The sequence below is a fragment of the Hemicordylus capensis genome, chromosome 4 (assembly GCF_027244095.1).
Source record: "Hemicordylus capensis ecotype Gifberg chromosome 4, rHemCap1.1.pri, whole genome shotgun sequence".
NCBI classification, from domain to species: domain Eukaryota; kingdom Metazoa; phylum Chordata; class Lepidosauria; order Squamata; family Cordylidae; genus Hemicordylus; species Hemicordylus capensis.
Genome location: NC_069660.1, coordinates 119,545,169 through 120,091,254, shown reverse-complemented (window position 1 = coordinate 120,091,254; position 546,086 = coordinate 119,545,169). Strand labels below are relative to the sequence as shown.

Sequence of the window (546,086 nt, the reverse complement as noted above, 5' to 3'; positions counted from 1 at the left end):
CAGCTGTGACTCCTGTGTTGGTAAGAGTCATCCAGCAGTAATTCGGGGTCAATCGTCAGTGCAAATGCACCCATTGTTTACGTGATCATGTATACAGGATGAAAGAGAGGTGCATCATGAGCCTATGTTGTTGCTTGGGCTTGTGGATTCTCTCAGCTTGCTTTTGAGAGATTATCTCTCTTCAGTCTCTGATTTGCTACTTGAATGTCTACACAGAGGCTGAAGTGAATGTAGAGATTGTTAGCCCAGGATGAGACATCAGGAGGAGAGCTGGTCTTGTGGTACTAAGCATGAATTGTCCTCTTTGCTAAGCAGGATCTGCCCTGGTTTGCATTTGAATGAGAGGCTACATGTGTGAGCACTGTAAGATATTTCCCTTAGGGCATGGGGCTGCTGTGGGAAGAGCACTTGCATGCAGAAAGTGCCAAGTTCTCTCCCTGGCTTCTCCAAGATAAGGCTGAGAGAGACTCCTGCCTGCAACTTGGAGAAGCCACTGCCAGTCTGGGTAGACAATCCTGAGCGAGATGGACCCATGGTCTGACTCGGTATAAGGCAGGTTCTTATGTTCCTATGACATCCAATAAGACTGAAGTGTCCGTCATACAGATTTATTTCTTCCTTCCTTCCTCACTTTGGAAAGCTTCCCGAACATTGCCAGAAAAGCTCAGAATTGTTAAACAAGAGTATATATTGTATATTCTGAGAAAAATTAACTAATCCTTTAGTATGAAATGCTTGGGAAGGTTCCTGTATAATCATCCTCTTTTTACAACTAGTGGTTCTAGCTGTGTTTCTGTGTTTAAGCACACAATAAGCAAGCCCCACTAAATTCTATGGCATTTACTTCTTAGTAAATATGCATTAGATATAATGTTCTGAAACCTAGGGAATGTGTATGCTATCTGGTCATTGCATATGAGGATTAAGCATGAAGGCCAAATAGTGCCCACTGAAATATATATTTTGGGGACTGAAAGAAACCTACAAAAGCATTATTTATAGAGAAACTGAGACCTGACATTAATGCTCGGGAGCCATGAAGTTTGTTAACCTCTGAGAAAAATCAGGTGTTCCCCTTCTCTCCCCACCCATTATCTCTCCACCAGTCAGGAAACTGTGTTATCATGTCTAAGGAATTCAACATGCTCGTTTGTTTTAACTTAACTGAGGCTGGTGTGTCACACCAAAATGTCTTATGGTTTTATGTTTACCAAGTTTTTGTTTTTCTTTGCACAGTAAAAGGTCTTTTTGTTGAGAGTTTGAAGTTAATATGCACATTGCATTGCCGAGATATCGACTGATTAATAAAAATTAAATTGGAAAACAAAATCTTCATCCCTTCCCTGTTCACCACTTTACCCTGATTAAGTGTTACATCCTCATAGACCAATTCAGACAATCTTCCTAACCATGGTTTGGAGGTTAGTGCTAAATTATACTAGTCTGATTCAAACATCATAGCAACCTATGGTTAGAGGCAATGAGGAAATGGAATAGAGGAAGGAAACCTGTAGCATGTTTTGAACCGCTAAATGTTAGTTTGGAGTACTGTTTTATTGAGGCAAGGCGGATGTAATTTTAACCATGGATAGCACTAAAAAGGAAAGGAAGGAAGAGTGTGAGTGTGAGTAGGAGAGATGAAAGGGAAGGGTTATGTAAAGCTGAAGGCATTCCTATTATCTTAGCTATGGCTAAAGTGAGTGTGATTTAATGCAGAATTGCAAATGAGCAGTGTGTGATTTTAGAAGATTGTAAAAATAATTATTTAATTATTTTTAAAAGTCTAAAGTCCCTTAGACTTTTAAGATCTTTACTGACTATTATGAAGAAACGTTATGGTTCTTGTAAGAGATCCAAGAGCCACACATGGTTTTCTGCACATGCAAGGGTTGCCTCCAGAGTCAGGAAATATTCTAGAATGGCATTCTGTTAGGCACTACTAGATTCTGCAACCAACCAATCGGAAAGTCTTTCATGCATGTGTCTTGCTAAATCCTGGCCATGGTCAAAACCTATTCTGTCTTTCACTATGTATTGTAGAGATCACCAGTTGTTCAAGGGCCACACTAGCAGCTCCCAATTCCTACTCACTGCTTGCCTCCTAGTAGAAATGGTCTCAGGTAGCATCTCAGTTCCAGACAGTCCTGGATGAATTTGATTACTTAGATCCTTTCCAGTCTGTCTTCTGATCTGGACACACAATGGAAACTGCCTTGGTCGCCCTGGTGGATGATCTACAACGCAAGATAAACAGAGGGAGTGTGACTCTATTGATTCTCCTGGATCTCTCAGCAGCTGTCGATACCATCGACCATGGTTGGGAGCACGGTTATATGGTGGCTCTGCTCCTACCTGGAGGGTTGTATTCAAAAGTGGTGCTGGGAAATGCCTGTTCCACCCCTTGGCCTTTAGCATGTGGGGTGCCACAGGGATCTATTCTGTGGTGTTTACCTATCCCTATGATGTTTAACATCTACAGAATCCTGGGAGAGGTCATCCGTGGGTGTGGGCTGAAGTGCCATCAATACACTGATGACACCCAGCTCTACCTATCTTTTAAATCAGCAGACACCAGGGAGGCAGTGGATGCTCTGAACCAGGGCTTGGAGGCTATTCTGCTCTGGATGGGGGCAAACAAGCTGAAACTTAATTCAGGTAAGACGGAAGTGCTCTGGGTTTGTAAAACTGACCATCCGAGTAGTGAAGTAAATCTGGTATTGGATGGGGTAACACTTCCTCTGAAAGACAAAGTCCTCAGCTTGGGGGTGTTTCTGGACCCAACGAAACTGGTACGCCAGCTGCAACCCTACTTGGAGAAGTTGGACCTGACCTCAGTCACTCATGCTTTAGTAACGTCCAGATTGCGCTCTATGTGGGGCTGCCATTGGAGACAGTTCAGAAGCTTCAGCTGGTCCAGAATGCTTCTGTGGCTGCTGTAAAATTATGTAAACTCAGTGGAGTGTTGTGGTTGCTGCCTGTGCTCTCACTCAGTGGGAGACAGGTGGGCTACTGCTGCCTCAATACGTTTTGAAGGCATTATTGTGATGTAGTAATATCTTTGGGTTTGAGTCAGTCCAGGATCAAACCCTTGCTCAGCTGTGAATCAATGCCCTCAGTGCCCTCTCAGTGCCCCCAGTCCGGCCCTGATGGCATGACCTTCTCCTCCCCCTCCAAATATTCAAATCTCTAGCTTATGTGTTTGGGGTTTGTGTTTTTCAGTAAGCAATCAATACCTTTGGCAAATCCATGAAGCTTGGTAAAGCAGTAGAAATTAATCCAAGTGTTTTTACAGAACAGTTCACAAGCTGTGATAGGATATCACAAGCTGCTTCACCTGATTCCTTGCTGCTATCCACCTTAAAAGCTTCCCTGTCCAACTCCCTGGGTGCTGGGCTACCACGCAATGCATCGAGTGTTCTGGCCCCCTGAGAGGCTGGAGCTCTTGCTCCACCTTCATAAATAAGTGTGCACATCAACAAAACCTCAATATAAACATCTTTGAGATATTTATGGAAGTGTGAGAATAAGATTAAACAATAGCTTTTGCTCAAAATTAGAAGGAAAGAACATCTTGAAAATTTCTTTTCATTCTTTATTACAACCCATCAGAACCAAACATTGTCCTTAATGCATAGACCAAATTACTAATCTAAAGTAAAGATAAAGTGTGCCGTCAAGTCGGTGTCAACTCCTGGCGACAGTTGCTATTTGCAACTAGAAAAAGGTATCTGTTGCTTAAGAGCAGTCAGACAGTATTTTGAACTCTAGTGTCACATTGTAGCCATCTGTACATTCTCATCCTCACTCCTATCCCAACACTCCCAATGCAGACACTAACTACACAAACGAGCGTAGCCAGAGAGAGGGGTGAACACAGGCCACCTAGGAGTTAGGGAGATAATGAAGAAGATAAGGAGGTGGAGGTGGGAGGCCCTCAGGAGCGTGAGGGTCTGGGTTCTTTGAACCCACCCACTCAATAATAGCTACACAAATGCATCTTTCTGAAGGTGTCTAGATCTTTTAAGATGCCCTGTTGGGTCTCCTCAAGGAATCTTCTCATTCAGAAGGAATGCAGTAGAGCAAGAAAAACAGTATTTCAACAGAACACATTCCCAAGCAGGAAAGCACTACTATTTGAGAACAAAAAGAAACAATAACACAATCCTGTAACCTACCACTTTTGTCAGTTTAATTGACAAAACATGAACAGGTGTTAAATCTTGTTAATAATTAACAGACTGCAATTATTTTGAAAGCAAATTTGTCATGAGATTCTGGCAGTGTGAAATGTACAAAAAGTTGGTCATGAACTAATTGTTCCCAGAACATATTAACTCTTGTCTGGGAATATGATATATTATTCCATTCACACACCTGACAAACTCTTATTTATCTTGAGCTATTCTCTCTCAAGTTTTGAAGATTTTTAGTCCTATCTTCTTGCCATGGTTGGGGAGAGAAAGGAAAACTATCTAACATTAATATTTCATGTTTTTCTACAAAGACATCTGCATTAGTGCTTTCCCAAAGGTTTAGAGATGGCACTATTCCTGCAATATCCCTAGTACTGTTAGGATTGCTCTTCTATGGCATCACATCCAATATAGTCACTCTGAAAGATTCAGCACTAAAGCACTCCAAGGAGTCAGTTGAGTAGAGCAATTATGGTTCTGGATTCAGAGAATCCAAAAATTATTCTGAAGATGAAGAACTTGCTTCACATCTTTATCAAAACTTAATTCCCTCCACCCTGCCCCTTTATTCACTGCAGTGGAATATGGTCAAGCCATTCCTAGCTTGAAAAGCAGACACTGAATAGGGATGTGCACTGAACCAGCTGGCCTGGTTCGGTTCAAGTCCAGACCGGACTCAAACCCGACCATACCATTTCAGTCCAGCACCCCGTTGAAACCCCCCTTGTTCGGTTGGGGGGGGGGCGCTGTGAATGTTATACTGTCTTTTTAAAATATTCTTTACCTTTACTCCCCTCTGGGAAATTTCTGGAAGTGGGAGGGGGGGAGTCTGTGGAGGTCCCCCCCCCACCGGCCTTCAACATGTCGCACTGCCATTTTGGAGGCCGCGCGCCTGTGCACTGAGCCTCTGTGTGTCCCGGGCCACACATGCCCTTGTGACATTGCCCTTGACAGTCGGGTCACAGAGACAAGCCAGGACATGCTCCTCCCGGTCACCCAACTCATTGACCAGTCTGTTGACAACCCCAGTCCTCAACCTTCCAGCCAGAGCACACCCTCTGGCGTGGCCAGCAAGGTCTGGAGTTCACCCATCAGCGTCTCTAGGAGAAGAGCCGTGGACAGGGTCTGACTCAGAAGAGTGCTGTTGCCACACAAGCTCTTCATGGCAAACAGGAAGGGCTCGAGTGCCAACACCATCTCGGACATGAGCTTCCATTTCACATTGGATAGGTCACACACGCCCAAGGACTCGTTCCTTGCCAGGTTATCGAGGGCTGCCTCCTCCTGCAGCAGGCACTGGAACAAGAGAAAGGTGCAGTTCCACTGGGTATCCACATCTGTGGGCATGGGATGTTTTGGAAGCCCATGGATGCGCTGTCACTTGCAGAGCAGGAGGCGCCTGGATTTCTCACTCTGGTGGAAATGGGCTGCAATCTTGTGGGACTTCTCCATAAGTGCAGCCATGGGGGCAGCAACAGCACCTACCATGGGGAGGCCCTGTCCCCTGGATGCCTTCACCTGGGTGACCCTGAAAGCCAGGAGGAGTGTTTGTGCCATGCAGGGGAAGTTCACACACTCCAACACCGACTCTACTGCTGCCATTACATTGGAGCCATTGTCTGTCACAATGAAGCCCCTTCTGAGGTGTGGGAACCTGATTATCCACTCCTCAGTTTGGTGGCCGAGTACAGCTGCCACACCCACCTTGTTGTGCTTGATATCCAAGTTCTCCATGTGCAAGACAGCCCACCTGTGCAGAAATGTGGTGTGGGATGCACTGGAGCCAGAGGCAGCACTGTAGGTCCCCCCTCCCTCCGGAACCCACCAGTGAGCAGTCAGGGCCAGGAAAGCAGCATTCATTCCACTCACACTGTTCCACAGATCAGTGGTGAAATGTACTCTGGTGCCAGCCGGTGCTGCATGCAGCATGGCTGACACGAGCTCCCTGCATCTCGTGTACAGGGGGGAGGGACCATGTTCTGGCTGAATGTTGTCCTTGAGGGGATGGTGTAGTTGCGTGCTAGAGCCTGGAGTAACCAGTGAAAGTCGGCGTTCTCAACCAGCTGAAATGGTTCGTCATCAGTCACCATGATATCCCCTATGAGGAGGATAAGGAGACATGGGTCCACGTGATAGAGGCGCTTCTTGCCTGATGACTGCATCCACCACTTGGCTGGCAGTGTGCCCTGCTTTATGGAAGCCTTTGCACAGCCCGTGTCAGTGCTAGTCACAGGCACACTAGGTGCACTAATGCTGCCAGTGGAGTCAAGGAGATCTGGGTGACGCCGTCACATGTGTCGCCACATGGAGGTCATCCCCAGATGCTTCGCATCCTTGCCCTGACTGACCTGTGCCCTGCAGTGGACACAGCAAACAGCGGTTGGGGCATCTTGAGGGATCTCAAAATGCCTCCAAACATCATTGCTCTGGGTGGCCTCTGACATCCTGGGTGCTGTCTTGGGCCTTTTGGTGACAGTGGACCTGGAGTGTGCACCACCATCACCGACTCCCCTTCCACTCTTCATAGATGATCCCTGGCTTGGCAGCAGCGGGCTCCTCCAGATAGGAGAACCTTGGTGCCACTGCTTCACCTGGGCCAAAGAATTCATTGATGGGGATCTGCGGGACGCCATAGGAAAATAGGAATCTGCCATATACTGAGTCAGACCATTAGTCTATCTAACTTATTATTGTCTGCACAGACTGGCAGCAGCTTCTCCAAAGTTGCAGGCAGGAATCTCTCTCAGCCCTGTCTTGGAGATGTCAGGGAGGAAACTTGAAAGCTTCTGCTTTTCCTAGAGCAGCTCCATCCTCTGAAGGGAATATCTTACAGAGCTGCTCATACTTGTAGTCTCCCTTCCATATGCAACCAGGGAAGACCCTGCTTAGGTAAGGGGACAAGTCAAGCTTGCTACCACAAGACCAGCTCTCCTAGGTAAGCACACAGACCTCAGGGTAGTCCTGGGACTTAGGCTGTCCCAGGGGAAAGGGTCATGCTTGCGTATTCACTTTCCCCCACCCCGGCATCTCACACCAGCTTGGGGACCCCCTCCCACCTCTGCCTGTCACACTGCTGGGAGCTTTGCTTGCCACAAGGTGTTCAGATATTCCCAAAGACCCCAGGGGCCTTTTAAAAAATATATATAAATGTTTTAAAAAATGAGGTTTAAAAATCAAACAAAAACAAAACCCTATTTGGGATGAGGGAAAACCCTATTTAAAACAAACCTACCCACCTACTCCATGCAAAGCGGCAGGGCAAAGCGGCCCAAAGGCAAAGCTAGGCGGCAGACGCTGCAAGGAATAGGCTAAAAGGCAAGGCCAGGCGGCAGGGCCAGGCGACAGGGCATCAGAGGCTGCAGGGCAAGGCGTCAGAGGCTGCGAGGCAAGGCAAGGCAAGGCGTCAGAGGCTGCGAGGCAAGGCAAGGCGTCAGAGGCTGCGAGGCAAGGCAAGGCGTCAGAGGCTTCAGGGCAAGGCAAAGTGGCGTAGGCTAGCAGTAAGGCAAAGCGGCGTAGGCTAGTGGCAAGGCAAAGCGGCGTAGGCTAACGGCAAGGCAAAGCGGCGTAGGCTAGCGGCAAGGCAAAGCGGCGTAGGCTAAAACTCTGTTGCCAGAAACTAAGGGGTATACTCCTGGGTCAAACGGGTTGGAACCTAAAGTTTGGCTTAGAATGAGCCTAACCTACCAACCCTGGAAATCAGCATAGGCTAAAAGGCAGAGGCTGCAAGGCAGGGCACGGCAAGGCGTCAGAGGCTGCAAGGCACGGCATGGCACGGCAAGGCGGCGTGGCGTCAGAGGCGGCGAGGCGAGGCGAGGCGTGTTGTCAGAAACGGTGAGGCATCAGAGGCACGAGGCGTGTTGTCAGAGGCGGCGAGGCGAGGCGGCGAGGCGAGGCGGCGAGGCGGCCAGGCCAGGCGAGGCGTCAGAGGCTGCAAGGCCAGGCCAGGCCAGGCCAGGTGTCAGAGGCTGCAAGGCCAGGCCAGGCGTCAGAGGCTGCAAGGCCAGGCCAGGCCAGGCGTCAGGGGCTGCAGGGCCGGGCCGGGCCAGGCCAGGCCAGGCCAGGCGTCAGGGGCTGCAGGGCCGGGCCAGGCCAGGCGTCAGGGGCTGCAGGGCCGGGCCAGGCCAGGCCAGGTGTCAGGGGCTGCAGGGCCAGGCCAGGCCAGGCGTCAGGGGCTGCAGGGCAAGGCCAGGCGTCAGAGGCTTCAGGGCAAGATAGGACATGGGACCTGCAAGGCACGGCATGGCACGGCAAGGCGGCGTGGCGTCAGAGGCGGCGAGGCGAGGCGTGTTGTCAGAAGCGGTGAGGCATCAGAGGCGCGAGGCGTGTTGTCAGAGGCGGCGAGGCGAGGCGTCAGAGGCGGCGAGGCGGCCAGGCCAGGCCAGGCGTCAGAGGCTGCAAGGCCAGGCCAGGCCAGGCGTCAGAGGCTGCAAGGCCAGGCCAGGCCAGGCCAGGCGTCAGAGGCTGCCAGGCCAGGCCAGGCCAGGCGTCAGGGGCTGCAGGGCCGGGCCAGGCCAGGCCAGGCCAGGCCAGGCGTCAGGGGCTGCAGGGCCGGGCCAGGCCAGGCCAGGCCAGGTATCAGGGGCTGCAGGGCCGGGCCAGGCCAGGCGTCAGGGGCTGCAGGGCCGGGCCAGGCCAGGCGTCAGGGGCTGCAGGGCCGGGCCAGGCCAGGCCAGGCCAAGCGTCAGGGGCTGCAGGGCCAGGCCAGGCCAGGTGTCAGGGGCTGCAGGGCCGGGCCAGGCCAGGCCAGGCCAGGCCAGGCGTCAGTGGCTGCAGGGCCAGGCCAGGCCAGGCCAGGCCAGGCCAGGCCAGGCGTCAGGGGCTGCAGGGCCAGGCCAGGCCAGGCATCAGGGGCTGCAGGGCAAGGCCAGGCGTCAGAGGCTTCAGGGCAAGATAGGACATGGGACCTGCGCCAGTCCTGAACAGTGAGTTCCTCGGTCTGTCACAAGCTCATGTGCAGCTTCAGGGCAAAAGGTGTATCTGAGGGAGTGTGGGCCCCAGTAGTTAGGCTGCATCCAGGTATCTCAGATAAATGTGACTGGAATTGGGAGGTCCCGGGTCCAGTATATGAAATCATTCTCCCTTCTCCTCACAATGAAGGTCATTTTGTAGTGGGAGAAGCGGATGAGCCAAATGGCATTTGGATGGGGGTTGGGAGCCTGTGGAAAACTTGGCCCAGAGCACCACCCACACTAACTTGTAAACATGCCATCAGAGAAAATCAGTGGGTAAATATTGGGGAGAGAATTTGTTGGATTGGAATGGCAATCTTCACAGGTAGAGGGGGTGCGACCTCTTTCGCTAACTCTTCTGCCTGTGTTAGACGGATTGGGGGAAGGGGCAGCCAGCACTGGAGGATGAGCCTGGGGAATCATACAATCTCCCTGGAGTGGCCTCCAAGGCTTGCCTATGAGTATGAGATGAGCCTTGCCCATCCAACCCAATGGATTTTTAACTGGTCTGCCCCTATCAAGGGATTACAAAAATTGGAAGCAGAGCTTGCCCAATTGGAGGAAATAGGGCAAGGCCTCCAAAAGGTGATCATAGAATTTAATGAACTAGAACATACCTATGAGGTTACCCTAAAAGCCGCCAAGGCATGTACAGTGACTGATTTCCTTAGTTTTATTTACAATATCAAGAAAAACAATCATTGCTATGTGTTAGGCCTGAGTATTGCCTGTCTTAGTTTATTGTTTTTAATAGTAGGTCTATGTTGCATGTGCAGGAGAAGGAGGAAGGCCACAGCAGTCCTAGTTATGCCACCCGACCTTCCTCCTCCTTCCCCACCCTCAAATCCAGTCCACTCAAGGTATGCATATCCAAATTTGCCTAGGGCAAAATATGAATATGAGAGGGGGAATATGTTGGGGACCCCAACATTCAACCCAGAGCTACCAACCCAGAACTATATGGATTCAGGCCTGTGTCTAGTTTCATTTTATTAAGACAGGAATTAATGCCTGGACTCAGGGTGAATTGACACCCAGATCTGCTGTCCAGTAATCCCCTTACCTCACTGACAGGATGCTTCTGCCTTAGTCAAATGTGTTGATTAACTCGCCTCACACATGTACCCCTTTTGAAGTTACTTTAAATATTCTTTTGTTATAATTAATTTAATTGCTGTCTCACACAAATAGAACTAACTCTTTCACTGACTTTTAACACCTTTTGGGACCAGGCTAGCAAATCTGGGACAAGAGAAGGGGCCTATTTGCAATTCAGAGATGCAGATTTGCTTTGGGCAATGTCCCCTCCTCAAGATAGCACCTAACAGAAGATGAGATTAAGATCTCTCTGGACTGGCTGAATAATTAAAAGACATTATCCAGAAGGTAACAGCATTGTCACCCTTTTGGGGACACAGGAAAAGATGAGGAGATTTGAATAGACTCTATGAGAGATCAAAGGAAAATACAACTATAAAGAACAGGCTTACTGTACAGAGAACTAACAATCTTGTGCCTACAAGCACGATCTGCTCACAAGCAATCCCAGAGTTTACTGCTAAGCCATGGGGCAACAAGCAGGAACTCTGTCCATGGACAGGAGCTGTCTGTGACTTCCACTGTGCAGTGAGAAGTCTAGACTTCCCCAGCCATGGGACCTTCACTCTCTGCCTCGCTCTGAGCAAACTGTCTGCTTGACCACCAGAAGCCAGACCACCGCTCCCAGGTTGCTGTTCCTAGCTAAAGGGCCAATGCTAGCTGGTGGGCTCCGCTTTTAGCTTCCATATTCACTCATATAGACCGAACAACAAATATGCCCAATGGCTGGGGACAGGCAATTGTTGTTCCAATTCACAAAAAAGGCCCGTCTGATGACCCGTCGAATTATAGACCCATAAGTCTATTAAGCGTAATTGGTAAGCTATACGCTAAACATCTAAACTCCAAATTGTTGGACTGGATGGAGAAAGAAAACATTCTAGAACAAGGACAAGCGGGGTTCAGAAGAGGTAGATCTGTGATGGATCACTGTTTGGTCCTCCAGAGTTTAATAGAGAAATACGTTGAGGGCAGAAAGGCGCCGTTATATGTCGCCTTTATAGACTTTAAGAGTGCCTTTGACTCAATATCCAGGGATGCTCTGTGGGAGAAATTTGCAAACTCTTCTATTGACAAGAGATTGCTATCTCTAATATATAAACTCTACGAGAACACGAGTCTGAGAGTAAAATGCGACCACAATGGCCAATTATCCAGAGAGATCCCTGAGGAAAGGGGGGTCCGGCAGGGATGCATACTAGCCCCAGCTCTTTTCAATTTCTATGTAAACGGTCTAATCACCCGTCTATGGCAAGTTGAAACTCACGCGCCAAAGAAAGGGGACAGGTGTTTACCTATCCTGATGTATGCAGATGACACAGCCTTATTGTCACAGACCAGAGTTGGTCTAAAAAGAGCGTTAGAATGCTTGAGTCTGTTCTGCAATGAGGAATTTTTGGAAATCAACTACATCAAAACTAAAATCGTGAGATTTGCAAAGAAGCAACGGGTTTTTAGATGGTCCATAGGTGGTGCCAGAGTAGAGCAGGTGAAGTCTTACAGATACCTGGGGGTGATGTTTCAGTTTAATGGCGGTACCTCTATGCACACCAGTGCCGCTAAATTGAATGCCACTCGATCTTCCATGGCAATCAGGAAATTTTTCTGGGCACAAGGTGGTGGCTATATTCTGGCAGCTAATAAAGCCTTTCAGGCTAAAATGATACCTCAGCTGCTATATGGGATTCAGGTTAGACCGCCAAAAAACTTACAAGCTTTAGAAAAAATAGTCGGGCTTTCTGAGATCACTATTGGGGGTACCAAAATGCGTCCCGAACTCCTTAATATGGCTGGAGACCGGGCTATGGAAATTGGAGACCAGGGCCTGGCTGCTCATTATCCTGTATTGGATTAAGACTTATCTTTACCCGGCAGGACTTATACCTCATCTCCTTGCCGCTACCCCACAATCCCATTGGTGTATGACGGTTGAGGAAAGACTCCGGAAGATGGGCTTCTGCCCAGCACAATTGTTAGAACAGGGCGAGTCAACGGCAAGATCCCTAGTTAAACAAAGGCTTAGGGACATAAATTTCCAGGAGGAAAGGGCCTCTGTAAATAGGCCGCTACAATTCCTAAGCACCAAGAAAGACTGGGTCACAGCCTCTTTTTTCTATACAATCTATTCACCAAAGCTGTGCTGGGCGTTTACAAGAGCTCGCTTGAATGCTTTACCCTCAGCGATGCTAGTAGGGAAATTTGAGAGAAAACCCTATGAGGAGAGACTATGCCTTTGTGGAGCTGCTCCCGAAACATTGACGCATTCACTGTTACATTGTCCACTTTATACTGATGAAAGAGATTTATTTTTATCTCAGTATCTGAAAGATCTCCAAAGCCACTCAGTGGAGACAATTCTTATATGCTTATTAGAAGACAGGGACCCAACAATATCCCTGGCGGTTGCTAAATTTTGTTATAGATTGACCAAACTAAGAGAAGCTAGAGCACAGCAATCGGTTACTGTCAAAGATTCCTGATTTTATATATTTTGATGACATTTTAGACTTTGTTTCCATTATTGTTTTCTCTTTTTACTGTGTATATTCTGTGTATATTGATGTTTGATCTAAGATCGTAAATAAACAATAACAATAACAGAAGATGAGATTAAGATCTCTCTGGACTGGCTGAATAATTAAAAGACATTATCCAGAAGGTAACAGCGTTGTCACCCTTTTGGGGACACAGGAAAAGATGAGGAGATTTGAATAGACTCTATGAGAGATCAAAGGAAAATACAACTATAAAGAACAGGTTTACTGAACAGTGAACTAACAATCTTGTGCCTACAAGCACGATCTGCTCACAAGCAATCCCAGAGTTTACTGCTAAGCCGTGGGGCAACAAGCAGGAACTCTGTCCATGGACAGGAGCTGTCTGTGACTTCCACTGTGCATTGAGAAGTCTAGACTCCCCCAGCCATGGGACCTTCACTCTCTGCCTCGCTCTGAGCAAACTGTCTGCTTGACCACCAGAAGCCAGACCACTGCTCCCAGGTTGCTGTTCCCAGCTAAAGCCTCGCTCCTTCAGCTGAAAGATCCACCGTTCTCAAGCCTCTGATCCTGGTAATATGCTGCCTCTACAAGCCTTGGATCCCTCCATCCTTTCCCCTTCTTCTCCTTTCCCCTCGTCCCTCTACTAATTCCTGATCTCCCCAAACCATGCCAGCCCTCAGCCTTCCTTACCTATCCGCCCCCCCCCTTTTCCGTCTATATCTGAATTGTATTAGGCTCTAGGAAGATTTAATACACACACATAAGTCAGTTAGGAACACTGGGTGAATATTGGTGCTGGCTAGGGTTGAAATAGTGTTAGTAGTACTGATAGAATGTTCTGGTTTCAGATCAGTTAGACTGATGTTGTTATTCTTTTATACTCAATAAAGCCCATTGAATCATTTAGGATTGGTTTGATCTCCTTTCTTCCTTGCACCCAGATCCTACATGGTCACTATATTAAAGAACTTGGTCACTTGGTGACACTATGAGACAGGCCTAATTTTGTATGCTGGCTAATGAGCATTTTTAGTATATAAATCAGGACTGGACCACAACAGCCAGGCGGCAGGGGCTGCGGGGCATGGCAAGGCGGCAGGGGCTGCGGGGCATGGCAAGGCGGCATAGGCTAAAACTCTATTGCCAGAAACTAAGGGGTATACTTGTGGGTCAAATGTGCCGCAACCTAAAGTTTGGCTAACAAGGAGCCTAACCTGCCAACCCTGGAAAGCGGCATAGGCTGCAAGGCAAGGCCCAGGCTCAAAGGCTCAAAGGCTCTGCGCCACAGGCTCAAAGGCTCGGCGCTGTTGGAAATTTTCTGTGGTGAGAGAATCCCTTTCTCATTATAGCAGAGTGCACAGAGGCACAACACAGAGGATTTAGTTATGCATGCGTGTATGCTGAGAGTAAAGTAACTTGGAGCCAATTCATAGGTTCAAGTTAATATATAAGGCATTTATTAAGGAACTCCATTCTAGATAGGAAAGTGAGGATTTAGGATCTCTAATCTATCTATCTAGCTGGATGCAGATGGATTCTGCATCTTCTCTGCACACATGGTGCAGGGAGAGGAGCTTGCCATGTTGCAAGGTAGAAGGGCGGGTAGGGAAAAGAGAGAGGAAGGAAGTTAATCCCTAAGAGTACCAATCTACGCATGCTTATCTATGGTTCGAAAAAACTAAAGTACATAAAGATTTTCTGAATCACTATGTAAGAAGGAGTTTAATGAGGGTATGGTTAAAATATAAAAATTGGTTGGAACCAAAAACACCGTTATGGATATCCCCGATCGAAGCTTTATCACGTAAAGAAGTAAATATGCAAATGTCTGGGGGTACGTATAGAGATCTGTTGCATTTTCATGGAAAGGATTGTAAGTTAAAATCTTCAACTGAATTACAAAATGTGGTCAGAGATTGGTTTCAGTACTATCAGTTAAATGAGATATATAAGAAAGACCTTAAAGTTGGATTTGAAGATCAGATTTTGAATTTTGAGAAGGAATTATGTCAAGACGATGAAAAATTAATTTCCAAAATGTATAAATTATTACTTTTGGAGGAGACAAGAGAGGAATTGGTTAAAACAACTATGATAAAATGGGCTCAAGATGTTGGACATAATATAGAAATGGCAGCGTGGGAGAAGTTATGGAAAAGTGATTTAAAATTTACTGCTTGTTATGCTTTGAAGGAAAATTATTACAAAATGATGTATAGATGGTATTTAACGCCCAAAAAACTGGCATTAATGTATAAAAATGTTTCAAACAAATGTTGGAAGTGTGGGCATATTGAAGGTACTTTTTTTCATATGTGGTGGACCTGTGGGTGGGCTAAGGCTTATTGGGACATGATATATAATGAATTGAAGAAGATACTTAAAGTGACATTTCCTAAGAAGCCAGAATCCTTCCTGCTAGGAATAACACAAGGAGCAATTTCTACAAATAATTTAACTTTTTTTAATGTATGCTTCTACGGCGGCTAGAATATTATATGCACAGAAATGGAAGACTAATGAACTGCCTTCAAAAGAAGATTGGCTGATAAAAACTTTAGAATATGCAGAAATGGCAAAACTTACAACACTGATCAGAGACCAAAGTTTAGAACGCTTTAAGGAAGACTGGAAACCTTTTTTAGTTTATTTAAAGAATTATTTTCCTACTATGGATCTTACAGCAGGATTTGAAATTTGAAATGCAGGTTAGGCAGATTAATGGTGGTGCAAGGGTTAAATTTGTGTTTTTCTTTTTAAATTAATATTACAATAAGGGTAAAACTTACAGTTGGTATCACAAAAAGAGGTGCGTGGGAAGTCAACTTGTAACTGTGTTTATTATTATTGTTATGGTTATTATTATTGTCAAAAGTTAGTAAAAATTTGAAACACAAAAAAAGAGTACCAATCTACATTTCAAAGGGATAGTGTCAGAGCAGTGGAGAAGGGGTGACCAATGTCTTGACCCTCTAGCCCTCTGACTTACTAGTCTGTCCTCCTCTATCTGAGACAAGAGACAGCGCAAAGTCCTTTAACTTCCAACACCCCCTCTCGATGTCTCGTGACTCAGTTTGATGTATAGTAAATCAGAAATGCATAGATGTTCACAGCTTGACATAAGCAATACCATTATGTTTAACTAAACTCAAGGATCTGCTCTGCTAGAAGGATGCTTACTACTGTGTATTCCCTCTGGTAGTTTTCCATCCCCCACAGGTTAGAGTGACCATGGATTTAGAATGTAGAACAATTTTAAGATAAGGCTGTCTGTCTGTCTGTGTGCATGTTTGTGGTTTATTCCCTAATCTTAGCAAGTCATGATGACGTATTTGCTATGTGGCTGAACAACATGTTGTTCTGGAGAACAATTTTAAGAATATAAAATGTATGCTCTCTGTATGGTCCTTTGTCTTGTTTTGAGCATGAGCCAAATAATACCATTACTACTTGAGAGTAAATAAACCTTTGATCTTGTTATCTCGTCTGGGCTGATGATTATTGGGCTCCATCTGCCCAGGAATGAACCTCCTTATTGGGGGGAGGCTGAACCAGTGATCCTTGCACGGACAGTCATTCCAGCGGTCGTTCCCACTCCACCCGCCGCCACCACAGGGGCCTGCCCCAATCCTGCCCCTGGCCGCACACATGGTGGCTAGAATACTTCTAACGATCAGTAATTTGGCCTCGCGGAGGCGGCAAACAACCCCGCAGCAGCCGTTCAATGCCTCCCCCACACCTTGGGGGCCATGAGCAAGGGCCCTATGGTCCAGGGTTAAGAGCACCTCCGGGTGGGCGGGTGATGCCGAAAATCTGCCCACTCACCCTGTCCACTGTCCACTGTCATATGCTACAGGCCCCGCATTTTTGATGACCCCGCACTCTCCCCGTATGGAGCGCATCCTTGCATCCCCTTGCAGGGGTGCGAAGGGCTCCCTCTTGTGAAACTGTGAGGTGGGGGGGGGCGGGAGTGTGCCCAGAAAGGAGAGCCCCATTCTCCAGCGGCCAGAAGTGCCACTAAATGTCCCTGGTCAGCAGCGCCCGGTTCTGTTGCCACCACCGCGGTCTACCGGCCCAGCCTGGAAGCGAGCACGACAGCAGGCCGGACCGCTGGGAGCCTCTGGAGGTGGGATGCACGGCGGGGCCCATTGCGCTTCGGGAAAGGGCTCCCCTGCCTGCAGGAAGGTCGGCCGGCCATCCCACTAGCTCCTTGACTGTTGGAGACCTTGCCGGACCCACCAGGAGAAGCCACCGTCTTCTAGGGAAGGAGGAGAGCGCTGGCAAAACTCGTGCTGCTCCCTGCCCTGCCTTTCCCTGGATTCTGAGCATTGCAGGGGCTTGATTCTTGGGCTGCTCCTTCCGCGCCTTTGCTGAGTGCCTCTCTAGCCTGGTTCCTTTTGAACTGGCTCCCAGCAGCAGCTACAGTAACAGCACTCCCTCCGCCCCCACCACTGGCACCAGGAAGGGGAGAGGAGCAGCCCCATCACCGGTGCAGTTTCCACCTGGAAGGGGAAAGGTGCCACTGCCCTTGGCTTGGCGGTCTGCGAGGGTTGTGGTGGGTGGGTCGGGAAGCATCTCCTCTGAGGCAGCAGATGGAAGGAGGAAGCGGCAGAGCCCAGAGCGGTGTACTACATACTCAACTTCCACCTCACAACAACCCTGTGAAGTAGGTTAGGCTGAGAGAGAAGTGACTGTTCCAGAGTCACCCAGCAAGTCTCATGGCTGAATGGGGATTTGAACCCAGGTCTCCCCAGTTCTGGTCTAGCACACTAACCACTACACCACGCTGCAGGCAAAGGCAGCTGCAGGCAAGGGCAGGGACACTCCTGCTCTTGTCCAGTGACTTGCAGGGGACAGGAAGGAGCACAAAAAATCCCCATTCAACCATGATACTTGCTGGGTGACTCTGGGCCAGTCACTTCACTCTCAGCTTGACCTACTTCACAGGGTTGTTGTGAGGAGGAACTTGAGTATGTAGTATGAGCTCTGGGCTCCTTGGAGGAAGAGCGGGATATTCTATATTATTAATTCTTCAAGACAGGCCATGCATGGGGTCGTGGGAGAAAGGAGGCAATTGGCTGACAGAGGGGAGATAGTTCCGGAGCAGCAGGAAGTTTTGCGGGGTGTCTGGAAAGCAGTTTGACAGTTGGCTCGGGGGCACCGTGAAGCAGCAGGGAGCTTGGAGGCTGGGGGCAGCTTCGGGAGCTGGACCGTTGGCTCTGGGAGGTGCGGTTAGCAGGCGGTTGGCTGAGCTGTGTCGTGAAGTGGCAGGGAGCAGGGAGCTCAGAGGCTGTCAGGTGTCAAGAGAGTTGCAGGCGTCGGTGAGAGCGGGTGAGAGAGTTGCGGGGGCGGCGAGAGCGAGCGAGAGCGTTGCGGGGGTGCGATGCCACAGGTGAGCTCCCTGCCTGGCATCTCCAGGTCGGGCTGAGTGGGAATCCTGCCTGACCACTGCCAGTCTGTGTAGACAGTACTAAGCTGGATGGACCAATGGACTGACTCAGTGGAAGACAGCTTCCTATGTTCATATTTTCCCTTGGGCTCATTTTCAAGGTGCCTGTCACTTTAAGAAAGTTAGAGTGAGTGCTGCTGAGAGCTGTGGCTGGCCAGGCTTTCCTGCAAACATTCTGCTTGCCTTGCAGGGCACTCTGGTATCCAGGCTCTATCGTATCCCGCTGAAGAGGAGGGGAGGGAGCCTCAAGCCACATCCCACATCATTCCGTGGCTCCACACGAGCACTGGGAGGGGGTAAGCAACCTCCCGCTTGCTGAACCTGGTTTTAGAGGAGGGGCTGGGAACTGGGTGACCCTCTTTTGACAGAGCCCTGTTTGACAGTTTGCCGAGGTTTTACACGGGAGTGCTAACCTCGCCTTCAGACCTCAAGCCCTGTTTTTACTTGTCATGAGAAGAGCCTCACAGATTCACTTTTGCCTGCTTTTAATAGATTTTAATATCACCGGTTACATGCTTCTTTTACCTAGTGGTGGTCTGACATTGTAATGAAGATTGCTTGCTTGATTGATTGATTGATTGATTGATTGACTTTTTTAATCTTACCAGAGTGGCATGGTACAGAGCCACATGTGAGCAGCAACCAGTAATGTAAAAATGGGGCCTGTGTCTCTCTTTACATAAGACCAGAAGATGGGGATAAATATGCATAGTGTGGAGAGAGTAGCTAAAGATAAATTCTTCTTCCTCTCTCACAACACTAGAACCAGGGGTCATCCTATGAAACTGATTGTAAGGAAATTTAGGACTGACAAAAGAAAGTACTTTTTCACACAGCACGTAATTAATCTGTGGAATTCTCTGCCATGGAATGTGGTGATGACTACCAGCTTGGATGGCTTTAAAAGTGGTTTAGACAAATTCATGGAGGACAGGTTTGTAAATGGCTACTAGTCTTGATGGCTATAGGCCACCTCCAGGCTCAGAGACAAGATGCTTCTGAATACAAATTGCAGGGGAGCAACAGCAGGAAAGGGGGCATGCCTTCATCCTTTGTCTGTTGGCTTCCTGGAGGCATCTGGTGGGCCACTGTGGGAAACAGGATAGTGGACTAGATAGGCCTTGGCCCTAATCCTGCAGGGCTATTCTTATGTTCTTATGCTCCTGCTATTTAGGAAGATGTCTAGAAATTTAGGACTGGTTTGTTATATTGCAAAAATTCACCCTAGGTGCCACAATACTGTTTTTGTATTGTGATAGACAGCCAGCATATCCTTATTTTCATCAATGAAATGGTGGAAGGTATGGTACATACCGTAGGAAGTCACCTTCTACTGAATCAAAGCATTGGTCTATAATCCAGCTCAGCATTGTCTGCACTGACTGGTAACCATTCTCCAGTGATTCAGGCAGTTATCTTTCACAGTCAGGGACTGAAACTGGGACTGTGTGTATAGTTTTTAATTAATGGGGGTAGGGACCCTAGGTTGATTTAGTTTCTTAAAACTAGACATATTTGTGCTTTTAAACGGGGGGGGGATCCCTAAACATAACTTGTACACATCTGCTAGCAGTAACAGGAGGCTCTTGACTTGCAGAAGCCCAGCAACACAGCAGTGTTGTGGCCAGTAAAACATTTCTGCAATTTCAGACTGGGATAGGGTTCCATGTGTGCCTTGAGGTTTGGGGGAGAGGAATAATAAGACAAAATCAGAAGTTTCCACCTCTGCACATTAAAAAAAAATGGCAAGACCTTTCTTATGTGCAGTGAGAAGGGCTTGAGGTAGGGTTGTGCATTTTGGTTTTTTTCTGTTTTGTTTTTGGCCTGAATCCGAAACACCCCCATTTTGTTCTTTGTTCAAAATCAGCCAATCTGAAACACCCCAATTTTGTTCTTTGTTCGAAATGGCAAAATCCGAATCCGCAACATTTTGGATTTTAAAAAATGCCCTCGGGGCAAAACTAGTGGGTGGGGTTGGTAGTGCCCAATGGGTAGAAGCTACCTCCCACATTTGAGGAATTGGGCAAAGGGCTGATTTTTGGTGAATTTTTGAAGTTTAAGATTTTCCCATAGGGAATAATGGAGGTTTCAGCAAAAGTATAGTTTCACATCAGGGGGAAAGGGGGTGGCCCAGAGCAGAGTAGGGTGGCTGATAGTGCCCAGTGGGGGCAAGGAAGCTGCCAGAATTATTTCAAAGGAATTGGGCAGAGGGCTGATTTTTAGAGATTTAATGGAGTTTACGTTTCTTTAAGGTTCTTCCCCATAGAGAATGATGGAGGTTTCAGCAGCCCCATAACTGCACTTGTGGGGCACCAGGGAGGCCCAGAGCGAGTGGTGGTGTAGAGCACATAGGGTGCCAACCACCCCCATGGGTGGCTAACCCATGGGGTGCTGGGTTCTGTTGTTTCTGAGGTGTTTTGAGTGTAGATTCTCTGGTAGCATATGAGGTGGGTTCATGCTTTGTCATTGAAAATCTCATATGCTGCGTTTCACTGCATTTAAGAAAGTGTAAAACCATGGATCATGGTTACAAGAAAGAGAGAAGCAACTAAGATTCCTGGGGATGTCAATAGATTGACAGGGGTATCCCCCACCTCCTATTGTCTCCTGTAGTCCCATGTGGATGACCTGTCCCTGCAATGGCAAAAGTTGTGAACCACATCATGTCCCACTAAATTACATTTTGGCCTAAATTACATTAGACTGCTCAACTTGGGCAACAAAACTTAGACACCACTATAACTCATAAAAATCAGAAGAAGAAGAAAAAAGCTCTTCAAAAGACTCCTGAACAAGTCAAGAGATTCTTTCTAAACCTTGGAAAGAAAAACCTGTGTAATTTCAGAACTTTCCTAACCAGCTTTTGGAAAAGCTTCTCCACGGAACTTATACCATGGCTTTTAGCAAGAGCTTTGGAATTGCATTGAGCTCCCAAAGATATTTGGGTATTTCTGTCTTAAAATGCTTTCTTCCAAATCCCTTTGCAAGGTCAGTTTGCATTTCAATCACACTGAATACAACACATACTTAACTGAACCATTCATGCCCAACAGGGAAGCTCTGCCAGCTTTTTGCATCTTATCTTCTGCTAATCACTCAGTGCCTCAACTGGAGTCACTGAGTCAGAGAAGTCAATTTCAATTTCAATGCTTTCCTGAAGAACAAAGCATTTGGGTTCGAAACAGAGTCATTTTGATTTGGAAACAAAAATCTGTTTTTAAATTCTTGATTTCATTTTTTGCAATTTTCGGGTACAAAATGTTTTGTACCTGAATCGAAATGCACAAGCCTAGCTTGAGGGCGGGCTGCGGGGAAGGCAGGTTCAACCTCCCTTCCCCGCAGACAATCAATCCAGCATTGCTGGGCACGCTCTCCATGCACCCAGACGATTCCCCGATGGTCCAGGCAGCTGGGAGAGTTGGGGGCTGGAATGAGCCATCCCAGCCCCCGGAATGCTCATAATGCACTCCACAAGTGCTCAGTGCATCATGGGGATCCCCCTCCCCTCCCTGAGCTCTCCACAGTCTGCCCGCAATGGCTGCAAGCAGCAGCGGCTGACACACAAGCACAAAAATGAGGTTAAGGGAGTGCTTGCTCCCTTAACCTCACTTTCAAGGGGGGCTTCACAAGCCCCCATGGTGGGAGTTTGCCACCATGGTGCTGCTGGGATCAGATACAATCCGGGAGGTTCACATCCCCATGCAAAACCAGGCTGGGCTTCCTTAGCCCAGTTTTGCCCGCATGTATGAATAGCTGTGGCATGTCAGGAGGAATACTGAGCTGAATTTCTTTCCTTGACATGCTACTTTTCTATGTGCAGGAATATTTTTAGATGGGGAGGAAATCCTTAAGTGGTGAACTCCTAGATAGCCTGTATAATCTGGCCCCTAGAGTTGATGGAATTGGGAGGGGCGGCCCAATTGCCCTTTGCTTCAAGTAGCAGAATGGCTTCCCTCCTCACCTCCGCTTTAGTGTCTAAGCCTGCAATTCTATGCACTTTGAGTAATCCCATTTTGCTTATTAGGATTTTCTTCCATTTAGATGTGCATATGATTAAGTTATACCACTTACAACATTTGACTGCCTTGTAAAAGTCATATTTCATAAGTTTGCCTTATTGAAAACCATTTAATAAGAGTTTTGGGTTGTGATAGCAGCAGCTTGGACATTAACAGCAGCTTGGACGAGGGGGGGGGGTAGGGGAGCCAGTGGCACAGACTGCCCAGGCAGTGGGCCAGGGTCCTGACACTGGTAGTCAGTCAGAGAATTCCAAACTGGTCATGCCAGTGCCTGTAAGCCCTGAACCAGATGCTACCAAGTAGCACCGACCTCACACTTCACAGAACCTATGCACCAATGCAGAGAAGCTGCCCAGCAAGAGAGGCCAAGGAATACCTGCCTCTTTTTAGGCTCTTCAGTCCTAAGTAAGAGAAAGGAGGCCTTCAGATCCTTCAGGAGGCCTTCAGATCCTTCAGGAGGCCTTCAGATTGTAGCCTGGCTTTTAGTGTTATTTAAAAGCTCACACAGAGCCTAAACCGGGCTAAGGACGCCCAGCCCGGGATAGGCTGTGCATGAGAACCACCAGGATCAGGTTCGATCCTGGCAGGCCAGCACCAGCTAACCCCATTGTGAAACCTGCCTCTTAAATGAGGTTAAGGAATCAAAGCATTCCTTTTGATTATAATTTTAATCTGCTTTTAATTCATTTTTTATTTTAATTATTGTGTATTTTGGAGTTTAGTGTAAACCACCCTGAGCCACTTTACGAATGGCGGTATATAAATTGAATAAAGAATAATAAATGTGTCTTGACTGCCCTTTCAAAAGTTGTAAGAGATGGGGAGGCTCTTATTTCAGCAGGAGGTGTGTTCCAAAGCCTCGGGGCAGCAATGGAGAAGGCCCGTCCCTGAGTAGCCACTAAACGAGCCAGTGGCAACTGCAGACGAACCTCTCCCGATGATCTCAATGGGTGATGTGGTTCATAGTGAAGAAATCGTTCTCTTAAATACCTAGGGCCCAAACTGTTTAGGGCTTTATAGGTTATAACCAAAACTTTGTACTCTACCCGGAAACTTACCAGCAGCCAGTGTAGATGTTTTAAGATAGGAGTGACATGTTCTCTCTGAGATGACCCAGAGACCAATCTGGCCATTGCATTCTGGACTAACTGCAGTTTCCAGACTATGTACAAAGGTAGCCTCATATAGAGCACATTGCAGTAGTCATGTCTGGAGGTGACCAGCAGATGTACTACTGTTCTGAGATCATTGATCTCAAGAAATGGAGGCAGCTGGCGTATCAGCCAAAGCTGATAAAAGGCACCTCTGGCCACTGCCTCAACCTGGGACACCAGGGAGAGTTTTGTGTCCAGAAGCAGCTCCAGACTGCGTACCTGTTCCTTTTGGGGAAGTGTGACCCCATCCAGAACAGGCAGATCAAAATAATCTCCTGAGTTCCGACCCCGCACAATAAGTACCTCCGTCTTATCTGGATTCAGTCTCAGCTTGTTACCTCTCATCCAGCCCGTCACTGCCTGCAGGGAGGCTATGCCTTCTCCTGATGACATTGACATGGAGAAATAGATTTGGGTGTCATCAGCATACTGATAACACCCTGCACCAAATCTCCTGATGATCTCTCCCAGCGGTTTCATGTAGATGTTAAACAACATCGGAGACAATATGGATCCCTGAGGGACACCATGCCGAAGTTCAGTTTTTGAAGAACAACAGTCCCTGAGAGACACCATCTGGAATCTGCCCAAGAGGCAGGAGTGGAACTACCACAAAGCAGTGCCTCCCACCCCCAACCCCCTCACATGCTCCAGAAGGATACTATGGTCAATAGAATCGAAAGCCGCCGAGAGGTCCAAAAGGACCAACAGAATCACACTTCCTCTGTCAATTCCCAATTGGAGATCATCCATCAGGTCGACCAAGGCAGTCTCCACCCCATACCCCACCTGAAAGCCAGTCTGAAATTGGTCTAGATAATAAGTTTCCTCCAAGAGCACCTGGAGTTGGGAGGCCACCACGCTCTCAATTACCTTGCCCAGCCACAGAAGGTTGGAGACAGGCCTATAGTTGCTCAACTCTGAGGAATCCAGGGCAGGCTTCTTCCGAAGTGGTCTAATAATTGCCTCCTTAAGGCAAGGAGGCATCCTGCCCTCCCTCAGAGAAGCATTTATGATCTCTACCAGTCCTTCTACAACAACCTCTCTGCCAGATAGTATTAGCCATGTTGGGCAAGGATCAAGAGAACAGGTGGTAGGCCGCATCACTCCAATCAGCTTGTCCACATCCTCACGAGTCACAAACTGAAACTGATCCAGCCTACCCACATAAGACGAGTCGCTGGACATCTCTGATTCAGACACTGCAGTAATTGTAGAGTTTGAATCCAAGTGGGCCCCAATATGAGAGATTTTATCCACAAATAAATCATTAAACATATCACAGGAGGTAATAGATGGTTCCAAATTCTGATTCAAGGGAGGAGGGGCACTCACAAGCCCTCTCACAACCTTGGACAACTCTGCCAGACATGAACTTGTGGATACAATACAGGCCGAAAAGAATAGCTTCTTTGCCACCCGTACTGCCAGAGCATAGATCTTCAAATGTGCTCTATGTTGTAATCTGTCAGATTCCAGTTGAGTCTTCCTCCACTTGCACTCCAGTTGTCTACCTCGCTGCTTCCGTAGTTCTTCTGTATACCAAGGGGCCAATTTTGAAGCAGGTCCGAGAGGACGCTTAGGTGTGATCATGTCTACTGCCCTGGTGAGCTTGATGTTCCAGTTCTCCACCAGGGCATCAGCAGGATCACTGGCAGAGCCAACACTAAATCCCTCCAAGGGATTCTGGTCCTTCTCGGGCAGACCATTCTAATGGGCCCCTCACCCCTGCAAAGGTGGGGTGTGACTGTGAGTCCAACCTTAACCAGATGGTGGTCTGTCCATGACAATGGGGAAATCACAGGAGTCTCCACCCACGGAACACCACCCTGATCAGAGTGAAAGACCAAATCAAGAGTGTTACCTGCAATGTGTGTCGGTCCCGAGACCCTTTAGGATAGGCCCATTGTTGTCATGGCTGCTATGAACTCCTGAGCCACACCAGACAAATGGGTCCCATAGTGGACACTGAAGTCCCCCAGCACCACAAGCCTGGAAGACTCCAATGCCACACCCAAGACCAAATCCGTCAGCTCAGTTAGGGACTCCACTGGGCAGCGGGGCGATCGGTACACCAAGAGAAGTCCCAGTCTATTCCAGTCTATATTCTTTGAGTAAATATGCAACCTCTGCCTTTTGGGTTCCTGCTCCAGATCTGCTTCGATCAAACCCCGCTGTGAGCTCTGCCTTGCAAGGGTCTAGTAAAAAAACCCAAAGAAAGTGATGCATCAAGGATGTTTAACTTGGTAAATTGGGTGCCTAATTACCATTCCTGCTGGTCTGATTTACTCATATTCTACAGACAGATATCTTTTGTCCTGTCACCCTCCTCATCAACTTAATATTGCAGATTCTCTGTCAAATGCAATGATGTACACTATGTGGACCACACATTTGCCCCCACTTGTCAGATCAGTAGTTCCTGACCTAACACTGTTTGACTCTTAATAAGCACAGGCCACATTCTGGCCACTCTTTTGTTTTCAGCCTGTCTGGACTTCGGAGTCCACTTTGAATGCCTTGTATTATAATTTGATGATACTCAGTGGTGAATCAAGAACATGATTGTAGTTTGTGCCCACAGTTAAAGATTATTAGCCCTCCAAAAGTATTGTATATGCATGCATCCCCATTAATCAGTTCAGTAGTTCTGAATGACTTCCAGTTGTTTTATTGCCACCTCCTACTTTGAAGAAAAAGGCTGTTCAGGCAAAATGTACAGTTTCAGCATTTAATTAGAACTTGCACATGTCTACCAGGAATGTGGTTTGCATGCAGAAATTTGTTGAAAATGAATGAACTTCTTTAGAATCAGTCACTATAGGCCATTGATCTAAGCTAGGGAGGGTGGCCTGCTGGTTATATGCAGTTTATAAAACAATATTTTGTCTCACTGTGACCCAATCCAATTATAAACAAAATACAGAAAAAGCTGAGCTGACCGCAGCTTGACTTGTCAGGAAAATGCCCCATCCCTTAGCCTAGTGCAGGGGGGTGGATCTTTTGTCCCACCCTGCTTGCCCGGCAGCCCCAAGAGCTTGGGTGTTTGGCCGAGGGTGGTGGTTGGGGGCAGGGTTAGCTTGCCGTGCAGCAGCTCCCCACCTCAGCGTCTCTCCTGAGCTGCACCAGACAAGCCAGCCCCAAAGTGGATATTGAAGTCCCCCAGCACCAAAAGTCTAGGAGACTCCAACACCAACTCTGCATTGGAGTTGGACACCAACTCCGTGACTTTTTGCCCTAGGACCCATTTTTTGATCTGAATCAATTCGGATTCAGATTCGGATTAATTCGGATCCAAATCAAATATTGGGTGATTCGGATGGGTCAGATTCAGACCCAAAAACAAATTGGAGGTGTTTCGATTCGGATCCAAATCAAAACACCAACAATCCGAATTGCACACCCCTAGTTGTTATGCCTTCTCCTGATGATGTTGACATGGAGAAAAAGATTTGGGTGTCATCAGCATTCTGATAACACACTGCACCAAGTCTCCTGATGATCTCTCCCAGTGGTTTCCCGTAGATGTTAAACAACATTGGAGACAATACAGAGCCCTGAGGGACACTCTTTGTGCAAAGCCACTGCCCAAACTGCCGCTATGGATGCAAAGGACGCAATAGGCGTCCTTTGCGCCCAAAGCACCAGTTCGGGAAGAGGCTTTGCAGAGAGAGGAGCTCTGTTCGCGAGCTCATCTCTTCTTCGCAAAATATGCTTATAGTTCGCCCGACTGTAAGAACGAAATAAGGGGAAAGGAAGAGCAAAACAACAACAACAACAACAACAAAAGAACAAGGGAGAGAGGAAAGAAAAAAGAAAAAAAAGGGAAAAAAAGACAAAGAGAAAAAGAGAAAGAAACAGAGAGAAACAGACAGACAGGTAAACACACACACACACACACACACAAAGATGAATAACACTTAAAGGGGAACAAAGAAAAGGCTAGCACCCGTTATTATAACGGGCTTAAAAATACTAGTAACCTATAAAGCCCTAAACAGCTTGGGCCCTGGGTATTTAAGAGGATGTTGTCTTCGCTATGAACCACACCGCCCATTGAGATAATCAGGAGAGGTTTGTCTTCAGCTGCCATCGGCGCGTCTGGTGGCTACTCGGGGATGGGCCTTCTACATTGATGCCCCAAGGCTTTGGAATGCGCTCCCTGCTGAAATAAGAGCCTCCCCATCTTTTACAACTTACATCTCTTACAACTTACAAGGCAGTCAGGACACATTTGTTTTGATTTGGCTTTTAATGAGATACTGTTTTAATAGTTTGATGATTTTCAATAGTTCTAACATTGTTTTAAGTTTTAAATTGTTATAATATTTTAACTTTTTAACTTGTTTTTATTGTCTTGTTGTAAACTGCCCAGAGACTTGTGTTTTGGGTGGTATACAAATATATTTGACCGACTGACTGAAAAGGTCCTGTCTCTAGTACCCATCAACAAAATCTCAGTCAGTGGCAGAACCACAAGCAGGGCCTGAGATGCTGAATGAAGAATCCTGGCAGATTCGTATGGGTGAATGCAGTCTGACAGTTACCCCGGCTTAAAGCTGTATGGAGTTTTAAAGGTCAAAACCAGCAGCTTGAATCTAGCCTGGAAGCATATTGGTAACCAGTGGAGCTGCTGCTGGATGAATATACTATTCATGAAGTGTCTAGCACCCATGAGCATCCTTGAGGCAGCATTTTGGACCATCTGGAAATTTCAAACAGTCTTCAAGGGCACGTTTTAGTAGGGCACATTGCAGTAGTCCAGTCTGGATGTGACCAGTGCATGAACTGGGTGGGATATGACCTCAGACCTTTTCAAGTTGGCTCACAGCTGGAAAATGAATGTTCAAGTTATTACAAAGATTCAGCATGGGAAAGGGTGTGTGATGGTGGGGGCAGTCACTATTCGCTTTTGGCAGGGGGTGGGTTCCCCCCTGATACCAGCACCTATGGGGGATATTGCTTTATGTGGATTCTGTTCAAACTAAAGGACTTTTCACACATCTTATGGTAATTACCTGGGCTTATGACTGAGTGAATGCTTGATAAGGAGGAACTCTCTGGTAAATATATATGTCCAACTTTGTTTCATTCACACACAAAGTTTGTTCGGTGTACAGTTAAAATGTAATGTGTAAATTGCCCTGAAAAACTGAAGTACAGGTGGCCCTCATTATTTGCGGGGGTTCCGTTCCAGCCTACAACCATGGATAATGAAATTGCAAATCGTGAAACCTTGTGTCTATAGGAATTGGGGTGTTAGGTTCCTTGAGCCTAAAAATAGGTCCCAAAAAGCAAAAGTAAGGGGAATAAAGTGGAGTACCTTGCTCTCCTGCTCTCCAGAAAGGCCCCCTAAAGCCTGCAAATCCTCCAAATTTAAGATTTTTTTCAAAAATTCTTGGGAATTATTTTAAGAGGTACAAAATGGCTCCGTGCTGCAAAATGGTGGCCGGAAATATTATCGGAAGTCATTTCCGGCCACCCAGGAATGGTGTAAAGGCAAATTCTGCCTATTTTTTTACACTACTATATTGCCTGACTTTAGATATTTGAGACTGCAGGTGCTGGGACCTCAGATAACGAGGGCCACTTGTATTGCTGTCCCAGGAAGAGAAGAGGGTTTAGAATTGATCATCAAATGCAGTGGTCTGAACTGCACTTTTATGGATAATCTTTCTCTAGACTTTCTAGCTGGCCCACATTTTGGAGGGGGATATGGGACCACAGATTATGTGTAAGAGTGTAGCATTGTTAGTTAAGCAGCCTTATTCATTTCCATTTAATTGATTCTGTACTGCCTGCATGTTTTACTTTTATATAACGAAAAGCTTAGAAGTCTTTAAAACGTCGGGTAAAAATCCTGGGAAGAGCCATTAAATAGTACTAAAGGTGTCAGGCCCCCACAAGCCCCCTCCCATGTAGCTTTTGCTTTGCTCTCCTGGGGAAATTCTTATTAAAAAGTGCAATCCCATATTGCTGCTTCTTGATCAAGTTAAGTTTGACACTAATCCAGATTAACTCTTACTATATGTCTAAGCAGTAATATAATTAAACTTCTTAACAACTGCAGTTTTATTTTATAGTACTGAATATGTTTAAAAATCACGAATCACTTCAGGCTCACCGTTTCAGCCCTTCTCTGAGGCATGGCAATGAATCAGTAAGATCCACATAAGAACAGCCCTGCTGGATCAGGCTCCAGGCCTATCTAGTCCAGCATCCTGTTTGCCACAGTGGCTCACCAGATGCCTCTGAGAAGCCCACAGGCAAGAAGTAAGGGCACACCCTCTCTCCTGCTGTTGCTCTCGTGCAACTGGTATTTAGAGGCGTCTTGCCTCTGAGGCTGGAGGTGGCCTATAGCCCTCAGACTAGTTGCTCCGATGGAGCAAGCAGCAAAATTTGCTGGATTCAGCTGATTCACAAGTTTCTCCTATTTGTCCATTGCTCATGAGGACTAGCCATAACATGTAATAATGACTTTAAGTCATTTAACTTTAACTTGTTTAATTTGGTTAATTTTATTAGTTTGGTTTTATATTGTAACTGTTTTATAAATGTTGTGAGCCACACCAAGCAGTAATGTACTGGAGTGGCGGGGTATCAGTGTTTTAAATAAATAAATAAGTCTTCTGCTGCCTTTTCACCACATTCACAAGAGCTGGTCTTGTGGTAGCAAACATGACTTGTTCCCTTAGCTAAGTAGGGTTTGCCCTGGTTGCATATGAATGGGAGACTAGAAGCGTGAGCACTGTAAGATATACCCCTCAGGGGATGGAGCCGCTCTGGGAAGAGCAGAAGGTTTCAAGTTCCCTCCCTGGCACCTCCAAGATAGGGCTGAGAGAGATTCCTGTCTGCAACATTAGGGAAGCCGCTGCCAGTCTGTGAAGACAATACTGAGCTAGATGGACCAATGGTCTGACACGGTATATGGCAGCTTCCTCTGTTCCTAAGTAAAGCCATACTATTGAACATAATCAATAAGTAAAGCCATACTGTTGAACATAAACATAACCCCTGCTAACTTGGCAAAGAGGCACCTTTTAACGTGGTGATTCTCTTTATTTAGAATGGGGAGAGTAACTGGCCCTCTTCATCCCCAGCAGAGTACCTGCAGTGACTGTGGATGGTGTCTATCTTATGTTAGATTTAGATTGTAAGATCGTTGGGGGCAGGGGTCCATCTTATTTGTTTATTATTTCTCTGTGTAAACCGCCCTGAGCTATTTTTGGAAGGGTGGTATAGAAATTGAATTAATAATAATTATTATCTTATTTATTTTTTAATTTATTTATTTATTTTTAACACAGTCAGACAGGTGTTATTGACTGGTTTGTTTTATCCAGACATCGAGTCCTTCCCAAGGACCTGGGATGGCTGAATTTTATTATCAATATCATTGTTATTATTATAGATATCGTCGTAGAATATAGGCTGTTCCCAGTAAAGTTGCTTTTTGTAATTGGCCAGTGGTGATTTATGTGGCCCCTGTGGTGTTGAGGTGTTCTTCAAGGTGTTTTGGAATTGCACCTAGGGCACCAATTACTACTGGGATTATTTTGGTCTTCTTCTGCCACAGCTTTTCAATTTCAATGTGTCAGACTTGGTATCTTTTTTTTCTATTTCTTTTTCTTCTATTCTGCTATCCCCTGGTATTGCTATGTCAATTATTTTAACTTGTTTTTCTTTGTTCTCGACTACAGTTATATCTGGTGTATTGTGTGGCAGATGTTTGTCTGTTTGTAGCTTGTATTTTTTGCAGATGTTCCAGTGTATCATCCCTGCTACCTTGTCATGCCTTTGTTTGTTGTCAGTCTTTGCGATCTTTTTACAACAGCTGATTAGGTGGTCCACTGTTCCATCTGCTTCTTTACAAAGGCGGTACTTGCTGTTTGTTGTGGATTTTTCTACTTTTGCTCTTATTGCATTTGTTCTTGGTGCCTGTTCTTGTGACGCCAATATTAAACCCTCTGTTTCTTTCTTCAAGTTGCCATTCTTAAGCCATTGCCAGGTCTTGGTGATGTTTGATTTTCCAGTTATATTGTGCTATTATTATTATTATTTTACACAGTCAGACAGGTGTTATTGACTGGTTTGTTTTATCCAGACATCGAGTCCTTCCCAAGGACCTGGAATGCCAGAATTTTATTGTCAATGTTGTTGCTGTTGTTATAGATATTGTCGCAGAATATAGGCTGTTCCCAGTAAAGCTGCTTTTTGTAATTGGCTGATGGTGATTTCTGTGGCCCCTATGGTGTTGAGGTGCTCCTCAAGGTCTTTTGGAACTGCACCCAGGTATTTTTATTATATTATTATTATTATTATTATCATTATCAATCCGACAAGCATTTGGTGCACTTAAGTCCCATTGAAATTTCAAAATCAATGGGATTTCAGTGTGCTTAACTTTTGTTGGATTGTACACTCAATCTGAAACAGCAAGAGAGATCTATATGCAGGGGCTGACGTTCACATACAACTACTCTTGCTGAGCCAGGAACAGTATACATAGATTGTACATAGATGTGTATCTGACGTGACACATTCAGTGCAATCCTCATCCATGCAGAAGCATGTTGATGAATGTTCCTGTCAATTTTGCAGTGCAAGTGCACATCCTTATCTACTGACCTGAGTCATTAACCAAAATCCAGTCACAAATGCTTTCAGATTGATCCTTTTGATTCCAGTAACAAAGCTGAGCATGAATCTTGTTTTATCTCATTAAAATAAATGGCTTAACTTCAAAAGTGCTCAACTTTGACCAGATAGAACCCACTATGTTCTCTAAAGCAACTGGCACACTTCATTCCCTGCTCCACACAAACTGAACATGCAGCAAAAGCTTTGGTTCTATCATTGTGTAAGAAGTAGGGTGAAAAATATGACATGCGAAGGGAACATTGACTGTGAAATGGTTAACATTTTAGAGCAGGGTTTCTTAACCTTGGGTCCCCAGATGTTGTTGGACTACAACTCCTATCATCCCTAGCCATGGCCTTTGTGACTGGGGATGATTGGAGCTGTAGTCCAACAGCATCTGGGGACATAAGGTTAAGCTCTGTCTCTTCAGTGGAAAATGTGAAAAGAATTCTAAACACGTACAACTGATTGCATGAAAGGCAAAGGCTTTGTCTTGCAATCAGGAACTTTGTGCAATGAGCATTCCTGATCACAGAAGAGCATACATGCATACTATGCACATAAAAAGCCCCTTCCACACCTTACAATGAGCACACAGGGTGGGATAGTGGAAGTGAGCCTTCTCTATACATTCAATATACACATATGAAAAGGGCAATATAGACTTTAGCTCACTTAATTCCATAATTATCTTCAGTAGCCCCTGAACATACTATAGGTATGTTGATCTTTATCACTCAAGACGCTGTTTTACTGATGTACAGCATAACCTCCAGAATTACTTTCAAATATTCAAGTAAGTGCTGTATAACCTCTGCTAATTTGGCAAAGAGGCGCCTTTTAATGTGGCGATTCTCTTTATTTAGCAGGGGGAGAGTAACTGGCCCTATCCACCCCCAGCACAATACCTTCAGTGACTGTTGCTGGTGTCTATCTTATGTTTCTTTTTAGATTGTTAGCCCTTTGGGGACAGGGATACATCTTAGCTTATTTATTTATTATTCCTCTGTGTAAACTACCCTGAGACATTTTTGGAAGGGCAATATAGAAATTGAATGAAATAATAATAATAATAATAATAATAATAATAATAAGAAGAAGAAGAAGAAGAAGAAGAAGAAGAAGAAGACCAAAATAATCCCAGTGGTAATTGGCGCCCTGGGTGCAGTTCCAAAAGACCGTGAAGAGCACCTCAACACCATAGGGGCCACAGAAATCACCATCAGCCAATTACAAAAAGCAGCTTTACTGGGAACAGCCTACATTCTGCGACGATATCTATAACAATTGACAATAAAATTCAGCCATCCCAGGTCCTTGGGAAGGACTCGATGTCTGGATAAAACAAACCAGTCAATAACACCTGTCTGACTGTGTAAACAAGAAACAATAATAATAATAATTGCAATGACATGGGACTACTACAGGAGGGATGAGAAGACGGCCTTTTCTGAGATATTGAAGTTTCATCCATGTCAGTATTATGACAACTAAGCAATGGTTTGAGGAAGTTCTTTCAGGATACTGAATCGTAGTATTAGTAGATTTTTCACCTACTGAATAGGTGAAAAATCAGTTTGTATGTTCCCAGCGGGAACTACTATATCAGATGAAAGCTTTTTGTAAACCGCCTTAGGATGACTTATGAAAGGCGGGATAAAAATTGAACGAATAAATAAAATAAATATAATAAATGCAGAGTACTTGATAGAGACATAGTGGTTTAATCTAGCCTTTGGTGCCAATTTCTGCCTTCTGTGAGCTTTCAACCTCTTCCAGTCAATAAAACATAATGAAGTGGTTGTGATCTCATTCTAGTGGGAAGAGCTCCAGATCAAAGAAAGCCTTTCCAAGTTCCCTTCATTTTGTTATCCAAATATTTAATTCAATGTTCTGGGAGCCATAGAATAAAAAGCTTAATTAACAGTTAGTGAGTTGTGTTGACAGTTGTGGAGCTCACTTCAAAGCTTCTAACTGCCCAATAAATTGTGTTTAAAAATAAGCATAGCATCCTCACCTACCTTTTAAGTGAGGTGCATTAAAATATATATATTATGCATAACCTACAGTAGGAATTTAAAGAGATTATTCTAAAATTACACTCTGTTACAGAGGTGATCATAGGTTAGAGCTGGGAAAACAAAATCTCACATCCTGTTCAAAGCTACAGCCACCTGCCTAGTAGTCATGCTAATTGATGTTTACTGCATGAAAACTGATTGACTTTTCATTAACCTTGCTATAAATAAACATTTGTGAAAAATATACATATTCTCTCTTCCAGGGCCTTTAGTGGTCACAGAGCAGGGCAGACAGCACAGCCTGTTTGGATCTTCCCAAATGTGGGTGTAAGAGAGTCCAGCTGCTTCTGTTACAACCCACTGCCCTATAGGTTGACCACCACCACCTCCTCTCCTCTCCTCCTCTCCTCTCCATTGGTAACTTTGTTTCAACTCTCTTCTTATTCTACAGTCTAGGATTTTGCCTTTCTGGCAATGTATTATATTTCCTTCAAGAGCATAGATTTCTGATGTTGTAGTGTAGTTCACCTCTGCACTGCTGAAATCTCTGTTTATAGTCCTTCTGAGGAAAAGTCTCAACTTAAAAATATTTCCCAGCAGAAATATTGAACTTCACATTTTCACAGGCCTTAATGTTCATTATTCAGAATAAAACTTGAATGGAAAGAAAGTGACTAAAAGACTTCTGTAAATTTCCCCCCTTCCATACTTAAGTAGGAAGTATGGAAGTAGCAACTAGGGACTCTAGAGGACATGCATTTATTTTGGGAACCAAATGACTTTTTTCTTTTCCCCCCTTTCTTTTCTTTTTTCTTTTTATATTAGGAGGAATAGAGACTGTTTTGGAGACCAAACAACTTTTGTATTTGTTGTGGTGTCCAAAGTTTTGGGGAGCAGCTGGAAAATTTTGTTCACCCAGAACACTTTGCACTTATGAGCAGCTTCTTTTCCTTTGTTCCCTCCCCGTGCCAGCATCCTGCTACTGACCATCCATGGGGGAAGTAAAAAGGGAGGTTCTACTTCATTGGCAGGTTGCAGAGCCACATTATGCAGGAGCACGGATAGGTGGGCCCCGCAGGTGCCGCTTCTTTCCTTCATGTGGTGGAGGGAGTGATAGCAGTGAGAAGTTAGCAGTTAGCTAACCGACTAAAAAGGCACCTTTTAACTTGGTGAATCTTTTCTATTTATCATGAGGAGAGCAACTGGCCCTATCCATCCCCAGCACAGCATTCCTTCAGTGGCAGATGTTGGTGTTCCCTGCCCTTTTGGGACAGGGGAGCATTCATTATTTATTTTTCTTTGAAAACCACTGTGAAATCTTATGTTGAAAAGCCATATATAAATGTTTGAAGTTGTAAAGAACAGCAAGTGAGTGGGAGACTGTGCATGTGCTGTGCATGCAACACTGGGCCAGCTTGTGAATGGGCTGGCTCGGTAGCTAGCTGGCTATCCTGCCTCGAGCCAAGAGGTGAAGTTGCTGGCCTAGCTGAGGAGAGCAGGCTGTGTGACCTTGGGAAAAGAGGACAAAGGACCGTGTGTGTGGTAAACCTAACCCAGACATGAATTTTTGGTTAAGAAGCAGGGACCTTGAGAACTCTGGTCATCAGCTTCACAGTGGTGAGGTGTATTCATTCTCAAATTATCCAATTTTTATCAAAATATACATATATAATACCAATAAATATATGCACATTTTATGCAAAGTGGAGACTTTTTTTGGTGAAAAGTATCCACCATCTGGACCTGGCAACCCTATATTCAAGCTGGAAGCCATATAGGTAGAATGTTCTCTAAAACACAGTGGCAGCAGAAGAAAGAGTATATGGAAGATATAAACATCAATATAACTCCTGCAGCTGGAGGTAATTTTGTCATCTTTACAAAATACTCATTTTCAAAGCAAAGCTCTTCAATCCTGATCCTTCTTTATTACTGAATGGAAAGATGAGGGCTGGGAGGGCAAAGCATAACGAACATCAGGTGACTTGACTTCCCTTATTACAAAACACAGACCATACTTGGTCATCTGAATGAACCATATTTGGTCCAACTAGCAAGCCACATAAAATATCAGAAAAGTGCCTTCTTATTATAGAACACTGTGGGGTAGGCAGGCTTCTGGGTTTGCGAACCTCATGTGGAGCTCCCATATAGTTCCAAAAAATGAATAGAGATAATGATGGAAGAGAGCATGTGCATGAAGGCTGCTATAAGAATCTGCCCTGGCACCCTTCCTGCTGCTGCTCCTGCTTCTTCCTGCTGCTGCTGCTGCTTCCAATAATTAGCTGAGAACAAACAAGTCTAGGAGGTGAAGCAGGCAAAAACCAACAAAAGTTTTTCCCCAAAGCCATACACAAGAGCATCCCTCGTGATCAAGAATTTCCAGCCTAGAGAAAGAGAAGAAGGGCAAAAACAACAACAAATACATAAAATTTGAATTAAATTAAATCAAACCAACAAGAAAACAACTTTTTCTTGTTGAAAAACAAGGAAGGACAAGGGGAGGACAAGGAAGGGGAAGAACAAACTAAGTTTGTTAAGGCTAGTCTTTTCTAGGGATTGACTTCTGGTGTGCTCAGTGGTGTATCGGGGGGGAAAGGCGCCCAGGGCAAGCGCCCTGAAATGGCACCCCCCCCGGCCCCCACATACCTGCGCCGGCGCCCCCCAGGCAGCAGATCACCGGCGGTGGCAGCAATTCAGTGGCGGCGTACGGCGGCGATGTGGCGGGCCGCGCCGGCGGCGGTGATGGCAAAGTGGCGGGCCGCGATGGCAGCGATGTGGCGGGCCACGAAGGCGATGTGGCGGGCTGTGGCGGTGGCGATGTGGTGGGCCGTGGCGGGTCGCCCGCCGAGTGGCGGCGGCGGGTCCGGGTCGCCTGCCGTGCCGAGTGCGGCGGTGGCTGGTGTGGTGGCTGGCCTGGCGGCGATGGGATGGCCTCAGTGTAGCTGTAGCGGCCGAGTGGCTGAAGAAGGAAGATGGGAGGAGAGATGAAACATATTTCAGAGGCATTGAACAGATAACAAATCATTTTAAGGTTGCCCATGATCTTAGATTTCTAAAAACCATCTTAACAGTAATCTGTAGGTAACCCTAAATTACACAGAAATTACACATTTTGTTCAGAACTACTAAAGAAAATGTCCAGCTTAATGTTAGAATAAACCTAGATGCACGAGTGGCACCTTTGAAATACCAATATAATTGAACTATCAGCCATAGCTATGGTACAACATACACAGTGAAAACAGAATCCAAATATGTCAGAAGGCAGGCTCGGCGTCGCTGCCTGCACTCCGCGCTGCCGCTCAGCCGCTACAGCTACACTGAGGCCCATCCCATCGCCACCAGGCCAGCCACCACACCAGCCACCGCCGCACTCGGCGCAGCGGGCGACCCACCGCCGTCTCCACTCGGCGGGTGACCCGCCGCCAAATTGCCGCCCGCATGCCCGCCGCCACACTCGGCGGGCGATCCAGGGGGGGCGGTGGGGGAAGCCACTTTTTGGCGCCCCCCACGTGACCCACCGGGGTGGCGCCTGGGGCACGTGCTCCCCTGTCCCCTCTATAGTTATGCCCCTGGGTGTGCTAGAGATTTGTGTATTTGACATGGAGGTCAAATACTGTTTGGGTGGGGGAATAGTTCCAGGTGAGTCACACAGCTTGTGGGCGGAGCCACATCTTGAAGTCTAGGCTCAAAACAGAAGAGCTTTTTACCCAATGCCAGAAGCCTTTGAGCCAAGATGGGCACACTGGAGTTGTTGGCTAATGAAAACATAGATGTAGTGGGCATAGTGGTAACCTGGTAGAACAGTGAGAACCAGTGGGACAATTATTCCTGGATACAAACTCTACAGAAAGCACAAGGAGGGGAGGATTGCAGGTGGAATAGCACTGTATATTAAAGAAGGGAGAATCCTGTAAGGTAGAGAACTCAACTTAGGAGCACTGGAGTCCTCCACAGAATCATTATGGGTGAAATTACAAGTGAAAGGAAATGTTACCAGGGGTGTGCTGTTGCCCTCTGTATCAAATAAACTGGAGAGAAGGCGACCTTGGACTTAATCTTGAGTGGTGCCCAGGACATGGTGATAGAGTTATAGAACTATTGGGGAATAGTGACCATAGTATGATTGAATTCAGCTTACATGTGAGTGTAGCATTGCCAAGGAAGAAGAGGAAACTTCTCAAAAAGGAGGCTTAAAAGGAAGCTGAAAGGGATAATCAAGAGGGTCAAATCACTCCAGAAAGCATGGAACTTATTCAAAACCACAATAATAGAAACTCAGTTGGAATGTATACCAAGAAGGAGGAAAGGTACCACCAAGTTCAGGAGGATGCCAGCATGCCTAACAAGTAGTGTCAGGGAAGCTATAAAAGGGAAGAAGACTTCCTTCAGTAAATGGAAATTCTGCCCAAATGAAGAGAACAGAAAGGAACATAAACTCTAGCAAAGGAAATGCAAGGAGACAATAAGAAATGTAAAAACAGAGTTTTAGGAACATATAGCTGGAAGCGTCAAAGAGAATAACAAAAACTTCTTTAAAAATATCAGAAGCAGAAAACCTACCAGGGAGGTGGTTGGTCTCTTAGATGATTTGGGCATGAAAGGGAATATTAAGGAAGATAAGGAGATTGCAGAGAAGCTGAATGAGTTAGCTGTCTTCACTGTGGAAAATACTGGCCATATATCTGCTCCATAACTGAGTTTCTCAAGCTTGGAGGCTGAAGAACTGGGCCAGTTTGAGATGACAAGAGAGAATGTTCTGAAGCTCCGGTCATGCTCTTCACTTGAAAAGGGGGCATCTCGGGATAGCCCGAACAAGCTCTCCCCCATCCATTTCAGGCAGTGCTTGCTGCCTGACAGCATTTATTTCTCTTTCTCTCCCTCACTGGAGGGTTAGAAAGGGAAATAAAAGCTGTCAGGCAGCAAACGCTGCCTGAAATGGTCAGGGGAAGAGCTCGCTCGGGCTCTCTGGAGCTCGGGTGTGGGCAAGCTTGCTTGAGGTTCTCTGGAGCCTGAGCCATGCCCCTGTGCACATGGCCCCTCTAGTGATGCCCTGTGCATGTGACATCATGCTCATAGAGGCATGGCTTGGGCTCCAGAGAGCCCTGAGCAAGCTCTTCCCCGCCTACGCCTGGACTCTGGAAAGTCCGAGTGCGCTCTTACCCCAGCCATTTCAGGCAGCGTTTGCTCTGGAGCTCGAGTCACGCCTCTCTGGGGCCTGAGCATAGGCAAGCTCACTCGGAGCTCACTCAGAGCTCTCTGGAGCCAGAGCCACACCCCCATGCATATGATGTCACGTGCATGGGAGCTTTCGGCGGCCTTTTTCATTGGTGGCCCAGGTTCTTTGAACCCATTGGCACAATGAGTGCTCTGCCCCTGGCTTGGATGGCTTTAAAAGGGGCTTAGACAAATTCATGGAGGACATGTTTCTCAATGGCTACTAGACTGGTGGCTGTAGGCCAGCTCCAGCCTCAGAGGCAAGATGCCTCTAAATACCAGTTGCAGGGGAGCAATAGCTAGAGAGAGGGCATGCTCTCACCTCTTGCCTGTGGGCTTTTCAGACGATTCTAGTGGACCACTGTGTGAAACAGGATGCTGAACCAGATAGGCCTTGGGCCTGATCCAGCAGGGCTGTTCTTATGTTCTTAGCTGTTTTCCTTATATGGTCATATCTCTTTAAATAATGTGTGCCCTCATGAGTCTGTAACTTTCCTCACACCTAATAAAACAAAATGTGTTTATAGCCTGAACACTCTCTATAAAATTGACATTTGAAGGGTTCCATATTTATTGTGACTCAGTGAATAAATTAGAGTTTCACTTTGGAGGCTGCAGTCTCATTTCCTGCCACTCAAGGATTTTGGGAAAGATATTTTGTTTTTAGAAATAGCTAGAATGCCAAAGCTATAGGTTTATTGTAATTGTGTGCATTGCAGCCCAAGGATTATATTGAGTTAGCCCTTTAAAACTGAATTACATATTGCATCATCATCTCCAGTCCCTGCTTAGACTAGATGGATAATTCCAAGATATGTGTTCTACAGTTAATAAGAAAATCCCAAATATAATAAAAGGGCATGTGGCTTTCAAGAAGAGGGTAGACCTACTGCATTAATAGAATGTTCCTGTGCAAAAGGTCTAATCACATGGTCTGAAAATGGAACATCAGAGAACATATGGCATAAATTATACTGCAAGCTCTAAACAGCCCTTAAACTGTAAAAATCCACTGGGGTCAGACTTTCTCTTTAGAGATGCTCAGATGTCTTTGGCTTAGTCTGATGTCTCCTCTAACATGTTTTTAAAACCAAAAGAAGCTATACCTTCTAAAAGGTTTATATAAGAAATAACATTTGTACTAGCTTTATGAAGACGAGAGCTGGTCTTGTGGTAGCAAGCATGACTTGTCCCCATAGCTAAGCAGGGTCTGCCCTGGTTGCATATGAATGGGAGACTTGATGTGTGAGCACTGCATGATATTATCCTCAGGGGATGAAGCCGCTCTGGGAAAAGCAGAAAGTTTCAAGTTCCCTCCCTGGCTTCTCCAAGCTAGGGCTGAGAGAGATTCCTGCCTGCAACCTTGGAGAAGCCGCTGCCAGTCTGTGAAGACAATACTGAGCTAGATAGACCAATGGTCTGACTCAGTATATAGCAGTTTCCTAAGACATACTGTGTGCCTAAGTCATGGTACCTGTGATGTGTACTTCAAATATTACACATTTATACATGCAACACACTTCCATGTAAGCAAAAGTAGAAATATATTGTCATATGTGGCAATTTCATATGCATTGATGTTTCTGTTGACACATCACTGGGAAACTATGACAGAGTGAAGCTGCCCACCACCTATATGTTCAGTGAAATCGAAACTAAAACAACAAAGAGTCCGGTGGCCTTTTAAAAACTAGGCATGTGCATGAACTGGTTCGTGCACTCCCGAGAGTCGGGGTGGAGGTCCTTTAAGGGTCAGGGAGGGTGCCCTTAGCTACCCCGCCGCTTTCCCCCCACTGGTGCTCTCTCCAAAAGTGTTGGTGTGGTGCTGCAAGGGAACCTCCCTGCAGCCCCAGTCAGCGTCATACCGGATATGGCCAATGCATGTGCGCACGAGAATACCTGGTAGGGATGTGTGAAACATTTCCGGTGTTTCAGCACTGAAACAAAACACCTGATCACCATCCCAAAATGTTTTGGTGCTGAAACGAATTGCCCCCGTTTCGGCTCTGAAAATTTTGTAGTTTCGGTCCTCCATTTTGTGACTGATAAAGTGCTTCTTCTTCTTCCTCCATTTTGAGTTCTGACGTATGCTTGAATTTCCCGCCTTTCAGCCTCCCATTGACTTCAATGCAAAGTTCCGACCTGCAAAGGAATGCCCATATTTGGTTCTGCAGGAGCCAAATTAACCCACCATTGGCCAAGGGGAGGTGGAGGAGGGGGCAGGTGTGTGTGTGTGGGGGGGATTTTCAGAGGTGTTTGCAGGAGGGTATTTAAAGGGCCAGCAGCCACTTCTTCCTTTCTGCTGCCTTGTGTGGGGAGAGAGCTCTCTTGCCCGATTGCTCAGCCTTGCCATCATGCATCCACCATTGCATCCAACCATTGTTCAGCATTGCTGCCTTTTTTTCTCCAGCAATTTTTTTAAAATTGAGAAAAAGAAGAGGATTCCATCTTTTTTTCCTTCTGCCTTGCTGACACTGACAGCCTGCTACCTGAGCCATCCTTGGACCTTGGCTGGATTCTCTCCTGCATTTTACAGGGTACAGGGTTTTGTTGTTTCTGAGGTGTTCTGAGTGTAGATTCTCTGGTAGCATATGAGATTTTCAATGACAAACCATGAATCCTCTCTCATTTGCTACCAGAGAATCTACACTCAGAACACCTCAGAAACAACAAAACCCTGTATCCCATGGGATAGCAACCCATGGGGGTGGTTCGCTCTGGGCCACCCCAGTGCTCCCCAAGTGCAGTTATGGGACTGCGGAAACCTCCATTATTCCCTATGGAGAAAAACTTTAAGGACGCGTAAACTTCAAAAATCAACAAACATTTTATCTCTTTGGATACAACACAGAAAAGGCAAAGCTGCCTATGTGAAGCATGTGGGGCAAAGACAAAAAAAGAGATGCAATCAGCTTTTGATTCAGAGGTTTTATGTCTGTCTTTTGAAGAGTGAAGATAAGCAGAGCTGAGCTCAGCCCACAGCAGAAAAACTTGAATCCACTCTTCTATATCTATATGTAGGCTAACCAGACTTAGCCAAATCCAACCTCTTGGTTCATAGAACCTTATTCAGTTATACTCCACGATATCTCAACGGCTATCAGCAATGGAGCCACATGTAGTCCTTGAATTCTGCTCTCTTTTCCTACAAAAGCATTTTGCATTAGACCAGGAGTTCTCAAACTTGGGCCCCCAGATGTTGGATGGCAACATTTTGGCTAGGGATGAAGGGAGTTGTAGCCCAACAACATCTGGGCATTCAGGTTTGACAACCCCTGCATCAATATTCGCATCAAGCTTGTATTGACTTTATGTCTTAGGTACTACTTGAGAAAGCAAGAGAGAAAATTGCCTGTTGAATGCTTCCCTATATTAAAACTCCCAGCATACAAGGCTAAGCTATCCTCTGTTGTTTTTTATTGTGGTCACCCAGAAGCAAACTGTGCACCAGTAATGATCCACAGATCACAATAGCCAGTCTAAATCAATATATAGAAGCCTCAATGTTTTTCCCTGGTTTACATTTGTTCTACAGTCACATTCCAAATATCTGCTTCTAGAGAAAAAATTGTATGAAATGTCATTAAAAAGAAAATCAGTCAGGACTGTATGTAAATACAACAGCTTATTGGTTCAATAAAATTAATGTGCTTTTCTGGATGAGGGCCCTATCAAGTAATCCAAAAATATGTCCTTATACTCTTCCACCACAGTAGCAACAAAGGATTTCAGTAATTGCATCAGTATTTCCGGGAGCAAAGATAGGAACAAATGCAAAAAAAGCATCTGGAAACTCCAGGTCAGAGTGAAATGTCATTCCCCTCTATTCTGCTCAACAGCTTAAGTAAGTCCACTTGTCCCTCACATCTGGTGTACAGGAATTAACCTTGTGGACCATCACATGTTACTTTGAAGATGTGAAAAGTGGGTGTCAGAATATTTTCAGGTCTGCAACTGGAACTTAATATATACCAGGTGGAAACCCCACTCTAGTCTCTGATAACCTGATATAGGAGGACTGAGTAGTCTGTGAGTTGGTTGTGTCAGGTAACAGCAAGGGAAATATGTTCTTTCCTCAGCATTAAGAGTCCATGGTGATGGATAAAAATGGATTGTAGGTATACAAGTTTTGGTTTTAAGTTTTTACTGTATTTTTAAATTGTTTTTATTGTGTTAATGTTTTAATGTTTTTTAGATTGTGAACCGCCCAGGGACTTTTTTGTATAGGGTGGCATTAAAATGTACTAAGTAAATAAATAAATGCAGAAAACTCTAAAGACAATCAAAAATACATCCAGTTCCTATGGTGAAATAGCCTTCTGCATGTGAAGGAAAAGGAAGGGGAAATAGTACAAAGCAGCTGCTTAAAGTGTGATGTTTAGTTCTAAATTTCAAACAATTTCTGCCACTTTTAGATGGGTAACTAACACATTAAACAACACACAACAGTATTTTTTAAAGGAAGCAAAAGAACATCAGTCAAAACTCCTCCTCCAGCCCTTTATACACCTGCAAAGATGCTGTAGCAGCCAGCAGATTAGTGTCCTAGGACAAGACTGGTACATTTCTCCCTTTGAAAATCTGTTAATGTTAATGAAACTGTCCTGGTGTGATTGGTGAACACTCAGGGGTGTTCACCAATTACCCCTTTAGGCCTGGGGCTCTGGAGAGGAGAGGGTGGCTCTCCAGTGATGGATGGCTGAATGAATTTATGAGAGGTGCATGTGGATCTCCCAGTGAAAATAATCTTTAGCAAGATGTGATGTGCATGTAGGCAAGGGCTAGCAGCAGAGATGGCACTAGGGGGGAAATGAGGGGGCACAAAAGGGGGCAAAGTGCATTTCTGGGTGGGCAAGCTGTGTCCCACATGTTAGATTTAGGGAGACAAACTGCTTGTCTGAGGGGGTGCTTACCTCCCCCACAAAGCCAAGAGAGGTGAGACCCCCAGTGATCCTCTCCTATGTGCACAGCTGTACCATCCCTTGCACTGTGTGTATGTGTGTGGGGGGGGACCTTCACCATGTGTGTCAAAAGTGCAAAAAAGTGGGATTTGTTTTCTGAAAAGTTGCCCAATTTATGTTTTTCTTTCCAGCTCTAGTTCAGTTTGCTGCTGTAAAAAAAATGTTTAGCATAGAATTGTCGAATCACAGAGTTGGAGAGTTCTTGTAGGCCATCTAGTCCAACCCAGTCCTGCTTGATGCAGGAAATCCCGAGCTAGAGTGTCCCCAACAGATGGCTGTGTCCAGTCTCTGCATGAAAATCGCCTTTGAAGGGGAGCCCACTCACGCAGTAATTGGTTCCATTGTTGAACTCTCTCACTATTAAGAAGCTTCTCCTAACGCTCAATTGAAATCTACCTTTCGGAAGCATAAGCCTGATAAATCTAGTTTTGCCCTCAAGGACAACAGAGAAAAGACTTTGCTCTCTTCGGTGTGAAAGCCCTTCAGGTACTTTAGGAATGCTATCATGTTTCCCTTCAATCTTGTTTTCTTCAGGTGAAACCATACCTGTTTCCATCAAAGTTAAAGAGACTTTTGAGGCCCATTTTATAGGAAGGCAGAAAGTTATGTGTAAAAGGGCCAAATTTCACAGAACTTTTATTACTACTGTTCACAAGCTGGCAAAGTCCTTTATTTTTTTTTTAAATGGAGCTTTAAAAGAAGATCATCAAAAATATAGGATTGTGTTAAGCACCAATTTGTCAGCAGATCTCATATGAGCAAAGCTATTAAGAAAATGAGAGTTCAGAAAATCACAAAGGAACAGTAAAGTGACTTGCAGGCTAGCAACATGAGAGATACTGCATCAGCCAACACTGAGATAGTAAAGGGAATAAAGTAAAGAGAAAGAGGCCACAAGAACTGTAATAATTTAGAGGACAAGCAAGACTTTAACCCTAACTGGAAAGGATATTATGAAAGCTGTGAAGGTGCATCAAGAAATCAAGCCACAGCTTCCAACAAAAGATGTAGAGTGTAGGAAGTGCTGTAAAAGAAAAGACATAATATTTAAGTCACCAAAAATGCTGGAATCAGACATACCCTCTTGAGAACTGTGTTTTCAATAAATCCAACACCACTTTGGTTCACAAATGCAAGCTTAAATTGAGAAGCCTTAAATTTCAAAGTGACACTGGAGCACAGCCACTGCAATTTAGAAAAAAGAACCTGTCCAGCTCAGGACAGAGAGCTAGGAAAAATGATATTACATGGACCAGACAACAATATATTGAATGTCTGTAGCCAGTTTCTTGATACATTATGGAAAAACCAAGCAGGGGTTGAAGAACAAACAGTATGCGTATTAAGGGGACTAACCACACACCCCACTGAGGTTGCCAGTCATACAAGACTTATGCCTAGTAGATAAACTGGAATATGAGATACAGTATCAAGGCCATGTATTTCCAGGTCTTTACTGGCTTGGGACAGCTAACAAAGAAGTACAAAATACTGCCAGTACTAGCTGCAGTACCCTTTGCTCTCACCACTTTGTGTTGAATTCCTATTCCTTTGTTAGGAAAGGTCAAGGAGGAATTAAAAATAACAGAAGACAACGGGGTAGGTGGGTGATATTGCCAACAAGAAAAAAAACCCAAAGATAGGTATACAGAAATTGTTATTGTACTAAAGTCTAACAAGAAGATTTGGATTTGTGTGGATCTTACACAACTAAATAAAAGTGTGCAAAGAAGAAGAAATTCTTCTTTGAATTCAAGACATTGACATAGCTATCAGCAGCCAAAACATTTTCAAAGCTACAGCAGGTTTCTGGTAAATACCTCTTGCCATAGAATCAAGATTACTCACTTTATTATCACTCCGCTTGGAAATTACTGTTGCTTCAGTCGTCTTCCATTTGGCATTTCACTGGCACTTGAACACTTCCCAAAGAGAATCTCTTAGATTGCATCTGGGCTGTCAGGCATCTTGTGCCATGTAGAATATGTGCTAGTAAAGACAGAGCTGAACAGGATGAATCCTTGCATGCAGTTTTGAAGCACTTCCAGCAAGGAGGGCCTTGCCTGGAATGAAAAGCTTGAATTTTGGAAGGAACAGATGTGTAGGACTCATTATCAGAAAACAAGGCATTCAGACAAGCTGACAGCATTCCTCACTGTATCGAGATATTGCATCAGGAAGACGGTTCTTGGGATTAGTTGCTTACTTGAGAAATTCAAACAAATCTAGCTTACCTGATAAATTGAATTATATCTGAACAGAGCAGTGTTATTTGAGACACTTGCTCATCTCTTCGGAACCAAACATTCTCCAGAAGTTCCCAACACACCAAATGGAAAGTCAGTGTTGGTCAAGCCTACCTATGACAGAGGTGCTGCTCCACAAGAAATCTCTCAGGAGGAGGCAAGAGAAGTGAGAATGAGCTTAAGAAAATTGGTGAGACCTCCCTGAAGTCTTGATCACAAGTCAACTTTGCCATAGAACCATAGAATTTTTCAAAATACTTTAATGTAAACTAGCTGGACCAGGCACAGAGCATCTGTGCCTCTAGTTTCCCCCACCCACTGCCACCACTTGCTGTTTTCTTCCCCGCCTGCCCACCGCTGCTGCCACTGTTTTCTTCCCCTGCCCGCCGCCGCTGTTTTATCCCCCTTCCTACCCCTGATGCTGCCAGTTTCTTCACCACCACCGTTTTCTCCCCCCACTCACCCCCACTGCCGCCCTATTATTTAATATTAATAATATTAATAATATTAATAAGGCAGGAGCCAATAAGCATGCTCACTTTTGTTTTTGCAAAGTGGGCAGTCCTAGGACCATCCTATAAACCAATCAGAGAGGGACTAGGCTGATTTACTCCTCAGGCAGCCAATCAGAGTGCCCAGAGGGTGGGGAAGTATTTTTCTTTTAACTACTCAGAAGAATCCAATCACCATTTTGGTTAGAGAGCAGGTAGGCTGGCTGGCAAGTAAGTTTTATCTTTTGCTGGCTTCTTGGCTTGTTTCTGTTTGGAGAGGAGGAATATAACCTCTGCTTTCTCTCCCTTGCTCTGTGATCTGATCTGATGTTTATACAAGACATTATGACCCATGCCACATTGGAAGGAACAGAAAACTGTAGGACAGGGTTAATTAGATTATAAACTGGCATGAGAAGCCAGAAAGTTATTCGACGTGGTCTCTATCTTTTAAACCAATGGGCTATGCACTTGTGTAGAGACCTTGTCAGAATCTAACAAGCTCAATTCTCCTGACTTAGGCAGGAACCCCGCCCCCAGCCACTATATGCAGCTGCGCCATTCTACATCCCCTCAGTCTTCGTCATCTGAGCTTCAGTAGACGTCGTAGAATCTTCAGCTCAGCAATGAGTAGGAATAATTATTGAATCCTCTTTTTTCTCCTGTTTCCCTGTTTCCGCACCTATTATTGTTTTCTTTATTTCACACAGTAGCATTTTTTTCTTCTTGGCATTTTTCTTTTTACGGTCCCCCATCTTCATCTCCGTAACTCCGATCACAGCTAGAACGGGGCTTTGTGGCTGGCTGGCCAGAAGTTTCTATGCCGGGCATGAAGAACTTTAAAAAATGTGTTAGCTGTGGATCTAAGATCCCTTCCCCAAATATTCATACCGAGTGTCTTCTCTGCCTGGGAGAATCCCACATTGTCGAGACCTATATTCATTGCCAGAGGTTTATGGAGCAGGCTAGAAAGAATAGGGCTGTTTGCTTGCACGCTGCCCTATAGGACTTGGCCCTCGTCTTCTAAGGCCTTGTCGTTGAAGCAATTGTTGTTGAAGCAGTGGCTTCTTCAGTGCAATCAGAGTGCTAGGACTCCACTCCTCCAGTGCCAGAACTCCCAGCCTCAGCACCAGTGTCATCGACACCTGTCTCTGACTTATCGATGGTTTCAGTCCCTTCAGTACTGCTGGACGACTTGCCGAAGCAAACTGAACCTACAGTACTGGACCTCCCCTCGGTCCTTTCGGTACTGCTATCGACGAAAAAGAAGAAATGCTGAAGCTGGTTCCGCTTCTGCCAGCAGGGCAACACCTTCTGCCTATCTCCAAGAAGAAGAAGCCCCCACCAATTTCTTCTTTGGAGGCCCCTCTGGTTAAGAAGCTGAAATTGGCATCGACGATCGTGGACCATGCGTCAGAAGGTTGCCCGACCATGGTACTGGCTCCTCTGATACTGAACTCTACTGACCCTCACCTTCCTCCTTGTTCTCTGGTTGCCTTGATGTCTCCCAGTCAGATGCCTGACCATACCTTCGCGGGGCAGGAACTATCGGTAACGGCCAATGAACGGGACTACACTACATCGGTCTATGAACCCTGTTTGCTGGACAAGCCCACTGCAAATGTGTTGTGGCTAATTTGACATCGTTCATCTCCCATGTGCCGTGTGGAGCAGCCCCCCCGCCCCGGGTATCAGAGAGCACGTTGGGACTCGGAGGAGGGCTCCTCCAAATACAGATACAGAAGAGACTGGGCACTTAATTTTACCTCTGGTCTGTAAACAGACAGATCGATCTGCTGAACAACTTGTTAAATACTTACTTTCTGATGAAAATGTTTTAAATTTTAACTCCATAGCCAAATTTTGTTATATTGCTTTTAAGATGTATAATGAGAACCTATAGAGTTTTCTATAAATTGTTCTGCTGTTTGCATGCATGGATTGTTTGGTCTAGGACCGTAAATAAAACTTGACTTGACTGGGATCGATGTGGGCCATAGTATGTGGATTGATACCGTGTCTCTGCACGAGGTTCCCCGTATGTAGAGGACGAACCCTCCTCCTATGGAGATTGGCACCAGGACACCGTCATTTACTGACACTATCCTTCTGATTATCGTTCAGACTGTTCGGATTATGGGAAGCCCCGGTACGGATCTTGGTACTGAGAGGACTCCGATTATGGAGAAACCAGGACTATTTGTGATTGACATAAGGCCCCATCACATTCGGAATGGAGGCCTCTCTCTCGCTCTCCTCAAAGAGACCTTTGGGACCGCGCTAAATGACGTGGATCACCTTCGGATGTCATGGGCGTGCTGGAAGACTCCGAGGAGGAGCTGGAGGAGGGGACGGAGGTTACAGCAGAGGAGGGAGGACAAGGACCAGAAGTTGCAAAAGAGAGTGGGTCTGATACATGGGGAGTTGAAAATGAGTTAGAGCCGGGTGAGGCAGCTCTTGTGGAGGGGCGTGACTAGTCTCAGCTGTGGAGAGGCGTCGGTCCAAGAGACAGCAAGAGTTAAGGAACCACATGTGTAGAACAGGCAAAGCTGCTGACTCAGGAACTCTTGATTGACAGCACCAGGGGTCAGCCTATTTAAGATGACTGCACCACAGCTATCCTGCTGACAGCAATGTCAATTTCCTGTGAGATAATTGGCTGTGTTCGTGTATTGCCTTGACCGTGTTTGGACCCTGGACTGTGTTGACCTTGCCCGTGGACTTCAATTTGGACTCTGTTGGATTGATTGGATTTGACTCAGACTGAACTTGGTTTGGAGAATTTCTTCCTGTAAGACTTTGCTATTATCCTTCTGCCTCTGCCTGTTTTACACTCCGTCTGGCTAGCCTGACAGATTTACGACATTCCAGTTCGTTCTTCGGTACCAAAACCTACCTCAGTACCGTCTCCGGTGGCAGATGGGTTGGTACCAGAACCATTGGAAAGCCAGACGGAGCCCCCCGCTGCCCCCTGGCCTCAGCTCAGGACTTCGTGGCCCCTCCTTAGTCAGAAAGTGAAAATGAACCTGGCTCTCTGGACTCGGATGTAGTTTCCCTGGGGTCATCCCCCCTGGACAATCAATCAGACTCTAAGCCCATATCAGAGGATCTCAAGCAATACTCGACCTATGTGGCCCACATGGCCTCGGCCATCAGTGTGAGCCAATGCGCAACAGAAAGGGGAATTAGACCCTTTGTTCAGCCTCATTGATGTGGAGGCCAAGGTACCGGTCTCTCTGCCACTTAACACTGCCTTATTGGGAGTTGTGTGTGGGCACTGGAAAAAGCCAGCAACTCTTTTGTAAACCAACAGACGTTTGGAGAACTTCTATAGGGTGCAGATGTAGGAGGATATGACCTTCTTGAAGAATCATCCTACCCCTAATTCCATTGTGGTGGAGGCATCCCTGCAGAAGTCTGAGGGTTGCAGTTACTCTGTGCTGTGTGATAAGTAGGGCAGGAAACTGAACTCCTTTGGGAGGAGACTGTACTCGGCATCTGCTCTGCATTTTCAGGTTGTAAACTACCAGGCCTATAACACCAGGTATAACCATTTTTTGTGGGAAAAGGTGGCCCCCTTTTTCTACCTTTTGCCCCATGATAAGCGTGATCTTGCAAAGGCCTTCCTGCGTGAGGCTGTACAGGTAGCGAAGCAGGAGCTTGACTCGGCCAGACACTCTGTGGAGTGCGCAGCAAAGGTGATGGCCACATCTGTGGCTCTCAAGAGGCATGCCTGGCTGCATTCCTCCAGGCTAACCTATGAGGCCCGTGCTAGGATTGAGGATCTCCCCTTTGAAGGTTCTAGCCTCTTTGCTGAACAGACTGATGACACCTTACAGAAGGTGCAGAAGTTGAGGAGTATGGCAAAATCTATGTCCTACTCTTCTTCTGCTCCTAAGTCTCAGAGGCAACCCAGGTGGTCCCTTTATCAACAGCCTAAAGCCCCTTCACATCAACAGTCTTTATCAGAGTGTTCCTTTTAGATGAACAAATTCCAGCCCCAATACAAGTCTAGGTTCCAGCCCACTAAGCCTGCCTTACAGAAGCAACATCCAAATACCTTTCAGAAAAAGCAATGACTCTTGGACATTTCGGACCTGCCTGGTTTCCTTTGCGGTGAATTGGGACAAGGTGACTGTAGATCAGTGGGTCCTTGTGGTCATACACAGAGGTTATGCCCTCGGGTTTCACCAGACACCACCGTTGTCCGGGGTCGTGACTACTCCGTCGACCCCAGCTTTGGATCAGGAGGTCTCTGCTCTCCTCTTGAAAGATGCGATTGAGAGGGTCGGCAATGTGACTAGCCCTGGTTTTTATTCCAGTTATTTTGTTGTTCCAAAACTGGATGGCGGTCAGCGCCCTATATTGGACCTCAGGGGCATAAACAAACACCTTGTTTACAAGCGTTTCTGGATGTTATTGGTACCGACTATTTTGGCCCTGTTGGGAAAGGACATGTGGATGGTCTCCTTGGACTTGAGAGATGCATACTACCATATCTCAATACGCCCTCAACATTGCCGTTTCCTGCATTTCCAGATAGTGGGGATCGCCTATCAGTTCAAGGCCTTACTGTTTGGCCTGACGACGGCCCCGAGGGTCTTTACAAAATGCCTTGCCCCTGTGGTGTCATTTCTACAAGAACGAGGGATACAAATTCTGCCATAACTGGATGATTGGCTCATCCTGGCGGGTTCAAAGCAGGCAGCTGTGAGCTCTCTTGACACAGTCATAGATACTCTTCAGAACCTGGGCTTCTAGATCAACGTTGAGAAGTCCCAGCTGAAGCCTGTCTGCAGGATACAATTTATAGGGCTGATCTTCGACACTGGTGTGGAAAAGGTCTTCCTCATAGAGACCCGCATAGAGACATTTGTATGGCTGGCCTCCACTTTCCTGGCCAGAGGGCTGCAGACCATGCATTCAGTGCAGCGCCTGTTGGGCTATATGGCTGCCACCACCTATGTGCTTCCACACGCACGCCTTCAGATGTGTGCCATGCAGAGGTGGTTCCTGGATGTGTTCGACCGCCTTCGGGACCTCACTCAATTGGAGCAAACGCCCACCCGATTGATGTACGAAGCCGCAGCTTAGTGGGTTGAGCTTCATCATTTGGACCTCGGCTCTTCTTTCCAGGTCTCTCCTCCAAGCTGGGTGATTATGACCGACACGTCAGAGCTTGGTTGGGGCACTCACCTGGGCAATTATTGTTTGAGCGGCCACTGAATGTCAACAGAGAGAGGTCGGCACATCAACTACTTGGAGCTGCTGGCCATGCCTTGAAGGGCTTCTTGCCCATAATTGCAAGTTCTTCGGTAACCATTCAGACCAACAATACAATGGCAAAAGCCTACATAAATCAACAGCGAGGCACAACCTCATGGAGCCTCCTGTTTCTTTAGATCAACATGTGGCACTGGTGTGTAGTGCATGCAGTGACTCCTCATGCGGTCTACATTTAGGGCTACCTGAATGTCCAGGCAGACATGCTGAGCAGACTAAAAATGATTTTCCACAAGTGGACCTTAGAGCAGAGTGTCTTCTGGGACCTGTTCACAATGTGGGGTGCTCCAGATTTGGATGTATATGCATCTTGGGACAATGCACAGTGTGCCCTCTATTGTTCCAGGAAAGGGATGGGGAGGGCTCTCCTGGAACGGCCCTTTCCTTTACCTGTTTCCACTGTTTCCACTCATACCAAAGATTCTTCGCAAGATGAGGGAGGACTGCTCCAGGGCCATTCGGATAGCCCCTTGGTGGTCCAGGAGGACTTGGTTTGCGGCCCTGAGGCAGCTGGCAGTGACTTTGGTGTGCCTTCCCACTCTACCTTGCTTGCTGTCTCAGGAGAAAGGTCAGGTGCTCCATCCAGACTGCCATCCTCCCTACACCTGACTGCCTGGAAGATCCTACCAACTTCCTGGTGAGACTCAAGGATGTTTTGCTGGCAGCTAGAAAACCCTCAAAGAGGAAGTTGTATGGACATAAATGGACTCATTTCTGTACATTTCCTGCCCCAAATGGGTTTGATATTCTTAATCCAACTGTTCAAAATGTTTGTACCTATCTATTGCCTTTGAAGTAATGTGGTTTGAAACTCTCTTCTTTCAGAATACATTTGGCGGCCATTGTGGCACATTCGCCCGACTCTTGGATTTCCTGGTTCAGGCACCCACTGATAAAATGTTTTCTAAAAGGTTTATCGCATGTCTTACCAGATGACCTGGTCATGTCACTGGCTTGGGATTTGTCTGTGGTTCTGGCTGGTTTACTATGACCGCCCTTTGAGCCTTTGACTTCAATTGGTCCTCATCTCCTGATGTGGAAAGTAGCCTTCTTGGTGGCAGTCACCTCTGCCAGAAGGGTGAGTGAACTGCGGACCTAGAGGGCTGATCTACTGTACCTTCAGTATCACAAAGATAAGGTTGTGCTCCGGCCAGATGTTCAGTTCCTGCCAAAGATAGTTTATACTTTTCATTGTTCCCTACCACTCACCATGCCTGTTTTTTTCCAAAACCCCTTCATCTGATACAGAACGTAGGTTGCATCATTTAGATGTTCATAGGGCATTGTCCTTCTATGTCCAGATGTCTGCAGATTGGAGGAAAACTCCTTCTCTGTTCGTTCTGTATTATGGGCCTCACAAAGGCTTGCAAGTTTTCCGTTCAGTCCCTGTCCAGGTGGATGGTTTCTACCATTGAACTTTGTTACAATTTGGCATATAAACAGTTGCCTGCGGCCATTAAGGCGCACTCAGTTCTGTCCATGGCAGCCTCTGTTGCCTTTGATCGGGCAGTCCCTTTGGATACTATCTGCCAAGCAGCTACTTGGGCCTCTCCTCATTCCTTTATTTATCATTATGCCATTGATGCCAGGACAAGGAATGATGCTAAGTTTGGCAGGACTATCCTGCAGTCTATTTTCAATTGATGTACCTCATTTCTTTCCAATAAATTCTTTGTGCAGAGTGCATCCTTGTTTCCATTTGTTCCCTCCTCCTTGGGTGCTAGCTTGTTATGCGCCCATTGGTGTAAAAGACAGAGACCTTGTCGAAGAACTACAGGTTGCTTACTTGTAACTTTAGTTCTTCTAGTGGTCATCTGTCCTTTTACATGCCCTCCCATCCTCATCTACTGGAGCGGGCTCCATAACTGAAGGCATGCAGAGTGGCACAGCTGCATATAGTGCCTGGGGGCGGGGTTCCCACCTAAATCAGGAGAATTGAGCTTGTTAGGTTCTGATGAGGTCTCTGCACCGGCGCATAGCCCATTGTGTAAAAGGACAGATGACCACTAGAAGAACTAAAGTTACATGTAAGCAACCTGTAGTTCTGCTAGGGCACATGCATAGATTTCTGAGTCCAGACTCCTTTTCAAATATTTTCAGAAGTGGCTTTCCATGTGGCTGTGGTGTATGTAGAGAAAGAATAGATTCTGTTGGAAGGAAAATAATTTTAAAAATCAATTTGCTGTGCAGAGAGCTAATCATGATTTTTCTCTGGATTGTGGCCAGTATCTGTAATATTAATATGTCCACTGGCAGTTTTGGTTCATTGGGCAAGGATTAAGGAAGTGATAACTATTTTTAAAAAACTACATTTGTTGCTTGCTAGGATGGACACCCAGGCTAAGTGATGGACACCCAAGGCAGGCAGAGAGTGGCACCCAGCTGTTCAGAAGGCATGGAGTAGGGATAGGGTGCCCCCATGCATCTTTGCTTCCCACAGTGTCCTCTTAGTTACAGGAGATGGTTCATGCCTGCAGCAAGCATCACTGAAAAATCTGTGATTTTTCTATTATTTGTGTATGCATTTTTGAAATAGGCAGGCAGAGCTGCCCTTATAACTTCGAAATGCATTCATTTTCCACTTTTGTGGCTGGTCTCTGCTTTACCTCTGGGTTTTATATAGATGTATTTGCTTTTACATGTATAGCCTGTGCTTCCTCCAAGAAGCCCCAAGTGGTGCACATGGTTACATTTATCTTTCCAACAGCCCTAGGAGGAAGGTTATGCTGAGAGATAAGTGACTGTCCCAGTTAATTTCATGGCTGAATGGAGATTTGAACTTGGATTTCTCTGGTCTAGTCCAACACACTAACCACTGTACTACTCTGGCTCAGATTTCTTTCTTGTTGGTGTTATTGTATATTATTAGCTGTATTAATTTTTGAAATAATCAGGCAGACAGAGCTGTCCTGGTGACTTCAGAATGCATTTACTCTCCACAGAAGCAGCCTTTTGTAGCTGGTCTGTGCTTTACATGTGGCTTGTACAGTTCATTGTGTGTGTGTACTTGTGTTTTGATCCTGCCATGTTAGATACAAATTTACACACTGCTGTAGTCCTGTTAAACACTATAAAGCAATGGATGTTTTCCATATTTCTCTGTATCCCTGCTGATGAGCAATTGAGATTTATGTGTGTGTTTGTATTTTTGATCCCACTCGTCAGCTACAAATCCACACTTTGCCAGTTATTGCTAAGGCACCTGCCTAGTCCTGGCTCCACCGCCACAGCTGCCCACAGTTGGCTCCACCATCACCTGCCCTGCCTGGTGCTCCTCAAGTCCCAGGAACCACCAACCACCACTGTGGGAAATGTGCAGGAAGGATAATATATTTCTCAGAGTTTCCCAAAGCCTTCAAAGTGCTTCCAGTGCACTAGGGCTGCCAGTTCAGAGATCTTGTGGATAGTAGGCTTTAGGAAATACTTTTTCTGTTTTAGAACAAAAATTATATTTGAAACATAGGTTTTGCAGGAAAACAACTGCATAGAGCAGGCCTGCTCAACTTAGCCCCCCCCCCCACTGTTTTTGGACTACAACTCCCATAATCCCCAGCCACAGTGACCAGTAGCCAGGGATTATGGGAGTTGTAGGCCAACATCTGCAGGAGGGCTGAGGTTGAACAGCCCTGGCATAGAGATACTGTAAGAGGAGGTTATATTTACAGAAAACCAAATCATAGGATTTGGCAGCAATGGCACATATTTTTAAAGGTTGACTCCACAATGAGTTCTTCCTTTTTATGCATTTTAGATTTATTTATTTGCTTTGTCTTTAGAAAAAAGAAAGACCCTAGAGTCTCGACATTAATTACTCTGCTGTACCTATTTCAAGGTAGGAAGTTAGTTAGTTAGTTAGTTAGTTAGTTAGTTAGTTAGTTTGCAATAGGTCCTGTGCACCCACTCAAATGCCTGGTTTGGCCTTGCTCTGCATAGGATGGCTCCCTTAAACCCTTTATGGAATGGTGTGCATACAGCAAGCCTGAGTGCATCAGATTCATCATTTGGAGAAATAAGTTACTTCATGTTCAGATATAGCACACCTCTGTGTACCAGATGCTGTGGGCAGACCACAGGGGAGGGCTATTGTCTTCATGTCCTCTTTGTGAATTATGCAGAGAAACCTGTTTGGGCATTGTTGAAGACACTGCTAGACATGATCCTTACGTTCTTGAGGTGAGACTGTGAAGGAACAAGCTATCTCCTGAAGATCCCATCTATTCCCCTAACTTAGGGCAAATCCGGAAGCCTCTTTACAAGAGCTCAGCAAGCTATTCCTCCCCCCCACATTTCTCTTAGTTTTAGGAGGCACTCATTTCTAGCCAGACTAGGATGTCTATTGATGAGTTATGCAGCAATGGACAACACCTAGCTTCAGTACACTCAGTTGTTTATGTGCTGCATATTTCTCTGCTTATTTATTAGCACCTATGCTACTCTCAGTGCATTTGGACTCTGACATAGATCTCCAGAAATAGGTTGCAGTGTGGCCATTATCTAAACATACCTGGAGACATGGTGAGTAATCTAAAGTAAGATAACTGGGAGTATAGTTTGCATAGATATAATATTAAGCTATAGGTGGAAGAGAGAAAGAGATATAATGAACAGATAACCCAGTCAACAGTCGTTTTTATGAAATCCTGGATGAACATCCCATTCTAATTTACTTTTATGAGGTACAGATGCCAGTAAGTAAAACTGTAGGACATTCACATCAAATATACTCATCCTAAGTAAAGTCCAGTGAATCAGGATACTCAGTCCAATACTAAAATCTCATGAGAGGTTTATGTTTGGACTCTCCATTTCAGCTCTGAAAAGACTCCTTTTATTGAGAAGGCTATCAGATTTAGCCATTGGATATCTAGCCAGATATGTAGACCTTGTCTATCAAATGCATAAAAATATTCACTTATGGGAATTCTAGTCAACTAATATTTATTTTCTTCACTATTGACTACTGCCATTCATAATTGTCACTAGCTGGCCTTGCTCAATCACTAATAAATACATTTCCTGCTTGAAGCAGCAAATATACAAGAACTGGCCAGGAGATGGGGAGGAGGGAGAGAAGAGATCCCAAGGAGTCCAGGGAGAGATGGAAGGAGAGACTGGTCAAGAGAACTAGCAGAAGACTGAGCGAGAGAGAGAGAGAGAGAGACAGACACCTGGACAAATTCAGGTAATGAGACAAGGAGGAGCCAATCTGAAGAACCAGCAGGAGTAGACCAGAAGTGGGAAAGTGGGGAAACCTGACAGAGTTAGGGCAGAGGAAGAGAAGAGACTGGTATGGACAACCAGGAAAGACAAGGAAAAAGGCCCGACTGAGTTCCGGCAAGAAAAGGAGGCACAAGCCAGTCTGGAGAGCTGGCAAGGCATGGGATAAGGAAAGAGAAAGAAAGAGAGAGGGTTAAAAGTCCAAATGGAGGAAATTGACTAGAGGGGAAACGGATTCTTTGACTAAACAGACAGAGCGAGCTAATAGCTTGGATCTTAGGGTTGGGTTATGTAAAGTATGTGGGAATGCTGGGAACCAGGAAATTAAATCCAAGGAGGAGGCAGTTCCCGGACATACTGTGGACCAGCAACAGGAGAATGGAAAACTATTCTAAAGTTCTAGGAGTTCAGATTGATGAAAATAACAAGGGGGGAAAGAACATCTAGCTATGGTCACCTATAGTGCAAGGGATACCCTGCAGATACATTTGGCTGGGAAAAATTGGCTAAAATTCACTCCTACTCAAGCAGACAGCCTAAATCTTATGACTCTCTTAAGAAGGTGATCTACTCAGAGGTGGTTGAGTGTCATCTAGAGAGAAAATTCTAGGCCAGGGATACTACATACTATCCTGGGTTTTTCACTTGGTGATGGGTCTTTTTTCTCATGAGCCTTGTGGTATTTGGACAGGTCCCATGAGACTGGTAACCCAGGGGTTATCTTTTCACCTGTGGGGGGGGGAGTTGACCACCCTCCCAGCTTTTACTGGTGAAAAACAGTTCCAAATGGAAAACCTTCTAGCCTAACACAATGAAAACTGCAAGCATTCTCTCACATGTACCGAAAAGAAGAAACAACTCCCAGGAGCAAGGATGAAGGGTGTCTCCCTATACCTGTCTGATTTGAAGGGAAGAGAAGCCAGGTAATCAGCAGGGGAAATGAGTTATGATGGTGGAAAAATCAAGGGTCACAATCTCCAGAATGGATTCCAGAGATGTAAATTTTGGGCGGTATAAAATATGTTGGATTAAATACATTCCAAAGACTGTGCAGTTTGGGGGACTTTTAGCTGGCCAGTTTTATAGGGTAAAAATGCAATAAATTAGTGCTTTAACAGGTTAAAAAATAAATGAGAATGGTCTTCATCTTCAACAGAGAATAATAGAACAATGGGGTTTTAGAAGAGCTAGTCAAGAAGATGCATTTATCTTGGAAACAAAAGGTTGGCTTCAGGAATTTTGGTCCAGGGAGGGTGACTAAGTGACTGGAATGCAAAGGTCAGGAGTGCAGGACGTGCAAGCAGAGGTGCACCTAAGTAATTTTGGAGCCTGGACCTAAAGGCCTTTTGGTACCGCCCCCCCCCACCACCACTGCCATTGCCACTGCCACCAGATAAGCTGCAACGCACTATTTTTTACACCAGAACATGCTCAGGGGAAGCTGGAAACTCTCTCTATTTTTAGAAGAGATTCTGAATAAAATACTCCCCACTGACTTGCGGAGATACACCACATTTTGCATGCTCAGCATTTGGAGGCCCCCCAGACCTGCAGGGGACTGGACTTTTGCCCAGATGTCCAGTCCAAAGAACACCACTGTGTGCAAAGATGGGAGTGAAGCCATTCCTGCCTTAAGTTGAAAGTCTCAGGATTGCCTTAGAGTCTTCATAAAGGAAATCTTCCTTGAGGTATCAGGGTGCCTTGGATGGAATCCCACAGGGTAGTATGCTGCGATTGTGCTTCCTCCCTAACTGGCTCCCTAGACTACTCTTAGATTCAGTGATGAACGCTGTTTCTTTCCTGGACACTCATAAGCACAGGTCAAGCCAGGCTGAGTACCTCTGGGGTACCAAGGGAGTGTACAAGGAGTCCAGGTTCTGGAACCTCTAACAGGGCAGCAGACAGGGACAATAACTCAGTCACACAGAAGGAGGCACAATTAGAGGGAACAGCTTCCAGGAAGTGCTTGTGACTATAGTAGAGAGTTAGGAACAGGAGGGACTTAGAAGGGTGTCAAAGCTGAGTTGTCTAATAAGGGCTATTTATATAGTTCCTGCCTGATACTTGAGTGAGAGCAAACACCACTACAGGGGTTGTTGAGTACATTCTAAGCACATCTCAGTCCAAGCAAGGAAATTATGGTGCCCAACAAGCATTGCCACAGTAAATGAGTGTGCATTCTGCAGCACAACCCAGAATCCTCTGCAATATGTAAAAATTTTGTGCTTAACATGCAGGACTACCTTGGGAGACAAAAGTCAATGAGGAAGGGGGTTCCCTGAAGGTACAAAATTTGAAAACATCTGTTAAAAGACCATTTAGAAGCATATTAGGACAAAGGCATAACTTAAATATTGTTTCTACTTTGAATCTCAAGTAGTAACTCATTTCAGTTATTAAAAATAAAGAAAGGGTTTGTTTACACATTATAGTCAACCAACCCCATGTTCAGGGACATACTCAGCCTGTCCACATGGACATCAGCATCAAGGCAGGAGGCCTTGTACCCTGGTTTTCATGTTTGTGTGAATGCACAATAATCCTTCCAACCCAGGGTAGCCCAACTTTTGTACCCTAACTCAAGTAGGAGGAAAAGAGAGCTCTTCTACCTTCTTTTTCATTGTGTGAGTCCATTTACCTCTCCTAGCAGCTACCAAGAACTAGCGGGACCGGAAACAATAGAGATCTGTGGCTACAGGAGCTGCCATCCATGAATGTGCCACTCTGCAAAGCACACTCTGCAGTCTTATGCTTGCAGCTGCTTCAGCAGGGCTGGGCATGGTCAACTAGAGGACAGCTGTGATGTAATGAGACTTGCCACTCTACTGGCAGTGCAAAGCATGCTGGGAAGGTCTTCTCAGCCTTTGGGGGATTTTTGATGCCTCCAGCTCCCAATTCCAGCACTGGAGGTCTTGCTTGACTTACTTGTGGCTTACTGGGTTTGGTGACCCAAACAGAGTTTCTGGTCATCTGCTGCTACTAGTGTGGGAGCTCTTTACACTACCACCCCTAGCCCACCCCCATATGGTCATGTGAAAGGCCCTATTGAACTGAAGCGGCGAGGTAGACGACTAGAGTGCAAGTGGAGGAAGACTCACATGAGTCTGATCGGGCACAACATAGAGCACATCTATGTTCTGGCAGTGATGGCCGGAAAAGAAGCGGTTCTTTTCTGCCTGCATTGCTTCAGCAAATTCACGCCCAGCTGAGTTGTCTAGGGTTGTGAGGGGGCTAATATGTACCCCCTCCCCCTTGAATTTAAACTTGGAACCATCAGTTACTTGCTGTGACATTTTTAATTACTTTTTTGCAGATAAAATCTCTCATATTCGGGCCGATCTGGATTCCACAGTTACTGCAGAGTCCACTGTGAAAGTGTCCAGCAACTCATCTTATGGGATTAGATTGGATCATTTTAATTTGTGACTCCTGTGGAAGTGGACAAACTGCTTCGGACTGTGCGTCCTACAACCTGTTCTCTCCCAACTTGGTTTATCTCATCTGATAATCATATTATCAGAGAGGGTCTGGAAAATATTATAAATGTTTCTCTGAGGGAGGACAGGATGCCTCCTTGTCTTAAGGAGGCTATTATTAGACCACTTTTGAAGAAATCCATATTGGATCCCTCAGAGTTAGCTAATTACAGGCCTGTTTCCAATCTTCCATGGTTGGGCAAGGTGATTGAGCCTCTCAGCTCCAGGCAGTTTTGGAGGATGCAGATTATCTAGACCAGTGATTCTCAAACTTGGGTCCTCAGGTGTTATTGGACTTCAACTCCCATAATCCCCAACCAAAGGCCACTGAGGCTGGGGATTATGGGAGTTGAAGTCCAATAACACCTGAGGACCCAAGTTTGAGAATCACTGATCTAGACCATTTCAAACTGGCTTTCATGTGGGCTACGGGGCTGAGACTGTCATAATCAGCCTGATGGATGATCTTCAACTGGCTATCGACATGGGGAGTGTGTCTCTGCTGATCCTTTTGGATCTCCCTGTGGCTTTTGATACCATCAACCATGGTATCTTTCTGGACCGCCTGAGGGAGGTGAGATTGGGTGGCACTGTTATACAGTGGTTCCATTCCCACCACTCTGGTAGATTCCAGGTGGTTTTGCTTGGAGACTGTTGTTCTGCTAAGCGAGAACTGAAGTGTGTTCACTGTAAGATGCAAGTTCACCATAAGATGCAAGAAATTTTAAACATAAATTTCCCTAGTGTTTTGTTGTTGTTAAACATGACTAAATCCTATATTCCTACTAAGTATTCGGAGCTGTCTTTGTATATGATTACTGCAGCCAGGATCTTACATGCTGCTAAATGGAGACAACAAATAATCCTGATGCTAGATGAGTGGTTATTAAAATTATGGGAATATGCCTGTATGACTAAGGTTACTGCTTATTTACGGAACTAGTATTTTTTAGCCCGTTACAATAACGGGCGCTAGCCTTCCCTTCCCTCCCCCCCTCCCCCCCCCTTGCCTCTTTCCTCTCCCTTGCCCCTTCTAATTTTTTCCCCCCCATCCAGTTTCCCTCTGGGCTCCGAGCCCGCCGCCACCATTCTCCCTCCCGCCCCCGCCTGCCTCCATGCCCGCCTGCCTCCATGCCGCGGCAAGGACCCCGGGGCCGGGCGCCGCCGTCTTTGGAGTTTTTGGCCAGCGCGGGCCCTTCGCTTTCGGCCTCCGTGCCACCGCCGGTCTCCCCGCCCGGGCCAGGGCTGCCCGCTACCGCCGGCCTCCACTCCGGCCCCCCACCGGCCCAGTCTCTGTCTCTTTTGGCCGTGGCGGCGGCTCTGCCGCTGCCTCGGCCAATTTTCTCCGCCGCACCTTCCTGGCTTCTTCTGGGCGGCCGCTTGGCCGCCCAACATGGCCGCCAGGTGCCGGCGGTTGTGTCTCTCTGCCCTCCCTGCTTCGCGCATGCCCAGAGCGACCATCGGAGGCACGAACACACGCCTTGGTGTCCGTCCACGGACGGACACCAAGGCTTTTATTAGAGAGGATACTTCAGATGAAACATTTATTTCTATATGTTTTCATAATTTACAATTTAGCACAGGGTCAACACCCTCATCCAAGATTTGGTTTTTCTTTCTAGAATACATGGTTAATTAAAGTGGTATTTCTGTGTTTTGTTTTGTTTTGTTTTGTTTGTTTGTTTGTTTGTTTGTTTACAATTCTTGGCAAGGGCGGTTTTGTGTGGTGGGTGTTCCTTGGAAGGTGGAGAACAGAAGGCTGCTGAACCTCCTGACTGATGTATATAGTTATGAGATGTCTAAGAACTGCTAATTGTAAAGTTATTTACCTTTTTTCTTTCTTTCTATATCTCTTTTCTATTTCTGTTACCTTGTTGAAAAACAATAAAAAGATATTTAAAAAAATAAAAAGAGAGAACTAAAGTGTGGAGTTCCACAAGGCTCCATAGTGTTTCCAGTGCTTTTTAACACCTACATGAAACCTCTGGGAGAGATTATTAGGAGGTTTGGTACTGGGAGTTACAATATGCTGATGACACCCAGGTCTATTTCTCCATGTCAACCTCATCAGGAAATGGCATATCTTCTCTAAATGCCTGCTTAGAGGCGGTAATGGGCTGGATGAGGGATAACAAACTGAAGTTGAATCCAAATAAGACGGGGTGCTGACTGTGCGGGGGTTGGGAGCTGGGAGATTGTTTAGATCTCTCTGTTCTGGACAGGGTTACACTCCCCCTGAAAGATCAGGTACATAGCTTGGGAGTGCTCCTGGAACCAAAGTGCTCCCTGATTTCTTAGGTTGAGGCAGTGGCCAGGATCGCTTTTTATCTAGGCTTGTGCATTTCGATTCGGGTACAAAACGTTTTGTGCCTGAAAATGGCAATTTTGGAGGTTTTGTAACCAAAACAAAATCAAGAATTAAAAAACAGATATTTTTGTTTCCGAATCGAAATGACTGTGTTTCGGACAGAATGCTTTGTTCTTTGGGAAAGCATTGCAATTGAAATTGACTTCTCTGACTCTCTCCATTCCAGCTGAGGCACTGAGTGATTAGCAGAAGATAAGATATGCAAAAAGCTTTTGAGCTTGAATAGTTTACTTAAGTATGTGTTGTATTCAGTGTGATTGAAATGCAAACTGACCTTGCAAAGGGATTTGGAAGACAGCATTTTGAGACAGAAATACCCAAATATCTTTGGGAGCTCAATGCAATTCCAAAGCTCTTGCTAAAAGCCATGGTATAAATTGTGTGGAGAAGCTTTTCGAGAAGCTGGTTAGGAAAGTTCTGAAATTACACAGGTTTTTCTTTCCAAAGGTTTAGAAAGAATCTCTTGACTTGTTTAGGGGTCTTTTGAAGAGCTATTTTGTTTTTCTTCTGATTTTTATGATAGTGGTGTCTAAGTTTTGTTGCCCAAGTTGAGCAGTCTAATGTAATTTAGGGGGACATGATGTCTAAGCCAGTGGTTCACAACTTTTTGCCATTGCAGGGACAGGTCATCCACATGGGACTACAGGAGACAAAAGGAGGGGTGTGTGGAATATCCCTGTCAATTTATTGACATCCCCAGGAATCTTAGTTGCTTCTCTCTTTCTTGTAACCATGATCCATGGTTTTGCACTTTCTTAAATGCAGTGATGATAAATCTCAACAATTCTGAACAGTAGGCTGATTTGTTTGGGCTATGGCTCACTCCATTTCAGTTAAATGAACATTTGAAGCTGTTCCATAGTACCAAGGCAGTTTTATTTTATTTTTATTTATTATTTTTACATTTTATATCCCGCTCTCCTCCGAGGAGCCCAGAGCGGTGTGCTACATACTTAGGTTTCTCCTCACAACAACCCTGTGAAGTAGGTTAGGCTGAGAGAAGTGACTGGCCCAGAGTCACCCAGCTAGTATCATGGCTGAATGGGGAGTTGAACTCTGGTCTCCCCGGTCCTAGTCCAGCACTCTAACCACTATACCACGCTGGCTCATTGGTCTATCTTGCTATCTCAAATGACCTCTGGTCACTGAAAGATTGCTGGAATCCACAAATGGGTTGTGCTGCTGTGCTAGTGCCACAGGGACAGGCTCACACTCGCTGCAAAATTCTCAAATAACTGTGCCAAAAAATTAAGTGTCGTTGTTCATCATTCTCTTCACTCTTTCAACTTGTTTATGTGGGGCTTCAGGGGCAAAACAGTGGGTTGGGTGGCAGTGCCCCAAGAGTGGAGCACCAAATTCCAAATAGGGCAAAGGGCTGATTTCTTAGGAATTGTTGAGGTTTACATGTCTTTAAGATTTTTCCCCATAGGGAATAATGGAGGTTTCAGCAGCCCCATAACTCCACCTGGGGGGCACTTGGATGGCCTGAAGCAAGTGGTGGTGTAGTGCACAGAGGGTGCCAACCATCCCCCTGGATTGCTAACCCATTGGGGTACTGGGCTTTGTTGGTTGTGAGGTGTTGAGTTTAGATTCTCTGGTAGCAAATGAGATTTTTAATGAAAAACCATGAATCCATTCTCATATGCTACTAGAGAATCTACTCTTAGAACACCTCTAGAACAACAAAACCCTGTACTTCATGGGTTGGCAACCCATGTGGGTGGTTAGCACCCTATGTGCACTACACCGCCACTTGCTCTGGGCCACCCCAGTGCCCCTCAAGTGGAGTTATGGGACTGCAGAAACCTCCATTATACCCTACGAGGAAAATTTATTTATTTATTTATTTTATTGTTGAATTTCTATACCGCTTTTCATTAAAAACAATCTCAAGGCGGTTTACAAAAGTTAAAAACATACAATAAAAATGACGATTAAATATTAAGCTAAAATCTAAAACAAATCTAATTTAAAAACTATGAAATACAAGCATAAAAACACATAGACAAAAGAATAAAAACACATACAAGCAGCATAGAAACGGTCATGTAAAAGCCTGGGTAAAAAGCCAAGATTTAAGAAGCTTTCTAAAAACTGTGATGGATTCTGAGGAGCGAATGGCCACTGGGAGAGCATTCCAAAGTCTGGGGGCTACAACAGAGAAGGCCCTGTCTCACGTGCATGACAGACAAGCCTCCTTCATTGTAGGCACCCAGAGAAGAGCCCCCTCAGATGACCTTGTCAAGCGGGCAGCAACCCTTGGGAGCAGGCGGTCCCTCAGATACCCTGGGCCCAAACCGTTAAGGGCTTTAAAGGTCAAAACCAGCACCTTGAATTGGACCCGGAAACGAACTGGTAGCCAGTGCAGCTCTTTCAGGATGGGTGTGATGTGCTCCCAACAGGCAGCTCCGGACAAAACCCTAGCTGCCGCGTTTTGCACTCGCTGCAGTTTCCAGATATTCTTCAAGGGCAGCCCCATGTAAAGCGTGTTACAGTAATCCAGCTGTGACGTGACTAAGGCATGGATAACTGTGGCCAGATCTACCTTCTCGAGAAAGGGACGCAGCTGGCGCACTAGCCGAAGCTGCGCAAAGGCACCCCTGGCCACCACCTCCACCTGAGCTTCCAAAAGCAGAGCCGGGTCCAGTAGTACCCCCAAGCTGCGTACTTGCTCCTTCAAGGGGAGTGCAACCCCATCCAGAACCGGTAAAATCTCCTCATCCCGATTGGCTCTCCTACTGACCAACATTACCTCCGTCTTGTCTGGATTCAATTTCAGTTTATTAGCCCACATCCAACCCATAACGGCCTCCAGCCCCCGATTCAGGACATCCACCGCCTCCCTAGGATCAGGTGACAAGGAGAGATAGAGCTGAGTGTCATCTGCATATTGCTGACAACTCAGTCCAAGTCCCTGGATGACCTCTCCCAACGGTTTCATGTAGATGTTAAACAGCATGGGGGACAAGACTGAACCCTGCGGGACCCCACAAATTTTTGTGGCCACGGAGCCGAGCAGTAGTCCCCCAGCAACACCTTCTGGACCCCCCCCCCAAACGGACCGGAACCACTGCAACGCAGTACCTCCGATTCCCATACTTTAGAGGCAGCCCAGAAGGATACCGTGGTCGATGGTATCGAAAGCCGCCGAGAGGTCCAGCAGAACCAACAGGGACGCATTCCCCCTGTCCAGTTCCCGGCGTAGGTCATTCACTAGAGCGACCAAGGCAGTCTCAGTCCCATACCCGGGGCAGAAGCCAGATTGAAAAGGGTCCAGATAATCTGTATCATCCAAGACCCTCTGCAGCTGGGATGCCACCACACGCTCTATCACCTTGCCCAAGAAGGGCAGGTTAGAGACCGGTCTATAGTTGTCCTGGTTGGAGGGATCAAGGGAGGGCTTTTTTGGTAGTGGTCTTACCAACACCTCCTAGAGTCACGGTGGCATCCTGTCCTCCCTTAATGAGGCATTAATAGTCACCTGAAAATCTGGAAAGACAAGTAACTTCATTAATTCTTTAAAAATCAGCCCTTTGCCAAATTCCTCTGAAAATATTGTGGAAGCTTCCTTGTATCAACTGGGCACTACCACCAACCACACTCCACTCTGGGCCACCCCTCCCCCCCGCCCACCGTGAAGCTATACCTTTCCTGAAACCTCCATCATACCCTATGGGGAAAATCTGAAAGACACGCAAAATTCAAAAATTCACCCAAAATCAGCAGTTTGCCCAATTCCTTTGAAATTTTTGTGGTAGCTTCCACTCATTGGGCACTATAACCCCCACCCACTCTTTTGACCATGTGACCCATTTTTAAATCTGAATTAATTTGGATTCAGATTTGGATTAATTCGGATACAAAACAAAACTGGGGTGATTCGGAAGGCTTAATTTTGGACAAAATACAAAATGAGGTTGATTCGGATTTGGTACAAATTGAAACAGAAAAAAATACAAAATGTGCAACCCTATTTTTATCAGCTTCAGCTGATATGACAGATATGTCCATTTCTGGAGGCAAATGACCTTAAAACAATGGTTCATATCCTGGTAACCTCAAGACTTGACTACTGTAATGCACTCTATGTGGGGCTGCCTCTGTATGTAGTCTGGAAACTACAATTGGTACAGAATGTGGCAGCCATATTGGTCTCTGGGACAACTCGAAGGGATCACATAACACCCGTTTTAAGGGAACTGCACTGCCTGCCAATAAGTTTCCAGGTGAATACTAAGTGCTGGTTACTACATAAAAAGCCCTCAATGGCTTGGGTCCAGGGTATTTAAGAGAACACCACGTTTGTCATGAACCCTGCCGACTGTTATGATCTTCTGGAGAGGTCCAGTTACGGTTGCCACCTGCTCATTTGGTGGCTACTCAGGACTGCTCCTTGCTGAAATAAGAGCATCTCCTTCTCTGTTTATTTTCAGGAACACAACTCACCTGTTCTCACAGGCTTTTAATTAAAATTAATTCTAATAATTTGTTTTAATAATTGTTTTATGTTACTGTTATTATTATTATTATTTCTGTTTTTATGCTACTGTTTTAATTGTTTTGTATTTTAAAATGTGCTGATTTTAAAATATTATTTTAAGTTTTGTATACTGCCTAGAGATGCACATATCAGGCAGTATAAAAATATAATAGATAAATAAATAAATAAATAAATTTGTATTACAAAGAGTTGTTTATACATTGTAATTAGGGATGTGCACGAACCGAAGTTCATGCTCTGGTTCGGTGATGAAGTGGTTCAGCAGGGAAGGGAGCAATGAGGGGGATCTTTAAAAAAGAGGAGAGCAGGTCCTTACCTGCTCTGCAACATGCTAGCCCCAGGCATGCACATGGCAACTGTGCATGCCTGGGTGCCATTTGTGTGGTCAGCATGGTGTTGCTGGCCATGTGTGTGCTTGGGGCCAGCGCCATCACAGCAGGCAGGTGCATGCAGTGGCAGAGAGCAGGTAACGACCAGCTCTCCCCTTTTTAAAAGATCCTGCTCGCTGCTCCCCTCCCCTCCCCGCGGTGCCAAATCAGTGCATGAACCTCAGTTTGTGCACATCCCGAATTGTAATGAACCAGAATAATACTCAGTGAGATATAGTATTATGGGAACTACTCTCCACAGTTTTGGCATCAAATATGGCACAGCTGCCAGGACAAGATAGGAAAGGGTCGTCCCCCCACCCATAGCTAATGAAACCTATATTGAATATATCTAAGACACAAATACTTAAATGATATTCTGCTTTATACAAACTATATAACTTTGATATGAGCTATAGAGATTTTCAACTTAAACTTTTCAAAACATTTGCATTTTCAAGCTGTGATCCTAGCCACTATTTCTTGGAAACACACTTATACGGAAATAAATGAGATCTACTTCCATGTTAATGTATCTAAGATGTGGCTGTTAAGTATGCTACTTAATTTTTATCAATAAGAAAGATATGGCAAAACCATAGCCAAAGTTAACCACTTTTCAATGTCATCAATTTCAAGGGGAGAGTAAATTTCAAGACATACTTAATGTTCCATTTACATAAGTAGGTCTTTAAAATGCTTACATTTAAGTACAGTACATCATCATGTCTCTGTCCTCTCCTTTCCCCTACAACTACCATCTTTTTTTTTTTAAGACAAATCTTGATATAAGAACTTTAACTTCTCATAGTGGTGGATTTAAATCATTTGACCCCTGCAATTGAGCTATCTGGAGTAGTGTAATCATATCAAATCCAGCCTATGTGTGGGCAATAGGGATGTTTTAGCTGCTAGAAGCTAGTCTGTCTTGGCTCATTTTCTTTCCATTTTATCTTGGCTACTATTCCTTCAGTTAAAAGAAAGCCCACACGCATAACTTCCTTGGCTGTGTCTTGTGGAGGTCGGACAACTGGATTCATGCTGTAGCATGTGAACATCTCACATTGTTTGCTAGCAAATACTATAGTTACTTACACTCCTGGCTTCAAGACTGTTTGAGATAAAGTCACAAACAAAACTCACTGGCTGACATCCTCACAAAATTTACTAGAGCAAGTCCAATTGAAACCATGCAGTCCTTTGGAGTAACTCCTGAGCAGGCCTATCGAGTAAATTAGTCGGGATATCAGCCATAGATGTCTCCTCTTAGTTCTATTAGTTTGGCCTGGGCGCTTTCCAGATTGCACCCTGCAACGGGATCACAACAAATCTCTGAAGTGTGCTTCCACACTTCCTGTGTTGTGACACCGCAGTCCCTACGCTGACAGCAGGGTGCCATTCATATTTCCAAAGCCTTCTTTTTGAATTTAATCACTGCGATATAGTGCTATGACATCATATATCTGACATTAAAAAGTTACTGGTTTGGGAGGTTGTAATATTTCGTGAGACTGCTCTCCCTGCTGCTGTTTACATTTTGAAAGCAATTTGTCTGAATGGAAGCATTTTGCTGCTGCTGAGTGGCTAATCTGGAAAGTTATCAGTATAGTGGGAACTTATAAGTATAGTGAGCTAAAGGCTTGTGTCCATAGGCATCTAGAAAGTGGGGAAAGGGAGTGCCCCCCCCAAATTGAGCCAATATTAACATTGGATACAACCTGTTGTGGTTTGATTTCTTTTTACATACTTCAAGTGTTTATATCTCCCTGCAGATACCCATGCTTTTGTCACAACCCTTCTGGGCCTGTTTCAATTCAGAAGAAAGGTGAGAGATCACATGTCTGATCATATTACAGAACCTTTCCAGCACACAGAAAACGGCATGTCCAGGGAATTTTTCACACCCAGCTTTTAGTTTGCATCTCCTCCGGAATGGAAGTATGTGTCCACACATTGGCCAAATTTACCCCAAGCTCCCTGCAAGCAATCAGGGAGCACTTCACATACAATTCGAGTTTTTCATCACAAGTTAGAATGTAGCCTGAGATTTATATCCAGGATAAAAAAATCCACTTTTTGCATCAGAGGTTTTTTGGTTTTGGTTTTTCGTTTTTGTTGTTGTTGTTGTTGTTTGTGGGGGGGGGGCAACTTTGAACTCACAGTAAAACCTCACAGAAAATCCACGGTAAAGCCTGCTGCCTGGGAAAGCTCCAGGAGGCTACACTGGAACCCTTCTCCTTGACATGTTAGCCTTCCACAGCTAGTATAGAATGTGGGGAAATCAAGGCTGACTCCATGTTTCAGGGGACCATTCGCATACTGCCCTCTATGGACCTTTCTTACCTGGATGGGAGAGCCATTCTGCTGCTGCCACCACTACATCACACAAAAGCTATGGGCATAATTAGAGATGATCTCCAGGATCAGAGTGAGACCTCCTGGGGGCCCTTGGCAGAAGCCCAGCTGTGCTGACTTTTGTCACCAGCCCTAGGGGGATAATCAACCTATGTGATCCTTCACTTATGCCCAGGGACTTTTACACACAGCAGGTTTTGCTGCGAGTTTACTGGGAAATTTTACTGTGAACTCAAAGTTGTAGAAAAAACCGGACACAAATAGTGAATTGTTTTACCCTGGATATAAACTGGGTACACTCTAATGTAGTCACCTTAAGTGGCACAACGGGGAAGTAACTTGCCGAGGGAGCAAGAGGTTGCTGGTTCAAGTCCCCGCTGGTATTTTTCCAGACTATGGGAAACACCTATATCAGGCAGCAGCAATATAGAAAGATGCTGAAAGGCATCATCTCATACTGCGTAGGAGATGGCAATGGTTAACCCCTCCTCTATTCTACCAAAGAAAACCACAAGGCTCTGTGGGCACCAGGAGTCGAAATCGACTTAACATCACACTTTACACTCTAACGTGCAGTGAAAAACCCGAATTGTGTGTGAACTGCTCCCCGATAACTTGCAGGGACTTCGGATTAAATCTGGCCAATATGTGAATGCACCCCCTCCATTCCAGAGTAGATGCAAGTTAAAGGGCTTTAAAAGTCGTGTGTGAAAAACTTCCTGCTAACTGAACAAAAGAGGCACCTTTTAAAAGTGGTGATTCTCTTTATTTAGCAGGGGGAGAGCAACTGGCCCTATCCATCCCCAGCACAGCATCCTTCCAGTGGCTGTTGCTGGTGTCCATCTTATGTTTTTATTGTTTGTTTTTTAATATTGTGAGCCCTTTGGGGACAGTGAGCCATTTTATTTATTTATTCATTTATTTATTTATTTATTTATTTATTTATCTATATACGTGTAAACCACTTTGGGAACTTTTGTTGAAAAGTGGTATTTAAATATTCGTCATACAGGAAAACCTCTGTATTCATGGGGATTCTGTTCCCGGCTAGTGCCACAGATACAAAAAACGTGAATACCGGGTCATTGGGATTATGGAACCACAGGGGTTAGGTTCCTAAGGGGAGGGGAATGAGCCCCCCAATTTTTGATGTTCTTTTTAAATAACATGGCCACAAAATGGCTAAAAATCTAAAAATTGCCACTGATGGCAGTGGGATTGTGGTGGAGGCGGCACATTTTACCTTTGAAAATTGCCACAGAGGCAGCGGCAACAGTGGGGATCTGTAGAGCCAGCAGGCACATTTTGTCTTTTTAAATCGCCACAGAGGTGGCTGAGCAGCAGGGATCCCAGCAGAGGCAGCAACAGGGACGCTTTCTTCTTCCATACCTCTTTTCTAACTCACTGAGGGTGCAGGTCTGGAGCCCACTTCAAGCCTCTCTGAGCATGCACACGGTCTGTTAGAAGAGCTGAAGAAGACCCACGGTCAGTTAGAAGAGAGGCTTGGGGGGAGAAGGAGTCTCTGTTGCTGCCTCTGCTGGATTGCTGCCACAATCCCACCACCTCTGCTTCCATCCACGGCTATTTTTTAATGTGAAATGCTGCCTCGTTTCCCCTTGCCCCCTCCAACCCAAACCCTTTACTTGCAAGGAATCCTTGCCGGATTCCCATTAACTAGTGGTGCCCAACCTCCGACCTGCAGATTCATGAGTCTGTCGCCCCACCCACTGCATATGCCGAGGTTGGGTGTCTATTACCTGACCACAGATGCGTGAAACCGCGGATGGCAATTCCACGATTAACGAGGTTCTCCTGTATTTATATTCAATTGCCTCCTGTGGTTCAGTCCTGGAAGAGTTGTACTATGTGCTTTTTCTCCATGTGCCAAATGAAGAAAACATGTACAAGGGAGTTGTGCCATGTCAGGAACTGGATATTTTGAATTGCATGAGTCAAAAGGTTGTTTATGCATTTCATCATTTTTGACACTGTAGGGCTTGTTGCTAATTATTCCTTTTTTCAGAAAGTTTCTCCAGTAATCAAATTACATAAATTACTGCTTGCTTGCATTTTTTCCTCACTGGTACAGATCCACCCACCAAGACCTGGTTGGCAGGAGGCTAGATTTCCTTGGATAGTAAATAAAAAGAGAGAAGCAGAAGAAAAGTGTATATGACCTTCTTGTTGCTTTTATTTCAGTGGATGAACCACAGTCTTTTTCCATTTCCTCTTTTAAGAGAAAGCTGGAAAATACATCAGGAGGATAATTCATTCATTTAAAAGTGTTGCTCAAGCAGTTAAAAAAGATGGGAAAGCCAGTTGCCAACTATAAAAAAAATCCTTTTGTGGGAAGTTGTACTATCTTACATTCCAATGGACTATTGTTTTGTAAGTTTTATTAGAATCACAGTTCTGTTTCACTTATGGAAGTGCAAAAACATCAATATTAACCATGTGAGAGTTGGAAATGTTTTGTGCTGGATTACTTGGCAGTCTGCTCTTAAAAATGCAGTAGGTCAGTTGGATGGAGATTCCAGGTAAATACAAATTCCACATGTATAGAACTGTGGGACTTGACAGGAACCTGGAAGGTCAACTAGTACAGTTTCCAGTGTTGAGGTAGGACATACTTAATGCATTAAACACCATTGTCATAATAATACATAAAGTACACTATGCCAAAGGTACTTTTAGGCCAAAGAACATGGATGCAAAGCAAAATGGAATGGCTCAAAGGAGTGAGTAATGTTACACTCTACAAGGCAATAGCAATCCTCTTCCCCACATTACCTAATTTGAAATGGGGGGGGACTCTTCTTGGCACTGAACCTGGGTTTTGGCATAATATTTTGTGAATACATGCTTTGTCCATCAAGGTCCAAGGAGAGGATTTTCGCATTTAAGTACCAACCTGTCACGATTTCTTCCTTATGGCTATTACTAATGTGTAGGAAGGTCAGTGAAGTAGCATTTTGCAGAACCCAGTGCCTCTTGATGGGCCACATTATAACCTATCACAACATACCAATTTTGAAATGTGAATGGGAGTCTTTCTCTTCATGATTTCTAGGGAGAGTGGCCAGGTTTTTCACTCAAATGACAATTACATACTACTCACGTTGAAACTGGACCCCTTGTTGTTTGGTTATAGTCTTATTCAGGCATTGAGGTTGTCCTCATGACCAGTTCTACCTGGGCTAGCACAAGACCTACCAAGGTGGAGCTGGTCGTAAGAACCATCAGGTAGGGTTGCCAACAATCCATTGCCTGACTAAGGGACACATGTTTTAGGCTGGGAACAGGGGGATTAAGATGCCAGGATCACAGTTCTGCTTGTGCAGTTGTTACCGTTCTAATGCTTCATTATAACTCTAACTCTCATAATAAACCCTAACCCCTGCTAACTTGGCAAAGAGGCACCATTTGATGTGGTGATTCTCTTTTATTTAGCAGGGGGAGAGTAACTGGCCGTATCCACCCCCAGAACAGGACCTCCAGTGACTGTTGCTGGTCACTTATGTTTCCTTTTAGATTGTAAGCCCTTTGGGGACAGAGAGCCGTCTTATTTATTTGTTATATCTCTGTGTAAACCACCCTGAGCCATTTTTGGAAGGGCGGCATAGAAATCGAACACATACATAAATAAAATAAAATAGTCTCCAGCGACTACTGCCTTCTGCCTGTTGTAAGGTTATTTCCATCCACAGCTTTCCCATGATAAGAAACTGTGGACCAGAGTCAGGCATAATGAGCAATTTTGGGGTGTTGACTTCCCTTTTGTTTGGCAGAAGCACATGCTCAGCAACAACAAACCTACAATGTCATTCTGTTGTGTGCCCATCACAGCTAGTTGTGTGCCTAGCTGTACTCATCTCTCATCTGTGTGCTCAGTTGTGTTCCCAAGCCTTTCATTCCCTCACTCCACCCCACAATCCCTGGTCCTATCCCATTGGCAGCCAGCAGGGTTATTATTTAGAACACATTTCTAGTATACCACTTTTCAACCAAAAAAATTCTCAAAATAGTTTACATAGCAAACTGAATGATAAGATGGCGCCCAAAGGCTCACAGTTTAAAAAGAAAGAGGAGGGAACACTGATGAAAAGAAACGGGAAGGGATGCTATTCTGCGCTAAACAGATACAGTTACTTGCGATCTCCCTTCCGAATATAGAGAGCTGGCTGAGGTGCGGAATAATGAATAATAATGAAATAATAAATAAATAAACAAGCAGAGTTGGGCAGCTTTGAGGTGGTTTTAAAAGTTAAACTTCCTCGTCTGCTTCCCCCCCCCCACTCCTGTCCTTGCTTCCCCCATTTTTTGTGAATTGCAATGGTGGAAGTAGGTGGGCAGCTGGGTGGAGATTCAAGCACTGGTGAGAGTCTGGAGATAGATAATCAAGACCCCCGCTGCTTGTTGCCTCCCAGTCGAGGGTCTCATCATATGTTGCCGCGGTGCAGAGCCACGCCGCAGCGGCACATGTTCAGTCAAGCGGACTTTGCGGAGCATTTGCTTCACTAACCTTGTTTGGGGGTGGGGGACTTAAGCGGGCTAACCACTGAGAGCCACATGGCTGGGCTCTGCTTTTCTGTGGTCGTGAGAAAAGCCTCAGAATTTCGCAGCCCCATAGATTTGTATAAGGGCATTATAATATTAACATTTTTATTTTCAATCCCCTTCCTATTGATCTCTAGCATGGATTTGGCCTTTTTCACAGCTGCCGCACATCGAGTCAACACTTTGAACAAGCTGTCCACCAAGATACCAAGATCTCTTTCCTGGTCAGTCACTGACAGCTTAGACTCCATCAGCATATACGTTTTCGATTTAACAGTTAATTGATTTTAATGTTGTTTTAATGAGCCATTTTTGGAAGGGCGGTATAGAAATCAGATAGATAGATAGATAGATAGATAGATAATATGTGAAGTTGGGGGTTTTTTTGCCCCAGTATGCATCAATTTACACTTGCCTTCATTGAACCGCATTTGCCATTTTGTGACCTACTTACTCAGTTTGGAGAGATTCTTTTGGAGCTCCTCACAATCTGCATTGGATTTCATTACCCTAAATAGTTTAATGTCATCTGCAAATTTGGCCACTTTGCTACTTACCCCAATTTCTAGATTATTTATGTATAAGTTAGAGCACTGGTCCCAATAAATGGTCTCTTTAAATGATCTCTTTAAATGGGTATGGGTTTGAAATTGAAATTGACTTGGACTTTTAACCTGCAATCTCTGGCTGGAGGACTACTTTGTCTATAACTTTATTTTAAAAGGGGGCTATGTCTCTGAGGCCAGCCAACCAGCAACGCAGTCTGAAGCCCCTGCCAGTACACTCATAGAAACATAGGCTTCTGCCTTATACCAAGTCAGACCACTGATCCATCTAGCTCTGTATTGTCTACACAGACTGGCAGCAGCTTCTCCAAGGTTGCAGGCAGGAGTCTGTCTTAGAGATGCCAGGGAGGGAAGCATGCAAATGCCCTTCCCAGAGTGGCCATATAACCTACAGGGAATATCTTACAGTGTTCACTTGTAGTCTCCCATTCAAATGCAAACCAGGGCAGACCCTGCTTAGCCAATGGAACGATTCATGCTTGCTACTACAAGACCAGCTCTCATCCCACTTGTGTTGCTTCAGCTGCCTCCTGCCTCCCCACAACATCCCAACCCCCCAATTCTCTTGAGCATCAGATGACAGAAGAATCCACTTGTGTTGCTTTGGCTGCCTCCCCACATCCAACAACCCACCCACCTGCAATCCTCTGCCTGAACAGCTGATAGAGAACAGAAGAAGAAGAGTCCAGTTGTGTTGATCTGGCTCTCCTCCTCCCAACATCTAATGAACCCACAATACTTTTTCCTGAGAGCAGCAGAAGATAATAGAAAAGAGTCCACTATCCAGGCTGAGTTTCAGCAGGAGATTATGAAGGATGAACACACATGTGCTCCTGAGCCAGCTGAGCCACACGCCTCACTAGCTGATCTGAGACAAAATGGGATGAAAGGGCAGGATGTGGGAGGAGATAACTTGATGGGTGGCTGGCATTGGCTGCCCTTGTTGTGGGCAGATCTCAGAAGGCAGAAAAAGGAGCGAGGAGGAGGCGGATATGAAGGGCAAAGGGAAAAGGAGGTGGGAGATGAGAGGGAGCTCCCGAAATAGGGGGGAAACACTGTACTGTATGGGAGAAGCCATTTTTGGCTCCAAAATGGGACATCCTACCCAATACAGGACTGTTGGGAACCTTACCTCCCGGATCGGTCCCAGTCCCAGCTGTCCTCAGCCAGGTAGTCCAGGTTTTAAACCTGGGCTAAAAGTGAGGAAGAAGGATGCATGCGTACCCTCCTCTCTCACCGTCCAGTCATGTGGACACATGGGCTGCCAGCAGCCCAGCATCCATAGAACCCGGCAGAAGGAGCACCTGGCAGCAGAGAAATCCCCCAGTACACCATGCTTCTTATTGATGTTGTGAGCCGCCCCAAGCACTAGTGTACTGGAGGCATACATATTTTAAATAAATAAAAATTAAATGCATTGTGGGATGGAGGAAGACGTTGCTTTTCTCCCTCACCCTCAGTGCTCCGGGATTGCTTGTGTGCTGGTCATGTGGACATGCAGCATGAACAATCCCCAGAGCAGTGAAGACTGTGTAAGGGAGGGTAGATTGTATCCTTCCTTCCACCCCACCCCAGCCCTCTCCTTTTTTTAGTCGTAATTTTAGTTGTGAGTGAGAATAACCTCACAATGTTGTACATGCATTCAGGTGCCTGTACGCATATTCATGTTTTTGTGTGAATGATTATACATACGTTCATTTTAAAGGTGACCCTGGGTACAGGGCTCCTAAAATGCAGGATACAGATTGGAAGTGTACTGCTTTGTGTGTGTCCAACATACTGTATGAAAAACTGCATATGTATACAGATCTGAACGTGCATTCACTGTACACAGATTGTATGTGTGTTGACCATAGCATGTGAACAGGGCTCGTGATTCACTTATATATGTTAATTCCGGGCCTTAGAGTGTTGTATTTGCAACTGAAGACTTGCTACATTTGGATTTGATTCTTGTTCTGGTCATATTTAGATTACTCAATCAGTATATATCTAATCACAGAGACTTTCAAAATGAATAATGAACAGTGCATAAAAGTTAAGTTCTAGCTTGAGCTGGATTTGCTTGGGTTTAGCCCAACCAGTTTTAAATCCTGGAAATCACAGGGGGTGAGGAAGTAGCTCAGTGACAGAGCACCTGCTTTGCATACAGAAGGTAGCTGATTCAATCCCTGGAATCTCTAAGTAAGGGTCATCTCGGAGAGACCATATAACCCCTGTATTGAAGAAGCTACGCTGGCTGCCGATATGTTTCCAGGCAAAATACAAGGTGCTGGTTATCTATATACTTATTTCTTGTAGACGGGCCATGCGCGGCGACGTGGTAGGAAGGAGGCGATTGGCTGAGTTTGCAAGCAGAAGCACCTGATTGGGCAGTGGGGATTCCATATGCAGAGTTTGCAAGGAGAAGTACCTGATTGGGCAGTGGGGATTCCATATGCAGACAGGGAGAAGGAGCCTGTGAGAGCAGAAGCACCATGGTGATTGGGCAGTGGAGATTCCCTATGCAGATAAGGAGGAGGGGCCTGTGATGGTTAAGGTTAGTTGGAATGCAGCTGTTACTGGTCGGAAGATGTTCTGGATATAAAAGGATAGCAGGCAGGGGTCTGCAAAAAGACAGGTCATGAGGGAGGAAAGAGCCCCTTCAGGAGAAGGAGGATGCCATTGTGTAAATGAACAAAATCTGTTAACTCAGTGAGGGAGGAAGAAAAAACACAAAGGGAGGGAGAAGAAAGAGTGGAGAAGAGCGAGTGGAAGAGAGAGAAAGAGAAAAAGAAGGGAGGGGGAAGAGAGACGGAAGGGCAAGGGACGGGCCTGAGCCTGTCAGCAGCCTGAGGGGAATGAGTGGCCATGGCAGCACTGGCAGCAAGGAAGGGCCCAGTAAACCACTGCTGCTGTTTGGGGCTACCAAGGTCATTGTCAGAGGGAGGCAGGCAAGGGACAGGCCCGGGCCTGTCAGCAGCCTGAGGGAAACGAGCGGCCATGGTGGTGGTAGCAGCGAGGAATGGCCCGGTCAACCACTGCTGCTGCTCCTGGAGGGAGGAGCAGGAGCAGGGTTCAGGTGAGGGTGGGGAGGTCTCTGGGGATAGTGAGCTGCATCTTGGCCAATAGGCGGCAGCAATGCTGCAGCCACGACCAAGAAGGGTGAGGGGGATGGAAGCAACAGGATGGAGGAGGAGGAGCAGGAGTGCAGCTCAGGTGAGGAGATCTCTGAGGTGAGGGGAGCAATCAAGTACTAACGTGCAGATGCTCTAGAGCGTGCAAGAGTTCCAGCACTGAAGGGGAGAGAAATAATGGCAGCGGTCAGGATGCAGAGGTGGAGGGCTGGCATCCGGCCAGAAGAGGTGGGTGGACGGACGGCGAGCGAGCTGGGGGGGGAGAGCGAGCGAGCTGCAGGGGGGAGCGAGCTGCGGGGGATGTCACAGGCTCAGTACACAACTGCACAGATCCTCTGTGCAGGGTCAGCTAGTATCCTATAAAGCCCTAAACAGTTTGTGTCCTGGATATTTAAGAGAATGTCTTCTTCATCCTTCAGGATGGAAAGCATCCTCAAGGATAAAATTGTAAAGCACCTAGAAGAAGAGGCCCTGCTGGGAGTGAGTCAGCATGGCTTCCGCAAAGGTAAATCTTGCCTCACCAACCTTTTGGACTTCTTTGAGAGTGTCAACAAGTGTGTGGATCTAGGTGATCCAGTTGACATATTATACCTGGACTTCCAAAAAGCTTTTTGACAAAGTTCCTCATCAAAGACTCCTGAGGAAACTTAGCAGTCATGGGATAAGGAGACAAGTACATGTGTGGATTGCTAACTGGTTGAAAGACAGGAAACAGAGGGTACGCATAAATGGAGAGCTTTCACAATGGAGGGAAGTAAGAAGTGGGATCCCCCAAGGATCTGTACTGGGACTGGTGCTTTTTAATTTATTCATAAATGATCTAGAAGCAGGGGTAAGCAGCGAGGTGGCCAGATTTGCAGATGATACCAAACTCTTCCAGGTAGTAAAATCCAAAACAGATTGTGAGGAGCTCCAAAAGGATCTCTCCAGACTGGGGGAGTGGGCGACAAAGTGGCAAATGCGGTTCAATGTTAGCAAGTGTAAGGTGATGCACATTGGGACGAAAACCCCTAACTTCAAGTATATGCTGATGGGATCTGAGGTGTCGGTGACTGACCAGGAGAGAGATCTTGGGGTCGTGGTGGACAGCTCGTTGAAAGTGTTGACTCAATGTGCAGCAGCTGTGAAAAAGGCCAATTCCATGCTAGGGATCATTACGAAGGGGATTGAAAATAAAATGGCTAATATTATAATGCCCTTATACAAAACTATGGTGTGACCACATTTGGAGTACTGTGTACAATTCTGGTCACCACATCTTAAAAAGGATATTGTCAACCTGGAAAAGGTATAGAAGAGGGCAGCCAAGATTATCAGGGGCCTAGAGCACCTTTCTTATGAGGCAAGACTACAACATCTGGGGCTTTTTAGTTTAGAAAAAAGACAACTGCTGGGAGACATGATAGAAGTCTATAAAATCATGCATGGTGTGGAGAAAGTGGAGAGAAATTCTTTTCCCTTTCACACAACACTAGAACCAGGGGTCACTCCATGAAATTGATTGCCAGGAGGTCTAGGACCAACAAATGGAAGTACTTTTTCACACAACGTGTGATCCACTTGTGGAACTCTCTGCCACAGGATGTGGTGACAGCCAACAGCCTGGATGGCTTTAAGAGGGGTTTGGATGACTTCATGGAGGAGAGGTCTATCAATGGCTACCAGTTGGAGGGCTGTGGGCCACCTCCAGCCTCAAAGGCAGGATGCCTCTGAGTACCAGTTGCAGGGGAGTAATGGGAGGAGAGAGGGCACGCCCTCAACTCCTGTCTGTGGCTTCCAGTGGCATCTGGTGGGCCACTGTGCGAAACAGGAAGCTGGACTAGATGGGCCTTGGGCCTGATCCAGCAGGGCTGTTCTTATGTCATGAACTCCACCGCCCATTGAGATCTGCTGGAGAGGTCCGTATGCAGCCTCCAGTGGCTCATCTGGTGGCCACTCAGGGACAGGCCTTCTCCGCTGCTGCCCTGAGGCTTTGGAATGCGCTCCCTAGTGAAATAAGAGCCTCCCCATCTCTGACAGCTTTTTAAAAGTCTTTAATGATGCATCTCTTCACCCAGGCTTTTAATTAATATTGTTTTAATAGTTTTAATGCTGTTTTAAAATATTCTTTAAAAAAAATTAAATTGTAATGTGCTAATTTTTTTCATTTTTGTCTTAACTAATGTTTAACTTTGTTTTTAGTCTGTTGTAAACCACCCAGAGACGTAAGTTTTGGGTGGTATAAAAATGTTTTAAAGATAGATAGATAGATAGATAGATAGATAGATGATAAGTAGGGCAGGGGAACACACTTGTCTAAAACCCTGGAGAGCTGCTGCCAGACAGTATAGACGATACAGAGCTGGAGAGACCAATGGTCTGACTTGGCAGAGGAAGCTTAATGTGAACTGAAGTCCTGAAAGCCTGGAACATGTGATAATAATTACAAAGAAGAGTATCTAAACATCTGCACACTGTTTTTTCCTTATCCCTGGGTGACCACAGGCTGCCCATGCACACAGCTGGGCTTCCAGGCTGCACCTTCTGGGCAGATTTTTTTTTAAACACATTTTTTATATCCTGCTCTTCCTCCAAGGAGCCCAGAGCAGTGTACCACACACTTAAGTTTCTCCTCACAACAACCCTGTGAAGTAGGTTAGGCTGAGAGAGACGTGACTGGCCCAGAGTCACCCAGCAAGTATCATGGCTGAATGGGGATTTGAACTCAGGTCTCCCCGGTCCTAGTCCAGCACTCTAACCACTACACCAGGCTGGCTCTCCAAATCTGACAGAGATTTGAACCTCTGTCCCTCTCTTTTTAGAAACAAATCAGTAGCAAAACCTAGGACAAACATTTCACGTTGCTCAGAATTCTAATGACTCTTTCCTAAGGGCTCTATTCAACAATGAGTTAACAATATATTGAAATACAGCTGAAGCTAATAAAATGAGAAATGTACAAGATGTGCGCAATCCATGCTTTCCCCATTTACTCAACCTTCTCTGTTTCCAGTACAACTAACACAACACCCAAGAGACATGTAAAGCAAAATTAGGCTTATAAAACAATTATCTGAATTTTATATGTGTTCCCTTCTTTTCAAGGGGGGGCCTGGTTCTGTATTTGGCATACTAGTATATCAACATAGATCAAAAGTGACACAGAGAAGGTCATGCAGTCAAGCTACTTAGTGCTTGTTTTGAAGGAGAAAAGTACACCGACTTCATAGAGCAATTGCTGATGATACTGTTCAATCTTCCTTTCTGCATTTGCAAATGTTAATGGTACTGTTCATGGGGAATTGGCAAACACCCCTGACTACTTTTTGGTTTGTGTGAGGACCTAGCAGGCGTGAATGGAGCAGCCCACCTCAGAATAAATTTTTGCAAAACTTCAGTCTCAGAAAGAACTTATAGAAAATGTGTAGTTCAAAAATAGAAACAGGGTTATTTTAGGGTTTTGGGTTACAGGAAATGAAATATGATTAACAGGCAACACAATACTTAACTAACAAAACTAACAAATAGGACTAAGTTGAGGCTCATGAAGAGGCGTTTTAGCTTGAGATCAGAATCAAGTCCACTCAAGGCTGACCAGAGGAATGGCCTTAGAAAACAGCTTTGGATTTTAGAGGTTTGGGGAGAGAGAGGGAGAGGGAGAGGGAGGGAGAGGTTTTGGAGCAGAGATTAGTAATTAAGTCCATGTGGTGGAGTTGGTGAACCCTTGTAGCTCAACCAATGTTGAGGGACCTCTCTCCTCCAGGGCAGGCAGACAAGCAAAAGGCAAGAGTAGGGATCCAAGCACCAAATGGGGATCTGGGAGCCAGAAATAATCCAAAGGGAGTCTGATCTCAGGAGACCAGTATCTTGCTGCAGCCAAGTATGCTGAAGAGATTGGGCCTGGCATAGGGCCGATTTGGTGGTGACGAGCGGAACCCGAACAAGAGTAAAAAGAGTAAAAATGCAAAGCAAGATGGTGTAGCTAATGTCCAAAAGTACAAACATGCAAGTGGTGAATCCAAGGGAGAGACACACTGATTGATTGTCTCTTGACTAGAAATAGACAGCATCTTGCCCTGAGGTGGCATGCTGACCACACCTTTCTGTTGACAAAGGCGACAATAGGGATAGACAAAGGAGTACATCCTTGTCCTGTTCAGCTTTATTGGCTGTGCTTCTATCAGCGCAATGAGGTGAATAGGTTAAGGAACCTGTGTAGGGTGGAATGGAATGGGTGCATCAGAGCATATCTTGCATTTTCAGGAGACCTTGGGAGTGTCTAGGAATGTTTTAAAAAGCTTGTTTCCCGTGACCCAAGCCAGCCATTAGCACTTTTGTTAGAGAAGGAGATGAGCTTGTTACTTCTTATCTATTCCTTCCTGCGAAGGTGATAGGATTGAACTGATCCGATGTGCCAACATACGGGCTATGGAGTGGAGACTGCCTTGGTTGGCCTGATGGATGATCTCCAATTGGGAATTGACAGAGGGAATGTGACTCTGTTGGTCCTTTTGGATCTCTTGGTGGCTTTTGATACTATTGATCATAGTATCCTTCTGGAACATCTGAGGGAATTGGGGTGGGAGGCACTGCTTTGCAGTGGTTCTGCTCCTACCTCACGAGCAGGTTCCAGATGGTGTCCCTTGGAGACTGTTGTTCTTCCAAATCTGAACTTTCCTTGCTGTACCTCAGGGCTCCATATTGTCTCTGAACTAGTTTAACATCTACATGAAACCACTAGGAGAGATCATCAGGAGATTTGGTGTAGGGTGTTATCAATATACCGACACCCAAATCTATTTCTCCATGTCAGCCTCATTGGGAGAAGGCATAACCTCCCTAAATGCCTGACTGGAGGCAGTAATGGGCTGGATGAGGGATAACAAACTGAGGCTAAATCCAGATAAGATGGAGGTACTTATTGTGCGGGGTCAGAACTTGGGAGACAATATTGATATGCCAGTTCTGGATGGGGTCACAGTCCCCCAGAGGGAACAGGTATGCAGCCTGGGGGTGCTTCTGGATCCGAACCTCTCTCTGGTGTCCCAGGTTGATGCAGTGGGCAGAGGTGCTTTTTATCAGCTTCGGCTGATACGGCAGCTGTGTCCGTTTCTTGAGATGAATGGCCTCAAAAAGGTGGTACATATGCTGGTAACCTCTAGGCTGGATTACTGCAATGCACTCTATGTGGGGCTGGCTTTGCACATAGTCCGGAAACTGCAGTTGGTTCAGAATGCAGCAGCCAGGTTGTTCTCTGGGTCATATTACTCCTATGTTGAAGGAACTACACTGGCTGCCAAAACGTTTCCGGGCAAAATATAAGGTGCTGGTTATTAGCTATAAAGCCCTAAACAGCTTAAGCCCTGGGTGTTTAAGAGAACGTCTTCTTCACCATGAGCCCCACCACCTGTTAAGATCATCTGGAGAGATTCATCTGTGGTTGCTACCAACACGTTTGGTGGCTACTTGGGAATGGGCCTTCTCCATTGCTACCCCTGGACTTTGGAATGTACTCCTTATTGAAATTAGAGCCTCCCCATTTTTGGCAACTTTTACAAAGGCACTGAATACACATGTATTCACCCAGGCTTTTAATTAGATGTATAGTTTTAATAGTTTTAATATTGGGTTTTAAATGTTTTAAATGTTTTAATTGTTAATTGATTTGATGTTTTAAATCATTTTTTAATTGTAAACCGTCAAGAGCTGCAAGTTTGGGGTGGTATAGAAATATTTTAAACAAACAAACATAGGGGGGAAGTATCTGGCTAGTTCTGAAGAAGAATAGTGCTTAATTAACACGTGTCTACTCCGGCTTCCACACCTGAAAGGCAATCAGGGAGGGAAGCACAGAGATAGTCCTCCTGGGACTTTTACACACACCAGGCTTTACCATGATTTTACGGGGAGGCTTTACTGCAAACTCAAAGTTGTCCCCAAAAACCTGACGCGAATAGTGGATTTTTTTTACCCTGGATATAAATCGGGCTATGCTCTCACGCACTGAAAAACCCGAATTGTGTGTGAACTGCTCCCCGATAACTCACAGGGACTTTGGGGTAGATCAGGCCAATATATAAATGTACCCCCTCTATTCTGGAGGAGATGCAAGTTAAAGGGCTTCAAAAGCCCTGTGTGAAAAACTTCCTGCAGTCTCAGGTTAAACCTGGATCTAGAGCCACTTTTTCCTAGGCTAAGTGCCAGGTGGCATACCCATCAGTTAGCTCATGTGAACCAAATGGCGATCCCACGATCCCATGAGTTCTGAAAAGGCAAAAGTGGAAACTACAAGCCTGTAGCTCCAAAAGAGGTGTAGAGGTGTTCCTGGGAGCCCCAAACAAGCTGTCTTGAAGACAACATTCTGAAATTTTAGCAGTTTTTCAGGCATTTGAGAAAGGAAGTGGCCACACTTCTTCTTCACCATGGCTTGTTTGTGTAGTATGGGCACCTTTTTGATGGTTTCCCTGACTTACTCAATGCTGTTGTTGCCAGGTGACCCTGATGAGGCTGAGACAGGGAGAAGAGGCAGAACAAAAAGAGACCACTGCCATTTGTAGCATGGACTGGCAAGCTGCATTGCCAGGGAAACATGTTTGGAAATGCTGCTCAAAGAGGTCTTGTGAGATCTCACCCTGGAAGTTATGGTGTTGCTTGCACAACACGTCTGAGTGTTGACACAGCCCAGTGTCCACTTAAGTAGATTGTGAGTCAAAAAGAATGAGCTGAAAAGGAGGGAATAGAAGGAAGCTATTTTTCAGAGGGAGAGTCAGAGGACAACAAAAGTGGCAGCAGGTGTGGCCTAAGGTATAGTGGTTCCTAAGGTAAGGTTGCAAACACTGTCTTGCTCCCTTTCAAAAGTGACACTTGCAAAGTTTGAAAGTGGTATGGGAGGAGGGAAGGTTGCCAACAGCTTCCGCTTTTCATTGTTTTTGAAAGCTCTGTGAGGAGAGGCATCAGACTGGTTCCAAAGAACACAGTGGAAGGCATCTTGCCACCCTACAGGCACCCCAATAATGTGCAACTTGAGACCACCTAATCTTGCCTCATGAATGTTGGAGATGAACTTCCAGTGCAGCAACCTTTTGCACCAACTGTCCTAATGACCACTAGGGGCATTGGGAGTAGAGAAAGTGAGTCAGGGTCTCCCTATCTGTCCCTACTCTATGACCCCTGAACTGACTGCAGCACTTCCTGTGCTGAGTCACAATCCTTCCTTTCCTCCTAGAGAGCAGATGGAAACATCTCTCTCTCTCCTTACCTATCCACTATGTAGTCCTTTAGATTAGAGATAGGTCTTTCCTATCTAAGTGTATTTAACCAATAAATATTTAGTGTTTAGTCATACAAGGATCTCCATGTCTTTTCTTTAAATAGCTGCAATATCCAAACCATCCTCTGCTACCTACTCTGTAACTGGAGTGTGTGCTCATTCCTTAGTGCTCTGCTGTTTTACCTATTGTGGGTAAAAATCAACAACCTCTAACAATGAAAGGACCGTCCCTGAGTGGTGGTGTAACCCCCTTCCTTTCTCATTCTGAAGCTTAAGGGGTAAATGTTGTTAGGCTGGGAAGTGTAGGCCGTTGACTTCTGGCAACAAGGCAATACATCAATGCAGGAACCCTCCCACCCTCCCCCGACAATGGGTAGGTTTCTGTGCTTTGAGCAGTTTTTAAGCAGAAATGCAAGAACCACACCTATTCCCAGCATGGAGATGCAGCGATGAGGTAAACTGACTGTCATGCAGCTCTTAAAGACATGAATATCACTACTCTAATGATGGTCTGCAGTAGGACAGTTTCAACTGGATCCCACTAAAAGTAACTATACAGGGTATTTTGAGCCATCTTTCTTTTCGGGCTTATTCAGTTGTGAATCAGGACTACGAGACTAGGCAATGAAGTGAAACTCTATGGGACTACTCATTGGTTCTTTCTCTTGAAGAAGGAATCAATAACTTACATCACTTCAAAATCATGAGCCGCAGATTTTGGCCAATGTGAGAAGAGTTTTCAAAAATGTTTCCCCATAGAAATCAAGATTTGAACAAATCATGACTTTCCATAGTCTGCAACCTAATGATAATTGGTTATACTGTGACCCATTCACTTCCCAGAGGAGGGGACCGTCAGTTTAAGTTATCTTACTGCAATGGAATGGTCCAGATGCAAACAGACATGACACGTCTGTGCAGGAAATCTTTAAACTTCAAGCTCTTTTAACATTATATGTGCAACAAAGTGCTGTAGGGTTTTAAAAAAGTTTTTCTATGCATCAAAGTACTGGGCAGGTTATTGCAAGTAGAAATACCTATGAAAAGAGGATGTGCTTATTCAATTCACTTAGATTTAGCTTCAAGTAAAATGGGAGAGAGAGATGGAGGGACAGTGAACTCCAGAAGCACTTTATAGTATTTATTATCAAAATAAGGGAAACATATTTCAAATCCAGTAATTTGGCACATTGCAATAATTCTGTCTTGGCACCTGAGCATGCTGCAATATATTCCTTCTCAATGTTCCTTCAGTATGCATGATATGCAATTTTCTTACCAACTGTTTTGCATGTTTACTTGAGTTCTGAAAAACTAAAAAGATAATAAGTTTTATTTTGTAAATATAATCGTTAGATTAAAATGATAGTTATATGTAGAATATAGATTATGTAGTTATTTAAAATATTTAGAAATATTAAAAAATTAAAATTAAAATTAAAAATATTTCCAATATACTATACTGTTGGAAAGAAGCAGTGGTTAGTCGTTGAGATTGTAGCTACCGATTATAATTTATAGGGCTGGGCTTTTGGACATTTTGGAAGACTCAAGGGGCTTCCCTCTACCTCTTATGCGCTTATACAGCACACAATTAATCTATGGAATTCTTTTCCATGGGATGCCGTGATGGCCACTAACTTGGATGGCTTTAAAAGGGGCTTAGACAAATGCATGGAGGTCAGGTCTATCAGTGGCTACTACTCTGGTGGCTGTGGGCCACCTCCAGCGTCAGAGGCATGATGCCTCTCAATACCAGTTGCAGGGAAGCAACAGCCGGAGAGAGGGCATGCACATGCCTGTGGGCTCCCCAGAGGCATCTGGTGGGCCACTGTGTGTGAAGCAGGATGCTGGACTAGAGGGGCCTTGGGCCTGATCCAGCAGGGATGTTCTTATGTTTTCACCATGCGGAGGCAGCCGATTCTAGGGCAATTGGCCCGACAGTATGGTGGTTGGAGGAAGGTGTTTCTTTAATTCCCAACCCAGTGCTGGTGCACAGGAGGCTGGGCAGGTGGAGGGAATGGTGTGGAGAGGATGGGGAAATATTCAGGGGAGGTTGGGAAAGAGAACAGGGAGGCTGGGGAAAGCATGTGGGCTGTAGTTCCTCCCAAAGTTTCTCCCATGCGAAAAGCCACTGTACTACCTGAGGCAGATACTACCCAGGCTGCTCCAACTATCCAGGCTGCTCCAGGTCTGAAAACTCAGCCCTAGTAGTTTAATCCTAGTTAACCACAGCAGTAGGACGACGATCACCAGTACAGCGTGGTTTCTCATGCCACAATCTGTGGGATCATGCCCGGACTGGCAATCGTAGTTAACCCTTTAAGTACGATCAGGTTGGTCATAAGAACAGGCCCTATCTGTTGGTGTTGCCTAGCAACAGAGTGCCTGTGTCACCAACATTGGGCCTTAATCTCTCTGAATAGCAAAAACAAACACAAAATGAAGTATCCTTACTAAGTTTAGTCCAAGGCATGACATTTTACCACAGAGAATTAAAGAGAGGCTGGCTTCCCACAAAGGCTTATGAGACCATTCATTCTTTGGCAAAAAAATTATGATTAATAAACATGGATTACTGGAAAACCAGAGTTATTCCTTTGAAGTTCAACATAACCCCCTTCCCCACAACCAGTTTATCAAGATATAAATCAATTTCTCAACCTGTAAGATGTACAGTTTGAGGCATCATTTTTAAAGTTTATTTTAGGTTGAAATCTCTCACAGGAATTGTATCCAGACTGAAATTGAAGTAATTTTGTGGGCACCACAAGATTGAAAGCAGAAAATGTCAACTCAGTTGCAGACAGTTCATTTATCAATTTTACTTTTTAAAAAGCATTGGGGCGGGGGGGGGGATGCCGATTCTGTACACAGGTAGTACAAACTAATTTTTAGCCTCAAATTGTATAATGCAGAATGTCACCATAGGCCTCACAGGACATAAATGAGTCCTTCCGTTTGAAATTCTATCAGCTTTGACCTATGCATATATGTTAAGGAGTAAATTTTAGTCAGTTAAATGGGTTTTACTTCCAAGGGAGCCTGCTATATAAGTATGATGAAGTGAACAGTCTGCAATACTTTTCTCTTTGATGGGTTGACCAGCCATATCAGGAGAACAGTGTGGGGTTGCCAACTGACCCCAAAAGATGGCCTGGTCTGTTCTTTAACAGCATTTTGCCCTGGAAACATAAGTAGGTGAAGATGCCTAGGGCATAGAAATCATGGCAGTAACTATTATTATCTGCTTATGGCTACAGATCAAGCCGCTTTAAAAGTTTAAAAGTTGGCAACCCCCAACCCAGCATGATGCTTTGTGATGTAGCTTCAGTGGGAGAGGCATGGAAGCAGTGTAGAATAGTAGAGGTGTTAGAATTCTTATAGAAGAATTGCCCTCAGCAACTCCTACTAAGCTAATCTGTTAGACATAGGAAGACATAGGAAGCTGCCATATACTGAGTCAGACCATAGGTCCATCTCGCTCAGTATTGTCTACACAGTCTGGCAGCGGCTTCTCCAAGGTTGCAGGCAGGAATCTCTCTCTGCCCTATCTTAGAGAAGCCAGGGAGGGAACTTTAAACCTTTTGCTTAAAAATAACACACCAACCCCGCACACCAACCCCATTGCTACAAGCAGTAGCAATGTCCTAATATCCTTGCAAGAGCTTCCAGATGAGTTCATAAATAACAGATATACCACCCACAATTCACAAGTGGCTTATTGTTGCAGTTTCTTTTGATTTATCAGTCCAAGCTCTTCAATATTCCCAGCACTCGCTCTGTACAAATGACCAAGCTGAAAACACAGCACTGAGAGCCAAAAAAGAACTTAACAAAACAGTAAGCCAGCAATTATTTCAGGAGGACTGGACTGGACTTATGAAAATAGCATGGCATGCTTATTCAGGATCAGTGCTGTTACCTGTTCTGAAGCATACATGAAAGCCCTTACATGATGCTGTTAAACCCCAAAGGCCATTCCGTAACATCTTTTTAAAAACAAGATACGGAAAAGGAGACATTTGCAACCGAATCATCCCAACATATTTATCTGTGTTGCAAGTGTAGAGACAAACCCATGTACAACAGGAAGGTAGAGATAAACCCATGTATAACTGGAATGTAGCCTTCCCAGCATAAGCATATAATAATGATTTATGAAAGAAAGATGGATTAGAGACAAGTTTCTGTATAGTAGTCTATGATTCCACTCAAGGGGAAAATACCCTGCAGAATATGATTGTGGGGGCAAGACTGAGCTTCATGAAAATCTTGGCTTCCATTTTTGAAATAGACCAACCAACCATCCTATGAGGAGGAGGAGGAAAAGCACAAGAAGCCCAGAAGACAAGGTGTCACCATCACCATTCCCACCTGCTGCTGCTTCTCTGGCTGGGAGTCTGGGACTAGGCCCTTCCTCCCCTCCCTTCACAAGTAGTATCATCATCTGCCTTGTGAGGAGGAGGAGGAGGAGGAGGAGGAGAAGCAGGAGAAGCCATCAAGATGAAGTGTCACAAGTGTCATTTTCATATGCTGGTGCTTTTCCAGCTGGTTCCAGTCTCCTCCTTGCCTCACAGAAGCTGGTAGAACCACCTATAAGCAAGAAGAAGCCAGCAATATGGGGAGAAAACAAGAACAACCCTTCTGTTGTTTTAATGATTTTATTTTCATTGATTTTATGGAAGCTACTTGAAGAGCCAAGTTAGCTGAAGAATGGGGTAAACATTCTTTAAATAATAAATAAAAAAAACCAGTACATGTTCCTGACCCCTGCAGATGTAAAGGCAGGATTCAAAATGTGTGTGCAATGCCTGAGAAAATCTTCAAAACTTGTGACCATGGGACAAATCCTTAGGATCCAGTGGACATCTTTACCCAAACCCCATGACTATCAGAAGCCAAATAAACCATGCAAAATAAGGAGAAATAGGCAAAACTGATTTGTATTATTTATGCAGGTCACAGGATTCAGCATTTCATGAATTACAGTTTGTGCTACTTTGGCACAGAACTATATGTTTTTTACATATAGTGCATGTAGCACCCCTGATTATGGGGGGGGGGGGAGCAGAAAATACTTAATTACTGAGACACTGAGCCAGGTCTCCCGATCGGTGAGACCCAGTTTGGTGAGCTGAGCGGGGAGAGCGGGCTAAGCCTATTGCCCCCGCAGACGATCCGGGCAGGAGCCCTGGGCGGCCTGATTGGCCACCCACATGATTTTCGGCTCCGTGATGGAGCCGGCGGGGGCTGGGGGGAATGGGGTCCTATCGCCCCCGGAAGCTCCAGCATGCCCTGTGCGAAAACGCAGGGCATGCTGACGAGACCCCCAGAGCCGGGAGGCAGCTTTTCGCCTCCCCTCCGGGGGTCTCCTCATGAGTAGCCACGGTACTCACGATTTTTAAAACCAGATTTGCGGAGCGCTCACTCCACAAACCTGGTTTTAGGGCAGGGGTACTTAGGCGGGTTACCTGCCTAGGAACCACCAGGCTTGCAGCCGAGCCCGGTGGTTCACACAATGGGGAGAAATCGGGCTAGCCTCCACTAGCCCGATTTCGCCCCATCGTGTGAATAGCCTCACTAGCTTTTGACACTTTATGATACATGCATCACCCTTCAGGACTGGATCTGTGTCCACTAGAGTGCTGAGGAAGAAAAAGATACCACATCAAGCACATGGTGTATATGGTGTGCATGTGTGGTGCTCCTGCTGGTCAGGATTATAAAGAGTATTACTGTGCAGCATCTCAAATCAGTCCTTGTAATTTGTACCCTACACATTCCCCTAAACATCAACCATTTCTCATCTTTCAGTCAGTAGTGCTTGTTTCTATGAGAGATGATTACTGAAACCATATTTTCCATTCCATTTTAAGCCATGGCTGTATTCTGCTAGGGTGAATGACAGCTCTTTTACTTAAATTATGGCATTTTATTTGCAAAGTAAATGTTGGGCAATATAAAAGCTTTGCTATTTTTGAGTTCTTTCTTGATAACAGGTTCTACATCTCACATGTTGATGGTGGGGAGAATGGGCCGATGTGACCATCAAAGAAGCTAACAGCCTGAATGGATCTATGTTTAATCAACAATAAACCTCACTGAGTTCAACAATACTTTCTTCTGAGTATGCATGCATTAGACCAGAATCTAAATGTTTTGGAAAAATAATCACTGCAGATCATTGGTGCGTTTTTGTAGTATTCTGTTCATTTACACAAATATACTGGTTGAGCATTGGATGGAAATAGAAGATAACAGATCATTCTTAGAAGTCAGCAACAGATTATGTCAGGTCTTGCATTCTGAGATGAACGTGGGTTCATATTAAAAGTCAATCCGGCTACAGCCCCTCTCAAATGCAGGGTACAGATAGAAAGTATATGTCTGTTCGTGTGTTGAATGTAATGCATAAATAACTCTGTATGATTTGTACTTGCAAACACTGGACACAGATTGTAAGTGTGTCGAACATAATGTCTGGCTTCACATGTACACATTAACAGCAGTTAACACTAACTGGAGTTAAAATTACAAACTCCTTTTGCACAGGAGACATACAACTAACCATCATTAATCTAACTGGAGAAGAGGGAGAAGGGAGCCCCTCCCTGCCACTTGGCCTCCCAGCCTGTTCCCAGCCCGCGCCATGGCCAGACTGTGGGAAAAGCATCACCACATCAACCACTCGGTAGTGATTGGCTACAATTTCCAGTGGGGCATACTAAGTGAGATTGTGCATTTTTGGAGCGCTCCACCTGCCCTCCGCAGGGGAAGCACATTGAAAGCCCTTTAAATGCCCCACAATGCCAGCACCACTTCTGCCGCCATGGCGCCACTGCCACCCCCCCCCCAAGTACAGCACAGAGGGGATGGAATCCTGCTTTCTTTGTGGGATGGGAGGGGAGAACCCACATTTGCCAGAATGGGGTATACAGATGGAGCAAGGCAAAGGATGCTGGAGGTCTGTCCCACCATGACCAGGGAAGACATCGCAAGGGGAGACCCTGACAGAGCACTCCAGCCAGATTCATTACTAAGCGGCTGCAAGCAGCTTGCTGCCCAGTGGGCTAATAATTTCATGAGCGGACCAGTCTATTGGGGGTATGCCTGAGCCTATTAAGGAATTATCCCCACCCACGGACTCTGAGCTTATGAGCTGAGCCAGCCAGGGAATCCTAGGGGGCCCTGCTCTAGTGGGGGCCCCCACTATCCTTGTTGAAAAATAGAAGAAGAAAAATAAAATTTCCCTCTCCCCTGATCCCTCTTCACCCCCACACCCCGTGTTCCATAGCCTGGCCGCATGCATGACCATGGGGTGGGCCAACAGGACAGCACATTCACTTAAGTTTTAAAGATCCTGGGTGCAGTCCGTCTGTGCACTGCATGCAGATGACTGGGCAGGGGAATAATGGGAGAGGCCACTTTCCTCTGCTCCCCCAAACCTGGAGCAGCAGGGTGGACTGCTGGGGCTCTGGTGACAGCGCACCTCTGCACAGGTGCAGACGGCTGGACTGAGGGCTGGTTTCCCTGGCACCTCAGCCACCATCCCCATGAGCAGGAAAGAAGTATCTGGGACAGCCCTGCCCATCAGATCCCAACACAGCTCGACTTAGAGTATCCATGGACTTGCACTCTCATGAGCGGGCATAGTCCACATGGTCATTTTGTCACCACACCCATCATCATATTTTGATGAGGAGGGGCATGGTATTGCAACAGCTTGCCTGTGGTCCCCAAGACTAGGAATGTGTTCCCTGGGATAGCAGTCCCTTGAAGCCACAAGCCAGAAACCATCCTTGCTCTATCCAGAGCACCCATGGCCTGACACTCTTATGAGGGGGGTGTTAGGTGGAGAAGGAGATGGAGTGCATTCTTGAATCAGCTATGCTTTTTCTGGACACATTACTTATTTCCTCTCCACTCTGATGTTCCCTCTCATGAGCTGTCTGGGGGTGTCCCCATGGCCTGTCACTCTCATGCACAGCCACTGCAACTTGGGTTGGCCCATGATTTCCTTGAAAAAGGATCTCAGCTGGCCCAAGCTGTCCTCAGTGACCTGTCCTGCTCATGAGCTAGCTGCTGTAGGCATCTGCCCCCCAAAGGGGGAGGGGTCAGGGGAGCCTTCCCCACCCTTTCTGTGTGAAAAACAGAACTTGGCTGCTCTGGAATCCCTTCTGGGGGGGTGGCTGTCTTTAAGACCCTGCCAATAGCACCCCACACAAACAATTTGCATGGATGGTGTGGGCTGTGGGCTGGACCCTTCCAGCCATTCAGAATTCCTGGACCAGGGCTATTGTTGCGGCATATGAGCCACTGCAGGGGAGCCACTGCAGAGGAGATGACATTTCCAGAGAGGGGAGACGGCATTCCCAGCAATCCCTACTAAGCCGCATGGGTGTGGTGAGCAGAGAAATCCATGCATATATGCTGTGGAGCAACCTGACTGCCCGGTGAGTGCTTGTAATCCTGCAGTACACCATCCACTGATGCCGGGAAAGGTGTTGCTGGGGTAATCTTCCCCAGGGCTTGCAGGGACATAGTATCCCGTCTGGGCATTTGCAGCCCTCCAGCCTGCCTCTTTGGATAGTTCTTCTCATGAGTAAGACCTAAGGAGCAAAAATCTCCCACCCTAGAGAAGGAGCTGCGCCGTTGTGAACTATCCCACCCTTTGTGAGCAACAGAACTTGGCTGCTCCAGCTTTCCTGCTTGGGTCTGCCTCTTGGCTTCCCCCTCTTGTTCCCCTTTACTGTGCTACCATTTGTTGTGTTTGTGCTTGTGAACACCCATGACTGCTCACCCCGAGCGGCTGAGTAGCTTGACAAGATGGCCAGTCTGGGATGGGCAACGTTGGCGACGGCTTCCTTGTAGCCTGGCAACTCCATAGCTGTGCAGCTGACAGGAAGATGGTTTTCCGAGTGGCTGCCAGCGAGAAGTGCCAAAAGCATGGAGCAGCTTCATCTTCGGGTGAATCTGTGGCAGCATCTCTATGATTGGAGTTTAGAAATGAGCGCTTAACTGCGGTTAGGGACGAGTCTGCCTTCAGGCGTAATGCTTCAGTGGCAAAATTCCAGTTATCAGCGGCGATCCTTGGAGAAAACTTCAGGTCCCAATTGGAGTTTGTTGGGGCAAACTGGAGTTAACTTTTGAGGCTTAACTGCAGTTTTGTGCATTCGGGCATACTACAGTTACAATCTCTGGTAGCTTTAACTGCAGTTAAACTGTACATGTGAACTGGGCCAATGTATGAATAGGGCGAAAGTCAAGTGATTTTCAAATGCTATATAGGGTTGTGGAGCTTTAAATTCCAGTGTTTGCTGTTGGCTTTACTCCAGATGCCAGCTTGCCATTGCTTTAAATGAGCAATTGCAGCAATCAGAGCAACTGCAATTATGAGAACAATTTAAAACTGTGATGCCAAGCAGCAGCCTTCTATGCAGCTGTTTCCTTCTTTTGCATTTCTCAAAGCCTCAGAAATATAACCAGGCTTTTAAAATAGTACAGCTTTATAATTGAATCACAAAAGTATTTCAGCCAGTAACATTACAGATGTAAAAATAGCTGCTACATTTATTGAATCTGTCTGGAGCGTGCAGGCAATGGGGGATCTATGTTTTTCATCAAACATTGGAGTCATCATGTGAAAAGCCCCTGTGCCAAGTTCACAGTGTAGGCGTGGCAGTGTTAAATGGGCTAACAGGTGTGCTCAGAATCAAGTTGAGGCAAAGATGAAGCAGGATGGCAAGTTCTGTCATCAACCCCCTTGATTTGCTTCTGTCACTTTAGTTTTTGTGTAGGATTGCCAGTTTTTGAACTAGCTCTTGAGCTGTGCCCTTCATAGTGATCTACTCTCCAGCAATTAGAAGGTGAGGTTTAAGCTCTGAAAAGTTTCACCTTGTTTCTGCAGATCAAGCTGCTGTTCAGTTACAAGATTTGTTGTTGTTTTGTCAGCTGACAATCCTACAGCTATGTCTCCTCCTGTCTTGCTGTATATGTCACAAGCCAGGGAAGTGTAGTTAGTTCAAACAGCACTTAGATAACAAACCAGGATCTGAACTATGGTTTGGTCCTGATGGTTTGATCCTCATTTGTTTTGCCTAAGTGTGGTTTGAACTAAACCACAGTTTCTTGACTTTGTACATAACTTGGAACTGTGGTTTAGTTCGAACTGAAAGCAAAAACATTTGCTCTCCTCTCTTCATGTGTAAAAGAGGAGGAGAAGAGAGGGAGGAGAACATGAGCCAGTAGCATGGGCAGATTAATCTTTTTGTCACCTGTAGGCAAAAATGATTTGCCAAGCTTGAGGGCTTGGGGGGTCAGGGGAGGGCTTAGGGGTTTTGAGGGAAAGTTGAATCTTTTTTAACCTTTTTTCAACCACCGCTGTGGAGCGGGGATTATACCAGAGATGAGCGGCAGCCAGTAGGGTGCAGGCACTGAAGGTGAGGGGAGACCGAGGTGGGGGGAGGCGGAGGCAAGAGCTCCTTCCCTGAGCCAGCCTGCCACCCAAAAGGTTGGGCTGTTTTTGTCCTATTTCGGACCTCTGTGTATACACGCAGAGGCTCAAAATGGGCTGAAAACGGCCCAACCTCTCATTTAGGTGGCAGGCTGGCTCAGAGAAGGAGCTCCTGCCATTGCCTCTGCCTCTCCCCACCTCAGTCTCCCCTCACCTTAAGTGCCCACCCACTGCTGGCCGGCCCTCATCTCTGGTACCATCCCTGCTGCACAGCAGTGGTTGAAAAAAAAATGATTTAACTTGCCCCCAACCCCCAAATTTACTGCCTCCCATGATTTGCCACCATAGGCAAGTGACTATCTTGCCTATGCATTAATCCTCCCCTGGCCAGTAGTTTCCCTATGGTTGTTCTTAGAGCAGGAAGCCATGATTTTCTATTACCTCTGAACCTGGCCAACGTTTTCACTTTTTTTTTTTTAAGGTAAGACCAGACACTTCTCTTACAATGTAGAGTTATATTATTCAAAAGATTGAGAATAAACATTTATAAATTTGATTACTTATGAATATTTGAGCCATTTTTTAGTTCTGAGAAGGAAAAAAGCCTTACAGATGATTTTAAACATTTTCCTTTGGTACATCATAGGATATATTTTTACCTGAAGAGCTCTGTCTGAGGCAAAAGCTGCACTTTCCATCTGAGGCAAAAGCTGCACTGCAGGAGTAAGAAGGTATCTCCTTATCTACTTGGCATCTAAAAGTTTATTAGGAATGTTCTCAATATAAGGTTTAAAACATTTTCCCTTCACTTGCTGGCAGCAACAAACTTTGTAAGATACGGAAAACTCATTAAGTGTTCCAATATGTGGATAGTACTTCCTCTGCTCTGAGGCTATGCCGAGGTCAATGAATAGCCAAATGCTTTAGACTCATTTATGAATGTACCTCAAGAAATTTGCTTTCAAGATCTCTCCCTCCAATCTTAAAACCACAGGGCTGTCTTTTTCCTAGAATGTAAGATTCTCTTTAATACCACAATCCTAAACGTGAAGTCAATCACTTTGTACTGAATGAAACATACAACATGTAGTTGTATGTTTAGAATTGTAGAACGGAGTTTAAATGCAGCTATAAAACTATTAGGACAGCCCATTCCAAACCATGTTTACTTGAAGTGTGTGCCATTGATTTCCAAGGCTTTAGACCTACTCCTAATAAGTGTGCTTAGAATTGTTGTGTCTGATCTTTATATTTTTCAGCTCTTTTTAATATATATATTTTCAAATGTGAGCAGTAGACTTTTCTAAAATGGGACACTTATTGATATTTAGTTCTTAACTGATAAATGGGTTATAAAAAAACAAGCCATGTCCTAAGATTCTTATACTTTTTTGTCCAAATGTTTTTTTTAAAAAAATAAGCTATAATGAGCTACCAAGAGACTATTTTTCATATTAATCATGTGTTTTTCATAAGGGCTCTTTCCTTTTCCTCTGTTTGCCTAATCAGGAGAGAAATTAATCGAAGAGATTGCTAGATTAATCCAGCACACCATGCACAATGCTGCTGACACAACTCCATACAATAAGCCATGGTCTCATTGGACAGTTTTGCAAATCATTGTTTCGTAGCCCCAATTTTCCATCTGCCAAATGAAAATGTAAATGATGACCTCCCAGAGTTGTGAGAACAAGCACAGTAAATTGTAAGCACTTTGCAACTGCATAGATCCATATTCATCCCACATTGTATTTTGCCCCTTTCTTCCCTCCTTTTGTTTACTAGCAAAATTCAGATTGTAAACTTTGCAGGACACAGACATGTTTTTTATTTATGTGACTTCTTAAAGGGCCATGCACCATTATGGCACTATATAAAGTAAAACATGAAAAGGGCCATAAAATTGTTGCATTCGAGGATGGCCACACACTTTTGAGGAGCAATGGTTTTATGGTAAAAGCTTATTTTGATTTCCTTCTTTCTGATCAGGCAATTCCTCAGCTCCTATCCCAAAGACCTTTCCTCTGCTTGAAATATACTGAAGACATCTTCACTGTCCGGACACATGAACAGGGGGCTTCCAGTTTTCTGGTCCAAGGCATTGGCAATGTGAACAGCACCCTGCTGTCCGCGTAGGGACTGCAGTGTCATAATGCAGGAAGTGTGAAAGCACACTTCCGAGATCCCACGTGACCCCGTTGCAGGGTCTAATCTAGAAAGTGCCCAAGTGTTGTGCACTCTCCCATTTCTCAATTGTGTGCTTGTAAAAAGCAAGGTAGGCGTGGAGTGTGTGTGCAAGGCATGCACTGGGTAGGAAAGCTCTGTCCTACACAGCAGGTGTACCCAGCTGTTTAATGAGGTATGAGACAAAGCCCCCCCTACCTACCATGAGCCTCGTTCTCGATCACTTCTCCCACCTTCTATGTTGCTTTTTACTGGCACACAATCACAAAACGGGGGTGAACACAGCTAGCAAATGTGGGTAGCATGCCTTTCCTACCCAATCAATGACCCTGTGAACTATTTATTTATTTATTTGCTACATTTTTATACTGCCTTTCTGCCTTGACAAAGGCACCCAAAGCAGTTTACCATATTAAAAGAAACAAATTACAGAAGATTTTAAAAAGTTGTCTCAGGCTGTTGGCCTTTTCAGGAGCTGAGGACAAGAGCTCCCTGGCCTGGCCGCCTCCTTTCTTGCCTTCCTCTCAGGGCACACTCGTCTTTCAGAGCTCCTGGAAAGGTGGGGGAGGGTCTGCCACAACAGTCCTCACAGGCCGGAGCTGGTCTCTATGGGAGCTGATGTTATGCTCTCCCCTAGCATGGGTGTATCTTTTCTTGCCTTCCTCTCTCACTAGCAGATAACTAGCCTTATCTGTACCCTGCATTAGAGGGTACATGCTTTATAGGAGTATCCAGGCTCACTTCTAAAATGGACACAGTCATTCACACAAAAACATATATGAATGTACAGACATCTGTACACTCATACAACATACTAAGGTCATTCCCACAACTGAAAATGATGGGGGTGGGGAGGGCAGGAGGGGAGGCAGGCTTCTATCTGCCTCCCTGCATACAACCAAAGTTCCAGAGAAGGCTCTGCTGCTTGCATAGCGGATGAGCTGCACCATGGCAAGAAGCAGAGCTGGGAGCCGGAGTAGGACGTCCTTCGACATCCCACAATTCACTGCACCAGGAGCACAGTGCATTGGGGGATTCCACTGCTGCTGGGCACTCCTGCCGCCCGGCTTTGTGCATGCTTGGGCTGCAGGCAGCCCGAGTGTGCACATAGCCGAGGACTGGGGTAGAAGAGTGTGCTCACACCATTCTACCTTAGTAATAATGGGGGGGGGGGATTTGGGCTACCCAGCAGGGCAGAAATGGGATTGGGCCCAATCTTGGCACTCCACACAAGCAGCCCTACCCAGGTAAGACTGCTCATATGACCACCCCCACTGTCTGAATAGGGCTTATGTCTCTCACTTTCTGTTGCTATTTGGTCTTACAACTGACAGTGGTTTTCAAAGTACCCAATCTCAGGGGAATCTTTTCCACATAAGTTTGTCATTTTAGAAACCATTATAGGCTGTCAATAAACCCTTCCAGCTAATATCCAGACTAATGCTAACCCTGCTAATTCCCCTGCTAACTTGGCAGAGGCATCTTTTAACTTGGTGATTCTCTTTATTTAGCAGGGGGAGAGTAACTGGCCCTATTCACCCCCAGCACAGGACCTCCAGTGACTGTTGCTGGTGTCTATCTGATGTTGCTTTTTAGATTGTGAGCCCTTTAGGGACAGGGATCCATCTTATTTATCTTATTTATTTATTATTTCCCTGTGTAAACCACCCTGAGCCATTTTTGGAAGGGTAGTAAAGAAATCAAATAGATGATGATGATGCTATGCCAATGCACCAGTGATTTCTGTCATGCAAGGAGAGGAAGGGAAGATTCTGAAATACCATATGACTGTACATTGCAGAAGAAGAGTAATGGTCAACATTACTGTCTTTAGGGAAACTTATCTTAGAGGAGGTTCTGAGGAGGTTCTTAGGAACACTCAAAAATCTCTGTTACTAAAATTTACAACATGTGGTTGAGAGAGCAAAACAAGTTGAAATGTCAGTGCTATATGAAGACTAGGTTTCCTGTAAATTGCCAAGGACCACCAGGAGGGGATAACACCGATGTTCTCTGCAAGTCCACTGCAAGGCTGTCTGCAAACTCTGTTTTTACAGGAAGGGCTTATTGGAAAATCCATTATGGCATATTACTCCTTGGCAGGCTCTCTCTCTCTCTCTCTCTCTCTCTCACACACACACACACACACACACACCTCTTTCCTGTAAGTGCCATAATTTGTCGCCATGTGCCCTAGTTAGGTTCAAGGATTATGTCTCTGATTTTTTACAGTTTAAAAGTTTGTAGCAAATGGCTTTTACACAGTACTCTGCCCCCAACAACATTATGTATAGACCAGAAGGCTTATACACCATGCAGCGGTGGATATTTGCACAAGTCCTCTGGATTTCAAATTTTACTAGAAGGAATGTGATGAAAAATGCATAAATATGAAACTAGTCAGCTCTTTTTAGTTGTTTAGCTCTTTCTTTTGTCAGCTGCACAGTGAGGCTATCATTTGCTTCTCCTTCCATTACATGTTAATGGGATATTGTATTTGTGTCTTTGAAAGGGGACTAATGCAAAGACTAAAAGGTGGTTGGGGCATGCATTCACTGATGGACTGGATAAGCTCTCACTCCCACACCCCTGACACACATCATTTTATCCTCTGGCTAATACCCCTGACTGACTGTTTTTGCTTCTCCTTTATAATCTGTTGGGTGTTTGCCTAAGTTCTTCATGATTCCTGGTAAGGCACACACTATGTCATCTCTTAAATAACATCTGACAGTTTCCTGCTCAGGCACAGAACTGCTTCCATTGAATGTTTTGCATTAAGAGTGCCCCAGTCTTCTTCCAGCAAAGATTTCACTTATAGCTTTATGGTGGCCTTCTCCTTCAGAAGTGGCTTTCTGAGTGCATTTCAGGAACAGTGCATGTTGGCTTCCTGAAAAACAGCCCCTTTTCTCAGTCTGAGAGGCTGAAGCCTTGTGGTCAAAAAACTTTCATTCCACCTCACAGTTCACTTACCCATTTTCCTCTATACTTTTCCATTTCTTCCTCTGTCTACATTCCTTCATGTTCTGTAGCTGCTCATCTTACAATATTTCAAGACTGCATAGTTATTTGTGGCTTGGCTTTTTCCTTCTGTTCTATATGCCACCTCAAGTTCAGTCCTGTAGACTAAATAACAGTGCACTTCTATCTTAGGGTTTCCAAGACGCTTGTCAGGGTGGACTGGCCACATGAGGTATGGGGCAGCTGGGTGACAGGCTGAGTCTCTGAGGGCCCCAATACCAGGCTATACTGAGGTTGTGGGCTTTTGCCACATTGCAACCACATATATCTGTGCACCCAAGGGCTGCCTAATCCCTAAATTGAAGCCAAGCCCCATTTGATCCTTAAATTGGATCCATACACACACATAACTAGTTGATCTGTAAATTATAACCATTCTACAGCATACCTCAGACAAGGACTGGGTGGGCACTGCAGGCAGGACAGAGGGAGAAGTTACAGCAGTCAGTGTCAGGTGACATCACACAGAGCTTCTTCTCCTTTCTGCCCATGCTCCCAATGGGTCCTACACTGCCCTGGAGCTACAAAGCAAAAAATTATAATTGTTTCCAGTGAACCAACAGGGATGCAAAATTGTATGGCAGAAGCAAACAAGACTGACAAAAATATTGGTTTTATGTAGGACTTTTCTTAATGCTCCAAAAAGCACCAAAGCATTTTTTGATTCAGGAAACAGCTGTTAGAAAGTAGTCTATTTCCCATTAATTAATTTTAGAGTGCACTAATATCTACCATTTTGAGACTAGGAAAATGCCTTAGAACTAGTCTACACATGCAAATGGATTTTGAGGAACTGCCCTTTTGGGACTGTACTACATTTAAATGCTATTTTGCAAACAGTCTGCACCTGAAAAACTAGAGAATCAGACCAGAATAAAGTCCAGCCTAGCACTCTCCTTGATGTACTAGTTTCCTGTATGTGGGCTGAATGCCACTGTGGCAGAAAGAAAGGAAGTCTCATGGGGCTTTGGGATGGGGGAGATGGCAATTTGAATAAGCTGAATGAGCTCTAAAGGAATCCCTGATGGCCTTTTCAGAGCTAGAGAAAAGGAAACAGGGGCAGGAGATGTTAAAGAGCTTGGAGGGGAGATTTTTTTTCATTAATTAATCTGCCCCGGCTGCAGCAGAAGTGCACAGGTAAGGAGAGCACTGCTAATTAATATTGTCTGGAGACATGTTCTAAATAAAGTAGTTTATTTAGGGAATCCATCAGGAAATTAGATAAGCCTACATGCCTGACTGCTTGCTACATACAGGAAGAGTATGTAGCAAGCCCTGCTAATTGACCAAAAGAGGCACCTTTTTAAAGTGGTGATTTTCTTTACGAGCAGAGGGAGAGCAACTGGCCCTATCAATCCCCAGCACAGCATCTCTCCAGTGAGTGTTGCTGGTGTCTCTCTTACGTTTCTTTTTGGGATTGCGAGCCCTTTGGGGACAGGGAGCCATTTTATTTACTTCTTTATATAATTGTAAACTACTTTGGAAACTTGTGTTGAAAAGCGATATATAAATATTCATTGTATTCGTATTCGAAGAAGGGAGGAAGAAGGAGGAAGTCTCTCTCTTCAGGCAAGAGAAAGAAACCTCAGACTATCAGTCTAACCAAGGGGAAGTAGAGTAGAGAAAGTGTATTCAGAGAAGGGATTCCCTCGCTCACCATCTCTACCCCTAGTGCCCCTAGTGATCAATAGGGTTGCTGATGCTAACAGTAAGAGTCCATGCCATCAGGAGGCGGAGCTGCATCTCCAACACCACTTCTCATCATCTCGTGCACCAATCTATGATTCCCATCTTCAAAGAATCTGGAACCGTTCTCTTGGCAGTGGTCAGCCCATCTGCTATCATGTCTTGAACTGGGCAGCACTTCAGCTTAGTCCATTCTCTTGTGCCTTTGGAACATAGTGGTGCTTTGTGTCTATGTGTTTTGTTCAAGATTATATGGTCCTTTCCATCAGAGAGAGTTGGATGCAACCTTGGTTGTCCTCAAAACATCTCAGTTGGCTTTGGTTCATCAACTCCAAAGTCTAACAGTAACTTGTGTAGCCATGTGGCTTCTTGACATGCGTGGCCAGCTGATATATACTCCGCTTCTGTGGATGAAAGTGCAACATTGCTTCCGGGTAGTCCAACTATGGATCTGCCTCCATAGAAAAACAGGTGTCCACTTGTGATCAGTTCTGTCTTTGGCCCAATCTATGTTCATATATCCCACTAGTCTGTGGTAGGGATGTGCACAAACCAATTTGGTGCTCCTTTTCTGAAGTACCGAACCAGTTCGAAAGTCCAACATTTAAGCCAGTTTGGAGGTGGGAGTTCTTTAAGGGGCAGGGAGGGTGCCCTTACCTGGCCCATCGCTTTCCCTCCTCCGGCACTCTCCCCAAAAGCATTGGTGCTGGGCTCCAGCATACCTCCTTGCAGCCCCAGTGAACATCCAAATGGCTGACATGCACATGCGTCGGCACACATGTTGGCTATTTGCATGATGATGTTCACCAGGGCTTCAAGGAGGTATACTGCAGCCCTGCACCAACCCTTTGTGGGAGAGTGCCAGAGAGGTAAAAGCGGTGGGGCAGGTAAGGGCACCCTCCCTGCCCCTTAAAGGACACCCCCCTGCCTTCTGGGAGTACACAGACCAGTTCATGCACATCCCTAATCTGGGGTTGCTGCTTGCTGGTATCAAATGTTTGAAGTGCGCTGTACCCTTCAGGTATCTTCCTAGCTTTTTGACTGCAGTCCAGTCATTCTTGGTTGTTGCACTTACTCTTCTGCTCAGAATTCCCACTGCTGCAGCTACGCCTGGCCTCATGACTGTTGCTATGTACAGAAGTTCCCCAACTGCTCATTTGTATAGACTGTTGTTTGGCAATGGCTCACTGTCCTGATCTTGCATCAAGAAGTTTTTCTTCATTGGTGTACTGACCTCATTGACTTCTGTCAGTCTCAGGCATTCTAGGAGATCATTTATCTTCTGTGTCTGGTTGAGAAGTTAACCTCCACCCTCTTCTCTTTCTATTTGAATGTCAAGATAATAGGAAATGCATCCTTGTTCTTTCACTTCGGCTTCTTTGTTCAGGTGCTCCGCAATCTCATGACTGTCTTGTTTCGTTTCATAGCAAATGATCAAGTCATCAACAGAAGTCAAAATGTAAGCCCATCTATCATTTTTGAACCTAGAGTGTTGGCAGGGGTCAGCTTTTCCTTGAATGAACCTCTGCTTGAGGAACGTCTGGTTCAGCTTCTCATTCCATGCTCTAGCAGCTTGCTTCAGGCCATAGATACTTTTCTGGAGTCTGCATACAAGCCTCTCTTTTCCAGGTGGCTACATGGCTGCTCCATGTAGATGTCGTGCATCTTTCTTGCTGCTGCTATGCTGAGAAATATTTGTATCTAAGTATACTTCGCGACAAGTGCAAAGGTCTCATTGTAGTCTTCACCATACTTTTGAGAGTATCCCTTGGCTATTAATCTAGCTTTGTAGTGCTCGATGTCTCCTTCTGCATTGTATTTGGTTTTGAAGACTCATTTACATCCTACTGACTTTCTTCCAATGGGTAGTTCCACAAGTGTCCACGTTTTATTTTTGTGTAGAGATTCTGGCCACCATAGGGGAATGAGCCTTTAGTGCTGGGCCCTGGTGCCGGGCCTTTGGTGTGGGACTGAGGGCTGGGGCAGAGATTATTTTTTTATGGTTGTTTTAGAAGCTGAGGCTGTTGTTTAGATAGCTTCTGTTGTCTGACTCTTGGGTGAGATTAGTCTACAACATGTCTAGGCTTGTCTGGAGATGGGGAGACAAGGGGCATGTCCATTAATTAATTATGGGCTGGCTGTTCTGGTGGTGTTGGGGAATAGAAGAAGTAAAGTTGGCAGATCAGCAGGCCATTACAGGGGAAGGCTTCTTCATCCAGGATACTCTGTTAAGGAGCAGGTGAGGGGACATGGACAGGGAGATAGAGTGGCTGTGATCTAGGGATGTGTGAATCGATTCAGGTACGAAATGATTTGTACCCAAATCTACCTGTTCTGTGCTATTTGTGGACAAGACAAATGGCCCCTGTGCTAGCTGGCCAGATTCGGTTACAAAAAATATCACCCAGATTTTGGACCTGAAAAATTTGTAGATTCAGACCTCCATTTTGTGGCGATTTCTCTTGCTGTCTCCATTTTTTGTCAGGGAAAAAAAATTTAAAACCCCACCTTCCCAAGCTTCAGATTGGTGACTTACAGTGTGCAACAATTGGCTGGTGATCCCCCTGCTAAGAGGAGAGCTGGTCTTGTGGTAGCAAACGTGATTTGTTCCCTTAGCTAAGCAGGGTCCACTCTGGTTGCATACGAATGGGAGACTCGTTGTGTGAGCACTGTAAGATATTCCCCTTAGGGGATGGAGCCACTGGGAAGAGCAGAAGGTTCCAAATTCCCTCCCTGGCATCTCCAAGATAGGGCTGAGAGAGACTCCTGCCTGCAGCTTTGGAGAAGCCTCTGCCAGTCTGTGAAGACAATACTGAGCTAGACAGACTGATGACAGTTGCACCCACAACCTCACGTCCAGCAGAGTGGTTTAGGGTAGTGAGAGGGCTAGTGCATGCCCCTCCTCCCTTGATTCAGAATTTTGAATAATCAGTTACCCATTGAGATTTTTAAAATGAGTTCTTTGTGGATAAAATCTCTCGTATTCAGGCCAACAGACTCAGACCCCACAATTATTGCACAGTCTAATGCAGAGGTGTCCAGCAACTCCTCTTATGTGGTTAGTCTGGATCAGTTTCAGTGACTCCTGATGATGTAGATAAGCTGCTTTGAATGATGCAGTCTACCACCTGTTCTCTTAACCCTTGTCCAACATGGCTATACTATCTGGCAGGGGGGTTGTTGTAGAAGGCCTGGTAGATATTATAAATGCTTCTCTGAGGGAGGGCAAGATGCTTTCCTGTCTTAAGGGGACAATTATTAGGCCTCCTGAATAAGCCTGCATTGGATCCCTCAGAGTTAAGCAACTATAGCTCTGTCTCCAACCTTCCATGGTTGGGCAAGGTAATTGAGAGGGTAGTGGTCTCCTAGCTCTAGGCAGTCTTGGAGGAAATTATTTTTCTAGAACCATTTCAAAATGGCTTTTGGGCAGGCTATGAGGTAGAGACTGCCTTGGTCAGGCTGATGGATGATCTCCAATTAGAAATTGACAGAGAGAGTGTGACACTGTTGGTCCTTTTGGTCCAACATTCGGTGGCTTTTGATATTATCAACCATAGGATCCTTCTGAACCATCTGAGAGGAATGAGAGTTGGAGGCACTGCTTTGGAGCGATTCTGCTGCTACCTCTCAGGCAGATTCCAGATGGTGACTCTTGGAGACTGTTGTTCTTCAATACATGAAGTTTTATATGGCCTCACCCAAGGCGCCATACTGTCTCCAGTGCTTTTTAAAAAAATATTGACATGAAACCACTGTGAGAGATCATTAAGAGATTTGGTGCAGGGTGTTATCAGTATGCCGATGACACCCAGATCTATTTCTCCATGTCAATGTCATCAGAAGAAGGCATAACCTTCCTAAATGTCTGCCTGGAGGCAGTGATGGGCTGGATGAGGGATAACTAACTGAGACTGAATCCAGAAACAATGGAGGTACTTATTGTGCAGGATCGGAACATGGGAGACAGTTCTGATCTGCTGTTCTGGATGGGGTCGCACTTCCCCAAAAGGAACAGATACACAGTCTGAGAGTGCTTTTGGATCCAAACGTCTCCCTGGTATCTCAGGCTGAGGCAGTGGCCAGAGGTGCTTTCTACCAGCTTTGGCTGGGCTTCCTAAAATGCCTTGCTCTTCTGTTTGGTTTGAACCATTGTAACCTGACTCTTTTGTTCAGAGACTTCATTACAGGCTGCATCTGATCTCATATCAAAATCCTGAAGTCTAGAAATCACAAATTCCAAATCAACCACCTTTTGTGATTCCAAAACAAAATGTATATCTTCAAATTCTCAGGCAGACTATTCAAAATAAATCCAACAGTGGTTTTATCTGGGAATCTTACATTTTCTTGTGCACATCTCCTTGCTATGTCTGGGATTGGATTAACATGTTGAGTTAAATTCTGTCCTTCTCCGAGTTTCATATCACACAGTCTGACAATAAGATAGCTAGTATTAGTTGTCTTTCTAGCATACAAGTGTTTTAAAGTCTCTTAAGCTTCCTTAGCTATCCTGGTCTTTTTCAAATGCATAATGATTCGGTCACTCACATGCAAGCAGATGAGTCCGTATACTTTTCTATTTTCAGCATCCCATGCAGCTTGTTCTCCAGCTGCTTCAAGTCTGTCCTCTTCCAAGATGCTTTCCAGTCCCTGAGCCATGTGAAAGCACTCTATCCTGGATGACCACATTTCATAATTAAATCCATCCAGTCTTGAGATCACTGGCTGCCCCTGTGCTGCAGTCTCTGTAGTGAAAAAGCTCCATTCCTTTTTCTCTCTGCAACTCTTTTCTGATCAAACTGGCTTTCCACTTACTTACTGTGCTTGTTTGTCTTCTTAGTGCCTTCTCTAGGTTTTGTTTTCCTTTGTGTGCTTCTCTGGGTTCACTGGGCCCATAACCCTGTTAGAAAACTTGGATGGGAAATTTATTTATTTATCCAAGCTGAAGCAGAAGTGCACAGATAAGAAGAGCACTGCTAATTAATATTGTCTGGAGACATGGAGATAAAGTTCTAAATAAAGTAGTTTATTTCAGAAATCCATCAGGGAGATAGATAAAGCCTACATGCCTGACTGCTTGCTACATACAGGGAGGGAGAAGAAGGAAATTCTCTCTCTCCAGGTGAGAGAATGCAACCTTGGAATTTCAGTCTAACAAAGGGGAAGTAGAGTAGAGAAAGCAAAGTCAGAGAGGGGATTCCCTTGCTCACTATCTTTCTCCCTAGTGGTCAATAGGGTTGCTGGTTCTAAGAGTCGATGTCATCAGGAGCTGGATCTCCAACTGGAGATTCCCCCTTCTCCCCAACTAAGGCCTTCATTGACACAAGGTCATTATGGATAGCTCTATCCTAACATACCGGAAGTTTTTGTATGGATAGGAACATTCAAACATGCAATACTCCAACATGCTGTCTAAAGTGGTATATTCCCAAACAAACTGGGACTGTATCATTTATATGATTATTCTGAATGTGCAGGTCCAGTCTTTATTGAAATCATCTTTATTTCTATGGAGTGCTAAGTTGAAGAAAGGTTTTGGGATCCCTTCTGATTTTCATTTGAGCCAGCTGTTGTGAAAGACATAGTGTAAAGCTTTCCATTTCTTGGATTTCCTCAATCCATATTTGATAGATTGGTAATATTTTCTTTAACCAGAGTAATTAAATATAATTTTTTGGCTGTCCCTTACAGAGCTTAAAATAAATATTGTGCTGCATAACATTCCAGAAACCTTGGTACACGGCCTAGCACTGTATATTGTGGTATATAGAGGAAATAGATTTCTGAAGTAGTTTCAGTTTCTTCATGGATCTGCTGCCAGGCGTGGGAAACATGTAGATCTTTACACAGTTACTACAGAAGTCAATAGTGAATTCTACTATCCAGGGGTGTAGCAAGGTTGGGAAGGGGCTTGAGGGAAGGGGCTTGAGGAAGAGAGCAACGAGCAAACTATCATCCAGCCAATGGACAACCCCCACCCCAATAGGTTTAGGTCTTTGTCACCACAGAATTTGCTCAGGAGACAAGAGGGGGAGCTTGTGGAGAAATAACTGGTTTATTTATTCAAAATTGTTTAAAGTGTAAAGACACTTGTTCAGGATTGGTTTTGCCAGAAGATGACTCTAGGTGGCTGCCTTGAGGAGCATGCCTGTAGTCACAAGCAATGGAAGGTACTGTCTCAGAGCATTCTATTGCAGCATACACACTTCTACTGCCTGGAAATATTAGAGGGCCACAGAGAGATGACAGGCCTGATGCTATGTAGTCTAGGCAACAATAAATGATTCTAATAAAATAAAGAGCTGAGGTGTCCACTGGCCTTGGGATTTAAGGGATGCCCTTATGCTGCTTAGCAGAAGGCCTGAAAGTATGTGAAGGGAAGGGATGTCTAGGCCACAAGAAGTATTCCTAGTAAAACAGTTGAGATGTCCACTGGTCTTGGAATGTAAGGGTGGTGGGTGGATCTCCTCCACTACTCAGGATGGAGAGAAGGCAGCCAACTGGGAGCCTGAACAGTATGCAGCTGGCTAGGTATTTTTCACATAGCAGGCTTTACAGCAGTTTACTGTAAGTTCGAAGTTGCCCCCCAAAAAACAAAGCAAAAAAATAATATAAATTGTGCTACACTCTTAATGCACAATGAAAAAAACGAATTGTTTGTGAAGAGCTCCCCGATAGTTTGCAGGGACTTTAGGGTAAATTTGGCTGATATGTGAATGCACACTCTCCATTTGAGAGGAGATATGCTCTAAAAGCCCTGTGTGAAAAGCCCTGGAGGAGCTGCAGATATAAGGTATACTGTAGCAAAGGCTAAAATACGTTCCAGTGCAATGGACCTTCTAGACCAGGAATTCTCAATGTTGGGTCCCCAGATGTTATTAGACTTCAACTCCCATAATCCCCAGCCCCAGTGGCCTTTGGTTGGGGATTATGGGAGTTGAAGTCCAATAATATCTGGGGACCCAACACTGAGAATCCCTGTTGTAGACAATCATTGATGTTTTTATTTTATAAAAAAATCCCTTCTAACTAGGCAAAGAGGTGCCTTTATATGGTGGTTCTCTTACATTTAGCAAGGGGATAGCAATTGTCCCTATTCATCTCAGCATAGCATTTTTGCTCCAGTGGCTGTTTGCTGGTATCTCCCTTGTGTCTTCTGCTTCTGCTTCTGCTTCTGCTTCGTTGTGAGCCCCTTGGGTACAGGGAACCATCTTTTCATTTATTTTGCTATGCAAACCACTTTGAAAACATTATTGTTGAAAAGTGATTTATAAATATTCTGAACTATAACTGTGGGGGAATCCTGGGAAAGCTTTACAGAACAGCAATAAGGCAATTATTGATTTCACAGCTGCGAGTCTGAAGAGGAAGGGAAACACATAAGGAGCTAGTTGAATTTGCAATGGATTGCATATATCCATCTGTTCAGCTTAGGCATCTCCCTAATTACATCTACATCTAAAAGTTTTTAATAAGTAGAAGAAAAGGTTGTTTTTCTGCTCTTGCACTAACCTGGCTACATTGCAATTCCAAGGAGAATTCCAAATCCTGACTACATTGCAATTCCCACATTTTCCATATCTCATCAATATTATTTGTTTATGTATGGATAAATAGATGTTATTAAACTATTTCACAATTCTTATTTTTTTTGTAAAACGGAGAGGCTTCAGTCCTGGGGGCGGGGGGATGTTTATACAAAAACTACACAAAGATTAACACCAAGATAGTGAGAGTATGTCAAAAAGGATATTAGTTCCTTATTGAGTTTCTGACTTTGTTGTTCCCTAAGGGGACAATCTGTCACCTTAAGTGGCACAGCGGGGAAATGCTTGACTAACAAGCAGAAGGTTGCTAGTCTGAAACCTCACTGGTACTATATTGGGCAGCAGCGATATAGGAAGATGCTGAAAGTTATCATCGTATACTGTGCAGGAGGAGACAATGGTAAACCCCTCCTGTATTATACCAAAGAGAACCACAGGGCTTTGTGGGCACCAGGAGTCAAAATCGACTTGAGGGCACACTTTACTTTAAGGAGACACTCTACTGGAAAGTCCTCCAGTGGTTTCAATGGTGTCTGATAAAGAACCATGGTGCATAAGAAGAGTCCACCTTTGCTGAGTGGCAACTGATAGAGCAGAGCTCCTACACCCTTGCTGGTGGCCAACACAACACAAGGGGTGGCTACATGTGTTTTATCATGTGTAGGTGTGCAGCTGCTGGTTGCCCATGCCGGCAGTGATGACCTGTCAGGAGCCATGTATCTGACTCCACCAGCCACCTCAGCATCTGCTGCTCTTGCAATGACCGCTAGTAAGGACAGAGGATCCCCCTTGGTTGCTGGTCAGCAGTGGCAGCTGCTTCCTATGTGCTGCTGTAGTGAGTTAAAGCCTTTGTCACAGAACTATCTCACATGGGAGAAAGAAAATGCTGAGTCATCCCTGTCTGGGTGGGCTTCTCTTAAAACCTTACTATATTTCCAGTAGATTTTAAATGCTGCCACCAAGCACCCTAAAGCTTACAGAGAACTGGACCAGTGGATTGGGTGCTTTAATTCAAGGTCCCTCTGTAACTGGGTACTGGGCAAATCATAATTTAAAAAACAACCTTCCACATGTATGCCTACACGGGAAAGAAAAACTGATAGCTGCTGAGCGCTCGAGGACACTTTTGTACCAGAGAAATCCCCTTTATTGCCCCCACTTTCCTCAGTTAAAAACCAACTCTAAGAGTCTTGTAAAAAGAAAAGAACAAAAAAAAAACACCCCAGTTTTATTCAATTACTACAGACTGCTTCCGTCTGAGGCTTTTAGTTTTTGATACATTCAAAAATACTTAATATGTTATAAAAATAGATTGTCTAAGGCTTCAGTTTTAGTTTGCATTTAGGCACACTTAGACATTTACAGAGTCTTTTGCAACACCCTAGGTGGGTTGGGCATAGGCTAGTGCTTCTTATTTTAATTACGTTGCAGGTAAATAATATTAGAACAGTATAAGGCATATACAAAGTGTCAAGGTCTGGCCAGCTGCTAGGGAAGTTCACGAAGCAAGCGGAGCTGCTGAAATCGGATATGGCTTGGCTGAACGATGTCGGCAAGGAATGTTGACGAACGTTTATTCTCAGCAATGAGTAGGAGGCTGGAGATGTGATTTATAGAGCAAGCCGAGAGCTCCCAGCTGGTAGGAATTCACGGCTTGTCAGCCCTCAGCAAGAGGCGTTTGCTCCTCCTAACAGCCTCTAATTGTGTTTTACGTCTCGTGATCCTGCGCTGTTGTGGAGTCATTGGTGTTTCATTACATAGCTCTTCTTCACATTGGTCCCCTCAGGTTGCCGTGCCTGCTCTAAATCATTAGTTGGATCTACCACAGCCATTTCATGAACACTGACAGCTGGGCTCTGCCCCTCAGACACTCCTGAATCGGCTGGAAAGTTGACAGCTTCCCCTTCCTCCTCGCTGTCGGAGCTCGAGGGCGTGAAACAAAGCACACACACAAAGAAATATATGTTTCTAACACAACGTCTGACTAAACAAACTTTCCCCTAAATTAATCTTCCCGAAGCCAAAGCCCAGGCTTCCTTTCCTTGAACTCACCAAACTCCTGTTGAGAACCAAGTCCCTGTAGTTCTATTTTCCAAGAGCTACAGTCATCCTGTTGCAACAAAGTCCATTGCCACATGTCACCCCTGCTCCTCCAATACAGAACATCCTTTCTTGTTCCCAGAATTTCCAGCAACAACTGTCTAGGTGAAGTATACAGCTGCATACTTCACTAGTAACACTGTGTGATGCTGCATAATACCCATTCATTCCACTGAGGCTTGTGATGGAGATTGTCTCAGAAAACATTGCCCTAGGCCAGGGCTGAGCAGAGGCTCCTGGAAGCTGGAGGACCTTCTTTTGCCAGAGCCTTAGAAGCTACCAACACAAAATAGCAACCTGGAGAGGCAGAGCCAGGTGCTAAATGGCATCTTGGACAGAAATGTGCTTCTACAGAATAAGGGATTTCAGCATCAAATCCCCTGAATTCCAGGGCAACTTTGCTGCTGAACAAAAAGGAAAAAGATAGTTTGCTTTAAGTGGGAAGAAGATGGAGGAAAATGAATGGAAAAATTAAAAAAAAATCCCTGAGCACCCAAAGAAAGAGAGAGAATTAAAATGACACATCCGTGCCCCCATTCAGCCAGCCAATCAGCCAATTTGCAGTATTGGCTGGGAGGGAAGAGAAGAAGCAAGTCTAAAAGACTAGAGTGCTACTTCAGATAAGTCCAGTGGTGACTAGCTTCTCCCAAGCTATTTAATGTCTGCCCCTGCCCTAGGCCATGTTCTTTACTAATAAACCTAAACCTTTACAGAATTAGGGCATAGTACATAGTACATGATGTTCCAGCCACCTAATGGCGCAGTGGGAAATGACTTGCCTAGCAAGCATGAGGTTGCCGGTTTGAATCCCTGCTGGTATGTTTCCCAGACTATGGGAAACACCTATATCAGGCAACAGCGATATAGGAAGATGCTGAAAGGCACCATCTCATACTGCACGGGAGTTGGCAATGGTAAACGCCTCCTGTATTCTGCCATAGAAAAACCACAGGGCTCTGTGGTCACCAGGAGTCGACACTGACTTGATGGCACATTTTGCCTTTGAGTACATTGTTGCATGTACTCATAACGTTCTCCCACTGAAATCAATAGGAATTAAACCTTGGTTGGACCATACTCTGTGATTCTGCACTGTGTATCTACTGTTTCAAATGCCTTGAGAAATAACTCTCATAATCATCTGAGAGACTTGTTCATATGCAAGGATAAAGCATTGGATATTTATTTATGTACTACAATTATTTTTCTGACAAGAGACAGTGGGGAATGTGTATGCACTGAATGTTCTTAACATTTGCCATACAAACTAAAATCCTTCATGCGAGAAAATCTGCTGAAGTCAGTGGGAGTGCTGTATGAATAAGGGCTTGTTATGAATAAGGTCTATGGATTTGGCAACCTGTCTTTTCACTACTCCTTTCTGTAATGTACACACAGGGCCCTGGCTTGCATTGTTTAACTTTGTACTGTGCATGTTTCAGGAGACAGTTTGGATGAAGCCTCTGAGACAGAATTATATAGTGTTTCGGAATAAAGATACAAGCATTGGAAAATCAATTGAAGTTAAAACAGCAAAAGGGAAGAAGGCAGAGAAGAGTATCATATTTCTTTTGGCATGATATTATTTTGAAATTACATCTGTTCCTCAAACATTTTCCAGGACTGCTAGATCCTTCTCTAATTCTGTTCAATACAAATCCTCCATTCCATCATCTTTTAAACTCTTCCCTATATTTTAGTGCCAGGGCTTTGCTGGTGTACCCCAGCAGGAATCTATGTTGATGCTGCCAATCCATACTAAACAAAGAAGCCCATATTTTTATGCTTCTTGTCTCTGTTTCTTGGCTGAGTGCAGCATCACTGATCAAGTTGGGCAGCATACAAATAGACTCTTGTATTTATGGAGTCTGGAAAATGTTGGTGAAGCTAGTTTTTTTTTTTTTTTTTTTAAAGGGAATAAAAGTAAAATGAAAATTAGTCTAAAGCAAATGTGGATATTAAAAGTGGAAAGCTCAAACCTGGGAATAATTATGGGGAATGTTTTAAGGGGATGGGGTCCAAGAAGGGGGCACATGCAATTAGTGAGTGACTGCAACAGTTTCAAATGGCTGCACAGTTACATGATCTGGTACACTGGAGGGAGAGGACACTTCTCTAAAGATCTGCAAACCTTCCTAGCAATCCTACTACCTCCCAACCAAATTCTCTGAGGGTTCAAGGCAATGTTCAAATGGATGCCGACAGGCAACAAGCATTCTGTCCTTTTTATGAATGTATATCAGAGTTTAGACAGTGTGGTGTACAGATTTGCATATCAGACTAGAAATGAGGACACCTGAGTTCAATTCTACACACAGCCATACAACTCACTAGGAGCTTTCCCAGACAGCAGGCTTCACTGCGGGTTTTCTGTGAGGCTTTACTGCGTGTTGCCCCAAAAGTCAGATGCAAAAAATTTTTTTACTCCAGATATAGATCGGGCTATACTCTTTGCGGAATGAAAAACCTGAATTGTGTGTGAAATTATCCCTGATAGGGACTCAGGCCCAACCTTAGGGCGGGGTGACCGGGCTGGTAGCCCTGGGCCCCATGTTTGGAGGGGTCCCGCTGTGCCAGTGAGTGGCGGGCAGCCTCACAGACTGCCCACGTCCTCAGCTGCTGGTGACGGCGCGCATAGCAGCTGCCCACTGCCACCATGTGTGCTTGCCTGGGGGAGGGGAGGAAGCAAGCCCCATTTCAGAACGAGGCCACACACCCTGCTGTGTCTGACGTCAGGTGCTGCTGATGTCAGATGCAAGGGTTGGGCCCCTTTGCCCCGCACACCCCAAAGGACGGCACTATAGGGTCTTTGGGGTAAACAAACACCTCCATTCCGGAGGAGATGTGAACTAAAAGCTGGATGTGAAAAACCTCCAGATGACTTGGGCCATTCATTATTTCTTAGTGTAATCTGTCTCACAGATTTGTTTTGAAGGCAGGGGGAATGAGGAGGGGAAAACCATGGAAACCACCTGGGTTCCTTGGAGGAGGACTAGACTAAAGTAATGATTGTGTCTGGTTCACAATCATTTGTGCTACATGGCTGAGTGCCCAATAGTGGGCCTCATGCAGTAGGGATGAGGCCATAACTTAGTGGCTCTGTTTTGCAAGCCAAAGATCCCAAATTCAGTCCTTGCCATCCCAAGGTAGGACTGGGAAAGACCATTTCCCCAGCCCTAACAGAAGCCCTGGAGGGCTGCTGGCAGTCAGTGTAGATAATGCTGAGCTGGATGGACCAGTGGTCTGGCTCAGCATAAGGCAGCTTTGTATGCTCAGTGCTTCTCCCTAAGACAGGTGTTTTGAAAGCCCCTCTCAGTTCTTGACTGGAAGCATCATAACAATGATGCTGATAACTGTCAGCATCATCTCTCACACTTTGCACCCTCATTTTAGGTCTCAGATAACATATTTGCACAGGCCCCGTTTAATAAACGGAAGCTAGAGTTACAGGGAAGCTTTTGGATTTTTATGAGCTCTGAGGACAAGTTTTGATCCTATGGTTATTTGTCAGCACACCTACAGAGTTATGTACATTCATCTAAGTTCCGGAAAGGGGCGTAACAAGGCTGGAGTGGGCCCAGAGACAAAATTTTAAGATGGGCCCCTCGCTGATACACACACACTTCACAATATAGTCATGTGACTTGCCTCTGGGGGGGCCCTCGAGGCGTGGGGGCCCCCAGGCAGCCACCTCCCCTTGCCTAATAGTAGTTACGCCCCTGGTTCTGGATGAAAGTTGTGTTACCCCAGGGTCATTACACTAAGTTCATACACATTCTCCAAATCTGGTACTAGGAGGATATAGTATAATGATGTCTTAATGCAGGTAGAACCTCCTGCTAGAAGTGGCTGGGTTCTGTCATTGCATTAGGTCTTAAGCAGGGCAGACCTGAAATGGTTCTCTTTCCTGTGTTTTGGCACTGGTGACATTAGGCTCCAATCAAACATATGGTAAACACATGTGAACATGATAACAGGCTGGTAGATGTTTGGAAGGCGATCGGGAGTTCTCTGTGGATTGCTGTGGGAGAAAATTCCTATTGCACTCATCACTTGCTCATTATCCTGATTCATGTTCGACATGTGTATGATGTAATATGGAAAGGCTGGAGGGACTCTGACATTTAGTTCTGAGAAAAAGATTAGGGATGAAGATGATGATTGACTTCAAAATCTGAAACCCTATCACAGAGAAGAGGGAGGGCATCTGTTTACAAAGGGTACTAAGGATAGGCCAAGAATCAAGACCTCTTCGCACAACCATTTGGGTTGGAGGGTTGGAAAGCTCCTACCCCATTAACAGTACACAAACAGAACCTGTGTTTGGGTCAGCAAATCCAGGAAACATACACACGATTAACCCAGGCCCGGCATCCATTGTTGAAATCAGGAGCTGATAGTCTTCCAAGATCTCCATTACTCATTACATCAGCAGCTGCTCTCTGATTGGCCATGAAGGAGCAGGAGCTGGACCCAGGCTTGTTGATGCAACTCAGCTACAGGATCATAGAGTGTAGTTTGCAGAGTGTGACATCCATGGATGGCAGCCCTGGTAGCCACAACTCCCTATTGTTTCCAGGACTGTTTGGTTCTGGTGGCTGGGTACAAGAGGCAAGTAGATCCATATAGACAGAAAAGCAAGGTAGGAGAGCTCTCCTCCTACTTTGGTTAAGAGCAGGATACAAAAGCTGAGCCTTGTGCATCCTGAGTTGAAGGGATTTTCATGAGTTCACAAAATCATGCAAAATCATGCAAACCAGGGTAGAATGTCTCCTACCCTAATTTTGATGATTGTGTGAACAGGCCTACCAAGGACTGCAACAAAAAGGTATAGGTAGGATGGATATATCAAGTAGCACTTCCTAAGACTAAGGGAAAGGGAAAGACTAAGGCAAGTAGCACTTCCTAAGACTTCCTAAGGAAAGGCTGGGCAACAAAATTAGCCTATTCATACAATTATTTTAGTATCGGAATAAGTGGTTTGGAGAGACTTTGGTTGCCATTTTGCTTGAAGTGAAGTGATTGTTGAGTGCTTGATTATGACAGCTTGCTGGTCTGCATACCATGGCACACCTTCTGGAAGGACAGAGAATGATGGAGTGTTGACATGGGATCCATTTTTATGGTGAAGTGCTCAGATCAAAATTACTACTGTGATAATTTCAGCCTACTTCTTGGCAAACCAGAAAGCTGGCCTTTGTGGCCAGTTTTGGTTATGTTCAAATATTGCCAATGAAAATAAAACAGTTCATTGGAAAACATTATTCTCACGTCCATGAATCAAATTGCTGATTGCTTCCTATCACTTAGTAAAAATTGTAGATTTAAATTGTTGCACAGGATATCAGATAATATAGTCAAGATAACATATTCTAAAGAAGTATCTGTGTTAGTTTGATGTGACTAAAACAATAGGGTATTTTGAAGACAAATACATTTATTGCAGCACACCCTTTGATAGATTTCTAATGTACACAAAGTCAGTACAAATACGTTTGACAGGGAAAAGTTACATAAATGAATAAATCCATAAGTAAAGCCAGTGTGGTGTAGTGGTTAGAGTGCTGGACTAGGACTGGGGACCAAGTTCAAATCCACATTCAGCCATGATACTTGCTGGGTGACTATGGGCCAGTCACGTCTCTCTCAGCCGAACCTACTTCACAGGGTTGTTGTGAGGAGAAACTTAACTATGTACACCGTTCTGGGTTCCTTGGAGGAAGAGCAGAATATAAATGTAAAAATACAAAATAAAGTAAAAATAAAATAAATAAATGTGGGGAAAAACCCATTGTTTGCATTTGGTAACTCTGCTTGTGGGTTCAGTCAGAATGAAGCTATTGACTTCTTGATAACTTTTTACTGTACTAAATAATTTGCCCCTCTGAGGACTAATCTGAATTTGTGAGAGTACGTGATCTTGTACTGCATAGAGCAAAAAAAAAAAAAAGTACTCTTGCTAGTCTTAGCAAGGCCTAGTCATTGAGTGGATCAGTGTTCCCTCTAACAGGGATTCCCAGATATTGTTCACTATAATTCCCAGAATCCCCAGCTACAATGGCCTTTGGCTGGGGATTATGGGAGTTATAGTCAACAACATCTGGGAATCTCTGTTAGAGGGAACACTGGAGTTGATACAATAGATACTAATGGGCAGAGGTGGTCCTCAGACCTGCTGGAACTTCCTCTGAAGAGGAAAAGGAGCAGAATGCTGTAAGGCTCCAGCAGAGATGGCAGTGCTGAGGACACAACCCCTCTGAGGGACAGCCAGAGGCTGTCCTCCCAGAAGACCCTGGCCAAGGGGACTCCAGTACTGGGAAACCTAATGCCCCTTGTTGAGACCCCTTTCCCCAGCAACAGATGCTCCCTCATCACTCCCAGGTCCGCAGGAGCAGTGGCAACAGCAGGCAACAGCCAAAGCTCAGGTCTAATGACACAGTGACCATTTGGCAGCTTGAGGTTTCCCATCCATCTGGCCTGATCCATCTGGAGAAGGTATGCTCACTGTATGTTTCAGTTCTGGGCCCTGCACAGGTATAGGAAGAGGAGGGGCCATCAGGCTCACTATAAGAACCATCCAATCCTATCTGTTCAAAGCTGATACAACAGCTCTATGAGGAAGCTCTTAGTGGGTGGCTCCAGCTCTTCAGCTAGTCCTGGCCTTGAGAGCAAGCTTTGTACTCCTGCTGGTCTTGTGGTAGCAAGTGTGACTTGTCTCCTTGGCTAAGCAGGGTCCACCCTGGTTGCATATGAATGGGAGACTTGATATGTGAGCACTGTAAGATATTCCCCTTAGGGGATGGAGCTGCTCTGGGAAGAGCAGAAAGTTTCAGGTTCCCTCCCTGGAATCTCCAAGATAGGGCTGAGAGAGATTCCTGCCTGCAACCTAGGAGAAGCCACTGCCAGTCTGTATAGACAATATTGAGCTAGATGGACCTATGGTCTGACTCAGTATATGGCAGCTTCCTATGTTGTGATCTCCTCCTATCTTTTTCAGTGGTGGAGGAAATGGACATTAGGCTATCCTTTACTTAAACCTAAATTGTAATGCTTCTTTTCACCCCCTAAGGGGAATGAGGGGACTGAAGTGGGTCTACCCAGTATGTATGGACAATGTGTGTGCAAGAACACTTGAAAAAGAGTAGTTTTTCGATCTGGGTGACAGGGACTTTAGGGAGCAGGATGATGATGTGTTGGGACTAGCCCTGCTGCTGGTAAGCTTGCTTCTCTAACTCAGCTTTTACATGTATAAATAATCAGTGTGTTATAGAACTACCATAAATGCATTTATTCCTTCCCAAAAAGTTTTGATTTTGTAAAGGCCTGGATTTCCCATAATGCTGGCCAGATTACAAAACACACCCTTCTCCCCACTGGTCTGGTTTATTGCATGTAGGAGAGCAAGAGGGTGCATCTGCCTTTTTACCTATCCAGCATGGTGTACAGAGAGACAGAAATCTGAATGGTGCATGTACATAGGCTAAAATAATAATTTATTTGCTTATAACCAAATGCCATTACAATCAAAGGCACAATTATAATAAAATACATACACATCTTAACAGAGATTTTTTAAAGGCAGTACAAAACGTAACACACAATCTTTCATACATGCCAATTGAAACCACTGAATACCACTTTATTTCATAACATATTAAACATGTAATAGGAAAAAGAATACTAACAAGGCATCAAAGGTGCACATAATCTTTCCAGTCCACTGCAATCTTAATCAGGTAACCCGTATAAAATTTCTGAGCAGTGAAAATGAACTTTGCAACATGTTAGAAGGGTTTCAAAATCAGGTAATCAACTACATGATTTTAGCCTACACTTGCTGGATTCTTATTATTATATTCTGCTTTTCTGCAGTTTGTGTTCAAAGTGGCTTACAAAGGAAAGCAATAAAATATAAACAATGTAAATGTACAAAATACATTGAAAAGTATATGTGTGTGTGTGTCATGAAAACATTCCGTAGGAATATAGGAAGCTGCCATATACTGAGTCAGACCATTGGTCTATCTAGCTCAGTATTGTCTTCACAAACTGGCAGCGGCTTCTCCAAGGTTGCAGGCAAGAATCTCTCTCAGCCCTATCTTGGAGATGCCAGGGAAAGAACTTGAAACCTTCTGCTCTTCCCAGAGCGGCTCCATCCCCTGAGGGGAATATCTTACAATGTGCACACTCCCATTCATATGCAACCAGGGCAGATCCTGCTCAGCTAAGGGGACAATTCATGCTTGCTACCACAAGACCAGCTCTCCTCTCCTCTCCATATCTGTGTGTATGTGCAAATCAATAACACAGAAACAAGCACGTCTTCCACATGGTGTAGTGGCTAGAGTGCTGGACTAGTACTGGGGAGACCCAAGTACAAGTCCCCATTCAGCCATGAGACTTGCTGGGTGGCTCTGGGCCAGTCACTTCTCTCTCAGCCTAACCTACTTCACAGGGTTGTTGTGAGGAGAAACTTGAGTATGTAGTACACCGCTCTGGGCTCCTTAATATAAAAATGTAAATAAAATTTAAAAATTAATAACATGAATTAGAATCAAAACTCCGTGCACTAATTCTGCACAGAACTTCTCTGTTTAGCCTTCTTTAATAGGAATGCATATTGAATACTAGTTATTTTCAGCGACTGGAGCAAAAAAGAATCAGAACATATCTGAAATATAGCTGGGCAAGTATCAAATATTTCTGAATCTCCAAAACTTTTAAGGTTTCCTTCCCTCTCCTGTGAGCAGCTACAACAAAGCACATTCCCGCCGTGGTGTCTTCATTTTCATTAATTACCTCATGTTATTTCCACCACAGAACTGCCTGTAAAGAGTACCTTCCTGTCATTAAAATGAGAAGCACAAACCCTAGTATGGAGGGAAAGTGAGAGAAGCCAGCAAAGCCAGAATGCAGGCGGGGGGGGGGGGGGGGGAAGACAGGCACGGCTGAGTCTCTCAATGCAAGTCCTGGGTCTGCGCCGCTGCACCGGGCGGGAACGGCGCTTCCGACCTGTCCAAAAAGGTGCCGCGCTTTCCAGGCGCTGTCCCAGGGCGCAAAGGCCACAGCGGCTCCCTGGCTCCTCTTAGCGGCCGCGCAGAGCCAGTCAAGCGGCCAGCTCCACGTGCCGGCCAGCTTGAGGCAGGGTCTCGCGCTTTGCCGCCTCTGCTGATGCTGGGCGGGCGGGCGGGCGAGGGGCGATGTCTGAGATGCGTTTGATGATGTAATCGCAAGTCACTGAGCGGTGAAATTTAACACCGAGCCGTGGTGGGGAGGATTTGCTTTGCCTTGGGTTGGCTGCTTGCTCTGCTGCGCAGCCAGAGGCAGCCGCCTTTCTTTCAGCGCTGAATGTCTGTGCCATTGCCACTCGACGCTGCGGAGAGAGCAATCCCTTGTATGCCTTGATCCCGTTCTCTTTTTTCTGCCAAGGCTTTGGTATTCTGGGCATTGCTGCTGCTGCTGCTGCTTCCCACGTCCAAGGAATTCTCCTTGCTGGGAATCCCGCAGGCCCATTGATTGCACACAACCGCGCCGCACTTTGCAAAAGGAGCCAAACAGGACAAGATAACCCAAGCGGCAGCCGCCGCCACAACAAAAAGGCGCCCGTCTGTGTGTGAACCCCTCGAGGTCCTCCTGGCAGGGCTGGCGTTCCTAAGCATGTGGAAGCCGCACTAGCGAGGGGACGGAGCGGACGGAGCGGGGGTAACACGCGAGCGAAGAACCCGTCCTCTGGGCTCGAGTTCATGGACAGCACCTGAACTTCGAGCGGTTGGGGGAGTTGGCTTCTGTTTTCGGTTAGAACTTCGCTGCCCGGACAAATGCAGACAAATGCATTTAGGAGCTCAAAGGACAAGGAGTGGAAGCATCTCTCCCACATCAAAAACGTGAGTAAGGACGGACACCGGAGGGGGGCGGGGAGCCCAGGCAAGGCAAGGGGGCGGGGTGCAGGAGCAGCCCTCGCTCGCCGCACACACAACGCACGTCTTGTCCGGGCTTTAAGCGATGCCCCAACGATCTCTGCGTTGCTCGTCTCAATCAGATATATCTACCTTAGAAGAAGACATTAAAAAACAAACAAACAAACAAAAAAAACACCCCACACAGAGAGAGAATAATTACTAATAATCGTATTCTCCCGCCCCCCCGCAAGATATTAGCCTTTCCCTCAGTTGATATTAAAGCAATCAAGTGGCGGAGGTGAGGGGAGCGTTTGTAGCGGGTTTCCCATTTCTGGGGAAACACGCTGTACACATGCAGGGACTCCCAGGTTTCCCCAGCCGTCCTTGTGAGTTACCAGGAGAGAGAGAGAGAGAGAGAGAGATTCCTGGACTGGCTTTAGGCGAGAAGGAAACATTGCTCCTTTTCCATTTTTCTCCAGCCTGAGACAGGAGTTTTTCTGTGCGGGTTTTTGTTGGCCTGGTTCTGAATTAGGGAGCAGGGGCGTTTGTTTTGGTCTCCAAATAAAAGTACTGTGAATGTTTTAGGGTGTAATATACTCATGGAAAACGGATGCTTGTGTGGCAGGAAGCATCTTCTTGAAGCCATAGGATGCTGCCTTATGCCGAGTCAGACTATTGGTCCATTTAACTCAGTAGTACTGTCTACCCAGGCTGGCAGTGGCTTCTCCAATATGCCACATAGGGGAAGCCAGTGTCTCCTTAACCAGACTGACTCTTGTTGCCTTGACTGCATTCTCTTCTTGCACAGAGTTCTCTCACCAGCTTTTCAGGATTGTCTTCAAGAACATGCCAACTTGACAGAACAGTAGTAACTAAACTGAGATTCTGATTCTCACTTAGATGGCCCTGTGTTTTTTCTCAGGCCCAGCAGTTGAATCCTCACCCAAGACAGAGCAGTTTTTGCCGCTCTCCCACATCTGTCACTGGCAGCAAGTCACACTCAACAATCCTGTGTGACCCACTTGATTGCTAAATCCACCCAATCATAGGAAGCTGCCATCTACTGAGTCAGACCATTGATCCATCTAGTTCAGTATTGTCTACTCTGACTGGCAGCAGCTCTCCATGGCTTCAGGGCAGGAATTTTTTTCAGCCTTACCTGGAGATGCTTGAGACAGAAACTGGGACCTGCATGTTAATCAGATGCTCTCTGCCACTGAGCTTCAGCCCCGTCCCCAAGTTATGAGCCCCATCAGACATAAGTAGTTCTCTTAATTTCTCGTTTTTGCCATTCTAGTATGAAGACAAGGTTGAGGAAGGCAAGAACCTGCCTGATGAGGAAGGGCTCATGGGGTCATGGGGTATAATACACATATGCAGCCAGACTTATGGCAGGGGGGGGGCACATGTCTTTATGAAACCATTGCAGATACATGTGGCCCTGTGCTTCTTGTGTTGTCATTCAGTAGAGAGGGAAGCGTTGCCTTGTTTCTTTCCTCCCTGGAAGGGTACATTTCTTGTGTGTTATTTTTAGAGAAGGAACCCTTGATTTCCAAGTAGTTTTGGCTGTGTGCTAGAAGGGAGCTTCTGCAAGGACTTAGCTGCTTGTAGTGCCCCCTCCCCACCCCCTTTCTTTCTTGTTTAAAAACACATTTTTAACTGGTGCTCTGTGACTATTTAAAGTTTCTGCAGGCACAAAACATGCCAGAATAGCGTTTGCTTTGCCATCGGTGCAGTTCTGTTTGTGGACGCAAATGAGGGGCACCCAAGATGACAGTTACTGGAAAGGAAAGATTTTGAAGATGACTTGCATATTTGTATGCATGCATGTTTATATGTGTGTGAGAAAGGGAGTGGGTTGAATGGGGGGAAGACAGCAGATGAGTGGAAAAATTCTCTACTCACCCACCCTCTCTCTTTGAGAGGTCAGGTTGCCAAAATGTAACTTCAATCTGTTTCCCTCTTGTTCATCTTCAGTAATAATCTTTTTCTTTCCCTGAAGGCAACAGAAGCAAAGAGGCATTTGTTGTTACTTGTGGTGGTTAGATTACTTGGATAGGTTGACTTTCAAGCATGGAAAATCAAGGTGATCTTTCTGGATGTGGTTTAATTTGCCTTGGGCTTTGCTCCATTTCTGCTTAGAAAATGAACAGGCTTCACCAAGCCAGTTTTTTAATTTAATCCAGCAAAGTCTCTCGGGGCAGCGTTCTGTAAACAAATCCCTTGGCGTGTGTGGTAGTCTTTCCACGAAAGAACTGGAGAGCAATTTGACTGCTTTGTTGAGATTTGCAAGGCTGATTCCTTTGTTTTATGCCTCGCTGGTTTGAATTTATTATCTATACGTCAGATGTATCTGCTATTTATGGCCTCGTTCTCATTGATGTAGTAAACTAGTGTCTGGGTTGTACCGCTTCAGAATTACAGATGGGAGCTCACATGACTGAATACTTCTTTAGGCAAAAAATAAAAGTCCCTGCACATAAAAAGCTAGATGCCAGGAAGAAGACAGAAGCCTTCTGATGTTTTGTTTTACACTTTTGATTGATGAATACTTTATTAGTTTTGGAAGAAGCAACATTAAATTTGAGTGCTTTGGAAACTGTAAGGTGTAATAAAGGACAAAATCACATGAGCGTATCTAGAGGCTTAAATAATCACTCTTCCCCCTCTTTAGTTAATGCACTATCACCATTCATAAGTTATGCTTTCCCCACATTAAATGTTCTCACATCAACCCCCCTCCCCCCGGCCTATCTGAATGTTGGCTCTGTGATCAGACTTGGACACTATTCCATAATGACATGGTTATTAACAATATAACGCCTCCCACTCCCATTTTTGTATTGTCTGCCAACCCTGTCAACATTTCCTTCACTGTCATTCCTCCAGTCTAGATTTTGGTAACATTGACAGGGAGCATCTTTGCCAATTTTACCAGTGCCCAGCTCTGTCTTCTGTGCACTCACATGATTGGGAGGAAGGCTCTGCATACATAGTAACATTTGGATTTATTCTTCTTTTCTTTTTTAAAAAAATCTACCTGATGAGGTATGGTGACCCACTGTAAAGAATTTCCCCCTATCAGTTGCACCAGGGAAGACGGACAATGAAGGAAACAGTTGTGAAGCAAATGCTCATGACTATAAGAGAGCCATTCCATACTGGTTAATATTACTAAAGAGACATCATTTACAAGAAATATCTGAAAGAAGTCCTTCCCAAATGTCTACAACTCTTTGGAAAAACATGGTGGGTAGAAAACTAAAAATGCATTCTAGGTAGAACATATGTGCTCACATGTGACACATAAAATGTAGAAAGGCTGAAATGCAATTATAAATCCAGTTTCTTGCATGGACACCAGTTGATTGCAAACACCTAAGCAGCTTTGCAAACTGCATGTCATTCAAATATGCATACCAACAATTGGGAGAGAGGCTCAAAAAAACTTTGTGTGGCACTTATGAAATCATTGTAGACAGCATGGATTCCTCAGAGTGTGATGGAGAATTTGAAGATGGTTACATGTGCTTCTCTTTAAAACAACTGCTTATAACTATACGTATGGACCAAGCTTGACTTTAAAAAGCTGTGTCTAGATGAGCAAGTGAGAAAGGAAGTGTCACCTAAAGGCATTCTGGGACAGCAATGCCTTGTGAAGTTCGGAGCAATTAATGTTCATTCATAACCACCGCCAGCTTTGAATGATCACAAACCATCTGTTTCAGGGACATCACATTGTAGGCCGGGGAAAGCTGCATTTGCCAAAGAATGTAAATTCAACAGGGATTTGCAGCCCATTAAGGTTCACTATCAGTTATGATATGAGACACCAGTTTACTACATAACTGATAACAAGGCCTTATTCCATTAATCGGCTGTCCAACCACTCTTTGGCTGGTTTTCGGCCGTTCCCCCTTGGCATGGCGCAACAGGCCACACAGAGGCCTATTGCGCGGGCGTGGCAGCCTCCAAAATGGCCGTCACACCGAGGAGGAAAACAGTAATTCTGGGATTAAAGGATCAAGAAAGGAAGGAGGAACACTTAAAATGTACGTGCATCGGAAAATAATGTGTGAATTGGCCCTCGGGCAAACTAGACATCATATGGAATTTCATTCATTCATTCATTCATTGCGTTTTGATCCCGCCTTTCTTCCATGATACTCAGGTTGGCATATATGGTGCCTCCCATTTTGTCCCTCCAACAACTTGTAAGGTAGGTTAGTTAGAGAGAGTGGATGGCCCAAGGTCACTCACTGAGCCCTTTCTCACGATCGGTGAGAAGGGCTACAGAGCTTGCTGTGGGGAAGGTGGGTTAGACTTACCTTCCCCGCAAATAACGGCTCCTCTTGTGCTGGGTGTGTGCCCAGGCAGTGAGGAGGGCCGGAATGTGTCCCCGGAAATACCACAATGTACCACGTGAGTGCCTGGTGCATCATGATGATTCCTCCTGCCCTCCCTAGGCTCCCCACAGTCTGGCAGCTGTGAGCAGAAAAACGAGGTTAGGAGAGTGCTTGCTCTCCTAATCACATTTTGAAGGGAGGTGAGTTTATCACTGTGGTGCCGCCGGGATCAGCCCAATCCTGGAGGTTCACTCGCACATGCAAAAGTGGGCTGGACTCCTTTAGCCCGGGTTTGCACATGCATGTGAATAGCCTCACTAAGTTTCATGGGGTTTGAACCTGGTCTTCCAAGTACTAGTCTGACGTGCTAACTGCTTTGGAGGGCTGCAGGAAAGATCTTTTCTTCTTGTACTGCAGCCCTGATTTAGATGCCTTTCTTGTCTAAAGCCACTGTTTGCCAAGGAGGATAACTACGTTTTTGCCTTCATGGCTGACTGGAACTTTGGTGAGGTGATTTAAGTCAGATGCAAGGCAGGCACGTAACAATGATAGGGCAAGGGGAGACAGTTGTCTGGGGGCCCCACTGCCTGGAGGGGCACCCCAGAGGCACCTCATGTGACTCCCCATTGCCCCCTGCCCAGCCCCAAGGCTCCTCAGCCACTTGCCCTCTTCGCCGTCTCTCCTGCTTGTTCTGCTGGCCCGCAATCGAAGCAGCAGGCAAGCTGCAAAGAGCTCCTTTTCTCCCGCCTCTCAGCTGATCGGCGGGTGGGCGGGGCTTCCACGGAGGCCTCCGTGTAGGCCGCAGTGAAGCCTGAACTCGAGTAGGGCCCAAGCAAGCCAGGAAGGAGGAGGCAGCCAGAGTGTTCTCTGCAGCAGAAGACCCCTTGCTGCCCTGCTTAACCCAGACCAGCATTTGCCAGGTAGAGTGTGAACTTTTTGTGGTTACCTTTCCCGCCCCGCCCCCCCCCCATATATAGGGATCTGCTTGCCATAGGGCTTGGATATGGGGGGGGGAGGGACCGAGAAGTCTCTGAATATTTATTTTGAAACAGCTTGGAAAATTTGCTGACTTAAAAAAAACTATCTAAAAAGTCCTATAAGTGGCTTGTTTCATGGCAGAAAATTGCAAAAACTTCTGGAACAGTATTTTATTAATTTTATCTATTCATTCATTTATAAATGCACTTATGTTCAAGTTGTTTTGCAACCCAGAAGGTCTGAGTGAGAACTGTGAAGCATGTGTGGTGCTTTTATTTTATTTTTCGTGTGTCTGAACTGCTCCCCAATAACTTGCAGGGACTTCAGGGTAAATCTGGCCAACATGTGAATGCAGCACCTCCATTCCAGAGGAGATGTGTCTTAAAGGGCTTTAAAAGCCTCCTGTGAAAAACCTCCTGCAATCAAACTTGACTGAATTTGTTCAGAATTCTGAGAAAACAAACATAGGTTCACCCTGCATGGTTGAAAGTCTCCTTTGCTAATCTGCAGCGAGGGGCCCATTTTAATAATTCATCTTTCTAGTGTGTTCTAGGCATTAAAAATAATACAAATGTATAGTACTCAATGTATATCACTATATATTGTGACGTGTGTGTGTGTATTCAGTGAAATGTATTTGCAGGCAGCATACTTATTTTGGAATATCAGACTTAAATCCTTGGGGGCCTGGGGTGTGCGGAGGCCCTGGACTTTGGGGGGGGGGCATTTTAAAATCTTGTCTCTGGGCCCACTCCAACCTTGTTACGCCCCTGATGCAAGGGAACAGGATTAACCCCCTTTCCCCCATGCTGTGGCCCTGCTTAAAATTGAGGCTCTTTGCAGCTGCTTTTTGAAGAAGCAGCAGCTGTGAGTTTCAGTTATGGAACTCCCACATCAGGTCTAGTTTATCACTTAGTGATGACAGATGTGTGAAATGCATGTTAAAAACATCGAGTTGCCATTTTAATAGTTTTGGTTTGAAAAAGAATTCACTTATGCTATTCCCACAAGTAGTGAAGCCTAGCCCGGTTTTTGCTGCGTGTGAGAACCACCAGGAGCTGCACAGTTCCCAGTAGTGGTGTGGTGGCAAGCCCTCTAAAGTAGGCCGCAGTTTAACCTGACTGCACCTCAAAACTGGGCTAACTGATCATGTATCAGCCGCAGCTGCCTGCAGCTGCACAGTTGGGGGGGTGGGGGGTAGGGGGCTCCCAAAAGTGCACTGTGCACTTGTGCGGTGCATTATTGGGGCTCAGGGGGGCGGGGTGCCATGCTGTGGCGCTTCCCTGCTCCCAACCCCCAGAGCTGCTTGGCAAGTCACAGGTGATCCCTCTACCCAGGGAAGGTGACCCACCTGCCCAGGGAAAGATAAGGGATCATCTGTGAGGAGGGGCTCGAAAACCTCATTTTGGCAGACCTCGTTTTGGTGCTTCACACTGCTTGTGCGAAGCGCCTCACTGTCTCCTTAGCTTTGGACACATTGAAGAACTCAAAAGGCCAGAAAAACTTCAATCATAGACAGATAACTGGAAGAACTTGGCACTGAAACAGCTGTTCAGTCTGAGATAGGTGAAGTTGACAGAAGCCCTCTTGATAGCATCATAAATGCAGTGTTATACCACTAGTTCAACGGAGATCACTGTGGAGATATTTTTCCCTTTTGAGTATGTAACCCTTTGGAGCTAGGTTAGTTTTCCATTTCTACTGGTGTTTAATGAGTCTTTCAATGAGTCTAAATCAATTTAAATCTAAGCACTTCATCTTAGCTTGTTTATGTTATGGACTAATCATGGTAACAATTTTTTGACAATTCTTGCTGACATCCAAACTAACGTTGTGCTCCTGAAAGAGTGTTCTCCATTGCACAAGGGTGGAGGAATGATTTTTTCTGATTCTCCTTCCTTCTACACTGTTTGTGTCTCCTGAAAATGTGTCCCTGAGGGTTCCAGCCCTTAGAGACATATTTTCAGGAGGCACAAAGGGCTTCAGAGGGAAGATGGGATTCTTCAAAATCTCCCTTCTTCCTTTGTGTGATGGGAAACAGCATTTCACTTGTGTGATGTTGGTCAGGATAATGGTCACTGTTCTTTGCTTCCAGTAGTATATGGCAATGTAGATGGAAACAATTACATGACGAGCCTGTTTTAACTATCATAAACAGAGAAAGCAAAGGAATTATAGTCTGTAAGGCTCCCAACCAGGGAGACCCGAGTTCAAATCCCCATTTAGCCATGATACATGCTGGGTGACTCTGGGCCAGTCACCTCTCTTTCAGCCTAACCTACTTCACAGGGTTGTTGCGAGGAGAAACTTAACTATGTACACCACTCTGAGCTCCTTGGAGGAAGAGTGGAATATAAATATAAATAAATAAATATAAATAATAAAATAAACAAACTGCTGGGTACAGCTGTTGGGTAGGATGGAGGCCTCCTACCCAGTGTGAGTTTCACACGATCAATTCCCCTAACTCCTGCCTTGCTTTTTACAAACACGTGAACACAAAATGGGAGCATGCTCAGCTCCTGAACTTGGGTCAGACACTTGTCCTACCCTACTGCTGATCGTGAGAACCAGCCTGATATTTACGTCTTAGCTGTGTTTTGATTTGAATGAACTGGGTATAAACAAATTGATGAGCCATTAAAAGTATGTGGCATAAGGACTGTTTTTGAGGTGGTATTTGCGTATACCAAGACAATCTGTTTCCCACACCCTCTATAGAGTCTATAGCATGTATTAAAGTTGTGCCGTTGAGTCGGTGTCTACTCCTGGTGACCACAGAGCCCTGTGGTTGTCTTTGGTAGAATACAGGAGGGGTTTACCATTGCCTCCTCCCACGCAGTTTGAGATGATGCCTTTCAGCATCTTCCTATATCGTTGCTGCCTGATATAGGTGTTTCCCATAATCTGGAAACATACCAGCGGGCTCCTTTTGCCTGTATTCTTGTTTCCTAGCTTTTAGTACTTATGGCAAGCCATTTTCCATGCAACATAAAGGTAACCCAAACAAATATGATAACAAATGCAGCCTGGGACTCTTAGGATTCTAACAGGAACATGTGAATAGCACAGAAGTGCTTCAGAGACCACATATCATCTGTGTTATATGATGCATATGAAAGCTGACAGCCATGTGAAAAGAGAGGTTTTCTTTCATGTATTTGATATTTGGAGATTTTTCCATACAATTCTTCTAGCCAATTCCTAGGGAAAATATAAGAGACCATCATTTTTCTTTAAGCAAAAATGTAGAGAGATCTACTTGTAAGTGCAAATGAAATACAAGATGAAGTGAGTATCCTTTTTGTGTGCTATTACTTGAAAGTCCATTTCCTGTGCTTTAGACTAGAGCATAACCGGGAACTGTTCTACAGGCAGTGGTTTGACCAGCTCCTTACTTTTTGAGTAGCTGTGATCGGATTTGCTCACCATTTATCTTTTCACATATTTCTTTCTCTGTAAGACCCTTTGATAGTTTCCTAGCTGTTTGGGAACCTTGCAAATTGGGTCCAGGTGGGGAAAACTATTTTGAAATGGGTGTGAAAAAGTCACACACACACACACACACACACACACACACACACACACACACACGTTTGTTTCTTAGAATTATGAACACAGTTGCCAGGGAGAGCAACTACATTAAAGGGAGAGAAGCTGTCTTTAATTGCCTGAGTAACTTGTACATAGTCGTATCAGTGCCATCAGCACTATGTGCATTGCCAAAAAAAGCATGAAGAATGTTCGTTGACACCAAACCTGGTAAAGGTTAATCCAGACCTCTCTGAAAATATTAGTGTTACTCATTTTTTCACTGGCTCCCAGTTGGTTTCTTGAATGAATTCAAAATACTGGTTTTTAAAATCTTACGCATCCTGGGATTGTGGTATTATAAAGATCACCATGTCTCAAATGAACCTGCACATCAACTGAGATTATCTTCAGAGGCCCTTCTTGGCAGTGTTGGTGGGAACCTTCAACGAACTGTCCTCCAAGGGCCTGTTTCTCAGGACTGAATAGGTCCTGAGAGAGTCTTTTTCACCACATCCACAGAAAGACTACAGAGATGTTCAACACTAGGCCCTTCTGAGGGCCTTAGTAGCTGCCCAAGGATGCTGACCTTGCCTTTACCACACACAAGATTTTTTTCTATCATGGCATCTAACTTATGGAACTCACTGGGGCTATTCTCATGATCTGTAAAAATCAGGCTAGGAGAGCCTAGCCCAATTTTTGCAGGTCATAAGAACCACCAGCCTCGGCTGCGAGCCCGGTGGTTCTAGAGCGGGTAACCCTCTCAGGAACCCATGCCCTAAATCCAGGTTTGTGGAGCGAGTGCTCCACAAACCTGTTTTTCTAGATCGTGAGTAGCTGTGGTGCAGCTTCGCACTGCACCTACTCATGAGGAGACCCCGGAGGGGAGACAAAAAGCCACCCCCCCCGGCTCCAGGGATCTCACCAGCATGCCCTGCGCACTCGCGCAGGGCTGGTCCCCCACTCCCCCCAGCCCCCACTGGCTCCGTCACGGAGCCAGAAATCATGTGGGCGGCTGATTTGGCTGCCCAGGGCTCCTAGCAGGATCGTCTGCTGGGAGAGCGGGCTTAGCCCGCTCTCCCTGCTCTGCTTCTAAAACCGGGTCTCACCAATCGTGAGACCCGGCTCACTGTCTAGACATATTCACCTGGCACCATTAATGTGATCTTTTAAGCCCTATTCACATGTTATGTTCAAAGCAAGCACATACAATCTGTGTACAGTGTACACATGTACAGATTTGTACTCATGTACTGTTTTTCACATGCACTTCCTGTCTGTATCCTGCATTTCAAAGGGCTTGTGCCCAAGTTCACTTTTGAAATTCATTCATATATGGTTTTTCACATAACATGTACAGTACAGTATGTGTGTTTAGACTCTTGAACACATCACGTCTGAATTGGTCTATAGGCACTAGGCAAAGTGTGTCCAGTTTTCTTGTGCTGTTAATGATTTTTAAATTCCTCTTTATCTGGTTTTTGTCTGCCGTTTTAATTGATCTTTATTATTATTAATAAAAATAATAATAATAATAATAATATGTTTTTACAATCAAAGTTCTCAAAGCAGCTTACAAACTCAAAGGGCAGGATAGAAATTTCTTAAATAAATATATAAAACCTATGTTAGTATAGCCATTTTCTTTAAAAAGAGTTTGTACATGAGTCAGGCGCCAGATTTGTCTGTGTCCAAAGAAGCAAATAAATCAATTGTCAGTCTCTGAAAGAAATGTTAAGTGCATTTAAAGGCTAGTTCCTACTCCTAATGGCACAGTGGGGAAATGACTTGTCTAGCGAGCAAGAGGTTGTTGGTTCAAATCCCCGCTGGTATGTAAACACCTATATTGGGCAGCAGTGATATAGGAAGGTGCTGAAAGGCATCATCTCACACTGCACAGGAGGAGTCAGTGGTAAATCCCTCCTGTATTCTACCAAAGAAAATCACATGGTTCTGTGGTCTCAGGAGTCGCCACAGACTCGAGGGCACAACTTTAATTTCCTGATTATTCTAATCACATTTGTGATTGTGGTGATTCAAAATCACTCTTATTTGCTTTCATGTCATCAATAGAGTCATTGGCCTCAGTGGATTATTCCTATAGTATTCAACGTAAGTGTAATTTGCCTCAGGTTGGCTGAGCTGGTGAGATGAGAATGTAAGTGACCTGTGTCTAGGAATCTCTCTTGGCTTTTAATTAAGCTAACAATGACTCATTGACCAAAAAAAAGGTTCATTGATCCAGAAGTAATGTAAATGAGAAATGCATTTTCTTTTGATCACTACAAAATCCAGAAAATAGGAACATAGGAAGCTGACTTATACTGAGTCAGACCATTGGTCCATCTAGCTCAGTATTGTCTACACAAACTGGCAGCGGCTTATCCAAGGTTGTAGGCAGGAAACTCTCTCAGCCAGGAAGGAGATGCCAGGAAGGGATCTTGGAACCTTCTGCCCTTCAGTTCATGCTTGCTCCCACAAGACCAGCTCTCCTTGCTATATCAAGGTGCAAAATTTTAAGGTATTCTAAAGGTATTGTAGTATGAATAAAGTATGAATTCTGACCAGAAGCAGTCTGTGGTGGGTTCTAATGTTCTTTTCAACATAAAATTGTTGTCATTTGGATAGTGACAGCTGAATAACTGGATAACTGGGTGTTGCTGGCATGAAGTGACAGTTCTTGCCAGCACTGTGGAAGAGCATTCTGCAATGCCTGTGGCACAACGGTTGCCTGAAAGAACAGACTCCTGCACAGTGGATTTGTCAGAAACATCAAATGCCTGGTACTTCCCATCCTCAGGAGCCAGTAGGTGGGACCTCTGCCATGTAGGATGCCAGATGGGGCACCGCTGTTCCCCACATCTTCCAGGTGCCGGCAGTACTGCTGGTAATGACTTTTAAAGCTACCTCTCGCCACCCCCAGCCCCCGCACCGCCCTCACCAGCCACCACTGTCAGGAGCATAGAGGAAATCCTCTGAATAATACAAATACTCAGCCTGTGTAAGCATAGGGTAAGGAATGGAAGTGTGGAGAGCAGTGCTCCCTCTAATTACTTTCACCTGTGTGTGGAATAAGTTTTGTCCTGGGCAGTGGTATAAAGGCAGTATGTGCACACGTGCATTCAGAGTGGGGCCTTCTTGAGTGGGATCTAAAATTAATTGAGTGAACATCCAAAAACCCGTGTCTGTTCACACATGTGCTCGCCTTAGAGGGAGCTCTGCTCACTTTCTCTGTTGTATCAGCTACATTTGATAGTCTACTTAACAGCTTGGTCTGATAAAGCCCGATTTCCTAATCGTGGTGAGGAGATTAGCAATGTGCTGTAGGTTTGCATGCTTCTTTGTTTGCTGTTCCCCTCTCTTCCTTTTTAAAAGCATGATGCACTGGATCTGCATCAGTACTAAGCATGTTTATCTGTATGCACTGTTTTTCTTAAGTTTTAAAAGATTAACTTTCTTCAGTGACACAGCAGTGCATACAATGTGATGGGCAGAGAAAGAAAGGTCAAAAAGAGGATGTGGAGATGGCTCATAGTTTGGAAAAGGAGAAGTCCAACAATATATGTATGTGATCTACATACCGTAGTATTAACCATGGTTAATGAGAATCAGATTCTTTTGTCATTGAACTTTGGCAAACCCATTTAAAGCCTGATTTCAGACTCTAGTTACAAGGGCAATCCTAGTTAGTATTAATTGAGGCTCATGCCATGATTATGCCATTTATTTATTTGTTGTTTAAAATATTCGTTTACAATGCTGCACCGGTCTTTTTTGTTTTAACTTTGTTGGAGGAGACCTGATCTTGTGGTAAAAATAAAAGTTGTGCTGTTGAGTTAGTGTCGACTCCTGGTGACCACAGAGCCATGTGGTTTTCTTTGGTAGAGTACAGGAGGGGTTTACCATTGCCATCTCCCACACAGTATGAGATGATGCCTTTCAGCATCTTCCTATATTGCTGCTGCCCGATATAGGTGTTTCCCATAGTCTGAGAAAAATACAGGGGGATTCGTACCAGAAACCTCTTGCTCCCTAGGCAAGTTACTTACCCCTTTGCTAAGCAGGGTCTACCCTGATTTGCATTTGAATGGGAGACTACATGTGAGTACTGTATGATATTCCCCTTAGGGGATAGGGCTGCTCTGGGAAGAGCATCTGCACCCTTGCATGGAGAGCATTCCAAGTTCTCACCCTGGCATCTCTAGACAGGGCTGAGAGAGACTTCTGCCTGCAACCTTGGAGAAGCTGCTGCCAGTCTGTGTAGACAATACTGAGCTGACTCTGTCTTGAGTCAAATGGTCTGACTCGGTATATGGCAGCTCCTATGGGGCTGACAGTGCAGTTCTGGGCATGTTTAGTCAGAAGTAACTCCCACTGTGCTCAGTGGAGTTTATTACCATGTAACATTGCTCAGGCCTGCCACTTGTGCTCTCCTCATGTAGCTTTAAAAAAGAAGAAAGAAAAAAAGAAACTGTGTCAAAAAACAAAGGCTCTCTGCTCCTCCCAAAGATTTATTGGGCCCCTTCTTCTTCAGCTTCTAAAATAGTTCCTTGAAATTTATACATTTTTCTTCTACTTTTTATTGGCAGGGAGCAGGGGGACAAACCCCTTCTAGATTTTATTTTCCAGGGTTTTGTTTTGTTTTGCATGCTTTTCAGCCTGTTAAATATTTCTCAGTCCTTATTTCTAGATTAAAAAGGAATTTATAGTATGTATTATATTGAAAGTGTAGTGGATATATAGGCCCAGTTCCCATGTCATGGCTGAACCATGGTTTGAGCTCCCTGAACAGACTTTGGGTTTGTGTACGCCCACCTCCCCTCACGCATTCTTTTTCCTTCCCTCACTTGCTGGTTCACAGTAGTCATTATAGCTTGCTCTGATATTGGGCAATCTATACAAACATACAGATTGCAGTTTGCCTCCAGACTAGAAACTACTGTTTGAACTGTATACATCGTATGGAATAAGGATGGGAGGAAGTGAAGCAGAACATTCTACAGAGCAGTACTTAAGCAGAAAATCACTGAAGCAATGTATTATAGCTAGGAATAGTAGTAAAAAGATCAGGCCCAGGAGTATATATGAGTAATGGCCTGTCTTACTATGCTTTTTCATACCAGATCCCTTGATGTGTTGTGTTTTTAGCAATCGTTGGCCCACATTTCTGCGCATTGGAACATTGGTGTCGGGGATCCACCAGGGCTGCTGCGCAACATAAAAGGCAGCCCTGATGATATTACCAGACTGGCATCTGTGGAACAACTTGACACAGCTTCTGGGCAATCGAGCAGCAGTGCTACTTCCATTGTTTCCAGCTGAAGTAATACTGCACACCTTCCCAGAAGCTGTTTTAAATCATTCCACTCTGCCCTGTTGGGCAACACTCTCAGGGCTGCCTTTCACGTTGTGCAGCATCCCCCAATGGGACCCTAATGCCAGTGTTCTGATGACCAGAATGTTGGCCATTTTCTTTATATGTGACCAAGCTGCATAGGTATAAGGCCATCAAAGATACAGAATGATTTTGCAATCATTAGGGACACTATGTGTAACAATAATTGTTTGGTTTTGTTCAAACTTCCAATGTAAAAGTGACCTAAAAGGATTTTCCCTTCTCTTTCTTTTTAATGTTTAGCTGTGGAAAAATAAAAATAAAAATCATATATGATCAAGGAAAGAGTTCAGTTTTCTAAACTGATTCACCGTCTGTGGAGTAAGGAAAGGAGGGGAATGGGGATTTATCCGTCTTTGGAAAACTTTTTGTTCATGACTGCTTCATGCTCTTCCTTGTTCAGTTGCTCATCTGTTCTTGATAATAGCCAGGAACAGCTGTGAATGATGACCATGCATTTATCTAGCTCCATTTCTAAAACTAACTTTGAATAATTCTCAGTCAAGTGAACCTTTTGAAGGGATGTAAAAAAGGTACACCTCTGATAAAACTAAGTTTTTTCAGGCTAACAGGAAGAGACATGTCAGTATAACCACTGAAACAGGACACTGACATTTTCTGTGAGGATTGATACTAGATTTCTTTGAAACGTGTTCAATTATTGAAAAAACAATTGTGAGCCCACTTTTTGAAGGCAACAAAGCTTTGAGTGGTATTACCAATTGTTGTAATTGGTAATACCATACCATTGTTGACCCTGGCATGGACTTTTGAATTATTTGAGCATTATGTACTTATGTCAGATAACTAGGCACAGTACGGCTCATTAACCCGTAATAAAACATTGTTATAGATTATGCAAGGTGTTATAAGAAAGAGGCTTATTTCATCACATATCCTCACCACTTTGGAAGTATGAAAAGCTCAGAATGTCCTGATTCTGTGCTTTTAATAATTAGATCTTGCTGTCAATCTTGTTTATTATACAAAGGACAAATAATAACTTCTTTCCCACCTTTCCCCCTCAGAATATATTTATTAATTACTTCCTCATTCGCTCAATCTGTCCTTCTTACCTGAGTCAAATATTCTCTGGACAGATCTATGGTAGGGATGTGCACAAACCACATTTAGAGCACATTTTGGCAGTGAGGCCTGGGAGCTTTAACAAAGAGGAAAACAGGTCCGTACATGCTCTCTGACACCCTGTGCAGCTTCCTGCTGGGGTGGTGTGCTTAATGTGTATTAATTGGTATTTTCACAGCAATCCTGGTTAAAGAGTTAACCAGGATCACTATAAGCCCCTCATGCTCTCACATTTGGAGCATGATGTTAGAAGACAAATTTCCTGGCCAATCCTGTTCAAACTGCTGCAACCAGGATAGATAACTAACATAAGAACAGCCCTGCTGGATGAGGCCCAAGGCCCATCTAGTCCAGCATCCTGTTTTGCACAGTGGCACACCAGGTGCCGCTGGAAGCCCTGAGGGCATGCCCTCTCTCCTTTTGTTACTTGCCTGCAACTGATATTCAGAGGTATCCTGCCTCTGAGGTTGGAGGTGGCCTATAGCCCTCAGACTAGTAGCCATTGATAGACTTCTCCTCCATGAAGTTATCCAAACCCATTTTAAAGCCATCCAGGTTCTTGGCTGTCACCACATCTTGTGGCAGCGAATTCCACAAGTTGATTATGCATTGTGGGTGGGTAAAAAGTATTTCCGTTCGTTGGCCCATAATTTCCTGGCAATCATTTTCATCGGATGACCCTTGGTTCTAGTGTTATGTGAGAGGGAGAAAAAATTATCTCTGTTCACTTCCTCCACACCATGCATGATTTTATAGACCTCTATCATGTCTCCCCACAGTTGTCTTTTTTTCTAAACTAAAAAGACCCAGGTGTTGTAGCCTTGCCTCATAAGGAAGGTGCTCTAGGCCCTTGATCATCTTGGTTGCCCTCTTCTACACCTTTTCCAGTTCTACAATGTCCTTCTTTAGGTGTGGTGACCAGAATTGTACACAGTACTTCAAGTGGCTGCACCATAGTTTTGTATAAGGGCATTATGATATTAGCCGTTTTATTTTCAGTCTCCTTCCTAATGATCCTTAGCATTGAATTGGCCTTTTTCACAGCTGCCGCACATTGATTCGACACTTTCAACAAGCTGTCCACCACAACCCCAAGATCCCTCTCCTGGTCAGTCACTGACAACAGCTCAGATCCCATTAGCGTATATGTGAGGCTGGGGTTTTTCATCCCAATATGCATCACTTTACACTTGCCAACATTGAATCGCATATGCCATTTTGTCGCTCACTCACACAGTTTGGAGAGATCCTTTTGGAGCGCTTCACTACTAGTTTTGGATTTCACTACTCTAAATAGTTTGGTATCATCTGCAAATTGCAAGAGGCCACCTTGCTGCTTACCCCAACTTCTAGATCATATATGAATAAATTAAAAAGCACCAGTCCCAGGATAGATCCCTGAGGAATCCCACTTCTTACTTTGCTCCATGGTGAAATTCTTGTCCCCTTATCCTATGACTGATAAGTTTTTTCAAGAATCTTTGATGAGGAACTTTGTCAAAAGCTTTATGGAAGTCCAGGTATACTATGTCAACCTGTTCACTGTTATCCACACACCTGTTGACACTCTCATAGAACTCCAAAAGGTTCATGAGGCAAGATTTACCTTTGCAGAAGCCATGCTGGTTCTCCCCCAGCAGGGCCTGTTCTTCTGTGTGCATTACAATTTTATCCTTGAGAATGCTTTCCATCAGTTTGCCTGGAACAGATGTTAAGCTAATCGGCCTGTAATTTCCCAGATTGCCCCAGATCCCTTTTTGAAAATCGGTGTTACATTTGCTACTTTCCAGTCCTCCGGTACAGAGCCTGATTGCAGGGATAAATTTTTGCAAGGAGGTCAACAATTTCATATTTAATGACACAGATGCAAAGAACTCATTTAGTTTCTCTGCAACCTCCATATCCTCTTTAATAATCCCTTTCACTCCCTCACTGTCTTAATGGTCCAACCACCTCTCTGGCAGGTTTCTTGGTTCTAATGCATTTAAATAAGTTTTTGTTATTCCCCTTGATGTTTTTAGCTAAATGTTCCTCAAGTTCTCTTTTTGTCTCCCTTATTGTCATCTTGCATGGGCCACAAACCCATCTCTCTATACTATAAGGAGGTCCCCACCTGCCGGAGGAGTATCCCCTGTGCGAGAGGATATGGGCTCATCATTCATGGAAGGGGTCTCTTCTGAAGGAGCATTTCCCTCTTCCTCAGACTGTTGTCCTCCTTCCCCGAGACCTTCATTCTCCCTGACAGCAGAAGAGCTATTAGCCCTGGAGTGGGATGCCTCTCTCACTTCCCTGAAGGTCCCTGAAGGTCCCCATTTTGTTTTAAATACAAAACAGTGTTAAGGGGATATTTAATATTTGATAAAGTAAGCTGGGACTAAGCATCGTATCCAGAATCAGGGTTTAAGGATCCCATCCAAGATAAATTCAGATAGATATAGCAAGTTAACTACAAAACACGAGGATTGGTGTGGTATTGTGGCTCTTTGGATATGTCCTTGGGAAGTCCCAGTTCAACTCCTTGCTCACCGCTGACGCTCATTGGGCAGCCTTGGGCAGATTAATCCAGTTTACAGTAATACATTTATAGCTCCTTTTCTCTAATTGTCTGAGCCAGTAATCCAGCAGACTGAACTATATGAACAGATAGTTTATGCTCAGCCAGTTCCCAGTTCAGGAAACTGACAGGAGAGGAGATAACCCACCAAAAAGGATGGTTTTTGGGAGCTGTTCTGAACCCCTTGAAGGAAAGGAGTGTGTCTGTTTTAAAGGTTTCTCAATCACCTTTCCATAAAAAGGTGCTCAAGCAGTTTGCAAACTATAAATAATGCAAGTGGTATGTGTGGTACCCAGGTATATATACACTTTTTAACCTTAAAAGACACAGCAGTGTTTTTGTATAATTTAATGTTATCTGAAAACTGCCCATCTCTTCTCTTGTCAGCTGACTAAACTGGGAATTGACTGTCCATTTAGTTCAGTCTGCTGAGGCTCCTTCTTTTCCACTCGCACAGTTGCAAAAGAAGGAACTACAACTATTCTGTTGCTATCTTTTGTAAAAATAGTATTTTACTGTAAACTGGAGACAAAACAATTTTAAGAAAACATCTTTCTTACAGCCTTTGTAGTCTGTAAAATTTCCCTCAGATGTATAACATCTGCAACAGGTGTGTTTTCTCATTGTATTAGATGTCAAAGCAAATTCAGATAGGATAAATTCAGCTGGTACAGTTTCTCAGGAAGAACCTGTATCACAAAACTCAACTTTAAAAATAAATAAATAAATTGTATTTGTATTGTAGGTTGCCACTTTTTCCCCCTGGAAGGGTTCCTGTCATCCTACATCTTTGGCAGCTGTGCAGGAAGCAGAAATTAAGCAAGTGAATTTTCTCAGCCACAGAGATAGAGTGATGAGGGGAAAATATATTGTGATTTTATGCTTCCATGCAGCTGTAAAAAGCACAGGAGTCCCTGCATGGGGGAAGAAAAATTGGTAACTCTGCTTGTAGTTGGGCAGAGATAGAAGTGCAATATTATTAGTTTGTATTATTATTAAATTATTTAAAATAATTTTATATTGCTTTTCCACAAAAAGTTCTCAAAGTAGTTTATGTAACAAAAAATCCTTAAAAAAAAATTGGACCCAGGAAAATGGGTCCCTGTCCCCAAAAGACTTGCAATCTAAGAAGAAACAGAAGGGAGACATCAGCTACAGCCATTGGGAGGGACTTTGATTGATTGATTGATTGATTAAGTGCCATCAAGTCGGTGTCGACTACTTTAGCCAGTAGTTATGTATAGTAATCCACATTCTAATACCAATCTTACTCATACCTGCTTCCAATCAGAGCACAGTATTTGGAACAAACCTAGCCATCTGAAATACCACCCTTAAAAACTTTGTCTCCATATGGCCCCAGCTGTGCCCCATACAAAAGCTGGGGCAGCACCTTTTTCTCAAATAGTTTTAGTGCAGCAGGAATAAAGTGGGCCCCACTGCTGCAAAAGAATCTTAAAGTTGCAGCATTACTCCTTTGCAGTGTTTGTATCACTTAATCTCTATGCGGCCGTTTTTTCCCTGATGCATGTAAATACCACCTCCAGATACTTAAAACTTTTCAGTTGCTCTGTCTTATGCCCACTAATACTCCAGTTATATTTCCTGTTAAAGAACAATTTGACATACAGAAATTTAGAAGGTAAATCTTATTTGGCATGGAGAAACAAAGGCTGACCTGCTAAATTTCAATGAAGCTATTCTTAGGAGCAGCAGAGACTGGGCTAAGGGAGCCCAGCCCAGTTTCTGCGGCTCCTGTGCTGCAATGGGAGCCATGTGGCTCCCTGCAGCCAGCCCTCTTAAATGCCCCTCCCTGTTAAACAAGGATAGCTGAGCACGTGCTCCGCTAACCCCCTTTTATTTTGTCTTGCGTCGTTGCAGTGCGGTTCTGCACCTTGGCAACTCATGAGTAGACACCCGATGGGGATGCAGTAGAAAGCCTCCCAGTGTCAGGGGGCTCCTCAGAATGCCCCATGCACTCACGTGGGGCATTCTGGGACTTCCTGGGGCCTGGAGGCCCCCAATCCCCGCCGACCCAACTGGCTCCGTGATAGAGCTGGTAATCATGTGGGCGGCCAATCCAGCCGCCCCAGGCAAGCTGCCTGCTTGTGTGCAGGGAGAGCGGGTCAAGCCTACTCTCTCCACAAACCCACTACAGGCTCTCCACGGTGCTTGTGTGGAAACCCTCTATGTCTACAGCGCTGTAGTTCAAGGCAAAGGAGCAAAGTCAATAAAAAGTTAACAATCCCAGTGGTATTTCTTATTGGGCCACTTTTCTAGTATGCAAGCTGCTGCTACTACTACTACTACACCAAATATTTAGATACCATTCTTCAACCAGAATTCTCAAAGTTCTCAAGGTTTGCACAGAAAAATAAATACATCAATTAGATGGTCCCCTGCCCCCAAAGGGCTCACAATCTAAAAAGAAACCTTTCAATAAAAGTGTTCCATTCATTTTGTCTCTATTTAACTCTAATTTGGATCTGCCCTGCATCTCTCTCTGCCTATGCTCAGATGCAATCACGGAAGGACATTTCCTTTAATCCATTGCAGTCATTCACAAATGACCTGAGAGGCACCATAGGGAAATGCCTTGTCAGAATGATCGTTAGTCTGGAATGCATCCACTGGGGCTATTCTTACGATCACAAAAATCGGGCTAGGAAAATCCTAGCCTGATTTTTGTGATCGTCAGAACCACTGGGCTCGCAGCCGAGCCCGGTGGTTCTGAAGCAGCTAACCCGCTCCTGTAGCCCGCCCCTTAGCCCACGTTTGTGGAGTGAGCGCTAAGCAAACCCAGGCTATCTGCTCATGAGTAGCCGTGGCGTGGCTCCGCGCCGCGGCTAGTTGTGAGTAGACGCCCAGCCGGGAGGCTTAAAAGCAGCCTCCTGGCTCGGGGGTCTCCCCAGTATGCTTGCGCAGGGCATACTGGGGCTTCCGGGGGCCATGCGGCCCCCAAGCTCCCCAGCCCCCGCCGGCTCTGTCTTGGAGCCGACTATCGTGTGGGCGGCCGAACCGGCCGCCCAGGGCTCCCTGCCCGCTCGTGAGCGGGGAGAGCGGGCTTAGCCAGCTCTTCCCGCTCACCAGGAAAAACCGGGTCTCACTGATCGTGAGACCCGGTCCACTGTTTCTTTTCCAAGCAGTCTAAGGAGAGAAAATAGCTAAGTTTTAGAGGTACACAGAAGCACCCCAAAATGGTATAATGTGTGTCTAGTAACAGAAGAGTAAGACCTTTTGGAGAATTGTATCAAGCATTTGTTTGTTAAATTTTCTGTTACACTAGTTGTGAGTAAAGTGTGCCATCAAGTTTGTGTCAACTCCTGACGACCATAGAGCCCTGTGGTTGTCTTTAGTAGAATACAGGAGGGGTTTACCATTGCCATCTCCCACACAGTATGAGATAGGGATGTGCATGGACCTGTTCGGAGACCCTTTTATGGGCCTCCGAACAGGTTCGAACTCTGCGGGGTTCGAAGTTCAAAGGGTGGGAGAGGGGGCACTTACCCCTCCCTATTTCCCCCCCGCTGGCGCTCGGTATTTTTAATGTCCTATGGGGCAATGTACTTCCCTGCCACCCCGTTTGCTCCTTGGTTGGAAGTGGCCGGAAGGAGAGGTGCATCTAGGTAATTTTGGAGCCTGGACCTAAAGGCCTTTGGAGGCCCCCTCCCCTGCAAATTAAGCATCATCACGCTCGGCTGGGTGACCACACCACCCAGGACAGACTAAAGAGGATTTGGGGGCCTCCAGGGGCTGTGGAGACCCTGAACTTTGGCCCAGAAGTCCAGGGGTAAGAGCACCTCTGGCCAGAAGTAGCTGACGCAAGTGCGCCTGCATGTCGGCAGGCGCACGCACACCAGCTACTTCTGGTCACTTCCAGCCAAGGAACAAATGCGGCCTCAGGGAAGTATGCTGCCACCCCGTAGGACATTAAAAATACTGAGCGATGCCCGGGGGGGGGAGTGGAGGGAGGGGTAAGTGCACCCTCCCCTGCCCTTAAGGTGAGATCCACCCCTCGCCATCGAGCTACCTCCGCCTGGTTCCATGCACATCCTTAGTATGAGAAGATGCCTTTCAGCATCTTCCTATATTGCTGCTGCGCAATATAGGTGTTTCCCATAGTCTGGGAAACATACCAGCGAGGGGAGTGAATCAGATCATGTAAGGGTCCAGCACATGGTGCTTTTTGTGCCAAATGTGGAGTCATGGGGACTTTAGCCTGGAGTACAGCTTGCTAGCCCAGTGGCAAAAGAGAGGGAATGAGGCTTCTTTCCCATTTTGTTCCTTCTTCACTCACACAGCTCTGTCTCCCTTTCTTCTGAATGGGACTAGAGAGACAGATACAGCTAGGAGATGTGTAGATGTCACCCACCTACTGAGGAAAAGAAATAAAAAGGCTGCCTCTTACTTTTCACACTCATGAATTAATGCCTCTCTTGTTCCCTTCTTCCTTTTAATCTCCAGTGTCAGTGCAGGGAGAGAAGGAGATGGCAATGAAAGATGGGAAATGAACAAAATGTGGAGGAGGCTATTTGCCTTGTTTGTTCTCTTTCTCTCATTGTCTCCACCTGTGTTGTTGCCAGGGTGGGTGAGTGGAAAATTCTAGACATTTCTTGCCAGCAGTTTCACACATTTACAGTGGATCTTTCTTCCCACAAGAAGAAGAAGAAGGTGTATATATTTGGGGAGAAATAGCAGCTGACACAACTAGCTTTACTGACTTTGCATGGGGAGAGATGGTGGTCGAAACTTGGGCTATCTCATGTCTTCTAGTTGTAGTTAACTGACCAGGGAAAACCTGGGAAAGTTAAACTATAGTGTCTTCTAACAGATGTTCAACAGAACTTTTTATACCTCCTGGTTTTATATTATTAATAATTAAAGACTTCTTTGCATCTATAATTTTTTCCCCTTCTGTTTTAGGAAAACCCTCCTCCTTTTTTTTGCAACATGCGTTGCCGTGGGTGCTACACAAATACGAGAAGAAGGTGAGAAGAGCTGCTTATTTTATTATAAAATGTTTGAATGATTCTCCTTTAAAAGAGAGGGAGCAGAGGGAGGGAGAAAAAATAATTTTGGTTGTGAATGATCCTCTTAAAGAGAGAGAGAAGTAATTTCAGTTTTGGTAGTAATGACCTGAAATCAAAAGGTCACTAACCCAAATGTCAGACAGAGTTGCAGTGAGTGAAAAGTTTAAAGAAACCAGTTTAGGAAAGATGACCTTTTCAAAGTTATACAATTTTCTCTCTGTGAAATTTCTTACATATTTAGGCAACCTCTTTATAAAAGGGTAGTTTTGTGCATTGTCAAGGCTTTGATTGTGACTTCATTGCATGTGGGTGTTTTTGGGGGTGGCAAATTGAGGCTGAATTACCTTTGTACTTCTTGGGACTCTCCAAAGGAAATCACCATGCATAATAAGTGCTTACTGTTCTTACATTTGTAAGGAAAAAAGTAAGGCTGCTTTGGAGCTTGTTGTTGTTGGCCTGGCCAACAATTTAGATGCAAATGATGGCTAGAAAACTCTCTGTGTTTGTAATGTTTATGTCAGAGAGCTGATGAATGGGAGAGATGACTTATTCTAGGGTGGACATTTCGGAAGTGATTGTACCTTGCTTGGTCTCTATTATAAAGGTAAAGTGTGCCGTCAAGTCGGTTTTGACTCCTGGTGACTACAGAGCCCTGTGGTTTTCTTTGGTAGAATACGGGGGGGGGGGGGGTTACCATTGCCTTCTCCCGTCAGTATGAGATGATGCCTTTCAGCATCTTCCTATATAGCTGCTACCCAATATAGGTGTTTCCCATAGACTGGGAAACATACCAGCATGGATTCAAACCAGCAACCTCTGGCTTGATAATCAAATCATTCCCCGCTGTGCCATTAGGTGGCTGGTCTCTATTATAAAGCCATCAAAAACCTATGTGAAGGTTGTCTGAGACAAAGTGAAGCTCCTGCTGCATTGATGTAGTTATCCAGGTTGTGGTCTCATGAGCATCGGTGAAGAATATTAGACCTGCTCTAGTCAAACAACTCATCATAAACTGATTGTGGATCATGTTTGTTGCAGGTCATTAGAGACACCCAGTGTCTCTAATCACAGAGAGTATTTCTCTCTGAGAACAGCTTTTTGGACAAATACTGTACTTGTGGTCCATGGAGGGACAGGGTTATGTAGTGCATCAACACAAGGAGCGATCAATCACTGAGAGATAAATAGTTTTGTGTGCCCAGTCCTTTGTGATGAATTCATGTATTTACTTATAAAACAGTCACATTCCACTTTTCTGTCTTTACAAAAGACCCTCCATGGCTTTGAAAAACACCTGATGGTGCTCATTACTGCCTGTTGGGGTACATCTTTCTCTGATAGGTTGTTCCCTGGAATGTTTAGAATGCTAGATGAGAATGCCTTTACAAACTATATTGCCTTCTCTGGTCCCTCTTAGGGCCAAACTGCACTAACTTACGTACTACACATCCAAGAAGGATACAGGCTCACTGCTTTGGGGGCAGTTACCAGCCTGTCACCACTCCAAGCACAGCAGGGGAGGCTTTGATTGAATAGCGTTAGAGCAGCTGTGCCGGGCTCCCAACATTCCCAATGGGATTTGAGCATAGTTGCTCTGACACACAGCACAGTTTGTTCAGAGCCTCCTCCACTTGTACTAGGAGTAGCAACGGGCTGGTAAATGCCTCCAAAGCCTCAAGCCCACATCCCTCTTGAGTATACAACTTGCTTTTCATTATGTAAGCCACTGTACATTAAATGTGAAGATTGGCCCTTGAATGCTCGGTTGGTTTCATGTATTAGAGGAGCCACAGGGGATGGGGCCAATCTGAATTGGGACAAGATATTGGGGATAATAAGACCTAAGGGGCAAATGGTTAGAAGCCCCGCTCAGACTTCCCATGGAGTGGGTCTGATTGGATTGACTGTCCAAAACTTCTGTTTAAAACAAAACACCCTACCCAAGCATGTAAATACTACATGTTTAATGCAATATGTAATTTGTCCCTTGGTTACCACCAGAACAGGTCTATCCTCACTTGTATGGAGATTGCTGTGATGAAATTTCTGAATATTTTTCTTTAGAGAATCATGTTTTGAAACTAAAACTTCAATTTAAGTATGTGAAATCTTTTATGTAATGAAAGTATACATGGAAATATTACCACCTTAAATCAGAACTGATTACTGTTTTTGTTTTTGCTTTTACTCACCAGAGTGGTAAAAACCAGGATTCTTTTAAGCTGGTGAAAATTTCACTAGAAAATTTGTTGAGAAGTCCTAGAATTAAATTGTTCTTGTTCTCCGGAGAAACTCCGTGGTTAGCTGATGCAGCCTATGCATCTGTAAAATCTATATGGAAACTGGATGCCATTTTAAAAAAACAAAGCTAAGAAGTGCTAATGCTTTGTGGATTTCAGCCTTTGTCACTTGGCCAAACTTAGAACAATGACTTCTCACTGGCAGAGGTATGGAGCTTTGCAACTGTACCATGACCAAGTCTGTACAATTACTACGGATTATACCTTGGCTTAGATGAATGAATTGTTTATGTGGCTAAGCATCCTGAGGAATTGGCAGAAATGTAGCATTTTCCCCCATGGAGGCATCTTCTTATGCCTCTGACCGTGTTGGCTGCTTGCCATTTGTAAACTTGGCATCATTGTATACTCTCTACCATGGCTAGAACCACTGGAAGGTGTGTAACTAAATTTCAGGAGGCATAGCACAGTCAAACATATATATTTCAGTGCCAATTTTTAAAACCTTTTCAGGGAAGTCTTTGGTTTTTGTGTGTGCTTGTGTGTAGTCTTACTAGACATTGAGCCAAGATGTATCTGTTATTAATATTTGCTTAGTTTGGTCAACAGAGAGAAAGCAGCTTGGGAGAGTTAACTTAAATCTGTGAAAATTTTTCGGTTTCAAGGACTCTCCATTTAGTTTGGCTTTTACCTTAACTTGCTTTAATGCTGACAAACATTCAACCATTCACAACTTGAGAAAATCCAAGGACTACTCCTAGCTGCACTTAATCCAGTTATTATTTTTGAATCTGACCTGTTCTATCTCGAACAAAATTGCACCTACTGACAATTTCATATTTCAGCCAGAAAGTGAGATCTATCAACAAAAAAATTGCATAGCTAAATGAAGAATTGCAGGGTTGAAAAAGAAATAAGAGCAACACTCTGTTTAAAAAGATATATCTGTAAGTAAGGGCTTGACAAAGTAGGTTGGCTAACAATGAAGAGCTGGTGGATTGTGCCATCATCACATCTTAAGTGGATTTATGTGTTCGCTATGTGTGCATGTGTTGTAGATTGTCTATGAGCTGTGATGTAGTAGCAGCTGTTTTGCATGCGTACACAGGGTGGAATAGGTTTGTTTACCTTGCTAACTGAGCAAAGATGCACTACAACCCTTGCTAACTTGGGAAAGAGGCACCTTTTTAACGTGGTGATTCTTTTTATTTAGCAGGGTGAGAGTAACTGGCCCTATCCACCACCAGCACAGTACCTCCAGTGACTGTTGCTGCTGTCTAGCTTATGTTTCTTTTAGATTGTGAGCCCTTTGGGGACAGGGATACATCTTATTTATTTATTATTTCTCTGTGTAAACCACCCTGGACCATTTTTGGAAGGGCAGTATAGAAATTGAATAAATAATAACAATAACAATAATAATGGGCCACAGAAATCACCATCAGCCAATTACAAAAAGCAACTTTACTGGGATCAGCCTATATTCTGCGACGATATCTATAATAATAACAACAGCAACAACCAGGGGCGTAGCTATAATTGAACGAAAGTGTTCAAAGAACACGGGCCCCCAGCTCCTGAGGGCCCTCCAGCTCCATCCCTCCCTATTTTCTTCATTATCTCCCTCACTCTGGGGGGCCGCCAGAGAGAAAGATGAACACGGGCCTCCTCTCCCCTAGCTACGTCCCTGGCAACAACATTGATAATAAAATTCAGCCACCCCAGGTTCTTGGGAAGGACTTGATGTCTGGATAAAACAAACCAGTCAATAACACCTGTCTGACTGTGTAAATAAAAATAATAATTTAAAGTAGTGATTCTCTTGTATTTAGCAAGGCAAAAGCAACTACCTTTCAGTTGGCCGTGTGTGTGTGTGTGTGTGTGTTTAAAGATTGTGAGCCCTTTGGGGACAGGGAACCATTGTATTCTTTTTCTCTGTGTAAATCGCGTTGAGAACCGTTTTGTTGAAAAGCAGTACTAGAGAAAGTTGTTTCCGCAGGGGTTCTGTTCCACACGGGGTGTGTGTGTGTGTGTGTGTGTGTAGTGAAACCATGGATAATGGGGTATTAGGGCAATGGGAATCGGGGGATTAGGCCCCCTAGCCAGCAAAAACATGCAAAAAAGGGACAGAAAGTGGGGGAGATGGCAGGGAGTGCCATGCCATGCCATGCCATGCCATGCCATGCATGGGCTTTGTCTGTCCCCAGCTGTCCAGCAGTGCCCCCTCATGCTGCAATATTTGTTTCAATGAAAAATGGCGTTTCTTGTTTTTTTTTTACAAAAACGAGCCAGAAAATAGCTCCCTTACTCAAAATGGTGGACAGAAATGATCTCGGAGGTCATTTCTAGCCATCCCTGACTCGTGGATACACGAGTCTTCATCTTTTTTTCTTTTTTGCCATTTCCCCCCCTGTGTATACTGATTGGGTGCCACTTGTATGCAATACCGTGGATGTCTGTTTTATGGATAACAGCGTTCTCCTGTATATAAATATTAATAATACTAATAATAATTTTGAGGGTGTTTTATTGATGTTATTGTTTTTAACTTGTTCACTGCCCTGAGGTTGTAGGATGAAGGTTGGTATAAAAATATAAATAAAGTCTTGTATAGTCCCCCCAGAGATATCATTGCATGTTGGGGATTTGATGAGTCCTCAAGCACTATTGTTTTTAAGTCAACCATAGATAACACTTCTTTCTGTGTTGTTGCTGTCTAAACATGGAGAATGGGAGGTACTGCTGAGAAGATTTTGACTGGGAATAGTAGAGAAGATCATCCCTGGGCAGTATTGAGCCCATACCCAATATGTGTAATAGCATCTGGACCTGTGGCTCTTGTGCCTTAAAGTATGCTATTTTCAGATGAATAAGTGCACTTTCCCTACTTTTCTTTAGAAGTAGGTGGATATTTATGATGTAGTTCATGTGAGTGAAATTAAGCAAGGTTGTATTCTCATCCTCCTTCTTTCTATCTTTTTTCCAGGCATAGATGTTCTTCATCATTTAGGCCTAAGTGGACAAGCTGTACCACAGCCATCAACAGAAATGACATTGCCCTTGTCATGTATTTCATTACCTCAGGGAGTTCACCTGAGTACCTCAGGAGTTGTTTTGTCTGCAGATGCAGCCATTGAGGTTCCTATCCCTCAGGTGATAGCATCAAGCTTAGGCCCCCCGTTCACCATACTGATTAGCTTACGCTCTCACAGAGTAAACAATGCCTTTCTTTTCAGTATTAGAAATAAAAGCAGACTACAGTTTGGTGTACAGTTGCTACCAAGGAAGATAATGGTGCATACTGGAGGGAAGCAGTCTGTATATTTCGATTACAGTGTTCATGATGAACAATGGCACACTTTCGCTCTTGACATTGCAGAAAAAACAGTGTCCCTGTCTGCACAGTGTGGAAGGAAGCACTTCGTCAGGGAGACTCTTTCTAAAGTACAGCAGTTTGACTCACACAGTTCATTTACTTTAGGAAGGATGAACTCCCATTCAGTCAACTTTGAAGGAGTAATATGTCAGCTGGATATTATCCCCTCTGCACAAGCCTCGGCAAATTATTGTAAATATGTGAAACAACAGTGTCGCCAAGCTGACACATACCGATCTCAGCCAACATCTCCAGACACATCTCTTGGGGTGCTCCCAAGCAAACAGCTGGACGAAGAAACCCAAACAGTTTACATGCCATTAAATACGAGAAAGGAAGCATCAAACCTTCACATCAACAACTCTGCACCAGTCAATGTGCTGCCAGAATCCCCAGAGACAAGTTCTCCCTCCACACCTCTTTGCTTAGAAAATATTACTGCATTCAAAATCATGCCTGGACAAAATGCCCAGAGAACTGAAAATGTTTCAAAGATTCGTGAACAAGATATCAGCAAAAAGAAAGATGGCCTCCAAATTCTCACAGAATTGCCTCTAAATCTTACAGATAATGCCACAGAAGAGATAAGCAGGAAAAAATATTCTGATCTGCTTTTTTCCATTAAGCAAACTAAAACCAAAAATATAGCAAAGAATATGTCAAAGCAGTACTCGTATGAACCTGCAGAGATGGAGCAAATTTTAAACACAACTTTATACAGGACTTCTGATTCCTTGCGTTTGAATAATCAGCTTGGTTCATGGGAAGAAGGTCAATTTCAGGTTGACGAGACTTACAATACAGAAAGCAATTATGAACTTGATATTGATGGTTATGATTATGACTATGAAGAACTGGAAAGAATATTTGAGTTGGAGAATCTGAGGGGGCCTAAAGGGAACCCTGGACATCCGGTAAGTTGTCTTGTTTATCTTCCTCAAAAGAATACAAGAGTGGTTTACAAGGTACATTATAGTGACTCTCCAAAGACTTGTCGATGCAGGAATTTCCTGTGGTTTCAGTTCAGTGCTTTAGTAATGAACTTGGAAGTATGGAGAATGACCTTGCTCCATGGTAAAAGTAGGCATGTTGTTATGTGTGAATTACCTGATTTTGAAAGCTGCCAGCAGTTCCTCCCCCCAAGCGCACTTTAGTTTCCTTTTTTCTAGAGATAAGTATATAGAAGTAGAGGAACAGAAACGGGGATCATAGAGAAGACCTGTTAGGAGACCACACTGCCTGAATACAGAAGCCTTTCCAAACTACACTCTGATTTCTAAGGCCTACTTCTCACTGAGCTGGTAAACCTGACTATACTGCTTCAGACTGCAGGTATATGGATTCATGTGACTGCATGCTTCCGCATGAAGGAACCCCCCCCCACACACACACCTAGAAAATGAACATGCCAAAAAGAAGACTACACTATAAGTTTACTTCATGACATTAGTGTGTGTGTACACACACACACACACATCCATATATAAACATACACCTCTCTCTCTCTTTCTATGTGTGTGTGTGTGTGTTCAGATATAGTCCAGATACAGATTTACCTTCTCAGTGGGAATTATAACCTGGTCTACTACACATATAACTAAATGAGGAGGTAGAATGCAGTGAACCACTTCAGGCTGCAGGGGTTGATCACATTTTTGGATTCTCCTCTGTGTTAAAAGCTCACTAGACATAGAAAACCAGCAGAGCAGGCAAGGAGCTGGACTAGAACCTTTCTCCCTAATGTGCCAGTTTATTTCCAGGGAGGTGTTTTTTTTTACATGAGGCAAGTCAACATCAGCATGCCTACCTTTGCCTAAAGTGGTATAGTCCATCTGACCATCTCTGCCTTCTGTCAGTGCACTTCCTCCTTATTCTACTGCAAATGTAGATCCAGTCTAGGCCCAAGTGTGCATTGTAGTAGCTAGAAAGCATGTTTGTTTTGCAAACCTGAAGGCTTAGATTGTTGGCATTTGAAGGTGTTCACCTGATTTTGCATTGGCAACAATATCTCATTGCATAGTCATGATCATTCAGTTTTTTTAGATTACTGTTTATGAAGTACCAACAAATCTGAACAGGTGAGACAGCAATGCATGCTATCTACAATTCAAAATAGCTATTTGCACATTTGTCCTAAGAAAGGGAAAAACAGCAACAACAATGAAATCAACTTGGCTAACTCTATGAAGCTATTTGTATTGTTTCTCTAAGCACTTCCTTGCCTCCAAGCAGCCATGATGTGACACCTCTTTATGGCTTGCCATTCACAGACTGTGTTACGGTGGTTATATTCTTGACGATGTTGTTTAAAATGTAACCTGGCTAATGTGTGGAGGATACAATTCTAAGGGCTGCTCACATGTTAAGTGCTTAATGCAGGATGACTTTAATGAAATCTGTCCTTGCTCCTGCCCCTGTGCTCGTTGTGGCCTTTGTTTTTGACAGCCCCTAAGGCTGCTACTGCTGGAAACCCCCTTTCTACCTCTTACTTTATTCTATTCTGCTGGCAGGAAAGGGTCTGCTGCTCCCCCTAGTAGCAGTGGCTTGCTTTTCCTTGCCAGAGAGATTAACTTTTACTGTTTGGTTGTAGCTGCAGTTTGGAAGTAAAGTGTGCTGTCGAGTTGGTGTCAACTCCTGGTGACCATAGAACCCTGTATCACTGCTGCCTGATATAGGCGTTTCCCATAGTCTGGGAAACAGCAGTAGAAAAACAGCTGTCTCCAAGACAGTGCTTTCCAACCACTGTTGCTTAATTTGCCTGTGGTTGGTGTTAGGACTGGAAGCTGCACAAGGAGGATTCAGTAGTGAGTGGAAATTCCCCTTACCCTGTCTTGTCTTGCCATGTTCTGCAGCTTTTCCTCTGCTACCACAGTCTTTCAATGGCTACTAGTCCTGATGACTATAGGCTACCTCCATGTTCAGAGGCAGGATGCCTCCAAATGCCAATTGTAGGGGAGGAGCAATGACAGGAGAGGGGCATGCCCTCATCTCCTGGTTGTGTGGCTTCTCAAGGCATCTGGTAGGCCACTGTGGAAAACAGGGTCCTGGACTAGGTAGGCCTTGGGCCTGATCCAGCAAAGCTCTTTTTAAGTACCAAAAGTGAACCGGGCAGTGTAAAATGGCTTTAAGCAGCCAAGCTTACAAAAGTAACGTTGAAGGAGGTGGGTTTCACTCCCATCCCTGAATGCTTGTCTTCATATAAAGGTAGACTCCCTTATGCTCAATTTATTTATTTAAGAACACTTGTATACTGCTTTTAAACAAAAAAGTTCTCAAAGCAGTTGACATAGAAAAAAACGGAAATCGTTCTTGTATAGAATATTGGGTGGGTTCTCACAATCCAGGCAATGTAGGTGAAATGGGTAAGAAGATATTCCCGAGGGAAACATGCTCCCAATTTCCAGTTGTAGGAACCCAGAGATTTTTGGTGATCTCAGGTTGGCACCAAGCCAACCTGACGTTTAACAGAGATTAGCAATCTAAGGATTTGATCTAAGGTTGCTGATCTCTATTAAATGTCGGACTGATATAATGCCAGCCTGAGATTGCCAAAACTTTCTGGGTTCTTATGACCAGAAATCAGTAGTACACATACCTCAGGAATCTCCCCTTTCCCATTCACCAACATTGTGTGGGTTGTCAGAACCCATCTGTTGTAGTAAATGATCTCTAATTAAGTCGGTAACTTATGAACCAGTCTTTACATAGAAATAGATGTATAACCTTGCAAGTCTATGATCCTGCATGTAATGTATGGATTATGTACAGAATTGACTTCATGTTGATTTGGGGCCTATGTGTCTTGTTCACACTTTAATTCAGGTTATTTTTCAAACCTGTTTAGTTCTGTGGGCTAGTATGATGGTACTTATTTTCACTTTTCTAGGCCTTTTCTCTAAAATTTTCTTTTTGTTCATTAATCCAGCTCTCTCACTGCTGAAACTGTGGTCTATCTCTGTCATAACCGTTCTGTCAGTGAGTGCTATTTCACAAGTTCCTTTTCCTACTCGAGTATTAGTGCCTTGTGTGTTGTAACGTGTTTGTATCTTTTGAGAGCAGGCGAGCAAGTTTCTGAAAGTGGATGTTTCTGTCGGTGTATGGAGACCAAATAATTAAAGTGATAGCAACTGCTTTCCATGTAGTCTCTATAACTGCAGGACTAGCTAAATTTGCATCAATGTTGAAACAGCATGTAGACCAGAAGGTTACAGCTGGAAAAATTCCAGAGAACCAGTCATCCAGATGCCTGGAAATGTGATACTTGATACTGATATCTGGAAACATGAAATATATTCAGTCCTGTATAAAGCAGGACTAAACATTTAATGTTCATACCTAAAAGTATATGGTAGCTCCTAGGAGTTTGTGATACACTTCAAATCCCAAAAGAAGGTGAATGGTAACAGTCCTGGAATTACTTCTTCTGGAGCTGCAAAACCTGTGACAGTTTCACCAGAATATGACGTGACGACAGACATTCTGACTAAATTACTCAATGGAAATCCCATTGAAATTAATAGGATTGATTTAATTGTCCTGTTAATTTCCATTGGGCAATTTAGTCAGGATGTTAACTGATGTAATTTTGGCCGTGGATGGCTTCTCACAATGAACTGCACAGTCAGTTTATGTACCATGTGTACATTTAATCTAAGCAATTGATCCAAGCAACATGGTGGATGATGATGATTTTTATTTTTAGAGCTCAACTTTTGATTGTATAAATGGATTTTGATTGTTTGCTTAATTATTGGGTAATTTGGCAGCTTTGCAAATGAGGCCACAAAGGTTCCTTGGCTACAATTTTTACTAGTTAGCCTGCCTGCATATACTTAGTTGAGCCAATTTTGGCCTCATGTCCAAAAAACATTTTTGTAAAACTTCTCTGCCTTATTCCTTGGAGTTGATTCTGAGGGCCAAACTAGACATTATAAGCATGTATGATACTTGTCCTGTTTACCTGTACAATGTAGGGAAGGGAGTCCTACTCTTTCTACCTAAAGATGTCTGTGTAGAAGGGAAGTGAAAGCTGCCTTCTCCCCCACCTTATCTTGCCACACATTACTGACTTTCAGCAGTTTCCCCCCCTCTCCTGGCTTAATCCGGACAGGGGGAAACTGCTTAAAGCAGCTGAGGTAAGGTGGGGGAGGGGACGGGGTTTGCTTCCCTCCCCAGTACCACCTTTTGTTTTAAAAAGTAGACTCCTTCAACCGCCTCACTTTATAGGCAAATGGGATAAGCATATGCTTAACAAACACTCAGTTTGTTAAGCATGCCAGATATCTGGTTTGGCCCTTGCTTGCCATGACTACTTACAAGTGTTTCATATTGATTAAGTTGTACAAGTAAAAGCTTTATATATATATATATATTCTTGCAAAATGTTCCTTTCATACATGCTTCTGCTATGCCATAATTGAATGATTTACTGTTTTACTAAAATACAAATTTATGGTTTGTATTTATTCATATAAAATTAATAATGCAAATAAGCTTTCCACTGTGGCATAGCAAGCAGTATATTTCATAAGATGAGAGGGTGAAGGTATTAAGAATTATTTTTCAGTGTTCAGACCTCTGATAATGCAGAAATAAATTAAAAAGAAAAGAAGTGTTAGGGTGGTTTATGACTACATTGTTTTGTTAATATTTGCAAGAGATCTGGACTGAGGAATTCTGTATGGTGGTATAACCTTTTGCATCCACATGGAGAAAACATTATTAGAGATGTTCAGAAAATGTAAAACAAACAAACAAATTGAAAAACCAGATGTTTCCCTTAGATGTATAGTTCACATGCCAGTGGTATGTGATTGCTGATAGCCCAAAATGGTGTCAGCTTCCATACTGTTTTAATTAAGAGTTGAAATAGGAGCATAGTTAATTATGTTTATCCTCCTGTTCATCTGTTAATGTATTCACCAAATGTCTGCTTTGCTAATGTCTGTAATGATTGTCTTTACCTGGAATATACTGCTCAAATATCCTCTGAAGCACATTCAAGGTGACTCAGCAGCAAAATTACTGTATACCACACATGGGTATAAAGAGATGAGAGAGGCTGGGTATGATAGAGTATTATTCACAAGATCACTTAGCATGACTGGCTGTTCCATTACACTTCCAGCCCTTTTTGCTTACCCAAAGGATGGAACTTGAGTGGCCATATGAGAAGCTGAAAGATGACTCTAATCCTATAGCTACTTCTCAGCCCCCGAGGCTATTCAGTGGGCATGATTTCCCAAGGCAAGCTGGCAACATCCCCTAGCTCCCAAAATGGTCTGCCGTTGCATATATATTCTCACTACAGCACACCTAGACTACCCCTGGTACGTGAGGCTAGTGCACAGACACACACATAGTCACATCAAAGAGGACAGCGGTTGGGTTGGTGGGGGAGTGGGTGACCAGAGGCTGTTATTCCCTGCTCCAAATAAAGCAGCACAGGTGCTGGGATTGGTCGGGGTGGGGGACTGGTGAGAAACAGCCCCTACCGTGTTCCTATAAGGGATGTATCCCTGCAAGAGCAAGCAGGAGCGCAGGCAGGAAGGGAACATGGATGCATGCCACTTGCTCCCCTCTCCCAACTGAAGCCTCTAGTCCCTACCTCATCTTGCAGGGAGCTGCTGCTACAAGGAAACAACCGCTGGTTATGCGGAAGGGTATATGTCTGTTTCTGGACAGCCAGCAGTCAAAGGTCTTTGGGAGAGTCAGGGTGGGAAAGTAATATGGTTTTAATTCTGTAGTTGCATGTAGACGTTAGGCATCAATGTATCCTGCTCCTGTAGCACATTTGAAAGAAATAGGTGATCACAACAAAAAAGCAATCACACCATCAGGTAGTAATGATTTTACATTATAAACTAGAGCAGTGTTCCTTTCTCAGAAGTCCTTTCTTTTAAAGAACATGAGACCCAGTGTGCCATAGTGGTTAGTTCAGAACTGGGGAAACCTTGGTTCAGATCCTGCCTCGACTATGAAGCTCACTGAATGATCTTGGGCCAGTAACTCTTTCTCAGCCTAAGCTTTCTCACAGAGTAGTTGTGAGACTAAAACGGGTTTGGGGAGAGAACCATATACAGGAGTACTTTGTTATTCGCGGATTTGGCATTCATGGTTTCATGTATCTGCAGTCAGGTAGTTAGCATCTGACCTTGGTATATGTGTGAAAAGTTCAGCCAAAAAAGAGTTAAATCCGTGGATTGGGGGTGGCTGGAAATGACCTCCGAGGTCATATCCGGCCTGAAATTAAAAAAAACACACCTGATTTTTCTAAAAACAATAATGGTGGATTTAAGTCATTTGGTGGGCATTGCTGGACTGTTGGGGACCTGCGGAGCATAGTAGGGCACTTTGTCCCATCCCCCCACTTTTTTTGCCTGTTTTTTTGCAGTTTTCCATGCCCTTCAGAACCTAACCACAATCCTATTCATTTAATGCCTCAGTATTCATGGGTTCAGTATCCGTGGCAGTAACTCAGAATGGAACCCCCGCCAATACCAAGGTGCTCCTGTACTGCGCATTGCTATGAGCTTTGTGGAGGAAGGACAGGATCAATATGCAATGTATGCATTAGAGCAGGGCTACACCACTTTAGCCCTCCTGTGAGGGCTGAAGTAGTGCAGCCCTGTGTTAGAATGTGGTACAAATACTATTCATGTCAATTGGGTCTGCTCTGTAAGAGAACTAGGCTATGCTGAATTGTATTTATTTCCAGAATTAAAGAGTTTAACATTATGAATAAACCATTTGACTGATATTAGCCTTAACCATTTTGTTGGTGTGTTTTTCCCCCCTTTAGGGACTCCCAGGTCCTCCAGGATTACCTGGTCCAGCAGGGAAGAGAGGCCCAAGAGTGAGTAAATGCTGATATGTTTCTTGTTCCTAAAATATGGTCTTAATAAATCAGAACAAACATGATGTCTTTCACCTTAGTCTATATTCATAACAGAATGCAGGAAACCTTATTGTTCATAATAGTTGCTTTGGATGGACTCCCCCAAATAAACTTAAAAAACCCAGACAAAACAATGAGGCTATTCATATGCGTGGAGGAAAATGGGCCAAGAGAGCCCAGCCTGGTTTCCTCTGTGCATGTGAACTGCCGGGAGCCATGCATCTCCCAGCGGCTAGCCCACCTAACTGCCCTCGTTAAACGAGGTTAGCAAGCACTCCACTAAACCTGTTTTGGTGATTGTGTGCCACCGTGGCTCCACGCTGTGGTGACACATGAGTAGATCCCCAACCGAGAGGCTACAACACTCGTGTGGGGCATGCTGGGACTTCTGGGGGCTGGGCGTTCCCTGATCCCCGCTGCCCCTACTGGCTCTGTGACGGAGCCAGTAATTGTGAGGGTGGCCAATTTGGCTGCCCAGGGCTAGGTGCAGGATCGTCTGTGGGGAGTGCAGGTCAAACCCACTCTTCTCGCAGAACCCTCCTTGGCTCTCCACACTGCTCGTGTGGAGAGCCTCCATGTATTTTACTTTTAACTTTCACTGAGTTTCATTGTATATACAAATGTGTCCACAGACCACTGTTGAATTTGCAGCATGTTGGTCTACTGCTATGCTAATCCTTAGATTTTTTCAGTCCTCTCATCATCCGTGACTCTGAAGCCTAGAGGTCATGTTCATTTGATTGTTGGAATGAAGAGGAGTGGGCTTCTTAGACCACTGCATTCCAGAGTTAGAAAGTTTAAAAAAAAAAAAAAAAAGGAGGAGGAATTATCCACAGCTGGAAAGAGGAAAAATAGGCCTAGAATTTGATAGCACCTTCTTAGAAGTTCGATACAGGCATGATCTGTACAACTGTAAGCAACTTTTATCCCACCTTAAAGCACTCAGGATGAGAATGTGTTACATTTTAAAACACTCAGTATTTCAACCCCGCCACAAAACATTTAATGCTGTTCCAAGGCAGCAGAAGAGTTTCATTTTATATTAAGAAAATTATGGTAACCAACTTCCCAATAAATTTATTTATGATAGAGTCTTTGGAAGAAAATGTTGGATATTTGGGCAGAGGCGCTCTTACCCCCGGACCTCAGGGCTTAAGTCCAGGGCCTCCACACACCCTGGGGCCCCCCAGATCCTCTTTAGTCTGTTCTGGTTTGTGCCCTCAAGAACCTACATGATGCTTAACTTGCAGCAGGCAGTGGGGGTGGAGCTCCAAAGGCTTTTAGGTCCAGGCTCCAAAATCACCTAGGTGCACCTCTGTATTTGTGAAAGCACTGGTTAGTAGAATATTGTCTCGGTTGCAAATGACATTAGAAGTAGGTGGGTAGCAATCAAACATATTGAAGAGATTCTCATGATCCACTAAAAGCAGGCTAAGATTGTGTGCTGCCATGGGAGCCATGTGGCTCCTGGCAGCAAACTCACTAATCCCCCCTCCCCTTAGCTGAGGCTAGCGGAGCACTCCGCGACGCAGCAACTCACGAGTATACCCCCAGCTGGGAGGCTAAAAAGCAGCCTCCTGGCTCAGGGGTCTCTCCAGCTGGAACTACCATAGACCACACGGCCCCCAAACTCCCAAGGCCCCGCTGGCTCCATGACAGAGACAGCAGTCGTGTGGGTGCCCAGGCAGGACTTGTTTCTCGTCTGCGAGGAGAGCGGGCTTAGCCCGCTCTCCCTGCAAAACCTCTGGAGGCAGGTCTCATTGATCGTGACACCCGCCTTGTTGTGATGGGGCCTCATGGGTTTCAGAGCCATCCATAGAGACTGTGTAATTTCAAGTCTTTATGTATATCAGTCGGAGTTAGGAATGTGCCTTATTTATAAATAAAATCTTAGATTCCTAAACTGAAAAGCCAGATTGTTGTGTTTAGTTCCATATTCTGTGCTGATCAGCCACACAGTACCCTACAGTTACAGAGGCTATGTGTGTGTGATAGATATAGATATACAGTCATCCCTCGCTAACTGCTAGAGTTACATTCCCACATAACCCGTGGCTGGCAAATTTGTGGTCAGTGAGACATAGGAATGAATGGGAGATAGGGGGTTAGGGGAATTGCAATCACAAAAACACCTCAAAATAAAGCAAGAAATGCTCAAAAATAGCTAAAAATCACCAAAAATATCCCTTAATGTCACCAAGAGGAATGAGCCGATTGAACCTCTGGAAATTTTTTTGAAAATTCCCAAAATCACTCAAATGCACTTTAAATCACTATGAGGTCATTCACACGATCGAAAGCTGTTCTACCCAGGTGTGGGAGCTGTGTGTACTCCCAATTTTTGATTGTGTGGAAGCAAGGTCAGAGGAAAACCTGGGTAGAAGTGACTGACTGGGGCTATTCTAACGATCAGCAAAAATCGGGCTAGCCTCCGCTAGCCCGATTTTTGCTGATCGTCAGAACCACCAGGCTCGCAGCCGAGCCCAGTGGTTCTGGAGCGGTTAACCCACTCTGGAACTTCTGGTAAAAAGCAGGTTTGCGGAGTGAGTGCTCCGCAAACCTGCTTTTTACAATCGTGAGTAGCCACGCCACACCTTCGTGCCACGCCTACTCATGAGTAAACCCCCAGCCAGTTGGTTTAAAAGCAGCCTCCTGGCTCGGGGGTCTCCCCAGTATGCCCTGCACACTTGTGCAGGGCATACTGGGGCTTTTGGGGGCCGTGCAGCCCCCGAGCTCCCCAGCCCCCACTGGCTCCGTCTCGGAGCCGGCAATCGTGTGGGCGGCCGATCCAGCTGCCCAGGGCTCCCTTCCCGCTCACTTCCCCAAAGTCCAAAGTCCACTTCCCCAAAGTCCACTTCCCCAAAGCTTAGCCCGCTCTTCTCCACTCACTTCACTTATTCACAATCCGTGAGACTCAGTCCACTGTGTGGAAGCAAGGTAGGAGAAAAAGCTACCCAGGTTTTCCTCTAACCTTGCTTCCACACAATCAAAAATTGGGAGTACACACAGCTCCCAAACCTGGGTAGAACACAGTTTACGATTGTGTGAATGACCTCAAAGAGTCACCAGGAGTCAGCAAGGGTCACCAAAAGGATTGAGCAGAGTGAACCTCAGAATTCCCAAAATCACTAAAATGCCTTCCAGATCACTAAAATGCCTTGCCAACCATGAATACTTGGGTCATGGTTGGCAAGACCAGTCACAATTTCCCATTATTGCATACTTAAAACCATGGTTGGTGAGGGATGACTCTGTGAGCCGGGTCTCACGATCCGTGAGACCCGGTTTCTTCAGGTGAGTGGGGAGAGCAGGCTAATCCCGCTCTCCGTGCTCACGAGCGGAAAGGGAGCCCTGGGTTGCTAGATCGGCCACCCACATGATTGCCGGCTCTGTGATGGAGCCAGCGGGGGCTGGGGAGCTCGGGGGCCGCGTGGCCCCCGGAAGCCCCAGTATGCCCTGCATGAGCGCGCATGAGCGCGCAGGGCATACTGGGGAGACCCCAAGCTGGGAGGCTGCTTTTAAACCTCCCGGCCGGGGGTCTACTCATGAGTAGGCGTGACATGAAGCCGCGCCGCAGCTACTCACGATTCTAAAAACCAGGTTTGCGGAGCACTCACTCCGCAAACCTGGTTTTTTACCAGGGGTTCCTGAGCGGGTTACCCGCTCTGGAACCACCGGGCTTGTAGCCGAGCCCGGTGATTCTCACGTATAGCAGAACTCGGGCTAGGCTCTCCTAGCCTGATTTTTGCTAATCGTGTGAATGGCCCCTGTGTTTGTGTGTGTGTATATATAAAATATTAATTAAACAATTTAATGAATTCGTCTACGTGAGAAGAATAAATACTGAGGGAGCAGAGAGGAAAGGGTTATGAGCCTGGAGCAAGTCTGGGCAGTGTAGTCAAAATACTGTAAATGTGCAGGAAATGTGCACTAGAATCTTTTTCTGCCTGGAGGAGTCTGTAAAGGTTAAATTGTGACCAGAGAGTGATGATTTGAGAGGGCTTGTAAATATGGAATGCAAGAGTGTCATGTGAAGGGTGTGCTGCTGGGGGTATAGGTTTTGTTATATAGCTGTTTTTCTAAGTAGAGATGTGCCCGAACCATGGCTCGAAGGGTAGTTAGCACTTAGGAAAATCAAAAAGGGAACTTTCCTTTTAAGGAAAAGGAGAGCAGGTGCTTATCTGCTCTCTGCCGCTCCTTCCGGCTTCCTGCTGGGCAGTGTGTGTCTCAAAAAGCCCCACACGCCATCAACATGCACATGGCATCCGTGCATGCATGGGTGCCATTTGCAGGGTAACAACACCATGCTAACTTTGCAAATGGCATCTGCACATGCGCAGATGCGCACTGCCCCAGCAAGAAGCTAGAAGGGGCAGTGGAGTGCAGGTAAGCACCTCCTCTTCTTTCCTTAAAGTTCCATTTCTGATTTTCCTAAAAGTCCTTGAACCATGCTTTAAACCATGGTTCAATCATATCCCTGTTTCTAAGCATATTGGCCTTTTAGAGACATAGGCTCAATTCAGACACAATCCTAGTTTACTCTTTTTGAGAATGAACGGGCACAAGCCTTGAGCTCACATGCTCCATACTTGTTAGAGGTTGTTGATTTTTACCCACACTAGGTAAAACAGCAGAGCACTAAGGAATGAGCACACACTCCAGTTACAGAGTAGGTAGCAGAGGATGGTTCGGATATTGCAGCTATTTAGAGAAAACACATGGAGATCCTTGTGTCACTAAACACTAAACATTTATTGGTTAAATACACTTAGACAGGAAAGACCTATATCTAATCTAAAGGACTACATAGTGGATAGGTAAGGAGAGAGAGAGAGAGATGTTTCCATCTGCTCTCTAGGAGGAAAGGAAGGATTGTGACTCAGCACAGGAAGTGCTGCAGAGTCAGTTCAGGGGTCATAGAGTAGGAACAGATAGGGAGACCCTGACTCACTGTCTCTACTCCCAATGCCCCTAGTGGTCATTAGGACAGTTGGTGCAAAAGGTCGATGCACTGGAAGTTCATCTCCAACAATACTCTCCTTTTCCTCTTCTTCACGTGTGAGGAGGAGAGATGAGAAGCTTCTGACTGTGGCTTGCAACAAAGAACAGTTTTGTATTTCCTCTGAATATAGGACAATATAATTTGTGCAAACCAAACTGTATTCCCAAACCGCAGTGGTTTGCACAAATCACAGTTTCCCATGTTTGGATGAAATGGTAGCTATAGTTTATTGCACACCATGATCAGAAGCTTCTCATTTTGTGTGTGTGTGTGTGTGTGTGTGTATGAAGGAGGGGAGGAAGGAACATGAGCCCAAGGCTCATGCCTGACCTTTCTGGTGGCTTGTAAGGCAGCATGAGCGCTAGCTCCCGCCCAGGGGTGGAAACAGTAAGAGGGACAGGGTGCTCATTGCCATTTGTCTCAAGTGGTGAGTGGCAACGAGCTGGTGCTGCAAAGTAGTATATCAAAAGAAGAGTTTGTAAGTGCTGTGCACCCCGTGCTCTTGTTTGAGGTCTCCGATGTTTCAGCTACAGCTGCTGCTGCTGAAGGGAGAGCAGACAGTTGTCTCTTCAGCAATGGGAATTATTATAGCTAAGCAACAAATGAAACTACATATACATCATCATTTGTTTGGATCCCATACATCTTCTGACTAATTTAAATAAAATAGCTGTAACTGAAGGAGCATGGTTAATTTGCTGCAGCAATATCTTTGATGTTAGGCTAGGTAGGAGCATCACTGTGGAATGACTGTTTGAGGGAATATCCCTGCTTTATAGTCTTTGCCTAACTGGGACAATGTACCACTTTAGGAGTTACTGCAGGAAACTAACCATTTAGTTGAGGTTATAGATATCTGTGGGGATACAAAAATAGTTCTTCTCTATATATCCAAGAAAAGCTCCTTTGTTTGTAGAATTTCTGATGTGCACAGGTGTGACAACCCAAAGGATGCTTGACTATTATCACACAAGAAAGAAAAGTGAAGCCTGAGTCAAAGGAGCCAAAAGCATCCAATATTTGTTTGCTAGATTTTGTTCTTTGCCCATTCTGGGGTAGCTGTCTCAGAATATCTAGCTAGCTAGCTAGCTAGCTATCATATTTTTATACCGCCTGATATGCATATCTCTAGGCGGTGTACAAAAGTTATAATATTTAAAAGTCACAAATTAAAATACATGACAATAAAAACAATATAATAAAACTATTAAAACAAGTTTTTAAAATTAAATCTAATTAAAAGCCTGAGAGAAGAGGAGGGTCTTGAGGTTCTTCCTGAAAACAAAAAGAGAAGGAAATGTTCTTATTTCAGCAGGAAGTTTATTCCTAAGCCCTGGGGCAGCCACAGAGAAAGTCCAGTTCTGGGTTGCCACCAAATGAGCCGGTGGCAACTAAGGATGTGCACGGAACCACGGAGGCATGTTCCGCCAGTGGGGGGTATGTAGCTTTAAGGGCGGAGGGGTAGTACTCACCCCTCCTGCCACTTTTCCCCCTCTGGTGCACGACTTTATAGCAAAGATTTTGGGGTGGCAGCGTTCCTCCCTGCCGCCCCTGCCCCCTCGTTGCCCATCAAGAGCGGAAGCTGAGAGCACGCATGTTCCCGTTGTGGCGCGCGTGTGCCCGTCGCTGCCGCACACATGCCATACACATCACACATTGCGTGCGCACGCAACGTGTGACGTGTGCGGCACGCCCACGGCCGTGCTGACTGGTGCGTGCGCTGCAGCCGCAGCATGCGTGTTCTCAACTTCTGCTTTTGATGGGCAACGAAGGAGCAGGGGTGGCAGGGAGGAGCGCTGCTGCTCCAAAATCTTTGCTATAAAGTCATGCGCCGGAGAAGGAAAAGCGACGGGAGGGGTGAGTACTACCCCTGCCCTTAAAGCTACATGCCCCCCCTCCGGACCGGCCCCAATCCGGAACATTTCGGAGGCCTCTGCAATGGCCCCAGACCGGTCCAGTGCACATTCCTAGTGGCAACCATAACTGGACCTCTCCAGAAGATTGTAACAGACAGCAGGGATTATGACAAGGAGGCGCTCTCTCAAATAGCCCGGACCCAAGCCATTAAGGGTAATAATCAGCACCTTGTATTTCACCTGGAAACATATTGGCAGCCTGTGCCTTCTTTTAGAACTGGTGTTATGTGATCCTTTCATGTTGTCCCAGAGACCAATCTGGCTGCTGCATTCTGTACCAATTGTAGTTTACGGACTACGTACAAAGGCAGTCCCATATAGAACGCATTAAAGTAGTCAAGCCTGGAGGTTACCAGCATATGTACCACTGTTTTAAGGTCATTCACCTCTAGAAATTGATGTAGCTGATGTATCAGCCAAAGCTGATAAAAAGTGCTCCTGGCCACTGCCTCAACCTGAAACCTGGGAGAACTTTGGGTCCAGGAACACTCCCCTGAACTTTGGGTCCAGGAGCACTCCCCTGAACTTTCAAGGGAGTATAACCCCATCCAGAACTAAACCATCTCTTGGGTCCCAGCCCCCCACAGTCAGTACTTCCATCTTATTTGGATTCAACTTCAGTTTATCCCTCTTCGATCCCATTACTGCCTCCGGGCAGGCATTTAGGGAAGATATGCCATTTCCTGATGAGGTCGACAGGGAGAAATAAATCTGGGTGTCATCAGCATATTGATAACACCCAGCACCAAACCTCCTTATGATCTCTCCCAGCGGTTTCATTTAGATGTTGAAAAGCAATGGAGATAGTATGGAGCCTTGTTGGACTCCACACTTCAGTTCTCACTTAGTGGAACAACAGTCTCCAAGTGACACCATCTAGAATCTGCCAGAGAGGTAGGAGCAGAACCACTGTAAAACAGTGCCACCCAATCCCACCTCCCTCAGGCGGTCCAGAAGAATACCATGGTCAATGGTATCGAAAGCTGCAGAGAGATCCAAAAGGCTCAACAGAGTCACACTCCCTCTGTCGATAGCCAGTTGGAGATCATCCATCAGGCTGACCAAGGCAGTCTCGACTCCATAGCGCACACTAAAGCCAGTTTGAAATAGGTCTAGATAATCTGCATCATCCAAAGATGCCTGGAGCTGAGAGGCCACCACCCGTTCAACCACCTTGCCCAATCATGGAAGACTAGAAACAGGTCTGTACTTACCGTGTTTCCCCGAAAATAAGACACTGTCTTATATTTATTTTTCCTCAAGGAGACACACTATGGCTTATTTTCAGGGGATGTCTTATTTTTATTAAGTGTGGTACAACAATCTACATTTATTCAATTATAGTTAAGTCATCTTCTTCTGGAACATCGTCATAACTCTCATATGATCCATATAAGACCCACAGACTGTTGCTGGTCAGTGTTGGGGAGCAGCAGCTTTACTGGTGTGTGGGGGGGGTGAGAGAGACCCACAGACTGTTGCTGGTCAGTGTTGGGAAGCAGCAGCTTTACTGGTGTGTGTGTGGGGTGAGAGAGACCCACAGACAGGGGCGTAACGATACCGGTAGGGGTGGCAGGCTGCAAGCTGAAGATACGGTAGAGGGAAGTACGGTAAAAATCTCCTCAGAAAATCTCCTCCTCAAAAATCTCCCCTCCTCCTGGCGGCGGCGGGCGGCGGCGAGAGTAAGCGCGGCGGTGGCGGGAGGTGGTGAGAGTACGCTGGGAAGCTACGCTGGGCCAGACGGCAGGCCTCGGTGTCGCTCTGCGCACTCCCGCCCGCCACCGCTGTGCTTACCATACCGGTACTCTCGCAGCGGCGGCGAGAGTACCGGTACGGTAAGCACGGCGGTGGCGGGTGGGAGTGCGCAGAGCAACGCCGAGGCCTGCCGTCTGGCCCGGCGTCGCTTCCCGGCGTACTCTCGCCGCCGCCCGCCGCCGCCAGGAGGAGAGGAGATTTTTGAGGAGGAGATTTTCTGAGGAGATTTTTACCATACTTCCCTCTACTGTATGCCTCAGCTTGCAGCCTGCCACCCCTACCGGTATCGTTACGCCCCTGTCTGTGGGTCTCTCTCACCCCACACAAACACCAGGGGGATAGGGGAAAAGCTTCAGCAAGCAGCCTGCTACTGAGCCAGGAGAGATCACCACTATGTCTTATTTTCGGGGTATGGCTTATATTGCACAACTGCTTAGAAATCCTGCTACGGCTTATTTTATGGGTATGTCTTATTTTCGGGGAAACACGGTAGCTAATTCTGAGGGATCCAGTGTACCTTTCTTCAAAAGTGGTCTAATAATAGCCTCCTCAAGACAGTGAGGCATCCTGTCCTCCCTCATTTGTAATATTTATAATATGATTATCGGATGCCATAAGCTGAGTTGGGTAAGGGTCAAGAGAACAGGTTGTAGGACGCACAGTCCAAAGCAGTTTGTCCATTTCCTCAGGAATCACAAACTGAAAATGATCCAATCTAATCCCATAAGAGGAGTTGCTGGACACCTCCACAGTGGACCCTGCAGTAACTATGGAATCCAGCTTGGCCTGAATCTGAGAGATTTTATCCGCAAAAAAGTTGTTAAAGACGTCACAGTGAGTGACCGATGGTTCCAAGTTTAAATTCAAGGGGGAGGGGGTACATACAAGCCCCCTCACAACCCTAGACAACTCAGCTGGATGTGAATTTGCGGAAGCAACGCCTGCAGAAAAGAACTGCTTCTTTGCCACCTGTACTGCCAGAGAATAGGTCTTCAAATGTGCTCTGTGTTGTGCCCAATTAGACTTGCACCGAGTCTTCCTCCACTTGCGTTATAATCATCTACTTCACTGCTGCAGCTCCCGTAACTCATCCAAATACCACGGGGCTGTCTTTAAGCCAAGTCGGAGAGGACGCTTAAGAGCTACTGTCTCTACTGATCTAGTAAGTTAATTATTCAATCTTTGTACCAGAGCATCGACAGAATTGTTAGAAGAGCCAACCCCAAACCCCTCCAAGGCTTCTTGGAATACTATTGGATCCAATAACCTCCTTGGGCAGACCAGTCTAATAGGTTCTTCACCCCTGCGGAAGTGGGTCATGGCTGTAAGTTCCAACTTAACCGTCCATGACAAAGGGGAGATGACAGGAGTCCCCACCCATGGAACACCTTCCTGATCGGAGCAAAAGTCCAAATTGAGTGTGTGACCAGCATCATGTGTTGGACCAGAGACCAACTGGGATAGGCCCACAGTCATCATGGTCACTATGAACTCTTGAGCTGCCCCCGACAACCCAGTCCCAAAATGAACATTAAAGTATCCCACCAACAACAACCTGGGCAGCTCCAATGCCAACTCAGCAACTAGATCCATCAGCTCAATTAGGGGCTCCACTGGGCAGCTGGGTGATCGGTACACCAGCAGAAGTCCCAGTCTATCCCTGGTCCCTAGGCCTAGGTACACACATTCAGTATAGGCCAGATCCCTGACAGGCATCCTGGAAATGGCGATGGTATTCTTATAGACCACAGCCACCCCACCTCCCCGACCACATCCTCTCACCTGCTTTGTCATGGAGTAACCCTCTGGGAGAAGCTGGGACCAAATTGGACCCACTAGCCTCTCCCGGCCAGGTCTCCATAATACATACCAGGTCAGCTCCTTCATCCATAATCAAGTAATGGACTACCTCAGATTTATTTTGAACCGACCTGGCATTACAGAGTAATAAGGTGAGGTTCTGTGGGTGGGTGGCATTGCTCTCTAGAATCAAAGAGGTGGTAGGTCTGCTGGAAGGGAAAACAGCAGTTAAATTTCTGAATTCCCTTCCCCTATAATGGCCCGCTGGCCTACCAATGCCATATCTTTGTCGAATCCCCACCACCACTGGTATAGCTGCCCCAGGGTCATTCCCCACTTCCCCATCTCTGTTCAACCCCAAACACATACCTGTACCAGGCCTAACTAAATTCTAGGTAACAATGAAGTGAGCAGGAGCCTTCCTTCCAGCCGTTCAAGTTCATACATCGGCCCCAGCCCTCTGTCACACCCCCGAAGGCCGCCACCAAAGGCCGCTCCCCTTTGGCGGCTGGCTTCAGCGGCCGCCTGCAGGAGGCCTGCACCAGTGGCTGCGCCTCTGCTGCCACCCACTCTAATAAAGGCCAACAGATCAAAAGCCCATTGGGTTTTTTCTCACCCCCCACAAATCGAGCGGTTTGGCCAGGTGTAGATGATCAAACACACAATTAGAGTGAGCTCAAGATAACAACCAGGCTGCAAAGAGGAGAGAAAAAGCACAGAAAAGCCATGGCTAGACCCTTTTCCCACTCAGAAGGAAGGTGGAGTGAAGCAGCCAGATAGAAAACTCCTTACCCCACAGTTTGGAAGTTCCAGTTACCTTCTGGAAGGTAACTGGATATTTTTTCTGAGTGTGATGTAAACTGAAGTAATTTTCTTTTAGATTCTTTCTCAAACAACTAATCCTAGGGCTTTCTGAGCTACTTCAACAATTCAATTGAACTGACAGTTTTCTTTGAAAGTGCTCTTTCAGTTATAAAACCATGGGAAGCTCTGAAGTTGTTAATATTCATATGAAATTTTCAGGAAATATGTGTGAACAGCAGTTATGCTTTGTTGTGGCAGTACTGTTCCACATTAGTTGATATATTAAGCAGAGTTATCATTCAGAACTTTATGATTAATAAATACTGACTCATCAAGTAAACATGTCAGTCTGTCTTCTATTAAATATAACGGCACTGATGCAAAGACTCCCATGTGTGTTGGCAAGCTGCGTGTGAGGATCTCCCCTGCCAGATGGTTGATACTGTCAGTGTTGACAGCATTGATTATCAGCTGGAAAGAGGGAGAAAGGGCAGAGTGATTCTAGCAATCAGTGGCCTTACCATCTGTATCACTGCATAGTGATCATCAGTGTCCTACCTGTCTGCATTGACCAATTATTTGGTGTTACACATGCAGTGTAAGAGTTCTTAGGGTGCAGTTCTGTAGACTACCCATTTGCATGTGGGACCCATTCCTGAAACGTGATATGTGGATAGAAGCCTGTTTCTGCACATATGTTTATCTAGCTGGATTAGAATAATGACTTGGAATTTAGCTCACTGAAATGGTTGGGACTCGGGGCCAGACGCTTTCACACTGGGTGTGTGTTTAATATGCAGTAAATAGCAGTTGTGGGGGCCTTGATTGGGGAGGCAGGATTTAGTCCTTTGTCTCCACAGCAGTCCCAGTCCACATCAGGGCCTCCACAGGTGCTATTTGCCTGGGAAGGAACCTACAAATGGCATCTTCCCTCCCAAGACTAAAGGCAGCCATGGGCTCTGTGGCAGCAAAGGGCTAAAGGCCCCCACACTATGGTCCCAATCCAGATTGGGATCTCCTGGAGCTGCGCTTTAAAAAACAAAACAAAACACAAACACACAGGGCAAAATATCACATCTAGTTGGGCCCTTAATATCATGGCACATTAATCAATGATATTTATGCTAAGAATTCAGTGTTAAGTTAGTTGAATTAGCATTTTATTAAATAAGAAAAATGCTTTAGGGGTCCCTCCCCACTGGCATATCTGTTCATCTGGCCGTTATGCTTTTAGGACTGCAAACAGAACTATGGAATTTTATTCCCCTTTTCATCTTTGCACCTCCATTTTGGTAGTGACAGTACTATTCTTGTTTCCCCTTTCTTCCACTGGGGAAATATATGGTGAATCTCCCACACCTTTCCTGTGCCAAACAAAAAAACTATTCAAGGTTGTCATGGACAGGCATTTCAACATTCAGAATAGCCACACACATTGCCCAAACCCACTGGCCTCACAAATTTATGCAGCAAAATAATTCACTCCTGCGACATTATTTGGCAGGCTGGGATGTTGGGTTTTTTAGGCTTCTTTGGGGTCCATCCCAAAGATGAACCTTAGCTGGTAACCATTGAGGTAATCTGTGTGTGTGTGTGTGTGTGTGTGTGTGTGTGTGTGTGTGTGTGTGGTGTGAATGACTTATACATTTGTTCATTTTAAGAGTGGGTACAGCCTTTCAAATGCAGGGTACAGACAGACTTACTGCTGTATGTGCATCGAACATAACGCATGAGTAACTGTACATGTGTACAGTTAGATCTGTACTATTACTGCTGTTGCTGTGAATATTTATATACCACTTTTCAACTAAAGTTCTCTAAGCAGTTCACAGAGGAACATAAATAATAAATAGATGAAATGTCCCAAAAGGGCTCACATTCTAAGGCCGAATTCAGACATAAGACAGAACTGAGGGTCCAATGTACTGCTCCCCGCCCCCACGTTCTTACCTTGCAGAATCCAGATATAAGCGCAGACTGCAGAGAGGAGGGGGAACTGGCTGCAGGGCTTCCTCCTTTGATTGATGGACTGCCATGGCAGCCAATCAGGAAGGAGAGAGGAAGGAGCTTCCTTCTCTCAACTCTAGTCCCAGGGAAGACTGCCTCCATTACTGAATTCGGATGTAATGGAAGCAGTCGCAAACTGGAGGCCTGAGTAGCAAACCTCACTTCAAACCGAGGGTTCAAATTAGAGTTTGGTGAGTGAACCCTTGGGTTGAGTTTGGGCCCAAACTGTGGTTTCCTGCATTTGGAAACTCATGTTTGGGCACCTCTGGCTGCTCTGTATCTGGTTCCCTGTTATGTACGAATCTGGCCTAAAATTGAACATGGTTTGAACACAACATGAGAATAGAGCTTCTGTGTATCGTGTACGTACATATAGATCTATACACATGTACAATTATTCATGTTATGTTTAATGGAGGTACAGAAGTACACTTACTCTCTTTATTATGCATGAAGCCTATATTTAGGATGTCTTTTAAAATGAATGCCGTGTACAGTCATTCACACAAACACATCTGTATGCATTTATAGCATAATATCTGCATAGGGCTTATGTCACACTAATACTTTGGTCCTGATTCTGTGTGTTTCAAATAGTTGCATGCAGCTTGTGGCCCTGTCTAGGAATGTGCATCCCCATTAAGTTCAGTGGAGAGGGGTGAGCACTGAGATGCACAGCTGAGCTGAGTATGCACATTTTTCTTGTTCAACCTGGTTCTTATTTAGCTGGTGCGGAGAGCAATTTCCTCTCTTAATCTAGGCACTTTCCAGTGGTTTTTTGCTGTTATCTCCCTTGTGTCTTTTTTATTTTTGGACTGAGCCCCTTTTGGCATAGGGAATCATTATTTCACTTATTATGTTGTGTAAACTGCTTTTTTTTGTTGAACCCCATTATTCGCGGGGGTTCCGTTCCATGGGGGGGGGCAGATAGTGAATCCTCAGATAATGGAACATTAGGGCTATGGGGGGGCATAGATTGGGCCAGACTGCCCCAAATCACCCCCAAAACCAGTAAACATGCCAAATAAAGTGCCTACCATGCTCCAGAGTTGCCCACGAGTGGAAATCTGTTTTTTAAGTAAATGAGCCATAAAATGGCTCCTGAACACAAAATGGTGGCCAGAAATTAGCTCCAATATCATTTCCAGCCACCTCAACACACGGATACTCCAGTTTAACCATCCACCACCCCATTTTTTTCTGCGTATATCGATGTTGGGTGTCCATTTCCCAACCGCGGATATACAATACCGTGGGTTCTGGACCCATGATTAATGAGGTTCTCCTTACATAAATGAACTTAATAATATATTATTACACAATATTTTGCTGGTTGCCTTACCAGGAAATAACTCACACATTGGAACATGATTTCTGTTCCGTATTCTATCAGCAACTCTGTGCCATAATGGGGCTATTCTGACAATCAGCAAATATCGGGCTAGCCTCCGCTAGCCCGATTTTTGCTGATCGTCAGAACCACTGGGTTTGCAGCCGAGCCCGGTGGTTCTGGAGTGACTAACCCGCTCTGAAACCCCTGGTAAAAAGCAGGTTTGCGGAGCGAGTGCTCCTCAAAGCTGCTTCTTACAATCGTGAGTAGCCGCGGTGCGCCTTCGTGCTGCGCCTTCGTGCTTGCGCAGGGCATACTGGGGTTGGCGGGGGCTGTGTGGCCCCCGCTCCCCCCACCCCCCGCCAGCTCTGTCACGGAGCTGGCAACCGTGTGGGTGGCCGATCCAGCCGCCCAGGGCTCCCTGCCCGCTCGTCTGTGGGGAGAGTGGGCTTAGCCCGCTCTCCCCGCAGTTTCTAAGAAACCGGGTCTCACGGATTGTTAGACCTGGCTCAGTGTCTTCTTATTGTTGTTTCTCCTAGTCTGGGGAATGAATTATTGCAGTAATGATAGATACTGAACATGCTTTGAAGGCATGTTATAAATAATTTGTAGTGTGGCTGTAAAAAGCCTCCGATATACATGCATAGTAAATTGATTTCCCCAAGAAGAAAGTATCTATAGAATTACATAAAGTCTTGTTTTCCAGTCAGGGACCAGAATTTCTGAAGGATCACCTATTCACATATGAACCTGCCAGTCTGCTCTGATCATCAGTGAAGGCCCTGCTCTGGATGCCCCTGCCATCAGAATTTAGGTGGAGAGTGACCACAGACAGGGCCTTTTCAGTGGTGGCTGCCAGGCTTTGGAACTCCTTGCCTAGAGAATCTTACTTGGTGTCCTTTCTCCTGTCCTTTTAAACACCAAGTTTCAGTTTTACATCAGTGAACATTAAGGGAGGGAAGAGGAGGAAGCATTTGATTACTGTTTTGCCACTGTAGACTAATACACTGCTCCATTTGTTTTTGGACTACAGCTCCCATAATTCCCAGCCACAGTGGTCAATAGTTTGAGATTATGGGAGTTGTAGGCCAACATTTGCTGGTGAACCAGAGTTGAGCAACCTTGGCCTAATATATTTTATTCTTGCGTTTCAGTCGTGATGATTGTGTTTTTGTTATTGTTTTGATATGTTTTGTTAGCAATCCTATATACTTCAGGTAGAGTTGGACAGAAATTTCTTATAGCCTGTATTACAGAGTTTTTAATAGTCTGTATTACAGAGAAAATGATACAAATAAAAGTAATAATAATAGCTAAATGATATAAGGAATAACCTTTAAAGCCCTAAGTGGCTTAGGACTGGGTACCTGGAAGAGTGCTTTTTTCATTATTACACCACAAGGTCATCAGAAGAGGAGTGTCTCTGGCTGCCGCCAGCTCGCCTGGCAGCAACTTGGGATCAAGTGTTCTCGGTAGCTGCTCCTCGGCCCTGGAATAAGCTCCCTATGGATATTAGCGGCTTAAGAGTTTTAGCAGCCTTTTAAGAGCCCTAAAACATATCTTTTTAGCCTGGCCTTTAGTGAGCATTGAAAAGATTTTAAAATTAAAATTAAAATGATTTAAAATTAAAATTAATTTTCTTTTAATGAGTTACTTGGTTGTTGTTTTTTAACCTTTAAAAAAAATTTGTGGACTGCCTAGAGCCATCTGAGTGAGGTGGTATAGAAATCAAACAAACAAACACAAATAAATAAATATGAGGGAAATGATTCAGAATTGGTTATGCCGTTGGCTTCTGCGAAATGACATTCTACAGGCTAGTGATCTACAAGGACAGCTTTTCAATTATTGTCTTCATAAAACACTGTTCTCCCCATCACTACTATTCCATGTAATGTTTTTCTTTTCATTTCTCATAGGGTATTCCAGGTCCACATGGGAATCCAGGACTGCCAGGGCTTCCTGGTCCAAAGGTATGCTAAGGCATAGATAACAAACTGTTGTGTGAATCCTATGACCTCCCTTTGTAAGACAGTTTGGAATTACAAAAACCTGATTAAAGGAGTAATGTATGTGGTTTATAAAGGTGGCCCCCAACTATAAACAGTTCTTAATAATTGTAACAAACAAACCAAAAACCAACAACCCTGAAGTCAAGGGTGAGTGGGAAAAGACCATAGAACAAAAAAGATACCTGTCGAATTTAATCCTGATCTTCTATGGTTTTTACTCCTTCAAGTAATTGTAGTATTTCACAAATGACTCAAAAATATTTCAGATGTTAAGCGTTGCCAAAATGGCCATTTAACCTTGCAACCTACAGTCTTGTTTAAAAAAAATATTACTCAGATAAAATTTATACATTGCATCAAAGTTTCTGTTTTCAACATTTTGGTGTTTCTGTTTCAGTGACTTTCAGTGGCTGTTCAAAACAAAACAAAAACAACCCCCCCAAAAAAAGTTCCCACAAAGCCTTGAAAGATAAAGTAGTTTAAGGCCTAGGAGGTGACTCCTAACTCTAACCTGAACAGTACAAGCTACTTAAATAGCTTTGGACAGAGTTATGCAGTGATGGAATGCCTTCAACTCATATTTAGTTATAACAATTTGATAGATATGTTGGGGGGCGGGGAACAACCACAGCCATGATTTGTTTTAGTGTGATTCCTTCTGGCAGGAACCTGACCTGTAGTGACAGGTGTTAAAAACTGCTCCAGGCCATGAAAATATATCAGACATTGCTTGCACAGTTTGACATTGTAAAACAAAGTAGCCCATGATTGTTGTGTGCCCTCTTATTAGTATCTGACATTATTAGAGCTGCTAAGCAGAGCATGGATCATTCACTGCAGCAATATACATATTGACTGTGTGATATATCAGTCAATCAATTGATTCTCATTACAAGTTAATAATTGAATATACTCCACAACTTATTCCCTTTTCTTTTTTTTTCTTTTTCTTTTTCTGCAGCATAGCAGGAATTTTCAAGATGGAATGTTGACTATAATAGCCAATGTTTTAAGCCTTTGTTGATTTCAACTGGGAAATCATTAAGATTCTGAACAAACTGGTTTTCAATTGCTTTTTTAAAAAAAAATCCAGAAAGCAGTAATTCTTTGTAGCTCTGAAACACAACTTGTTTTTTTTTTTTTCCTTTTCTGTTCTGTTCTGTTCTGTTCTTTTGTATGGGTGCAAAGTGTTAAGGACTTCCAACTCCTGCTTCACTGTTAGTATATTTACACATAGCCCAAATTGCCCCTGGGTGTCTTAACACAAAACAACTCACTGGATAATAATTTGTTTTATATATTCAGAGGACCAACCTAGACATGACGTTAAACACATTGGGCAGCATCCAGACTAGTTAGTTATGACTAAGCATCATGGAAATCAATGAGACAAGCTAGTCATAACTTAACTCCCATTCATTCACTGAGACATAGCCTACATGTTGCCCCCATCCTCGATGACTATTTAACCCTGAATGTCCTGTTTCCTACAATGGTACTTCATGTTAAATAGTCACAGAGAGACTTCTTTAGGGGGAAACAGTGTGGAGAGTCAAACATCTCCCTACCTCCATTACACAGTCCTAATCCAAATTATAGCCCTGTGCGGCTGCTACATGGGAGTAAATGTAAGCCACTAAATAGATGAAGACACATTTAGCATCTTGTCTAGTCTGGCGCTAGTATATAGCAAATGTTGCAACATGGCCACTGAGTGGTAGTCTGTGCAGGTGGTCGCTTTGCAAAATGTTGGAGAGAGAATCTGCTTATCTTAAGTTAGTACAACCACTGATATCCTATTGGTATGATATTCTATTGGTATGAATGGACCTTTTTAAAAATTATGCCAGCCTGTGTCAGGGGCATTTATGAATGACAAAATCTATCAAGTCTGGGTTTTCTCAACCAGGATTTGAATGTTTATGAATGGAGGCAAGAGAGGCAAAGCAGACTGTTTTTAGCCTGTGGCATCCTGGTTTGTGTCTTCCAAATGCACAGGTACTACTCTGTGTGGAGACCCCTCCTTCTTTAGCCATTTTAGAGCTATGAAGACCTGCCCACTTTTATCAAGAAATCCCACCCAACTCATGGCAGAAACTGCGAAACTCTGGCCTGAGTAGATAGATGCAAATTATAGCAACTCAGTAGCTGGATAGTACTTTCAGTACTATCCAGCTTGGCTTCATTTTCTGTGTGTTTGGAAATTGGCCTAAGAGCAGAAGGTTTTCTGTGAGTTTGTAGCCTTCCTCATGTTCTCAGACATTACAGATTGCTAACTTGGTATATATATCGCACCTATATGTATATAGCAGTTGTGTCGAGTTTACAAATGTTTCCTTTAATATAAAATTCTTGAACTGAAGGTGTAGTGTAAATACCTGCCACCCAGACTCAGCCTTTGAATATATAAATGATAGAGCTTCTCTGGGGATTGAAAGACATTTTTCTCACTCCTGAAAAATACAGTACATCCCTTGCAAATCTAGAATGGGGCTTCCAGGTGAGAGGGAGCATTGTTTTAGGTAGATTTGAGCTATGCATGTTTCTCTTCAGAAAATTGACAAAAAAAGAAGTAAAGCTTCAAAAACAGTTCATAAGCAGCGAGGTTTATTGAGAAACACCAAAATGTTGAATGTATTTTGGTATATGTCTTCTTTAGGGGCACGCGCACACACAAATCTTTAAATGCTATTAAGGAATATCCCTTGTGTCAGATACCTTGTTCTTGAGAGCTACAACTCTCAGTTTATTGTTCTTAGGGAGTTACCACTATTTGTTTCTGAAGCTTTGTTACTGTTTCTTTTGGTACTTTTTGGTGCTGCTCTCTCTTTCTTACTCTTGCTTTTTAGAAATTAACCATTGGGTTAATATATAACCTAGAAGTACATAGGTTTACATGAGATGTTGGCGTTGTTCCTGGCCACCATCATGTAAGATAATTATTTACACTAGTTTAAGACTGAGCATTAACACCTGTTTAAGAATTCTCCTTACTTGTACAATTGCAAAATAACAGCTATTATTGCAATTATACAATTAAAAGTAACACTTAAACCTTTTATCTTCTCATTATGCCTTTAGTCAGTAGTCATTTGAACCGCCTCCATTATTGGAACCTGCAAATTATAAAGATATTTCTAGGCTGAAATATCAAGGGTGTAAGAACTGTAGAGAGAGCTTCCCTGAGTTAGGTCTGCCTGTCTCAGCAGTAAGCAGGCTAATCTAGAGCAAACAGCAGCTACACGGAGCTATGTCCCACCTCCTGCCATTTACTTGCTGCTTCCAGTGTAATCTCAGTTGGCTGAAGGGAAAACACAAATTGGCATTCTGCCTTTCTTAGAAAGCAGCAGGAGACTGCAGCAAGCAGATTCTTGTATTCTTTCTGAATCTTCCCTCTCCTTTAATTTTGGCACTATTACTAGCTATTTTGGGAGTTTTTTAAAAAAAACCTTTATGAATGACAAAAATCTATCAAGTCTGGTTTTTCTCAACCAGGATTTGAATGTTTATGAATGGAGGCAAGATTGGCAAAGCAGACTGTATTTAGCCTATGGCATCCCAGTTTGTGTCTTCCAAATGCACAGGTACTACTGTGTGTGGAGACCCCTCATTCCTTAGCCATTTTAGAGCTATGACAGAACCTAGGCCACCTCCAGCCTCTGAATACCAGTTGCAGAGGAACAACAGCAGGAGAGAGGGCGTGCCCTTACTTCTTGCCTGTGGGCTTCTCAGAGGCATCTGGTGAGCCACTGTGGCAAACACAATGCTGGATTAGATAGGCCTTGGGCCTGATCCAGCAGGGCTGTTCTTATGTGTGTATGTTTGCTAAAGCAACAACCGTGTTGAAACATGTTTCAGGTGATTCCTGGTAACATGATTTAATTTTATACAGCACTGAAAGATAGCCCTGTGTTATATTGAAGCAAGTTACTTGAAAACTCCAGGAGCAAATTCTTTGAGGTGCTGTTATATGTCTAGAACCAAGCATCATGCACACAACACTGAATTAACAACTGGAGGTTCTGTCATGACAGATGCATGTGCAAAGTGAATGACACTGATATATTGTGGCATGACCTTTGGTAGGCAATGGTTTACTTGACTGTTGGCTTCCTTTATACTTTACTGAAGAAATACAGGTGAAACTCGGAAAATTAGAATATCGTGCAAAAGTCCATTAATTTAAGTAATGCAAATTAAAAGGTGAAACTGATATATGAGACAGACGCATTACATGCAAAGCGAGATAAGTCAAGCCTTAATTTGTTATAATTGTGATGATCATGGCGTACAGCTCATGAAAACCTCAAATCCACAATCCCAGAAAATTAGAATATTACATGGAACCAAGAAGACAAGGATTATAGAATAGAACAATATTGGACCTCTGAAAAGTATAAGCATGCATATGTATTCAGTACTTGGTTTGGGCCCCTTTTGCAGCAATTACTGCCTCAATGCGGCGTGGCATGGATGCTATCAGCCTGTGGCACTGATGAGGTGTTATGGAAGACCAGGATGCTTCATTAGCGGCCTTCAGCTCTTCTGCATTGTTTGGTCTCATGTCTCTCATCCTTCTCTTGGCAATGCCCCATAGATTCTCTATGGGGTCAGGTCAGGTGGGTTTGCTGGCCAATCAAGCACAGTACACTGTATACTTTTCAGAGGTCCGATATTGTTCTATTCTACAATCCTTGTCTTCTTGGTTCCATGTAATATTCTAATTTTCTGGGATTGTGGATTTGGGGTTTTCATGAGCTGTACGCCATGATCATCACAATTATAACAAATTAAGGCTTGACTTATCTTCGCTTTGCATGTAATGCGTCTGTCTCATATATCAGTTTCACCTTTTAATTTGCATTACTGAAATTAAAGGACTTTTGCACGATATTCTAATTTTCCGAGTTTCACCTGTATATCCCAGTCTTTCCCTACCCTATTCCTCCCTCTGCATACCCTCTGAATACCCTATTCTTCTCTCTGCATTAATTATGGCAATCAAATGTCTGTCTTGTTTACACTTATTTAATTTCTCTACCACAGGGCCCTAAAGGTGATCCAGGATTCTCCCCTGGACAAGCAAAAAGTGGAGAAAAGGTAGCTGGTTTAGTGATTTGAGAACCATCTGTTGCACTAATGTTGAGAAGTCTTGCCAATTTTTAAATTTTTTTTGTTGATGATTGATTATGTTTTGGTCTCTCTTGAGTGTTTTAAGTTTAAAACCATTGGAGATTGCATATACAAGGGAAATGGTGACTTGTAGATTTATGAATATTTTATTATTAAATAGCATACCTACACATCAAAATTAGGACCAAATTCCAAATTGTGTTAATAATATCAAAAGCAGACATGCACATATTTTTTACCTGAAGCCCCAACTGAATTATCTCATTAATCCTTAAATTGTGAATTGCTGTGTTCAGAAGAGGGTGCTGGATTTACTTAATCATGTTAAAATCCATATAAGGTTCCTGTGAGTACCAGAGATCCAGGAATGGGGGGATATGGTTGTGGCAGACTTTGTAGGTTGTAGAACTTATTTCATTTTGGATCTTTTAAAATGGTTCATTTTCCATTTGGATTTCTTTGTGCAGTACAGTGAATACCCTAGATTAGTACAGTCATCCCTCGTTTGGCAAATTCGTGGTTGATGAGGCACTGAAACCAATGGAAAACAGGGGATTAGGAGAACCATGACCACAAAATTACCTAAAAAACAAAGGGGAAAATGCCAAAAATCACCAAAACTCCCTAAATATCACCAGGAATCACCAAGAATCAGCAAAAGTTACCAAGAAAAAGTTATCAAAAAAGAAATGAGTAGATTGAGCCCCTGGAAACTTTCTGAACCCCTCCCCCTCACTCAAATGCACTTAAAATCACCAAAGGTCAGCAAGGGTCAACAAGAGGTATGAACAGGTTGAATGTCTTGAAAATTTTTGAAACCACCCTCAAATCACTCAAATACACTTTAAAATCATAAAAAACCCTACAAAACGCAAGAAACCTTAATGAGAAGCTTTTCCTAACTGACAGCCATAAAAGATAGTCATGTTGCTGAGGGGTAGGAGGGATGTGGTGGGGTAGGATGCAATTAGAGAAGAAAGCTGTAGGTGGGGTTGCTCAGGGATTTTTATGGAGAAGTGAGGGCACCCTCCCCCACTCCTGTGATGATGAAGATGTATCTTCTGCTCTGTTGCAGGCAATTCACAGCTGCTCCCCTAAGTGCCAGGCTGCTCTGGAGTGCCAGGCTGCGCTCTCTTGAAAAAGTTCAGGAGGGTTGGCTGTGCCATCTTCTTCCTGGGGTCTTTTTGGACCGCTGCATAGGGCCAAACCATTCAGTTTTGCCTGAATGTCAGCCACGCTGCATAAAGGAGTCCATGTCCACTGCCTCATCTGCTGGCTCTGAGGCATGTTTGAGGAACCTGTTGATCTTTTCCAGGGTTACCTTTGCTGTGCCCCTGCAGTCTTCCTCTTCTTCACCAGCTTCTTCCTGTTCACTGGAGGATTTGATCAGGGTCTTCAGGTCTTTCTCGGTGAGCAACTCAAGCGTGTGACTCCAGGGGCTCAGCAAATTCAGCCAGCTGGATGTCCTCCAAGCCCTCGCTGCCAAGCCACTATCCTCCCAACCTCTTCCTCCATAACTGACACAGAAGTGTTGTCTTTCACGGCCTCCTTCCATTGCCTCCAAGAGCCAGCGTGGTGTAGTGGTTAGAGTGCTGGACTAGGACCGGGGAGACCCGAGTTCAGATCCGTATTCAGCCATGATACTTGCTGGGTGATTCTGGGCCAGTCACCTCTCTCTCAGCCTAAACTACTTCACAGGGTTGTTGTAAGGAGAAAATTTAAGTATGTAGTACACTGCTCTGGGCTCCTTGGAGGAAGAGCGGGATAGAAATGTTAATAATAATAATAATAAATAATAATAATTCAGGACGCTGCTCCAGATCTCGTCCATTGCCTTCTTGATAATGGTCAAGGCATGGGTGTAGTTGTAGCCCTTCCAGTCTTCCTTCAGGGTCGGGTGAGGGTTGCTATCCAACAATGTGCTTGAAGTTGCTTCTGGTGTAGTAGCTTTTGAAGGCCTGGATGATGCCTTGGTCCAGAAGCTGGATGAGCAACTTGGTGTTTGGAGTCATGAACACCGCAAGCAGCAGGTCCAGAGGATGCCCTGGGGCATTGTCCAACAGCAGCAGCGCCTTGAAAGCCAATTTCTTCTCTCTTATGCACAAAGTAGTCATTGAACCAGGACATGAAGATGGTGCTTGTTACCGGGGCTTCGTGTTCATTCTCCAGAACACAGGCAACACTGCCTCTGATGGAAGCCTAATTCTTCTTGATGCTGCGGATGGTTGATTTGTTGACCCCAAACAACCTTTCAACCACGCTGTTGCTTTGGCCCTCCTCTAGGGAGTCCAGGACTTTGATTTTGTCCTCCCAGGAACATGACATTCCTTGACCGCTTGGCCACAAAACCTTCCTTTCCCTTGCCTGCACACTTTGGACCCATTTTCTGAGCTCTTTCTTTCTCACCACTGCTCCCCCCTCTCCCTAAAAAGAAAATATCCTTGAGTCTGCTGCATGGAACACACTACCTTTCTCTCCCTTTTCATCTCACAGCAAAGCAACACAGAAGTGAAAACACGGCCCCCATTTCAGCCCCAGCATATGCAGGCTCCTCCCAGCAGCACACAGTATAAACACAGCAGTAAAAGTACAGCAGCCATTAAAGCTCCCAACATATAAAGTACTGTATCTCCCCACCCACCCACTGTTCTTCTCTCTCTCTCTTTCCTCTGCTCTTCTTCCTCCCTTTCTCTCCTCTGTGTATCTCTCTTATTCCTTCACCTTTTGACAACATTCCTCAATGTCTTCACAACTCCTCTGCTCTTTCCTGCCTCTCTCACCCACAAAATATTGCGCCTCTCGCAAACAAAATCCCACTAGAATTGTGTATACGTAAGTCGCAGTTGATGAGACCAATAGCAATTTCCCAGTCATAGATACTCCAAAGCATGGTTGGGAAAACTGGGATTGGCAAGGGATGACTGTGCCCAGTGAGAAAACTGATCACCCTAGAGATGCTATAAACCTAGATTCCAAGAATTTACTTGTAGCAGAGTTGTACTAATAGAGAAAGCCATCACATACATATACTCAAATTCTTAACAGTGTTATGGCTGCTACTACTTCCACATACATATGGGAAATCTGCTATTTTTGCAAAAGTTATTTGGCCTTCATTGGCAGTTTCAGGAGATCTGGAGTTATTGTCCATGAGCCAGATTGCATGCAGGACAGTGTGGTCTAGGTTGAGCTGGCTAAGGTGAGGCGATTGTAACTAAATGGTCATGTCATTCGACAGAGAGGGAGACAAGATGACTTTGTCATACTTTCCAACAATATGCATTCTATTATTTTTCCTCCCCAATATTGTTACTGATTACAATGATTATTGTCTACTGAATTTACAGGGTGATACAGGACTAATAGGTTTGCCAGGCCTAGTGGGCATCAAAGGTGAAAAGGTAAGGATCTGTTAAATTTCATATATTAACTTTTAAGGCCATTGCTGAAGTTTGCAAAGATAGAAAGCTTGATTCTTACATGCACAAAGTGTTTCGGGGTGTCCAATGGCTTCTTCAGAGCCAGCGTTGTATAGTGGTTAAGAGTGTTGGACTAGAACCAGGACTTCAAATTGCTTTTCAGACATGAAATTCACTGGGCAACACTGAACAGTCACAATGTCTTGGTCTAGCCTACCTCACAGGGTTGTGAGGGTAAATATTGTGAGGATAAACAAAACCATGTACACTGCTCTGGGTTCCTTGGAGGAAGAACGGATTCAAATATAAAAGTAAATAAATAGAATAAAGGGCTCCAATGAGGATGCAGGGACAGAGCTACCCCCAACACTGAATATTGCTTGTTGGCAAACAGAGCTTTGGATCAGAGCCTAAGCATTCAGTGTCTGCTGTAGCTCTCAAGTTTTAAAGCACCCTTTAAAAATAATTGGTTATCAAACCTCAAATTGCAAGAGTATCCATACCAAACGACACATGGGGGCTATTCTCATGACCAGCAAAAATCTGGTCTAGCCCGATTTTTTCTGCTCGTGTAAACCACCAGGCTCGCAAGCAAGCCCATTGGTTTACAAGCAGGTAACCTGCTTAATTGCCCCTTCCCTTAGCCGGGGTTAGCGGAGCCCCTTCCTGACTTTGTGCTCATGTGTTGCCACGGCGTGGCTCAGCATTATGGCAACTCTCGAGTAGACCCCCGACCGGGAGGCTAAAAAGCAGGGCATGCACTCATGCAGGGCATGCTGGAGCTTCCAGGGGTCATGCAGGCCCCGATCCTCCCAGCCCCCGCCGGCTCCGTAATGGAGCCGGCAGTCATGTGGGTGGCCACTTCGGCCGCTGGGAGCAGACTGCCTGCTCATGCGCGGGGAGAGCGGGCTAAGCCTGCTCTCCCCGCTAACCCACTCCAGGCTCTTCTCACTGATTGTGAGAAGAGCCTCGTGGTGTTTGAAGCATCATTAGCTCTGTTGGGCTTAGTTGTTCTTTAGCTAATAGCAGCTGAAACACTATCTTTGGTCTGCCTAAAACAGACCAAGAAAAATAAGTATTTTCCTTTTCCCTATATTCTGGATGGGACACATATGATTGATTTAGATACTTTCTGTTTTTACACTAGAAAGTTGTATGGTAGTCTGCAATGTACATTTGGAAGTGGTATTTTTAGAAGTTCTGTGTTATATTCTGAATGTCCCAGAGTGTTATGCTTATTTATCCTTTCCCTATGCATGACAGGATCACAGGACATGTTCAGTCTCGGCTTGGATGGAGCATCTCTTTTCCTTCCATAGTTCTTTCTTCTTCAGTAGCCTTTCTCTCTTACATACTGACTCTTACACAGCCCACGTCCTTCTGTGTATCAATTCAATTAATGAAAATAAATTTGTGTAGCCTCCAGTCAGCTAGAAGCAGCAGTGCAAACAGAAGGAAAGCTTGAGGAACAACTCCTCACTTACTTTTTTGGGGTGAAAGAATGATACTTTGGGAGGATGGGGAAACTGAAGATATGGGTGATTAGGTTTGGTGGCTAGGGAGTTCAGTAAAATGCGGGGGAGAGCTCCTCAAATGCTTAGGAGGGGATATATACCCATGGCTGGAAGTACTCAACGCTCTCATACCCATCATCCAAACTGTGGATTGTTTATCTAGAAGAGACCCTGCTCCAAGTTCTTGGTAGTGGTCCTATTGTCCTCTACACTAAGGATGTCTGTACCTGTGTACACAAATCCTGAGGAACCTTCTAGAGCTGTTAGAGTTTTGAGCAGTAGCCCCACCCCTGTAGTGACACAACCCTCTTCAGATGTTACCTCCCTCTGTCTTCTTCCAACTGCCAGGATAGCAACAATAGAGGACCTTCTGCCTTGGATTCATCCTGCCAGCACCATACTAGCTGTGGGATGTCTTCCTCCGGAGAACTCCCTGTCCCTCCCTCCCCCCCCCCCCGCCCAATGTAGGACTCCCTGCCGCTGACAATGCCCAGGGAGGGCTCAGCAACCTCAATGCAGAGAGCAGAAACCCGGAACCCGAGGCCATCCATGTCAGGTTTGAAGGTGCACAAAAGGCCAGCTGCCTCTGAGGAGGCAGGCGCGAAGAAGCATCACGAAAAGAAATAAATGGAGTCGCCAAAACCAACCACCATCTCCCCGCTGCCAGAAGAGCAGGAATCAGAGGAAGAGCTTCAAGACCAGAGATCTGGCTTTGAGGGAGGTAACCCTTATTTGAATCCCAACGAGGATAGCTCCAGTACAGAATCTGAATATGCTGCGTGGTACCGTGAATGGGAACAGCTGGCTAGCAGGAAGTGGTCATACAAGCGCTGGTCTAGAGAGAGGCTGTTTCATTCCCCTAGATGGCACCAGCCTTACTTTTTTGATTACCCAGAGTGTGATTATAGCAGACCTCCCTTTAAATATTTATTTATTTATTTATTTATTTATTTATTTATTTATTTTATCAATCATATTTTTACACCACCCAAAACTTATGTCTCTGGGTGGTTTACAACAAGATTAAAAAGTAAAACATTAATTTAAAACAAAAGCAAAACAAAACAAAGATTTAAAAGCAAGAAATGTAAAACACAATTTAAAAATTTTAAAACAATATTCTAAAAACAACATTAAAAACAATCAAAACAATATCAGCTAAAAGCCTGGGTGAAGAAATGCATCTTTAATGACTTTTTAAAGGATGTCGGAGATGGGGAGGCTCTTATTACACTAGGGAGCGCATTCCAAAGCCTTGGGGCAGCAACGGAGAAGGCCCGTCCCTGAGTAGCCACCAGACGAGCCGGTGGCAAATGCAGACGGACCTTTCCTGATGATCTCAGTGGGTGGCAGGATTCATTACGAAGAAGCCGCTCTCTTAAAAACCCAGGGCCCAAGCTGTTTAGGGCTTTATAGGTTATGACCAACACCTTGTATTTTGCCCAGAAACGTATCGGCAGCCAGTGTAACTCCTTCAATACGGGAGTTATATGGTCTCTCCTAGATGACCCAGAGACCAGCCTGGCTGCCTCATTCTGGACCAACTGTAGTTTCCGGACTACGTACAAGGGCAGCCCCACATAGAGCACATTGCAGTAATCCAGTCTGGAGGTTACCAGCAGATGTACCACTGTTTTGAGGTCATCTAACTCAAAAAACGGACACAGCTGGCGTATCAGCCAAAGCTGATAGAAGGCACCTCTGGCTACTGTCTCAACCTGGGACACCAAGGAGAGACTTGGATCCAGAAATATGTGTTAATGGAGCCCAGAACTCCCTCAGGGAAGGTGCTACTGGAGCCTAAGACAGGGGAAGTGGGAGCATATGACATCTCAAGGAAACATGAGTCACATTTCTGTTCTAGGTCATGCCTAAAAGCTCAGATCCTAAGAAAAAAGCACTAAGACCCAAGTTCCAGCAGCAACCCAGCAACAAGCTAAGCCATACCTGGCAAACCTACTCCCCTTACACACAAGACAGGCTCAGATTCTGACTCAGATGAGTACGCTACCTCGTCTAGTAATAAGGACACTGATGCTGCACCAGAATCACCTGCGCCGGAGTATCCTATTGATGGAGATAAGGAGCAATCCTCTGAGGACTATAGACCTTACTCAGCACATTCAGCGTATGGCATCTGCTCTGGCTTTAGAAACCCAACAATTGAAGCATGAAACCAGTGACCCAGTTTTTGGTTTAATAAAGCCTTCTGCACTTGTCCCAGTGTCCCTACCACTCCTGCCTACAGTCATGGAGGTAATTAAGGCTACATGGTCCAAAGCAGCATCCATTCAGCCTCCATCTTAAAAAATTAGAGAATTTATACAGAGTCCATCAGACAGATGTACTCTACTTATTCTTACACCTTAAGCCAAATTCCATTGTAGTAGTCATCACAGCATGGTGCAAAACAAAAGCTGTTTTCAGCCCCCTCTGACTCCGATGGAAAGAAATTAGACACCTTCGGGAAATGCATATATGCCACTGGAAGCCTCCAACTCTGCGTAGCAAATTACCAAGGTTGTATGGAACGCTATACATGCATGGTGTGGAGAAAGTAGATAGAGAGAAATTCTTCTCCCTCTCACATAACACTAGAACCAGGGGTCATCCCATGAAATGGATTTCCAGGAACTCTAGGACTATCAAACGGAAGTACTTTTTCACACAATGCATAATCAATGTGTGGAATTCTCTGCCACAAGATGTGGTGACAGCCAACAACCTGGATGGCTAGATGGGCCTTGGGCCTGATCCAGCAGGGCTGTCCTTATGTTCTTATGCACACTTCATATTTGAGAAACCTGAGCCTTTCTTGCAACAGCTCGCTCCTGATCAAAAGGAAGCAGCCATTACTGTTTTGTCTGAGGACCTAAAAGCTGAAAAAAAAACCCACAAAAAACCCAGCTACATTTGGCAAGAGGTGAGGCTGACTGTGGATCTCAAACCATGGCTTCAGCTGGTAGCTCTTTGTCATCATCCACCTTACTCGGCCTGGAGCTCCGGATTGACGACCTTCCCTTTGATGGAGAGAATCTGTTTGGGAAGAAAACAGATGACACCCTAGAAAGAATTCATGTGCTCAAAATAACTGCAAAATGGGAATCCAATCCTTCCAGTAGAAACCATATAAATCCTGGCCATGGGCACAGCAGACAAGCCAAAGGGCTAATTTCCAGGCTTTCCATTGCAACAAACAGCAGAAGAACAAGTACCAGGCTTATGGTTCCTTTCGTAAGCCATCAGCTCCTACCAGCAAAACTGCTCCAAGGACCAAACCATCCTACAACAAAAGAGCCTGACACTCCGTCCGCCTCCAGACTACTTGTTTAATGAAACTGCCTCAAGGTTGATTGGCCTGCACCCAGAGGCGTAACTAGGGAAAATAGCGCCTAGGGCAAGCACTGAAATTGCGCCCCTGTCCAAACAGGAATGATGGGACTTGTAGTCAACAATATCTGGAAATCCCTGTTAAAAGGAACACTGTACCATCTAGACATGGTTGTTGATCAAAACCTGAAAACATGAGCCATCTCTGTAAAAGACTTAGAACAACAGTCAGGAGTTATGTGAGAATTCCAAGTGTCATTTTCTCTGTCTCATCTCATTCTTTAAAAAACATGACTTTGTCCTAGAGGATCACCTGCTCAAATAGCCACTAGCAAAACAGGGGAAGGTGGTGGTGGTGGTGGTGGTGGTGTGTGTGTCTATAAACCAGTGAATGATTCCTGCCAGCCTTTGTCTTATGATGACTGTTGGCTCATGATGGGGTATATGTGCATTCACCACACTAGTGCTTACTTTGACACCAAGAGGGAGGAGGATACATTAGTTTGCCACATTAGACAGAGGAATTTGCAACAGGAGCAGACAGCCAAGTTCTGCCAGAGCCAAAACTAGCCCCTGCCAGACTAAGAAATCATTGTAATTTGCCCCTTCCTGTCACAAGCAGTGTGCTGTTCTTTTATTATTGACTCTAACTCTCAAATATCTCAGTCATGGATGGAAAATTCAGGGTCAATTTACAAGAGACACATTTTCTACATGGAAGTTTCTTCTGTGCAGGTGTTGTGCAGAAACCCATGTGTAGTGACCGCCAGGGACATAGCAAGGTTGGAATGGGCCAAGATGAGATTTTAAAATGGGCCTCCAGCCCCTCAAAGTCCAGAGCCTCCACACATCCCAGGCCCCCAAGGATTTAAGTCTGATATTTCAAAATAAGTATGCTGCCTGGAAATACATTTCACTGAATACACACATGCACACTTCACAGTATATAGTGATATACATTGAGTACTATATATTTGTGCTACTTTTAATGCCTAGAACACACTAGCAATGCTAATTATTAAAATGGACCCCTCGCTGCAGATCAGCAAAGGAGACTTTCAACCATGCAGGGTGAGCCTATGTTTGTTTTCTCAGAATTCTGAACAAATTCAGTAAAGTTTGATTCCAGGAGGTTTTTCACAGGAGGCTTTTAAAGCCCTTTAACACACATCTCCTCTGGAATGGAGGTGCTGCATTCACATGTTGGCCAGATTTACCCTGAAGTCCCTGCAAGTTATTGGAGAGCAGTTCACACACAAGAAAAATAAAATAAAATAAAAGCACAACACATGCTTCACAGTTCTCACTCAGACCTTCTGGGTTGCGAAACAACTTGAACATAAGTGCATTTATAAATGAATGAAAGAATAAATAAATAAATAAATATTTGTTCCAGAAGTTTTTGTAATTTTCTGACATGAAACAAGCCACTTATAGGCCTTAGATAGTTTTTGTTTTTAAAGCCAGCACATTTTTCAGTCTGTTTTAAATTAAATATTCAGAGACTTCTCAGTCTTGCCTCACCACCCATATCAAAGCCCTATGGCAAGCAGATCCCATGCAGATCCACAAGAAGGAATTCACAGCCTACCTTGCAAAAGCTGTGCTGGATGGTCTGGTCTGCTTCAGGGAGGGTTGCTGGGGCCTGCCGAGTTCAGGCTTCAGGGAGGCCTACTCGGAGGCCTCTCTGGAAGCCCCGCCCACCCGCCGATCATCTGAGAGGCAGGGAGAGAAGAGCTCTGCAGTTTGCAGGCTGCTCCGATCCTAGGCCTCGCCTATCCTAGGCCGGAGCTGGAGGCAAGTGGCTGAGGGACCCTGGGGCTGGGCAGGTGGGCAATGGGGTGGGGGTGGCAGGAACTGGCATAGCGCCCCCACCTCAGTGGCGCCTAGGGCGCATGCCCTGCCTACCCCCCCAGTTCCGCCTATGCCTGCACCCCTTAGTTTGGGCGAATGTAGGGAATTTAGCTCAAATGGGGAGACAATGGGGAGTCTGCTTAGCTGGGCACCCCTCATAGAGAGTGTGAAGTTAATTCCCTTTCCAATTTGTGGGGCTTGTAGTCAAATCTAGGGGTGACCAGTCCACTGCAAACTAAGTGACTTGTCCCTATGTATAACATAGACTGGGAACTCACATTGCGGTGTAGATCCTGAGCATAGCAAATTGCAATCTCCGAGCCTGGAGATGCAGTTACAACCAGGGAGGCTTCTGGGAGCGGGCAGAATAAGCTCAGCTTGTAACATACTGTCATTTGCAAATGCTTGGCAGGATATCACCATGGATCAGTGGGTATTGACCATCATATGTTTAGGATATGCTATAGAATTCCACCCCATGCCATCTTTTTCGGGAATGCATTGTACTCAGTTCACCCCAACCCTACGACAGGAGGTGAGCTCCTTGCTTCAGAAGGACGCAATCCAACGAGTCCGTACCAATACAGCAACAGGGTTTTACACATGAAGTACTCTTCATGCTCCTGAAGAGAGATGGTGGCCTGAGACCCATTGTAGATCTCTACTGCCTCAACCAACTTATCCACTCACAGCATTTCCGTATGACTACCCTCGTTCAAATTCTGCAACTCCTATTACACAACAACTGGTTCACAGCTATAGACTTATGGGATGCTTATTTCCACATTTTGATCTGACCACAGCACAGGAAATGCTTCCGCTTTTGCATTGGGAACTAAGTCAACCAATACAAGGTGCTACACTTTGGTCTTTCCATGGCACCAAGAGTTTTCACCAAGTGCATGTCAGTGGTAGCACACCTCTCTCAATAGCCATTCGCCTATTTCTGTACTTGGGCGGCTGGTTGGTGGTGGCACAGACCAAAGAGAAATTAAATAATCATACTCAAGCTACCTTAATCCTTCTAGACCATTTAGGACTATGTGTAAACTGGGGGAAATCAAAGCTGTCGCCCACAAGATCCATAGAGATCATAGGTACTATTCTCGATTCCCAGGAGATGCTTGCCTCCCTGCCCTCATGGAGAATAGCAGACATCAGAGGCATGGCACCCAAGATCCTGGCTTCCAACTGACACCCAGCAAAATCCATACAGAAAATGTTGGGATCCATGGCTTCGACCACTGGAATTCTGCTTCTGGTGCACCTCCAAATCTGCCCCTTGCTGCACTGGTTCCTGTCAGTTTTCTGCCCTCCCAAAGACTGCTGGGACACCACTCTGACTCTGCCAGACACCATCCACAACTCTTTTTGCTAGTGTGCAAACAAACCTACTCGAGGGCAGACCCTTTATGCAGCCACCAGCCACAACATCAATGAAAACAGATACTTCCAGTTCCGGTTGGGGCACCCATTGTGCCAGCCACAGCATAGCAGGAACTTGGAACGCGCATGAGAAGGGCTTGCACATCAACCGCTTTGTCATGACCCAGACCTCTGAGTCAGAAGAGTCAGAGGAGGAGCGGGAGGATTTGGTTGGGAGAGCAGGCTCAGAAGCACAGCAGGAGGATTTGGCTGTGAGAACAGACTCTGAAGCTGAGGCGGAATGGCAGCAAACAGGGGAATCTGAACAGCTAGCAGAGATGAGGGCTGAGGAGACTGATCAGGAGGAAGCTGAAATTTCACCTGTGTCAAGAAGACGTCTCAAGAGAAAGGCTCAGTGGGAGACAAGCAGGCGTAAGATCTCGTGGGAGAGGGAATAGGAATGCTGAGTGAAGACAGCCTGATTGGCTGCCAGTTATCTCGAACCCTATATCAAGCAAATGCTGTTCCTGAGATGGTACTGTCAGCAACATTGCCTACCGCAGACAGTGTTCCTCGTGCTTATAATTGTTCAATCTTTCTTGTTTCAACCTGTCCTTGTTCTGTTCCTTCCTTGCTCCTTTATTTCAGTTATTGCTCAGATATCGTTCATAATTCCCTTCCTCCACCCCGCTGTAGTGGTCTCTTACCTGGTTGTAGGTTGATTGCGGCAGTCAGGGACTGAGGGAGTTAACATCTGAGGAGGGTTGTGTCACTACAGGGGGTGGAGCTACTGCTCAAGGCTCTAACAGCTCTAGAAAGTTCTCTGGGGTTTGTCTATTCAGGCACAGACGTCCTTAGTGTGAAGGACAATGGACCATTACAAGAACTACTGTTACAGGTAAACAACCTGACTTTTCCTGCCTTGGTTAAATAGATGATAAGCATGATGACAACTGAATGAGAACGTGATAGGAGATGTGCATGTTACAAATAATGGTTCCAGGGCACCCTTACATATTTTTGTTGTTTCTGGAAATACAGTACATAGGCCACATAAATCAAAATTTTGACATATGCTTCTATTAACTTAAATGAAGTAGGGTTTTTTTATACAATCAAATTTAATATAATTCTTAAATGATGCAATTTCATGTAAAGAGTCACATTTTGATAAATACTTCTCTGTAAAAGCTGCAGGGATTAATTTGTGAAGGATGATGAGAAGATGGATAAAATATGGTTGGTTCAGTGGTGATGTAGGAAATATGTTCTTATTCTTGAGTTATTTGAAGTGCAGCTTAAAAGTGCTGATGACAATAGAAACTGCTGAAATCACTGTGTAGCAGTCTCATGAAACACTACTCTTGCCTTTTATTTTAAAATACCTTTTCAAAGGTACTTGAGGAGTTGTCTTCTTTGGCACAAATGCCCAGGAAGATTGTCCTGGATTTTGATGTCAGAGTCATTCCAAGGGGGTAGCTCCACATCCAAGGGACTGGGATGATTTTCTTGGAACATGCAGCAGCAAGAGAACTTGGGACATGTCAAATGCTTTTAAACACAACTTTCCTTTATTGCATCTAACAGGGTCCAAGGTTACCTCACACGTTTCAGATTAGGGCGTCATCTTCTTTGGGGGTTAGCTTTCCACACAAAGACCCATACAGAATATTCCTTCACACCTGAGTAGGTTCCTCCTTTCCTTTCATCTGGGTCACATCTTCCTGTTGTCTTCAAAAGGACTGCCTCCTTCCAGTCAGCCACCATCTTTTCATGTTCATGAAAGCTAATCCCGATCTCCCTCAGAAGTTTGAAGAACCACTCTTCCTCCTTAGTCGCCATTGAACAATTCCTCTGCCCACCTGTTTTCTTGTAGGTGGAGCAACCTCCTGGTTGGCTGAGCATTCTGGCAGCTTGTAATGGGCAATTGCCCTGGGTGTGCTTCAGGTGGACATGGATGCTCTACAGCCACTACTCTGGGAATCTGCCCCTTAGGTGTCGCCTGTGAACCCCACACTCCCAGGGTTCTCACCTTCTCCCCTCCTGAACCAGTTGCCCTTGAGCATCCCTTGAGACACATTGCCACATGGATATAAGACCCCCTGGATGATCTTCATCATATCATGCATTGATTGTGCATTTTATGTGCCAATATGTTGCTGAGCCACCACTCTGGACTTCAGAGTAACACATTCACAAATGTGCCTGCGATGTAACTAGGTACCACATCATCCTGCCCCTTCCTCTTCCTGCTTTAACATGTGCAAAGTTCCTTGAGACCACTTCCTGGGATGGAAATCTGATGGAAGTTGCTAATCTGATCTAAAAATATATTCCATGCGCAGGGAAACTTTTAGTGAACTACTGATGTGTTTGTAAATAAATATTGGAATTCATTTTCCATTTTAAATTCAAGTGATGCAAGAAAATTATGAAAATTATTTGATGCATGACAACAAATTATTCTTTAAAACCCTGCTTTTTACATTGGCTGACATCCAAACTAATTTGATACTAGTGCAACAAGCAGAGTTGAACAAATGCAAGATAGTTGCATAGTTGCATGGATGCTCAAAGTTGCACAGTATCTTATTGCACTTGTTTATGCAAGTGCAATGAGGATAGCACAACAGGAGCTGGCATCCAGACTAGTGTTGTGTGCTAGCAAAATGAGAGAAGTTGTGCATACTTAAGAAGTTTGCACAGAACTGTGCAAAGTTGTGCTTTGCAATTTTCTACAACCCCAGTGGAAGACCTTCTCTGGAACTTATATAAGAAGTTCTGATAAGAACTAGACTTGTAAAAGAATATTTCCCCGCATTATTTAGCAGAGGAGAGAATATTTTGGAGAATCATGCTACCCATTCTACTAAATGTATTAGAGAATATTCTTTTACAAGTCTAAAAAGAACTAATCTACCTACTTTCAGATTACTCACTACTTACTATAACCTTAATTGATAATTACCAACTTCTACCTTAAACATGAACACATCCATTATCTTGAATTGGGGTGGATTATATCATTACAAACTATACCATTGAGATTTCCCTATGTGACCCTACAGGTATACCAAATTTGGATCAAATCGGTTAGGTGGTTCACAAGTTAACCCACTTGCACCTCAGACATTCCCATGTCTGCCATTTTGAATTGGTGTGGATGACATCATCACAGACTACACCATTGAGATGCCCCTATGTGTTACTCACCGCAACTGTACCAAATTTGGTTCAAATCAGTTAAGCAGTCCACAAGTTAGCCCACTAGTGCCCCAAATACTCATGCGTCAGCCATCTTGAATTGGGGTGGATGACATCACAAACTACGCCATTGTGGTGTCACTATGCATCCCTACAACAGTACCAAATTCGGTTCAAATCTGTCCAGGCATTGTGAAGTTGATAGAGAAGCTATAAATAGTTAAAGTAAAGGATCACCTTTGAGAATCTGGACAGAGCAAGAATAATATATTAGAACAAACATCTGGCCAGTTAAACAGGACTCTGTAGAAGAGATCAAGGAGGAACTTGAAAAGAGAGATACTTAAAATGCCAGGTGTTGCATAGTTTGGTTTAGTTTGCTTATGATGTATTTTTTATACTTTACATTTTTGCTTAGTTTGCATATGAATTTTTTTTAATAATTTTAATTTTATGAGTTTACATTTTAAGAAATTACAGCAAATAAGAAAACCACTCCTCATACAAGGTGACGTAAATGATAGCTAGAACTTTCTGACTTAAATTTTGTTACACTGCAGTTTAATTCTATTCTATTATTCTATTATTCCATCAGAAAATAAATTGTTCCAAGAGCAATGGACCTTCAATGTTTGGGCTTTCACCAACAATTTTTAAAGAACCTAATAAAAATCCTAAGACTTTTATTTTAAGATTTTCTTTCTCCAGAAGAAAGGTTTTGGAACCTTTCCAGATTGCAGAAGAATCTTAGGTTTGTATCCTAAGATTTTCTTCCTCCAGAGGAAAGAGTTCTAACTTCAGAGAAAAGAAATGTAAGGATACAAGCTTATCCAAATTGTTTTAATTGTCAGTTGTTTTATGGTGTTTTATAGTCTCTGTTTTTAACTGTTTTGTTTTGTTTTAATGTAAACCGCCCATAGCCATTTTTGGAATGGCGGTATAGACATCGAATAAATAAGTAAATAAATAATAAATTCAGTGACCAAAAAATCTGAATGTCACAGTGTGAAAAGATTAGGAGAATTTAGAAAAAAACGCATTCACCACCTTGTTTGATATTAACTTTTTGCAGACCTTTATGGTGTTGCTAGCCCTAGGGGTGGTCAGGAAGCTGAAGGTCCAGCTCCAACAGTCTATTCAGCCACCTCTCCTACTTCTGATATTTCAGTAGCCATTGTCCACATACTTTCAAGTGCATAATTTAAACAGTAATGTCTAGAAATGGCAGTTATTGTGAATGCCTTTTCCTCAATATCCACATTCAAAATGATATTCCGCCTTGAGCCATTTTGGAAGGGCGGTATATAAATCAAATAAATAAATAAATAAATAAATAAATAAATAAATAAAATTCCTTTACCTTGTGCCTAATCATATGTCCTGTTCATTTTCTGTGTGTTTATGTTTGTATATTCAATACATCTGTTGACATCTAGGTATGAATAAGCATGAACATGTCTTTCTGCTGACAACTTGGAAAGTCCTTCTATACAAATGGAATGCCAAGGATTTTGTGCTTATTTGTGCACCTGACAGTTTTTTGGGCTCTCTCTCATAGGGATCAGTATTCCCTATAAGAGAAAATCCCAGATGTTGTTGACTGCTGCTCTCAGAATCCTAAGCTGCAGTGGGCTTTGGCTGAAGATGCTGGGAGTTGTAGTCAACAACATCTGGGATTTTCTGTTAGAGGAAACACTGATAGGGATGTGCATGAAAAGGATTTTGCATTCTGTTTTGAGCTTGAAACGAAATGCAAATGGCCAAAACATTTTGTCGAAACAGTTGGTCTGACCGGTTGTTTTGACAGAACAAACCCAAAATGTTTTGAGTGTTTTGGCTATAGGCAACAATGAGGAAACTCAAAACACCCCACTGTTCCCCATGGGTAGCTCCTAGGGACTCCAAAGTGAGTTGGGTAGTAGGGCATGATGGGAGCTACCTATCACCCAACCCACAAAATAAATGGGTGTTGGCAATTTAAAAAAAATAACCTTTCCCCCAAACCCCCATAGGATCCTATGGGGAAAAGGTTAAAAAAATTGTTAATTAAAAATTTGTTAAATTTTGTAAATTTGTTAAATTTTTTGCCAATTTCTTTTGTGGGTTGTGTGGTAGGTAGCACCGATCATGCCCTACCACACAATCCGCTTCAGTGTCCCTATGAGCTATCCATGGGAACAATAAGTGTTTTGAATTTCCCCATTGTTCTCTATGGCTGGAACAAGCAAAGTGCACACATTTTGCAACCCTGCCTTGAAAAACACTGCAGAACAGAAGCACACAGTAAAACGGAACCTGTCCCTCCCAACACAGAACACACGTTTCTTTTTTAAAGAAATAAAAATAATTTTTATTCAGTTTTTCCACAACACAAAAAGGAAAGCACAAATAGAACATACAAACAAACAGACAAGAAAAGGGAAAAGAGCACATAAGGACTTCCATCTCATCATTGGAACAAGTGTCAGTAACAATACCCAGATCTTTCCTGTAATTCCATCATTCTCCCCCCTGATAAATCATACAGAAATCAACTCTGGGACATTTTTTAAGCATTTGTTGTTACCCCTCGAAGGCCTGATAAAAATTCCATTTTATAATGTGTTTTTAGATAAACAAGAAGAGGGTCCCAATCCCTTTTAAATACTTCAAGTTTATTTTTAATAATGCTGTTAATTTTGCCAGTTCTGCCAATTCTTATACTTTAAGTATTCAATCCCCTTTACTCGGGCAATGACTGTCTTTCCATTTGTGTGCAAATGTCAGTCTTGCTGCTGCTGTCAAATACATAAAGAGGATCTAGTATTTCCTCGGCAAAGCATTGTTGTTAATACCTAATAGTATTGTTTCTGGGCTCTTGGGAAAGGTCATTTTAAACACTGGTTAAAGCTCATTATAAATTAAATCCCAATAGCCTTTAGACTTTTTACAAGTCCACCATAAATGTATATAGGAACCCTCTTCTTTTTTACATTTCCAACAGTTATTTGACATGTTCTTGTAGATTAAGGCCAACTTCTTTGGAGTTAAATGCCATCTGTACATCATCTTAAGATTATTTTCCTTTAAACTAGAACAGGCAGTATATTTCATATCTTTATAACACAATCCAAGCATGGCCTAAAAGGAATCACCCAGAATCTACTGCCAGCCACAGTTCCTGCACTGCAGTAACATCACTGGGACAAGTTTTTTCTCACACACAATTATGACTAGCATTGCAGCAGCTGCCGCAGCAGCACTCTTACTTAGCAGCAAGCATAACTATAAGCTTAACTACAGCAACTTCAGCCACATTTTGACTGAGTATAACACTTCAGATTGCAGAGCAGACCAGGAGTGAAGCACAAGTTAGTTAGTCTCAAGGCCAGACAATGAGCTCATCACAGCAATCACCCTCTCTCTCTCTCTCTCTCTCTCTCTCTCTCTCTCTCTCTCTCTCTCTCTCTCTCTCTCACACACACACACACACACACACACACACACACACACACACAGTTGACACTGTCCATTTCTCACCACAACACTAGTGAACAAACAAAACAAACTGCAACTCAAGGAAGGAAGGCACTCAAGTTCTGCCTTTGTCAATCTGAGATCCAGCAAAACCAGATAGTTATAGCAGCAGTAGCACAGCATATTATATTCAGGGCAAAGAAAAGAAAGCCACAAAACCAAACCTTCCTTCCTCCTCTCCTGATGTATAAAGGCTCTCTTGGCCTCCCAGTCCCTTTGAATACTATTTGAAATTTCCTCCTTTTTTGTTGTCTCCTCCCCTCTCCCTCTCCCCAGCCAAAGGGGGCTCAGTTGCCCATGACAACACTTAATTTCCATATGATAACAAGCCAACCAAGCAGCAAGGAGATTGGAAGCCAATGAGTCACTGTGAGATTCAGTAGCCAGAACCGATTTTGTATAAGTTGGTTTTTTGAATATTGCATTGTAATAAGAAAAATGTTCCTTGGTGTTTTCTTTTACATGTGTAAAATTATTTTAATAAATCTCTTTTCCTAGAGAGCTTCTTGAAGTTGTCTGTGAAAACCTTCTTTATACCTACAGCATTCAAACTGGCTGACTCAGAATGTTATGAAAAGGATTTGGAATAGGGAATTGCTTGGAATGAATCCAGCTTTGAATAATTGCAAGCAGATTGTTGCTGACAGCCTTTTTCATCTCTGTGTTACTTAACACAAACCTATGCTTCATTTCAGCATGGTGGCATATCAAGCAATTAAGTGTATGGAGATAAGAGTATATCCCACTTTCCTGCCAGTAGTCTTTTCGTTTCATACTCCAGCTACTGAATCTAAGCTATGTTGTTGTCAGTAGATTTGGCAAAATTCTCCTTGCTGAAGGGGAAAAGGCTATCGTGCTTGTGTGGGGTGTGGGGTGGGGTTCCTTTTTTTCTTTTCAGTATGCATTGCAACATTCATAATTCTTTCACACCTGCAGGGTCCCATGGGATATCCAGGACCACCAGGGCCACAGGGGGAGCAAGTAAGTGACACAAGCACAGTCTGAAACATCTCTTCAAAAGTATGATTACTCAATACTTGCATGGATGTGGGGGTGGGGTTGAGTGCTATGTTAGATAATTTCTGGAAAAACCATAGGTCACTGGTAGAGCATCCTTTGCATACTGTATATAGAGCTTCAGTTTCAATCACTGGCATTGCCAGATAAAAGGATCTCAAATGACAGGTATGGGGGAATATCTGCCTGAAATTTTGGAGAAACACAATCAGAGTAGAGCGTACTGAGCTAGATGTACCAGTAATCAATTAGTGTGGAGACATTTTGAAAATGAAATAATTGGAAATGACTCCCCAAAAGCTTTTGACAAAAGTTCCCCATCAAAGGCTCTTGAGTAAACTTTGCAGTCATGGGATAAGGGCAAAGGTTCAGTTGTTGATTGGTAAATGGTTGAAGGGCAAGAAACAGAGGGTAGGAATAGACAGTTTTCACAATGAAAGGAAGTAAGAAGTGTGGTCCCCCAGGGATCTGTATTGGGACCAGTGCTCTTTAACTTGTTCATAAATGCTCTAGAAGTTGGGGTAATCAACGAAGTGGCCAAATTTGCAGATGACACTAAACTATTTAGGGCAATGAAATCCAAAAGAGATTGTGAGTAGTTCCAAAGGATCTCTTCAAACTGGGTGAGTGGGCAAAAAAATGTCAAATGTGGTTCAGTATAAGCAAGTGTAAAGTGATGCAGATTGAAGCAAAAACAACCAACAACAACTTCGCACTGATGGGGTCTGAGCTGTCGGTGATGGACCAGGAGAGAGATTTTGGTGGACAGCTTGTTGTGGTGGACAGCTTGTTGAAAGTGTTGACTCCGTGTTTGGCAGCTGTGAAAGAGGCAAATTCCATGCTAGGGATCATTAGGAAGGGATTGAAAATAAAAATGCTAATATTATTATGCCCTTATACAAATCTGTGGTGCAGCTGCATACAGTTTTGATCACCATATCTTAAGGAAGTCATTGTAGAACTGGAAAGGGTACAAAAGAGGGCAACCAAGATGACTGGAGGCCTGGAGTTCCTTCCTTATGAGGCAAGGCTACAGCATCACGGGATGTGATGATGGCCACTAGCTTGGATGGCTTAAAAGAGGGCTTAGACAAATACATGGACAGGTCTATCAATGGCTATAGGTCAACTCTAGCCTCAGAGGAAAGATGCCTCTAGATACCAGTTGCAGGGGAGCAACAGCAGGAGAGAGGGTACACCCTCACCTCTTGCATATGGGCTTCTCAGAAGCATCTGGTGGGCCACTATGGGAAATAGGAGCTGGACTAGATAGGCCTTGGGCCTGATCCAGCAGGGCTGTTCTTACATGATGTAATGATGCAGAAGAGGCTCAAAATCTCAAAGTATTTTAAGCAGTTTTTTAAGGGCTGTCCACTGATTCAAGAACTGTAGTTGATCCAGCTGCCCTCTTTTCTGTTACATTTTAAAATATACTTGTATATTAACAAAATCACCATGCAGTATAACCCTTTTAGGTACTGAAGAATGTTAAAATAGTATGTACCTAAATAAACAAAGCTTACCATGAATTGTTAAAGGAAAAAGCCATCTTTAACACTTCAGAACCAACATTGACTTAAAAAGCAACTGTATCCTTATTTGAGTTTTACAAATTAATATTTTCCTTTATTAATTAAACAAGCCCTCCAGCCCTTCTGTGAAACAGGGTAAGGCAGTTGCCTTGGGTACAGGCACAAAGACGGGCGCGGGGAGCAAATGCTGTCACAAATACACATCCTGCTGTCATGGGCCTCCATACTGCCACCAACCTTCCTCACTCCATTGGGGCATGTTGTTCATTTTCTACTCCTCGATCCTCTAGGGTGTGGCTCTTTCCCCCTTTCTCCCAAGACCTGAGCTAGGAATGGCCCTGTCACCATTGCCTTGCTTGGTAGCACAATCTGAGAGGGCTCACATGCTGCTGCCACTGCCTTGGAAGCATGGTGTGAAAATGCTGAGCACCCATCTGCAGATGGTGGGAAGCATCATATTGTCTTGGCAGCAAAATGCTTTGGACTGAGACCCCTGGAACTAAAGCTTCAGTTGATTAAAACCAATCACTAGTCATGGTACTAAAGTTCAGAACTGGGAATATTCAGAAATGAACTCCCCTGGTTTGGAAAACACCAAGCCCAATGTGAGCATAGTAAAAACCTGTCTGAAATTTGGGCCTGATTTGTAATCAGTTTGCTCAATGCCAGCCCTCTCCACTGCTGGTGCCTTCATCCCCAAAATTTACCTTTCTGATCTGAAGGAATGAACCATACGAAGGCTTCAAGACATTAAAAAGTACATGTCCCATGCTCCCTGACTTGAATAGATGCAAGTGTCCAGGCCTTACAGATGTGAACTTCACTGCTGTTCCCAGCCTTCCCTGCTATTCCTGGGAAAGAAGGGGCATCTGGGAAGTCTGGTGACACTTCTCCCCAGTTCCTAATGCACTGTGGTGAACTTTGGTCTGAAACTTCTCTGGATAGGGGGGACTGTTTGGAGCATGGAATGCAGAAGTAAAAGGGAGGGTGGAGAATGCTTGGAGGGTGGAATGTTTGGGGAATGAGCATTGTGATTTGAGGCTGTTATTTTTGTGATTGAGGCCTGGGACTTGGGATTGAGGTGAAGTGGATTGGATCAGGAAAACAAACAAATGGATCATAGAACAAATCAATCCAGAATTTTCACTCGAGGCACAAATGACCAGGCTCAAACTATCATACTTCGGACACATTATGCGAAAACCCAGCTCCTGTCACGAGCTCACTCGACGGAAGATGCTGGCCAGAAATATATGACACAATAGCCAGTAGCTCAAGTTTCAATTTTACTGCTAAACAGTTGGGTTTAACAGTCTCACCAGGAATACAGAAGTGAAGAGTGAGAAGACTAAATTCCAAAGTCATAATCTCTCCGACAAAAGCTCAAAGCAGATTTGACATGTTGTTTCCAGCAGTTTGTTCAAGGCACAGGCTGCCTGATTTATACTCAGCAGCCACGTGCACTTAATCAACACTCCACCCCTGCCAGCTGCCCTAGATTCAATCCGGCTCCTGCTGTCTTCTCTCCAGTCGACTACTCCTCTATAATTCCCTTACCTGCTGCTGGCATTTTCCCCATCTACATCCTCAAGAAGATAGTGGCCATTCAGACTCTGGCTCAGATCCTGTCTCTTCTCTCCAAAGATCACCTGGCCCCTCCTGCACCAAACACTCACCCTGGCCTGTCTCAATTACCTCCCCATTCACATCACTGGCCTGCTCCTCTTCAGGTACCTCCACACTTCCTAGTAAGTTGCCTGTCCCTCACTCCTCTCCAGTGAGCTCGAGTAGGGACATGACAGCTCCCTCGAGAAGTCGATAATGCTGGGAAAAGGCCAAGTTGAAGAGAAGAAGAGGATGACCAGCAGCAAGGTGGATGGACTTGATTACGACAGCAATGAATGCACCACTGAGAGACCGTAAAGGCCAAGTTGAAGATGGATCGTCCTGGAAAGTATCTATGTGGTCACTAAGAGCTGATACCTATTTGACGGCACTTAATTAATCCATTTATTAGAAGCTACAGTACGCTCGTAAAATGAAAGATAAGTGTGTGTGTATACACACACACACACACACACACACACGTATGTTCAGGGACATTTTGTATATTTTCCTTGTTTGGTTCTCCTTCACCTACCCTGAAATCTGGAGCAGGCACAGCTGGGCTGTGACAGCACCAATATTAGGACCCAGAGGAGAACTCTCTGAAAATCCCCAAGCTTTCTTTAAGAGTACTCAGATAAAGCTCAGGAAGATCAAGCCAATTACATAATGAATTTATTTGCTATCAGTCACTCAGGGCAATACTGGATGATATTCTGTTTGCATGATTGGACTTTGCATTTTTTTAAAAAATGCAGATAGCTGCTGCATGGAGCCCCAGAATACACAGGTTCTGATCACACAATCAATTTATTGTCCTGTTTGGCCATTGGTATCTGTCAGATTCTGGCCTGAATGAAGCCAATCATGTAAATGCAATAATTAAGTCCTCTGGCAGAATATAAAATTTAATCTAAATCCTTTTGGGAATAGAGCAGGAGCTCCGCAATCTTAGTCAAAGTAGAGGATACATTAGACATGTAATTATCTTTCCTATGGTACTTTGCTTATGACTTGAGAAATAGCCATTGTGGGGGCCCATGATCTAGACTGGAACCATGGCACGTAGGCAGGGGAGTCTGGCCATTTTTACCCCTGTGCTGTTTTTCTCCCGAAAAGCCTCTTTGAAGCTGCTTTGTCTAGAAAAGTGCCATTTGCTGTAATGTCGGCTCCAGAGCCAAACTGTTTGGAGGAAATTTTTCAGCGGGGAAAATGCTGTGGGAGTGAAGGCCAGACCATTCACACTACATGCCACAGTCCCTATCCAGCTCAGACCCTCCACAGCAGCTATTTCTAAAATAAAAACAAGCCCAGGAGAGACTGTTACATGTTTAATGCATCATCAAGTTTGATCCTTAGCTACCACATTTTCCTTAGCTTCTCATCCAAGTAGCTTCAACAATCTCCTATCTTTTTTCCACCTTCTTTTGTGTTGTTTGGCCACAGCTCATGCATGCCTCTGTGTAATACATGGATTCCAGATCTGCCTCTGTGTAATACAAATTATGTTTTTCCTGCCTTACTTTCTGCTCTAATCCAGACATCTCTTGGCTTTTTTGTCCTATCTGCTTCTGTGCCTGCCCAAAACATTTGTTTTGATTAAGTTCCTGGATTGATCTACTGTACATTAGGCTTTTGGAGTGTGAGTGTGCCTAGCCCTTCTGTAGTCAACTTCATTTGATTGATTAGACTCTTGGCTTGTTATATCTGTTCTGTCAGAACCAGCTTTCTAAACTTACTGCGGCCACTTGTACTATTTGTACTAACTAATGTTCTTTGGACTAATGTTCTTGCTACCTTGCAGCATTTTATGACGTTCTACAACATTCTAGTTTATTCATAACATCACAGTCTGTAGCCTGTGAGTTCTAGATTGGCATAGGAAATGTAGGTTCTCTTTATGTACCAAACCAGAGCAAACTTTTCTTTTGCAAACATTTGTTGCAGATTCATTCCATGCTTTTCTGGCATCCTTGTCTTCCTAACTGCTCTCATTTACCCCCTACCTCTGTACATTTGCACTAGGATGCTTAATGAGAGATAGCATTAAGGAAATTAAGGAACTTCAAACATTGTTTCAGTGTAAATAAAAAATAATGAGGTTGTTCATCACACGCAGCCTAACCCAGGCTAGGGAAGCCCAGCCTGGGTTAGGCTGTGTGTGAGAACTCCTGGGATCAGGCCTGATCTTGGTGGGACAGCACTGCCTAGCCTGCCCAGCTCCTAGTTGGAGTTGAGGGAGCGAGCACTCCCTTAACCCAGCCTTCCTGTTTGTGTATCTCCTTGGGCTGCATTCAGCTCAAGGAGACACAGAGACAAATGCCGAGAGTGCCTGTCCCCTTGGGGAATCCCCCAATGTGCCCTGCTTGGCATGCAGTGCATTGTGGGATACCTGGAGTCCAGGATGTGTTGTCTCGGCTCTCCAGAGATATATCGTGTGGGAGCGTGGGCGGTGCTCCCAGCAATATTTTGCCAGTCATCAGGGGGAAGGTGAGTGAAGCGAAGCCCCCACCCCTGCCCACCCAGTCATGTGAACAACTTCAATATTTCAAGGCTCAACATCATGATGTATAATCTGCATTAAAAATTCCTGGAGGAATCTTGTACCTTTCCCAAACCTTGTCTAAAGATTTCCTTCATGAATCATTTTGTATCATATTTCATCACATTCTGGAATAGCCCACTCCCCTTCCACTCAGCACTTTTGAGAGATGTATTCCACCCCTTTACTGAGTTATCATATTGATGTACAAGACTTACATTTTATGTAAGCTACATGAAGAGCAGTCTAGCTGAGAATTTAGTGTTTAAATTTTGCTTAAAACTGTACTAAACTTTTCTCTTTCAATTTAGGGAATTCTAGGAATGGCTGGCAACCCTGGGGCTCCTGGTTACCCTGGCAGGCAGGTGCAGTAACTAGACTTCAAACCTAAATTATCAGATTTTCGTTTTTCTTTTTTAAGCAAATGCAAAAAAATAGCTCTGCGGTATTTAATTTTTTTGTTCTACTCTATTTAACCTTGTTAGTTTCTCTGCACAGTATGTTCACAGGATAGATTGGAAGAATTACTAGTCTTTTCTAATTTGTTCCTTAAGGGTAGATTTGATGGTGTCATTTCTAAAAGTCAGACTTCAAAAAGAATTTCTGTCTAAATATATTTATTTGGGGAAAATACATTATATGAGTCATCTTTCAGTAACAGGACTCTTATGAGCTGTGTACAATTAAAATTGTATGTCATTAGCTTACATTGTATTGCTCGTCCTTGAAATGATGCTACTAGGAAAAGTGTATTTTGCAATATGAACTTTGTGTAAAGTGTGAAGAGAATGTCTGATTTAGTAATTTTTTATTCTGTGAAAATGGAGAAAAATTACTGGCTAACATCCAGGCGAATGTTGCTAATGCTGTGCTGGTGCTATGGGGAAAATTGATTTCTCCCCATAGCAGAATTGACTTCTCCCCTTCCCTCTGAAATCCATTGTGCCTCCCAAAAATATGTCCCTGAGATCTTTGAGACATATTTTCAGGAGGCACAGAGGGCTTCAGAGGGAAGGCAAGATAAATGAAAATCACCCTTCTCCCCCAACTAGCACTAGTGCTGCGTTTAGTTTGGGAGTCAACTACTGATATGAAATGCTAGGCCAGACCAACACGTATTTTCCTCTTAATTTACCATTCAGTCCTTTTTTTGTTGTTCCGTGTGTTAAATGCTAATCTTAAATGTCTATACATGTATTAGCATAGTCAGTGTGGGGAGGAGAGAGAGTGGAATTCCAATCTTTTATATATATATATATATATATATATATATATATATATATATATAAAAATTAGCATAGATAGATAGAAGTAGCCATTTGTAGTTTTATCTCATGGGGGCAATGGGTAAGCTAACATTATTTTTGTGTGTTCTGGTTCTTATATTCCCTTTCAGTTTTTGTTTCTGTATTCTGAGACACATTTGCCTTCCTTCAGAAATCCAGTAATCAAATGCCCAACTCAGCAGTAATCTAAAAGATATCAAACCTGCTTCCTCCCTTTCCCCATCAAGGCTCTTTCCTTTGAAAGGGAAAATGTTGGGATGAGCAGTTGTGGAGTAATGGACATTTTTACTCTTTTTACTGATAAGTGTTATGTGGGAATAAACCATCAGCTCAAGAGCCTATTCAAGCCTTGCTCACAGTGTTTGTTAGTAATTGTCACCAGTTCGTACTGCCAGCCATAGACAGAATCCTGTGTATAATAAGAAGCATCAGGCACTGAAGCTGGGTAACACATCTCCACCAGGTAACATGTTCATTACATACTGAACAGGAAGGAACAGAGTTTCAGGATGCTCTCTTTCTTGAGAGGAATATTTGGCCCTTTTCAGTAGTACAGTGAATTAACTGTTAACATTATTAACTGTCACATGCGTATCATTTATAAGTTACTGACTTGTAGGCTAGAAAGATGTTTCCTAGAAAGAGTTCTGTATTTTAAAAAATGTCAGTCATTCAGAACAAGCAGATCAAATATTAATCATCAGAAGCAAACAAACTAAGGTCTATTCATGGTGGCCCTCAGAGTTCATAAGCCGAAAACGACCTGCCAATTGAATTTTAAGGGTTACTTGGTTTGTGTTGGTTCCTACACTCCCTGTTACCCAGTTTAGTTTGGCAAGAGTGGCCTGGCTGGAACGTAGCAGCCATATTTGGCAGATGAGGAAGGGGGCAGGCAAAGAAGTGGATGATGTCCAAGGTGCTTTAGTGTTTAAGGTCAGCCCTGGAAATGGGGAAAACACTCCTTCAAATGTAACTTACTTTCCCTAAGTGTTTGCTTTAGTTTCTCATTGTTTTTAACACTGAAACAAGAGAGGCTATTTTAAAATCATGTATGAGTCGATCCACATGTTAAGTAGCTCTTTCTATTTATTTATTTATTTTTATTATATCTTTATACAGGTGGACCTCATTATCCGCAAGGATTCGTTCTGCCCTATAACAGCGGGTAACGAAATTCGCGGATAACGAGACATTGAGTTAATAGGAATCATGGGGTTAGGTTTCTTGAGGTCAAAAAAGGCAGACAATGGCAGAGAAAGAGGCACAGAAATTGGAGCAAAAAAGCACTGTACTGTGTTCTCCAGGTCTGCAGCAATGCCCCCCACCCCAAACCTTGAATTCAGACAATTTTCAGTGAAAAATCACAGATTTTTTTCCTTCAAAAGAGCTATGAAATGGCTCCTTTTAGCAAAATTGTGACCTAGGAAGCATGGCCTAGGAACCACAGAAACACAGATTTTAACCCTTTTAAAAACTGCATATGCTGAGGTCGTGTCTCCAATGCCTGATTGCAGATATGTATTGCAGATATGTGAAACTGGGTTGTCAGATTGCATGTGACAAGGTCCACCTGTACCACCCCATCTGCCAGCTCTGAGCAGTTCAGAACAAGTAAACACCATCATAATCCATTAATACTGTATATAGAGAAAGAACCAATGAAAATATCAAACAGTATAAATACAGGATTTTCTTAATATGCTCACTATATCAGAAATTACATCTCACTTCAATATACACAGTGGTTCCATATATACCTGGGTCAAATTTGCCCTCAATTTTTACCTTTCATTTATATTGTGCCTTCTTTTAGATAATGCATGTTCATGAATGTGGTCTATTAAAATATTTCAGGTATTATTAAATAGTTTATGTGGTAACTGGATGCAAACCCTTCATAGATATCAGATACTCGCAATGTTTTGGAATCAGTACATTGTTCTGATGCTGACTAGGAAACGTCTGGAATTACAGTCAGCTTAATGGTTGATTAAAAATGCATGTGAAGGTCACATCAAGCCAAGTTCACAATTGAAGGGGGAAGGGTATAATTTTCCTCCAAAAGTAACTGTAATAGCAAGGAAGTTGCACCCATACTAGGAGAATCATATAGTTTAAAGGCCTTTTGTGAACTTGTGTAACTAGAGTTCTGATAGTTGTGAAAAGTATATTAAAGTTTTGTAAATTAATCACTGTGGCATGCATTAAAAATGAAGTAAAGGCATTTCTTTTTGTGCTAGGGTTTAGCAGGACCAGAAGGTAACCCAGGCCCTAAAGGTGTAAGAGTAAGTAAGCTTTTTTAAAAAAGGATTATGATATGCATGACTTTATTTTCTTGTTCATCCACAGTTTAGCATGGGGAACAGATATTTCATCCAGATTAGCATTTTCTCTACTCACTGAGTAGAGTAGTGAGACTCAGTGAGTAGAGAACTATTTTCTTTCATACAGAACTATTCAGAAACTGTATTAATGTGCATGGAAGGGTTTGTGTTATTTTCATGCTGACAGCCCACAATCTATTCTTACTGATGTTCCACCTTTGTCCAATAGAGACCAAAAAAAGACAGATGGGTGAGTGTGTATGTGTGAGCATGAGTTCAGGGCATTTCATACCTAAAATGTGCATTTTGTGTCTGAAGATGTCAAAAGGGAAGAATTGGCTAGAAGTTTTAACAGTTATCAGATTAGTAAAACTAAGGGCCTGTTCGGACAATACTGACCTCATTTCCCCTCTATATACAGTAGGATTGTGGGTGGGTTTGAAGCTTGTAAGCTTCTGTCAAGTCCTTCTCCTCCCACTACATGTAGAAGATAACAACTGAAATAGATCTAATTTTTTGTCTGAATGCAAAATATCTTCTAACCCTGAATACTGAACCTGCCAAGCAGCAATAGATTTAAGCAGTTTTGCATGTGTCCATTTGAAAGGGAAGGAGTCTAATAGATATTTATTATTTTACTTATTTATTTTATTTATTTAACATATTTTATACTGCCCAAAACTTATGTTTCTGTGCAGTTTACAACAAAACAAAATAAATGACAACAGACAAAATTAAAACATTAGTTGAAATAAAATAAATAAATAAAATGACAGCAAAAAAGTTAAAACATTACAACAATTTAAAATTTTAGAACAATGTTTTAAAACAATGTTAAACTATTAAAACAGTATTTAATTAAAACCCAGAACAGATGTTCCTTTAAATTTTTTTAAAACATTGTCAAAGATGGGGAGGCTCTTATTTCAGTAGGGAGTACATTCCAAAGCTTCGGGGCAGCAGCAGAGAAGGCCCGTCCTTGAGTAGCCACAAGATGAACTGGTGGCAAATGCAGACGGACCTCTTCAGATGATCTCAATGGGTGAAGGGGTTCATGACGAAGAAGATGTTCTCTTGTATACCCAGGGCCCTAGCCATTGAGGGCTTTATAGGTTATAACCAGCACGTTGTATTTTGCCAGGAAATTTATCGGCAGCCACTGCAGCTCTTTCAATACAGGAGTAATATGGTCTCTGTCAGTATCTGGCCACCCAGCAGGGAAGTTCACAGTACCAAACGGAGCTGCAGGAACAAGATACGGCTCGGAACAGTTCTTCTTTATCAGGCTTGGCTGCAAGCTGTCGACACGAAAGTTGACAAACGTTGCTTTCCAGCAGTGAATAGAAAGCTGGTGATGTAATTTATAGCACAAGCCGAGAGCTCCCAGCTGGCAGGAATTCAAGGCTTATCAGCCCTCTGCAAGAGGCGTTTACTCCTCCTGATAGTTTCTAGCTGAGTTCCTTGTCTTGTAATACGGTTCTGTTGTGGAGTCAATGGAGGTTGCTTTGCATAGCTCCTCTTCTGATTGGTCCGTCACGGTTTCTGCTGTCTCAAGTTGTTGTGCCTGCTCTGAATCATCAGCTGGATCTGCCTCAGCCGTTTCTTGGAAACTGACAGCCGGGCTCTGCCCCTCTGACACCCCTGCATCGGCTGAAAAGTTGACAGCTTCCCCTTCCTCCTCGCTGTCTGAGATGGAGGGTGTGACACTCTCTCCTAGATGACCCAGAGAGCAACCTGGCCGCTGCATTCTGAACCAGCTGTAGTGTCTGGACTTCATACAAATAGAGGTGTGCACGGAACCGCACAGCTGCGGTCCGGCACTGTGGGGTGGGTTCCTTTAAGGGCGGGGAGGGTTTACTTACCCCTCCCGCCACTTGTCCCCCTCCAGCGCTCATATTTATTGTAAGAATTGGGGCGGCAGGATACCTCCCTTGCCCCTCCGCAATGCAAAAGGCTCCAGCAAGCCTTTTGCACACGTGCATGTTGCGCACGAGCTTCACGTCTCCCGGACGCCAGAGGCCCAGTTTACCTGGCCTCGGCCCCTGCCGGCGGGTAGACCGGGCCTCCGGAGGCCCGGTCTACCCGCCGGGACGAGGCAGGGGCCGAGGCCGGGTAGACCAAGCCTCTGGCGTCGGAGAGACGTGAAGCTCGCGTGCGACGTGCCCGTGGGCAAAAGGCTTGCCAGAGCCTTTTGCATTGCGGAGGGGCAAGGGGCGGCAGGGAGGTATCCTGCCGCCCCAATTCTTACAATAAATACGAGCGCTGGAGGGGGACAAGTGGCAGGAGGGGTAAGTAAACCCCCCCTGCCCTTAAAGGAACCCCCTCCACCCGTACCGAACCGGCCAGGTCCGAACCAGTCCGGACGGTCCAGAGGCCTTTACAATGGCCTCCGGACAGGTCCGGACCCATCCCTACATACAAAGGCAGCCTCTCATAGAATGCATTGCAGTAATCCAGGGTTACCAGCATATGTACCACTGTTCTAAGGCTGTTTATCTCAAGAAATGGGTGCAGCTGGTGTATCAGCCGAAGTTGATAGAAGGCACCACTGCTTCAACCGGGGATACCAGGGAGAGGCTTGGATCCAGAAGCACCCCCAGACTGTGTACCTGTTCCTTCCAGGGAAGTGTGACCCCATCCACAACAGGCAGATCAAACTCATATTCCGAGTTTCGACCTCTCGCAATGAGTACTTCCATCTTATCTGGATTCTGTTTCTGTTTGTTATCCCTCATCCCGCCCATCACTGCCTCCAGGCAGGCATTTAGGGAGGGTATGCCTTCTCCTGATGAAGTTGTCATGGACAAATAGATTTAGGAGTCATCAGCATACTGATAGCACCCTGCACCAAATCTCCTGATGATCTCTCCCAGCGGTATCATGTAGATGTTGAACAACATCAGAGACAATACGGAGCCCTGAGGGAGACCATACAAAAGTTCAGATTTTGAAGAACAAAAGTCTCCAAGGGACACCATCTGGAACCTGCCTAAAAGGTAGGAGTGGAACCACTACAAAGCAGTGCCCCCCACTCCCAACCCCCTCAGATGCTCCAGAAGGATACTATGGTTGATAGTATCGAAAGCCGCTGAGAGGTCCAAAAGGACCAACAGAGTCACACCTCTGTCAATTCCCAATTGGAGATAATCCATCAGGCCGACCAAGGCATTCTATACCCCATAGCCCACTTGAAAGCCAGTCTGATATGGGTCTAGATAATCAGTTTCCTCCAAGACTGTCTGGAGTTGAGAGGCCACCTTTTTCCTTGCCAAACCATGGAAGGTTGGAGAGAGGCCTGTAGTTAACTCTGAGGCATCCAAGGCAGTCTTCTTCAGAAATGTTCTAATAATTGCCTCCTTAACCTGCCCTCCTTCAGAGGAGGCAACCTGCCCTCCCTCAGAGAAGCATTTATGATCTCTACCAGGCCTTCTACAACAACCCCACTGCCAGATAGTATAAGCCATGTCGGGCAAGGGTCAAGAGAACAGGTGGTAGACTGCACCTTTCCAAGCAGCTGGTCCATGTCCTCAGGAGTCACAAACTGGAACTGATCCAACTGAACCACACAAGAGGAGTCGCTGGACACCTACCCATCAGACACTGAAATAATTGTGGAGACGGAGTCTAAGTTGGCCCGAATACGAGTGATTTCCTCCCCCCACCCAAGAAGTTATTAAACACAATACAGCGGGTAATCAATGGTTCCAGATTCTGATTCAAGGGAATAGGGGCACATACTAGCCCTCTCACAACCCTGAACAACTCCACTGGACATGAACTTGCAAATGCAATACTTGCAGAAAAGAATAACTTCTTTGCCACATGTACTGCCTGAGCATAGATCTTCAAATGTGCTCTATGTTGCAATCTGTCAGATTTGAGTTGAGTCTTTCTCCACTTGCTTTCCAGTCATCTATCTTGACGCTTCAGCCCCCGTAGTTGTTCTATATACCAAGGGGCAAATTTTGAAGCAAGTCAGAGAGGACACTTAGGAGCAATCCTATCTACTGCCCCAGTGAGTTTACTGTTCCAGTTCTCCACCAGAGCATCAACAAGATCACCAGCAGAGCCAACACTAAATCCCCCCAAGGCTTCTTGGAATGCTATTGGATCCAATGACCTTCTCGGGTGGACCTTCCTAATTGGCCCCTCAGCCCTGTGAAGGTGGGAAGTGATTGTGAGTCCAACCTTAACCAGATGGTGTTCCGTCCATGACAATGGGTAAATCACAGGAGTCCCCACCCATGGAACACCACCCTGATCATAGTGAAAGACCAGATCAAGCATGTGACCAGCAATGTGCGTCAGTCCCGAGACCACTTGGGTTAGTGGTCATGGCCGCTATGAACTCCTGAGCCACCTCGGACAAATTGGTCCCAAAATGAACATTAAAGTCCTCTACTACCACAAGCCTGGGAGGACTCCAGCACCAAGCCCGAGACCAAGTCTGTCAGCTCAGTTAGGGACTCGGTTAAGCAGCGGGGCGATAGGTACAGTACATCAACAGATATCCCGATCTATCCCTGGTCCCCAAATTTTACACACATTTGATATGGTCTTACACTTCAACAGGGATCCTGGTAAGGGAGATGTTATTCTTATAGGCCACAGCCACTCCACCTCCCCGCTCATGGTCCCTCACCTGCTCCTCAACAGAGTACCCTGGAGGGAGAAACTGGGACCAGACTGGGCCGCCAGCTTCCCCCAGCCAGGTCTCTGTAATACATACTAGGTTGGCCCCTTCATCCAGAATCAGATCATGGATGATTTCTGGTTTGTTCTGGACTGATCTGGCATTTAACCTAGTATTTATAATAGCAGTATTCATAGAAAAATGTAACACCTCAGAAATACGATCTATATTTGCTTTGCAAATATAGAAACTAGGATTTCTTCCCCTATAGAATTTGCTACCACAGATAATTTTAAAAAATCCTTTGGTCCTGTTCTGCAAATATAGAAACTAGGATTCTTTTCCCAATAGAAACAAGCTACCACAAATTATAACAATACTTTGGTCCTGTTCAAACCTTTTCCTCTTTGTCTTGCATTCACTGAATTTGATGGGAAGGTGAGTTACTGCCATGTGTTTGAGTGAAGTGGAGCCCTTGCGCACATTTGTGGATATTCGATGCAATCAAGAACCCCCAGTTCTGCAGGCAATTGTGTAAGTGGCTGCAGCATCATAACCATCTGGCGGCCATGTGTGGCCATGCCTGCGTGAGCAGGCAGGTAGGAAGGCAGCAGAAGTAGCCGGGGCAGCAGCAAGGATGCTGAAGGAATAGGAGAAAAGGTTGATCTAGAGACATCAGAATCGCATTTATTCTCACAGGAGCTCAAATGCTCATGAGAATTCAATCCCCCACGAGCCTTGCCACAGAGGTGGCAGGAGGAAGTGGAGAACTAATATGCGCTGTGCCCAGAACAGAAGTGGACCAACCCAGAGAGAAGGAAAGGTGGGGGAAGCAGTGCTGAAAAGCTCCCTGCTCGCTAGTACTTTCTAGCCCAAAACTGAGGCCAAGCAGGAACAGAAGCACTGGTCAACTCCTCTCCCACCCAGTGCTTTACAGAGCCTGCATACAACTGTATGCAGGTAGACCCCCAACACAGTCCTTCACCTGAGCACATGGAAGTAAGGGGTAGGGCCAGTAGGCTGCCTATGAGGGCAGGGGTGGTGGGTGCAATTCGTTCCCTTTCTGTGCCGTCACTGAACATGTGGAGGGTGAGGGTGTGAATAGTTGCTCAGCTTTCAGAGACATATTTTCGGGAGGCATAGTGGACTTCAGAGGGAAGGGGAGATTGATGAAAATCGCTCCTCACAGCATTGGCAGCACCAGTATCACATAGGTCTGGATATCAGCCAAAGGCCCATCTTGTTCAGTATGGTCAATGCTGTGTGGTGGCAGTTCCATGTGGATTTGGATGCAGGCTTTACCAGTCTTGCTTTCTGTGCTTCTTTGACTGGAGATGCTAAGAATAGAACCTGGAACCTTCTACCACCAATCAATCATTCAAAAAATAATATGTACACTCATTTTGCATTTGGATTTGTGGAATATTTTGTGGCAAAATCAAAGAAATATTATTCTTTTTCTCAAACATTTGCTTGTCACCCTGGTTACTATGGTATAGATTTTTGTTTCCTTTGCATCTTTTTTCAGTAGAATATGTCATGTGTACAATTGAGACCACTTGTCTTTTCATTTAATTTTCCATATTTTGATGCCACAAATAGAGACTACTTGGTATACAGATCCATCGGTGCCATGTTTGGAAACTACACCATGATGACACATTTTGCAATTACATTGGAGACGAAAACTGACATATTTTTGGAAGAAGAACTTGTGGCAGCCTTTCCAGAGGCCAATGAAACATCCTGATCAGTTTTAAAAGACAATTGGCCATTTGTGAGGGGATAGTTTCCTAAAACAATTCATTTTTTGTGAAAAATATCATTTATATGAAAGTAAATAAGTGTGAAGGCAATAAAATGGATTTTCTTCAATATTTGTAGAAATTATTTTCAGTGGCTAGTTCTGACTTCAAATAAGTGCACAAACGTTACTAGCCAACCGACATTTTTACTAGCTATTTTGCAAGCACATATCTGCATTAATCATTCATTTGTGGCTTAAAATGGAAAAAGAAACAGCTTTTCAAGCTTCCTTGATAAGTTTCTTACAAGCAATTCACACTTGGGCACGACCAGACAAGTGGCTATTTATCCCTTTCTGTTGATTTTTTTCCATTCAACAATAAAGCTCTCTGAAATATGTTTCCTTCCTCAGTTAAATTGCATGTAGCATTTGATATTTAGCTTGAAAGTGTGGGCATAGCAAATTGTATGTGTGGGGAAAACATCTCTCAACTGTGTGCTTCTTTCCTTTCCTTTTTTCACTTTTAAGGGTTTTATTGGACCCCCAGGAGTGGCAGGGCTGCCTGGACTTGAAGGAGAAAGAGTAGGTTTTATGGACTGTTTAAGCATGTATAGTGCTTTCTTATCATAGATGCGAAGTATGATGTACATTTCATAGAATTCTGTTTCACAAACATCAGAATCATTAGGGTTAGATAGAGGTGCTCTTTAGATATACCTGCCAATGTTTGGGAGCTGCTTTTTGGTGAGAATTAAGGATGTGCACAAACTGGTTTGGCACCTCTTTTGGGAAGCGCTTAACTAGCTCAGGCACCCACAGCCAAACCAGTTCAGTGGGGCAGGGAGCAGTTCCATTAAGAATATGGCATGTGCAGTGGCCGTATGCATGCCCACACTGCGTGTGCAGGATGCAGAGAACAGAGAACAAAAAAGAGGCAGGGTGGCAGCATAGCAGGTGAGGAAAGGCTTCTTAAGGGAATTGCTCCCTGCCCTGCCCACGCCTGCATGAGTCGTTCGTGCACATCCCGAGTGAGGATACCCCTGCAACTACTTCTTAATGACACAACCATGTGGGTGCCACAACTTGTCTTGATGTTTCTCATGAAATAGGCAGGCACCCTATCTATTTAGTATGCTGATTCCTGGGAAAGAACCTTGCAACTGGCCCTTCATGGAGCCATTTTATTCTCATAGTCCCCAGCCTAATTTGCCTACAGTGCTGTTTACTCAGACTAGCTGCGGATAAGTCTCATAATTTGTTTAAAAGAGCTATATGATCTGTCACTACAGCCAATATGAAAATATCAGTGTGAGCAAATTAAGCAGAGGACGGTGAGGTCAAAGAGAAAGGAAACATGTTGAGAACAGCATTAGAAACTGTATGAATATGTTCACAACTGCCAAAAATTGCCAAAGCATGTAAGGAACCTTTCAATATTTATGGATTTTTTTAAAAAAAAGTAAGTTCAGCTATAGATGTTCCACCATTTTACTTTCACTATTGATATATTGTTTTAACAAACCTTTAAGGATGCTTTTAGGTCAAATTTACATGTATTGTGTAGTCCTAGCCATCTCAAAAGCTGGTGGGAAGGTGAGTGAAACAAAAGTAAGTAGGTAGCAACAAAAATAATAGAAACAAACTGTATATAACAACAAACATGTTAATATATGTACTTTTGTGTAACTTATATTATATTATATATTTAATATATTTTTATTTAATAAGAAAATTAAATTCTGTAACATTTTGCTGTTACAGGGTATTCCAGGTTTACCTGGAAAAAGAGGTCCTAAAGGCAGACAGGTACAGTGATATTCTTAATTTGATTGCATGTCCCTCTGTATATTCCATTTGAAAAGGTTGAAATAACACTTTTCTCAGCCAATTTTTTACAGTTTTGTTCAGAATGAATACAGAATAGGCTCCTGATGTAAGCCTGAGCAAGAAAATGAATGAATGAATGAATGAATGGGCAGTGCCAGATAGCTAGTAAAACAAAACAAAAACAGAGAGGCGGAGACTTCAACAGGTGTAAGGAAATAATTAGTTTAAATCAGCCTCTTGCTTTTGCCCTTGTGAAACCCTTCTTCAGAAGCAACTTTCCTGTGCAGAATAGTGCTTCATGTTGCCTTCAGCACTGACTGCCTTGTAGTCTCAGAGATAGGGTGAGAGAGTGGTGGCATGTGCTGTTGTGGTTGCAGGGGTGCAGGGCACGGCAAAAGGGCACAGAACGGGCTGCAGCTGCCTCTCTCTCTTTTGCTCTTTCCATCCCCACCCTGGCTGCCACTCTCACCCCAGCTTTAACTTGGGCCACATGGGCTCATTATTCACTGGGGATCCCAACCTGGCAAATGATGAGCTGTGATCCCCTGTGATTGACCAGCCTACACAGCTCAAGTTGAAGATAGAGTTGGGTAAGGAGAGAGAGGCAGCCAGGGTGCATTGGGAAGAGTGAAAGAGAGATGCAGCTATGTCCTATTTTGTGCCCGCCTGTCCTGCCTTCTGCCGCCACCACCCCGTCACAGTGGTACCAGCTGCCACTGTCAGAAGAGATACCACTTTGGGAATGAATTGGACCCCAGATCTGGGACCCCTTCAAATGGGAGATGAAGTGATGAGACAGGATGGGAAGACCCTACAACCCAGACCCTGGGTTACCCTGTGCCACCAGAATCTCCACATTAAAACTGGGAGACCCAGACTCAGAACCCCATTATGACCCAAGGGCATGGCCTGGCCTTCATCCTTTGACTCACAGGAGTCTTTGAGGACTAGTCAGTCCAAATAGGGGTCCCTTCGTGCCATTGGAGCCAGCACTTGCAAAATTGGGCAGGGTCCTTTTAAACTACAGAGTCTTCCCCATGGAAGGGCTGTGACCATTCTACCCTATCTGAGCAGCAGCTATATAAAGCAGCAATCAGTTCTAAGCATCTGCTGCAGCAAACTCCTTTTGACCTTGTTCTGCCCACACTCTTGATCACCTTTTTGGAACTCTCCACGGTCCTGATTCTCTTTACTGACATGCTTCCCTGGGAGCTGTCTGAGATTGGTGTCCCTTCTCTGGAATCCTTACCAATGTCTGGCTCAGTGGAGGCCCTAACCTAGCCCTTGAAACTTGCCTGAAACAAGTCAATAAGGGCAGTTGTCTCTGAATTTTAACATTTGAAGGATTTTAGGATTTGAAATGCACTGGGCTTATTTCCTAGTGACTGCTGAGGCCTTCTCATTGTGTATTCCCCTTCCCCCGCACCATTATGTAGGCAAACTTCTTTGAAAATTTTCTTGGCTCCATATTACTTACTTATTTGCTTAAACTGCATATGCTGCAGCAAAAACAGCTACTGGTAAGCAGTTTAGAGTAGTTATGATTAATACTTCAAATTTTTTTGGCATAGATGAAGTGGAACAAAATATTAAACTGGTTAACATTACTGTTAAGAAAATTATAGGTCTGGACTACAAGCATTTTAAATATACTGGATGTATAGCATGCTTAAACAAAAATATTCTCTTATCCAAAACATATGTATCAAGTTTCCTTTCCATATTATATGAAGCCTGGCAAGTTTTACCATATTTTAAAATTATTGCATGGTATTATATATGATACACAAAATTTTATAAACTTTATTTTTGGCCAAAGGATATAAATTCTATGGAGTCTTTCTTCAAGATGGGATTAGAATTCAGTGTGATGTAGGATACTTCATAAATTTTATTAACCATCTAACCCAATGAAATGGCAAGAACAATCAATCATAGTTCCTAGTAAAATATTAATAGACTTCCTCTCTGGGATGTTCTACAGTAGCAAGACAACCAGTGTCGTTTGTGCCAAGAAATACTTGGATCACCACTTTGAGTTTCCTAAAACATGGAAGAAAAGTGGGATAAATGTTTCTTTAAAATAAACAAATAAATGAAATATCAAAGAATTGTCTTCATGACTCAAGCCATAGGTCCATATAATATAGAACTCTGCCTGTGGTGGTGCCACCAGTGTCCCTTAGGAAACAAGGCATGCTAGAAGTTCTGTTCTTAATTGTAATGGCTAGCAGCTGTCGCATTCTCTTTGAGTGAGGGTGATGTTTCATTTTCATTTGGATGATGATGATACTTCATTTTCTGTGTTTTTCTTTTAAATTAAATACTTTGAAGAAGTTTGTCTGAGTTATTAATAGAATTAAGGCTGTGTGCTTTTTTGTTTTTAAAATGCAGATTCTTCTTCTTCTTCTTCTTCTGATCAGAGTTGAGCAGAACTCAGCTCCTTAAGCTTTAATTTGAGGTTGCACATTGACCTCAGAGTAAGCCTAATTGAACAAACTGGGATTTACTGCTGTGCATAGAAGCAGACTGTTAGTCATTCTAAATTTTCGTGTCTGTAAAATATAAAACCCTTTGGGAACAGGCCAAAGGTCCATCAATTCCAGTATCCAGCTTCATGAAGTGGCCAACCAGGTGCATTTGGGAAGCCCACAGATGGGGAAAAGATCTCTCCCTCCTGTTGGTGTTCCCTAGCACCTGGTGTTCAGGGGCATGCCCCTGCCCTGACCCTGATGGTAATATACTGTCATCAAGGCTAGCAGCCATTGATAACTTGTAATTTATTTGGGCTCCTTGAACTTTTCTAAGTATTTTAATTATAGGTAGATTGTTAGCTTTTTGGGGAAAGAGATGTGTGGGTCTGGAAAAAAATGTAGCCCATTTCTGAGTGTACAGGATAGAGCGGGCTAGAAACCTTAAAGAAATAAATACAAATATGAATTATGCAATTATATTAGAATGTTTTGCTTTTACTTTTAGTTGTGAGGTCGGTACAGAGTTTTAGGTGAATATTTTTATTTTGTATCTGAATTGCTGAACAGCAGCCAAGAGCGAGAGAGGCTCATACACTTATCAGTGGATGTCACTTGCTGATGGCGTACGCAGGGGTATCTCAGGAAGCACTCTTTAGGTACACAGCTGTAAATGGTCATCAGCACTTGTTATAGCCAATGACATCTTCATCATGTGCTTATTGGCCATTGACCAACCATATGTCTACTACACAATGCCTCCCTCTGCCTTTGCAAACATCACCCTTCCCAAGTTACCACTCACTGTTCTTTACCTTTCCTCACCAGACCCCAGACCTCATCCTAGATTTTCACCCTCTCATGTGGAATATACTTATCAGTATTTTAATTTTTCTCTCTGGATACATTCATTTCAAATTTAGCAAAGGTAAAATGTATTATGTTGTACTACCGGATATATTCTGAAGTCATCCAATAATTGCTACAGCAATTGCATCCTGTGCCATCCCAGGCCAATCAGCTGTCTGGCATTTTAAGCAGGGGAGGTTCAAACTTCCAAATCCTCCCCCTGCAATATAAACCAGTACAGCCTAACAACAGAATCACATGTGGGGATTGTGTGGTTCACATGCACATGGTGATCACTTGGTTTTTCCACATATTGATTTGCTTGACAACTGTACACTTAATGACTGGCAGCTGAATGTGTGAAATGACTCCAGTTAAAAGCACTGTATATGAGTCAAAGACTTGTCTATCATCTTATATTTATGATGACTCTTTCAAACATGCAAGTCATCACTACATGCTGGAGACATTAAGTGGTGGTTTTGCATGTGTTAACAAGGCCTAAGGCTGTTGGAGCTGGAAGGCCAATAAAGAACAACGAATCTGGAGGCCAATAAATAGCCTGCAAAGTTCACTGTGTTTAGAAGATTCCGAAGAACAAATATTTATTGTTAGCAAGTTTAATATTCCCATATATATTATGTGATTTTGAAATTCTTCTTGTTGTTTAACCAGGGTTTACCAGGTGATCTTGGAAGTAGAGGCCCACCTGGTCCTGATGGAAGTCCTGTAAGTAGGACATAATGTGCTCAGTATTGTTGCCATGGCAGCTATCCATCTAGTAGAGTTAGCCCAGAAAGACACCAAACCAGCAAGTGTGAATGTGTTTCTATGTGTATATGTACTCTCTCTCTCTCTCTCTCACTCTCTCTCTCTCTCTCTCTCTCTCTCTCTCACACACACACACACACACACACACACACACGATAGATAGAGATCTATGTATCTATTTTAAATTTTGTTAATTGTAATACTGCAGAGGCCCAAGGGGAAATGTAAGAACATTCATCAGATTTCTGAAATATACCATACTGTACATCCTTTGATTTTAAGTGGCTGGATTTGGATGTAATGTGAAATGATGGTTTGTTTTAATGACTGAACCTTAGCTTATCCACATGCCATGGTTTGTTTGGGGCCAATAAACCATGAAATCATAGTTTGAAGCTGGTTTGCAAATTACATTATAGTTTGCTGTTATGTCTATATCCTCAGACTGTTGATAAACCAGTTAGAGCCTCTGCTCTGCCTCAGGAGGGCTGCTGTATCATGGAGATGGATGTGAGCTTAGGCATGTATGAAGCTGAATCCTGAGCAGATGCAAAAAGAAGGCAGCTAAGCAGTTCTAAATGATGATTTGCTTGTTGTACACCTGGAAGCTCAGACAATCAATCAATCTATCTATCTATCTATCTTATTATTACAGCCTTAAGCCAACCAGGAGGCTCAGACTACAATGTGGTTCTTAACTATACTTGGTACATACTATAGTTTTGTATTATGTCTGGAACCCAACTAAAGTATTTGCGGTCTGCACTGAGACTGAGATAGTGGTAGGATGTGTGGTGTAATGCTTCCTTGAGATACAAGCCCAGAGAACCTCAGAATGAGAAGACTGTGTGAAAGAACTGGGAACAATTTCAATTTTACAGCAGAAGTCTGTATGAGTGGTTGGGTCAGTTCTAGGCTCAGGTGAACTAGAAATTAGAGCCAATCCTGAAATAGGTTCTGCCCCACCCCCACCACCAGTAAAGTTTTATGCAGTTTTTCCAGTGTATTAGCAATAAAAGGGCGCGTTTTTAGAAGAGATCTGCTGTATGCTGCTGTTCTCATATTGTCAAAAGGATAAAGGCTAAATTAATCACAAATAGTTATATTTTATATTTATTAAGAAGTATTGCTACCACAGTGAATCCTGTGGATATGGTCATCTATAAATAAAAATACTTGATAGTCTTGATTCAGCAGTTATGGTGTGTACTGGATGGATGAAGTGCCTTGTGAATGGCCTTGTCCTTATCCAAACCTATTGTTAAGAAATATAACCATCTTAAATAAATGTTTTCATGTTCTTAATGTTTCAAAGGGAATTGTTGGTGGAGTTGGCCCTCCTGGATTTTCTGGACTTAGAGTGAGTATAATTCTTTGTCTCATGCTTTTTTCAAAATTCCATTGAATTATTTATTTCATATGACATTGCTGTCTACTAGCATATCTGTGACAAATTCTGCTCAGAACTGAAGGATTTTGAGGGTAATTTTTAACATATCTCCTTAAGAGGGGATTCGCTAATCCCTTCTTAAGGAGATAAGGTAATACAGTTCCTGTATTACTTCAGTAATACAGGAACTGGTAACATGCCCTGTGGGATTCTTTTTGTTTACTTCTAGCACTCCAAAGATGATAATGTGGCTGCTGTAATCTGCCACTGAGCCCTTTATTGTAATTTTAGCATTGTTGAAAGGGAAGGGGCTTGTAGAAAGCTGTGCTGTCATTAGGCCTGTTCAGTAATATAGGTCTGACAGAAATGTTGGAGCAACATTACCTCTCTCAGGCCTTGTCAGAGAGAGTTCCAGAACAACAGCAGAAAACCTCCAACAGTCGTAACTCCCTGCTAATGTGTCAGAACTCTGTCAGAGATCCAACATCTCTGTCGAATCCCTGCCCATCCCGGTGCCCTGCCCTCTCCCTCCCCCCCCCCCCACTTTACCTGCACTACAGCAGCCACCTCACCTTCCACGACTGCTCTGCAATTTACAAGTCATGATTGAAGCCTCAGAAAAATGTACAAGTCTCAGAAACCCACTCAGGGAGCTAGAAAAGAATTTAGGGTAAAAAAGAGTGCCCTTTTAAACTGCAGCACAGTCGGTGGAAGGTAAAGTGGGTGTTGTAGTCCTCTTCTCTGAAGTGAAGAGGACCCCATGAAGCTTGTCCCCAGCTCTGTCCCATCGGTCCTAGATAAAGTAGGGGGAGGAGGAGAAGAGGGCAGGGTAGGGGTTCAAGGGGTCCCACAAAAATTTCCGATTCCTGATACAACAAGATGGATGGGAGGGGTCAACATTGCCCCTTTCAACAGTGTCACTGTCGTGTTGTGTCCGAATCTGACATTGTGAGGTGTGCAAAGACCTAGCTATGATACAGTGACATGATGTGATTGAGGGTTACTGCTTCTTGCTGAAAATGTTTGTTGTAGCAGATTTGGGTGAATGAGTTTAAAAAATGAGAGCATCCACCAAAACAAAGTTATATTGTTATTGAGACAACATAGGAAATGACGTGCAGCTTGGATAGTGTATTCATATGTATGAGTTGAGCGGCAGTACAGTACAGCATCTTAACAGTGGCTGGTGGCATTCACAGCCAAACATCTCAGTTGCTCCAGCTTCCTGACAAAACAGCTCACTTTGAATGATATTTCCAAAATGCAACCAATGCCTTCTGTTCTGCATTATTATGCTTTTTAAACTCTGAATTTAAAAACCTATTTGCATAGTTGGGCATTTGGCAGACAAAAAACGCTATGCTGCATGCATGCATGTAAGCTTACTAGGGGTGTGCATTTTGGAATTTTCTTGTTTCAGTTTGTATCCGAATCAAAACACCCCCCGTTTTGTACCCAAGTTTTCTGAATCCGAATCAGCCCTGTGTTGTTGTTTTTTGTAGCAGAATTTTCCGAATCCGAATCGATTTGGATGTTTAAAAAGGGTCCCAGGGCAAAAAGAGTGGGTGGTGGTGGTAGCGTCCAATGGGTGGAAGCTAGCAGCCAAATTTCAAAGGAATTAGGCAGAGGGCTGATTTTTTGTGAATTTTTTAAGTTTACACATCTTTAAGAATTTTCCCATAGGGAATAATGGAGATTCCAGCAAATGTATCTCTTCAAATCAAGGGGAAAGGGATGACCCAGAGCGGAGTGTGGTGGGTGGTAGTGCCCAATGGGGGCAAGGAAACTTCCAGAATTATTTCAAAGAAATTGGGCAAAGGGCTGATCTTCTGTGATTTGATGAAGTATATGTGTCTAAGATTTCTCCCATAGGGAATAATGGAGGTTTAGGTTCCAGCAGCCCCATAATTCCACTTTGGGGGCACTGGGGTTGCCCAGAGCAAGGGGTTGTGTAGTGCACATAGGGTGCCAACCACCCCCATACCCACAAGCCCGTGGGGTACTGGGTTTTGTTGTTTTTGAGGTGTTCATTGTAGATTCTCTGGTAGCATATTAGATTTTCAGTGAAAAACAAGAATCCACTCTCATATGCTACCAGAAAATCTACACTCAGAACACCACAGAATTAACAGAACCCAGCACCCCATGAGTTAGCAATCCTTCCCCTGGCCAATGTGGGGTCAGTAAAGAGTGGCAAGAAGCAAAAGAGCCAATGCGGAACAAGGAGGGAATTGTCAGCAGGTCAGCCCATGATTTAGGTCACCGATCAGAAGGCTGGAAGGGTGGGAAATTCAAAGAGATGTCAAACACAAAATGGAGACTGACTCAGAGATCACCACAAAATGGAGGTCTGAAACAACAAAACGTTTTGTAGCTGAAACAGGGACGTTTTGTTTTGTATACAAAACTTTTGGGTCTGCAAAATGGGTGTTTTGTTTTGTCTACAAAACACCCGAAACAGGCTGTTTTGGGTACAAAACATTTTGTATCCGAAACGTTTCGCACATCCCTAAAGCTTACTTCTATGCATAAAGATACTGGCTGATATCCAACACAGCGTTAAGAGAGCATAGCAGGAACTTCACTCTCACAGAGAGGCTGCTTTAAAGTTCAGCCAAAATGTTACTTTGCAGCGGAGCGTGCATACGGGGTGTGTGTGGGGAGTGATTTTCACTGCTCTATCTCCAAAAGTACCTTTTTACTTCTTGGAATATGTCCCTGAGTGTCTCACAGACTTCAGGGACATATGCCTGGAAGCCAAAAAGTCGTTTCCCCTGGATGTCAGCCACTCTCTGGATGAGAATTGTCTGTGTGTGTGTGTGTGTGTGTGTGTGTGTGTGTGTGTGTGTGTGAGAGAGAGAGAGAGAGAGAGAGAGAAAGAAAGAAAGAGAGAGAGCGTGATCCCAACCTATTTCAAATCAAAAGTAACTGTTGATTTGAGATAAATGCATTTACATGCATCATTTAGTTCTGTCCTAAAATACATATTAACAGTGCCATAAATGAATGAAAGCATTTTGACTCCAATTTATTGTTTCAAGTATGCTCAGACTTTTGGCAACATTACTTGTTGTTAGAAGTAATCACTTGTCATATATTGTGAGTCACAAAAGGAGCTTTCAAGCACAATTATGCTTGTATTCCTTAGTCATCATGTTAAATGATGTGTTTTTCAATGCCATAATTTTGATTCTTCTCAGCATTCTTCAATTATGCTCCCTTTAACATAAATTTTAATGTGTTTCTCTTGGATGTTGCTAAGAAGCAAGTAGCACAAGCTGAAAGTATGTCTCCCTTCAGTGAAAATATATTACTATCCAGTACTTGTAGAAAACCTTCACTTCCATCCAAGCTCACATGCAAGTCTAAATCAACACAGAACCTAAATTATTTTCTTTTTCTTATATCTGGTGTAGTTTCAGCTGGCTGTTAGATCAGCATAGGGCTTTGCCATATGAATAGTTCCATAACATCAACACTGAGCTGCCTGTTTCTAGACAAAAGTCCATTAAGCCATTGCCAGATCAATACTGTCAAGCTATGGCTCATATCCTAAGCACATTTGCCTGGAAGTAGATTTCATTGGAACTGGTGGCATTTACTTACAATTAAGTGTGGTTAAAATCAGGCAGCACTATTCTACTGTTGATGTTGTTTTTTAAAAATAGAAATCTCTGGAAAGAAGACCAAAGTAGACATTGCCAGAAAATTCTCAGCTTAGTGGTATGAGAACTGTATTTTATATTTCTGGAAATAAATGATGTTAAAGGACATGTGTGTACATTTAAATAAAAGGGACAATTACATATGTTTGCAACCACAGCAATCTATTCAAAATGTTTAGCTCAATGTCAATTGCTAACAGTTGCCTCTGATCCTGCTGGTGAACAGGTTGCATAGGAAGACATAAAGTGGATTTGTGCCACTACACAGTTCAAACACAGTCCAAAAATGGCCAGTCACAGTGCCTGAGCTGCAGTAGCATTGTTGGCACTAGCTGCTCTCACATACAATTGTGACTCTTTACATCCTAGCATTGCAGCAGCTGCCAAAGCAGCACCTTTAGCAGCAACAAGTACAGCCATAAGCTCATCTAGAGCAACTTCAGCCACATTTTGACTGAGTACACGTTGCAATGCAGATTGCAGAGCAGATCAGAGCAATGAATGAAGCACAAGTTAGTCTCAAGGCCAGATGTGGAGCTCATCATACCAATCACCAAGAAATATTACAGACACTCAGTCAATCAATCAATTTTATTATTACAGCCTTAAGCCAACCAGGAATATTACACACACAAACACAGAGCTGCCACTGTACATTTATCACCACAATACTATTTTCACAAACAAAACAAACCACAACTCAAGGAAGGCCGGCACCCAAGTTCTACCCTTGTCAATCTGAGATCTAGAAAAACCAGATAGTTATACCAGCAATAGCCCAGCATATTATACTCAGTGCTGAGCAAAGAACACCACAAAAACAAACCTACCTACCTCTTCTCCAAGAGAGGCACAGTATAAAGGTGCTCTCTGCCTTCCAGGCCCTTTGAATACCCGCCTTGGGGTTGTTTTTTAACGAAAGGCGGTATAGAAATGTAAAAATAAATAAAAAATTAAAAAAATAAATACATTTTGAAATTCCCTCCTTTTCTGCTACCTCCTTTCTCCTCCCAACCAGTGGGGGCACAGTTGCCCATGACAGCACTTGATTTGTATGATAACAGACCAACCAAGAAGCAAGGAGATCGCAAGCCAATCAGGAGCAATTGCCAGAAAACCAATCAGCAAGAGAAAAACAGGCTTCCAAAATGGTGCTCGAAACATTTCAATCGAAATGGGGTTGCTTTGTTCTGAGCTCAAAACAGGCCCCTTTATTTAGAGTGTGTTTTGTTTCGAGTTTAAAACCATCAAAATGACTCGTTTCAAGTTAAAACATTCTTCAAATCCCTATTCTGGAATGAGGAGAGTATTATAACATCAAAAATTAATCAGAGAAAAGCTGGGGTGGAGGTGCAATCTTTAGTTTACAAGCTGATCTTCTCGTGAACATTTGGCCCATTGCAACTCTGCTATTCTAATTCATTCTGTTATGAAGTGTTTTGCATGCAACTGAAACCTGTGTCTTTTTTTCTACTTGCATAATCCTGAATCTTGAACTCAGTGTGGAATTAGACATGATGTTGAGAGTTCTGCTGCTTTTAAAAAGTTTTAATAGCAGCTGTGGATGTGTGTGTTGAATCTGACATGTAAGACACTTTGGGACAGTGTTTTAATTGGCAAAAATGGCACAGGGAGAAAGGTTAACCTTACCACCATCTCCACAGTCCTGATTAGATTCAGGGTCCCCAAGGCTGCTATTAATATTAAAGCAGTAGGTGATCTTATCACAGATCTCCTAATGTCACATTTGGCTTGGCCCTCATTTCTTCTGTCTACTTTCTTACGGTTACGAGTCCAAAAGTCAATCTTCTCACTGAAAGCTCTGAATTTGGGACTTTTCTTTCTCTGTTAGTACAAAGGTGCCTGAATTTCATCTTCAGTCTACCTCAGCAATCTATTATATTAATTCTCATAGACGTGCCTCTGTGGGGATCCATCCCACCAACCCAGCGGACTGGCTGGGCGGTGGAGGCGCCGGATTGGCTGGGCAGCGGTTGGCCGGGTAGGGAAGTGGCCGCTTGGGGAGGAAAGGAAGGAAAACGGGCAAGTGGAGAGGAGAACTGAACGGACTGGTGGGGCAGAAGGGAGGGGGGAAGCTGAGGGGAGAGAAAACAGCAGAGCCTGGCTGGGCAGAGACAAATGGCTGGCCGCTTTGGAAGATGCTCTCTAGAGGGAGGGCCGTGCAGGAAGGAGCCAGCTGAACGCTTGGTCGCCCGACACCAGGGACGGGAGGAAGGAGGAGGCGGCAGCAACGGCCAGCAGGGAAAACACAAGCAGGCTAAAAAGTGGAGGCGGGAGCGGGGGAGCACGAATGAGAGAGAGAAAAAGAGAGAGAGAAAGAGGGGGAAACGTAGGAGGGAGCAAGCTGGGGCAGAAGGCTGGGGCGGAGGGGAGTAGGGCAGAAGGTGGGGGGAAGGTAGTGCCGCACAGATGCTCTGTGCAGGATCAGCTAGTAATTAATTAAATGAGATGTTTTGAATATTTTTTGAAGAATAGAATCAATATGAGTAATGACCAAGTTCCATATGAAATTCAATTATATGTTTAATTCAGTTGTATATCTCAGGAGGAATAGGTTGTTCCTAATAAAGATTATGGAGTAACGTGGAGGGCAGTTTATACTAAGCATGTTTGTAGCTTAATTCACAATTCCCATTTAGACAGAGGTGCAATTTGTCACGCAACCAGCAAGTGCTGGTCGCACCTGATCCTTCTGCTTTGCTTCTATCACCTCAATATTGAGTAAAGTACCATTACCAAAGCCCTGTTTCCCCATCTGGAAACTAAGATAGTGTGGTACTATCCTGGCTGCGTTACTCAGCCCTTCAATACCAGGGCAGGCAGCCAAGGGTAACCTAGTGCACTTTACAGCTGGGGAAAGAGGAGAACATTAGTATAAGCAGTTCTTGTCTTAGAGCTTTAATTACAGTTTAATTAGCTTTTGAACAGGCCAGCACAGGTCAGACAAAAGCCAACACTCATGAAGGAAATATACTATATTGCTTTTAAGGTCTCTGTATGGGTTCATTACCCTTGAGAGTAAGTACACAAAGTACTCATGTTGTTTATTGTCTTTTAGGGTGTTGTAGGGGCAGTTGGGCCATCTGGACCACCTGGAATTCCTGGACCTCTGGTATGGTGTTACGGAGCTAATACATGACAATTTGTTGAATACCTTTCTCTGCCAAACAGTGGAGCAATTGTCTGTGTAATTCTTTTATTTTTATTTTACATAGGGTCTTCCAGGGAGTATGGGGCAAACTGGATTGAAAGGTGATAAGGTGATCTAAATAGTTTCATTATCAGAGTTATTTTAACTTAGAACTTTATCTACTAATATTATTCTACAAAGAATTCTTTCTCACACTGATTTTTTTAAAAAGCACCTGCAGTAAGTTTCTGTTTTTTTTAATTTTATCTGTTACTTTGTCTTGTATAAGCTATTCAGAGGTGAGAATATTAGCCAATGCATACTTCTTACTGCTGCAGTTCTTAAATACTGTGGATAATGACACTAGAATGTTGTTTTGATAACAAGAGACTCTAACATAATTCTCACTTGTGCAGTGGGGTAATACACGTGCTGTATTTTAAATATGTTTATGTCTGTTGGACTTTATAAAACATATTATTTATATATACCTTTATGTACCTGTATATAATAATGCATTGTTTAGGGTGAACAAGGCAGTGCAGGAGAGCCAGGGGAGCCCGGGTACCCAGGAGACAAGGTAATTTAGAACATCTGTTTCAACACCTTTTTTGAAGAACTTAATTGTCCTAAAAATTTCTTGCATTTATAATCTCAGCAGATTATTCATTTATGTATGCATTATGGAGCAGTCACATATTCTATACAATTGTGTCCATTCATCACCAATACAGCAATTTAGTGATCAAGAGAGGCTGTTACATATGTGTAAAATATTAGTTACATGGTGTGTTGTGGTTTCCTGCCAGAAAACTGAACATTCCATTGCTAGTAGGCTACCATTGTTGTCATAGTAATAGTAATAATAAATTAATAACAACAACTTTATTTGTTAGCTGCCCCATAACAATTTGTTCTCTGGTCAACTCACAACATAGTAGTCGTCCATCATCATACAGAAATTCTTAGATAATTAAATATTTCAAGCAGACTATCACTAGTGTCTTGCCATACAAAGATTAAAAAGTGGCAAGCACTAGAACTATTATGTCTACTATAGCTTCCACTTACAATTTTCTAGATGTTCATGCACTTGGCATTTATGCACTCCAGCCTCTACCCATGATGTATGGAAGTGAATTAATAAAAAGTAGAGATAGCAGGGTCAGTGCCAGGTTGTATTGGGCTCTGGAGCAAGGTCCTGCACTGGGTCCCCATCCTTCTGATGGCCACAAAGTGCCCCACCACTCATGTAAGCTCCCGCAAGCGTTTAAAGGAGGCTTACATGGGGGGGAGCAAAGATGCAGAGTGCTTCAGGGCAGCCACGCTAGCTGCCACCATCTCTCTATTTCTCTCTCCCTTATGGAACAACAATGCAATGTGGTCATCCCATCATTGCATGACTGTGGCCAAATAGGACTGATGCAAAGATCTATGGATTACCTTCTGGATCATGGCTGCCAGGCTCTCAGCAGGGCCTCAAGGCTGGGCTGTGGGCTTTGTGATGGTCCAGTGCCCAACTTGGCCAACTTCTGGCCAGCCTTAAGAGTGGGACTTCATATCTTCCCATTTGCCAATGGGTAATGGGAACCCATCCTGGCTTCTCTTTTTAGCGTCTTTGTGTGTGTGTGTAAATGAAGGGAGCAGATATGTTTGTAGGATGTATTGCAAAAAACAGATATTTAAGGCAAAACCAAAATGGCCATTATTTGTACTGAGCTGGGAATTTAGTCAACAATTCTATAAACAGTTATGAGGAGTAAGACTCATTGAACACAGTGGGACTTACTTCCAAGTAAAAATGCATAGTATTGCACCACAAGGGTATATATGCACAGACATGGAAGAATAGGAAGACAGGGACATCTTTTCTCTCAGAAAAGAATTATGGCATCACCTTATTTCAGTTTTACTAGTAATGTGCAGACATCATTTTCACAACTTGTTGCAACTGCTGTTATTTTTTCCCAAGGGTGCTGCCGGGTTGCCAGGAGAGTCAGGAATTCGAGGAAAACCAGGTCCCTTGGTATGTCTAAATGTCCTGTGGTGTTAGCTAGCATTTCAGTAACCAAGAACATCTAAAGTGTTTAGATTGAATCTCATCTGGCACATAGTCATAAAATGAAAGTGGTTCTAATGTTGCAAGGAAGTAACAGTACTAAAGACAGGTTAACACAGGTCGGTAAGCTAGGAACTAGAGGTTCCTAAAGAGTGTGCACTCTTGGTAGGTGAGTTGTCCAAGCCCACCCACATCCAGTTGCTGCACCACATTACCAAGATTCTCCCAGCTTCTGCCTAACTTCTGTAACTAAGACTTGAAGTTGGGCAAAAAAATGTGGTGCGAGAACTGGATCTGGGTGGGTTTGAGCGATATGCCCACCAGGAATGTATGCTTGCCGGGACCTCTGGTTCCAGGAGTACTGAACCTCATGTGAAGCCACCCTAAGATCTACTAAAGGTGTTCGGGAGCAGGGGGTTGCATGTTTAGATTTATTTTGTTTCTCTCTCTTTTAACTAACTGTTCTTTTGTTTCCCCCTGAATCCACTCAAAATCCAATGTGCCCCATTTGGAAATACTTAATCAGGACAGTTCTGCTGTCATACAGCTCTTACAGTTAGGAAATTCCTCCTGATGTTTAGCCTGAATCTGCTTCCTTATCTTTTCAACCCATTAGTTCTAGTCCTGTCCTCCGGAGCAAGAGGAAATAAGTTTGTTCCATCCTCTGTGTGACAGCCATTCAGGTATTCAAAGACAGCTGTCCTTACGCCTCTTAGTCTTCAGGCTAATATACCCACTTCCTTTAGTCTCCAGGCTAATATACCCACTTCCTTTAACCGTTTATCATAGCACTTGATTTCCAGACCTCTCACTTATCTTAGTTGTTGTCCTCTGAACTCATTCCTGTTCATCAGCATCCTTCTAAAAATGCAGTGACCAGAACCTGACACAGTATTCCAGATCTGAACAGAGAAGAATAGAGTAGAAATGCTACTTGTGATCTGGACACTATGTCTTTGTTAATGCAGCCCAAGTTGGCATTCGCTTTTTTAGTATCTGCATCACACTGCTGGCTCATGTTCGACATGTAGACACCTAGGTCCTTTTCACATGTCTTGTTGCCAAGGCAGGTCTGTCTGATCCTATACTTGTGCATTTGATTTTTCTTTTCTTTTCTTTTGCTTGAATAATCTGTATGGAGAGATAGGAAACCTGAATCCAGCTGAATATTAAAATTAAGTTATGGAGGGCATTATATTGAAAATAAATTATTATAAATGACTTTTCAGTCAAATGGAAACAATTTTGGGAAACTGTAGGGGAAATTATTTATACCAAATTAGTACAGGCAAACCTTGTTATATCTGGAACTGCTATTTGTGGATTTACGAATCCATGGGTGTCAAATAAACACCTGACCTCCTTATCTGCGGCTATGAAAGAGTTAAAACCAGGGCTGCTCAACTACAGCCCTCTTGCAGATGTTGGCCTACAACTCCCATAACCCCTGGCTATTGACCATTGTGGCTGGGGATTATGGGAGTTGTAGTCCAAAAACAGTTGGGGGGCCTAAGTTGAGCAGGCCTGGTTAAAACCCACATATCTGTGGTTCTTTGAAGGCCGGAAATGACCGCTGAAGTCATTTCTGGCCGCCACTTTGTCTGCAGGAACCATTTTGTGGCTCATTTTGTAAAATTAAAAATAAAAAGGGCGGAAATCCATGACATTTTGGGGGCATTACTGGATGCCAGGAGACATGAGGAATACAGTAGGACATGTTATTTGGCCTGTTTTGGGGGTGGTTTTGGGAAGTTTTTAAAGTCTGGGAACCTAACCCCCACAATCCCATAGACTCAATGCCTTATTATCCACAGTTTCCATGGAAACCCCGTGGATAATGAGATCCACCTGTACTATCAAGTTGTATTGGGGTGGGGGGAGGGGAAGACCTGAAGAGTGAGTGAGTGATTGAGTGAGTGTTAAAACAAATGAGAAGCAATAGATATAACATTAACCTGTTTTATTTATGTGAGAAACCATAAGACAAAAAGACCATATTATGTGAAGTACTTGTGAATTACTGGAATAAATATATGATTTTATTTTACAAGATTACATATCATTTAATTTTTTTTTAACAGTAAACTTATAAATTATGGAGGGGGAAATGCCATACTAATTAAAATGCAATCAAGTCAATGGGCTACTGTATAGTTTTTGGGCTGCATGTTGGTAAAAGAGTATGGAAATTAGAATTCTTGCTACCAACAGATATTAGTCAAATAATTCATCCATTTTGAATTTTTCTATCACATGACTGCATACCTGTAATTTGCATTTTTTAATTCCATATATGTATATACATGTGCACAGCACTTTTTAAATTTAGTTTTTATTCCTAAATATATATATATATATATGTAATTCTTTCCTTCTGCCAGTGCCTACTGTAACTTGTGGTGTGTCTTTTTCATGATTGCAGCTATAAATGAGATACAATAATTTCCAGAATACAAGGAAAACTTTTAAATAAATGGAAAGCTGAATAATTATTGCTCATTAAAAATTCAGTGCATCATTTTGATGTATGTTAAGCAATAAGAAATACTTTATGCAAACCTGGTCACAAAACTTTCATTTATAATGTGAGTTCTAATTTTAGGGTAAAATGGGAGAACCAGGACCCCAGGGACCATTGGGCCCTCCTGGACCTGAGGTAAGGAACTATTTAAGAAGTTAATAAGGCATCCTGTTTTTCATTGGAAACAGCACAAATAGGCCAAGTTTTCACCACTTATGCATGAAGGATAGCTTACTTCTCCAGCTGCAATGATTGACATCTCCCCCAACAGTGCAGAGGTGCAGCATCTGCAGTATTTAGTAATCCAGAATCCCACTGCCTATGTGTGCGGGTGGGGGTTGTGCATTTCCCCCCTCCCGAAGCACTTAGTGCAACCCAAAAGTAGGATGCTGAAGTTTGTGCAGCACTCAGAGACTTAGTTTTGGGTTCTACTAAGTGCCTCCGGTGGGGCGAGGGGAATCCGCAAAAATCCCTCCCCCACCATTCCTGTAGTGGGACTCTGGATTACTAAATGCTGCAGAGGCACTTTGCATACTGCATCTCTTCACCATTAGTGAAGATGATGGACTGTATGGGTTGTTTTTATTGTCTAGTAAACCGCCCAGAGAACTTGTGTTTTGGGCGGTATAGAAATATGCTAAATAAATAAATAAATATTTTCTTCACATTATAGAAAAGAAGTTAGTTAAACTTGTATATCTCTTGCTGTTGTAGGAGAGTGGTTTTTTGTTTTTTTTACTGATAATGAATATTTCTGAGACAAATAATGAATATTTTGGCAAACGCACAAAAGCATAAGTGCCAACAATTATCAACACAGCAGATGATGGTACACTATTACCAGAGTAACAATTACAAAAATTACAAACATGAGAGAAATGTAGCATCTAAATTACATCCACTTATATCTAATTATATAGAGAATGAAAGCTGAGACTATCAGTATAACAAAGGGGAAGTAGAGTGGAGAAAGCATGGTCCGAGAGGGAATGCCCTTACTGGCTGTCTCTGTCCCTAGTGCTCAATAAGGTTGTTGGTGCGAAGAGTCAATTTCATCAGGGGCTGCATCTCTAACAGTTCACACAGCCATTATATTGGGGGCAGGGGGAGGGAGTCAGGATCCTATCTACTTCCCCCCCACACACACGACTGCTGCGTGCTTGCAGGCGTTGCCACTGATGCACACACATGCTTGGTGACGTCTCAAGCGGCACACCGATTCTCAGGCTGGGGGTAGGACACCCGGCCTCAGGATATCCCATAATGCACCACTCAAGCAGCACGGTGCATTAGGAATACATTAGAGGCCAAGATGTTCCTTCTTTGGCTTTTGTGGTAGGCCAAGCTGCTGGCAGCCCGAATGGGGCTGCAGGCAGTCCATGCTGCTGCATGACTGGGAACTGAGGTAAGAGAGTGCACGTACACCCTCTTACCTCATTAAAAGCCTGGGAGGGAAACCCGGGCTACCTGGCAGGGCAGCGCTGGGATTGGGATCGATCCTAGCGCTCCACATGAGCAGCCCTACCTGGGTAGGATTGTGCAAGCCTGGGTAGGGCTGTTCCATGTGAACAGCCCCATTGTGTGACATTATTGAACAACGCACAGGGATCCATTGGTAGGAACAACTTTAACATCTCAAACACAGTGGCTGACAGCTACACTAATGCTGCAGTAGTGCAACAGACAAAGATTCACACATGCAAGACAGTCACATAGCTGAGCAGATTCTCTTCTTTATTGTGGCCTCTGTCTTTTACACAAATGGACTATGCGCCTGCACACAGACCTCGTCGGAACCTAACAAGCTCAATTCTCCTGCTTTGGGCAGGAACCCCGCTCCCAGCCGCTATATGTGGCTGCGCCACTCCTCATCCCCTCAGTCTTTCGTCGTCCGCGCTTCAGTAAGCATCATGGAGTCTGCAGCTTGACAACAAGTAGGATCTATCTTATCCCCTTGTTTTTTCTCCCTGCTTTTTCGATTTTATTTCTTAAAAAAAAAAATTCTTTCTCGTAGTAGCGTTTTTTTCTTGGTGTTTTGTTTTGTGTGGGTTTCCCCCTTCTTCGGAGTTCCGATCCTTCTCTTTGGCTGAGAATTCGTTGGACTTGGCACCTGAATGGGCTCGCTCGGGTATAGAACTCTTGGTGGCGGATGAGCTTGGGCACGCTTCCCTGGCCAAGCCTACAGAAAACGCATCGTGGCTGCCTAGGCGTTGTTCACCCCCTCAGAGGTGTCAGGAGCGCATCCCTCTTAGGGACTGAAGTGCTCGTTGTGATTCGGAAGAGTGCACCTCTGATTACAGACATGATTGGACCTGGGACAGTCGTGAGCCTGCATATTTGGATCAGTACCATGCGTCGGAGCACCGTTCTCCTTATGGTGCTTGGTGCCGGGACTCTGGGTTGTGTGGTTGATATCAGATGCACTATAGATTGGATTATTCAGACTACATTAGGCCCTGATATGGCCCTCGTTACCCAGAAGGTCCCGTGTATGGGAATCCTGGAACTGTGCAGGCTTGGCATGAGCTGCCCTCGCACTTGGAAGGGAGGCCGTGTTCCCGCTCACCGCAACTCTCCCCTTGGGATTGAATGGAGTGATGTGACCCACTCTCTTCAGCGCCCGTGCTATAACAGGCTGCTTTGCCTGTCCAGGAACTGCCAGCAGAGCTTCCTGCTTTGGTATTGGATGACCCGGGAAACAAGCCGGGCTCGCCTACTGTCATGAGCTTGTCTGTCTGCTGTCCGTGCCAAGTACATAAATTTATAGGAAATGTTGGCAAAGTTCCAATCCTTTAAAATCAGCATGGAGAAATGTGCTGTAATGATAGTCCATTCTGTTATCTGAAGCTTGTAAGGATAATAATTATTTCGCTAGTAAGTCCTTAGCATAGAGAGATGTGCTGTAATAACAGTCTGTTCTGTTATCTGAAGCTTGTAACGATGATAATTCTTTCACTAGTAAGTCCTTAAAAACTGTCCGGATATTCAGTATTTTTCGCCGAGGCTTCCTCATGAAGGACTTATCAGCTCTGTGTTCATTCTAATGATAGCATTTTGTATGTGCACATACAAACATTTCCTATAAATTTATGTACTTTGGGAAATAGTGAACTCGTTTTGGTGTTCTGTTGTAGCATCACAGTCCTTCATACTGATTAAGCATGATTGGAACACTTTTACCATCTTCATTATTCTGTGCTCTGGGCAACTTTGGACATTTCTTGGTGTTCTTTTGAAATATGTATGTTTATTAAGAGATATATTTAAAGAATTTAGGACACATATATAAAAATATAATTATTTAATTTCTGAATCTGTATGTTTGTGTGTGTGTGTGTGTGTGTGTGTGTGTGTGTGTGTGTGTGTGTACCGTGTTTCCCCGAAAATAAGACAGTGTCTTATATTAATTTTAGCCCCCCAAAATGCACTAGGGCAATTAGCGGTACATCAGAAATTACTGCTAGGTCTTACTTTCGGGGAAACAGGGTGTGTGTGTGTGTGTGTGTGTGTGTGTGTGTGTGTGTGTGTATATATATATATGCTGTTTGCACATGGTTTATTGCTAGTTTTGGTTTACCCCTCAACTTGGCATTCTTGGGGGGTCATGCAGGGTCACTGGAAAAAGCCGGCATCTCTTTCTCAGCCTAATAGGCGCTTGGAGAATTTTTATAAGGTGCAACTACAGGATGATACAGCCTTCCTAAAGAAGCACCTCACCCCTAATTCGATTGTCATAGAGGTGTCTCTGCAAAGGAGCAGGGGTCACAGCCAGTCGGCACTGAGTGACAAGGAGGGCAGAAAATTGCACTCCTTCAGGAGAAGGCTTTACTCGGCCTCATCTCTCCACTTAAGGGTGGCCAACTATCAGGCCTATAACACCCACTATAACCACTATCTGTGGGGAAAAGTCGGCCCGACGAGGTCTGAGACCTATCCTTCTAATAAACTATCTAATAAACGGACAATAAACTCTCTAAATACTGTAAACAGCCAACAAAAACAGTATGAAGATAGAAGGTCAGCAGGGGAAGGGGCACTTCCCAGAGTATTGCACAGAGTGCCACATGTATGACTATTTGTCCCATGGGCAGAAGTCATGGGTGTGTGCTCGGTGCAAGGAGCTCCTGGCTCTCAGGGAACAAATCTGTTCCCTTGAGACCAAGGTGGCGGATCTGGAGAAACTCAGAGAGACAGAGAGGCATGTGGACAAGACCTTCAGGGATGTGATAGAGGCATCCCACTCCAGGGCTGGTAGCTCCTCTGCTATGAGAGAGAATGAAGGTCTTGGGCAAGGAGGACATCAGTCTGAGGAAGAGGGAAATGCTCCTTTAGAAGGGACCCCTTCCGTGGGTGATGAGCCCATATCCTCTCACACAGGGGATACTCCTCTGGGGGGTGGGGGCCTCCTTGTAGTGGGTGATTCGATCATTAGAGGGATAGAGAGATGGGTTTGTGACCCGTGTGTTGACCGCACGGTGACTTGCCTGCCTGGTGCGAAGGTTGCGGACATCACACAGCATCTAGACAGGCTCCTAGGCAGTGCTGGGGAGGAGACAGCTGTTGTGGTGCACGTTGGCACCAACGATGTGGAGAAATGTAGTCAGGAGGTCCTGGAAGCCAAATTTTGGCTGATAGGTAGTGTATTGAAGTCCAAGACCCCCAAGGTAGCATTCTCGGAAATGCTACCTGTTCCACGCGCAAGTACAGTGAGACAGACAGAGCTGAGGGGTTTCGATGCGTGGATGAGACGTTGGTGCCGGGAGGAGGGGTTTAGATTTGTTAGGCACTGGGACACATTTTGGGGCAAGCAAGGCCTGTACAAAAGGGACAGGCTGCACTTGAACCAAGATGGAACCAGACTGTTGGCGCTTAAAATCAAAAAGGTTGCAGAGCAGCTCTTAAAATGACACCTGGGGAACAGCCGATGGGAGCTGGGCAGTATCCCGTTCGGCAAAAGCCATCCTTTAAAGTATGAGGGTGCAAATACTTCAGATAAAACAGAAGGGGACAGAGCATAACCGCATAAAGAGCAGACGGGAGCCTGTGCCAGCAGGTCAAAGAGTCAAAAGAATAGCATACATCAGGTGAGAGATTCAGTGTATAGGTGCTTATATGCCAATGCCAGAAGCCTCCGAGCCAAGATGGGTGAGCTGGAGTGCTTGGTTGCTAACACAGAAATAGATATAGTGGGCATAACAGAAACATGGTGGAACAGTGAGAACCAGTGGGACGCTGTTATCCCTGGGTATAAACTCTATAGAAAGGACAGGGAGGGGCGCCTTGGAGGACGGGTAGCACTGTATTTTAAAGAAGAGATAGAATCTAACAAGCTAGAAAACCTAGGTGGACTGGAGTCCTCCACAGAAACCCTGTGGGTGACTATACAAGGCCAGAAAGGAATCATGCTACTGGGGACATGCTATCGCCCTCCGGATCAAAATGCCGACAGTGACTGGGAGTTGCAGGAGGAAATCAGGGAGGCGTCAAGTAGAGGCAGGGCTGTAATTATGGGTGACTTCAATTACCCACACATAGACTGGGTAAATTCACATTCAGGTCAGGACAAAGAGGTCAGATTTCTAGATACGCTAAATGACTGTGCCCTAGAACAGTTGTTCATGGAACCAACCAGAGAGAAGATGACCTTGGACCTAATTCTGGGTGACACCCAGGACCTGGTGCGTGATGTCAGTGTCATGGACCCTTTAGGGAATAGTGACCACAGTGCCATCAAATTCAACATGCATGCGGGGAGAGAATCACCAAGGACATCTAACATGGACATTTTGAATTTCAGAAGAGGAAACTTCTCCAAAATGAGGAGTATGGTGAAAAGAAAGCTGAGGGGGGAAATCAGGAGAGTCACTTCGCTCCAGAGTGCATGGAGTTTACTCAAAACCACAATACTAGAAGCCCAGTTAGATTGTATACCTAAAAGGAGGAAAGGTACCACTAAGTCCAGGAGGATGCCAGCATGGCTAACGGGTGCCATCAAGGAAGCCATAAAAGGGAAGAAGACTTCCTTCCAAAATTGGAAGCCCTGTCCAAACGAAGAGAACAGAAAGGAACACAAACTCTGGCAAAAGAAATGCAAGGTGACAATAAGGGAGGCAAAAAGAGAGTTTGAGGAACATTTAGCCAAAAGTATCGAGGGGAATAACAAAAACTTCTTTAAGCACATCAGAAGCAGGAAACCTGCCAGGGAGGCGGTTGGACCATTAGACAATGAGGGAGTGAAAGGGATTATTAAGGAGGATATGGAGGCTGCAGAGAAGCTGAATGAGTTCTTTGTGCCTGTCTTCACGGCAGAGGATACTGAGCATATACCTGTTCCTGAACCAGGCTTTTTAGGGATGGAGGCTAGAGAGCTAAGTCAGATAGAAGTGACAAGGGATGATGTTCTAAACTGTCTGGAAAAATTGAAAGCTAACAAATCACCAGGGCCAGATGGCATCCATCCAAGAGTCCTCAAAGAACTCAAATGTGAAATTGCCGACCTCCTTGCTAAAATATTTAACTTATGCCTGGAATCAGGCTCTGTACCAGAGGACTGGAGAGTAGCAAATGTAACACCTATTTTCAAAAAGGGATCTAGGAGAGATCCGGGAAATTACAGGCCAGTTAGCCTAACGTCTGTTCCAGGCAAATTGATGGAAAGCATCCTCAAGGATAAAATTGTAAAGCACCTAGAAGAACAGGCCCTGCTGGAGCCAGCATGGCTTCTGCAAAGGTAAATCTTGCCTCACCAACCTTTTGGAGTTCTTTGAGAGTGTCAACGAGCGTGTGGATCAAGGTGATCCAGTTGACATAGTCTACCTGGACTTCCAAAAAGCTTTTGACAACGTTCCTCATCAAAGACTCCTGAGGAAACATAGCAGTCATGGGATAAGGGGACAAGTGCATGTGTGGATTGCTAACTGGTTGAAAGACAGGAAACAGAGGGTAGGTATAAATGGAGAGTTTTCACAATGGAGGGAAGTAAGAAGTGGGGTCCCCCAGGGATCTGTACTGGGACCGGTGCTTTTTAAATTTATTCATAAATGATCTAGAAGCAGAGGTAAGCAGCGATGTGGCCAAATTTGCAGATGATACAAAACTCTTCCGGGTAGTGAAATCCAAAACGGATTGTGAGCAGCAACAAAAGGATCTCTCCAAACTGGGGGAGTGGGCGACAAAATGGCAAATGCAGTTCAATGTTAGCAAGTGTAAAGTGATGCACATTGGGACGAAAAACCCTAACTTCAAGTATATGCTGATGGGATCCGAGCTGTCGGTGACTGACCAGGAGAGGGATCTTGGGGTCGTGGTGGACAGCTCCTTGAAAGTGTTGACTCAATGTGCAGCAGCTGTGAAAAAGGCAAATTCCATGCTAGGGATCATTAGGAAGGAGATTGAAAATAAAACGGCTAATATTATAATGTCCTTATACAAAACTATGGTGCGACCACCATTGGAGTACTGCGTACAATTCTGGTCACCACATCTTAAAAAGGACATTGTTGAACTGGAGAAGGTACAGAAGAGGGCAACCAAGATGATCAGGGGCCTAGAGCACCTTTCTTATGAGGCAAGACTACAACACCTGGGGCTTTTTAGTTTAGAAAAAAGACAACTGCGGGGAGACATGATAGAGGTCTATAAAATCATGCATGGTGTGGAGAAAGTGGAGAGGGAGAAATTCTTTTCCATCTCACACAACACTAGAACCAGGGGTCACTCCATGAAATTGATTGCCAGGAGGTCTAGGACCAACAAACGGAAGTACTTTTTCACACAACGCATGATCCACTTGTGGAATTCTCTGCCACAGGATGTGGTGACAGCCAACAACCTGGATGGCTTTAAGAGGGGTTTGGATTTCATGGAGGAGACGTCTGTCAATGGCTACTAGTCGGAGGGCTGTGGGCCACCTCCAGCCTCAAAGGCAGGATGCCTCTGAGTCCAGTTGCAGGGGAGCAATGACAGGAGAGAGGACACACCCTCAACTCCTGTCTGTGGCTTCCAGCGGCATCTGGTGGGCCATTGTGCGAAAGAGGATGCTGGACTAGATGGGCCTTGGGCCTGATCCTGCAGGGCTGTTCTTATGTTCTTATGTCTTTGCGCAGGCGCATAGCCCATTTATGTAAAAGGACAGACCACTAGATGAACCAAAGTTACAGGAAAGCAACCTGTAGTTGCTCAGTCTCTTGCACTCTCCATCGGCTTGTCTAGCATTACTTGTGTTACAAGTATACTGAATAGCTTAGCATGATTTCCTGCAACATATATGGACTGATGGAAAGGTTTTACAGCAGGAGGAGTATGTAAGTGCACCCTTTTGTACTGGTACAACAGTAGTCTAAAATGCAAGCTCCTGACTTAGCAGAACTAGCTATCACAACATTCTTGCACTAATGTAATAGGTTTGTACTATTGCAGTGTTAGTCTGGATGTCAGCCAGTTATTTACCACTGCTATTTAGAAATGCTTTTGATCATTTCCACCAAAAATAAATATAATCAATTTCAAGGGTGTTGCATTTTTCATTGGTTGTCTGGTATATTCTATACGTTAACCAGGTGGATAAATGACACTGATCCTGCTGCCGATGTAGTATCACGAAATCCTTCTGCAGTCACAAACGCACTAATAAGTGACCTTAGGCATGTCACTATCTCTCAGAATCATACAATAATATGCATCATGCATATTAGTTACTGAGAAACAACATTTGATTTTGAGTTCTGTTGTGAGGAAACTCTTTATAGTCTCTGGGTAATGGATTGAAAGCACAAGATGCAGGAGATTTCCTGAAGCTCAGATGTCTGGGTCTGGTCAGTGGCCTAATAGGATACTGCCTGGAAATTCTATGTATGTTTCAGTGAGCTCTATGATAGTAGAAAGGCAAGATAATAAATGTAATAAATAGCTGTTGCAGATACTTCATTTGATATAGATTTTTTTTTTACACTTTCTTGGAAAGAAGTTTGTGCAAATTAGGAAACCACATTTATGTATATTTCCGTGAACATGTTTATATGCGTTGGCTCAGATTCCTAGAACTAGGATCGCTGCTTCTGTCAAGATAGTGACATCTTCTCATACTTTTACCAATATATGTACATCTGATTTAAATTTATAAACATGTGTATAGACATATATATGGCAAACATCCCAAGTAACAATGTGGAAGCATTTTGTGCAAAGCATGAGTCACACAGAGTGTTTCTGGGGGGAGAAGTTTCAACTAAAATCATTGCCCTAGAGTGCACAGTGGAATTACTAAACTTTGTGGAGGTACATTGCATGCAGCACTTAGGGATGTAAGAACTGGCTCATCCTCAAGCTGGTTTGCCATCGAACTGTCTGGCTCAAGGGCTCGCTGAACGCCCTGTGGCTCGGGGCCAGTTTGGGGGTTCTAACATCCAATTTTTTAAAAAACCCTCCACGGGGTGCACTGCTGTGGCGGGGTCACCATTGGTTTCCCTTCCACCTGCCGGCCTCCTCCCTGGTCTCAAAATGGCCCAGTTTGGACTGTTTTTGGCCCGTTCTGGGCCTCTCTGCATTGTTGGTGGCCATTTTGGAGGCCGCCACACATAAGCACTGGCATCTGTTTGACCCCAGTTGGCTATCTGTATGACCCCAATTTTGGAGGCCACCACGCATGAGCACTGGCCATCCCCGGTCACACAGATGGCCTGTGTGCATGTGCAGTGGCCTACAAAGTGGCTGCCACCAGTGCAGAGAGGCCATAAATGGCCTGAACTGGGCCATTTTGAGACCAAGGGGAGGCCAGTGGGGGGAGGGGGGACCACCAAAGACCCTGACGTGGCAGCACCCCCCTGGAGGTGGTGAGTGTTTTTAAAATATATATTTTAAAAATATATGTTAAACCCCCCAAATTGGCTCGAATTTGAGCCGAGCTGGGGGGGGGGGGGTCTGTTGGTGGAGGGGGGGGGGGGACGGAACATGCCCAGTTCTGTTTGACTAAAACCAAACCGGGCAGACCGGTTTTGTGCATATCCCTAGCACCGCCGCACCACTATTGGAATTGTTAGCCATTTTATATTCAGGAAGTCCCCAAATTACAAATGGGTTTTGTTTCAAAAGTTCATTTGTAAATCAAATGTTCATAATTTAGAACTCATATAAAGAGAGCCAGTGTGGTGTAGTGGTTAGAGTGCAGGACTAGGACCGGGGAGACCCGAGTTCAAATCCTCATTCAGCCATGAAACTAGCTGGGTGACTCTGGGCCAATCACTTCTCTCTCAGCCTAACCTACTTCACAGGGTTGTTGTGAAAGAGAAATTCAAATATGTAGTACACCACTCTGGGCTCCTTGGAGGAAGAGCGGGATATAAATTAAAATAATAATAATAATAAATAATAAAGAGCGACAACAAGTGTAGGTTTGCGTTTGTAAGTTGGGGACTTCCTTACTGTTAATATGTTATGGAGCTTTGTTTGTAAGTATGGATGTTTGTAACTCAGAGAACTTTAATTGGTTTACTTTAATTGTTACAAGTCAATATATTGTTACGACCTGTGACATTGCAAAAATACATTTAAAATAACTTCTAGCCTTACATTTCTCCCAACCATTTTAAGAATTGTGTTGCTTTTGAAATACATAGTAATCTTAGACCAAGATCCAAAGAACCACATAACTAGTTTGATGTGCCCAGTGGGTCTTTGGAATTGTTTTTCTCAAGTGTTACATACATGGCCAGCTGCTTTTGTGATATGGCAGAAGGTGGGGAAAGAGTCTGCTGTTCTGTTTTTTGGTGTGTGTGTATTTTAATGTCAGAAGTCACACTGGTTTGGCCATGTCTTTGTGCCTGCCTAAAGTAGACTTTTTAATCCCATCCCAATAGATAATCCTTCCCGATTAAAACGTGTCATGTGAATTGTTAATATTGTCTGTATGAGTAAGCCATATGATCAGGACCACTATCCAGACACCTGTGCATGGAAAAGAATTATTGCCAGCTATAGCAGACTAAGCTCCATGGGGTTCCTCTCTGTTTAGTGGAGAAGTCCCCGCATTGCATCCCACAAGCCACCTTCAAAGCAGAATTTATTGTTTCCTCAAGGGGTCTTTATCATAGACTGCATCTGGGGCAAAGAAGACATTAGTCATTATTTTCAACATATCCTTCATTTTATCCATATACTATTTTGATCTGAAATTGCTCACTCAATTCTCCCGGGAAGGTCAGCCATCTGGGAGTCAGCTGCCATATGTTTTGTGCTCAGAGCTCTAGAATTACAAAGAAAGGGGACACATTTGATTTGAATAGTTTGTGGTAACAAAATGCAAGTTTTTTCATATGAATCATTGGTTGCTCCACATTACTGAGCTCCAAAAAGTTTGCTTTCAAGCCAAGTTCCATCTCATACTGTAATGTTCTGGGGTGCCCAGTGACTTATATTTAGTATTGCTTTCTCTCCCAGAATAGGAGGGTATCCATTTTAGTGGGTTTTCATGCCCATTTGCTCCCTTGTAGGCAGGACTTCCAAGGAAACGAAAGTTGCCCATGCTGCCTCTGTTAAGATCCTCCCAGTTCCAGTCCTGCCTTGCTCCCAGGAACAGGACTTTGCAGTAGCTCCAGCATTTTTCCTTATTACTGCCTCTTTTTAATTCTTCTAGCTTACTTTTCCTGCATTTACTATCTTCACCTTCCTCTTGCTGCGCTTGCCTTCTCCCCCCGCCCCTTCCCTCTTCTATCTTCCTCTCTATCTTCCTCTCTCCTATCTTGCAAGGACCCTCTGTGCAGCAAAACTGGGGCAAAGCCAAAAGGAGAAAACGGGACCACGACCACATGACCTGAACCTCTTGGCACAACACAAACAGAGGTGAATCTGGCAGCATGCCTCACTGTGCTCCTCCTCATCCTCTGTGGCGAGGGGAACTGACTTAGCATGCCGCCCAGAGGACTGGGTCAGAATCAAATAATCTCTATTACAGTTCAAGACCAACATAAGATAGAACAGTAGAGCATGATTCAAAATTATATGATGATAAAAACAAATTATGGAGCCATAAAACAATATTACCATAAAATGACTACTCTAATAGCATAAAGCTATATTATAATACTATAAAGTTGCTATCTCTAGAGGTTATCTATGAGAGTATTAAACCACTGTATTTAAAAATATTATGAGCATATATATGTAATAAAAACAAATTATGGAACCATAAAACTATATTACTATAAAATTACTACTCTAATAGTATAAAGTTATACAACAATACTATAAAGCTGCTATCCTTAGAGGGTATCTATAAGATTATTAAACAGTTGTATTAAAAAAAAATTATGAACATATAACATGTGAAATATATAGGATGCAAAAAGCGGTGCCTAAAGCAGTGTATATAAAACTAGTCTAAAAAAGATAGAATAGTGGTTTAAAACTATGCAGAGGTGATCCAAGGGAATGGCCTGGCAGTCACGACCCGACGGGTACTACTCGCTGCCATGCAGAACTTGTCAGTGTTATTCATGAAGGCCAGGTCTTCATCCGAAAGCGGCACCCAGGTATAGACATGGTTTGGGTGGTTAGGGTACTTGCGGAGTAGCAGAAATATAAGCTTGGCTTGAATGTCTCTGTAAAAGAGGCAAAAGAGGACATGTTCTGTGGTTTCTACCTTCCCAGTGTCACAGGGACAAAGTTTCTCTGCAATCGGGATGTCTGTATTTGCCTTCCAGTACAGCGGAGGGTAGGGTATGACAACGGGCGAGGGTATAAGCCCTTCTGTGGCTTGGGACTTCTAATTGTGACAGGTATGTGGCAGGGGAAGCATAGTATTTGATCCTTTCAAAGTTCAGCCTGGTGCTCAGTGACCCTAACCCTAACCCCAACCCGATAGAGGCCCCAGTTGAGGTCTGGTGGACGTTACACTGATTAGACCAGTCAACCCAGTGATTCCAGGGCAAAACCACCAGAATACCATCCCAGCACCTCCAGACCTCTCCCCTGCTCCTCCCTCCTTACATGGGGGCATTGCTTGTCTGCCTTCTGATTTGTCTCAGTGGATCAGGAACATTGTGGCTAGAGAGCTACACCGCCGCGAAGCCACAGGGGACCCTCCCGCTAACCGTCCAGCACCTGAATTGCCTGATCCCAGTGCCCCGCCAGTGTTGCCTGGACATGCCGTGCCCATTCAGATCACAAGGTCAGCTGAACAGAGAAAGTTCCCAATTTTCCATACTTTCCAGACTTGCAAGGCAGGCCATTCCAGAATGGGAGAGGGGCAGATTTAGGATAAGCCCCCTGCTAGGCATCTCCACCTTAGAGAACGCTCATCAGACAGTGAATGCCAGTCCTCTCCAGATCCCAGAAGACATGCTAGAGGATCCAGGTCACGTAGGAGGAGCAGATCACCTATTCTTCCTGACAACAGATGCACACATGGGCTATCTAGATCAAAAATGGTCATCGCCCCCAATCCTTGACAAGTAGTACCACTAGATTCTGAAAGGACTCCTATTCTTACAAGGCCTGTTTCTCTGCATTCCCTCTCTGACTACTCCATACATTCCTGGAGAGAATCCTTAACATGAAACAGTGCAGATGCGGGCTCATGTCATTCCACCAGGGGGCCACTCCTGTTCATATCGCATTTCTCTCTACCAGACCTATTGCAACTTAGACTCTTCAGGAGATTTACCACGTTCCCCCTTTTAATAATCCTGTACACTCTGACTTGGAATCTCAGGAGGAACCTTCTAACAAGGAAGAAGGGGAATTGTCTTCAGATGAAGGCATTCATCCCTGAGAACCTCTTCCAAAACCTTTTAAACATGAGGACTTTGAAAAAGTATTAACTAAAGCTTGTAAGACACTGTGCACTAATCCCAAATCAGTTATTGTTCCTAATGCAGACTTGGTGGCATCAGAAGTGTTCTCTTCCTCCAGCAGAAGTGTTCCTGTCCTCAAGCCAGTTATTTCTTTCCCATCCCTTTTCCAGGAGATCCTCCAGGAAGAATAGTCCACTCCAGCATCCTCCAGGAGCATGGCTTCCTTACCTAAAAAGTTCTATAACCTACAGCTGTAACTGCATCTCTAACCTTCCCTCTGGTTGATGCTCCTGTGGCATATGTGATCTTGGGCACGAAGCTATCCAAGGAGGGCAAAGAAAGGCTTAGATGCCCTGAGGACAGACGGAATGACGTTTTCCTTAGGAAATCATGTGAAGCCACAGCACTTTCTATTAAATTAGAAGCTACAACCTTCATTTTTGCCAGAACTTCTGTTCTCTGAACTAAAGAACTGTTAGAGGAATTGCCACAGGATCTCACTAAAATTAGTCAAGGCTTAAACAAGCTGACCAAGGCGGCTGCTTTCATGGCAGATGAAAGTCTGGACTCCTTACAATTCTCTGCTAGAGCCATGGCTTCAGATGTAACTGTTAGAAGAAGTCTATGGCTTAAGTCATGGAATGTTGATTCTAAGTCTCTACTCAATTTGACCTTATCAGCATGTAAAGGTACTAAGCTATTTGGGAAGTCTCTGTAACCAGTTCTAGTGGAGACTAGAGACAAAAAAAAAAAGGTGATGCCATCTACCTGAAATGACAATAGGATACAATTTCATACCAACTAGTCTAATTTTCATCCTTACAGAGGTTTCTATTCCAGAAACAGAGACACTAGAACAAGTTCAGCCTGGTGAAGTTCCTGGAACCTGAGAAATAGACAGCAGTTCAGACAGCCCAAATCCCCGTGCTCCTTTGGGAACAACATCTTGAACAGGAGCATTTCCAAAAAGCAAGTCCAACAATCACTACCCCTCCCCTCCAGTGGTGAGACGCCTGGCGGAATTCCTGCCAGCTTGGGAACATCGCACTATGGACCACTGGATACTCTCCACCATAGAGGAAGGCTGTACTGTGGATCTCCAAGTAATCCCCCCAGAGCACTTCAGAATGACACCACATTCCAGGAACCTGACAAAACATCTCTACATGAACTCAGCACTTCACCACTTTTTACAGATCAAGGTGATAGAAGTAGTCCCCTCAACAGAAAGATGTGGGGGCATTTACTCTATTTTATTTCTTGTGCCCCAAAAAGACAGTTCCTGGGGAGTGGTACTAGATCTGAAGTTCCTCAAAAAATTTATCAAAAAACGCAATTCAGAATGGAAACATTGCACACCATCCTACAGGCAATACAGAAGGAAGACTTCCTTCCATAGACCTGACAGAGGCCTACCTTCATATATCCATCATACCAGCTCACAGACAGTTCCTATGCTTCCACTGCGCAGTAGGGATGCACATGAACTGGTTCGGAGGCCCTTTTACAGACCTCTGAACCGGTTCAAAAGTCCTACAGTTCAGCTGGTTTGATGCCGGATGGTTACTTCTAAAGAGCAGGGAGGGTACTCTAACCAACCCCCCTGCTGTGTTTCCCTTGCTAGTGCTGTGTTTAAAAACAGTACCGTGGGGTGACAGCATGCCTCCTTATCATCCCGGTGCACGTCAGACCAGAAGTGCCTGATGTGCATGCGCACATGCATCTGCATCAGGCACTTTTGGTCCAGTGCACACCGGGGCAGCAAGGAGGTATGCTACCACCCCACGGTACTGTTTTTAAACACAGCACCAGCAGTGGAAACGCCGGGGGAGCACTCTCCAAGCTCCTTATAGGTAATCGCCCCTCCGCCGTTCAACTGGCCATCGCGAGTTCTATGTACATCCCTACTGCGCAGGCCAGCACTTTCAGCACAGGTCACTCCCTTTTTGTATATTGTCAGCACCCCGAGTATTCACAAAGGTGATGGTCACCCTAGTGGCATACATGAGAACTCAGGGGCTGCACTTTTATCCATATTTAGATGATCCCAGTCAGACATTACACAGACCATGGCCTTACTGTCGAGACACAGCTTCCTCATGAACACTCACAAGAGCCCCCTGAATCCATCATAACAAATCAAGCACTTGGGAATGTTGATCAGCAACAAAGCAAGAGCAATTTACCTCTCTTCAGAATGTCAAGCTAAACTACCGGCTCAGGTAAAGCAAGTCACAAGGCGCCATCCTGTGACTCTCCTGACATTAGCCAGCTTACTGGGAGGCATAATCTCCTGCATCGACATTTTGCATGGAGTGACGATTCCCCTGACTCTACACACTTCACTTCTATGGTGGATATCCCCTGTGATATCCAGGGGAGCCCCACTCAAAAAATACGCAAGGATTCAACTGACAACAGACGCCAGCATAGCAAGCTAGTGAGCACACTGTCTCAATGAATTCACTCAGGGTGTGTGGTCCCAGTCAGAGACCCAGCACAGCTTCAACTAGCTGGAACTCAGAGCAGTACGTTTATCACTACTCTACTTCATGGTCACAGTCAAAGACCAACATGTCCTCATCAGAACAGACAACGTGGTCAACAAGGGTCACATCAACAGACAGGAAGGCATACACTCCCTCTCCTTGATGGAAGAGTCCAAATTGTTGTTCCAGTGGGCAGAACGCCACTTAGCATCCATCACAGTGGAACACCACAGCAGGAGCCAGAATGTAGAGTTGGACTGGTTGAGCCAACATGAACTGGACCACTCAAGTGGTCCAGTAGAAACTCCATCTGATGGCTTTCAGACAGATCATGCATCAGTTTGGCTAGCCGGTCCTAGACCTGTGTGTGTCTCCACACAATGCCCAGGCACAGAGGTTCTATCCCAGATATTGGTGCCATCAGACAGAGGCCATAGATGCACTGACATCGCCATGACTGCAAGGTCTACTCTACATCTTCCCACCATTTGTCATGATACCCATGAAGATACAGTGATTCAGAGAACAAGGGACAGACCTGATACTGGTTTTCTGACCTGATGGAACTAGCAGTGGAGCCTCCCTGGCTCCTTCTGGACAGACTATTCCTACTCAGTCAGGGGCCCCTCATACATCCAGAACCATCCTGGCTGCGCCTTCACACTTGGCGACTGAATGCATGCTCCTAGCTTCTAAGGGTTATACAGAAAAAATCCTAGATACCATATTGGCATCGAGATGTGCTTCCATGAACTGTATATACCAGACTACCTGGACTTCCTAAAATGGTCCAAACACCAAGGACCATTTTTGCCTTTAAAGGCAAAAATCTCAAACCTACAAGCCAGTCTTGATAAAAGCCTAACACTCTCCACAGGCAAGCATCATTCATCCTTAGACATCATCCTTAGATCTACACGTCTTCTCTGGCTTCCCATTCAGATGTCAGGTGCTTCCTCAAGGAGCATCAAAATTGATGCCATCTACAATACACTACATCACTTTTTGGAATCTCAGCAAGGTCCTTAATGTCCTCACAAGAGTTCTGTTTGAGCTTCTTCAGACGACTTCACTCAAGTTGCTGACCTACACAATGTTTTTTCTGGTGGCAATCTCTTTGGCTCGCAGGGTGTCTGTGTTGGGGGCCCTTTCTGCGTGCAAACACTTCTGCCTTTTTGAAACCAACTCAGTAGTACTCACAATAGACCCTACCTTCTGCCCAAAGGTGAATACAATTTTCCATAGGAACCAGGCTGTCATTCTGCTGTCCTTTTGCCCAAAGCCTCAACATCCCAAAGAAAAACTATGGCAAACTCTGGATGTCAAGCAGACACAAAGAATACATGCAACATGCATCCTCTTTTCACCAGAAGGTCTCAATTTGTTTCTTTCCAGCTAGCCATAATGGAATCCAAATGGACCAAAAGCACTCTGGCATGTTGGATTAGGCCTTGTATAACCACTGTGTACGAATCTGTTGCTACAACCACCTATGGAAATCATGACCCACTCTACTTGTGCAGCCATGTCAGCTGCATGTTCAGCACATACTCCCATCACAGAGATCTGCAAGATGGCTACGTGGACAACAGTGTCACCATTTGTCCAACATTACAAACATCACACCTCCCAATCAGCATTGGCGGCTTTTGGACAAACTGTCCTCCAACAGGTGGTGTCTCAATAATTCTTTCTTCTTCGTTCTCCATAAACTTTTCCTCCCGGAGACTACCACTTTGGTATGTCCCACTAAAATGGATACTCTCCTACTCTGTGAGAGTAACACTGGTACTACTTACCGTGAAGTTTCTTTGTCCCCAGAGTATGGAGGGTATCCAACCCACCCTCAGTTTATGGGTATGGTATTAGTTGCATTTGGTTTAATTGATTTTTTCCTGTTTTTTTAAATGGGGAAAGCCACTTTCTTCTTCCAGTCTCCTCCTCCAGACGGGTCTCTGTGTTGGTTCTTTTTCTTTCAGATGCATATTGGGTTCGGAGGTCTCTGAGTCTCTATCAGTGTCTTTTCTCCTCATCATCGTAATATGTAGAGACAGTGAATCTGCTATTGTCACCAGACAGTCCCAGTACTGGGAGGATCCTAACAGAGGCAGCAGGGGGTACTTTCGTTTCTTTAGAAATCCTGCCTACAAGGGAGCAAATGGGTGTGACAACCCACTAAAATGAATATCCTCCATACTCTGGGGAGAACCTTCATGGTAAGTACTACCAGTGTTACTTTTTATGAAACTGGTAACAGCAGTCAGTTGCTTATGAAATTTGGGTGCTGTGTTCTCTAGGGATGTGCATGTAACTGGTTCAGAGGCCCTTTATGGGCCTCCAAACCAGTTCAAACAGCATCCAGTTCCACCGGTTCAAAGGCATGGGGGGTGTTCTTCTTTAAGGGCAAGTGAGGGTGCACTTACCCCTTTCTCTGCTCTTCCCCCGCCAGCACTCCATTTTTCTAAAGTGCATCGGGGCACCAACGCACCTGTGCCAGGCAGGCGTCCCAATGGACTTTAGAAAAACGGAGCGCCGGCAGGGGAAGAGTGGAGGGAGGGGTAAGTGCACCCTCCTCAGCCCTTACAGCAGAACTCTCCCACCTTTGAAGCACCCCTGACCAGTTCCGTGCACATCCCCGGTGTTCTCTCTGTAATCTCACATATTAATATTTATAAAGAAAATTGAAGAATCCCATTTCTCAAGTATCTAAAGCTCATCGGTATTTTAATTAATTTGCATCTCTGACCTGTATTTCCAAAGCAGGCCTTGTTACATTTGGGTTGCCAGACTGAAATTCCAGTAACAACAGACACCATGGGAACTGCAAAGCTGTGGACTTCTGAAATAAGACACATTTCCTTAAAATAAGAGACATCTGGTCACTATATATTACATACAGATCTATATCCTCACTTTCCAATTTTACTTTAGGAATTGCTAATATTTTTAAACTCATTAGAACAGTTCTATAGAACACACATGTGGAACATTTTTCTATTTTAAGCTTCCTTTCAGAGACATTAATTAACTTTTCTGTAATGAAATCAATCAGTATTTAATTGCCTTCTATAGTCTTCCATGTCCATAATAGGTTTCTTCATTCAGGACTTCTTGCCCCAGTTCATGCATGCAAGACTACTCCATAAAGAGCAGCCTCTGAGCCGTAGTTGCATAGAAGTAATGTGTGAACTGTTCTCCCTACAGCAGTATTTGCTTGAAGCACAGGATCTCCCATCATCCATCCTTTTTGTGAGAGAGAAATTGTACAAGCAATGTGTTGATGTGGAGCATCCCGCTTATAAGTAACTTCTTCCATATAACTGTGGTAATATGACTGATTCACCTGGAGAACTTTTGAATATATGAATTAGGGCAAAATCTTTTTTTAAAACTAGGCCCAAGCCTAGTTTTGTGGGTATATTGTGCCCATCACTGCCCACTATCACCTGGTAATATAAGGGCCAGTGGGGAGCTTACTGGATGGCAACTCCCTTATACACTTAACGCTGCAGTGGCAGCAGTGGACACTCCAGGGCCTTCAGGAGCTGGCAGGGTGTACCTTTCAATGAATGTGAACCCTTACTCTGGGCACCAGGGCCAACGTTTTTATTTTGGCCCTGGTGCCCAGCGAAGGTAGTAGTAAACCCTGGGCTAACACATCGTTTAGTGTGAACTGGATCCATGAACATACATTCGTACAAACGTAGGCTACAAAAAGCATCTGCCACAAAAAGCACTGGACACACTGTGTGAGTGAAGTTAACTCACATGCAAATAAATGCACATAGTCCTTGATCCCCACAGTTCTTTTTGTTCAGAGAGGAATGGGAAGGTCTTGTTTCATCATCATAATCCTCTTCAGACTTTCCCACCCATACCTGGAGATGCCAAGGATTGAACCTGGGACCTTCTACATGGAAAACAGATGCTCTACCATTGAGCTGTGGCCCCATCCCTGCATGTGGCCCAGATGGGTCTCCAGTTCAGGCATGGACATAACCAGACATGCTTAGTTTCAGCAAGATGGCTGTATTGTGTGCCCTTAGACCGTGCTCTGGGACCCAAAGAGAACAGGAGAGGAGGGAACAGAATCCTCACAAACTGATAGAGAGGAAAGAAGGAAAGAGTCAGATTATACAAAAATGAATGAAAAAAGCCAAATAGTATAACCAGTAGGGATACAAAAACCAAAAATTAAATAATGTATTTTTAATAAAGTGAGATGGAGAATAAACCAACTGGATATTTAAAGAATATTTAAATTTTAAAGTTTCTAAAGAAAGCTCTAAACTACATTTGCTTCTGTACCAATATAGAACCTTCATGAGGGGCACAGTTTGAGCCATCTCTTTGATGTCTGATCATTATCTAGTCAGTTCCATAATTAGCAAGTTATATAAACTTCTTGGGATTATTAATCCTATAGTCCTGGGAATTTCAGATGGGATTTCATTGCTTTTGCATATGGACTACCTACTCAACTAATAGGACAGAGCCATTAAAGGATAACTCAGCTGAGTTAGGAGTGGTGCACAAGGGTTTCTTGGACAGCTTTCTTTTATTTCATAGAAGCCAAGGGGAATCTGATAAAGTGCCTCTCCATGGAAAGTTTGGAATAATTATACTGATGCTCTAGAAGATGTGTTATTTAGACATCATGAATTTCATCTCAAATGCATCACGTGGTCACATTTGGACCTCATAACTGAGTTTGCAGAATAAAGATGTGCATTATTTTCATTTTTGGTTCTAGGGTTTTCCAGGAGATATTGGGGTTCCTGGTCTAAATGGTCCTGAAGGTCCAAAGGTAGGACTACATAAACTTTAATTGTGAATTATTTCATAGTACAGGAAAATATGAATTTTCTCTTTTAGGAACTCAGTATTTACTTTGAAGTCACTGTCCATTTGCTTCTAGGGTCTTGATATAGAAATCATTCTGAATGTGAGAAATCCTTTAGATTCTGATCAGGGTGAAGTTGCTGGTGTTTACAAACATTTGTATATCTATCTTTCTCAATAAGCACTGTAGGAGAATGCAATTTTCAGATCCTATTCGATAGCCGGGGGGAGTGGGGAAGCAGAAGCAATGGTTAGAAAAGAAGCAGGAGCTAGTTGTGGCATCAGAATCTGCCCATGCCATTTCCCTAGAAGCCCACTATTAGGAAATCTCTGTGTGAAAAAGGATACTCTGCAGAATGCTTGGCACTGTCCTAAGTAGAAAAGGTATTCCTAATGATGCCACTGTGGAGACTGTGAGTCTTATAAGCTTTTGGTTTTGAGGCTGACCACACCTGAGAAGGAGCAGAACCAGAGTCCTATATCCATTGATGACAGTCTAAAAGATAATGATGCAAGGGAGCTGTGAGCCTCCCTTATTGCAGTTCATGTTTCCCAGGGTGCTGCCATAAATGGTTTTGGACATTCTACTAAGAAATGATTGTCCAGAGGAAGCTCAAGCAGTACCCATGGCACAGAGGTTCTTCGACATGTTCTCTGTGCTTCACACTTCTGGGCTGTGTGCTTGTGCAGAGGCCACATCAAGAACCTTTTGAAGCTTCCTTCACTGCATTTTGGTGGGTACCCCTCCTCCTTCAGTGAGATAGTGATGCACCTCGTGCCTCTCCCTCAGTCTTTTTGTTTTGTTTTGTTTGTTTGCCATGAGAGTCAGGCGGGCTTTCTTTGATTACCTTTCTTTGCTACAAAGAAAAAGGAATCATCTTTATTCCCTAGTTTATATGTATTTCTTCCTTACTATTCCTTGGTTTGTAAATATTTCTTTCTGAATGCATCTTTGTTTTGGTTTGTTTTCTGCCCCATCCCCTTGCTCCCTTCAGTTTTAATGACCCTGCAGGCATTGGTCTCTGGCATATGGCAAACAGACCTTCATTGAAGAGCTGTATATACTGTAGGGCTAAACTGCCAACAACAGACGTACACAGCTGTTATCTCTTTTGATTGGGGGAAGGACATATAGTTGATTCCTGTCTCCACTATAAAAAGTTCACAAAGCAAACCTCAAAGAACAGGGCTTTGAGGCTCCTTTCAGTGCTTTGGGATCAAGCTGTTCATCCTCTCAGGAGGCTGCTAACATGAGCTCCTACCCAGGACCTGCTTCGAAGGTCTTTACCATTTCAAATCCAATTCCCCTAGGGGCGGTTCCTTCTCAGTTGCCGTGTGCTCCAAGTATGTCATCCATACCTTGCACACCAAACCTTGTGGAGCAACCTAAAGCTCCAGCTGTGAAGGAGAAGAAGAAGAAGAAAAAGGCCCCCTCAGAGCTTTCAAAGAATGGAACCACACCCAAACCAGCAAAACCATTGCAGGCGAAGAAGAAACCTCCAAAGGACTGCCCCAAAGTTCTGATGCTGCCTATGGGCCAGCAGATCTCACTGCTCACCTCCCCGACCATCACCTCAGAATTGAAGTAACACTTGGAGGCACCGCTCCTCCCCTTCTCGCTAATCCCCGCCAGTGTTGCCACAGTCCAGGTGGTGGGTGGGAAGAACCAGACTATATACCTTACAGGGGTGTGTGGGGTGTATAATGCACACTCCTTTTTGCCTGATGACTATGAAACCGAGCTAATTCTGCCAAAGCACCCTCAATACTGGATAGAGTCGGGATGATGATGGCTGCGACTTGGGCAATGAGCCTAAGGATCATGAACATGTTCAAACCCAAACCTGTTAGTTACTATGCTCACCCTTGGGAGAAATACTTCATCCATTCAGGCTATACAGCACATGACTCTGCTCACTAGCCTGCACATTGATACTGGGAATGGGGAGCCAGATATGATTATGATTCAGATAAATATCAAGATTGGGAAGCCAGATACAACTATGAGTGGGAGTGCAGTTGTGCTAGATGTTCTTAATCTTGATTCCATTCTCACTCACCATACTGAGGTTCCAACAGAGTTAAAGATTGCTATGGAGGCAGACCTCATTCACCACCGTGGTGATGGAACAAAAAGAGAGACGTTTCACCAGAGCACAACGAGAAAGAGCACAGAGATAGAGATTGTTACGGCAGCACCTCCTGTTCTCCATAAAAATGGGACAGAAAGAAAGGTGTTTCACGAGTGCCTCTCGCTCAGGTCAAAAAAGAAAAGTACAGAAAGACAAAGGGAGGGAGGAGTCTGTCATGGTACCAGCCAAGACACAGTCACCTCAGCCTCTTCTACCAAAGGATACACAGGCTCCAAAAAAGCCTGCACTTTCAGACTACCCAGTGAAGAAATTATGTTCCACTGAAGAGCAACAGTCAGTAGAATTGGATGTGGCTTTCTCTTCTTCTATGGAAGAGTCTGTTACTAAACTAGGTTCCCCATCAGAGGACCTAAAGATTTAGTCTGATTATGTTACTAGAATGGCTACCTCCTTAGGGATTAAGGTGCAGCAACAACAACCACAGGAGCCAGACCCTTTCCGCCCCTTTGATTGATGCAGACACACAAGCCCCATGTCTTTGCCTGTTGTTAAAAGCTTTAATGGACATTGTCAAGAGATCCTGGGAGAAACCATTGTCTTTGCCACCTACATCCAAGAAGTTATAGAACCTGGACACACACCCAGAATAGATTTCTCTCATCTCCAATAGAGAAGGAAATAAGTTAGATTCATATGGAAGGCATCTGTACTCTACATTAGCCCTGCAATTGAAAATAGCAAATTACCAGGCATGCATGAGACATTATAACAATGACTTATGGGGGGAAATCCTACAGTACTTACAGAACTCGTACTTAAAGAACACAGAGATGCTGCTCTGGTATTCCACAAAGAAACACACTGCCTCTCCAAGCAACAACTACATTCTTCACATCATTCCACAGATTTTGCAGCAAGAACTATGGCTACTATGAACTATGGCAATTCAGTGACATGCTTGGCTATGGTCCTTTGGCTTTGATCAGGAAGCCTGAAACAGAATTGAAGACCTTACCTTTGATGGTGAAGCACTGATTGGAAAACAACAACAACCAGATGAGACATCAGAAAGGCTTCAAAAGCTTAGATCAACAGCTTAATCCATGAGCTCTTTTACCAATACATACAACCCTTACAAGACAAACAGGTGGATTACCAGCTCATTGCCTAGGTACACCACCACTCGCTCTGGGCCACCCCAGCACCCCCCAAGTGCACTTATGGGGCTGCTGAAAGCTCCATTATAACTTATTATGAGGAAAAACCTTAAAGACACGTAAAGTTCAACAATTCACCAAAAGTCAGCCCTCTGCCCAAATCCTTTGAAAAAATTCAGGTATCTTCCTTGCCCCTACCTGGAACTACCACCAGCCCCACACTGCTCTAGGCCACCCCTTTGCCCCCGACATGAAGCTATACATTTGCTGACACCTCCATGCTTCTTTATGGAGAAAAACCTTAAAGACGCGTAAACTTCAAAAATCACTTTAAAATCATCCCTTTGCCCAATTCCTTTCAGATAATTCTGATAGCTTCCTTGCCCACCCTAGGAACTACCACCCACCACATTCCACTCTACGACACCCCTTTCCCCCCGACGTGAAGCTATACATTTGCTGCAATCCTAATTATTCTCTGTGAGGAATTCAAAAATACTTTAACAATTCACCAATAATCAGAGGAGTGTCTAATTGCCTTGGGATTTTTTGGGTGGTAGGCACCCCTGTCTGTCTACCACCCACCCCGCTTTTGTGCCCCTAGGTGCTCCACAATAGGGGACATGGACTGGTTCGGGTCCCATTATACTCTATGAGAAAAATAATTTAAAATATTTCAAATATTCATAAAAAAATCATAGGGGTGTCTGATTGCTTCAGGGTTTGCATGGTTGTTGGCACCCATGGGTGCTCCACAATAAGGAATAATGGCCTGGTTCGAGTCCCATTATATCCTATGAGAGAAAAAATAAAAATAATTTTCAAAAATTCATAAAAAATCGTATGAGTGTCCGATTGCTTTGGGGTTTGGGTGACAGGCACCCCTGGGTGCCAGCTACCATCCTACCAATTTTTGGATGTCTGAACTGGTCCGAACCGGTTCGAATCGAACCACCCCCAGTTCGGTTCGAATTCGAACCTGCAGCCCGAACCTGATAGCTGGTTCAGTTCGAATTCAAACCTCCGAACCACTCTGGTTCGGATTCGAACTGGTTCGGATTTGAACCAGTTCACACATCCCTAGCAGTGACTGGAGCCCTTCATCAAAAAGTGGCCACATTATTACAAAATGGTACTATCAAAAAGTTCCAGCAAATTCTACGGAGGCATTTTACTCCCCATATTTTGTGATTCTAAAGAAGGATGGAGGTCTGCATACTATCCTAGATTTGAGAAACCTAAATTGTTTTATAGTTTACAGGAAGTTTTGCATGAGCATCTTTGCTCCCCCAAGGATCGTGAATGGCCTCTCTAGTTTTAAAAGATGCATATTATATAACTATCAGATCCCAACACTGAAGATTTCTGAGATTCTGAATAGGCAGCGATGCTTACCAATTCAAATCCCTCCCCTAGTTGCCTTTGGTCATGTGTCTTCACCAAAGGGTTTCACAAAGTAAATGATGGTGGTGGTTGCATATTTGCAGCAGTCTGGGGTTCAAATATTTCTATACCTTGACAATTGGATGATTGCCACAGAAACACCCTCAGAAACCACCTCCGCTGTTTGCAGAACTATCCAATTTTTTGAGAATCTAGGGTTGCAGGTGAATTTCAAGAAATTGAACCTACAGCCATCTCAAAGACTATGATTCCTTGGAATGCTATTTGATACGACCAAAGGAGAACTATACCTCTCCAGAGAACATGACCACATTCAGAGTATTATTACTTTGCCAGAGCAGGTTACAGAGCTAAATACCCACACTGCTTGGACGATTCAGCATTTTCTGGGGTTCATGGCTGCCACAACCCATATCTTTCCACATGCATATCAGAGGATGAGGGTCCTACTATGGTTTTTAGATGTCTTTTGCTTTTAGATATCTGTACCAGCCAAAAATCAGACTCTCTGTCACCAGAGGTCCAGCAAACAATTGATTGGTAGACACACCTCTGACATGTTTCAGTGGGGGCCCCTTTCATTGTCCAACACCAACTATCATCATTACCACAGATGTGTCAGAACTCGGTTGGGGAGCCCACTAGGCTCATCTCTTAGTCAGCGGCCGGTGGACAGGGTCAGAAGCCCAACATCACATAAACTATCTGGAACTGCTTGCTGTCTTCAGTGCCTGCAAAGCTTTCCTTCCAATCATCTGTCACAGGACAGTGCAGATCTAAATGGACAACACTACAACAAAGGCATATATAAACAGACAGGGAGGCACTGGGTCCCAAAAACTGCTAGCCTTGATCATGGCCCTTGGGGATTGGTGTTTAGCCCAGGAGATCACACCTTTGTCTATCCATATTCAAGGCAAACAGAATACTCAAGCAGATGCCCTAAGCAGACTATATTCATTTCCCCATGAATGTCAGTTGTGCTAAGGAACTATTCACCACATATTTGCTCTATGGGAAGCACCCAAACTAGATCTGTTCACAACTGTAGAGAATACCCAGTGCAAGATATATTGCTCCAGAGCTGAAATTGGTACCAGCTCAATGGGTGATGCCTTTTCTATCTATTGGGTAAAACTATTTATTGTGTTCCCACCAATTCCCCTAATACCAAGAGTATTATAGAAGCTCTGCACCAGCAACTCAGACTGAATCCTTATAGCCTCTTGGTGGCCATGAAGACCATGGTTTCTACAGCCAAGCAGACTAGCCCAGAATGACTTCTATCATCTTCCTCATCATCCAGAACTCTTAACCCAGGAATCGGGTGCAGTGCTTCAGCCAGACCCAGCAACCCTTTGCCTAGCAGCCGGGAGAATTATTCCAGCTGGAACCCAAACTTACTGAGAATTCTTTCAGCAGCTACTTAAACCAGCCACTAAGAGGTCTTATTCCTGTAAATGGAAATGGTTCTGCACATTTGCAGCTGCCCAAGATTTTGACATTTCGGCGAAGGACGTTTGCTCCTATTTTGTAATATTTGAAAAAATCTGATCTGAAACTTACCTCCTTAGGAGTCCATCTAGAGGCCATTGTTGCACATTTTTCTGACAGATCTAGACCTTCATGATTTGCTGACCCAGTAGTTAAGAGATTTTTGAAGGGGTTGTCGCACACTTACTGGGATGTTCCTCCTTGGGATCTTCGGCTGGTCCTCGCCCAATTAATGAAGACCCCTTTGAACCTTTCGCTGCCATAGATTTACATTTCCTTACTTTAAAGATTACTTTTCTCTTAGCTATCACATCAGCGTGATGGGTTAGTGAAGTTTGGGTCATCTGGAGCAACTCTCCTGGTCAGGTCTTTTAGAGGGACAAAGTGGTTTTGTGCCTGGACATTCATTTCCTTCCTAAGGTGGTCTCTACATTCCACCATGCTCAGTCCATTACTCTTCCATTTCCTCTCCCCCCCACCATCTTTGGACACCGAAAGATCCCTGTATTCCTTAGATGTTAAAAGAGCCCTGGTTTACTATATAGACAGGATACCTTGCTTTTGAAAGACACAATCTCTTTTTTTGGCTTACGGACAGCTTAATAACAACAACAACAACAACAACAACTGTAGTCGAGAAGAAAGAAAAACAAGTCAAAATAATCGACATAGCAATACCAGGGGATAGCAGAATAGAAGAAAAAGAAATAGAAAAAATCACCAAATACAAAGATCTACAAATTGAAATTGAAAGGCTGTGGCAGAAGAAGATCAAAATAATCCCAGTAGTAATTGGCGCCCTAGGTGCAATCTCAAAATCTTGAAGAGCACCTCGACACCATAGGGGCCGCAGAAATCACCACCAGCCAATTACAAAAAGCAGCTTTACTGGGAACAGCCTATATTCTGTGACGATATCTATAACAACAGCAACAACATTGATAACAAAATTCAGCTGTCTCAGGTCCTTGGGAAGGACTCAATCTCTGGATAAAACAAACCAGTCAATAACACCTTTCTGACTGTGTAAACAAATAATAATAATAATATAAGGTTTCACAGATTTCAGTGCACAGACTCTCTCGATGGGTTGTGGAGGCTATTTCAGTGTTCTAGGCAAAAGACTGCTGCCTAGAAACATTACCACTCGCTCTACCAGGATGATGGCTACATCAACGGCTTTTGTTAGATGCATTCGATTAGAAGTAATTTTCAAGGCGGAAATTTGGGCCACTCCATCTTTTGTAAGACACTATGCCTTGGACACAAAGGCCTCTCAGGATGTATCTTTCAGCAGAGCTGTGCTGCAGTCACTGTTTTCCTGACTTCACCTGCCCCCCAGGTAAGAAAGTTTGGAATTCACCCAGGAGTGTGAATTATCAATTATCAAAATTATCAATTTTGTTATCAAGTCACCCAGGAGTGTGAATTCCTGGACTTGCGAACCTGTAACACACAGGACCTCCATTTTGTCTGGATTCAGCTTCCATCTTTTGGTCCACATCCAGCCCATTACCAACTGGACTGCCTCTCCTGATTCAGATGGAATGGAGAGATAGAGGTGAATGTCATCAGCATTGTGATGGCACCTCACTCCAAATCTGATTATGGCTCCCAGCGGCTTCATATAGATGTTAAAAAGCATGGGCAACAAGTTTGATCCCTGAGGAACCCCACAAATTAGTTCCCAGGGTGCTGAATAAAAGTCTCCCATGACTATTCTCTGATATTGGTCCTGGAGATAGGAATGGAACCATTGTAAAACAATGCCCCCAAATCGCAATCCCCAAAGCTTTCTCAGGAGGATACCATGATCAATGGTATCAAAAGCTGCTGAGAGGTCAAGGAGAACCAACAAGGTTCTGTCCCTCTCCCCCTGTGCTTCTCTTGCAAAGGTTGTCAATCAGGGCAACCAAGGTAGTTTCAGTGCCATAACCAGACTTGAAGCTGGATTTAAATGGTTCTAGATAATCCACTTCTTCCAAGCATGCTTGCAATAGAACTGCCATCACCCTCTCAAGCATCTTGCCCCAAAAGAGTATATTAGCGACTGGGCTAATTGTTCATCCCTTCTGGATCTGAGGAGGTCCTCTTGAGAAGGGGATGCACCACTGTCTCCTTAAGAACTAGCGGAACAACCACCTCCCTCAGTGAGGCAGAGAGGTTTCACCACTCCCTGAAACTACCCAGTCATACCTCTTTGGCTTGCTTTTATCAGCCATGATGGGCATGGGTCAAGAGAGCATGTGGTTGGCCAGACTCTTGCAAGCAGCATATCCACATCCTTAGACTGCAATAATTGAAACTGATCCAAAATAACCAGACAGTGTGGTTAACGAATCCTCACCGACCCACTCTGTAGCAAAAATCAGGTCACGGGTATGTCCAGTTACATGTGTTGGACCCGTGATGTATTGAGGCAGACCCATGGTTGTCATGGAGGCCATGAAGTCCTGAGCCAGCCCACAAGAGGTGGCCTTGGCATATTGAAGTCTCCCACCATCGGCATGCAGGGAGCCTCCAACATCACATCCGAGATAACCTCTGCCAGCTTTACCAGGGAGGCTGATAGGTAGCACAGTAGATGATACATCAGGAGCATCCCCAGTCTGTCTTTCTGATCCAACATTAAGAACAAACCCTTGAATGTTGACACAGAGTGGATCAGCCTCCTGTTTAGAGGAATGGAATTTCTATGGTATGCCCCTCATACCACCTCCTCTCCCCAATCCCTGCCTTGGCACATCACTCCACCCTCCTCAAATTCTAACTCAATGTAGTATAACATAAAATAAATATATAAAATACCCACCCACCCCACACAACTAGAGCATATATGCGCACAAATAAATTCCTGGGCCAGCAGGACTAACCTTTGCCCTCATTATCCCCCAAAGTGGCTTCCCCCAAAGGAACTGTAAAAAATTACAGTTTTTGCTGTAATTGATGTTTTGCCATTGGTTCAACTTATGTATCTGAGTACATATATTTAGAATCAGGAAGTGTGTTAACATGTTTCCCTAATAAATATTCAATATACTACACAAATCCCTTACTTTGTTAGGTCGTGGTTCACTCAGTTCCCAGCCAAAATACTGATTCATTAGCTGAAAGTGCCTGATTTTGTTTGATTCAAAAATAACTTCTATGAAGAGACTTTATGGTCTCCGCAGTTTTTTGGCTCTCATAAACAGAGAGATTGGACAGCCGTCTCTAATCAGAGAAAATTGGTGGCTTACGTTTAAGATGAACATTACCAAAATGGAAAAGCTTTTACACAGGCCATAATATCAAGAGACCAGGCCTACATGAAACTGGAAATGCTCAGCTTTAGGGCTTCCAGCTGTCTTGTGTTGACTGCGGTTTTGAAGAGTTTCCTCTCTCTTTTATTTTTGGAAGTCTGCTTTACTAAGCTCCTCTTTTCCTCATTCTTCTGTTTTATGCTTCCTCAGAAACTAAATATATACCAACTGCCAAGAAAGCAGGGCAGACCTTGTGTATTAACACTGGTATAAGTAGCTGACCCTTATGAGTGAAACATAACCATGTACTGTATAACAATACTAGACTGGCTTCTTCTTCTTTCTTGTTTTCTTTTCTCTGGTGGGAAGGGTTGGAGTCCAAATCCCCACAGTAATCAACAGATGTAGTTCTCTAGTATAGTGTGATAGTATAATTATGGACCCTGGTCTAAACATACCATTTACTTGTAACTACCGTATTTTCTGGTAGAAAGGCCACATCGGCATAAAATCTGCACCATTGAAAAATGGCTGAAATTCTTAAACATCACTTCAGAAGTGCCACATTGGCGTAAACACCACAGCTAAAGCACCAAGTACCCCCCATTTCCATTTCCCATGAATAGCCACCCTACAGCGCCCGCACTGGCTGCCAAATATGGCCACGGCCTCACCGTGGGCCCAACCTGGCCACCCCCACCCATGCAAAACACCTTCAAGAGGGAGAGAGCAAGGGGCCAAAATGCCACCACATGGAGCACAAAGGGCACTCCATGGGAAGTGGAAAGGGTGGGGGCACCCAGGGCCAGGAAGGCCCCACGGTACTGTCGCTGTTCCTTCTCCACTGCTTCCATTCCTTACAGGCCCTCTCGACCACATGGAGCCTGTTGTTGGTCAGAGGGTCCTGCTCTGCTGCTGCCGCACCTCTTGCCCTCACCTCTTAATTCTGGCATAAAGGCTGCATCAGTGTAAAGGCTGCAGCAAACTTAAAGTAACTTTTAAAAACGTATTCACCGTGGCGTTTATGCCGAAAAATACGGTAATGTTTTGTAAAGCATTTGACCTTGGGTTGCTGTTTTGTGATCAACACCCTCACATAATAAATATTTTAATTTCATTTAATTTCATTCATTTAACAAATATACAACCCATTCTTGAGGGCAGGGTGTGTGCGAATGTGTTCCCTTGAGCTATGTTTGCAGCTAGCCTCTCTATCACAATAAGGGGGAAATGAGGCAATCAGACTTCATAAAAGCAAAATTGTTTCCATAGCCATTAGAATTCATCAGTAGATTAATTAAAAATATTCACTGAATAAAGAAGCAGATGTTCAGTTCTTTTTTATACAAGTACTTACAAAAATTACAGATGGCAGCTATCCTTTTAAAAGAGACATTCCTTCTTGTGTGTCAGAAGCTCTTCTGAGATGACTCCTACTGCAATACATGCAAACAATCTAAAATCAAAGGGGTTTGTTTTTTCCTTTAGAACAATTTTTTCCTCATTTAATTGACTGAGGAAAACATATATGACTAATTAACTAAAATTTGTTTAACTGGTGACAGTCCTAATAGCCATATATATCGGTGCCACTGACGGCTGAAGCACAGTTTTTCTGAATTTAAACTGGAGGCACAGATCACTCTTACCTCTGAGAAGATTTGTTTTGGGGGCCAAACTAGAAAATAATAAGCAGATTGTTTATTTTAAATGTAAATAGCAACCACGGGGAATTTGGACCATGGAAGGGCTTTAATTGTTTTAAGGTTTGCCACCACCATAGTCCCATCATAAACTCATTACAAACCAAGGGTTCAAATTGGAGTCTGCGGAGAACAACCTTGGGTCGCTTGACAAATGGGACTGGAGTTGCATGCATTTGGATATAATGGCTTGGCAACCTCTGGCCCATGCAACTCTGGTTCTGGGTTACGTGTGAATGCAGCCAGTTGGACTGATGTGGACATGTAACAGTTACCCAGTCCCTAGCAGAGGCAGATTAGAAGAGTGCAAACCCAAAGCAGTGTATTGTGCAGAAATTCAGGGACAGCCTCAGCTATGAGTAGGTATTTGGCTCACAAGAACCTTTTAATTATTTCATGAATTTGTTTCTCACAGTGCAAAGTTTGGAATTAAGTGCCTTTTATAAATGGAAATAGCAGTTAGCTTCTTTCCTCTACTTTTTGGTGTTTTGTTTCGACTTCTTACATGATATATAAAGGGCCATTAAGAACTTTACTAATCCTGTAACAGAAAGTAAATGGATGGTTCCCCACACAGCCATGTGAAGTGTGTGTGCCTATTTGCAGACTCTCCAGATTTTCCTGGCAATTTGATGAATCTCTAAAGGTCTTTCACTTTTTAAAAAAAGCTAAAATCTTACAGTGGGGATGGAAACTTCTTGGGAATACGTCTAATGTCTGAAAGGATTTTTTTTTTTAAAGTGGAATAAGAAATGTCTATGAGGACACTCCATAGTGAAGGAAACTACTGTCAGACTATATCACATTAATTAATAGTGAAAAAGTATATCCTGTGTTTATGGATAGGTATTATGGAAAGAAAATGAACAGCCATCCAGCAATATTTCAAATAGGTTGTTGCAGCTTAAGTTTTTTCGGACTGCCTTTTGGACTGATTCAGCAAGTGAGCAAAGAAGAAGTGCAAGCTGCACAATACACAGCAAGGACTTGCAGATCTCATTGACAATCTGATTCATGTGCTCACAGGATTCATGTAAAACTCAAATATCACGAGCCCTGGGATAAATAGCGCCGTGGGAGAGGAGTGTCTTCAGCCCCACCCCTCACCAGGTTACTTTACCAGTGTTGTCAAGTGATGTGACTTGTGTAAGCTCAGCTCAGTGCCCAGGTGGACATCCCAGGCAAACGCCTGACCCGCCCATTCCTAAATTGATTACTGCATGATTTCTGTAGTCCTGTATGATCGCTGTAGCTGTAGCTTCAAATACAGTAGCACTGTGCACTGTAGCTTCAAATACAGTAGCACTCAATTGCAGACTGTGAGGGTAAACTCATTTGAGCCAACCTACAGATGATGCTGGAAATCTAAGATTGATCTTGTGACTTTTTTGAAAAGAACAACATGAAACACAGCATTGGAGAATTGAAAATTTGATTGCAGCGGTAATGCTGGGAGAGGAATGCTTAACCCTTCCCCTGAGTTTCTTTTCCATCCATGGGAGTGGGGAGCAGGGGTCAATAGAACAGACATTTCCTGTCAGCAGGAAATGATTTACCAGGAATTACTCCACTATCAGAAGATTTCCATTGCAAGCTTGTACTGGATAAGTGAAATGCATATGTAGATAATTGTATGCATGTTGTAGTTTTACAGAGAAATCCAAATGACCACAGTTTTACTTCAGGTATCTGAAGTGAAATAATGAGCAAAAGTTATGAGAACAGAAGAGGTTGATGTTGATTGTGATGTTAATTAAGTTCTATCCTCTCACTCTTTCTAGGCTTCCTGGACTAGCATGCTTCTTCACTGATCTAAATATTGTTGTAATTTAGGGTTTTCTAGGTGACAGAGGGCCTCCAGGACCACCAGGCCCCAAAGGAGTTGAGGTAAGATAACAATATCGTTCACTTAGTGGCAGACAATTTTTGTTGAAATCAGAATCCATTTTTACTTGCCTGATTGCTTTTGTTTTGGTTTGCAAAGATATCAGTTTTCAGTTCTGGCAGGTGTTGAGCAGAACATCACTGTGTTTATTTCAGTGCTTTCTATGCAATGTTTGAAGGAGCTAAATCTGGCAGCTTGCACATCGAATCCAGAATTAAGTTTTGTACTCTGAAGAAGAAGAATACGCATGCCGGTATTGAAAAAAACCACATATGTTGAATAACCAACGTTTTCAAACATAGCAAATGGTTTGAAAATATATTAAAAGTAGAATGTAATTTATCTGGATCAGGAAGAAGGGAGAACAGCTCTTACTTCTTAGCTCTGGCTGCTTATGTTTTGCTCAATTTTATCTCAGAACTGGTGGGCCTCTGTATGGCTTATGTATGGTTTTTACCACCCACCAACCTTGTTCCTCATAAAGGGAAAGGGCTGCTGAGTTACTTGTAAGGACCAGATGGTCCAGGACTTTTAACAGTTGCGTGACAGGCAGACATTCAACAGGAGCAACTTTGGCTAGCATATGAGGGTATAGTCTGTACTTCAGCTGCTTTACAGCCTGAACTGAAGCAAGTAATTCTTCAACTTTAAAAATTGCCATGTTTCCACCATGCCTGCTATATTTTCCATTTCTGTTAAATAACATTTTGACTTGATTTAAACTCAAGCACTGGTGTCTGGCTCTTTCTTACATCTCGCAATGCTGAAACAATGTTTTTCATTTTCCTTATTCTTACAGTAAGTGTGGCACATATGATGCCCTTGGTTTTAAAAAGCAAGGGTATTCAGTAAAAGCGGGTGTGAGGACCTTTTTGGTTTACAGGGGTAGTTATGGGTATAGCAGCTCTAACTGAACCCCCAAAACCAAGGACAATCGATGGCCTATGAAGTTCATACCATGAAACATGTGTTCTGATGTCCAGCCAGAGATATTGTACTGGCCTACAAAATCAGAATTGTGGAAACACAATTTGGCTAGGTCTCCCATGCTCCAGTCCCCCCCCCCCGCTTAATTGAATATTGTATCTGGATCTGTGACTACTAGCAATTGAATACGGTGTTATCTAACTCCAGTTTAAATACTTGGTGATGTGCATATGCTCCCCCCACTTCAGGTGTCTATTGTTACAAGAAGAAAAAAATCCCAGGTGCTTAAAATAAGAGAAAATTGCTGGCTTGATTTTATTTTAGGGAGAAGAAGGACCTGTGGGACCTATTGGAGGAGCTGGACCAAGAGTAAGTATGGAAAAGCTTAATTTTAGAACCATAGCATACAGTAGGCAGTTGAAAGTGAACGTACTCTCCAAATAAACAGCCAGTGTTAGAGGTGGAAGCAGGAGACATACATTGAATGTGTTCTTCAGTCACAGATTTTGACTGAAAAATCCTCCTATTGCATTCTGAAGAAAGAAACAAGAAACAAGATGGTTTTAAAGAGAGCCACAAATCCTTCTGTTAATCATAAATAGATCTGCAGCAAAGAAAGTGTAGGTATTCTACTTTGGGGCTATGAGGTGGTGAGTGAGTCACTGACATTCAGAGCCCCGAATCAGGCCACCCCCTACTAATGGGGGCCTCTTGGAGGCACCACTTCCTTGGCCTTGTAGCCCAAAAGGAGTACTACTTCCTTGGCCTTGTAGCCTGAAATGGGTGAGGTAAGCAGGGATTAAGTAGCTTTCCATCCAAGCTCTCCTAAGCCGAACAGCCCCAAGGACCAGTCTGGGGAAAACATCCTTGAAATAATGCCTGTGGGTTCATACAAAAGAATAGTTCATACCCCCTCCACTTAAGGGATAATTTACCTTATGATAGCTTCTTATGCCTGAAAGGGGTTGCTGGAGCAATTCCAACTTTTTGTCATAAACCGCTATATAACAGGACAGCTTACTGTCCAAAGCAGGGAATGTGGATATACTGTCCAAAAGATGTACTGTTCAGCAGGGAATGTGGAATTTGCAGAGAACAGAGCTTTAGATCAAGGTAAGATCCACTTAAGGTCAATAGAGAAGTGAAGTGACTTCAGTAGAGCGACTTGTAATTTGATCTTTGATCCAGTGAGTGTTGTTTTAAAATAAATTAACTGACCAACCTGTTTATCTGTTCATCACCTATAATGACAAAACAAATTAAAGTGTGGTTAGTACATAGCAACACGCACCAAAAACCACAGAGAAAACAATTATACAAGGTTAGACACCCCACAGGAATATTGTTCCTATGGACTGAATATATAAGCAAACATATAAAAATGCTTTCCCCATAATCCTATGGATAATAAAAAACCAGATGGTTCACCAGATGCATCATTTGTAATGTTATTAATGGCACAGGATGCTAACTTTATATAGGGAAAATCAATAAAATTATTTTAAAAGTCATTGGTGAAAATAAATGTAATTTTCAGTATAAACATGATAGGGAACCGATATTAGAACATTTTTCAAGATATGGCCACAAGTACATTGATTTTGGCTTATCTGAAGAGGAAAATTACTCAGAGTAATCCCACTTAAGTTAAAAGGACATGTTAAACAGAAGTCCCTTTGCCCTTTTAATTTCAGTGGGACTACTTTGAGTAATTTTCTTCATCATGTCAATCATTGGGGCCATTCACACGACCTACCAGCAGGCGGGTAGGCAAGCCTTGCCTTCCCCCCAGACAATCTTATTTGCTTGGTGGGAGCAAGGACCATGCTTCCACATGATCAGCACTGCTCCATGCAGCATGGAGCAGGGCAGATCACTTTGAGGCCAGGATCCATTGTCCCAGTCTCCGGGAATCCCACAGTGCACTGAGCACAGTGCCCTTAGGGATTCCCCCAGCGGACGGGTCCTCAAGGGCCCCATCTCTGTTTCAGCGTGAGCCCACACTGACACATGATCACAGCAGCCGTGTTAAAGGCGCGCTTGTTTCCTTAACCTGGGCTAAGAGCTGGGCTTCAGCACTGTGTAGACCTATTAACCATGGAGAGCAAATTTAGAGATTATTTATCAGGAGGCAGATTCAATTCAGTATTGAAGATGGGACTTCTTTAGCAGCTTGTAAAATATTATTTTATTCATAGATGGGGCATCAGTTAAGTTATGAACACAACCACTTAACGTTCTGTTTGTAACTTGATAATTGAGAGGTGGACAATTCTTTGCGAGCTTAGAAAATTTCCATACTGTATTTTGGAATTCAAAAGAGATCTAAATAGCAAATGTTCTATTAATATGTTTTAACATTATTTTAGTCCCTTCTGTTACTCCTCTAAGTATATACAAATATGTTAAGATGTGATTTTTAAGGATGTGTTTTATGTGTTATTGATCATACTAATCTGAATATAAGAAAGTTATCTAATATTTTGTTCAGTTATTATCTAATTGCCTCTGAAGAAGACTGAGAGATCAAAATATGTTAGATTTTATGGAGGTCGTTCCCAGCGCTGCACCTGCATCAAACCCCACTTACAAACCTGTCATTTAGCCGATTTGGGGTTCGCTTAACCTCAACCAGCGATTGTCTGGGCAATTGCCACCAGATTAAATGGCTCCCCCCGGCCCACCGCCATTTCTAGCAGTGAGCTTGGGGGAGGAGCTGCCGTGCTGAGTGTGGCAGCTGCTCTAACAAGAGCAGCAGTCATGCTGGTGCCCCAGGGCACCCTGGGATGCAGGAAGGGAGAAGTCCTCCTCCCAGCATCTCCCTTTGCTGCACCGCTGCTCGTGTGGGCATGCAGTGTGGTGGAGGGGACGATGGCCGCTGCTCATCTGCTGGGGAAGGCAGGCAAGCTCCTGCCTTCCCCACAGCCCTCCCGCCCTCCCCAGAGAGGTCGTGTGCACAACCTCAAGGTTTGAAAGAGCTGAGGTCATCTTAGGAAGAAAATGTTTTTGGTAAAACAGAGGCGCTAAAACAGGCTGTTCTTCCATCACAAGCTTGGCTGCACTTTACTATACTTTATTTTACTGCTTCTTTACTATAGATTTAACCCTATATATATCCATGTAATAAAGGAAGTCAAATACAGAGCTTGTTCTTTTGCCTCCTATAGATTCTGGACAAATCTACAAGAGTAACTGTAAAGATGAGGGTTTTGTTTTTGTTTTTTAAAAGGAGGCCAAAGCAGGTGCTTCAGTAATTATGCAAAATTCCTAACATAAGCTCTTCACTTCTCTGTACACACCATTCCACATTTGCCATGATTTTTTTTTAAATTCAACCAATTCTCTTTGTGTCTTGTAAATATTTTTTCTTACTCACGAAGAAGACACTTGCTATCATGATCCTCAGATTCTAATTTTAAGCTTTTTTTGCTCATACTAATACAGTATTTACTTATTTATTAATTGATAATTTTTTTATCTTGCCCTTCAAGTGAAAACTTCCCAGGGTGACTTACAAAAGTTAAAAATCAATGTAAAAAATAAAACAAGAATTGAAAGAATAGAATTATTTTTCTGTATTATTACTACTACTACTACTACTACTACGAATATTTATGTCACTTTTCAACAAAAATTCCTGTCCCAAAAGTGCTCACAATCTAAAAATCAAAGTACAGCACTCTGTCTTCAAAAATGACCAACCAGATGCTCCTGTGACATGCACAAGCCAGACATTTTAAAGAACATAAATATTAAACCACAATTCCAAAAGTAACAAGTAACAGCATATTAAATACATGTGTTACCTCTGACAAAGAATCTGCTTTGTACTGGCAAAAAACCCCCACCAACTTTCTAGCTGTCAATAAATCTATTATATTTCTGTCAGCCTTCTTTTACCTCTTGCTGCTCAATTTAAGCATAACAGCAAAATGATATAATTTATTTTTCCATTCTGATATAGAAGGGATCAAACTCTTGCCCCAATGTTTCACCTAATACAGTTGAGCTATAATTATCATGTTTGATATTAATTCTATATAGTCTTTTGTTATATTTTTATTTAAGTTAGTAAGAGGAAATGATCCATCTCTAAATTAATAGAATATATTTTTGTGGTGGTCAATTTATATATATATAGATAGATAGATAGATAGAGAGAGAGAGAGAGAGAGAGAGAGAGAGTTGTATTATGTGTGCAGTAGAAGAAAGGTCATGAATAGCTCTTTCTCTCTCTCTGGACTTTTACACACAGCAGGCTTTACCACAAGTTTGCTGGGTGGCCTTTACTGCAAACGAAGTTGTCCCAAAATAGTGGAAATAGTGGGGTTTTTTTTACCCTGGATACAAATCAGGCTACACTCGTAATGTGCTGTGAAAAACTTGAATTGTGTGTGAACTACTCTCTGATAACACACAGGGACTTTGGGGTAAATCTGACTGATATGTGAATGCACCCCCTCCATTCCCGAGGAGATGCAAATTAAAGAGTTTTAAAAGACCCATGTGAAAAACTTCCTGTTGTTTGTGTGTTGCATCTAGTCATTAGAAGTATAGTGCCTCTGTAGAGGGATGGGGTTCTAATCATAAAGTTCAAGGGCTGAAATAGACTATACTATAACTGAGTCAAAAGAAAATGAAATTGGAGGTGGCTGAACAAATTTGGCGGTAAGAGAGGATTATTCAGTAGATCATATTTGATGCCTTAATTTCACACAAGTCAGCAGTTTCCTTTCCTTTGTTTTTCTCAGTATGTTTCTTCATACTGATACAAAACACATTTCTTTAGAATCCTGACCTATTGTGTGCAATGGGAGCTTACTTCAAATAAATATGCTTGCAATCACAACCTTAAGAGAGATACTTATTTATTTTTGAAGGTTTATGAGCTGTTCTTGTGGGGTTTTTTGGCTGAACAGTGTCTGCTTGTTAATAACAATTTCCAAAATAGGCACAGCACAGTGAGCTTTATGAGGCATGAAAACAAGTGTCTGCTGCAGCAGAACTTCATAATAACCATAATTAAGGGCTAACCTTCGCATTGCATGCAGTTACATGTAGTTTTCCCTGGTGTGTGTGTGTAAATATGTAATTTTTAAAAGCATCTACAAGAGACTGGCATCTTGAGTGGTTGTTTAACTCTTTCCTCTTGTGCCATTTTTCTTCTAAATTTTGTCTCAAAACTTCACCCCCTCTGTTTTTTTCCTTCTTTCTCCCCAAGTAGTTGAGGGGTAGGAACAATAGATTTTGAGCAAAAAATGGCAGCAAAAAGATTAAACATCTCCTCGCAAGTCTCCATGCCTGATCACAGCCTTCCGTGGCTGCTTTTTGTTGTAAAAGTAAGAACTGAAGGCAACTCATATTACTAGTGATCTTGTGGAACTTTGGATGTAAACATAATTAAATAGCAGCGGTGTTTGTTTATTTGAATGTAGGGAAAACCAGGTCGGAAAGGTTATGCAGGTGAACCTGGACCAGAAGGCTTGAAGGTAGGTAATGGTGATTCTCCCCCACACCCACCCACCCAATTCTTTCTAAAATGCCTAATGTCTTTTGGATATATAGTTAAGATTCTTTAGATAATATCAGCCATAGGGACTGATGGATAGTTTTTAAAAAACCAGGGGTAATGAGGAACAGCACATCCCCCTCAGAAGTTGTGAAGAAGAGGTTCTCTCCTCTTCTAAAGAGAATGGTATACAGTGGTGTAGGAGAAAAACCATGTGTGCTAGTATTCCCAGTGTGCTAGTATAAACACTGGGAATGCTGTGACTGATAGTGGATCCTCAGTGAAAATAACCTGGAAAAACAAACATTTGCATGAACTTCACACAAGACTGTGCTTGAATGTGTTTTGTACACCAGAGTATATTCTTATAAGTAAGCACTATGAGTTCATAGTGATAAGACATAATTACCGGGGCAAGTATTTGGTATGCAGTGTGGCTCCCTCATCCTAAGCAAGATTAGGTTGCTGTATGCATACAAACATTTTTGGTTAGGTGATTTTTTTATTTGTTTAAGTTTGCTACTGTCCACATCTCAACGGCTCAGGGCAGGTTAAATATGTAAGTATTCAGTCCTTTTCCTCTCTACCATTAACACCAAAGGCCAGTTTGAATAAAAACATCTTACACTGCTCCTGGAATATGGACAGGAATTCTTTCTCCAGGAAAAGTGAATGTTAAGGTTGATGGGCAGCCTGCAAAATGCCTTTCGACACACCCTTGCAGAGACCACCAATCTGGAGCACAGGTGTTGTACTTAGGGGAGCAATCCTTGATATTAAAATTATGGTGTGGCATTCTCTCAGGTATGCTGAGCACAGGCTTTTTAGGATTTTGGAGGCCATAGCCGTCATAGATAAAACACATTAGAGGAAACAAGCCTTGCACTTATGACAGCATGAATGGTTATACTGTAGCCTTTTCACTAAGTGGAGCTTGAAGAAAGCACTTCAGGCCACTATCACAACCTAGGTATCTAGGTTCAGTGATGAATTTAGGATGATATTAAAAGAAGTCAGTAGATGAAATAGTCCATATTGAGGCCACCAATATAAGGATGCATTTATTTGTGTACTCGGAGCACTAAAGTTACTCCTAATACTCTGAGCATAAATTTCTTCGTAATTTGGAATTACTTAAAATTACTTTGTAATTTTACCTGGGTAAAAATTACTTCGGAATTTTATCTGGGATGGGCAAAAGGGAAGTGCAGATTAGGGGTGTGTACAAAGGGTTTGAAGTGAACCAGTTTGCCATTAACCAAGCCAGTTCAGTCGCAAACTGGATCAGCCTTCAGGAAAGGGGCTGGACCGCAAATGAGCCCAGTTTGAGGTGAACCAGTTTGGCACTTCATGCTGCTATGAAAATTGGAATCAATTGAGGATTCCCCATTGCTTGTAAAGGAGAATCTCTTTAAAAGGGCTTGCTGCTGAAAGTGGCGCCATCAGTGAGGGGAGGCAGTGAGAGGCACCTGTAAAAGTAAATGCTAAGGTGCTTACCAGCAGTGGTACTGAGCAGCGGCACTCTTCCTAGTTAGCATCCCACTCAGCTGCACAGCTCCACACTCACTGAGCAAAGTGAGTGAGCACATTAAAGGAACAAAGAGGCACCTTTTAAAAGTGGTGATTCTCTTTATTTAACAGGGTAAGAGTGGCTATTGCTGGTGCCTATCTTATGTTTCTTTTTTAGATTGTGAGCCGTTTGGGGACAGGGAACCATTTTATTTATCTATGTAAACTGCTTTGGGAACTTTGGTTGAAAATGTTATATAAATATTTGTTATCGTCACCTGGCCTCCGTGCAGGCTTGCTTGGTCACACATGCGTGGAGGTCAGATGAATGCGGAGCCATGCCACCATACGTGCTGCTGGCTGGGGGGAGCATCACTGGTTCGTACTGCCACTGGTAAGCACCTTAGCATTTACTTTTACAGGTGCCTCTCACCACCCTTCCCCATCACTGCTCTCCCCGGCAAGCACTTTTTAAAGAATTCCCTTTTACAAACAAAGGGGAATCCTCACCGGATTCCCCTTTACATATCAGCATGAACTGCTGAACTGGTTTGAGCTGCTTTGGTCAAATGGACTGGGCCATCTGGTTGGGTCAACCAAATCTGTTGACGGACTCACGGTTCAGTTCAAATTCGGTTTGAATTCTGACCAAACCATGCAAAATGTTCTGTGAACACCACTAGTGCAGATGGGCCTGCTTTCTGGCCAGTGCAGTGTGTGCATGCCAGTGGGCCACTGGTGATAGAGGCAAACAGACTCCATTGGGGGCTCATAAATGGATCCTTCCCATGCACTATATAAATATAACAGGACCTGGAGTTCTATCCATGGAGACAAAAATAGAGGGGGGGGACCCCAAACCCAAAATAACCTGGGGTCAATTGTGTTTTCAAAAACAGTTCTGGCTAATTGGAAGAATGATAAATGTTAGCTGAATTCATACAGCACATTAAACATCTAAAAGCTATGAATCTTGGAGAAGCTGATCAAATGAAGCCAGATGGCTATTTAGGTCACAAGCAACAAATATTTTTGTAGGTATTGATAAAGTGCTAGAATAGTGGAAAATAAATCAACTTGGCTTTGTGTTACATAAACATTGAAAATCCCTTCTCAACTAAAATGAAATCATGTGTTAAATTACTTTATTGCTTTTTAAATTTACAGGGAGAAACAGGAGATCAAGGAAAGCTTGGGAAATCTGGTGAAACAGTAAGAATTTTCTATTTGTAATATGAGATATTTTTCATTTTTTAAATGTATAGTTGTGATGTTTTGTGGACTTGGAGTGGAACTAGGCATGATGCCCAACATGGAACTGCCACCTAAAATGACAGCCCTGTGTCAACTTTATCCTCCTCATTCCATAACACTAAGGCACATTTATGTGGAGTTTCCACAGATGCCCTCCCAGCAGCAGCCAGTGATTTGGAGTGGGAGGCAGATAAGTCATGACATTATCATGTTGTGAGTTTAAGTAAATCTGACTAAACAGTATAGGAAGGGAGCAATGAGGACTCAGCCCATGCAGATTTCAGTAGCAGTCCCATGTCAAGCATATAGTTCCACTTTCTGTAAAAATGTGATATTTGAAATAGCAATTTATCCTAGGTTAAATCTTCAGTAGAACTAATCACATGATTCTTTGTTTTTGAATGAGTTTAACATACAATGGATGATCGAAAGGTCCATTTGTGACTGAACAGATTGGACACCAAATGATAAAATGTATCCATTAGTGTGAGTGTTTTCTTATATAGTGGGTGCTTGCACATGATTAGAAGGGGGTGTTTGGGGGCTTGGAAGAGTCCTTCCCCATTTTCCTGCTGTTGCTCCCGTGCAACTGGTATTTAGAGGCATTTGCCTCTTGAGCTGCAGGTGGCCTATAGCCCTCAGACTAGTAGCTATTGATAGACCTGTTATAGGGACATAGGAAGCTGCCATATACGGAGTCAGACCATTGGTCTATTTAGTTCAGTATTGTCTACACAGACTGGCAGTGGCATTTCCAAGGTTGTAGGCAGGAATATCTCTCAGCCCTATCTTGGAGAAGCCAGGGAAGGAACTTGAAACCTTCTGCTTTTCCTAGAGTGGCTCTATCCCCTGAGGGGAATACCTTACAGTGCTCACATGTGGTCTCCCATTCAAATTCAGCCAGGGCAGACCCTGCTTAGCTAATGGGATAGGTCATGCTTGCTACCACAAGACCAGCTCTCCTGTCCTCCATGACAGTCCATGTTAACATGCAGTAGAAGTATTGCACAAGCTTTAGTTCTCCTTCTGCTATATTTTTTAAAAAATACTTTATGGGTCTCTTTATCCAGGATGTCCATTTATTGAAGACATATGTGTTGTCTCTCTAGATGGCTAAAAAATGGTGGTTCTATTGTCTATTAACAGGAAACCCTTCTATGGTTTCTGTATAAATAAATTAATAAATTAAAATATTTCTAAAGGATTACATCCTTTAGTTAGTTCTTTCCAAACTATAGGTTGCCTGAGTCAACTGTCATAGAGCTTTATGGTATGTGCGAATCATCTAACAATGGAAGGAACTGGAATCTGTGAGTGTAGGAGGGAGAGGAGGAAGTAGCATGTGAACAGAAAGCCCATTCATGATGGCAAAACCATGGTCTGGCTGTCATTTCTGAACCAGGCAATTGAGACACCCTCTTTTTTTAATTTCCCCCTTCAGCTGAGTTAATAGAAGTTCAGTGATAACCTACATAAGCCCTACAAAGTGATCTAATCCCTGCCAACTGAGCAAGGAGGCACCTTTTAAAGTTGTGATTCTTTTATCTTTAGCAGGAGAAGAGCAACAGTCTCAATCCAGCCTTAAAATAGCGTCTCCAGAGTAGTGGTTGTTGGTGATTTCTTCCTTATATTTCTTTTTAGATTGAGAGCGCCTTTAGGACAGGGAGCCGTCTTATTTATTTATTCTCTTTTGTGTGTGTGTGAACTGCGTTGAGCATTTTCATTGAAAAGTGATATATAAATATTCATACTAGTAATATTACACTGAGTCTGTTCACACGTGCAGCAAAGACTGGGTTTAGGCAGCCAAGCCCAGTCTTTGCTGTGCATGTGAACTTCTGGAATCTGTGTGGCTCCTGGTGATGGCGCAGCATCTAACCCTGTAGGGAGCCCCAGCTGTTAGCCAGGGTTAAGGGCGCGAGCACACTCTTATCCCTAACTGATCATGTGTCGGTGCTGCGCAGCTCTGTGTGGCACTTACACATGAGTAGCCTCCTGGCCTGTGTCAAGAGGCTCCCCATAATGCACCGTGAACTCGTACAGTACATTATGGGAGGTCTGGGGGCCTCCCAGCCCCCAAACTTCTGTGCTGCTGGGAGCAGCTGGCAGTTGTCTGGGCGGGCAATCTGCCGCTCAGAACAGCAGGGAGATAGTCTGCGGGGGAGATAGGCATTTCGAGGCTTCCTCCTCTCACCCCTTTTGAGCCCTTTCTCCCAATTGTGAGAAAGGGCTCTCTGATTCAGATGTGCATACGCAGCAAGAAGCTGTATGCAGTGAATCTTATAAGTTTCTCTCATTCTCTCTTTTAATATAGCAAGTCTCTGTCAGAAGTTGTTTTTGAAATTTTTGAAGGGCTACTAGCATGGGTGTCAACACACCTTTCAATGTGGTTACAAGTGAGGGTCTTTATTTTTTACAAATTCAAATCCTGTCCATACACACACAATAAAGTTTTGAGGAATCAGAAGTCATAATTTTTCAGCCACTGGTACTTCTGTGACTTACTAAATGATTATGGGAAAGCAACTATGTTTTCTATGCAATTTAGAGAAAATCCAGTTATACATTTCCAAAGTATTAATAAAGTATTCCCAAAATATTATTATAAGGCAATGTTAAATGTGTTCAGCTGCTGGGGCACACATTTTGAAGCAGAATTCATAAGAATGGGGGGGGCACCTCAAAGTACTTGCAAGAATTCAGAACAGATGTTAGAGAATACCAATGCAAGTAAGAAAAATGTTTGTAATTGTAATAGTTAATATGTATCTAATTTTAACACTTCCAGTCTTCATAACATTGAGAGACATTCATCTCATGCTCTGTGTAAAAACACAGGTAGATATTACTGTCCCTCAATTTACAGAACAAGATTGTAGTAGAGCTTACCGAAATTGAACCCAGGAGGTCTGTTCCTAAATATCTGTATGGAATTTTGTCTGGAAAGAATTACCTGGGAAATTTAGGTTGATTCATTGGCATCCTGTTATAGGAAACCGTGCTTTTGTAATATATAAGCCAAAAAGGTTTAAGCATGTGCTTAAAGTTTAATATCTGGCTTAAGCATGTTTATTGAATCTGCTTTGATAAAATTTTACACAGATTGTACAGAGCAGTGATCTTTGACTTTGCATTCTTCCTGGTAGGAGTCCATAAGTCACAGACCATTTGTGATTGCATTTGAAATAGATATTTTCAACAGAAAATAATCATGATGCCTGAAATGCATAAAATATAATTTTAACTGTTACAGGAGAATCTCGTTAATCTTGGGTTAAGTACCTGCAATTTTGTGTATCCGTGGTCGGGTAATGGACACCTGACCTTGGTATACGCAAGGAAAAAAGCAGAAAGGGGGCTAGACCGGCATATCCGTGGATCAGGGGTGACTGGCAAGAACCTCAGAGGTCCTTTCTGGCAATAATTTTGACTTTAGGAGCCGTTTTATGGCTCATTTCTTTTTTAAAAAAATTGGGGGGAAATGCAATTTTTGGCTGATCTTTGGTCCTTGAGGGGCACTGAAGGAATTACTGGGGGCCCATGGAGCATGGTAGGACACTTCTGTGCCTTTCTTGTATTTTGGGGCTGTTTTTTGGCCAATTTCTTTTTAAAAATAAAAAAATCTGCTATTTTCAGCAGGGGGGGACACTGAGGGACTGCTGGGGACCCTCGGAGCATGGTAGGGCACTTTGCAGTACCTTTAAAAAAATGGGGGGGGTGGCCAATTTCTTTTTTTTAATGGGGGGAACTGTAATTTTCAGGTGATTTTTGGCCACCACCCCCACCCCCCATGAAACCTAAGCCCCACTATTCCATTGCCCCATTTACTCGATATTCAAAGTTTTGGTATCTACGGCACTAGCCGGGAACGGAACCCCCGTGAATACCAAGGTTTTCCTGTATTGTTAAGATTCTCCAACTCAGTTCATATAATCATTTACAGCAATGTCAAAATGGCAATGAAAGGTGCCGTCCATACTGCCAGTGGCATTATTTATTCATTCTTTCTTTTATTCATTCGATTTCTATACCGCCCTTCCAAACATGGCTCAGGGTGGTTTAGCTTTGCTTTAGGTTTAGCTTTGCTCCTGATGATTTGCAGTCACTATGCTTTATATACATCCTTTAAAAGTAAATCTTTTGTGCAACGCTCAGAATGGCTTAACTTTAGGCACTTCCTGCTGCAGTAAAGCCTCCATTTGCAGGGCCGGCACAATGCGGTATGCGAGCACCACATTGCATGGGGGTGCCGACATTAGGAGGGAGCATGCTGCATCCATTGCTTCCCTGTGCCTTCTTCCCCTTCATCATTCCCTTCCTAGGCTCGCCGCTTGATTTCCTTGTTATTGGTTCCCTCTTGTTCTCTTCTTCGACTTGTGCCCTGCTGGCTTCTCTGGTCGTTCTTTTGACAGGCCCCTGATCAGTAGTGAGGGGATAGGAGCAGCACGCACCCTCCCAATGCTGGCGCCCTTTCTCAGTTTGTGCCCTGCTGGCTGCTCCAGGCGTGTGCGCTCGCCCCCTCCCTCTGGACAGGCCCCTGATTGGCAGGCCGCAGCCACCTCAGCTCGCATGTGTGCGCCTGCCCTGCTGCTGCTCCTCCAGTTCTTTTTCTCCTGCTCTCCCGCCCTCTGCCTGGCCATAGCAGGCAGCGCAGTGCTTCGTGTTGGAGCCAGCTAGGCAGGCAGGGCAGGATTTGTAGGTGGGAAGAAATGGACAGTCACTGTTAGGGAGGCTAGGGAGCAGACGGAGGAAAAAATAGTGCTGCTGTGCTAGTGTTCTGTGTGCTGTGCTGTGACTGCCTTCAATGTATCTCTGCCTTCTGCTGGTATGCGAGGTAAAAATGTCCACACAACTGCACGCCCCCGTCCCACACACACCTCTGTCTTCTCTTCATTATAGCTTGTAGGGAATGAAAGAGGGCTGTGAGATTAGTTCTAGAATATTTGTTTGTTTGTTTGTTTGTTTGATTGATTGATTTCTATGCCACCTAATATAGAACTAGGCAGTGTACAAATTAAAACATAAATATAAAATATAAAACTTCTAAAATTCATAAAACATAAAAATCACAATAGATAAAAACACATTAAAATTAAAATTTCAGTTAAAAGCATGGGGAAACAGGTATGTCTTCAGGGTTTTCCTAAAGACGAACAGAGAAAGAGATGCTCTTATTTCAGCAGAGAACACATTCCAAAGCCCTGGGGCAGCCACAGAGAAGGCCTGGTCCCAAGTTGCCACCAAACGACTATAGCCGGACCTCTCCAAATGATCTTAATAGGTGACAGGGTTCATGACAAAGAAGGTGCTCTCTAAAGTACCCTGGACCCAAGCTGTTAAGGGCTTTATAGGTAATAACCAATATTTATTATTTTGTTTGGAAACATATTGGCAGCCAGTGCAGTTCTTTTAGAATTGGTGTTATATGGTCCCTTCGGGTAAACCCAGAGACCAATCTGGCTGCTGCGTTCTGTACCAATTGTAGTTTCCGAACTGTGTACAAAGGCAGCCCCACGTAGAGTGCATTACAGTAGTCAAGCCTAGAGGTTACCAGCATATGTACCACCGTTTTAAGGGCATTTGTCTCCAGAAATAGACGTATCTGGCTTATCACCCAAAGCTGATAAAAGGCACTCCTGGTCACAGCCTCAACCCGAGAAACCAGGGAGTTTGGGATCCAGGAGCACTCCCAGACTACAAACCTGATCTTTCTGGAGGAGTGTAACTCCATCCAGAACAGTCAGATCTAAACCAACTCTCGGATCCCAACCCCCTAGAGACAGTAACTCCATCTTGTTTGGATTCAACTTCAGCCTGTTATCCCTTATCCAGCCTAATGGAAACTTCACTGAAAATGTAAGCTTACTGTGTCACAAAAGTGAACATGCAATATCAGTGTATTGTTAGGAAACAGACTGAAAATAAAACGGAATATTTGATAGTGCTTTCAGATAAATGCATGGTATAGCCATATGAAAAATACTGTGAAGCTTTGGAAGCACCATTTTAAAAAATGTTTTAGAAATACTGAAAAGGGCATCTAAAATGATAAAGGCGTTCCCTGTATTGGGAGTTCCCAACCCCAACCCTTTCCCCTCCCGATATTTTTTCATGATTGCTCATTCACATACAGCCATCCCGCCCCCCCTCTGCTTATCTGTGTTATTTTGTATATATGTGTACTTTTAGATTGCAGGCTGTATTTACTAGCTTTCTTCCCCCCCCCCAATTCAATTTTTATTAATTTTAACAGTAGTAATATTATCATTCATTGCAAATACACACAAAAAGGTGGTCTTCCCGCACACATCTCTTTGTGAATCATCAACTATAAAATTTACCCTTGCTATAATAATAATTCAAAACATAAATTCAAACCCTTACAAACATAACTAGTCTACCCAACCTGCAGTTTTTTTACTAAATTTCAAACCCTGCTGTAAAGTCCATAGTAGGAAAGTAATTCTTTAAATACAACAAGAATGGTTTCCAATCTTCTTTAAAACATTCCAAGTTTTGGTCTCTTATTAGTGCTGTAAGTTTTGCCATCTCCGCATATTCCAAAATTTTTATCAGCCCGTCTTCTTTTGAAGGCAGTTCATTACTCTTCCATTTCTGTGCATATATAATTCTGGCCGCCGTAGAAGCATACATAAAAAATGTTAAATTAGTTGTAGAGATTACACCTTGTGTTATTCCCAGCAGGAAGGCTTCTGGCTTCTTAGGAAATGTCATTTTAAATATTTTCTTTAATTCATTATATATCATATCCCAATAGGCTTTAGCCTTCCCACAGGTCCACCACATATGAAAAAAGGTGCCTTCAGAATGTCCACACTTCCAACATTTGTTTGAAACATTTTTATACATTAATGCCAATTTTTTTGGTGTCAGATACCATCTATACATCATTTTGTAATAGTTTTCTTTTATAGCATAACATGCAGTGAATTTTAAATCATTTTCCCATAACTTTTCCCAGGCTGCCATTTCTATATTACGCCCCACATCTTGAGCCCACTTTAACATAGTCGTTTTAACCACTTCATCTCTTGTCTCCTCCAGAAGCAACAGTTTATACATTTTAGAAACTAATTTTTCATCATTTTGACATAATTCCTTCTCAAAATTTGAAGTCTGATCCTCAAATCCAACTTTAAAGTCTTTCTTATATATCTCATTTAGCTGATGATAGTGAAACCAATCTCTAACCAAATCTTGTATTTCAGTTAAACTTTTTAACTTACAATCCTTTTCATGAAAATGTAACAAATCCCTATAGGTACCCCAACACATTTGCATATTTACTTCTTTACGTGATAAGGCCTCAATCAGAGATATCCATAACGGAGTTTTAGGTTCAAACCAATTTTTGTATTTTAACCACACCCTCATTAAACTCCTTCTTACATAGTGGTTCAAAAAGTTTTTATGTATTTTACTTTTTTCATACCACAGATACGCATGCCATCCAAACCTTCTGTCAAATCCTTCCAAATCAAGAATTCTAGGGTTCCTTAATGTTATCCATTCTTTTAACCATGTCAAACAAACAGCATCAAAATATAACCTTAGGTCTGGCAAGGTAAGACCACCTCTTTCCTTTGCATCTGTTAAATTCTTAAAATTAATTCTCGGTCTTTTCCCCTGCCAAACAAACTTAGTTATGTCCTTCTGCCATTGCTTAAAACAAGTTAAAGTGTTAATTATGGGAATAGTCTGAAAGAGAAACAACATTTTAGGCAAAACATTCATTTACACCACTGAGATTCTTCCCATTAAAGACAAATTCATTTTAGACCATCTTTGTAGATCAATTTTCACTGAATTCCATATTTTAACATAGTTGTTTATGAACAACAAGGAGTTGTTATTTGATAACCAGACCCCCAGATATTTAACTTTCTTCTCCACTCTCAACTCACTTATTTCTATTTACTAGCTTTCTTATTAAAAAGAGCATATATATACACATACACACACACACACACATACACAAACACAGACATAATTGACACTTGGTTTGTAAAAATGGCCCCGCCCCTGAGATTCACCACCCCGCCCCACAGACTACACTGATAGGGGAAATATGTAATCGGTTTTCAAAGTAATGTGCTTTCAAAGGAGAAGTAAAAGAACAGTTGGAAATGTGTGGGATTCAACTACAAATGTTATTCATTTTATCTACAATTTCTCTCTTTCTTTCTCTCTCTCACACACCCACCCACAGACCTCTGGAATTTAGGTATAATGGCTCTGAACATGGAGGTTCCGAGAAAGCTCCAGCTGTGACATACAGCGTTTGTAATGTGGTTTTCTAAATTATGCAGATTTGAGATTTGATTTGATTTCATACTTGCTTTTTATGGGCCTTATATTTGTGCTACTTTTGAAGTAAAGGAATTGCCTGCCCCTACATGAATCTACCCAGATTCTAAGATCATCTCCAGAACCCTCCTCTAAGTCCCTTTGCCATCTGAGGTGAATCAGGTAATGACTGGAAACAAGACCATACAAGTTTGCTTGGTTTGTTCCTCAGTATTCATTTTTGAGCCATCTGAAAAAAATTACTAGCTCAGTCCTTTTAAATTGATTTTAGACTGGAATATTCACCTGCTCTCTGTTTCTCTTTTGTGTTTGAATTATTTAAATGTATGTTATTGTATGCTACTATGAGAGCTTTGGCTGAAGACTGGCTAATCAGTATCTATCTCTATCTATCTCTATATATAATTGTTTAAGATGTACCCGTGATTAATCCCATGTGTGGAAGCTCTCACAAGGGTTTGCAAGCAAGGAGAGGTGGAGATGAAAGTGACGGCAGCGAGGAACATAAGGCCAATGGACAGGCCAGTGAACAGGCAGGCAGGGAGAGAAGGCAGCGGCCAGAGGGGGGAAGCGAAAGTGGGGGGGGGAGAGAAAGCGGCAGTGGCCGGGGGTGGGGGGAGAGGGTGGCAGCGGCCAGAGGTGAGAGAAGGCGGCAGCGGCTGGGGGGAAGAGAAGGCACGGGGGTGGGGGAGAAAGTGGCAGGCAGCTGGAAAAAGCACCTGGCAAGGCTGCCAGTCAGTGAGAAAAAACTTTGGAGGGTGGAAGAGGGAAGAGGCGGGGCGAGGGCTGAGAACAACGGGGCGAGGGAGGGTGGCCGAGAACGAGGGAGAACTAATTATAAATAAAATAAGTTGTCATAAAATGAAATGTTGAAATATAATTTAAAAGGGAAAGTAAGGAAACTGATTCAGAAATCAAGATGTTCAACAGTCTCCAGAGATAGTATGTAAGGTGCCAGCTGAGATTTCCAAAATGGGCATGCAGGGTTAAAGCCAAGGTCGGCTTGAGTGCCCACACCACCCAGGGCATCCTGCCCCTCCTTCCCCACTGGTTCAAAGACAGGAAAGGACAGAAAACAGAGGGTAGGAATAAATGGACAGTTTTCACAATGGAGGAAAGAAAGAAGAGGGGTCCTCCAGGGATCTGTACTGGGACTAGTGCCCTTTAACTTATTCATAATTATCTAGAAGTTCCTTATGGGGTAATGATGGGGTAAGCAGCAAAGTGGCCAAATTTGCAGATAACACTAAATTATTTAGGGTAGTGAAATGGTGAGGAGCTCCAAAAGGATCTTGCCAAACCAAGTAAGCAGGCTACAAAATGGCAAATGCGATTCAGTGTGAGCAAGTGTAAAGTGATGCATATTGGGGCAAAAAAACCCAACTTCACATATACAGTAATGAGGTCTGTCGGTGACTGACCAAGAGATAGATCTTGGGGGTCATGATAGACAGCTTATTAAAAGTGTTGACAGTGCACGGCAGCAATGAAATAAGCAAATTCCATGCTTCTGGATCATTAGAAAGGGAATTGAAAATATAACTGCTAATATCATAATGCCCTTATACAAATCTATGGTGCAGCCACATTTGGAGTACTGTGTACAGTTCTGATCACTAGAGGTGTGCACGGAACCGCCAACTGCGGTCCGGCACTGGGTGGGGGGCTATCTTTAAGAGCGGCGGGAGGGTTTACTTACCCCTCCTGCCGCCCTCCCGCTTGGCGCCTGTAATTCTATGAGTAATTGGGGCAGCAGGACACCAGCCGATGTCGCCGCCCCCACGCGACCGGATTACGGGCCAAATTGGCCCAAACTACTGCCGCCGCCCACGCACCCAGCCGGCCAATGCAAGGCCCGATTTCGGGCCAAAGAAGCCACCCCCACACGGCCTGATCACGGGCCAAATTGGCCCGAACTACAGCCGCCGCCACCGACCGCCTGCCCAGCCGCCCAAGTCCCAACCCCAACAAGGCCCGCGTCAGTCAGGCCGATCAGGGCCCCACAACTCGAAGGAGAGGAGCTCGCAAACAGAGCTCCTCTCTCCGCAAAGTCTCGAGACGAACTGGGGCTTTGGGCGCAAAGGACGCCTGGGAGTTTTGAAGAGCAACATCGGGAAAGGGGCGGCAGGGAGGTGTTTGCGAGGCTACCCCTTTCCCGACGTTGCTCTTCAAAACTCCCAGGCGTCCTTTGCGCCCAAAGCCCCAGTTCGGCCCGATACTTTGCGGAGAGAGGAGCTCTGTTTGCGAGCTCCTCTCCTTCGATTTGTGGGGCCCTGATCGGCCCGACTGACGTGGGCCTTGTTGGGGTTGGGACTCGGGCGGCTGGGCAGGCGGGTGGCGGCAGCGGCCGTGGCTGTAGTTCGGGCCGATTTGGCCCGTGATTCAGCCATGTGGGGGTGGCTTCTTTGGCCCGAAATTGGGCCTTGTGTTGGGCCACTGGGTGGGTGGTCGGCGGCAGCCGCCGCAGCAGTAGTTTGGGCCGATTTGGCCCGTAATCCGGTCACGTGGGGGCGGCGACGTTGGCTGGTGTCCTGCCGCCCCAATTACTCGTAGAATTACGGGCGCCAAGCGGGAAAGCGGTGGGAGGGGTAAGTAAACCCTCCCGCCGCTCTTAAAGATACCCCCCCACCCGAACTGGACCGCCCAGGTCCGGACCGGTCTGGAGGCTTTTTAAATGGCCTCCGGACTGGTCCGGGCCCATCCCTACTGATCACCGTGTCTTAAGAAGGACATTATAGAACTGAAAAGGGTACAGAAGAAGGCAACCAAGATGATCAGGGGCCTGGAACACCTTCCTTATGAGACAGGGCTTCAGCATCTGGGGCTTTTTAGTTTGGAAAAGAGGTGACTACGGGGAGGTAAGGTAGGGATGTATAGAATTATGCATGCAGAGAGAGGACAGAGAAATTTATCTCCCTCATTCACAACACTAGAACCAGGGGTCATCCCATGAAATGGATTGCTGGGAAATTTAGGACCAACAAAAGGAAGTACCACTGGTATTTAGGATCAACAAAAGGAAGCATCACTGTGTGAAACAGGATGCTGGACTAGATAGCAATAGCAATAGCACTTACATTTATATACCGCTCTATAGCCGGAGTTCTCTAAGCGGTTTACAATGATTTAGCATATTGCCCCCAACATTCTGGGTACTCATTTTACCGACCTCAGAAGGATGGACGGCTGAGTCAAGCTTGAGCCCCTGGTCAGGATCGAACTTGTAACCTTCTGGTTACAGGGCGGCAGTTTTACCACTGCGCCACCAGGGGCTCTAGATAGGCCTTGGGCCTGATTCAGCAGGGCTGTTCTTATGTTTTTATGAGAGAGCTAGCTGAGGGGAATTTTTTTAAATTAAAATAGTATAGGCAGAATTGATTGTCAATTGTTTGACCCTTTTTAAAGTAAGGTTGCAAGATTAGTTATTTTACACAATCAGATATATAATCATATATTGATTGTGTAAACTCATCCTGCAAGTTCACTTTATTAAACATTGGTCAAATAAATGAACAATGCATTTGTTCATGAGAGCCAGTGTGGTGTAGTGGTTAGAGTGCTGGACTAGGACTGGGGAAACCCAAGTTCAAATCCCCATTCAGCCATGATACTAGCTGGGTGACTCTGGGCCAGTCACTTCTTTCTCAGCCTAACCTACTTCACTGGGTTGTTGTGAAAGAGAAACTGAAGTATGTAGTACACTGCTCTGGGCTCCTTGGAGGAAGATAGGGATATAAATGTAAAATAATAATAATAATAATAATAAAATAATTTGGACTCTGTCATAAAATACTTTTTAAAGTAACTTAAGGCTAATTTTGTTAATAACAACAACAACAACAACTAGAGCCAAAGTTTCCATTAATCAGCTTAATAAAATAGCATATGTAACTGGATTTCCAGGGCATTCTTATAGATGAAAAAATAACACAGAATAGCCTATAGAAAGAATTGTTTGGATTTGGTTCAAAGTTTTCATAAGAGCATAAACTTGACAAATCCACAGACATGAGGAACTGAGCCTTCTAATCAAATATGTGATGCCTCAGAACAATGTACAATGTACATTGCCAGTTGTGAAATAATGTACACTGTGAGCCCAATCCAGAGAAAGTCAGTCATGCTTAAGTCCCATTGTTTTCAAATAAGTTAGCTGTAACTATGGAACTGACATGCAAATAATGTTCTCTGGACTGTGGCCTATTTGGATTTTGAAATTCTTTCTTGACTCTTAGAAGTGATGCCTGCATTAATTTGAAAGTCACATGTAGACCTTCTGATACATAAAATTATTATTCAATAAAATCTTCTGTAGTCTTAAGAAATTTATCTTACATTCATATCTGCTTTGAAGCACATTGCTCCAAAATGTGCACCTGTTGTCACAAATGTTTTATTAGTGGTTGACATCCTGACTAACAAAGCACCAGTGCTCCATGAGGTGCACCAATTCTGTGGATGAGTTCCAGATTAACACAGCACCAGTGCTTGTGCAGGAGAATAAATCTCAAGGGCTGCATGACTGGCAGGGACATATTTTTTAGTGACATAGAAGGCTTCCATGGGAAGTGGGGGTTGTAGAAATTTGCACCATGTGAATTCTGGTGCTGAGTTAGTCGAACCTGTTCATAGCACAAGTGCATCTCATAGAACATCGGCACTTTGTTAGTTAAGATGTCAGCCACTATTAATATTTATTGAGGTACTGCCTATGAAATTATCCATTTTGAATAGAGGAGCAACTTGTTTTATTTCTTACTTTTTCCATTTATATCCCACTCTTCCTGCAAGGAGCCCAGAGCACTGTAGGTTAGGCTGAGAGATAAGTGACTGGCCCAGAGTCACCCAGTGAGTTTCATGACTAAATGGGGATTTGAACTTAGGTTTCCCTGGTCCTAGTCCAACCCTCTAACCACTATACCACGGGGGCTCTTATGTTTCTTATTTGGGTTCATGACTATGAATAATGGATAGTTCCTAACTGTTTGATATGTCTATTGTAATCGCACTATAATCATTCTTGCCCCAATGAAAGTGTTCCATAGTTGATAGCATTTTTGTAAACAAGATACATCTCCTTGAATGTATCTGGAGATTTTAGCAGGAGAGTGCAACTATCATAAAAAAGCAGCAGACTTACATGCTTGGTAATTGGAGGTATACAATTTCTGAAGCAAATATAGAACAATATAGAGTTGTCAAGTAATGTATTCACTTTGGGAGGAAGTGGAGACTAATCAACTTTGTGACTAGGATACTGCTGCAATTGCAATTGCAATTCTTGGGATAATATACTGTCAGCACTTGAGAAATGTGTGCAGTGGTGGCTTCACAGGGCACTTTTGGTAACCTAGAAGTTGTTAAAGCCACCTCCAGTAGATGGAGTGGTATGAAAAAATGTTAGAACTTTCAGTGAGGGAGTAGGTAATGTTCCGTGGGCCTGGAACACTGGAAAAATGAAAACAAAAAATTATTCAGGGTATCTTGAACCTTCTGAAGAAAATTATGACTCTTCCAGACTCCTAGTTATGACTCTTAGGTTCCAGACTGACTAACTGGCTATATAATACTATTAACCTACCTTATATTGAGAATTTGGTCTATTATGAATATAGAAAAGATATAGTGTGTTTCAGCCATTATTCCCACAAGGAATGAAATGAACTTGTTCTGTTCTAAGTCTTTTTGCATATTTTTTCTTATTTCATGTTCATTTGTCTCCAAGTTGTATAGTTATATATGTTTTATATATGTTTTATTCTGCTTTTTCTAGCTAGCGGTGTGGCATCTAAGTTCCATAATTTGTTAATTAAAAGATTAAGGAGCTTGACTTGTATTGAGCTGATTTTATGGTAAAGTTATCTGAAAGATGGGTGTCAGATGTTTGGACACGGGCACAATTTCAGTGCTTGCCCTAGGCGCTATTTTCCCTAGATATGCCACTGGGTGTGGGTGGCTATTGGCTCAGACTATCCTTTTGCCCCATCGGTCTTGCTCACTTAACCTTACGTGACAATTACCAATCTAAATGGAAACGGCCACTTGAGACAAAAATAGCGTCCTTGGGCTTTCCCCCATTGATTCGACTTAATATGGGCTATGATCAGGCCAAAGCTTGTATCAAACAGTGTATAATGGATATAGAGCACAAAAACAATTTAAGCAGGGTCCCAAATTTTTTCATCTTTGAAAGTCTTACATATTTATCCTCCCCAGCATCATATCTTACTCAATTGTAAGTCCCAAAACATAGAAAGGCATGTTGCCACTCCCCTCCTTCAGCTTTGCTAGAAGGCTGTTTTAGAAATACCCCACTCGCAGAGCAACAATGCCCCTGGCGGCTTCGGGCAGATTGAAACCATTGAGTATGTCCTACTTCACTGTTTGTATTGCAGAGACATTTGCTCTTCCTTTACCCACCCATTGCTATGCAAGTACCCAGGATGTTTGAGCCATATCTATGTCTCTGTGCTGCTTTCTGACTCTAAGCCCACTTTTACCGACAGTGTTGCCAGGTTCTATGTGGCAGTATCCAAAATCTGTCGGACACTGGCAAGCGGTGGATCCAAGCAGCCCTAGTCTGACCTCCTGCTGGCTCTTGCATGCTATAATGTGTTCATCCAACACAGCACACTATCCGAAAGACTTATACTCCTCCCACTTTTCTATAAAAAGTTTTTTATAGCTTTGTGCTCTCTATAGCTTTGAGACTATAATTTTATAGTCTCGCTGTATTTATCACTTAGGCAATTATGCAATTATGTCTTTTTGCACCTTTTTAGCGCCTTTTATCCCTTTTTATCCTTTTTATGCCCTTTTATGTGTTTAAATGCTTTTTAATGTTTCCTTAGGCCTTTGAACGTATCATTATGCATTATACTTTGTACTGTGTAATTACTCCCTGCATTTTATGCTGGTCTATGACCGTAATAAAAATGATTGATTGATTAATAGGATACTTAACTTCATTAATCCTAACCTAGAACGCGAAAAAAATATTTTGCTTTGTTTTTCTTCTCAAATTGGATGTAATCCACTCTGGTTCCTTCTGTTGGTTAAAAATGTATCAGTTGGTCTAATTTAAATCTGCCTTCTCATGCAAGTTCAGGCAGTTTATAAGGTTTTAATACTTGCTCTCCTTTAATCCTACCAAACTCATACTTCCCTCTGACTGATTAAATGATGAAACACATTTGTAATTGTGTTTACAATTACTCCCCCACTCCCACAATTCTCATTATTTTCTAGTGACATAAGTGCATGGCCTTCTGAAGTGAAATGACAACAGGAAAGCTTTGTAAAATAAATATATTTAATTAACTGACAATTCTGACACTTGAGGCATTAGTAAAAATTTTAGGGAAATTTCTGCAGGAACAATAGGGAATGCAGTGCTATAATGGGATTTTAATAGCTTGAGCTTGCTAATAGTTCTGTTCTGTGCGATCAAAAAACCAGAACTTTTTGTTCTGTTCGGTTTTTGTTGTGTTCAGGACAGAAATTTTTTCTTTCCTTTCTTTTGTTGTGAACTTGAGCAAAGGGCACTCATAGCACCAAGAAGTCTACAAGGAAAAACATGTTTTACCAGATATTAGATACATGCCCTTGTTGGCTGACTAGAATTTAAAAAGGGATTCTGCAGCTCTCCTTGACTGTAAGATTAGCAGCCTGTTACAGAATCATCAGATCTGTTTAGACAGTATTTGATTAATTTAATGAGAACTAAAGGAGTTCAGCCAGAGCAAATTTACAGTGCCGATGAGACAAAGTTGTGTTTTTTTTTAAAGTTTTTGAAGCCATGCCAAGAAAAACACTGGCTTCAGCTACTGAGAAAATTGCCCCTGGATTAGAGGGAGAAATGTCTCAACTGTGCTGGCATGCACACTTGGGTTTCAGATTTTAAATTAATAGCTGGCAAAACTTTGAAACCACAATACATTACATGCAAAGAAGCAAGTAACCTGTCTCTTCCATTGCTGAGCATAATCCATTGCATGAATGATTTTAGACATTTTAGGAGACGATTCAATGATGATATTCTTTCACACATGAAAACGAATGGGCTGACAAAGAGTTATGTTTCTAGGCTAGCATTGCTGTTTGGGAAAGTAGAACTCGTTGCCAAAGGGAGAAACAGTTTCTCTGAATAGCTGATTCATATAGATGTTGGTTCCTCCCAGACCAGTCCACTGTATAAATTCAGCCTTCAGATAGTAGGAGATCAGAGATCAGCACCATGATGCTGAAGTATTATTGGTAGGAATGTGCACGGACCGGTTCGGAGGCCATTCTAAAGGCCTCCAGACCAGTCCGGTCACGGGGTGGTTTTGGTTCGGGTGGGGAGTTTGGGGGGTTCCATTAAGGGCGGGGGGGGCTTTACTTACCCCTCCCGTGCTTTCCACACACTGCCGCCGTAATAATTGTAATAATCGCTCCTCCGATGGCTGTTCTTCCGATGGCTGCTCTCCAGTTAAAAAAATGGCCGCCCCCTTGAAGCCCCGGCCCCCTGCTGCTGCCGCCCGCTTGAAGCCCCCTCCCACCCCCTTAAATCTCACCCCGGGCCCCGACAGATAACTTCAGAAGCGAGCGGGCGGACGGCAGGGAGATGTTCTCCCGCCCCCTTCCCTGCCGGGCTCAGGCTGCAAAAGACATTAGGAAGGCTTCTGCGCGCACACCCCTAATTATTGGAAGGGCAGAAAATGTATGAATATATGAAGTTGCCTTATCTGATTGAAAGGATCTCATCAAGGTCTCTGGCAAGTCTTTGTCAGCCTTGCTGTGTGTATCAGAAATTTGTATGTTTGTTACAAGTGTCTGTAAAGTATGTTCTAGCTACAAAAAGAGGATTAAAAGTGTGTGGGGGGGGCGGTTCTTCAAGAAATGCCTGGCTGCTTTGCCTGTGCATGGATAGTAGGGATGTGCAACCCCCCCGAACCGGTCCGGTCTGGCACGGGGGGGCTGTAGCTTTAAGGGCGGGGGGTAGTACTTACCCCCCCCCGCGCACCGCTCTCCCCCCTCCGGCGCTGTGTTAATTTCCAAAGTTTCTGGGGCGGCAGTGTTCCTCCCTGCGTCGACGTGTGACGTATGCGGAGTGCGCGCACGGCGGCGGCAGGTGTGCACGCGTGCCGGAATGGGCGCATACGTGATCTTTACATCGGCTCTTGCGGGCTAACGACGGGGGCAGGGGCGGCAGGGAGGAACACTGCCGCCCCAGAAACTTTGGAAAATAACACAGCGCCGGAGGGGGAAGAGCGGGGGGGGGGAAGTACTACTCCCCCGCCCTTAAAGCTACAGCCCCCCCGTGCCGAACCACCGGACCGGCTCGGAACCGGACCGGTTCGGAGGCCTCCAGCATGGCCTCCGAACTGGTTCGGGCACATCCCTAGTGGATAGGGATGTGCAAACAGGTTCAACGTTGAACATGTTCAACATTGAGCCAGTTCGGTTCAACCATTTGGGGTTGAACTGAACCATGCCCTGTTAGGTCCGACCCGGACTGAACACCCACTGACATATATATATATATATATATATATATATATATTTATTTTACTTTACCCCCTTCAGGGGAGTTATTGGAGGAGGTGGTGGTGGTTGTCTGTGGAGGTTTCCCCTCCCCTCATTGGCCTCCCTTCATGCCTATACTGTTCAGCTGGCTCTTTGGCCCGTTAAAGCCTTCCCCCTCTGGCGCGGCATGGCCATTTTAGAGGCTGCCACGCCTGCGCAATTGGCCTCTGTGTGACACAGGCCACACAGAGGCCTCCAAAGTGGCCACCACACTGGAGAGGGGAGGCCTGAAAGGGCCGAAGAGCTGGCTGAATGGCTGGTATAGGCATGAAGGGAGGCCGGCGGGATTAAGGGTGAACTTCCGCGGACCGCACTGCACCCCCCGCCACCACCTCCAACAACTCCCCCAAAGGAGGTAAGTTAAAAAAAAAAATTAAAAATGTCCGTGACCCCCCCGGACCGAACTGAACTGTTGGGTGGGGTTCGAGTGGGTGCCGAACTGAACTGGCCCGGTCCGGGTCCGGTCTCGAACCGAACTGGACCAGCAGGATCCGTGCACACCCCATGCGTGGATATTGGCTCTGTAACAGAACACTTCTTTAGAAAGGAAACTTGTCTGCCTAGGAAGAAATAAAGCCTAAATCCTCACATTGACCTGCTTGCTTAGAAGCTTTGCAATGCATCTAAACCACTTCCCCACCTTCTGGGTAGGTTTATTTCATCTCAGCTAGGCCCTGGGTATTCCTAATTGATATAGAACAGAAAATCACGATACTTTTTGCTCACAGGAAAAGAAAAATTGAAGTTGCTTTGATTGATGATTTAAAGATACTTAGTAGAACAAAGTTTTCAAATGGTTTTGAAAGGCCTCAATCATGGAAATCTCAAATTAAAAGACAAGGAAAAACACAACAGTTGTATCTCAAGATATTTTTCCTAGAAGGAATCTCTGCTCCTCCCACACAAAGTGCTTCTGCCTGATTTGGGGCAATTTTCATTTCCCCCTTGCAGGCCTCCTTGTCCTATCCCACCCTGTCCTCAAAAGAGGCTTTTTGGGGTGGTGGAGGGAACTTGCAAAAGCTGCTTTGAGGAGGGGGAGGGAAAGTTCCTTTGCAGTACCTGCCTTTCAAAAAGAAAGGGCAACTACTAATGGCCCCAATCATCTTGGCATTATACTTCTGTACTGCAGATTTGTAACATCAAAGAAGTCAGAAGCAAGTCTGAAATAAAAATCTTACAGAGCTTTCAATTTTATAGAGATCCTGGCTTCCAGGAACCAGCAGGCTGTAATTTTACAACTTAAACTGGGATCTATGATTATAAAAGGTTTTCTGAAAGGCCATTTCAGGAGGCAGGGAATAATAGAGGGCACACACACCCCACCACTGCCCTTTCAGTTGTTATTTAACTACAACAGGAGCTTCAAGGACTGAACATTCATTCCTTTCCAGTTCAGAGGAAGTGTGCTTAAACCTGAAACAAGATGCACCTCTTTGCTGCCTCATGCGCAGGGGAGAAATTGGACTTCAGGGTAAATTTGGCTGATATGTGAACTCACACCCTCCATTCTGGAGGAGATGCAAACTAAAAGCTGGGTGTGAAAAACCTCGATGTGATGTAGCATTGCTCTGATGGGTTTTTGGAAATAGCTGCAGCCCTTCTCTATTTTGTCCCCACCCCTAAGATTTAGACCTCCAAAACTGAAGGGGGGGGCCATCACCCCTTATTCCCGTGGCACCCCCCCCCCCAATTTTGAGGCAGAAGTTTTCAGCTGAGAATTTGTTCTAATCTGGCTCCTGGAACAATGAACCCTATCCCTTGTTTTCTCCAAAGAAAGGGTGAGCCAGTGTGCTGCTCCTCTTTGTACCAAAGACTCTAGTATTTGTTCACCTGGAAGAAACTTGTCTTGCTGTTTCCTTTTCCTCTTTTCAAGCTTGTAAACTGCCCAGAGTTAACAGATGGGGCAATATAAAAATATAATAAATAATTTAATTAAATAGGTTGCTTTCAGATTCAGCCCTCTATATGGCAGTTTTGACCAGAAACTGAAGTTTTTTTCTTTGGGGATACTCTAGAATGTACTCCAAGTTGCATGTTTTTAGCTGCATAATATCCCTCCACTGAAGAAGTAGGGTGGACCAAGCTTGGCCTCAGCTGGAGGGAAATGGGTTGATCTGGAGTGTGATCCGTTGAATCCATTAGGATGGGTTCTGTGCCTGTGCGGAAGCCTCTCAGTTTGGAGTACCACAGCTCCTCTAGGCACTTGCAAGAGAGGAGTGACCATGTGGCTATTTAAAGTGGGAGGAAGTGCCAGCACTTCAGTTCCTTTGTGACCACTGTAGGGATCAGTTCCTTGGTTTCCGCAGCTCCTTGTTTCGGTTTCTTGTGTTATTAGTGAGTTCTACAGAAAGACATTGCTTATTTGCTGTATACTTGACCTTCGGATGGCCTTTTGACTAAGATTTGAGCTTTAACAGACTATTTGAGATGAAAGATTGGACGGATACTTTGGCAAACTGACCTCGGACTTGATTACTGGACTGCGTTTGTGAGTAGTGGACTATTTTGGCTGAAAGATTGGACGGGTAGTTGGTTATGAATTTGGAAAAGAAATTGATACCACTAAACAGATTGAGGGGGGAAAAGTTTAAACAATGTTCAAAATGCAAGGCAAAGTTGCCCTCCCAGGATGGCCACGATTTATGCCTAATGTGTTTGAGCGAGATCTAGGGTACAGATTCATCTAGATTCGGGTACAAATTGATTTGTACATGAATCACTTTGCACATCCCTATTGTAGAGTCAATCTTAATGACATATAACCTGCAAAAGGTACAGCTACTACCTATCAGGGCACATTCAACTAGAGCTTATGGTGCCTCTGTGGCTCATCTATCTGGCATATCATTTCAGGACATTTGTAAGGCTGCCATCAGGTCCTCTGAACAGCCCTTCATGAAACGTTATGCCATTGACTTGCATTCTGCAGTGGAGGCAAATTTTTGGAAAGGTGTTCTCAAAAGGGTATTACAGTGACACTACTGCTCCCTCCTCCTAAAGGAGCTAACTAAACACCCATTCTAATGGATTCAATGGATCACGCTCCAGATAAACATGTTGTTCACCTGGTAGTGATCCGTTGACATCCATTAGACCCTGCTGAACTTCCTCTCTGCAGTAGTGCTCACGTCTACATAGTAGGACTCACCTAATGCTCCAATGATGTTCGACTACTTTGGCAGTCTCCAAGGAACTGAAGTGCTGGTGCTTCCTCCCACCTTAAATAGCCACGTGGTCATGTGGGGCAGGGCACAAGCGCCGAGAGGAGCTGTGGTACTCCACACCAAGAGGCTTCCGCGCAGGCGCAGAACCTATTCCAATGGATGTCAACAGCTCACTACTACCAGATCATCAGTTACTGGTGAGCAACCTTTTTTTTTTTTTTTGCACCCTTTTACCTTCACTTCCAAAATATATCTCCATCTCTAGGCCAAACAGATGTGACACTGATTGATTTATAAATGATCTAGAAGTTGGAGTAAGCAATGAGGTGGCCAGATTTGCAGATGACACCAAACTATTTAGGGTAGTGAAATCCAAAACAGATTGCATGGAGCTCCAAAAGGATATCTCCAAATTGGGTAAGTAGGCGACAAAATGGCAAATGAGGTTCAATGTGAGCAAGTGTAAAGTGATGCATATTGGGGCAAAAAAAACCCCAATTTCACATATACGCTGATGGGGTCTGAGCTGTTGGTGCCTGACCAGGAGAGAGGGGTCGTGGTGGACAGCTTGTTGAAAGTGTCAAACCAAGTGTCAATGTGTGCGTGCGCTTTACATCACTGACATGCGCATGCGCAAAGGATTACTGGGAGTTTTTGTAGAGCAACATCGGGGAAGGGGCGGCAGGGAGGTATCCTGCCGCCCCAATTACTCATTACATTACGGCGCCAGAGCAGGAAAGCGGCGGGAGGGGTAAGTAAACCCTCCCGCCGCTCTTAAAGCTACCCCCCACCCCCGGACCGAACCACCCAGGTCCGGACCAGTCCGGACCGGTCCGGAGGCCTTTTCAATGGCCTCCGGACCGGTCCGGGCCCATCCCTAGTAAATATCAGGAAGAAGACTGAATGGAGGTCCTGGACTGCAAATATTAGCTTTTAAGGCTAGGTCAGAAGTTCAGTTGCTGGGGTGTTAATCTATACAACCTCAGTTTTCATCTGGGAAGTTACTTATTTGAAAGCATGGCCTTTCAAAAATTGTATCCTACACCAAAACTTTCTCCCCAGAGGGAAAAGCAAAAACTCCAGCCAGTGAATGTTTCCATTGGCCTGAAGATTGCCAGATAAGAAGCAGGTGTAGTTGTTGTGGGAAAACAGAATGACTGGTAAGAAAAATTGGTTGTTTTGCACATAGATTCCCATCTAAAAATATGTGGCCATTCTAGCTTGAGGCATGGAAAGAAGTAAAACATATATACACCTGACAGGTAATTGCTTATGCAGGGAATTTTTGGAACTGCCTAGTTCTAGTCCTCTGTTAACAAAAGGATGCAGCAGAGTCTCTGCATGCAGCAGAGACTGAAGCAAGGCGGGAGGAGGAGAGATGAGTGACAAACAGATGGGTTGCAAAAGACAACCCATTGCTCATCCACAACATTGCTCACTACAACTTCCAGAGTTAGCATAGCTGGCATATGCAAAGGCAGGGATCCCAAAGTGCTCTTACAGCTTTTCTGCTGACAGTGTTATCCCACAGTCTTTTATCCCTTTTGCAAGGCTAAAGGTGGTGATGCTTCAGTGAAATGAGACCCCCTTGTTCCTGGGCAACAGGCATCCCAGCTGCCTGGCAAAGTGAGCAATGCAAGCCTCATTCCTCTCCCTACTGCCAGCCTGCACAGGCCCAAAAGAACCCCCCTGCAAAGATGAGGAGCAGTGTTTCTTTCTAAGGATCCCCCCCCCAAACATGCAATATGTTTTTCTTCTTCTCTCTGCTAAGCATGCAATATGTTTTCAACCCTTTTACTGTAGTCCAACCTCTAATACATAGCAGATGCCCTGGCTGGATATTTTGCCTCCTTTAAGCATGTGTTAGATGTGGGATTTACTCTCTGATTAATTTTCCAGAATACTTAATGTGTCAAGGAGGCTTTTAAAGAGTCAGCTCTGATTTTGTGTACTCATTCTAAAACACTTCCATTTCAATTTGCTTTTATTCTTAGTGTTTAGCTGCATATAATATTTGTCAAGTTGGTGTGACTTTCTTATATAGCTCATTATCTCCAGAAAATAAATGTATTTCAGAAGGCAGGGACATCTAGCAGCATATATGTATAACTTCTGTGTTCAGTCCTAACTTTTTTAAAAGCCTGCTTTCCAGTATCAAACTTGCCTGCTCCTGATACCCTAATCTTGACCTGTTTTGCCTGCTCTGGGTTTGTCCTACTCCTGAAAGGGGTTTTGCTCTATGAATATTTGACAGATTTTTAAATGAAACTTTTCTAGATGGGTTTAATCCTGGGATTATATATAAATTCTTGTTTCTTGGATTATATCTTGCCAGCAATCCTGGGACTCGACTATGTCAATCAGTCTCTGGCACTCATTTACTTATTTCTTATATTTGTAGACCAACCCAAACTTCCATCTCTGGGCGGCTTACAGCTACATAAAACAAACTGAAACAGAAATTAAAACCTTAAAACAATTTAAAACCATAAGTCTAGTTTAAAAAATTGGGTGAATAAATGTGTCTTTAAAGACTTTTTAAAAGCTCTCAGAGATGCAGAAGCTCTTATTTCAGCAGGGAGTGCATTCCAGAGTCTTGGGGTGGCAACAGAGAAGGCCCTGGGTAACCACCAGATGAGCTGCGGGCAACTGCAGGTGAATCTCATCATATGATCTCAATGAATAATGGGGCTCATAGTGAAGAAGACGTACTCTTAAATACCCTGGGTCTAAGCTGTTTAGGGAGCCACCTAATGGTGTACCGGGGAAGTAACTTGCCCAGGGAGCAAGAGGTTGCTGGTTCGAATCCCCACTGATATGTGTCCCAGACTATGGGAAACACAAATATCGGGCAGCAGTGATATAGGAAGATGCTGAAAGTAATCATTTCATACTGCATGAGAGATGGCAATGATAAACCAATTCTACCAAAGTAAACCACATGGCTCTGTGGTTGCCAGGAGTCGACACCGACTTGACGGCACAACTTTACTTTAAGCTGTTTAGGGCTTTATAGGTTATATCCAGCACCTTGTATTTTGCCCAGAAACGTATTGGTAGTCAGTGTAGTTCTTTTAATATAGGAGTAGTATGGTCTCTTGGAGATGACCCAGAGACCAACCTGGCTGCCACATGCTATACCAATTGCAGTTTCCAGACTACGAACAAAGGCAGCCCCACACAGAGCGCATTGTAGTAGTCAAGTCTGGAGGTGACCAGCATATGTATTACTGTTCAGAGACCGTTTATCTCAAGAAATGGACGCAGCTGGCATTATCAGCCGAAGCTGATAGAAGGCACCTCTGGCCACTACCTCAACCTGAGACATCAGGGAGAAGTTTGGGTCCAAAAGCACTCCCAGACTGCATACTTGTTCCTTCTGGAGAAGTGTAACCCCATTCAGAACCAGAAGATCAAAATTGTCTCCTGAGTTCTGACATCACACAATAAGTACCTCCATCTCATTTGGATATAATTTCTGTTTGTTATCCCTCATCCAGCTCATCACTTCCTCCAAGCAGACATCATTTAGGGAGGTTATGCCTTCTCCTGATGATATTGACATGGAGAAATAGATCTGAGTGTCATCAACTTACTGGTAACACCCTGCACCCAATCTCCTAATGATGTCTCCCAGCAGTTTCATGTAGATGTTAAAAAGAGAGATAGGAGCAGAACCACTGCAAAGCAGTGCCTCTCACCCCCAATCCTCTCACATACCCCAAAAGGATACTTTGGTCAATAGTATCGAAAGCCACCAAGAGTTCCAAAAGGTCCAAGAGTCACACTCCCTCTGTCAATTCCCCTTTGGAGATAATCCATCAGGCCAACCAAGGTGGTCTCCACCCCTTACTCTGCCCAAAAGCCAGTTTGAAATGGGTTTAGATAATCACTTTCCTCCAAGACTGCCAGGAGCTGGGAGGCCACCGCCCTCTCAGTTACCTTGCCCAGCTACAGAAGCTTGGAGACAGGCCTATAGTTGCTTAACTCTGAGGGATCCAAGGCAGCACATAGAGACCCACTACCAAAGTCTCTAGATGGTTTACAACATAAAACAAACCAAGAATAAAACAAACCAAGAATTTAACAGTTAAAACATAAAATACATGGTATTATGTTGTCAGATTATATTATGTATTAATATGACCCTGTGAGTCTGTCTTTGGTGGTTCCTTGTTCATTTATATGCAAGTCTGCTAATAACCTGCATGAGCAAAATGCATGCATGAGCAAAACCTATGCTTGTGCATGCCACTATAAAACTGCCCAAGGCAAGTTATGTGGTGGCATGCAAAATGTGTGCGCAGTCCATGAACAGGAAGCAAAAGGGGGCAAAAGGAGTTAACCTGGAGGCCTTGAAGACTCCAATATATGTACCCTAATTGTCTACTCATAAGAACAAAACTGTAAATATGCCTCAAATTGATTAGTTATTCCAGTAGATGATCATCCTAATAATAAACACTTGAACCAATATAACCATCACTATGTTGCTGTTGTGTAAGATGTCAGGATGTTTTGCTAGAATAACCTTGGTGCATACAATTCTAAGAAATGCTTGTACAACAATTCTTAAGACTGGTCTAAAAAAAAGAAAAATCAGGGCTGACCTAATGGCAAAGGTAAACTAGGTAACTCTCTGAGACCCACTATGTAAAGATATTTGAGAATGTGCGACTCCTTGTACTTTAAGGTTTATCTACTTTTGCTTACAGATAAATGCATTTCTGAACTATCTTAGTGATAGTACCCAGGAATCTGGAAGTAGTATTTAAGAATCTAGAAGTAGCAGTTAGTCTTACTTCACTGAGTAATGGAGAGTACAATAGTACGATAGCTAAATTATTGAAATTAAAACAAGAAAAGCATATCCTGATCAACCCTGGATCATTAAAACGTTAAATCAATGGGATTTCAATTTGTTTAGGGCATCAAAAAACCTTGGGCCATCCCTGTGAACCATTTGGCATCTACATATTATTAAACCTTCGTTGATGTTGGACAAAATTGGTTTATACCCTTATTCTTCTACACACACACACACACACACACACACACACACACACACACGCTATGTGTTTTGTATTTGTTGGTATGAATTTGCTTTGGTTTGTGATGTATCCCAGGCCCTTATAGCTATTCCATGAAACACCCCATTTTAGAAGCATTCTATTTTGTTATCCTAATTGTAATCCAGTCCTTCAGCATGGTAAGGATAGGAAGCATGTTGCCAATAATGCTTGTTTTACAACTTCTTGAGTCTCCTATGTCCGTGTTGTCATTGCCTGGAGCCTCAAAGGTATATATTGCTGACTACAGAGTCTGCCCTGGTCTTAGTTGTTCCTGCCATCAGATCCAAGGATGAGCATAATTATGACTTTCAGAACACATATCTGGCAGTTGCTAAATATCCTTTGTAGGCATATGGTACAGTATGCAAACTGCAAACTGACATAATTGTGGGTTGCGCAGAGTGATGCCAGGGGAAGAGGAGATTAGTGAAAATCTCTGCCCTGAACTTGTGCACCTGCAGTTCAGAAGTGGGCAGCTGTACACATATTTATTTGGGCTGCATATGCACAGTATTCATCTGGATGTTGACCCACCTTAAAAAAAAATTAAATATGTTGGTGAGACTTGTAATAGCTTGGTTACCTGTGGCACATAAGGACTGTATTCAAATAAGTGGGCAAGAAAGTTTTTGTAAACGGATGGATGGATGGGTGGGTGGCTGGTTCTTTTTTAATTTAAATTTTGTTTATTCTACCTTTAGGCAGCTTCCAACAACATAAACAATTACACAATAGCAATATCAACAAAACACAGGCTCATAAACAAAAATCATTCAAATTGTGCACGCTCTAGCAACAGTATCAGAAAATCAGAGATTTCTACTCAGCAGCTTCAGTCACATGGTGTGGGTACATGGAACAGTTGTTTGCCCTGCAGAATATAAACAGTAGCAGAGCTCATATAGGGAGAGGCACTCTTTGAGATATATGGGTCCCAGACACTCTTTGAGATATATGGGTCCCAGACGGTTAAGAACTTTAAAGGAAAGAACCAGCACCGGGGGCATAGCTAGGCAAGTGGGGGCCCATGTTCACTCTTCTCTCCAGTAGCCCCTCGGAGTGAGAGATAATGAAGAAGATAGGGAGGGGTGGACCCTCAGGAGCTTGGGGGCCTGGGTTCTTTGAACCCATCCTCTCAATTATAGCTACACCCCTGACCAGCACCTTAGATTGACCTGGGAGCAAATTGGCAGCCAGTGCTAACACTGTGACATAGTGATTTTGCACACCCATGATGCCTTTACCCCACTTTGCCAGCTCTTCATATTGTGGGATTCACCCTGTCATATGGTGGGTGTACAGGCAAGGGGAATCCATATCTGTAAGTGGGATTCTGGAACATTAAATGACTAAATGTTTGTAAAAAAAACCCTTTGATGGCACATCTCAACTGTGTGATCTCCATGAACAAATGATGAGTCAACACATTATCCTAATCAAATATACCAAAAACATGGTCCATATGGGCTTCCTTCCCCCATCATTTCATTCTGCTCAGAAGTCTCTATTAAGGCTTCCACACTTATGTGAACTTTAGTCTGTACTGTAGGATTGGCTTATTTGTGTTTTGTTGTTGTTTGTTCGTTACACTTGTTAGTTAATTGGTTGTGTATTGCTTATATTCACTAGACTTAAGAGTGATTACCATTCTCTCATACATCCAGTTTCTCTTCCCTCATCCCTAGTTGAGAACTCTGCATTAAAACCCTTCAACTTTCATGCAATGGTCTTTTGAAAATGGCCCACATAGTAATCTGCTGATGGTCAGAAAAGTGGTAAGGCTATTCACATGCACAGCCTGGCTTAGGCTATGCGTGTGAAGTGCTGGGATCGGCGTGGATCCTGGCACTGCCAGGCCACCTAATCCAACTTTGCATCTGGCCGTTAGCCAGGATTAAGAGCACAAGTGCACTCTCGAGCAGACACAGAGATAGGCGCCTAGAGCACCTGTCACATGGTGGTTGGTATCCCAGCCTCCAGAGAAACACACTGCTTGGATTAATCTCAAAACTTAAAATATGTAGAGATGAAATCAACTGAGGGAGAAGCATGGGCGGAAATACCATTAGGCAAGGGGAGACAGTTGTCTGGGGGCCCCACTGCCTTGGGGGGCCCCCCAGAGACACCTCACATGACTCCCCATTGCCCCCTGGCCAGCCCCAAGGCCCCTCAGCCACTTGCCCTGTTCCCCTTCTCTCCTGCTTGTCCTCCTGGCCAGCAATCGAAGCAGCAGACAAGCTGCAAAGAGCTCCTTTTCTCCCCGCCTCTCCCCTGATTGGCGGTGGGCGGGGCTTCCAGAGAGGCCTTCGTGTAGGCCTCAGTGAAGCCTGAACTGGAGTAGGCTTGCAGGGAGGCCCCAAGTAAGCAAGCAAGGAAGGAGGCAGGCAGGCAGGCAGGCAGAGTGGCCCCCACAGCTCTCTGCAGCAGACCCTCTGCCCAGCCCAGCATTTGCCAGGTAGAATGTGAACTCCTTTTTGTGGTCAAACCCACCCCCGCCCCCCGGAATATATAGGGATCTGCTTGCCATAGGGCTTTGATATGGTGGGGGGGAGAGACTGAGAAGTCTCTGAATATTTAATTTAAAACAGCTTGGAAAATTTGCTGGCTTAAAAAACTATCTAAAAAGTCCTATAAGTGGCTTGTTTCATGGCAGAAAATTATAAAAACTTCTGGAACAAACAATATTATATTTATTTTATTCATTCATTCATTCATTCATTTATAAATGCATTTATGTTCAAGTTGTTTTGCAAACCAGAAGGTCTGTGTGAGAACTGTGAAGCATGTGTTGTGCATTTATTTTATTTTCCTTGTGTATGAACTGTTCCCCAATAACTCGCAGGGACTTCAGGGTAAATCTGGCCAACATGTGAATGCAGCACCTCCATTCCAGAGGAGATTGTGTTAAAGGGCTTTAAAAGCCTCCTGTGAAAAACCTCCTGGAATCAAACTTTACTGAATTTGATCTGAACTCTGAGAAAACATACATAGGCTCACACTGCATGGTTGAAAGTCTCCTTTGCTCATCTGCAGCAAGGGTCCTATTTTAATAATTAGTGTTTCTAGTGAGTTCTAGGCATTAAAAGTAGCACAAATGTATAGTACTCAATGTATATCACTATATATTGTGAAGTGTGTGTGTATTCAGTGAAATGTATTTCCAGGCAGCATACTTATTTTGAAATATCAGACTTAAATCCTTGAGGGCCTGGGGTGTGCGGAGGCCCTGGACTTGGGGGGGGGGCATTTTAAAATCTTGTCTCTGGGCCCACTCCAACCTTGCTATGCCCCTGGGGAGGAGAAAGGAATTATAAGCTGCCACTGAACCCTAGTGGATGAAACTGGGTATCATTCAGGTGTAAGAAAATGTACTTCCATTGCTATTTCCACAAACACAATTGGCATGAACTGATGCTCAATTATGTAGAGATGGCTTATGTAGATGTAGATGAGATATCAACAATAACCCAAGTATATATTTTTCTTCCAGGGTATCATTGGTTTACCTGGGGAAACTGGACCATCTGGAGGCCCTGGCGAGAAGGTATATAGTAAGATGCTAGCTACTGATAATGTAATGATCTGTGGGCTAGTTCAGAAATAACATGAAGCCAGGATTCAGTCTTGAGTTGGGATCCTGGTCCCAATCCTCCCACCCCCACAACACGCACACACACCCTGAATTCTGACTAAAAAAATCCAGGATTGTTCAGTTCAAATGTGATGACAAATCCTGGCTTGTTCCTAACCAGAATTGGAAGTAGGATTCTTCTGACTCTCACACATGCAGGTGAGGGAAAAGAGCACACTCCCAAGGCTGAGAGATGTTGTGCAAAGTCTGGAAATAATCCTGACTCCCCTTACATCCAAACTGACATATTGTGACACATGTAATATTCCAAATACAGTAAAATGACAGATTCTGAATGTGCTACTTTTGATCTTGATGAGACAACCTGTATGTTTTGTATTAAAGCAGCCACTGGTGGGCAGTCTTGGAATGGAACCATGACACTGATAGAAAAGGGGTTTAACCCTTTGTCCCACACAATTTTCTGATGAAAATTGTATCTCCTCGTTGTTTGTTCCACTATGTAAAATGTGTATGTGTATGTTTCCTCTAAAGGAGCAAATAGTAACTTTGGAGGGTGATCTTCACCAACAAAACAGCATGGTTAGAAAGGGTTATTTGTTTGCCACAATCTAAATCCAAATTTCATCCCCACCTCATGGCTGTTTTTTTTACAGAAATTGAAACACATACAAGATCTCATCACATCTTCCTAACCATATTTATTTTGATGCTGAGTTATACACCTCAACCTCCCAAATATGATCACACATATATGGATGGCATTTGTCTATAAATGGCCACTTTCCTGTCTCCTGAATTTGTTCGGGATTCAGATAGGGCTTATTTTGTGTATTTCAAGATGATGCCAATGCTCACTTCTTATTTATTCCTTTAATCAAAATCAGCAAGCTATTAATTTACTGGATGTCAGGTTTGATTATGCTAAAAGTCTAAATTGTCAGAATGATCGACCATCCTTCATATTTCTACCCTGAAGGGAAAAATTATTTCAACCTGTTTGGTAGAAGGAATTTAAAAGGAAGTACTAGACCAAAATTTTATTCCACAATTGTAGCATAATTCCCAAGAAAATGTCAGAAAATATTGTCAGTTTATGTTACCATCAAAGTACAAACGGGGGAGGGGGGGATGAAATTCACGTACACATCCATCCGCAAGTCTAACTATGAGTTGGGATTTAATCATTCTAAAATAGTGCCGAAAAATACTTGCAATTGCAAAGTTTATTTTGTGGTTACTAGTTAACTATAAATATTCTGAAAAGATTATTTTCAGATAAAGTGGCAGAGAAAGTAACAGTATAATGAATTGTCAGGAAGTGGAAACAAATGTACTTAAAAGATACTTGCCATTATCATATGGTTAGCTCATTTTTGTATAATTTAACATTTCACACATGAAATGCTGAAATAAATTTCCGCTGCCAAGAAGCTGTTTTACTCAAATAAAATATTATTATAAGATTTATTTATTTTATTTATGTATTTTATTATAACTGCCTTGGGATAAGTTTTATGAAAGGTGGTATGTAAATAAATAAATACATACATACATATTGAAAGCTTAACACAACTTTGTAGCATAATTGAGAGCTGTTTCAGATGTGAGTAAGCAGGCAAAGAGGAAGCCCAGGTTAATAAGTATCTATTCTGAATACCATTTCCTTTCCCATATTTTTAATAGACATTGGGAATATGGTTAATATCTGGCATAGCATGGCAAATGGCTGTTTTTAATTATTTGTTGGATATGGTAAGATACAATCACAAAGATGGGCATAGATACGCTTTACCATACAAATACACAGCACACGGGCTTTCTTCCTGGGAAAGAAACCTGGTCTCTCCCATATTATAAAATGGTGGGTATAATATTTTTAAGTTTGCAAAAACATGAAAATGTGAATATGCATAATCCTTTTATATGACAATGTGCCAGTTCAGTTTATAATCCAATTACCCCTCTCAATCACATGAAGGACAAGTATGGGCAGGCACATCTCTGCCCCCATTGGTTGTGTCATCCATCCTGTTGCCTAATTGTACAGGAGGTGGTTCCTCAAAAAAATACCCCTCAGGTCACAGATGAAAGATTACATTAGCTTAGTCTGCCATCCATGTGTTGAGGGGCAGTGCAGCAATTAGATGTTGGCAGGACAGCTCTAGCAAAAATATGTATTTTTCCCAATTGATTGGAGAAATGCTTATTTATTTATTTAATGTATATACCACCTAATATAGAAATCTCTAGGCAGTGTACAGAATTAAAACATAATATGAAATATAAAACTTAAAATTCATAAAAAGATAAAAATCATAATAGATTAAAAACACATTACAATTTTAAAATTTAGTCTCAGGTAAAGGCCTGGGAAAATAGGTACATCTTCAGATTCCTCCTTTAAAAAACAGAGGATGAGATACTCTTATTTCATTAGGGAGCATGTTCCAAAGCCCTGGGGCAGCCACAGAGAAGGCCCGGCCCCGAGTTGCCACCAAACAAGTTGGTGGCAACCATAACCGGACCTCTCTAGATGATCTTAATAGGCGACAGGGTTCATGACAGAGAAGGCACTCTCTTAAGTACCCTGGACCTAAGCCGTTAAAAGCTTTATAGGTAATAACCGGTACTTTGTATTTCGTTCGGACCTCATGTTTGTTAGTTCACTAACTATTTAATTGTGACTAACTTGTCTAATTTATTTCAGTGGTACTTAGTCATGACTCTCTTAGTCCAGATCCTGCCTAACCTTTACTAAATTAAATAACAATATTGCATATGTCAGTGTGGTTAGATTCCACGCCGACTGCAGTCTAATCATACAAAGAGGCTCTTCTCACGATCCATGAGAAGAGCTTCTAGGGGGTTAGTGGGGAGAGCAGGCTTAGCCTGCTCTCCCCGCTCATGAGCAGGGCGACACGACTGCCAGCTCCGTCATGGAGCCGGCGGGGGCTGGGGAGCTTGAGGACCATGCATCCCCCGGAAGCTCCACTATGCCTTGTGTGAGCGCGCAGGGCATGCTGGAGAGACCCCCGAGCCGGGAGGCTGCTTTTGAGCCTCCTGGTCGGGGGGTCTCCTCGTGAGAAACCGAAGCATGCCGCAGCAACTTACAATTTAAAAAACTGGGTTTTCAGAGTGCTCGCTCTGAAAACCCAGTTTAAGGGGAGGGGTAGTTTGGCGGGTTAACTGCCTGAAGGCCGCTGGACTCGACTGCGAGCCCGGTGGTTCTCACCGTCAGGCGAAATCGAGCTAGGCTCCCCTAACCCGATTTCACCGGATCGTGGGAATAGCCTCAAAGTGTGAAATCATCACTAGGCTGTTAGAATTCTAACAATACAGTGACAAAGTCCCATAAAGTTGCTTTATTTTTGATGTTTCTTAAAGGGAGAGAGAGGTAGTCCAGGCCCTATGGGGCCCCCTGGAGAAAAAGGTGTCATGGTAAGTAATTATTGGTATTCTTTTGTTTATATAAGAAATCTTGCCTTCTCAAAGTAGTATTGATGTTTTGCATTAACTAATGATCATTGTTTCTGTGATTTTCAACATTGGTTTAGTGTACAGTTTAGAAAATATGTAAGATAAATAAATGAATTATGAAACCGAGATAGCTCTAAAACTGTTTAGTTTCAGCTTCTGCCTTCCTCAGTCACACAATTGCAGTTTAGATGATATATTTACTGTTACATGTTTTGCCATTCTTGTGAGCTGCCTTGAGAGGTGTTTTTTTTTAAACCAAAGGGTAATATATGTTTTTAAGCCTTTAAATAAACGAGAAATCAAGTTCTTAGTATCTAATAGGAAAAATTCTGCTTTTTATTCAGTTTTTATTCTTTGCTAAAGTTTACTTTTGGGAAAGAACTTTTATGAAGAATGGAAACCGCAAAGAAACTCAAATAATGCACTTTCAAGAGTGCATTTTAGGTCTGATTCACATGTTTTCTTTGAGGTGGTAAAGTCTGAGGAGATGTATGTGAAATAATATGTCTGTATATATTTATGTGGGAGATGTATGTGACATAACCTCAGTCTAATGAAAATGAGAATTTGTCACATCAAAAAGAACACTAGGTTAATATGAGTCTGATACTACTCACCTTTTAAAAAATTATTGTGACCTCTTCTACCAGAAAGATCTTTGCCAATTTCACTGGTGTATTTTGTGTATATATTAGTCTTTCATTTTTAATGTGATGTCTTGACATCATCATATACCACAGCATGCCAAGCATTATCACCAAACCTGGATCATTGTCTAGGGCCTTGAAGAAAGTCTCAGACCCCTAGCCACTGAGAAATAGGTTTTGCATGTGAACAGAAATCTCAACTCATTCAAAATGCATCCGAAGCTCTGGAGAAGTCAACCATTCTGTTAGAGCTTACTCCAAAAGGAAGGTTGGAAATGGAGTCCTGTGTGCTGCCAGCAAGAACTGTTTCCTGGCAAGACCTGAGGCTTTCTTTTAGCTGACCTTCCAATGGGAAGCATTGACCATCCCAGTAACTGACCTTTTCTGGCTTACAGAGTGTACACACAGATTCTGTTCAGAGCTGGCTGGTTGCAAGCAAGAGAAAATTGCTTTTCTCTTGCTTGCCACTCCTTTGGAAGACAAGCTTGATTAGGCTATCAACTGGACAATGATCAGCCATTCTATATTTATTTCCATTTTAGGGATATCCAGGACCTCCAGGAAGCCCTGGGTCTGTAGGACCACAAGGGTTACCAGTAAGTATAGCATGTTTGTGTGAATGTTAGCAGCATTTTATTTCAAGCCAGGGCTGGACTGGAGGCACTGATAGGGCGGTGGAATGTATGTGGGGAAGGCACCGGGTTTTGAACAGAATGGGTAATTAAGGGTGGGAGTCGGGGCGCTCTGTGGGTGGGGCGCACCAGGAATATGCCCTGTTGCCCTGTGGGCCAGTCTGAGCCTGTTTCAAGCCACTCCTAGTAAATATAAGTTGATAGCCTTCTACAGATATTTATTTTTTAATGGTGAAACCTGTACTTGAGTGTCGTGCCCTGAGAACACACCTGCAAGCCCTGCTGCTGATGCACTCAGAAGCCTCACCCCTGCAGTCACAGCATTTGTCTGCACAGATTAATGCTGTAAGTGTGGACAGTGCAGGGGTGGGGCTTCTGAGTGTCTTGGCTCCAAGGTGGGGATTATCCCCCTCCCTTTAAAAAACAACAACATCTGAACAGGGCTTATGTGTGTTAGAAAACCGGCATATTTGAAAAAATGGTGAAAATATATTGCAGGGGAGACCTGGGTTCAAATCCTGATCAGCCGTGCAACTCATTGGGTTACCTTGAACAAATCTCAGACTGACCTAAAGATAGCCTACATGACTGCTGTGTAGAAAATATGGGGTGACCTCATGTTTTCCACTCTGGTCTTTTCTGAGGGATAGGGTGATGTTACACATAAAAACAAGCTTCTTCTCAGTGAGATAAAGTTGGAACTTCAGTTGTAGATAACAACGTTTTTATGCTTCATATCAATGAGTTGCTTAAGGCTGTCAAAATATATCCAGCCAACTCCCCTCTTTTTTTGCAACACTAAACCTTTTAATACAACATTTTTTGCAAGGTTCTGCTGCTTCAAGTGAAAGGAAGTATTCAGATAAATGGTGTAAATATAGCCCCTTACATCATTTTGTCATTTCAAGAAGAGGTCAGTCCAGTTGATTGAACAACTTGCAGTGAGCAGGTGAAATTGATTGGTAATTTCTTTGTTGTTGTCATTGTCGTCAGCTTTTTGTTGAAAATCTCTTTTAACATTTAGGGTCCTACAGGAGCAAGAGGACCTCCTGGACCACAGGGCTCTAAAGGTCAAAGAGTGAGTAGTATTTTATGATAATACTTTCCAGTGGCGGCACAAGAAAAAAATTGAGGGGGGATGCAGAAGGAGCAAAGTGCATTTCTGGGCAGGCGAGCAGGTAGTGGGGGGACAGATGGGGAGTCAAACTGCTTGTCTGAGGGAGTGCTTGCCCCTTCCTCTCCATCACCACCCTGGAGCTGCCCTTGGTGCTTTCTCAAAATGACCCAATTTTCACTGCGTCATTTCAGGTTGCAAAATGAAAGAGGCATTTTAAATAGAGAGCGAGAGAGAGAGTGAGTGAGTAAGTAAGTAAGTAAGTTTGCCGGTTTTGACATTGAGGACAAAATTGGAAGTGAACTGCAAAAGTCAATTACACCAGCAGTGCTCTTCCTAACATCAATGGGCTGGTGACCACCAATTGTTTTTCTCCCAGAAGCTCCTGCCCTCCAAATGACACATTGCGACACAGTATCACTCTGATGGAGGCTCTTGGCAGGGAATGGCAGCTGCCTGCTTACAGCCACCAGGAAACACATTACTAACACATTACCAAAACAGGTAGCAGTGAAGAAAGGTACATTGGGAGATGGTTTCAGCCCATCCCTTTCATCACCACTGCCATATCTGAGAACTTTCTGTGTAGCTATACTTAAAGATACAGTTGTAAGATATCCAAAGATCCTTGCACTTGCTGCTGCACAAATGATCCTGTAGTAATCTCACATGTGCATTGACGGAAGCAATTGTGAGCTGATCACCTGTTGGAGAAAGAGGTCTAGATTCAGCCTCCCCCATCCCTACAAACACACAGTTGATGCTCTGAATGTAGATCATGCCAACTATGTATAATGGTTATGCAGTGTAAGTCTAGGTTCAAAACCTAGAATTTTAATCCTGTGTAGTATCCTTCGTACATGCACAGTACACTGAGCAAGGCAAGCCATGCATGAAGATCTACTTCCATGTTCAGATTTCCTTGCTGGACTGAGGTGAATGAACATATGATCCATTTCAAAAGTATTGAAATCCTTGTACCCAACAAAACTAGTTTGGGGCGATTGTGTCAACATTCAGGCTTGCATGTAGTTTGGTCCTCAGTGAGCTTAGACAACCCATGGACTCTCAGTACCCAGCCCCCCCCCCCCACATTTGTTCTATGGGGATAATAATATTAACTTACCTTATAGGTAAGGTAAGCCACTGGAACACTCTAAGATGCTAGATGTGTGCAATTTCCTATTACTTTTCTTTGAAACAAAGCAGAATCTGGGCAGGAGGTAGCTACCATCTGTTTTCTTTATATGGAATCATACAATAGGCAGCCCAGCACAAGTGATCACAGCCAAATAGCGTATTCTGTTCATTGTGCACTAGCTGCCGTGGGAAATGATGCTCCTGTTTGATCCAGTTCAGCAGTGCCAACAGTGAGTCACAGTGTGCTATTTATAGAAATATTATTCTGTTTTTATAGGAATGCACACGAGCCCACTCTGGAAGTATGTTTCTTGGTCTGTTAACTGAGAGATTTATTCTTGGATTCAGACTTAAGATACTTCCTGGTCTACATTTCAGCTGAACATAACAAAACTGCCTTATATGGAATCTGACTGTTGGTTAGTCTAGGTCAGTGTTGTCTACATTGACCAACAGCAGCTCTCCAGGGTTTCTGATAAGGCTTTTCCCAGCCCTACCTGTCTGTGCCATGGATTGAGCCTGAGACCTTTGTTACCGAGAGCTTGTTTCGGGGCTCTCAGGAGCACCCATACACCTGGTTTGGAGCTACAGGCTTGTAGTTTCCACTTTTGTCTCTCTGAACCCATGGGATCATGAGTTCACCATTTGGTTCACATGAGCTAACTCATGGGGTATGTCACTTGGCACGCTTAGGAAAGGTGGGTCTAGGTCAAGCTAACCCCCAACTGCAGGAGGATTATCCCTCTGCTCAACTCCCTGATTCCAATCCAGGTGAGGAAGCCAGAGTAGACACGAGTAAATTAAGCACCATTCTAAAAGAACTAGCCAAATGCTTTCCCCCTATGTTGGCAAAGCTTTACATAAATTTATTCTGAAAATGAGCTGCTCCATCTAAATTTGCCAAGTTCCCCACACAAGCCCCAAAGTAGTGTTTGGGGTGTTTGCCAGTTCCCCCAAGATCAGGATCATTAACACCTTGTACATGCAGTATATGTGCTCTGCCTCTGATCCCTCCCCATGATTTCTTCTTGTGGACCATTTTTCCAGAAGCAAACATTGAGACTTTCCTTGTCTTCCCATTTTAAACACTTCAGAAATATTAAAAGATTATAGTAGTGATGATATCTGTGATTGTAGGACCTGGTGGCATTTTGGAGTGCGTCTCCTTGTTCTTGGCACAGAAGTTTTAAGCGATGGTGATGCTGATTGCAGCAGGATGTTCCTTGTAGGGATTCTCACAAAATTATGCTTATTGAATTCTGCAGAGTCTTCAGAGAGGGTGCTACCAAGATGCTCTTGACCCTTAGAGCATCTTGTCTTTCCTTTTCATCCAGGCCAGGCCATGCTATGTCAGGGCCTTCTTGCAAATCAGTTTTTGCACAGTAAAGGTTCATTTGCAGCCTTTCCTGGCTGCTTTTAAGGCCCTTCTTAAGACACACTTGTTTTGCCAGGTATTTGCCCTATAATAATAATGATGATGATAACAAAATTCTGGCATCACAGGTCTTTGGGAAGAACTTGATGTCTGGCTAAAACCAACCAACCAATAACACCTGTTTGACTGTGCAAACAAAAAATAATAATAATAATAAATATTTTAAATTAATTGTTTTTTGTACTGTTGTTGTTCACCGCCTATTTTCTTTGGAGGAGGTGGTAAATATGACAACAACAACAACCTAATATACAAAAAATGCCAAGGAAATAATGATTTGCTATTACAAGTCAGTGGACCTGTAAAAAAAGAAAGTAGTACATCACCTAAATGGAAGATTAGATTAGAAAATAAAATCGCCAGGCTTAGATCAGATGCTAGTAAATTGAAAGATATGAAAGACAAGAAGCTGACGAATGAAAACACCAAACAGTATCTGATCCAAAAATACCACCTAGATTCAAGGAAAATTAGAGAAGTCCTGGAAATAATAAAGCAGCAAATAACAGCAGTGTCAAAGAAGATTAGCAGATACGAAGCCAGAATTACACAACACAAGCAGAATCTCCAATACCAGTTGAATCAGAAACGTTTCTACCAAAGCATAGAAGGAGAAACTACAAGTAACATAGAAACACCAAATAAAGAAGAAACAGTGCAATTCTGGGGAAATTATGGGACAATCCATTAGATTATAATAAAAAAGCAGGCTGGGTAAAAGAGGTTGAAAAATGTAACCAACAAATGCAAGATGTAATAACACCAGAATTAATAAGTGAAAGAGCAAAGAAAAATAAAAGTTGGACTGCGCCGGGCAACGATGAACTACATGGCTTTTGGCTTAAACACCTAACAAGCCTTCATAAACAACTATCAAAACAGTTCAATCACATTTTGCAAGGAGGTGATATTGAACAATGGCTAACAACTGGGAAAACTCATCTCATAATGAAAGACCCAGCAAAAGGTGCAGTTCCAAGTAATTATAGACCGATAACGTGCCTGCCAACCATGTTCAAATTATTAACTGGAATAATAGCAGATGAAGTAATGCAACACTTATTAACTAATAAGCAGCTTCCAGTTGAACAGAAAGGAAATTGCCCTAACTCCAGAGGCACAAAAGACCAGCTGCTGATTGACAAAATGATTTTAGAAAATTGCAAGAGAAGAAAAACAAATCTAAGTGTTGCATGAATTGACTACAAGAAGGCCTTCGACTCATTGCCTCATACATGGATAATAAACGTTTAGAAACAACTGGTGTCAGCAAAAACATTCATATATTTATTAAAAAATGCAATGAGCATGTGGAGTACACAGTTAACAATCAATGGCAAGACACTTGGACAGGTTAGCATTAGAAGAGGCATTTTCCAAGGGGACTCACTATCCCCTCTGTTGTTTGTCCACTTTCACAAATGCTAACCAAAACAGGCGTCAGATACCAAACATCTAAAACATCAAGTCAAATCAACCATCTGCTGTACATGGATGATTTGCAGTTGTATGGAAAGTCCCAATCAGAAATCGAATCACTGCTAAACACTGTCCGTATGTTCAGTAGCGATATAGCAATGGAGTTTGGACTAGACAAGTGTGCTGCATTAATAATGAATAGAGGAAAAATAAGAAAAACAGAAGGAATAGAACTGCCCAATGGAAGTAAGATCAAGAACCTGGAAGAGAAAGTACATTACAGATACTTGGGCATTCTCCAGTCTGGTAACCTCGCACACACTGAAGTTAAAAGAAAAATTGAAATTAAATACATCAGGAGAGTTAGAAAAATCCTCAAGTCCAAACTCAATGGCAGGAACACCATACAAGCCATAAACACCTGGGCTATACCTATTATCAGATACAGTGGAGGAATAATAGACTGGACCCAGGCAGAGCTAGAGACGCTAGATCGTAAGACCAGAAAAATCATGACCATCAATCATGCTCTGCACCCCCGCAGTGATGTAGATAGGCTATACCTCCCTCGCAGCTCAGGTGGAAGAGGAATGCTGCAAGTCCATCAAACAGTAGAGGAGGAGAAAAGAGGCCTTGAAGAATATATCAAGGACAGTGAAGAAGATGCACTTCAAATGGTCAATAATGCGAAACTATTCAACACCAATGAAACAAAGCAGGCCTACAAGAAAGAACAAGTCAAGAACCGAGCAGAAAAGTGGAAAAATAAGCCACTGCATGGTCAATATTTGCACAATATAAGTGGAAAATCAGACATCACCAAGACCTGGCAAACAGAGGGTTTAATATTGGCTGCACAAGAACAGGCACTAAGAACAAATGCAATAAGAGCAAAAGTCAAAAAGTCAACAACAAACAGCAAGTGCCACCTCTGTAAAGGAGCAGATGAAACAGTGGACCACTTCATCAGCTGTTGTAAAAAGATTGCACAGACTGACTACAAACAAAGGCATGACAAGGTAGCAGGGATGATACACTGGAACATCTGCAAAAAATACAAACTACCTGTAGCCAAAAATTGGTGGGACCATACAATTGAAAAAGTTGAAGAAAATGAAGATGCAAAATATAATGGGACTTCCGACGACAAACAGACAAACATCTGCCACACAATACACCAGATATTCACAAAATACAAAGACCTACAAATTGAAATTGAAATGCTGTGGCAGAAGAAGACCAAAATAATTCCAGTAGTAGTTGGCGCCCTAGGTGCAATTCCAAAAGACCTTGAAGAGCACCTCAACACCATAGGGGCCACAGAAATCACCACCAACCAATTACAAAAAGCAACTTTACTGGGAACAGCCTATATTCTGCGACGGTATCTATAATAATAACAGCAACAATATTGATAATAAAATTCAGCCATCCCAAGTCCTTGGGAAGGACTCGATGTCTGTATAAAACAAACCAGTCAATAACACCTGTCTGACTGTGGTGGTGGTGGTGGTGAAGATGATGATGATGATGTTTCTAATTTGATACACACAGACCTCATGCATATGCATATGAGGAGAGATTACCTTTGGCTTGCATATTTCCCCTGCTCCTAGTGAGAGGCAGGGGAACAGACAGATTGAAAGCTTCCACTTGTGGTTTTGAATAAATACCATTTTCTCGTTATGTCCCAACTCAGGAAACAGCAGTTTATTCTCACCAGTTAGTTCAAAACCAGGATCTGAAACTGTAGCTTGATCTTTGAAATCTCATATGGATCAAATATGAATGTTATACAGAAAATTGAAATAACCATTTTTTGATCAAATGTATAATCTGCCCAATGTAGCTTTCACTTGCAGACATAGAAAATTCAGATAATCTTTCAGTCCAATCATATTCATGTTTATTCAGGAAAAGGTGCTCTGTTTTTAATGATACTTACTCCCAAGTAAATATTCATAAGAATTCAGCATTTCGGGTTACTTGCAAAATGCCATTTGTGGTTTAAGCAAAAGCTTGTTCCCATGGAACTATGCCTGTCATCAGTGGAAATAATTACAACCGACAGAGACCTGTCTTGCTAACATATGCATGCATACGGTTATACCGTAATAATTTTTCTATACACCAGGAATTTTTTTTTAATTTTTAGGGACCAAGAGGCCAGGATGGTCCTCCAGGAGAGCAGGGGACACAAGGCATTAAGGTAATTATTAATTTATTCTTTTTTACTTGTTCTCCAGTAAGTGTGCCCTGCTGCTATTAGAAGTTGAACCAAAGATAAAATCCTTCTGTTAAGATATTGATTGTTCAGGTCTGTGTAGACCTTTAATTCTATATGGTTTTTATTTATTCTGCAGTTTAATCCACCTTTAATTGTGTTGCATTTTAATTGACTTTTAACTTTTATTGTTGCTTATTGGTATTTTAAACCTTGGAAGCCACCTTGAGCTTACTTTGCATAGAAAGGCAGATGTACATCTTTATATAATTTTTTAAAAAAGAGAATACTTCTGTGTGATGTTATCTTTTGGCAGTTGCTTTGAAATCCCTCCTGGGGATGGGTACAAATAATAAATTACATAAATAATGAAGATACTCTGCATTTCTGTCTGTAGACGTCATCTATGTGATGACATATTTTGGAAACTGGAGAAAGAATTTTTAGAGTTTAACTGCTCAGAGAGTTTTCAACTGCTCAGACAAATTTACACTAACTTGGTTCCATATTGCTGCTTTTTCCCAGGGAGAGAGTGGTGACACAGGGAAAAAGGGCATTCCTGGACTCATTGTACGTACCAGAGAAGTAGTTTTTGTTTTCCATCATTAAGATAGTCATTTTAGCTGAACATTTCTTTGAAATAAATTTGACACTAGCATTAATTAATTTTATTTGACCAGGGCAAAGCTGGTAATCCTGGAGAGAGAGGTGGTCAAGGAATAACTGTAAGTTCTTCATACTTATGCAGGATATTTTATCTACACTACCATTATGGTCAGAACATAATACTGGGCATTTACTTGAATTGTTTAAAAATTTGCATCCGATGACTTCAAAGTTGAAGACATCAAATTATGATCATTCAGAGCCAGCCTGCTATGTTGTACTGCTATTGAAGGCAAAACTCCTGTTTTGCCTCAGGGCTTTCTTTTATCATGCAAAGCAGCGCTGGGTGGGTGGCTTATGATTGAGCAGAAGATTGGCAGAATTGGATTGGGAAATGGTTGTATGACCCTTTCTTTGCCAGTTGTTGTACAATCAAAATCATACCTTCCCTGGTCGCTTTTTCCACCCAAGGAACAAATAAATAAGAATCCATCTCATCCTATCTCTGTGAATTATAAAGCAACCTGAGGGAGGCTGTCTTGTGGCAAAGGAAGGATTAAACAGACCATTTTTCTCATCTCCTCTGTTCAGTTTGAAGGCACCCAGAAGTTGCTTTGCACTATAAAAGAAAGCTCAGAGAAAAACCCGCCACAGAACCATAACTAAATTGACCATGAATGATTTGCTACAAGTCTCATAAAAACTCCTTGAAGCTATTCACATGTGTGTGTGTACCGCCAGGATTGGGCCTGGTCCCGGCGGTGCTGTGGCAGCAAACCTGCCAATGGAGCCATCCACCAAAACGAGGTTAGGAGAGCGAGCATTCTCCTAACCCCATTTCTATGATCGTCTGCCAGCCGTGGCTACTTGCAGCCAGGGCTGGCTGGCTATGGGGCTCCTGGTCGGCTTCAGGGGGAGGAGATCCCCATAATGTACTGTGCAGCCACACTGTGCCTTATGGGAGCTCCAGGGGGCGGGGTGACAAGTGGCAATGCGTCTGGCACCCCCATCCTTGGAGCTACGGGCAGCAGCCGGTAATCCTCTGGCCGGGCAATCTGAAAGAACCCAATTGTCTGCGGGAAGGTAAGCTTTTTAAGGCTTCCTCTCCACTAGCCCTCTTGCACTTTCTCACTGCTCGTGAGAAAGGGCTCCTTGTGTAACTGCAAAATTTGTCCCATAGATTTCTTATTAAAAATGTATTTTTTTTAATTTAGTTTCCATAAGATTTCATGTAAAGCACGTTTGAAAGGGGCAGGGGGTGATTGTACAGGCAGACAGGGGGAAATGCTTTTTCATTGAATAAATGGGCATCAGAGTAACAAATGAGAGTTCAAAGCAATGACTTTTAGACCAAAGTGCTCAAAAGAGACTCTGTTACAGTCTCACTTGACTACTAATATCCTGGAGAAACCCCAATTGCCACTATGCCCTACTTGTGAGCATCTGTTCATTGTTTGCAGCTACAATGGTGGCCTAAATGGACCTTGGCCTGATCCAGTAGGATAACCCATTTGGTCTGATGTAGACTTAAGCATGGATATTTGAGTTTTTCTTGGAGAATAATTTTGAAAAGATTAAGGAATTTTTAAGGCATACACGTTTCAGAGGGTGAAATTATAAAAATCTAGGGAGAGCAACACTTACAAGTTAAAGAGACCTAGTAACTATGCACTGTTATACTTTGCTAATGTTGATTAACTCTGTAATATAGTTAATTTTACATGTTAGCTGGCTTTTAAAAAAAATGGAAATCTGCTGCCCCCTTCCTGTTGCTTTCTAGAGTAACACAGGCACAAGGAAGGTTTTGAACTATACTACAAATTAGAAAAGATACGGGGGCGGGGGAAGAAATTGGAGAATTTTTCAGCATAAACAGAAGGAAAGATACCCTCCCTTCAACACTGATGCTAACCTACTTTAGGAGAGCCTCAGCAATGGAAATTGCAGGGAAGGGGCCAAATCAACAAGGCTTATGGCACAGTGGAAAGGCAGTTTAGACTTAAAGCTACCAGTCCCTCAATAGTAAACTAGAGCCTGGTAAACTTGGGGCACACTGAGATGTCCAAGGGGATTGAGGAAAATGTGCATTGTGCAAGCTGGTACACACCCTGGAATTGTGCATGCTTTAGGAGAAAGGAGGCCTGTCTTATCAAGGTTTCCTGCACTTGAAGGTTAGGTATGTATCTATGATGGCAGTGACTCTTAATGCATCCAAGACAAAAAGCTTGATTGGCTTGCAACTGACGAGTTTCCTTTCCTCTATTCAGCCTTGTTATGCAGCTAGCTATACCTTCAGGCAGCTGCTACACTGGTGTGGTCTTTCCTAATGCATTCCAGTCCTTTTGATCTTTAAGATGAGCCATGTTCTCTCACAAAAATGGGCTCTGTGCCTGCACAGTAAACACTGCAGAAGAATTCTTCAGCTCCTCAAAGCGCTTTTGACTCTGCCCACCATGCACGAGGTGTATCTGTTATTTTTTGTGTTTTGGCGCCCATTGGTTTCTTCTCAACTGCAGTGGCAGTCGAAGGATCCTCCTGAAGGATTCGTTCCCCGATCAAACTCCAGTATACTTTTACCCTAGTTTTTTGACTCAGAGTTTAACATTTCTCTTTGGGATTATGATTAGGACTAGTACTAATGGACAGTAAAAAAAACTTTTTTAAAATGTACAGGAGAATTAATTGTAAACCACCCTGAGCCATTTTGGAAGAGCGATATAGGAATCGAATGAATGAATGAATGAATGCAGGGCCCCTTTAGCAACAAGTTTGAAGGAGAACCACCAGCCTATTGATGCTAGTGTGCAGACAGAATTTCAACCTCCACTCACAAATCAAATACCACCGTATGATGGCTCCAGTATTCGTGGAGGGGTCTCCTCTTCGGTTCATTCGGATATCATAATTATGGAGGGAATGGGAGAACATCTCGGTTAATATACCAACCCAAACAACTCATTCTGGATATTTGTTTGAATTTAACCAATCGCCAAAGGTGGTATTCAAAAACTCTGATTTGTAGGTCTCTTGCTCAAATTTTGGCCTTCCCTGTACAAGCCATTGATTTGACGTCGTTTTCAGAACTCAGACCTTCTAAAGCGCATACGCTTAAACTTTTGCTTACATTTGATCATGCCTTGATCCCGCAATCTCTGATAAGAATGAGGAATCGTTTGGCTGTGTGGGAAATTTTTCCAACAAGGGTCTTTGAGGAGGTTGTGGACATGGATGTGAACCGGATGAATACTCCTAACAAGGCTGTGATCCCTAGTTTGCCAGAGTGGATTCACACGCGGAAAGAGAATCCCCAGAAGGGAGTTCAAGGGAGACACCCCTCTTCTGATGAGCCCCTGGTGGCACAGTGGTAAAACTGCCGCCCTGTAACCAGAAGGTTACAAGTTCGATCCTGACCAGGGGCTCAAGGTTGACTCAGCCTTCCATCCTTCCGAGGTCGGTAAAATGAGTACCCAGAATGTTGGGGGGCAATATGCTAAATCATTGTAAACCGCTTAGAGAGCTTCCAGCTATAGAGCGGTATATAAATGTAAGTGCTATTGCTATTGCTATTGCTATTCTGTGGCGCAGAATCCTCCTCAGGACCTTTGGTCCGGAGACCCCGTTTTGGATGTCCATGTTTCATCTAGCCCGATTCCCCCGCCTTCTGATGAATACAAAGATCCACTTTTTACAACAATTTCGGAAGTTGGAACACTGTCAGAAGATTTTAATTTCTTGCAGATTTTGGTGGATGAGGAGTCTCCAGAACCAGCAGATCTGAGCGGTCCATACTCAAAGGATCCTTTGATGACTCCGGGGTCCCAGAACCTTTGTTCCCCTTCTATTTCTTCTAATTCCAGCTCATTGGGATCCCGGGCTGAGGATAGCATTTTCGAAATAAATAATGGATCCCTTCTTAAGGATGGACTTTGGGCTAATATCAGGAAGCTAATCTCTCTTGAGAATATTTTAGCAGGAAATCGCAAGTACAGAAAGAAGGTGCCTGTGGAGGCCAATGGGAGACCTGTATTGCTGGAGAAGACCCCTGCTGCTCCCTCTAATCAATCGAATAACTTGCCTACTTTAGATTTCCACCATCTTAGGCAGACTAAACTCTCCAACTTCTTTTTTCCCTCCACAAATATAAGTGGAGCCCTAGAAAAGCTGGCGGAACCTCCTATGCAGAAGTGACATCGTCAGTTAGGTTCTCCTAGGTGGGGATTTTATAAGTCGAGCGATGATTCTGCCTTATTTGCTGGTGGAGAGTTCAATCTTACACCAATGTATCCCCCGCTGGCTACACCTAGGCCAGGATGCGGCTCTAGATTTCCACCCATAGAGACTCCATCTGACTTGCATCCCCGTGCTGAACTGGAGGAACACAATGCAAACTGTAGGCAATCTGATTGGAAAATTCTTAGCTGGAATATAGCTGGGTGGCTTGGGAAAAGGTCTGATGTGGAGTTTATCACCTTCTTGCAACAATGGGACATTTTAATGTTTCAAGAGACTTGGTCCAAAGAAGATTTGGTTATTAGTGGCTATACTGTTCATGCATTAAAAGCCCATTCAGATAATAATAAGGGAAGCTCTAAGGCGGGTTTGGCATATTGTGTTTCGTTAGCCCTCAATGTCGAATCTATTCGTTTGCCTGATCTTCCTCTGTATGCTATGGCTATTCTCCTTAAAGGTCTAAGCGGGGATATTTTGCTGTTTAATGCATATATCCCTCCTGGTCTAACCTCCAGTCTGTCTAGTAATATTTGGCAACAATTAGATCTATATATATTAGAAGCAACACTAAAGTACTCGCATGCTGCAGTCGTCCTTATGGGCGACTTCAATTCTAGATGCGGTACAGATGACAGTGCTCTAATGGCTTCTCATTTATGGAACTGGGGGGATTGCATTGAGGGATTTTCTGCACCAATCCGGCAATCAAAAGATCAAGTTATCAATAGGTCTGGAGTTCAACTGATCCACTTGGCTAGAATGTTTGAGCTGGTATTATTAAATGGTACTATTTCGCCGGATATTCCAGGCGAATATACATTCATTTCTTTGCGGGGGAGTAGTGTAGTCGACTATGCTTTGGTTTCTCGCTCCCTGCTCCCCCAGGTTACAACTTTTGAGGTGGGTGAGCAAATCTTTAGTGACCATCTCCCGGTGCAAACTTGTCTTGAATTACCTCGGGTGAGGGGGGATACCCCTTTCCCTTGTTTGTATGAGCAAAGATCAGCTAAGCTGGGCTGTAAAATCAAGTGGTCAAAGAAAGTGGAAAATGAGTTGAATACCTTATATGATTCCCCTGAGGGAAGTAATTTGTATAACTTAATTGTACTAGATCAACCGGGTCCACAAGCAATTATTGCATATGAGGACCTAGAAGGTATGTTGATTCAAAAGATTTCGCCCTCTAGCTACCCACACCCTTCTTGTGTGCATAATGGGAAACGACCTAATAATTGGTATGACCCGCATTGCAGGAGGCTGCGTGATCAGTTGAAAGGCATATATAGAGATTATAGACTGAGTTCAGATCACAATCTTCCACCTACATATTTTTTGATAAAGAAGGCCTACAAAAGGAGCCTTAGATCTGCCAAGACTCAGGCATTAAAAAATACCTGGGGTAAGTTAATATTGGCTACAAACCAAAAAGACAGTCGTGCTTTTTGGAAAATTGTTTCGGTGACAAACCATTCTAATATGTTGTGTAGGATTCCAGCTAAAACACGGGAATCCCATTTTTATGCTCTTTATAATGATGCTCAACCCACGCAGCTTTCTGCATCACCTTCATTTGTGGTGTTACCCTTATGGCCCCCGGTTGGGTCAGATGAAATAGTTGATTTGCTTAGCCATCTCAAAACTGGTAAAGCCCCAGGTCCTGACGCTATTCTTCCTGAGGTTTTGCTACCCAATGTGGAATGGTGGGCCCCCGTCTTAGCTAATCTGTTTACTTCAATAAACAGTACTGGTATTTTCCCTGCTAAGTGGAGAATAGCAATAGTGGTTCCGATTTTCAAACGGGGTTCTCATCTTGACCCGTTTAACTACAGACCCATTAGCCTGCTTTCGGTAGTGGGCAAAGTATATGCCCTCTACCTGTTATCCAAAATTGAAACATGGATTTCTGACCAGCAGATCCTAGGAATCGAACAGGCAGGCTTCAGAGCTGGTCGTTCTACACTTGACCACTGCATGATTTTGAACCATCTTGCATGTAAATATTCTAGTGCTCTCAAGGGTAGACTTTGTGCAGCTTTCATGGATTTAAAAGCTGCTTTTGACCTTATTTCTAGGGAATTATTATGGTCTAAGCTTGGGTAGTCCTCGATGGACAAAAGGCTGTTGTTTTTGATTATGCAGCTCCATGTTGATTCCTCTATCCGAGTCAGATATGCTCCTAATGGGGCATTAACTGTTCCAATTCCCGTCACTCGCGGGGTCAGGCAGGGTTGTGTTCTGGCCCCTACCTTGCTTAATCTTTTTATCAATGATTTAGCGCAGTGCTTAGAAAAGATAGATTCACACGCCCCAAAATTGGCTGACATTTGTGTGCCAGTGTTGCTGTACGCGGATGATGCGGTGCTATTGTCCCAGACCCGACTCGGTCTTCTTAGATTGCTGACAGCCTTTGCCCAATACTGCAATGACAACAATTTATCTATTAACCATGAGAAATCTAAGGTCCTGGTTTTTACTAAAGCTAGGAAACTTTACAAGTGGGCGATAAATAAGGAAAATATCAAGCAGGTTTACAAATTTAAATATCTTGGTATACATTTCCAACATAATCTTAACTGGAAATCCCAAAGATTGTATTCTATCTCTATTGCCTGTAAAACCCTTAACGCTTTTTTGTGATTTTACTATTCTAAAGGAGGCCAGTATATGCCTATGGTCCTCCAAGTTTTTCGAGCAAAGATTGTAGCCCAATTACTCTATGGTGTCCCACTTTGGATCCAGGGAGTAACACCAGAGATGGAAACGGTTCAGACACTATTTCTTAGGGCTATCTTTGGGGTACCCAGGTGTGTTTCCTACTCTGCATTATGTTTGGAATCTGGACTTTTTACTATTCTCACTAAAGCATGGGAACTTACTTTTACCAGATGGATCAAACTTTGGATATTCAGGAGCCCTCCTATTTTCTGTTTCTATGGAGAGACTCCTTTCCCAGTCCTTGGCTGTCATGTGTTAACAACAAAATAATGCAAATGGGTCTATCTCTCTCTGAAATCCTACTCATGGGAAATGAAAAGGCAAAGGTTACACTCATACAACGCCTTCATGACATTGAGCGCCAGAATCTGGTTTCTAGGGGAAATAGGATCTGTTCCCCCCTGTTTTTTGGTATCATGCCCCCCTTGGGAAATAGCGGTGCTAAATATTTAGCTTTCCTACACTTTCCAAAGTTTAGGATAGCTTTTACTAGGGCTCGCATGAATGTGTTGCCTTCAGCCCTTCTGGAAAAAAGATTTAACAAGGGATCGTCAGATTATGGCCTATGCCCCTGTGGTGCTGGCCTCCCTGAAACAGTTTTGCATGTGCTGCTTCACTGTTCCCTGTATTCTCTGATACCAGGAAAGAGCTCGTATTCCCCCTATTAGAGCATCTCCCAGGAAGAGCTGACCCCTTTTATTTGAATTTCTGTCTCGAGGATCGAGATAACAAGATTACTAAGGTGGTGGCGAAATTCTTCTATTATGATCCAAATTTTAGGAGCTACTGCTTATTATTATGTACCATACTATTGTTGGTATATTTTGTTTTTAATCTTTCTTATTTTGTATGTTTTCTGTATGGCCTATGGCCGCAATGAATTGAATTGAATTGAATTGAATTGAATAAATAATAAATACTTTGCTCCTTTCAGTGGTGGACCAAGGGTGTTCTCTTCTGCCTTCTAACTCCTTCACTAACTGTAACAGACGCCTCATTAAAAAGTTGGGGAGCCCATTTGCATGCTACCAAATGCAAGGGAAATGGACCCCCAAACAAAGCTCTCTACACATAAATTTTCTGGAGCTACTAGCAGTGTTACATGCACTGAAATCCTTTGTTCCACTAATAAACAACTGTGTTGTACAGATCCTTCTAGACAATACTATGGCAATTTAGTATCTCACTCATCAAGGGGGGGGATGGTGTCCTGATTCTTATGCAATCTAGCAATTCAGCTATGGGATTGTAGCCTGCACCACAGTGTACTCCCCATGGTCCTTCACATAAAAGAAGTGGACAGCTCCCTAGCAGACACTCGCAGCAGGGACTTGGACTTCTCCGAGCAACATGAATGGGAGATAAACCAGGAGATTCTCCACAACCTCTTTAAAAAGTGGGGAATCCCTCTGATGGACTTATTCACCACACAAAACAACAAGAAATGCTGACTTTACTGCTCCAGAGCAGGTCTGGGGGAAGACTTGTTGGGAGATGCCTTCCAAATGCCGTGGAGGCAAAACCTCTATTACTTCTTCCCTCATTTTCCCCTATTATACAAAATAATGAGCAAAATCCTTCAGGAGGACACACTTGCCCTGCAGTGGCCCAGACAACTGTGGTTTCGCATCCTGCTCTGCTTATCACAGGGGCAACACTACCGTCTTCCTCCCCATCAGAATCTGTTGTCCCAGGGAGGGGGGTCATGTCTTCCACCACAACCTCCTAGTATTGAACCTGACAGCAGAAAAGCTCAACATTTAGATGACATCCTCCTAAACGAAATGAAGGAATCAACAAGATGTACTTATAAATGCAAATGTTGCAAGCTGTTTTAATTGTTGTAAATGAGAGCCAGCGTGGTGTAGTGGTTAGAATGCTGGACTAGGACCAAGGAGACCCGAGTTCAAATCCCCATTCAGCCATGATACTTGCTCGGTGACTCTGGGCCAGTCCTTGGAGGAAGAGCAGGATATAAAAATGAATAATAATAATAAATAATAAAATAAAAAATGTTCGGCCTGGTTCTCCAGGTATTTTAACTGTTTAAATGTTTTAACTGTTAATTAGTTTTATGCTATTTTTATAGTTTTGATTTTGATGGTTAATTGATTTTGTTTTTATTTTGATGTAAACCCCATTTTTGGAAGGGCAGTATATAAATCGAATAAATAAATAAATAAATGGAAAAGATTAACACACTATGCTGCAACTAAGGGATTTGATCCCTACAAAGCGTCTACCTATCAGATACACTAACAGAACCTCTCTTTGAACCTCTCGTTACTCTCCCTAAAGACTGCTTTCTTAGTGGCCATAACATCAGCAAGGATAGTCAGCAAACTAACAGCTCTTAGGATTGACTCCTCTTACACAAAGTTCATTTCAGACAAGAACTTTATGAGGACAGCTCCAACTTTTAAACCTAAGATAGTCTTGGAATTTCACATAAACCAAGACATAGGACCGGGTCTCACAATCCGTGAGATCCCGTTTGGGGAAGTGAGCGGGAAGGGAGCCCTGGGCAGCCGAATCAGCCGCCCACACAATTGCCAGCTCCAAGACAGAGCCGGCGGGGGCTGGGGAGCTCGGGGACCATGCGGCCTCCGGAAGCCCCAGTGCGCAGGGCACGTGCGCAGGGCATACTGGGGAGACCCCCGGAGCTGGGAGGCGGCTTTTCGCTTCCCCTCCGGGGGTCTACTCACAATTTAAAAAACCAGGTTTGTGGAGCACTCTCTCCACAAACCTGGTTTTAAGGCAGGGGTTCTCGAGTGGGTTACCCGCTCTAGAACCACCGGGCTCGGCTGCGAGCCTGATGGTTCTTACAATCAGCAAAAATCGGGCTAGGCTCTCCTAGCCCGGTTTTTACCAATCGTCTGAATAGCCCCATAGTCTTACCTTATTTCTTCATGAATCCATCTACTCCTCTGGAGAAGTCAATGCACTCCATGGATGTCATTAGATCTATTCTATACCATATGAGGGAAAACCAAAAAGTTTCAGAATATCCTATAGAATATTTGTCTCCTTTAAGGGAAAGAAAAAAGGACAACCCATCTCCAGACTTTAACACTGGCTAGAGAGCCAGCGTGGTATAGTGGTTAGAGTGCTGGACTAGGACCGGGGAGACCCGAGTTCAAATCCCCATTCAGCCATGAAACTAGCTGGGTGACTCTGGGCCAGTCACTTCTCTCTCAGCCTAATCTACTTCACAGGGTTGTTGTGAAAGGGAAACTCAAGTATGTAGTACACCGCTCTGGGCTCCTTGGAGGAAGAGCGGGATATAAATGTAATAATAATAATAATAATAATAATAATAATAATAATAATAGCAGCAACATGGTATTTGGACCTCCCTTTCATAAGACTTTTATTTTTTTATTTTTTTATTTATTTCTTACATTTGTACACCGTCCCAAACTTTCATCTCTGGGCAGTTAACAATAGCATTAAACAAGTTAAAATATATACAAAAACTTAAAAACAATTTAACAATTTAAAAATCATCCACAAATTAAAACCTTAAAATTATCCTGTGGACATCTGCTCAGTGGCAAAGGCTGGTTGGGCATCTCTCAAGAAGGTGCTGTTACTACATCCTAGCACCCACCAGCATTCAGGTGAGCTTGCCAATCACCCATTTTGTGAGAGGAACATGGATTACCTTAAAGATAAACAGTTTGCTTGCCTACCTGTTAACAGGTGATGTTTTGGTGATCCATGTTCACTTACAAGACCTGCCCTGTCTTCCCCACTGCTAATTAATTGTTTTTATCATGTTGTGAACCGCTCTGAGCCGTATTGGAAGGGCGGTATATAAATCTAATTAATAAATAAATAAAAAATAAAGATGCTTCCACAGTAATAATCACTTACCTGTCCTCATCCATCCATCCATCCATGTTTCATCGGTCCTCACTGTGGTCATTCAGGAACTGAGCAATGGGTGCTCTAACCATGAAAAATAATGGACTCTGCTGTGGGTGAGTCAAGAGCGCCTTGAGGAGTAAAAAATTATTCCATGAGAGTTACTGCACAGGTGCAGAATCTATTTTGTGAGTGAACATGGATCACCAAAAGATCGCCTGTTAACAGGTAGGCAACCTGTTTTTATATAAGGTGTCGAGAATGTCAGATCAGTGATACTGATTATATGCTCATGGCTTGGAGCCAGATGCTGGATTCAAGGAGGGCCCATTGTGAAAGAAAAGAAATAGGGGGTTCAGGCTGGTCTGCCTCTGACAGGTAGGCTTTTCCTTCTGAAGATTTACCTGAGTATCTGAAGATGTACCTGAGTATTTATATGGATAAGCACCAATCTTTTAACATAGTTTTAAAAGAAACCATTTTAAAGTTACTCTGGATATGTGAAAGACATTAATTGCTGCCATGATTCCTTCCAGAGCCAGAGGAGGAGGTGGGAGTTCACTGGGGTTGAATCCTTGTCTGTAAGGGATTCACAGTAGGCATTCACATCCACTTTATTTTGTTGTGGGATACCCCACCCTCCATAAAAGGTTTGTTGGGGGTGGGCTTGCAAAGTGGCAAAACCCTCCCAAAAAGGGCTGAGCAGTCCTAGGCCTCCAAAGGCATGTAACTAAAGCAGACCCAAAATTAAGAGCAGCACACTTCTGCAACAAGGATTTATTATCAGATTAAAAGGGGGGAGTATGCAATAACAAAAACAGTATTTTCATATAACAGATTATGAGAGAGAATTTTCATTAATCTGGCAACACAGATTCCAAGCAATCAGAAAAGAAAAATAATTTATCTGAAGCATTTGACTGTACTGGCCTTATTACTCACAACTGTAGCCTTCCCATATCTGCAGCAGCTCTCAGCCTGCTACTTCCTCAGGGCCCTCCTGGGACAGACCAACTAACTGACCAAAGCTTTCTCCTCTCCAGTAGGTAGCTGAGTGTGTAGTTCCCACCGAGTCCTCTGGATTGGTCCTTCTGCTTTGAATTTCTTGGGCTTTAAACCTTTTTTAGGAAAGGCCCAGCCTCCCAGCAGTTGCTCTAAGTGAAGCCTAGTCCTCTCCTTAAGCTTTATTATCACTAAATATACACAGTTCAGTAGGCTCCCATGATAGTTATAACAAAACATAGACGTGGCTATTGCAGAGATGCTAGTCATGTTTCACAGAGCTTGAGGCAAGATCATGATTTATTTTATTTTTGATTATTTATATACTGCTTTTCAGCAAAGAGTTAGGTTTACAAAGCACACAGACAAAAGGTTTACATACAGAGAAAGGCGACGGGCGGGGGGGGGATGTGGAACACAAAATGTGTGTGCCATTGGCAGTAATAGCTCTCCAACAATGCCTCCAAATCTTTTAAATTCTCATCTGTACACAATATGCAGAAAAATATTTCATAAGAACTTTTGTCAAAGAACATTTTCTATTGCCATAGCAGCTTGATTGAGAAGTGAACTACTTTTTCCAAGGTATATACAACAGTATATTTTCCCATAAAACAACAAATTAAAACAATAAATGTAGCATATTGAGTTGAGTAATACTTGACCATACTGCTTCTGTTTCAGGCACCCAGTTGTACCTAGATTAAAACCATCCAGAGAGCATTTACCATGTTTACTCTTTGTGCGTATTCGTTTCTGCATACTCACAGATTCTTAAGGAAACAGCTTAGCAAACAAGGATGTTTTAAATTTATAAGCTAGCTGACAAATTTGCCACAAGAACTCAGGTGGTAGGAGCATATTCATGAAGCAAAAAAGCCTTGCATCTGTCTGAAGGGATTGTGTGAGCCATGTTTTGGATTTGCAAGCCAAGAAATAAAAGTCATTTTTAATGGAATTTGAAGCAGCTTTTCCCTGTGTTTGGGCTTTGTGTTTTCAGGGTTTGCCTGGTCCTCCTGGAAACACAGGAGACAGCGGTCCTATGGGTGAGCCAGTAAGTTTATTTCTATATTCTCTTTTGCCATATTAAATCTCTTAATAAATAATAAATATTGAATTCCTTGGGTGACAAATGTGGGTTTTACTCTGTACAGTATAGAAGCTACACTGTTTTGCATCCACATATATACTAAGTAGCACTTTTACAGACTGTTTTCATGATCTGTTCTGGCTACTGAAAAAATCCTGCCCATATTGGCTCTCAGCTGGTTCAACTTGTGGTAGGATAGTAATTTGTATTTTTCACCACATGAAGGGCTTAGATTTGGGCTCACAACTGTTTTTGTGTGTACACACACACATATATACTAGGGATGTGCACAAAACCAGTTTTGCTGGTTCAGTTTGGTTTTGGTTCTAATTGAACTGGTTAGGAGCTCTACTGGTAAAGGGGAATATGGTGAGGATTCCCCTTTACCAGTAAAGGGGCTTTCCTAATTCTAGAGTGGGTGGGAGGGGAGTAATTTAATACTTACAAGTACAAGGCATGACTGCAGTGGCTGGGGGAGGGGGTGCGGTGGTAGCCCAGTTCAGGTTTCTCTGGCTCGGTTTGCGCTGTCACACAAATGGCCTCTGTGCATGTGCAGAGCTAACTAAAATGGTCTCCACACATGCTCATAGGCCCAAACCAGCCACCGCCAACGCCTCCCCACTGCCACAGCTTGCACGTGTAAGTACTAAATTACTCTCCTCCCACCCCCTCTAGAAAGCCCCCCTGCCCCTTCACCAGATTCCCCGTTACCAGGAGAGCTCCAAACCAGCTCAGTTTGAACTGGGCACGTTCAATTCTAACTCAGACCCTAATATATACAGTATATGTAAGTGCTTGCAGCAATGAGACAAAGCCTAATTTGTACATGATGGCAGCTGCATGCAGCTGGTTTTCCATGGGCTTCATGCAGATGGGAGTCAATACATGGAAGAATTTTCCTGTGACTGTCTTATATTCCTACTCATAACCTTTGCTTCTACTATTCTGAGCTGCCCAAATACCACTTGTTTCCTTAAATCATTCTATCCAGTAGTGCCCCTTATGCCTAAATTAATGCCTATGTGATGTCACTTCTCTCTCTTTTCCTTCACATGCACTATCATAAAAATGTTCCTTAATCCTCCAGACTTCATTCCTAAATGCAATGAAGTCTTCAATGTAAATGCAATCTCTTGCCTTTATTCTTTATTACCCTTGTCATAAATCAATCAAATGTTCACAATCAAATTTTAAACTGAAAACTCATTGGCTGTGATGTGCCTTAAGCCATAAAGAGCAAGCTAGGATTAGTCTTTTTTGCTTATGCTATAAAGTGCCATGTAAATAAATGCTGGAATAATAATAATAATAAAAACAACAACAACTAGCTTACCCCGCACAGAGCATCTGTGCGGCGCTTTTGGGCTGGCTGTTTCCCCCTCCCTCTTTCTCCTGCCCCTGTCTCTCCTTTCTTCCCCTTCCCTCTGGCCCCGCGCTTTCCAGCCCTCCTTCCCTCCCGTTCCTCCCCCCCGCACAGAGCCCCAGTAGGTGGCCAAGAAGGGCCCCACCGCCGCCGTTTTTTCTCCCTCCTGTCCGCCTGCCGCCATGGATTTTCTCTCCCCCCCCTCCCGCCACCTTTCTCTCCCCCGCTTACTGCCCGCCGTCACCTTTCTCTCCCGCCGCTGCCTTTTTCTCCCCCCACCTGCTGCCCTCTGCTGCCTTTCTCTCCCCTCGCCCGCTGCCCACCGCCACTTTTCTCTCCCCCCTCCTCCGCCCACCAGCCGGCCGGCCACCGCCGGCACTTTCATCCCCCTTTCCTCCTCAGTCCTCACTTCGGAACTCTTGCAGCATGTTGCGAGAGTTCCGCCGCCATATCCTGGGCACGCATGTCCCAAGAGAATTAAATATATATATAATAATTATAATAATAGGAGAAGAAGAGGAGAAAATTAGAGGAGAAAAGAGGCCTTGAAGAATATATGAAGGACAGTGAAGAAGATGCGGTTAAAATGGTCAACAATGAAAAATTATTGAACACCAATGGAACAAAGCAGGCCTACAAGAAAGGACAAGTAAAGAACCAAACAGAAAAATGGAAAAACAAGCCACTGCATGGTCAGTATTTGCGCAATATAACTGGAAAATCAAACATCACCAAGACCTGGCAGTGGTTCAAGACAGGCAACTTGAAGAAATAAACAGAGGGTTTAATACTGGCTGCACACGAACAGGCACTAAGAACAAACGTGATAAGAACAAAAGTAGAAAAATCAACAACAAATAGCAAGTGCCGCCTCTGTAAAGAAGCAGATGAAACAGTGGACCACCTAAACAGCTGTTGTAAAAAGATCGTTTAGACTGACTGCAAACAAAGGCATGACAAGGTAGCAGCAATGATACACTGGAACATCTGCAAAAAATACAAGCTACTTGTAGCCAAATATTTGTGGGACTACAAAATTGAAAAAGCTGTAGAAAATGAAGATGCAATAATATTATGGGACTTTCAACTAAAAACAGACAAACATCTGCCACACAATACATCACATACACACGTGGACAAATGTGTTAGTACCCCTCCATGAAAAAAAGAAGAACCCACAATTGTCTCTGACATAACTTGAAACTGACAAAAGTAATTGGCACCCATCGTTGTTTATTCCACATTTAAAATCAGACTTTGCTTTAGAGTTTTGATGCAACAGATTATTTCAAATAATAACACAAATGAAAATGGCATGGACAAAAATGATGGGACCCTTAACCTAAAATTTTGCTGCATAACCTTTAGAGGCAATCACTGCAAACAAGTGATTCCTGTAGTTTTCAATAAGACTTCTGCACCTGTCAACAGGTAGTTTGGCCCACTCTTCCTGAGCAAACTGCTCCAGCTGTGTCAGGTTTGAATGGTGCCTTCTCCAGACTGCATGTTTCAGTTCTTTCCATAGATGATCGATAGGATTCAAAGCAGGTGTCATAGAAGGCCACTTCAGAATAGTCCAATGTTTTGTCCTTAGCCATTCTTGGGTGCTTTTAGCTGTGTGTCTTGGTTCATTATCCTGTTGGAGGATCCATGACCTGCGACTGAGACAGAGCTTTCTGACACTGGGCAGTACATTTCGCTCCAGAATGTCTTGATAGTCTTGAGATTTCATTGTTCCCTGCACAGACTCAAGGCACCCTGCATCCAAGGCAGCAAAGCATCCCCAAAACATAACCCATCCTCCTCCATGTTTCACAGTAGGTATGGTGTTCTTTTCTTTAAAAGCTTCATTTTTTCGTCTGTTGACATAGAGCTGATGTGACTTGCCAAAAAGCTCCAGTTTTGTCTCATCTGTCCAAAGGACCTTCTCCCAGAAGCATTGTGGCTTGTCAATATGCATTTTAGCAAATTCCAGTCTGGCTTTTTAGTGTTTTTCTTTCAGCAGTGGAGTCCTCCTGGGTCTTCTTCCATTGAGCCCACTGTCATTCAAAAAGCAACAGACGGTGCAATCAGATACTGATGGACCTTGACCATGGAGTTCAGCTTGCATCTCTTTCAAAGTTGTCCTTGGCTTTTTGTCTACCATTCTCACTATCCTTCTGCCCATTCTGGGGTCAATTTTCCACTTGCCGCCATGTCCAGGAAGGTTGGCTACAGTCCGATAGACCTTGAACTTCTTAATAATATTTGCAACTGTTGTCACAGGAACATCAAACTGCTTGGATATGGTCTTATAGCCTTTGCCTTTAACATACTTGTCTATAATTTTCTTTCTGATCTCCTCAGACAACTCTCTCCTTTGCTTTCTCTGGTCCATGTTCATTATGGGACACATGATGATACCAAACAGCAGAGTGACTACTTTTCTCCATTTCAATAGGCTGAATGACTGATTGCACGATTGGAGACATGTGTGATACTAATTAAAGAAAACAGCTAATTTGAAAAATCAATCTAATCCAGTTATTCATGATCTTTTCTAAGGGTACCAACAAATGTGTCCAGGCCACTTTAGAATATCTTTGTAGAATAAGCAATACTTTATCTCTTTTCACACTTGCTTTGCTTTACTTGATGACATATCAAAGGCATGCAGGTATACATGGGACAATTGCTTTTCATTTAATCACTTTTCAGGAGGCTTAAAACACTTTTTCAATGAGCTATAAGGGTACCAACAAATTTGTCCACGTGTGTATAACTGTTGTCGAGAAGAAAGAAAAACAAATAAAAATAATCAACATAGCAATACCAGGGGATAGCAGAATAGAAGAAAAAGAAATAGAAAAAATCACAAAATACAGAGATCTACAAATTGAAATTGAAAGGCTGTGGCAGAAGAAGACCAAAATAATCCCAGTGGTAATTGGCACCCTGGGTGCAATTCCAAAAGACCTTGAAGAGCACCTCAACACCATAGGGGCCACAGAAATCACCATCAGCCAATTACAAAAAGCAACATTACTGGGAACAGCCTATATTCTGCGATGATATCTATAATAATAACAGCAACAACACTAATAATAAAATTCTGGCATCCCAGGTCCTTGGGAAGGACTCGATGTCTGGATAAAACAAACCAGTCAATAACACCTGTCTGACTGTGTCAACAACAACAACAATACTATTTTTTTAAAAAATAGTCACACACATGTGTATGCCATTACTCATATAAGCAGTCAATACTGACTTTACTAATGCAAAACCTGACCAACAGGAGTAAGGGTGGTACATTTTATTACTTTATTTATTACTCAGCTTTACACTGCTTAGAGATAGACTCAACAACATTGTATGTTACATAAATAGTATGTAAATACAGATGTTGGTAGCTTCTGTGTTATTTCTAATACTTTTTGGTCTAGTCATTCCATTATTTTAGAGCTGCTTACACTTGGCATGTTAGCACTATAACAGAAAGAATCTTGCCATAAAAACTAGACATTCCTTTCCTGAAGAATGGCTTCTTGTTCTTATGTCCATAAAGATTCTTTTATATGGTTAATACTACTGAAAATAAAACATTTAGCGATAATAGAGTAGAATCAGTTAAAAGGAGTGAACGTGATGAAATCCATATATAATACAGTAGCACGCTTGTTCATGACTCAGCCAACACTGGGGCTATGGTTTCATATCTCAAAAGGTTAAAATTACTCTGGGATTTCATTTTCCTGAAAAATAACCCTTCTCATCAAGTGATGTAAGATTATTCCAGTAAATTTCTTCATGTCAACAATATATTACTAATATTTACAATGCTGTGAATTTTTTAGAGCTGGCCTTTTGCCTTTTAATTTCAGAAGAGTGCCTGCAGGCAGTTATCATATAACCTTGTTGCTAGGAATATGACAATAATCTAGCAGAGAGCAAAAGAACCATAAACTGTATGAAAAACCATAGTGAAATGCATGTCTGTCACGTGCAACAGACCAACATGTGCTCATAATGAAGACATGAACTGTTGTAGCTTCTCAATGCATAAAACATACACATCTACATTATGCACCTATATTACAGGTTACATCATCCACATACATAATTACACATAGTTTCAAACATGAAAGTGCTTGCAGTGGAGGAAAAACATGTATTAACCATGTATAATACATGGTTGACAGCAATGAATGCATCACTGAGAGACCTTAAAGGCCAAGTTGAAGACAGATCATCCTGGAGAGAATCTAGCTATGTGGTCGCTAAGAGTCGACACCGACTTGACAATCAATCAATTAATTAAAAACCATGTATTATAGTCTTAACTTTGCCTTGTAAATAAGTACAAAAGTTATTACTCCACAGAAATATTCAGTCGCTCAGCTCCTCAGACAGACTCATGTCATTAAAGCAGGCCGCTTTAGGTAGCAGCTTATAGGCTATTTCCCAAGGGCAGCAGAGCAGCCTTCCCTCCACCCTCCGCATGAATGGCTTGTAGAAGAAGGAAGGTGAAGTGGCAGTAGCTACTTTCCTTGTTTGGAAGAAGGAATTTGAGTGTGTGATTTTAAAAAGGGAAGGGAAGGGAGGGGATAAAATTTCTTGCTTTTCTTCATGCAGCAAGGTGTCATGGACAGCACTGGAAAGCCAGCCGAGGTATAAAGACCTTGGAGCATTTAATCAATGCTTAGGCTCAAGCTTTGCCAGGTGTCTGTGGGGAGAGAATGCCATAATTGTTGAGGTGCCAGAAAGCACCACTCTTTCTCATACTGGTCCCTGGCATAGATCTTCAGGAGCTAAAGCCTGACTATTCTTAGCAGTTGTAGTGGCATATTGTTGCATAATATAAAATATGTCTTTTAAGACTACAACACCTGGGGCTTTTTAGTATAGAAAAAAGACGACTGCGGGGAGACATGATAGAGGTCTATAAAATGATGCATGGTGTGGAGAAAGTGGAGAGAGAGAAATTCTTTTCCCTCTCACACAACACTAGAACCAGGGGTCACTCCATGAAATTGATTGCCAGGAGGTCTAGGACCAACAAACGGAAGTACTTTTTCACACAACGTGTGATCCACTTGTGGAACTCTCTGCCACAGGACATGGTGACAGCCAACAACCTGGATGGCTTTAAGAGGGGTTTGGATGACTTCATGGAGGAGAGGTCTATCAATGGCTACTAGTCGGAGGGCTGTGGGCCACCTCCAGCATCAAGGGCAGGGTGCCTCTGAGTACCAGTTGCAGGGGAGTAATGGGAGGAGAGAGGGCACTCCCTCAACTCCTGTCTGTGGCTTCCAGCGGCATCTGGTGGGCCACTGTGTGAAACAGGATGCTGGACTAGATGGGCCTTGGGTCTGATCCAGCAGGGCTGTTCTTATGTTCTTATGAGCAGTAGCTGTAATTATTACTCCCTATCAAGTTGCCACCACCTGGCCCAAAGAAGGCTTATGTGCCTTTCACCCAAGCCTGTGCAAATTGAGAAGACTCACCATGTTCAACATATTGCTCAACACCAACAGCCATGTATTGTGAAATTCCAGTGCCACCATATTGTGTGCAAGTGTTGACAACTGCTTTGTTTCTTTGGTGCCGAAGCAAAAACAGGAAGTTTATCAAACCACTGGTTTGTTGCCATACAGAGCTGATGGACTGAATTTGGCTTTGTGGGTCACAAGATGTGCAGGTCTTGTCAAGCAACCATTTTGCAAATGCACCTATTACCATTACATTGCTATGGTAACATGGAAAGCCATACCTGCTGAAATTCTCCCTGCCATAAGCTCAGGGATATCTTTTAGGGCCTCGTAGTGGTTACCCAAACCATCTACTGCAAAGCCTGTTGCCCATTATTAAACCTATCTACAATAAGAACTCACAGGGCTTGCTTTCATCATTGCCACAATGTCTAATAATAATTAAATCCCAGATTGCTGAACTGTGTGCATCCCCATGGAGCATGTCATGTGAGCTGCAAAAAAATCTCCTGATCCCCAGTTGGCACTGCACTAACCTGGCATTTAGCTGAGATCATTAATCTGAGATTTGAACAGTTGATCCCGTTTAAATGGCCTTTGGCACAGCACCAACTGGGGTTCAGAATGGGTTTTTTGAGCCTACGAAATTTGGTACATGGGAGCATGCATGGCTCAGCAATCTGGGATTTAATGATTACAGGAGATTGCAGTAATCATGTGATTATTCATAGTATAAGCAGAGTCCACAGTATAAATGGAGTCCACTGCAATTCTTTCTAGGAATCTGTCATTTAGGAATCATTCATAGGAATCATTCTATCACACATTTTAAAATGTAGTTTAGTAAAAGATATAATCTTAGATGAATAAATGAAGCTGTTTTTTGTGAAAATGTCACCACCTGTGCTTACCTAATATAGTGAATTCAGAACCAACCTAGAGAAATATCTAGATTGCTTGATTCCTTAAGAATAAAACTAAAGAATTAAAAGAAGCATAATTTGTGTTTAGAGAGGGACCATTTCATGTTGTGTTAGAAGGCTTCAGTGTCTGTGTTAGGAAAATTGCACACACACAACCAAAGAAATGTGTGTCCTGTATTTTCAGGTCCAAACTAGGCATTAGTAGGGATGTTCACGAACTGGTCCACAGGTCATGTTAGAGGCCTGTGAACCAGTTTGCAAGTGGCCCAGTCCGGCGGTTCAGTGCTGGGGGGGTGGCTCTTTAAGGGCAGGGCGGTTGTACTTACCCCTCCTGCCGCTTTCCCCCCTCCGGCTCTCCATTTCCAAGTGCAAATTTCGGGGCGGCAGCATTCCTCCCTGCTGCCCCTGCCCCCTTGTTGATGGTAAAAGCGGAAGTAATTTCCATGCATGTGGCGGGCGCACAGCATCAGCGGCAGGAGCATGTGCAGAAGTTACTTCCGCTTTTACTATCAACAAGGGTGCAGGGGCAGCAGGGAGGACCGCTGCCACCCCAAAATTTGCACTTGGAAATGGAGCGCCGGAGGGGGAAAGCGGCTGGAGGGGTAAGTACAATCCCCCCGCCCTTAAAGAGCCACACCACCACCCCAGCGTCGGATCGCGCCTCCACGGTCCATGCACATCCCTAGACATGAGTGAGAGTCCATTACCAGAGCACACCACATCTTTTTCTTCTTCAGAAAAACAGTGATGGGGCCCACCAATTTGAACTGATCCTGCCTAAAATCTTGGGCAGCTGCTGCCAGTCAGTGTGGATAATACTGAGCTAGATGGACCAGTGGTCTGGCTCAGTATAAGGCAGCTTCCTATGTTCCTGTGTAAATCTTGAGGCAGCTTTTATGCCTTCATTACAAGCTTCTCAGTACTGAAACAAGATCCTGCCACTTAGACTTAGTTTGTGAAGCAGCGTGAAACATTATTTGAAAGAGATTTCACCGCAACTACCCTATCATTAAAACCTTTGGTTGCTATCTGTCTTCTTGGTTATGGTTGAAAGATTTCCAAATATTGTTAAATATGTTTTGGCTTCTGCTTTTCAATGAGAGTCGTGAGAAAGTGGTCTATTTGCCAAGCCTGTCTGAGCTCCGTGGGAATGGTATGGGAAAATGTTTGGCTCTTTGCTCAGGCTGCAAATTTCATGACACTAAATGAGACAGCAAGATACAATGGAGGTGCTGCAAGACAATTATGTTTCACATAGTTTTCTTCTTAGTGGTGAAATTCCATTTCTTGAACTTATTTGTTGCTTATGTTAAAAATTGTGTATGTGTGTAGTTTAAGAAAATACCTATTTGAAGGCCTACTACATATATCTTGTTTATTGTAGTGGCAGATAATAGGAAGCATCTTTATTAATCTTTGTATTCTTATTAGTAGCAGTAAAACCACCACATAAGTGCATGAGCAAAGAAAAAAAAGTGCAAATTAAAATAGCTGTTCAAAAGTGTTTTATGTTAACTGTGTTGATCCTAGAAAAAGAAGATATCAAATGTGAAAAAAATCAAATATCTCTTGATGTATTTTGCATCTCTGAAAGTTTCTGATAGAAGCAATAGTCCAGCATCTTTTTCCTTAAATCAGTGACACAATTCCAACACATTGTTGATTAGTTTGGCAAGAAATCTCCCTGTAAACTCGTATTGAGGGCCTGAATTTGGTATCTTTGGTTTTGATTAGTCCCACTATGCATCCTATGTGTTCCATATTTCCTCACCATTGCCACATAAACATAGAATCTGCTATCCATTGAAGGAAGCATCATAAGAATTTTAGCTTTCATTAAAAAAAAAGAAGTTTCCAGCTTGCATAGTACAAAGAACAGGGTGCGTAATTTGGAAGGTTCCCATGAGATTTATAGACAAAAATATAGTTCCCACTACATAAAATCATGCATCTATATGCACATGCACTTTATTTACCAGCTGAACCCACACAGAGCATCTGTGTGCTAGGACTTGGTTGCTCTCCTTGCCCCCCACCATAGCCCCTGCTTTATTCCTCAGTGTTAGCCACCCACTTTCAGCTGCCCTTCCCGCTCACTTGCTCACTCATTCGCCCCTTCTCCACTGCTCATGCGCTCACTCACCCCCTTCCCGCTGCTCACTCACTTACTCGCCCCCTACCCGCTCCTCTTCCCTAACTGCTTATGGAATCCCCACTGCCCAATCACCAGGGTGCTTCTGCTCTATTACCTCTCATTGGTAGGTAACCAATCGTGTGGGTGGGGCTTGCCACGCACCATTTGCCACAGACCACCAAAGCATTTTATATAGAGAGAGATTTTATTGTTCAGTTTTTATACCGCCTTGCATTAGACATCCCAAGGTTGTTTACAAAAGTTAAAATACAATGAAATTTCATTAAAAATCACATTAAAAACCTTAAAATAAGTTAAACAGTAAAAATCATAAAACACCAAAAAATAACCACCATTAAAAAAATATAAACAGAAGCAGGAACGCTGAGAAACCTGGCACCCTAAGGGATAAAAGTCTGAACAGATGAGATAAGTTTATTTGGTTATTGACCAACAAATGAACAAATAAAAAGGTTTTTTGTTGTTTTTTTAAAAGCTACCACAGATGTCAAAGAGCGGACATTCACTGGGAGAGCATTCCAGAACCTGGAGGCAACAACAGAGAAGGCCCCATCCCACATGCACTATTTAGCCTCTCTCAACATTGGCACATGGAGCAGAGCCTGCCTGACTTTGTTGGGTGGGCAGAAACCCTTGGGAGCAGGCAGTCCTTTGGGTATCCAGTGCCCAAACAATTAAGGGTGTTAAAGGTAACAACCAGCACCTTGAATTGGATCCAGAAATAGATTGGTAGCCAGTGCAGCTCTTTCAAAATTATTGTAATATGCTCCGAACAAGCAGTTCCAGAGAGAACCCTGGCAGCTGCATTCTGCACCAACTGAAGTTTCCAAATGTTCTTCAAGGGCAGCCCCACGTAGAGTGCATTACAGTAATCCAGCAGCAAAATGACTAAGGCATGGGTAACTGTGGCGGGATCTGCCTTCTCGAGAAAGGGATGCAGCTGGCACTAGGGGTGTGCGAACCGGTTCGAATTCAAACTGGTTCGAATTTGAACCAGGGTGGTTCGAAGGTTCAGATTCGAACCAGACCAGCTATCAGGTTCGAGCTGCAGGTTCGAATTCGAACCAAACGGGGTGGTTCGATTCGAACTGGTTTGAGCTGGTTTGAACCTCCAAAAGTGGGTGGGGTGGTAGCTGGCACCCATGGGTACTTACCACCCAAACCCCAAAGCAATCAGACATTCGTACGATTTTTTATGAATTTTTGAGATTTATTTTTATTTTTTTCTCATAGGGTATAATGGGACTCGAACCAGCCCATTATTCTCTATTGTGGAGAACCCATGGGTGCCAACAACCACACAAACCCCAAAGCAATCGGACACTCGTATGATTTTTTAATGAATATTTGAAATATTTTTAATTATTTTTCTCATAAGGTATAATGGGACACAAACCACCCCATTATCCCCTATTGTGGAGCACCTAGGGGCACAAAAGCGGGGTGGGTGGTAGGCAGTCAGGGGTGCCTACCACTCAAAAAACCCCAAGGCAATAGGACACTCCTCCGATTATTGGTGAATTTTAAAAGTATTTTTGAATTCCTCATAGGGAATAATGAGGATTCCAGCAAATGTATAGCTTCACGTCGGGGGGAAAGGGGTGTCCTAGAGCAGAGTGTGGTTGGTGGTAGTTCCCAAGGTGGTCAAGGGAAGCTATCAGAATTATTTGAAAGGAACTGAGCAAAAAGCTGGTTTTTAAGTGATTTTTGAAGTTTACGCGTCTTTAAGGTTTTTCTCCATAAAGAAGCATGGAGGTGTCAGCAAATGTCTAACTTCACGTCGGGGGCAAAGGGGTGGCCTAGAGCAGAGTGTGGTGGGTGGTAGTGCCCAAGGGGGGCAAGGAAGCTATCAGAATTATTTGAAAGGAATTGGGCAGAGGGCTGATTTTTAAGTGATTTTTGAAGTTTATCTGTCTTTAAGGTTAGCAGATGAGAGTGGATTCATGGTTTGTCATTGAAAATCTAATATGCTACCAAAGAATCTACACTCAGAACACCTCAGAAACAACAAAACCCAGTACCCCGTGGATTAGCAACTCATAGGGGTGGTTGGCACCCTCTGTTCACTAGGCCACCACTAACTCTGGGCCACCCCAGCACCCCACAAGTGGCTTTAAGGTTTTTCTCCATAGGGAAGAATGGAGGTTTCAACAGCCCCATAACTGCAGTTGGGGGGTGCTGGGGTGGCCCAGAGCGAGGGTGCCAACCACCCCCATGCATTCAGAATGAGGCCTTCCTGATTCAACCTGAGCGGGATCTAAAATGAACTGAGTGGACACCCAAAAATTTGTGAGTGCGCGCACGTGCACATGCCTTAGAGGGAACAGTGCACCTACTTGTTCCTTCCCTGACAGATTTTACTAGCCATGAAGGACAAGGATCCAGAGTGCATGATATTGCCCGCACAGTGCCTAGGATCTTGTCCACCTCCCTGGGCTGCACTATCTGAAAAGAATCCATCGTAATCAGACCAGGTGGTTGCTGAGGCATGTCTCCTGAAACTGCCAAAATCCTGGAGTCCAAATCAGCACAGATGCGAGCGACATTATCTGCAAATTGACCTGCAAACTGGTCATATTGGGTTGCTGGTGGTTCCTCCCCCATCACACGAGATCCTGTGTGAAGCTGTGACTTTGTCACACAAAACAGCTCCACTGGCCCACACTAGGCAGATGCAATGGAGGCGGGGGGGGGGACTTGTCTTTGCTGCCCCCACTGCCATGGAGTAGTCCCTAAAATGGGATCTAGCCTCTGTTTGGTCAAATTCTCCAGCGTTACTCTTATGTTGTCCAAGTTGTTTCATCTCCCTAAGCTCCAAGGAGAACCAAGGAGCAGAATGGGCCCTAAACTGGAGAGTGTGTTTAGGAGCAACCATGGCAATAGCCTGAGCTTTCTCCACATTCCAGAAATTCACCAGTGTCTCGACAGAGTCACCAGTTCTGGACACTGGAAACTCCCGAAGGGCTGTCTGGAAACTGAGTGGATCCATAAGCCTTCAGGAGAGGACCATTTTAATTAGTCCACCACCCCTGCAGAGGTTGGTTGAAGCAGTCAAACTAAATCCTACCAGATGATGATCTGTCCACAGTTATATAAAACTCCCCCACCTGAAGACCATTCAATTCCTCTAGCGTATGTCCCGCCATGTGAGTAGGAACCCGATATTGCACAAGTTTTTGAAACTGAACTATTAGGCTTAGCTGAAATAACTTCATTGCTTAATGCATTAGCTCACGAGAATACTAATGCATTGCAGAGTTAATTATATTGCCCGAAAGATGCTGAAATGCAAAATACCATCACCAACCATGTCAAAAACTACACCAAGTCAGATGAGGCAATGTCATTAGTCAATTCACACTTCAAAAATTTTATGTTGCAGTTGTGTTGGAAGCTTTAAAAAATCATAAGAAATCAACATTTGGTGGGGGGCTAATAATGGGGGAAAGCTAGGAATGCAAGGGTTTGGAATAGACATATTCTCAGTTCTCAACAATAAGTGAGTGAGCAAGTAGTGTCAATACTAGAGGAGAAGGCTAGTATGGCAGCACCAGTTGTTAAATGTATGACATGAAATATAGTCTTAACAAACACAATTTTAACAAATAATTGGAGATCAATTATTTTTAGAGCACAAGGGTCCCACCAGACACTTTCACTTTCCTTTGCACTAAAAGCTAACTTCTTTTACTCATACATTATTTACTTTCACTGAACTTCATTCCAGATTGAAGACTGTTTAGCAAAGCAAACTAGACAAAGTATTAATCCATATCTAAACAAAGTATATATTAATCAAAAGGAGGACCTGCTATAGATAGTTACGAGCTTATTTCCAGTCCAAGACAGAAAAGGAGACTTCTGAAATGTAATCTTTAGACTGAGTGGAAAATCTCTGTTACTCATATGTCTGCTCTGTGATAATACTGCAGGTGTGGTTGTGTATCAGCTAGGAGTAATGCAATCATTAGTTTCTTACACAACAGTCACTTGTAGAGTTGGTGTAGTGCACACATACATACAGTTTTGTTTAATCCTAGGGACCGAGAGGACAACAAGGTGATGCTGGTCCTGTAGGAGAAACAGGTTTTGAGGTGAGTATTTTCTCCTCCCCCCCCCCATTAACTATATTACAAGTATTTTTCTTAATGCACTACATTTATACTGCCTTCTGTGTTTGCTATCTGTATCCTTTTTCTAAACTTTCCATATTTTGAATGGAGGCACTTATCAGTGTGATACTTAATTTGTTCAGTGTGCACTCTGTTGATGTGTTAAATAATTGATTGAGTCGAAATTGCCTCAATTCTGCCAAAGGTTCCTTATAATGACTACAGGTCTGCCTTCAGTTTATTGAAAAGAACATGTGTGCATTTTGAACTTGTCAACTTTAAGCAAACCTGGGAGTTCCAAGGTGGCAGAAGTGAGGTGGAATGCTACCAATTAAGTATGTCATCCGACTCCTATTCAAGCAAGCCCCTTAGGTGAGGAAAAGCCTCAAATTAATGGTGGTAGGGGCAGAGGGAGTCCTTTATCACATGCCCAGCCATGTAACAGGTACATGGAAGAGTAATGTGTGGGAGCCTGACATAAATCTGGCAGGTGAGCATAAGCTATAATGAGCAATTCTGGCCTTGTCGAGAAAAGAAGAATGGAAACCTGAAGAAGAGGGAACATTCCATTGTTCATGAACAATTCACATTGTGCCTTAAAAAGGGAGTGTTGATAGGATACTGCATGACAACAAATCCCCTGCTAATACAAGAAGCTATTGGACAAAAGCATTGGTTTTGCTTCTCCACCCCACCCCCCTTCAGTCATATGATCCTTTTTGTGTGCCCGATCATGTTTTTATAGTTGGGAAGTACTTAATGGACAATGGGTAATCTTAATTATGCTTTCAATGCAGGGACCACCTGGCCCAGAGGGAGAGCCAGGACTTCAAGGAGAACCAGGCACAAAGGTCATCATTCGAATAGCTTCTTTCAGGGGTGCCATTTGAGAGTCTGGGGAACTGTTTCAGGCAACATTTGATTATGCCTCGGGAGTATCTATATTCTTTCTATGTGGAATGGCTGTTGTTCTAAATTAAATGCTTTAAAGCAGTGTTTCTCAACATTTTTGGAGTCATGGACCAGTACATTCTTTGTGCGCAGTTTCCCAATTAGTAAAGGGGTCCCAGTTAGTAAAGGGGTCATCCCTACCCACAGCACCCCCAAAAACAATTTTGAGCCAGTGGGGGCCGCCACCACCAGGAGCTTTCCAGAGTTCATTTCTAGGCAGGCAGCCCTCGCTACTAGGATAACGCTCATTTCACTTCCTCTGAGGGACAGCAGAAACTCAGTGCAGTGGGGGATGGGAGAGAAACCAAAGTCACAAACTTGAATAATGCATAATAATTCAATCCCCTCCCCCCCAAAATACACCTATTTCCAAAGCAGTCAAATCCTTTCAAAAATGCCAAGTTCTTGTATGTATGTATGTATGTACGGTATGTATGTATGTATGTATGTATGTATGTATGTAAAGTATATATATATACACACACACCCTATAAATGAGCTCCAGAAAGCTCCTGGCAGCAGCAGCCCCCACTGGCTTGAAATTGTTTTTTGTCGGGGAGGTTTAATTCCTCATGGTCCAGCATGCACCGGCACTCAACTCCGATCGGCACCGGTCCACGGACCGGCAGTTGAGAAACAGCGGTTTAAAGTAATAAATAATGCATGCCAGAAACACAAACCCCTGAACTTAAAAAAAAGGCTGCCTGTTTGTCCTAATAACATTGGTACAGCAATATATATATTTTTAAAAAATGAAAATAATCATAACAAATGCTACTAAAACATGCCACTTTTTCACATACTTTAACTATGAATTGCCTGAGATCTTTGCACCTTTTAAAATCTTACTCCAACTGAAATCTAAAAGGGATTCTCCAAGTTTGTCTTTATGTTCTGGAAAATATTTAACTGCAAAAGCTGTGAAAGCATTTCACTAAAGACTTCACTATCCAGTGGTTACTTTTGCAGGCAGAAGACATCATTTATAGGGATTTTCCCAAAAGTTCAGTTATATCAGCTTAAGAATGAAAATCTACCCAGCTCATCATACACAATTTCTGAGATAAGCTCCATTGGACCTTAAAATACTGGGGCATATTCACTGATTGCTGAAAGTGACTTGAATGTTTTTAATGGATATAAAGAATGATCAGTTCAAAAAATCCATTTGTTGTTTACCTACATTTGGTCCCACTTGCACCTGGGAAGGACTGGGGAGGATCCAGGTGGTAACAGATGCCTCTTTACTGGTGGACCACATGTCTAGCAATTAAAACCACTTCCATCAGCACCACTGGTCCAGCTGCTTCCACTACTCTATTCTCAAATGTGTTTGTGGAGCAACAGCCAATCAAGGGACAAGACAATGATATACACAGAGGAAAAGGGATGTACTGCCTTCTCCCAAGTGGCTTTGAGAGAACCCACATGCGACCTGGAAAAGAATCCCATTAGCAAAATGCCAGTTTAGAACATTTGAGTACAAAAATCTGATCATTCCACACTGTTCATGTAATACGAATGCAAATTAACCTTTAGTTATACTTAAGATAGTGTTCTTGCAGCTTGTAGGTTTGATGTTTTTTGTGTTGCATGTAACAGGGAGATGTTGGACCTGCTGGCAACACTGGACAACCAGGAGAACAAGGTTTAAGAGTAAGTTATAAATACAAAACACATTTTGAAACTAAAGATAGATTTACGTTTCAGAAGTGCCAAGTGGTATGCTAATTATGAAATTACAGAAGAGATGGAGTCCTTTTGATTCCTTTACCTGGAAAACACTCAGAATCACAACAGATTAAATGGCCTTAACTATGATTGATTATGTATAAATAGAGGTCTTGTTTCTGGAAAGCATAATAAGCTGATGTTAATAAGAGTATAACAGATACAGGGAAACCTTGCTATTCAAAGCCTCATCATCTGCCTTTTCGCTATCTGCAGGTTTATAATTGACACCCAGTTTCATTATCTGCAGATACTAAAGGGTTAAAACCCATGTATCTGCAGTTCCTAGATGGCCAGAAGTGACTGCAAGGTCACTTCCTGTTAGTATTTTGTAGGCGTTTCTGAGCAGCATGCAAGCAGGAGCCATTTTGTGGATCATTTTTGTTTTTTAAAGCATTTTTTCCATTATCTTTTGCAGATGGGGGGGCATTTGGCTGCTTGGGGGACATTGCTGGTCACAAGCAGGACACGATACCCACAGAGCATGGCACAGTTGTTTATTTGCCCATTTTTGCCCTATTTTTGCTGTTTGGGGGGGGCATTTCATGGTTTGGGGGGCATTGTTGGGCTCAAGGAGACCCCACATAGCATGGTGCAGTAGGGGTATTTTTTTTGCTATTTTTCTGCCTTTTGGGGGACGTTTTATGCCCTTTTTATTCAATCCAGGAACCTAATCCCGCTTTCCCCATAGGCATAATGCCTTGTTAGTTGCAGTTTTGTTACTCGCGGTAGTAGGTAAGGAACAGAACCTCCACAAGTAACGAGGTCTGCCTGCATAAGAAAGTTTTAGGTCACCGGTTTCCACATTTCTGATACATTGCAGAAAAGAACTGTACTTTTCTGAACTAAAATTGGAAGCACATGTCTCTCTTACACCTATGTTAACTTTTCAGAGTGTGTTGGTGTAAGAATTACCGGCCCTCAGAGAAAACTGACCCCTGAGTTTTCTATATGATTGGAACCTCTTCACTGAGAGAAAGCCAACCAAATGCAGTGACTCATACAGAGACAGAGTAATCAGCTTTGTCTAACAGCAAGAAATTCTATTCTGTCGCTGTATTGGTTGTGACTGAATGATCAGTCATACCCGAAGCAGTGACAGAAACTAACTGAAAGGAAGCAAAGCCAGAATGGTAAGACCATGCAGATATGTTAAGTATTCATTTCTTGCAATATGCCAACAGTTCTCTTATGGCAAGCTAGTAAGGTCGTTCTCATGTCCATAACGGGTGGAGATGGGAAAGCAGGTTTGAATCTACTTTGCCCCCAGACAAGCTCCTCTTTGGTGCACTGGTGCACATCCACATGATCTGCGTTGCTCTCAGGCCTCCAGGGAGTCCTGGCCTCCAGGTCTCCCATAATGCACCATGCAGCACGCGCAGTGCATTGGGAGATTCCTCCGTGAAGATGCTCAAGGCGCTTGACTGTGCGTGCGTTCAGACTGTGTGTAGTCTGAGCACACGCACAATATTGAACCTGGAGATAAGGGCATGCTCGTGCCCTGTAACCCTGGTTAAGGCCCAGCATTAAAAGTCAGGCTAGTGGTGGCAGAAGCTATCCTGGTGCTTCACATGAGCAGCCCAACCCAGGATGGGCTGAACTAGTCTGGGTTGGGCTGCTCGTGTGAATAGCCTCAACGATAGTTTGAGGAATAACTGCTTTAAATATTCTAATTCAAATCAGAGTTGATTGGATTTTTAATTGTGATCTTTTAATGAGGGAGTCACAGTTTCATTGTTATTGCCAATTCTGATTTAGCAGGCAAGTCAGAGGTGTGTGAGTCAGCTCTGTTTGATGAGTTCAGGGTTGAACCAAACTGAACCCAGCTCGCACCGAACTGGTTTGAAACTCTACTGGTAAGGGGAAATTCAGTGAGGATTCCCCTTTACCAGTAAAGGGGCAGGCTGTGGGGCTTCCCTATATCTAGAGGGGCAGGAGGGAAGTTATTTAGTAGTTACCAGTCCTGCTGGCAGCAGGGGACAGGCACCGGTGGCGGGGATAGTCCCCCACCCTACCCCCACCCTATTGCCCTTTACCAGTAGAGCTCTGAACCGGTTCAACAGTCAAACTAAACCAGGTATGGTTCGGCCAGTGCCAAAGCTGCACTGGGTCAGTTCGAATCTGGCCTGGATTCAATCTGAACCGGCTTGCCAATTTTGTGCATATCCCTAGAGCAAACCATAATTTGCTAACAATAGATGCTATTCACACAGGCATGCAAAACCGGGCTAAAAGAGCCCAGTCAAGTTTTGCATGTGTGTATGAACCACCGGGATTGGGCAAATCCCAGCGGCACCACTGTGGCAAACCCACCTAAGAAGCCTCCCTTCAAAATGAGAGTGAGTGCTCTCCTAAGCTCATTTTCCTACCCGTCTGTCAGCCGTGGCTGCAAGATTGTGGAGAGCCCAGGCAGGGTGGACCCCCTTGATGCACCACACACTTGTGCCACTGCATTATGGTATTTCCAGGGGCTGGGACAACACATTCTGGCCCCCGACCCTCCATGCTGCCTGGATGTGTGGGGAATTTTCTGGGAGTGCGGGGAGCACACCCAGCACAGGAGGAGTGGTTGTCTGCGGGGAAGTTAAGTCTAACACAGTACAGTATTACTATTATTATTGTCTCCTTTCAGCAGTTTAGGCCTTTGAAATTTTTACCGCACTTTGCTTTTCTGGATTTCTTACCTGTTCATAACAGATGTAAAATAACTAAATTTTCATCAGTGAGGACAGTAAAATAATATCTATTTAGAACAACCAAAGTTAATGAGGACCTTCCAAGTTCTATAGAGCTCTTCTTCAGGAAATTTTAAGACATAAAATGGAAAAAAAAATATGTTTCTGGATCGAGATCCATCGATACCCATAAGAATGGGTTCTGCGCCTGCGCAGGAGTCACGCGGTAGCCATGCCTGAGCTTGTCGAAGCGCCGAAGCCACGCCCCCACGCTGAGCGTTCTATATAAGGCGTGTCTTTGGCGCGAAGTCCCTCAGTTCTTTTCCGACCGCCTTTGCGTTTGGACCTCGGTCTGCCACCTCAGCTGTTGGAAAAGTTCCTCTCTACATTAAGAACGAGTTCATCCTTTACTGACTGATTTTTGGTTTTGACGACGGACTGGAAAGCGACCTTTGTTTGGAATTTGACTCGGACTGACTTCTCGGTTTTTCCCGGTTCTCGACGCGGACTGACTGACGACGATCCTGGCTCTTCGACCTCGGAACGGACTCCACTACGAGTGTGAATATGACTGAGGAGAAAAGATCTTTTAAATGGTGTGAAGGCTGCAGGGCGAAACTCCCCTCCAAGGACCTTCACGACCTTTGCTTATTATGCCTCGGTGAGGAACATAATGTCGCCTCCTGCAAGATTTGCCTCTCTTTCTCGAAGCAAACGAGAAAAAACCGAGCGCTACGCCTTCGGGCCGCTATTTATGACGAGGTTCTGAGCCCCTCCACTCCGGGTACTCCTCGTCCCTCGACATCAACTTCGTCTTCAAAATTGCCCCCGAGGGCGGAGTCGGCACCTCCATCAACGTCGAGCCGCCACCGAAAGTCTTCCTCAGCATCGAAGAAAGTTGATTCTTCGAAGCCTACTTCGATGCCGAAGAAACATTCTAAGTCGAAGGAATCTCCAGCTCCTTCGCGTGTATCCAAGTTATCCACATCGACATCGAAACCGGTAAAGTCAACATCGACGCCGTGTACATCTTCTTCGTCTTCCCCATCGAGACCAGATCTTCGTTCAAGTGGACGTAACGACTCTCCTTCTGGGCGTCGAAACACAGATCGGCATAGTTCTCCACCTAGAAAACGTTGAAGATCCCCAGACCTGCCTCCTCGTACTCCATCTCCACCAAGAGTATCGAAGTCGTCAGCTTTACCATCAACATCGGGGATTCCATCGACCACTGCAGTGCCACCAATGACGACTGATCAGTCGGCGCTACCTGCTCCCTCGATGTCGACAGCTCAGTCGATGCCGACAAATCCTTCGATGTCGACGGCTCCTTCAGCATCGACAGTTGCCTCGATATTGACTCCTGCTGTTCAACCGGTGCTTGCCTCGACGTCGATTTCGATGCCGATTGCTCGAGCTCTATCGCCAGCTCCGACCCCACTACACTCGGCTTCGCCATCTACACCGTCGGTCGGTCTTCTAGATACTGTACTGCACACCCCGGTCCTCACTTCTCAGGTGACGCCACGCTGCCCACCTCCTGCTTTCGAGATCATAGACGTCGATGCCGAGGATATTCTACCATCAGCGACTCGCTCACTGCTTTCGCTATTGGACTCAACGTCGAGTAGACGGACAACCTCTACCTTTAAGGGTTTCTTGCCAACAGATGCAGGCCCATCTCAACCTTCAGTCTCCACAGCACACTCCTCCAGACCTCAATCCGCCAGCCAAGGACGCTCCCCGCTAACATGGCACACCTGTGAATACCCCCAGGATCCCATGGGTACAACTTCACCTGGAGAACCATATGTGTTTGATGACACCGGGTCTCAACGATTGCCACTGCGTTCTGTGTCTACTGTATCTACCCAGATGCAGTGCCCAGAACTATTTCACCGCGCTTCACAGACCTTTCCTATGAGCACAAGATCTGCCTCCATTCAGACAGATGTCCTGCCACACTCATCTGTCAGCACTGAAGAGACACAAACCATTGCTCAAACTAATGTAAATGAACCGTCTCCTTGCTCCCCCTCTGAACATTATGGTTCGTCCGATTTTGAGTCGGATTCGGATGAGGACAGTAATATTGCGGATCCTCCAGTGGATGTGGCTCCACCCACGTATGTATCTCCGAATGATGAGCTAAAAGCTTACCACAAGCACATTCGTGCGATGGCGGATTCCCTGGGGCTGGACATTCGCTCTCCTTTGGCGACAATAGATGATCCGGTATACAACTTTATGCTTCAGTCTCAATCTACCGCTCCAGTGGCACTCCCTATGCTACCAGTGATCACTAGGGCGGCTAAGTGCGCTTGGGAAGTACTCCACACCTCCACGCCAACTTCCAAGAAACTTGAGAGCCTCTACCGGGTACAAGATAAGGACAATGAATATTTGTTGAAGCATCCGGCGCCCAATTCTCTTGTTATTGATTGCGCCACTTCTTCTAAGTCAGGCAAACGCCATACAGTTCCTCCGGATAAAGAGGGCAGAAAACTAGACCTTTTAGGCAGGAAGGTGTATTCGACTTCGTGCCTTTCGATCAAAGTGGCCAACTATGCGGCCTGCACGGCCAAATACACACATGGCCTCTGGGAACTTTTGGAAAAAGACCTGGAATCTTTGCCTATACATGAGTTTAGGGCTAAGTTCCGCCAGACCTTGGAAAACCCTGGGGATTTGACTCGTCGCCAGCTAAGCATTTCTAAACACCTAGCGGAAAGTGAGTCCAGGGCCATGACAGCAGCTATCACTCTACGCAGGCATGCTTGGTTGCGGTCCACTAATCTCCAGATGGACATGAAAGAAAAGATCGAAGGCCTCCCTTTCGATGGCTCCGGTCTTTTCAGCACCACCACAGACGCCACAATGGAACAGTTAAAAAAAATCCAAGTTCACGGCAAAAACCTTCACCGCTGCCCAATCATCCTCCGGGCAGTCATCAAGATACCGACCCAATTATGGAAAATACAGGCCCAACTATCGAACCCAAGATCGCCGGGATTTCAGAAAGCCATATACCCCATATCAAAAGCGAGCCTACCAGCAGAGGCATAAAGCTTCTCAACCCCAGCGTTCCAAGACGCAGGACAACCAAAAGCGTCTTTGAAAATTGCAATTGCCCATTGACACCTCCTCCTCTCTCCCTTTCCCAGCCAGCGCGGGTACCGTCCTCACCACCGACTATTCTGTCCCAGCCAACCATCAGGCTGGCCAGCCATGTCCCCGCATGGCACCACATAACATCAGACAAATGGGTCCTGAAGATTGTGAGCTCAGGCTATGCACTCGAATTCAAGACCATTCCTCGGTTTATGGGGATGAAGCTCACTCCTGCATTGGATCTCCTGAGGGAAGAGGTGAAGGATCTTCTTTGCAAAGGGGCAATATCCCCGGTGTCATGGGCAGACAGGCTAGACGGGTTCTACTCCCGTTACTTCCAAATTCCCAAACGGGATGGGGGTATACGACCCATTATGGATCTCCGTCGCCTGAACAAATTCATTCACGTCCGAAAATTCCGCATGATGGCGTTACAGCACATCCTACCTCTCCTTCAGGGAGAAGAGTGGCTTGCAACGCTGGACCTCAAGGACGCCTATTTTCATATAAGTATTCGACCTTGCCACCGAAAGTACTTACGTTTCACCGTCGGACGGGAAGTGTACCAATACAATGTATTGCCCTTCGGACTGTCTACCGCACCGAGGGTCTTTACAAAATGCATGGCTGTGGTGATTGCACACCTACATACCAGAGGGATTGCTATCTATCCATACCTAGACGACTGGCTTCTGGCAGCAAAGACCAAAGAAGAGTTACTTTCGCATATCCGTTATGTGATAGATCTTCTCCACGACCTAGGTGTTCAAATCAATTGGAAAAAGTCACATCTACAACCGGTTCCGGTTATCTCCTACATAGGAGCAGTTTTGGACACCAGAGTGCAGAAAGCGTTCTTACCAGAGGACAGGTTCAACTGTATTGGAGACCTGATTCGTCTCTTCCAGCAACAACCAACCCAACCAGCCCTTGCCGTCCAACGCCTTTTAGGGCTGATGGCTTCGTGCAATGCGATTATACACTTCGCTCGCCTAAAAATGCGCAAGCTTCAACTATGGTTTCTTTCTGTCTTTCACCCATGCAGGGACAATCAAGACAAACGCTTACTAATGCCTCCTCAAGTCCTTCGTTCTCTAACGTGGTGGACGCGCCGAAACAATCTGCTCAGTGGGGTCCCCTTTCAAAATCCCTCCCCTACTGTCTGGCTGACCACAGATGCATCTCTACAGGGTTGGGGTGCACATTGCAACGGGCACAAGATCCAAGGCAGGTGGTCTCCTCAACAAGCCCTACTACACATAAATTTCCTAGAGCTACTAGCAGTTTTTCTGGCTCTGCGAGCTTTTCTTCCAATCATACAAGGCCAGATTGTTCAAGTCCAGCTCGACAACACAACTGCACAAGCATACATCAACCGTCAGGGCGGAACGGTGTCCCGGAGCCTGTGTGCCCTCAGCGTCCAGCTGTGGCACTGGTGCATCCAACACCAGATTGCCCCTGCAGCAGTACACATCAAAGGCCTGGAGAATGTATTAGCCGACGACCTCAGTCGGGTCTTTTTGAAAGATCACCAACACGAATGGGAACTACATTCAGAAGTCTTGACCCCGCTCTTCGACCAATGGATGTTTCCCTCCATAGATCTCTTTGCTTGCTCCACGAATACAAAATGTTCCCGTTACTGCTCGAGAGCGGGCCACGATGCTCGTTCTCTAGGGGATGCTTTTCAGCTGAACTGGTCCGAAGAGACTCCGTACATGTTTCCCCCACTCCCACTGATACCCAGGGTAGTGGCACATCTGCTGTCTCAACCGACCGACGGGATCTTGATTACCCCTTGGTGGCCAAGACAACCTTGGTTTCCGCGGCTACGCAGACTGTCCAAGAACTGTTACCACCACTTACCTCAGCGCCTAGATCTGCTGACACAAGACGACGGCCAGATCTTGCACCCAGACGTACTCACCCTTCATCTGACCGCCTGGCGGATACTCTCCTAAGACGAATTTTGCTCAACCAACGGAAGGCATCCACTCGTAAGAATTATCAGAGCAAATGGCACCGTTTTAAAATATATGCAAGGTCTAGAGGGTTCTTACCCAAGCAGGCTTCGATCAAGGAAGTCTTACGTTACCTAACGATACTAAAAACTCAAGGTCTTGCAAATGTCTCCCTTAAGGTCCATCTGGCTGCCCTCTCCGCACAACACCCGGGCAGTGATGGAAAGACTTTGTTTTCCCATCCGTTGAGTAAGGCCTTTCTAAAAGGTCTCTCGAATGTGTACCCGCCAGTTAAGCCTCCTGTAGAACCATGGAGCCTATCTCTGGTTCTTTCATCCCTCACTCAGCCTCCTTTCGAGCCCATGGCCACATGTTCATTGAAACTGGTCTCCTGGAAGACTGCTTTTTTGATAGCAATTACTACTGCTAGACGAGTCAGTGAACTCACAGCACTCAGAGTAGACTCACCTTATACTATCTTTTATCCAGACAAAGTCCGAATGCGTCTGGATCCTTCTTTTTTACCTAAAGTAGTGTCTTCCTTCCACCTCAATCAGGATATAATCCTGCCTACGTTTTTCAGACTTCCTTCCACTTCCTTGGAGAGATCCTTGCACACTATGGATGTACGCCGTGCTCTGCTGTTCTATATGTCCAGAACACAAGACTTTAGAGCCTCCAAACGTCTCTTCGTGTCTTACCAAGGCTCTTCCAAAGGTTCCCCAGTCTCCAGACAACAACTGTCGAGATGGTTGGTGCAGGTGATATTGTTCACATACAAACTACAAAACAAAGCACCTCCAGAAGCTATACGGGCCCACTCCATTAGAGCCCACACTTCCTCGGCTGCACACCTAGCAGGGGTTTCTTTCACGGACATCTGCAAAGCAGCTACATGGTCCTCTGAGTCCCCGTTTATCAAACACTATGCCATAGATGTACGTTCTGCTGCAGAGGCTTCATTCGGGAGAAGCATCTTGAAAAGGGTGCTGCCTTAATTCCTACTGCTCCCCTCCTCCTTTTTTGGAGCTCGCTAGACACCCATTCTTATGGGTATCGACGGATCTCGATCCAGATAAACAGGTTGCTTACCTGTAACTGATTATCTGGTAGAGATCCGTCGATATCCATAAGACCCTCCCGACCTCCCCTCTGCAGTAGGACTACCTTTATGTGCATTGCGGTGTGCAGCCCTTTGCAACGTCCTTTATTGAGCACTTACCTTGGATGAACTCACCTTCGTCTTCTGGATGGTCGTCCTCCACGGCGGTCGTCCAAGAACTGAGGGACTTCGCGCCAAAGACACGCCTTATATAGAACGCTCAGCGTGGGGGCGTGGCTTCGGCGCTTCGACAAGCTCAGGCATGGCTACCGCGTGACTCCTGCGCAGGCGCAGAACCCATTCTTATGGATATCGACGGATCTCTACCAGATCATCAGTTACAGGTAAGCAACCTGTTTTTCTGGTAGATGACTTATTTGAAGACCAGACAGCAGTTCATCTGTAGTCTTAAGATGCGAATGGAAGATGCTCTTTACGGATCAATTTAGAATGTGTGTGTAAAAAAGAAATCTCAAGTATCACCAAGGCATGCTGTAAGAAAGAAGCAAACACTGTTCTCCCCTTTGAAAATAAAAAAAAGCCAGCAGTTTACTGTTATCAATGTAAAATCATTTTAGAATACAGAGTAATTGTCAGGGAGGTGAAAGGAATAAACTGTTTGCAAATAAACACATTCCTTTTAAGACAGACATATCTCAAATTATGTTGTAGCCCCGCAAAGATTATTGATTTTTGTGTTAAGAACTGCTCAAAATGTTCAGTCCCAATTAACTGCTCCCTCCCTCCTTCCCTCCCTCCCTCCCTCCCTCTCTCCTTTATTATAGGCAACTGAAATTCCCATCACATTGTCAAGCATTGCTTATTAGAGATGTGCACGAATCAATAAATCGAATCACCCCTGATTTGTTTTGTGTCCAAATCTGTCCCCCCAAATCAACCGATTTGATTTGGATTTGATTCAATTCTATTCAGATCCAGATGAATTTGGAACGTTATAGAGGTCCTAGGAGCACCAAGTTTGGGTGGTGGGTAGGTCCCCATGAGTGCCACCTACCAATCACATTTCAAGGCAGTGGGGCATTTGGTTGGTTTTTAATGATTTTTTTGTTTAGTTTTTACTAATTTTGTATATTTCCACCATAGGAAATAATGGGGAATTGAAGTCGCCCTATCCTAACCCTAACATAGATCCCCAGCTTCCATTTTTAAGCTCTAGCCCTTGTAGAAGTGGAGTTATAGAGCAAACTGTGTGGTCACTATTTTTCAAGGGTTTGGATTCTTTAGTGTATAATAACTTTTCCTCAGTGAATCCCTATGAGGATTCATTACACACCTTCATTTCTTCTATTCATTTTGACTGTCTTTGGATAGTGCCAACTGTCAACTGCCATGTGCCAACTTCATCCCACTCCCACCCACAAGGCAGTGAGGTACTACTCAGTTTATGTCCTAGGAAAATTTTTTAAGTGTTTATATTCTTTGGTGTCTAATGACCTTTCCTCATAATGAATCCCTGTGAGAATTCACTACACACCAAAGAGTGTGTCTAAACACCTCAAAAATTCCTAAAATATAAACTGAGTACCCAGTGGCTTGCAGGGTAGTTTGGCACATGGGATGCCAGTAATTCTCTCACACACACACACGGAAAGCAGTGTGGTCAAAATGAACAGAATAAATGAAGGTGTGTAATGAAGACGTCAAAGAATCTAAACACTTCAAAAATTCCTAAAAAATAAACTGAGTACCCCAGTCTATGTGTGGTGGTGGTGCGGGGGTGTAGTTGACTCATGGCAGTTGACAGTCGGCACTATCCAATTACAGTCAAAATGAACAGAAGAAATGAAGGTGTATAATGAACCTTTTTTTAAAAAAATGAAAGCTAGGAATCTGGGGAAATTAATAGAAGGAATCCGTATCTTGAATCAATTCAAATCGAATCTGGTGTGATTCAATATGGACCCAGATCTAGCCAATGGACCACAGGGGTGATTTGTTCTGTTTCCAAATCACCTGAATCAGCTAGATTGAGATAAAAATTTATTTGTACCTGAATCGATTTGCACATCCCTATTGCTTATTCTGCAAGGATTTGCTTAGGTGACTTCTCTTTGTCCATCCTTTCCAGTCTCTTGTCCTTTTTGTCTAGGCTTTTGCTGTTGTGGGAAAGAAGGCAGGACACCTGCAGTTGTTGCAAACATGTTGTTTGACGCCACTCCTCACATGTTGTTGCCAGCTTCCCTCTTCAACCCTGTTCCAATGGGAATTGCCTCCATTTTGGGGCATTTATACACCCACATTTCTAGAAGTGACATCTGGTTTTATTTCTCCTGAAAAACAGGGTTTGCCAGGACCACCAGGGGAAGATGGTATCCAGGGCAAAGATGGATCAAAGGTAATGTCAGCAATTATTACAATTAAATAGCCCAATGTAAGGGCATAGTGCAGTTTCCTGCCTCTCTCCCCACCTCAATATTAAAGATGTCTCTAAAGTGCTTGGTCAAAACAGTAGTATTGCTGCATTAGCATATGAGACTTTTCTGTTATGACCTGTTGCAAAAGGATTACAGTTAAGAATGCTGTATGTTATAGGGAAAAATCAGAGAGGAATAAGACACAGAACTTGCCTCTGGGCAGAGTTTCTCTTCAACAACAACAGCAAGAAGAAATATTTATATACCGCTTTTCAACAAAGGTTTCCAAAGCGGTTTACATAGAGAATAAATAAATAAATAAATAAGATGGATCCCTATACCCAATGGGTTCACAATCTAAAAAGAAACATAAGATAGATACCAGCAACAGTTACTGAAGGTACTGTGCTGGGGGGTGGATAGGGCCAGTTACTCTCCCCCACTAAATAAAGAGGATCAACACATTAAAAAGATGCCTCTTTGCTGTTGCCATCATACCTCATTATACCAGCAGGCGCATAGCAAGGTCGGAGTGGTCCCTGGGACAAAAAATGAAGATGGGCCCAGGCCCCTGCCCCCACTCCACCTTCTTTAGAGAGGTGGGATGGAGAGAGTAAAGAGCAAGCTGGCACACAACTGGTGGCCCTCTTCTCCCTCGGGGGCCAGGAGCATTTGTCCCCCCTTATTCAATTAAAACTACACTAGACTACATAGTTCTGTGCTAATACACAAAAAGGCTTATTTCTTGTATAATCACAGGGATGTCATGTCATTCAGCTCCTAAGGAATAACTTCTGATTTTTGCAACAACTGAGTTGGCTTTTATAGTTCAGCTTACTGGTGCTATTTGATTCTGTTGCAACTGCTATATTTATTGTTGTTCCATTGTTAAATTGTTTTAATATTGCTGCCCTGTACAAATGGGTCAAAAACACATTGAATGAATGCATGGGGAAGGTGTGAGCTGCCTTTTCCTAAAACATTTTCCACATTCTCTGTTGTGCACTGCCATGGCCAATTAGAATACACAAAATGTATATTTAGAGCAGGCCTACACAGCCTGTGAGGCCTTTTTTCTTGGCCCATGGGGCCATTATCGCTTCCTTCCCCTGCCTCCCTCCTGAGTCCTCCTGCCGCAAACCTCCATATTGTGTTTGTGTGTTATTTTAATTCCATCTGCCATGCTCCCAAGGGGTGGCTGCCAGGGGATGAGCCAGTAGTCTTTTTCCCCTCCCCGCCAGCAGCGGCTGCTACCAGAGTGACACTAGGGCCTTTCATTTGGCTCAGCGTCTCTTCCCAACAGCGAGGCGCACCTACGCAGCTGAGAGATCGTTGCAAGCTTATAATAATTTTAAAGCCAAGCCTATAATACCACCTGCCTGCCACTTCGTGTCATCAGATTAGCCAGTCATGCTCCAGCATGCCACCAGATAACATCAGACCAGTGGGTCTTGAGAATTATCAACTTGGGTTATACAATCGAGTTCAAAACTTTGCCAAGCTTCGAGGGCATGAAAATAACTCCCCCAACTCCCGCTTTATGGGAAGAGGAGGGAAAGGGAGAGATAGTATTGGTGCGGTGGACAGACTGGCTGAAGGAATTCTACTCGTGTTATTTCCTCATTCCAAAGAGGGATGGCAGGATCAAGGCGATCATGGATCTCTGTGGCCTAAATCAATTCATCGATACGCGTAAGTTCCACATGTCAACGCTGCAAGGAATCCTTCCACTCCTTGCCAGGGAGGAATGGCTTGCTACGTTAGATCTCAAAAACTCATATTTTCATATCTAGATTCAACGCAACCACTGGAAGTACTTACAGTTTGCCATAGGAAGAATGGTATTCCGATACAGGTCCCTGCCCTTCGGTTTGTCTATGGCACTGAGGGTGTTTACCTAATGTATGGCGGCAGTTGTAGCCTACCTGCACACACAACGAATCGTTGTGTTTCCATATCTGGACGATTGGCTCCTGGTACATCAAAACAGGTCAAAATTGAAGTCCCAAATCCAGTATGTCCTGCGACTGCTGAGGGACTTCAGGATCCAAGTCAATTGGAACAAGTCAAAGCTACATCTGACAACGTCCATAGATTTCATTGGAGCAGTGCTAGATATGTCTTCCAAATGAGCGTATTTCCCATGAGAGCGCTATCGCCACATCCATTCTCTAGTGGAGACCTTTGATGCCCAACCACTACAGCAGGCCAAACAAGTTCAAAAGTTACTTGGCCTAATGGCATCATGCAAGTTGACAGTCTTGCATACTCACATATGCGCCAGGTAGAACTATGGTTTCTGAGATTATTCCGCCCAAGTGTCGACAGTCAGCAAATGCTTCTGGAGATTCCCCAACCCATTCTGAAATCCTTATCATGGTGGAAGGTGCAGCAGAACCTGTTTCAGGGCATGCCTTTCAAACCTCCAACTCCAACACAGTGGATTACAACAGATGCCTCTGTGACAGGGTGGGGATCTCATTGCAGGAGCCATCAGACCCAATGCATATGAATGGCACAGCAACGGAAGATGCATATCAACTTCCTAGAACTGATGGCAGTATTTTTGGTTCTGAAGTCATTTGTGCCCCTGGTAAGAAACTCCACAGTTCAGCTTCAAATGGACAATATTACGGTGATTGCTTATGTCAATCGACAAGGCAGCACGGTTCCAAGGTCTCTATGTGCACTGAGCATACAGCTGTGGAACTGGTGCATTTCCCAAGATATGTTTCTGATAGCCATCCACATCAGGGGTGTGGAGAACATCTTAGTGGACAACTTGAGCAGGTCATTCGAGAACCAACAACATCACGAGTGGGAGCTCAAACAATCATGTCTACATCACCTTATTACCATGTGGGGCACTCCCCAGGTGGATATGTTTGCGACAGAAGGGAATAGGAAGTTTCTGCGATTCTGTTCCAGAGCAGGCATTGGGTGAGCACCTCTGGGGGATGCATTTCAGGGCAAGCTCATACAAGACGGTACAAGAGCTATCTTAGTGACACAATGGTGGCTTCGCCAACCATGGTTTGCGTCGCTACTCAGACTGACAGGGAACAATTACTATCACCTTCCTCTCGATCCAGATCTCTCTTAACAAGAGACGGAGGTTGAATCCTACATCCAGCTCTGCAAACGCTGAAACTGATGGTGTGGAAGGTCGGCTATTAAAGAAAATTCTCCTTAACTGCCGCAGGCCTTCTACGCATAAGAATTACTCCAGTAAATGGAAGTGTTTTGCCATTTATGCCAAGGATCATGCCTTCAATCCGTTCAAAACCTCTATGGATCAAGTGCTACTGTACCTTACCCATCTGAAGGAATTGGGACTGGCGAATGTGTTTTGCGAGTACATCTTGCTGCTATCTCGGCTAAGCATACCGCTGGCAAGGTAAAACCATCTTTTCTCATCCTCGATGCAAGACGTTTCTGTGGGGAATTAATAACTTGTACCCCGCTGGATGCCATCCGGCTGAACAGTGGAGCCTGTCACTGGTTCTGGCATCCCTAATGGAATCTCCTTTTGAACCTCTTCATGCTGCAAGTTTATGTTATTTGATGATGAACATGGTCTTTCTCATAGCCTTAACTATGCACCATATAGACAGTTTTCCCCCAACAAAGTGGTTATGCATATTGATCCATCTTTCTTACCTAAGGTGGTAACGGAATTCCACTTAAATCAAAACATCATGCTCCCGTCCTTCTTTCAAGAACCTGAGACTCACCTGGAACGGGCTTTACATTCATTGGATGTCAGACACTGCCTTCTCCACCATCTAGATAAGACAAAGGACTTTTGGCATACATGTTGCTCTTTGTGCTCTTCAAAGGCAAAAATAAGGGCATGCCAGTATCGAGACAGAGGCTATCTCATTGGTTAGTTGAATAAATTTTCTTAATGTATAAGTTGCAAAACTGACAACCTCCAAAAGTAGTAAAAGCACACTCTACAAGAGCATATGCTACCTCAGTGGCTCACTTGTCTGGACTCCGTTTTAAGGACCTGTGTGTTGCTGCCAGCTGGACAACTCATATGCCTTTTATAAAGCATTATGCCATAAACTTATGCATGGCTGCGGAAGCCAAGTTTGGAAGAGAGGTACTGAAGAGAGTTCTGGAGTAATGGGTGGAACGGCTTCCACCATAGGGGAAGAAAGCTGTTTAGTCACCCATTTCTCATGATGACAATGGATCACTTCCAGAGAGACAGGTTGTTTAACTGTAACTTGTGATCTGGAGGTGATCCATTGTCATTCATGAGACTCACCCATACCTCCCTGCTACAGCATTAGGAATTGGCAAATGACTTACCTGTATGGTCAGTTGATTGGATACTTCAAGGAATGTCTGAGCATCAGGCGCTCTGCAAGAAACTGAATCAAAATGGTGCCCAACTGCCAGAAAAAGGAAGGCACCAAGCACATGCATGGCAGGGAGGGGCGCCAGAGAGGAGCTAACTAATCCATCCTGAAGGTCCCTGCTCAGGCTAGTAACCCATTTCTCATGAATGACAACAGATCACCTCCAGATCATAAGTTACAGGTAAGCAACCTGTCTTCCTTCTTGTTTCCAGGAAAAGCTCATTGGACATTGTGCTGATTGGTCCCTCAGTACACAGACTGTTTCATTATTATTCTTTTTTAAAAAGTGGATTGTTTTTTCCCCCTTCAAGTGCTGAATAAATATTTAAACCATAAAACATGTTGAGTGCCTGAAAAATAAAGGTTATGAAACCCTAATTGCCATTGGAGGGGTAATTCAGAGCCAGGTGTGTGTGTCATTAGAGAGAACAAAGGCAGAAGGAAGTCATAGTTGAATAATCCAATCCATGGATCCCACTCTTGAAGGGACTTAGTTGTTTATGTTGTTTTCTCGTTCACCAATACCACAGAGAGCCGACTCAACACACTGTGAGAACCCACCCAACACACAATCTCCTTTCCCAGGGCAGACCGGGGTGGGTAAGATCACTCCTGCCTTCCCCCACACAATTGCCACTCCCACCCTGCTCACCGTGCCACACTCCCACACAAGTGGTGCTGCTATGAGCAGTGCAGCAAGAGAGAGGCCAGAGGAAGGACACCTGGCATCCAGAAAACCCACAATGCACCATGCTACTCACACGGTACATTGAAGGCATTCTAGAGGCTGGTACACTCCTTCCCTCAGCTTCTATGGTAGCTCAAGTTGCCAGCAGCCTGAATGGGGCTACAAGCAGTCTGTGCTGCCACATAACCAGGTGATGGGGTAAGAGGGTAGGTGCATGCCCTTTTACCTCACTTTTAGCCTGGGTAAAAAAACACAGGCTACCCAGCAGGGCAGCACCAGGACTGGGCCTGATTCCAGTGCTTCACAGGAGCACCTTACCCAGGTAGGACTGTGCAAGCCCAAGTAGGACTGTTCGTGTGAACAGCCTTTGTGAATGTTTAAATACATTGTAAGTGCCTCTGAGCAGGCACTGTAGTTGTCAATGAAGAGTAGAAAGGAAAACAACAATTTCTCAATCAAGTAAAAATTATAGCTCAAGTGGCTTTCATGATCCACTTATGAATACATCAAACAGAAAAAGTGCTTTTGGTGTCCTTGATGAAAATAATATATTCCTTGTTCCCAACCCACCATTGATCCTACCTAGAGAAGGCCAAGGGAAACCTATTTTTGCACAGTGATTATGCTCAATAAACAAACATTCTCCCTCTTGAACTTTATTTATGCTTACACTGTGCTTTAGGGGACTGTAGGAGACAAAGGACTTCCTGGAGAAGATGGTGAAAAAGGAGAAACTGGGATTTCAGGAGTTACTGGACCTTCAGGTGAACCTGGCATAAGGGGCATTCCAGTAAGTACTCTCAGAATTGCTGTGTACAAAAATGTAGCCACTGGCTCTTTATACTATATGAGTCTTCCCTTGTTTAAGTGGTATGAAATGCTCAGTCTCTAAATAAAATAAAATTAAAAAAAAACTTTTTACAGGTTCATAAAACACTACAAGGCTGAGGCAGGAGCTGCATTGCTCATCACCAGTGATATCATAGGTAATACCCAATAGGTACTCGTGACATCCATAAATACACACACACGTCACACATCACTCTCTACCACAATTGCTGCAGTTCCTGGGGATATGGAAGGGATGAGATAGCAATTTCTCTGTAACAAAATATTGTGCTCCGAGTGCTGGGAAAATGTCTTCACACCAGAATCACTAACTTGAAGAAAGAGACTGGGATTTCCACCAACAACTGAGTGAGGACTGCACAATTGTCATATTAAAAATTATCTGTGCAGGCCTTGGTAGTCATGACTAATATAGTAACAGCTGAGAGGCTCTTATGAAAAAGTTTGTGGATTCCAATCCAGCTAAACTTGGATGGGATTCTGTCTCACAGCTCACACTAATTAACACTTCACTTCTGCTAAGAAGCATAGTAGTGGGACCACACAGTGGATGGTTTTGAAGAATAAACTATGTCTCAGAATGACTTCAGATTCTGAGTGTCACTTGCATGTCCAATTTTCTTATTTTTGCACATCCTTGCACTCCCACTAGACAGCACAGAGAAGCCTGAAAAAAGGAAGTGCAAGATCATCTGTGTTTCCTGTTTCCAATGTTTTTTAGACAGCCAGTGCCACTCCTAGTCCTATGGGTAAGCTATGGTTTCAAAACAGAGAGTGCCATCCTGGTTTGTCCAGCAGAACATTAGTCAGTTCTGTTTTGCTTCCAACATTACAGTCATGCAATAAAGTCAAATGATGGCAAACTCTGCTTTGTGAGTTTTGCTCAGAATCACTTCCAAATTTGCTGAAAATTTTAAACAAGAATTTTATGCAAGTACATACTTTCAAGAGAAGGATATGGGAGGAGAGCAGGTCTTGTGGTAGCAAGCATGAATTGTCCCCCTTTCCTAAGCAGAGTCTGCTATGGTTTACATTTAAATGGAAGACATGTGTGAGCACTGTAAGATATTGCCCTCAGGATATGGGGCCACTCTGGGAAGAACATCTGAGGTTCCAAGTTCCCTCCCTGGCATCTCCAAGATAGGGCTGAGAGGAAGACTCCTGCCTGCAACCTTGGAGAAACCGCTGCCAGTCTGTGTAGACAATACTGAACTAGATGGACCAATGGTCTGACTTGGAATAAGGCAGCTTCCTATGTTCCTAAGAGAAGATTCATAAGAGCTGGAGAGAAATCAGTTTAGATGTATCTTCCTTGCAGTATCTCCTTCATGATTATTGAACTGTTAAGCTTTATAACATTCCAGTGTGCCTTAGTTTTTAAGCAATTCTTTGCTATGCAGCTGAGTCACAGCAGAAATGTCAACTCAGCCACTTAGCATATGTAGCATATCATAGGACCACTCTAGTTTAGGAGTACATTATTTTTCACGAAGTACACTTGGTTACGTTTATAGTAGTATGTTATTTCTTACAAAGTACACTTTTACTCACATAGTAGATTTAGAGACAAGGCTGTCCCAGTGACTAAGTGGCTGCTCCAGCTATCATTCTGATGGATAAGGCCAACCTACAGTGCCAACCCATGATATTTTGCTGCCTGAAGCAGAATAGCAAATGGAGTCTCCATCATCCCTTCCCTTTCACTATTAAAATCACACCACCAATTCCTTCCTTTTTCAAATTATTATTATTTTAAGTCATCCGTGAACATGGTGCTTATAACAATGAGAGTACAAGTCCCTGCCCAAAGGGACACACACTCTAGGAACAGATAGCCAACAGAGGAAGGGAAAGGATATGCAATTATTTCATGTATGTGTACTTGGGCTTACAGTAGGGTATAAGGAGTTGTACCAAAGGCTTCACAGAAGAGCTGGATTTGAGGAGAGATTTGAAGGAAATAAGAGCAGAGTAATTAAGTAGGTGAGTGCCAGGCATAAGGATCAGTGAGTGGGAGAGGCGGGCATCATTTAAGGGAGCTGAAGATCTTTGGATGGTTGAGGTCAGTGGACCTGGAGGAGTAAAATTTGCAAACGAGTGAAAAGAGAGATGAGAATGGAAAAACAAGGAGGGGCAGACTCATGGAAGGCTTTGCAGCCATGGAAGGCTTTGACAAGGGACATGTGCTGGATCCAGGAGTAGACAGGAAGCTAATAAAAGGATTTGAGAAGCCTGGCATGATCAGTGCAATGAAAGGTGAATGGTTTTGGCATTTCTATCCCTCTTCTAAGGGAAAGGGAAGAAGAAAAACCATTTTGCCTTACTCTGCAGGCCATTTGGAGGGGCACTGGGGGCCTGGCATGCAGCCCCTGAGGTCTGATACCTGAAATGGCCCATTTCACCCTGCACCGTGCTTCGTGGTTGGGCTGGTCCTGCACATCTCTGTTTTCTGAAAGCTATTTCAGTTTTTCTTTGTAATGGAGTACTTCTAAAACACTTCTTTGTTGGAGTGTTTGATTCTTTGTTGCAGACACTGCAGTATTGGAGCCATTCTAGAATAAGTTCTGTTTGTGTGGTGTTATTTCTGGGCCAGACCCATATGAACTGAGTGCATGCCCTCAAATGTGCCCAAGAATCCTTTGAAATTTACAGGGATTATTCAACAGATGGATCAATGTGAAAAGAGGTCCCTGAATGCAAGAGGTCTGAAGTGCACAGGCCAAATATATTGAAAGAATATTCTTGGTAACAAAGATGAAGACATGCACATCACCCCAATGTGTGTAGGAACACAACATATAACACTGCTGCTCTCCCCCTCCAGTTGTTTTCTTTTGACATCATCATCTGTGACATCATCTCCCTTTGAGCAGTTTTGTGCCCTTTGTAATTTAAAAAGGCTTCCTTGAACATAAGAAAGGATAGCAGTGCTTCTCACATGACTGTGAGATAGCTTTAACAAACATCTCACAGTTAGTGTATGTGAGATAGTATGTTGGATATTTTTATATAGTGATGAAAAGAGGTCACACTGGATACAGACAATGACAGAAAATGATACAGACAATTATTATTATTTCTTGTTTACACAGTCAGACAGGTGTTATTGACTGGTTTGTTTTATCCAGACATCGAGTCCTTCCCAAGGACCTGGGATGCCAGAATTTTATCATCAATACTGTTGGTTATTATAGATATCGTCGCAAAATATAGGCTGTTCCCAGTAAAGCTGCTTTTTGTAATAGGCTGATGGTGATTTCTGTGGCCCCTGTGGTGTTGAGGTGCTCTTCAAGGTCTTTTGGAACTGCACCCAGGGCGCCAATTACCACTGGGATTATTTTGGTCTTTTTCTGCCACAGCCTTTCAATTTCAATTTGTAGATCTTTGTATTTGGTGATTTTTTCTATTTCTTTTTCTTCTATTCTGCTATCCCCTGGTATTGCTGTGTCGATTATTTTGACTTGTTTTTCTTTCTTCTCGACTACAGTGATATCTGGTGTATTGTGTAGCAGATGTTTGTCTGTTTGTAGTCGGAAGTCCCATTATATTTTGACATCTTCATTTTCTACCACTTTTTCAATTTTATGGTCCCACCAATGTTTGGCTACAGGTAGCTTTTATTTTTTGCAGATGTTCCAGTGTATCATCCCTGCTACCTTGTCATGCCTTTGTTTGTAGTCAGTCTGTGCGATCTTTTTACAACAGCTGATTAGGTGGTCCACTGTTTCATCTGCTTCTTTACAAAGGCGGCACTTGCTGTTTGTGGTTGATTTTTCGACTTTGGCTCTTATTGCATTTGTTCTTAGTGCCTGTTCTTGTGCAGCCAGTATTAAACCCTCTGTTTCTTTCTTCAAGTTGCCATTCTTAAGCCATTGCCAGGTCTTGGTGACGTCTGATTTTCCACTTATATTGTGCAAATATTGACCGTGCAGGGGCTTATTTTTCAATTTTTCTGCTCGGTTCTTGACTTGTTCTTTCTTGTAGGCCTGCTTTCTTTCATTGGTGTTGAATAGTTTCTCGTTATTGACCATTTGAAGTGCATCTTCTTCACTGTCCTTGATATATTCTTCAAGGCCTCTTTTCTCCTCCTCTACTGTTTGATGGACTTGCAGCATTCCTCTTCCACCTGAGCTGCGAGGGAGGTATAGCCTATTGACATCACTGCGGGGGTGCAGAGCATGATTGATGGTCATTATTTTCCTGGTCTTACGATCCAGCATCTCTAGCTCTGCCTGGGTCCAGTCTATTATTCCTGCAGTGTATCTGATAACAGGTATAGCCCAGGTGTTTATGGCTTGTATGGTGTTCCTGCCATTGAGTTTGGACTTGAGGATTTTTCTAACTCTCCTGATGTATTCACTTCCAATTTTGCTTTTAACTTCAGTGTGTGCAATGTTATCAGCCTGGAGAATGCCCAAGTATCTGTAATGTACTTTCTCTTCCAGGTTCTTGATCTTGCTTCCATTGGGCAGTTCTATTCCTTCTGTTTTTCTTATTTTCCCTCTGTTCATTATTAATGCAGCACACTTGTCTAGTCCAAACTCCATTGCTATATCGCTACTGAATATACGGACAGTGTTTAGCAGTGATTCGATTTCTGACTGGGACTTTCCAGACAACTTCAGATCGCCCATTTACAGCAGATGGTTGATTTTACTTGATGTTTTAGATGTTTGGTATCCGAGACCTGTTTTGTTGAGTATTTGTGAAAGTGGGGTCATGGCGATTACAAACAACAGAGGGGATAGTGAGTCCCCTTGGAAAATGTCTCTTCCAAAGCTAACCTGTCCAAGTGTCTCGCCATTGATTGTTAATTGTGTACTCCACATGCTCATTGCTTTTTTTTATAAATATCTGAATGTTTTTGCTGACAGCAGTTGTTTCTAAACATTTTAGTATCCATGTGTGAGGCAATGAATCGAAGGCTTTCTTGTAGTCAATCCATGCAACACTTCGATTTGTTTTTCTTCTCTTGCAGTTCTCTGAAATCATTTTGTCAATCAGCAGCTGGTCTTTTGTGCCTCTGGTGTTTGGGCAATTTCCTTTCTGTTCAACTTGAAGCTGTTTTTTAGTTAATAAGTGTTGAATCACTTCATCTGCTATTATTCCAGTTAATAATTTGAACATGGTTGGCAGGCAGGTTATCGGTCTATAATTACTTGGAACTGCACCTTTTGCTGGGTCTTTCATGATGAGATGAGTTTTCCCAGTTGTTAGCCATTGTTCAATATCACTGCCTTGCAAAATGTGATTGAACTGTTTTGATAGTTGTTTATGAAGGCTTGTTAGGTGTTTAAGCCAAAAGCCATGCAGTTCATCGTCGCCTGGCGCAGTCCAATTTTTAATTTTCTTTGCTCTTTCACTAATTAATTCTGGTGTTATTATTAGATCTTGCATTTGTTGGTTACATTTTTTGACCTCTTTCACCCAGCCTGCTTTTTTATTATAATCTATTGGATTGTCCCATAATTTCCCCCAGAATTGCACTGTTTCTTCTTTATTTGGTGTTTCTAGGTTTCTTGCAGTTTCTCCTTCTATATTTTGGTAGAAACGTCTCTGATTCGACTGGAATTGGAGATTCTGCCTGTGTTGTGTAATTCTGGCTTCGTATCTGCTAATCTTTTTTGACACTGCTGTTATTTGCTGCTTTATTATTTCCAGGACTTCTCTAATTTTTCTTGAATCTAGGTGGTATTTTTGGATCAGATACTGTTTGGTGTTTTCATTCGTCAGCTTCTTGTCTTTCATATCTTTCAATTTACTAGCATCTGATCTAAGCCTGGAGATTTTATTTTCTAGTCTTCTTCCATTTAGGTGATGTACTGCTTTCTTTTTTTACAGGTCCACTGATCTTATATCTGAGCTCTTGTGTTGTTATTGTTGCTACACTGTACATTAGTTGGTTTGTTTCTTGCAAATTATTGGTTGTTATTTCTGCAAGTGCAGCATTGACATCTTTTAATGCCTGAGCAAGTGCCTGAGCAAGTTCATGTGCTCAGTTATTATTTGCTTTAGTTCTTGTTGCTTTTCTGTTAAATGGCATTTGGGTTTTTGAGGTGAAGGCAAAGGGGCGGTTGCCTGGTTTTGATTTTGAAACAGTTCAGCAACAGTGGCATCCTCAATTTCCGACACCCCCTCCACCTGCGCCTGAGCAACATCTTCAGTTGGTGGTAATTCTTCTTCCATATTTTGAGCCTGTGTTGCTCTTTGCAGTTCTTCCAGCTCAACTCCTGTGAATACTTTATTTCTTATTATGAATCTTCTCTGGTCTGCTAGCCTTTGTTCTGTTATTTCTGTATCTGGATGCTTCTCTTTCCAAATTTGGTACATTCTTTTTAAATAACCTCTTCTAGTTGGACTAGACTTGTAATAGCAGATCATTATTTCCTTGTTGGCAGTTTTCGTTAGGGGTGAGTCCGAACCGGTCCGGCGGCCATTCTAAGGAATGGCCGAACTGCCGGACCGGTTCAGCCCTTGCTGGTCCGGGTCCGGGTGGGGGGTATAACTTTAAGGGCGGGAGGGCTTTCTTACCCCTCCCGCCTCTTCGCCCCCTCCAGCGCCCGTATTTAACTGAATAACGGGGCGCTGGAAACCCGCCGCCCCCGCCGCTCCCCCCGAACAGATTTACATGCAAAGGTACCCATACCCCTGCCGCCGCCGTCGCCCGCCCGCCAGCCAGCCAGCCAGCCCTCCCTCCCTCCCTCCCAGCTGCCCGCCCGCCCACCCAAGTCCTTACCCAATGCTTTAGGAGAAAACGAGATGAGCTACCGAACAGAGCTCCTCTCGTTAGGAAGGCCTCCAGCAGACTGAAGGTGTTTTGCGTGCACGCGCATGCGCGCGCCGCAAAGGACGCCGATCGCCGGAGGCCCGGTCTACCCGCCGGGAAAAGGCCGGGTAGACTGGGCCTCCGATCGCCAGAGGCCCGGTCTACCCGGCCTTTTCCTGGCGGGTAGACCGGGCCTCCGGCGATCGGTGTCCTTTGTGGCGCGCGCGCAAAGCGCCTTCAGTCTGCTGGAGGCCTTCCTAACGAGAGGAGCTCTGTTCGGTAGCTCCTCTCGTTTTCTCCTAAAGCATTGGGTAAGGACTCGGGCGGGCGGGCGGGCAGCTGGGAGGGAGGGAGGGATGGCTGGCTGGCTGGCGGGCGGGCGGGCAACGGTGGCGGCAGGGGTATGGGTACCTTTGCATGTAAATCTGTTCGGGGGGGGCGGCAGGGGCGGCTGGTTTCCAGTGCCCCGTTATTCAGTTAAATACGGGCGCTGGAGGGGGTGAAGAGGCGGGAGGGGTAAGAAAGCCCTCCCGCCCTAAAAGAAAGGGCCCCCCTTCGGTGCTGGTCCGGACTGGTCCGGACCGTGCACATCTCTAGTTTTCGTATATTTTTTTCGGTTAAGCGACGTTTCTTCCAGTAACTTTGCTGTCTTCAGCCCTGTTTGCTCATCTGAAGATCCTGAGTCCTGTTGCCCACTTGCCACCAGATGTCCAGGGACTATAGCACCTGGCGCAGTCCTTGTTGACCCGGGCGACGACCGATCCAGTATAGATTTATTAAAGTTACGTCTCACCATATTGTTGATGGGAGAGGCACTCTTTGTCTGGCTCTTCTGGTGAGACCTGTCCTGTATGGTTGGACCTCTGGCATAGCTCTCACCTTCCTCAGAGCACACAAGCCCCACAACCACGCCAAGGTAGTGCCTCACTGGGGGTATTATTATTATTATTATTATTATTATTATTATTATTTTACATGTATATCCCGCTCTTCCTCCAAGGAGCCCAGAGCAGTGTACTACATACTTGAGTTTCTCTTTCACAACAACCCTGTGAAGTAGGTTAGGCTGAGAGAGAAGTGACTGGCCCAGAGTCACCCAGCTAGTATCATGGCTGAATGGGGATTTGAACTTGGGTCTCCCAGGTCCTAGTCCAGCACTCTAACCACTATGCTGTCTCAGTCACTGGCCATGTCCATATTTCAGGACGTTCAACAACATAGCATAATTAGAACACTTTTTCCTACTGTAGTGTTGCTCAGATTTCATGATAGCCACAAAGATTAGAATAAACTAGAAATGTTTCATACTGCTTGCTTTGGATACTGCATTGCACAGAAAAGCCCCAAAATGGGATAAACAAAATCTAGTCAGCTGCAACACATTTTATTCTATTTATTTTTCTTAGTCTCTGAGCATATCAGCAGTGTTTTGTTATGAATCAATTAATGTGTATAATCTGGAACTTAACTGTTTACGAAAACCTTGTCTGTTGACTTTTTTTACTCTTCGTCTGTGCAATTTGTTTTCATAGTCTGACAATCAACAGCTTCCTTCCATCCTTAAATCAGTATTTCTTATAGCTATAAGAAGTTGGGTCCGAGAGGGAGGAATTAAACAGAATTATGCAACGTAACAGCTATCCACTAAGAATACGCAATACCATATCAGTGAGACCAAAAAACAAAGATTGATCCTGCCATTTAGTTGATAAAAGACAGGCATTCATGGCCATATGTATGCCAGGAACTGTGGCTCCCAGCTTTAAACTGTGGACCATTTGTTGGTAATAAGGACCAGTTAAGCTGGAATTTCCAGTGGGGGAGACAGAACAGTCTGATGCTAGAGTGTGTGTGTGTGTGTGTGTGTGTGTGTGTGTGTGTGTGTGTGGTGGTATTTCAACAAACTCCCTCTCCCCTGGAAGCCCTCTGTGTCACCCCAAAATATGTCGCTCAGGGATATATTTTCAGGTGGCACCGAGTGCTTCCTGGAGAAGGGGAGATTATCAGAAGTTTGGCCCCAACACTCAGCTGTGTGGTGAGTTCAGTAGAGCTGAGTTGAGCTTTTCAAAAGCACTGGTGCTTCATTAGGATGTCAGACACTGTCAGGAGTGTTTGTAATTTTACTAACACATCTGCTTTCAATGCAGAGCCTTCTGTGACCTAGATTCTAAATAATGCAGCCCTTTCCTGCTTGAATGCAGTAGCTTACATCATGACTAAATTACTCAGTTGTACTACTCAGGAGTACTACTCAGTACTACTACTTGTACTTGTACTACTCAGTAGTACTAAAGTACTACTAAGTTTCAATAGAACTCCATAGGGTTGCCACCTGTCCTGCATTGCGTGTGATGTCCCTGCTTCCTGGGGAGAAATGCTCATCTCATTCGGGACTCAGTTTCTCCCACTTTTTGCCTGTCCTTTTCCCCCTTTCCCTTTTTACTTTTAAACCTGTTGCTACACAGCGGCAGCAATGGTTGAGTGGGTATGGTGACGAGAGCTCTGCCCACCTCCCAGTCCCAAATTATGACTGGCCGCCTGGTGAGGTAGAGGCAGGAGCACTAGCTGGAGGCAGCCCGGGTGCGCTGGAGGTGGGTGGAAGAGATGGTGGCGAGCTCTTCCCTCATGCCTGCCTTCTCCCAAATGAGGTAGGTTGAGCCGATTTCAAGTCTCTGAGTATGTATGTGCGCAGAGACCTGAAATCGGCCCAACCTACCTCATTTAGGAGGAAGGCGGGCACAAGGGAGGAGCTTGCCAGCATCTCTCCCGCCCGCCTCCAGCACGCCTGGGCTGCCTCCAGTGCGCCTGCCCTGACTTCACCAGGCAGTCATAGTTTGGGAGGCAGGCAGAGGAGCTCTCACCATCTCCGCTGCCCCGCAGTAGCAGCCACCCCCACCACCAGCCTTGCAATTGCCAGTTAATTGTGCCCAGCAGCTGGCAGACTGGCTGCAGCTGCACCTTTGCCACATGGGGCCAAGCTCCGCCCTCAGGTGGACCCGGCACTAGGATCCCCCCCCCCACTCCCCCACAACTTGTCCCAAATTTAGCCAACGTAATGTTGGCAACCCTAGGACTCCCTCTAATAAATTTAGTCAGGATGTCAGCCAGTATTTTGCTAGGTGAAATGTTTGGTTTGAGCACAAAATTCAGCTGTTTTCTATCCAAACATGTTACATTTTGTTGCATTTCCACTAGCCTGATAAAAATCAGCCTAAAGTTATCACGGTTGCTCCAGCATGGAACAGTCACACTAAAACAAGGCCATATTTAATAAGTTTCTTACCACCCTAATTTTTAATTTTAAAAGGTCTTGCCGCTTACACAACTCATGCTACAATTTAACATGACAATTTACACGAGTTTAAATTACACAATTTAAACATGTTCTCAGAGTTCTTTTCTTTCATAACAAATATTGCAGGGGCCTGAAGGAGCTCCAGGAAGTCCAGGTCAAAGGGGCCGTCCAGGAAAAAGGGTAATTTATTTTCATACTTCAGCTTGAATTTATATTGCAAATACATTATTTTTAGCTAGGGAACCAGCATTATTCATTAATAGCGAAATGACTGTCTTCTCTCCATTCCCAAATAGGGGGGAAAGGGACAACATGGGCCCCCAGGAGAAATTGGAGCCACTGGCAACCCTGGCCAAACTGGAGAAACTGGTCCAAAAGGTTCAAGAGGAAGTAGAGGCCCATTGGTTGGTACAATTTTTGTATACTAGAAATTCTATAATTGTGTACAATGCAGGAGAAGAGCCAGGTACATATTAGAAAACATTTAAAATATCCAATACAAAGAAGATCAGGAATATTTATAAGATTGTTCAGCTTTCTCTGATTTATAAATTCTCCAAATGCCATGATCACCCAGTGGTACAGAACACACATAACTGCGTACAGCAACCATCAGAGTATTTATTGAATCTACAGATAGAATGAAGTATATAAAGTAATCTATTCTGTTTGTGCTACTCATTTAGAGAGAGGGTGTGTGTGAGGTCTGCCCTACTTCAGGGTACCTTTGCTGCCACCACTCAGATCTGATTAGGCAGTATCTGGGACAACTTCTCACTTCTCCCTGCTCTTGTTTGTGTAGTAGTGAGGGGTAGAGGTGTGCACAAATCAGATTCTGCTATTTGATTCGAGCTTGAATTGAATCTCGAAGTCATCAGATTTATTTATCAGACACAATTATCTTGGCCAGCTTTCTCGATGGTCACCTGAATCTATTCGGGTGATTTGAGCACCATTTTGAGGACTCTTTTGCTGGGAAAACAGGCCCCAAACTTTTATTCATTCATTTGATTTATATACTGTTCTTCCAAAAATGGTGCTTTTTTCCAGGGAGAGCTGGTCTACCAATTGGTGTCAGCGGGTAGACTACCTCAGTAGACTAGTCCTCCAGCGCAGGCTGACATTCTAAGTCCACAGCGGAGGCTGGTCTACCTGCCAGCTCCAATTGGTAGACCACCTCTCTCTTGAAGAAAGCACCATTTTGAAGCCCATTTCCCCAGCAAAACTGGCCTCAAAATGGCACTCGAATCACCCAGATTGATTTGGGTCAAATGGGGGTGATTCTCTTTGACCCCAAATCAGGCCCTTAATTTTGAAGGTGATTTGATTCAAGGTTGAAACATCGAATTGCCCCTGATTTGACCCAAATTGATTCAAGGTCAAATCGAATTGCGCTTCCCTAGTGTGAAGGTCTCTCTTCAGGTGAGGTGGGAAACAAAATGCCCTGGATAAAACTAAATGTAAATGTTTAATGTAAACAAGATTTTATTATTTAGCAATAAACAATAAAGCATGATGGTTACAAGTTCTAGAGGTACATAAGTGTAATGGTTTCAAAGCGTTGTCTTAGCTTACAGAGATATTAACCATCTTTCTCCACTCTGGGGTTCATATGCCTTGCTTGGTTACAAAGTTTCTACTCAGCCTCCCTCCTTAGGACTTCCCCTGAACAGGCAGGCACTGGCTTTCCAATGAACAACAGACTCATCCTGCCTCCACTTAATCCCCACTTCTCTTTTCACCAGAGAAATCTCCCCTGTTCAGAACCCTTTTTTCTCCAAACCTCTGGTTCACCTTTTCCCCTCCTCACCAACTGACTGTCCTCCAACCAACCAGCTGCTCTTTTCTAACTGTCACCTCTCTCTAACGATTTGCCCTCTCCTACATCCCAAGCAGGGTTTCCTTATTCTTCCTGCAGGGGTCTCACTACAGCAGCTGCTAATTAACCTCCTGCACACAAAGGCACTCTAACCCGCAGACCTCCAGTGACTGTTGCTGGTGTCTATCATACATTTCTTTTTAGATTATGAGCGCTTCGGGACAGAGATCCGTCTTATTTATTTGTTTGTTATTTCTTTCTATAAACCGCTTTGGACATTTTTGTTGAAAAGTGGTATATAAATATTTGTTATTGTTTTAATTGTTTTTCTGTTTGATTTATATTAATGTAAACCACCTAGAGCTATTTGGATTGGGCAGTACAGCAATATAATAAATAAATAAATTGCAGCATGGTCTACCAGTTACCTCTAGTGAGAGAGAGAGAGAAAGAGAGAGAGAGTAAAAACTCTTTTTAATAGCCATAAATAGAAATAATGTATTTAAGTTATATTTCTAAATATAGAATATAGTTATATTTATGTGTAAGTATTATTTATACTTGGAATATCTTGAAAATGGGTTTTTTTGATCAAAGGTATACGTAGACTTTGAACCTCAGAGCCAGTTTGGACAATACTTTGTCCTTCCAGCCCACCACATTCAATACTGTGTGCACATGTCCTTACATGAGTGCACATGTCCATGAGTGCATATGTCCTTACCCCCACATGAATGCCTTTCCCTAAATGGGGGAGGGAGAAGTTCAAATGAGCCACTCCTCTACATGCACTATTAATATTTATTTAGTTTAGATATGCATTTAAACTAGCCAAACTAGTCTCTATTAGGCTAGTTTTAAAAGTGGATTAAAGAGTTTGCATGCTTTTAAGACGGAACTCTATTATATTTCTTTTGTGTGTGGGGGGGGTGTTTCTGTTTTATTTCGTGTAATCTGGTTTAGTTATGCAAATATTAATTACATAATTTTTTACAAATCTCATTGGATATTATATAGGCAAGTTAAGCATATCTAATTCAAATAGACTTATCCCATTGAAATCAATGGCTGACATCCTGATTGATTATGCACACGTTAGATCTGCAGGGAGATAGCAGGAGCCTTCATACAGCTCCTCCAGTCCTCTTGTGCTCACACAGTTGTGCAAGAGCGCAAATACTTCCAAGCACTGCCTGTGCTCTGGAAGTGCTTGATAAGAGTGGAAACATGTCGCAGCACCGTGTTTCCATTCTTACAGAGCATTTCCGGAGTGCAAGCAGTGCTTTCTGGAATGCAAGTATAAGCGCTCCTGTACAGCGATATGAATACAAGAGGCCAAGGCAAGTTGCATAAGGGCTCCTGCTGCATCCCTGCAGAACCTCATAAAATTCACACTTCATTAGTCAGGATTTCAACCAATAAGGTTTGAATGTACTTAACTGTGGTGTTTGATCATGCCCCATGTATTTTTCTGTATCAAGAGGTTTATTGACAGCTTAACAAAACAAAAAAAACACCTCACATTACAATGAGTTTATTGCTACTTATACTTGAACAGGGACATTTAGGACCAATGGGATCTGCAGGAGAGTCAGGCATTCCAGGTTATGGGGTAAGGAAACACTTGCAAAATGCATCCACATATCTGTCTGTATATTCTCTTGATTTATATTCATTGTATATCTGTATTGAACTTTGATTGTCATTATCTATTGCCTTCTGCAACAAATATTTATTCATGTCTGTTAGGTACATGCAGTCCATGTCTGTGTGTAGATTTATTGTATTCCATGAATATGTGTTGACCCTTCTCATTGCAAATAAATTGAATGTGTTATATGAACACCCAAAAATCCCACTTTGGCCACTGTTCTGCTTTTCCTACTACCCCTCATCCCAAAGCCAAAAAAGCCTTGCCTTGGAGCAGCGAAGAGGAGGCAGGAGAAGGCATCCATGTATACAAAGAACACCACATCCCTCTCCTCAGTGGCAACTGATGCACCAACTGTCTTTTCCCTGGAGATCAAGTGGCTTCTCCTGTTTAGATGGGAGCCTTTCCGCTGCAAATTACCACTTCTCTTTCCCAAAGGGAAACCTTTTCTTCTTGGGGTAGAGAAACTCGGCAGAGAATTGCAGACATGCAGTGTGAGCCCAATTTGAGAAAGGTCTGTGCTTGCATTGTATTGGGGCTGTTCTGTTCAAGAAGGAGTGCTTCCATTTTTGAGCACTCCTTTTTGTATGATCATCCCCTTATGTGATATTCCATATAAAGATAAAGTGTGCCGTCAAGTTGATTTCGACTCCTGCTGCCCACAGAGCCCTGTGATTTTCCTTTGGTAGAATACAGGAGGAGATTACCATTGCCTCCTCCCATGCAGTATGAGATGATGTCTTTCAGCATCTGCCTATATCACTGCTGCCCAATATAGATGTTCCCATAGTCTGGGGGACATACCCGTGGGGATTCGAACTGGTAACCTTCTGCTTGTTAGTCAAGCATTTCCCCACTGCACCACTTAAGGTGATGATATTCCATATATGTCCCATATAGTATTTCCAGGTTCCAACCTGGATGTTGATGGCATACATATAGATCCCATGCTGATGAGAGATGCTGGTTTGCATTTGAATGGGAGACTACATGTGTGAGCACTGTAGGATATTCCCCTCAGGGAATGGGGCTGCTCTGGGAAGAGCATCTGCATACTTGCATGCAGAAGGTTTCAGGTTCCACCCCCACCCGCCGGCATCTCCAGATAGGGCTGAGAGAGAATCCTGCCTGCAACCTTGGAGAGGCCGCTGCAAGTCTGTGTAAACAGTAGTGAGCTAGATTTACCAAGGGGCTGATTTGGTACAAGGCAGCTTCCTATGCCCATGTACTACAGCTCCTTCTGCCCAGTTTTCTCATGGTTTTTTGGTCCTGCTGCTCCCCCCACTCTGCAGCAGTTCTACTTACTGGTGTGTGTGTGAGGTGGGGAACTGGGAAATGATGGGTGAAAGAAGTGTGATGGCTGCTGAATCTTCTTTTTTGTCAGGGATTCAAAGGTTATACTTTCAGTCTCTGAGTTGGAACCTGATAACTCTGATCCCATGAACTGTCAATGAATACTTAGTCCTTCAGTGCCCACAAAAAGTACCAATCTTAAGTGCTTGGCAATATACATATTTATGACTGAAAATATTTGATTGAATATAATGATTGATTGAAAATATTTGAGCAGCCCTAGTAAAAGTGCTTTTTAAAAAAACGGTTTGAAAGAAACTTATTTAAGGTATAAAAGAACTCACATACTGGCTTTTCTTAGTTTGTTCCTGTCCCTGGTTGAAATGGCCAATCCATGCTTATCTGTGGAATCATTACTAGAAGCAGTAGATCTTCCCACAGCTATACTTGTCTTTATCTCACAGATTTTGGAGAGTATGAATTAGCAACTACATTTTCATTTTCCAAATATTTATCAAAACGATTTTAAATATCTGCTCTTGAATCACTTATCAGTATGGACCCACTGAGAGCTGATGGTTTACCCCCCAGTATTTTTATCTTGAGGCCTGCCGTGTTCTGACCAACTAGAGATATGTTTGCCAGCATATTATTATTGACTAAATTAAATAACTGATTTTTTTATTTCAGGCATTGTATTAAATTTACATTTAGTTCTTTTCTTAGGGTCACCAGGGTCAACCAGGAGCATCTGGCCCTCCAGGGCCCAAAGGAGAGAAGGTATGAAAACTAGAAATTTGTGTATTTACTAAAAATATTAGTTGAGATCCAGAGCATTAGTCCAGGAGTACTTGAAGAGAGAGGCTGCACCTTGCAGCCAGAGGCTTCCTGAGCAACAGAACCACAGGTGTGAGGGGTGGGAAGTAATTTTTGCTGATTTTCCCTGCCTCTAAAAGTGCCCTTTGCCATCCCATATCCCTGAGGGTTGCACAGCCCTCAGGGATATACAGGTGAAACTCGAAAAATTAGAATATCGTGCAAAAGTTCATTAATTTCAGTAATGCAAATTAAAAGGTGAAACTGATATATGAGATAGACGCATTACATGCAAAGCGAGATAAGTCAAGCCTTAATTTGTTATAATTGTGATGATCATGGCGTACAGCTCATGAGAACCCCAAATCCACAATCCCAGAAAATTAGAATATTGTGAAAAGGTTCAACAGTCTAGGCTCCAGGTGTCCCACTCCAATCAGCTAATCAATCCATAACACCTGCAAAGGGTTCCTGAGCCTTTAAATGGTCTCTCAGTCTGGTTCATTAGGAATCACAATCATGGGAAAGACTGCTGACTTGAGAGTTGTGCAGAAAACCATCATTGACACCCTCCATAAGGAGGGAAAGCCTCAAAAGGTAATTGCAAAAGAAGTTGGATGTTCCCAAAGTGCTGTATCAAAGCACATTAATAGAAAGTTATGTGGAAGGGAAAAGTGTGGAAGAAAAAGGTGCACAAGCAGCAGGGATGACCGCAGCCTGGAGAGGATTGTCAGGAAAAGGCCATTCAAAAGTGTTGGGGACTTTCACAAGGAGTGGACTGAGGCTGGAGTTAGTGCATCAAGAGCCACCACACACAGACGGATCCTGGACATGGGCTTCAAATGTCGTATTCCTCTTGTCAAGCCGCTCCTGAACAACAAACAACGTCAGAAGCGTCTTACCTGGGCTCAAGAAAAAAAGAACTGGTCTGTTGCTCAGTGGTCCAAAGTTCTCTTTTCTGATGAGAGCAACTTTTGCATCTCATTTGGAAACCAAGGACCCAGAGTCTGGAGGAAGAATGGAGAGGCACACAATGCAAGATGCTTGAAGTCCAGTGTGAAGTTTCCACAGTCTGTGTTGATTTGGGGAGCCATGTCATCTGCTGGTGTTGGTCCACTGTGCTTCATTAAGTCCAGGGTCAACGCAGCCGTCTATCAGGAGATTTTGGAGCACTTCATGCTTCCTTCCGCAGACGAGCTGTATGGGGATGCTGACTTCATTTTCCAGCAGGACTTGGCACCTGCCCACACTGCCAAAAGTACCAAAACCTGGTTCAATGACCATGGGATTACTGTGCTTGATTGGCCAGCAAACTTGCCTGACCAGAACCCCATAGAGAATCTATGGGGCATTGCCAAGAGAAGGATGAGAGACATGAGACCAAACAATGCAGAAGAGCTGAAGGCCGCTATTGAAGCATCCTGGTCTTCCATAATACCTCATTAGTGCCACAGGCTGATAGCATCCATGCCACGCCGCATTGAGGCAGTAATTGCTGCAAAAGGGGCCCAAACCAAGTACTGAATACATATGCATGCTTATACTTTTCAGAGGTCCGATATTGTTCTATTGACAATCCTTGTTTTATTGGTTTCATGTAATATTCTAATTTTCTGGGATTGTGGATTTGGGGTTCTCATGAGCTGTACGCCATGATCATCACAATTATAACAAATTAAGGCTTGACTTATCTCGCTTTGCATGTAATGCGTCTATCTCATATATCAGTTTCACCTTTTAATTTGCATTACTGAAATTAATGAACTTTTGCACGATATTCTAATTTTTTGAGTTTCACCTGTATTTCTGGAAGGCAAAGAGCACTTCTGGAGGCAGGAGAGATAACAGAAATCACTCCACCTCCCATACACACATTGCTGCTCAGGAAGCCTCTGGCTACACTGAGAGTAGCCTCTCTCTGCAAGGATGCAGTTCGTGCTGAATCTTTGGACCACTACTCTGGATATCAGGCATTGTAGTTGACAGTTTGTTATTGTTGGTTAGAGCCCTCTAGACTCACAAGTTAAGTGTATCATTTCAACTGCCATTAATTTTCAAGAATTACATTTAAAAATACAACTGGGAAAATAAATTGTGAGAAGATTAATTTATGAAATGGATTAATGAAGTCACTTAATCTGGGTCTGAACTAGCACAAGTCCACAGGCTAGCTTTACAATATAGATGCACCAGTTTTCAAACAAACTGCATAACTGCCCAGGGACTTTTTTGTATGGGGCAGTATAGAAATGTAAGAAAGAAAGAAAGAAGGATGGCATTTTGGTAGAAGCAGTGCAGGCACTGGTTCTACCCACGTCACCTTGTCCCCAACAGGTGCTGTGTGATCTTTGATACTTCCTATCCCTTAGCTATCAATGGTGCAGATACTTCCTCGTTAGATGTTTCCATGGATTTCAGTTGTTCTACATGAAATACTGTGCTCTCTTTAGTGTAAGGACTGCCTTCCTAGTGTATTATAGTAATCACTCACAATTCGTTATTTACATTTGGACCTTAAACCTATTGTTTCCCTTGGAGTATCATATGACGAGTCCAGTCCAAAAATTTCTTGTACGCATGGGATTTCCAGTGTGCACACAGAACTCTCCAGTCTTCAAGAGCTTCTTCATTCATTTCAATGAAAACTGCAAATAAAGGAAGTGTAACAGATAACTACGAATAAATCAAATTTATCTTTATTATGGTTGTAGACCAGCATAAACTACAAACAAGAGTTTAGCTTTTTAGGTGCAAAGATGTACATATGCAGACTTACTTCTCAACAATAAAGTTGTCCCTTACAATCAACTGTGTTTATATTGATAAATTCTGCTGTGCATATTCGCTATTTTACTGTTCATTGAACATAGCTTGTGTGTATATGTATATTAGTATTGTATAAATGTGTATGTTAAAGCAATTGCATTTACTATTTGATGTCCAATACATTTTTGTGAAGCGGCAAATGAGCAGTTTTTCAAAACTGAGTTATAATAAAATCTTAGTCCAGTATGCTGATAGCTGTCACTAACTGCTAGTCCTTTCCTCTAAACTGTAAAGTTTGTCTTTGCAAATGTGTTCAAAATTTATCTAGAGTTTGCAGTTTGTTCTGAAGAGAGAATATATTTCAAAAGCATATGTAGAGTTTACTAAAGGTACATTCAAGCTTCATGATGAATAAATAATTGATTGTCTTCATTATAGGGTTATCCTGGTGAAGACAGCACAATACTAGGACCACCTGGGCCCATAGGTGAACCAGTAGGTCTTTCTTTATCCAGAAAACTATATAAGTGATTCAGAATAGCAGACAATAAATGGTATTTCAAAAAATTATTCAAGTGCCTCCAGAGATTACGGTCACATAGTATTAAAAGGGGGCGGGGGGAGGGAAGAACTGGTTTCGTTCAATTAAGAAGTAACTAGCCAACCCGCACAGAGCATCTGTGCGCTCTTTGGGGCTGGCTGTTCCCTTCTCCCTCCTGCCCCACTCTCCCTCCCTCCCTTCAGCCCGACACTCTTGCCCCTCTTCCCCTCCCACCCCACTCTCTTGCCCCTCTTCCCCTCCCACCCCACTCTCTTGCCCCTTCCCTCCCTCCCACTCTCTCTTGCCCTCCCTCCGCCTCCCACCCCTCTCTCTCACTCTCCCCTCCCTCTCACCCTCCCCTCCCTCTCACCCTCCTGCCCCAGTCTCTCCTGCCTTCCCCTCCCCCTGCTCCTCTCTCCTGCCCTCCCCCTCCCCCACTCTCTCTTGCCCACCCCTCCCCCCTGCCCTCTCCCTCCCTCCCCCCTCCCCTACTCTCTTGCCCTCCCTCCCCCTCCCACCCCTCTCTCTCACTCTCCCCTCCCTCTCACCCTCCTGCCCCAGTCTCTCCTGCCCTCCTCTCCCCCTGGTCCTCTCTCCTGCCCTCCCCCTCCTCCACGCTCTCTTGCCCGCCCCTCCCCCCTGCCTTCTCCCTCCCTCCCCCCTCCCCTACTCTCTTGCCCTCCCTCACCCTCCCACCCCTCTCTCTCACCCTCCCCTCCCTCTCACCCTCCTGCCCCAGTCTCTCCTGCCCTCCTCTCCCCCTGGTCCTCTCTCCTGCCCTCCCCCTCCTCCACGCTCTCTTGCCCTCCCCCTGCCCCTCCCCCCTGCCCTCCCCCGCTCTCTTGCTCTCCCCTCCATCCTCCCCCTGCATTTTTAAAAGCTCTACTTACCAGGCCGCCACCACTCCTCCTCCCGGGTGGCGAACATGAAGGTCCCGCCACCCGGTTCCCTCCCACCCCAGCCTCCCACTGGCTCCTGGCCTCAGCGGCCAGTCCCGGCGCCGCCTGGCCAAAAACTGCCAATGCAGCCGGACCTAGTGCCTCCGCGGCCGGGCCCAGCACCGGGCCGAGTGCTGCCTTTGCGGCCGGGCCCACCACGCCAAGTGCCTCCTCCGTAGCCTGCCGGGCCCACTGCTGCCACTTGCCAGTCTTTGCGGCCGGCCTCTTTGGGGCCGGCCACCTCTTCCCCCACCCCCACCTTCTGCCCCAGTATCGGGGCCCACCGCTGCCTCCTCAATGCCTCGGGCCTCTGCCGGGCCCACCGCCGCCTCGGCCCTCGGCCAGGCCCACCACTGCTTCACCACGGCCGGGCTGGGCCCACAGCCACCACCCGTCGCCAAGCCGGGCCCGCCAGCAGCCCTGGCCCACCACCGGCCAATTCTCCTCTCTCCTGGGTGCGCCAGCCAATCAGGCGCCTCCACAGCCCAGCCAATCAGCTGGGCTGCCGGGACGCACATTCCATGGCATACCCAGGAGAAATATAAATATACCAGTGGGCCCGGGCGCAGAACATCTGCGTCTCCGGGCTGAGTGCCGCCGCCGGGCCAAGTGCCGCCGCCGGGCCAAGTGCCGCCGCCGTGACCGGGCCGAGTCCCGCCGCCACCACCACCGTGCTGTCGGGCTGGGCCGCCCCCGCCACCTCACATCTGCGGCCGGGCTGGGGCCCGCCGCCGCTGCCTGGCCCGGCCTGCCGCTGCCTGGCCCGGCCTGCCGCCTTGCCTCCGCTGCCGCCTGGCCCGGCCCACCGCCTTGCCTCCACTGCCGCCTGGCCTGGCCCGCCGCCTTGCCTCCGCAGCCCCCCGGCCAGCCAATTCTCCTGGGTGCGTCAGGACCAATCAGGCACCCTCGCAGCCCAGCCAATCAGCTGGGCTGCCGGGACGCACGTTCTAAAGGCACACCCAGGAGAATTATATAGATAGATAGATATTTAGATTTGCACAAATGTTTTCTTTCTCATGTACTTAATAAAGGAAAATGCTTAAGAGGTAGGAGGTAGTATAGAGTCTGAGTGTATGAACTATGACCCAAGAAGTCCCAGGTTTAAATCTTGCTTCAGCCATGAACTCATGGTGGCCTTGACAATGCAATATTTCTCAGCCTATCTTTTGTCATATGTATTTGATCATAATAACTTACTCACAGGACTATCATAAGGAGTATTGATGTAATAAATATCAGGTGCTCTGAATGCTCTAATATAGGGTGTGCATGGACTGTTTGTGGCAGTTTGGTCCAAATTCAGATCGAAGCAACGCTCCACAAGCCAGTTCAGTTGAACTGACCAGCGTGGCTGGTTGAACTGAAGAACCAGCTTGAAGTGGTTCACAGTTGAACAGCTCAAACCAGTTCACAGCGGACCGGTTTAATCGTGAACAGGTTCCACACATACCTACTCTAAAACAGGACTAATCACAAAGTACATTTGGGTGAAGTTTTGGATAGTGTATAGAGTTTTGCAAATATCTCTTTTTTGTGCTATTACTATTATTATATTGTTGCAAACATTTAGCACATGCCACAATAGCAACATACTTTTCATTATTAATTTTTTGTAATTTAGCTTGAGATTCAAAATGTCAGATTGCTTTATTACATATACAGTATTTCATATATTGTGGTTGCATATGCATTCATCATTCAGCAGAACTAATCACAAATTGCATTTTGGTGTAACTTTGTATTTGCATAGTCTATGGAGATTTGCAAATATCCCTTTTTTCTGAGGAGTTGTGACTTGTTTCTTTTGAACATGTTACTTATTTTTTAATTCAAATTCAGCCATTTTTGAAATGAAATGTTAAACAGTTTGGTCTCTTTGTGCTTCTTTCTCTAGGGACCTGTGGGTGAACGTGGAGAGAGAGGAGAACCTGGTGATATAGGTTACAGGGTAACAGTATGCTTTGATTTTTATTTCAATATAGTATTCTTTGCAGCTGGTTATTTTAAACCAGCAATAGAAATTTCTCTCTCACACACATAAATACATCTTAAGCTGCACTAAGTCATGGAGAGGATCTGGAGTGGCAAGACAGAATTGGCTGGAGACAAAAATCTGTATGGAATCAGAAACATCAATATCAACATGTCAGATGCCTTAGGATTTCCTTTGGTATATCCTTTCATACTTTCTTTGAGAACCACAGTGCTATAATGGATAGAACACAGAACCATCTAAGGAGACTTGGGTTCATATCCTCACTCAACCGTGAAAAGTCACTAGATTGCCTTGGGAAATACACCATCTTTCTCACAGGGTTGTTGTTAAAGTTCATATGGGTCAAAAGGAGCACACTGAGCTTGGAGGAAGGGCAGGATACAGTGTGATAAATAAGACCAAAGAGACAATATCAGAGGAGACAATCTCAATAGCAGAACTTGAGAGTGGAGCAAGAAGATGTTCAGAGATGTTAGAGATCTGAACTGAAGCAGGATACCATGTGGGTATAGTACAGATAAAGGTAGGGGAAGAAATAAAGGCACACTATATAAAGGCAAGTAAGATGTGTTAATTTATTTTATTGTATTATTTATTTAATATATTTGTATACCACCCAAAACAAAAAAGTCCCTGAGCGGTTCACAATATACATGACAAAAAGTAGCTGGCAAAAGTTATGCAGAGGACAGGGACACGGTTTGTATGGCCATATGCCCATGAGTAGAATAAAGGATGTATTTTTGTAAGTTATAATAGACATTTATCTATCTATCTATCTATCTATCTATCTATCTATCTATCTATCTATTTATTTGATTTCTATACCGCCCCTCCAAAAATGGCTCAAGGTGGTTTACACAGAGAAATAACAAATAAATAAGATGGGTCCCTGTCCCCAAAGGGCTCACAATCTAAAAAGAAAAGTAAGATAGACATCAGCAACAGTCACTGGAGGTACTGTGCTGGCGGTGGGTATTTCCCCCCCTGCTAAATAAAGAGAATCACCATGTTAAAAGGTGCCTCTTTGCCAAGTTAGCAGGGGTTTATATATGCGACATAAGAGTTTGAACACTTTAGGACATAAGAGTCTGAACACAGTATATCCGGAAGGAGAAGGCCCAGTGAGGCGCCTGCTACCCTGAATTGCAATGAAATTAACATGTAAGCGCACACCTCAGCACATTTCAAATTGCAGTTATGCCAGAAGCTGATAACATCAATTGCTTGCCCAGTAATATTTTGTATTCTCTAATTCTAGGGCCACTCAGGACTTCCAGGTCTTAGAGGTGCTGTTGGACAACAAGGGCCACCAGTAAGTCCCTTGTAAGATGGGTTACCTTTATTGTAATTATATTAAAATAATAAAATAACCTGTACTTCTACATTTGTTAAAGAATGTAGGCATTTCTACATTCTAAAACATGTAAGGCATTTCTTTTCCATTTATTTTAGTGGATAATGTCTCCTGGACATTATTTAATATTGTGGTTTTTTGTGTGTTTTTCCCCCCTGAAGGGTGAGCCAGGCGACCAAGGTGAACCAGGACCAAAAGGAGAGAGGGGATCTAAAGTAGGTACAAAGGAGGGAAACACATTCTCTTGAATTCTTTAAATTACTATTTAGAAGACTAGAAGCACTTAAAAATGGCATGCAGGCAGGGAAGGAAAGAGGAAGAGGTGGATAGGGAGAGGAGAGGGATCAGCAGATGGAGGCAGGTGGGCAGTGGAGGCAGCAGCAGGCATGGCCAAGTGGTGGGGTGGTAGATTAGGGGCCCTTGGCGTCAGCCTTGAACACCGGTAGCTCCTCCCCTGCTTCTAGCTATTCTACACTTCCACTTGAACTCAAGTGTAAACAAAGCACAGCTCGGGTGCTGCATGTGTGCTTGGTGTGAGTTTTGAGTAAGGCTCACAGACCCAAGTATAAATGTTTCATTTCTAAATAATCTTAAATTGACTTTAGGATGACTTTAGTGGAAGCTGCCAAAGAAATGTTACACTCTGCCATAGAATGACTTCTGATATGTTTTTAGAGGATTCCCAGAGGCATCTGGCGGGCCACCGTGTGAAACAAGATGCTGGACTAGATAGGCCAGCAGGGCTTGTCTTATGTTCTTATGATTACATAAAGAATTATTTTTAATATCCCCTCTGCACCTTCAGACTTCCATTTTCAACCTAGTTCTGCAGGGCCAGTTCCATTAACAGCATTAGTAAAATTGTTTTCTGTAAGATCTGTGATAATCTGTGATTCAAAACAAAACCACATTTTATTAACTTGCATAGCTCTGTAAAGCCTATCCTGTGATTAACTTTGGCAGCATACTTAAGGAATAAGGAAATCCCAGCTTCTCTTGTCTCCTTTCAGACTTTCCATTATGCTCCCTAGTCTGAAATACAATATCAGAGTTTCATCCCTAAAAATAGGTTAACAACCAGAAGCTTTGAGGAAAATATACATCATTAAGATTGTGCCAGTGACATGAACAATACTGTGCTGCTATTAATAGGAATCTTCATTTTAAGAGACACCGAATTGTTAGCAAATACAAACCTGATGGTCAGTTCATATAACCTCTAAACTAAAAATCTACTTGGGCAGTGGGTATGCACATATTCTCCCACCTTGTTGATGATGTGGTAGATGTATGCCTGATTGCCTCAAAACTTCATCTCAGAAAAAGGACAAAGATATGGGAATCCAGGAGATTAGAATGTTATAGAAATTGACAACCGTTAAGTAAAATGCCACTGAGTCGGTTCAGACATAATATGAAATTACAACAGATCACTTCCAGATCATCAGTTACAGGTAAGCAACCTGTTTTTCCACATAATGTCTCCAAGTCTTAGGAGTGAGTACATCCCCCTGCCCTACCCACTTCAAGCCTTGGCTCCAGATCACAGCTCATTTCAACTACTTTGATTAGAATAAACCAAGGCTGGTCGGTTTGGACATTATGACCAATTTTGGCTTGTTTTTAACCAAAGCTGGAAATATAATTCTTCCACTTCGCAGAGGGGCAGGGGAGAAGGAAATGCCTTCTCCTGAGGTTCAAAGACATCGCACAAAACCAGGATTTAGCCATAGTTCCATGTTATGTCTGAATCCACCCATTCTCACTTGCTGGCGTCAAGGACATCTCTTTGAGTTATCCCCCTCATGTGCTCCAAGGCCGGACAGTTTTGATTAGCTAACAAGAAGAAACACACGTCTACTGGAGCTGAAGGGGGGCTAACCCCGCCCAAGTTCTTTCTGTTGCTCCAAGCAAATTTCTCTCCCTTTTCTGATACCTTTTCTACCTTTTTCCAATTCACTTTCTCCTCAAAATTTTACCTCTTTGTGTTCCTTTTCACTGTCTTATCGATATCCTTAAAAAAAAACACCCTTTGATTTTAAGCCGTTCCTGATCATGCATTCCCACCCCCACTTTCCTCTGTGCTGGAGACTGCAAGTCGGTATGTGATGGTGCTGGCGCCCAGGGGTAAGGGCCAGAGTGCTTTTCTTGGGGTGTCCAGAGCACCCGGTTTGCCCCCTCCTTAAGCGTCAGCCCTGGCCGCTTTAAAGCCACCTGGGCCAAATGCCCACAAAGCTAGTCTCCTACCTTTGGGCCGCGAGACTCACAGCAAAATGGTGCAATGAGCCTCAGGGAGCGGCAAGAGGAAGGGGAGCGTGGAAACTGAAGGAGCGTACTCAAAGCTCTCCTCAAATTTAAGGCAAGCAGCAGTTTTTCCCCTGACAGCACCTCCTTCCACTTCAGGAAAGGCAGGCGCAGTGGCATCAAAAAGCTCCGTCATGGCGTGAATGAACGAAAAAGGCGCCAAAAATGGAGAAGGACCCAAACAGGCATTTGGAGCAGTCCAGGACTCCGTCCATAGCCAGGTCAGACTGAGAGATGGGTGAGACCTCTCCTTGGGGAGAGTACCCCCCCCACGGGTCCCTCAGAGCCAGGTCCCAGCTCATTGAAATCAGGCCCCCCCGCCCCTGAGTGGTAGGCATGGCTAAAAAATGCAATAGTGGACACCATCCCGCAGATAAAAAGTTTAAAAGGGGAAAAAATCAAGGAAGTGCAGGAGGGTCTCCTCTACATCTGGGAACACGTCCTCCTCTGATTTATCCAGTTTTGTCCCCAAAAAGGTAAGAAAAAGAGAAAACACCTTAAAGGTTAACGCTATAATATGAAGAAAAAAATCTTTAAAGTCAAGCTATAGGGGTAATGATCAACATTCTTCAGACATGTCAAGGCTTGACTCTGGGGAGCCAGATAGGCACAGTCTAATACCTCTGCTAACTGATGGGCGTAAGGCAACTCCAACCCCTGTAATTGACTTAGACGCTGACCCTGAAGGGGAGCCTGATGGGACAGATACTGGAAATCAGGAATGGTCAGGCGGGGAGGATCCAGAGCAAGGTAATGTTTCACAGGACCTTTTTGTGTCTGAGGATTTCAATCTCTTCATGACTAGAGTGTTAACCACTCTTGGAGTTAACTTCTGTAACTGCCTATCAAGGGGAGTTACAGAAGCCATTCAGTCTACTAAAGGGGAACTCATTTTTCCAAAGGTAAAACTTAAATATATGTTATTACCAATGCCCAATGTTTTCACAGAGGCACTTAAGCAAGAATGGCTTCTCCCAGCAACCAACAGGAAGCCAATAGCTATTTCAAACCGATATGACTCATTCCAGCAGGAACCTTCAGAGTAACTGTAAAAACACCTAATATAGATGCACCAATCGTGCAACTAATGTTGGGTTCTTTGGTGTCAAGGGATGGGGAAGTTACTCTTAAAGATCCATCAGACAAGAAGGCCGAGTTTGCGTTGAGAAGGGTACACGATAATTCCTCCATTGCCACCCGATCCTCAGCAGCAGTCTCCCTGAGAGGGTATCTCTACTGTGTCTAGCCCATTTGCTTAGTGATCCCACAACGGATTCAGTAAAAATGAGACAGCAGTTGGTCACAATCCAGAAAGCTCAGGGTTTTGTGACGGATGCTACCTTGGACTCAATTAGGTTTTCATCTAGAGCTTCTGCAGCGTCCGTAGTAGGCAGGAGGCAGCTGTGGCTTACGAACTGGCAGGTGGATGCCCATTCTATAAATAATCTGACTGTTGTACCATATGACAGCACAAATCTCTTTGGTAATTCAGCTCTGAAAGATGTTTTAGTCGAATCAAAGGATAAAAGAAAAATAATGCCCATCCGCTCCACACAAGCCTGACAAACTGGGTTTCAAAAAAACTTTTCAGCCCTTTCAGAATTTCTGGCTCCCCTTCAGGGGCCAAGACATAGAATTCAGACCACTACGGGGATTTTGGAATTGACAACATTTCCCCTCCAGGACTTCAGGCAGACATAGGAGCGGTAGAACCGGTGCCTCACTGTCAGGAGGGAAGGGGCATCTATTCTATCTTGTTCACTGTCCCCAAAAAGGATGAGTCAAAAAGAGCTGTCCTAGACCTGAAGTACTTAAACTGTTGGGTCAAGAGAGAAAATTTTTAGATGGAATATCTTTGAGCTGTGGCGGAGGCTCTTCACCACCTAGACTTCTTGTCATCAAAAGACCTGAAGGAGGTTTAATTACACATACCAATTCACCCTAGCAGCCGCCACCTTCTCAAGTTCAAGTACGCCGGAAGGCACTACCAGTATGCCACCCTTCCATTCGGGCTGTCATCGGCACCTCAGGTGTTCACAATGGTACTGGCACCCCGATGATCTACCTCTGCCTTCAGGGAATCCAGATATTTGCATACTTAGACGATTTGCTGGTCCAATCACACTCAGGAATGTTAGCAAGGGACGACCTTCAGCTGACACTGTGAACGTTGCAGGAACACGGATTCCTTATAGACTTCATAAAAAGTCAAATGGTTCCATCCCACAGGATTCAACATCTAGGAGGATTCAACATTAGCACCAGATAAGGCCGACTGTTTCTTCTCCAGGACAGGTTCGAGACTGTCATCAGGGAAATAACGGAGGTGCTAGCAGCTCCTACAGTTCCGCTACTGACACTGGCTAGGATTCTAGGCCTAATGATGGATACCTTGGAGGCAGTTCTGTGGGCACGATTCCACCTAAGAGAGCTGCAGTGGTTTCTTCTTCCATATCAGGTAGCCATTGCCAGGAAGCAGCAATTGCTCCTACCTTTCCCACTCCGGTTACGTCAGTCAATGCAGTGGTGGTTGATACCACAAAACCTGTTGAAGGGTAAGTAATTCTTGGATCCACCCAGGGTGATAGTCACAATGGACACCAGCACCAGGGGATGGGGTGCATACTGTCAAAGATACTCGGTACAAGGAAGGTGGACAAAACAAGAGAAGAACCACAGCACAAACTGGTTGGAGCTGAGGGCCATTTACCTAGCTTTGCAGGCTTTTCAAGAACATCGGCAAGGCAAAAACATGATAAAGATGGACAACATGACCACCAAGGCTCATGTGAATCCACAAGGCGGAACAACATTGAAATCCCTGCACGCAAAAACTGTCCTGCTGTTGAGTTGTGCGGAGAGTCATCTGATGTCCATATCAGCACATCACGTAAAAGGGAATCTTAGTCACCTGGCGAATTGGCTGAGTTGGGAGGACTTGATACCAGGTAAGTGGTCCCTGAACTGAAGGGTCTTCCTACATCTGACTCAGTAATTGGGGAGGCTAGTGTTGGACTTGTTTGCCCCCCCTCGGAACTCACAACTTCCAAGATTCTTCTCCCATTTTCCCTGCAGGGAGGCAGAAGACTTGGACACATTATTGGCACAGCGGCCAAAGGGGCTCCTTTACGCCTTCCCACCAACTCCTCCGCTAGCATGGGTTCTAAGAAGGATATGCCTCCTACAGGTGAGTGTAATTCTGGTGGCACCATTTTGACCCAGAAAGTCATGGTTTGCAAAGCTGTTACATTTATCAATAATAACAGCAGATCTATTGGTCCAGGAACCAGTGCAACATCCAAACCTGGGCTGGTTGCCGCTTGCCACATAGGGACTGAGAGGCAAGTATTGAGCAAGCAGGGTTATTCAAATAACATGTTAGATACTATATTGGCATCACGTATATATTGGCATCACGTAGGTCATCAACAAACCGAATCTACCAACGTATGTGGAGAGTGTTCTTGATATGGGTGGCATGAAATTCGGTTGCATAGGGTGAAGCATCGATACATCTGCTGCAGTTCCTTCAGGAAGGATTTGAGGAAGGCACTAAGGCCTAACACACAAGAGACAAGTGGCGTCATTAGTAGGCCTCATCTCAGGAATCTTGGAGAAGTCAATACATGTATTCTTCATCTGAAGAGGTTCCTCAGAGGGGCCACCCTGGTGTCTCCTGCAACGATACATCAATTTCCTGCTTGGAATTTGCTTACAGTCCTAAGGGCATTACAATCTATACCCTTTGAGCCCATAAAATCCATCCCAATAAAAATTTTGTCATTCAAATTGACATTTCTGATAGAAATTACATTGGCCAGAAGGATGTTGGAATTACAGGCCTTATCAATTCATAAGTCATATTCCAACAAAATTCCGTACACCTTATACGAGATCCCTTTATATGTACCAAGGTGGCTTCCTCTTTTCACCAGCTGCAAGATATTTTCCTACCTTCTTTTTGCCAACATCCAGTGCACCCAAGAAGAAGTGGCACATGTTCGATGTGCGCCATTGCATTAAAAGATATATAAAGAGATCCACGTCTTTCGGAACTATGGATGCACTGTTGGTTTCCTTCCTTCCTGGATCCATGGGAAGAGCAGTTACTACTTCGACCATTGCAAGATGGATCAAGGCCTGTATTGCGTTGGCCAATGAGACACAACATCTCCATCCTCTGATGAGTATTTGCACACATTCCACAAGATTGGCAACAACCTCGGCTGCTTTTTCCACAAATGCTCCGGTGCAAGAAATCTGCAGGGCAGCAACGTGGAAGCAATCTTCCACGTTTACCAAGCACTACAAAACAGACACTTAAGAAGAGTGCTACAACAGGTGCTTCCCCAGAAATAGACAAAGACAAAGATGCTCCCTCCCTGGTGGACTCACAAGCTGTGGTATGTCCCAAAGAGATGTCCTTGATCCCAGCAATTGAGAACAGAGCATTGGTTCACTTACCGTGAAGGCTTCTTCTGGTTGTTGGAGTCGTGGACATCTCAGCCCACCCGACTTGACATCCTTCTCTGTTTCTGGGAGACCATCATTTCGACAGTGAGTAATCTGTTCTTGTGACTAAAGGTAAAGGTTCCATCGAGTTGGTGTCAACTCCTGGCGACCACAGAGCCATGTGGTGTTTTTTTTTGGTAGAATACAGGAGGAGATTACCATTGCCATCTCCCAAGCAGTATGAGAAGATGCCTTTCAGCATCTTCCTATAGCGCTGCTGCCCAATATAGGCGTTTCCCATAGTCTGGGAAACATACCAGCGGGGATTCAAACCAGCAACCTCTTGCTTCCTAGGCAAGTTACTTCCCCACTGCACCATTAGGTGGCTGTTCTTGTGACTAGAGATGTCCAAAAGCCTCTATATAGACTAGGGTTGTGTGTTTTGTTTTGTTTTCTGTTTTGTTTTTGACCCGAATCTGAAACACTCCCATTTTGTTCTTTGTTTGAAATCAGCCAATCCAAAACACCCCAATTTTGTTGTTTTTTTTCAAAATTGCAAAATCCATATCCCAAATGTTTTGGGTTTTTAAAAATGGCCCCAGGCAAAATTAGTGGGTGGGGGTGGTAGTGCCCAATGGGTGGAAGCTACCACCCAAATTTCAGAGGAATTGGGCAAAGGGATGATTTTTGGTAATTTTTTTTGAAGTTTAAGACTTTTCCCATAGAGAATAATGAAGGTTTCAGCAAAAGTATAGCTTCATATCAGAGGGAAAGTGGTGGCCCAGAGCAGAGGGTGGTAGTGCCCAGTGGGGGCAAGGAAGCTGCCAGAATTATTTCAAAGGAATTGGGCAGAAGGCTGATTTTTAAAGATTTAATGAAGTTTACACATCTTTAAAGTTCTTCCCCATAGGGAATGATTGAGGTTTCGGCAGCCCCATAACTGCACTTGCAGGGCACCGGGGTGGCCCAGAGCAAGTGGTGATGTAGAGCACATAGGGTGCCAACCACTCCCATGGGTTGCTAACCCCTGGGGTACTGGGTTCTGTTGTTTCTGAGATGTTTTGAATGTAGATTCTCTGGTAGCATATGAGAGTGGATTCACTGGACCTATCCACCCCCAGCACAGTACTTCCAATTACTGTTGCTGGTGTTTATACACCACTCACTTCCGGCCACCCTAGTGCCCCCCAGGTGGAGTTATGGGTCTGATGAAACCTCCATTATTCCCTATGGGGGGAAACCTTAAAGATACGTAAACTTCAACAATTCCTAAGAAATCAGCCCTTTGCCCTATTCCTTTGGAATCTGGGTTGTGGCAGGCACCCCTTGGGGCACAGCCACCCAACCCACTGTTTTGCCCCTCAGGCCCCCTTTCTGCCCTGAATCTGTCCCAAAGACATGTAGACTTCATAAATTCTTTAAAAATCAGCCCTTTCCCCAATTTCTTTGGAATCTGGGTGGCAGCAGGCACTCGTTGGGGAACTACCACCTGATCCACTTTTCTGCCCCCAAAGCCCCCTTTCTGCCCCAAATCCACCCCAAATAACATCAACATTACGCATCAACAACAGCAGAGCTTTGCAAAGAACCAGGCTGATTTCCAAAGGTCATGCACATGCACATCCCACCCAGAAATGTATTTGATCTACACACAACGGTGTGAAACAACAACTGCCCCACTGGCCAATGTGGGTAAATGCACACTGACCCATTTTCCAATGAGGGTAAATTTTACCCTTAAATTACCTTAAAAGGAATAAGGAGGCAATTGCCAGCAGATCAGCCCATGCTTTCGCTGGCCAATCTGCAGGCTGGAAGGGCCGGAAATTCAAACAGATGTCAAAACTCAAAATGGAGAGTGAAGGAGAAAGACTTTTCATGATTGCAAAATGGAGTTCCAAAACAGCCGAAACAACAAAACATTTTGTATCTGAAACAGGAACATTTTGTTTCAGCTACAAAATTTTCTGTTTTGAGCATTGGGTGTTTTGTTTCATCTACAAAACAGCCGAAATGGCCTGTTTGGGGCACAAAACATGTTGTGTCCAAAACAAAACGCACACCCCTAATATACACTATGCATCAAGACACAATGTGTGGATTCTTTATATAACCCAAATGTTCAAGGAGATCGTTTGGATTTTTATTCCTTATTACAGTTTGTTTTGCTGGTTCTTGTGTTGAATTTTCTTGTTAACATGACAAATTGTGATGGCACTTTTGCGGGTTAGCCCCATACGGCTTCAGGAGGAATGTGCTTCTTCTTGTTAGCTAATCAAAACTGTCCTGCCTTGGAGCACTTGAGGGGGATAACCCAAAGAGATGTCCTTGACTCCAGCAACCAGAAGAAGCCTTTACAGTAAGTGAACCAATTCTCCGTTCTCTTTGAGAAGCTACTACTTTGTGACTATAATTAATGTATAGTTAAGAGCAGTGCACCTAAACTACCAACTCAAATGTGTAAAGGGGCACATTAAAAATAATGACTTAGGGGCTATTCTCATGATTAACAAAAATCGGGCTAGGAGAGGCTGGCCCAATTTTTGTTAATCGTAAGAACCACCAGGCTCGCAAATGAGCCTGGTGGTTCTTGAGCAGCTAACCCGCTCAAGTAGCCCGCCCCTTAGCCCGGGGGGTTTGCGGAGCGAGCACTCTGCAAACCCGGGCTATCTGCTCGTAAGTAGCCGTGGCATGGCTCCGCACCGTGGCTACTCGCGAGTAGACCCCTGACCGGGAGGCGAAAAGCCACCTCCTGGCTCCGGGGGTCTCTCCGGAGGCCTTCCTCTGGGGGTCTTCTCGCTCACGCAGGGCATACTGGGGCTTCCGGGGGCCGTGCAGCCCCCAGCCCCCGCCTGCTCTGTCATAAAGCCGGCAACCGTGTGGGCGGCCGATCCGGCCGCCCAGGGCTCATTGCTCAGTCGTCTGCGTGGAGAGCGGGCTTAGCCCACTCTCCCCGCAGTTTTGCAGAAAGCAGGTCTCATGGATTGTGAGACCCGCCTCTTAATGTATTACAGAGAGTAAAGCAGTGAGCAGACAAATTTATTTATTTATTTAGTACATTTATATACCGCCTCATACAAAAAAGTCCCTGGGCTGTTCACAGTATAAAACCATTAAAACATTAACATAATTAAAACAATTTAACATACAATAAAAAGTCTAAAACCAAAGCTTTAAAACTAGAAATGAATTAGCTAAGGCTCAGTTCTCATCAGAAAATTATATTTAGCCTTCATTTTTGCACAGAGATCAAGTTTCATGAATGTGTTTTCTTGTACTGAGATCTGAACTGTGTTACCTTTTTGAGAACAATTGAAAGCTAAAGCTATTCCAATGATATTTCATTTATTAATGAAGTAAATATCAAAGCTTATCAGGAGGGGCCACCTTTCTAAAGAAGGTGAGAATCCAGCCTAACCAATCTATGGACATAACACAAAAAGCCTAAATGGATGCAATTCTGTTCAATCATGCCCTCTCGCAAATGGAATGCCAGTCGAGTAGAATGACCTTCAAAAAAAATGCTGATGTTCTTCCTTGATTGAATGCAATGCTTTGACAAGCACAGTACCCACAAAGAGCGAATATGAGTTTGGAACCACTTATGAGCTTAGATTCCCCCAATGGAATTTCTTCTCACATTCTTTGGTCCTGACTCAACACTAGATAATGGAAATACTCTTAGCTCCTTGACAGAGGAAGGCAGGCTTCTAATCTGTTGTTATATTTCATCAGCTTTGTCAGCTAACAAATGTTTTAAATCTCTAGGGGCCCACTGGGAAAAATGGAATGAATGGTCAAGCTGGGAAACCTGGAATGTCTGTAAGTAAACAAACTGTTCTGTTCATCAGGAACAGATTTCTGATGTTGGGTAACACAAATGCAAATCCAAATTACTTGATGCAGGCAGTGACATACTCTTGACAAAAGTGAATGAAATGGAATTATCCCATCTGACCTGGATGGTAGAAGTTCTGTATAACTTTTTAATTATACTATTAGCATACTTTTATAGCATGCCTTCTATAAGCATACGTTTTGTAGGATCTATGTTGCATACCCAATTACTACAAAATGAATACAGACCAATTCCAGTCTAAAACAATGTTTCTTTTTATGTACTACTGACTCCTATACTTTTCTGCTTTGAATTTATCTATTCCTCAGAACTGTCCTCTCAGTAGCCTGATTCAGACATTATACTGTACGAGTATACAGATGTCTGTACACTCGTATACATGTTTGTGTGAATGACTATACCTGTGTCCATTTAAAAAGTGAAACTGGATACAGGCCCTTCAAATGCATTGTACAGATAGGAAGTGTACTTCTGTGCCTGCATTCAGCATAACATGTGAATGACTACGTGGGTACAGATCTGTACCTGTGTACACTTGTACAAATGTTGAACATAATGTGTGAATGGGCCTAGTGTATCCTTCATAAACTGGGAAGCCACAAGATATGAGAGTGAGGATGCAGCCAGACCTGCAGCAAGGCAGGCGGGGGTTGCAGGACCTCAGGTTGCAGGACCTCCAAATGAGCAGTTTGCTCTGATGGAGTCCGAGGTCCAACTGATATCTCTCCTGGCCCTGACTGTCACTCCCAGGCTACAGTCCCTTTCTGCACAGTGAAGATCCTTAAGGAGGCAGCCCTCAGGCCTGAAGCCAAGCACTCCATCATCTCTCTTATTTTTCCACTTGATGCACTCCTTGCATTGGTGAGTGGGCATTGAGGAATGAGAGGATCCTGGTATGATACACTCAGCCACTTGGAGGAGTCTGACTCAGACGCAACCATCTCTGGAGTCCTGGTTCAAGGAGCTGAGTTTACAGAAGTGCCTGGCTTGCTGGTTAATGCTTGAAATTGGGGCCTGGGGCCTGCACCTGTGCAGCTGGTAATGGTAACATAAATCTAACCAGCACATCCCACTCTTTGAGTTCTGGCGCCACTCACGGTTGGGGCCCTGACAGAATTTACATATAGAAGTCTACGCTTCAGATATTTTCCTGTGTTGACATTTCTGAATGCAGATATTACATATAACTTTATTGGAAAAAGTGGGGGTGTTTTGGAATATTTGCCTAAGTAGGCAAGTGCTTAATGGCAGATACCTATTGCACCAAATGTTTGGGTCCAATATGGAATGTCTCTTTTCATATGTTCCCACATCAGCCATGATCACCATCAGCCATGATAATCCTGCTTCATGTGATCATTTTTAGGAAAAGTCAGTTCCCTAGTGGTTGTTATAGGCCTTCTCTGCTGTGGCAAGAGAGTTATATTCTCCCCAAGGAGGTTTCCCAGGCTAGTCCTTACTAAATTTTAGAAGGCAAATTGTTTTATTCCAGCTGATCTTCAATGAAGTTCAATTTTCCTGTTATTTTGTAAAACAAAACATTTTTAGATCCTTGTTATTTCTTAATATCATTTGATACTTGTGAGATGGTTTTTAAATATTTTATTCATTATTTTAGAAAATGTTTAGTTTGTAAATTATGTTGAGTCCTATTGATTGCCAGTGCTTTGGTAACACTATGGAAACAATCTACATACACCAAGTTTATTAACCTAATCTAAGGAATTCTATTAAGTCTGATAGATACCTAGAACAAAAATACATAAGCACATTCCATAAATAAGGGTGAATTTACACACTTAAAGACCCGTTTGTGTGGGTTTTAAATTTTTTTTATTTCAGCTGGTTCTTTGATATTAATAATCAGGGCTGACAAGAAGGGCGGGGGAAGCCAGTACAAATTACTGGGGCCCAGCAGTTCAGAAGGGGGCCTAGGGCCCAACTATGTTGCATATGTTTTTGTCTTGCCTCCTGCCGCCACCTCGTGCTTGGTCCGCCGCTGCCGCAAGGCCAAACCACTGATCTTTAAAATAATTCTAGCCACCATGTGTGTGGCCGGGGTGAGTGTGTGTGAGTTGAGCACTGCCCCCGTGGCGGCGGGTGGAGTGAGAGCAGCTGTTGAGCCTGACCATCCAGCCCAGTGGCCCTTGCAAAAAGTAAGGCGCTCCAGAGCATGCAGTTTGAAAAGAGCATCGTGCTTGATTCAAACTGTGCAGGTGCACTGGAGTGTGCCTCACAGTTCTTAAGGGCCACTGGGCTGGATGGTCAGGCTCAACTGCTACTCCTGCCCCACCCACCACCACCACAGGGGGGTGCTCAGCTCACCCCACACCCCCAGCCACGCACATGGTGGCTAGAATTATTTTAAAGATAAAAGGCGATTTGGCCTCATGGCGGCAGTGATGGTGGTGGTGGGACCTGGCGGCGGCCTTGTGGCAGTGGCAGGCGGCCTTGCTGCATGGCCTGGAAACAATTTCTTACCGGGGCCTGAACCTGCTCTCAGCAGCCCTCTTAATAATAAGTATGATTCAGCATTATAACACCAAACAAAACTGCAAATACCCAAGTGTTTCTATCCAGAGGGGAAGTATATTTAAAAACAGAAACTAGAAATCTCCACCAGGTAACCAGCTTCTGTACTTAGTGGCTGACATTTAGACTAAATTACTCATGAGTACTTCCACTGAAATTAATTGGACAAATTAAATCATGACTAATTCCTCCCATTATTTTCAGTGAGACAACTCATGAGTAATTAAGTCTGGCTATCAACCAGTGATTCGTCATTAGTATTGCTTCACTTAGTGGTCAGATAATGTTGTTGTTCAGCAATGCTTGTAGTTCAGATTGAAAATTTATTTCAGGGTAAACCTGGGCCTCCAGGCCAGAAAGGTGCACCTGGCTATCCTGGACTAGAGGGCATTCCTGGGAATCCTGGAAAACCTGGGTTAACTGGTCAACAGGGTCTTCCTGTGAGTAGTGCTTGTATCATATTAATTTATAGGAGAAGGGTAATTCTTTTTAATGTCTTTAAATGTTTGCAGTATACAGTGTGTACACAAGAACCACATGGAACAAAATAATTCTATGGGTACTTTTACCTGGGGGCCAGCAGCACGAGTTTGAGAAGTAATTGTGTAATCTGCATGTACCATGTGGTTCCTGTTTACTGACTGAGCCTCTTAGCATAAGACCAGGCTATGCAGAAGCATCTTACATACCTCAATGAAAATATAAATCCAGCTTTAGGCACCTTCTTGCACCATCTTACTGCTTTTGTACAATTCTAGCTTAACCCATGCAGAACATCTGTGCACTAGTACTTTATTATTATTATTATTATTATTATTATTATTATTATTATTATTATTATTATTATTTTACACAGTCAGACAGGTGTTATTGACTGGTTTGTTTTATCCAGACATCGAGTCCTTCCCAAGGACCTGGGATGCCAGAATTTTATTGTCAATGTTGTTGCTGTTGTTATAGATATCGTCGCAGAATATAGGCTGTTCCCAGTAAAGCTGCTTTTTGTAATTGGCTGGTGGTGATTTCTGTGGCCCCTATGGTCTTGAGGTGCTCTTCAAGGTCTTTTGGAACTGCATCTAGGGCGCCAATTACCACTGGGATTATTTTGGTCTTATTCTGCCACAGCCTTTCAATTTCAATTTGTAGATCTTTGTATTTGGTGATTTTTTCTATTTCTTTTTCTTCTATTCTGCTATCCCCTGGTATTGCTATGTCGATTATTTTGACTTGTTTTTCTTTCTTCTCGACTACAGTTACATCTGGTGTATTTTGTGGCAGATGCTTGTCTGTTTGTAGTCAGAAGTCCCATAATATTTTTACATCTTCATTTTCTTCAACTTTTTCAATTTTATGGTCCCACCAATTTTTGGCTACAGGTAGCTTGTATTTTTTGCAGATGTTCCAGTGTATCATCCCTGCGACCTTGTCATGCCTTTGTTTGTAGTCAGTCTGTGCGATCTTTTTACAACAGCTGATTAGGTGGTCCACTGTTTCATCTGCTTCTTTACAAAGGCGGCACTTGCTGTTTGTGGTTGATTTTTCGACTTTGGCTCTTATTGCATTTGTTCTTAGTGCCTGTTCTTGTGCAGCCAGTATTAAACCCTCTGTTTCTTTCTTCAAGTTGCCATTCTTAAGCCATTGCCAGGTCTTGGTGATGTCTGATTTTCCACTTATATTGTGCAAATATTGACCATGCAGGGGCTTATTTCTCCATTTGTCTGCTCGGTTCTTGACTTGTTCTTTCTTGTAGGCCTGCTTTGTTTCATTGGTGTGGAATAGTTTCGCATTATTGACCATTTGAAGTGCATCTTCTTCACTGTCCTTGATATATTCTTCATGGCCTCTTTTCTCCTCCTCTACTGTTTGATGGACTTGCAGCATTCCTCTTCATTATATTATTATTATTGTTGTTGTTGTTGTTGTTGTTGTTGTTATTATTATTATTTTACACAGTTAGACAGGTGTTATTGACTGGTTTGTTTTATCCAGACATCTAGTCCTTCCCAAGGACCTGGGATGCCAGAACCTTGGGAAGGACTCATTATTATTATTATCATTATCATTATTATTTATTACATTTATATCCCACTCTTTCTCTGAGGAGCTCATAGCGGTGTACATTATCCTCACAACAACCCTGTGAAGTAGGTTAGGCTGAGAGATAAATGACTGGCCCAGAGTCACCCAGTGAGTTTCATGGTTGAATGGGGATTTGAACTGGAGTCTTCCTGGTCCTAGTCCAACACTCTAACCACTACGCTATGCTAACTCTCTCACGCCCCTCACCTCAGAAATCTCTCTACCCTCACCTGAGCTGCACTCATGCTCCTCCTTCTCCTCCATCCTGTTGCTTCCATCCTCCTTACCTTTCTTGGTTGCTCGTCCATTCCATTGCTCCACCCCCACCCCTCTTGTTCTCTTATCTACAATCAAGCACATCTTCTGACTAGTAACAGTTGTATTCCAACTGACTTTAACTATCACAGGCTCCTCCTCCCTATCTGCATATGCACTCCCCACTGCCCAATCACCATGGTGCTTCTGCTCTGTTACCTCTGATTGGTAAAGCACTGTGTGGGTGGGGCTTGACATGTACATCCTTAGCCTTTTCTATCTATCTATCTAGATAGATAGATAGATAGATAGATAGATAGATAGATAGATATAACTAAATGTCTGTTTGTCTGTCTGTTCCCTATACATTTCCACAACGTTTGAGCTATCAGGACCAAACTTGGCACAGTGACTGTCTAGGACCCTACAAGTAGCATAGGGTACCCAGGAACCCTGACAACCACCTCACACAGACAGACGGATCTGGAAGTGATCCATTGTCATAATGAGAAATGGGTTACTGCGCCTGTGCAGGAACCTTCCGGATGGATTAATTAGCTCCTCTCTAGCGCCCCTGTGTTCCACAGTTTTTCCATTGGAGGTGACCTGGCTGAGAGGAAAAAGACTACTTTTAAACGTTGCTCTTAGTATAGAACCAAGCTATCCTCGACTGATGAACATGATCTATGTTTGCTGTGCCTGGGTGAACAACATATCCCAGGTTCTTGTAGGATTTGTAGATCCTTTTCAACGCATACCTTAAAGAATTGCTTGTTGTGCCTCAGGGCGGCATTGTATGGAGATGCGCTACGTCCGCTGATTCAGAGACTGGAGTCAACACTGATCTCGGGATTGACACCCAGTTCAACATCAACAATTTCGGTGTCTCAGACCCAGGGTCTGTGCATACACAGTCTCAAACTCTGAGGGATAATCTTGAGGAAATTGTCTTCAAAAAATCCAAGTCTACCAATACTGGGCATAAGAAGCGTAAGCGACGTTGTGCTCCAAAACAGCACAAGTTGAAGAAGCCTTGCCCATCGAGATTGAGGACGCCTTCTCCATCGATGGTCCAGTATCGACCACCTTTACCATCAATGGATTCTCACTGCAAGGGGAGACTCTTGAATGTCCACTGAGTTGTTCGTCCCACCATTGAAACTGATGCATACATTGACTTTGATGCTTCTGTCGGTCTCGACAGCGAATTTTCCATCAGCACCAATATCGATATCGACATTTCTGATGCCACTGGCATCGAAATCAATTGCAATGCCCAACTCCTCGGTATTGTTGGTCAATACTGGATTTGGCACCCTTCATCATGCTATACCAAGCATGCTATACCAAGTTTGCTCTGCAAACATACAAACCGTTGGCTCTCTCTCCGGCTAGAATGCCAGTGAAATCTCCATTATTGCTGTTTAATACCAATGATGATGGCCTCCTGGATCAGGGGACTGCAAAATCTTTGTTAAACACATTGGATTCCACCACAAGTACCCCTTCTGGTTTCACTTTTCAGGGTTTCCTAAGCGGAGGTTTGGATGTGGAGTCTGATGGAGAGGAGGATTTGCCTCCTAGGAACCCTTTGATGTCCCCTTTCAAGACAGCTACAACCAGATCTTCATCTTTCCATCCGGTGCAAATGACGACTGTAGTCCTATCTACTACTAATACCTTGATGTGGAAACCAACGTCTACATTTGTCCCTCCCCAACAAAATGTACCTCAAAAGGACCCTATTCATGCATGTGATTTTCGTTATAATTTGTATCCAGCCACACAGTTAGATTGGGCAGAGTTCCAGTTGTGGAAGACGCAGCGTATGCTTCAAGGTCGTATCAGCTCCAGTGGGGCTGTTCAACAGCGGATGCTTCCAGTTCAGCCTCCCGTGCCATTACCTCCTAGGCCCACTGGGGCTCCAGTGGTGGTGAGCCAGTGTGTTGAAATGACACCGGTGCCATTGGAAGTACCTCTGGCACCTGTAGCATTGCCACCTCCTCAACGTCCGGTTGCACCTCTCGGAGGAACTTCAGATCCATTTCCACCCTCATGCCCAGCGGAGATACCAATTCTGAAGGAACCCCCAGAATCACCTGATGACTCGGTCAACTCTTCAGAGTCCTTGGATACTGACACGGATGTGAAGGATGGTGCGCCACAAAATCCTTCGGATCCTCCTTCGGACGTGTCACCGAAACCATCCACCTCCCCAAACGAAGAACTGAAGTCATATTAACTTAACCAGCCTGAAAGAAGCAGATTTAGCTAATGTGTCTCTGCGGGTCCACCTGGCCGCTATATCAGTGAAACATAAAGAGTGGCAAGGTCATTCACATCCGCTGTGCAAGAAATTTTTGCGGGGCGTTAATAATCTTTACCCTCCCAATACGACACCCGACTGAACAATGGAGCCTATCTCTAGTGTTGGCCTCCCTGATGGAAGGCCGTTTTGAGCCACTTCATGAAGGGAGCTTACGTTACTTGACGCTCAAGACTGCCTTTCTAATCGCTAGCACAACTGCCCATCGTGCAAGTGAGCTAGCTGCTTTAAGAGTGGGTGCGCCATTTACACAATTTTATCTTAACAAAGTGGTTTTGCATACTGATCCTGCATTCTTACCAAAGGTAGTAATTGACTTCCACTTGAATCAGAACATCGTGCTTCCATCCTTTTTTCAGGAGCCTGAAACACGATTGGAGAAAGTATTGCACTCTCTGGATGTAAGGAAGTGCCTTCTATATTATCTAAAGGGAACAGAAACTATAAGATGAACTGAGATGTTTTTCGTGTTGTTCAAAGGGGAAAGTAAGGGCCTGTCTGTGTCAAGACAAAGGCTGTCACACTGATTAGTGGAGCTCATTTTCTTAACATATAAGTTACAGAATCAAAAACAACCCAAACTAATGAAAGCACACTCCACGAGGGTGTATGCTGCTTCCGCAGCGCACTTATCTGGTCTTCGTTTCAAGGACATATGTGCGGCTGCTACATGGTCTACACACTTACCTTTCATAAAGCACTATGCCATAGACTTACGTATGGCGGTGGAAGCCAACTCTGGAAGAGAAGTACTCAAAAGAGTTCTAGAGTAGTGGGTGTATGAAACATTATGAAATGCTAAATTAATTATTAAACAGGGTTTTTTTTCTATAAATAATACGTTCTAAATTTTGAATTAATATTGACCAGACATTTAGTTCATTAATGTGGTATTAAGATATCTGTAGTCTGAACAGATTAAAATATGCCTTTGTTTTAGTGTTCAAAACAAATAGTGGATAATGTAACTGCAAATAACTTGCTATTTTCTTGTCCAAGGGTAATAGAGGAAGCTCGGGAATAACTGGACTGGCAGGATATCCTGGAACTCAGGGACCAAAAGGGTTACCAGGTATGCCAGGGAACATTGGATCACCAGGACTAAAGGTACTTTGAATGACAGCCTTTCAAGCTGGTTGGCTCTATGTTTGCAGTCCTTCAGCACATTCATACAGATGTAATATAGAGGCAGAATTGAAATTCATACTAAAGCTTCTATCTGTATCTTGGAAGGGATGACTTCATGTTACTTTCATCTCTAAAAGCGAATGAAAAAGCATATATGAAGATTGCCTTGAAACAAAGTGGATTGTTGTTATTCCCATTGTTGACTAAACTCTTTAAAGTCCTTAGGAAACTTTCCACGATGCACAGTGGTATTTTGAAAGAGGCAGTTATAGGATTTACTGATTTTTTTGTTGGGATACAAACGCAGTTCTTCGGTTCCCCAACCTATCTGTGTGTGGAAGTCCTTTATTGGACTCCCAGACCTTACATTTCATATCCCAGTGGTTTGGCCAGGAAGCGGAAGGAAGGCTCCCCTTACAGAATGTAAGATTACTACACCATTTTCTTACATGATGGGCTGGGTATTGGAATTTGCTATTCCACCAGGAGGCTTTTCAGACAGCAGGGTTTGTTTGTTTATTTATTTAATGAATTGCTATACCACCCAAAACTTTCACAATCAAAACACAATCAAAACAAAATTTAAATGTTAAAAAAATTTTAAACTTAAAACAAGTTAAAAGTATTAAAACTGTCAATCTAATTAAAAGCTTGGGTGAACAAATGTGTCTTAATTGACTTTTTAAAAAGTTGTCAGAGATGGGGAAGCTCTTATTTCAACAGGGAGTGCATTCCAAAGGCTCGGGGCAGCAACGGAGAAGGCCCTTCCCTGAGTAGCCACTAGAAAAGCTGGTGACAGCTGTAGGTGAACCTCTCCAGATGATCTTAATGGAGGTGGGAATCATAGCGAAGAAGACAAATGAATAAATACCCAAGGCCTAAGCTGTTTAGGGCTTTATAGGTTATAAGCAGCAGCTTGTATTTTGCCCAGAAACTTATTGGCAGCCAGTGTAGCTCTTTCAATATAGGGGTAATATGGTCTTTCTGAGATGACCCAGAGACCAAGCTGGCTGCTGCATATTGTACCAACTGCAGTTTGCAGACTATGTACAAAGGCAGCCCCACATAGAGCGCATTGCAGTAGTTAAGCCTGGAGGTTACCAGCATATGTACCACTGTTTTGAGGCCATTTATCTCAAGAAATGGACACAGCTGGTGTATCAGCCGAAGCTGATGGAAGGCACCTCTGGCCACCACCTCAACCTGGGGAACCAGAGAGAGGTTGGGATCCAGAAGCACCCCCAGACTGTGTAGCTGTTCCTTTTGGTGAAGTGTGACCCCATCCAGAATAGACAGATCAAACTCTGAGCCTTTCTTGAAGGGCAGTATAAAAATTGAATAAACAAACAAACAAACTCATCTCCCGAGTTCCAACCTCTCACAATAAGTACCTCTGTGTTACCCGGATTCAGCCTCAGTTTGTTATCCCTCATCCAGCCCATTACTGTCTGCAGGCAGGCATTTAGAGTGGTTATGCCTTCTCCCGACAGTGTTGAAATGAAGAAATAGATTTGGGTATCATCAGCGTACACCCTGCACCAAATCCCCTGATGACAATCTCCCAGCGGTTTCATGTAGATGTTGAATAACATTGGAGAGAATATGGAGCCCTAAGGGACACCATTAAAAAGTTCAGACTGTGAAGAACAACGGCCTCCAAGAGACACCATCTGGAACCTGCCCAAGAGGTAGAAGCAGAGCCACCACAAAGCAGTGCCTCCCACACCCAATCCCCTCAGATGTTCCAGAAGGATACTATGACTGATAGTATCAAAAGCTGCTGAGAGATCCAAAAGGACCAACAGAGTCACACTCCCTCTGTCGATTGCCAATTAGAGATCATCCATGGGGCTGAACAAGGGAGTCTCCACCCCATAGCCCACTCGAAAGGCAGTCTGAAATGGGTCTAGATAATCAGTTTCCTCCAAGACTGCCTGAAGTCTTTACCACAAGTTTGGGGCAAAATGGATACTCCCATGCAAAAGAGGATTGTTTTACCCCAAACATAAATTGGGCTAGGTTCCACTATGGAGGGGGAAACCCAAATTGTGTATGAAGGGCTCTCTGAAATATTGAATGGACATCGGGATAAAACTGGCCAATATGTGAATGCATACCCACCCTCCCAAGGTAAAGTCGCTGTCTGAAAAAGCTTCAGGTTTGGATACAGAGTGGTATAGTGAGGTTGCAATGGGCCCAGGGACAAAAAGTGGAAAATGGGCCTCTGTCCCCACCCCACAACCCCACCCCACCTTCTTCACCAAGTCAGTAGAGGAAGAGCAAAGAGCAAGCTGTTGCTCAGCTGGAAGGTCGCCTCTTCCTCACAAGCCCAAGGACATTTGTCCCTCCACTCTTGTTCAATTGTAGCTATGCCCCGGATTTGGAAAGAGTTCTGTTTTTTGTAAACCAGCTACATAACTCTTGCTTTTGTTAAGGTAGTTACAGGAGAGAAAGTCTCAACTTTCACTTAGAAATATCCTGATGATTGTGCTTGAGTTTCTTTTAAATTGCAAACAGAAAATTCTGTTCTGAATAAATTCATATACAAATAATACTGCAAAAAATTAAATTATTATGTGTTGTCAAAACAGCTATCAATATCAAGGTGATAGATTTCATTCCGATTCAAGTATAGTTTTTAGCCTACTTTCCAGCAGGCTTATGAGATCACACAGCATTCTGTATGTGTGTCTGTGTGTCCCCCACTGTCAACTTTGAAACACCTGGACTAATATGAAGCAAATCGGGTACAGTTGTAGGGACACATAGTGACACCTCAATGGTGTCATTTGTGATAATGTCATCCACCCTGATCCAAGATGGTGGACATGTAAACATTTGAGGCACAAGTGGGCTAACTTGTGAACTGCCTGATTTGAACCAAATTTGCTACAGCTATAGGGACACATAAGGGATGCCCTAATGGCGTGGTGTGTGATGATGTCATAGGAACACAGGAAGCTGCCATATACTGAGTCAGATCATTGGTTTATCTAGCTCAGTATTGTCTTCACAGATTGGCAGCGGCTTCTCCAGCAAGGTTGCAAACAGGAATCTTTCTCAGCCCTATCCTGGAGATGCCAGGGAGGGAACTTGGAACCTTCTGCAATTCCCAGAGCAGCTCCATCCCCTAAGGGGAATATCTTACAGTGCTCACACATCAAGTCTCCCATCCAGGGCAGACCCTGCTTAGCTAAGGGTACAAGTCATGCTTGCTACCACAAGACTAGCGCTCCAACCCACTCCAATTCAAAATGGTAGCCGTGTGAACATCTGATGTGCAAGCAGGCTAATTTGTGGACTCCCTAACTCATTTGAACCAGATTGGGTACTGTTGCAGTGGTGACACACAGGGACACCTCAGTGGTATAGTTTGTGATGATGTCATCCACACTCATTCAAGATGACGGATGCGTGAACATTTGAGTCACAAGTGGGCTAACTTGTGGACTGTCTGACTGATTTGAACCAAATTAGGTACAGTTGTAGTGAGTGACACACAGGGACACCTCAGTGGTATAGTTTGTGATGATGTCATCCACCCTGATTCAAGATTGCGGAACCATAAACTTAGCACTTGAGCTAATTTGTGAACTGCTTAACTGATTTAAATCAAATTTGCTACAGCTATAGGGACACACAGGGACACCTCAACAGCGAATATTGTGATGATGTCATCCACCCCGATTCAAGATGGCTGACATGTAAACTTATGAGGCACAAGTGCAATAACTTGTGGACAGACTAATCGATTTGAACCAAATTTGTGACAGCAGAATGGACACATAGGGATGCCTGAATGTTGTAGTTTGTGATGATGTCACCCACCCCAATCCAAGATAGTGAATGCTTAAACCTTTGAGATGCTTGCAAGTTCACTAATCTGAGGACTGTCTAACCAAATTGAAACTAAGTTGGAACAGCTGTAGTGAGTGACACACAGGGACATCTCAATGGTGCAGTTTGTAATGATGACATCCACCCCGATCCAAGATGGTGGACACATGAACATTTGGGGCGCAAGTGATCTAACTTGTGGACCTTGATTTACACAATATTTAGTCCAAATGTTGAGATAGTGAAAGGAAAGTAGGCTGATTAGTTATTTCTAGAGCAACTTGTAATACATTTAAAGTATCCCTAATACTGAACCTTGGAATTAATACAAACTTGGAATGAGGAATCAACTTTAAATACCTCATCAAGAAATTCGGGGTGTGTGTGTGTTATCATCATCATCATTATTTCTGTCTCTGTAAATGAACCTTAATTAATGTTCACTTTTCCCTTTGTTTCAGGGTGAACAAGGCCTTGTGGGTCATCCAGGAAAGCCAGGTAAAAGAGGTCTTCCTGGGACGCAAGGTGATCAAGGCCCACCAGGAGATAAGGGCCTGAAGGGGCATGCTGTATGTATTTTCTGTTGTACATAAAATAGTTTTTAGGATAATTCAGTTGTAATTCCAAAATACTTATGTCCCTATCTGCTAATATTACAGGGAGAATTCGGAAATCAAGGCTTGATGGGATTTCAGGGTTTCCCAGGTCCCAAGGTATGTGATTACCTTCGGCACAATCCAGCCAAATTTGAACAGTTTTAAGTCCCATTGGTTTAAGTCAATTGATAGACTTACAAGTGCCTAGCACTCCCACTGAAACAAGTGGGACTTATAAGCACTTGAACTTGTGCCCTTTTAAAACTGAATTATAGACATATGAATGATCTTAAGCATCCTTTTTAAGTGCCCTGTGATTAAATAATAATACACTCTGTATAGTTAAAAGATTTTGACCATATTATCACCACCAACATTTTGAAGTGCGCCAGAGAGCCAAAACACAATAGTGCATATTTTATATTGCATTTCTCCTAGTAAGCTTTTACTTCAACTTTCTATAACTAATTCCAAATAATTGGTTTAAGGCAGGGTTTTTTAAATTAAAAATTGGTTGTTTTTAAATAGTCTAAACATGTGTTGCTCTTTGTATACAGTAATTGTTTTATTTATTCATAGGGCCCTGAAGGTGACCTTGGTTTAATTGGAATTCTGGGACCTAAAGGCCCAATAGGCCAAATAGTAAGTGTCTCTAAATTATCTAAATTTATTTTAAAACCTCTCTAAATTTATCAGCCTGTACTGTTTACTTGTTATGCCTATTTTTCCCATTCACATATTGGCCTTCAGCAGAACTGTGTGAAAGGCCAATCCAATTTCCTGTAAATATGCATATACAATTGAATTCAAGGCTAGATGATAGAGAGAACCAGGGATGCCCTTAAGGTGAGCCAGCCTGACTCAGGCAGCAAATTTTGCATGGCCATAACAGGCAGCAAATGGATAATTATTTAGTTTAGTGATTACATGTTCATGACCATTTGGATTTTCTACAAGATTTAATCAGATAATCAATGTGCTGCTTAATCAACTAAACTGTAATCACAGATTAAAATGAGTCTCCTGTGATTTTATAGTGAGGATGACAAGCAAAAGTTTCAGGATGTAGCTTTTTTTCAGGAGACTCACAAACAGTTTCACTGAAGTGTTACAATTTGCAAATGTGTTTGAAAATTTATCAGTGGATCAAGTGATTGAAAACCAGGCAGTTTAACAGTTACAAATAATGTTGAATCAACTGAAACATATTCTGGTTACAGCATAAAATTAAATGGAAGTGACCTGCAGAACGTTTCTTCTCAGCAAAACTCAGGGCAAAACTTCACACTATAAAAAGATGCTGATGCTGAAAATGACAGGAGCTTTCCCAGACAGTAGGTTTTACCATGAGTTTTCTGCGAGCCTTTACTGTGAGTTCAAAGTTGCCAAAAAGAAAATAAAAATCCCAAGGCAAAAAGTGAATTTTTTAAAACTCTGACTACAAATCAGGCTACACCCTAATGAGCAGTGAAAAAAACTGAATTGTGCATGAAGTGCTCCCTGATAGCTTACTGTGTAAAAGGTAAAGTGTGTTGTCGGGTCGGTGTCAACTCCTGGTACCACAGAACCCTGTGGTTGTCTTTGTTAGAATACAGGAGGGGTTTACCATTGCCATATCTGGGACTTTGGGGTAAATCTGGCCAATATGTGAATGCACACCTCTGTTCCAGAGGTGATGCGAACTAAAAGCTGGGTGTGAAAAACTTCAAGCTCTGTGCTGAGTTTCCTTCGCCTCGTCTGTAATGTATAGGACATCTTTACCCCATGTTCTGAAGTCATTATTTTTGTGCATTTCTGTGCCCCCACTCCACAACATTGCCTTTTGCTAGAGTGGTGGAAAAGCACACTGTTTGATGTCAGGACATAATTTGCTTCCCTGCACATTACAGAGTGAGAGAATTTGCCATGGAGTTGACGCTTTTGGTAATAGTCATGTGTTTCTTATAACATGCCCTCTGAAAGCATTCTTTCATCCTGCAATAAGAGGAAGTTAATAATTTACAGTATGTGCCTTTTGAGATTACTCTTGTGAAGTATCTCCAGCTGCATTTGGAAGCTGCCAGTTTGTGGTGGTCCTTCTCTCTGATCACAAATGTTTAGGCAAAAATTATTTGAGCAAAAGAGTTTTACTTCTTCACTAGAATAGCCTAGTAAATAATTAGTGCTTTTACCTATTGTCATGCTGGAAACAACATACCTTTTTCAGAAATACTCAGGGGTGGTCTTGTATACTTACTTGAGTTACTTGTGGCTGTAATGTATTGGATAAGATTCCTGGCTGTCTAAACATGAAGTGTATACTCTAAATGCCTCCGTCACTTCTGGCCTTTATATAAACAGCAGTTTCCTTTACTTTCAATAGTCCAATTAACAAATACAGAGCTCTGTGCTGTGCAAATGCAAATGAAAGCAAAAATGACATTAATTAAAATTATCTTGTCTATTCAATCATAACTGACATTATTCTTTAAAAACATCTCATACAGCTTCACCATAATGCCTTTTGCCAAGCACATAATTGCATATCCCTTAAATAATGAAATATTGTCATAACACAATATTTCCTCAGGGTTGGTTACATGCATTTACTGGTTTTCAAATTCCTTTGTTTTTTGTTTGTAGGGAAGCATTGGCCCTATTGGTAATGAAGGCATCATAGGCCCAGCAGGCAAACCTGTAAGTGCAGTTTATCACTTCTCCCTTTTCCTTATTGTCTTTATCACATAAAGGTCTTCCCAACAAGAAGAAAAGGCCTCTTTCCTATCACAGTATATCAGCAAGGCCAAGATGGTGGTTTTGTGACCAAGGTCATGAGATTACTGATTATTTTTCCTCCAAAAGAGTCCTGTGACATATTAAAGACTAATAAATTTATTAGAGCATAAGCAGGGCTCAGGAAATCTACTAGTCTAGTCTTCTTGGTGGTGACAAGTGAAAAATGAGACGTATGTTTTGGGTGGTATACAAATGTGTGAAAGAAAGAAAGAAAGAAAGAAAGATGGCTGCCTGATGAGTGAAATATTTTGTCTGGTTGGTGAACTGGGCTAACATTTCTTGACCTCTGAGCATAAGCTTTCAGGAACCAGAGCTTCCTTGACCAAATTGATACACACACACATATACATATTCTCTCTCTCTCTCTCTCTCTCTCTCTCTCTCTCTCTCTCTCTCTCTCTGAATAGAGAAAAAAAGATTAGTTTTTAATGCAGATTTCCCCCTTTTCTCTGTACTTTACTCTGTGTGTGTATGTGTGTGCGTGCGCATGTGTGCATGTACACACACACACACATTCTTCATTGCCTTGAAGATCACATCCAGTGGAAAGATGGGATATTCAAGTTTAATACCCACATGGGCAACCACCAGCTATCCAGTAGTGGGCTCTGTCCCATGAAAATTTATGCCACAACAAATGCATTGGTCTTTAAGGTACCATAAGAGTCTTTGTTGCTTTTGGTGCAACAGACACACACAACTACCTCTCTGACATTTATGGCAGGTGTTTTTTGTTTGTTTTTGAAGATAGGAAAAAGTAAAGCTATAAGACTTATTGGCGTGGTAACTTCTTTGTCTAATGAAAACAGTGTGGTTCATTGGAATTTGCTTGTTTTCTGTTGCAAATTCATAATTGAGAATTAGAAGTACAGAATTAAAACAGCTCTTTTTCTCCACCAGGGACCTAAGGGTGAAAAGGGATCCAGGGGTGAAATCGTAAGTGAAAACAAAATCAAGTTATTTATTACAGTCTATGACCAGCAAATAAAATAAATTAGAAAATCACAACATGCAACGTATCAGCAAAATATACCTAACAAAGTTCTTAGTTTTTTCAAGCAAAATAGGTAAGGCTACTTAGAGCACTGAGAGAAGTTCTGGGAATGTTCTAGGGATATGTTGCATAGTAGAACTCCATGCTACTGTAGTTCCAATGTGCTCAATTGAGGAAGGACTTCATGCTACTATAGTTCCAATTTGCTTAGAGATTAATGCCCTATTCATATCTTATTATTGACATGTATGCCTGCAAAGTTATTCATAACATACATTAATCACGTGTACTGCTGTACATGTGCTGTACATGTGATCTGTACAGATTCAATCCTTGGCAGCATCTCCAGGTAGGGCTGGGAAAAACTCCTCAGTAGACCCTACTGAGCTAAACAGACCAATGGTCTGACTCAATATAAGGTAGCTTCCTTTTTTCCTAAGAGAGGAAGAATGGTAATAAATGGTTGGAATAGCAGAGCAGCACATTATTTCCATGTAGAAAGCCAAAGGCTTTGCATCCCTGCTGAGACCCTGGAGGGAGAAAAAATACTGGGATCCTGTCCCTACCCATCCCTGCAGCACTACACCACTACTTAAGACTGTAATCCTAAAGCTACTTACTAGAGAGTGAGTCCCACTGAATTCAGTGGTACATACTTCTGAATAAATATGTATTGGATTGCACTATAAAATTTATTTTTCACACTGAGCTTTGAACTAACACAGATTAAACATCTCAGGCTTTCCCTTTGTTGAAACAAAGGGAAACAGTCCTAAATCTGTTGATTCTTGCTTGAGAACAAAGCAAATATCAGTAACTTTTTAAAACCATGCTTGATATTGTGGACTCTTTTCCACCTCCAGGCCTTTCCCATGGAAGGGCTCACAGTAGTCAGGTTCTAACAACTTTCAAGCACATGGCAAACTTTTAAAGCAATAAAAGTTTCCATTATTGTCATTGATTGCATTTTCGACATCAAACATGGCATTTAGGCTCTTTTCTTTGGACATTTAATGAGCCCATTCTCACAAATGAGTGAGAGTGCTATCAGGTGGGTGTCAGGGAAGGCTGCTTAAACTTATCTTTCCTGCGGACAACCACTCTTCCATTGCTGGGTGTGCAGATCGCACACCCAGACGATTCTCCGCTGTCCCAGGCAGTGCGGAGGGTTGGGGGCCAGGATGCATCATCCTTGCCCCTGGAAATCCCATAATGCATCACACGAGTGCGCAGTACATTCTGAGGATCCCCTCGCCCAGCGACAGCCAGGAGCCCTGCAGTCTCTCAGCCCTGGCTGTAAGCTGCCGGTGCTGGAAGATCATCAGGGAAACGGGGCTAAGGGAGCACTTGCTCCCTTAGCCTCGATCAAGAGGCGGGCTCCAGAGGTGTGTTCACCACTGAGGCACTGCTGGGAGCCCCAGGGCCACTGGCGGTTCTTACGGCTTGGTCTTGGCTTCTCATAAGAATAGCCTCAGTGTCTGAAGGTTTTTGTTTTTGTTTTTGCCTGATGGTCTACATTACTGGATGTTACGGTGACATAAACACCCAGCTTCCAGTCAGTGGACATTTCCACTGAAACTCCCTGGAAAAAAAGCATCTTGGAACCATTTAATTACTCTTTTTGCCTTTGAAATTCTGCACCACTGGCAATTAGCAATTCCCTTCAATCATGATGAATTCATAGCATGCAACATTTGTCAGAAGAGGGGTTTATAACTTACTGGCAGTGCAAAGCAGTTTAGCCTGTATAGCCTGGAAAGAGTTTTATTCCCAGCTCTTTCTACAGACCTCAAATAACTTTCATTTAGTTCTGTTCTGAGTGTGAATGTAGTCATCCAAAAACCTTCAGTTTAAGATGAGAATTAAGATGCTTTACATTTTCCTTTGTGCTCTAAAAACATGGAATATATGTGTGACTTATACTCCATCCTTCATTTGGCATAACTAAATGAATTAATTGTTATCCGAGTTGCTCAAAGTTTGCTCCTATACTTCAGTTTGTAGTCAGAGATGCCACCTCAATTTGCTTTGATCTTGAATATAATCAAAATGTATTTTATCACTGTATCAAGTCTGTTTATTCCACAGATCTTTTTATTTCACAGATCTGTTTATTCCACAGATCAGTTTGCAAAATAAATGGTAATGGCTATGCAATATTTTTTATTTGAAGACATGCTATTAGTATATTACTTTTCAGGTTTGAATAAAGTTCCCCTTAAATGCTTGAAGGAATCAAATACTTGATCTAGCTTTCTCCAGTTGTTGTGATCAGCTTTGGCTGAGGTGTGAGCAATTAGTGTCAGCTTAGAAATGTTTCTGGGGCCGAAACTGCCTGTTGTATCCAGCACAGGTTATTTGAGGTCTACAGTTGTATAAGTGACATTTTAGGGAAGCACTGTGCCATTTAGAGATGCATCAGGCAAAAATTAAACAGGGGCATCTCTAGGAATTAGGGAATCTGCACCTGTTGATTTTCTGCCTAGATGTATCCCTCTGTAGCTCAATGTCCAGCTGAAAGACCAAGGCAAAGTGTGGGCAAATGGACCAAATGGTTGGTTCTAAAACCAACATAATATACCAGATGATACAAAGCATTTAAAGCTTATGTGGTGTGGATGTTAAGATGGGCTCCTTAAATTGGAATCTCCATGAAGTTTTTCACACAGAGCCTTTAAAGCCCTTTAGTTTGCATCTCCTCCAGAATGGAAGGTGTGCATTCACATATTGGGCAGATTTATGCCAAAGTCCCTGTGAACTATCAAGGAGCACTTCACACATGATTTGGATTTTGCAATACACGTTAAGAGTGCAGCCAATTTATATCCAGGGTAAACAAAATTCAATTTTTGAATCAGGTTTTTGGGATAACTTTGAGTTTGCAGTAAAGCTTCACAGAAAACCCTTGGTGAAGTCTGCTGTGTGGAGAACTCCCCTGCTTTTTAGAGCACTAGTGAATGTAAAGGATCTTAATTCTCATCCTGAACCAAAGGTTTCTGGATGCTGAATTTCTAGGCTTTAAAAAAAGGAAAATCTGATCAGGCACTGTGGGGAAGAGAAGTATAACATGACACATCCATGCTGGCTAAGTGGAGTATCCATATTCATAGGCAATATACCTCTGATATAGGAACTCTGTTCTCTGCATCAGAGGTATACTGTATGCCTTCACTTCACCACCCCGCCCCCTTGCGTAGCTCCACAAAGTCCCCCATTACCTCACCACTACCTCATGGTTCCTCATAAGCCCATTTGCTTAGAGCTGGCCTAAGGAAGGAGAGCTTGTCTTGTGGTAGCAAACATGAACTGTCCCCTTTGCTAAGCAGGGTCTGCCCTGTTTTACATTTGAGTGGGAGAGTACATGTGTGAGCACTGTAGGATATTCCTATCAGGGGATGGGGCCGCTCTGGGAAGAGCATCTGCATGCTTGGATGCAGAAGGTTCCAAGTTCCCACCCTGGTATCTCCAGATAGGGCTGAGAGAGACTCCTGCCTGCAACCTTGGAGAAGCCACTGCCCCGTCTGTGTAGACAGTACTGAGCTAGATGGACCAAGGATCTGACTCAGTAGAAGGCCACTTCCTGTGTTCCTCACCTTCAGTTCCTTTGCATAGTCCCTTGCAACCTCCTTGCATTCCTTCGCAAGTTGATGCTCCACTCTGCCGCTAACATGGGTATAGCGCTGGAAGGAATGTACTTTCCCAGTGGCCAATATACTTTCCAATATACTTTCTCAATGGCCCTGTCTGCCTTTCCAGTCAGCTCTATGACTGGTTGCCGCACAACAACAACAACATCTTGAAGAGCACCTCAACACCATAGGGGGCCACAGAAATCACAATCTGCCTACTACAAAAAACAACTTTACTGGGAACAGCCTGTATTCTGCGATGATATCTATAATAATAACAACAATATTGATAATAAAATTCAGCCATCCCAGGTCCTTGGGAAGGACCCTGTGTGTGATGCCCCCTTTGTGTGCATGCAAAGAATCTCCCCTTGGGGGCCTCTGGAGAAGAGAGCTAACAGAGAGCTAACCTCCCCTAGCTACATCTCTGAGTCCCACTGTGTTTTATGGACTTAACTTCCTTGTAGGTTTGCATGTAGAGCTGCAAGTTCAGTTATCAAAATGCCGCTTGAAAAGGCACATGCACTCCAGCCCCTATCTCAAAGTGGTCAGCCACATCCTTCCAGAAAGCTTCAATGAAGTGCAGCAAGGAAATCCCAGAAATCATTCCCACCCAGAGCCAACAAACTACTATTCTGGTATAGACTTCCCTTGAACATGGAGGTCCTACAGGAGATCAAAATCTGTGAATACAGATGCTACAATTCCTAAGTATGGTCAAGTGAAGTCTCCACATTCACAGGCACTTTAGCTTTGATGTAGAACCTCCATTTCAAGAGCAGTCTAGACCAGAATCCTGTTTTCTTGGTGTTGAGTGGGAATGGTTTTGGGTATTTCTTTGCTGCACTTCTTTGTTATTTCCTAGCATGTGGATCTTAGTTCCAATTGTATACATGTTTACTCAGAAGTAAGCCAGAGAGAAATAAATGGTTCCCACCTGCTGAATTTGTTTTTTGTGCTTTGCTGAGGGCAGGGGCGTATCTAGGGGTAGGGCAGGCAGGGCATGTGCCCCGGGCGCCACTTGAAGGGGGGTGCCATTTTGTAAAATTATTTTAAAAAAAAAAATGGCTGCCAAAAACAAAATGGCCACTGTGCATGCTCAAATGGCCTCTGTGAGGCTCTAGGTCATGCCAGGCTTTGCAGAGGCCATTTGAGCATGTGTGGTGGCCATTTTGTTTTCAGTGGCCTTTTAAAAAAAAGATTATTTTTAAAAATGGCCACTGCACATGCTCAAATGGTCCCTGCGAGGCCCTAGAGGCCAGCGGGGTGAGGGGGAATCTTTGCAAACCCCCCCAGCCTTTAGGAAGCCCCCCAAAGGGGCTACGGATAAAAATAATAATAATAATAATATAATATAAGACACTGTACACATATTCAGATTGGCACTATGTACAGAGAATCAGGGCTTGTGAATACTGAGCTGACACTTAAGAGCTAGGGTTGTATTCATTTGCTCTTACTTTGCTTCTTGTGATAAGTGAGTTAAATGTGATGTCTTGCTAATATGGCTATTAATGGTGAGTTTGTCTTTGAATCAGTGTGAAACCCTTAATATTAAGGCCCACTGGGAGTTTCTTGCTCTCTTTCTCTCATTTTAACTGTCTTTCTGAAAGACTAGAATATATTCCAAGCAGTGATACAGTTTACTCTGCATATCCTTTAATTATTTACAGAGTATCTGGGAAAAGTCAAATTCTCCATTGATTTTTAAAACTTATGTAATGGTGATGCTACAATGCATAGTAGAGAATTAGACAGGCACTTCTGTTTAGTTTTCCAAGTACATCTCCACATAGTATTTGGGTATTTCATGAGCCCCCACATACTGAAATTTGTAGTTTTCTAGCATTTTTTGGTCTGGCTAAGTCCACTGCTAAATGGTTTTTGAAATATTAAAAGATTAACGAGCTTGACTTGTATTTTTCAGCTGATATTATGGTAAAGTTATCTGAAAGATGGGTGTCAGATGCTTGGACAGGGGGCACAATTTCAGTGTTTGCCCTAGGCGCTATTTTCCCTAGATACGCCTCTGGCTGAGGGGCTGGGAAGAAGGAGAGAGAGGGCCACATTCTAGTCCAGCATCCTACTTCACACAGTGGCCCACCAGATGCCTCTAGGAAGCCCACAGGCAAGAGGTGAAGGCATGCCCTCTCTCCTGCTGTTGCTCCCCTGCAACTGGTATTGAGAGGCATATGCCTGAGACTGGAGGTAGCCCACAGCCACCAGACTAGTAGCCATTGATAGACTGTCCTCCATGAATTTGTCTAAGCCCCTTTTAAAGCCATCCAAGCTGGTGGCCATCACCACATCCCATGGCAAAGAATTCCATAGATTAATTATGCACTGTATGAAAAAGTACTTCTTCTTGTCGTTCATAAATTTCCTGACCTTCAGTTTCATGGGATAACCCTTGGTTCTAGTGTTGTGTGTGAGGCACAGAGAAATTTCTCTCTGTCCACCCTCTCCACTCCATCCCTAGTTTTATTCTCCTTGATCATGTCTCTGCTTAGTTGCCTCTTTTCCAAGGTAAAGAGCTCCAGATGCTGTAGCCTAGCCTCATAAGGAAGGTGCTTAGGCCCCTGATCATCTTGGTTGCCCTCTTCTGCACCTCCCACCACTCCAATGCCCAGCTTAGAGATACTTCTGATAGTAAATGTCTCCATTCACATTTTGAAAATTTATTTGAAAGTTTTATTTGAAAGTACTTATTTAAAAGTAAGGAAATGGTCATAAAATGCAACTATGATAGTATTCCACCAGAAACAGCCTTAAGATGTTACCTTTGAGCAGACAGGAATAATTATATTGTGCATATTGGAAAGAAAACCATATGATTTCAGGCGCAACATAGATTGCACAGGCCTGTAGGTATGTTGGAAACACCAACAGTTCACATAGTACATTTACTATAGCCCTGTTCAGACAGTAAAAAAGAGAGAGCTGCTGTACTTGTGTACAGCATCCCAAGAGCACACCTGGAAGTTCCACCCCCAGTGTGCTAGTGTGCCAAGAAGCATTACCTTCTTTCACTCTCCCTGCTTACAACATTTTTGTACAGAGACAAACACCATTCATGTGAGAATGGTTGCTTCCATTGTTGGAAGGCTCCATGATTTTATGTCTGAAAAGGGCTAAGATGCAAGCATCAATCCCCTGTTAAGGTCTAGTCTGAAGTTTGAGAATAAATAAGTTGTTAGTTTCTTCAGTTTGTTATCAAGCAGGCCAAGAACATCACCAATGTGGTAATGAAAGCTGTTTAGTCGGGATAGTCTGTTCTAGATCAGGATGTTTTGATTTTGAGAATATTTGGGATATTTTTGAGCTTTTCAAAATGGATTTTAACTTATCACCAAATAAATTTTCCATCTATATACTTATTTCTCTTAGTCGGCATGCGTGTCCTTAAGAATTTGGCGGTGGAACTCTCGTGACACGCTGCAAGAGTTCCGGCATTGGGTGGGAGGACATTGGAGGATGCCGGCCGTGCCTGGCTGCCGGGCAATGGAGGTGGCGGTGGCAATGGGCCCAGCCGCGGTGAGGAGGAGGAGGTGGTGGCCGAGAAGGTGCGGGGAAACTGCTGCCCCAAAGCCAAAGGGCTGAGGAGCCGCCGCGGCCACCGGAAAATGGTGGGGAGAGAGGGAACTGAGGAGGAGCTGCAGCGGCTGCCCAAAAATGGCGAGGAGGGAGGGAGCCGGGCAGCGGGCTGAGGAGGGATGGCAGCGGCCGCCCAAAAATGGTGGGGAAGTAGGTAGTAGGGGGAGGACCCGCTGCTGCCCAAAAATGCGAGGAAGGAGGGAGCCAGGTGGCGGGTTGAGGAGGGGCGGCGGTAGCCACCCGAAAATGTCGGGGAGGGAGGCAGTAGGAGGCTGCCAGTGAGCTGAAGAGGTGGCGTGGCGGGATGGCAGGAGGCACAGCAGTGGGGGCAGGAGGGCAGGAGTGGAGAGACTGGGGCAGGATGTTGGAGGGGAGGGCAAGAGAGACTGGGGATAGCGGTTTGGGGGGAGTGTATTGATGCACAGATGCTCTGTGCAGGGTCAGCTAGTTTTTAGTTAATACACATTCACAGTGGAGCCAAGGATCCATATACTAACTATGTGATGCCAGAAACATAAGTTTTGCCATCACCACTTCCACCTATCTTGTGTGTTTATACTGCAGTACAAAGTGACTAGTAAGTAACAGAATCTAGCACAGGAAATCATAAGAAAAATATGGTAAGCCAAGTGCTGATTTCTAGAAGGAATATTCTTTTCAAATGTAGGATGAAGATGTTTAGTACCACCTTGAGGGCCTCTGGTAGACAGAAAGGTGGGAAACAAAATAAACAAGTATTTCAGAGTGTGCCCAAAATGTTTTCAAGTGTACATTGTATAAATCTCCATCTTTAGTTTTGAATGCATTAGTACCTGGGACCAATTGCATCTAAAATGTATGGAGATGTTTCTGATTAGGTGTTACAATTTATTGAACTAACATGCCATGTATTTAAAATTAAGCATATCTGTGAGAGATCTGCGAGATCAGTGGCTGACATCCAGACTAAATTACACAATGGAAGGCCCATTGAAATTAAATAGTCTTTTAGAGTAACTCCCAAGTAGTAACATTAAGTAACTTAGTTTGGATGTCAGCCAATTTCTTAAAGTCTGAAAAGGAAAAAAGGAGGATCTGGTATGAACCTTTGATCTTTTGTGCTAGCAGTTCAGTGAATTGCTTAGAGATTAATTTTCTTCTGGGTTTTTTTGTTATTAGGGAATTGGATTTATAATCATTCTCCTCCCATGACTTATCCTTTGATCACAGTAGAATTTAAGAAGATTTATAAGGGCAATCCTGCATATAGCAGGAGAACATTCTAGAGTCAGTTTGATCTGTGCCGCAATCTAAGTTCTGAGTCAGAAAGGAAGAACTTTTCCAGAGTATCTGCAGGATTTCCAGTTTATTCAGCGTGACCTGTAAACAAATAAATTGAAATAAATTATCAAAGTTGATGCCTTAGTAGTGCATTCATTTCTTTCTTAACAAGGCATCATTGGGCGGGGGGGGGGGGGAGGCAAGATTCTGTGGCTGCCAGTCCACAGGCAGTTACAGGCAGCTGTGCCTCAAGATCTTCTTTTTAGTTGTTTCCTCACCCCAGACTTTGGGTAAATTGTTGCTGCTTGCACTTATACTTATGGCTGTCACTCACATTTAGTGCTGAGTATTTTTGTGGTTTGTTTTGTTTGTTTTTTAACTGAAGAAAACAAGGAAATCTTTGTCGCAGCTCTAGGTCCTTATTTCTCAGCCAAAAACTTAAGAGGTATCTTGAGGCATAACTTCATGTAGCTGTTTTGGGGACTGGAAGTCATTACAACTGCTAGAAGACTTTTTCCACATGATGCCTTTAAGAGTTGAAATACAAACTGGGGGGAAATCTGTCCAAGAAACAGAATAAACTCAAGAAAATAATACCCCATTAAGTAGTGGCAGGGCAAATTTACCATATAAAAGTGAATACATCTTTAGGCAATAGTGGAAGTCATCATGGCTAACTTCTCCTATTTATTTCAAGAGGACTTCCGTCATATAGTCAGGATATCAGCCTCTGTGCAGACATGAAACTCGGGAAGCATTACTTCTGTATATGACATATTTGTAGTACTCTTAACATTTGCAATAATTTAATACATAGTTAATAAATTCATAATAGGCATTTTAAATGAATGACCAACAGGTTGGCTGCTTGGGAATTACACATACCCTTATTCATATATCTGACACATTTAAGCCCTTTATTTAATTATTTCAAAATGCTAATACACTCTCAATACTCCAAGGTGTGACTGAACAAACAAAGAAGTTCAATATCCGGTCATATTGGGCTGGCAGGCACCTTTGACAAGAAGCTTATTAACTATTTAAAAAAACAGACTCACTTCAATTTTTAAAAAGTATACAACAAGCACTTTTAGAAATTCAGACAAATGGTCTACAGCTACACTGAGAAATCTTTGTGTAGGTCACAACTAGTCGAAAATTGTCGTCCTGGTTCCTTTTACAGCTAGGTTACATGCATTAACCTTTTCAGCCTTTTTGTGTGTGTAAAAAAAAAAAAAAAGCTACTACTACAGCTTTCTTTTTATTCTCATACATTTGTGACATCTCTTTTTACTCAGGGCCCTCAAGGACCACGAGGTCATCCAGGTCTACGTGTAAGTGAATAACAAGTTATGTTAATAATGTCACAGCATAACTATATGAAACCAAACTTATATCTTTTATTTTTCTCTTCTTCTTTCTAGGGTCCACCAGGGGCACCTGGTCCAAGAGTGAGTTGCATATGTTTCCTGTAATGATTGGATAGAAAAATAAGGTTAGGGCACAATGCCCTGAGAACCTTTCTTGAAGAGGTATTATTTGAAATGGATGGGAGTTGGACAAGAGTGCTGTTGCCCAGGTCTCATTAATTTCAATTAAATAATTATAAGAGATTCTGGAAAGGTTATATTAAGAGCTTAGACATTTTAGGTGCATTCACATGACCATATAATCAATGGCTTATAAACAAAGGTTTATTGATCAAGAATGCAATCCAAGCCCGCGCACTCCCTTCTTTTCCTACCTTTATTTCCACCACTCCATCACTGAGCAGTGACACTACAGTTTTGGTAGTTGGTTAAACCACACTCCTTAGCTCATCCAAACCCAGAGCTTTGCTTTAACAAGAGAGCTGGTCTTGTGGCAGCAAGCATGACTTGTCCCCTTAGCTAAGCAGGGTCTGCCCTGGTTGCATATGAAAGGGAGACTAAAAGTGTAAGCACTGTTAAGATATTCCCCTTAGGGGATGGAGCCATTCTGAGAAGAGCATCTAGGTTCCAAGTTCCTTCCCTGGCATCTCCAGGATAAGGCTGAGAGAGATTCCTGCCTGCAACCTAGGAGAAGCCGCTGCCAGTCTGTGTAGACAGTACTGAGCTAGATGGACCTATGGTCTGACTCAGTATATGGCAGCTTCCTATGTAACTATGGTTTATAAACCATGAATAAAACAGTACAGCCGTCTTTTGCCAACCGTGAGGGTTCCATTCCTGGAAACCCTCATGGTTGGCAAATTCGCAGTTGGAGAGCCATTGATTTCAATGGCAAACGGGGTTAGGGGAATCATAGTTGCAAGTGAAAACAATATAATACATTGGAAGAATCCCCCCTGACCCCCAGAAGTGACCCCCCGACCCCAGAAGTGACCCCTTGACCCCTGGAATCATCTGACCCCTGAAAATGACCCTCTGACCCTTGAAATTACCCCCCAAACCCCCCCAAAATTTTTAAAGCTAAACCATGGATACTTGGGTCGCGATTAGCGTGGGTAGTCACAATTTCCCAGTCGCAAATACTCAGATCCACAATTGGGAAAACGGCGATAGGTGAGGGACAACTGTACTTGAAACCAGAGTTCAATTTCAGTTTCAAATACTAGTTTAGTCATGGTTTATGAACCACAGTTAAAGCACAATTCCAGATTCAGGCAAGCCAAAGAACTGTAGTTTAACAAATCAAGATTCCCCTGGCTAGCACATAAGTGAAGGAGATAAGGGGAGGGGAGAGAAGTGTAGTTTCGTGTGTAGTTTCAGCTTTTGTTAACCAAATAAATCATGGTTTACTTGGTCATCTGATTCCACCCTTAGTCATTTGTCCTCAATCTTTCTTATTACTTTTATAAAACTAAAATATATCTGGACACATATATATGTGTGTGTTTTATATAGTGTTGGCATTTTGAAACATCATACAACATTAACCTTTATACACTAGTCCAATATATAGAAATAATTCTCATAGATTCCACTATATCTATCTCCCGTCTGAAGTTTTAAGTGTTTTAATACAAGCACGTTATTCTGGAGCAGTTGCACTTCAGTGCTGCAGCTTCCTTGGGTGATCCACACCTCACTCAGGTACCAAACTAATTTAATTGACAGCAGTACAGAATCACTAATTTGATTTTGTTGCCTGGCTATATAAGGACCAGAGAGCTGCTGACACAGGACTTTTCTGTACCATTATACTTCTGGAGACCCTTCACACAGTAGCAGCCAGTGTGGGTGCTGCCAGGGGTGGGGCAGTAAGAAGCACCTTTAAGCATAAATTAGTAGGTGCTTACCTCCGCTACCGCCACACCTGAAAGCTGCTCTGAGCAGCGGCACACCACCCAGCACCTTCTGCGGTGGTGGACGGGCTTTGCCACTCACCTGGCGGAGGCCATTTGCATGGCCAGCAAATGGCCTCCATGCATGTACGGAGGCCAGGTGAGTGGCAGAGCCAATGTAGGCCACAGGAGGTGCTAGGTGATGCGCCGCTGCTCAGAGCCGCTTTCAGGTGTGGCGGTAGCAAATTAACCTACTAATGTACGCTTAAATGTCCACACCGGCCGCTACTTCCTTCGCAAATGTATGTCACACTTTTAGAGAGTTTTCAAAACCTTACCCACCTCTTGTTGCACTTTGATCTATTTAACCAGTTCTGAATCTCTTCATGGTATTGTTACTCCCTCATCACCACCACATTTGATAAGTGATATACTTTATAGGCAGTGCTCTGCATTACAGGACATGAGCTACATTTCATTTCTGGAGCATAGAAATGACAATAATGGGAATTGCAGACCTGCTCTTAGCTCTTGATTATCTGAAAAATTATAGTAAAAGCATACTCTGTAGCTCAGGAATTTTCAAACTAGGGTGCCCAGATGTTGTTAGGATACAATTCCCAGTCACAATGGACTTTGGTCACAGTGGCAAGGGATGATAGGAGTTGTAGCCTTCAACATCTGGGGATCTAAGTTTGAGAAGCCCAGCTTAGCCCATTTGGACAAGAATGTTCATGATCAGCCACTCCTTAGCCTTTGGTAATAGACACTGTCATTCTGTAGTAAGTCCTGAGAAAGATGCAATTAATTTATTGAAGTTCTGTCTGTTGATTATGCTGCTGATATTAACTCATGTTGTTATACACAGAAACAAATTGACATAAATGCTGCTATTCAAGCCTTGATTGAATCAAATGCTGCATTCCAAATGGAGGTAAAATATTTGCATGTTTAGATTGGCACACTATGTACATACATTATAATAGTGGTTCAAGGATAAATGGTGCTTCTTTGCAAAGATTTCACCTGCCACACATTTATAAATATCAGACTGTTTGGTAGTAAAAAAAGCAATGAATGGCAAAATACAAGTATAAACAAAACTGTATACAGGTGGCCCTGGTCACCCACAATCCAAATAATAATAACTAGCTGACCCCACACAGAGCATCTGTGCAGTTGTGCACTGAGCCTGTGGCATCCCCCCGCAGCTCGCTCTCCCCCCGCAGCTCGCTCGCTCGCTCTTACCCCCCTCCCGCAGCTCTCTCCCCCTGCAGCTCTCCCCATTGGGCGGGCCAGGGCCAGGCCATCCCGCTGCCGCCTCCCACCTCCTCCTCCCGGCTGGTAGGGCTTTGGCTGCCGTCTGCCCACCTCAGTGCAGCAGTGCACTGAGCCTGTGGCATACCCCCACCACACTCTCACTCGCTCTCTCCCCCTGCAGCTCTCCCCATTGGGCGGGCCAGGGCCAGGCCATCCCGCTGCTGCCTCCCACCTCCTCCTCCCGGCTGGTAGGGCTTTGGCTGCCGTCTGCCCACCTCAGTGCAGCAGTGCACTGAGCCTGTGGCATACCCCCGCCACACTCTCACTCGCTCTCTCCCCCTGCAGCTCTCCCCATTGGGCGGGCCAGGCCATCCCCCCACTGCCCCCCACCTCCTCCTCCTAGCTGGTAGGGCTTTGCCCACCATCTGCCCACCTCCTTGCCGCCGTCATTATTTCTCCCCACCAACCGCCTCTTCCTGGTAGGCGGGGATTAGCCCACTGCCCACCCACCTCTTCTGGCCGGAGGGGCTTCGCCTGCCAGCCTTCCACCTCTGCATCCTGGCTGCCACCATTATTTCTCTCCGCTTCAATGCTGGAACTCTTGCACGCTCTAGAGCATCTGCGCATTAGTACTTGATTGCTCCCCTCACCTCAGAGATCTTCCCACCCTCACCTGAGCTGCCCTCCTGCTCCTCCTCCATCCCATTGCTTCCATCCTCTTCACCCTTCTTGGTGCAGCCCCCTATCCCCAAAGACCTCCCCACCCTCACCTGAAAAAAACAATGAATGGCAAAATACAAGTATAAACAAAACTTTATACAAGTGGCCCTGGTTACCCACAGTCCAAATAATAATAATAATAATCCCCACTATTTTTCATGGGAAATTGGCTGAATTTGGGGTTTTACAGGGCATTGCTGGACAGCTGGAGACCTGGAGAAGATAGTACGTTGCTTTCTTGCTCCTATTTCTGCCTTTTTCTGATTTCTTTTTGCCCACCAGGAACCTAACCCACCCAATTCCCATTCATTCAGTGACTTGTTATTTGCTGTTGTAGGGGAGAACATAACCCCCGCAGATAATGAGGTCCACCTGTATAGGACTCTTCTTTTACTCTTAAGAGTACAATAAGAGAATAGTTCTATTGTTTAGCATTTAATCTGATAAAATATGTTGTCATGGTAAAGTGTGTACACTGTGCTGCACAACTAATTCTCATATTTATTTATAAGTGAATCTTTTGGGCCTTCGGCCTAAATACATAAAGTAAAAACATTGTTCAATAGTAGGCTGCTTAACCTGAAAGACATCAATAGCACTGAAATATTAATTTGTTTGTGAGCCTGGGGTTTGGGTTAAATATTCACCAGCACAATGTACTAATTGTTTTTAATAAGAAGTTTTAGCTGCTTTTCTTAGGATCTTTCTGCACAATCCAGGGTTGTTTCTGTTCATGTACAAATGAACTAATGTTGCTTATTTTTTGTGTGGAAGCCAAACGCCTTTCCTCAAGGCAGCACTTCTGTTGTATGGTGAGGCAAACAACAGACCCTACTTTCCTGTTTACTGGAAATTTTCCTTTAAGGACTGCTAAGCTCACCCAATTAACTCTTCCAGTGGCATAGGAGGGCCGTGTTTGGTGCTTTTTCTCCCCTCTCCCCCCCCCCCCCACACCACGCCTCTTCTCCCCTCTTCCCCCTCGCGCCTCTTCTCTGGGGTGCCCCTTTTTTCCTTGCCACATGCAGCTGAGCAGAGGGAGCAGGGCACCACAACCTGGGGTGGAGGGGGGCAGTCCTAATTTCATGTACATTCTCACCTTTGCTGCTGTGTTTCTTTTTTTTACCAGGCCTCTCCCTGTAACTTTCTGTTCATGCTATAAGCAGGGGTGCACAACTCAAATGCCCTAGTGGGCCAAAAGCAACCACGACTTAGCATAAGGGGGCCAAAGTCAATTTGAGCACATTGTTATATTAAAATTAATTATTAAAAATATTAAAGAAATTATTAGCTTTTTGTGGATCTTTCTCCCCATCAAGGGGCCCACCATTTAAACCAAGGATAGTAGCCAGAAAATAAGCTCTGTCCCTGCTCAGTCATTGAGGTACCTGGAGTGTATGCCAGCCCCAAACAAATGCCAAGTCCGTTTGGAGAGGGGCATTTGCAGCACTAGGCTCCATCCTAACCCAGTCAGGAGGACTCCTGCAAGAGGCTCACTTTCTAGAAATGAGCCTTTTGTGACCTACCACAGCAGAGGGTGGGGAGGTAGTGGACAGACACCCATTTGGTGTGCAAAAGGGGGCCCAGGGCATGCCTTGGGAAGAAGTAAGAGAGTGCATGCTACCAGAGAAGCAGCATTCCACCTTGATAACCTCCAGCCCAGGGGCAGCAGGGCAGATGAGAGGCATCAGCTCTCAAGTGAGCAACCTTGTTGCACCACTGCTGGTTATCAGTGGGACAGGCAAGAGCTCTTCATGGCTCCTGCTGTTGCTGCAGGATATTCCTACCTGAGGGCCAGCAAGAAAAAAAAAATCCTGTGGGTCAAATCCGCCCCCGAGCCTTATTTTGTACAGGTGGCTAAAAGGTAACCTTTCTGGTAGTGAGGTGTAGCTTTAGGCACAAGGGTGTACAAACCAGAACTCCAGACCAATTTAAAACAAATAACCAGGTTTTATTATTTTGTAGTTAACATAAATGGTTGCTGATAACTGTGTATACAAATATATATTGTCCAACACTATTTAATGTAAGCCACCTAATGGCACAGTGGGTAAGTAACTTACCTAGGGAGCAAGAAGTTGTTGGTTCAAATCCCCACTGGTATGTTTCCCAGACTATGGGAAACACCTATATCGAGCAGCAGCAATATAGGAAGATGCTGAAAGGCATCATCTCACACTGCGCGGGAGATGGCAATGATAAACCCCTCCTGTATTCTACCAAAGAAAACCACAGGGCTCTGTGGTTGCCAAGAGTCGACACCGACTTGACAGCACAACTTTACTTTTTTATTGTACTGAAAGCTCATAAGCAATTGCTATAATTGAATTTTATAGCACCAGTCATGACTAACGTATTGTGTTTCAGTGGGAATTTTGAGTAATTTAGTCAAAATGTCAGCCACTGTTTTCCCTATCATCTCTTGCCTAACCTTTCATAACTTATGGTTATGCCTCTCCACAGAAAATCTTCTCTCTAGGCTTTCCAATCTTTATCAGCTGCTTACGGACTGTTCCTTTGAACTGCACTGTGCCTCTCTCACTCTTCCCTGAGAACCATCTGCCCTTCTACCAATGCTGTTTGAGAGCCTCAAGATCTGGGGCGTGATCCATTGAATCCATTAGAATGGGTTCTGCGCCTGTGCTGAAACCTGTTGGTGTGGAGTAACACAGCTCCGCTTGGTGCTTGCACCCCACCCCATGTGACCACATGGCTATTTAAGGGGGGAGGAAGCACCAGCACTTCAGTTCCTTTGCGACCACCATAGTGATTGGTTCCTTGGTCAGTACGGCTCCTCGTACTGGTTCCTTGTTTTTTGAGTGAGTTCTAAGAGAGAGAAAAAGAGAGAGAGATTTAGCGGCTATTTTGACCTTTGGACTGCTTAACACTATGGTTTTTTGTGTGCAGACTAATTGAGGTGAAAGATCGGACTGATAGTTTTTGGTTTTGGATAATGGAATGATAATGGCAATGGATGACCCTAAAGAAGAAAACAGATAAAACAGCTTTCAAGCATTGCTCTAACTGTAAAGCAAAGTTACACTTGCAAGATGGCCATGACTTATGTTTGCTGTGCCTGGGGGAAGCCCACAATACCTCCGCTTGTAAGGTTTGGCAGTCCTTTACAAAGCAAACGTGACTCAACCGGGAGCTTCATTTGAGGACTGTACTTTATGATAATGTGTTGTCCCCTGGGACCATCTAGAGATAGAAAGTGTTAAGTCCCCCAGGACCATCTTTAGTCTTCTAAGGCGGATAGCTCAAGGGCTGTGGCTTCAACCCAGTCTAAACCCTCGACACCTGTATTTAAGTCTCCTAAGATGCCAATGCAGCATGGAGACAAAATAGTGGATGCATCGGAGCCCACCAAGAAGAAGGTGGGGGGGAAACAGCATTGAAGGCTACTCCATCTCCGACGTCAGCACAAGTAGTTGTTTTTGTATCGATATCGAGACCATCAACACCGACTGCAGCGACACCTAGATCATCGACGCCAAAGCCACTATCCCCACCGGCGCCTAGGTTGGCACCAATATCAAGGGCTGGTTCCTTGTCCCTGGCAACGATAAGGACCGAAGGCAAGACAGTTGGCCTCAACATTGAACACTCCGGTGTTAACTGATACAGTGATGCCGAGTGCCAGTTACTTTTGAGGAGGAGGAGGAGAACTTGCCTGGTGTTGAAGAAGTGAGCACATTGGATCCCAACACAGCACAATCTTTGCTATCTATGTTGAACTCCAACTCTACTACCCCTTCAACTTTTAGGGGGTTTCCACATTCGGAGGAGCGAGAGGCTTGTTCCCAGCCTCCAGATACTGCCTTTCCAACAGTGACTCTTCCAAATCAACAAATGCCCTATGCATTAACAGCTGCACAGCTGGCCACTTCAACTAGCTGGCACACATGCAGATTTTCTCATGGCACTTTACCTGCTGTGCAAACAAGTGTCTTCGGTCAGTCTTCTCCAGGATTGACTTATGACTGTGATGAAGACAGGTCATGGAGATTTTCTGGGCTCAATAAACACAATCCTCCAGAGTTTACTCTCAAACTCTTCCAGTGCACACACTGGCTGGGGGTGGGTGGGAAATCCCCTCTCTAGCACCGAATAAAGCAGCCGTAGCCACGTAGACCCTGGCAGAATCTCCTCCCCCACCCAAACCTGGGTTGGTTGCAAAACATACCCAGAATAAGGGGGCATTTTTAGCATAGCTATCCAGACAGACCCTTTGGAGCCTACAATTCCTAGGCCTCATACACCTCCTACAGGAGCAGCAGCCTCAATCCTCTCCATCACCTTCCGGCGAGAGTCACCACCGATCTTCTGATTTTGAATCGAACATGGAATCTACTGACCCTGACCCATCACCTGATATGACAACGCCTCCACATGTATCTCCCACTGAGGAAATGAAGGCTTATCATATCCAGCTTAAGGAAATGGCCATTGCACTAGGACTTGATCTGAAATCACAGTTGTCTGCAGTTGATGATGCAGTGTACAATTTTATGGCGAAGTCCTTGTCTGCGGATTGAAGAATAGAACAATATCGGACCTCTGAAAAGTATACAGTGTACTGTGCTTGATTGGCCAGCAAACTCACCTGACCCCATAGAGAATCTATGGGGCATTGCCAAGAGAAGGATGAGAGACATGAGACCAAACAATGCAGAATTGCTGAAGGCCGCTAATGAAGCATCCTGGTCTTCCATAATACCTCATCAGTGCCACAGGCTGATAGCATCCATGCCACGCCGCATTGAGGCAGTAATTGCTGCAAAAGGGGCCCAAACCAAGTACTGAATACATATGCATGCTTATACTTTTCAGAGGTCCGATATTGTTCTATTCTTCAATCCTTGTCTTATTGGTTCCATGTAATATTCTAATTTTCTGAGATTGTGGATTTGGGGTTTTCATGAGCTGTACGCCATGATCATCACAATTATAACAAATTAAGGCTTGACTTATCTCGCTTTGCATGTAATGCTTCTGTCTCATATATCAGTTTCACCTTTTAATTTGCATTACTGAAATTAATGGACTTTTGCATGATATTCTAATTTTCCGAGTTTCATCTGTATGTAAGGGCAGTCTAAAAATTGAACAAATAAATAATAAGAGCCAAGATCTTCTGTCACAAGAGTACGGTCGAGTACTGCACCCAGAGGTGCCCACTCTACAGTTAACAGCATGGAAGATAGGCTTCTAGATAAAATATTACTTAACCAGAGGACGTCATCCACTAGGAGAAACTATGCTAGTAAATGGAAGAGGTTCACTTGCTATGCAACCTCGAATGGCTTTTGTCCTCTGAAAGCTACTGTCAGCCAAGTCCTGCTGTAGCTAACCACACTGAAGACCTCCCTGCTTTCTAATGTCTCCATAAAAATTCACTTAGCAGCGATTTCAGCTAGGCACCCAGGATGGGATGGGAAGACAGTATTTTCCACCCCAGCTGCAAGAGCTTTCTGAAAGGTCTCACCAATCTGTATCCACCAGTTAGCCTCTAGATCAGTGGAGTGTATCCTTGGTCCTTTCAGCTCTGACAGACACGCCCTTTGAGCCCCTTACTATAGCAAGCCTGAAACTGGTTTCTTTGAAGACTGCCTTCTTGGTGGCAATTACAACTACCTGCAGGGTGAGTGAGCTTACAGCCCTGAGGATGGGCGTGCCTTATGCACGCTTCTACCCAGATAAGGTGTTGCTACATCCTGACATTACCTTCCTACCTAAGGTTGTGACAGATTTTCACATAAACCATAAAATCTTCAGTTCTCCAAGTACGGCTCTTGAGAAGGCCCTGCATTCCCTGGATGTCCAAAGGGCTCTTCTGAACCTGTCAAGTACAAAGATGATCAGGAAGACAAAAACAGTTGTTTATATCTTACAAAGGAAGTTGTCTGGGTCAGGCCTTGTGCAGACAGAGGCTATCCCACTGGCTAGTAGAACTTTTCCTTTTGACATACAAGTTACAAAAAATTCAGCTGCCCAAGTCCATCAAGGCACATTCAACCAGAGCTTATGGTGCCTCCATGGCTCATTTATCTGACATATCATTTCAGCCCTACATTTGTAGGGCTGCAGCCTGGTACTCAGAACAGCCCTTTGTAACGCACTTGCGCTCTGCAGGGGAGACGAATTTTGGGAGAGGTGTTCTTAAAAGGGTGTTACAATGACACTACTGTGCCCTCCTCCTAAAGGAGCTAACTAAACACCCACTCTGATAGATTCAATGGATCACGCCCCAGATAAACAGGTTGCTCACCTGTAACTAATGATCTGGTAGTGATCCATTGACATCCATTAGACCCTCTCGAACCTCTCCTCTGCAGTTGTGTGCAAGTCTTCTACGCAGAACTCACCTGTTGCTCCAAAGATATTCGCCTGCTCTGGCAATCTCCAAGGAACTGAAGTGCTGGAGCTTCCTCCCACCTTAAATAGCCACGTGATTATGTGGGGCGGAGCATAAGTGCTAAGAGGAGCTGTGGTACTCCACAGGCGCAGAACCCATTTTAATGGTTGTCAACAGATCACTACCAGATCATCAGTTACAGGTGAGCAACCTGTTTTTCCTCCTACGTATTCCTCATAGATATGTATAATAACTTTCACACAAATTTACATATTAAACCCATGTGGTCCATTTCATTACATGGGGATATAACATATTGTCAACAAGATTTAGCACCGGAAAATGTTTTTCTGGCCACATCAAATTTGCACATGGCCATTATGAGTGTTGTGTGGGATACAGTTGTGTCACAATTCATTTCCCTTGCCTGAACCCATTTGTGATCTTTTTTCACGTTTTTCTTGTTTACTTAAATTACTTTTAGTGCCTGACTACACTGTAATGTTCCATCATGACCTTTAAAAAAGTGGCAAAGTAAGGCTACCATCACTCCCTAAAGCATTGCTCCTTCATTTGCACTCCCCATCCCAAGCATTGGCATGTATGTCTGCCCTCATCTGTTTGAAGAACAGTCTGTCTATTTACAGACACAACATTCTGTCTGTGATGATTTCTGCACTGACTCAGAAAGTTAGACAAGAAGTACTCCAATATCCCTTCTAACTCTAAAATTGTATGGTTCTTCTGTTCACTCCACCCTAACCTGCCCTCTTACATGTGAGCTGTATATAATGCCATTGCCTTTGATTAAGACAAAAATATAGTGGGGCACACTCACCACTTAGAAATGCTTTAATATATCATTTTTTAAAGTATGTTTAGAACAGCTTGAATTCAGAGAAGCACACACAGAGGCTCTCCACACGAGCAGGGTGGAGAGCCTGCAGGTCTTGTGCGGGGAAAGTGGGCTTGACCCGCTCTCCCTGCACAGGAGCATTCCACCCTCACAAGCGACTGGATCAGTCATGGAGGGAACCATCTGGCCCCCAGAAGTTCCAGCATGGCGCATGCTAGTGCACGGGGCATTTTGGGGGGATCCCAGACACTAGGAGGCTTGCTACAGCCTCCTGGTTGGGGGATCTACTCGCAAGTTGCCGCGGCACGTAGTGGTGCCGCACCATGGCTCACGATCGAAAAAATGAGGTTAGCAAAGTGCTCGCTCCACTAACCTCATTTTAGAGGAGGACTACTTAGGTGGGCTAGCCACCACTGAATCATCGGGCTTGCCTGCGTGCCTAGTGGTTCTCACGATGGGGGGAAACTGGGCTGGGCTCCCTTAGCCCGGTTTTCCCTCATCGTGAGAATGGCCTCGCAGTGCTTCACATGGAGCCAGGCTTTCCCACTTCTCTTCTTTGCTGCAGCCCCCAGGGCTCCCTGAAAAACTGCTTATATGTGAGATATGGTACTGGGGGTAATGGAGGGAGGGAATTGGTGGACACCGTGCCACTTGCACCAGTAGAGGTGCCTTTCTGCTCACCCTTCTCTAGATCCAAGCCATTATCTTCTCAGGGTAGCAAGAATTCCCTTTGGCTTTTTGAAATAAATACCGGTAGTATTTCTCTCCTCTTTACTGCATAATTTTTACCTCATTATGACTCACCACCACCACTAGCTCTCATAAAAATGTTGCCTTTTAACTTGAAGATCCAGCTCTATGCATTATACAAACTATAATCAGCAGGATCCAGACTGCATTCGTCATGCTAAGCACTATTGACACAAATCAATCATGGCTAACTTAAGTCCCATTAATTTCACTGGCTGTCATGTTGTGTAAGGCATGTTTACACAAACAGGATGTTTCTGACCTGCCAGGACTGCTGTGCACATGAAAGCCAGCCCCGCCCATGTTGTGCAAACATGCAGTCTCACAACTACTTAAAACAGTGTGCAGGCACTTGTGCTGTGCTACTCCACTGTTTCCAATGGAAGTAGCACTGCACAAGTGCCCACACATTGTTTTAAGTAGTTGTGAAACTGTGCTCTTGTGCAACACCACCAAGGCTGGCTTTCACATGCACAACTGGCTTGGTGGGTCAGAAATGCTGGTGTTGCCCTGTGCAACATGTTAGCCAATGGAACTTAAGTCATGTCTGGATCCTGCCCACTATTTCGTTTGGCATTTGACCATGTCCCTTTGCTACAGCATTTCGTTGGGGTACCATAAATTGCCAATGGCTTCTTCTTCACAGAGCTACCAGAATACTGAAGTAACAATACTGGATCACAGCGCCGAGATATTCAAAACACTACACTATCTTAGCAATTTACTGCATAGTATCAAGAACCCACTGGGAACTAGAGATAACCCAGCACGTATCTGCAGGGATTTGCTTAACTGTGAACGCAAAGTATCTGATGGTAAGTCCTCTTATGTCATCAAATACTCTGAAATAAAACCCAATATTTGTATCTTATTTTGAAATATTAATCTCTAAGAAAATTAATGAAAGACATGGCCTCTTTAGTCTCAATCAAGGCTTTTAAAAATTTTGCTCAATGTAGCCAAATACCAAACCAAATTTGTCACATTAACTAGTAGACTTTATGTACCTTCTGTTTGTGTCACTATACGGAAATTTCTTCTTTGGAAGTGGCATAAATTTGAAGTTATCTGATGCTTTTCCCTACACAGATTACCTGTCTTTTCACTAGGCATTAAGGCATTACGCAGACATAAGTAATTCAGAAACGATGTCAGATTTGTAAGGTATTTGTTGTGTGTTTTATATATGCAAGTATTTTATTGAGTGTTTTGTGATGCTCCTCTATAGCAGTGAAGCATGCATCTCCAGTACTATTCTTTTTTTATCATGTCACCTAATTGGGTACTGGGTCAATCAGTCTGAAGTGTTGCAGGTCAGAAGGTCACTGCTCTTCAGTAGTCTCTTCCCCACCCACCCTGTTTGTTTGAAGCTCCTGGCACGGATTGGGCAACTGTAAGCTTATCACTTCCCCACCACCAGTTTCAGTTCTTTACACAGCTTTACTCACAATTGGGATAATTGAGCAAAGAAGAGGAAACCTTACAGAACTCTTTATTACATCTCTTTCCACTCCTAAAGCTCTGTTGAGCATTCCTGAGCCCCACATTTAATATTTTAAGTTTATTCTAAAAGCTAGGGATATGAGAAAAACAGGTATTCTAGAATTCTTCTGCCTTTTACTTTCTCAACTGATAGGGAAATACTGGATTGATCCAAATATTGGATGTCCTTCTGATGCCATAGAAGTTTTCTGCAACTTCACTGCTGGTGGCCAGACATGCTTATCACCTATATCAGTGACAAAGGTATATGCTTTATACTGTAAGACCTGCATTGTAATTTTATGGCTTCTGCTTATGTCTTCTTACATAACATAGCTGAATGTAAAAATTGGATTGAGAGATCATAAGAGTCTTTTATATACTGGATAAAGATTTAGTAGCTGTGTTATTACATTTGAAACAAGGTTCACACAATCGGTAAAATAACAATTTAGGGCCAACCATACATTACACTGCATATCATAACAACATGAAGCCTTGGTGGGGATGTTTTGCAGAGAAGGAGCTATTGGGCTAACATTACTTGTAGCATTTCTTGGGCTGGATGTTCAAGAAAAAAATTAAAGGAATAGATGTTTCTGAGTTAGAGCTCCAAATATCCTTGTCTGCAGCAGTCTTAACCTGAAAATGCAGGAGGTCCTTGTAGGTTTGCAGCTCAGTAGTCCTATACATGTTTACTCAGAAGTTAAATCCCACTGAATATAATCCCAAATAGGCATGCATTGCTGTCTTAATAAGGTTACAACCTTGACATGTTTTAAAATCTCAGGTTACACAAAGAACAAATCTTAGTTATTAGTACAGTAATATCTTTCAGTAATGTCTGTTGTAATGTCACTATATCTTGGCTCCTAAAGCATTTGGTGGATTTAATGGAAAAACTGAAAGAAGATGGGAGCGGCCTTAAAAAGCTGTTACACCCTGGGGGTTTACCGACAAATGCACAACAAGACCAAGTTGTACACAGCTGAAGAAACACTGGAGACACATGCCAAATGTTAGCACAAGGCCCTAAGTAGGAGCCATGTGGGAGTGACATCTTGAAGAACAGTCATTGCTTCAAATAGTATAATCTTAGTTTTCCATTCACATTACAAACTTTATGTTGTCATCTTTCTACTCATTTATCTTGTGTTAACCTTTCAATGAAGAGAACATATTTTTGTGGAGAGTAATATCCATATGTTTTCTCAAAAAAAAAAAAAAAATAGGGGTTTTTTGTTTTCTCAGAAAAATATGTTTTCTCAATAGTTTACTTTAGCAGATTAAATGCCTATAGTTTGTTATACCAGTGGAAATAAATGTTTATGAAACATTTTAAAGATATTTCCTATGCATGGGTTTATCATGCTTTTGCGGCTATGAAGTACAACCTGATGTTCTGTAATAATGTGTGTTTTTTGTTAAACAGTTGGAGTTTGGCATTGGAAAAGTACAGATGAACTTTCTTCATTTACTGAGTTCAGAAGCAATCCACACTATCACGGTGCACTGCCTAAACACTCCAGTATGGGGAACCAATGAACTGGGTGCCCAGAAATCCCCCATCAGCTTCAAAGGATGGAATGGTCAAATGTTTGAAGCAAACACGTTGCTTGAACCAAAAGTGCTTATAGATGAATGCATGGTAATCCATTTATTGGCTTTATTAAAACCTACAATGAAAGTAGTGTTTAATTTGAATTAATATAGATCAAGTCCAAATTCTGGACATCTACTTTTATTTAGTTTATTAATTAAGGCATATATTACCTGATATATGCATCTCCAGATGGTATACATAATCCAAGATACAACAAAATATAAAACAGAATAAAAACAAAACAATTTCACAGAATAAACACAAACAGTTTAAAATTAATTTTAATTAAAAGACTGAGAAAGCAAGTGTGTCTTAAGTGTCTTCTTAAAAGCAATCAGAGATGGAGAAGCTCTTATTTTGACAGGGAGTGTATTCCAAAGTCCTGGGGCAGCCACAGAGAAGGCCTGGTCCCAAGTTGCCACCAGAAGAGCCAGTGGCAACCATAACTAGATCTCCCCAGATTATCTTAATAGGCAGCAGGGTTCATAACATGTTCTTTTCCTGTCTAAGTTATGATTCTCCTTAAATGAAGATGATTTCATTTCATAAAGTACTAACACTACAAATACATACAAATGTACTATACATATTAAGTAAGCACAGTCTTAGCTTTCGATTAGTTGCCACTTACAATTGTGCTTCAGATAACCTAGAAGTTATTAATCTTGATGTTTTCAATTAGAAGCCCAGTGCCTTAATCAGTGGTAGCAATTTTTATTTATTTATTTTTACATTTCTATACCGCCTTTCGTTAAAAGAAAACCCTTTTGTGGATGTGCTTTGGATAGTTGTGCCACATGTTAAATCCAAAGTACACTATTTATTTATTTTTATTTTACATTTATATGCCGCTCTTCCTCCAAGGAGCCCAGAGCAGTGTACATGATTATATTTATCTTCACAAAACCCTGTGAGGTAGGTTAGGCTGAGAGAGATGTGACTGGCCCAGAGTCATTCAGTAAGTTTCATGGCTGAATGGGGATGTGAACTCAGGTCTTCCTAGTCTAACACTCTTAACCACTATACCACTACAGAATATATGCAGCCCCGCCCACCCCCACCCCGCCACAATGACTTGAGATGGTTTTTATCTTTTGCCTTCTGAACTGAGAATAAGCCAGTAGTTCAGTATAGGCGAGGCAAACAAACCTGTCCCCTTCTAACTGAGCAAAGAGCGGTGATTCTTTTTAGCAGGGGGAAAGTAACTGGCACTATCCATCACCAGCACAGTTTTGTTTTGGTTTTCTTTCTTTCTCTTTTTCTTTCTTTATAAGATTTATATACTGCCCTTCCAAAATGGCTCAGGGCGGTTCACAGCATGATAAAAACAAAACAATTAAAATCAAACTATTAAAACACAATAAAACCAACAAAACAGCTAAAAGCCCTGAAAATCAGGGCAACAATTTAAAACAGTTAATCATTTAAAACCCTGGAAGGCCAAGCCAATTAGGTAGGTTTTAAGGGCTCTCCTGAAGGACAGTAATGATCTCAAATTACGAATTTCTGCCAAGATCGCATTCCACAGCCCAGGAGCAGCTACAGAGAAGGCCCGCCTCTGCGTTGCCACCAGACAAACCGGTGGCAACTGGAGACGGACCTCCTCAGATGATCTTAACGTGCAGTGGGGATCATGTAAAAGAAGGCACTCTCTTAGATAACTCGGACCTAAGCTGTTCAGGGCTTTAAAGATAATAACCAGCATTTTGTATTTTGCCCAGAAACATATCGGCAGCCAGTGTAGCTGTTTCAAAACAGGCATAATATGGTCTCTCTGGGTTGCCCCAGAGACCAACCTGGCTGCCACATTCTGAACTAACTGAAGTTTCCAGACTATGTACAAAGGCAGCCCCACGTAGAGCGCATTGCAGTAGTCGGGCCGGGAGGTTACCAGCTGATGCACCACTGTTTTGAGGTCATCCTCTCCAAGGAATGGGCGCAGCTGTTGAATCAGCCGAAGCTGATAGAAAGCACTCCTGGCCATGGCCTCCACCTGAGATACCAGGGTGAGGCCTGGGTCCAGGAATACTCCCAAGCTGCACACCTACTCCTTTTGGGGGAGTTTAACCACATCCAGCACAGGGAGATCTAACTCATCCCTCAAACTCTGTTTTATCTTCTCCTTTGCTGCTGAATAATAAAAATAAATTTACATGATGTCCAGCATGCCTTCCTGCTCAGCTGCTAAGGCTGTGGTTTCATCTGAGGGTTCAGTCACTCCCATTATTATAATTCAATCATCAATTTTCCCTTTTCATTCGGAATTATTTCTCAACAACAACCCCCCCCCCTTTTTTTTGCCCTTCAGGATTTCTTCACTTCATTAATTCCATCCTCAGGCAACTGTAAAATCTCCAACTGATCTCTTCTTCTTTGTCACTTTCCCCCTCTCTGTAACAGGAGCCTCATGAGCCAAACTCTTCACTCCCTCAGCAACAGTTACTAGGTTAGGCTCCACACAACAATACAGCCGTCAAACCAGGAATAAACACCATATCCCCAATTAAAACAAACAGATTATCTACATTAAGGCAAAATGTTTGGACTCTTTCATGGAAACTTGGAAGAGGTCATTTCTTTCCAATGGGTATTGGATCACTTCAAGTAATGAACAATATGTTGCACTTCAAATACTTCATGTTTGTATTAAAAAGAGCCAGGAAGTATCCATTTACACATGAGCTGGTCTTGTCATCATTTGTTCTGTGAAACTCTTATTGACCTCATTGTGTAGATAGATGGCAGGATGACAAGCTCTTAAAGAACTGGAAGCTGTGCAAAGTAGGTGCTAAAATGCTACCAAATCAGCATTTTCCACTTGCTTAGATTGTTAGCACTTTCCACCCACAGATACTACATTCCATTTATATCTCACTCTTCTTCCAAACAGATCACAGTAGCATACATGGACCTATATGTTTTACAACAAACATTTAATGAAAGTTAAGTGTTAGTGTGAGCCCTTTTGGGACAGTGTTATTAATTCTAAAGAATGTTGTAAGCTGCTCTGAACCTTTCGGGAAGAGCGGGATATAAATCTAACTAACTAACTAATAAAGGTCACTCCGTGAACAAAGACATGCAGGGATTTGATCCCAAATCTCTTCAAAGACCATTCTATTACACCTCTATTACACCACGCTATTTATAAAATTATGTTGGATGTGGGTTGGTGTAAATAAATGCCGTGTAAGGCTACTGAAAAGTGCAATGTTTCTGTGAGATTCTCTGAGATCAATTTATCTTCTGCAGAAAACGATGTAATGTAGAAATTTCCAGCAGAATCTCAGAGATTCTGCAGGGGTTTCACTTTTCAGCGGCCTCCACTATACCTGCAGCTTTGACTGCTGGAGCAAGAAAAGAGGAACTGCAAATGTCAAGATTTTCAAAGCCTCTCTAATACCAGGCACTACTTTTCTGTTATTTTGTTGACTGCATAAGGTAATACTTTTGATTAAAGTATTATCAGTCTTGAAGTAGATAAAATTTAGCTTTTAGTTTTATAACTTCTATTATAAAAACTGAACATGTTATAGTATAAGGAACTAGATTAGTCCACATTTGAAATTCTTCTCGGCTTTGCTCTAAGGTGCTTTTTTCTCCACCACACTGGAAAAAATGTAAAACATACACTTCATTTATTAATGTATATACAACTTCTCAACAAAAATGTTATCCAAGCAAGTTACATAAAAAAGGTATGCAAAAACTGTTCCCTGTCCCAAAAGGTCTCACAGTCTAAACATACACAGACCACACCAGCAACAACCACTAGAGAGATGCCATGCTGGGTTGAACACAGTTGCTCTCCTCCTGCTAAATATAAGAAAGCAACCACTTTAAAAGGTGCCTTTTTGCCTTTTGTTAGCAAGAGTTCACATACATAAAAATATGCAGGCACAGAGAATAGTCTGAATGTACATGATGTAGCAATCACACTGAAGCTAAGCAGGTCTGGGTCTGGTCAGTGCTTGGATGGGAATTATACACAGCTTTTGAGCTCTTGCAAAATTAAAATATAGGAAACTGCTTATTAATATTCTTTAACAAGCCTGTTATATGTATTGCAGATTCAAGATGGCAGTTGGCATAGAACCCAGTTCCTTTTCCACACTGAAGACACCAATCAGCTTCCAGTTGTTCAAGTGCATAATTTTCCTAATCTCAAACAAGGACGACAGCACTACATAGAAAGTGGCTCAGTGTGCTTTCTCTAGACTTCTGATTGGAGTTGGGTTTTTCACATCACTATGGGATTGTTGCAAGGAATAATTACAAAACTATAGAAGAATTGTACAGGAAGTGTTGGTGGCTTGAAGAATCTCAGGAAGAAAAAGACTTCCTCCTAAGAAGGAGAAATTGCTAAAAAAAACAAAACAAAAAACTTTTGACAACATTAATAAATATTTAATTTTTGATTGGTGCTTTTTTATATTATTCCCTGGAAGTGAAAACTATACATATATCTGGAAAATCTTCGGAAAACCCAGTGTTTAACTGTCTTATAGCACTGTCCAGGACACCTTAAGGAAAGATGGAGGCATACTTTCTAAGGAGCAGCCATGGCTAATGCTCTCAGCTGTGCAATAGCTTGTATTATAATTACATGAGAGTGAGTTATGTCACAACAAAACAAATCTGTTCTTTAACACTTAAGTTGTATAATGGTCCGTTGTGGACACAGACATCTTAACAGATGATACACTACCTCTTACGTGTTTCCCGTTTGTGTTGCCTGGTGCTCTCTGTATAACACAAACTGTTTGTGGCCTTACTAAAGATTATTTGGTTTCTTTTTTCTTTTCTTGTACTTTTTTCAGGCTCTGTGCTCTAGTTACATCAAGAGAACTTTTCATTGTAAATTTGTGTCTTTTATTTAAAAAGATGGTCACATCATTATAAGTAAATACATTATTTATGTGAAAATCTTTTTAAAATATGTCTGTCTGTAAACATGGAAATGGTACATAAGACAGGGCATTGTATCTGGTGCTTATAGAAAGGATTTTGTAGTTGTAGAAGGGCTACATACAGTAGCCTATTTTTAAAAAGTTTATGGACTGCAGTTAAAGATTTTAACTATCCAAGGCCATCGACAATGATGTATTTTGTACATATTTTGTAACTGTTGAAAATGTTATTACAGCATATATTTTAAATGGCTGCTATTAAATTATAATCTTAATTATTCCAGCCTCTTGAAATTTCTGTGGGTTTTGTGTCAGCTTGTGTATTCTCTGTTTGATGAATATATTAATTGCAACCAAAAAACTTTTCAACACACAAACTATCAAAAGCATGCTTTGATAATTTCCATTTAAAGGAAATCTAAGAGATACCTATATCTGTTGTCAAAAATATTTAATTCAATATTATCAAGAATGTGGCCACATTTCCTTATATTTGGGAAGGGAAAGCAATTAATTTTAAACCATCTCTTTTTTTGTTTTATTTAGAAGACTGATCTCCATCTATCACACAAAATGATCCCCAAAATAGCTTATATTATACATTTATTTTACTGGAATATAAAAAGCTGCAGATGATATCCAAAACACATTTACGCCACCATAAAGGCATGTATAATTGTTCTTCAATTTAAAAAAATAACTAAAATTATCTGCATGTGGAAAACTAGAATGTCAGGGAGAAGGGTTCCGACTACCTTTCTCTCAACATACTTATTTTCCAAGTGCAGGCATGATTACCTATTAATATCCATACATGCAATCTTCCTCTCCCTGCACTGTAGTCTAGTATTCATATGGATACAACCCTGCTCCCATCCCACTACAGTCTAAATATATTCACTCTAGAAATAAGCACTGGATCCTAACCAATATACATTGGCTAAAAATCCAGAGGAAAGTTCTAAGGAGTATGGGGGGGTGGGACGACTCTCACAGCAACAGTCAGAGGGAAACACATGAAATGCATTACGAGTGCCCTGGCCTGCAACAGTCTGTCCAAATTAGACCAGAGATTTGCTGCATAGTTTCATCAGCTAGATTAGAATGTTAAACTTTTAAAAGCATATATCGTTGGTTTACCTATAGTAGAAGAACTTGGAATTATTGTCTACCGCAAGTTTTTCAGCTTGTTAATTTAACTACAACATCAATTATTTGTCAAATCTGGAAGTGAGAGAAAGCATTACAAATACGACCATGTGCCCTAAACATTCAGAAGCCAGAAAACAGATGTTTTAAATCCCCATAGCTTTAATTCAAGGAAAACGATAGGCTTTGGAACCTTACTCTCTCTTTTTTTTAATGCATTTGGGTCTGGAAATACTGCTACTAGTTATACAAAGAATTCAACATCCTTTCTAGATTTAATGGTTTGCCCATTGGTTATGGCATTATTATTACAGATGTTTCTGCTGGGCGTTTTCCACAGAGGGTTTTTAGCTCATGTATCCTCTGGAATGGAGGGTGTGAATCCAAATTTACCCCAAAACGAGCTATCAGAGAGCACTTCACATATGATTCGGGTTTTTCATTGCACACTAAGAGCGTAGCCCAATTTATATCCAGGGTAAAAAAAATCCACTTTTTGCATCAGGTTTTTTGGGCAACTTTGAACTTGCAGTAAACTGCAAGTAAAGCCTGCTGTGTGAAAAACACTGTGGAAATACACCACTCCTGACAACAACCGTATATTATCCATAAACTGGAGGAACCAAGCAGCAACTCTATGGGAACACCTTTATGATGAGTTCAACATATTCCATCCATCACTCAATCTGTTCCATCCATTGGATGATACTTTCTCAAGAGAAAGGGGTTTTCTACTACCACAGCCTAATAAGGCTCAGGATCTGCATCTTATTTAGTAGGCTTGTGCCCGAAACGTTTCAGAGGCCATTATGGAGGCCTCCGAAACGTTTCGGCTCCGGGGGCCATTTTGGTGCTTCGGCACCAGCGGGGGTAGTCCTTTAAGGGCGGGGGAGGGTGCACTCACCCCTCCCGCCGCATATCCCCCACCAGCGCTCCGTCACTTTCAAGCCCCTCGGGGCGGCAGCGTTCCTCCCTGCCGCACCGTTTTCGTCATCGGCCGGAAGAAGTAACCGCGCGTGCGCCCGTCGCGCGCGCACACCCGCATGGCAGACGGGCGCATGCACGCCCGCAACGGGCACACACGCGGTTACTTCTTCCGGCCGATGACGAAAACGGGGCGGCAGGGAGGAACGATGCCGCCCCGAGGGGCTTGAAAGTGACGGAGCGCCGGCGGGGGATATGCGGCGGGAGGGGTGAGTGCACCCGCCCTTAAAGGACTACCCCTGCCGGTGCCGAAAGAACTTCGTGCACATCCCTATTATTAAGTCTGTTTACTTGAGCATCAGCAAAGGTAAAAGGGCTGGCTCCTCACAGCTATCAAGTTCCCCGGCAACGCTGCTGTTGCAAACAATGCAGGAAAAACTGCTCCCCGCTGCCGCACTTCGTGATAAGGCAGGGGGGGCGGAGTTGTGCACCTGGTCACATCAAGGGGCACAGGGGCTGCCATTTTGTTCCCCCAGCACGTGATGGTGGCCATCCAATGGAAGCAGGGGAGTGGCTACATAAGTGACCAGCTCCTTTCACTCATTCTCAGTTGCTCTCGGGCGAGACACCTGCCCACTTATCTCATTTCAGTAGGGTTCTCTGGTCACCTTTTGGGGGGTCAAGTAGGGATTTGGGGGGTCACAGCTGATTGGCTCTGGAGGTGGCAATTTAAAGCCTACTTCTCACTGATTCTCCTGGTAGGGTTTCATTGTTTAGGATGTTCGGTCACTTTGTGGAAGAGTGCAGGTTGGGGTAGGTTGTTCTGTATTGGTGTTTGACTGGAGAACCAATTAAGGTGAGTGGGAAACCGAGGAACAGCCCTTGCAGGTTTTGTGGCCCTTGGGCTGGGATCTGCCCTTACTCAGAGGCTGGCTGCACCCACCACTCAGTGTTTTGCAGCCTGGGGCAGGCTGGCCTCCCCTCAGTGGGGATAAACCTTGCAGTTGTGGTGATGTCCAGAACTGGAATCGGGCTGAATCAACACCCAGTCCTTTGCCCTGTTCTGGGCAGTCCTCCTTATGAGGCTGACCCTCATGCGGGGTACCCGCACTCTATTTAGTATATGCCTTGTTACAGGTTATTTGTAAATTTAATCAATAAAGTGGCCCTTGTTATGCCAATTTGTTCATGTCCTCTAGTTATTGGTACCTGGGTGTGCAACAGAAAGTGGAGACAGAGATAACAAGACTTTGTTGGGGCAATAGCAGCAGCTACAGTGACAATCAACCAGATAAATGTGGGAGAGGTGTGGTGGATGGAATGAAGAGGGCTGGCCCAGATGAAAGGCAGGTGGGCAGCAGTTGGGATGGACAGCTACTGAGCCCAGTGCACCATTTCTTCACCTACACCCTGCCTCACTGTCTTTTCTCAGTCCTTACTCCTAGGAGTCTGTGATCTGGGGCCTCTTGTGGGCTCTGCTATTCCACAAAGGGATATTTTTACTATTTACTATAATGTAGGAATCATCCCACACATGGGTGTGTGTCATGGATCAGGCCCTTAGGAGAATACAAAAGCTCCTTCTCTGTTCCTGTGACTGCATAGGATCCTATTTTCACTGTCTCCCCATTTCCCCTCTACAAAGGTTATTGTTAGACTCCCAACATGACGGTTTACTTACAGAACTCTGTTTCCATCTCTCTGGAATGGGATTTGATCTCACCCACCCCATTTCCCTCCACAATGCTCTTTAGAAGCTTGCTTTCTGTGAGCACTGATTGCAACTTCCATTGTTGCTTGCCAGTCTTCCTGTTTTGTAAAAAACTTGTTTTGCTCAGACATTGTTCCCATAATGCCATGGGCCTTGGGTTTAGGAAACCAAGACTCAGGGGGGAGGGGGGGAGCAGAGGCAGTGGTTCTGTGACTGCCATTTCCTCTGATAAAATAGCTGCTATGGTGCTCAGATATTCAAATCCTGCCTGTAGATAAAAACAGCTTCCCACCTGATGTGGTCAGTCACTGCCATTGTGGGCCCTTTCAAACAGCCTAGCTGGTTGTTTTTAGGAAAGAAAGGGAACTGGTTACATCTTTAAGGGGTACTATTGCTGTTTGTTCATTGGCAGGCCTGCAGCCAGCTGGTGGCACGGTTTGTACCTACCACACCACACTGCTGCTGGGAGAGCCTAGGACATCAAATAGTTATGCTCCAGCATAGTGATTATTTAGGTTGGACTACAGGATTCAACCTGTGCCCCAACCAATTATTTAGGATGTACTATGAACACAGTACCTTTTCATCAATCTGCAAAGGGCATATCAAGCTCTCAAAGATAGCCATGGCTAGTAAGCGGTGGCTCTCCTATTTAGGAGGAGGAGGAGAGCAACCATCCCTATTCTTCCCAGCATAATATCTCTCCAGTAGCTATTGCTGATGCCTCCTTTGCTTGCATGCATCCATGCATTTATTTATTTAAGACTGGGAGCCCTTGGCAGACAGCAAACCATCTTCTCATGCCTTTTTTTATTCAAACTGTTAGAGGTTTTTAATTTTATTTTTTAACCCAGTGGGTAAAACAGCAGAGCATTAAGGAATCGGCACACACTCCAGTTACAGAGTGGATAGCAGAGGATGGTTTAGTTGTTGCAGCTATTTAGAGAAAACACATGGGGATCCTTGTAGAACTAAACACTAAGTATTTATTGGCTAAGTACACTTGGATAGGAAAGACCTAAAACTAATCTAAAGAACTACATAATGAATAGGTAAGGAGGAAAAGAGATGTTTCCATCTGCTCTCAGAGGAAAGGAAGGATTGTGATTCAGTACAGGAAGTGCAGAAGAGTCAGATCAGGGGTCATAGAGTGGAGAGAGGTAGAAAAGTTAGGGAGACCCTGACTCTACTCCCAACGCCCCTGGTGGTCATTAGGATAGTTGGTGCAAAAGGTCAATGCACTGGAACTCCATCTCTAACACAAACTGCTTTGAGAACCTTTTTGTTCAAAAGTTATATTTTTAAAATAAAATAAAATAGGCGCCCTAGGTGCAGTTCCAAAAGACCTTGAAGAGCACCTCAACACCACAGGGGCCACAGAAGTCACCATCGCCAATTACAAAAAGCAACTTTACAGGGAACAGCCTATATTCTGTGACGATATCTGTATCAATCATTTTTTTTATTACAGCCGTTGACCAGCCAGGAAACGACAATATCTATAATAACAACAGCAACAATATTGATAATAAAATTCTGGCATCCCAGGTCCTTGAGAAGGACTCGATGTCTGGATAATACAAACCAGTCAATAACACCTGTCTGACTGTGTAAATAAATAAATAAATAAATATCCTCAAGAACAAACTTCAGTTCAGTCTCAGTTTTTGCCTCATGGCAACAGGCTAACAGCCCAGACCCCGGGCGCCTGGCCCCTCCGCAGCCCTTTGCCTGGGCCTAAACTGCTGCATGGCTGAGGCGTGGGGGTGGGAATGCACGTGTAGACAGGTTCTGTGTGAACTCAGCCGTAAGAGTGAAAAACCACAGAGTGCGCCGAGCTATCTACCCAAAGAAACCTTCAGAGAACATTTGGGAGGCGTCCCTTCTTCAGTCTACATACAATCCCATGCAGAGCGGGAAGGAAGCCCACTCAACACACTCCGAGCAAACTCACAGAATGCTTCGTCTCCCTCTCCCGTGTGGCATTGCAAGAGCCGGAAGCTCCCGCCACCCCGCAGCCTTCCCGGGCCTGGAGGCCTCGCTACGGCTCTCCCCTTTTCCCGGTGACAACCCAGCGGCTTGCAGCTCCTCCGTTTCCCTCGCGCCAGCCTGGAGGTCTTTCTTCGGGCTCCCGTCAGGGGGCAGCCTCTCACTTTCACGCGTCCAGTTAGTTCGCAAAGCTAACGAGCCGGTCTAGGCAAGAACTGGAAACGGGGCAGGCCGACCGGCGTGGCCGTGTGTGCACATGGAGAGCTTAGTGATGCCGGCTGCCCCCGGGGCAGAGGAAAAAAGCAGCACCCAGGAGGCCCTCGGGGTCGACAGCCTGAAGCGGAAGATGTCGCTGCGGAGGTAGGAGCGCCGCTCGCTTCCCTGAGGGGGTCTCCGTGGTGCACTTTTCTCCGCCCTCCCGCCCGATGCGCCTGTTCCGCTTTGCTGCAGTGCAGCCAGCTTTCATCTCCCTTTGAGGAGGGGAAGAAGTGGGGGGTTGTGGGGGGTGACAATTGCTCGGGCTTGAGCTGTGACAGGTGGGTGTGACTGAGGGGCGAGGAAACCACCGAGGCCGTGTGAATGGAAAGGGAATACTTCGAGATAGGAGCCCCACGAGGTAGCACAGGAAGCTGCCTTATACCGAGTCAGACCGCCGGTCCACCTTGCTCAGTGTTGTCTACACCAGGCTGCTCAACTTTGGCTCTCCCCCCCCAGCTGCTTTTGGACTACAACTCCCATAACCCCCAGTCACAGTGGCCAATAACCAGGGATTATGGGAATTGTAGGCCAATATCTGCAGGAGACGGGCAGCTGCTTCTCCAAGGTTGCAGGCAGGAGTCTCTCCCTGCCCTGTCTTGGAGTCACCAGGGAACCTTCCTGGAACCTTCTGGGGCCAGGAGCCAAAAAGTCACACCTGCATTCATAGGACTGTGTTCTCTTCTCACTGTTAGCTACGTCTGGGTGATATTTTGAGTTAATTGACACTAGTTATTCACACTTTTACAATCCTATTATTCATTCAAGGTAGTCTTATACATGATACCTCACCCCCAGGCCTTTCTCCCCTCACAACAACACCCTACCATAAGTTGGGCTGAGAGACTGGATTTGGATCACCTGAACAATTAGGTCTCCCTAGTCTAGCACCAGTGTGCTCTAGCTGCTACACTATATCATCCTCCATCCCAAAGGCTTTAGGCAAATCTTTTAACATTTTCATTTTTAAAAACCCCTTGCTGATGTTCTGATTGGAGGGAGAGGGGTGCAGTCTGACAGCAGCCTTCTGTTGTCAGTGACTGGGGCCAGGGTTGCTAATTAATGTTATGCTTTTGTTCATACATTCTGAATTGGTATCTGATCTATATAAGTTATTGTATGAATACAGCCTCTGAGCATATTTCACTTATGTGAAATATGTGCTGCAATGAATTAAGAGACAATTTATGTGCTGAAATGAACTGAGAGACAACAATCCTTTGCTGGTCTGGGGAGGTGGGAACTTCTTGGTTTAACCTATCTTTTAACCTGCTTTAAGTATTGTTCACACTGAGAAGCAGAGACTGCTTGTATTATTATTTATTTATTTATTTAAACTTTTATACCGCCCTTCCAAAAGGCTCAGGGCGGTTTACATTAAAACACCATTAAAATCAATTAATAATTAAAACAAAATTATAAAGCATAAAAAATAATTAACAATTAAAAACATCATAAAACAATTAAATAATCAGAAGAATTTAAAAACAAGTTTTAAAAAGCTGAGAAAAAGCTGTATGTTTCTTAATCCTTAATACATGAAGTGGCCCTAAGCGATCATGTAAGCAATAGCAGGATTACTACTTAAACAATACCCATGTGAAAGGGAATTACATAAAGAAATGGTGGCTGACATCCTGAGTAATAATGAAGGGTGTGCACTTCAAGAGACTCCGGAAGCACTCTGCGGATGCTCAGCAATGTGTTTCCAGGCTTACAATGTGTTTCAGATCTTTACATAGCGCTTCTGGAGTGCAGGCAGCTTTCCAAATTCTAAGGGTTCTTGCACAAAAGCGTGTGTTTAGGGGGACTGGGAGGAATTGTGCGGGGGGGGGGGCTCCCAGCATGTCCCTGCAGTCCCTTGAAGTACACATGCTTCATTACACAAGATGTCAGCCACTTCTGAATCTTGGCTGAATAAACAAGCTTTGCAGTACTGTAGGTGATAAAATGGTAGGCTAATTTCTCTTCCCCATTACCAAATGTAGGGAGTTGAACTTTTAATCCATGTTGTTCTACAAGTACCTTGAGTAGAAATCAGAAGTCAATTATTCTTATCATCAGAATAATATAATGTGATCTTTGTATATTTGCCCTCAGTTGTTAAGCATTGAGGCCCACACGATAAATATATCCTCAAGTGGACAGCTGTAACTAAATTGGACTCTCTTGATGTGTGTGATTCACTTAACTTGCATAGCATCCTGTAATGCAGGAGTTAAAGGAACAGAAGTCCTAATAGGAACAAAACAGCAATCCTAAATCAAAATCCTCTAATTATTAGCTCCTTGTTCACCCCATGTGACTTGTAAATAGATTCCCAGAATTTACTATATTAAGTTGCAGCCTGGGTCAACTTGACCTAGACTGCAAACTACAGTTCTAAAAATGCTAAAACAGAAAACAGGTCGGCATTTGGAGCTTCTGAGATGAGAAAATGTGCAGCAATTAAACCTGAACTTGAGAAGACTGCATGTAAACAAGGTCACCATGCTCTGATGGGTATGTAAGGAGCCATACGAAGGCTAGGTGGTACTTGTAATTGGCTATATTCTTCCCACAAAAGATTAATTTGAGAGCACGAGCAAGCACATGCTCTCATAAGGCATATTGCTCAAAAAGAGAGATCCTTCCATGAAGATACTGGCTTTGCTATTAAGGCATTAGGCCATCAGCTATTAGAAGATGCGGAACTCACACACATTCCTGAATAGAAGAGGATAAGTGAAGGATATTCACACATGCAGTGTGACCCAGGCTAGGGCACCCCAACCTAGGTTAGGTTGCACATGTGAAGCACCGGGAGCAAGGTTGCTCCCGGCACTGCCCCCATGCCAAACTCCACTTCTTCACCCAGCATTTAGCCAAAGTTAAATTAATCTGTGGTTCACTTAATCTTGGCTGGTGATAATCTGGGTGATTGCTGCTGGATTAAATGGCTCCCCCGCCGGCCCACCACCATTTCTGGCTGCGAGCCGGGGGAGCCGCCATGCTTGTGCCTTGGGGCACCCTGAGATGAAGGATGAAGTTGTCCTGCTTCCAGCATTTCCCTTCGCTGCACCACCGCTCATGTGGGCACGTGGTACAGCAGAGGAGAGGACGGTGGACACTCGTCTGACAGGGAAGGCAGAAGAGCTCCTGTTTTCCCTGCAGCCTGCCAGCCTTCCCTGGTAAGGTTGTGTAAAAGACCTCACTGAAACTTAGAATTGGGAGGGGAACTCTTCCCAAGCATGGATAACATTATGCACTGCAGAGTGGTCTCATGTTTATCTCTGCCTCCTACTCGCCTCTTTCTGTGAGAAGCTATTACAAGCTCAGTGCTGGGAATTATTCAGAAATATCCATCTAAGTCAGTGATCTTCACTATTTTTCAGGCGAGGGCCGCTTTGGCAAAAAAAACAAAAAACAAAAAAAACCCACCGTGATGTGAGAGCCAGTGCAGTGCTGCAATGTACGCAGTGCTGGGCGGGGTGTTTAAGAGAGACTAAGCCCTCTCTTGAGAACTCTTTGGGGAAAATGCTGGGAAGGGCTACACTTTCCCAGCACTCTGCACATGCTTTCCAAGATAGTATAGGGGCACAAGAGGTCTCAGCTTCCTTTAAAGGTGCTGCTCCCCCCCGCCCCCGCCCCGTGTTAGGCAAAACGCAGCACTGCACAGTGAGAACGGTCATCTCTGCATAGTGCCATTGAGGGACTGTACAGAATATTCCCCTTCGGCTGAAGCTTCACACAGGCCCAATAAATAATTAATCCGTAAGCTGCACTTAGGGTTGATGTGGCCCCCATCCATTACACTGAAGAACACTAATCTGAGCACTTTCAGATGTGTTGGCATCTGGTTTTGTTTCTAGCACAATGTTCCAAGACTGTTAATATTTTCTGTTTACTGGAGCCTTTTGCTGAAAATATACAGATGCATTGTACAGGACTTGACAAATCTCAGATGCTAGGAAACTGTGGTGCCTAGAAAATTGTGGTACCTAGACTGGGATAGTTATTTAATAACAGCTTTCACAGGGGGAGTTATTTAATAAAATCTTTATTTTTCCTAAGCAGCCCTATACTTTTCTAAGTATATTACTTATAAAAAGGATAAAGAGAAGTCCATTTACTCTCCCCCTCCACACTTCTGTTACTAAGTCAGATAATTTTGTCAAGTGTCCATTGTTTGGCTCCCAAATTTGGGGGTGGATCCTAGATCCAAAGAAAATTTGTCAAGCCTACATGAGTAAGTGGTAAGGTAGGAGTACTTGGGAGACATTCAAAGCCACTAATGGAAGATGAGCTCTCAAATACTTAACTTTCTAAACTTACTCAAATATCTTAAATTTAATTAAAAATTATCTAGATAATCATTCTAAAATACATCTATAACTTACAATTCTCAAGCTTCAAGTGACCTTTTCTCAAAATCTTGCCTTAAGATCATACTCATGTTTGTTCAAATATGTTTCTTTGGTTTTCTTTAAGATGCGAGAGTTGTAACACAGAAGCGGCAAAATATCGGTGTCCTCGGTGTATGAAATATTCATGCAGGTAGTTATGAACTGATTGGCATCTGTTGCTTTTTCTTCTTCCTGTGTGCTGAAAAGTGAGTGACTGTTTCTTTGCTTTATCTGTGTGTTTTCAGCTTGGCTTGCGTGAAACAACATAAAGCTGCCTTCAGTTGTAACGGCGTCAGAGAAAAGACAGCATTTGTTTCCATAAATGAGTTCAGCGACTTAAATCTTCTAAGCGGTAAGAGAATCTCTGGAAATCTCAATCTATTTTGAAAACAGATGGTGCTTTTATATATATGGCTAATTGTGGGGAAGTAATACCTAATGGTGCAGCAGGGAAGTGACTTGACTAGCAAGCCAGAGGTTGCCAGTTCAAATCCGCGCTGGTACACACTTGACACAGACTATGGGAAACACCTGAATCGGGCAGCAGCAATATAGGAAGATGCTGAAAGGCATCATCTCATACTGCACAGGAGATGGCAATGGTAAACCCCTCCTGTATTCTACCAAAGACACCCACAGGGCCCTGTGGTCGTCAGGAGTTGACACTGACTCTATGGCACTCTTTACCTTTAATATGTAGGGTTATTTACCTGTATTGTTAATAGATTGAGTGAGCTGGCACTACTACACTAGCATAGCCAACATCAATCGATGAATAGTTATACGAAGTTATTAAATAGCACAGGAACTGCAATGCTGTTTTCACAGGTATGTGGGTTGAAAGCAGAATAGGACATTGCTCACACCACCCTGATAAATTGTAGTCCTTCTTATAAATATAGTATCTGGCTCTGTATCAAGTGTGTGCCTAATGTACAGTGCTAAGTAACTAGAATGGTACTGACACTGACAAACAACATTTATCAAGGCATACCCTACTTTACCTACCATGAACATACTCTGTATGTATAATACTGAAACACACCATGTGCATGCAGTCCATGAACTTCATGTGTTTAGGATGTGGGGAGCTAATTCATTTCAATTTTTTTCTGACTCATGTTGCTCTTTTCTTGTTAATTCAGATTATCGTTTTTTGGAAGATGTGGGAAGAATGGCTGACTGTGCTGCTCGAGATGTTATTTCACATAAACGAAAAAGCAATAAATTTGTAAGTAATTATAGCCACCTTGATCATGCTACAGAAAAGAAATGGTTATAAGTGTTACATTTTTTTAAAAACCACCGTAAATAACAAAGCACACAGAGGGAGTAGGGAGGAGAATATTGATAGATTAAATCACAATCAGCCTTCCCTCTGGTGCACACCTGGGTGCGCGCTCACATTCCCCAAGCCCTCCGCTCAGCTTCCTAAAACTGCCACTCACTGCGGCTGCTGCTTCCCCCACCCCCGCCGCTTTTCCCCATCGCCTCACCACCTCCACCTCTCCCCACCTGCCATGGGCTGTTAAGAAAGAGGGAATTGTCTCCCTCTTGGTTTGCCGCCAGCGCCACCCGGGCTGTTCCTTCTCTTTCCCCCTCAACCAGCTTGTCTGTTTCCAGCGCTTCTTGTTCCACATAAACGACAACCGATAGAGCAGTGGAGTATCTCTCTGGTCCTTTCAGCCTTAACTGTGTCACCTTTGAGCCTCTGAGATCCACTAGTCTTAAACTAACATCCTTAAAAACTGCCTTCTCTGTAGCAATTACCACTGCTCGTAGGGTGAGTGAGCTTACAGCTCTTCGAATTGATGTTCCTTACGCCTGTTTCTGCCCGGATAAGGTTCTCTTGCGCCCTGACATTACTTTCTTACCAAAGATTGTTACAGATTTCCATATAAACCAGTACATTGTGCTACCTACTTTCTTTAACTCTCTGAGCACGCCTTTGGAAAAGGCTCTGCATTCCTTAGATATGCGTAGAGCACTTCTGTTTTATCTTTCAAGGACTAAGACATTCAGAAAGTCAAAGAGACTGTTCGTGTTGTACAAGGGAAAAACCATTGGACAAGCCGTATCCCGACAAAGACTATCCCACTGGCTTATGCAAACCATCCTACTGACTTACAATCTGCAGAAAGTGCAGCCTCCTAAGTCTATAAAAGCACATTCGGCTAGCACTTATGGGGCATCTGCAGCACACCTGTCCACCATATCCTTTCAGGACATCTGTAAGGTTGCCACTTGGTCTTCTGAACAGCCTTTGGTAAAACATTATAATATTGACTTAGGTTTTGCAGCGGAGGTGAATTTTGGGCGAAGTGTCCTTAAAAGGGTGTTGCAATAACTCTACTGCTCCCTCCTCCTTTATGGAGCTTACTAAACACCCATTCTAATGGATTCAATGGACCACGCTCCAGATAATTGCTCATCTGTAACTAATGATCCACAGTGATCCGTTGACATCCATTAGACCCTCTCGAACCTCCCCTCTGCAGTAGGGCTTACCTTTGATAGTAGAACTTACCTGCTACATCAGATTTCTTGACTGCTTGGTGGTCTCCAAGGAACCGAGGTGCCTGTGCTTCCTCCCGCCTTAATAAGTAGCCACATGGGGCGGGGCGTAGGCACCGAAAAGGAGCTGTGAAACTCAGCACCTAGTTCTCGCCTTGCAGCTTTCCTCTCCTGACACCCAAAACCTCAGCCTTGCCCCTGGCCGATCTATTTTCTGTGCTTCTCCTTGGCTAAAAAAAAGAAATGCCTTCTGCAGCAGAAGAAGAATGCATTAGCATTTTGTATGCTAATCACTTCTCAATTAGAGAGGGACAGGGGGCCAGAGTGCTCAGCAGGGAGCAGGCTGGCAGGGAAGTTCCTTTGATTTGTTTGCTGTCCCAAAGTGTTTTAAATTCTATAACAACTACTTTTCAGCTCTAACATACTTTTTTGCTTTAAAAATCATTGATTGCTTATTGGTGCAGAATGCTACTCCATGCTTTTAGCTATTGAGAAAATGGGAGCTTGTTGGTTGGTGAGTGATGGCATCCATTGTCCCATTTTGCATTTGTTAGGTGTTACTATTGGAACTGGTTCTAAGTTCAGCTTTGTTAGCTGGCTCCTGGGAGCATGCAGACTTCAGCATGATGCAAGCTGTTTTCTGAACTGCAACTTAAGACCTAGCTAGAGCTCATGCATAAATCACTGATATTGCATTAAGAAAAATACAATATTGTATTAAGAAAAATGTCATTTACCAAAGTTCTCTTTTTATATCTGAATATTTATTAAGGGCAAAAATGCATGTTTGGACTCTTCAGAGACCAAGATTTATTTTCTATCTTGCTTAAAATAGTCCCATGGTGACTAATGGCAGTAAAATAAAACAAAATAGTGTGATAATACTATTCTACCATCCGCAGCAGTGTGATAATACTATTTCTACCATACTAATTTGAATATTGAAATATTATCACTTCCATTAACTATTTGCTGAAGTACTGCCTTGTTTTTATTATACTTAGTAATAAAAGAGTAGAATTGTAAAATACACTTCTTTTACCTTCAATATTTATGATGCATATTTACTTAGTAATGTAAATGGTGCATAGTACTTAGTAATGAATAACTATGGTGCATAGCACTTAGTAATGAATAACTAGTTTCAGTGTTGATTAATAAGCTGCAGAAGAAGAGGGGCAGGGGGTTACAAAATGTGTGAGAGATAATTATGTGCACACACTGCCTTGAAACTACTACCCAAAACAAAACTGTTTCCACTGACTAATGATAAAAATTAGAAGGCACACTGATCACAATATATGCCTTGATAACGATTTTGAGCAGAGAAATAGTGGGTGAGGAAAGTGTTACATGTCCCCTCCTCACACCATTACTCCACTCTCAATCACCTGCTCCAAAGCAGCTTTTCTGAACATCTTCAGTTGCAAGCATTAGGGTTCTAATGTGAAGGTTTCAACAAAATTTGTAATCACATTAGAAGCCAATTTGTAATTGGCCTTTCATGTATTAGTATTCCATATTATAACTAGTCTTCTCAATATGCACATAACCTTTGCTATTGTGATAGTTCCCCCCACCTCCGTCCTAATTGTGATAGTTGAGTGTCTGTGTTGTCATCGAGAAACTTGCAGTGATTTATGGGAATCAAGTAAGAGAGTGGTCTTACTAGATTTTAGTGCTATGTAGCATTCACTCTTCTCTATTTCTAAATTCCCATATATGTGATTTATTAATATCCATTTATGCTTTGCCATTTGGGGTCTGAATAAGGCCCAAAAGATAGTTTACAATAAAAAGAATATGCAGTAAAAATATTTAAAACCTTCAGGTTTGCGTGCTTGGATCCCATTTAGAGTACACATATGCAAGCACATTTTCTTAACCAAATCAGTTTGCATAAGATATTCATTTTTAATGCGCCTACATGTGGAAGATCTGGCCCGCTAAAGAAATAGCTTAGGAATTACACTTTTAAAAGGGAAAGAATTCATTTGGACTGTACTAACCTTGAGATTAATACTTCTTTGACCTTAGAAGAGAATGTTTATTTATGATTCAACAACTTTTAACAGCTCATAATAATTATGTCTCTCATACTAATGTTAAGAATCGGGTGGAACACATTTCATATTTTGAATAGTTTTCAAGATCTCCAAAATAGCAACAGTTTCAAAAACATTTTTATGACAGGACCTGATTCATCCATCTTGCCTGAATCCAGGTAATATGGGTACATTCTTATGTGCCAGGCCCCCAAATTACACCACTGCAAGAGGATTCCCAAATGTGATGGGAATTCTCAAAGCAACTTCTGGATTAATTGTTTGTAGAGGTTAGGGAGCTGGTTGGAAGGAGACAGCTAGATCAATGCCTCTGTTAACCCTGGATCTAACTGTTTTAAAATCCTGGTTCCTTCTCAGCATCAGCTTGATAAAGTATGTGGGATCTGGTGGGGCTGTTGGGAGTTCTTCCTACTCTCCACTTAGGTTACCATCTCTGAAGGATGCCAACAGTTGTAAGTTTGTTCCAGTCAGACTTTCTGCATATACTTTCTGAATTTCTCACAGAGTTGGATGTCCTGTTTAAAAAAAACAAAACAAAGTTTGCATTGACTATAGCGTACAGGTCTTGTGCACATAGAGGTCTTGGGTGCTCAGTGCAGGTAGTAAATGTATCTGGCCAGACCCCAAGGCTTGCTTGAGGTGCATGAATGTGTAGACCTCATTTTGCCATCCACACATGCAAGAAAGCCCTAGATTATTCTCATAATTATTAAGCCTGTAGGTAACTTTAGATTATTTAGTGTCTTCTATGAAATGCCTTTTTAGGCAGCATACATGTAGTATGATGACATTATTGATTTCCCCCCCTTACCAATGTGTATAGGTTGCACTCTTTGATACAATGATAATTACTTGTGGTTCTTAATGAGTCTGTCTCTAGAGATGACATATTTATTGAGTAATACCATGTCAATTCCTATTATCAAGATCATCTCAGACTTGTACTTTTCAAGAATGGCACCTATAACACATCTTTATAGATAGCACTCCTCAAATATTTATTCTTCAGATCAGATTGGAAAGAATGTGGGGAAAGAAACTACAGTGTTGGCTAGTATTGGAGAGCATATATTTAAGAGGACAGCATTCCTTTGGGAAGAAGTAAACTGTAGTTTCTTGTATACAAAGGAGAGCAGGAACAGTTTCAATGAAGTCTTACATTGCTCATTTAGAAGGAATGTGCTATGTTTCTGTGTTGCTAAAATTCAGCTTTAAAAAACCTTTTGTGGTAGTCTAGTTGAAGTCTGTTGATTGCTGAAGAACATAAGCATCAGTGTGATCCTAGGTATTCTTTTTTTAAAAAAAATCACTGCTAATTTTGTTAATATTGTAAATGTTATAGAGTATGTACTTTGTGGGGTAGATTTTGTCTGTTACCATACCATAGCTATAAATTGGCCTAAATTCTGTATACGGCAATTAGCATATTGCAAAAAAAAAAAAAGGTGCAAGAATCTTTGGCATGATGGAAGAATGATTTACCATGCTCCCTATAGTCAAGAATACATGACACCGCTGTTTGCTTGTGGCTACATGTATATTATTTCTATTCTTCACATGAGAAATACTGTAATGGATTTTATAGTTGATGGCCCCATCTGCTCACACTTTACATAGGAACATAGGAAGCTGCCATATACTGAGTCAGACCATTGGTCTATCTAGCTCAGTATTGTCTTCACAGACTGGCAGTGGCTTCTCTAAGGTTGAGGGCAAGAATATCTCTTAGCCCTATCTTGGAGAAGCCAGGGAGGGAACTTGAAACCTTCTGTTCTTCCCAGAACGACATCTTGCAGTGCTCATACATCGTCTCCCATTCATATGTAACCATGGCAGGCCCTGCTTAGCTAAGGGGACAAGTCGTGCTTGCTACCACAAGACCAGCTCTTTGAGAGCTACCACTGAGCTAGGAGAGCTGGTCTTGTGGTAACAAGCATGACTTGTCCCCATAGCTAAGCAGGGTCCACCCTGGTTGCATATGAATGGGAGACTAGAAGTGCGAGCACTGTAAGATATTCCCCTCAGGGGATGGAGCCACCGCTTTGGAATGTTCCAAGGCTTTGGAATGTGCTCCCTTTTGAAATAAGAGCTTCCCCATCTCTGACAACTTTTAAAAAGTCAATTAAGACACATTTGTTCACCCAGGCTTTTAATTAGATTTACAGTTGTAATACTATTAACTTGTTTTAAGTTTTAAATTTTTAACGTTTAAATTTTGTTTTGATTGTGTTTTTATTGTGAACCTCCCAAAGATATAAGTTTTGGGCAGTCTATAAATTTGTTAAATAAATAAAATATATAATTCCCTATTTAAACAAATCTTTTAAAACACTCTTTTTCCTCATATCAGCTGAACTTTTTGAAAAACAGAGCTCGGAGGCATAGCATCCACCTGCAGACTTTACCAATCGGATTCACAAAGAGGCAAGAGAATTCCACCTACTTTAACAAAAAGTAAGTTTCTAGTTAATATCAGTATGGGGATAGTTTAAGCAAAACTCTTTATTCTTAATCAGTTCTGTATAACTGATGGCTCACCAAGCTAAACATAGTCCACTAGCCAAATATATTATGTTGGTCCACCAGAAGCTCAGTTGACATGTTTTCGTTGTAAGCACAGGTGGTTATTGGCACAGCACACAACTAATGGGCTGTACTCTTCTTGGTGGGTCATAAATTATGCAGTTCTGTTCTCAATACTACTGTCATGAGATACATTAAAAATGTGGGGCACAATGCAGCACAGGTGGGTCTAAGCCTGTTGGCATCAGTGAACTTAACTCTATGCTGTTTGTGGCCCATGAGACTTCAGACTATTTTTCTTTACAGCTTTGGATTAGTATGTTTGGTAAAACTGTGCAGTTTTAGTACTTGGGCAACATGTAAACCCACATAATAACAGCCCACTGGATCAGGCTCAAGGCCTATCTTGTCCAGCATCCTGTTTCACACAGTGGCCCACTAGATGCCTCTAGGAAGCTCACAAGCAAGACCTGAATGCATGCCCTCTCTCTTGCTCTTGCTGCCCTGCAACTGGTATTCAGAGGCATCCTGCCTCTAAGGCTAGAGGTGCGCTATAGCCCTCAGATTAGTAGCTGTGATAGACCTCTCTTCCATGAAGTTATCCAAACCAATCTTAAAGCCATCCAGGTTATTGGCTGTCACCACATCCTGTGGCAGAGAATTCCAAAAGTTGATTATGTGTTATGTGAAAAAGTACTTCCTTTTGTTGGTTTTAAATTTCTTGGCAATCAGTTTCATCAGATGACTCCTGGTTCTAGTGTTAGAAGTGTTTCTCCCCCTCCCATAACACTAGAACCAGGAGTCATCTGATGAAACTGATTGCCAAGAAATTTAAAACCAACAAAAGGAAGGGGTTTGCCATTGCCAAGCCACCTAATGGTGCAGCGGGGGAATGCTTGACTAACAAGCAGAAGGTTGCCGGTTCGAATCCCCGCTGGTACTATATCGGGCAGCAGCAATATAGGAGGATGCTGAAAGGCATCATCTCACGCTGCGCGGGAAGAGGCAATGGTAAACCCCTCTTGTATTCTACCAAAAGAAAACCACAGTCATCTGTGGGCACCAGGAGTCAAAATCGACTTGACAGCACACTTTACTTTACTTATCATTGCCATCTCCTGCACAGTATGAGACAATGCCTTTCAGCATCGTCCTATATTGCTGCCGCCCAATATAGGTGTTTCCCATAGTCTGGGAAACATACCAGTGGGGATTTGAACCAGCAATCTCTTGCTCCCTAGTCAAGTGACTTCCCCGCTATGCCATTAAGTGGCTTATCAGTTTTATTTTCAATCCCCTTCCTAATGATTCCAGGCATGTAAGAGAGAGCCAGGAGCCTGCTAACTTGGCAAAGAGGCACCTTTTAATGTGGTGATTCTCTTTATTTAGCAAGGGGAGAGTAACTGGCCCTCTCCACCCCCATCACAGTACCTCCAGTGACTATTGCTGGTGTCTATCTTAAGTTTCTTTTTATATTGTGAGCCCTTTGGGGATAGGGATCCATCTTATTTATTTATTATTTCTCTGTGTAAACCACCCTGAGCCAATTTTGGAAGGGCAGTTTAGAAATCGAATGAATGAAGATGTGACTCACTATAGCCCTAGCGGGCTCCTCCCACTATCCCTCTCCAGGCAAGAGAGGGACAAAAACCAACTGCCATAGAGCCTGCAAAGCAAACCCTGGGAGAAGCAAGCCCTGGCAAAAACACACACACACTGAGAATTCTCCCTTAAATCGAAGCCAGCCCCTCAAAATCTCTCTCTCCTCCTGTCAGTTTGTTTGAAGAAAAAGGGGGGGGGGGGTGTAAAAACAGTTTGCTTACCTTCTCGTGTCCACTTCTGCTTTTCCCAGAGTAGGCTTCAAACTGAAACGGAATGAACATAATGAACAATTAAGTTATGTGAAAAATATATTGACTTAATGCTATGCTTTCAAATTTTAGTTTATATTTTCTACCTTTAGCAGATATTGTTTTTCTTCATTCCACTTTATAATCTGCATATAATGCAATATGACTATGGAATTTTGTTCACTGCTTGCACAATTTGATGAAATAACCTCTTGGTTGTGAGGAGCAGGATTTCTTTATTGTTGGGAACTTAGTGTTTCTGAACCAGAATGTAAATGAGCTTGTTGAGAATGTTTCTGAAAGAACAGGGGTATGTGACTGCACATTAGTTTTAATTGAGAGTCCAAATAAACTTAATTCCTAAAATCTGGAAATCCTAAAATAAAATCCTTAAATCTGGTTAATATTTTAACCAGATGGAGAGAAATCATTCTTGGAATCAAATCATCTTTACTTGTAGTCTTGGAATTAAATATTTAGTTTTGCTCTAAGGGGCAAGAAGAGCCAAGCAGCATTTTGTGATCTATTAATAGATCCTCTTACCTAACTTTTCTTGAGGAGTGGGCTTCTTCTTACTATTGACTTCATCTACATATGATTCAGAGTCAGGGTTACTCCATAACTAACGTGTGTGGTTTATGTCTAATACATTGTTTTTGGCATTTTCAATCAGTAGAGTATGTCATCAGAAAATATTTATGGGTGATGAGAAGCTCTTGGGTGGTGTGGTGGGAGGAACTAGATTATCAGATTTATTGTGTTTACAGATAATGATAAAAAAGGAATGTGACATTTCAACTGCAAACCAGTAGATGTCTCTCTTGCAACAGATTAGCAAACAGATTCTCCAACATTAATGTGCTTGCAGAGAATAATTAGCAAGCTAACCCACATAATTGCTTCTGTGTTGAGCATATACTTTCTGAACCATTAAAGAAATAAGAACTTCATAAGAACTTCGGAAAATGTTACCTAACTTTAAAAATGTAGGATGTAAATGCCAATGTTTGGATAAAAATGCAAAAAAATGTCTTGCTAAAATACAGTGCATACAGGGCTCAAATATCTCCTAAGTCCTGGAACCCCTAACTAGCAGCAGTTTCACTGGGTAACAGCTGGCCATTTGACAAGTGCCTTTCAGTATATGCATGTAACCGCTTGGTAAATGCCAGGTGATTATTTGGATGCTGTAGTAACCTAAGGCGAATGGTTCAGTCTGGGATAGTTTGAAGTTCTGTTTTCCAAGGCAGAGAAAAACCCCTGAGGCTCAGTTCTTGAGCAGCAATTAGAGTTATTTTTCCCCTTCCCCTCAGCTTCATGCAGGGCTGAGGCCTAAAAAACTGATGCTGACCCCTTAAAGTAATGATGTAGTTGATAAAATATTGAAATGCTTCCCAGCTGTGTATTGTGCAGATTGAGCTGGTCAGATCAGGAGTCAAAATGTTTGTCCAGAGCTGAGCAACAGACCTGTTGAGCTTGGTTACATATGCTGTAAACTATTACTACCCCCTCAAAAACCGTTATAGCTTGCCTCAGATTGGGCAACCAGTACCAAATAATGATCGCTGTTAACTTGGTTTTCTCCTCCAGACATTTGGCTGCGGGCAAAACACTGAGGCTGTTCTGCTTGGCTGCCCATGAGAACTTCCAGTCGCCCCGGGGCTCCCAGCAGCGCCTCGGCAGCAAACCTGCCTATGGAGCCCGCCTCTTAAATGAGATTAAGGGAGTGAGTGCACCCTTAACCGCATTTACCTGACTGTGTGCAGCGTCCGCTGCTTTCAGCTGGTGCTGCAACACTCATGGGCAAGGTGCATTGTGGGATTCCCAGGGGCTGGGATGATGCATCCTGGCCCCCGCACCTCCGCATTGCCAGGGGCAGCAGCAGAGGATCTAGGCGTGTGATCTGCACGCTCAGCAACATCCTGGTGATCGTCTGCAGGAAAGGTAAGGTTATGTAGCCTTCCTCCTCACTGGCCCAAATGGTTGTGCTTTTGTAATTACCAACAGTGTGAAACCACATACTGTCCACCAGTAGCCCCACATAATGCAATGCAAACTAAGGATGTACACAAATCACAATTTGAAGAGCGATTCGCAGCACAGCCCCAGGACCTTTACAAGGGAGGAGAGTAGGTCCATACCTGCTCCTCCGCTGTTCTCCACAGCTTCCTGTATCGGTGTCACTCCGCCCAGCTACCATCGCACGCCAGTGGTGCTCCCCACATCTACCCTAATGTGACAGCGGCACACAAATGGCCGCCGGGCATGCACGGAGATCTAAGGTCTGATATGTATTAAATTCATCTTGATTTATGAGGCACAGTAGAATACACCTTAGGAGAACCTTTAGAATTGTATATTCTCCCAGATCTCCTAAAAATGCTAAAACATTTTTCTGCAGACTTGGTAACATAACTTTTGTATCTTGCTCACAAGAAAATGAATTGAAAGTATATCTGAAATGTTATCAGTGTCTGGTAGCTAGATCAGCAGAAAAATCTTAATGTTAAAACTGGTGTATTTTTAAGTCACCTTGAAAGCATCCTTTCTTTTCTTGCAACTCTTAATTCTGCTTTAGCGTGCTTGAGCATTACAGCACATATGGTGAGTGAGTTCTCCTGCTGTTCTGAGGCCTCCTAGTAGAAGGCCAAATGTGTACAGTGAAAATGTACTTCATTGAGTTTCTTGGTGAATTATCTTGTTTTACAACTTACAGTGATTAAGAAATAGTTGAACTTGCAGTAAAGTTAACATAACTTTTTTGCTTTACATATGAAATCTCTGTTGGGTAGTTATTGACGCTTAGCTAAGCTTCAGTAAAGTTGGGCCCCCTTCTGGTTCCTTATGTTATTAGAACTTCAACTGTGTCATATTGACTTTTTTGATTGGTGTATCATAAAAGCCTTGGCATTCATTTACTTTAATGAGATTTGGGGGGGTTCGCAGGAGACTATAATTGCTTAATTAGCCTGGATCTATGTTGTTTACAGAAGCTTAGGAGAAATATAAAATACTGTAGGGACCTAGTTTACTGAAAAGTGAACTAAGCAAGGCTGTAAATCAGTTCATCAGGGTTCAAAGATAAATGCTACTTCATCTTTGTTTACATCATCCTCTAGCTCTTCCTTTCATGTTAGTGCAGAATACGCCACCTTGGAAGCTGCATGCAAGAAGGCAGAATATAAATTTCTTAAATAAGTTGTGCATTAAAGCTGCAATAGAGGTTTCTGAGTATGCAGTTAATCCAAACAAAAGTGTTACCATATATATTTTATTACTTTTCTTCTTACCTTTTTAAAAACACCTGGTACATGTGTATAATTCTTTGGGGAGTAGCTATAACATCTCATTGATGTGGCAGTTGCTCTTAACAATGCTGCTGAGATACAGGTGGACCTCATTATTTGTGGGGGTTGCATTCTCTGCCACCATGTACCGTACCATGCTCTCCAGGTCCCAGCTGTCCAGCAATGCCCCCAAACCACCCAATTTGGCCAATTTTCCACAAAAAATCATTGGAATTTTTTAAAAACAAAAACTAACAAAATGGTCATCGGAAATTACCTCAGAGGTTATTTCTGGCCACCTAGGAACCACAGATATGCAGATTTTAACCCTTTCGTTAACTGTATACTGAGATCAGGTCTCTATTGCCTCACCATGGATACGCAAAACCACAATTGTCAGGACCACAAGTGACAAGGTCTACCTGTATGTTCACAGCTTCATGGATAGATCCCCTCAAGGGCTCATGATCAGACTAGCTATGTAGCAGATGTTTAGCATGTAGTAGCTCATATCCAGGGAATGAATGATTCATGCAGACAGCTACACATACAGGTTAATGGACACGTACAAGTTAATAGAAGAAGAACTCCATTCATCATCATTACTTTGGCTTGACTTTTGCCCTGACATCATCAGAATACAAAAGTGGTATACATATCTTGTGGTGTATATTTCCTTAGAACAAATAGATTTTCTTTCTCCCCTACCTCCTATTATTAGTGCTTTTTTAAAGCAAAGACCTCTGATTTTACACCACTAGATTTTTCTGTCTCTGAAGGAGACAAACAGCCAAAATTCAATGGGCACAGAGAAAAAATAAATTTGTGATAAATTGCAGTTTTTTCATGTGACAGCTTTCTTGGAATCCATCTTCTCTTTTGATGCTGTTTTGGTTGCTACCCTTTTTTTCGTTGCCCTTGCCCATTCAAAGGTGGCCATGACTTAGTATTTGAAAGCCAAGGCAAAATGGCCCCAGCTATTAGCTCCTTCCCTTGAGCTCCAATGCTTTTCAGTCAGCCTACTACTAGTGGTCCCTCTAATTTTTTTCATATCTGTGTGGAATGAGTTTTGTTCTGGGCGGCAGTATCAAGGCAGTTTGCATGCAACTGCATTCAGAATCAGGCCTTCCTGATTCAACCTGAGCAGGATCTAAAATAAACTGAGTGGGCATCCAAAAACTTGTGAGCACGCACACATGCCTTACAGGGAACAGTGCATACTACTCCTGCTGCTTCTGGATGATGGTTATTATTATTAGCTATATATTTAATTCTCCTGGGTGCGCCTTTAGAATGTGCATCCCGGCCCCAGCTGATTGGCTGGGCGATGGAGGTGCCTGATAGGCTGAGGTGGTGGTAAGGCCGGGCTGGGCTGTGCCAAAAAACAGGAGTGGTAGCCGGGTCGCGGTGAGCCAATGGGTCGCAGTGGCGAGGCAGCGGTAGGCCCCGGAGGTGGCAGTGGGGTGAGGAGGCGGCTGGGCCACCAGGAAGAGGATACGGCCCAGGAGGGGATGGGGCCAGCTTTAAAGCTGGCCAGAAAACGTAGGGGGAGTGGGGGAGGAAAAGTCCGGGTGGGAAACGCTGGCCCCAAATACCGCACAGATGTTCTGTGCGGGATCGGCTGGTTATTATTATTTCTTGTTTACACAGTCAGACAGGTGTTATTGACTGGTTTGTTTTATCCAGACATCGAGTCCTTCCCAAGGACCTGGGATGGCTGAATTTTATTATTAGTGTTTTTGATGTTATTATTATAGATATCATCGCAAAATATAGGCTGTTCCCAGTAAAGTTGCTTTTTGTAATTGGCTGATTGTGGTGATGATGATGATTAATTTGATTTCTATACTGCCCTTCCAAAAATGGCTCCGGGCAGTTTACACAGATAAATAATAAATAAATAAGATGGATCCCTGTCCCCAAAGGGCTCACAATCTAAAAGGAAACATAAGATAGACACCAGCAACTGTCACTGAAAGTACTGTGATGGGGGTGGATAGGGCCAGTTACTCTCCCTTTGCTAAATAAAGAGAATCACCACATTAAAAGGTGCCTCTTTGCTAAGTTAGCAGCGGTTATAGCATCTAAAGCTTTACTCCAATGTGCTACTGCTTTAGCTTACCTAAAGGTTAATCTTGCAGTTCTAAAGAGATTTCACACTTTTTAAAGAGACACTTTGCATGCTTGGAGGTCACCTCCTTTCTTATAGACATATGGAAGTATACGAGAGAGAAGAAACACAATCTGTAAAAACAATCACAATCTGGGAATTTTGCTTTACAGATGCATTTTTTTAAAGAGGAGATTTACGTTGTCATTCAGACATTATTTTCACAGGTACTACCACAAGACTCAGCCGGCTGATTTCTTGCTTAATGAGCTGCAGCTGTAAATCCACAGCAAGATTCTAGTAGTTTCAAACAGGGATGTTACATGAAAGCTTATTCTTCTGTGGTTGTGTGTTTGCTCTATTTTGCCTTGTCCTGCGTGTGATTGAGATGAGAGAAGGGCACGGAGGGTTTCCAAGTCTGGAGAAGGGTACTGAGTGTTGGTCTGGAGGATCAGGGATAGCCTATGGTCAAAGTGCCATCAGACTTCACTGTCTTAGCAGTGTAAAACATGGGACCAGATGGTTTATTTTCTTTATATCTTTCAAGTATTCAAGATGGCTTTCAGTAGTAAAGGTTGAAAATAACAGAACCATACAGTACATAGTGTAAAAACTAGAGCTGTTTCACACAGAGCCCTAGCATGTGGAACTATACAGGTTTCACATACAGAATGTGATCTCCCCCTAGGAGAGTCTAGAAGGAGTCCTTGCACATAGCACATCTGGGGGAGTGCAGTGTCTGAACCAACCAGAGGGAGCAGTGCATGGGCCAATTGCCTGCCTCCCACATTCCCCTTTGTGCCACCTAACCTCTTCCATCCCATTCAGCCATACCTCCTCCAAGCTCATTTGCTCTCTAGCCTGAGTTACCCCAAAAGATTTTGCGATCCTACCCCACCTCATACTGAACGGGTTGGGGTGGCATGACTAACCAGCACTAACCAGAGGCTTGTAGGGGCCCAGTCTTCACCCTTGCTGGAACTCAAGTAGCCAGAAAGTGAAAACACTGAGCCCTAGTAGCAGTGGAGTCCCTGTGCCCCCCTAGCATCCTGAGGAAAGTGAGCAAGAATCAGAGTTCCCTAGCTGCTAAACCCCATCAACAAAGAAACAAGAACTGTAGCAAAATGAAAATGTATATTAAACAGCATTAAAGTAGGTGAGTTCTCAAAACAGGATCAATGAATAGGATTGTCAGTGGTCTTGTCCCACCAGCAGAGTAGCAGTTGGGGTGTTTCTCTGTGTACCATCCCCTACTGGTATGCTGCTGCAGCAGCAGTGGTGCTCTTACCCCTGGACTTTGGGGCCAAAGTCCAGGGCCTCCACATGCCCTGCCCCCACCCAAATTCTCTTAGACTGTCCCAGGTGGTGTGGTTGCTGCTGGCCTGTACTGCGCTGGGCGGCCAAGTGTGATTATAACCTGTGCCGGTGCTTTAGAGACAGAGTGGGGAAAGGAAAATGTGGGATGGGAATTACTGTGTCTGTCATGGTGCGTGTGTGTGTGGATGATGATTAACTTGCAGCAGGAGGGGAGCCTCTGCGGGTGGCGGGGGGCTGGCTCCAACGACCTTTAGGTCCAGGCTCCAAAATTACCTGTGTGCACCTCTGTTCACCAGTACATAACTATCCACCTAGCAGCTTGCAAAGGTATAGGAGCCCACTGGGACAGGAAATCTGGCAACCCCACAGAGGAATAGCTGGAATCACTGCACTAGTTACTGCTGCTTGTCATATTCTGGGGCTTCCTTTGGGCCTGCATGATTATTAGTCCTGGCTGTCACACTTGTTGAAGAGCTGAGAAACAGGAACAGTAATGGTCAGTGATCAGCTACAACATGTAGTTCATAAACTTCAATGCTCAGTGTTTGTGAGTAAGTAACTGAGACAGAGTACTACCGCCTAGGTGCTCTTTCAGTGCTTTTGCCTCATGCTCCCCTTCCCCCTTGAAAAAATCTTGCTATAGAGAGTTGCAGTGGAATGCCATGTGCAGTGACTGCTTTGTTTATTCTGTTGTTTGGGGCCAGGCTGTGATTCTCCAGGGCAAAAGAGATCATGAGTATTTAGCCAACAATAGCAGTGGTTGGAATATGGGGCTCCTGGAATTCACTACCAGAGAGCTTTTCTGCATGTGAAGTTCACAGCACCCAGCATGTACTGCACAGTCTTTTGTGTTGCCTGTGTGACAGACACAGCCATTCACGGTTGCGGGAAGGATGATTAACCAACACGGTGTCAGCTATGTTGTGGCTAAAGGTTGGAATTGGGGGCCATAGTGGAGATGACATTCGAGACATTGCAGCAGTCATACTTTGAATGTGAGGTCTCCCCACTTGCATTCCGTTTACCTGCATGAGATGTGCTGACAATGAAGACCTTAGTTGAGGTATCTGGGTGAATCTACGGCAAGGATTCCTATAAGTGTTCTGAGAAAACAAGGGTCCTCAATCTGCTCTGCCCATACATGTTCTGACGCTAGGCTGTTTGTGTTCCTTTGCTCAGTGGTTCCCACCTGCTGTGTGAGTACATGAGGCTGAAGAGATATAACCCCATGCTATCTGCCATATTATCTGCTTTCTGGGTTCTCTGTCAGTGTTGGATATACTGCTGTTGGTGTCTGGGGATAGAGTTAGTCTGAATTGTAAACGCTGCATTGGTGCTGTGAACCCCAAGCCTAACCCTATCCCATACATAAACCCCTAACCTAACATTAAGCCTATCTCAGTTCTAACCCCAGCTCTCATGCTTATGCTAATCCTAACCCATGTTTTCCTGGATTTTCCAGGAACGTAATGAATTTTCCCACTGTTTTCTGTTTTTTTAGTAGTCTGGTCTGGAACCTAGGGATGTGCATGAACCAGTCCGGAGGCCATTCATTGTAGAAGGTTCGGGGCGGGCGGTGCGGGTGGCTCTTTAAGTGCAGGTGAGGGTGCCCTTACCCCCCCACACACACTCTTCTCCCACTGGGGTGCCATTTTTTGGACAGTATATGGGGTGGCAGCATACCTCCCTGCCGCCCCTTCTCCCGTTCTCAGCCAGAAGTAATGTCTGTGCGTGCACTTGGCTCCCACGTGTGCACATTGCACACATGCCATGCACATCGCACGTGCGACGTGGTGACATGCGCGCGCTGGATGTGTCGTGTGCGTGCGGGAGCCGGGTGCACGCACAGACGTTACTTCCGGCTGAGAATGGGAGAAGGGGCGGCAGGGAGGTACGCTGCCACCCCGTATACTGTCCAAAAAATGGAGTGCCGGCGGGGAAGAGTGGGGGGAGGTCACCCTCCCCCGCCCTTAAAGAGTTACCCCATCCCCCGGCATCGGACCGCAGCTCCGCAGTTCCGTGCACACCACTACTGGAACCTATCTGTAAAAATAGCATGTTTCTTATCTTTCATGGTTTGGTCTGGAAGTTTCATGTCAGTCCAGTCAGTGAGGCTTATATATTATAGATATATGTTTATGTAAAATATAGATAAAATATTACTGCATCAAGAACGCAACTGCTTATAAAGCTATACAGAGTATAACAGAAACTTTTGCATGAATGTGTTTGTAATTGCCCTGTAGCAATGAGTTCTGCTTCCGAATTAGAGCAGTTCTTAGCAGCATAAACCAAATCTGAAACATAAGCAATTCAAAAGGTTGCTACCTGATTGTGCATGTGAAGAAGCCCTGTATAATGGCATTAATACCTTTTCTCCTACTCCTTTGTATTTTGGACAGACTATGCAGTGCAGTTTTAGCAACTTTATTAGTAATTAATTATTTTTAAATTATTTGTAATTAATAGTTAGCATGATGAAGCATTAAGAGTCTTGTCTTGATTTTGTTACAGGAAACAAAAGTTCTACTGGCACTTGAAACTCATATTTCCTCACAGTCATGCTAAATTCACAGAAAAAAGGTATCTACATATTTTTGTTCACAGTGTTGCTTTAATATAAAATCTGTGTGATTGCTGTATCGTGTTTTACTTGTGTGTGTTTAAGATTTGTAATGGCCTTCTGGCTAAACAATAAACTTAACTCATAACATTAAATGTAAATTACTGTTTTTAAAAGAAAGTTATAGCTTAAAACATTGTTTAAAATATTTTTTCTTTGTTTTCTAGAAATGTAGCTTATCTTTTTTGAAATAGTGTCTCATTTCATGCTTGTTAGGTTTCTTTTGTCCATTTAATCTGCAATCAAGAAAATTGCAGTATTTAGTGCTTGTGGTCCTTGTTGTAATGGAAGTATCTTGCAGTAATACAATCCTTTTTGTAGCTAACTTAGTAAACACCATTGCTCTTTCCCTTCTACTGTTTTGCATCTAGAAACAATAGGAAGAGGGGTGACGCATGCCATTGGAACAGATTTATTTATTATACAGATGTGTGTCTTAGCTTTCCATCATCCCATTCTACATGTAAAGATTTCGAAGATATCTTTATATTTAAAATACGAACTCTTCTCGGTATAGAAAAGGACATTTAAAACAAGGAAACCTTATCAGGGTGGTACTTTTTGTTCTTTAATTAGGGTGAAAAGAGACAGGTTCTCTCTTGTTTTAATCTATACTAGCTAGCCTGTTTCATGAGGATATTCAGATGTATCTGCATACATGTTGACTGGATGATGATTGGCTTATCTGCTTTTGCAAACATTGTGCATCATGACTGATACACTTTTATCATTTTGGGCAAAGGGTGCCAGATGATAAACCATTGTGTGACATTCTTAAGTCGTATGTTGATCCTCAAGAGTCTGATCCTGTTATCCGTCAAAGGTATGTACTTAAAAAAAAAAAAAAAAACCCACACTCACATGCACTGTATTCCACTTTACAGTTGTATCCCGAAATTTATTACCCTTTTTGCAGAGATTCTCCATTGTTAGCTGCCCAGATGACCCTTTCCCCACAATTCTCACCCTCAAAGCATTTGATAATTTGTTGTTGTATGTATGTATGTATGTATGTATGTATTTATTTATTTATTACATTTATAAACCGCCCCATCCAAAGGCTCTTGGCAGTGTATAACAACTTTAAAAAGACCTAAAAACACACACCATTTAAAAGACAGTTCTAAAAACAATATAAAAACAATTTTAAAAACCATTTAAAACTAATTAAAATACTTTAAAAAAACAATTTACAAACCTTAGAAGGCCAGGCCAAACAAGTAAGTTTCTAGGGCTCTCCTAAAGGCCGACAGCGAGCCTAAACTGCGGATATCTGCCAGGAGTACATTTCATAGGCCAGGAGCAGCTACAGAAAAGGCTCAGTTCCGAGTTGCCACCAGACATACCGGTAGCAACTATAGACAGACCTCTCCAGATGACCTCAACAAGCGATGGGGATCATACTGAAGAAGGCATTCTCTAAGGTAGCCATTCAGAGCTTTAAAGGTAATAACCAGCACTTTGTATTTTGCCCAGAAACATATTGGCAGCTAGTGCAACTGTATTAAGACAGGCATAATATGGTTTCTCTGGGTTACCCCAGAGACCAATCTGGCTGCTGCATTTTGAACTAACTGAAGTTTCCGAACTACATACAAAGACAGCCCGAAGTAGAGCGCATTGCAGTAGTCGAGCCTAGAAGTTACCAACTGATGCTCAACTGTTTTGAGGTCGTTCTCTTCAGGGAATGGACGCAGCTGTAAAATCATCCGAAGTTGATAGAAAGCGCTCCTGGCCATAGCCTCCACCTGATATACCAGGGTGAAGCCAGGATCCAAGTGCACTCCCAAGCTGTGTACCTGTTCCTTCTGGGGGAGTGTAACCCCATCCAGCACAGGAAGATCTAACTCATTCCCTAAATTCCGATCCTCCACAATGAGCACCTCCGTCTTGCTTGGATTCAGCTTCAGTTTGTTATGCCTCATCCAAACCATTACTGCCCGTAGGCAGGCGTGAGTGAATGCCATTTCATGATGAAGATGATAAGGAGAAATAGATTTGGGTGTCTTCAGCATACTGATAACACCCTGCACCGAATCTACTGTTGACCTCACCCAGCAGTTTCATGTAAATGTTAAAAAGCATTGGTGACAGAATGGAGCCCTGAGAGGCTGCATATAATAACTCCCATTTTAAAGAGGAACAGTCACCAAGCTCCACCATCTGGAATCTGCCTGAGAGATAGGAGCGGAATCACTGCATAGCAGTGCCTCCTATCTCCAGTTCCCCCAGGCGATCCAGAAGGATACCATGGTCGCTGGTATCAAACACCACCGAGAGATCCAAAAGAACCAACAGAGTCACACTCCCTCTGTCGATTCCCTGGTAAAGGTCATCCATCAGGCTAACCAAGGCAGACTTAACCCCATATCCCGCTCTAAAGCCAGTTTGAAATGGGTCTAGATAATCGGTTTAGATTCCAAAAACCCTCTCCAGCTAAGAAGGATGAGCTGTGTCTGACATGTATTATATATATTCCAACAGTCTTTTGTGAGACAATCAATTATAAAAGTACATTATAGAGTATGTGGTTCACCATATCTTCATTGTGCACACCCCAACAAGCACAGTACTTGGATTGTTTTCTCTTGAATAAAACAGAATTTTCCTGAAACATGACAAGGTTTATCAAATGTTATGTTATGCCTTCCATTTTAGATTAAAAATCTACACAATGTCCCCTCAATCAGATATTCAAATTCTTATGAAAATGGAAAACGGGCCACACAATTCCATCAGGTAAGAAATTTAATTTCTTATGTAGAAAGAAAAATGTCATGTCCATGTCTGGTATGGATAATAAGGTGGCTACAAAGTGGCCAGATTGTTGGGAGCAGAAAAGAAAATAGTTTCATTGCATCGCTATATTTTAAATTCAACCCCTTGAACACTGGCTCACAAATGTGTATTCTGGTCACAACTGGATGATCCTCTTTCCATGCAAAAGAAAACAAGGCCCAGGGGCTGGGTATGGTGTAGTGGTTAGAGTGCTGGACTAGGACCAGGGCTTCAAATCCCCATTCAGCCATGATACTTGCTGGGTGACTCTGGGCCAGTCACTTCTCTCTCAGCCTAACCTACTTCACAGGGTTGTTGTGAGGAGAAACTTAAGTATGTAGTACAGTGCTCTGGGCTCCTTGGAGAAAGAGCAGGATATAGATGTAATTAATTAATTTAATTAATTAATTAATAACTTTGCACAAGGCCTTTAGAGAATAGAAATTAAGAGATCTGGTTCATGATCCATTGAATCCATTAGAAATGGGTTCTGTGTCTGTGCTGAAGCCTATCAGTGTGGACTACCACAGCTCCTCTCAGTGCTTGCGCCCTGCCCCAAGTGACCACGTGGCTATTTAAGGCGGGAGGAAACGCCAACACTTCAGTTCCTTTGCGACTGCCCTAGCAATCGGTTCCTTGGTCACTGCGGCTCCTTTATACTGGTTCCTTTTTCTTCGTGAGTTCTAGAAAGAGAAAAATATTTATCGGACTGATTTATCGGCTATTGGACTTTGGATTGCTTAAGACTACGTTTTGACTTGTTAACAAACTGAGATGACAGATGAGACGGATAACTTGGCTAACTGTTATCAGAACGACTGACGACGGCTATGGATAGCCCTAAAGAGTCAGACCAAAAATTGCCCAAAATTCCTTTTAAATTATGTACTGAGTGTAATGCTAGGCTGCCCTCTCAAGGGGGGCATGACTTGTGCTTAACATGCCTTAGAGAAGCCCACAATACTTCTTCATGTAGAGTTTGCCAGTCTTTCTCGAAGCAAGCTTATCATGATAGTTCAACTACTGCTGTGCCGCCTTTGGCATCGAGACCTTCGACCTCAAATCCAACTCTCTCGGTATCGAGCCTGTGTCAACTCCAGGAGTGGCCCCTCTTTCCCTGGCACTGACACCAATGAAATCTCCATTGACACCGACAGTAAGAGAGTTAACCTTGACACTCAGCATGCCAATTTTGATGGAAATCGTGATTCCACATTGTCAGATACCAATCACTTTCGAGATCGAGGATCCTGACTTGGTGGATGCGGAAGGTGATGGAGCTTTGGACCCCGACACAGCACAGTCTTTGCTTTCTATGTTAGATTCCAATAATACTACCCCTTCAAACTTTATTATTTTTATTTAGTTAGTTAGTTAGTTAGTTAAATTTCTATACCGCCCTTCCAGAAATGGCTCAGGGTGGTTTACACAGAGAAATAATAAATAAATAAGATGGCTCCCTGTCCCCAAAGGGCTCACATTCTAAAATGAAACATAAGATAGAAACCAGCAACAGTCACCGGAAGTACTGTGCAAGGGGTGGATTCCCAAAATCTGCAGCGCATGATTTCAATGCCTCAAACTCTGACAGACCCACCTACTTCTCAGCAACGTACACCTGCGTGCTGTGCACTTACAGCTGCACATCTGGCTACTACAACTAGTTAGCATACCTGCGGCTTCTCTCACTACACACCTTCCTCTACCCAACCATGTGGCTTTGCCCAGGATTCTCCTGGGCTAGCGTATGATTACCAGGAAGACAGGTCGTGAAAATCCATATTTGAGCGACAGAATCCGCTGACGACTGCTTACTCTCAGCCTCTTCGGGTGCAGCTGCAAAGGATGCTTCCATGCCTGAGACAGTAAGGAAGGTTGTACCTGCAGTGGAGGCCACTCAGACCCATATGGAGCCGCCTTTCCAGCCACCTAAACATATGATGACATCTAAACAACTCAGATGAGAGTGAGACAATAGACAACAGCTGCTGTACAGGCTGATCCTCTGGAACCTGAGGCTCCCATGCTCCAGGAACTATCTGCTCAGGCGCTTGAGCCGGACTCCTCTCCAGCACCTTCTGGGAGTCATCACAGCTCTTCTGACAGTTGACCCAGATCCCTCTCCAGACGTTGTGACACCTTCACATCCTGATAGAGGATATGAAGGCCTACCATGTTCAATTAAAAGGTATGGTGGAGACATTGGGACTTAATCTAAAAACACAGGCAGCTACTGTCGACGACCCCATATACAACTTTATGGCCAAGGCAATGTTGGCGCAACCAGACACTTTACCTCTTCTGCCAGTAATTTCAAAAGTGACGCAGTGTGCATGAGAAGTGCCATATACATCCACACCTACGTCAAAGAGATTGAAAGGCCTTTACAGAGTGCAAGAGGCTGAAAACACATACCTGTTGAGACATCCAGTACCCAATTCACTTGTTATAGACTGTGCTACCTCCTCCAGATCCAGCAGACAACGCATGACTCCTGCGAATAAAGAGGGCAGAAAGTTAGACGTACTTGGGGGAAACATCTACTCCACTTCATGCTTATCAGTAAAAATAATCATGTAGGCAATTACTCAGCCTGCATAACCAAAGACAACCACTGTCTCTGGGATAGCTTGGAACAAGAAATAGACAACCTTACTCCAGAGGAGTTTCAAAGTGCATTTTAAAAACACCCATGATAAAATCAGCAGCTGTGACACTACAAGAACTAAGTATGGCTAAACACCTGGCTGAGGCTGAGTCCAGGTCAATGACCACATCAGTCACTTTAAGGCATCATGCATGGCTCAGATCGGCCTCCCTTCAATATGACGAGAAAGATAAGATTGAAGGTCTACCGTTTCATGGAAAGGGTTTGTTCTCAGAACAAATGGACTTGACTATGGAAAAACTTTAGAAGTCGAAGTTCACGGTGAAGACTTTTACATCTGCATCCACGTCCTACGGTACTACAGAATTCAAACCTTATAACAGGTTGTGTTCTAATTATAGGCAGCAGGACTGCAGAGATTTCAAAAAGTCTTTCCAACTATACAATAAAAAGCAATACCAATCAAAAAACAAAAACAGCCAGGGCCAGCATAATAAACAGGTGGAGGCTCAGAAGCAACACCTTTTGAGGTCAATGACAGCCCATCGCACCATTTATCAACAAGAGACTCAAGCCCAATTCAAAGATCAGCCTACCCCAACCATGTAGCTTTGCGTTTAACTCCCTGCAGCACCTGTCAGGCTTCAATAACATCTTCAGCCATCAACAACATCAGATTGGCCAGCCATGCCCATGCATGGCACCAAATAACATTGGATCCAATGTACAGAGGGGTACGTTTTGCACAGGTGACTCCTGCACTACAGAAGGAGGTGCAAGAGTTGTTGAACAAGAGAATGTGTGTTCAGGTGCGGTTGGCACAGAGGCGGGAGGGATTCTACTCCTGCTGCTTTCATATCCCCAAAAGGGATGGTGGAATACAACCAGTAATGGACCTGAGACATCTGAACAAGTTCACACAGGTGAAAAAGTATCGAATGATGGCGCTGCAAGACATTCTGCCGCTTCTACATCAGGAATGGTGGCTTGCAATGTTAGACCTGCGAGATTCTTATTTTCACCTAGGGATCAGGCCATCACACCGCAAATATCTGAGATTCATGGTGGGCAACTCAATTAACCAATATCATATGCTACCATTTGGCTTCCTCACTGCCCCCCAAATCTTCATAAAGTGCACGGCTGCAGTTGTGGCACACCTCAGGACCAGGGCACTGGCAATTGTATCCTTACCTAGATGACTGGCTACTAGCATCAGAAGACAGGGGAGGGTTACTTTCTCAGATACAATGCTTACTGCACTTTCTCCAAACCCTTGGGATAGAGGTCAACTGGAAAAAATCCCATCTGACTCCAGTGACATCAATCCTGACATCAAGATAGGGGCTATCCTGGACATGCGAACAAGGAAGGCCTACTTACCGCAGGAGAGATTCCAAGCCATCTCGGAGCTTGTACATCAGTTCATGTCAAATCCATCACAACGCATGAGGCAGGTTCAATGCCTCCTAGGCCTCATGGCCTCTTGCAAGACTTCACACGCCTGAAAATGAGGAAGTTGCAATTATGGTTATTATTCACCTCCCGACTGAATGTGGACAGATCCCCAAAATGCTTGAACATACCACCTCAAATACTCTAGTCCTTGGTTTGGTGGACTCACGCAGAAAACCTGCTTCAAGGCATCTTGTTTCAACTGGAATCTCCTGCAGTGTGGGTGACAACAGACACCTCAATATTGGTATGGGGAGGTCACTGCACTGACAGCACAGTACAGGGACAATGGAGCTACCAGCAGAGACAGCTCCACATCAGTTTCTTGGAGCTCCTGGCGGTGTTTCAAGCTATAAAAGCATTTCTGCCTATGTTGAAGGGGGAAACAGTGCAGTTGCGATTGGAAAATACTACTAGAAAGCCTATCTAAACAGGCAAGTGGGGATGGTGTCCAGGTCGCTCTGTGTGTTGAGCGTTCAGATATGGCACTGGTGCATCAGAATCAGTATCGCTCCCCAAGCCATACATATAAAAGGGATGGACAATGTTCTTGCCGATGATCTGAGTCGCTCGTTTACCAGGGAAGAGAGACACAAGTGGGAATTGAGCGACAAGTACCTAATTCCAATATTCAGGTCTTGGGGGTACCCCAAAATAGACTTGTTTGTGAGGGCCCACAATACCAAGTGTAAAATATGTTGTTCAAGTGTGGGTCATGACCCACAGTCAATAGGGGACGCGTTCCAAATAGACTGGTTCCAACACCTGTTGTTCATCTATCCACCTCTACCATTTATAGGGAGGGTAGTTGCATGGCTTCTGGCTGTCCAGACTACATGTATGCTGATAACACCATGGTGGCCCCGACAGCCAATGGTGTTTTTTTATCTACTCAGGCTGTCCAATCACACATACAGGAGGCTTCTGCAGTTCCTAGATCTACTGTCACGGGAAGGCGGGCAGGTGCTGCACCCAGAGGTGCCCATGCTGAGACTAACAGCCTGGAGGATAGGCTTTTAAGAAAGGTCTTGCTTAACCAAAGAAAGCCTTCAACTAGAAAGAACTATGCAAGTAAATTGAAGCAGTTCAGGTGATATGCGGCTTTGAATGGTTTCCGCCCTTTGAAAGCCACAGTGTGCCAAATCCTCCTATATCTGACTACACTAAAGACCTCCCTGCTACCTAATGTCTCCATTAAAGTACACCTGGCAGCTGTCTCAACAAAACATCCGGACTGGGGTGGGAAGACTGTATTCCCCCACTTCAGCTGCAAGAACTTCTTGAAAGGTCTCACCAACCTATATCTGCCAGTGAAGCAGCCACTGGAGCAGTGGAGTATATCTTTGGTCGTTTCTGCTCTTAAAGTCGCCCCGTTTGATCCTCTGGCTACTGCTAACCTGAAACTGGTCTCCCTTAAGACTGCCTTTTTAGTGGCAATTACAACCGCCCACAGGGTGAGTGAGCTAACAGCCTTGAGGATGGACATACCTTACACACGCTTCTTCCTGGATAAGGTTTTACTATGCCCTGATAACACAATCTTGCCAAAGGTTGTGACAGATTTCCACATAAACCAAGATATTGTGCTACCTACTATCTTCAGCACTCCAGTGAATTCTCTTGAGAAGGTCCTGCATTCCTTGGATGTCAGGAGGACACTTATATTCTACCTGACAACTAGACAGATTGTTTGTTTATATCGTACAAAGGGAAATCACTAGGCCAGGCTTAATCCAGACAAAGGTTATCCCACTGGGTGTTAGAACTTGTCCTCATGTCTTACAAGTTGCAAAAAGTGCAGCCTCCAAAATCCATAAAAGCTCACTCAACTACGTCATGTGGCAGTTCATCTGTTGGGCATATCATTCAAGGACATCTGTAAGGCTGCAACCTGGTCCTCAGAGTTGCCCTTCATAAAGCACTATGCCATTGACTTGCGCTCTGCAGCGAAGGCAAAATTTGGGAGAGGAGTTCTTTAAAGGGTGTTGCAGTGACTACTGCTCCCACCTCCTAAAGGAGCTAACTAAACACCCATTTCTAATGGGTTCAACAGATCACAAACCAGTTAAACAGGTTGCTCACTTGTAACTTATGATCTGATAATGACCTGTTGACATCCATTAGATCCTCCCGAACCTCCCCTCTGCAGTAATATACAAGTCTGCTTCATAGAACTCACCTGGTACTACAAAGATGATCACCTGTTCCAGCAGTCGTCCAGGAACTGATGTGCTGGCGCTTCCTCCTGCCTTAGATAGCCATGTGGTCCCATGGAGCAGGGGGCAAGGCTTAACTGATGCCTCCTGGCTGTTTTTTGCAGTTTATCGCATTCCTCTTCTAAATGAATAACTTTGTCTAATGCTTTATGTTTGAGATGCCTTAAAAATGACTACACGTGGTAGGATTATTGCTTTTTGCAGTGAAGGAAAAGGGAAGCGAAGACACAACTGCCAAATTATACAGTCTGGCTTAGGAAATATACCTTCCCATTTTCCTGAGAGACTGACCAGAGGAACCTTTGTAAGCAAAGAATTTGATATTAATCAACAAAGTGACTGTTTTGGAATAATTTTCATATAGCAAGCCTACTGACAATTCACAAATGATTGGTATGACATTCTGATACTTGCAGAATAATTTTGTCCTTGAGCTACTTCTCTTAGGAAACCAGGATCATCTGGTTTCAAATGCTTTGTTAGGTGTTCTGTAGGGATAGAGTTAATTATGGTCAATATCGGTGCAGATATAATGTTGAACAAAGGAGCTTGCTGTCAATATCCATTCCCTTGACCATGGTTGATTAGCATTGCAACTGAACCAGCCCTTAGTGACATTTATTTATGACTCCTCTCTGCTTATTGACTTACACTTTAAGAACCTGAAAATTATTCTTGAGTTTTGTACATAAAACTGGGGTCAACAAATCCAGGCCCCAGATTGTCTAGAAATTTAATATGGTGTGTGAATCAGGTAATAGACCGATGTGAACAGAAGATGACAAGCAAGGTAGGGGAGAGTTGCTCCTCCCTTCTCTTGCTCATGTCCATCCATCGAAAGTAGGGGTTGGAAACCAAGGCGCTGTTGTTGAGGTAGTCGGCACCCAGAGTGACTACAGACCTCAGATCCCAGCTTGAGGCTGAGTCCATTCCCTCTGGTTGCCAGTAACTCCAGCCTGACAACAGGTTGGGGAACCCAGTGAATGACCAACCTATGTGCCTGGAGTTAATGCTGCAGCAGGGTGAGGCGGGAGAGAAGTGCAGCCGGCATGGGGTGAGAAGCCCCCGCCGCCCCCACAACCCTGCTGACCATCACTGCCCTGGGCCTTCTGTATGCAATTCATCTGAGCTGAAGCCCTGAAGGACTTTGCTGTTGAAGGGAGCTGGGCAGGCTGCACAGGGTGTAGGTATATCTGGTTACTTGTTTCTGCTATGGTGTGAGAAAGCACCTGCAAATGGGTTTTGCAAGACGTTCCCTGTTAAATACACGCTCTTTAGTGATGGCTGAATTATATGACTTAATTAAGGCAGTACAAACCCTTATCCTGAAACTAGCTTGATTGGAAAGTGCAGTAAATTATTCATCTCAAGGTTTTCTTTCAGAACTGACACATTTATTTCAGTTGTGTGATTCATGTTTGTGCCAAACACATTTGCTAAGGAGCATCTGTATTTCTTTAAATTTGTAAAGATCGCAGTTTTGCTCTCAGTTCTGTAAATGATATTTGTTCTTGCAACTTTATGCTACTAACTACTAGTTAAAGACTGCCATTCATTTTAGCACTTACATAGTAATAGTGAACAAGCTGGGCACTTTTCCACACAGATTTTGATTTTAGTACTATCGTGTTTCAGAAAACTTGTGATCTAATATGAGAATGTTTTGGAGATTTCCTGATCCCTGAGCAGGGTTTAAAAGTAATCATTGGTGGTTTAAAACAACAACACTTAAAGGATATCCCTGATTCAAGATCTTAGCAAACCTTTGCATACTTAACTGTGAGAATGGACTTACATGCCCTTATTGTATGCACTTACTTACTTACTTATTTATTTGAACTTTTATACCGCCCCTCCAAAAGGCTCAGTAAATAAGGGCAGTGTTGTAGACACTGCCTGCTTTTCTCATGTTGTGTCAATTTCCTGTGGGTGTTTACTTTCTGTTGTAAGACTTACTGCCAGTCAGCACCTTTCTTATTTCAAAATCCATTAATGTATGAGTAATATATTAGTCAGGGTTAGTTGTGTCAAAAACCATCCAAGTGAGTAGAATAATGCTAGCTCCGATCTGGGTGTAGCCATGTATTTTAAAATGGTATTTATGTGGGACAAGTTGCATCAGAATGTAGATGGAGATGCATATTTACATGTCCACTCAATCAAAAGCAGTGCAGTGTGGATAGACAGCATCTGTACTCAGATGTACATCCTGTGTCCATCAAGCAGTGTATGTGTGGAAGCCTGCTTCTCTGCATGGATCTCCTTAGTTGGATTGGAACAGTTGTACGTATTTTTACATCATGTTCAATACTTTTCTCTCAACATTTTTGTGCCAGATATGCTTATCTCTTCTCTGTTCTGATCTAATAAAAGGAAAACACTGTGTAAGGACTGTATTAATTATCTTGCTTGCAGATAATGGTGGGAATGGCACAGGACACTTCTTCCCCCATCGTAAGCCCCTAAAAAGAGTTGACAAGAAATTTTTTTGTGTGATCTAAATCTTCAGCATGCCATATTGAACATTCATAGTACCTTTAATTGCTTGTTCTTTTGGAGACCTAGAACCTAAGAAGGACCCCACTGGATCCGACCAAAGACCCATCTAGTCCAGCATCCTGTTTCGCATAGTGGCCAACCAGGTGGGGCATATAGGTAGATAGCCCTCTTCCTCTGTGGCTTCTCAGGAACTAGTATTCATAAGCATACTGCCTCTGAATTTGGAAGTCGCATATAGCCTTTATGACTAGTAGCTATATAGTCTTATTCTCCATGAATTGATCTAATTTCCTTTTAAAGTCATTTAGGCTAGTGGTCATCTAGGCTAGTAGTCAGTTAATTCTGTAAATTTTGTGCTGTATGAAGAAGCACTTTATTTTGTCTGCCCTCCTATATCTCCTGCCAATCCATTTTATTGAATGACTTAGTGTTACAGGAGTGCTATATTCTAACACCATTTGGGTGATAGGGAGAAACCTCTATTAAGGAAACTGGTTTCCCATTGGTTCTGACAAAGTACAGTTTTTTCAACAACTAGAAGCAGAACGTAATGGAGTTTTTAAAAAAAATTTAAATTATTATGTATAGTACAGGAATGACACATTAGGGGCTACAAAGCAGCTGAGTCTTTAATAATTATTAGTAAGTCTTTGGGAATTGAGATTAATGCTGAAATTTCCACAGTGCAGACATCCTCACCAGGCACTTGCTGATGCTCCATTACAGTATTTATAACCCTTTCACTATTTCCCTTCATTAGCTTCTCATTTACTCAATATCCAGTCTGACAGCAGTACTTTTAAAGGAGTGAGCTTGTGAGTGAGTACTTGTCTAGTCAGGACTGATCTCTAGTTCATAGCACCAGAATTCCTTCCCAGAAAATAAGCAAATAAGTGCTCTACAAGGTGAAGGACTGGGATGGCAGCTGAAGGCTTTAGGAAAACCATGAATTTGTAGGAGGCTGGAGGTATATGCTCAAGGGTATATCCTGTACTCCTCTTCATGCTGAAACTCCTATAACTTTATGGGACATAAAGAAAAGTTCCTAGAAACTCTCGTCATAATGGAGTTACCAAGAGACTATTTCAAAGCCTACAGATGTTCCAGAATTGGACTGGTATGTTAAAATGAAAAGGAAATGAAGGGTCAACTGAGAATAGTTTGTTTCTTCACTTAGGATGTGTTTGAGGTAAGAATCATATATGTTGCTGTCAAAAGAACGTGCCCCCCACCCCACCCCACCAACTATTTCTGCTTCATCTTGCCAAAGGGAATCCCTCTGTTTATCTCTTGCTGACAGAATTGAACTAGAGCTGTTCTTCTGACCTTGTCAGGAGAGGTTTGACCTTCCTTCCTTCCTTCCTTCCTTGGCAAAGAAGTGGGAACATGTTTGTTTTTAAAGGGTTAGTGGCTTTTTGGCAAGTGCACAGCAAATAAAACCTTTGCAAGTATGTAAAAGCGTGTAATGAGAATATAAAAATACAGAGTTAAGATCTTTGTTTTATCTCCCAGGGTATGATAATTGAGAGAGTAACCTCAACTTTCTCTTACTCATGGAAAGAGACATGCCAAATGAAATGAATACATGGAAGTAACAATTCTTTTTAGCAAAGTTTCAGTTTCTCCACAGTAGATTAGAGGGTTTGTGTTTCTATTCCAAATGCCATTGTCATGAAAAGAAAAACTGTTGAAACGTTTTTGATAAATAGAACATCACCTGCACGTCCACCAGTGTGCTATATGCTACAGAATGCAACTGCTCTGGATGTAACATTCAGTAAGTTGTTAGACTTTAATACACAATTTAGAAATTTAGAAGTCAGCAGTCACAATGGAGGTTGGACTACTTGTTGCAAAGGTTGCTAGAACATTTCTGTCAAGGAAATATGTTCTATGGAGAAAAAGAAAAATCTAATGCAAGGATATTAGGAGGAGGAGAAAGCTTCTGAATCTATAAACATGGTACCTTAACACCCCAAGGCCGCAGTCTGGAAGATATTACATTGTGTGTGTTTAATTATCTTGCATATGTCACCATGATGAGAATTGAAATATCCTCAGCATTCTTTAAATTGTCACCTTGGCATTCGGTATTCACTGAAATTTCAACTGTGTTTTTACTGAGGAAGGTGAATATATATAAAATTTACATCCACATGGAGGGTCTTATTTGGAGGTTTGAAGCAGACACAGTGCTGAATTGGGGATTATACAGCATTTGCAGATTTGGAATGTCTGGCCTGGTTCCAAGACTCTCTTTGGCCGATATGAACCCGCCACCTGCAGAAACCAACAAGGTTCATTGTGTCACCCAGGGATCAGATAGAGCTCTATGTAACTGTATCCTCTGCATCCTGGTCTGCCTCTGAATCCACTCAGTAAGCTTCACATACTCATAAAATTTAGAGTTTTTCTATAGTAAACTATTGAGCCTAATGAGAAATCAGTGTAGCCTTAACATTCAAGGTGTGTGATTTTTCCACCTAATATCCATGTGATTTGCAGTGAATATCCCAAACTGATTTGGTCTGTTTTGGGCAAAGTAACGCAGTGTCTAAGATGCCAGAATCTATTAGTTACAACATAGGAAGCTGCTGTATACTGAGTCAGACCATTGGTCTATCTAGCTCAGTGTGGTCTACACAGACTGTCAGCGGCTTCTCCAAGGCTGCAGGCAGGAAGCTCTCTCGGCCCTATCTTGGAGAAGCCAGGGAGGGAACTTGGAACCTAGGTGTTCTTCCCAGAGCAGCTCCATCCCCTGAGGGGAATATCTTACAGTGCTCACACATCAAGTCTCCCATTCATATGCAACCAAGGCAGACCCTGCTTAGCTAAGGGGACAAGTCATGCTTGCTACCACAAGACCAGCTCTCTTGGTGCTACAAAAAATGCACAGTTAGATCTGAAGTTGACTCATTGGCCTAAGTTCTGGTGATGTATCAGTGACATATGTTGGAATGAAGGTGCATAAGAATTTGCTTAATTGACAAGGACCACTCCTTAAAAGAGTAAGTCTTGCTTAATAAATACGAGGCCAGAGGTACAGGTAGACCTCACTATACACAGATCCAGCATCCATGGTTTTGTGTATCCACAGTCAGGTAATTGACACCTGACCTCGGCATACGATGGGAGCAGAGGGAATGGCAGAAAAGGGGTTAATTCTGTGGGTTGAGGGTGGCCAGAAATGACCTTGGAGGTCATTTCCAGCTGCTATTTTAGGGAGTAGAACCATTTTGTGGCTCGTTAGTTAAACAAAAAAACCCTTGATTTTTCATGGAATTTCAGGAACTTTGGGTCGGGATCGGGGGTGATCCTTGGACTCCAGAAGGCCCACAGACCATGGTAGGGCATTTTATTTGGCCTATATTTGCATTTTGGGGCAATTTTTTTGTGATTTTTAAGAATGTATAGGAACCTAACTCCCATGATCCCACAGACTCAGTGCTTCATCTGCAGTTTCATTACCCACTGTAGTATGCAGGAACAGAACCCCTGTGCATAATGAGGTCCACCTGTACTAAGATCTCTGCTTCAAAGACATCTATAAGGCCAAAAAGAAAAACCCTACGAATGTTAGGCCCTGATTTAATATATCCTAGTCTACCCCTTAACAAACTGTATAGTTAATCACTAGAACGTCTTTAAAAAACTTCTTCATCCCAAAGGAGAGCTGCTTCTGGGGATGAATAGTTGGCTGAATCAAAACAAAACACTTGTTTTCTTTACTATAATATTTTTTGATAGAAAGACTTATTTGACCACAACAGTCTCCAATAAGTCTAACCTAGGTTCCCAAGTTCCTGTTCCAGAAAATGCCAGACTTGGCTTCTGTGACTACATATGTAAAGTAGTCACAGAATTGAGGCTGTTGGAGGCACATGCAGACAGTGAGACCAACAGCTCGCAGCCGTGATAATCACCTGCAAGAGTTGTGGGTCATGTATCTCCCAGCTCCATGCCTGCTTTAAAGTAGTTTGAGTTGATATCCAGAACCAATCCCACTTTGAATTGTTTGCAAGCTGTAGTTGGAAAAAGCCAGGATTTGCTAGCTTTGAACATGATGGCAAATCCCAGCTTGTTCAAACCACCACCAAAAGCAGAAATCTTCCTCTCATCATCCATAGTGTGACAGATCTAGGCTCACAATTGTCCCACTAAACCATGATCACAATTGTCCCACTAAACCATGGTCTCTCGGAGAGGAGAGCTGGTCTTGTGGTAGCAAGCATAATTCCCCTCATGGGATGGAGCTGCTCTGGGAAAAGCAGAAGGTTCCAAGTTCCCTCCCTGGCTTCTCCAAGATAGGGCTGAGAGAGCTTCTTGCCTGCAACCTTGGAGAAGCCGCTGCCAGTCTGTGAAGACAATACTGAGCTAGATAGACCAATGGTCTGACTCAGTATATGGCAGTTTCCTATGTTCCTATGATATTCTGAACTGTGCCTGCATTGAACTTATTTTGTGTTACTCAAGTGTGTATCATGCACTTCAGATTAAAACATAGAAGCTGAGACTTTTCTGACCGTATTCTATATCTTAAACTCTTCCACCTTTCCCTTTGCTCATGTCCTGTAGCTTCTCTGCATCTGTTCCTTCTGGTTCCATTGCTTGTTTTCTTCTGGAGCCTTTATCCCATCTGTTACAACATCTAGGCTAGCAAACAACCATTCCTGGCTCAGCTCCTCATTTCTAGATTCATTGAGATCTCAGTCTTGATGGGATGTTTCCTTTTTATTATTGACGTCCTGTAGCTCCTCTACATCTAAGCTTGCTAATTTTGTGGCTTCTTGGATTCCTCTGGAGCCTTTAACTCATCAGTTCCTGCATCCGGGTGAACAAATGACCCCTGGCTTAGTTCTTCTTTTCCAGGCTTCTCAAGGAGACCTGGGTCCTGACAAGCTGCTTCCTATTTATGCATATCTTGAGCTTTGCATAAGCTTTGCTGGACCCATCCTACTTCCTGACTTTCCTAGAGCATCACATTAAGTGTTTCTCCATAATTTCTTTAGGGTTTGGAGAAATATGATTTATATTTCGAAGTTTACTTACCCCCTCCAGTCTTGACAGGTTGCTTCCTATTTACTGTTAAATGCTGCTTGGTTTATGTAAGGCCATGCTAGGTTCAGTAAATTCATCAAGTATCTGAAATGTGCTCACATTACCCAATGGTTGCTACATTCACCACAGGATAAGGAATTGTAAAAAAGGAAAGATTGTGCTGTCAAGTCAGTGTCGACTCCTGGTGACCACAGAGCCATGTGGTTTTCTTGGTAGAATACAGGACGGGTTTACCATTGCCTCCTTCTGTGCAGTATGAGATGATGCCTTTCAGCACCTTCCTATATCGCAGCTGCCCAATATAGGTGTTTCCCATAGTCTGGGAAACATACCAGTGGGGTTTCGAACTGACAGCCTCTTGCTCCCTAGGCAGGTTGCTTCCCCGCTGCACCATGTACATGTCCCTAAATATGTTAATTAAAATTGATTGAGATAACACAATCTCAACTTCCCCCTACTAGCTGAGCAGAGAGGCAACTTTTAAAAGTGATTATTCTCTTTATTTACCAGGGGGAGAGCAACCGGCCCTATCCATCCCTAGCACAGCATCCCTCCAGTCATCATTGCTAATGTCTATCTTATGTGTGTGTGTTTTTAATTGTCAGCCCTTTGGGGACAGGGAACCATTTTGATTGATTGATTTGTTTATATCTATGTAAACTTTGCTTTGGGAACTTCTGATGAAATGCGGTATATAAATATTCATCATATTTGTATAAAGAAGAGTAGACACTGTTAAAGAGAGAGTATGTGGGAATGAGAGGAATGGCTCAGTTTCAATTAACTGTTCCAAACTCCAGAAGGGGAAACCAGGTACTATCCAAGCCTGCACTGGATTTTTAGCATTCTGTTTATTAACATAAGGCACCTAATGGTTCAGTGGGGAAGTGACTTGGCTAGGGAGCAAGAAGTTGTTCGTTCGAATCCCTACTGGTATGTTTTCCAGGCTTTGGGAAACACCTATATCGGGTAGTAGCAATATAGGAAGATGCTGAAAGTCATCATCTCATACTGATGGAGTTATCATTGCCTCCTCAGTATGATACTGAGGAGGCAATGATAACTCCATCAGTATGAGATGATAATGATAAACCCCTCCTGTATTCTACCAAGAAAACCACATGGCTTTGTAGACGCCAGGAGTCGACAACGAATCGGTAGCATGATCTTTGCTTTCTTTCTTTTATTAACATAAATGGATTTGAAAACAGATTTTAAAAGGAATTTTTATATTTTTAACATATTTGTAACTTTAGTTATCTCTCTGCTTCATTGTTTTCAGTTTGTTTCCATTGTGTTTCATGTACTGGCTTTTTGAGATGCTTTTTTCGAGTTACTCTCTCATTTCCTCTGCTAACATGGAACCATCTATGACTCTTCTACCTTTCTCCCTTCTCAGTTTAAGTTGGTTTGTTAAAGTTTGCTCTTTTGAACACTGCAGTATTAAAAGTCTCATTATTCAGCATGACATTTTGGATGGAAGATGTAGAGAGATGCTTGCTTTGTTTTGATTACACTGTTCTATGGGATTCCCCCACAATATTTCTTATTTCCTCCTATTGTGCCTCATATTTTCCTACCATCTGCTTTCCTGAGATTTGGCTCCATTGTACTGCTACCTTATGTTAACTCTTTCTCAGCTACACTGAATATGATGACTGGCATATAGAGATGCAGATTTTTGGGCAAGAAACAATTGTTGCTAACTGAGAGGTGGCTTGGGGATGTTTTGGTCTTGGGTTAGTCTCTGAAATGTATACACTGGATCCTGGACCACAACCTTCGGTGCCATCTGATGAATAATTGCGACTGTTGAAGTAAGAAACTGTTTAAGGCACTCGGCATCCTGTGTAAACATAAAACTCTTCTTTTTTTCTTTCTGCCCGATGTCCTGTAGCTCCCCTGTATCTAGCCTTACTAGTTTTATGACTTGTTGAATCCCACTGGAGCCTTTAACTCATCAGTTCCTGCATCTAGGCTAACAAATGACCCCTGGCTCAGCTCCTTCTTTCCAGGCTTCTCAATGAGATCTGGATCCTGACAGGCTGCTTCCTATTTATGCATACCTTGTGGTTTGCGTAAGCTTCGCTGGACTCTTCCCTGTTTCTTGCCTTTTCTAAAGCATCAAACTTTCCATCTGTCCTCCCCCTGCTCCCAGTGCTACATGAACAGCAGAAAAGATAGTGTGGGACAGGAAAGCTTTTCCATCTCCTTCTTCAAAAGTGCTTATTTTGCCTCCCGCGCCCCCATCATACCTGCTTTAATTTGTTTTCTTTGCTCTAAGCAATGTTTTTTTTCTTTTTTGTTCAACTCCTAAACGTTTCCATAATTTCTGGAGCTTTGAGAGAAATGTGATTTGTACTTGTAAGGTGACTTATCCCATCTCATCCTGAGTACCCTGAGTGTCATGCCAGCAGTCCATCAGGTCTTCAAGTTGGTGTATGTTAATATAGAATCCATCCAGGTTTTCCTCCTGGGTGAATAAGGTGACCTAGCATGTGTTACTGAAAACTGGCCTTAGTAGTAGTAGTAGTAGTAATAAATATGATTTCTATACTACCCTTCCAAAAATGGCTCAGGGCGGTTTACACAGAGAAATAATAAATAAATAAGATGGCTCCCTGTCCCCAAAGGGCTCACATTCTAAAAAGAAACACAAGATAGACACCAGCAACAGTCACTGGAGGTACTGTGCTGGGGGTGGATAGGGCCAGTTACTCTCCCCCTGCTAAATAAAGAGAATTACCACGGTAAAAGGTGCCTCTTTGCCCAGTTAGCAGGGGATATGCCTTATGGCAGGTAGAGTTAACCTACCCTAATTATGTCTGTCTATGTTCACAGTTCAACAGCAGCCTAGAATTGTTGGACAAAGTAGCGGAATCACTGTGGTCTACCATGACTTCCTCTCCCTCTCTGGACATTCTGTCTGACATCATCTAATTTTGAGTGTGGGTTTCTGAGACAGAATAGAGATTCCAGTAGTTTGGGTTTCTGAGACAGAATAGGGATTCTATTGGTATATCACCCATCCTGCTGCCTAACAATCTAAGCTGATGAAGTGGGAGTGGTGTAGAGAGCACCCAGGTTTGTTACCTAGAGAGACTTCCACATTCATGCTGAGGTCCCTTTGTCTGATACTGCTCAGGAATTTGGGTCTGTCTCAAATTATATCTGATCCAGGGTTACTAAAAATAGATGGTTTTTAAAAATAAAAAAATGGATTTTTTAACATTTAAATCAGATTTTTAACATTTAAATTGGATTTTATTTTTTTAATCATTAAAAAAAGAACCTAGGTCAAAGATATCATCATCATCATGTATATTAAACATCTAATTAAATTCTATGAACATGTTAAGAGCAGTATATGGGGATGATGGATAACAAACCTGAGCAATCCTATTCTGCAGCTGTAGCACACGTGCATGCATACATGTGTGTGCACAGTAAAGCTCTTGCCCCCACCCCCCAAGTGCAAACACAAAAAGAAAAGGTGTTTAATAAATGAATAGACTGGTGATTCAGTCAAAGCCTTAGTGACCTCTGAAATGAGAAAATGGCTTGGGCAATTGAGAAGATTGTTCCTAGACATGCTCCTCCACTAGCTAGGGTGTGGTCAACTCCTTGGTTCTCTGAAGAGAGTAGAACAGTGGAACAAGGAACAACAAGTAGCACACTAATAGTAGAAATTTTGTGACAGATCTGACCGGTCACAGATGGCAGCTCACCCTAGAGCCTATTCTGTGACAGGATGGTGGGCAGGGGGTGAGGAGTATAATTCATCATCAAGAGTAAAATAATATGCATCTTAAACACAGACAAGAAAACACCAAGGTATCTTAGACAATTGTGTCTCCTAGAAGAATGTTCATGACCAGGGGTCAAGAACATAACATAAGAACAGCCCTGCTGGATCAGGCACAAGGCTCATCTAGTCTAGCATCCTGTTTCATACAGTAGCCCACCAGATGCCTCTGGAAGCCCACAGGCAAGAGGTATGTGCATGCCCTCTCTCCTGCTGTTGCTCCCCTGCTACTGATATTGAGAGGGATCGTGCGTCTGAGGCTGGAGATGGCCCACAGCTATCAGACTAGTAGCCATTGATAGACCTGTACTCCATGAATCTGTCTAAACCCCTTTTAAAGCCATCCAAGCTGGTGGCCATCACCACATCCCATGGCAAGGAATTCCTTAGATTAATTATGTGCTGTGTGAAAAAGTACTTCCGCTTGTCGGTCCTAAATTTCCCAACCTTCAGTTTCATGGGGTGACCCCGGGTTCTAGTGTTGGGACAGAGGGAGAAAATTTTTCTCTGTCAACCCTCTCCACTCCATGCATAATTTTATTCACATCAATCATGTCTCCCCTTAGTCGCCTCTTTTCCAAGGTAAAGAGCACCAGATGCTGTAACCTAGCCTCATAAGGGAGGTGCTCCACCACGACCCCAAGATCTCTCTCCTGGTCATTCACCAACAGCTCAGATCTCATCAGCGTATATGTGAAGTTGGTGTTTTTGGTCCCAGTGTGCATCACTTTACACTTACTTATATTGAATCTCATTTGCCATTTTGTCGCCCAGTCCCCCAGTTTGGAGAGACCTTTTTGGAGTTCCTCACAATCCACTGTGGATTTCACTACCCAGAATAGTTTAGTGTCATCTGCAAATCTGGCCACTTCGCTGGTTACCCCAACTTCTAGATCGTTTATGAACAACTTAAAGAGCACTGGTCCCAGTACCGATCCCTGGGGGACCCAACTTCCTACCTACCTCCATAGTGAAAACTGTCCATTTATTCCTATTCTTTGTTTCCTGTCCTTCAGCCAGTTACCGATCCCCACATGAACCTGTCCCCTTATTCCATGACTGCTAAATTTACTCAAGAGCCTTTGGTGGGGAACTTTATCAAAAGCTTTTTGGAAGTCCAAGTCTTCTATGTCAACCGGATCACCTTTATCCACATGCTTGTTGTCACTCTCAAAGAACTCCAAAAAGTTAGTGAGGCAAGACTTTCCCTTGCAGAAGCCATTCTGGTTCTCCTTCAACAAGGCCTGTTCTTGTGTATGTTTAACAATTTTGTCCTTAAGTGTGCTTTTCATCAATTTACCCAGCCCTGAAGTGAAGCTAACCAGCCTGTAATTTCCTGGATCCCCCTGGATCCCTTCTTGAAAATTGGAGTCACATTAGCTACTTTCCAGTCCTCTGGCCTCATTGTAGGGATAAGTTATATATTTTTGCTAGGAGATCGGCAATTTCACATTTGAGTTCCTTTAGAACTCTTGGGTAGATACCATCTGGCCCCGGTGATTTGTTAATTTCTAGTTTTTCAAGACAGTTTAGAACATCTTCCCTTGACACCTCAAATTCACCCAGTTCCTCATCCGCTAAACCTGAAAAACACAATTCTGGAGCAGGTATATGGTCAGTATCCTCCGCCGTGAAGACAGATGCAAAGAACTCATTCAGCTTCTCTGCAATCTCCTTATCCTCCTTAACAATCCCTTTCACACCCTCATCATCTAAGGGTCCAACCACCTCCCTGGCAGTTTTTCTACTTCTGATATATTTAAAGAAGTTGTTGTTATTCCCTTTGACACTTCTAACTATATGCTCCTCAAACCCTCTCTTTGCATCTCTTATTGTGTCCTTGTATTTCTTTTGCCAGAGTTTATGTTGGCTCTGTTCACCAGCCAGACAAAAAAAGTTACTTGTTGAGTTATGTTGGTACATTACCCATCAGTATTTGTTTCACTCATCAGACATCATTTTTCACTTGTCACAGAGAAATAGACTAGTGAGTTTCCTGAGTCCTGTTCATAACACATTTTCAGATTCACAAATGTTATTCAGACATTATATACACTGTGTAGGAAACTTTCTTCTCAATCATGCAGGGCTTTACAATTTCCAGGCACCAGCTTGCCATCGCATGGTACCTGAGCCAGGCAATGGACAGACAGGACCAGAAAGAGACTGAGCAAACCAGGCAGGAGCAGGTTGCCCCTTCCTCCTTCTAGTCATGTTGATCTGTCACAGATATCATGCTTAAATTTCCAGGTGCCATGGTAGGAGACCTGGGCTTGTGGTAGCAAGCATGAATTATCTCTTGCTAAGCAGGATCTGCCCTGGTTCACATTTGGATGGCTAACTACATGTGAGCACTGTAAGATATTTGTGCATGGGAGCAACAGCAGGAGATAGGGCATGCACATACCTCTTGCCTGTGGGCTCTCCTGTGGCATCTGGTGGGCCACAGTGTGAAACAGGATATTGGACTAGATGGACCTTGTGCCTGATCTAGAAGGGCTGTTCTTATGTTCTTATATTCCCCTTAGGGAAGGGATCGATAGCTCTGTGGACGAGCATCTGCATGCTTGCAGAAGGTCACTTCCTGACACCTCCAGGAAGGGCTGAGAATCCTGAGCTAGATAACTTGGTACAGTATAAGACATCTTCTTGTTAGTGGTCCTTTTGTTCTCCACACTTTGGATGTCTGCGCGTATATAAAAAGGATGTCGGAACCTTCTAGAGCTATAAGCTTTTTGGCTGTAGCCCCTTCCCCTTGGTGGCTCACATATAGTCCCTCACAGATTACCTCCTTCAGTCTTCTTCCCACCACAGCGATAGCGACTTCGGGAGACCTTCTGCTGCACTTCATGTGAGGAGAGCTGTCAACAAATAAAACAAACTTCTTACCCTTTTTCTTTTATTTAGTTTTTCATTTTTTCTATATGTCTATCCTCTCATTCTCCCCCCCCCCAGTCATTCTCATTTTATGTCTTTATTTAACTGCTCCTCCTCCACTCAAGGTTTTTCTCTTCAGAGATCCTGAGGCAGTATATGGCTACTCGAGTCTCTTTTAAGAGCGGCCTTACGTGCTCTGCTAAACTCTCCATTTTAGACAGGCACAAGGAGTGCTTCGCATGCCTTGGGGAGTCCTACCGAACTGACCTCCATGCTATTTGCTGGGGTTTTACTAGACAGGCCCAATGCAAATGTGCTTCCCGCCTCTGTGCTTTGCTTTGGGAGAGGGCCTTACATGCTGCATCGGCCCTACAAGCCACCCACTAGCCAGCAGTCCCAGCAGCACTGTACTAGCTCTGGTATGCTCTGTTCTCAGGAATCCAAGCAGCTGGCGAAGAATGAGTCACAGCCAGTGCCGGTACCAAAGACAAGGGCCCACACTCCCTCTCTTAAAGGGACAGGCACTGCCAACACCAAAGGCTTCCTTCTTGGGGCTTAATCTTGCTAAACAAGAGAAGCCGGTGTACCAAGCTGGGGTGAAGAAGCAGCGCAAAAAGAAACACCCCGCCCCAGCTAAGACAACAGCAGTATCTGTGGCAACTTCACCTATGTGAGCAAGGCTGACTCCAAAAAGGAGCACAAGGAACCCGAGATGGGTGAAGAAGTGGAGGCTAATACTAACTGGGAACCTGATACAGAAAGCTCCCAGCAGATGTGGAACCCTACTCTCCCTATGAATATGATGACAGGGACAGGCACAGTAAGAGTAAGAATTCCAGAGGGTTTGGAGAGTGGGAGAACAAGAACGATAGATCTTTTTACTCACCGGGAGGCTCACTACAGATCCTCCCCCAAATACTACACTTATGACAGCCACAGACCACATTATAAATATATGTGGGTAGAACCCAGGTCTACTGTATATCACTATGGGCACAGTTTACCACTACATTTGTAGCCCAGGGCGCCATAGGTCCAAATCTAGCTGTCCTGTGGCAGCAGGCATAGGTTGTCTCCTTTGCTGGGTGGGGTCCACTCTGGTTTGTGTGTGAATGGGAGACTATATGTGTGAATATTAACACTTTCTTTCTCACTCTCCTTCCTTTAATAGGAAAAATAAGGCACCCAAACCTGAGACAAAAAAGACAGCAAGGGTTAATACTAAAAAGGACAGCCAGCCACAAGCACTGGAGTGCCACCACAACCAGTCAAGGCTGTGCCAGATACAAAGGCTGTTGCCCTTATAGGGCTTTTATCTGCCTCAGATTCTGAGGAGGATGCCGAGTCCTTTGTAAGTAAGGACCCAGACCAATCCCCAGATGATCCTCTGGATGCAGATAAGAACCAGTCCCCTCCTGAGGATTATAGACCATACTCTGAACAGGTCCAGCATATGGCATCAGCCTTGCTTAGAGATACAGCAACTGAAACATGAGACAGTAGATCCTGTGTTTGGTCTTATTCAGTCTGCTTTTGCAGCACCACTATTCTTACTGCTTTTGCCCACTGTTACATACATAGTTAAAGTGGCTTGGACCAAACCATCCAACTTCAAAAAAAATTAGAAAACCTTTATAGAGTACACCAAAGTGATGTGCCCTACTTGTTTTTGTATCACAAACCTAACTCAATAGTAAGGCTGAGTCTTCTCAGCAAGGGGCCAAACAGAAGCTGTTATCTACCCTATTAGATCCTGATGGCAAAAAGCTAGATTCATTTGGTAAACAGATACATGCCATTGCAAGCCTTCAGGTACGCATATCAAACTTTTGGGGTGTATGCCACACTCGATTTAGTCTTCTGTTCGGATCAGGGGGTGTTCTGTGGGTGGGCTCGAATTTGACAGGATGCAGCATAGGGCCCATTTGAAGGCTTAAGTTGTAGTGGTGCATGCGGCAAAAAAGGGATTTTGGTCGGTGCGCGTTGCGTCCACATTCACGTTTGGCAGAGCTATCCTGGGTCATGAGGAGTATAATTTCTGCTCCAAACTGAAGGTGCTCTGCTATGACGCTTTTAGTGGGTTCTTTGAGGACAAAAATCTCCTGTATTTGGCTGACTTGGACTCCCAATATTTCTGCAGGGTCTATGAAGGAGGTGTCCAGCAATCCCTCCTGCAGTGTTAGGTTGGATCAGTTTCAATCTGTGACTCCTGAGGATGTGGACAAGCTGCTTGGGGAGGTGCGGCCTACCACTTGTTCTCTGGACCTTTGTCCGACTTGGCTGCTTTGATCTAGCAGGGAGATTGTTGGAGGTGGCCTAGTTAATATCATAAATGCATCGCTGAGGGATGGTAGGATGCCTCCATGTTTGAAGGAGGCAATGGTTAGACCTCTCCTTAAGAAGCCTTCCCTGGATCCCTCAGCAATGGATAGTTCTAGGTCAATCTCCAGTCTCCCTTGGTTGGGCAAGGTGATCGAGAGGGTGGTGGCCAACCAGCTCTAGGTGGTTTTGGAGGAAACTCATTATCTAGACCCATTTCAAACTGGCTTTAGAATGGGCTACAGGGTTGAGGCAGCCTTGGTCGGCCTGATGGATGAACTTTACCAAGGAATCGACAGAGGGAGTGTGACTCTGTTGGTTCTCTTGGATCTCTTGGCAGCGTTCAATACCATCGACCATGGTATCCTTCTTGGTTGCCTGGGGGAACTGGGGATAGGAGGCACTGCCTTGCAGTGGTTCCGCTCCTATCTCTCAGGTAGATCCCAGATGGTGGAGCTTGGTGACAGTTGCTCCTCAAAACAAGAGCTGTTATATGGAGTCCCCCAAGGCTCCATTCTGTCACCAGTGCTTTTTAATATCTACATGAAACCGCTGGGTGATGTCATCAGGAGGTTTGGTGCTGGGTATTATCAGTCTGCTGATGACACCCAAATCTACTTCTCCTTTTCATCTGTATCATCAGGAAATGTCGTTCATTCCCTAAATGCCTATCTACAGGCAGTAATGGGCTGAATGAGGGATAACAAATTGAAGCTGAATCCAAGCAAGACAGAGGTGCTCATTGTAGGGGCTCAGAATCTGAGGGATGAGTTAGTTCTCCCTGTGCTAGATGAGGTTACACTCCCCCGGAAGGAGCATGTACGCAGCTTGGGAGTACTCTTGGACCCAGGCCTCTCCCTGGTATCTCAGGTGGAGGCCATGGCCCGGAGTTCTTAGTATCAGCTTCGACTGATTCGACAGCTACATCCATTCCTTGAAGAGGACGACCTCAGAACAGTAGTGCACCAGCTGGTAAACTCCAGGCTTGACTACTGCAATGCACTCTACGTGGGGCTTCCTTTGTATGTAGTTTGGGAACTTCAGTTAGTTCAAAATGCGGCAGCCAGACCAGTCTCCGGGGTAACTCAGAGAGACCATATTATGCCTGTTTTGAAACAGTTGCACTGGCTGCTAAGTTTCCAAGCAAAATACAAAGTGCTGGCTATTATCTTTAAAGCCCTGAACAGCTTAGGTCCAGGTTACCTTAGAGAGCGCCTTCTTCTGTATGATCCCCACCGCACGTTAAGGTCATCTGAGGAGGTCTGTCTCCAGTTACACCGGTACGTCTGGTGGCGACTCAGAGGCAGGCCTTCTCTGTAGCTGCTCCTAGGCTGTGGAATGCATTCCTGCAGAAATCCACAATTTGAACTCTTTATTGCCGTGTAGGAGAGCCCTTAAAACCTATCTGTTTGGCCGGGCCTTCCCTTCTCTTCTCTTAAAAACCCTTCCAGGGTTTTTCAATTGTTGCGAAGGGTTTTAATGTACCTGGTTTGTCAGGGTTTTTAAACTGTTTTGATTGCTTAACTGTTGTTTTACGGTATTTTAAAATCTTTGTTTTAATTGTTGATTGATTTTAACTGTTTTATCTGTAAACTGCCCTGAGCCATTTTGGAAGGGCAGTATAAAAATCAAATAAATAAATAAGTAAGCAAGCAAGCAAGCCTAGGCATACCCATTTTATCTTTGAAAAACTTGAACACTTCATCTGACCAAAAAGCTTCAATTGGACCAAAAGGATGCAGCTATGACCTTTATCTGTAGGCTTATAGACCACCAAGCAGCAACTGAACTCTGCCCGCCATGATGCAGACTGTGGTCCTAGGGCAAGGGCAGTGACAGTGGTACTACGGAGACACATGTGACCATGTCAGCAAAGTCCAGTTAAGCAATGCCTTTGGACATGCTCAACAGAGATCATCTTACCTGCCGTTCCGCCTACGTTATATCAGAAGGAACAGGTATCAGCCTTACAGTTCCTTTTGAAAGTCAACTACGCCTTCACAGAAAACCACTCCTAAGTCCAAGCCATCCTACAATAAAAAGGCCTGACACTATGACCGGCTCAAGATTCTTCCCTTTCATAGAAGCATGGTAGGCAATTACTACGAACCAGTGGGTGATGACTGTAATTCTATTTCCATCTTATTTATTTATTATTTCTCTATGTAAACCGCCCTGAGCCATTTTTGGAAGGGCGGTATAGAAATTATTATTATTATTATTTCTTGTGTACACAGTCAGACAGGTGTTATTGACTGGTTTGTTTTATCCAGACATCGAGTCCTTCCCAAGGACCTGGGATGCTAGAATTTTATTGTCAGTTGTTATAGATATCGTCGCAGAATATAAGCTGTTCCCAGTAAAGCTGCTTTTTGTAATTGGCTGATGGTGATTTCTGTGGCCCCGATGGTGTTGAGGTGCTCTTCAAGGTCTTTTGGAACTGCACCCAGGGCACCAATTACCACTGGGGTTATTTTGGTCTTTTTCTGCCACAGCCTTTCAATTTCAATTTGTAGATCTTTGTATTTGGTGATTTTTTCTATTTCTTTTTCTTCTATTCTGCTATCCCCTGGTATTGCTATGTCGATTATTTTCACTTATTATTTCTTGTTTATACAATCAGACAGGTGTTATTGACTGGTTTGTTTTATCCAGACATCGAGTCCTTCCCAAGGACCTGGGATGGCTGAATTTTTTTGTATTACTATAATTATTATTATTATTATTATTGGGATTTGCAGTAGAGTTCCATACGCTTCCACCCTTTTCAGGAACATGTTGTACATAGTCTATCCCTGTCCTACAACAGGAAGTTCAATCACTTCTCAAGAAACGCACCTTTCAACCAGTACACACCAACACAGCCAGGGGATTTTACTCAAGGTACTTTGCGATCCCGAAATGAGATGGAGGCCTGAGGCCCATTCTAGATCTTTGTGGTCTCAACAGTTTTATTTGCTCCTTTCGGTTCTGTATGACCACTCTTACCCAGCTCTTGCAGCTTCTGTTAATGACTGGTTCATGGCAATAGTCTTTAAAGACGCCTATTTTCATATTTTGATTTGGCCAAACCAGATAGTACCTACACTCCTGCATTGGGAGGGGAACTTACCAATACAAGGTCCTCCCCTTTGATCTGTGCACTGCAGCAAGAGTCTTTACTAAGTCCATGGCAGTGGTGGTGGCACACGTCTGCCAACAGGCCATCTGTTTATTCCCATTTTAGACGACTAACTCTTGGTGGCCAGAACCAAAGAGAAGTTGCATCAACATATTCATCCCATGCTGACCAAGCTAGGTTTCCTGGCTAGGCAAGCTAGGATTGTGCATTAACTGGGAGAAATCAATATTGGCTCCCTCAAGGACCATAGAGTTTTGGGGCACCATTCTAGATTCCTTGGAGATTCTTGCATCCTTGCCTTCCCGCAGGATAACAGCTATCAGGGCCATGGCCCACAAGATCTTAACATTACACACTCATCCAGTGCAGGGTTCATGGAATCCACTACCAGCATCCTATCTCTGGCATCCCTTCAGATGAGGCAGCCAGTGCTAATGGTCAGTGACAGACAATGTTGCCACAATGTCCTATCTGAACCATCAGTGGGGTACACACTTTCCAGCATTGTCATACCTAGCCATCAGTATCTAGATGTGGTGCTTTTATCATTGGAACTGCCTTCTGCAATACACATTGCAAGGAAGGATAATATATGGGCAGACTCCTTGAGTCAGACACAACAAACACAATCCCATGAATGGACACTGGATCACTCAGTGGTGTAGGGTCTCTCCAACAGATGAGATCATCCACACATAGACATTTTTACCACTGAAGAAAACAAACAATGCACACAGTTCTGCAGCAGAGCGGGCCAAGGACACCACTCCCTGGGAGATGAATTTATCCTGTTTTGGAGCAAGGAATTCTGTATATGTTCTCTCCATTATCACTCATACCAATATTTCTACACGAGATCATAGAGGAAACCTAAGATCGCATTTTCATCACTTCCTGGTGGCCTCAACAAGCCTGGTTCTCCACTCTGCTAGCCATGGCCAAAGGTGAGCATCTGCTCCTACGCAGCCATCCCAACCTACTTATCAGAGAGCAAGGATCAGTACTTCATCCAGACATGAAGAGTCTTCATCTCACAGCCTGGAGGATCACCAGCTGGCAGGGGTGTGACTATAATAGGGAATGGGGAGACAGTTGTCTGGGGGCCCACTGCCTTGGGGGGGGGCAGAGGCAAGTCACATGACTGACCCCACCTGCCCGGGCTTCCTTCAGACGTATTCATCCTCCGAAATTGATGTGAGTATAAAGTCCTGGAGCTACCAAAACAGCATGTCTTTCTCTAGTACCATTAAATGACTTGCATCGTCCACAATTTACAAAACCTTTTTAAAAAAATTAGGGTGCTTTTTGTTACCACTGTTCAGCCTCATTTAAGATTTCTTTACTTCATGAGCTTCGCTTCGCGGGGGGGGGGGGGGGGGGGCGTGGTGCATTTTAAAATCTTGTCTCTGGGCCCACTCAACGCAATGCTCCAACCAGGCAAAATGGACACAGTTTACCATTTTTTGTGGTCTTTTTAAAGGGGTCAACGCCAAAGAGGCCTCATTGGATTTCTCTCTTCTTGGTTACATTTGAAAAAGTTACATCTTGCTGTTCTGTCATTGAAAGCTCATCTTGCTGCAGTTTTGCTGAAAGTTCATCTTGTGGCCCACACTCCCCATGTTCATATTTTCTCGTTGGACCATGTTGGAAAATTTTTCAAAGGACTGCTCCACTTATATCCCCCAGCTCCAAGATTAATCCCTCCATGGGATCTCAAGCTGGTTCTCTCTATACTCGTGCACAAACCATTCGATCTGGTGGCTACATGCCCACTGAAATATTTGGCCATTAAAACATCATTCCTCTTAGCAGTTACCTCTGCCCTTTGAGTATCAGGGCTCTCAGGGCTGATCCTCCCCTTTCATATCCTTCCAACAGGATAAGGTCCTACTCAGGCCAGACATTCAATACTTACCTAAAATGGTATCAATAACATGTGAGGGGGAGGAAAATAAAGAAATAAAATAAAAATTGTTTCTCAGGACATCTGCCTTCCGGTCTTCTTTCCCTCGCTGTCTTCAGACAAAGAATGCACTTGGCATAATCTGAATTTGAAACATGCATTCTCCTTTTATCTTCATCATACTCTACCATTGCATCAGTAAACCTCCTTGTTCATCCTCTTTGCTGGGAAAAACAAAGGAAAACAAGTCTCCTGCCAGAGATTGTCAGCCTGGATCACAACTGCCATCAAATAGGCCTACACTCTTCCTAAGAAGCCACTACCGCCCTCCATTAGAATGCATTCTGCAAGGGCAATGGCAACTTCTATGACTTACCTCCATGGAATCCCATTAGATGCCATCTGTCGGGCAGCAACATGGAAAGGATCCTTATCCTTTGTGCGCCACTGTGCTTTGGACACCAGGTCAAGAGCCCATTCACAGTTTGGAGCAGCAATCCTCAACACAGTTCTTCAGTAGATGCCCGCTTCTCTCACTCACCTGGTGAATAGCTCACTAATCTCCAAAGTGTGAAGGACAATAGGACCACTAACAAGAAAGTCAGGTTGCTTACCTGTAACAGTAGTTCTTGTAGTGGTCCATTGTCCTTCACATGAACCTCCCTCCTCCCTGCTGTAGCAGTCACCTGCCTTTTATGTATGATCACGGCGGTCAGGGAGGTAATCTATGAGGGGCTATATATGTGCCACCAAGGGGGTGGGCTACCACCAAAAAGCTTATAGCTTACAGCTTTAGAAGGTTCCTACGTTCTGTCTACGCAGGCGCAGACATCCGAAGTGTGAAGGACAATGGACTGCTACAAGAACCACTGTTACTGCTGACTTTCCTATCAGCCAGATGGATGCAACGAGGAGGAGGAATGAACAAGCAAAAAAGAGAGTCCACCTCTTCCCATGGAGCAGAGAGCAGTCTGGCTCTTACATTTTGGAACTGGCTTCTAGAACCTAAGAAAATCTGTCAAGGTCCACCATAATATGTTATGCATCCCCTATTTTGGAATACTTATGTAAAGATATGAAATACTAGAGGTCTGAATTTACATTAAAACACTATAATGATAAACACAAGCCTATATGAAATGGAGCAATAAATTTAAAGGCACTTTCCAAAAGTCAAGATTTAATGGTGAAATGTGCATAATGGGAGAACATTAAATGAAATTATTTTTAGCTAACGGACCAAAATATCTTAATGGGGAGGTGGGGGAGTAACCGTGAAGGAAAGCTGATGGTCACTCTTTCTAAAAATATTTCCAAGGCAGGGTCTCTTTGGTTTAGATTTACAGCTGGTAAATACACAAGTGACTGATATGTGCAGACATTTCTGGTTAGCTGAAGTGAAACAGTTGATAACTCCAGTGCACAAAGCATATACATTTTCTGGAAATTGCATTTTATTGTAGTGTTGCAATCCTCTAGAAGTCATTTTGAAAAACATTAATTCCCATAATTCTTCTAAAATTAGAATTTGCACAGGAGTAATGAGACAGCCTTAAGTGCAAAGTTTTGTTTTAAGACACACTGTAGTTGTGGGGGAAATTGGAATTATAATCCAGAATGTAGTTTTCTCCTTGCTATATAACTGAGAAGTTATTTCACTATTTTCCTATTCACAAATCATAACCACAAGGAAGGTTATTCACCACTTAGGAATGAATGTCCATCTGTTAGTTATTATCTTTGCTGTGCTGCAGCCCCTCAAAAAATAGTACTTGAAAGGAATCATAAGTTCTATGTACATCTCTCTGTGCATCCCCCCGCCCTGCATCAAAATGGAGTTAAGCAATCTGCACAACTAGTAAGAAATCTTTCCTTCTCTAAAGTTCATGAGACATTGCCCAGTTGGTCCCAAAATTCGCATCCTCTTTTGTTTTTCATTTACATATTTTATTTTTAAAAGAACAATCCAATGAAATAGTGACAGTAGTGGTCATAGCTTTTTAGGATCCGTTAGTTTAAGTGATGATATAAGCATGGTTTGGGGTTTTTTAAGTTTTAAAAGAATTATTTTCAAAGTATGAATATACAGTTTGTCTGAAAGACTGTTTGAGATGATCATGCTTTATCACCGAGGAACAGTCATGGAATTTTCATTTTTATCTTTAATCACAGACTACAACAATTGCATTATAAAAACTAAAGGTCCTGCATATGACATTCAGGAAGGACTGATCCTAGCAGGGAATTTCCTGCTGTCTGAACTGGCAGGGATGACTGAGTTCACCATTGAGATAATAGCTAGAGGCTTCATTGAAGAGGTATCTATTTATGATAAAGGAATCCGTATATTGCTGCAGTTTAAAGAAGGATTAGTTGACTGCTTTTTCAGCCTTTTTTGGAAGGCAATAGAAATAGCTTTGGAACTTGCGTGACTTTTGGTCACTTAAAAGAAAGCTATTTCCCAGGCACCATCTTAGCTCTTAGGGCACAAGGGTTCAGTCAGATCTGTTTCAATTATGTTTATGCTCTGTTTAGTTGTTTTCAGACTTCCTTTTAATATGGTGGCATTGTCATTGTGGTTCTAGAAGTTAGAAGAATGGGCTGACATCCTAACTAAGAGCACACCCTGTTGTTGCCTTCCATAATAAGACAGCACATGCACTTGTGCAGGTCGGGCACTTTGTTACACTGTCAGCCATGGTTTTAACAAAAAACAAACCAACGCACTGGTGTATAAAGTAGTGATGGTTATGGTATCAGTGAAGTGTTTATTGCAGAGCTTAAGTGGTGGGAAAACTATGGTAAAGCTTTACATATATATTGCATAGTAGGCCTTAGGGAGTTTCCAGAACGAAGGCAAAGACCTGAAACCAGACCTTGTACTAGTTAAGAAAATATGTGTTTCATTGTGACAATTTTGCATGGTATCTAACTACTAATTTGCAGTTTTCACAGAAATATATAGGACAGAAATATATGGGGGTGGGGTGTAACACACACAAACATTTCTGTAGGGTTGGGACACTGGTCAGTTGACCATCTATTATGTGACTGTAAACAGGCATTCTGTAGCTAAGAATGCTATTATGTAGCTGGCAGCTTACTTTTTAAAGTTTCATTATGGTCTTGTTAGTGAGGGGTGCTTGTCCCTAGTCCTGTGACAGTTGGGGTAAACCTCGCAGCATAGCAAACTTGCTATAACAGCCTCTTGCTATAACAAGAGGCATCCAAACAGAAGAAGAAAGCAGTCATCAGTGGCAAAGTTTATTCATGTGACTACCCATGACTCAGTTTTATTTGCTGCAGGAATAGGATGTATCTCTTCATGTGGTCTGACTGCCATTTCTGTAAGGTTGACTCTGGTTTTTATCCTGGAATACTAAAGAGAAGAAACATTAAGTAAATCATTCAAATGTATAAAAACCTTACATAACACTTTTAAACCTTCTAATATTTCTTTACAGTCTTAATGTCATAGTTTCTCAATATGTTAATTTGTTTTTGTAATTAGCATAAGTATCAAGCTGGATGATGACTGAAGCAGTGGCAACTGGTGCCGATGAGCTGGAGTGGTGGCCAACAAACAAGCAGCATCTGTGTTCCCTGATCTCCTTTCCCTTCCCGCCCTGGTTGCTTTTCTCGTGTGCGCTGCTTGCCCCACCCCCCAGATGCTCGGGCTAGTCATTCACCCAGTTGCAAACGGCTAAAGTTTCCTGGAACGTTAGCCATTTTCTTTGGACACAGCCAGGTGAATGACCAGCCCAGGTGGCTGGAGGCAGGGCAAACAGCGCACATGAGAGAGGCAGCCAGGACTGGGAGGGAAGAGAGATCATGGAATATAGCTGCTGCTTGTTTACTGCCCCGCTCCCCCAGCCAGGTCATTGGTAGCAACTACCACTGGACTGAAGTATCTTGATGCTGTTAGAACAAGTTTTTTCCATTTTAAAGCAAGTTAGTTCTTTAAAAATTATTGAACAATGCAGTCCACCTAACCTCTTTTGATTTGGTCAGATGTCCAACCCTAGATTTCTCACCGTGGGATGTGACCCAGTATAAGATGTAGAAGTAAAACATGGTACTTTTTGAAAGCATTATTTTTATCATAGACTCCAGGAGTACAATTAAAATACTTTAGTAGCAATTATTGCTATGAAAAAAGTCATAACAGGTTAAAATGAACCAAATACCCTAACTTCCTTCCCCCAAAGTCCTCCCTAGATCTACTATGAGATGTTTGTAAAACGACAAACAACAGATGAAAAGGGCAGATTGGATGTGGCTTTGCAACCTATTTATACTGTTTTTAATGTAAGAGAAACAAGGAAGAGTGTAAAGAACTTGAAGAGAGAATATGAGAGACAAATTTAAGCAGATAAAGTGCTTCCATTCCAATAAAGATGAGAGAATAAAAGGGAAATGTGGACCTGCCTGACATGTTCTTAATTATTCCAAAATCAGGATAATCATGCTTTAATACTTAACAGGCATGATTATATGCAGATTAACACACGATTTTACAATCTTTTTTCCCCCTCTCCCTTCTCTTTTTTGTCCCTTTCTTGTCTCTAAGAATCATGGGATTTTGCATTGTAAGAAATAAAGCTTTGTTTTAATTGTTAAGATAATTCAGCTTAAGATTCCTTCTTGTTAAATATGGAAAGTTGCCAAGTCTAAGAGAGTCATTTGTGTCACTCACTTCAAAACACTCAGCACTGGGGAAAGTGTTTTTCAGTTCATTCAGGGGTATGAGATTTCAAGGATGGAGGATGGGAGATTTCTGATAGCTGTAACCAACAGAGTACTTTTTAATCTATGAAAGCAGTGGTGAAGGCTGTGTTTGAGAAAGTAGAATAGGGTTAACATCTTCTTGATGGAGAGAAAAATAACCAAGGAGTTAAAAACAAAAGTGAGTAATACGTTCCAGATACTTCGTTTCATGACTATAGACAAACTCTTCTCTTTTCTCTTCTCTTTTTTTCTTAAGATTCTTTTGCTCTTCACAGTACACCAAAGTCTTGGATATTTGCCAAAAGCTGTCACTGTCTGTCAACCAATAAAGTTTACTTAAATCTTTGCCTTAGTGATCTAACACTTGAATAATTTACTATCATAAAATAGTTTAAACTACAAATGTTTTATGCTGTGCCAAGCTGGACGCTAAAGATGTTTTGTCTAAAACATGAGATAATGGAAAGTGTATTGTGGCATGTGAATGACTTTAGCCTTTTGGTGGTAAATGTTTGCTTAACCAGAAAAGAATGTGTTGAGACTCCTGCCAGTGGAAAGGTATTGCCATACTTTGCATTAAAGTACTGTAAATAAATCAGTAAATATGTTTCTGTTCATGTGTTAATCCACAAGCTATGAATACACTCATTGAATAAGAAATGCAATATACTGTTATCCTTTTAAAAAGGTTTCAGTAAGAACTGGTCATAATTACTTTGGGCTGAGAGAAACATGAAACCAAATATTTTCATGATGATTGAAGTTGGATTTGAGTGAAGTAGCCATTGCTTTAAAGTTCAGTTTTTTCCAAAACCAGGAAAAAAGCAAGCTGTATATTTTAACAAATCCTGATAAAGTTATACAATAAACAGAGAAGCATAGCATCAGTATTAATCTGTGCATTATAGTTATAGGTAAGGAATTCCACAGTAGGAATAGTTTGTGAAAGTCAGGTCTAAGAACAATATCTGTGTTTCCCACATGTTTGCATTGTTGTGTTAGATTTCATAGCTTGCTAGTAATTTAATTATTCAACTCATTTATACATTTGTGTAGTAGTTGCTGAGAGAGAGTGTATGGATTGTTAATAGCTCTAGGATTTGAAACTTTATCTTTTCCTCCCCAGATGTATAGTCTGAAAGGGCTATAGTATTCTTATGTCATAATCATAAGGAATATGCATGGTTAAGTTCCTAAGATTATTACAACAGTATTTAGAAACACTGTGACGCTGCCTGCTCCTGGCTTTGAATGCATCCTCCCAAGAAGGAAAAAGTCTCCCTTATATGGAATTGGCCAGTTGATCCAAGTCACATGGCTGAGCCAGAACACACAAATAAATGAGGTTTTCTTTGGGGAGTTCAGTTTGCAGCTGCTGATGTGATGAGCTCTGGTTTAAACTACAGGGCTATGGAACATTAAATTCTAATCCCACAAACAAATAATTCTTAGCTCTACTCAGAAGTTCAGTGTCTAATATTTTGCTGTATAATGGTGCCTTTCTTGTAAATCTTGTCAAATGGACTGCTATGGCAGTCTGAGAAAGTTTTATTTAACCTCATAGTGTCATCCTTCTCTGGAGGAGCCAGTGTAGATTCAGGAGCAGAAGTGCTTCAGAGTTGCCTGTCCATCCACTTCCAAGCACCAAGCAACTATTTGTCAAGGCACTGACCCCTCATTTTGCTTTTAAAGATAATTGAATGGCAGGACAGGCTGAAGGAAATATTGAGCAGCATTAAGTTGGCCTTTTTTGGTGGCCTGGTGCCACAGAACCAGTATGGTTCTGTCAATCTGTTTTCTCTCCTGGTTTTGGTACTGAAAATGCTTCTGGCTTTCTGGGTGGATGATGTGCACCAGGAACTAGATAGGAGAAGTATGTCCCTGATGGTTTGCTGGGCCTCTGAGCATCTTTTCATGGCATCTTCCATTGTATCTTGTCAGAATGTCATGGGGAGGGCAAAGTGTTGTGCTGGTTCCAGTCCTGTCTGGAGGGCAAATCCCAAAAGTTGATGCTGGGGGGTTACAGTAGACTCCATAATTTTTAACCTGCAGGATTCCTGAAGGTTTCATTTTATCCCCATACTGTTTGCATCTATATGAGATGCAAATAGATCTCACCATGTAACTCACTTTGGTCACATCCAGTGTTGATCACCATAAAGTGTCCTATGTGGAGCTGCGAATTCAGTCATAAGAGAGATGGTTCTGTAACTCATGCCTGCCTGGTGAGAAGGTTGCAGATGTCATGTGGTGTCTAAGCTGTTTGGCAGTGCTGGGGAGGAGTCAGCTGTCATGGTGCACGTCAGCACCAATGATGTTAAGAAATGTAAGTCCTGGAAGCAAAAATTAGGCTTTTAGGTAGCAGGTTGAAGTCCAGGACCCCCAAGGTAGCATCTCAGAAATGCTGCCTGTTCCACACACAGGGCCAGCAAGAAAGGCAGAACTGGGGGGTCTCACGGTATGGATGAGATGGTGGTGCCGGGAGGCGGGGTTTAAATTTGTTAGATACTGGGATTCATTTTGGGATAGGAAAAGCTTGTACAAAAGGGATGGACTCCACTTGAACCAATATGGAATCAGATTGCTGGCGCTTAAAATCAAAAACGTCACAGAGCAGCTTTTAAAATGACACTTGAAAGATAGTTAACAGGAGCTGAGCAATATCCAGTTCAGCAGGTGCCATCCCAGTAGGTATGAGGGTGCAAATGCTTCAGATAAACCAGTAGGGGACAGAGTAGAACCAGGTAAAGAGCAGACAAAAGGATGTGCTAGCTGATCAAAGAGATAAATGTCCATAAGAAAGATAGCACACACCAGGTAAGAGATTCAGCATTTAGGTGCTTATATGCTAATCTAAAAAGCCTTCAAGCTAAGATAGGTAAGCTGGAGTGCTTGGTTGCTAATGAAAACATAGATATAGTGCGCATAACAGAAACATGGTGGAATAGTGAGAACCAGTGGGACATTGGGATGTGCAAACTGGTTTGAATTCGAACCAGTTCAAATTCTAACCGGGGTGGTTCGAATTCGAACCAAACCAGCCATCAGGTTCAAGCTGCAGGTTCGAATTCGAACCAAACGGGGATGGTTCGATTAAAACTGGTTTGAACCTCCAAAAGTGGGTGGGGTGGTAGCTGGCACCCATGGGTACCTGCCACCCAAACCCCAAAATAATCAAACGTTCGTACGATTTTTAATAAATTTTTGAAATTTATTTTTATTTTTTTCAAATAGGGTATAATGGGACTCCAACCAGCCCATTATTCCGTTTTTTGAGCACCCATGGGTGCCAACAACCACCCAAACCCCAAAGCAATCAGATACTCCTACAATTTTTTATGAATATTTGAAATATTTTTAATTATTTTTTGCATAGGGTATAATAGGACCCAAACCAGCCGATTATCCCCTATTGTGGAGCACTTAGGGGCACAAAAATGGGGTGGATGATAGGCACTCAGGGGTGCCTACCACCTACAAAACTCCAACGCAATCCGACACTCCTCCAATTATTGGTGAATTTTTAAAGTATTTTTGAATTCCTCATAGGGAATAATGAGGATTGCACCAAATGTATAGCTTCACGTCGGGGGGGGGGGGAAAGGGGTGTCCTAGAGCAAAGTGTGGTGGGTGGTAGTTCCCAAGGTGGGCAAGGAAGCTATCAGAATTATTTGAAAGGAATTGGGCAAAAGGCTGGTTTTTAAGTGATTTTTGAAGTTTACGCGTCTTTAAGGTTTTTCTCCATAAAGAAGCATGGAGGTGTCAGCAAATGTATAACATATAAATGTATAAGTGACTTTTGAAGTTTATGTGTCTTTAAGGTTAGCAGTGAGAGTGGATTCATGATTTGTCATTGGAAATCTAATATGCTACCAAAGAATCTACTCTCAGAACACCTAAAAAACAACAAAACCCAGTACCCCATGAACCCATGGGGGTGGTTGGCACCCTCTCTGCACTAGACCATCACTCACTCTGGGCCACCCCAGCACCCCACAAGTGGATTTAAGGTTTTTCTCCATAGGGAAAAATGGAGGTTTCAGCAGCCTCATAATTGCATTTGGGGGGTGCTAACCACCCTCATGGGTTTTGTTGTTTCACCCTTTTCCCACCAACATGAAGCTATACATTTGCTGCAATCCTCATTATTCCCTATGAGGAATTCAAAAATACTTTTAAAATTCACCAATAATCGGAGGAGTGTCCGAACCCCTGAGTGCCTACCACCCACCCCACTTTTGTGCCCCTAGGTGCTCGACAATAGGGGATAATGGGCTGGTTTGAGTCCCATTATACACTATGAGAAAAATAATTAGAAATATTTCAAATATTCATAAAAAATCATATAGGTGTCCGAATGCTTTGGGGTTTGGGTGGTTGTTGGCACCCATGGGTGCTCCACAATAGGGAATAATGGGCTGGTTGGAGTCCCATTATACCTATAAGAGAAAAATATAAATAAATTTCAAAAAATCATTTTAAAAAATCATACGAGTGTCCGATTGCTTTGGGGTTGGGGTGGCAGGTACCCATGGGTGCCAGCTACCACCCCACCCACTTTTGAGGATTGAACCGGTTCAAAACTGGTTCAAATTCGAACTGAACCAGAGGGTGGTTCGAGCAAAACCAAAACCAAACCACCCCCTCCTGGTTCGAACCTGGTTCGAATTTGAACCGAACTGGGCAAACCAGTTTTATGCACCTCCCTAGTGGGACACTGTTATTCCTGGATATAAACTCAGTAGAAAGGACAGGGAGGGGCAAACGGGGGTAGGGTGGAGTAGCACTGTATGTTAAAGAAGGGATAGAATCTAACAAGCTAGAAAACCTAGGAAGATCGGCGTCCTCCACAGAAATTCTGTGGGTGACAATACAAGGCCTGAAAGGAAACAGAGGGTAGGAATAAATAGACAGTTCTCTAAATGGAGGAAAGTAAGAAATGAAATCCCCCAGGGATCTGTACTGGGACCAGTGCTTTTTAATTTATTCATAAATTATCTAGAAGTTGGAGTAAGCAGCAAGGTGGCCAGATTTGCAGATGATACCAAACTATTTAAGGTAGTGAAATCCAAAACAGATTGCGAGGAGCCCCAAAAGGATCTCTCCAAACTGGGGGATTGGGCAACAAAATGGCAGATGCAGTTCAAGGTGAGCAAGCTTAAAGTGATGCATGTTAGGACAAAAAAACCCAAATTCACATACACGCTGATGTGGTCTGAGCTTGTCAGTGACTGACCAGGAGAGAGATCTTGGGGTCATGGTGGACAGCTCATTGAAAGTGTCGACACAATATGTGGCAGCTGTGAAAAGGCCAATTCTACTTCCTATGATCTTCAGCAGAGGCCATGCTCTGTTTCCCACCACCTTTTGAGGTACAGTTGATAGTGACATGGGAGAGGCCCTTTTCAGTAGTGGTGGGAACTCTTTTTTCCTTAGAGACTCATATTGTATACCCCCAAACAGCTATGCTACTACCAGGTATCTGGTAGCAAGTGGCACATAAATTCCCAGATTAATTGAAAAAAGAACACACACACACACACACACACACACACACACACACACACACACACACAGAGTGTTTGTGAATCTCTGCTTTTAAAGCTAGTGATGTTGTAAGTTATCTCCATTATGGAGTCCAGCAGAGACATGAAATAGAATGTTAGACTGTAGTAGCTCTATGACTGCTTTAAATACTTGGATGAGTTCTGTAGGATTTCTAGTGGCAGCCTGGAATGTTCAGGCTGAATACAAGCTGAATTATTAGTATATATGAAAAATGCCTGGGACTGACTGACCCACCTCGATACCATACTTTACATTATTTCCAGATAGTCTAGAAAGTTCACATTTGATTGACACCAATTCCAAAGTACCTTAATTACTGTAAAACTTTCACAGGTGTGTGTGGAGGTGTATGTTCTTCCCTTGCAATGAGGGACTTGACATGACATGCATTCAAGCTCGTTAAGGCTAAGTAAGGTTCTCAAACTAGGGTCCCCAGATATTTTTGGACTACAACTCCCATAATCCCCAGCCACAGTGGCCTTCAGCTGGGTTGTAGTCTAACAACATCTGGGGACCCACATTTGAGAACCTGTGGGTTAAGCTACTTCAGCATTAGCAAGGAAATTTTGTGACTCGCATATTTCCAAGGTACAGTGATTCAATGAAGTCTGAAAGTGAAACATTTTATTGTTGTAATAGTCAAAACTTGAAATACAAAGAGCTCTTTTTCATGATCCATGAGAAGGGCTTGGTGGGCGGGCGTAGAGTAAGGTTCACTAACCTTCCCTTCCCTACAGATGATCCATTGAAGAAGCTGGGTGCACGGATCACACACCCAGATGATCCTCCACTGCCCCAGGAAGTGTGGAGGGCCAGGATGTGTCGTCCCAGCCCCCAGTAATCCCATGATGCACCATATGAATGTGTGGTGCATTTTGGGTATCCCCCCAGTAATGGGCAGGAGCCCCGCAGTCAGTGCTGGCAGAATTTTATTTATTTTTTAAATGGGGCTAAAGGAGCGTTCACTCCCTTAACCCCATTTAAGAGACTAGCCGCTTTGGCAGGTTTGCCGCTGAAGCATCTCCGGGATTGGGTGTTTCTTATGAACAGCCAAAACTGGCTTGGCTTCCTTAGCTCAGTTTTGGCTGATTGTAGAACAGCCTCAATGCTTACCACCTGACAGAAGCCCACTTTCCAGCACAGAACAAGCAAGTGGCACATTGGGAAAATGTTTGGTTGCGGGAAGTTCTGTTGCCTTTTCACATCTTTGAATAAGGATCAAGGATTTGGTGGGAGAATTCTAGTACTGTCTGGGAATATGCATGTTGTCTTGTAGAATTCTAATTTTATATATTTTATGTTTGCGTGCTGATTAACTTTGCCATTACTTTTCCAAAGGTACGAAGAACTGGATACCAGCAAAGGCCTTCTATACAACTTGAAGGGGAAGGTTGTCATTGAATACCCAGTTTTGGAAGTGGTTTTGCAAAAATTCAAGACAGATATGGCAATTCTTAGCCACACTAAGAATAAAGGTATTTGCTCTTGTTTATAGTTCTAAACAACAAAAACCCAATAGTAATTGAGGCATTTAAGCCAGTTGTTAATGCCAGAAATCAGCATCTACTTTGGCATTAGCCCCTAAATATAAAACACTTCTGTACTGTTGCAATCATGCGGATTACAGGTTTGATCAGAGTTTATTATTTCTAGTTACATTTCATGTAATTGAGGCATTGTATTCACATTTTTCTGTTGCCAGTTTACAATATGTAAAATGCAGAAAATTGCCTAGATCCTTGCTCCTGAGCCATCATATTTGACAGGAGATATATATATACACACACATACACCTGCCATAGGAATAACATTGGGGCAAATAGGAAGCATAGCAGTTGTTAACATTTGCAGTTGATTTGCTTTAACAGATCAAATATCTGTTTAGTAACTGGAAGCTTTATGTTACTTCTAAGTAATATACAGTACTGGAATATCTCTCTTAGAATATGGTTGTCTGTATAATTAAGGGAATTCTACTTCATCTGTTGTGAAAACTTAAAAAATATTTTGGAAAACCAATTATTTCCATTCATTTTTCTGCTCCATCTGCTATACTCCAAGGTCAATTTACTGGGCATAAACTGTAATTTTTTTTCTATATCGAAGACACATAAGACATATTTTTGCAGACTTCACAGATCAATAGATTATGTTCCACCATCACTTGTTAGTGAACTGGTTAGTGAACTCTTTATTGCAGATTTGGAAAAAATTAATAAGTAAAGGCAAAGAGATAATCTCGTGCTGGATAATATATGTAGGAGAAATACTGTGCTTTTACAGTGTCAGTAACTAGGTTTCAGAAAATCAGCAGGCAAGCCAACATTCTGCCTCCTGCCTCACCCTTTGATTCCTTACATAAAAAGAAATACTGGCTGACATCCCCACTATCCTGTGTGCTGAGCAGAAGCATCTATGAATGTGCCAGGTTTTCCTATTGCATGTGGTAGGTGGGCTAATTTTTGCCAATCTCCCCTTCCTTCTGCAGCCACATGTGCCTCCCAAAATTATGTTGCTATTAGTTTAGGGAGACAAAGGTAACTGTAGAGGAAAGGGGAGATGGTTGAAAACTGTTGCTCATGCCACAAAAAAACTTGGCACGTCCACAGAAAGATTGTCCGGATGTCAGTCACTGTTCTATGAAGTTGTGTTGTTCAGTTTATTTAAAGATATTACAGGTGCTCATCTTCCATCTGCAAGCACAGTCATAGCTGGACTTACTGAAGGATTACAGAAGTTATGAAAAGATTTAGAGACAAAAACAATTCTTTCTCAGTGCTCAGTACATATCTGGCATATAGATGTTAATTGATTATACACTAGATTTAATATAGACAAAATGTGACCTCTGATGTTTCTGGGTGAAGTGCTTTTATTTTCTTGTCCAAATTCCATTCATACAGGTGCACCCTAGGTCCTGGTATTATCCATGTTCATCATCAGCACATTTCTTGGCAATTTAGTAATTATTTTCCCATTAGCTCTTTCTCGGTAGTATTTCTCTAATGAAGAGCCCTTGACATCATATACACAAAAAGGCACATTTGCGTCATTAGTCGGCTAATGAAAACATCCACAAAACGCACTATATGTATTTCCTTTACAACATGTAGTTTTTATATTGCTGATGTCTGCTGACCTCATCTAAGGAGGAGTTGATAATGTTTTCAGCAGGAGAACTTGGATAAACTGGAGGGTGGAAGAGGGAAAAGAGAAGTGACAAGCACATGAGGAAATGAGTGCTCCATAGTATGACATCACCAACTAAGTGTCAGTCAGTCCTCCAGTTCTGGACAGCTTGAACCTATAACATATTTTGCTCTTAGACAGGCAAATACTGTGTTGAAACATACGGAATGGTAATTTGTGCATCATGTCTTAATTTTGTTGAAAGAATTCCAACATCAGACAATCACTTTTCAAGAGATTGCTGTGTAAATCAGAAGTTCACCAAATACTACACAGCCTGATAATACAAAATATTGATGCCATATTGAGGCATTGTGTTTACTGACATATCATAAAACATATTTCATGAATACAGTTTTGATTATGTATGTTTTTCTTACTGTTTTATCTTCAGTTTTGTTATTGGGTGTAGAAATGTTGTTGTTTTTTGCTTACTTGTATTATTCAAACTTAGTGTATTATTGCTGATTATCTGTTACTCTTTTTTGCTGCCTGTGTTGCAGATTGTTAAAAAATCCCACAGTGAATCTGCTGAAGTAAAAAATGCTCAGATCTTAGAGCAAGTACATAAGAACATAAGACAGCCCAACTGGATCAGGCCCATAGCCTATCTAGTCTAACATCCTGTTTTACACAGTGGCCTGCCAGTTGCCTCTGGGAAGCCCTCAGTAAGGGTGTGCCCTCTCTCCTACTGTTGATCCACTGCAACTGGTATTGAGAGGCATCTTGCCTCTTAGGCTGGAGGTAGCCCATGGCTACCAGACTAGTAGTAAAAATTCAACATTACAGCATGATAGAGAGGGGATGTTTTTTGTTTTGTTCCCATAATAATGTAAACTAACTTCTGGGTCAAAAAGCATACTTTGGAATTCACGTCCTGAAGATCCTGTGCTGTTTAAAGAAAGCTAATGCTCAAGCACTTAAGTTTTATCACTTTCTCATGGAGATGGGTTGTGTGTTTATGTACATATAAGAACACAGTTCAGTTCTGAGCTCAGCCTCTTGGTCACAGCAGGCTTCTAGCAGAGTGCGCCTTCCCTCTCTTATATGGACTGTACACACGCTAGATGTCCAGCATGATCAGGATTTGAGGGGGAGGGAGGTGTGCACTAAGAGATTCATAGTCTGCCTTCCTTAAATCTCCCAGTGGTGGGGGTGGGGTGCCAGTTCCCACATGTTCTTTCTTTATAATAAGTGGCTCCAGTGACTTCTGTGGGAGAAGTTTATATGCCATATTTTCTCCACATAGGAAGCTGCCTTATACTAAGTCAGACCATTGGGCCATCTGGCTCAGTATTGTCTACACAGACTGGCAGCAGCTTCTCCAAGGTTGCAGGCAGGAGTCATTCTCAGCCCTATCTTGCAGATACCAGGGAGGGAACTTAGAACTTTCTGCATGCAGGTACTCTTCCCAGAGCAACACCATCCCCTAAGGTGAATCTTTTACAGTGCTCACATATGTAGTCTCTCATTCAAATGTAAACCAGAGTGGGGCCTGCTTAGCAAAGGGAACAATTCATGCTTGCTACCAAAAGAACAGCTCTCCTCCATTTCAATTTTAACTGTGTCCCTGGTTGCAGTCCCCTTTTCCCACAGAAGCCAATGGAACCTGTTCACATTTATGGTAGAAAGTCATCTCATATTGATCAGTATTTTGCTAATAATGATATACTGTGATGGACAAATTTATGAAGGATGCAAAACCAGGGCTGGGTTGGCTCAGCAAAAACTGATTATATATGTATTTCCCCCCTTCCCTTTAGGTGACAACAAATCTGGAAAAGACCTGATTAGCGAAAGCTCATCTGAGGAAGAGGGGGAAATCCGAGATAGTTCCTGAAGAAGCTACATCATGGGTGGGGTCAGAGGTGCCTGTTTATCCCCAGCTGTTTGAAAATGCAGTGAATTTTTCAACTTACCAGGACTGATCATCTCAATTAGTAGGAACACCTGTGCTGGCTTCCACCCACTCTAATCAGCCCAGCCAGACAGCCCACATGGTCTGAGCCATGGTCTGGTGAATTTTGAACATCCATTTGTTATAACATCCCAAAACTATAGCCATTGAAAAACATTGCAGTCCGTTAATTTAATTGGATTTATTTAAAGAGCTAACTTAGTTTCCTTTTTAAAAAAATATTGACAAAATATGAAGACTGTACATGGACTTATTTGCCAATTTGTGGATACTTATTAATTTCCCCTCCTCTTGACTTAACTGGTAACACAATGTGTTTTACAGTAACTTTTTAGCGTTTGGTTAAGACTTTGTTTTGAATACATACACCTCTTGTTGAAAAGATTGCTGTTAGAAGGGCAGGGAATCATAGTAACTTGGAAAACAGCTGCCAGTTAGGACAGACAAACTAGATTGTCTTACTTTGTGTAAGGCAGTCTCATATATGCATAAATTAATAAATATTAAAGGAAAAGTAAATTCTAAGAAGTGATTGGTGCTGAACGGTGTTTTTATTGAATGTGAAGGACAGCAAAAGTAATATTATTATTCTATTATAAATTAAGGATAAACTAGTATTTTACCTCCTGGTAAGCCAAGTAAATACTGCATCAATTGTATTATGGTGCAGCAGAGATCTATGCAGGCCAACAGGAATGTAAGGATCTAAGAAATTTTGCCTTACAATGTGTTTAATAGAACATTTGTCAGGCACGATACTTCTGTTCAGGGCAAAATGGGCAGAACTTTCCCTCATGTATTTGATAAAGTGGAGTCTGCCAGTGCAAAACAAAGAAGAACAACAACAAAAAACCCTCCATAGTGGCTTTGCCAAGGCAATCAGCACTTCAGAGCATTTAACTCAATGGCAATCAGCACTTCAGATTATGTCAGCCTGTCAGGACTCTCCTTGCCCAAGTGTGCATACTAACATCCAGTAAGGTTGCTTCGCATGAGAACTAAAGCATCCTATATGCTGCCTGAAGGATACTGAATGCTCAGTACTCTTGTGCTAACGCATTTCTGGGACTTTCAAGCTAATTTGTTTACTACTGAATATCATTTATAAACAAATTATAGTCAAGTATAGCCAGGTATAGTATTAATTATAGTCTGCTATATGCAGTCTGCTCCTCCTAAGTCTATTTGGGAGGGGGAGATTGCAGAATTATACCACTTGTATGAATTTGTACTCTGTTTATGGCTTAGGCTTGTTAGGGTCCCAAGTGAAGGGTCTCTGCTCTTCCTATTGATGCTACAGTACCTAGCTACTTAATATTTGCCCTAGACGGGTTATGATGGTCTGGTGTCAAGCAGAGATAAATGCTTAGCAAATTTTAAATTAGATGGTAATATTACAAAGAATGCTGTGACAAAAGAGCTCTCACACCAATAAACCAGGCAGATAGTGATCACTTTTTCTTGCCACAGCGGTTGGAGCCATGTTTGAAGTGTACAGCATGGATGTAACCAAAGCAACATTATTTAAAGTTTACCATAAAGCATATCCATCATCTTTAAGAGTTAGTGTAGAAACTGGGAAAACTTAAAGTATTGTACAGTTGCAAAAGCCTAAAAATGCAATTGAAAAGGCCTGGAAATCTATAGATTCAAAATAGACCTTGCAAATCTGCTGCAGTTCTAAAGTAAGTTAAATAAGGTATGAGATATTAGCTAAATAGTGTGTGTTCTGAAGCCATAGGCAATAGTCAACCATAATATTGCCCTGCCTCTCCATAGCTAGTCACCTGCAGCCCAGTTATGAGCCATACAATCCACGAGTCTGGACAGAGTGCATTATTTTGTTGTATAAGCCCTAGACATCAGTGTGCTGTAACACACCTGCCAAATGAGCCAGCTGACGGAAAATGAACTTCAGCTAAAAAATTTAAAAAATTAGGTAGTTGACAGATTTTGGATGAATATCTTTAAAAGCCTGACAACTTGTTCAACTGCACTGCGCAATGGTCTCCTTGGGGAACTGGTGAGCATCTCATTTACTGAGTCATTTAAAGCTGGATTGGACAAAGCACTGGAAAAAGTGCTGTGGTAATAGCAACCTCAGCCCTTGTGTTGGTACATTTGCAGCTTCAAAGTACTGAATAAACATTAGCTCATTGTTCTTGCATGAAAGAGTAAGTATTATTTATTATGATCACTTTATTGTCTTCGTTTTACATAAGAGGGGAGGTGGGATTATGTAATTGCTCCAGGGCACACAGAAAATTGGTGGAATACCAAAGTAACAGCCAAACAATTCATGTGGTCCTGTGGTCTGTTTACTGGATTAGCTATCTGTTGAAGGGGCCCTAAAGAGTGGGATGTGTGAAGCTGCTTTTTACTGAGTGAGACCAATGCTTGTCTAGCCAAATATACTGTCTGCACTCACTGTAAGTGGTTCTCCAGAACTCCAAGTAGAGGCCTTTCTCAATAGGGGTACCATTAAAGAGGACAACATAGTTGGGTGGAACCTTACTTTATTTTTACCCTTCATCATAGTAAAATATCTCCCTACTCCCTATTGAATCCTGAAATGATGGCCTTGCTTCTCAGACCCACTACTTCCTGAAGGGGAGAATACACTGAGACTTCTTTTCATCATTATTTTATTTTATTGACTCCTGTTCACAAAAAGCAAAAGAAGAACTCATTGCGTTCTATAAATAATTGAAAAATGGAAATCACATAACTGGTAGACACCTTTATATAGCATTTGTCCTCAAAAGGGGCAAAGTCCACTTAGGAATAAAGAATATAGACCAATGTGTATTGGCACTAGGGGGTGAGGCTACGTTTAATCCACTGTGTATGTGCTGTAAGTGACCAGAGCCAAGGGGACAGGCAGGAACTGAGGAACTGCTAGAGCTTGATCAGTCATTGAATAAAAATGTCTTGCTATGCATCCGGCCATTAAACAAATCCCAAATTAAAGAACTACCTTTTCTGCCAAATGAGTCATTGGGTGGTAACAGCTCAAGGACCTAAAACAAAATTGGTTGCTAACAGCCTGCCAAACAGTTGCTTGTTGTCCACCTTCTTGAAAGGTAGTCTTGTGGTTGCAAGCATGACTTGTCGCCTTAACTAAGCAGGGTCTGCCCTGGTTGCACATGAGTGGGAGACTAGAAGTGTGAGCACTGTAAGAGATTCCCCTCGGGATGGAGCCACTCTGGGAAGAGCATCTAGGTTTCAAGTTGCCTCCCTGGCATCTCCAAGATCGGGCTGAGAGAGATTCTTGCCTGCAACCTTGGAGAAGCCTCTGCCAATCTGTGTAGACAATACTGAGTGAGATGGACCTATGGTCTGACTCAGTATATGGCAGCTTCCTATGTTCCTATGAAAGAAGACAAACAATTCAGCACTTCTATCCCTAGACCATACTGTGCCCTTCCAAAAGCGGTTGGCACTACTTGTAAGCTGTGACAGCAGCAGCATGGAATGGAATGTGGTAAGTGGAGGACTACTCTCAAAGCCTCTCCTGCAGTGAATCACCAGTGCTAGAGATGGAGTTCCCACATACGTTTTCAATAAAACATTGTGAGTTGCCACTTCTAACACTGATAGCATCATATGAAAACTGAATGTAGTTCTGTATGGTACAAAATAATTTTAATACAAAAACAATGTTTTGTCCCCATCATGTCCTAGATATTTTGCTAACATAGTCAACAACAGTTGGATTTTCCAAAGTAGTGAAGCCTGGATAAATAGACATAGTAAAACCCATACAGGTGTTTTAGAAGGCAAGATTCACTTGGGTCCTCTTTAGTGCTCCAGGTGATTTTTTAGGAATGCTTCAGTTGTTACCTTTCCTTAATTTTGCCTCCCAAGTCAGGTCTGCCGGTTCTGATAGCTGGCCCTGCTTCTAGCTATCTTTAACTTTATTTTGTTGCATCTGAAGACAAGAGTTATGGAAGTTAACATTTAAAATAGGTCTCAACTTTAGTTCTGAAACTACTATTAAGCTTGGTAAATCTCACTAGATCCTTGACATGATCCCAGTATATTCACGCAACTGCGATACGCGCCTGCGCAGGATACCATTCAGGAAAATTCTACAAGCTGCATGCAGAGCTCCTGACTCCGCCCACAGCATGCATGCGTCCGTCAACATAGGTGGTCAGAGCACCACTCTCAGTTCCTTTCCAACCGCCAACCAGTACGGACACCTCGGAAGGTTCTTCTGCTTCAGCTGGGGTTCGCTGCCTCAGCCTTCCTGATTCGTGAGAGAACATTCTCTGTATTTTCTTAGTCTAATATCTTCTTGTGTTGCTGGCCTGTTTTTGATAACAGACAGAAAGAAAAATAACTTCAAGAGGTGTGGAAAATGTAACACCGCTTTCCCCTCTTCGAACTGTCACTCCTTATGTCTCCTCTGCCTCAGCAAGGCAAACACTTGTAAAATCCTACTTTTGAGATTGAAAGACGCTGTCTACAATTTGGCACTAAAACCTTCAGCATCAATGTCTACCCCTTTGGCTATCCCAATTGGACCCTCAATGTCAAAAGCCACTACACAGTCTATGAAATCTTCTAAGGGCTCCAATGTGAAGACGGCAACACCAAGTTGAGTGACACCGAGCCCCCAACCTTTGACCCCAAAGTAGATGCCGAAGGATAAGGCTACCGCTCCAAAGCCGTCTTCCCCGCCTTCGAAAGGGGCCAAGCTGGGAAAGGCTACATCGGACACAAAGCGTCACTCTGCCTCCTCAACTGCTTCATCTGCTCCCAAAAATTTGAAGTTAGACTCAATGTCCAGACCCCCGATGCTGGAGATTTCTGCGACATTGAAACCGTCCACGTCGGAGAGGCATCTGAAACGGAAAGCTCCAAAGTATCTTTCAATGTAGACGCAGCCAGCGAAAGTACCCTAGTGGTGAATTATGCCTCCTCTTCCCATTCTGGCAGACAGCATGTAGCCCCAGTTGACAAAGAAGGCAGCAAACTGGACACCATGGGGAGGAGACTTTATTCCACAAGTACCCTCACCATGCGCATTGCCAAGTACACCACATGTATGTCACATTACCAGCACTCCCTGTGGGAGCAACTCACAGACGCAACCGGAGGACATGCCAACTAAACCCAAAGAATTACAAGAAAAGTCTGCTGATATTACCAGACAGCAGATCAGTACAGCCTGCCACCTGACAAACTGTGAGTCAAAGAACATGGCTGGCGCGATGGCCCTGAGTCGTCACGCGTGGCTATGCTCCTCTACCTTGCAGTATGATACTAGGGATAAGATAGAGGACCTTCCATTTGAGGGTGAGGGTCTGTTCAGTACCGGTACTGACAACACGTTAGAGAAACTTTAAAAATCTAAATTGACTGACGACACGTTAAATTGTTAAATTGACTGATGACAAAAATCTAAATAGACTGATGACACGTTAGAGAAACTTTAAAAATCTAAATTAACCACAAAGTCATTTGCAGTCCTAACAGCCCAACTAGGCTATCAGTCTAGACCCAAACCCTCCTACACTCCAATTACTTCATATGGAAAGTACCGTCCCCAATACAAGAACTTTGAAAGGCGTGTTTTTAAGAAATCTTCCAGGCCTTCGGCTAAACCCTACCAACCCAAGTATAGGTCGAACAACCAATGCCCCAACAGGGTGAGAACTCCAAACAAGGCCTTTGATAGCTCGGACACTCCTGCAAAAGTACCCATGATATCCCAACACCTGGACAATTGGAAGAGGATAACTACGGACAAGTGGGTGCTTTCCATAATCCAGTGGGGCTACGCTATTCAATTTCACACCCATCCCTCGTTCATGGGTATAAAATCCACTGCATCAAACCCTACCCACCAGATGGAGGTGTCAACCCTTTTGGAAAAGGACACAGTAGAACAGCTGAGATGCACAGTGCAAGCACTTTTGTTCACAGGCAGCCGTAGGAACCAGTTCTATGGGGGATGCCTTCCTGGTTCCATGGGATGAGACCCTATACTACATATTTCCTTCTCTGCCCTTGATTTTGCGTGTTCTTAACAGGATCATTCACCAACAAACGGACTGCATACTGATTGTTCCAGACTGGCCACAACAAGCATGGTACCCTATGATACTGAGACTCTCAAAGGGCAGGTCCCGGCCCTTACCAAGTGCTCCGGACTTACTGTCCATTATTATTATTATTATTATTATTATTATTATTAATTTATTTCTTGCTTACACAGTCAGACAGGTGTTATTGACTGGTTTGTTTTATATTACTATTATTATTATTATTATTATTATTATTATTATTATTATTATTATTATTAAAAATATGTATACCCCGCCCCTCCAGTGCAATACAGCTCGGGGCGGCTTACAATAATATAGACACAGATACAAGTAATAAAATTAATTTTTTTTAAAAAGTCAGATTGAAAACAATTATTAGGTTCAAATTAAAGCTGAAAATTATAAAGAGCTAAAGAACCTACCAGATATAACAAAATAATGATATTAAAAAGCCTCCTTAAAAAGTTTTGTTTTAAGATGTTTTTTAAAAACACTGAGGGAGGGAGCATGGCGAAGCTCTTCAGGGAGGGCGTTACAAAGCCAAGGGGCCACAACTGAAAAGGCCCTGCTAACCAGTCCCTGCCAACCAGATCTCTGTTAGTGGCGGGGTCATGAGCAGGGCCTGAGTTGATGATCGGAGGGCCCTGGCAGATTCATATGGGTGAATGCGGTCCATCAGGTACCCCGGCCCCAAGCCGTGTAGGGCTTTAAAGGTCAATACTAGCACCTTGAATCTAGCCCGGATGCGGACTGGTAGCCAATTAAGCTGATGCAGGATGGGTGTAATACTCGTGAAGCGATTCGTACCCACGAGCATCCTTGCGGCAGCATTCTGAACCAGCTGAAGCTTCTGAACAGTCTTCAAGGGCAGCCCCACGTAGAGCGCTTTGCAGTAGTCCAATCTGGATGTTACCACCACATGAGTGACTGAGGTCAGGTCTGACTGACCATGCATGTCCATGCCTCGTGGTCAAGTACTACACCATAGTGTCAAGATGCTGAAGCTCATGTCATGGAGACTCAAGCCGCTGAGCCCTGTGACCTACTCTTAGAGGAAATTCTCTTCAATTAAAAGAAGCCCTCTACAAGGAAAACATATGTAACAAAATGGAAGCACTTCTCTGCGTATGCTGGAGCACACTCCTTCTCACCCATGAAGGCCACCATCCTGCAGGTACTGAGATAGTACCTGAGATAGTAGTCCCTAGTCTCAAGTTGGCCGGTTTTTCTACTGCTTCTATTAAAATCCACCTTCCGGCCATCTCCAGTTGTCATATGGGTGTTGATAACGTGGCCATTTTCTCCCATCCCCTTTCAAAGAGATTCCTCAAGGGTTTGGAAAATCTAAACCCACATACACGGGCCCCTACCCCACAGTGGTCCCTTTCTTTGGTTCTGGCAGGCCTCTTGAACAGCCCCTTTGAACTACTGTCTCTCTCTGATTCCTATTGCTCAAGACAGCCTTTCTTATTGCAGTCACTTCTGCCAAGTGAGTTAGTAGCTGTGCGCCCTTAGATCTTACTTCCCTTACATTCAATTTCACAAAGACAAGGTCGTCATGCGTTTGGATCTTTCCTTAATTCCCAAGATCAGTTCAAGTTTTCCTATCAGCCAAGATGTGATCCTGTCAGCCTTCTTCCATGACCCACAGTCTGACTTGGAACCATCCCTCCACACACTGGATGTACACAGGGTGCTTGCGTTTTATCTTGACAGGATTCATCCATTCCGAAAGGATCACACACTCTTTGCATCCTACAGGAAGGGTAAAAAAGGCATGTGGATCACTCCTCAACGCTTGTCGCGCTGCATTGTTCAGGCCATAGTGGAAGCCTACAAGGCCCAGGGTAAGGACCCCCCTCAAGGCGTAAGTGCCCACTCTACTAGAGCAGTAGCCTCATCAGCTGCCAACCTGTCGGGTGTCTCCATTGCTGAACTTCGAAGAGCCGCCACCTGGTCTTTGGACAACCCCTTCATCAAGCACTATGCGCTAGACCTTTGTTCCTGCAAAGATGCACACTTTGGGAGGGGTGTCTTGAAGCAAGTTCTATCCTAACTTCACTCAGGGTAAGTCCAAGAAACCCACCTCCTGGAGGGGCTTACTAATCTCCCAATTGTGTGAATACACTGGGATCACATCTTGGATAAACAGGGCGCTTACCTGTAACTGATGATCCTTCAATGCTCCTAGATATTCACACATCCCACACTATCTCCTCTCTTCCTTGGAGTTTGTGCTCTGGGCAACATTTATGTTTTACTTACCTGTTCTCTCACTCACGTCTCCAGTTCCATTTATGATGGTCACTGACGTCCGGCGGTCATCCAGGAACCGAGGAGAGTGGCGCTCCAACTGCCTATGTCAGTGGATGCATTCGCACTGTGAGCAGAGTCAGAAGCGTCATGCGAAGCTTGTAGAATCTTCCAGATGGTCTCCTGTGCAGGCATGTATCCCAGTTGTGTAAATACCTAGGATCACTCAAGGATCATCAGTTTACAAGTAAGCATCCTGTTTTTTTCCATGGGACATAGAAGCTCACAGGTGACTTCACAACTGGGGCTTTAAATATATAGCCTTTCTCTTAGACTTATGTCCAATAGGGATACTATTTACATTTTTTTAAATGATACTAATAAAGCCAAGGGTCATGTTCAAGGCAATGATGGAAATTTGCATTTTTCAAGTTTTCTAAATGTTGGGGACTCTAAAATCTTGCAAGAAGAATGTTACAAAGAATAAATTTATAGCCAGTATTTCTCTACCCAATTCAAGCTGTGTTTGCTTACAAACAGTGCATTCTGCCTTTTAAAGGTCCTTCCAAACTATTTCCCGGAAAACCTTTTTCAAAAATCCATTTGTATTTGTGTGGTTGCTATGGAATTTGGTTGAACTGTATGCAGATGCAGATTGTGTTAATAAGAAAGGAAAAAAACTGAACTGTGTACTCCAGTGAACAGAGATTAGTCTGTGTTTGTATTAGAATGTTGCTATGACAGAGCATATGGTTTTATTTCATGGACATTTGCAGTGAAATGGAAGGAAATCAGATGTATGCAAGACAAACAAACAAGGAATGGCACACACTACATAAATGTTAAAGTTGAATGGGTTGTTGCAGACAAAGAAAAAACAATTATTAGACATATTAAGCAGAATTTTCCTGCCAAACAGTCATAGACCTATGCTCCTACTGTGCTGTCTGGCTGATCCATTGGAAATGGCATTGCTTTTACTGATGTTTTTATGGATAAGGCTCATTTCCAGTATTAACTGTGTACTGTAAAACCATAATTCCCCTAGGCCAATCCTCTTTTTAATAATCATTCCACTGTTCAACCTTGATACTTTTTTATTAAGATGTTCAATGAATATTTTAAATAAAACACCTGAAATTCTACAAAATTGCATATGAATCCTTGTAATGAGTTTAGAAGTGTTTGTTTCTTCTTCCCCATGATGTCTTGTGGTGCTCTGTAGGATTTGCTTCTCAGATTACTCTTTAAGTATTCTCCATTTAGATTGGAATGAAGACCAAGAGGATGGGATAGAGGTCCAGTCCCAATGCAATCCTGATCAACACATTTAGTATTGCATTGCTAGCTGTGCTCCATAGAGAGTTAGGGGTAGAGTGTCTATCTTAATCCATAACAGTCAATGGTGGCTTTCACTTTGGTACTGGAATTTCAGCTAATGCAGGGATTCCCAACCTGTGATACTCCAGATGTTGCAGAACTATAATTCTCAGCTATAATTTATTGTGACTAGGAATGATGGGAGTGGTCGTTCAGCAACATCTGGAGTACAACAGGTTGTTACTTTCTCTCCCCCCCACACACACACATCTATCTATCTATATGAGAGAGTAATTTGTACATTGTTATACTAAGTTACAGATGTTAATAATTTAATTTAACTTTTATATTTTTCTCAGAAATGCCTCTATGGGATTAATCAGGAAACTTTATTCTGGCTTCTAACTCCTCTTTATATTTTTCTTTTATTTACTCCTTATTTTCCTTCTATGTTCCTCCTCCTCCTTAAAGGTTAAAGCTGTTGGCCACATGTAATTACAACAGCAGAAGTTCTGCTAAGTGCAAGAGATAGTTTGCATAGTGGAAAAGATCTATTGCTACCCTGACACTCTTAGAGAGAGTACTTTTCATTGGGGGGCTAAAGGGACCTGCCAAAAATATATAAACAAAATAAACTAGTTTAAAAACCTATACCAAGAAATCTTATAAAACAAAAAATACTCAGTGTAGAATATTATGGAAATATCCATTAAACTACTGTGGTCACCAGGATTCGACACCGACTCGACAGCACAACTTTACTTTTAAAACATGCTTTAATATAAACATGCTACATCACACAATCAATAAATATACATGACATGTTTCCAGATGCTTAGGTGGGGTTTTTTTTTTAATGGTCAATGCAAGTTTATATGAGTTAACTGCAGCACTTTACTGGAAATAAATGGGAACAATTCACTTTTCTAGGCGTAAGTAAAGGCTACATTCAGGGACTCACAGTTTCAAGCTTAAACCTGTTTCTGTCCCAGATAACTGTTGAGGCTGATCTTTGGGGGGGATCAGGTTTTGTTCATACCTGGACCCTGAATGCACTGTTTTATTTTCCAGAGTAGAAGTGAATGGCTAAAGCACATGCACCCTCTGGAGGACAACAGGTTGCATTGTGCATGAAGTGCAATGTGATCAAGAAATAAAGCCAGGGATTTGGCTTATATATTTTGAGGTGAATGTGAGTTAAAGGCAGCATGAATGAATGCTAATGATTGTGCACATTTGCATGAAGGCATAGACCTAGAACTCGCTGCGATGGTGAACCCATGTCTAAACTGTACCACTTCAATCCACACATGGCAGCTGCAGTATCTTTAAAAGGGAAAACTCCCTGACATCTCATTTTCTTGCATTTTAAAATGTTATTAGTTTTACAATATCTTAACAATCCAATGACATCTCATTTTCTATGTGGGAGGAGTTTTTTGTATGAAGGAGCAGCCCAGGCACAGGTTTACTATGTCTGTGAGATAATGGGCACAAATTAACAGAATAAAAATGAATCTATATATTTAAGTTTCCTGGGTGCACCTTGGAATGTGCATCCTGGCGCCCAGCTGATTGGCTGGGCAGCGGAGGCGCCTGATAGGCTGAGGCTCACCCAGGAGGATTGGTCGGCAGAAGGCCTGGCCGTGGAGGCGAGGCGGCAATCAGCCCGGCCACGGCGGCGCACGAGCTGGCCGGAGACTGGGGCAAAAGGTGGAGGGGGGAGAGGTAACCACCGGCCCCAAAGAGCGCACAGATGCTCTGTGCGGGGTCAGCTAGTCGAATATATTACTTTGTGAACACGCATTATCTCCAAGCAATACCAGAAAATATGAATTTATCCCTGGGTTTTCATACATTGCCCAATCAATATGCATCATCACCTCCAAGTAGAACTTATACTTTTTAAAATTCAGTAATGTGCCAAATCCCATTCACACTATTAGTCTGTGTCCATTCTCCTTGGAGACTGTTAGATTATTGCTATTAGTCATCCATGTTTATGCTGTCAGTTTGCACATGTCACCTGTATCTTTATAGGAAAGTGCATAATCAATATGTTTTACGCCCATGTGCCTTGTTAGATATTAAGATTATTCATGGGATCATGGGAAAACTCAATATCTAGACCAGGGATTCTCAAACTTGGGTCCCTCAGGTGTTATTGGACTTCAACTCCCATAATCCCCAGCCTCAGTGGCCTTTGGTTGGGGATTATGGGAGTTGAAGTCCAATAACATCTGAGGACCCAAGTTTGAGAATCACTGATCTAGACAATTTGTTGCTCTTTGTGCAAACAGATGCATTCACCAAATTTATTTATTTATTATCTGAACTAAACTGATTATGTTGATATGCTGCTATATTCCTAAGTGTTACCTAGAGAAATACCTTGCATAGCATTTTCACATGTGAGTTTTTCCTGTATTCTCAGCTTCAATTAGTCTTCTGCTAACTAAGCAAGTCCCTTGCTAACTGAGCAAAGGGGCACCTTTATAGAAGTGGTGATTCTTTTTATTTAGCAGGGGGAGAGCTACTTGCCCTGTCCATCCCCAGCAAAGCATCCCTCCAGTGGATGTTGCTGGTGTCTATCTTATGTTTCTTCTTTAGACTGCAAGTGCTTTGAGGACAAGGGGCCTGTTTGTTTATATCTTTGTAAACCACATTGGGAAATTTTGGTTGAAAAGTCGTATTCAAATTCATGCTCAATCAGTTGCTCTGACAGTATGTGCAGTAAAAGTAGTATTTTAAAAGTGTGTCCATCTTTTTATCATTAGGTGGTTATGGTAGCCTGTAATTGGTGGCCGAGAACCACCTCCACCCTTGTTATAGCAGACTGCTTTGTGCTCCAAGCAGCATCTCCAGTTAATAAATGGCAGCCTTTTGCATATGCTTTCTGTGAACAGATGGCAGAAATGTGAGCTCAGTGAGACAATAATTATGAGGCAATGCTCTGTGCTTGTTAGTGGAGCCTGAGAGCCAAAAGAAGTCAGCCATTTCTCTCCCTTGACTAGCAAAGGCTTGTGGAACTGCAAGCTCATTTTAATTTTATACAGGCTACAGATTAAGAGTTCATTTCCTCCATAGTTCAGCCAGCTTTAGCTCAGTAGAGAACCTGACCGCTTTCAAGTTGCAGTGGGATTGACAAAATGATTTGAAAAATACCTGGTCAGTGGTTGGGACTAGGCCGGGATGGCATTTTAATAGTCAAGGGCAGAGCTTACTGGGGTTTGGGCAGGTTGAGGTGGAGCCTGACAGTTTGGGGAAGGTTAGGGGGCAGAGCCTGGCATTTCTGAGTGGGTCAGGGGGAAGCCAGAGGGGAGAGGCTGTTGCTATATTTGCTCAGAAACATGTAAACTACCACGTCTGTATCTATACTGCACCTTCAGCTGAACTGTGAGAATTCGTTCTGACAACCAACGTTGTAAGTGTACATAACTACATAGGCACATAGGAAGCTGCCATATACTGAGTCAGACCATTGGTCTATCTAGCTCAGTATTGTCTTCACAGACTGGCAGCGACTTCTCCAAGGTTGCAGGCAGGAATCTCTCTCAGCCCTATCTTGGAGAAGCCAGGGAAGGAACTTGTAACCTTCTGCTCTTCCCAGAGCGGCTCCATCCCCTGAGGGGAATATCTTACAGTGCTCACACTTCTAGTCTCCCTTAACCAGGGCAGACCCTGCTTAGCTAAGGGGACACGTCATGCTTGCTACCACAAGACCAGCTCTCCTCACCTCTCCTGCAAACTAAGGATTGCTGTCTGGAGATAGGCAAATATCAGTGTTAGAATACCCCTGGAGGAGCAATGGACTCAGAGGCTAGGCTTGTGAAACAAGAAATAAAGTGTATTGATATAACATAAACACAATGCAGAATGGAAGTATTTGGCAATCTTGGTAGCACCAAGAATACAAACTGTTCCCTGAGACTGTGAGGGCAATAGTGTCAGAAATACAAACAGTAACAGCTGTGTAGGCAATCCTAAAGGAGTTACTATTATACAAGCAAGGGAAAAGAGGGCAGGGCAGGAGAGAGGAAAGAACACAGAGTCAGAAGAAGCGAGAACATTCTTTTGCCTTTCCTTCAGTCTGCTGTCTTGTGTGCGATGCCAAGGAGTGCTTTGCCCCCTGTGTGGAAAGGCAAGCTGGAGTCCTTTGCTAGGACTTTACAGCGGAAGGCAAGGAAAGGCAATGGGGTGAAGGCACAGGACCCAAGACTATGGATCTGTGTGAACCCACAGCTGTCTAGGAAAACAGATCGCCAAGTAGTCAAGCACAAGGGGTTAGCTCCTGGCAGGCCTGCTCAGGGAAAGACTCATCTACAAAATGTCTGTCTAGGGGTTCTGCTCTGGAATCTCTCTGGGTTTTCTTGCTCAGGGCATCTTGGAATTCTCAGGCAGTCAAAACATAAAACTAATCTTGTGTAAGCCCAACACAGAGAGTTTTCCCAAGGGCACTGGTTGCGGAGAACAGGCAGGGCAGTACAGCAGCTTTCCCACTTAAGGCACACTCAAAGCTAATGGCTTTGCTGTTGATTCTAGATCTTGCAATCCAGTGTTCCAACTTGAGGATCAGCAGCTGCCTAGTGATTTCAACTCAGTAAAGAGAAAAGGGTTTAGGTGGAAGGATCTTCTGGAGTAGTGACTTCTGGATCTTCTGGAGCAATCTCCACAATGGTAGCAGGGCTTGCAACCTTCCAGTGTGATTGAGCAGCAACTATATCCTGAGAGTGACCACACACACACACACTGACACTGGTAGGGATATTGAGAGAGCCTCAGACTCAGTGTCACTGTCACTAGAGGCTCAAGTGGCCTCTGTGGCTCGGAGTACCTTTTATCAACTTTGGCTGATGAGCCAACTGCAACCTTACCTAGACAGAGATAGCTTGGCCAAAGTTAGGCTCCGGTAACCTCTCGCTTAGATTACTGCAATGCGTTGTATGTGGGGCTGCCTTTGAAAACGGTCTGGAAACTGCAACTGGTACAAAAAAGAGCTGCAAGATTATTGATCAGGAATTGACGTTTTGAGCATATTATGCCAGTGCTTTGTCAGGTGCACTGGCTCCCAGTCCATTTCCAGGCCTAATTAAAAGTGCTGGTTTGGGACCAGGTTATTTGAAAGAATGCCTTGCCCCATATGTCCCAACCCAGACTTTAGTATCTTCTTCAGAGGCCCTCTTCCAAGGGCCCCTGCCAAACGAGTTGAGGCGGGTGGCTACTAAGGAGAAGGCCTTTTTGGTGGTTGTACCACATTTATGGAATAGCCTCCCCAGTGAAGATCTTTTGTTCACTCAGGCTTTTTAAATGTGAAAAATTTTGATCTGTTTTTTTTAAAATGTGTGTTAAATTGTTTTGTATTGTACATTTTCTTCCCTCCCCCCCCCCTTGGTCTTTTATGATTAAATGTGTTGTGTGTATTTATCTTAAGTTTTAACGTGTTGTAAGCTGCCCAGAGAATATTTTGTTATGGGGTGGCTAACAAATAAAGTTTATTATTATTAGTTTATTATCATATTCAGGTGGTGGCTAGGACAAAAGGTGGGGGGGATGCATTAAAAATATATGGTCCTCAAGATGGATAATAAGTGACAGGTTCCTAGATTTGATTGCATTCTGGAGTGCCTGAATTGGCTGAAGCTCCTTGTGACTTCTAGTACATTGACATTTTCCTTGTTGGTCTGAACTTGTATTCTTCAAAGACTACATGTAACTCGGCAGTAAAGGTGTTGGGGTTTGTGATTATTTAACAAAGCACCAACAAAAGAAGCTACCCACTCCAGTTACAGAGTAGAATGCAGCGTTTAGTTGTTGCAGCTACTTAAAGAACATGCATAGACATTGTTGTACAATCTAAATACTAAGTTGATTTATTGGTGAAGTACATTTGAGATAGGAATGACCTATTCTATCTATTAGCTACATCATGACTAGGTAGGGAGAGAGAGATGTTTCCATCTTCTCTCTAGGAAGAAAGGAAGAGGACTGAGTCATTACAGGAAGTACCTGAGGAGTCATAGCAGGGGTCATAGAGTAGAGGCAAGCAGGGACAGGTAAGGAGACCCTCATTCACGACCTCCACTCCCAATGCCCTTGGTGGTCATTAGGATAGTTGGTGCAAAAGGTGGGTGCACTGGAACTTCACCTCCAACAAAATGAACCTCCAATTTCCTGGTGGGTTTTCAACTGGTAGAGCTCCTCCTTATGGTCATCTGATGCTATTCAAGGCCAGGTCTCTTCCTCTTAGGGCAGGAGATCCCAACCTGTGAGAACAACTCCAGATGTTGCTGAATAACAATTTATTGTAGCTGCAGATTATGGGAGTTGTAATTCAGCAACATCTCAAGTACCACAGGTTGGGAACCCCTGACTTAAGTTATCAGGGTCTGTTCTTTTACCAGCAGCAGTTCTCTTGCTTGAGCTAGGAAGTTTGTGGAGCTGGCCTTCCTTCCCTCTGACCTTGAGTAGCAGAGAGTCATTGCCTCCTGGATCCTGTCCCGGCTTCACCACAGTCTGATTGCCCTGACAATCTACAGCTGTGTGCGGGCTGTTCCAGCAGCCAAGCTCCGGAAGTCCATTTCTGTCATCTCCCCTTTGTTGGGGGCTTATGGCTTTAAAAAGGACTGGGGCACACCAGAGGCCAGGCTGCCTGCCAGCAGCTGCCAAAGCCAGCTGTCAAACCTTTGGTGGCAGCCTTCAGGGGTGGGACTGAGGGCTGGGGTCAACTTATTGTCTTGGACTGCTGGAAGACACCTGCTCTGTTGTCTAGTACTTGTTAGGCCTGCTACAGGTATGTGTTTTGTGTTGAAGAGAGATGGGGAGGTGGGAGACAACTCTGAGGCAGTGGTGACGGGGCATCAATGAAGATACGGCATCGGTGGGCCATTATAGGGGAAGGGAATTCAGACATTTAACTGCTGTTTGTCTTCCAGCAAGCCAACCATCTCTTTGACCTTGGATAGCATTGCCAACTACCCACAGAACTTCATCTTATTACTCTGTAATGCTAGGTAGGTTCAAATAAATAAATCTGAGGTAGTTCGTGACTTGATTATGGATGAAGGAGCCGACTTGGTATGTATCACAGACCTGGTTGGGAGAGACTAGTGGTCCGGTTTGGTCCCAGCTTCTCCCAGTGGGTTATTCCATGGTGGAGCAGGTGAGAAAATAATCTCCCTTACCGGGATCCCTGCCAGGGAGCTGGGCTATATTGAATGTGTGTACTTAAGTCTAGGGGCCAGGGATAAATTGGGGCTTCTGCTGGTGTACCAATCACAGCACTGCCCAGTGGAGTGACGTCCCTTATTGAGTTGACGAACCTGGTTGCTGAGTTGGCATTGGAGTGGCCCGGGTTGTTGCTGGTGGGGGACTTCAATGTTCATTTTGGGGCCAGGTTGTCAGGAGCAGCTCAAGAGTTCATAGCGGCCATGATGACTGTGGACCTATCCCAATTAGTCCCTGGACTGACAACATGATGCTGGTCACGCACTTGATTTGGTCTTTTGCTCTGATCAGGGTGGTATTCCGTGGGTGGGGATTTCTGTCATCTCCCCTTTGTCATGGATGGATCACCATCTGGTTAAGGGAGAACTTACAGCCACAACCCACCTCTGCAGAGGTGAAGGACCTAATAGATTGGTCCACCCAAGGAGGTTATTGGATCCAATATCTAGAAGGCTTAGAAGGGTTTAGGGTTGGCTCTGCTATTGATTCTGTTGATACTCTAGTGCGAACATTGAATAATGAACTCACTAGAGCAGTAGACACATTCACTCCTAAGCATACTCTCCTACCTGCTTTAAAGACAGCCCCGTGGTATTCGGATGAACTACGTGATCTGAAGCAGTGAGGTAGACTACAGCGCAAGTAGAGGAAGATTCGGCGCGAGTCTGATCAGGCACAACACAGAGCACATTTGAAGATCTATGCTCTGGAAGTGCAGGCGACAAAGAAGCAGTTCTTTTCTGCCAGCATTGCTTCTGCAAATTCACATCCAGCTGAGTTACCTAGGTTTGTGAGGGGGCTAATATGTACCCCCTCCCCCTTGAATTTAAACTTGGAATCACCGGTTACTTGCTGTGACATTTTTAATGACTTTTTTGCGGATAAAATCTCTCATATTCGGGCTGATCTGGATTCCACAGTTACTGCAGAATCCACTGTGAAGGTGTCCAGCAACTCCTCTTATAGGATTAGATTGGATCATTTTCCGTTTGTGACTCCTGAGGAAGTGGACAAACTGCTTCAAACTGTGCGTCCTACAACCTGTTCTCTTGAACCTTGCCCAGCTTGGCTTATCTTATTTGGTAATCATATTATCAGAGAGGGTCTGGTAAATAATATAAATGTTTCTCAGGGAGGGCAGGATGCCTCCTTGTCTTAAGGAAGCTATTATTAGACCACTTTTGAAGAAACCTGCTTTGGATCCCTCAGAGTTAGCTAATTACAGGCCTGTTTCCAATCTTCCATGGTTGGGCAAGGTGTCTGAGCAAGTGGTGGCCTTTCAGCTCCAGGCAGTTTTGGATGATGCAGATTATCTAGACCCATCAAACTGGCTTTCATGTGGGCTATGGGGTCGAGACTGCCTTGGTCAGCCTGATGGATAATCAGGATAATCTCCAACTGGCTATCGACAGAGGGAGTGTGACTCTCCTGATCCTTGTGGATCTCTCTGCAGCTTTCAATACCATCAAACATGGTATCCTACTGGACCTCCTGAGGGAGGTGGGATTGGGTGGCACTGTTTTGGAGTGGTTCCGCTACCTCTCTGGTAGATTCCAGATGGTGATGTTGTTCTGCTAAACGAGAACTAAAGTGTGGAGTTCCACAAGGCTCCATACTGTCTCCAATGCTCTTTAACATCTACATGAAACCACTAGGAGAGATCATCAGGAGGTTTGGTGCAGGGTGTTATCAATATGCTGATGACACCCAAATCTATTTCTCCATGTCAACCTCATCAGGAAATGGCATATCTTCCCTTCATGTCTGCCTGGAGGTGGTAATAGGCTGGATGAGGGATAACAAACTGAAGTTGAATCCAAATAAGACGGAGGTACTGACTATGGGGAGTTGGGTCCTGAGAGATGGTTTAGATCTGCCTGTTCTGGATTGGGTTACACTCTCCCAGAAAGATCAGGTAAGTAGCTTGGGAGTGCTCCTGCGCCCAAAGCTTTCCCTGGTTTCTCAGGTTGAGGCAGTGGTCAGGAGCACTTTTTATCAGCTTCAGCTGATACCTCAGCTACATCCATTTCTGGAGGTAAATGACCTTAAAACAGTGGTACATATGCTGGTAACCTCCAGGCTTGACTACTGTAATGCACTCTACGTAGGGCTGCCTTTGTACTTAGTATGGAAATGACAATTGGTACAGAATGCAGCAGCCAGATTGGTCTCTGGGACAACATGAAGGGACCGCATAACACTGGTTTTAAAAGAATTGCACTGGCTGCTGATGTTTCCAGGCAAAATACAAAGTGTTGGTTATCACCTATAAAGCTTGGGCTCAGGGTTTTTAAGAGAGTACCCTCTTTGTCATGAGCCTGCTGCCTGTTATGATGTTCTGGAGAGGTCCAGTTACGGTTGCTGCTGGGTCATCTGGTGGCAACCCGAGACCAGGCTTTCTCTGCGGCTGTCCCAAGGCTTTGGAATATGCTCCCTGCTAAAATAAGAGCATCTTCTGCTCTGTTTGTTTTTGGGAAGACCCTCAAGACTTACCTGTTCTCGCAAGCTTTTAATTAGAATTAATTTTAATAATTGGTTTTAATAACTGTTTTATTCTATTGTTTTTATTGTGTTTTGTGGATTTTAATCTGTGACTTCTGTATTGTTTTTAAACTTTGTACACCGCCTAGAGATGTATATTTCAGGCAGTATAAGAATATGATAGATAGATAAATAACTCAGGCACCTGTTTTACTGCTGACTGTACTCTGGTGACAAGCCTTCAGTTTCTAACATGGACAAAAGAAACTGAGAAGGGGGATATGGACAAAATAAAGAGAGGCCTGGTAGATCAGAGTAAGTGGGGAATATGGGATATAATTTTAACTCTCTCAGCTCAAAATACCTGGTTTATTCAAAAACTACCTGATTCTGAACCCAAGATAGGCGTACCACATGGGCAGAAAAATATCCCCGAGGGCTGGCAAACCTAATTGGCAGATCACAGCATGGCACATTTCTTCCCATCATATTCATACTTTCTGTGAATATGAGCAATGAGCTACTGTTTTTATTAAGGATTTCTTTCACAGCTGCATGTGTGATGATACGTTTGTCATACTTCTACTCAAACCCTACGCTGCCATGATTTGGATTTGGCCGGGCACCCATACAGACTCCTGTCATACCAGGATGCAGGCCAGGAACTTCCTGATTCTTCAGAAATGCAAGGAGGTGGAAAGACTTGGCTAGTCGCTTTGTGCAGTTTCCCCGGCATTGGCTAGTTTCCAAATTCCCATCTACCCTGCTGTGCAAATTCCATTGAACAATGCTCAATGGCATGCAGGCATGTGGAGTTCCCCTGGCCTGGCCACCTATAACCTTGTGTGCCCTCTGCTTAGAAAAATGGCAGTTTTGTCTGCTTTTGGGGCCTCCAGCCTTGACTCAAAGCCTTGATTAATATTTATTTATTTTAACCTTGATATTGCTAACCTTTTCTTTTGTGTCATTGCCTTAGCATGCTTGTCCCACTTTCCTCCTTTTTAGCACACATTGGGTCTGATTATGCATACACATTCTGAAGAGCATAACCTTTTGACTGTGAACCTGTGACATGATGAGAGGAAAGGATAAAAACGAGGCTGGCACTGCTGGGGATCTTAGCTGTGGGTGGGTGGGTGGGTGGGTGAGGGGTGTTTGTAGAAATGTTATCACACAGAAGAACTGGGTTAGCTGCCTTGCAAGCAAGTTGGATGAGACGACATGCTTCTAAGTACAATGTGTGGATTTGTTTTTCAATATGTTGCTATTCCATAGCTGCTTCTACATGTATATACTTCTAAGGAGTTCCGTTCTCGTGTGTGTGTGTGTGTGTGTGTGTGTGTGTGTGTGTGTGTGTGTGTGTGTGTACTTTAGAGATGAGTGGATCTGGTGAAAAAAATCCTATTCTCAAATTTGAAGAAAATATATAGTGATTCAAGAGAATGCAGGAAGCAGTTGGTATACAACTGCCCTTGGAGAGAGTACTGGAAGATTTTTTTTAAAGGTTTGTATTCGTCTAACACCGCCCCTGCCCCCAGCTGAAACATGATGTATAATTTGCAGGAAGAACGGTTTCTTACATTCTCCTCCACTACTTTGTGCTGTACTTGGACTGGTAGTGCTACCCTCAGCAACTGAAATTCTGCTTTCTAGTGATTAAAAGGCACAAACCCACATGGGGAAACCCTGGTAACCTGACACATGTAGCAAAATCCAGACAATAGCATGTTTGTCTGACTACACACATGGGTATGTCATGAGGCCACTGAAACGACCCAGATAGGAGGGTGGTGCAAAAGCTAGGCATCTGAGCTTTCCAGTGATTTGGGTATGGCTAACACTGGGAATTTGTCTGAGCAATTGTAAAAAAGGTGAATACACATTGCTACTGGGTGATGAAAGGTTCAAAACCGATACATGTGGCCTGTCGCTTCAGATGCTCACATCTTTTTCGTGGCCATTCACTTGATGTTTCTCTTCATGTTTCCTCTGGTCATTTTTGTCCTAGACTGGCCCATTTCAGCAGTTGTAGCATACTTGGACCTTGTGCCCACCAGGGACACAAGAAATCTCCTGTAAATGAGACAAGCTAGGTTGTTGTCATTACAGGTTGCAAATTGGCAGGCTGACTGAATTCTATGGGGGTGCCCCTGCCAAAAATGCTTGGAATTTACTAACCATGCCTAAATTAAACATAATCAGTTTTACTTGGTGTATTGCCCCAGCATCCTTATTAGAATTAGCTGGGAGCAATGGATCATCTTGTCAGTTTCTAGTCAGGTCATCCCTTCTGCACGAAGTTCTGTGACAACTGATTTCCATGACCTTGGTTTCCAGCAAGGGCGATTCTGAAATGCTCACAATGACCTTTTGAAGCCTGCTTTACCATGTGTTTATGCTAGTGAGATGCTGATTGAATGAATGTCAAAAGAAGTTGCAGAATGTGAACCCTGGGTGTTTCTGCTGGCTTCAGTCCTCTCAGACTGGTTTGTTGCTACATCTGTATTGCAGATGAAATCAATCGCTGGTATTCCCAGCAATCATCTGACACCGCATGTGGAATGCTTCTAGTTTTAATTCGATTGCTTGAGCACTTTCAGTAAGTTTGGTGACATTTCACCCTCTGATCATTCATTTCTGAAATTGCGTCTCCACAAGCAATGTGTTTCATTAGATTTGCCCTTTTGTTGAGAACTTACTGACATGGATGACTTCAGTGGCTTCCATTGACTTGAATGCCTTGTGGTTCCTCCCTCTGCCAATGCTTATATGGACTTTAGTAATTGCTCAGAACTTACAGAACCCAGGAAGCCAGCACATCATATCTCTGCTATACCCAGCTCAGACATTAGGCTGCACATGTGAACAGGTGTCTGTACATGTATACGTGTTTGTGTGAATAACGATATGTGCATTCATTGTAAAAGTGAACATAACATGTGAATAGGGCTTATGTCTTTGAAGGTAACTTTGTTGCTCTCATTCCAATGTAAAGCCAGCTACCAAATGTATCCGCTACTGATGCTTTCTCTCTATAAACTCTCTCAGCCCTGGGCACCCCACCTTCACCATCAGCTCCAGACCATCTTGAAGTGTGCATGGCTTAGAACCAGAATGTTGCCCCTTTTCACTCAGAATGAAATGCCTGCGGAGCGGTGAGGCCTAGAATACATGTCTTCTCCCAGGAATATCTCATGCTTTGACAAGTGTTGGAGCAACACTCCAGCTCATCTGCTCTCTCGTCTAGGCCCTGCTTGTTAGCCCTAGTCTTGCCCCCAGGTGTCACAATGTGCTGTCTCTGCTTCTTTTCCTGGACTACATTTGTGTACTCTTCTCAATTGCCTGCCAAGCTCTGGAACCCATCTGTGGCCGGAACTAGAGGTACACTGCAGGTTTAACTACTCCCCACACCTGTACGTACACACACACCCCATTGGGACAGTGGCTCCTCTGCAGTTTCATTCACAACAAGAGAAGAATGCAGTCCTACTACTGTAGATGACGAGAGCTGTGTGACAGACATCCTTTACTAATTTTTCCAGTGGGGGTTGAACTAACTGAAGATAGCTTACATTGTGGAGACAACTGTCTTCAGCTGTATTGGCAATGGGGTAGGGAGTGGTGGAACTAGGCTGCAAACACAGTAGCTTGGAGGCCGAATCCCCAGGTGGGCACTGCTCCTTGCCACTGACCCAGGACTTTTACATAAGTAGCATTGATGCAGCTGCCTCTAGATTTTGTGTCGCGGTTGTCAAGATCCCCTTCTGTGATTCCCTTTGTGGCCCGTTGAGGCTATTTTCGTTTTTCTCTACTGGAGTTCAGTTACGAATAGCATTCACACATGTTCTTTGACTGCCACATATTGATAGCCTTAACTATTGCAACAGCAGCTTTTCGAAAGCAGGGCTATACCTACATTTTCTTTGGTTACATGTGCAATCCAAATGCTGCGGGATGAGTTGGATTCAAAATGGAGAATAAAATGTGATTTGAGCCTCTAAACCTAAAGCATTTTGGCTATTTTTATGGACACATTTATACATGCAAAATAATGTACTATGCACTGACATCGTAATAATCATACACATTCATTAACTCAAACTAATGAAGTTACTTGAATTAAACCAAACAGAAATTATTGTAACACAATAAGGGCTATTCTCACGATGGGGCGGGGAAACTGGGCTGGGCTCCCTTAGCCTGGTTTTCCCCATTGTGAGGACCACTGGGCTTGCAGGTGAGCCCGGTGGTTCAACAGCGGCTAGCCCGCCTTCAAATGAGGTTAGTGGCGCGAGTGCTCCGCCAACTCTGTTTTCTCGATTGTGAGAGCGGAGACTCACGAGGAGACCCACGACCAGGAGGCTACAACTAGCCTCCTGGCATCAGGGGTCTCCCTCAAATGCCCCGCGCACTCTGGGGCTTCAAGGGGCTGGGTGGCCCCCGATCCCTGCCACCCCTACTGGCTCCATGACGGAGCTGATCATCGTGTGGGCAGCCAATGAGGCCACCAAGGAAGGGCAGAATGCTTGTGTGGGGGGAGAATGGGTCAAGCCCGCTCTCTCCATACAAGCCTTGCAGGCTTGCCACACTGCTCGTGCACAGAGAGCAGGCAGGCTCAGAGAAGGAACTCTTGCCACAGCCTCCCTCCCCCGAGTGCCCGCACACCCGCTGGCAGCTCCCATCCCTGCTGCACTGTGGCAATTTAAAATGTGTGGGGGGTTTTAGATTTGACTTGCCCCCAACGCACCCACCCCAACCTCTAACCCAGGTTAAAGACCAGGTTAAAAACCCAGGCTTCCAAAGGAGGTAGCGCT

The 546,086-nt window shown here is 43.6% G+C and overlaps 2 protein-coding genes and 1 long non-coding RNA gene across 12 annotated transcripts; 2 read left to right on the top strand and 1 right to left on the bottom strand.

The window, feature by feature from the left end:
• The first annotated feature begins 78,118 nt into the window (after positions 1-78,118).
• Positions 78,119-447,471, top strand: COL24A1 (collagen type XXIV alpha 1 chain). Of its 10 annotated transcripts, none has more exons than XM_053245268.1 (61): positions 78,119-78,169; positions 97,098-97,182; positions 145,705-145,769; positions 151,038-152,341; positions 159,229-159,282; positions 175,858-175,911; positions 180,997-181,050; positions 184,431-184,484; positions 200,222-200,266; positions 206,293-206,346; positions 209,508-209,552; positions 216,500-216,553; positions 217,733-217,777; positions 221,794-221,847; positions 223,205-223,249; positions 230,024-230,077; positions 230,181-230,225; positions 230,622-230,675; positions 232,068-232,121; positions 234,757-234,810; positions 255,705-255,758; positions 268,720-268,773; positions 270,023-270,067; positions 275,134-275,187; positions 277,884-277,928; positions 307,592-307,645; positions 311,081-311,134; positions 312,363-312,416; positions 313,477-313,530; positions 319,716-319,769; positions 320,310-320,354; positions 320,465-320,509; positions 333,205-333,258; positions 347,247-347,300; positions 348,116-348,169; positions 349,872-349,925; positions 361,152-361,205; positions 366,965-367,072; positions 377,319-377,372; positions 377,489-377,596; positions 380,570-380,623; positions 382,682-382,735; positions 385,976-386,032; positions 388,911-388,964; positions 390,274-390,327; positions 390,531-390,584; positions 400,894-400,947; positions 403,849-403,956; positions 409,176-409,283; positions 413,603-413,710; positions 413,801-413,854; positions 414,317-414,379; positions 416,360-416,413; positions 417,413-417,448; positions 427,291-427,326; positions 427,417-427,443; positions 430,126-430,191; positions 439,845-440,013; positions 440,835-440,944; positions 442,113-442,328; positions 446,354-447,471. In XM_053245268.1, exons 4-61 carry the CDS (start codon positions 151,100-151,102, stop codon positions 446,498-446,500), a joined length of 4,896 nt encoding a protein of 1,631 aa, XP_053101243.1. In that variant the 5' UTR covers positions 78,119-78,169; positions 97,098-97,182; positions 145,705-145,769; positions 151,038-151,099; the 3' UTR covers positions 446,501-447,471. The 10 variants fall into 10 exon arrangements, 8 of the variants coding, with proteins under 8 accessions (XP_053101243.1, XP_053101244.1, XP_053101238.1 ...); XM_053245269.1 differs by lacking the exon at positions 78,119-78,169 and adding an exon at positions 91,910-92,185; XM_053245263.1 differs by lacking the exons at positions 78,119-78,169; positions 97,098-97,182 and adding an exon at positions 122,247-122,873.
• On the bottom strand, positions 433,173-453,105 carry LOC128322951 (uncharacterized). Its single transcript, XR_008306102.1, has 3 exons — positions 452,932-453,105; positions 436,970-437,076; positions 433,173-434,060 (listed from the first exon to the last, which is right to left on the bottom strand). It is a non-coding gene; the product is annotated as an uncharacterized LOC128322951 (long non-coding RNA).
• Positions 452,997-531,400, top strand: ZNHIT6 (zinc finger HIT-type containing 6). Its single transcript, XM_053245277.1, has 10 exons — positions 452,997-453,326; positions 457,692-457,757; positions 457,852-457,958; positions 458,752-458,837; positions 464,537-464,640; positions 475,788-475,856; positions 476,639-476,719; positions 478,555-478,635; positions 518,170-518,306; positions 521,784-531,400. Exons 1-10 carry the CDS (start codon positions 453,223-453,225, stop codon positions 521,858-521,860), a joined length of 912 nt encoding a protein of 303 aa, XP_053101252.1. The 5' UTR covers positions 452,997-453,222; the 3' UTR covers positions 521,861-531,400.
• The last annotated feature ends 14,686 nt before the right edge of the window (positions 531,401-546,086 follow it).

Bases quoted from the DNA above. Each gene is read 5' to 3' on its own strand.
- COL24A1 (XM_053245263.1), top strand. From the start codon at position 122,818: ATGCATTTAGGAGCTCAAAGGACAAGGAGTGGAAGCATCTCTCCCACA. The intron at 145,770-151,037 runs GTGAGAAGAGCT...TCTTTTTTCCAG, and splicing joins TACACAAATACGAGAAGAAG to GCATAGATGTTCTTCATCAT. The intron at 349,926-361,151 runs GTAAGTTATAAA...CCTGAAAAACAG, and splicing joins CAGGAGAACAAGGTTTAAGA to GGTTTGCCAGGACCACCAGG.
- ZNHIT6 (XM_053245277.1), top strand. From the start codon at position 453,223: ATGGAGAGCTTAGTGATGCCGGCTGCCCCCGGGGCAGAGGAAAAAAGC. The intron at 475,857-476,638 runs GTATCTACATAT...TTTTGGGCAAAG, and splicing joins GCTAAATTCACAGAAAAAAG to GGTGCCAGATGATAAACCAT. The intron at 476,720-478,554 runs GTATGTACTTAA...CTTCCATTTTAG, and splicing joins GATCCTGTTATCCGTCAAAG to ATTAAAAATCTACACAATGT.